The 576,716-nt window shown below is 41.9% G+C and overlaps 2 protein-coding genes and 1 pseudogene across 2 annotated transcripts; 1 reads left to right on the forward strand and 2 right to left on the reverse strand.

The window, feature by feature from the left end:
- The first annotated feature begins 603 nt into the window (after positions 1–603).
- On the forward strand, positions 604–76,774 carry LOC126457993 (serine-threonine kinase receptor-associated protein). Its single transcript, XM_050094760.1, has 7 exons — positions 604–793; positions 27,560–27,699; positions 40,763–40,913; positions 64,444–64,568; positions 66,964–67,076; positions 71,874–72,010; positions 75,150–76,774. The coding sequence occupies exons 1-7, from the start codon at positions 679–681 to the stop codon at positions 75,347–75,349; spliced, it is 981 nt and encodes a 326-aa protein (XP_049950717.1). The 5' UTR covers positions 604–678; the 3' UTR covers positions 75,350–76,774.
- A 13,330-nt stretch (positions 76,775–90,104) lies between these two features.
- On the reverse strand, positions 90,105–465,825 carry LOC126457994 (uncharacterized). Its single transcript, XM_050094761.1, has 26 exons — positions 465,734–465,825; positions 465,281–465,537; positions 308,573–308,652; positions 247,003–247,090; positions 234,864–235,015; positions 229,215–229,379; positions 229,018–229,131; positions 227,571–227,691; positions 223,028–223,220; positions 222,216–222,356; positions 206,830–207,095; positions 198,714–198,883; positions 198,319–198,427; positions 190,089–190,285; positions 189,709–189,844; positions 166,568–166,863; positions 159,605–159,778; positions 154,281–154,457; positions 153,807–154,010; positions 141,007–141,261; positions 137,001–137,173; positions 136,092–136,245; positions 131,663–131,924; positions 130,075–130,221; positions 102,357–102,510; positions 90,105–91,355 (listed from the first exon to the last, which is right to left on the reverse strand). Exons 2-26 carry the CDS (start codon positions 465,301–465,303, stop codon positions 91,062–91,064), a joined length of 4,245 nt encoding a protein of 1,414 aa, XP_049950718.1. The 5' UTR covers positions 465,304–465,537; positions 465,734–465,825; the 3' UTR covers positions 90,105–91,061.
- LOC126458999 (5S ribosomal RNA) lies at positions 438,781–438,898 on the reverse strand (annotated as a pseudogene).
- Positions 465,826–576,716: the final 110,891 nt, after the last annotated feature.

Genomic DNA, 576,716 nt, shown 5'->3' on the forward strand with positions numbered 1-576,716 from the left:
TGCAGATCCCAAGTTTTCAGTACTTGTGGAAGATTACATACACCCCGTTTACATGGAGCTCCCAAAATCGGATTTCGTTATCCGATACCATAATACCACTTCTGGCTGGTCATGTAAATACTTCAAGATCGAATTTGCAAATCCGCTCCTAGTTGCCGGCTTTCCAATTCGTCTTTCGCTCCAATGTAAACGCATCCTGTTTTGAAACACGCTTGCGCTGTCATGTTTCATTTTGGTTTTAAAAATTTTGGATTAGTATGGACGGAGCGGCTTTTTGTATAGTGCAGGATTGGTAGAAATATAAGACTAAAGCTGTTTACACCTCATCTAATTGACGAGATTGGGCGATTGCGCTGATTAAATCAGAAACTGTAATAGCTGTTTTCCGTGCACCATATTTAACTCGGCTAGCTAATGCGCTTCAGACCTTAACATATAAACACGAAAGCGAAAAACGGTTTTCTAAATTCGGATTTCGTGTTTCAGAAGATGTATCGCATGTAAACGCAGTGAAAAATATTTCCTCACCTAATATCGATAATAGCAAGCATGCGTTTAATCGATACAGAAGTCGATCACGTTATTGCACTTTCGATTAGAGCAGCAGTCTCATCCGAAAACGACTACGTATGCCACGGACGAAACACGAGGGTAGTGTGTATAAACGGTTTTGAGAAAATGGCTAATTTGAGACAGACTCCTTTGACTTGCAGTGGACATACTAGACCAGTAGTGCATTTAGCTTTTAGTGATATAACGGAATGTGGATACTTTTTAATATCGGCTTGCAAAGGTATGTCGTGCTCTGTTGTCTGTTGCTTAAATACTGACCTAGTTTCCATGGCCTATTTAATCTCGTTAAATCGCATTTGTGTATGTTCGCTTGTGTTAATGTTTCGCTTGTGTGCATAGTGAAAGCAGTTAAAAAAGAGATGTCTTTGTTATAAGGTGCTGTAATTTAAAGCGTAAGAGTGAAGCTTTGTTGTGTAGCAAGTCAGCCTTGATCTAATTCAGTGTAAATAACCTTCACCGACTGGTCGACTAGAAGGCCTTCATCATTTGATCAGTGGCCCTTTTCTTTACAGCTTTATGGAATTCCTTCCCAATTACATAAATTATCCAAATATATGAAATCTGACAGCGGAAGCCGGGGGAAACTCGTAATTTCTTGGCTTATGTGAATTAATGTGGGGAATGATTTTTCGACCTTATTGTAATTAACTGTTCCCGCAGTTTTCATGTTTCAAGTTACGACAAGGGAGGTATCATCAAGTAGTTGTGCTTATCACATCCAAAGTTTTCACAATAACACCTCTACAGCTAGGCCTACCGCAAATTTTTTCCCCGTAGTTATTAGTAGGAAGGAATATGGTTTTAGGGTCTCCAGAGAGGTTCAGTAGGATCGTGGTTCCATCAGTTTTAAATGTTAATGATACAAATTGGTTTTTAAGTAAGCATAGCGTCCGCCTAAGCAATGTACACCAATGAAAATAATCTTTCAAATTGAGTATATATCAGTAGGAAATAAACTGCCCAAGTGATGTGATTTATATAGTATTAGTTTTAATTAGTAATGATGGAGACTGAATTTCTGTAGGAATACGTACACCCTTGCAATAACGAGATATTTCGTTGTGGATGGAGTAGTGACAGCTGGACTCATATTAAACTGAGAGTGAAATGAAATGTCTTAATGTACACCTGGCCTAGTCTCACGTTTCAAGTAAATGAATTATAACTTTTTAAAGTTGGTTTGGAAAGCTTCTTATAGCTCTGAAACTTGTTTGATGAACATGTTAATAGAATATTTAAGATAAGGCAGAGATTGATAATGGTCCCTGTGTGGTAGGCTTGTTACTTCTACAGTGTAGTAGATTTGAGAAGTGTGTGGACAATTTTAGAATTGGTGATTACAGATACACATGTTAGATAACAGAGGGGCTATGCAACCATAGTAACATGGTATCTTATGCACTATAAGCAATAGCAGATTGCTGGTCAGAGATCAGATGTTGAATTCACATTCATTTGGTGGGTGCATTTGTGTTCATCATATTGGAATGCATAAATTTGCCAGTAATGACAATGCCTCATGTAACGATTTTTACAAATCATTTGTGAATTGTAATAACAGACTTTGACATGGGCCCCCCTCTAAAATCTGGGTTGTGGTGACAAAACAATTTGTAATATATCCTGATGTCTAGGTTAGATTGAAAGGCGATAGTTTGGTGGATTAAAGGGAATCTACTTTCTTGCCAGAATGTGATATTTGCTTGGTTAGTTAATGTTTAACAATATCCGTGAACTCTTTACAATTCCACTATGACAGTTTTGCTGTGAGTTAGTGAAACAAACGAATATTGGCTGGAGGGGAGGGGGGGAGATTATGGTATCAGATTGACTTTAGCACAGCCTAATATTTACATTTGTGCCATATTTAATGCATTTTCTCATTAATTAAGCGCCTTTCATCGTAAACTAAAACTGCAAGGTAAATTCAGAAAACCTGTTTAAGGTAACAGACAATCCAGTGGTGAGCATTTTAATATTTATTGTGTGTGTATATCATACATAAACTACAAAAACTGCAAGGGCAGTCACTACGTTTAAAATTTTCTTCTGTTCATTGAACTTAGTGTTTCATTCCTTTGTTTAGCTAAGTCCTGTAAATCTGATTTATCAGTTTAGGAACATAATGAGTCAAAAGTTTAAAAAAAAGTGTTATGTAAAGAATTATTAGGCACTTAGCTTCTGAACTATTTTCTGACCCATGATAAAAATGTTCATAATTGGACTGAATGTAATGTTTCAGCCAGAAACCAAACAACAAATTGTTGAATATGGCAGGACTTTCCTTCTATTCAAGATAATATAATATGAACTATATAGCTCCAGTAGTTCCTGGGTATCAGAGCAAAACATAACTCTGCTAAACCAACACTATCCACATTGAGAATATGTTGTCAGCCTTAAACATTTCAGTATAGTGTTTAATGTGGCACAAAGCTTTCCTCGTCTGAGATATGAGGTATGGGTTACTTACTACAAATGGAGTTGTGCCTCACGCTAGATAGATGGTTTTGAATTAACTCTGCAAATACAGGTTATTCCTGTTGTAGAATGCAGAACATTGGTGACATGTGCAGGAAAGGCTCTCTAAGAATGACTGTGCTTGCCAATTATTCAACGTATGTGAGTTTGTTGCAGTGGTCGGAACATCTATCATATGCAGAGTAACTGCAGCATATGGTGTGCTTAACTCAGTGATTTTTTAATGACAATGATAAGGTCCATTTAGTATTTCGGTTAAGTCTTAGATCGGCAAATTTTATCCTTGCTGGTGTCTCTTTCTTGTTTCAATCGTCTGTACATACAGTTTTCCACTCTGGCACTAGGATGATAGTTTGTGAATGTGCCATTCAAGGCTTTTATGAGCAAGCATTGGGCAGTGTTGCTTAAACTACACAGAACACTTGTTGAGGAAGATGTTGACTGTTGATCGAACCATACAGGGCATAGACTCATGAGTATCAGTTTTTTAGTTTTACCTTTTTAAAAGATTTGTTTTATAATGAATATTTTGAGTAATATTATGATGATGATACATGGAACTCTATGCTACCTGTTGTGACAAACCTGACTGTTGAAGACCGAAGAATGGAACACTGTGTCTGACGAACTAAAAGGTTTCTACGTTTTTAATTACATGTGGTAAGCACATATAGCTGCAACGTTACACTTACTTCAAAAAAATCTTGAGACTCTGTTCACCATCAGCATGAGAGCAGTGCAGTTACCTTCCTGGATTTGTGCGTGAGTGCTCGCTCGCGCACACACACACACACACACACACACACACACACACCTTTTGAGGTAATTAACTGTGTTCATCCTTCTGAGTGCTAATGACGACTTAAGATGCTTGTACGTGTTTGACATTTCTGACCTGACACAAGAAGAGCAAGGCCAGTTAGGAATAGGTTTCTGCATGGATTAGTCCATTTGACAGGACATTCTGTGTGCATTTTGAGCTGCACCTGGGATACTAACAAGTCATAAGAAAAAAGACTAGTTTTCTTGCTTACATTGTCAGTATTTCATTCAAGATGTAAAGGATTTTTCGTAAAGCACGGATACAAACTCTCCTCTTCTTATATCACATTCTCCTCTGTGATCTGGTGACGACAGGTGGCTCACCCATGGTTTAGGCTACTGTAAAAGTCGGCAGTCGGTGAGCTTTATAGACACAGGACAGTGTTATAGAGGCTGTCAACTTCTACAATACTAATAAACATCAGAGATGTGCTTATAACCACAGTGGGGTATATGTTGTGGCACTGGTCATGATAAAATCATGAGAGCTTTGGAGAAAAGGCATGAGTACTATTTTGCGTTTTTCAACCCACCCTGTGGCATGTTTTTGTCACCTTTCAGCATTGTGTGCTATATCCATGTACCAAAGGTAGAATGTTGCTGGGTCATTCCACGTCAAGTCACCCAGGCCTTGACACCAACCATGTCAGATTTTGATGAAACTTGGTACAATTACTTCTTTTATCATCCTGAAAGCACTTGTAAAATTTTTTTGCTCTATCTCTTATAGTTTTTTTATAAATTTTTAAAGTTATTAGATTTGGCTTTGTTTCAGCAGTCGGAAATTGTAACTTAAACGTGTCCTCACAACTAAAAAAATTTGTATATTAAAGAATACTCAAGATATCAGTATGAAATTTTGGAATAAGTTTGTGTATTATATCTAAATGTTTAAAAAAATTACCATAAAGATATATTAAATTCTTCAAAATGAAAAAAATTTATAAGTTTTTTATTTTTTTTTTAGCTAACGGATGTTCAGTTTTACAAAAACTGCAATATCTAGAGTCTCAGACCTGATAGAAAGCTCAAATTTGTTTTAAAATACTCTTAGTTGTATAGGCTATTAGATAAAAGAAAAATTGTTGGCTTTTTAACCTGTTTAATAGTTATCTAATTTTTAAAATAATATTAATTATATTGTAAAAATAAAAAATGCCAAGTGACTTAGACACCGAAAATAAGTTTTTGTCTTCTTCGAGTAACAATGTACACTTGGATTTTGTATTGTTACTCCTGTGTTTTGCAGTAAAAAATTATTACAGTGTTAAATAGTGCTTGGATAGTATTTTATTAAGTTTATTCGAACTCTCAGTAAGTACTGTTGCTTAGTTTACAGAGATTCTTTTTCAATATCCTATAAAATTAACCAGAACAGTAATCAGACCAAAAGTGAAATCAGTATGTCCGATATTCAAACCTGTAGTGTAGGGTTATTTAAAAAATCTGACTGTTTCCAAACAACCTACACACCTTCAAAAAAGTTACAACCGGTATCAGAATTGAGTGAGGAAGAAAAAGATTTGATCCACTTAAGATCTGGAATTAATCTGTGTGAATTTAAGAATATATGTTCACACCACAGCTACTACTTTTTAAATGTTTTTGAAAAGTATCAAACAACATGTGTAGACCCACTAAAAAAACACAAAAAGCCTATCAAAAAATCGTTGAGAAGTGTAGGCTTGGATCTTTCTAAACAATTACTGACAAAAAATATTAGCACAAAACCTGGACAAAAGCTTTGCTCAACATGCCGTAACTTTTGTGAGGAAAAATTAAGAGTTGAAGTCAATGAAAGTGAAACAGATGATGAAGTCATGGTTGAATTAGAATCATTGGAATCCAGAAATGAATCCCTCGTACAAACAAACATTGCTCTTGATTATTTAGGTTTAACACGATAAAGCTTCATGGCTTGTCAGAACAAAGTAAAGGGTCTTGTTTTAATAGGAAGGTTAGCAGTATTGAAAAGATTGCAAAAAAGGCGGTTTCAAAAGCATTAAAATATGATGCACCAAGTTCTGATGATGACGAAGAAGATAAGTGTGGTTGAGAAAGCAAAGGATTTTGATGTAATGATTTGTCTTATGAAAGAGAAGATTTCATCTGTTGGGAGGTCTAGAAAAATCCAGATTCTGACCTTGGCTCCAGATTCTTGGACTCGAAATAAAATCTGAAAAGGGTATTTTGGAAACTCCTGGTCTAAAAAAAAGGTAAAACTCTTTCTGAAAATACAGTAAGACTTGTAACAGATTTTTATGAAAAGGATGAAAGTTCCAGAGTGCTACCTGGAACAAAAGACAAAGTAAGTGTTCAAAAAAATGTGTACATGCAAAAAGACTCATTTTGTGTAACTTGATAGAACTCTGTTATTCTTTCAAATGGGAGAATCCCAAGTTAGAAGTAGGATTTTCAAAATTTTGTTTCTTGAGACCTAAATGGTGTATCCTTGCTGGTGCTGCAGGCACACACACTGTATGTGTATGCAGTATCCACCAGAATGTTAAACTATTACTGGATGCTGTGAAAATTGAAGAATCGTATAAAGACCTAATTAAGATGCTTGTGTGCAACACAGAAAACCAAAACTGCATGCTCAATCATTGCAACAGCTGTCCTGCAAATACTGCACTAACAGAGTGCTTAACTGAAAAACTAAGTGAAGATTATGATTTAGAAGAAGAAATTGTAATCAGTCAGTGGGTTAACACAGACAGGGCACAAATGATCAAACAGTCTATCAGTGTTGAAGACTACATTTCTTTATTGGTTAGGTCATTGGAAAAGCTCACCCCACACTCGTTTATAGCAAAATCCCAATCAGCAGCCTTTAAAAGATTGAAAGAAGACCCACAACCCAAAACAGCAATTATTGTGATGGATTTCAGTGAAAATTATTCCTTTGTTATACAAAATGAGATCCAAAGTTACCACTGGAATAGAGGTGGTTGTACTCTACACCCAGTTGGAGTTTTTCTAAGAAATGAGGAAAACAATGTTTTTGTTTCCAACCACTGTTTTATTAGTGATGACCAAGAACATGAACTGGTTTTGTTAACTTTGTACAAAAATAAATTACAAAGTGGCTGCCATTACATCATACTGACATTGACTCAGTTCACTACTTTACAGATGGTTGTGCTGGGCAGTACAAAAATAGAAGCAGTTTTAAAAATTTGACTGAACACTTGAGAGACTTTAATTTGAAGGCCCAACACTCTTTTTTTGCAACAAGTCATGGGAAGTCAATTTGTGATGGCCTAGGAGGAACTATTAAAAGAATTTTAAGGAAAGCCAGTCTACAGCTTTCAGACAAAGAACAAATAATGACAGCAATCGATGTGTATAAGTTTTGTGAAAAAAATGTTGAAAACATTCATTTTCACTTTATTGACAAAAAAGAAGCTGATTTGCTACAGTTAAAACTAGAAAAACGTTTTTCAGCAACCCGAACCATTCCTGGAACTAGAAGTTTTCATAACTTCGAACCACTTCCAACAAACAACCTTGAAATTAGAAGGACTACAGATAGTGTAAAACCCTCCTTAGTCTTTTCTTTCCATTCTTCTTGTGATTGGGTTCGTGTTGAACCATCCATAAATTGCTATGTGGCTGCAAATTATGATGGTAACTGGTACTTTGGACTGGTAAAAACAATATTCAATGATGAAGAAGATGCAGAAATTCTATTTCTACATCCTTCAGGACCCGCTGCATCATTTTATTGGCCTGAAAGAGAAGATTCCTGCATAGTGCCTTTGGAGCACATAGTCTGTGTAGTAGACGCACCTCAATCAAGCAGCACTGGGCGAATGTATTACTTCAAAAAAGACTGTATCAAAAGAACTGAAAGCTCTTGGATGAAGTGGAAAAACAGTTTGAATCAGCATTAATGTTTGTTAAAAAGACAAAATTACTCAAAAAATTCAATGTTTTAAGCAATCAGTTGGGTTATACATAAGTGTCGTAAGTAAACTATCTTTGTACATAATTCTAATGTAATCTACCATAATTAATAAACATGTTAAAAAGCCATCATTATTTTTGTTTTATCAAGTAGCCTATATGTTTAAGAGTAAATTAAAACAAATTTGAGCAGTCTCATCAGGTCTGAGACTCGAGATATTGCAATTCTTATAAAACAAAACATCTGTTAAAAAAAATTAATATATATATATATATATATATATATATATATATATATATATATATAATGGAAGGAAACATTCCACGTGGGAAAAATTATATATAAAAACAAAGATGAGGTGACTTACCGAACAAAAGCGCTGGCAGGTCGATAGACACACAAACATACACACAAAATTCAAGCTTTCGCAACAAACTGTTGCCTCATCAGGAAAGAGGGAAGGAGAGGGGAAGACGAAAGGAAGTGGGTTTTAAAGGAGAGGGTAAGGAGTCATTCCAATCCCGGGAGCGGAAAGACTTACCTTAGGGGGAAAAAAAGGACAGGTATACACTTGCACACACGCACATATCCATCCACACATACAGACACAAGCAGACATATTTAAAGACAAAGAGTTTGGGCAGAGATGTCTGCCTCGACTGACATCTCTGCCCAAACTCTTTGTCTTTAAATATGTCTGCTTGTGTCTGTATGTGTGGATGGATATGTGCATGTGTGCAAGTGTATACCTGTCCTTTTTTCCCCCTAAGGTAAGTCTTTCCGCTCCCGGGATTGGAATGACTCCTTACCCTCTCCTTTAAAACCCACTTCCTTTCGTCTTCCCCTCTCCTTCCCTCTTTCCTGATGAGGCAACAGTTTGTTGCGAAAGCTTGAATTTTGTGTGTTTGTTTGTGTGTCTATCGACCTGCCAGCGCTTTTGTTCGGTAAGTCACCTCATCTTTGTTTTTATAATATATGTATATATATTTCATAGAAAATATTAATATATTTTAATAGCATCATTTGTATCTTCAAATATGTATAATAAATAAACTTGCTGCAAAAATTCATGATGTTATCTAAAAGAGTTTTTAAGATAAGCAAATTTAAAGTTTTGAATACAAATTAAACTGACCATTTCCGAAGGTTCAGAAAACGCAAAACATAAAAACCTTAAAAATTTATAAAAAAAACTCTAAGAGATACAGCAAAAAACAATTGCAGGTGTTGTCAGGATGGTATTAGAACCATTTGAGCCAAATTTCATGAAAATCTAAGGAGGTGGGTGTAAAATTTATTTTTTATTGGGTGATTTGATATAGAATGACTCTGCTTGGCATCTGCGTGCACTGATTACCACATGGAGCACCTTTCTGTAGTCATCCACAGAGTCAGCATCATCTGAATATTGTGAAGTGTTAAACTAATATAGTATGGAGTTTCAGTAATGTCATCTACCACTACATACAGGAGCTTCAGAAACATTCCCTGTATGTTATTACCTTGTGCCCCACATTTGGCTTCCTTACTGTCAGCAGAAGATTTGTATGTCTCTGAATGTTAGTAAAACTGTGTGTTCCCCCTGTGTAGCACTTATTCTTCTGGACCTATCTTTCACATCTGTCATTGTTTCTTTTTATACGTAATGTGAAAGTGAATCTTTGATTACAAACTTTTTTTACTGCTACATAGGTTTTGTTGATATTGTAAATAATTTAAGTGTCTGTACTTATAGGGTTTGCAGCAATTTCTTCCATTTCACATTTTTTATACGCTTCTCTAGGTCCTCAAATCCTATACAAAATGTCGAAAAAGTATTCCATGTTTTGAGAAGTGATAGCATTAGCCAAAATAAGAGAAAAATGCCCCCAGTACACAAGGGCTGTTAAAATGCATGCCTTAGGAGGTATGAACACTTGTTCATCTTCATTACTGTGAAACGCATCTCTTCTACTGCAAGCTCTTTCCTATTATGAACAACTTGCACAGTGCAATAAACAAATGAGAACACAGTTCTGTTATTGTTCATGGATACAGCGTGCAGTAAACGTCTGTTCTTGGTGTTACTGTAAACCATATTCACAGTTCTTGGAAAATGTAGCGTATATGTTAGCTCAGCTGGAACCAGTTCATGTTTTGATAAGTTTCTGAAATACTTTTACATTACAGTTTTATCTAGACTCGTGCAGCAAAGTGGAAGGCTAATATTCCACTCCGGTATTGGCAGACATGATGATCTGTTCTGGCCTGACAAAGGGAAGCAGCTGTTGACTCCTTGCGTAGAAGCAGATTGCGTTAGAAGCTCTGTTGTGTCTCAGTAACAGAATCTGCTCATTTGTATATGGCAGTCTTTAGGTTGTTGGTAATAGCAAAGTGCTTGCAATAGCAGAGCAGTGTTTCATAGTAGTAAAGATGAATAAGTGCTCATGGCTCTACAGGTATGCATTGTAGAGCCCATGTTTTCTGGACTTTTTTCTTGTTTTCTTCCATACTACCACCTCTCAAAATATGGAATACTTTTTAAAATACCCTGTATGTTGAGTTTTTATGATTCTGTTAAGTGCAGGATCAGAATTATTTGTACAGTTTCTCCTTTTGTAAGGCAAACTTACATTTATCCTAAATCTTTTGAGCTTTTCTTTTTGTTCTTGACTCTTGTGGATAAAATATTTTTGCTGTATCTGACACGTGGCAGCATTTTGAAAACCGTTCCTGGTGTGGGAAATGATGCATCGGACTTTTGAGTGCCTTTGTGAGGGAATGTGTTTATTGATTCTTTACTGAATATTGATCGAACTTCTTGTCCGTATAGGCAACTCAGGACTTCAACATTTATTTGAACATCTTGCAACCACAGTCTTGATGCATGATGGATTACAAAAATATAACTTAAATTGATTACAATACTTAACAGTAATGTTAGGCATGCTTGTACATTGATAATTTTATTTTAATTAGTCACAAATTGAAATTGCCCTTTTTTAAATGTTGTAGTCTTAAGTCAAGATTAACCTTCAGAGTAAATGTAATATTTCTTTCGTAACAAAAATTCCCAGAATTACACTATTATGTCATAGCACTTATGTACGTGACTGCTGTGATTCAAAAATTTTCTCGTGTTGAGGGTACAAAGATCTTAGAGTAAATCCAATAACTGAGAATCGGAAAAGGGTGCTTGGAGCAAATTTTTGCCAGCAGCACTAATTCAGCGGTTATGAACCCCTGTTTATGTGGGTAACTGTCTTGTCTCAGTTGACTACTGCAGTACCCACGGCGTATCTTCCTGCACTGAGATATGCTGTAGTGCTCGTTTGTGTTAAAGGTGTGATGGCCTAAAAATCTTGCATCTGCAGAGAGGTGGCTACTATGCAGTTTCGCATCAGTTTTCCTAGTGGAGGTCGTTGGCAGTTCATAATGGATATCAACTGAATGTCATGATATGGAACATCACTGCCAAATAATAGTATGTTCAGACCGAACAGAATGTCAGCATAACATCACATCGCTTAGCTCTACACTGGATGGTGCACGTAAGGTAATGAGAAAATCTGTACTACAAAACATCGGATTATAGTAGCAGCATTAATGTACTGGCAATGACAGTAGGCTGGTCCTTTCAAAGTTCCAAATAACGTCTAAATCGTTTGTTTCTTTCACGCAGCTTAATTTTTTTCTGTATTGAAATGATCTTCATAGTAAAAAATTTTGTTTACTTCCTTATTCATGCACAGCGTAGGCTCTCTGTATGTCCCATTACAATAAATCGTAAATTATTTTTCAGTTGCAGATATTTGATCTCTCTAGTGAGATAACTTTTGTTTAATATGACATCATATTCGCCATCAACAACTGATATGATGTCCTTTAAAAAGTCCATGAGACTGTGAACCCCAACCGTGAGAAGTTTACCAGCTGTCAGAGAATAGTTCATGCATATTACACTATGTGACGTGAAAACAAAGCAAACAGTAAAATTAAGAAGCACAAAATCTCTTGATATAAAATAAGTAATAATGACTGTGCCATCTCCCATCAACATTAGTGCACTGTCCTCTCTGTTGCATTCCCAGTATTCAGCATATTTTGGATTTTAGAAATCTACATTGAGCACACTGTCATTTGTTCTGTGATATGCTGCCTTTGAGGCACGCAACAACCTGTGCTTCTCTCAACTTATCCCATACCATTTCCTTAATTTATTACCTTTCTGCGATTTCTTCAGTATTAACCTACAGTTCATAACCAGTAAATAATGCTCAGAGACCAATTTAAAATCTGTATTCATAGTCTCTCTTACCATTATATAACCTTTCAGAAACCTTCTGGCATCTCCAGATCTCTTCCATGTATAAAACTATTTTTCACAATTTCTAAATCGGCTGTTAGCAACGGTTAAATTATACTTCATGCAAAATTGTACTAGGCAGCTTTCACTGTCACTTCTTTTCTGTAGTCCATGTTCTACTGTTTTTCTTTTCTTTTTTCTACTATAGAATTCCATTCCCCCATCACAATTAAAATTTTCATCATCCTTAACTATCAGAATAATCTCTTTTATCTCATTGTACATTCTTCAATCTCTTAATTGCTAGTTGGCATATATATACAAAGTTTGCCAAGGTAATCCCATTCCTGATGTCCAGGCGGAACTTCAAGGAATCCTCAGAACCTTAGGCCCCCTACAAAACCTTTCACCTGACTCCGTCAACCTCCTGACCCCACCGACACCCCGCACCCCTACCTTCTACCTTCTTCCTAAAATTCACAAACCCAATCATCCCGGCCGTCCCATTGTAGCTGGTTACCAAGCCCCCACAGAACGTATTTCTGCCTACATAGATCAACACCTTCAACCCATTACATGTAGTCTCCCATCCTTCATCAAAGACACCAACCACTTTCTTGAACGCCTGGAATCCTTACCCAGTCTGTTACCCCCAGAAACCATCCTTGTAACCATTGATGCCACTTCCTTATACGCAAATATTCCGCACATCCAGGGCCTCACTGCGATGGAGCACTTCCTTTCACGCCGATCACCTGCCACCCTACCTAAAACCTCTTACCTCATTACCTTAGCCAGCTTCATCCTGATCCACAACTTCTTCACTTTTGAAGGCCAGACATACCAACAATTAAAGGGAACAGCCATGGGTACCAGGATGGCCCCCTCGTACGCCAACCTATTCATGGGTCGCTTAGAGGAAGCCTTCTTGGTTACCCAGGCCTGCCAACCCAAAGTTTGGTACAGATTTATTGATGACATCTTCATGATCTGGACTCACAGTGAAGAAGAACTCCAGAATTTCCTCTCCAGCCTCAACTCCTTTAGTTCCATCAGATTCACCTGGTCCTACTCCAAATCCCATGCCACTTTCCTTGACGTTGACCTCCATCTGTCCAATGGCCAGCTTCACACGTCCGTCCACATCAAACCCACCAACAAGCAACAGTACCTCCATTATGACAGCTGCCACCCATTCCAGATCAAACGGTCCCTTCCCTACAGCCTAGGTCTTCGTGGCAAACGAATCAGCTCCAGTCCGGAATCCCTGAACCATTACACCAACAACCTGAAAACAGCTTTCGCATCCCGCAACTACCCTCCCGACTTGGTACAGAAGCAAATAACCAGAGCCACTTCCTCATCTCCTCAAACCCAGAACCTCCCACAGAACCACCCCAAAAGTGCCCCACTTGTGACAGGATACTTTCCGGGATTGGATCAGACTCTGAATGTGGCTCTCCAGCAGGGATACGACTTCCTCAAATCCTGCCCTGAAATGAGATCCATCCTTCATGAAATCCTCCCCACTCCACCAAGAGTGTCTTTCCGCCGTCGACCTAACCTTCGTAACCTCTTAGTTCATCCCTATGAAATCCCCAAACCACCTTCCCTACCCTCTGGCTCCTACCCTTATAACTGCCCCCAGTGTAAAACCTGTCCCATGCACCCTCCCACCACCACCTACTCCAGTCCTGTAACCCGGAAGGTATACACGATCAAAGGCAGACCCACGTGTGAAAGCACCCACGTGATTTACCAACTGACCTGCCTACACTGTGAAGCTTTCTATGTGGGAATAACCAGCAACAAACTGTCCATTCGCATGAATGGACACAGGCAGTGTTTGTTGGTAATGAGGATCACCCTGTGGCTAAACATGCCTTGGTGCACGGCCAGCACATCTTGGCACAGTGTTACACCGTCTGAGTTATCTGGATACTTCCCATTAACACCAACCTGTCAGAACTCCGGAGATGGGAACTTGCCCTTCAGTATATCCTCTCTTCTCGTTATCCGCCAGGCCTCAATCTCCGCTAATTTCAATTTGCCACTGCTCATACCTCACCTGTCTTTCCACAACATCTTTGCCTCAGTACTTCCGCCTCGACTGACATCTCTGCCCAAACTCTTTGCCTTTACAAATGTCTGCTTGTGTCTGTGTATGTGTGGATGGATATGTGTGTGTGTGTGAGTGTATACCTGTCCTTTTTTCCCCCTAAGGTAAGTCTTCCGCTCCCGGGATTGGAATGACTCCTTACCCTCTCCCTTAAAACCCACATCCTTTCGTCTTTCCCTCTCCTTCCCTCTTTCCTGACGAAGCAACCGTTGGTTGCTAAAGCTAGAATTTTGTGTGTATGTTTGTGTATGTTTATGTTTGTTTGTTTGTGTGTCTATCGACCTGCCAGCGCTTTTGTTTGGTAAGTCTCATCATCTTGTGTGTGTGTGTGTGTGTGTGTGTGTGTGTTGGCGTCGTGTCTTTCTTGACTTTGTAATGTGTTCACTGTGCTGCTTGGACCAACCAAAGTTTTTGGTACCACACTTTGTCTTGGACCCCTGACATACACGATCAGTCGTAATGTTGTGACCACCTGCCTACCATCAATATAGACCTGTCCAAGTGATAGCAGCATCAGCTGGCAAGGAATGACTGCTAGTCAGACACATGCACGGTGCATGTAGTATCAGTGAGCGTATTGTCCACGTGTCGAATGGGGAAGGTTTATGATCTGTCTGAGTGTGACCAAAGGCATGTTGTGATACCTCAGCAAGAGCATTTCAGAAACTTGCACAACTTTTTGGGTGTTTGAGGAGTGCTGTGGTGACTGTCTTCAATATGTGGCAAAACCAAGGTGAAACCATATCCACATGTCATTGGGTTGGGTGACCATCCCTCATTACAGATGTCGGACTTCATTGGCTGGGCAGACTGGTACAACAGGACAGGTGGGGGACTATGGCAAAACATCATTGGACTTTAATGCTGGGCAGAGTACAACACACAATGCACCAAACACTCCTATTGATGGGCCTCTGCAGCTGATGGCCTGTGCATGTGCCAGTGTTAACGCTGCATCGGCAATTACAACTGAAATGGGCAAGTGACTGTCAGCACTGGACGTTGGCCCAGTGGCAAAGTGTTGCAGAGTCTTGAAGCCCAGTACCTTCGTCATACAGATGGGAGAAATTGAGTCCTTCGTCTTCCAGGAGAACAGCTTCTTGATAATTGTACTGCGGGATGGGGACAAGCTGGCGGCAGCTCGATTATGCTCTGGGGGAACATTCACATGGACATCCATAGGCCCAGTGGAGTTCATGCAAGGCACCATGACAGCCAGGGAACATTGTACACTGAGACCACATACACCCCTTCATGACAATCATTTTTCCCAATAGCAGTGGCATTTTGCAACAAAATCATGTGCCGTGTCACAAGGCCAAGAGTGTGATAGAGTGATTCTGGGAACACTGTGGCAAGTTCCATTTTATGTGCTGGCCCTGTAACTCGCCAGATCTGAACACAATCGAACACATCTGGGATGTGATTCAACGTGGCATCAGAGCTCATTGCCCCCTCCCTGGAGTCTACTGGAATTAGATGACTTGTGTGTGCAGTTGTGGTGCCAATTCCCTCCAGCGATCTACGAAGGCCACACTGCGTCCATGCCACAAAGCGTCGCAGCTGTTATCCATGCCAGAGGTGGGCATACTGTCTATTAAATAGGTGGTCATAATGTTCTGGCTGATCATTGTAACTGTGTTGTTTTGTGTGGTGTCATTGGAGTGTGGAGTCATTAAAATGGATCATGTGCATAGATGATGTGTTGGAGTAAGTGGTGGCACACTCTAATGTTGGATGTTTGTGTTTCTAAATTCTGTGTGAGATAAGTTAGTGCAGCACTGGACATAGCACTTTGTGTTACTACGTGTTTTGGAGTCTGCTTTTGATAGATTTTGATACCATTGTGCATGGCAACCATAAATAAATTTTAGGGTGGTTTTAGTAAACCAGTCATTGTACACAGTGTCTGTAAATCAATTTAAGGAAGGACAGGAACACAACAATGTCACAATCCCACTGGTTTTTTATTATTCTTGCATATCCAGATTTCAGCTATAAAAGCTGTCTTCAGTACTAAAATACAAGGAAGTTACAGACTCAGAATTGATTTACTTAAAAAAATAAGTAAGAGACCTTGTTATACAATAGCAGTGATCCATTCTAGTCAACTCACCATTTGTGTGATTTACCTTTCAACAAACTCGCACCAGTACACGTCACCATATGACTTTACTGATGTGTAGGGAGAAGGAAACTGAGGTGGTTGTTTACAACTACTACAGCAGCCACAGTTTGTGTAACGTAGTATAAGTAAAGCCCTCTGCATTACAAAAATAACTAATCCCTTTCATTCCAATGTAGGAGTTTAAGCCTTTTTAAAATAAATAAAGCCAGCAAGTATTTTTGCCTATCACCCTAAAATACATCAAGAAATGCCAATTTACAGTGTCGCAATAGGCACCACAACAACAAACACTGTCTGAAAGTGAGCTTTCGACCAACAAGGCCTTCATTGAAAATAAACAACATACACTCACTCACGCAGATACAAGTCACACATACATGACCAGTCTCGGGCAGCCGAAGCCAGAATGTAAATAGAACCTGTAGGTAACAATAAAATGGAAGATAAAAATAACAAATACATTTGCTTGCTGTACTGTGGCAGCTTTAGCACAAAAATAGCCTTGGTTTTTGAAAAACAGCATGTAAAGGTTTCCTTTTCAACTACAAACAACCTTGGATATGTTTTGTCTAATTATGTTGATAAAAGTGCAATGCGAATCAGGTGTGTCCAGGATGGAATTTCCAGATTGTGATTTCTATTAGGAGGGACAGACAGGTATAAGATTTGAGATCAGATTTGGTGAGTGTATCTTTGTATAGCTGGGATATAGTTCACAGATGTAGCTTGAGAATGGCAGATTCATGACCTCCTGGAGGAGAGAGTTACACTGCCATCTGAGGTCATCTTGTGTTCACCTGCTCAGTGAGCAAGAATTGATAAAGTGAAGCAGGTTTTGGGAACTCTTCGGTGGTCTGTCTCCTGCTTTGAGGCAGGACCCAGAAGGAAACTAATATAGAAATTTTGACCTGACATAACACTAGTACGTGAAAATGTAACTTTTTGTCAGTGGACTGTCTTATCTTCCATTAAGTTGGTACTATCCAACGTTATATCAGTTTTACCATCAAATAAGTAAAACACCATTCGGTCTAGATATGATGATTTATTATATTGTTCTTTGCAAGTATCACACTTGGATCTACACCATACGTTATATAAGAAATTTGTCAATGGAGGACATCTGTGTGTTTTTATTAAATCTGTTTGGCTAAATTAAACAAGTCATGTTGATATTCAGTATTTTACTACAATGTTAACAAATCTTCATAAAAACAATATGTATGAACTTTTGTATTTCTTTTATATTAATTATTTAATTTGTCGCTTAATTATTATGATATGGGCAACTATGCTAGATTTTAGCTTGGATGAGTTTCATATTGATGTGAAACTAAATTTTATCAAGGTGATCTTAAAAAGAAATCTAATGTGATGTAATAATTCTGTATAGGACAGTTGTCAGAACATGTGAATAATCTTCTGCATAAGATTTAGTGGATCACTTCGCCACTATTATATGAACAAACACATTGTAAATCAGCGTTTCCTGATTTATTTTAAGGTGATAGTCAAATATACTTGCTGACTTTATTTATTAAAAAAGGCTTAAACTATTACATTGGAATGAAAGGAGGTTAATTATTTTTGTAATGCAGAGGGCATTATTCATACATGATGCAACTGAGGCTGCCGTAGTTGTAAGCAACCACTTCAGTTTCATTCTACCTATACCCCAGTAAAGTCATATGATAACATATAGCTGGTGTGATTTTCTTGGATGGTCTGTTGACTAGATTGGATCATTGCTGTTGTATAACATGGTCTTTTTTATTTATTTCTTATGTAAACTGATTCTGTAATTTCTTTGTATTTTAGCACTGAAGATGGCTATTTATAGCTAAAATATGGATATCCAAGAATAATAAAAACAGTGGTTTTGCAACAAATTGCTGGGTGCCTATCCTTCATCAGTTTGACTTTATTAGCTTATCAGCAAGTTATTTTAGTGTTATTAGTTGTTGCTGATTTGTTTTCACTTTTGAGATTGTTAGTCCATGTTAATGGTTTCAAATTTTTTCCCCATTTGCTACTAGGAATGGACCATGTGACTAAATTTACTGCTTGTTTGTTATTGCTATGATGGACAATTATATGGCTGTTACAATTAAATTTCTCCATTATACAGCCTTTTGGTGGTGTGTGTGAGGTGTCAGCAGTGTGGGAAATTTATGAAATGAATCAAAGTAGTTGCTTCTCGAACCAGGGCCGAGTATTGCCATGTTGTCATGATGATATTTGGAGGTTGATAGGGGCACTCTTCTTCTCCTGTATGGTCTCCTGGTGATAAGTACTATTGAAAGAAGAGATTTCCTGACAGCTATTGTCTTTTTTGATGCTTTTGGAAAAGGATACATGTTCGTTAGTTAAATTTATGGGAAGAAGGGAGGAAAGTTCGTTAATGTAGTTTGAGTTATTGTTCGGGTGAAAATTTTGTTTTGTTTGGAAAACCCCCTCTGCAAAGTTATGAATGATGTTGGTATTATTATTATTATTATTATTTTAAATGGATATTGTGTTGGAGAAGGGCTTTAGTTGGTTGGTGAATGGTGTTGAAATGGGGGCGGAGTAAGGTGGCCATGGGTTTTCTGTAATGGTTATCTTAGTGTGTGTGTGTGTGTGTGTGTGTGTGTGTGTGTGTGTGTGGGGAGGGGGGGGGGGTTGCCAGCCTAGATTTATTTCTCAGTTGTCTTTGAGTGTTTTTTTAAAAATGAGTATAGTATGTTTATGTAAGTTTGAGATGTGGGTATTTATGGTGTTTCTTGATCAGAACTTGAAGCCCATATTTAGCAGTTTATAGTGATGAGTATCTTGGAATGTCATTTTGCTCTGTTTATGTTTTGATAATAGCTAGTTCTGCTGGTTGTCGTTTATTCATGTTGTTGGCTTTGTTTGAGCATTATAGGTTAAGTGAAATTTTTGATAGCAGCTTTTTTCAGGTTTCTGCTATTGTGGTTTCATTGATTGCTGAGGTTTTTGTGTGGTCGGTTTTTGTATTAGTATTTGTTGTGGTATGTATATGTTGTTATGATTGGTGTGTGCTTAGTTTGTCCTTTCCCAGTACACCTTAATTCTCCCAATTGTCATTTTAGTTTTGTTATTTCTGCAATTAAATATTTTTCATGTTGTTTGTTTCTGTTTGAGTGAGTAATGTGTGATGCCATGGTTGCAGTTATCACCATCTTGATGACGTCACGGATCAAAGCTGATGTTGGTACTGCAGTCTTTGTTGTCCATTATTCATGATATCTTATCTGTATTCCTATTTTCTTACTCATTGCTAGGCCAGGTCCTGTATTACACCTGTTTGATTTTGTATTGATAAACCTGTACTGTACTGACCTGATGAGAAGCCCTTTCTTCCTCCCTCCACATCTTTCACCAATGCCCAGAAATCAAACTCCAATTTATCTATTTCTCTTTTTAAAGTCTCTAACCTATCTGATTTAAACAACCAATTAAACCACAAAAAATAAAGTGCAGTGTCCAGGTTCTCCATCCATCCAATTTTTTCGGAACCAGCCCAATGCACATCTTCTAAGAACTCAGTGAAACGACGAAAGACGCAGTATGCCGGACCTCACTGCAGTCACAGCTTGGAAGTTTCACTGTCCGTATCTGTGGAGAGTAACTGCAGATCTTCCTGTCCCACATCAAATGCAGTTTAGTTTATGCCAGGTGCTACAAGGAAGTATGCTCAACTCTCAGTAAGCTTTGGTGGGATGAAGACAGCCACTCCAATTTTCAGGCAGCCTCAAGATTGGCAGCAGTGGGTGACAAACTTATGGTATTTTCAGTCATATTGTATAATATTGCTGGATTATGTTGTGTGTGTGGGGGGGGGGGGGGGGGGGCGCTTGAATCTTCTGCTTCCCTGTGTGTCACTGAGCAAGAGCTTGATGCCTCCTGTGAGGAGTAGGTAGAAGCATACTATGTGCAATGCAAATGGATTCTACTGTTTTCATTGTCTTCAAAAAACTGCTGGATCTTTACAGTTGTTCCTTCACTTATACCTACTCCTTTCTTCTTTCATAAAACTGGAAGAATGCCTTTCTCCTTCACTAATTTCAGATAGTCTAACTAAACGATCAGAAACTTTTAACTCGTGAACTGCACTGATGTCCAAAATTAAAGCAACAAATGGAAATTTTGCAAAGTGGGTTTATTTTGCCTCAAAACAATATAAACAGGTGCTAGTAAAGTAGAAACAATGTAAAAAAATACATCACATAAACAACTGCATCATGCGCCCTAATGGTAGACAAAAATGTTCTTTTCCAACATTGCGGATTTGCATGCACATTCCAACAACGGGTTCATGTGCTCAGTATGGGTGTGACCACCTATGGCAGCAATACAGTTCTGACGAAGACGGTGCATGCTTTGAATGATGTCATCAGTCTCATGTTGAGGCAGTTATGCTCATTCTTCCTGCAGAGCTGTTTGCACGTCTTGGAGTGTGGTTGGTGGTTGCAACTCGTGTCCCAAGTGCATCCCAGACGTGTTCCATTTGATTCAAATCAGAAGAGCGAGCAGGCCACACCATCTGTGCAGCATCTTCCGTCTCCTTAGAAACATCAACCATCTGTGCTTGGTGATGTGGAACATTGTCCATCATTACGAAGTCTGAGCCCAGAGTACCTCGGAACAGCCACAGATGTGGTCCCAACATCTCATCACAATACCTGACAGCAGTTAAAACTCGCTGGTTCATCTGTACAATTTCATTAAGAGGTGCTTAGAGTGGTCAACATAATCACTGCCCGCACCATTAGGTATCCTCCTCGATATTGGTTTCTTTCCACAGGTTTGGATTCTGAAATTGTGTTCCATGTTCCCTGCAGATGAGAATCCATCGAGAATCAGTCTGGGTGAAATCAGTACTCATCTGTGAAAGGCATGTTAGCCCACTGTTCGACCACCCAGGAGCCCTGTTGAAGACTCCACTCTAAACATTTCCTTCTGTGAAGATGCGTTGGAGGTACACATACAGCAGGTCTCTGACAATAAAAGCCACTCTGCCAAAACCTTTGTACACTGTTTGTCACGATACACTGCGTTCAGTGGATGCTGCGAGGTCAGATGCCAGTAGCCATGCAATACTAAGGAGGTACTGTCTTGTCTAAGCCAAATAGTGGTCCTCTCTTTCAGAAGTCACAAGTGGTTGGCCCTGCTGTGGTATTTGGGATACAGTCTTGGCCTCTACAAGCTGTCGTCACATCCAAAAAACAACAGAATGATTCACATTAAGCCAGTGGGCAACATCAATTTGTGGCTGACTGTCCTGCTTCTTTCTTCCTAGGCCCTCCACAACAGACTTTGATAGGCATCTTCATGCACCATGCTGCACTGTCTGTGGTGACTGTGTACACAGTGATTGTGGACATGAGACTAACCAACAAGCACCAGACCGTTTGATAGGTGCCATGATGTTATCGTTGGCGTGGTTGTCTGTTGCCCGGAATGCCATATTCCATGCGGAACATGATTGTACAGACATTTGTTGACAGTTTGTATGATTATATCGTGAATGAGACACAGTACAGGGTAAAAGCAGTTGTTGCTTTAATTTTGGACACAAGTGTATTTTTTCTCTTGACCATGAATTAGGGAGCAAACTTAAAATTTTTAACTTTTTAGTCTTTGTGTCACTGAACCCTTACTTTTTAGTTTCTTGATAAACTCAAATATTCAGTGTGGGATGACTTTGGAGGTAGGTTTTCTTCTTTTTTGTAATTGCTGTTGATATCTGCATTATTAAAGCACAATTCTAACAATTTTTCTAATTTTGTCTTAAATTCACTGCACCTTGCTTTCAATAGCTACTCAGTTTTCTTCTTATTTTCAAAGCAGGAGGTACCTCTAAATTAAAACAAGCAAAATCCAATTTGCTAATAGCTTCCCCATTAGGAATATAAATGTCATTAACAAGGTTACATGATTCTGGTTCTGGATTCATGATAAATATTTTTCAGTAACAATTTGAGCCCAGAGAATTTCCAGGAATTGCATTAAGTTTCACTCAGGAAGCTGTTTTACTCACACTTAACAAGGGAAAATATTAAAGTTTTATTTGCCTCCAGCCTTTAATAACTGGCTTTTCATTAACTTTGAATGGCTCGGAGCACTTTTTTCCAAAAATAGTGATTGTACTTCAGAATAAATTTTTTCCCATGATACTCACAAACTGATGATACAAAGAACTAACTTGTAATTTAAACAAGTTCATTAACATTTTTTGAAATTTTTGAAACTGAACGTAAACTCTATTATGATGTACTTTACTTTCTATCTGTCCAATAGAGCACTGTTCATCTATTTTATTGTATTCCAGTTAGTCTTTCAAATTTATTTATTGTTAAATTTTAAAATTGTATTAGTTAATAAAAAATACACTCATGACAATAGCTCATTTAATATCCTACACATTCAGTTATGTATGTACATCCATTCTGAGGTTTCTGAGCAGACTTACAACTACAATGCTATGCACAGTAAATGTAGTGGGGGTAAACAGTTCATGTACTGAATTGTTACTGACTACTGGGCTCCGTACAGACCTGGTATTCTGTCCACTGAGCTCCTGTACCCACTTCTCTTGAGGACTAAACTCGTGCAAAAAAAGCTGTAGCCTTCTCAACAGTAGAGAAAGTTCACATTTTTTTGTTTTATGTTTATCATTTTGAACATGTAATAATGTGCTATGTAATTGAGAATAAACTTAGATGTAAACGTGGGCAAGTTTTTCAACATAGAACTAAAACAAAAGTTCCTATTGTTTAATATTTTACTATAATAAACAGCACTAACTTAATATAGGGTGATAGTGTTAACTAAATATAAATTACAACTAAATTTTATTACACTGAAACAATAAACAATTGCAATAGGCAACAACCGTAAGATCAGTCGTAGTATAATGTGAATTATTGCCTCATTTTCAAAAATTCATATTTTTGTTTACAGTCGAATATCAGTGTTGTGATTTTTACAGTATTTTACTATCGTATGGGTGTATAAAATGTGCAAAAACCAAATTTTTATATTCAGTCCCACCCGAGATAACTAGCTCCAAACTTTAAAAAAAATAAGATTCTTCAAATTTCAAAAATTTATAAAAATGTAAGGAAACATTTGTCAGTGTTCTTTTACTACATAAGGCTGATAGTTTATGATAACTAACTAGAGAAAAAATGCACTCTGATAAAGCACTCTTCAGTAGTCATTTTTGGGTCTAAAAAGTCTGTTTTCTAAATTGTCAATACCAAACTTTAGCGGTCAGTTTGATTATTTCTGAATTTAGGGTATTTTGGGTAATAAACCGTGTTGTCGAGGAGACTTTCGTAAAAACAATCATGTTAGTTGCAGTGATGTAAGTTAACACAGTGCAGAGATATTCAGCTTAATGCTAATGTCTCCAAATTGAAAATTCACAAATAAAAATGACTACCATTTTGTAATGGTGCAAGGTAAAAATGCTTTAAAAAACTGTTTTGAACTTCTCAATTATTGGTTAATCAAATATAAAAAATCAAAAATAATGTAAAAATGGTCAAGTGATTGTCAAGGTACTTTCAGTAGGTGATGGAGTTACACAAAGTGACTTCCATATACGTTTGGAATGCTGTTACAGTGTAATATATTGGATCTGATTATCATCTGCAGACAGTAGTTTGTGTATTTGTTGCTCAGATGAAATGCTACCACTTGTGTCTTCTGTATGTTTGGTTTGAGTTTCTACCTCTGGAAATAATTATCCAGTTCTTCGTGTAGGTCGTTCGCCTGAGAGAGATTGGTCTTTTGAGCCAATAGGTAAATGTCATCAGTGTATATAAATCTGAGAGCCAGTGTTTGACAAGCCATGATTCATGTCAGGCAAATAGTATTGTTCAGTTTGTGGAATTTTCTCTCTCTCTGTGTGTGTGTGTGTGTGTGTGTGTGTGTGTGTGTGTGTGGGGGGGGGGGGGGGGGGTCAGAATAAAGGTTAAACGTACACTGTCAATAAGATTCTTCTGGGTTTTTGACCGCATTGTCAGCTATAAAATTCCGATGTTTCGGCAACTATTGCAAGCCGCTTTCCTCCGGGTGTATTGCTAACTGCTGAACGGGCACTAGTTTAACTACTTATACTATGGTGGAGTGCTGTCATTGGATACGAGGGTGAGGAGGAAGGGTATTGGGTGTTCTTTTGTTGGTCTTTGCGTTACATGTCATTGGCAGAAATAGGCGTTTTCCATTGGAATTTCCTGTATTGCTTGTCATTGGTGGAAATTGGCAAATAGGGAATTGTGCGGCGACTGCAGCATAGCGCTATTTACTAACTGCCTAGTATTGGCTAGGGCGCGTCAGATTCGTTGTACCCTCCGCCGCTGTGGCCTACCGCATGCCTGTTGCTTATGCTGTTCAGTAAGGCTGTCACTGCTGGCAGCCAAGACACTGGGAGTCAGTACCCGTCTTCTCTATCTGTGTTGTCAGATCGCTTTGCTATTTGTATAGTCTCTCTAATCTTCCCCCTCAAGCTAAACGGCTGTTTTGCCAGTATGTGGACCTCTCGAAATTCAGTCTTCATCCTGCACTGTCCCTGGTGCTCTGCCACCGCTGATTTCTTGCCTTGTTTGAGATGGATACATCTCCCATGTTCAGATAATCTTGTGCTTATTGAATGCCCAGTCTCGCCCATACTGATGAAACAGTTTAGCTTGAGGATGATGATCAGAGGGGCTGTAGAAATAGCCAAGTGTCCTGACATCATGAATAGAGAAGACTGGTACCGACTCCCAGCATCTTGACTACCAGCAGTGAAAGCCTTGCAGGAGGACATCTCTCGCAAAGCAACAGGCATGCGATAGACCACAGTGGCAGAGAGTACATAGTCTGATGCACCCTAGCCGATACCAAGCAGTTGGTAAACAGCACTACACTGCAGTTGTCGCTCAATTCCCTATTCGCCGATTTCCACCAATAGCAAGCAATAAAGGAAACTCCAATGTGAAACACCTATTTCTGCCAATGACAACACACAATGCATAACCAATAAAAGAACACCTGCTACCCCTTTTCCTCACCTTCATATCCAATGACAGCACTCCTCCATAGTATATAAGTAATTAAATTAGTGCCCATTCAGCAGTTAGCAATACACCGTGAAGATGGCATCGTGCAATAGTCACCATAACGTCGTAATTTTATAGTTGACAATGCTGTCACAAACCCAGAAGAATTTTATTGACAGTGACAATAGCCGTAGAAGCCTGTGTTTACAGTTAATCATACAGTTATTAAACATTTATCCTATAAGGTGGTGATCTTGATTCAAGGAATGGCAGTAGAATATAGTACATTACCAATCCAGGTGGAAGATATTTCATAGGCTTGTGTACGAGGTCTGTTCAAAAAATTCTGGAAAATTCATAGTTTTGCACCTGTGGTGTGTTGAAGTGAAGTGCGGTTGGCATCCTTGCACATGCCTGTTTTGTAATGTGTAACTACAGAAGTTTCATTCTTGTATGTATGTTAGTTATTGTTTGGTGCTGTATTGAGTGGAACGTTGTGCTTCGCAGTTTATGAATTTCAAGATTGCAGAATTAGAGAAGCAAGGATCTGCATTATCTGCATGACACTCAAAAAAACCTTGACAGTCACACCAAATGATGCAGGAAGCCTTCGGTGTTACAAAAGTTTCACACGGCTTAAAAATGGCCAGACGGAAGTTAAAGATGTCCCTCATTCAGGGCGCCCTGCAACATTTACAAATGACGCTCGTGTCAGGACCATTAACAAAATTGTGCATGCCAGTCAGTCAAAGTCTGTCAGAGAGATTGCAGAAAACCATAACATTTCAGGTGGATCATGTCATGAAATCCTGAAACAGCATCTTGGAATGCATCACGTTGTTGCCAAGTTCGTCCCACAGCTCACGAGCTAAGACAAGAAAGGACTTTCCCTTGCAATCTGTGAAGAGCTTTTGGGTTATGCAAATGAGAATGAGATGTTCTGTAAGAGAGTAATAACTGATGGTGACATATGGGTTTACGGTTAAGATGTTGAGACCAAGGTTCAGTCTTCACAATGGGACTGGGAAATGTTCTCAAAGACCAAAAAGGGCTTGCCAGGTCAGGTCAAACGTGAAAACCATGCTGATAGTTTTCTTTGACTTTGAAGGATTAGTTCATCTTGAATTTGTGCCATAGGGATAAACTGTTAATCAATGGTACTATCAAGACAAGTTGCGAAGTCTGCGAGAAAAGGTGAGAAGGAAACAACCTGAAATGTGGCAAGACAATTCATGGCTCTTGCATCATGATAACACACACACGCATTCATCTCTGTTGGTGCGTGACTATTGCACAAAAAATGAAATCACTGTGCTGCCTCATACAGATCTGACCCCTGTGGACTTTCTTTTTATTTCCAAAGTTGAAAACTCCATTGAAAGGACAAAGATTTCTAACAATAGGCGAAATAGAAGAAAATTGGCAGAAGGCACTTACTGCCATCCAGCACGAGGTGTACCAAGACAGCTTCTGGAAGTGGAAACTGTATTGGATGCAGTGTATCAATTGTGAAGGAGAGTATTTCGAAGGAGACCATCTATGATAAGTAAAAGGTAAGCATAGCAAAATTTTGTGCCCAAAGTCCTGGATTTTTTTAAATAGACCTCGTACATTGGTTGCTGTTTCTTCTTCACTCCTGACCAGGAGCATAGAAATATTGTTGCCGGATGGTGGCAACAAGATATGCATCTTCAGTGGTAAGCTGAATCGTGAATGTATTCAACAGTTATTTGCTTTTTGTTCTCAGATTATCATTAAAGCTTCTTGGAAATTAAGAAATCACCTTAACATTTCCCTGTAGTTCTGTTGCCAAATATCAGTTGGCAGTGTTAAGAACATTCCAGTTTCCCTGATCTCGAAGTTCCATTCATATGTTGCAATATATGCATGCAGAACTACAGGTTGCTGAAGGCAGTGTATCTCTCTCTTCAGTACTATCTCTTTGATGTAGCCAAGATTGCCGCGCACATACGGGCAGGTTCCTTAAATTACAGAGCTTATATCGTTTACATTTTTGTGTCACTTAAATACACGTAACTGGAAGTTACTCACTTTCAGATGAAGTTTGGGAGCATTCAGGAACCGTTCCGTAATATTAAAACTGACTGCATTGAATTCATCGGAATACTACTATTGCTGCTGCTGCAACTAATATTGGTGGTGACAACTTTTCCTACTTTATTTACAGATGGCAAGCCCATGCTACGCCAGGGGGACACAGGTGACTGGATTGGCACATTTGAGGGTCATAAGGGTGCTGTTTGGGGTGTTGCACTAAACCCGCAGGCATCAAAAGCTGCCACAGGTGCAGCTGATTTCAATGCCAAGGTCAGTTGTGAAGAGTTTTAAGAATTGTTTAATCATTTGTTTGATTATAAGAAAAGGTGAGCTAATGTTTTATATCATGAAATGGCCTATTAGCTCTGCATTTTGAATTATTATTATTATTATTATTATTATTATTATTATTATTATTATCACTATCACTATCACTATCACTATTTTGATGGCCAGTTGCAAGTCAAAACCATGATATCTATCAAGCGTCTTCACAGTATTTTTGAGGCACATTTTCCAAATATTTTCTGCACCTTATTATGACAATCAAGTAGGGGTGTTAGGTAAAACTTTTTAACTACATATCACATCACTTTTACCAAGCTGTATCTGGATAAATACTTTCCTGAAAGCTCTCAGTTCTATTCTCAAGCTTCAAAATGCTGTTTAATAGACAACACTTCTAGCATATTAGCCTACGTTAGATCGGGCTGCAAACTGGTCCCTATCAGTTGAAAGAGGTACTAATCTTGCCCGAGTTCTCATGTGAACATATACTGAAAAATATGTGCATACAAATAAATAATCGTTCTCGGACTGTTCTCTTGCTTGCACTTTTGGACTATATATAGGTAGCCTTTTCCCTCTGGCTTTGCACCCTATGCAGTCGACACTTATACTGAACACATCTCCTCCCCCCCCTCTCTGTGCCCACCTCTTCCTCCCTCTGTCTCTCCACCTCATCCTCCCACCTTTACCTCTCTCTCTCTCTCTCTCTCTCTCTCTCTCTCTCTCTCTCTCTCTCTCTCTCTCTCTCTTTTCCTTACCCTTTTCTGTCTCTTCATATCCTCCTTCCCCTCTACTTGTCCATTTATTCCTCCCCCTCTCTCTGACTGTCCTCCTCCTCCCCCCTCCTCTCTTTTCACCTTCACCTCCCCCTCTTCCTTTTCCACCTGCCTCATACATCTCCCCCCCCCCCCTCCCCTCTCTTTGCACCCCTCTATCCAATGCCATTCTTATCAGCATGTGTAGCCTTTGCAACACAGTTCGATGAATTGGGTCAATACTAACCCCACAATACATTGGTATGCAGGGCAGCCTATATGTGAGAGCCCAGAAAACCGTTTCTTGCCATTGACGTGTAGGCTGCCTTGCAGAGCAGGTTGATTTAGCAGGTCAATGCCATTCCTTCACAACATGCCTGTCATACAAGGTAGTCTGTATGGCAGGGACTGGAAAAACACATACTTGCCTGTATCTCCATTCCTATTAGAGCCTGGAGGCTATAACCCACCCACCCACCTGTCAATGGTGATGCTCATGAGGCCTGCTATTTCTGTGCCAAAGGGTTTGGGAGGAGATCCCGGTCATGCAAACATACACCCTGCTGTATTCAAAACAGATTCAGATTATCCATTCAGTTGGTGAATAATATTGAATCGTAGCAGATGCAGGTTGAGATTGAACTACCATATTTACTCGAATCTAAGCCGCACTTTTTTCTGGTTTTTGTAATCCAAAAAACCGCCTGCGGCTTAGAATCGAGTGCAAAGTAAGCGGAAGTTCTGAAAAATGTTGGTAGGTGCCACCACAACTTCTGTCGTCGCATATATGTAGAGCTACACAGGCATGCTTTGCAACCACAAAGATAAAATACTGGCACCCAAACCTACGCGTCAGTAAATAAATTAAAAGAAAAGGTAGAAGAATGTAAACATTATGCCATGTATTCTTTTGTGTTTGCTGCTATCTCATTTAAATCCTGTCTGCCTAATAAACTACGAAACTAGAGTGAGACAACAGCAAACGCGGAAGAATATACACATCATGTCATGTTTATATTCGTATTATTCTGATGCTGAATAGTGATACAGTCAGAAATGAAGCACGGCAACTGACTATATTTTTTAAATCTAAGATGACTCTTAATTTCTGTGCAGAATGTAATGTACTAAAGAGGCGTCTGCAAAGATTTTCAAATGGAGAAAAATTTTTGCTAAACTCGCGTTCAGAACATTTTCTATCGTACGCAGTCTATTATTTGGTTCTTGTTGATTATTATCAAAGAAAGCAGCAGTGTAAGTAACAACAAATAGCACTCTCCTGCTGTTGATTCGCTTATGTGAGAATTCCTCTCTTTTTTCTTTAATTTTTTTAAATTCTAAGCCTTGGTAGCACGTATAAAAAGCAAGCCATGCCACGAGCGGCAACAGTTCGTAAACTCTCGTTATCAGAATGCGACAAACAATGCATTACACAGTACAATAGTGCATTTTCAGCTTAGAATGATGTAAACACCTATAACAAAGAGAACATCACTTATCAGATCAAACCAAAATAAGCAATCAATTCAAACCAGACGAAGCACGTGAAAAAGGAAGGGTACCTGTATAAATACGGACGGAGTGCCTGACACACAGCAATGGCTACTTCATAAAGCTTAACTGTTAAGCTTACGACTCGAACTAAACTACTGTAGCTGTATCTTCATTCATTCGACCTCAATTATGTCTCATGTTACAATGGACCAACTTTGTTTCGATTCGGAGGGATGGTCTAAAACTTTTCTCTCCCCTTGAGTTTAGAGTCTGAAATTTCACATGCGGCTTAGATTCAGGAAAGTTTTCTTTCCCTTGATTTCGAGTCTCATTTTTCAGGTGCGGCTTAGATTCGAGTAAATATGGTAGGCTTTGCACTTGTTGGAGTGGCTTGCTGACCACACTTTTCACCGAATTAGTCCACAGGGGACCATGGTTTGGCAGCAATTGGTTATTGTATGATGATGACAGGTGTTACATGTGAAGATCTGGAGCTGTTTGGTGAAGAAGATTATATGTGACTAATACCAAAAATGCCAAATTATCAATTAGGATGAATGGGCATAGGCAACTCAAAGTATCCTGTTGCAGAGCATGTTCTACAACTTGACATTCGTGACCTCATAGCCTGTTTTACCACACGTACCATCTGGATTCTTCCCCCAGACACGAGTTTTCAGAACTCTGCAGGTGGGAACTATCCCTAAAACATGTCCTTGGTTCTCATCCCCCACCTGGCCTTAATGTACATTAATTTCTCCTTTCTCAGCTCTTCTTCACTGTAACTAGTCTCTGCTTTACTCCGTTGTAGTTTTCTACATCTTTCACTATCTTTTCCGTCCATTTTTCACCACCATACCCCACCACTGTTACAGACAATGCACTTATCTTTTCACTCTTATTAACTTATGCACAAGATTTTAATAGTGATCTCTGTCTTGCATAGTACCCTGTCTTCCACCTTTGAGTTCTCAGGTTTTCAAATCTCGTCCGATGCAGTCTCCACCAATCAGTCTTTCCTTCTCATCCTGTACGGTAAGTCTCCCCTGACTTGCAGTTCTGGGTGACTTTCCCAAATTCTACCCCTTTTTCTAGATCTCTCCAGTCCTTTTTCCTTCACCCTTCTTCCTGCCCCTTCAACCGTTCTGCCTGAAGGAGCCACTGACTCCAAAAGCTTGCCAGTCACAACAATGTTTTATGTGTGTGTTGTGCTGCCACTTAGTGAGTGGATTTTTGTCTATCCAACTAAATAATTTTATCAATAATTGATTGTTTTCATTTTTATACTACTATAATTGTGACACAGAAGAATGCTAATTGTGTTTACACATTAAAACATCACTCCTTAATTGCTGTAGAAAATTGGTGAAAGGCAGAGGCTGTCTAAACGGTAACTAAAACAATTGTTGGCGCTACATGACTTAAAATTGTTGACCACAGCCGAGCATGGCCGAATTGCACTGAATGCATCCAAAATATTCAATATGAATGAAGCAGTGCTGGATTATTGAATATACCAGACTGCTGGATACCATATTAATGGGCTTGTCCTGTAGTAGGTGCTAAGTTTTACCAGACGATACTGGGCCTGTTAAATTATTCATACATCATTGGCATCCCCTACGGGTCCGAGGGTTAGAATAGGCCTGAGGTATTCCTGCCTGTCGTAAGAGGGACTAAAAGGAATCTCACATGTTTCAGCCTTTATGTGATGGCCCCGTGTAGGGTTTGATCTCCATTTTTCAAAATTTTCCCGAAGAGCAAGCCAATTTGCGAAGGGCACCTTTCATGGTGCATAATGTCCATCATGCGCTGAGGCCTATCGCGTCCTTTGTCGACGCGGGTCTGCACTTCTGCTCATTCTCCAACTGTTGGGCGAGGTAACCCAACCCTCCTAGGTGCATATTTATCCATCAACTGTGCAATGTTGTTTCCTGCACTGACGATAATGGATTTGTTTGCTTGGTTGTACTTGATATCCAGCATGTTAGCCAGTCCGTTGTGGTGGGGCAGCCATATACCCTGTTGGTTATAGTCCCCTGACCACACAGATATCCCTCTGCTGATGCCTGCACTGTTAACTCCCCACGTATGCCAAGGAGTAGATGCCTGTCACCCTGGAGCATCGGGACTCCCGGCAATGGCCATCCTGTCAGGTGGCCTTTGCTGCGGGTGGGTGGTGCCCGTGGAGAGGGCCCCTGGCCGGAGTGGGTGGCATCAGGGCAGATGACACACAAGGAAGTGTAGTACATCATCTCTTGCTGGTGGTCAAACACCAGCAGTCTCTAAGCATTCATGGGCTCAATTCAACACACAGAAATATGACTCCAAATCGTTCCCCTCCCTGGCCACACTATGGGAGGAACGTCAGGCTAAGAATGGCAGTGGCTCTTACTCATCCCAGTACCTTGTGTGTTTGAGAGCTGATAGGGAATGTTTCGTGAAGATGAAGCCTCAGTTTTTTGTTGAGCATTTAGAGGAAAAGTTTGGGGAGGTGGAGGGCCTGTCCGAAATGAGATCTGGATCAGTCTTGATCAAAACAGCATCCTCTGCCCAGTTACAGGCGTTACTGGCTTGCGAGAAGCTGAGGGATGTTTCTGTAACCATCACACCCCATAAGAGTTTAAATATGGTACAGAGTATCATATTTCACAGGGACTTTCTTTTGCAGTCTGACGATGAGCTGTGTGCCAATTTAGAGCGGAAAGATGTACATTTCGTTTGGTGTATCCACCACTGTCCGAGGGATAATCAGATTGCCACCAGTGCCTTCATCTTGGCCTTTGAAGGTTATACATTACCCGAGAAGGTCAAGGTGTTGGTCTACTGCTGTTATGTAGAGCCCTATATACCTCCCCCAATGTGATGCTTTAAATGCTGAAAGTTTGGCCATATGTCTTTCTGCTGTGCTTCCAGCATCACATGTCGAGATTGCGGATGCCCATCACATCCCAATACTCCATGTGCCCCACCTCCCATCTGTGTGAACTGCGAAGAGCACCATTCGCCTTGCTCGCCTGACTGCGGGATTCTCCAGAAAAAAAGGAAAATAATGGCGTGCAAGACCCTGGACTGGCTGACCTACACTGAGGCTAAGAGGAAATTTGAATGCCTACATCCTGTGTGTGTGACATCATCTTACGCCACCGCTACAACAGTTCTAGCCCCATCAGCTCCACTAACCCCCGTCACCTCTCAGAGCCAGAAGACTACACCTGCCCCCTTAATGGTGGGGAGCACCTCCCTCCCTGTTGCTCCTGCACCACCTACTTTGGGAGCAACAACCCCCCCCCCCCCCCCCCCCTCCACATACAAACATCAGGGATATCAGTCCCCGCTTCTGCACCAGAGAAGTGTAAGTCATCCTTGGCTTCTCTCGCTAGGAAGGGGTCCTTTCCCAGGTTTCTGCTAGTGGGAAAGATGACACCTGCCAGTGGCTGAAGAGCCCAGAAGCAGCTGGTCGTAGGGCTTCTGTCTCGGAGACTGAGTCAGTGAAGTCCTCCCAGTCAGGGAAACTCAGAGCAGCTAGAGACATCCAAAAAGAAGATCCCCAAGACCAAGGGAATTGTGGTGGTACCCACACCACCGCTACCTACAAGCTCTGTGTCTGTGGATGAGGTGGAGATTCTGGCGTCTGTTGAGGACATAGATCTTGCTGGACCCTCAGACACAATGGATATACCGGGTGATCAAAAAGTCCGTATAAATTGGAAAACTTAATAAACCACGGAATAATGTAGATAGAGAGGTAAAAATTGACACACATGCTTGGAATGACATGGGGTGTTATTAGAACCAAAAAAATGCAAACGTTCAAAAAATGTCCGACAGATGGCGCTTCATCTGATCAGAATAGCAATAATTGGCATAACAAAATAAGACAAAGCAAAGATGATGTTCTTTACAGGAAATACTCAATATGTCCACCATCATTCCTCAACAATAGCTGTAGTCAAGGAATAATGTTGTGAACAACACTGTAAAGCATGTCCGGAGTTATGGTGAGGCATTGGCGTCGGATGTTGTCTTTCAGCATCCCTAGAGATGTCGGTCGATCACGATATACTTGCGACTTAGGGTAAACTCAAAGCCAATAATCGCATGGACTGAGGTCTGGGGACCTGGGCGGCCAAATATGATGAAAGTGGCGGCTGAGCACACGATCACCACCAAATGACGCACACAAGAGATCTTTCACGTGCCTAGCAATACTTCTTTTTTTTCTTTCTTTTTTCCTAGTAAAACCCCATGTCATTCCAAGCATGTGTGTCAATTTTTACCTCTATATCTACATTATTCCGTGGTTTATTAAGTTTTCAAATTTATACTGACGTTTTGATCACCCGGTAGACTGCTCATGCAATAAGTCGGTGGCAGCACGTGACCCCGAGGTGTAAACTGCCTCATTGAATTTTCCAAGCCTTCCCAGTCTGATGATATCATCCTCCAGTGGAATTGCGGTGGTTTTTTACACTGCCTGGCTGAGCTATGGCAACTGTTAAGCTTTACACCTGCTTTCTGCATTGCTCTCCAGGAAACCTTGTTCCCAGCAGTGCAGACCCCTGCCCTCCACAGCTATAAGGGATATTACAGGAACTGTAGCAACTGTAATAGAGTATCAGGCGGAGTTTGCGTTTATGTCCTAAACTCAGTCTGTGCCCCCTTCAAACCCCTCTTGAAGCTGTGGCTGTCAGAATAAGGATGGTGCAGTATCCCTGAATGTTTTAGCTGCAATGATGGATCAGCTCCCTAAACCTTTCTTACTGTTGGGAGGTTTTAATGGCCATAACCTCTTGTGTGGTGGCACCGTGCTTACTGGCCGAGGCAGAGATGTTGAAACTTTACTGTCTCAGTTCGACCTCTGCACCTTAAATACTGGGGCCACCACACATTTCAGTGTGACTCATGGTAGTTACTCAGCCAGTGATTTATCAGTTTGCAGCCCAGAACTTCTTCCATCTATCCATTGAAGAGCTCATGAAAACCTGTGTGGTAGTGACCACTTCCCCATCTTCCTGTCATTGTCCCAGCATCAGGCCCACTGACGCCTGCTCAGATGGGCTTCAAACAAGGTGGACTGGGAAATTTTCACCTCTGCTGTCACCGTCGAATCTCCCTCACACAGAAACATCGATGTGATGGTTGAGCAGGTGACTACAACAATCATTTCTGCTGCAGAAAATACGATCCCTGGCTCTTTAGGGTGCCCCCGGCGAAAGGCAGTCTCTTGGTGGTCACTGGAAGTTACTGAAGCAATTAAGGAGCGTCAGCGAGCTCTGCAGCAGCATAAGCAGCACCCTTCCCTGGAGCACCTCATAGCCTTTAAACGGCTCTGTGCCCGTGTTCACCATCTTACCAAACGATGGAAGCAGGAGTGTTGGGGGAGATACGTCTCGACCATTGCGTGCTATACGTCACCTTCCCAAGTCTGAGCAAGGATCAAACGTGTTTTCAGGTACCAGACCCCAAGAGGTGTTCCTGGTGTTAACATAAATGGCGTGTTATCTACCGATGCATTCGCGATTACCGAGCACTTTGCTGAGCACTATGCTCGAGCCTCTGTATTGTAGAACTACCCCCAGCCTTTCGCACTCTCAAACGGCAGCTGGCAGGGAAAGTCCTTCTGTTCACTACACGCTACATTGAATCCTGTAACACCCCATTTATAGAGTGGAACCTCTTCAGTGCCCTTGCGCATTATCCTGACACTGTTCCTGGGCCAGATCGGATAGTCAGATGACTAAACATCTCTCATCTGACTACAAATGACATCTCCTCATCGTCTTCAACCGGACCTGGTGCAATGGCATCTTTCCATTGCAGTGGAGGGAGAGCACCATCATTCCGGTGCTCAAACTCAGTCAAAACCTGCTTGATGTGGATAGCTATCAGCCTAACCAACGTTCTTTGTAAGCTGCTAGAACATATGGTATGTCGGCAGTTGGGTTGGGTCTTAGTCAGTTGGCCTACTGGCTCTGTGTCAAGGCAGCTTCCACCAGGGTCACTCTACCACTGATGATCTTGTGTCCCTTGAGTCCGTCATCCGAACAGCCTTTTCCAGACGCCAACAACTGCTTGCCGTCTTTTGATTCACGAAAAGTGTATGACACGACCTGGCGACGTCATATCCTTGCCACTTTATGCAAGTAGGTTCTCAGAGGCCTGCTCTTGGTTTTTATCCAAAATTTCCTGTCGCTTTGTACTTTCAGTGTCCAAGTTCGTGCCTCCCACAGTTCCCTCCATATCCAGGAGAATGGAGTCCCGCAGAGCTCTGTATTGAGTGTGTGTCTATTTTTAGTGGCAATTACTGGTGTAGCAGCAGCTGTAGGACTGTCTGTCTCACCTTCTCTGTATGCAGCCGACTTTGTGTTTCATACTGCTCCACCAGTACTGGTGTTACACCTACAGGGAGCCATCCACAAGGTGCAGTCATGGGCTCTAGCCCACTGTTTCCAGTTTACAGCGGTCAAGTCGTGTGTTACGCACTTCTGTCGGTGTCGTACCATTTATCTGGAACCAAAACCTTACTAACGATCCCCTCACTGTAGTGGAGACATCGATTCTTAGGACTGGGTTTCGACGCCGGTTTGACTTGGTTTCCTCACCTTCGTCAGCTTAAGCTGAAGTGCTGGCAGCACCTCAATGCCCTCCGCTGCCTGAGCAACACCAACTGGGGTGCAGATCGCTCTAAGCTGCTGCAGCTCAACAGAGCTCTTTTTCAATGGGGAGCCTGACTATGGGAGCCTGGTTTACGGTTCGGCAGTGCTATCAGCCCTGTGTTTACTTGACCCAGTGCACCACTGTGGTGTTCACCTAGCGACAGGAGCTTTTAGGACGAGTCTGGTGACCAGCATCATGGTGGAGGCCGGAGTCCCTCCATTGAAAGTTAGGTATGCACAACTGCTGGCCAGTTATGTTGCACACGTTCATAGTTCTCTTGCACATCTGAATTACCGTCTCCTTTTCCCACCCACAGCAGTTTTCCTCCCAGGTCAGGACTTCCAATTGCAGTTTGTGTCTGATCCCTTCTTTCTGAACTGGAGTCCTTGCCTTTACCACCTATAATTGAGGTTCATTCACGTACACCTCCATAATGTACACCCATGCTGTGGCTTCGCCTGGACTTTTCACATGGCCCTAAGGACTCAGTTAACCCTGCAGCTCTCCGCTTCCACTTCCTCTCGATTCTTGACATGTATTGAGGCCATGAAGTGGTTTACACCGACAGCTCGACGGCTGATACGTCGGCTTCGCATATGTCCATGATGGACATGTTGAACAGCATTCCTTGCCCGATGGCTGCAGTGGTTTCACTGCTGAGCTGGTGGCTGTATCTCGTGTTCTTGAGTTCATCCGTTCATGCCCTGGGGAGTAGTTTCTTCTGTGTACTGACTCCGTGAGCAGCCTACAAGCTGTCAACCAGTGTTAACCTTCGTCATCCTTTGGTAGCGACCATCCAGGAATCCATCTATGCCCTAGAACGGTCCAGTCGTTCAGTAGTGTTTGTTTGGACCCCAGGTCACGTCGGAATCCCAGGCAACGAACTTGCCGACAGGCTGGCCAAATGGGCTATGCAGAAACTGCTTATGGAGATGAGCTTCTCTGCAACTGACCTGCGTTCAGTACTACGCCACAAGGTTTTGTGGCTTTGGGAGACGGAATGGCATAACCTCTTTACGCACAACTAACTGCGTGCCATTAAGGAGACTGTGAATGTGTGGAAGACCTCCTCACAGGTCTCTTGCAGGGACTCTGTGGTTCTGTTGGCTCAGTGTTGGCCATGCTTGGGTGAGACATGGCTACCTCCTGCGCCATGATGACCCACCTCACTGTTGCTGCGGTGCCTGGCTGACAGTGGCCCATATCTTGGTGCGTTGTCCTTCTTTGGCTGCCCTGCGACAGACTCTTCAGTTACGAGACTCGTTGCCATCAATTTTAGCTGACAACACCTCATCGGCTAATTTCGTTTTACGTTTTATACGTGGCGGTGGGTTTTATCATTCCATATGTGTTTTCGCGCTTGTCCATTGTCCCTTTGTGTTCTCCACTCTAATGCTTTTAGGCTGGATGCATTATTAGTAGTGTTGGTTGTCCTCCTGTCGTTCTTCTGGCAACTAACATCATTGGCTGTAAGGGCAGACAACATTTTTGAAGTAATACTGAAAACTTTGATAATTGCGTCAAACAGCTAGTCTGACAGCACAAACGGTAGTGAAATATTGTAGACGTGACTACAAACAGAATCGATGCTGTTACATCATCAGCAGTCACCAAAGGCAAAATGATTATGAAAAAAGCTGAGGTGAAACTTACAGGGACTGCTATAAACTTATTTAACAGACAAACTGAGAATGTTCAATTCAGATGTGGCAAATGTGTAAAAATTGTGGTTGAAGTTTAAGTATGTTATAAACCATGATCTATATAAGTACATTGCAAATAAAGTAATAAAAAACAGCAAAGAACCGCCCTCATTTAATGGTACCATTTGTAGAGTATCATGGAAACAGAGATGACCACTGCACCCTCACTGCAAGAGAGTTTGCAGGGATGCTAAAATAAAAAGTTAATAGCAGTGCGTGCATCTGTAAGATATGCCATATCTGAAGCCTACAATTATTTTCATAATCAGATGTGATAATAGAGTTATCAAAAAATGGTAGGAAGTTGTGTTTATGCATAAAGTCAGTGAAAGGAACCAAACCTTCCATTCAGTTCCTCATGGAATGATCTTGTGCTGAAACTGAAGAGTGCAGACAGAAAACAGAATTTTTAGATTCACAATAAACAATGTATTCACAGAAGAGAATACTACCATTCCACCATTGTTTGACTGCCTCTTGGATTTACAAATGAGTTGTCTCAATATTAGCACCCATGGCATTAAAAAGAATGAAGACTACTTAAAACAGATAAGGCAACATGCACTAGTGGATTTCACGTTAGACTTAACATTGAAGACATCACAGAATTAGCACTGTCCTAGCTTATATTTATCAAGAATCACTCTTGAAGTGAATAGTTCGTATGACAGGAAGAGTGGGGGCAGCAATTCTGTGGTTGTTTGCTGATGATGCTGTGGTGTACGGTAAGGTGTTGAAGTTGAGTGACTGCAGGAAGATAAGAGATGACTTGGACAAAATTTCTAGTTAGTGTGGTAAATGGCAGATAGCTTTAAATGTCAATAAATGTACATTAATGTGGATGAGTAAGAATAACAAACCTGTGATGTTCTGTTACAGTATTACTAGTGTCCTGCTTGACTCAGTCAAGTCGTTTAAATATCTGGGCTTAATGTTGCAAAGTGATATGAAATGGAATGAGCACATGAGAACTATGGTAGGGAAGGCAAATGGCAGACTTCGGTTTATTGGGGAAATTTTACGAAAGAGTGGTTCACCTGTAATGGATGCTGGTGTGGCGTATTCTTGAGTACTGCTCAAATGTTCGGAATCCATACCAGGTCAGATTGAAAGAAGACATCGAAGCAATTCAGAGGCAGGCTACTATTTTATTGCCATTGGGTCTGAACAACACATAAGTGTTATGGAGATGTTTTGTGAACTCCAGTGGGAATCCCTGGAGGGAAGGTGACGTTCTTTTCAAGAAACACTATTGAGAAAATTTAGGGAACCAGCATTTGAAGCTGACTGCCACACACTTCTACTGCTGCCAACATACAATGTGCATAAGGACCACAAAGATGAGATACAAGAAATAAGGTCTCACAAGTTTTTTCCCTCACTTTGTTTCCCAGTGGAATGGGGGAGAGAATAAATAGGAGTGATGCAGGGTGTGCTCTGCCACGCACCGTATTGTGGCTTGTGGAGTATTTTTGTAGATGTAGAACACCAGCGAGGATGGGATGTGAAAACATTGTTCTGTGCACACACAGGGAAAGTGTGCGCATGAAGGTAAGAATTCCCTGAATGAGTAGCTTGTACAGGAGGTTTTCATGCCACACAGTCGCATCGATATGGAAGTATAGTACCAAAGTTCTCTCAGTGCCTTGTGGCATCCATTACAACCTCAACAAGGCATAGAAGTAGACATGTTACATGTCCTCTTACTGCAGACTGCTTCTCAGGGAGGAGTTCTCAGCTTCCATATGTTGCAGGAGTCATTTGAGGTACAGAGGTTTGAAGATTTTTAATAGTGCAGCTACCAAGCCAATTGGCCTGTAGTTTGAGGGGGAAGCAAGAGTCCTTTCCTAGCATTGGGATTATGATGACCTCACCTTGTTTGTTTCTCCATGGCTTTTGGGTACTGTGCAGTGATGAAGATGCTGGTGTCTGCAAGCTTTACTATGGCAGCCATCGGCATGTACTAGGTAAGTTCATAGGTCAGCTGGTCTGCATCATCAGCTTTCCTGCAGTTAAACCACCAGAGCTGTTCCAAATGTGATGTTGTTGCCATCCTCTTGTGCAGACAAATATGTTGGAGGTATTCTCTATTAGCTGCATGTGAACTAATGACTTTTCATTGTAGTTTGACCAATAAACTATGCCTCCACACCATTCAAAAAAGTTGATTGTATCACCTTTTTTCTGTCATAGCACCAGTTGATACTCTGCTCATAAGTGTGCAGCTGTGTGCTATGTATATGTGACAGAAATATTTTGCGACTTGTTTCCATATGGCTGTTTCATGCATCATTGTAGTGATATTTCATCTTTTGTGTCAGTTGCTTTGTTTCTCAAAATTGCTGTTTTTGTGATTTTGCTCTAATATACGGAAATCAGTGTGTAATTATTACAGTAGTCCAATCAGTTTATTCTGTGTATTACTCCTTTCAGGTGTGGGATGCTGTTTCCGGTGAAGAAATTCATTCTTTTCAACATAATCATATCGTAAAGAGTGTTAATTTTTCTTCAGATAGTGAACTTTTTGTAACTGGTAGCAACGAAAAGCTTATCAGAGTCTTTGATCTCAACAAACCGGAAGCAAGTAAGTACTTTTTCTGTTAGTTTCATGTTCCATGGTTCATTTTGCATGAAAAATTGCAATAGTGTGGAACAAGTCATTTCACATTCACATTGGAAATTAATTTTTAAATATGGCTACATGGAGAACATTTATAAGCTTTGTTATTATTATTGTTATTATTATTATTATTATTATTCAGATGTGAGGTAGTCATTCCTACCCACCACTATTTACACATTACACTAATAGAAATTCTCCTTTCACTTTGTTTTCAAATTTTACTTTGCTATCAATGGGTAAGTGACCAAAATTTGATGTTGCAGCATGGTGCACCCCTTTTGTGTTAATGTCTGAATGCCATTTTTACTTCTGATAATGTAATTATACACATCATTGTTCCTTTTGAACTGCAATGGATGATTTACAACGAACTTCACGAGGGAGTAAATATACTGCGAATATGTCTAACTTTATTTGGAGGAAAATAGTACAGATTAAAAATTATTTCCAGTCCAGCCTTCACTTCTTTGGAAATACATCTACATCCATACTCTGCAAACTATCGCAAAGTGCATGGCTGAGGGTATGTCCCATTTTACCTGTTAGTAGGATTTCTTCCTTTTCCATTTATCTATGGAGCATGGGAAGAATGATTGTTCGAATGTCTGTGTGTGTTCTCCTATTATTTTTATCTTGTCCTCACAATCCGCTTGCGAGCAATATGTATTAAGTTCCTAGAGCCTTGAAACTTTGTCAGTAGGCTATGCTGGTATAGTTAACATCTTCAAGAATCTGCGAGTTCCATTTCTTCAGCATTACTGAATGACTCTCCCATGAGTCAAACAAACCTGTGACCATTTGTGCTGCCCTTCTCTGTATACATTCAGTATCCCTGTTAGTTCTAGTGTATGGTTCCCATACATGTAAGCAACATTCTAGGTTGGGTCATATGAGTGATTTGTAAGCAACCTCCATTGTACAGTAATGGCACTTCCCCCAGTATTCTACCAATAAACTAAAGTCTACCACCTACTTTATGCACAACTGAGCGTATTTGATCATTCTATTTCATATCTGTGTAAAGTGTACACCTGGGTATTTGTGTGAGTTCGCCAATTCCAACTGTGCCTCATTGATATTATAGTCATAGGATATTCCATTGTTTTTTTCATTTTGTGAGGTGCACAATTTTATATTTCTGAACATTTAATCCAAGTTGCCAATCTTTGCACCAGTCTGAAATCTTAACAAGATCTGACTGAATATTTATGAAGCTTTTTTGAAATGTTACTTCATTATAGATAACTGCATCATCTGTGAAAAGCCTGATGTTACTATTAGTATTGTCTGCGGTGTCATTAATATGCAGCATGAACAGCAAGGATATCAGCATACTTCCTTTGTTCACACCCAAAGGTATTTCCACATCTGATGATGGATTTCCATCTGAGATAACATGCTGTGTCCTACGTACCGAAAAGTCCTCAGTCCAATCAGAAACTTCACTTGATGCCCCATACTGATAGAACTTTCAACAATAAGTGTACTTGTGATACTGAGTCAAAAACTTCGTGGAAATTAAGAAATACTGCAGCCATCTGACTGCCTTGATCCAAAACTTTCACTTTGTCTTGTGAGAAAAGTACAAGGCGGGTTTCACATGATGACTGTTTTGGTGAAGGCATGCTGATTGGCATGGAGGACGTTATTCTGGTCAAGGTACGTCATTTAAGTTCAAGGTTGCAATATGTTCTAAGATTCTAAAACAAATCAGTGTCAAGGATATTGGACAGTAGTTTTATGGATCACTCCTACTACCCTTCTTGGAGATGGTTGTTACCTGTGCATTCTTCCAAATACAGTGCACGGTTTTTTATTTAAGGAATCTATGATAGATTATAATTAGAAGGGGGCTAATTCAGCTGCAAATTCAGTATATAATCTCATTGGGATTTCAGCTGTCTCTCAACACCACTGACACTAATACTGATTTTACTCATCTTTTCAGTGGTACAAGGATTAAATTGGGGCAATTCTCCTGGGTTTTCCTTCGTAAAGTAGTCTGTTTCTTTATGTGTTTCTTTACAGTGACTATGGAGTGTCCCTCCGACTAAGAACTGTTGTACTGGATGCATATCTATTCAGTGGATTGTCGACTGTTCTTTTATGCTTGAGTCAGAGATCCTCTACGTGCTCCTGCCCTATGCGGAAACTTTCAAGATCCTCATTGAGATATGACGCTGTCGGTTCTTTACATGTCTGTCATGAGTGGGGTTCTGAGCTATCTGTTCTAGGTAGATTTCAGAGAAGGTATTTGGTAATGTTTCACAGGGTGTCTTCTCATGCCCACCACTAACAAAACTGTAATGATCACAGTATGATTGGGGAACTTACGTACAAGTGAACTGAGGGTTTTTCTTTTTTCCCACTAAAGTTTTTGGTTACATCAGGAGATGAGGCTGGTGGCAGTAGAAAGATCTAATTACCATGTTTTGCCCATCTGTGATACTGAGTCTTGCCCAGTCAGTCTCACATGTAGCTTCAATTTCTATCTCGGTGGATTTAAGTTCCTTGTCTACTGTGACAAGTACACCACCTCCATTTCCCATTAGCCTATCCTTTTGATAAGCACTTAAATTTTCCCCAAAAATATCACTGCTATTAATTTCAGGTTTCAATCAGCTTTCTGTACCTAGCATTATACGAGCTTCACTGCTTTTCAAGAGTGCTTCAAACGCAGACACTTTGTAGCGAATGCTTTGGCAATTAACAATTAGGATTTTAATACTCACTCCCTCGAGAGGAATTTTTGTCGATCTTACACTGTTACTTCTGGGTTTCCTACAGCCATTGTTACCTAGATTGAACCGAGATTCACCTATTCTAAAAACCTTGTGTGCATCCCACACACAGTCAGCTACCTGGGTAGCAGCCTCTGATGGGTAGTGCACATCTGATCCATTTAGGTCCACCCTACAGTTCTCAACCCTATGGCTCAAGTCCAGGAAGTCGCAACCCAGCTTGTCATAATACTTTCGAAGTCTCTAGTTCACTCCACACTCAGGACCAGAGGGCTGCAATCAATTCTGGAGAAAATGATGAAATTGTGAGCTTTGTTGAAATTCCTTGCACAAGGCTGTCTTCCCAACCTTCTCTGCCAGTCAGCAGAATGATCGAGGTAGGACATCAGAGCCCAGATGACAGGCATCATTTGTTCCAACATGTGCCACAATCTGCAGTTGTTGGCACCCTTTTCTTTCAATGTCTGGCAGAATAGCCTTTTCAACGTGTTGACTGAGGCCTCCAAACATACTCACTGAGTGCACCTGTGTCCTTTCCTGTCTCTTGCTGGTATTTCCCTAAGGGGTACCATCATTTGCCATACGTGTGAACTGCTGACAATTAATAGACCCTACCTTTTTGTGTTTCCCTCTTGACACCAAATCAAATGGGTTTCACCAAAACAGTGAACTGAGTTCAGTTCCACTGGCTCAGTTTCAGTGAAAGACAGCACCTCAGACTTGTTGGCTAGGGGGATCAGTGTAACACCCGGAGTCCTCCCAGATCCCGTCCACACAATGCAGGATGCTTAGATCTACCAGTCTAAAGGACGAGTAATGACAGAACCTGTACTTTCTGCAGAGGAGGCGAGTTCCATAGGAGCGAATAGTACTTAAGGTACCTTTGGTACTGGTACCACATTTACAGGACTCTCGGGAGCTCTTCCAACACACCGATTCACAGCAGCTGCTGATCATTTGACAGTAGACATGATGATTTCCAGCTGCTTACGAATGTCAACCAACTGCTCCTGTGTTTGAGAAAAGTATTCACAGCACTTTGGCTGGTGCAAGTGAACAAATAACCTTATACTAAGCCTGCTGATTCTTTTATATCTGTTGAGGAAAAAAAATTGCTAATTTTCTAAAAGGAGCATTTACTGAAAACAAGATTTCTATTAAGGCAACAGAAAAACTTGTGGTAAAAATTACTAATTTCCTAAAACTTTTTGAAGTTGATTGCAGTTATTAGCAAACTAAAAAATAGAGGGAAACATTCCACGTGGGAAAAATATATCTAAAAACAAAGATGATGTGACTTACCGAAAGAAAGCACTGGCAGGTCGATAGACACACAAACATACACACACAATTCAAGCTTTCGCAACCAACGGTTGCTTCATCAGGAAAGAGGGAAAGACGAAAGGATGTGGGTTTTAAGGGAAAGGGTAAGGAGTCATTCCAATCCCGGGAGCGGAAAGACTCACCTTAGGGGGAAAAAGGACAGGTATACACTCCAATCCCGGGAGCAGAAAGACTCACCTTAGGGGGGAAAAGGACGGGTATACACTCGCTCGCGCGCGCCCACACACACACACACACACACACACACACACACACACACAAGCAGACATATTCAAAGGCCATGAATATGTCTGCTTGTGTCTGTATATGTGTGGATGGATATGTGTGTGTGTGTGTGTGTGTGTGTGTGTGTGTGTGTGTGTGTGTGCGCAACTGTATACCCGTCCTTTTTCCCCCTAAGGTGAGTCTTTCTGCTCCCGGGATTGGAATGACTCCTTGCCCTCTCCCTTAAAACCCACATCCTTTCGTCTTTCCCTCTCCTTCCCTCTTTCCTGACGAAGCAACCGTTGGTTGCAGAAGCTTGAATTTTGTGTGTATGTTTGTGTGTTTGTTTGTGTCTATCGACCTGCCAGCGCTTTCTTTTGGTAAGTCACATCATCTTTGTTTATGTATATACCTAAAAACAAAGATGATGTGACTTACCAAACAAAAGCGCTGGCACGCCTATAGACACACAAACATACACACAAAATATATATATAACACACACACACACACACACACACACACACACTTCTTTAAGGGTAAACTAGACGTATCACAATGTGTTAGAATATCTGCTACAGTAACTAAATCACAAATGCCGATTTACTACAAATTAGATTGAGCAGTGAAAGATTACGCAGAAGTGACACAGCAGTACATAAGCGAATCTAGAATTTCAAATTGGAACACGAATTATGAACACATGGTCTCTCACAAAGGAAAATTCTGAAGTTGGCTTTTTTCATATAAATAAATGTTTGGGTCACATGGATTTTTTTACTTAGCTGTTTCTGTCCCAACATCTACACTGATGTGCCAGAGAACAACACTCCAGCATGAGTTTATCTCTGTCAAATCTAGAAAGATGTGTGGAACCAACAAAGCACATTTTTTGCCTGTTGCAGCTAGCAGTGCAATACAGTGTTTCATTATGATGATAGGAAGAAATGGTTGCATTAATTTTGTATACTTTTCAATTGCAGGCGATGGGGTGCAGGAAGAAAATGTAATTTTATCATTTTCAATTTATGGTAGAGATTCTAACAGTTAGTATGTAGTATTGTACTTAATCTATAACCTAAGAAAACTGATATGGAGGATGGATAGTGGTCTCCTGAACCGATGCTGTCTTTTAAGCAGTGCATTATTTATGCACAGTCATTCATTCTGAAATGACATTTTTTTTCTTTTTTAGTTGGTGGTGCCAGTATCATCCTATTATTGAAAGAATCTTCAAAATTTAAAGCCAAAATCACAGTTTCCTACAATACTAGATCATCTTTGGTTGTAAGCCATTTGTGCTAATGTAGGTCTTTGTTGGTACATCTATCAGGCCCACATCTTTGTTCTAGCAGAAATTACAGTAAATTGGTTATCAGCAACTCCCATTGTTACTGACAGTGTTATCTCCGACACATGCATTTACTCCACTCCACAACATCATGTCAAGTGGTTTAAATTTGCAATTGACTCGCTTTCAAAATGGCTGTAAAGTAATCATCTGAAATATTGTAAGAGAAAATAATACTGTCCTGGATGCATGCCTGAAAGTTGGCAAAATATTCAAGGAACTCACATTTTGTTTACTCATTAGCTAATCGGAGAATGAATGTATGATGACCGAAGTTCTCACTGTAGTTGTGGTCACTCTACTAAGAAACTAATCAGTGAGAGTAGCCAGAACTTACTAAGTAGTAGGATGGAGATTATCCATTGAATTCAGGCTACACTAAGAAACCATTCTCTCACCACATGACGTAAACAGATGTCCCTGGAAAAAGCTGCCATCTGTAAATCAATAATCCATTAGTGTATGGAGAGCAGGAACAGTGATTGCTGAGTGCACTGTAATTAGTCTAATCTTGTCTGCTGTCACAGTGGGAGCACTACAATAGGGAATTGTAGTATGTGTGTACAGTAAAACCCCCTTTTTACCCTTTTCTGTTACTGACCCAAAAAGTGTAAAATTCAGGAAAACTAGGGAAACACAAAAAGTTGAAAATGAATAAACTACTCTTACTGTCATTCTCTTTATATTTTTCAAAATATGAAATTAAAACTTTTTGCCTATTTCAAATTATCTGAAATAATTGTTTCTTTTTCTAACAGCAATTAGGTTTGTTCCATCATGAAACCACATTAAAAAGATATCCGTGTTGTAATGTGAGACTCATTATTGATAACCATTACAAAATTATGATAAGTAAAACTTGTAACACAATGTTTATAACTCTGAAGTTAGCAGTCTTTGTAAACAGAGAATAGTAGGCATGAAATCTACAGCTTTTTGCCGACAAGGAGGTTACCTGGTTCAGGGATGTCCTAGGTGAAAGAGGTCGGAAATCGTCATGTTACATGGCATCTGGAGGAGGAATGTTTGTCTGACATCAGGTTGTACCAACCTGAGACTGCACACACACAGTATTTCACACAGAAGTAACAATTTGTGGAAGCCCATTATAGAGACAGCTGTCTTCAAAAGTGGTGTTTATTTGCATAAATGACTGTGACATTAAATTAAAACTGTTGAAGTAAAATGCAGTGAGCAGAAAGGAGCTTACTACTAGAGTCGCTATCATCAGATCGTAGTTATTTTTAAGGCAATAACTCATACTTCCGCTACCTTCCAGATGCTGCAAACCTGTAACACAGGTGGTCATGACCCAGCACATTGACAATGAAAATCTAGCTTACTGCACTAATGCTCTGTTACATGATCAACAGTTTAGTGTATAGTCTGCGTTTTCTGCTTTGATCCAAGGCTGACTTTGAGCAGGAATACGATGCACTGTTTGCAGAAATCTGTGTGGAAATCAATGTTAAAGCTTGTGATAACATCAGAGAAAACTTAAAATTGCAGAAAATGTTGTAACATGGGATCATTAATAACAGGAAAGCATTACGTTAGGAGAATAAGACTTCCTCTGGGACCGACAAAAATGACGTAAAAAGTGAGAAAACATAAAATACAGGAATGTAAAATTGGGGTTTTACTGTATTCAGAGGTTCTTGGAACTTTGTAATCAGGCTGTTGTGGGATAGCTCGCATCTATCTTCAAGGGCGTATCACTTCCAATTTTTCAGCAGCTGTGTGCCAGTCTTATACAGCGCAAACAAACCTGTGACCATTCATGATAGCCTACTTTGTACACTTTCAATATCCCCTGGTAGTCCTGTTCAGGACTGGTGCCACATACTTCAGCAATATTCTAGGATGGGTTGTAAGAGTGGTTTGAAAGCAATCTCCAGTGCGACTAGTTGTTTTTCCTAGTGTCTTACTGATGAACAGTAGTCTGCCATACACTTTGCTTACTACTGAGCCTGTGTGTTCATTTCGTTCCATGTCCGTATGAAATGTTGCGTACAGCTATTTGTGAGTTGAATAATTCAAATTGTGACTCATCGATTTTCTGATCTTAGGATACTATGTTATGCAATTTTTGAAAAGCACAATTTTATATTTGTGGTCATTTAGAGCAAGTTGGCACAACTTTAAAATCATACACTATGTGATCAAAAGTATCCGGACACCCCCAAAACATACATTTTTCATATTAGGTGCATTATGCTGCCACCTACTGCCAGGTACGCCATATCAGTGACCTCAGTAGTCATTAGACATCCTGAGAGAGCAGAATGGGGCACTCCGCAGAACTCACGGACTTCGAACGTGGTCAGACTGTTGGGGATCACTTCTGTCATACGTCTGTATGCGAGATTTCCACACTCCTAAACATCCCTAGGTCCATTGTTTCCGATGTGATAGTGAAGTGGAAACGTGAAGGGACACATACAGCACAAAAGTGTACAGGCCGACCTCGTCTGTTGACTGACAGAACACTGACAGTTGAAGAGGGTTCTAATGTGTAATAGGCAGAAGTCTATCCAGACCATCACACAGGAACTCCAAACTACACATCAGGATACATTTCAAGCACTATGACAGTTAGGTGGGAGGTTAGAAAACTTGGATTTCATGGTCGAGCAGCTGCTCATAAGCCACATATCACACCTCTAAATGTCAAACGACACCTCGCTTGGTGTAAGGACTATAAACATTGGACAATTGAACAGTGGAAATATGTTGTGTAGAGTGCTGAATCATGGTACACAATGTGGCAATTTGATGGCAGGGTGTGGGTATGGCGAATGCCTGGTGAACATCGTCATGTGTAGTGCCAACAATAAAATTCGGAGGAGGTCGTGTTATGGTGTGGTCGTGTTTTCCATGTAGGGGGCTTGCACCCCTTGTTTTGCATGGCACTATCACAGCACAGGCCTACATTGATGCTTTAAGCACTTTCTTGCTTCCGACTAGTGAAGAGCAATTCAGGGATGGCAATTGCATCTTTCAACATGATTGAGCATCTGTTCATAATGCACGGCCTGTGGTGGAGTGGTTACATGACAATAACATCCCTGTAATGAAGTGGCCTGCACAGAGTCCTAACCTAAAACCTAACGAACATCTTCGGAATGTTTTGGAACTTAGACTTCATACCAGGCATCACTGACCGACATTGATACCTCTCCTCAATGCACCACTCTGTGAAAAATGGGCTATCATTCCCCAGCCTTCCAGCACCTGATGGAACGTATGCTTGCTAGATTGGAAGCTGTCATCAAGGCTAAGGGTGGGCCAACATCATATTGAATTCCAGCATTACCAATGGAGGATGCCACGAACTTGTAAGTCATTTTCAGCCAGGTGTCCGAATACTTTTGATCACATAATGTATCAATATCAGACTGAATATTTGTGCTGCCTCTTTTTTGTAGGCAGTAAGCCTACTTCATTACAGACAATTCCATCATCTGTGTAAGGTCTGAGGTTGCTATTAATGTTTTTGCTAAATCAAGACCACAAGAGACAATAAAATATATGTTGCAAGTTACGATAGGGACTGTGCTTGATTTGAAATATACTCATTTCATATTGGTCCCCACAATTTCTGAAATGATCAATGATCGTGAAAAACCCAGAATATACAATTGGCTGACACTATACATTCTTTTAGGAGAAAAATTTAGCATGGCTTCATTGTCTTGCTGAAACTGTTAGGAATCTGCACAATAAGATTGAGTGGCCAGCATTTTGGAACCCGCTAACTTTGCTTCAGAAGCTTAAGTGGTAGCATACACAATAAAAAGAGGTAAAGCTTTTTAGTCAGTAATTATTATTTGATTTTCATGAAAATTTTCCTTCTTGATAAATAAAACTTATTTTACATGGGATCAGCCCTTGTAATGTACTTGAAAGGTTTATTTGCATTTAGTGGGCTCATATTGCATACACGTTTTGGATTGTACTGCTGCTGTTTATGGGTTGGATTGACTTTTGTTAAAGAAAGTGCACTACACTGCAGCACATAGTTTTCAATTGAGTCACATTTATTGAAACACAACTAAGATTTTATGATGATCAGCTTTTATAATTGTCAGGAGTTTCAGCATTTAAAACAGATCGACACGCTGCATTCATCAACAAATAATGTCACATTTAATTGGTGGCAGACTAAATCACATTTGCATGGATATGGAGCATTTAGATACTTCTTCCACATAGATATCTCTTCCAGTATCTGATTATATGTTTCTGCGAGTGGTTTAGATGTTTTAGCTGATGACGCTCGAGCAGCTGCTCGTATTCTGCGTTTTATAACTTTGACTGGCTTGTCCAAAGACATCTAACCTTTTTACTTACTTTATCTGCATCTTTGTCAGGTCCTTCTGGTGTCCCCCCCATCCCCTTGAGTTTTACTAAATTCCATGTGCTCTAACAACAGTGACTGGGCGCTAATGACCTCAGTAGTTGAGCGCCCTTAAACCCCAACAAAAAAAAATCTGCGAGTGGTTTACATAGTTCTGTACAATTTGACTATCAACCTCTTAAGTTACAAATTAATCACACTTTTTGAATGACAGCGATTGTGAGTTGTTAGCAGGTTGGATGCACAACTGTACTCAACAAGTAGTGTATCCACTAAGGATCAGTGTACCTCCTACCTATTCCTACTTCCAAAATTCATCTGATCCCAGATTCCTGGCCTAGTTTTCGCAGCATTGGATGAAATCCTACTTTTATCAATCAAGTCAACTGCAAGTATATCAGAATCTTTGAACATTATACAGTTCGCAATTACCATTCCAGTAAACAATGCATACACGTTAGAAGCTACCATCAGTTATTGATTACTCTGTTGTCACATTCGAAAGTTTTGACTTCACTTAATACCGAGAATGTGGCAACATTTTAATTTCCTCTAACAAAGTGTACTTTTCCAACTTTGTACCTGCTTACTTTCTAGTTCAATTTTATGTACACTGGTTTTAACTACATGAAATGTCTTTACTTTATTGTAAATTGCAAACGTTCTACATTCCTGATCAGCTTAGACAACCTTTTCATGCACTACCTGTACTAACAACTTCAACTACATAAGCATTTAGGTTCTTAACTCTATCTCTATGCTTTGCATTGGAAATCATCTCATTAATTCAGTAAAGCCCCATTTTAACAAATCTTTGGGAACTCAGATATTTCTTCCTTGAATAAGGTTTTCCGTAAATGGGGTTTTTGCCACAGTACATGGAAAGAGTGATGGAGAATCATAATTCAAGCATTAGGTGATGAAAATGCTATTTAATTACAAAATTGCCAATATCCTTGGCTACAAATGTAAATGTAATAAATACAAAATTGACATTTTTCGCAGAACATGTCCTTTATTTTTTTTAAAAATCAAGATGTCCTGTTTGTTCTTCCAGCATATTGCAGTGAAAGAAGTTGCTGCTCTAGCTCGTTGATATAAGTCAGAATTTATTTGTTTACATTAAGAGAGGAAAAGAAATACCTGACAGCATCAGTTCCCTGTGCAGCAGCAACAAAACTTGATGCAACACTCTCCCTTTTGTTCCTCATCTTGCTCATTGTCACTGGGAGCTCCTACCAGTGTTCCTTCATAAGCACTTCATTTGCATCAATCTCAGGTATAAAAGTCAGGGCACCATCATCACTACTACGTCCTGGAATGTTGCATTTTTAGAAATATCAGTTTTGCTACTCCAGCATTCTTCTGGAACAGTGTTCTCTTGTGCAGCAACTTGAGTGGCACAGCCATCCTTTGTGGAACAATTTAACAGTCTGTTGTGTCACAGAATTTCGTGCAGCAACAAACCTATACCTGTAGAAGTCTGAGACTCATCATTTCCTTACTCTCAAAGAATGAAACTGACTGATGCACAAGTGCTACTATGTATTTGGCATTAACAGAGTAGTGTGTATTATACGTAGATCCAGAGTCTACATATGACTTGTGCCGTTCAGAGAAAAACATATACATTCCTCAGAAATTGTGCTCTATGGGATGTATAGGGCATTAGTCAATGAGTCAAATTCCTTCCTGTTGCACCCATTGTGGCATCTAAATGCCTGCAAAAGTCATAAAGATTCCATCTCCAGTGTCTGCTCTTGTACTCAAAAGTATAAAGTAGCATTTTTATGTTTTGGAAACACCTGGGAATTAACACAACATTCCACTTACATCATTATTTACACTGAATAGCATCATACCTCTCTTACCTTTTTTCTTTACCTCTGTGGCATTTTTGTCCATTAATGGAATATGATTTTGCAGGAAATAAATCATCAAAGAAGGCAGTTCCATCAGCATTGGAAACTTATCTGGGCTCATAGACCTGCATCAATCATGGCAACGTAATGTTCTTCCAATAGTTCACACCTCTTATGGCCAGAGCCTCTCACTCCACTTAAACTTCCAAATGATAGATTATGATGATCTTTAAAATGATTCAATGAGCTATTAGATGTGCCATAATTTTCAGTGTTGATCTTCAGAGCAATTCCACAAACCTTCTCTCGCAGTATGTTCCCACTTCTAGGAGTGCTTCTACTTCTTGAAACCACACTAGAAGAATTATCTTCCATGTCATTGAATGTAGACAACTGAGTGTCCCTCTTTTTTGGATCCGTAGGAATTGGGAATTGTTAGGTTTGTCATCTAAGAATCCTTCCTTACTTTTGAATATGCTGCACATGTAGACGGCACTATATCTTATTTCTTTGCGATGTTGGAAATATTTGATAAGATTATCATTTACGATGCAGATAATCATCAACTTTTGTTGAGTTGTTAACTTCCAACATTTGAAGGCCATAACTCCACAAAATTAAAATTGGAAATTTCAACATTACCGTAAACAAACAATTACACTTATTTTTGTGTGTACTGTAGAGTCTAGAGGTGGGTCATAGAGTTACCAGACCAGATTCACTCGGGTTCAGGGGTTTTCAGGTCACCTCAAGCTAGATTGTTACCAACTTGAGTTGTTTGCGCGGTGCACAGCGGCCGCCACTCTCAATGACGGTTTTGTGTGAGGTTGGAGTTCACCACTGTCTTCCAGACTGAATCAAAGTTGAACAGAATTAAGTCTATGCCTGCAGAATGGGATGTCACCATCTGTGACCTATAAAAGTATAGTAGCTTCTTATTATTTATTTTGTTTCATCAAACTTCGTGAAGCTTTTGTGTGTGTGTGTGTGTGTGTGTGTGTGTGTGTGTGTGTGTGTGTGTGTGTGTACAAGGGATCTATATAGAAACATTAATGTTGTGACTGAGGGAAACCCCCCTGCCAGACTGGGGGTTAGAATAGGCCTGAGGTATTCCTGCGTGTTGTAAGAGGCTCTCACGTGTTTTGCCCTTTATGTGATGGTCCCCTGTAGGATTTGACCCACATTTTTCAAAATTTTACTGAAGAGTGAGCCAATTGGGTAAGGGCACCTTACATGGAGCATCATGTCCATCATGCGCTGAGGCCTTGCGCATCCTTTGTCGACGTGGATCTGCACTTTCGCTCATTCTCCAGCTGTTGGGTGAGACCACCCTCCTGGGTGTGTTTTCCTCCATCTTCTGTGCAGTATTGCTTTCTGCACTGTCGACGATAATGGACTCGTTGGTGGCCGCGGTGGTCTGGCGGTTCAGGCGCTCAGTATGGAACCGCGGGACTGCTACGGTCGCAGGTTCGGATCCTGCCTCGGGCATGGATGTGTGTGATGTCCTTAGGTTGGTTAGGTTTAAGTAGTTCTAAGTTCTAGGGGACTGATGACCACAGATGTTAAGTCCCACAGTGCTCAGAGCCATTTGAACCATTTGAATGGACTCATTAGCTCATTTGCGCCTGATATCCAGCACGTTAGCCAGTCCGTTGTGGTGGGACATCCACGTACCCTGTTGGTTGTAGCCGCCTGACCACACAGGGATCGCTCTGCTGATGGCTGCGCCATTAACTCCCCATATATGCCAAGGAGTAGATGCTTGTCACCCTGGGGCATTGGGACTCCCGGCAGTGGGCATCCTGCCAGGTTGCCTTTGCTACAGCTGGCTGGCACTCGTGGAGAGGGCCCCTGGTCGTAGTGGGTGGTATCAGGGCAGTTGACATGCTATAAAGTGTAGGTCATCTCTTGCTGGTGGTCGAACACCAGCAGTCTCTAAGCAGTCAAGGTCTAACTTCAATGCTTAGAAATATGACCCCAAATGTTCCCCTCCCCCTGGCCACACCATGGGTGGAATGCTAGACGAAGGATGGCAGCGAAGCTTATTCACCCCGGTACCTCATATGAACGAGAGTTGATGGGGAATCTTTCTTGTCAATGAAACCCCAGTTTCAGCACTTTTGGGGAGATGGAAGGCTTGTCCAAAATGCGGTCAGGACCAGTCTTGATCAAAACAGCATCCTCTGCCCAGTCACGGGCATTACTCACCTGTGACAAGCTGGGGCATGTTTCTGTTTCCAACATGCCCCATAGGAGCTTAAATATGGTTCAGGGTATCATATTTCACAGAGACCTTCTTTTGCAGCCCGAAGAAAAGCTGCACGCCAATTTAGAGAAGTGAGGTGTCCATTTTGTTCGGCGTGTCCACTGGGGTCTGAGGGATAATCAGGTTACCACCAGTGCCTTCATCTTAGCCTTCGAGGTGACACATTACCCGAGAAGGGCAAGGCGATGTTCTACCTGACGTAAAGCCGTATATCCCTCCCCCAATGCGGTGCTTTAAGTACTGGAAGTTCGGCCATATGTCTTCCTGCTGTACTTACAGCATCACCTGTCGGCATTGTGGACGTCCTTCACATCCCAATACTCCCTGTGCTCCGCCTCCCATCTGTGTCAACTGCGGAGAGCACCATTCGACTTGCCTGACAGACTCCAGGATTCTCCAGAAAGAAAGAAAAATAATGTAATAAAAGAACTTGGACCGACTGACCTACACTAAGGCTAAGAGAAAATATGAGAGGCAACATCCTGTGCATATGACGTCAACGTATGCCGCCCGTGTGACAGTGGTTCTACCATCTTCCGTTCCACCGTGTACAGTTGGCTCTCACAGCTGTCAGACTCCACCTACACCCTTGATGGTGTGGGGCACTTCCCTCCCTGTTCTTCATGCGCAACCTACTTCAGGAGGAAGGGATCCCTTGTGCCACTCCCTTCCCAGGTCCCTACCGGTGGCAAAGCTGACACTCGCTAGGGGCTGAAGCAACCACAGGTAGCTGGTTGTAGGGCTTCACAGTTCTCCTCAGTCCCTGAGACTGAATCAGTGAAGCCCTCCCAGCCAGACAAACCTAAGGGCCTGGAGAGAAACCTAAAAAGAAAAAGATCCCCAAGAACTAAGGCACTGCAGTGGCACCCACACCACCACTACCTCCAAGCACTTTATCTGAGGATGAGGTGGAGATTCTGGCATTCGCTTAGGACATAGGTCCTGCTGGGCTCTCAAACACAATGGATGTCGATCGTGCAGGTACTCATCTGGTGGCAGCAGGTAACTCTGAGGTGTAGACTGCCTCATTGAGTGTTTCATGCCTTCCCAGTCTCACGATCACGTAATCCTCCAGTGGAATTGTGGTGGTTTTTTCCACCACCTGGCTGAGCTACGGCAGCTGCTAAGCTTTACACCTGCTGTCTGCATTGCCCTCCAGGAAACCTGGTTCTCTGCAATGCAGAGCCCTGCCCTCCGCGGCTATAAGGGATATTACAGGAACCATAGCGACTATAATAGTGTGTCAGGTGGAGTTTGCGTCTATGTCCTGAACTCAGTATGCAGTGAACCTGTGCCCTTTCAAACCCCTCTTCAAGCTGAGGCTGTCACGATAAGGACGACACAGGAAATAACTGTCTACAATGTATATCTTCCTCCAGATGGTGCAGTACTCCTCAACATATTAGCTCCCCTGATTGATCAGCTCCCTAAACCTTTCCTACTTTTGGGAGATTTTAACACGCATAACCTCTTGTGTAGTGGCGCCATGCTTACTGGAAGAGGTAGGGAGGTGGAAAATTTGTCACAACTCGACCTCTGCCCCTTAAATACAGGTGCCCCTACACATTTCAGTGTGGCACATGGCACATATTCGGTCATTGATTTCTCCGTTTTCAGTCCTGGCCTTCTCCCATCTATTGACTGTGTGGTAGTGACCATTTCCCCATCTTCCTGTCACTCATGCGGCATCATGTCCATAGACGCCTACCCAGATGGGCTTTAAACAAGGCAGCCTGGGTAGCCTTCACCTCTGCTGTCACCATTGAATCTCCCCCACATGGTGCCATCAATGTTGTGATTGAGCAGGTCACCACAGCGATCATTTCTGCGGCAGAAAATGCGATCCCTTGCTCTCTAGGATGCCCCTGGCGGAAAACAGTCCCTTGGTGGTCGCCGGAAATTGCTGAGGCAATTAGTGTCGGCGAGCTCTACAGTGACATAAGCACTGCCCATCCCTGGAGTACCTAATAGACTTCATGCAGCCTTGTAACTGTGTTCGCCTGCTTCTAAAACGACGGATACAGGAGTGTTGGTAGAGGTATGTGTCGACCATTGGGTGCCATACATCACCTTCCCAAGTCTGGGTGAAGATCAGACCCTAACAGGTGCCCCTGGTGTTAACATCAAAGGCATGCTCTCTACCAACACAAATGCAATTGCTCGAGCCTCTGCATTGGAGGACTACCCCCCAGCCTCTCGCACCCTCAAACGGTGAATGGAAAGGAAAGCCCTCCTGTTCACTACACGCCACAGTGAACGGTGTAATGCCCCATGTACAGAGTGGGAGCTCCTCAGCGCCCTTGCACATTGCCCCTACACTGCTCCTGGGCCGGATCGTATCCACAGTAAGATGATTAAACATCTCTCGTCTGACTACAAATGACATCTCCTCGCCATCTTCAACAGGATGTAGTGCGATGAAACCTTTCCATCGTAATGGCAGGAGAACACCATCATTCTGGTGCTCAAACCCGGTCAAAACCTGCTTGATGTGGATAGCTACTGGCCCATCAGCCTCATCAGCTTTCTTTGTAAACTGTTGGAATGTATGGTGTGTCGGTGGTTGGGTTAGGTCTTGGAGTCACGTGGCCTGCTGGCTCCATGTCAGGGTGGCTTCCACCAGGGTCACTGTACCACTTATAATCTTGTGTCCCTTGAGTCTGCCATCCGAGCAGCCTTTTCCAGATGCCAACATCTGGTAGACATCTTTTTTTACTTACGTAAAGCATATGACACGACCTGGCAACATCATATCCTTGCCACATTGTATGCGCGGGGTCTCCAGGGCCCGCTTCTGATTTTTATCCAAAACTTCCTGTCACTCCGTACTTTCTGTGTTCCAAGTTGGTGCCTCCCACAGTTCCCCCGTATTCAGGAGAATGGTGTTCTGCAGGGCTCCGTATTCTCCGTATTGAGTCTCTCTCTATTTTTAGTGGCTATTAATGGTCTAGCAGCAGCTGTAGGGCTGTCAGTTGTACTTTCTCTGTACCTTAATGATGATCCACTCACTGTAGTGGAGACATACCAATTGTTAGGACTGGTTTTCAACACCAGATTGGCTTGGTTACCTCACCTTCATCAGCTTAAGCAGAAGTGCTGGCAGCACCTCAATGCTCTCCACTGGCTGAGCAACACCAACTGGGGTGCAGATTGCTCTACACTGCTCAGCTCTACAGAGCCCTTGTTCAATCCCGCTTTGACTATGGGAGTCTGGTTTACAGTTCGGCGGCACCCACAAAATTGCAAATACTTGACCCAGTGCACCACTGTGGCATTCGCCAAGCAACGGGAGCTTTTAGAATGAGTCTGGTGACCAGTGTCCTGGTGGAGGACGGAGTTCCTCCATTGAAGGTTAGGTGTGCACAATGGCTCGCCAGTTATGTTGCACTCATTCGTAGTTCTCCTGCACATTTGAATTACCGGCATTTTTTCCTAACCACAGTGGTTCATCTCCTGCATTAGTGGTCGAGGTCAGGGCTTAAGATCGTGGTTTGCGTCCAGTCCCTTCTGTCTGAACTGGAGTCCTTCTCTGTACCATCTTTCCTCTAGGTCCATTCATGTACATCTAGGTCGCAGATTCGTTGGACCTTTTGCAGTGGTCCCAAGGACTGTTAACTCTGGCGGCTCTCCAATATCACTTCATCTCAATTCTCGACATGTACAGGGACCATGAACTGGTTTACACTGATGGCTCGATGCCTTATGGTCACGACGGCTTTTTGTGTGTTCATGGAGGACATATTGAACAGCACTTCTTGCCAGATGGCTTCAGTGTTTCCACTGCAGAACTGGCGGCCATATCTCGTGCTCTTGAGCATTTTTGCTGATGGCCTGGTGAGTCATTTCTCCTGTGTACTGAATTCTGGAGCAGCCTTCAAGCTATCGAGCAGTGGAACCCTCGCCATTCTTTGGTAGCATCCATTCACAAGTCCATCAATGCCATGGAATGGTCGCGTCGTCCAGTGGTGTTTGTGTGGACCCCAGGACACTTTGGAATCCCAGGCAACGAACTTGCCAAACGGGGCTACGCAAAAGCCGCTTCTGGAGACGGGCATCTCCGAAACTGATCTGCGTTCTTTTTACGCTGCAGGGTTTTTCAGCTTTGGGAGACGGAATGGCATAACAGTTCACACAACAAACTGTGTCTCATTAAGAAGACTAAGAGTGTGTGGAAGTCTTCCGTGCGTTCTTCTCGAAGGGAATCAGTTGTCCTCTGCTGGCTCCGCATTGGCCATATGTGGCTAACGCATGGTTACCTCCTCCTTTGCAAGGACCCACCTCGGTGTCGCTGTGGCTCCCAAATGACAGTTGTCCACCTCTTGCTGGACTGCCCACTTTTAGCTGCTCTGCGTTGGACTTCTAACTTTCCCAGCACCCTACCTTCGGTGTTGGGCTACAGTGCCTCAACAGCAGCTTTAGTTTTAAGTTTTATTCGTGAGGGTGAGTTTTATCATTTGCTCTAAGTTTTAGCACCTGACCTTTGTCCCTGTGTGTCCTTCACCCTGGTGCTTTTAGGGTGGAGGTTTTAGTGTGTTGCAGAGTGGCTGGCTTCTCCTTTTTATTCTCGTGGCCAGCCAGCCATAGTAATGTGCTCTCTTGTTTTGATCTCTTCTGCATGTTTCTTGTGTCCCTCTGTGGTTTGCTTGTCCGATTTTGTCCATTTTAGTGTTTGTTTGCACTTTTGTCATTCTTGTGTTTTTTCTCGTTCCTTCCAGCTGTGTTTTGTATTCTCGGTTATTTTACTCCCACCCTTGTGGAATTATTTTAATCGAATTGAAGGACCGATGACCTAGCAGTTGTCTCATGAGTGTATTTTCAAAATGTGGCCTATAGTACAAAAACCATTAATGCACATAAAGTGGCATTTGGCTACATTAAGATCGTCTGATCACTGTCAAACTCCTACAGAAAATTCAGTGTGTCTCATGAGTGTTTTTTTCAAATTTCATCTGTAGTGTGGTCCCATTAATGCTTGTGATGAGGCATTTGGTTAACTTAAGATCATAATACCACCAACAAATCGTTACAGCAAATTCTGGATGTATCACTGTCTTCAAAATATCATGCCAGAAGACTCAAAATTGCGACATGCAGAGAGATAGCCATTCAAGCTTTTGTTGAGGCATGGCTATTAGATTGCCAATTATTAAAACATTGAATATGTAGCTTGTAAGAAAAAAAATTGCAATAGGTGGAACACATACTTTTACATAAGACATTTGGATGCCATACAGTAAAAAAAGTGTATTCAGTTTTGATTGCGAATTTCATATAAGAAACAAAATTGCAATCAAACTAGTTCGCAAACAGTGCAGATACTAATGAAGGAAGTGAACACTATTAGAGTTTTGCTGGCAATTCTGTATCATAAGAGAAGCTACAACCCGAGTAGACATGAACATGGCAAATGACATTGAAAGGTAATTTAGCTTTTCCTGCCAGCTTGCTTTGAACAAGTTCTAGGGACAGCTTGGTTTATGGAGTGATCTATCATGGGTTGAGATTATTACTAACTCAAGTTGAACGTGTTGTGTGGCGATTGGTGCTGTGTTACAGGTTGTTTCACACTAGTTAGGTGCTCACCACTGTAACACGGATACAGTAAATTGTGTCTCATGGGTCTGTCTTTAAAAAGTTGTACCCCATAGTACAATATTCATTTATACTCGTGACACTCCATTTGGCTATATGAAGATCATCCGATAACTTAAAATCCATACAGCAAGTTTTGAATGGTTCACAAGTCTGTTTTCAAAACAATAAATCAAAAATTGTGGTATGAATTCATGCTCATGAACAGCCATTTGACTACCTCGCGATTGACCAATGGCTGTCAAAATTTTTACTGCAAATTTCAGATGTTTCACAAGCATGTTTGCAAAATTTCAAACCACAAAAGCTTATATAGTTGACCTGTAGTGAGGTATGCAGTTATCATCATAAACAATCATTTGGATCCCCTATGATCACCTGATAGCCCTCAAAATCCACATAGCATGTTTGTCTTTTCTTAAGTCTATCATCAAAATTTCAAGCCAAAAGACCTGCTTCCTATGCTGTATCTATCATGTTTGTGACTTAATTTTGTAGTCACCGATTGGTGCCACGAAGCTCAATTTGGTGAACTGAATTGAATGGTTATCTACTATGACACAAAAGAGGGAATGGTGTTGAAAGTTCTCAGTTTTTTGTTCTAACTCGATTTGAACTCGACTTATGCATACTTTCAACTTAGTTTGGCTTAAACCGGAGTTGGCCCATCGCTGCTAGATTCAGTGATCATGGTGACACAGCACATGACCTAAGTCACATGGAAATCAATTCCTGATTCTTTCATCACATCTGTTGGTATCGTTCCAAGGAAGTAAAGTTATTGGCTACAATCTATGTACGTGTAGAACAGTTGAACCAATTACCATTTACTGCATTAAAAAAAAAAAAAAAAAAGTGAAATGAAATGGAAGGAAATTAGAAAGACACTCAAATATGTAAATATGTTACGATTTGCGTAAAAACTGGATTTCAGTTTGCAAACGTTTCATGTACAGCAGAGTCCCTTAAAAGCCGGGAGGAATAACATTGTTCTTATGGGCATTTTATCAAGACTGATGACTTCCTTAAAAGAGGGTTTGTTAATTCAGGGTGTTACTGCACCAAGGCCCTCTATTGAAGTAAATTTCTTACATAACGTATGTTGTAATTTCAATTGTGGCACAATGCTTGCAAAGAACATTATAACAAATTTCCTTATAACAAACTGCCTATTGGCTTCTGTCTTGGGTTCTTCGGCCGACGTTCATCTAATGATCTTTCTGACGTTTCACCAGCGCGAGTGGCTGGCATTGTCGAAGCTTCACCCTCCATTGCCGAGCTCGCGGCCACAGACAGTGTACCTGGCATGCCAATGTCCGAGGGCTTCTCTGCGGTCATTTCCGGTGTGGTTCTCCTCCTGCTACCTGCGATGGTCGTTCGCTGCAGTACGGGAAGCCATGATCCGTTTACCTTAAGGCTTTCCTCTTTCTTGTTCAAACTGTTCGCCTGTTTTTGTATTTCTACAGCTTCTCTGAACAAGCGCGTGTGATAGTGCTTCTCTACAGCCAGAACTTCCGTGTCGGCGAATTTTATTACGTGGTCGGTCTCATTCAGTGCGTGCTCTGCCACGGCCGATTTCTCCACCTGCACCAACCTGCAATGTCGCTTATGCTCTTTGATCCTGGTGTTAATGGATCGTCCAGTCATTCCGACATAAACTTTTCCGCATGTGCATGGTATATGGTATATTCCTGACATTGCAAGTGGGTCTCTTTTCTCCTTCGCCGATCTAAGACACTCTTTGATCTTCCTTGTCGGTTTGAAAATCGTCTTTACGCCATGTTTGCGCAATATAGGCCGATTCTGTCCGTCACTCTGGGAATGTATGGCAGACAGGGCGTACCTGACATTTCTTTTTCTGGTTCCTTACTTCGCCGAGTGTTTGACTCTGTTACACTTCTAATATAATTTGTAAAGTACCCATTGCTCCTCAGGACAGTTTCCAGGTGTTGCATTTCTCGTTTGAGGTGTTGCGGCTCACATATTCGTCCTGCTCTCGTTACGAGCGTACTAATCATGCCTCTTTTCTGGCTCGGGTGGTGGTTTGACAGTTTGTGCAGGTGTATGTCGGTTTTCGATACACGCTGTGTCCCAGGTTTTTGCCGTCCCTTGTGACCAGCACATCTAGAAATGGCAGTTTCTTGTCCTCTTCTACTTCCATGGTAAATGTTATGTTGGCATGGAGGCTGTTCAAGTGTCTTAGGAAGTCACCGAGCTGTTCTTCACCATGGCTCCACACCACGAAAGTATCACCGACGTACCTGTACCACACCTTAGGTTTGCAAGTCGCCGAGTCCAGTGCCTGTGCTTCGAATTGTTCCATGAAGAAGTTGGCCACCACTGGACTGAGAGGACTACCCATGGCGACGCATTCCAGGGGTTCGTAGAAATCGCCATTCCACGTGAAATAGCTCGTGGTGAGACATGCATGGAAGAGCTTTCTGATGTCTTGCGGGAAAATGGAACCGATGTGCTCCAGAGCGTCACTGAGTGGCACTTTCGTAAATAACAAAACAACATCAAAGCTGACCAGGATGTCGTTTGGTGCAAGTTTGTTTTTTCAGCTTCTCAATGAAATGTCCTGAGTCCTTAATGTATGTGTCGGTCTTCCCCACGTGTGGCTGGAGCAGAGAGGCCAAATGTTTTGCCAGTTTATATGTCGGTGAGCCAGGAGCGCTAACGATCGGTCTCAGTGGAACGTTGTTGTTATGGATCTTGGGTAATCCATACAGCTGAGGTGGTAAGGCTTTTATTTCATTACAGTTACTATAACTATAGCCGCCTTCAGTGAGAGTTGCTGGAGCTTTTCATTGTGATCCCTGTCTCCCAGCAACATCTGTGGTAAATTTTCTCCCATGTGGGTGCTCTGATATCACATCATCTCGCTCGTGCATTGTACAATACATGTAGCAGAATAATTACAGATAAAATTAACATATTTTTCAAGATCTAAATTTATCGTTTTTTTAATTCTCCCCCCCCCCCCCCCCCCCAAAAAAAAAAAAAAACACAAAAAAAAAACCAACATTCTGAGTGGTGGAAATGTATAGAAAGAGGACAAAGTGGTATCTTACACTAAGCTTTTAAAAATTGAGGTGAAGATTGTAGTGTTCCTTAATGCAGATTTCTTTGCCTGTAGTGTTTATTTCCTTGCTACATAGTATTGGGATTGTATCATCCACACAGATATGTCATCTCTGGAACACTTCCTTTACCCAAATCTCTTATGAACCTAAAAAAAATTCAGGAGTCAATTTGATAGAGGTGATCTAGATGACCGTGAGCAGTAAGCTCGAGGCAATTTTGAAAGAAGACTTCTGTGAGGCAGTGATGAGATCGAAAAGGTGTGCTGAACAATGTATCGTGTCATATCAACCACATTTTTAGTAAATAAACAACAAAACTCTTTTGCCTTTGAATTTCTTATTGCTTTAGTTCGAGAACTTGGACTGCACTTTGTACACGTCCGTCAGTTGGGGCTGTAGTGTTCCTATTGCCAGCATGAATAAATGATCCTTTCATCAGTTTCATTGCCTGTGATTCTGGTCTTGACTAGAAAATGCTAAAAGTTATATTATGTACAGTTTATTTTGTTTGAATGTGACATAGTGTATTCACAACAATCCATTAACATAATGTTCCTTAATTTGTTATTATGGTATATTTATATTCATGTGAGTTTCTCAAAGCATGAAAGGAATAAATGTTCAACATAGAATTTGGTCCTTACAGAAATTCAGAGTTATTTTTCATAGGTTATCTGCTTGACAGGCCCTTCCACATTTGCTGGACACACTTCGGGAATCAGGCATGTGTTGTTCTTCAGGAATGACTCTCATCTTGTGAGCTGTGCTGACGATCGCTCTCTGAGAGTTTGGGACCGAACATCTGGACAGGTGATTGTTATCTTAAATTTGAAGGAGAGCCTTTTCTTCTGAGTAGCTTCTTTCTCAAGTGATTGTATTTCTTACTTGAAATTTAAAATGTAGTTTGTTTGTGAGTACATATGTGCTTTCCTAATACACATTGAAATCCCTGTGCCACAGTACTCTTAACACATTGCTAGTGGAGGCAAAAGAAAATAGTGTGGGCCATTGATGGAGTATTGTATGGTAATTTGTTTTTGGTGGTAGTGGGAATATTGCAGCTGTTTTAGGTCAAGCTAGATGGCTAAAGAAGTAAACTAGATTGGCCTGACACATCTACACCACATTTGCTGTCACCAACAAAGAATGATCATACAGTACTTCACTTTATCAGTGAGCTGCACGATTTTGTTTTGTCTTCCTTAGTAGCATGTTGCGGTATTGTGGCAAGGGGTTTTAAATGTGTAGTAGGAATGCAGATACATGCCTATGAAAAATAAATAAATAAATATGTTAATGGTTTTTCAAAGCGATGATTAAAATTTTATGACGACTGATTTATGATGTGAAACAAAGCTGAAAAATCATGTCGTGTAGACCTATTTAGTATTCTGGTCGTTTAGTTGCGCCGGCAACATAAAATTGCGCCGGAGGCCTGTGGCTATTATGTGAATAACTGGACATGTTCTTATCCCTGCTTCAGGACACTAATAACACGAATCATCTTGTTGCTGGCAACCTAAAGTGATGATAAGGACACGTACACATCAATCTGTTGGAATAATGAAGCATAGTAATTTTTGCGTACTACCTACTTGTTGTTGGGTATTTGATAGCCTTGTCGTAAGTCTGCCGGTGTTAGGTCATTGTTGTAGGTTACGCACAATACTGCTTCAGAAGAAGTGAAGAATTGGGAAGATTCACTGCTATACAACATGATTATTCACTGAATTGTACTATATTTTTTTTGGGAAAATGATTCTCTTGTAGGTGGCAAAACCTTGCGTTCTTTATGACAGGGTGTAAAAATGTACATGTTGAAACAAACATTTGTCACATGGCCTTCAGAACTTCATGTTGCTTTTGCCTAATCCTAGTTAAAATAGAATTATAGACAAAAATAGCTGATGCAGAGCTGTTGTACATATCATTTGGCCTTGCAAACTTGATGGCAGTTATTGTTAGGATGGAAAGGTCACCAGTTATGCCATTAACAAAAAGTGTGAAAATTGGACATACTCTTTCATTCAGGTAGGCATGAAGCATAAAATTCACACCAGGAGTAGTACTCTGCACAGGAAGCAGAAGATTTTAAGAAAAAGTGAAAACTGATTTTGATGATTAGCATTTCAAAATGTTTATTATCCATTGAGATTTAGGCCATGGCGGAGTTTCGTGGACACAATGGCAGAAATTTCACATTAGGTTTTCTGTGCCATTTCAAATTCTAGAGTGGATGGAGGGTTCTTGAGTGCCTCCCACATGGTCCATGGTTAGAGCTAGTGAGAATTTGCAGTAGTAGAAAGTAGTACTGTCTTACCAGCATCCATGTGGCTGGGAACACCAATTGTGAAATACCTATAGACATCCATCTGCAGAATAAGGAGATCATGTGGCAGCATTATTGCCGTATTCACTAAAGTCCTAGTATGAGACATGGGTGAATGAAGAGCTTCCATGCTAGTTTGAGCATAAATGTATTTAATGCTAATATAGCTTACATATGTGGGGTGGGCCAAGTCAAACCATTTATGAAATGCTTCTTCCTTCATGCAACATGCAAGTGTATATCACAAGGAGGACATTAAGTTGAAGTGCATGTTTAAAAATTATTGCAAAACTGTAATGAGCGTGAAGTTTAATTTGTTTTACAAGAGAGGTCGAAGTCTTCCCAAGGTGTTGTGTACACCTGGACAAGGCCAGGATTTAATATGACATCTTGAAACAGTTTAACTCGTCAACCCGTATAAATGGTCTTAACAGTAGTTAATAAAACTTTGTTTGAAGACATTAATCCTTGATAACCATACGTATGTTAGCAGTTTTCATTTTAGAATTAATATGATTTCTCTAAGTAGGTGCATAACTACTATTTTTTGGCTTAGAATCTAGTTATTGTTACTTAAATAAACTTTCAGAAAGCATTATAACTTGTATAGGATGAAATGCTTTGCTGTTACAAATGTTACAGCACTTGGGGGATTTGGCAGTATCCAGTCATGAGCTGGTCATTGATAAGTTATTTAATGCCATGAGTCTGTGTACACTACAGTGATCATATAACTTTTTGTAGTGAAATATGCTTCGAAAGAGTGTGTGGAAAGTGTGTACTATTTTTTGTGTACTTCAGCTTTTTTAAGGTGCTCCGTTAGATAAATTGTTATATAGTTCCAATATTTCAATCCTGTTTTCTCTATGTTGGTAGGAAGTACAGAAACTTGAATTCTCAGCCATTCCCAGTAGTCTGGAGGTGTCACGAGATGGTACAACGATTACTGTGACCCATGGGAATATAGTAAGCTTTTGGGATGCAAACAGGTGAGTTTTATTTCTAACAGAATTTTGTTAAATACTTTTTTAATTTCATGATATGAGTAATTTTGATGATAGTGTTCTAAAAGAACATTAAAGAAGTAAACACAGTAAACTTTTCTCATAATGCAAACATTTCGGGCTGTGCTATTGAAGATTTTTGTACAGTCTGACTCAAGAACTGTGATTCATGACGTCATTGGAGAGCAGTTTTTTTTTTTTCAGAGGTTCATTGAATGTTACGTGCAGAGGAAAAGGTGTGATTTGTACCCCAGCTGTTCATTGTAGTGTTTAACACTAAATATATATTATTGGTGAATTGTACATTTCCTTGTAATGTTCTTGCTGTTGAGTCTTCAGTACTGTTTTTCCGGAAATTGCTAACAGTAGCCCAAAATAATTATCTATTACACTGTGTTTGAATACACAGAGTTGCAAAAAATTAAATACTACCATAAAACATTGTGTAAAAAAAGTAAAAGTTTATTTTTAACAGTAGTGCAATGTAGGAGAGAGTCACCAAATTAACCAAAGTATGAAGAAAATACAATAGGAATGTAGGCCAGGTAGAAAATGCACTCAAGTAAGGATATTGAATGCCAGCAACATAACCAGTGAAGAACAGTGTTTGAAGATTCTCTTTTCATCCCTTGGATAGTGTACTAACAAAACAGAAATGTTGCATTAGGTTCCAAGAATGAATACACTTATGTAATGTTGCCAGGAATATATAAAGCCGTTTAAAAAGTTTGGAAATGTGTACAAATGCAACAAATATAAACTGACAAGGGGACCTTTCGGTCTTGGAAATTCAGTTCTGGATTAGACTTCACAGGTTAGTAGTATATTTCAAGATTGTCCGCTCATAGAAGTCTTAAAGCACATTATCCAGAAAAATTCCAGAAAAAAGGCTCTAAAGTTTTAAACATAGCTCCTACCTATGTCATATATGGGTCATAAGTAGCAAGGCAGCAGATAAGTTCAGTAGTGTGCTAGACTGCCATGTGGCTGATCTGGGTTCGATCCTACCTTACTGCTGGTAAGGCTCAATTTAGGTTTTTTAAATTGTTCTAAAAATTGTAACAACTGTAAAATAACATTAATGGCCTGACATATTATCAATTAAATCATAAATAATTTTATTTTGTTTATGAAATGGCTGTCGCAGCTACTTAAAATGTGAATTACACTGTAAGTATTTTCTTTTTAAAAAGCTGAATAATTTCAAATGCATTTTTAGTGGAGATAAATCAGTTACCACTGTCACAAAATTCTGGGTGGAATTTGTTATATTGAATTTTCTACAGTATCATGGTCATTTGTCAATTTTGTATTTTATGTGCATGCACCACAGTGATGATTGTCATAAAAACATTGAAAACATAAACATTTGGGCATCTTGCACAATTTATGAAGGAAGATGTTTATAGGAACAAGGTTTTTTTAAAAGATCTGTAGTAAAACATACTTTATTGACATTCCTGAAAATTTCTGTCATCAGAATGTCTGGAAGCATATCAGGTATTTTTGTATATGCTTTATTAGATCTTTTTACTTGTCTATAAAAATAGACGTCACATGGGTGAACAAGTGGGGTATGTTTCAGAGGAATCACTTCAAGTTTACATGTTGGTGATTTCTCATCATCCTGAAAGATTTTGTCATATAATTCAGGCTTTGCTTGTCCACCCAGGAGTCAATAATTAACAGAAACTCTTTTTTATCCGCATAAGACTTCGAACACCTTTTGAGAAAGTCAGTATGCAGTTCTGTCGTTAGCTTCCCAGATTTGGAAGACGTTATTACAACGTTTTTGTAATTGTGTTGTTTATTTTACTTGGGAACAAAAGTTATAGGTTGCTTCTTGTAAGCCCGCACACGCACGCGCTTACACACACACACACACACACACACACACACACACACACACACACACACACACACACACACACTCCCTCCCTCCCTCCCTCCCTCCCTCCCTAGGATGTTTCCAGACAGCACATTGAACGGTACCGAGGTGTGTGTTGTGTCTTTTGATGAAAAATAGTTTTGCTTTCTCTGACAGCCGGAGTCCTGTTGTACACTGACATCCTGGAAAGAAAAAACAACTGAAATTGAAGAATTTTGTCAAAGAATCGTAAAAATAGAGAACAAAATTAATTTTTAAAAACCCTGCAATAAATACCTGTCTAGTCGGTGTTGATAACAAAATCTCAGTTGAAATTCAAAACTAATTTTAACATCTGGGTTCAAAAAGTGTCTGCAGCAGCCAAGGTTTCTCTGATCGAAGCTGTTTCTTTTCTTGAAACAAACCTTGTCACTTTTTGCTGACGAATTCTGTGCTTATTTTTGAATCTATGAACCCAGCTTTAAATTCAGAATCGGAAGCTTTAAATTCAAAATCTGTAAACTGCTGTGCTGCTGCTAAAGCCAACTGTTGTAAATACCACATATTCACTTGTCGATAATACTCTCAGGCTTCAACAAAACGATCGTACGTCCATAAACTGATTGGTGCGTACCTACCAAATTGATTGCCTCCTTTTTTTTATATTGCTTATTCCTATTGGGACAAATATTCCTCCTCCCTTACAAACTACATCCCTTCATCCTTTTTTTTTCCCCACGTGTGGTGAGCCTTTGTGATGTGAGCAATGTTAATTTTGTAATTCAAAGGAAGACAATGTACTTCTCTTGCCTTATTTTCTTCTGGTTCATATTCATCCAATGAACTGTGGTCTTCATACATTCCCAAAGGTTCACATTCACAGATTCCGATGCAGTCACATTATTTGCAGCAAGCAAGCTTTCATAATAAACGGTCGAATCTTTTAACATCACCTTTGACACTTCACAATATTGTAAAAATTCCAGTAATATTTCACAGTACAGACTCCTCCAATCTCTGTGAAAGTCAACGAGCGAGGTGGTGCAGTGATTAGCACATCAGACTCGCATTTGGGAGGATGACTGTTCAAACCCACATCTGGCCATCCTGATTCAGGTTTCCATGACTTCCCTAAATCGCTGCAGGCACTTGCCGGTACAGTCACTTGGAAAGGGCACGGCAGATTTCCTTCCCCATCTTTCCCTAATCCGAGCTTGTGCTCTGTCTCTAATAACCTTGATGTCGATGGGACACTAAAAACCTTCTGCAAAAGTCACGAATGCACTGGTACTGTGTCGATTAGTTTGGTGCGGGCCTTGACACTTCCTGACCGTCTGCCTGTTCGTATATACAATAGGGCAACAGCTATACTCTGCTCTTCCACAAAGACACTGGGTCCTTGAATTTACAATGAATATTTATAACCTTTCTACAACTTCTAATATTGCCTAATTTTGTAATAATGTTGTAATGATAGTAATTAATTCTTTAATTTACCTCCATTGAAAATGCATTTGAAATTACTCAATTTTTAAAAAGAAAGTGTTGATAAGTGTAATTCACATTTTAAGTAACCAGTGACAGCCATCTCATAAACAAAATTAACTTTATTTCAACATTGTTATAATTTTTAAAACAATTAAGAAAACAAAATGAAATTGAGCTTGCAGGTAGAATCGAACCCGGATTGGCCATATGACTTTCTAGCATACTTCTGACTGAGCATACTTCACTTGTATGCTAGAATTCTACTTCCGACAGTATATGAGCAGCGTGTATGTTATGCTTGAAACTTTAGAGTCGTTTTCCTTGGATTTTTCTAGCTAGTTCGCTTTAAGACACGTGAGTGGACGCTCTTGAGGTATACTACCAACCTGCAAAGTCTCATCCTCAACTGAATTTCCGAGACCGGAAGGTCCACTTGTGAGAGGGGCATGGTGAAATTGAAACTTGTGGAATTATTCTAAATGTCTGTGTGTGAAGTGAATATTGGATGCTTCAAATTCTCCATTTCTTTGATCTGCAAGCAATGAACTCGAGGCCAAGAAGACAAACTTTTTGGATATTAGTTGGGTTTATGAAATAATTGACACAATATTCTCACTTTTCCCAAGACAACATAACATTGATAAGAACAAGTTGAAAATTGATTGTGTATGGAGATGTCCAGAAGAGGTGTTTAGAGGTAAATATAGTAACAAGAGAAAACCAAATTGGACAACCACCTCTTATGGCTAGTAAGAGAACACGAACGGGACAAATATTACAATCACAGGAATTCCAGTGTGGAAACGATAGAGTGAAGAAGGGTAACCATTGGCCTATAGTTGGCGTATGGTAAATACTACAGCACTGGGAATTGCCAAACTTTTTAGATACTGCTTTTTTTTCTAGTTTAAGTACACAGTTTTATATGCACAATCATGTATGTTAGGGGGTAGGGGAGGGAGATGATTACAAGAAAAAGAAGAGGGCAGAGAGGGCCTAGAAATGGACTGAAAATAGTGTCACAAAATTGAGATTGTGGTTGGGTTGAGGGGGAGTGTGGGGTGGGGTGGGGTGGGGTGGGGGTGTAGTGGGGTGGAGGTTGTTCTCTCAGATTAGCTTTACACAAATTTTGTATTGCAGTAAAAAATCACATATTTTTATACTTCAAAGCATGAAAAATAACAGCTGAATAGGCCTCTAGTCATAACATATTGCTCTCTCTCTCTCTCTCTCTCTCTCTCTCTCTCTCTCTCTCTCCCCCCCCCCCCCCTCCCTCCCTCCCTCCCTCCCTCCTCCCTTCACATCCCTTTCTCTCCTGAAGAGTGTGTGTGTGTGTGTGTGTGTGTGTGTGTGTGTGTGTTTGGTTTTTTTTTTTTTTTTTTTTTTTACACCTGCACAAATAAACCTTAATTGTAAAACATTTTCAGCTTGGAGAAGATAAGAGAATTCACCGTCCCTACACAAGTAAATTCTGCATCGTTGCATCCTGATAAGACTATATTTGTTTGTGGTGGAGAAGACTTGAAAATGTATAAATTTGATTACACTACAGGAACTGAAATTGGTAAGTATCAGTATTGGATGTGTAAAGAAAAAACATTATTTTCTATGCATGTTTGTTGTTGTTTTTAATATCTGTTTATTGTTACAAGGAGACAAAAGTGGCTCACCAATATTTATTTTTAGGCAGTGAAATTCCATATACTACTGATCGTAACTTGTAGAACTTGCGTGTTCTTTCCTTAGGGAGGAAAGAGGAATTGGTTGAGAAAGGTTGGAGAGCGGGTGGTAGGTAATTAGAGGGAACAGGCCTATCTCAATGGAGAGCCAGGGGAGACAGTGGCGATGAAAACGTCAAAGAGAATGAGCTAGTACCACAGAAAAAACATTTGAGAACATGTTCTCATTCAGATTACTTTCTTATCTTCATTTTGTCTCCCTCCCTTTCTCTCTCTTTTAATTGTTCTTCCTTGTCTCATTTTCTCATTGCATGCTGTTTCTTGATTGCAGTATTCATTTAACCTTTAATTTCTCTCCTTTAATCCATCTTTACTTCTCACTTTGTCTTACGTATGATGCCTGAAATGAAGTTATTGTCATCATCAACTGCTCACTGTATTCATGGCTAGGACCGTCTCTGCAATTTTTACCCGCCACACTTCCCTCTGCACCAAGCTGACTATTCCTTTATGCCTCAGAATGAGTCCTATCAAGTGATCCCATCTTTTATCAAAGTTGTGGTATACTACTTATTGACCACACTTCACTTCCCTACACTCCAGACAAATATCTTCGTAACAGATTTCCTAACACTTAAATTTATATTAGATGTTCAGAAATTACTCTGCTTACAGAAATTCTTTTCTTGCTCGTGAGAGTCTGCATTTTAAATCCTCTTTACTTCAGCCATCATCAGTTATTTTGTCACCCAAATAGAACTCATCTTCTTCGTTTGGTATTTCATTTCCTGATCTAATTCCCTCAGTATTGCTTGAAGTAATTTGATTACATTTCATTACCTTTGTTTTACTTTTCTCTCTTTTCAAGATACTATCTGTTATGTTCAGCTATTCTTCAAAGCCCTTCACCATCTCTGACAAAAGACGTGAACAGTATGTCACTCTAGAAGTACCCAAATCTCAAGAGATGGAAGCACATGCCAGAGGCGTTGATGTGTTAGCGCAGAATCTGCGTATACTATTACTGGCACTCAAAAACAATCGTCTACTTATTGGCTTCACGATCTGAATTCACCTTGCATGGCATTAAGTTGTGTTTGAAATGGATTACATTGAGTAGTGACTCAGTTGGGAGAAAATCATAGTTGTAATACTTTCTACTCATTTCAAGTCACAATTTTTCTCTTGCTATAACAATTTCATAAATTTTATTGTATCTTGTGTCAAAATATTCAACCCTGTATGCTTAGTACACCCATTATTCTCAGTTATTTGTTTTACATATTCGAACTTCTGCTGTGCAACAAATTCTGCCTGTTGCTGTACAGTAGAGTGCAAAATTTGAGGCTTCAATGCATTAGTGTAGTATCCTATAAGTATATCCCCTGTTCTAATAAAAGATTTCACAGAGAGACATAAAGAGCAAGGAAGAAGTTAGAAACAGTGTTGGTGTGACAGTCAAGATTTGAAAAGTTAGTTCACTGTTACTTTTGACTCTTCCTCAACATTACCTCACATGGGTTGGTTCAGTTCCTCTCCAGGTCTTCCCATAATCTGCACTCATTATACAATTTTTTTACCCATTTATTTTCTCTTGATGAAAGACTGTTCAAAAATTCCTAAACCAGACAGTTACACTTTTTTAACTTCCCTCTGTTTTCTACCATGGTATTTTGCAGTTGCACATGGAGACACTTTTGTAGCATGTATTTGTATGTATTTTAGACATCAGTATAAATTTGTTAAAGAGAAAGAATAGAAAATAATAATTAAAAAATGTATAAAATTTCATCTTGCTTTCTATTATTAGTTTTGTGCCCAACTTTCTAGTTCTATTTAAATTAGTTAGCATGTGACGTTAATGTACAAAGTTGCAACATTGCTATTACAATTTCTGCAGGCAGATACCATGGTACTCCACTCCCCGTGTTGGTAGAAAATCACTTTGTCTCTATCTCCTATAAAAATTGCATAAAATACTGAAATTTACATGTGGTAAAGATCTCAATAGTATCTCTGTGTCAAAAACCTGTTGTTAATTTTAATTAGGTCCAGAATTATGTTGTTCAGATGAAATTTTTGTGTCAGAAAAGTTTCCTGCTTGAGAATTGGCAGACACAGTGCTTTGTGCAGCAGAGTGGAAAAAAGTGGGAGCTGACAGTGTCAGGTTCCCTTTCCTTTGATATCTGTATTCCTCTGGGAGCATTCCAGCCAGCTTACTGTGTCTTTTAATTTATGATCTCAGCGAGAAAGTAAGCAAACAGCTATCCCTAGTTGCCTCGTAAGGCACTTACACTAAATTCCACAGGCACTTTTCACGATCACATATCTGTATTTGTGAACAACTTAATCCACATAGAAAGTATTGTTCCACTCATTGCCTCATCCCTATGAATTTCAGTCTTGATGATAAACATCTGCAGCTGTCATTGTTTGCGCATTGCCTGGACCTCAAATTCTGTGTGTTTAAATGCTGTACCTTTCCAGGGACTATCAGGCGAAAATGCTACATCTGTATATTGTTTAATCTTTACCTGATAAAAGCCATTTTAGAACCTTCCTGAGTTCATATTTTTATACTGTTCTTTAACTTTTCCTCAGTATTACAAAATAATTGTAGTCTTTGCTTGTTCCAAAGGTATGTTGTGTTGCGACCTTCGATTTGTTCTGTATGACCTCCCAGATAATTTGTAATCATCGGACGTACTAGTCATGTAAAATACTAATCAAAAAATCTGCTTACAGTTACAATCATCTGTAATTACTTTCACACATCTCACAGAAGTATAAGCAACATTTATTACTGTTTACAACAAGTGTGTAGTACTTCTGAAAACTTGCTGTTACTTCACAAGTTCATTTTCATCTTTTATTTATGTTTTGTATAGCATTTCATATAGAAGATTATGGTTATTTAGTGGTTAGAGTATGTTCCCCATTTAATGATTGGACCGTTTTTCTGTGTTTAAATATTTGTGTGTTTTAAAGCAGTGATATTATATTTTAACAATGTTTTTCATTTAGAATCCTTCAAAGGTCACTTTGGACCAGTTCACTGTGTGAGGTTCTCCCCTGATGGTGAGCTGTATGCTTCTGGTTCAGAGGATGGAACTTTACGTTTGTGGCAGACAACTGTTGGCAAGACGTATGGCTTGTGGAAATGCATTGAGGGAACACTGGCAGAGCCAATTGCCCCACAAAAGCAGGAAGTTTCAGCCAGCTAGAATTGACTGCTATGGAAGTCTCGTATTTATTTGACTTTATAAATATGTATAAAAAGAATTATCTTCTGACAGCTGAATCTCTCTCGTGTTGTCATGATTTTCAGTGACTGAGGACACTTCGTATGATAGGGTTTCAAGGAAAATGGAGGAGGAGAAAGAAACTTACTGCTTCATTTCATGTTTCTCTGGGAGAGATGTGATTTTTTTTTTTGGATGCATTCATGTGACAATTACCATGAACGAAGACATCACTTGTGGTAGTTCTGAATTGTTTAAACACTTTTTTTTAAGTGAGCCACAAAATATTTAATGGCTCACCAAGTTGTACTTGTGCAATTTTAACCCAAGTCTTTAGAACTCCCTGCATTTAGAACTGTTACTTTCTTTGTGTAGTCAGTTCAGCTCCTATTAGAAATATTTAAGCATTTTTGTTATAAATTGTTTTGCTTTGTAGTAAATATTGATGTGTAGCTTTCTGGGAATCACAGTGAGGAAATGTATTCATCAGACCATTAAATCATTAAGTAGTATTTACAAATGGCAGTATTTCCAACTTTGATTGATCTTAGCTATGGTAGTATATATTTTGCAGCTTACTCAATGTGCAGTAGTTTCAACTGTAGAGCCATGTTAGTAATTGAAAAACTTTGCTCCTGTGAATATAGTACCTTTACTCATGGAAATTTCAGATTATAGACTCTTAAATTGTCCAGTTGTAAAAATATACATAAATGTGGTTTCATGGAGTATAAAATTTTATGATGATTTATTGACAATCTTTGCTTTGCTTTTTGTGTTGAAACCGTTATATTTTATGGCTTATGTTTTTATTTCTGATTCAGATTTCTCACAGTAATGTTTTATGGTTTAACCAGAGCAGTTCTAAATGAGTATTGTGGGCTGAATGTAGTAATTTTTCATTGTTGTGTAAAGCTAATTTTTAATTCATGACAAATAGGATAAGGGTATAGACATAATTCTAGTATAATTGTGCATTTCAATAAATGTAAGCATTCATTGTAGGTGATGGTATATCTTTTTGTACATGTATGACTGTAAGTGGGACAGGTATGCCAAGTTCCTGGGGTCAATGCTAATTTGGAATCAGTTTCCACAGTGCATTTACTAGGGCCATGAATTAGAAATGTGGGAGGGGGCATACCAAATGAATATTTTTCTTGGGCTGTGTTCGTAAAAAGAACACATGGGGTATACGAAGTGGTTTGAGCATAGTGTATTTTATAACATTAATACTTTTTATACCATTAATAAATAGTAGCTTCCATTTTGTACAGTGTATTTATTGTGTGGAAGAACTAAGCCATTATAAGAGTATGTATGCCCTGTATATTATTGACTGTATGAAATTAATTATGTAAAAAGTTCATTGTAAAATGAAATAAATCTGTACATGTTTTGTTCATATATGATGTAAAGATCTGTATTAGTTTTTAGTACAATCATAACAATTGCAGTAAACAGGTCCCAGAAACTTCCATGAAATACGCTCAACTGAACAAGAAGCACTTCCGGGTGAACAATGTAGTGCTTGGGTATGGTACCATTTTAGTAAAAATATGTAAGTAGGTGCTGAATATGAAGTTCTGTCAAATTAGAGTTGAATAAATGGGAAACATGAATAATTGTTCCATGAAGGCAAAAACTCTTAAGAAGCTCGTAGAGACAAAAAAAAGTGAATCAAAATGAGAAGTCGGGGTTGCAGTACTCAAGCATCATTTGTTGCTGACAAAAAGAGATAGGTTAGCAGTGAGGTAGTGAGAGGGTGAGGGGTAGGGGGACAAACTGCCTCTATACCAGTAAAAGGCATTGAGTAATACAATGCTTATACTTGTGCTTGGGTTCCTCTTCTAGTCCAGTTTATCTGAATTACTTAACATTCTCACTCTAAGAAAGGGCAGCCAACTTGATAGGCCACTACATATGAAGCTACAACTGTTAACCTCAATTTTATTGTATTTTGTTAATAATTTATTTCAAGTTAAATAATAGGTGTACTCATGTAGGGAATTTGAGGACTTCGTACAGGTGTTTTACCATTGTAGTTTGTCGCAGCATGGATCACCTATCCTTCATTACATTAAAATGTTGCATAAAAACACACTTCTTATTTTTCTAACAAGAAGTGCTGTTGTGGAACAGCATGTGAAAATAGGGTGCAGGAGACTGCTTGATGACATTGGACTAACTTTCCTTTCGTTTACCACGTGTGCCATTTCAGTCTTGTTGTCTACCTGTATTCTGAAGAATGAATATTAAAAAATTCTAGAGATTTAACTGTAGTTTAAAGTGTGTATGAGTGTGTGGGCATGTGCATGTGCACACTTGCTCCAGCTTTTTCTGGTTTTGGAAACAATACTATACCTTTCAGACTCAAATTAAAACCATACCCAGTTAGCAGCTTGGTGTACAAATAATTATATTTGGGTATTCCCGTTTGCGTTATGGATATTATTATTTTTTGTAGAGCCATCTGTACAGAAAAAACTGGTTAAATTGCATAAATACGAGGATTGACTGAAAAGTAATGCCTCCAACTTTGTAACTCTTCAACAGTTGGCAGCATTGTTCCGTAGCCTCTTCTCTACAGTTCCAGTTGGCGGGAAGCCTTAGCATTGAACAGTTGTGTTGTTAACAGTGTAAAGTATGGAACCCTGCGCAGATAATCGGTCAATGCAATTTAAGAAACGTACAGTCACTGAATTCTTGACAGCAGAAGGTGATTGTGATGATGAGAGTACTGTGTGTCATTGGGCGAAAAAGTTGAGGTGGGAACATCTGACCTGCGTGACAGAGTTGGACATCCTGTGACAGCAACCACAGAGTTTTACAAGCAAAATGTTGACAGATTGATTCAGGACGATCGTCGTATCACTCAGAGAGAAATTGCAAGCACATTTGGCTTTTCACAAGAACGTGTGGGGTCACATTTTTGCTTTGCTTGGCAATCGTAAGATCTTTGCACGATGGGTAGCCCGGATGCTGACTTGTGAAATGAAAGCGCACAGATGTTACGAGAATGAAGGTGATACCTTTCTCCATCCAATTGTCACAGCAGACGAAATGTGGGTACACGATTACAACCTGGAGACGAAACGTCAGTCTGTGGAATATAGACACAAAGTCTCGCACCAGAAAAAGAAATTAAAGACGCAGCCTTCAGCTGGAAAAATCATGGCCACAGTGTCCTGGGACGGAGATGGTGTTATCAATGTTGATTTCCTTGATCGTGGAACAATAATAATTTGAGTGTTACATCACAACGCTGCGAACTCTGAAATGATGGCTAACAAGGGCCCGAAAAGAAAGGGAAATGTTTTCGAGCAGCATGACAAAGCCAAACCACATACTTCACGTGCCACCACAGCAGAAATTCAGAGACTGAATCTCACCACCTTATGGCATCCTCCATACAGTCCAGATTTAGCACTATCTGACTTCCATCTATTCCCGATAATAAAAGATGATCTGCGGGGACATTATTATGCTTCTGATGAAGACGTTGAGAGAACTGCGAGACTGTGGTTGTGGAAACTGAGCGTCGACTTCTTCTGTGACGGCTTCAGAAAATTTGTTCATCATTGGCAGAAGTGTATCCAATTGGCTGGTGATTATGTGGAAAAGTGAATATTGGTAATAACGATCACAGTCTAAGGATTATTTCTGCATGTGATGTATTAAAATATTCCCATCCAAACCCAATTAACGAAGGTGGAGGCATTTCTTTTCATTCAACCCTCGTATTAATGATGCAACAAAAAATGATGGTGACCGAATAACATGGAATTACTGCAGATTCTTTCAGTGTAACTACTGTTGTGCTAATAATTATTTAAAACTGTCCTGAATCTTAAGTGCAAATAAGACAAAGGCAGAAAATTGTGAAGTGTTAAATAACAATTTATTGTGGCTGCTCCTCTCAGTAACTGCATACTTAGATTCATTCCAGATTTCCACAAGTTTATCTTTTATGATTTGTTTGCCTCAAAGTGGTTGTCTTTGTGTGTATTGCTTGATGTACATTGTGTCAGGACATACTCTGTGAAGCAACAGTGACTATAACAGTGCTTTATGTACACTTAAAATTTACGAAAGATTGATGCAGATTTTGGTATTGCAATTGCCTGCCTTTGAAGAAATGAGTAAGTAATTATTTTCTTAGGACAACAGTGTTGCAGCATGCATGGAAAATGAGGATATATCCCCTGAGGAAAACTGTGTAACTGTCAAGAATCTTCGACTACTGTATTTACCTGATTATAAGATGAGATTTTTCCCCAAATTAGCCATTTAAAAAATACAGGGTTGTCTTATATTCACAGATTAAACTATTGCTGCTGAAGTCAACAAGGGGGGGAAGGGAGAAAAATCACCAAATAGCTGTGTTCTCAGGTCACACTGTAACTACAACATATTTGGAAGAAATAGCCAAATGTGTGTGACAACAAAGATGTAAGTTTCACATGTCTTGCTAAGATGATGATGATGATGATGATGATGATGATGATGATGATGATGATGATGATGATTTAAAATAGTGATACCACAGACAGGCTAACTAAGCAAAAAAGGCAGTGAAGTTAGAAATTAATGAAAATAATTTCTTTTTGTATATTTCTCCATATATTATCAAAGGATACACAATGAATCAATGGCAAAGGCTCGATTATGGGTTGTCAGGGTCATTTTATACTGAGATAAATACATTACCTCACACAAAAATGAATATATCGAAAGGACATCTCACTTGAGGAATACTAAAATTATAAGGAGACCGAATGGCTGGACATTACTTACCTTCAGAAGACAGAATTCCAGTACTGCCAATACACGTGTGAAAGTGCAAAAAGTAGTCCAGCTTTTGGAACTATTATCTTCTTCAGAGAAGAAAGAGGGTAGGATTGTGTGGAGGTGGAGGGACAGTATCTAACTAAGGTGCCCTTTCATGGGATGTGAAAGCATTCATGGACAATGAGCTGGCCGAGTTTAGTGACATTACATGGAATTTCATGTTCCACTTCATTGCAAAGTGTTAAAGGAAGAAACTGTTAAGTCGGATTTTTACTCAGTTCAAAGGAGGAAAGCTGCTTCAAAGCACTGGTACATTGAGGATCTCTTGCAAATGCATCACTTTTGGTATTATTTGTTATAGTTAAATGTAAAATAGTGATATTTATGGGTACAGTCTTTAGGTATTTGTATAAATTGTGTAAGATAGAACTAAGACAATGCTGCCGTGTGAACTGTAACTGACAGTCAAGAGCTACAAAGTGAAAGGTAGCAGTTGTGCATGTGGGTACTGACAGTTCAAAAGGCACTAAAAAATTCGACGACATTTTTCCCTCTCCACTTGAGAGAGATTATTTGTTTGATTTTGCGAATGTGACGGGGAATGTGGACCAATGAATTGCAAGCCTGCAATCTGTGTCACTGGCTGACTCCCCCTTTTTTGAAGATCACTATCAGAATTAATGCAGCTATTTTATGCACTTCTTAGTTCGTAAAAAAGAACTACAGCTGGAGAGCACTGTGGTAATAAATCATGATGAGGAAAACCATATTCTATGAGATACAGCAGGTCATTTCAGAGTGTTCCAACAGCCGCAACAGTTACCAAGTCTTGCGTGCTTCGCATTGACAATCACATCCGATGTGAGTGTGAGAGGAGAGATGAAGAGAAGTTGCCAGAGAGAGTTGGTCAAACGTAGTTCACTGATAAACAGTGCAAGCTTCAGTACACAAATATCAACAGGTAACTTCTCTCACTAATTTTTGAACTTGTGTAATAATTATATCCATTCTGTACAGCCAAATTTTTATGCAAGATTGTGCTGCTTCTATTCCCCATGACAGAATATTAAATATGGTGATAAATTTATAGAACTGCACCTCCTGGATTTTACAGGTGTCAAGACTCTGGGGTTTAATATTTGCAAGTCTCAATTTCACTTAAAGCTTTGTCAGTAGCTTGATTTACAGAGGAATATGCAACTAGTTTTTTGTATTTTAAGGATTGATTGCAGTAATCTCTTGCACAATAACTTCCAAGCATTGTATTTAGTAGTGCAACAATCGAATGGTTATCCTGCCTATTGCAGCCATTTTTTTTCCCCTCTGTATAATTTCTGTAGACATCATTGTGTACAGTTCCAACTAAAACAACATTAAGGATACATAGAAAGTAAAAATTTAGGAGAGATGGCAAAAGAGACACTTTGCCTCCAAAACTTCACAATGCTTCTCATAAAGCATTTACCCTGGCAATCTTGAAGACAGGCACACTTCTTATATCATGGTTTTATGCTACACTGAATACAGCAGCAGCATAGCTTTTTCGTATAATGGGGCAAAGACTTAATCACAAAAAGTCGTCCATTGTGTTTGCAGTGAACAGTATACAGACAATTTACTGGAAGGTGTACAACACCATACAGTCTGTGGGGAAATGTAATTTCTTTTGAGACTGATCCCTTACCTGATGATCCAACATGAACTATCTCATTGGTTTTAATGTCTCCTTAGGCTAATGGTTAGAATTGCTGTCTAGTGATTTGTGGTTCTTGGGTTCAATTTCTCCTACCCTCAAAATTTTATTCCACAATGAATACTGGAATTCAGTCCATCCAGTCTTATGAGACCAAAGGAGAAGTTGTTTGGGAAAATAACTAATAAAATTGGTGGATACACTAGCAAAACATCAGATTGGAAGACCTCTACCAGGGTGGAGCCGATAAGAGAGACTTATTTTTATTCATATAGTGCATATCGATAGATAATCAAAAGAAATTACAGACCTTCAGACATTTCACATATGCCCCAGGGAAGACACTGCAGTTTTGTAATGAACTTATCCTTCTTAATATGGATGCAAAGCAAAATATAAACTTGCGTACTGTTTATGCGTATACTTTCCTACTGAGAAGTTCTTTATTCAGTGGAACGTTATGCACTGTGTTTGCTTCTGGAGTAACCTAAACTGGGATTTGTTCTAATACTTTTTAGCAGTTTGTAGTTGTGTTCCCATTAGATTACAATTGAAGCAGGTACTTGGTGTGTATTGCAGTAAATGTATGAAAAATGTGGTCACTTTATTGACTTGGATGCACCATTTTTGAGAGAGAACTGCGAACACTGGTGGTTTGCATACGACACTAACAAAGTGTAGAATTATTCACATCTTCAGATACGTCCCTAACACTTGTTGTTATTAATAAGTTTAAAAAAAAGTGAGTTGTAAAATAAAACCTGAGCATTGAAGAGTTGGTGTTCTGTGTAAATAAGAGAAGGAATAATACCTGATCAATTTTTCTCGAAAAAGACTGCAAGCAAAAGTAGCAAATGTTCTTGTTAAGGGACAGGACTAAGTAAAATGCTTGAGGAATGATTAAATGTGTCCCGTTATTATGAATGTCACTTCAGAACTGTGGAAGTGCAAGTATGATAGGTATGTGTTCATATCACATTATCGGGGTTGGGCGCAACAAGTAAAGTTGTGAGAACAAAGCCTTTCGCGGCGACACTGATGCGTAAAACTTTCTAGGTCTTCTTGCCATGTCAATTCAGGATTTGACACAGCAAGAAAACCATGAATGTTTTACATAACCAAAGTTGTGTTAAATACATCTTCCAAGTCAAATGCAAACATATTTCAGGTTACTGACACAGCTTTTGCTGTGTATTTGGTGTAGTTACTAGAGGTTCACAGTGGGGTGACTGTTATTTTCCAAGTTCGATTTTTTTTTTTTTTTTTTTTTTTTTCTCCTTTCCCCTTTGTACTACACACTAATGTGGTTACATAGTATAAAAAATATTATTTTTGGTAATTTGGGCTCTTCTAGAAATGGGAAGGCCATGCTCCTAGGTATCTACATTTGGAAGACAAAAATGATATAGCTGATTTACTTTTTTAATCTTACAACTTATTACATTGAAGTAGCAGATTAACCAATTACTTTCAGTTTAATTATTGAATTTGTAGTATTAAGTGCAATAATTGAATTTATAACATTACCCTGTAAGTGAGGCAAGTATGATGAGAAAATCGCATTTCTGTTAATAAACCCATGTTCTTTGATAATATCTCTTTCTATGCCATTTAACTTATGGTGATACTCTTGCTATAAACTGGAGAACACACTGCTTTTGTTTCTCCCTTTTTTGTCATAAATAATTTGTTGTAGTTCTTCATGAGTTTGATGATGCCTCTTTCTGCTGTATCATTTTCAACATTCAGTTTATTCAGTACTTCTGAAGCAGTGATGAAATCTTCATTTTTCATGCCACTATGAAGGAGCTGTCTTGAAACTTCTCACTCAGGTCCAGTCTGACAAAAACTGTCATTTTATTGGAAACAAATTGTTTAATCCTATTACTGATGATTTATGTTATCTGATTGTTTTTTATTTTAATATTTCCATGATTTAACGCATTGACCTTTTTTTTTAAGGTGATAGATCAGGAGACAGGTGTTGTAAATATTTTTTTTAGTTTGTGTGAAGCCACATGAAAGATGTCACAAGTGGACCTTCAAAAGAACACTGAAATCCACAATTGCTCTTTGGTTGCAGAAGGGGCGAAGAATCACTCTTCAACATGCACAATGACAAGGAAAATACAAACTGCAATCTTTTCATGGGGTGATAATTCGTATTCATCATGGAACACAAACATTTTGAAGCAATAAATGGTTTTTACCATCCAGCTTGCATGATGGATAGTCCTTGGAACATGGAAAGGTACTTGGGAGTCATTGCTGTTTGACATCCTGTTCTCTTTTCTTTTTACTTGTGGGGATGTTATTTTTGAGACTACTTTATCAGCTGGTGTTCCTGGAGCTTTCTCAAAATCAAGTAACTCTGACTTTGCACTTCTGGAAGATGACACCAATTTGGTAAATCAGCCTGAGAAAAAATATTAGAAAGATCTTAAAATACCGAAATGTGAATAGAAGACCGCACTGAATGAGTTGAGTTTTTCTCTTATTTTTGAATGTATTTATGTATAACATTTATGTTATTAATTAAAAAATAAATAATTTAGTGATTTGTTGAATTTCACATTCATTTTGCTCTAGCCTCTTCCTAGCTACCCTGCCCAATAAGATGTCCTTGTTTTGTTTCTCAAGCAGCAGGTAACTGATTTGGTGCATGAACCTTGGCTGTCTTTTCAACCTTTCGTCGATCAAAAACTTTTTCTTCTTCAGTGGTAATGATACTTAATCCATTAGAAGTCAGAATATCAAAAATTTATTTTGTTAAACAAAATCTGGCCATTTTGCTTATGCCTGACAAACTTGCAGCATGATTTTGTAGTTTCCTCCATGCTGATATCAAACTTCTAATTTTGGCATGCTATTTCTCAGCTCCTGTGTCAGAATTTGTGCTTTCCCAACCAAATCATCACTGCTGCATGGATAGTGTAACATAGTTAATTTACATTTCTGCAAACAGTACAAGAAAACTGTAAATGATTTTTATGAAAATAATCAGTTTTTAAAAATGTAATTGGAAATCTGTAACAGGAGAAAATATACACAAGTGTATTCACCTTTGCAAGCCTTAGGAGCCAGTGGCTCTTTCTGGCAGAAGGGGTGAACGAGAAGAAAAAGAGTAAAGGAAAGGTCTGGTGAGGTTACATAAAAGTCGCCCAGAATCCCAGGTCAGGGGAGACTTACCAGATGGGATGAGAAGGAAAGACTGATTGTTGGGGACTGCACCAGACAATATTTGAAGACCTGAGAACTAAAGATGGAAAATAAGGTACTACACAAGACGGAGATTACTGAAAAAACATCCTGCAAGAGTTCATAAGAGCAAAAAATTAAGTGCATTGTATGTGGTAGAGGCAGGAGGGCAGGAAAAAAACTGACTGGTCAAAACGCAAAAGTATAGAAATCTAAAAGGGGATGAAGAAAGGTGTAGCTACTGAGAAGAGATGCTGAGACAGAAGAAGTTACAAATTAAGGCTGGGTGGCTGACGAGAACCAAGGACGTAGATTAATGCCAGTTCCCATCTACTGAGTTCTGAGAAACTGGTGTCTGGGGGAGAATCCAGATGGCCCTTGTTGTGAAACAGGTGCTGTGTTATGTTGCAGGGCACAATCTGCAACAGGGTATTGTCTTGTTAGTATAAACCCTCTGCCTATGCTCATTCATCCTACCATAACTTCATGGTAGTCATGCCAATGTAAAATACTGAACACTACATAACAGCTGGTACACCACATTTGTCATTTCACATTCGGCTCTCCCTTTGATAGTACAGGGTGACACACAATAATGGGAATATTTGAAATGAGTAGTGGCAGCCATGGGCAGATGGCAGCACTGAGGGTTCATGACAGCTTGTAAACAGTCCGCCCAGTGGAACGGACAACAGCATGAATTAGCCATAAAAATGTTTTATAAAAAACAATGATAGTTTGGTAGCGACGCAGAAGGTGTTTCGATGTTTTTATGATTTAGGACGTCATTATGCCATTCCGTCAAAACGTGATAAAATGTTGGATTAAAAACTTTGACGAGTCTGTAAAGCATGTTGGGTTACAACAGTGGTATGTAGGCAAGCTTTGTCCAGTTGGATACACCACTTGGAATACTGTTTATAAGTGGTAGCACAACTTGTCAAATCACCAGACTGACACACACATCTGCAGTCAGGGTGCATGGGATAGACATGAGTGTGCTCCTGGTGTCATACGGAATCGCACCCCAAACCATGACTGCAGTTGAAGGTCTAGTGTGTCTAGCACGCAGATAGGTTGACTGCAGGCTCTCAACTAATCGGCTCCTAACCAACAAATGACCATAACTGACACTGAGGCAGAACCAGTTTTCATCAAAAAACACAACAGACCTCCATCATGCCCTCCTATGAACTCTCACTTGACACCACTGAAGTTGCAAATGGCAGTGGTTTGGTGACAGTGGAATGCATGCTGGAGGGTGTCTGGCTTGGAGCCATCCTTGAAGTAATCTAGTTGTAACAGTTTGTTGTCACTTTGTTGCCAGGTGATACACAAATTGCTGCTGCAGATGCTTTACAATGCTTCAGAGCCCCACACCAAACACAAAGGTTGTCCCTCTTGGTACTGCCATGTGACTGTCCGGAGCCCAGTCTTCTTGCGACTGTACATTCTCGGGACCACCACTGCCAACAATTGTGTACAGTGGCTACACTCCTGCCAAGTCTTTCTGCAATATCCCAGAAGGAGCATTCAGCTTCTCGTAGCTCTATTACATGACCTTGTTCAAACTCAGCGAGGTGTTGACAATGGCGTCCTTGTCACCCTAAAGACATTCTTGACCAACGCCAACTCACCACATCCAATCTCAGAAGTAACTAACACTGCTCACGACCATTACATCATTTATTTAAAGCAAACATGATTTGTATACTCATAATCGTGTTACTTGTGCCATTCTTATGTGACTGGTGCGAAATTTGAATAGACATCATCTTTCAGGTGTAGAAACATGCCTACAGACTTTCGTTTATCATACAGCTCCTCCTTGGTGTTGCAGTTTTTTTCCATCCATGTCTTTGTTGTGACAGAGACTCTTTACAGCAATACATCACCATTCTCACCTCAGCCGTCACTAGATGTAATTGCCACACCAGCCTAGTTCAAAACCAGATTTCCTGAGCCATCAGAGCCAACACTAATATTACTGATCCCACCAAAAAAGAACTTAGGAGTACATCTTTTGTCACTTAGTATTATCCTGGTCTTCAATGTATTTATCAGCTGCTTTGATAAGGCTATGACTTCCTAAAATCATGCTCTGAAATGAGGTCCATTTTATTCGCCATTTTGCCTGCCATACCTAGAGTAGCTTTGTCAGCCTCCCAATTTCCACAGTGTCCTTGTCACACACTATGCTTTTTCTGCACCCATTTCCCTACCCTGTGGCTCCTGCCCTGTAGACCATCCCTGCTGTTTCACCACAGGTGCCATCTGGATTCCTCCCCCCACCAGTTTCTTAGAACTCAACAAGTTGGAACAGCGTTACACCATGTCCTTAGTTCTCATCAGCCACCTGGCCTTAATTTATGACTTCTTCTGTCTCAGCATTTCTTCTCAGTAACTATTCCGTTCTTCACCCACTTTTAGTTTCCTGTCTTTCGTGTTCTTACCTGTCAGTTTTTCCCTGCCCCCCACTTGTACATGATGTTTTGTCGATAATCTCTGTATTGTGTAGTACCTTATTTCCCATCTGTAAGCTCTCAGGTTTTCAAACCAACCTTGTCCAGAACAGTCCCCAAGAATGTCTTTCCTTCTCACCCTATCCAGTAAGTCTCTCTTGACCTGGGGTTCTGAGCAGCTTTTCTGAACTCTCCCGATTTCCTAAACTTCACCAGTCCTTTTCTTTCACTCTCTTTTCCTTCATCCCTTCTGTCAGGAGGAGCCACTGGCTCCAAAAGCTTGCAAATTTCAATGTGCTTGTTGGCAACTCTATATCTCCTCCATATGGTGAGTAGCAATCTATTATTTCCATAATACTGATGTTATTCCATCCTGTATGTTCTATAGTTCAGTTACATTATATTTTTAAGGTTTCTCTGATATTAGGTCTGTTAGACAAGTATCTGTCTTGTGTCTCTCTCTCTGATGGATTTGAGTCTAGCGCACTTGCATGAACTGACCTTGAACCTTTGTGCGCATGCATGAATTTTTTTTCTGCCTGTTGATAGTGTCAGTTGCTGGCAAGCAGCAGTTGAGTGAGGTAGTGCTAATATCGCGGTTTTCATTGCAAGGGAAATGATGAAATAGCTGGAGCAGTGTTACTGCATCAAATTTTGCCAGAAACAGGGCGAATAGCCAGGTGAAAACATTTGGAGGATTCAGATTTTGGTGACGATTCTGTGGGCATACCACAGATTAAGGAGTGGTACAACCGGTTTAAAGACAGCTACATCATCATTAGAATGTGAGCTACACTTTGGTCAGCCATCAACATGCCGAAATGACTAGGTCATTGCCACAGTCCTTCATGACAATACTCCAGCACATTCCTCACCCTTGATTCGGACTTCTTTGGTGGAACCCAGATTGCTGTGCTTCAACAGGCACCTTATTCTCCTGATATGACACCCTGCAGCTTCTAGCTGTTGGCCAAACTCAAGACGCTATTGAAAGGAATGCGATTTCAGACAAGAGAAGACACTATGGCAGCAACGACAGTCGAGCTAAACTCCATTCCAAAAGAGTTTTTCTGCATGTTCCAATAATAGTGGCACCACTGGGAAATGTGTGTGGAGTCCGAAGGGAAATAGTTTGAGGGTGATTAGGTGTCCAACACCCCAGATAAGCCAATTGTGTCCACCCACCCAGCCCAGCCCAGCCCTATTGTCAGATTTTTTTCTAACAGACCTTGTGAGTGACAGCTTGCTTCCAGCTATTTCATGGGTATAATATCCAAGTAAATAAATTTTCTTCTGTTAACAAATGTTTACATGCTTTTGCTACAACTGCTACATTTTCTCTAAAGTGAAAGACTGTCGGGATGGTGCAGACTGGGTCATGGACAGGAATCTCTCAGCCTGGTCTGTCTTCCTTCTGCCTGTCTCAAGGTCATTTACCTGTAGTGTCACCTAGTCAATGTGAATAGTGCTGCAAGAGTGCATTCTGTTAAGAAGACTGAAGTAAACAAACTACCTACACTGGGTAATGAATGAATCTGTCATGCAAAATTCAATATTTTTGGTAACTGATTGTTTTATTTATTTATTTATATATAAAAACAAAGATGAGGTGACTTACCGAACGAAAGCGCTGGCAGGTCGATAGACACACAAACATACACACAAAATTCAAGCTTTTGCAACAAACTGTTGCCTCATCAGGAAAGAGGGAAGGAGTGGGGAAGACGAAAGGAAGTGGGTTTTAAGGGAGAGGGTAAGGAGTCATTCCAATCCCGGGAGCGGAAAGACTTACCTTAGGGGGAAAAAAGGACAGGTATACACTCGCACACACGCACATATCCATCCACACATACAGACACAAGCAGACATATTTAAAACCCACTTCCTTTCGTCTTCCCCTCTCCTTCCCTCTTTCCTGATGAGGCAACAGTTTGTTGCGAAAGCTTGAATTTTGTGTGTATGTTTGTGTTTGTTTGTGTGTCTATCGACCTGCCAGCGCTTTCGTTCGGTAAGTCACCTCATCTTTGTTTTTATATATAATTTTTCCCACGCGGAATGTTTCCCTCTATTATATTTATTTATTTATTTGGATTTTCCGAACTTGAAGGCCCAAGGGCTCCTTCCGCTCATTCTACTGAGCCAAAATTTCACACAGCTTATTTTTACTTGAAGTGGAACCAAACTGGAGGATAGCTCAAAGGAAAGTAAAAAAGAGTGCCAAATAAAGAGTTACACGACTCCACAGGCAACTGCCATTCTATAGTTACCAAGGAGAGAATCTCTGTTTTGTAAACAGCAAAAAAAGTTTCATAGTTGCCTATTAGAGTTCAGTTGTGTCAATAGAACTCATCACAATAATGTCAAAAACAGGTGAGAATGAAGTTGAATTATACATGTACGCAGCTCCATTGTATTTTTTCAGGTACTGTATCAAAGCAGTCACTTCTATTGATAAAAATCCTGTTCATCTCTATTTACACGAAAAGTTTGTGTTAGAAAAGGTGCTATGAAATGAAAAGACATTGAACATGTTTTCAATTTATATACAAACAATATTTTTATACACATTATTACAATAATAAATAAACTGGCAGTCATATGTATGTATTTGCTTTAAACATAGCTTACTGGCTAACAAACTTTCATGCTTAACAAGAAGACACTCGGTTCTAGAAATTTACTCATTTGACAATAATAAGATTTAAACATGATTGTATCACTTACAATATCATTCATTCACACTTAAACTTTTTTGTGTGCAGCAGGTCCCTATATATATGTGAGAATAAATTTTCTACATTTGGAAACCCATCATGCTGAAGCTATGAAATCATGAGGCCACTTAATTTTGTTTTTGACACTTTTGTGACCATCTTTTGACATTATTTAAACAGTGGGACATTATTGCACAGTGCACACACAAAACTTCCAAGTTTCAACTGTAATACTTTGTTCCTTTCAGTTCTGTAGGTTATGCATAACTATTGTCAGACTGGGGAAGGGGGAGGGGGGAGGGGTCTCTTATAACATTTCAGGAGTTTTCAAGTCTTTCTTTGTTACTTGAGCAACTGGCTAGTGTTAAAGTTTTACACATAGATCCTTAAACTGAATGGTCACATAACAAGTTTTACAATTGACTTTGGTATCGACAAGTAATTTTAGGCCAGTATCATCTGTATCTGTGGAATAGCAAACATATCTTACTTATCATAATGAGAAAGAGTAGGAAAAACGTCAGTCTCTTACAGTATATGAGATGCCATTTACAATGCTTATTGTGCCTTTAACTATGTTGGAGGATGAAACAAAAATGGTTGCAATGTATATACAATATTTTGTACACACAGCATGTCATGAATGGCACTGTAATATCATTATTGTTGTTAGTTTGAACTGTTTTTGTAGTGTGAAAGAGGTTATCCTCATCACTTTCTGATTTGACAGCAACAATTGTTTCTGATATGGTGTCAGAATCTTTGTGGGAGATCATTTTCACTTTTCACCGCATCAGAAATACAAGATATCATTCTTGGATTCTGAAATACAGCATTCAGCCAACAAAACTTGATAGGTCAGGCAGTTTAAATGCTACTCCAAGAGGTGCTGGACGTGGTGATCTCGGTCGTGGCCTAGGTCTCTGCCTAGGAGGGGGTGGCAAAAGACCTATGGGTACAGAAAGTTCTCTTGCTCTCGATGGCAATGGTGCAGCAGGTGAGTCGCCATCAGGTACTTGAAGCAGGAATCCGCACTGTGCTGTGCATACATCGTCACGAAACACTGCATCGCGGCCTGAGTCTCGCACAAGCTGACTGCAGTCCGATATCCTCAGCGAAGCACACTGTGCCTGAAAAATTAAAAAATACATCTTTGACACACTTGTTTTTAAAGTTGACTGCTTTGATGCTGTCCATCTTTTCCTATATTGTGCCAATCTTTTCATTCTGTGTAACAATTACACCCAACATCTGTATTACATTGTCTTGTCTTGATCTATGTTTATTTTTCCCCCTTACTGCTTCTTCCAGAGCCAGGTTAAGTATTCCTGGAAGCTGGAGCAGATGTCCCACTAACCTCTCTCTCCTGGTAAGCAACTTCTATTCTCGCCCACTTCTTTTAGAGACTACTTCTTTTGTAGTTTATATGTCCACTTAGTTTTTAATGTTCTTCAATGACATCACATTTGCAGTGCTTCCAGTTTCTTCTCATTTGGATTTTCAGTGAACCATACTTCCCTTTCATACCGTTTTGTGTTCCAAACATACATTTTCATGAACTTATTCTTCATTTCCATATCATATCAAAATATTGCATCAGTAGAGACTTTTATTGAAGACAGCTTTCCTTGTGTGTGTTAATCTACTTCTGATACCTTCCTTGCTACAGACATTTTGTGCAGTCCTCCTTCCAACAAGGAGAATTGTTCCCCTTCTTCCACTACTTCGTCGTTCTCCTTTCTAGTACTCTTCATCATTTTTGTCTTCACTCTATCTATTGTTAAACCCCGTTCCATGCCTTTCAAAAAAACAGTTCCTCTAGGACTCCGTTACATCTAACCTGGAGGACTAGATTGTCTGCAAAGTCTAACATTGCTGTATGTTCCCCTTGACTTTTATTCCTCACCTGTAATTTACTTACACTTCCTTTACTGCTTCTTCAACATACAAGTGCCAACCGTGCCTAACATCCACCTTAACATGAACTTGCCTTTCATTTTATTACATCCACTTACATTTTGTAAATGTTATAGATTACTCTTCTGTCTCTATACTATAGCCCCAATCTTCTAATGACTGTGAATGTCTTGTGCTATCTTACACTGATGAAGGCTTACTGTAGATCCACAAATGCTTAGGAAAGTATTCTGAGTTTTTTCAATCTACTACTTGTGAGCCCATGTGATGTCAAAATTCATTTCAGGAAAGGGAAGAAGTCCCAGAGAAGCAAACTGATTCTTCCTCCAACCTATTCTTCAGTTTATTAACATATTCAGCTATTTAAAAATGTGACTTAGCAAACTAGCTGTCACATTCATCTGCACATAGAGTTTTGACACAAACTCAAACTGGTTCCTATAGTTCCCATATAGTTCAATATCTTCGAAGAATATCATACAATCCTGTTGGCTTGTCTGAGCCCAGAACATTCAAATTCTGTTTGTGTTATTGGATCATCTGTTCCATACCAACTTCATCTTCTTCTGTCTTTGGGACAGATCCTTTCCATAATAAGTCTTCAAGGTACTTCTGCCCTCTGACTGCCTTTTCTTCTGCATTTAGTAGTTTTACATCTGCACTTCCTAAGCTAGCACTTTTACACTTTACCTCTAAGACATTACTCTAAACCATCCTTTACATCACATCAGTTTTTCGTAAAAGTGGCCTTTCTCGATATCTTTGCAAGCTTCTCTCACCTTTCTGATTACTCTCAATATCTTTGCAAGTTTCTCTAGCATTTCTGTTTACTTTACTTCCCAAGCAACCTATAGTACTGTATTCTCACTTCATTTGTAAGATACTTATAGTTCCTTCCTTTGCTCATAAGGTCGAGTATTTTTTGAGACATGCATGGCGGCTTCTTTCTTTTTCTATACCCACAGTTTTCCGCCATCATATTACATTCCTCTTCTACTGAATCACTGTTGACACTTACTCAGGCCTTCAGTCATAGTCTCTGAGAAATACCACTTCATATCGCTATGTCCTATATTTTCAGTATTTAGTTTCATTTTTTTTCTTCTCACCTTGAACTTCACCCTTTTGTTGATAATTACTAGTTTATGGCCTGAGTCTATTTACTTATGTAGCTACGGTTTTCTGTCCAGGATTTGATTTTTAAATCTTTCTGTGACTATGTAATCCAGTTAATATTTCCCAGTGCATCCTGATCTTTTCCAAGAATACCTTCTCCAGTGATTTTGGAAGGTGTCCACCACAAACACTTGAAACCTATAGCACAACACTAATGGTGTCTCTCCCCTCTCAACACTTTCCGCCACTACATATTCTCCAATAACTTCCCTTTCCATCACCTCACGTAGAATAACATTGCAATCACCCATGGCTACCAAATTTGCATCTCACTTCAAATATTTTACCAATTCTTCTATTTTCTTGCGTATTTCATCATCATGTGATTGTGATGTATGCATGTAAACCTGTACGACAGGTGTTAGTGTTTGCTTAGTTTCAATCCTTAATAATAATAATAATAATAATAATAATAATAATTCAGTCATTGTACTGGCCATAGTAACTTACCACATTATCCATATTTCTGTTCATAATTACACCATTCACCGTTCACTGATACTCTTGTTATTAACCTATAATCATCTGACCAGAAAATTCTGTTCTTTCCACTTCACTTCATAATTTTTTTCCAATTATAACTTCAGTCTTCTCATTTCCCTTTTCAGGCTATCCAGTTTCCCAGAAACATTCAGACTTCTAACATATCACACAACGATTGGTAGAATGTTGGCTTTATTCATCCTCCTGCTGACAACCCCGTCAAGGGAAGTCCCTACCCAGAGATCTAAATTGGGAACTGATTTACTTCCAAAATTCTACTGAACGAAGTGGCCATCATGAAATTAATTTTGGAAGACTACATGAGTTGTTATATGTTTTACATATCTTCAATGCAGTGGTTTCCATTGCATTCTGTATACTTATGCTGTTAACCATTGTTGATTCTTCCACCTTCAATGGCCTTTTCACACCCCAAAGGCAAGAGGGTGCCGTGAATCTCCATCCACTCATCAGTCCCCTTTTTGATAATTCCATTGGCAGTACGAGGGTGACATCTTCTACCAAAAGTTTTCAGTTGCCTTAGCTGACAATTTTTATTCAAAACGTATGCAAAAAATATAGGTAGGAACTTCAGAAAATAAGTTACACACACTATCCCTTGCTAAGAGTATTTCACAAGATTTGCATGATGTCAGAAGAGTAAACTTTTCTGGGTTTCTTGTAGAGAGCTCTTCTACACTATGGACAAGAGGTGCGTCACAGTGTATCTGGAACTGTTACCCGAAGTTGAAGAACATGAGACAGTATGAATCATGTATGCAAAACACAGATACACAGTGAAATTCTGGTGGTACATGGACCAAATTTAATGTCACGTCCAGTCATTGTGAAATGGTGCCCACAATTTGACAAAGGCTGCCCAGGTGTGAGTGATGCTGATTGGGAAGGAAAGCCTTTGACAGTGACCACAGATGACAATGTCTAGGCAATCATGAAGCTGAAAGGACACCTAGGTGGAAAGCGATTTTCCAGTACTTCGGACGTTCATACAGCAGTTCAGCAGTTCTCAAAGACACCCCCCCCCCCCATGACCAAGTATCACTCAGATTGGTAGAACATTCAGACTATTGCTCACCGACACATTGTAACCATGTTAAAAAATAGTGTCATATATCTGTCTCTTTGAAGTGTAATGTAGCATTCAATAAAAGTTACTTGTCTCACCTTAACACTGTGTAACTTACTTTATGCAATATCTTGTAATACAGTAATAAACCATGAAAGCCGTACTTATTAAGGACAAAAGTATCTCCAAATTCATATTGCATTGAGGAACACCCAGCTCTTGAGCATGAGTGCCTTCTTTCGGCAGTCTCCCAACTTTGGCAAGAGCTAAGCAATCTTTCGCATTCTACTTGCTCTACACATTTTGCTATCTGAAGTGACCATTGAAAGGATCGTCTATGCCAAATGCAAACAGTGATCTGTGAGAGCAGCATTGACACTTAGTTACTCCTTGGTTTATGCATTATTTTTGTCCGTTCTATGATTGTGCAACTGAAACTGGTATTATGAAATGAAAAGTAATTTGAATTTGCTCTTATGATTTATTCTGTTCGTTTTTCCTATATCTTGTCTTACAAGTACCATTATCAGTACTGATATGGTGAAATACAGGTCCTCCCTTCGTGTCTAGTGACTTTCATCTAGCCATTGCTGGGGGAGGGGACTGGTATGGTACCGTATTTACTCGAATCTGAGCTGCACTTTTTTTCCGGTTTTTGTAATCCAAAAAACCGCCTGCGGCTTAGAATCGAGTGCAAAGTAAGCGGAAGTTCTGAAAAATGTTGGTACGTGCCGCCACAGCTTGCCATCGAATATATGTAGCGCTATACAGGCATGCTTTGCAGGCACAAAGATAAATACTGGCGCCAAAACTTCTGCGTCAATAAATAAATAAAAAAAAGTGGAAGACGAGCTTTGTTTCCTCCGCCCCGAGTTTCGACCACTGCATTTTCATACATTATCCATCGAAGTAAATACAAATTCTGTATTGTTCATCTTCGAATGTTGCAACGTTTCAATGTACTACAAAAATCTGACTGGCAAGACTGTTAGGGATGTTTGTCAATATGGCCAACTCTACGTTCTGAATTTTTTCCCACCTGTGAGAAGAGACGGTTGCCAATAGGAACTTTTAAGAATTTTGAATCACATGCAGTATTCTCTTCACCATAAGAATAATATGAATATAAACATTTTGCCATGTATTCTTTCGTGTTTGCTGCTATCTCATTTAAATTCTGTCTGCCTAATAAACTACGAAACTAGAGTGAGACAACAGCAAACGTGGAAGAATATACATGTCATGTTTATATTCGTATTATTCTTATGCATAATAGTGATACAGTCAGAAATGAAGCACGGCAATTGACTAGATTTTTAAATCTAAGATGACTCTAATTTCTGTGCAGAATGTAATGTACTACAGAGGCATCTGCAAAGATTTTCAAACGGAGAATTTTCGCTAAACTCTCGTTCAGATCTTCTATCTATCATATGCAGTCTATTATTTGGTTCTTGTCGATCATTATCAAAGAACGCAGCAGTGTAAGTAACAACAAATAGCAGTTTCATGCCATTGTTTTGCTAATGAGACGCTTCCACTACTTTTTAAAAAAAAAAAGAGCGTGGCTGTAGGCACGCACAAAAGCAAGCCATGACGCAAGTGGCGACAGGCCGTAAACATTATCAGAATGCGACAAAGCATCTTCAGCTTAGAGTGACGTCAACACCTATAACAAAGAGAACGGCACTTATCAGATCAGAGAAAAATAAGCAATCAATTCAAACCAGACAAAGCACGTGAAAAAGGAAGGGTACCCGTATAAATACGGACGGAGCGCCTGACACATAGCAGTGGCTACCTGGGAATGGGAAAGCTTAGCTGCTAAGCTTATGACTCGAACCAAACTACTGTAGCTGTATCGTCATTCATTCGACCTAAATTGTGTTTCATATTACAATGGACCAACATTGTTTTGATTTGAAGGTGCGACCTAAAACTTTTCTCCCCCCTTAAATTTCGAGTCTCATTTTTCAGGTGCGGCTTAGATTCGAGTGCGGCTTGGATTCAAGTAAATACGGTATGCTATGCTATGTTATGTTATGGTACGTCATGTCTCCTATTCTGGAGAAAACCAACCTACCTGTATATAGGGTATTATTATGATGGGGTTGTAACTACCAAGCATTTTAAGGTAACTGCCAGTGCTCCCCCTGGGACAAATCTGTGTTTCCTTTCTGTCTGCGTCTTGTGTAACCACTTGGTCAAATGTGACATGTTACAAAGTGATTGTGAATCATGTTTTAGAGATGTGATGTGAGAAACGGCCCAGAGTTTACCTAGGTGGGTGTGGAAAACTGCCTAAAAACACATCCGGGCATGCAGGCACACTGGGCCCCATTGTTAAACCACAAGGTATTTTTTTGGTATAGGGACAGCATGCCTCTCTGTGTCCCTGACTAGGTGATGTGAAAGAAAGGTATGACATTCATATCATGGACAAAAAATAAGAAAGATGAGAAATTAGTTGGAATATTAAATAAATTTATGCACATATATTTTTATGACATTTATATAATGATCCTTACTAATAAACTATTATTTATATTCAAATAATCTAGAAGGCAACTCACTCCTGCTCCATTGTGATATTACTTCTTCACTTCGGCCTATAATTCAGTAACTTGATTTCAAATAATGCCTTACAAAAATTTTGGTATTTTTCACAACCTGACCTGTGGAATGAAGTATTACTTAAATTTATACATGTTTTTCTCTGCATGTAACCACTGTACAAAAAATCTCCAGTATAATAAAAAATCCTGATTAGAAACCAGTGGTAGTGTAAGCACTTTGGAAGTGCTGCATCATACAACCTCCTAATATTATTGGTAACATTGAATTTGGGGTGCACTGTGGGAAATTTCTTATTTTAAAATAACATAAAACAAAGTATTGTAGATACCAGTTTCATTCTGTTTTCCTTACATAGAGGTGCATTTAAAGTTTAATTTATTAGGTTTTGAAAATGATATCTTGAAGGTGGCCTCTGTCCTCTTCAATGCATTTGGGGAATCGAAATCTGAAGTTTCAGTCCACTTTGTCCAGCATGTCTGTCTATGTTGGCAATAGCAGCACAGATACTGTTCTGCACCTCACCAGGGTCTGTGGACGATTGGTATACACCAAATATTTTAAAAAGCTCAATAAGAAAAAGGTGCATGGGGCTAAATCTGGCAAGAGTGCTGGCCACTGAAGATAGTCTTCAAAAAGATGAGATAGTTGGGGAAGTGTTTGCCCAAGTGTGCCATTGATGTTCAGGCTCTGTGAGCCGGGTGGCACTGTCTCGTTGGAAGCACACATCCCTCACATCCATTTCTTCAAGTTTGAGAAGAAAAAACTCCTTAATCGACTGGAAATAACACTCAGAAGTGGCCATAACTATCTTATTGTTGTCTCTGATAAACCAAGGGCCAGTTTGTTGGCCAATTTGGGGCAGGGAACCAAACAGCAAGGTCAGCCGTCTCATCGGAGTAGGGAAGGATGGGGAAGGAAGTTGGTGTGCCCTTTAAAAGGAACCATCTCGGCATTAGCCTGAAGCGATTTAGGGAAATCACAGGAAACCTAAATCAGGATGGCCGGATGTGTGTTTCAACCGTCGACCTTCCAATGCACACCAGTCATTCTGTAAATAGGTGCTACTCATGAAGTTCCTAGGGGTTTGTGCCACTCACATGTTTTGTTTATTTACACATCCAGACATATCAAAATATCCATTGTCACTGAAGATAATGAGGATGTCATGAGGCAGGTTTTCGATCAAGTCCTCACGTGCATTTTCTTTTTCTCTGTTTGGTTCTCTTTTTTTCAGTTCTTTTATTAAAAAAAAAATAGCTATGGCCTTGCATCCCCAAGAAATAAGTTCTGTGACTGTAAGCGACTTCAACAGCTTAAGTTTTCACAGTTGTCCCTCTGTGAGAAAGTTACAATTAAGAAAATGAGGTCATCAACACCTAATATTCTAATATCTGAAGCAGTCATAGACAGCAACAAGAAGCACATTCATAGCTTTGATTCTGAATGGTTTGAATGGAAAAGTTGGTTTCATAACTGTGAAGTAAAAAAATGCTTTGTTTTGCTTCATGTATTAGCTGCTTGTAGGTGACGTAACATAGACAAAATATGGTTTTAGAAATATAAAGAAAATGAAAGAAAACCCCAAAAAGTATGAGAAGTCACAGAAGCATGTTGATAATGTAGTTTCACAGTCACTTTTTGGATCTATTAGCATTAAGATGAAATGTACTGAAGCCTACAGACTTTGTCAATGAAAATAATATAAAGTTAAAAGGAAGGTCAGCGTTGGCCATAATATTGATGTTTTATTGATAGCAGAATTGATTTTCGCTCACATAGTGATCATCTTCGGTGCTGTACAAATTAAACTCAGACACTGGTATCAAGTTATCAATAACCAAAACTGAGAAGCGATCAGTTTTGGTTATTGATAACTTGATACCAGTGTCTGAGTTTAATTTGTACAGCACCGAAGATGATCACTATGTGAGCGAAAATCAATTCTGCTATCAATAAAACATCAATATTACGGCCAACACTGACCTTCCTTTTAATTTAAAATATAAGGTCGTTGTCGCCAATCAATAATATAAAGGTTAAAAAGAACCATGAAATTTTGTCCAAAACAACAGACTAAATTTTCTTTTTTGGGAACTCTGAAACTCCTTTACATGGACATGATGAAAAGGATGCTTCAGTAAATCCAGAGGTATTTAAGGGATTAGTAACTTCTGCATCTACATTGGATTCAGATTTGAAAAATTATTTAGAATCCTGTGCAGTTTTCACAGGTGTTTCTAACACGATTCAGTGAGAGATACTTGACTACACGCTACAAAAGAGAGAAGGACAGATATTAGAGAAGCTTTCTTTGTAGCCCTCGTGGTTGATGAAACAACAGATGTTTCAGAACACACTTAAATGGTTCTTGTTGTATGGTACATATTGAAGTGGAAAATATTTGAACATTTTTTGAAAGTCTTTATTTCAGAAAACCAAACTACAGACTGCATATCAAGATGTATTTTAAAATAATAGGGTATAATCCTTCAAGGAGAAACTAATAGTGCAGACATTTGATGGTGCAAATGTCATGAAAGGCAAAAAGCCGGATTTCAAGCAAAGTCAATGCAGTTTGTAGTAATACACATTTCATTCACTGCTATGGACACTAACTTCAGTGTAATAAAGAGATGTGCAGCAAGTATTGCATGAAATGTGAGAATATTTTTCTCTAACATTCTATCTATTCCATAATTCTTCTTAAGACACTGCAATGCATGTCCATTCTCAAGAAGCATATGGATGTCAGGCTTCCACATCAATAATCTCCTATAAGATGGAACTACAAATTATCAATCATAAGCAGAGTTCTTGTAAATTTCCAACCATTAAAAAAACAGTTGAAACCATTGCAGAAGCAACAGGGATTTTAAAATACTTGAATAATTTACACTCAAATTCAATCTTGAGTAATTGTGTTGTAGTTAATGACTATATGGCAACATTCCAAAACTGCTACTTTAGAATTAAGAAACTCAAAGTTCTGTGAGAATTCTTTAAAGACTTTCATGGTAAAAACTAAGGAAGTGTGTGACTGTATACGTGTTGATACAATGGACAATTCGTCTTCCACCAAACACTCTGTAACTGCTAAATTGTTCAGCAAGAAATGCTTCATTGATTTTAAGAATGAACATCCTACACAAGAGATAGTCCTGTCTGCTGAAGCATATTCCATTACTCACAAAGAAAAGCTTGGAATGGAATAATAAGTGTGATATTCAGTCATATTGAAAATTAACTGAGTTGCTGAAATTTATCTTGGGAAAAAAAAAAATTCTGGACAATGTTTTAATGGAATTATGAACATTAGCAGCAGAATGCTGCTTTTCAACACTGAAAAGAATAAAAACTTCTAAAAATCCCTATGAATTTGGAAACACTAAATATGCTTACAATGCTGTAAATGGAGACAAATTCCCACAAATGTTATCCAGAGATCAAGGAGAAAATTACTGATTTTTTTGTTCGACTTGAAACAAGAAGGATGGATTATCTTTTTAAATGTATAGGTCAAGCTTTAACTGTAAAAAATTAGGTTAGAGAAAGTACAAAATATTTTACTTAGTTCTTTTAGGATGCCTGCCTCTGTGCAAGACCCTCATGTAGTGGGACCTGGGTTTGGTTCCTGGTTCTGCCAGGTTGTTTCTGAATAAATTTCCTTTTTATATGTGTTTTTTTTCACACAATTTTAAAACAAAGGCTAAAAATTTTATAGAGCAGGACCCCGCAAATTTCAGTTATGAGCCAGAACCGCTGAAAACCCTACAATAAAGAAACATTAACATTTACTTTACAAGCCTTTTGACAACCAATATCTACAGTCAGGTGACAGAGAAATTGCTTGCCATATAATGGACATGATGTGTGTAATCTCAATTATGGTTTGTGTAATGTATAAGTGCCTCTAGACAGAAAGAGATCCATGAAGAGGGACATATCACAAACTCTATGGTGTACTGGTGTACACTACAATGTCTGATTCTGAATAACTGTTATATTCTTGCAGTTTTATGTTTATAAAAATTCCCATGTATACTGCATGTATTACTCACAGGACCCAGTTTCTTCCAGCGTAGACACACAAGTTGTAATGGCTTTATCCCGGCTATTATACAATGCAATGATTTGGCCAATAAGGAAAACCAGTCATGGGTTGATAATTACCTTTAAATTTGAGAAGATATCACAGCAATAAATATTTATGATACAAGATAATATGATTTTCCTCAGAATCCAAGAGTTTACCAAAATAGCCAAAATGGCATGCAAAATGAGTGCATTGGATAAATATGAATTTTGAACTTATTTCAGGCACAGTATGCTCCCATTAGTTTTTGTTCATTACTCTGACATTCTCCAGCAGAGAGATACTGCTGATTGTAAAAGAACACTGTATTATAATTTCCATCAGTCCAAACTACACAAATAGTTCCATCTACTTGTCTCCTACATTCAAAACAGTACAGTGATGTACAATCTGATTAAAATTACTTGTTAGATGACACTTCACACCTTGGAGAATAGTTCCTCCGATCTGAGCTTTCAGTTTTACATGCAAACTGTCCACTGTGGCTATCACCACACCAAGGTCTCACTTTACCTACAGTTTTTGAATAGAGCATTGTATGCTTATAATTCATTAATAGGCAATGCTGGCAATCTATTTGACTGTCACCAACTGCAAGGGGCAAATTCACTTTCACCTTACAGTCACATCACACAAGCTGTTATCCAAACATCATCTAATGTGCAGCTGACAGCGGATGAGGCAATGCCATAGAATCCCATGACAAACATAAAATGGTAAATCACAAGTAGTTTTAATCAGAGTATAGCCATACAATTCCCTTGACTGAGCTACATGAAAGTGGCAGAAAATACTTACACCTTCCGATGTGCAGATGCAGCTTGTGCAAGGAGAAGGGAAAATTGTTTCTCCAAGAGCAAATGTTCGTCCACCCATCTGACAGCCATGGCGTGTCTCTCTCCAGGCATTAAAATCTATGGCTGGTAGTGAATGGCATGGTACTCGGGGATTCCTGCAAGGTTATGAAACAATACTGCTAATTACACACTGTTAAAAATTCACGGTTGACCTGAGCTGTGGTCAAGAAAGAAATATTTCAACTTTACTTTAAATGAATTTAATGTCAATGTATATTTTAAGTAGAAGGCACATTATTGTGTAATGAAACTTCAGTATGATATACTCCTCTTCTGCGTAACTTTCTATTTACTATGTTTATACACAGATTCAGCTTCTGCCTAGTTTCATACACTGAACATTGACAGAACTGGTACACCTGCCTAATATCATGTAGCCCCCCCCCCCCACTCCCCTCCCGAGCATGCAGAAGTGCTGCAACACGATGTGGCATGGACTTGCCTAATGTCTGAAGTAGTGCTGGAGGGAATTGACACCATGAATCCCGCAGGGCTGTCCATAAACCTGTAAGAGTACGAGGTGATGGCGATCTCTTCTGAACAGCACTTTGCAAGGCATCCCAGACATGCTCAATAATGTTCATGTCTGGAGAGACTGGTGGCCAGTGGACGTGTTTAAACTCAGAAGAGTGTTCCTGGAGCCACTCTGTAGCAATTCTGGACCTGTGGGGTGTCGCATTGTCCTTCTGGAATTGCTCAACTCCATCAGAATGCATAATGGACATTAATGGATGCTGGTGATCAGACAGGATGCTTACATACATTTCACCTGTCAAAGTCGTATCTAGAAGTATCAAGGATCCCACATCACTCCAACTGCACATGCCCCACACCATTACGATAGGTGCACATTGAAACGGTATAGCACGGCCCAGCACAGCGCGTTTTTTGTAACTTCACAGTTTCAAATGGAACCAGCAAATTGGGACGCGACTGGGATGTGACATGCACCAGATCGCATGTCATCGTGGTTGTGGTACAGTTTCTCACACCACAGGTCACATGAGCACTGCAGGAAAGGTGAGGTGGGGAGCGGGAAGGCAGTCCTGCCATATGCACACTTTGGCATGGCACATATGGATAATGGAAGTATTGCCCATCTGAAAAATACTGCCTTACAGTATACTGAATTTTATTGTCACTGAGTAGAGTTTCGTTTTTCTCTGTTTAAGCACTCCATTTCTTTTTGTTAGTACATAACAGTTTACAGTTACATATATCTGCATACTTTTTTGTTTTGTTTATTCTTTTGTCAAGAAAAATGCACAGTTCAATAAATGGGGAGCCATTAGCCACTGAGATTGTATCTTCTGCCTCCATTATGTCTTCAGATCGTAATAAGGGACAGACTATTCATCGTGAGGTAGTGAATAAGTAAGGAATATTATAAAATCATGTGACTTAGAAGCAAGGCAGGAAACTAAAATAAGGTTACGTGTTTGCTGTCTGTTATGTTGATCTATCTCTACAATGTGTTACAAAAGGTCGAAAAGGTGTCATTTCCACAGGTATGACCCCTTTGTACTCCTGGTAAAAAGCATCTGCAATATGAAGTACATAAGTTTCACTATCATTATTTGGATATGGATAAAATAAGAGACATTATACTATGAACATGTTGACATCACAGTCAAGAAGCCCTCATGAATAACGATGTTTTAATCAGCACACCGTGATGAGAAAAAGCATTTCAGTGGTTGCATACACACTATCAGCATTAATAAACTAATTATACAACAGGCTACACAAATGCAGTAGTAGTTGGTATTATTCCGAAAGTATGAATATCCTGTAAGAGGATGGTGATTTGATATATTTAATTTGTTGAAATGTATTGCTGACAATGGCAGATCTAATTTCATGACAATGTTTTTCGAATGACATGAACTCTTCGTCTCACAAAGCACACTTGGCTAGCTTCCACATTACTTTCACGAGCATTATTCTCAGCTGCTGACGATACACTGATCATTGTGTTGTGCCACATATCAGTTGTTAACTTTTCACAATAACAACTATTTTATTCGCAAAACACACATTGTCTGTTTGGCCAGACATAGATGAGTAACCAGCATTTCGAACGTGCATGTCATTCCGAATGAAGGGTATGCTCGTCATTATTTTAATACTGCTCAGATAAAGAAAAGAAATAAAATCCTTTGGTAAGTTTATATTCCAGTTGCTCAGTGTTAAAAATACGATGGGGTATGGGATTCAACCAGAATTCCAACAGAATTGGCGATTTATTTCTGTGTGAAGTGTTAACCTTTTCTCATTCGAAGAAGCATCACCATTTATGAGCAACGGTCACATTTCTATTGCTGACAGGTTTAATTGTACTTCTATTGCCAAAATGCGGTATGATTTGCACAAACTCATTTTTGAAGCAGCCATTGTGTCAGAATTCAATTCCGAAACAGAGTGTCTCACTAAACAAGTAATTGGCGACCAGAGAGCTCAACAGTTTACGAAAAACCTCACTGTGTCGGATTGTGCTAACATAAGAGAAGATTGAGTTCGGCAGCGCCCTTAGTGTTGTTCGAGACCGGGACCGGGTTTCACACACTGTTATCCTTTCTTCTTCTTCTTTCGATTTCGGCCATCTTTGGACCACGTTCAACAATTCACTTGCCCGGCTTTTTGATCTTTTTTTCTCTCTTCCCAATATTTCCTCATCATTTTCGAGTGGTTCCTCCTCCGCTCTTCCGACCATTTCCTGTTATTATTCTTTAGTTTCGTTTCTTCTGGAAAACACTTAATTTCATTCACTATTTGTCTAAACTTTTCCCTGTCCCTGATTGACTCACGGGTGACATTAAAATAGGCCAAATCCTTTTTCACCATCTGTATCCATTTATTGTTGGTTTTTTCGTTCCTGTTACTATGTTCAAACACTTTTCTTGTTAGTCTGTTTCCATCCATCCTCGACAGGTGACCATAAAACGTTAGTCTGCGTTTACGCATTGCCTCACTCACTTTCTCAATAGTTTTGTATATTTCCTTATTACTCTTTAGCTTGTACTCTTCTCCAATCTTTCTCGGTCCTAATATTTTTCTCAAAATTTTCCTTTCTTTCTTTTCCATGTTTTCTATTTCCCCCTTTTTGTTAAGAGTTAGGCACTCCGATGCATACAGGCATTCTGGTCTAATGACAGTTTTATAATGTCTTAATTTAGCTTGAATCAAAATGTTTTTTTTGTTATATATGTCTTTGGTTTTTTGAAAAGCAAATTCCATTTTCCTTGCTCTCGCCTGGTTTGCACTCTTGTCTAAACCATTCACTTGAATTATTTCACCTAAATACTTAAATTTTTCTACTCTCTTAATATTGCCGTATTTAGTAATAAGATTTTTCTTGTTATTTCTATGATTAGACATATACACGGTTTTTTCAAATGAAATCTGCAGTCCAGCTCTGGCCGAAACTTCTTGTAGTTTCTCCAGGTAGTTCTGAGCTATTTCTTCGTTTTCTGTAATTATTGCCAGATCGTCTGCAAAAGCTAAACAGTCCACTTCTATTTTTTCTTTTTTTGTTCCAATTCTGATGTCATTCTTGGTGCCTTTGAGTTCTTCTTCCCATATTCTCAATATCTTTTCCAGTACGCAGTTGAAGAGGATTGGGGATAAACCATCACCTTGTCTAACACCTGTTTTAATTTCGAACTTCCTTGAAATTTCACCCATAAATTTAACTTTGGCCTTACTGTTTGTTAGCGTCTGTTTGATAATTTGAATTGTTTTCGTATCGACCCCAAATTCTTCCAATACTTTCAGTAATGTTTCTCTATCTACCGAGTCGTATGCTTTTTTGAAATCTACAAATACTATTGCAAATCTCTGGCCTCTTGAGATTCTGTAACGAATTAGTGTTTTCAGGTTAAATATTTGTTCAACACAGGATCTACCTTGTCTAAAACCTGCTTGATATTCACCTATTTTTTTATCCAGAACTGGCTCCACGATTTGAAGCAATTTCCTTGACAAAATTTTGTATCCTACTGGTAGTAGCGAGATCCCTCTATAATTATTAACATTCATCTTATCCCCCTTTTTGTGTAGTGGGTGTATCAGGGCACACTGCCAGTCTTCAGGAATTCTTTCTTCGTCCCAGATCTTCTTAAACATATGTTCCAAAACTTGTGGGAGGTTGGTATCCATTATTTTTAGGATTTCTGGTACTATGGAGTCTTCACCTGGGGCTTTATTGTTTTTTAGACTGTGTATTATGTGTTTTATTTCTTCAGCGTCTGGAGGTTTTGACTCGGTATTAGTATTTCGGTGGTTTTCAAAACTCATTTTATCTTTGGGTGGTTCACAATTTAGTAGATTCTCGAAATATTTTGCTAATATTTCACAATTAGTCTTGTTTGTCAAACCTAGCTTGTTCTCTTCATCTTTAAAAAATAAATTTGGGGATTGGTATTTGGTTAGCTGTTTTCTAAAAGTTTTGTAGAAATCTCTAGAATTATTTCTTTTAAAGTCTTCCTCAATCTGTTCTAGGTTATCCTGAAATTGTCTTCTTTTTTTATTACGGAAAAGCTTAGCTGTTTCTCTTCTCTGGATTTTAAAATTGTCAAGATCTTGAGGATCTTTTGTGGAGTTCCATTTCTGCCACAATTTCTGTCTCTTCTCCAGGTTCTCATCACATTCATTGTCCCACCATGGATGTCTTCTTACTCTTTTCACGAGACAATTTTCTTTTGCTATTTCAACTATTTCGTTTTTGATCTCCTCCCATCCCGCTTCCTTATTTATTGTGGATATGCCATCGCTATCTTTGTGCAATGCTCTTTGAAACCGTTGTTTAATTTCTTCATTTTTTAACGTTTCTGTGTTATATTTTGGAATTTTGTAAAAGGTTTTCTTCTCTTTTCGAAATGGGAGTGGTCTGAATTTAATCGTAGTCAAATAGTGGTCTGAATCAACATCAAGGCTTTTCAGCACTTTAGTGTTTTGAATTTCTTCTTGACAATGAAGTGAGATAGCCACATGGTCAATTTGGAATTCTCCGAGAAGTGGATTTGGTGATCTCCATGTTTTAGTTTTTCGGCTCAGCTTTTTGTAATGTGTTGTCATTATTTTCAAGTTGAAATGCCTACATACCTCTATAAGCCTTTCTCCATTTTTTGAAGTTCTTTTGTGACCTGGGAAGAGGCCTACTGTTCCATGGTATTTTTTCTCCCTTCCTATTTGTGCGTTAAAATCGCCTACTAACATTTTTATGTTCTTCTTTGAGCATCTATCCAGTTCCATTTCAAGTATCTCCCAAAATTCTTCAACTTTCTCCGGGTTATTTTTGTTGTCCTGGTTTATGGGTGCATGGCAGTTGATTATAGAGTATCCTTTGTTTTTACATTTAATCTCAAGAATGGATAGTCTCTCAGAACTCGAGTAGAAGTTAGTAACTGAATCTAAAATTGAGTGATGTACCAGAAATGCTGTTCCCAGGTATGGCATTTGTTTCATTAAGATTTTACCTGGTTTTCCTTTAAATAAACGATAGTTTTCAAAATCTAAAGCAGTTTCATCTAAAAACCTTGTTTCTTGTAATGCACATATTAAAATTTCTTTCTGGTTCAGCTTTTCAATCAATAATTTCAATTTTCCTACTTTAATTAGAGAGTTTACATTTAGGGTTGCAAACATAGTTGCTTTCTTAAATTTCAGTGTTGAGGGCTGCATACATGTTGGTTGGGGTCCTCCAAAATCCTTTGACCCCTTTGCATTGTTTCTACGAACAACGGAGGATTTGCCATTCGGTCTACCTCTTGGAGTAGTGTCTATCTTTGACGACGTTCCCATCATGCTTTGCAGTAATTGTTGGATAATAAATTGGGGGATCGGGTTGCCCCGAATCCTTTCATTCATTACAAGATAAACACAATAATCTACATGACATAAGAGTCACACTTGACACTTCGTAACTCTTGTTTCACTAGCTTTCGATAACTCTTAAAGAATTACAGTCACTGGAATGAAAAAAATAAAACAGAAAGTACAACTTCTGATATATCATCATAGATAAGAAAGTTCAGTGTGTTTATGAAGTGGCAAAGTACTTTTCTTGTTGTGTGACATCATTCACCAAAATTTCTTTTTGAGCTGTTTAAGAGATATGAGGGATGTTGTAAATATTTCATTCTCACTGGTGTGAGATCGGGAGTGAATGCACTACATAGGATCCACATTCTCAAGATCGGAGACAGAGACCTCCTCCCAAGTCTAAACAAAAATTCAATACGTTAGCTAAATTTCATGCATAAATTTCATATGGTGTAATACACACCAAGTGCAGAATCATAGCGACCCCTAATTTTCATTGCAAACTTTTTGGATGTTGCATGGTGTCCTACTAAAATGTGTATATCACGATAAGTATGACCATTAGCGAGATGATGGGCACTTTACCGCGAGGCTGACATATAACACTACAAGTAAAGCAAAAATCAAATGTTTTCACTGAATAGTTCCTGTAAAATCGTTTGAGAAAGCTTAAAGGGTGTGAAGCTTGTGTACGCGTCGCAATATGTGCAGGACCAGCGCGACATGTGCAGAATGTGCACATCACGCTGTCGTGTCATGTCACGTCATATCACACATGCTACCCACGTCTCAATTTGCGCTTAGCATTACAGAGCCTCTATTAGCTTCAACAGTCCCCTGCTGACACACAGGATCCATGGATTCATGAGACTGTTTCCATACCCGTACACATCTATCCGTTCATACAATTTGAAACAAGACTCATCTGACCAGGCAACATGTTTCCGCTCATCAACAGTCCAATGTCGGTGTTGAAGGGCCCAGGCAAGGCCTGTGTTGTGCACTCATTAAGGCTTTACGCGTGGGACTTGGGCTCCAAAAGCCCATATCAAAGATGTTTCATTGAATGGTTCACATGCTGAGACTTTTTGATGGCCCTGCATTGAAATCTACAGCAATTTGTGGAAAGGTTGCATTCGTGTCATGTTGAATGATTCTCTTCAGTTGTTGTTGGTCCTGTTCTTGCAGGATATTTTTCCAGCTGCAACGATGTCGAAGATTTGATGTTTTATGGGATTCCTGATATTCACGGTACACTCGTGAAATGGTCATGCAGGAAAATCCCCACTTCATTGCTACCTCAGAGACACTGCGTCCCATCACTCATGGGCCAACTGTAACACCGTGTTCAAACTCACTTAAATCTACTATTGTAGCAGCAGTAACCGATCTAACAACAGCACAAGACACTTGTTTTCTTAAATAGGTGTTGCCGACTGCAGCACCATATTCTGTTTGTTTACATATCTCTATATTTGAATACGCGTACCTTTACTAGTTTCTTTGATGCTTCAGTAATGAATGTAAGTCATAGTTATGTTTAAATATCTTTATGTTTTTCCTAGATGCTCCCTACTGTACAAGTAGTACTTCTTATATAAACTATGCAGAGGCAATATTTTCAGGCTTTTAAAAACTTCTACAGGAATCCCTGTATTTTGCCTGGTTTATCGCTCTGATAATCTTTTTCCGTATTTTATCTATTTATTCTTTAGATGTGGAATTCCCCCCCCCTCCTCCCCCTCCCAAAAAAAAGATTCTGTACATCAACAGCTACTGTATACTGCTATGGCACATAGTCACCACTGACAAGCAGATTGTGTTTTGACTAAGAATTTTAACAGCAAATGTAAATGGACAGTGGAACCTCGCATAGCAAGCATAATTCATTCCAGAATCTTACTGATGCTGTGAAATACTCATTAAGCAAAACAATTTATCCCATATAAATTAATATAAAATATGATGATGCATTTCATGCAGAAAAAGTACTAATACTTTTATCTCATTTATGATATTTATTCAAAGAAAATTATACATAGGGTATTATGTACTTTGAATATAATAGAGGGAAACATTCCACGTGGGAAAAATATATCTAAAAACAAAGATGATGTGACTTACCAAACGAAAGTGCTGGCATGTCGATAGACACACAAACAAACACAAACATACACACAAAATTCAAGATTTCGTAACAAACGGTTGCTTCATCAGGAAAGAGGGAACTAGAGGGAAAGACGAAAGGATGTGGGTTTTAAGGGAGAGGGTAAGGAGTCATTCCAATCCCGGGAGCGGAAGACTTACCTTAGGGGGAAAAAAGGACAGGTATACACTCACACACACACACATATCCATCCACACATACACAGACACAAGCAGACATTTGTAAAGGCAAAGAGTTTGGGCAGAGATGTCAGTCGAGGCAGAAGTACTGAGGCAAAGATGTTGTGGAAAGACAGGTGAGGTATGAGCAGCGGCAAATTGAAATTAGCGGAGATTGAGGCCTGGTGGATAACGAGAAGAGAGGATATACTGAAGGGCAAGTTCCCATCTCCGGAGTTCTGACAGGTTGGTGTTAATGGGAAGTATCCAGATAACTCAGACGGTGTAACACTGTGCCAAGATGTGCTGGCCGTGCACCAAGGCATGTTTAGCCACAGGGTGATCCTCATTACCAACAAACACTGTCTGCCTGTGTCCATTCATCCGAATGGACAGTTTGTTGCTGGTCATTCCCACATAGAAAGCTTCACAGTGTAGGCAGGTCAGATGGTAAATCATGTGGGTGCTTTCACAAGTGGCTCTGCCTTTGATCGTGTACACCTTTCGGGTTACAGGATTGGCATAGGTGGTGGTGGAAGGGTGCATGGGACAGGTTTTACACCAGGGGCAGTTACAAGGGTAGGAGCCAGAGGGTAGGGAAGGTGGTTTGGGGATTTCATAGGGATGAACTAAGAGGTTATGAAGGTTAGGTGGGCGGCAGAAAGACACTCTTGGTGGAGTGGGGAGGATTTCATGAAGGATGGATCTCATTTCAGGGTAGGATTTGAGGAAGTTGTATCCCTGCTGGAGAGCCACATTCAGAGTCTGATCCAGTCCCGGAAAGTATCCTGTCACAAGTGGGGCACTTTTGGGGTTCTTCTGTGGGAGGTTCTGGGTTTGAGGAGATGAGGAAGTGGCTCTGGTTATTTGCTTCTGTACCAAGTCGGGAGGGTAGTTGCGGGATGTGAAAGCTGTTTTCAGGTTGTTGGTGTAATGGTTCAGGGATTCCGGACTGGAGCAGATTCGTTTGCCATGAAGACCTAGGCTGTAGGGAAGGGACAGTTTGATGTGGAATGGGTGGCAGCTGTCATAATGGAGGTACTGTTGCTTGTTGGTGGGTTTGATGTGGACGGATGTGTGAAGGTGGCCATTGGACAGATGGAAGTCATTGTCAAGGAAAGTGGCATGGGATTTGGAGTAGGACCAGGTGAATCTGATGGAACTAAAGGAGTTGAGGAATTCTGGAGTTCTTCTTCACTGTAAGTCCAGATCATGAAGATGTCATCAATAAAACTGTACCAAACTTTGGGTTGGCAGGCCAGGGTAACCAAGAAGGCTTCCTCTAAGCGACCCATGAATCGGTTGGCATACGAGGGGGCCATCCTGGTACCCATGGCTGTTCCCTTTAATTGTTGGTATGTCTGGCCTTCGAAAGTGAAGAAGTTGTGGGTCAGGATGAAGCTGGCTAAGGTAATGAGGAAAGAGGTTTTAGGTAGGGTGGCAGGTGATCGGCATGAAAGGAAGTGCTCCATCGCAGCGAGGCCCTGGATGTGCGGAATATTTGTGTATAAGGAAGTGGCATCAATGGTTACAAGGATGGTTTCTGGGGATAACAGACTGGGTACGGATTCCAGGTGTTCAAGAAAGTGGTTGGTGTCTTTGATGAAGGATGGGAGACTGCATGTAATGGGTTGAAGGTGTTGATCTACGTAGGCAGAGATATGTTCTGTGGGGGCTTGGTAACCGGCTACAATGGGACGGCTGGGATGATTGGGTTTGTGAATTTTAGGAAGAAGGTAGGGGTGCGGAGTGTTGGTGGGGTCAGGAGGTTGATGGAGTCAGGTGAAAGGTTTTGTAGGGGGCCTAAGGTTCTGAGGATTCCTTGAAGCTCCACCTGGACATCAGGAATGGGATTACCTTGGCAAACTTTGTATGTAGTGTTGTCTGAAAGCTGATGCGGTCCCTCAGCCACATACTCCCGACGATCAAGTACCACAGTCGTGGAACCCTTGTCCGCCGGAAGAATGAAGATGGGTCGGTCAGCCTTCAGATCACGGATAGCCTGGGCTTGAGCAGTGGTGATGTTGTCACTCCATCAAGAGTGTCTTTCTGCCGTCCACCTAACCTTCGTAACCTCTTAGTTCATCCCTATGAAATCCCCAAACCACCTTCCCTACCCTCTGGCTCCTACCCTTGTAACTGCCCCCGATGTAAAACCTGTCCCATGCACCCTCCCACCACCACCTACTCCAGTCCTGTAACCCGTAAGGTGTACACGATCAAAGGCAGACCCACGTGTGAAAGCACCCACGTGATTTACCAACTGACCTGCCTACACTGTGAAGCTTTCTATGTGGGAATGACCAGCAACAAACTGTCCATTCACATGAATGGACACAGGAAGACAGTGTTTGTTGGTAATGAGGATCACCCTGTGGCTAAACATGCCTTTGTGCACGGCCAGCACACCTTGGCACAGTGTTACACCGTCTGGGTTATCTGGATACTTCCCACTAACACCAACCTGTCAGAACTCCGGAGATGGGAACTTGCCCTTCAGTATATCCTCTCTTCTCGTTATCCGCCAGGCCTCAATCTCCACTAATTTCAATTTGCCGCCGCTCATACCTCACCTGTCTTTCCACAACATCTTTGCCTCTGTACTTCCGCCTTGACTGACATCTCTGCCCAAACTCTTTGCCTTTACAAATGTCTGCTTGTGTCTGTGTATGTGTGGATGGATATATGTGTGTGTGCGAGTGTATACCTGTCCTTTTTTCCCCCTAAGGTAAGTCTTTCCGCTCCCGGGATTGGAATGACTCCTTACCCTCTCCCTTAAAACCCACATCCTTTCGTCTTTCCCTCTCCTTCCCTCTTTCCTGATGAAGCAACCGTTTGTTACGAAATCTTGAATTTTGTGTGTATGTTTGTGTTTGTTTGTGTGTCTATCGACATGCCAGCACTTTCGTTTGGTAAGTCACATCATCTTTGTTTTTAGATGTATTATGTACTTTATTATTCATGATATATAACTAATTCTTTTTTACTAGGAAGCTAACCATAGTCAGAAGCTTCTTCCAACGCTTCGACACTTGGCGAAAATGTGATCCAGCATTATCGTCAAAAAAATTTGTAGCATGCATAGCCACTGCTTTATTGCAGTGATGATTTTCAGTGTATGATGCAACTGATTCCCATGCTTTCAGCATTTCTCTTATTGCACCAGAAAATTGCTGCTTTGCTGTTACTGCCACCACCACCACCACCACCACCACCACCTCTTCCTCCTCCTCTGAAGAACTCCTCTCCACAACTTCCTGCTATGAAACACACTACAAATCCACAAGCTCTTCGTTGGTCACTTCTTGGCTGTGACCTTCCACAAGCTCATCGATATCATTGTTATCCACCTCTAGTCCCACACTCGTGGCCAAAGACGCAATCTCGTTGACTAGAGGCTCCACAGATACTGATTCAAAAGCCTCAGAGTCACATTCGAAAATGCACTCTGGCCAAAGCTTCACCCATGCAGAAATGAGAGTTCTCTTGATAACCCCTTCCCAAGCCTTTTCGATCACTTGATGCAGGCAACAATATTGAAATGATATTTCCAAAACACACTGAGAATGAGATTGGTACATTCAGTCAACTCAAAGCAATGCTCGAAGAGTGCTTTAGAGTAGCATTTCTTAAAGTTAGAAATAATCTGCTGGTCCATAGGCTGGAGCAACAGAATAGTGCTGAGAGGCAGAAATTGGACCTTGATGAATTGAAATTCTTCAAGGAGGAGATCTTGAAGGCCTGAAGAATGGGCAGGAGTGTTGTCCATAACAAGCAAGACATGGAGTGGCAGATTCATCTCGAGCACATATTTTTTCACCGAAGGACCGAACACTTCATTGATCCAATTACAGAAAAGGTCATGTTCACCCAAGCCTTGTTGCTGGACCTCCACATCACATTGAACCTGCGCTTCTGGAATTTACTCTCCTTGAATCTCTTGGAATTTCTGAATGGTGGTAAACAATCAGTGGTTTAATTTTCAAATCCCCACTTCCATTGGTAGAGAATATCAATGTGAGACTGTCTTTCATTGGTTTGTGGCCAGGCAATGCATTCTCTGCTGGTATGAAGGTACGCTTTGGCACCTTTTTTCCAGAACAGACCTGTCTCATCACAATTAAAAACCTGTTGTGGCAGATAACCCTCAGAGTCTAAGAGCATCTTGAAATTGCTGATGAAGTTCTCAGCTATTTTTCTGCTTCACCATGCCTCACTTTTCTGCAGTTGTCAGTTCTTCTCTTAAACTTCTTGAACCACCCATGGCTTCTCTCAAAAACTCCTTCAGTCGCTGGTGATTCTGGCATTTTTCTTAACAAGGTCGGCAAAAATCATTCTCGCTTGCCCACAAATGGTGTTCTCATTAATAATGTTGCCTTGCAATTGCTTTTCATTTATTCATATACGGAGTAATCTTTTGACATCATCCAGAATACGAAACTGGGGTTTAGATACTCCTGTCACTCCCTTTGAAGAATCTATCTCCTTAATCTTGTCCTTGTTCTTGAGGATAGTGCAAATGGTTGATGTAGACTGATTGTGTGAGCAATGTTCACACCACATTCGCATTTTTCAACGATTTTAAGTTTCATTTCTAAGGACATTTTCTTTCTTTTATGGTCATCTTGTTGTGGCTTTATCTTTGGGGACATCGCTATGAAGGCCATTAAACTTTGCACACAAAAAACACTGTGTGAACATATTTAGAAAAATGTGTGATGACAAGCTGCACTAAGATGGTACAGAAGAATGTGTGCTGACAAGCTGCACTAAGATGGTACAGAGTGATAAACCCACACTGTAGTATGTACTAAAGACATTGTTCATATGCTATTGTCTACAATGAAAGGTGTTTATACTGTTGAACGCGTCGCCTGCTGCACCCGATTGGCTGGTGATGTCACAGTAAATAATCATCACTCGTTATACAAAACCGCTTGATAAGTGATTCATTGTTTTACAATTTGTTTTGCTTGTTATGCAAATTGCGAGTTGTGGGAGGTTCTCACAACATGAGGTTCCAATATATTTATTTAGAATGATGATGATGCATCTCTCACTTCAAATCCTCCTGGAAGTATATCCCCAAAAATGTTGTATGACCCATATTTGAGACATTTTTCCCTTCAACGATAAAAACAGGGTTAGCAGGATGGAGGTTTTGTTTGGTGTGAGAGTTAACTGCTACAGCTTTTTCAGAATTTATGATGAGCCTGTTGGTCCTGAACAGTGGCACTACTTTGTATTACCGATGCTGCAGTTTCATTAGAATATTAGTGTCCTCTGTGAAGAGTACTGTCATTCTGTCTTTTGTTTTATCAGTCAAGTAATTTTCTAACAGCAGAAACGGGACAGGTCTCAGAATTGACCATTGTCAGATTCAGTACCTGATTTACTGCTCATTACTGTTAAAATTAGAAATTCTGTCTGCATGAACCCTCATTTTCCTAGCTGCTTGTGGAACTGAAATGGCTCATGATTTGTGAAACAAAAAATCCTCCCATACATTGACTGCATCTACCACCCAACCACCAAAGATAGAAATAGTCTGATGAAGGAGTAACAGATGTATTGGATGGTTATAATCAAACTTTCCCTATTTAACACATTAAAACACAGAAACTAATTGCCGTACAAAGGTATGCTGGCTACCTCTCTAGATATGCTGCACTTGACAGCAGCACATGTGTGAATGCTGCCCTGATAAACACTGTCCTTCAGGTAGTCCCACAACCACAAATCACCAGGAGTGAGATCAGGTGAGTGTACCAGCCAAGCATTTGGAAATGATCGGCTGGTAATTTGATTGTTTCCAAATGTGTTTTGGGAAAGCAGGTGAACTTTATGAGTGATGTGTGGTAGGGGGGCCATCTTGTTAAAAAAACTATTGAATTCAATGCCTCTTTCTTCCCTTTAGGGCGGGTATGACATGCTGCCAAAGCATATTGCACTAATGTTGGCCAATCACACTGCACGTCTTTGGTTCATGACCGCCAATCTATTCAAAAAAGAATGGACCAATGACTAACATAGCCATGAAGCCACACCATACGGTGACACATTCACCATACAGAGAAACTTCATAGACAGTAACTGAGGGTTAAGATATGCACACTTGGCAATTCTGTGTGTTCACCTCACCTGTCAGAGAAAAATGAGCTTTGTTTGCCCATAGGATGGTCCCAGGCACTCATCAACTTCAACCCTTGTGAGAAAGTCAACACATCGTTGTGTGTCCTGTAGTGCACGCTGCTGCACAATCTGGATTTGTGTGGATACCATTTAAGAATGGCTCGAAGCACATTCCATACAGTGGACAACGGGATGTTCAACTGTTGTGACATAGCACGCTCACTGCCTGATGATCAGGAATTGCGTGCAGCATTGTCTGCCACAGCAACAGCGATTTCATCAACCACCTATGGTGCAACTAGTCGTCGATCTCTTCTTGGAGCGATGCCCAGTTCTCCAGTTGATTTGAACTTGTCGCAGTTCTGAAGTGCATGCTCCACAGAGCAGGTGGTGAAGGAGGATCCTTCTGTAATCCTTTCAGCCAGTGATATTCTGGAAGTGCAGCTGTGTTGTTTTGATAATAGGGCTTCGCCAATAATTCCCTGCTCCTTTTGTCCAATCTCATGTTTACACGTCAACAAATGAATTGCAGCTGGTCAGGTGTGTGAGACTATGAATCACGATGACTGAGCACGGCATGTGGCGACCATAGTTGGAACTGGACGGTGGCCCTGTGATGAATGGAAATCATGCACCCCATATGCTGGACATTAATGCTACCAAGTTTGGTACTCTTACAGTATTAGTTTCCATTTTGTAATGTATTAAATAGGGAAAGTTCAATTATAACCACCCGACATAAAACACGAGGAAGAGCATTGGTGGTGAGCTAAAAAACAATGATGTTTTTATCATAACTTTAAACTCACTACTGAACTTGCCGGACTATATTAAGGCGAGATTCATCTGACAAAGTGTGGATACACATTGCAAACCTTCTACAATGTTTTAAATGTCAACAGTATGGCCACATAATTTTTGCATTTGGTGGACAGGCAATGTGTGGTAGATGTGGAAAAGCAGCCAATGATGCAAGTGTCACTTACTCCCTTCCAGAATACAGCATCAATTACTCTGGTGTTCATGGAGCATGGAATCAAAGCTGCAAAATATTTCAGGAGGGAAAGAAGATTTAAGAGAGGAAAATATCCTACACAGAGGGCCATGCTGAGACAGCAAAAAGAAAAACAAGCAAATGTAGCAAAATCTCACTGAAGACACAGTTTCTATACTGCAGCAGAGCCTGAATGGGTTCAGGATTCATGTGGAGGAACACAACACAGACCAATACAGCTGGGTCTGTGAGAGGCTCACTGTGAAGAGCCTGACACCACTGTACAAATAAGGCACTGCAGCCGTCATAGAAGGGGTAACCTCTGAGGAGAGAGAGCTCGAAGTCGTGAAGCCATACCCATTTATGACAACCTGCAATTGGTTGTGCCACATAGGGAGACACTATACTCCTTACATCTGTCTGCTAATGATGATATAGTTCCTGAGGGTGTTATGGATCATTGCACATTTCCCCATTGTAATGAGCTATTGGGATCCATGACCACCTCTCCATGAAGGTTGAGAATGTGAAATATGGTTCCTGGCTAAGACACAAGTTGAAAATATGGTCACTATTTTTTATTTACTTAAATTTGCCATATTTTGTGACAGTACCTTTTCCGTTAGACGTTTGCAAGGCGATATTAGTCTTGGCTTCAGTTGTCTAAGTATGATTCCACAATGCATCTTTGTCGGCTGCAGAAATGATGTGGTTCAACATGTTTGCCTCATTTTGGTGTTTCAAATACCATTTCTTCAAATGTAGTTTCTTTTTATAGTTTATACAAAAAAAATAGTAACATAATTCAAAATTATTTATGACGGCAACCTTCACATTGTTCTTCCGTCAACACACACCAAGAGTTAGCTGCCGACTGACTATAGTCAAAGACGACTCCAACGTCAAAGATATTTTACACAACACACAAGCTTCCACTTGTAATCAATCTCTTTGCTATTCTTCGATACATTTTCTAATAGTAATCAATATGCTTTCACTCTCAAAAACAGAACTAAATTAACATATAATAAGACAAATTATAATAAATTCTGACAAAAAATATAAGAAAACATTTACAATTCGGTATCGAGAAATACAGTAAAAAAATAACATCTCCCAGATCCATTACAAATGTCAGTTCTCAGAAGCATGATGTTTGCTGTACAGAGGGCAGAGCACACACTTCGGAACTGCTACAAGACCATTCTCTGCCACAGACCTCTTCATATGCTCTCCTGCCTGCAATACTGCTCTGGGAAGTAGTTGGCAGTTTGCACTTGACTGAACATTTCGCCATCTAGATATATCTGGCACAGCAAAGTACACCTGAATGTAAGTGGCCTAATTACAGTGTGCCATTTCAATGCCAATCCACCAAGCCATAAAAGTATTCAGGCCATCTACAGAGATTGCCTATGCTTTGATGGGGTGAAGAGAGCCACTCTGCACCAGGGATCAGATGCATAGTGCTGCACCGTTAAAGTATCTGCAGAAGACATGACAATGCCACTACTTGACATGGTCTGTGCTGCACTTCAGGCCGACAGCAACTCGGTGACAAACAGGGAACAAAACTCTGTGATGTAAATATCACTGAGAGAACAGAAGTAGGGGAAGCAAGGTGCATGTAACCATGGCAATATGCAAACAACATTAACACAGCATGCGGCTGGCGGGCGGCTAAAGACTGAGCACACGACAACTCTTGGCATGACCGTTACTCTAGGTCCGTGGTGGTGTAACTCTGCAGGAGCACTGGCCTGCTCCACTTACTGCCAATCATGAGTAAACACCGACATCAGTGAGTCTGCCCATATGACGTGACATAGGTGCCCTCCATGGCGGGTTCCTGAACTACTCTACTGTACTACCCATGTCAGTTCATCTGCCTTTATTGGGATGTCTGATGGTGGCAATACCAAACACAGATTCAAAGGCTGGTCAGCTGTGGAGAATTAAGAAATGATATTAGCTGAAGTATTACGAAGAATAAAAAGAGAGCATGGCAGGAATTCCTAAATTCATTAAATCATTCCAATAGCTTGGCACAAGCCTGGGAATCCATTAAAAGGGTATCTGGAAAGCAAAGTAGGACACCTACAAGCAGCTGTATCATAGACGTGCTCCAAACAACACTGAAAGGCAATTGAGAAATTAGCTGCTCATCCACCACCAAACAAAATCAGCATTATTACCAATTTTCTTCAGTCACAGATACCGACATAATCTCTGGGAGCATACGGAAATTCTATGACTCTCTGATGTCTCCAAGGCATAATTAGGCTAACTTGAGTACCTAATTTGCTACTGAAATATCTCCAGACAATCACAATGAAGGAAGTTGTTGAACTGACAAATCTGATATGATAAAAACTTTGTGAAGCATTTTTTCAAAAATATCACTGCAAAACTGATCTCAAGACTTGGAGACACTGCCTAGACAGTGATGCAGCAGCTCCTTCTACAAGTGGGAGCTAGATAAAGCAATATCTGACGCTCATGATACTACACTCAGTCATGACTGAAACAAGTACAATACACTATGCTAACTTGGAGAAAGCTCAAAGGAAATCCTTCCAGAATGTTAAAAAAAAAAAAAAAACCTGACAGATCCATTTCCAAACTCATGGAGCAAGACAATTTCTCTCTCTCTCTCTCTCTCTCTCTCTCTCTCTCCCCCAGTCTCTTTCTTTCCTGAAAGCAAGCAAGTACCAATTAAGCCCAAAAAATTGTCAATTTTCTGCCTTAACTGTTGGTATAGGAAAAACCCTGGCTTATAGTTGAAGGCTCTGAGGCAGAGACCCCCCCCCCCCCCCCCCCACACACACACACTCTACCAAATTTAAATTATCAGAAATATTTTGAATATTTCCCACATGAATAATGACAATCAACATTTTTGGAACTGTTAATACTGATGGATGTTTTTCGAACAATTAGTAGCTAGTCTTCAGGGTGACATTGAAATGCGCATTAGCTCACTGCAGTAGAGACTTGGGGGCATGGCTTTTACAGAGCACAGCACGTAAAGGCCTCCAGGAGACTCAGACTATGGGTGTCCTACTAACTTCCACACAATTTTCACGTCTGACTGCTTACACCAAAATTGAATGAACAGAGGCTGTAACTTCACCACTGAATCCCTGCCTCTGTACATCTCTATTCTACTTTGCTGCATGATTGATCAACATTTAGTATGAGGGACATTTCATAAATAATGCAGACTAATTTTTTTACTTACATAATTTATTTTATTTTTTAAATATCTCTTTACAGTCCTTCAGTACAGTCCTCTTGCTTCTCTATGACTGAATCCCAACATTTCAGAAGCTCTGTTATTCAATCCAGGACACCACTTCTGTTCATCTGCTGAATGGCTTGGGTAACAGTGGTAGAAAGCAGTTCCAGAAAAAGAGAAGGATGTCCACACATAGGTTGTTTTTTTTTTTCAACTTCGTGAAAGTCTGGTGGACTCATGTCCAGGCTATAGGGAGGATGCAGTTACACTTCTCATCCATATTCACATAGTTTTTGGGCTACAACATTGCTGCTATGTGGACAAGCAGTGTCATGGAGAATGAGTGGCCCAGCCTTGAGCAACTGAGATCAGGTTTTGTGGTTTTTTTTTTTTTTTTTTTTTTTTTTTGTGACACCTGGTAAACATGTGACTTTATCTGGCATGTTTCCTTGGTGATCATAAGCAAAAATCATCATTTGTTTAAGCTTTGATCGAGCATGTCAACATTTTTTTCTCTTCTTCAATCATCTGTCAGAATACAGAATACTGATGCTAGGGGAATTCCTATGGCTTCAGAGAGTCCTTCACAAGTTGCACTATGATCTTCTTCAAGAGCATCTGCTGCAAGTTCCACACTTGGTTCATCTGTTTACAATTCTGGCCTTCCAGATCTTGGATTATTGTCTATACCCATATGACCACCATGAAAATGATTAACCCAATGTGAAACTGTACTACGGTCCACTGTAAACTCACCACAAACTTCACTTAACACATTGTGGATTTCTGTTCGACTTTTGTCGTGTAAAGTTTCAATCTTGATGTACAACCTCTGGTCTTCGATAGTCACAGTCCTCAAGACCGCTGCAGGGTTAATTTCTACCTCTTACCAATTTTATGTTAGGGTACACAATGAAGAAACAAAAACACATGCTTCTTCCTCAGGCTCCCAATTCGATTACTTCTGACATAATTTTCACTGTTGCCACATCAAACAATCCACAGTAATACCAGCCTGTGCATTATTTATGAAATGTCCCTCACCTTAATGGGTTTTAGATAGATTTTTGTCATTGGCAATTCTATGTGCTGTAGGAATAAATTTGTAAACATCTCACTACTGAGTAGTAGAATACAGTACCATTAAGTTCCACCACCTAGTGGGAGTTTCACGAATGAATAGAGGGGGTATGCATACAAAAGAGGTCCTGCTTCCATTAATAGCAAGTTTATTTTTGTGAGCATAGTGTGTCTGAGTTCCAGTGAGTTTAGCCAGGCAGCCCTGAAATCACTGGCAGCTCCTGCAACGAGATCTAAGATTGCTGCCGAATGCCACAGGGCTCTGGTGGAGCTAGGGGGAAGCAATAGGGTAAACCTGGTGTGGGACCCTGGCCACTTGGGGATCTGTGGCAATGAACAAGACAACAGATTGGCCAGGATGGGGGAACAACTCCATTTATTGGACCGGAACCTGTCCTGATAATCACCACGGCTATTATAAACCAGAACTATGGAACTGGCTTAGGAAACAACACATATAATATTGGTCCAAGGTCCATAAACAAAAAGATGAGAAGATAATAATGCCTAAGCCATGTTTTAAAAGAAGCTCTGTAATCCTGGGATTGAACAGGAAAGAGATTAAACTCATGACTGGACTGATGACTGGCAAAGGGAATTTCAAAGAACACCTACACACAATGGATATAACGGAAGAAGACCCTAAATGTGATGAGGGTGAAGAAACTGCACCACACCTAATTTTCATGGCACTGGAGAGCTAAAGATACAGAATCTTCAGGACAACTAAACCTGAAGAAATTGTGTCTAACAAAAAACTCGTAAAGGGACTCCTTGCACTATTTAAGGGCATTGGTTGGCTGTACTAGATATACAGGGAGAGATACTGCACAATAAACTCTGTTTTGGTGTGGGCAGTGGCAGGTTACACCAAAGCTGTTTTAGCTTCCCTGTCAAAATCAAATCAAATCAATCTGATGAGTTTTATTTTCTTGTGGATAACTACAGCATACTGTGAGTCTAACAACAATACAACATGAATTCACTGTGCAATTAATTCGGGAAAAATTTGGAACATGAACATGAAAAAGAACTAATGAATTGTCCAAATTTTAATGAAACAGTCATAGACCATTTTGCAGTGCAGAACAGGAGTTGTGCTGATTTCATCTAGACACAAATGAATTAAGGTAAAAAACTTGCATTGATGGATGACAAGAAGCAATTCATTTGTTGTAAATACCTGTTTAGCCTACTAAACAAGTGGTAAAAAAACGAGTGGTGATGTGTTTTGTACTCTGATGTCATATTTTCTGATAATTTGGCACAACAAACTGCACTAAAATTACATGTTTTGGAGACCACATATTTTTATAATATACAAGTATAAATATGAGAACCAGCAAATACAGTATGCTAGCTTCACAAACAAATCAACATGGCAGCTGCTTAGTTTGCTTCTGGCAGCCGAGGACAGCACAAGACCCGTCACATCATATGACAACTCCACCTCCAAAATCACAAATGCTGCAGACTCAACATAGGTAAAAGTTTAAAAATCAAAAGTTTAGGTTTGAAAATGCAAAAAATATTAAGCATGTTAAGAAGAAAACACACACTGCATTAAAGACCTTGCTAAAAAAAAAAGTTTTTTAGTACGATTTGTTGTGACAAAATGTCAGGAAATATGATATCAGCAAATAACTACTGTATTTTACGAACTATAAAAAAGAAGGTTACCACTGCCACTGAGAGCATTACTTATGCTGCAATTCTTGAAAGACTTAACTTCTCTCACTCTAGACCATGACTGTTTTAGCCACTGACACACTTGTTTGATTGTAAGTTGTTTTAAAGTTCCCTTTTCTGTGAATTCATGTCGATTATCATCCATCAACCATTTGTTCCATTCCCCTCTCATATACACTTTAAATGGTTTATTTATCGAGACATCAAGAAGTTGCAACAGCTAAGTAAGTTCATAAGAACAAACTCTGTACTTCCATGTCTCAATTTCTCTTTCACAGAATTTTTCAAATGACTACTAAACTTATCTACCACAAGAAGTGAATCTTCTTCAATAAAGCACAATTCATTCTCTTCCACGCCCTGTTAACCCATTATTTCATACCAGCTTCGTCCACCCAACCCTTGTTATGTACATGAACACTACCACTTGGCAGTATTTCAGCAGGTTTTAGCATTGTTTTACACTTGAAAATGACTACTGGATTACATTTAGGACCATCAGCACAACATGAAAGGACAACAGTGTGGTGCCTTTTTTCATGTCCACTAGTTTTTATTGTTGAACAATCGATAATCCAGAATTGACTGTAACAATATTATGAAAAGTAGCGGAGATGCACTGTATAGCGGAGATGCTGAGTCACAGATAGGCACAACAAAAAGACTGTTGGAAAGTGAGCTTTTGGAAAAAAAAAAAAAAAAAGGGGGGGGGGGGCAGCTGTAGCAACTTTCATAATGTTGTTTTTATAGTTTACAGTTTTAGCACCTTTAAAGGCAACATGTCAGGGAGTCTTGTCCACATTTGCTATTTGGCTTAGTTCCACACTGGTTTTCTTTTGATGTTGAATAATAGAATGATGTTGAATAACAGAAAGATAATATTTTCTCTTCATACTCTTGTGGCATTTTCTGAAATATTTTGGTTTTGGTTCATATGTTAATTCCATGACACTACATAAACCTCTAGCACCAACCAGCTCCACCCTTAAAGACTGTTAAGTTCCACTATAGCGCTAACTTAAGAGTGTGTATTTGAATCATTTTTGTATTAATTTCAATGCCATTTTGATGATGTCCTTGAATCCATTTCAATATATGATCTTCTAGTTTTGGACATTTTGCATTCAGCCCTCTATTTGCACATTAGTCTTCCTCATTTTTTTCAGTTCTTTTTTACTAGCCTGCCAATTGCAAATGTTTTTTTCTGTTGGTGGAGGGCCAAAATGCTGCTCAGCTGCTCCGGTTCAATTATCTTCTACCGTATGTGATTACTTTCAATTTATAGCCCACATCATATGAGTAACTTTTATTTTTTCCATTACGAAACCAGCTACTAACAAAAATATTGTACTTTTACCGATAACACAAATCACTTTCAATTCAAGTTCACTGGCACCATAGATAATAATGCCACATCACTGGCTAGATAGTATTCTGGGTTTGTGATGGTGGGGTGGGAGGGTGTTAGTGTTAGCAAGCTTGTGAATCCCTGCAACTCATGTTTATCAAATTGGTGCACTGCTGCTGCCAATCGAATCCAATGTTACAGATAGAGATAGGATTCCTGCAACATTGAATACATGGCCATTTTTAAGACTGGCAGGAATTTTAAATCAAACATTGGACATTTTCATATTAACTTTGAATATAAGAAGCACTTGAATTTTGGAGGCAATTTTTCAAAGAAAAAAGTGTGTCTTGTAGTCTGTAAAATACGGTACAATAAAACCTATGGATTTTATGAGGGTTGAATGAAAAGTAATGCCTCCACCTTCGTTAATTGGGTTTGGATGGGAATATTTTAATAAATCAAATGCAGAAATAATCCTTAGAATGTGATCTTTAATTGCCAATACTCACTTTTCCACATTATCACCAGCCAATTGGATACATTTGTGCCAACGATGAACAAGTTTTCGGCAGCTGTCATGGAAGAAGTTGATACTCTGTTTCCAGAACCACAGTCTCACAATTCTCATAATGGTGAACCCACATTTCGTCTGCTGTGACAATTGGATGGAGGAAGGCATCACCTTCATTCTCATAATGCGAGAGGAGGCAAATTTCAGGTCTGTGCGCTTTCATTTCATGAGTCAGCATCTGGGGTACTCATTGTGCACAGATGTTCTGATAGCCAAGCAAAGCAATAATGTGACCCACACATTCTTGTGAAATGCTGATTGTGGTTGAAATTTCTATCTGAGTGATACGACGATCGTCCTGAATCAATCTATCAACATTTTGCTTGTAAAACTCAGTGGTTGCTGTCACAGGAGGTCCAACTCTTTGTTTGCCACGCAGGTCAGATGTTCCCGCCTCAACATCTTTAAACATACTCGCCCAATCATACACAGCACCCACATCAACACCATCATCATACACTGCTTTCATTCTGTGGTGAATCTCCTTTGGGGTGACACCTTCTGCTGTCAAGAATTCAATGACTGCACTTTGCTTAAATTGCATTGACCAACTGTCTGCACAGGGTTCCATACTTTACACTGTAACAACCATTCAGTGCTAAGGTTTCCCGCCAACTGGAGCTGAAGAGAAGAGGCTATGGAACAAGTCAGTACCTGCCGCATTCCAATGCTGCCAACTGTTGAAGAGTTATAAGGGTGAAGGCATTATTTTTCAGTCAACCCTCGTATCATGGTGTAAGACTAAATAAACTTTTGGCCTGAGTGTGTTTTGCCCCCTTGGCCCTGAAATCTTGGTTGAGACTGATTTGGAGCTTAGCATGAGGTCTATGTTAGTTCAGACCAGAAAATGTCACAACCTTCCCAGTATGAAACTCATGATACATGGTTCCCAGGAGCCTACATTAAACTCTCATCTGCTCTGAACCCAAGAGACCAAGAAACTATCAGTCCATAACCAACAACATCAATCTTTTGGAGATGGCTTACAACAAGCTTTCTTATGGAGATGGCATGTAATAGACATATTTTTTTGGCCTGGAGGCTCTATAGTCTCTGACAGTTTTGCCTTCTGTTAAAGGCACCCTATACTCATACAGTTCTTCATATGCCATTTTATTGTTTTTGTTTATTTTTTGCTTTAAGTGGTATATGTTCATCTCTTTGAACCCCATGACAGCTACTAAGCTGCTGTAGTTCACATTGGAAAGTTGGAAGAGAGATCCACTCAAACAAATTTTTACCTACTGCAAATAAGGGACTCAGTTTTAAATTTCAAAGATTCAGTGACATTTCTGGAGCTCATATTCGATTCAAACTTGTTGTGACCACCACAGCCAATGGCAATGTCCCTCAAGGTAGTGAATATTATGAAGTGCCTAGTCACAAGTCTTAGGGAGCAGACAAGATACACGTGATCCAGTTTTATAAACCTTTTGTGTGATCAGTGCTGGATGATGGATGATTTGATTTATGACCTAGCAAGAGCTACTTACCTCCAGATTCTCTGTGCTATCCACTGTGAGAGGGTTACACAGAATAATGGTGGCTACAAGACCAGCCCTATACCTAGCCTCTGCACTGAGCCTGGGGATGTCAGGAATACAGGTTCTATGTTGTTTCAGATTCACCAGCATACCCTCCCATATAAGCAATTTTTACAAATAATCTGCGTGCAATGGTGCCTTTTCAGATTCATGCAAAGCATGACTTAGTGGAAATTGGTATGGGACAAAGACCAATATTAAACCAGAATTGCAGCCACGTCCGCATTACTTACTTAATAGGTTACAGGACAGACTGCACTCCTGCAACCATTTTTTATTTGTTTTTAATGAAATTTTAAATGGGAACCATGACATCATTTTTAAGTAAAATCTTAATATGGTCATACGCTATTTCCAAATACTTTCTAACACAGAACACATTTAATGTGCATTGTTACCTATTTTCCATATTATATGAAACATTGTCTGGTTTATAAGTACACAACAGTTAGTAAACATTACAACATGTGTTTTACAAAGTATCAATTGAAAGATAACTATTTTTAGCACATTCACCTCCGAGCATTGTCATACACATCACATTACAGCAATTGTATAGTTTACAATAAATGTTCCTGCATGGGTTATTGGACTACACATTCAGAAGAACAATTGGAACTTGGAGAAGTACCTGTTTCATACAAAGTACTGAGAACCATGGTAAACACCCTACAATCCGGAATTCTGTGTGTCGAAAGCACTAATGGTGTTTCCAGATAGTAGTATGAGCACGATCACGTGGAAGCCACAAATGTACACCATATCTGCACATACTTCTTTAGTGTAGGCATGTGACATTTTGTCAGTGCTCACACAAACACATACACTGGGTCATTTCCTGTTATTTGAAGCTTTCCTTGCATTTGAGAGTTTGTAAGAAAGGAAGATTATGGTTTAATGTCACTTCAATGATAAGATCATGACATACAAATGAAAGAAGTATCATGAGGAATGGTAACACATTATGGTACATAGGATGTGTCAGTAACACATTATGGTACATAGGATGTGTCAAGCAGCACTCAGAAACGGGGGAGGGGGGGGGGGATACACGCAGTTGAATGCTGTAGGCGAAAGCTGTTTGTCTCTCCTACTCGATTTCTTTTTTTTATACGGTCAGCGGCTATGAAATAAGTAGAACCAGGAATCTCACAAAAAAAGTCTGACATTATATGCCCTTATGAAATGAAATTATCATGGGGCATTATTGGCTGGGAGATCCCAGCCAGGGTTGTTTGGCCACCTGGTGCAAGTCTTTCTTCTTGACACCAAGTTGGTGACTTGTGCATTGATGCAGATGATACAAAATGATTAGAACAAAACACACATACACACACATGGTCCCTGAATGAAGAATATCTCTGACCTGGCTGGGAATCGAACCTGGGACCCCCGCAAAGCAGAAGCAACAATGGTAACCACAGGACCTTCAGCTGTATAAGAGACTTATAAACCTAAGATGAGCAATAAAAAAGATTATTAATATTAATTTAATGTGCCTTGTCCTTACAGTTGTTTATTCTCTGATCGAGGTATCTAGAAAACTAATTTGTTGAAGAGGCCTATATTCACCATGGACTGCCCAGCTTACATCTGCAGCTACCCAACTGCCAAAGGACAATGTACTAGTTACAGGCAATGACTGTAAGGATATGCACTCAGCACCAAAGTACCGTAGAAGATACTGTTATCCATTGTCACTGCAGATTATTAAGTAAATATTGTAAAGAAGAAACAAAAATGAGTGGACTACTGTAGTTGAGTCTTCATAAATTGATCCTTGACAGCTGCAGTGAGCTAGGCATGGCAGCCTCGTGCACCTACCTCAACCAATGAGGTAACCTGATTTTGTACACATCTCTATGGCAACGCCTCAGTGCTGTCACAGCTCTGTAGACGGCTACTATACTGCCTGTAGCTGTTAGCGCTTCACATTTAAAAGCTGGCAACAGAGCTGAGAGCTGTCAGCAAACTTCTTACGCTGTCTCAACTATAGTTAAATTTTTTTATCCCTCCTTCCCCGCCTCAGACTAGATTTGTTCAAATTAGTTAAGCAGCTTTTCTTATAACAGATGCTGGGTCAGAAACATTTTTTGGAGAATTCACTGATTTAGAACTGCAGTCTATTGCAGAGAGAGAATAAAGAGGAGAGGAGCAAAGTGATGAGATACTAGATAGAAATATTGGCTCTTGAAAATAACTTAACACAATGGAAAATTAAACCAATACAGCACATACATTAGATTTGTTTTCAGCATCGAAGAGGGCTCGCTACGAGGAATTTTTTCAAAGATAATGCCACTGCAGTATAACAGTACAGAAAGAAGCACATATATACTTGTCCTTTAAACATGCATACTTTTGAAATATTTTCTTTCTACCCAATGAAAAAAAAAATTTCTCAAAGGAAATCATTAGCAGTACTGAAACTAATATGTCAAGTTGCATTTACAAGGATCTTGTCACTGCTGGACTCATATGCAAATAGATGTGCCCTTCAATAAGATTTACAGTTATATTTGGTTAGTATATGACAGTTTAGTAGAGAAATAAGAACAGAATAATATAAATGGAATGATAATAGTTATATCAGATACAATTTCTGCATATTGCACATGGGATTCAATTCTATTCATTCGAAGAATGCAGAAATTACTCACCTTCATTCTAATGGAAAAGCAGAATAGTAACAGTCTGCAATAACTAAAATATTTCTTGCCTAATTCCAAATTCCTGTAGTTCTCATGCCAGGAGCTACAGATAACAATGTGTGAATGTATCAATAAATGACTAGTTTCATACAAATATAGAAACTAAGTGTTTCCACATTTCAGAGTCTGTAAAGCTAATAAAAATGTGTTATAAACTCAATTGATTATATCTTAAAGAAATTTCGTATCAGATTTACTCACAAAAATGAGCTTGGCTGATCAAATGCAGATCGCTGCATTTCACCTGGGTGATCCAAGTTATCACATAAAATTTTAGATAATGTGATCTTTCGAATCTGAGCCAGCTGTGCTTCTGTGAATTTCAAAACTGGGTCATCATTTTCATACCTGAAATTTGCAAGATATAGTGGTTGACTCTTCAACTATAATATTACATATTAATTATTACTACATACACTTATATCTCTTGCTAAAGAAATTAAATGCAAAGCATCACACACAAATATTTTACAGGGGCAGGTCTCACGAACCTCAGGATGAGAGGGACTCACCATGTCATCACTTCAAAAACTTATTACCTTGTACTCTTTGACCATCTCTAATGACCTTGTTGCTGACAGGATATTAAACACTAATCTTCCTTCCTTCTTTTCCTCTTTGATGAAGGAACTAACAGTTCAGGTCTTTCACCCCTCTGGTTTAAATCTGACATGCAGTATTCTATGTAATGATGATCCTTTGACTGCAGTTGTTTATACCAAGCTGCAATACATTAGACTAATCATCTAGAGGTTACAATTAGGGAATGATAAATCACCTTCGTAAATCACCTATTAAGTGTATTAGACACTTGATGCACTGTCGCTTGCACAAAAATCAAGAACTTCACTTTTTATGACAAATGTTGACATCAGCTGCAAAGGATTATTTTAAATTTATGATGCCAGACCAGTCTCAGGCCACATATCACCAAGTGCGAGTATGTGGCCCAACACTAGCTGGCATAATAAATTTAAAATATATCCTACACAGCCAATGTTGACATTTTAATTACAAAAAATGGAGTTTGTGAGATTTTTATATTGTTGATGGTGCTTAATGATGTGTATCAGGTTTTTTTTAGTTCTGATCTATCTACTCCATGCTACTGTTTTCATAAACTGTGAACTGGAATGAGTTCCAATTTATCTAACATCACACACACATCTGCCAAAGGAATCTCCCATCATATATACCTTATATACTTATTTGTCAATGCTCAAGTCAACTTGCTTATCTGTTCCATATTTGTGAAAGTATGAGTGTCATCTACTTACTAAGCTACAATTTCTGGAAAGGATTGTATAGTGGAGTAATCATTACTAAGCTCTTATGGTGTTGAAGAGAGGATGAAGAATCAATAATCTATTTGGTGCAGTAAAATTTTTAAATATCCAATTACTGAATATGTTCTGAAAAATTACAGCAGTGACTTTAATTAGCTTAATTATTCTTTTCTTATTCTCACTTTTCTTTGAGAATTTTATTTTCATACTCTTTTCTAATTGCTTACTTCTCTCTTTGCGTCTTTTCAGTATCTTCCTGTGCTCATCCATGCATACATGATAGGAAGAAGTTCCCAATTACCAATCACTGTTATTGAAACAGCTAAAGCAGTGCTTCTCCAGCTCATGAATAACATAATTACCCCTAACATAGTGTTACATAGAACAGCACACAAAAGTATACCTCAGATTGTCTAAGACAGTAATTATGCCATATGTTCAAACTCAAACAATAGTTTCAGGATAAGTAAGACACACATATAAGAAATCTTTGTTTTTCTTACCAGAATCTATCACACTTTCGCAACTGTCGGAACTGAATCCCAATAATGCAAGCAAAAGTTGGTCCCACTAATCCTCCTTGCACGGGTCTTTCACTCATTCCTCCAGGGAAGAGATCTATATCATCTACTGTAGGATACAAGCGTTTCAATCTGGTAATAACTTCAGCTGGGATTTCCCTTGAAAGATCCTCAAAACTAGAAGCTCTTTTTAAATTACACAGTGCACGGTAGTCATTGTATGGGCGTATAGCGTGGTCACGACCTGAAAAGATGAAATTTTTTGAGTCTTTTTCTATTTCTCTATTGGTTATTAAAATAATTCTGATTTTTCACTCTCTCTCTCTCTCTCTCTCTCTCTCTCTCTCTCTCTCTCTTACACACACTCTCTCTGCCTTTTTGTTCCAGTGTTCAAAACAGTTGATTAAATCTACTTATCTGAAAATAAAAAGTAAATAGGCACAACTTATTTATGTTAGATGACTTGGTATAAATAAGCAAGAGTTTATTTGAAACCATAGTATCAAAATAAAAGACAAAGATGACTTGCTCCACTTATATTTCTACTATTATCTACATGTTAGATTATAACAAATACAGCACTGGTCTTACTGAGATCTCAATAACTGTGGGGAGGCAATGAATAATCATTAGTTGGTAAACTGAGCCTGTTTTGCACTGTGGCTTCTAACATTGCCAGAAGCAAATGCTTAGGAATGGTAGGCTGGAGGTCATGTAGGTTTTAGGAGAGACTGTTTGACAGAGAAACCTTCTCAGCTGGATGGGAATAAGTTGGCACCATGCTCTGCACATCATATTCATGATAAATATTATGATGCGGAATGTGTCAGCTGGCTACATGTGGGCCATATACAGGTTTTTAATTGACTAATAGCTTCTGTTCTAGAAATTCTGCATGGCAGGCTGTTATAGTGTTGTCCCAAAGGGGAGGGGGCCACTGGGTACCCATCGGCTCGTCCATGACCAAAAGTATATCGTGTAGATTACCTGCCAGGCAGCCCAACTGCACGCATGTTGGCCACCCCTGCCCACGCACACTTGGCCAGTGCAGTACGATCACATACACTATGATTCAGCTGCCCGACTGCCTGCATCCCCTCAGGGGGCTCAGAGCTCTTTTATGGGTACTTGTGTGGCACGCACAGGACCTTGAGATATTGTAGGTTCTCTTCTCTCCCGGAATGCAATTCTTTCCCCATAACCTGTCCTTCCCATCGTAGCTCCTCCCCCTCCTGCCACCCCTCTTTCTCCCTCGGTGTTTCCCTCAGGTCTGCTACACCTTTACAGTCTTGTCTTGTGCTTCCATTCTCCCTTTTTTTCTGGCCTTTTCTGGTCCCCCTTGTGGTTTGACCTCCCTTTCTAAATTAATTCCAAAGTGTCAGTCACTTGGGGAAGAACTATCCCCTTAATGTCTTGGGTCTGGGTTCTCTATCCCTCTTCCTTTCCTGTCCTAGCCTCCCCTGCTCCCACTAGGTCACCAGCATGGTGGCCAGTCAGTCTGATGGAGCTGTTATGTACCCATCTGGCTGAGCCTCCTAACAACACAAGGGACCACACTTCTGGTACCTGACCTATCACTGCCTTGTGTATGCCTAGGACTTGTTGCTCCTTTCTGGGGCATCAGAACCCCCAACAATGACTGCTGTGCCAGTTGGCCCTTGCCGTGGTTGACAGATGCCCATGGGATGAGCTCCTAATTGGAGTGGGTGGTAGCGGGCACTTCGCACATGAAGCGCGTAAAGTTCCACAATTTCAAATAAAATATTGATACCTTCTACATTTTATACAAAGTAATGTATGAGCTAAAATCAACCATACACAAATTGATGCAGCACAATAACTATGATGAATAATGAAAAGAAATTCAGTCTTTTATTGGGCAAAGAGGTCAGACGGTAAGATGTGAAAAAATCAAATTTTCAAATTTTTTCACTGAATAGTGAACCTTAAAATCCTATGATAAGTATTTCACAGTGGCTGTAATGCCATCTCTCATCATAGGTAGCAGCATCAGGAGAGCAGTACAGCAACAACTAAGCCACAGTCAGCACAGAATGCACAGACCATGTCACGAAAATGTACCTCACTCTTACATGTTCATTGAATTGCTGTAATCTAAAGGCAAACATACTATTGATTCAAATGCCTATGTAGTGCAGAAAAAGTGTAAATCTGATTAGTAAAGATACCCCACAAACAGCTACCTGAATATTCTGTGGGTAGTTAGTAATTTATTATTCAGTTAGTTTTTGTAAATAAATCTCAACTAGTAAAAGCAATCTGATGAAACTATATGGTTGCAGAGACCTTTTCAAATCTCAGACATATATCATTTGAGTTTTGGGTGAATACCAAGTGGGCTGAGGCATGAAATGGAATTTGCATTGAGGAGGGAGGCAGGCTAGGGTAGTCCATGCAGTTGTGCAAAGCCACTGTGCCAGGGTGGTTTAGTAGTTGCACATCTGCCCAGTGAGCAGGAGACCTGGGTTCAAATCCTGGCCTTGGTACAAATTTTCATTCATAGCTTCAGTCTGCATAAACACATCATAAAAGTAATTCTGTTTATGCAACCTTAACTGTGAAAATAGCTTCAAAATGTAAACTTATTAGAGAGGTTGTATGTACAAGCTACATAATGGACCAATTCTCTGTTATTTTGTAAGAGTTGTATGATGTCTGAATATGTCTCATAAACAATTTTCTTTCCGGGACCACTATTGTTGTCAGATTTTTTACTATCAAATTTCTGTTAATTCAGTCAACTGAGAAAGAAATTTTATTCCGAAGCAAACAATACACACAATGCTGCTACCAAAAGAGAATGTCCATCAAGAAGTCTGATACACTCACGTAGAAATGTACCAATATTGTTGTGAATAACTGCATTTTCTTAAAAAATTTAATGTACAATTAATCATACTTTTTTCTTCTGCAAAAAAACTATAAAATAAGTTTATTTTCTGTCATTTCCATCATACTGTATGCTTGTTGCTACATTTGTTACAATCAGAAATTATGGATAACTATGTGAAAGATCACCTATGTTAAAGTACTTATTTTTATCTAGCACTATCAGAAATATCACTCCCTCAAATATCATAGCCATCCTTTATTGCTTGGTATGTGACTGTTGAATATTACGTTGACATCAAGGTCATTAAAGGCTGGAGCATGAGCTTATCTGGACAAGAATGAGAAGTACATTGGCTCTGCTCTTCTGAAAGAAACCACCAGAAATGATGTAAGAAACAATGGGTAGACTTAACTGGTGGTGCAATAGTTAACTGACAGACTCTTACTCAGGAGGAATAGGGATTAAATCTTCATCCAGTGATTCTGATTTTCATTTTCTAAGGTTTCCTCAATCATTACGGACTGTGGATGTCAAGATAGTGCCTTAAACTAGCCATATCTTTATTCCATTCTCCTTTGCTGTCACTCAGTTTCTATGAAGGTAGACGAGACCTTCCTTCTGTTCTGATTTTAAGTCATTTGTCTTAAAAGCTATGGAGACGCACTGTAAGAATCAATTTTTTTATAACAGGGTTAATTGACAGCATTTCCCTTTTGTTGAAGTATGTGTTATTTAGTTTTATTTTTTATTAATAAATCATTAATTAAAACTGGATGTTATAAATCATAACAAGTGAAAGATGTGACAGTTAAGTCTTTGAAAATGAGTAAGGATGAAATATACATAGTAAAATAAAATATGAAAGGTTCACATGTATAACAAGATGTCATGAAGGTATAATAATGCACTGAAAATAAGCCGACTCTAACCACTATTCTTTGCACATATCTCTGAATAGTCTTCTGTTATCTTCACTACCTCCGTAGATCCTATACATCACTTCAGTCCTTTTACTTTCATGGGTCATGTCATGAAGATAAGCTCCATTGTGTGATTTTTCCATGTGTTCTCTCATGAAAACCTATCCCAATGAATTTGTGGTGATCAGAGCAAGCTTAGAGGTAACTTACAATACCTTGCTATGCAACGCATAGCCCTGAGCCTGGTAACTGCTTAATCAAATTCACATTTTGGATTATAGTGGCACATCTGCCCAGTGAGCAGGAGACCTAAGAGATTAGATGGGTATTGGCCATATGGAACAGGCTCGGGTTCTCACTACTCATCAGACCTTAAGTTCTCAACCTACACTAACTGTTCCTGTTGTTAATAGGTTCATCGTCACTTTTCAATATCTGCAATCTCCTTTTTCAAAACCTTTTGACAACTATTATTTCACTCACTTCCTTGTTTTGCCTTCCAATAAAACAATAAACAACACAGAAAATCTATAACTCTTGTATGATAATTCCAGTATGAAAATTGGAAACACAACATGTACAAATTCCATGCTACATATTATTTTATAACTATAAATTTTATAATCAGAATTATTACCTCTTTGTATATTGAGTGCTATAAGATCAACCCCTGAGAATGGGATATGCCTATCCTCAAACAGGTGGTTTGTGATTTCTCCTGTCATAAACTGGTCCAGATTTTCCATAGGTGTTGATGCAAGGCCTCTTATGATTTCATCAATGATGTTAGCCTGAAATCAATGCAGTATCACAGACACTGTTACTGCTGGAGTAATGTGAGACTTAAAATAACTCAGTTACCTTATTCTTGGTGCTAGGAGATATTGATAACTTCAATGCAACTGCTGATTACTGAAGTACATGCCACAAATACACGTATGATCACAACAATTACTGTTTATTACAAAGATGGATACATAGTAAAAATGGAAAACTAAATAATTGTGTGTGCAACAATCAACTTAAGCTTCTCAGAAATAGACTGTATATGTTATTAACTAATTTGATGTTTATCCCATTGAAAGAAAAAATCATTTATGAAAACTGTGATTACTACCATACCTTATCTGATTTAATTTCTTTTTTCAAAACTGAAACATCTTTTCATTTTAATAATTACATTACCAGAGCAGAAATAAAATAACAATTGTAAGAACTCACATAATTCCACTCATTTATCTGAAATACTGTCTCCTTCTTTTGAATCATTAAGTTTTTGCAGGTGTTTAACCTAACCACTTATTTTACTACTTCCTTTTTAAATGTTTAATTTTCCAAACAGCTCAGTCCCTCATGTATTATTAAGTGTTTTTTTTAAGCTGTCTGGCTTTAACAGAGATTAAAGAACTGCATAGCCGTAATTAGCTGTAATTATCTTCCATTAGATTCCATATAGAATTCCATGTAGGAAATAATGTAAAAAAATCTACTGCTTATTATAATGGAATCTGAATTTGTTTCCATTCTCTAACATTGTGATACATACCTGGTAAATCATGTCAGGATTGAAAAAGCCATTTCGTAACAATATAGGAGGATCAATTGCCTGGTAATTTGGCCCAAATCGAGGAATATGTGGCCGTAAAAGACTGTGCCCAATTCGAAAAGCTGCAGTGGCAAACTCATTAACTATGCTTGGATTACAAGAAGCACTATATCCTGAAAATATATGATGTAACAATAAGAGAGGCAGATTTTTGACAGTTTATCTATGAACACACACTGTCCTACATTTATGTACAAATAATTTATTTTTGATCAATGATAAAATATTTCAGGTTATGTACTAAACTACTTGCATCAGTACACAAATGTCTGTGTTTGAAAAAATAGCCAGTATCAAAGTATTGTGGCACAAAAGAAGAGGATCATAGGTCAGAAACCATTGATACAGCCTAAATAATGGTTATCCCTCAAACATATATGACACATTCATCTATTACAACAATACTTTTGATAATTCCAGTTATTTAAGAATAAGTGTTTTATTGTGGATATTTTGAAATACATTAACTGAATAGAATGAGTAAGGAAGGATTTGCAACAAAGGCATCTCAGGAATTTGTAATGGAATTGAAGAAATATCGATACAAGTAATACTGTTAGTCGACTATTACAGATGTAGTTGTACCAGTTGTGTAATGAGCTGTATGACAGATTTCATTAAACAGAAATTAATTACAAACTTATTGAAAAGTTGCAGCTAGACATAAATTTTTGATGGACATATGTGGTTATTATAACAATCATTCGATGTCATCAATCACAACATCTTGCTTCAGAAACTTGAATCTATAGGTATTAGGGGCCCGGCCTAGGAATGGATAAAATCATATATCCAAAACAGAGAGCAATTAGTTGAGCTTACTATCCAAGAAGGGAACAAGAGAAAGTCCTACTGCTCAGAAAAGCAGAGCATCAAGTATGGTGTACCACAAGGCTCCATTCTAGGACCAGTACTGTTTCTACTCTTTGTAAATGACTTGAAACCGACTAGCCCATGCATAATTACATACAATTTGCAGATGACACAAATGTGATGATAAAAGGAAGGACCAAAGAAAAATTACTACAAGAGATTAAAAATTGTACCACCCACATTACAGACTGGTTTCCTGGAAACAGCTTAGTAACAAACACAGACAAAACAGTTACAATGCATATACACACAGTGCAAAATAAATGTCCACTAGCACCAGACATAAGACTTGTTTACTAGAACCTTCGAAAATGTAAGCTCTACAAAATATCTTGGGATATGGATACAAGAAGATCTAAGATGGGTCCAACATACAAAATACATTAGAAATAAATTAAATACCATTTACTATACTATCAAAATTCTTTCTGATTGCACATCAAAAGAGACACTAAAAGATATATACTTCACCCAGGCAGAATCCTTACTGCATACAGCATAATCTTTTGGGGAAAAGCATCTGCTAGCAAAAGTTGTTTTATATGCCAAAAGAGAATTGTAAGAGCCATAGAAAATGCTGCATCAAGAACCTCAAGCAAGCCCTTTTTCAAGAAACTACATAATCTTCCACTACCATGTCTGTACATTTTACAAGTAATCATATTTGTAAGGAAAATCTTAGAAAATAGCAACAATCTTGTGTCAACTAACAAGAGTATCCACCTGTATAACACAAGGAGAAAGCAGGACATACATGTTCAACATGCATACACAACACTAAAACAGAATGGACCACTGCGAACAGGAAACAAGACTATACAATAAGCTACCTGCAAACATTAAAACAATAAAAGACACTTCAAAATTTAAAACAGCTGTCCATAAATATTTATTGCAAAAATGTTACTATAGTATAGATGAATATCTTGAAAGATAAAAATTTATTGCCAAGGTTAAATATAATGTATGGAAGCTGAACTTTCAGTTGTGATAATATTAAGCCTAAATCGATGTAAATATTCTTGTATGATTTAAAAACATGTATTGTAAATCACAATGACTTGTCCAATATCATATTGTATACCTTGTACAACAAATGATCAAAAGGACCAATAAAAATGTAATGTAGTCTTTCATTCGAGGAGGCTGTTACGTGCAATCATTGGCAACTGTTGCTCCCTTGACATTTTTCCAGAACATTGTGCAATATTATTGTCTCAAAGGTATTTCTTCAATGCTAGCTCAGTCATCTGAACATGGAGCTTTTAACAGAACAGGCTGGGATGGTCCTACTTGTTCTTAAACTAGTCCTGATGTTACTGTTTCTCTACAGAAAATACGGTGAACATTAATAAAAAAAGACTCTTTATACACCTTCAGATTTGTGTCTGTGATTAAAGTTGAATTTTTTTAACCAAACTTTTACAGATGAAGTAGTGAACATAAGATTTAGATACTGCAGTCATTGTGCAATTAATTTTTTGGTTGTTATTTGATTCTCCAATTATTCTTGCCATACATGGTGAGAAAAAATTGTGATAACTATTATATCAGCCAAACCCTTCACTCTCTTAAAGTAAAGTTTAAGGAGCATTTACACCCATGTAACAAAACTGCCTCTGGGTTACACTTAGCAGAAACCGGCCATACTATTTGGAGCATTGAAAATAGTATGCGTATCCTCCACACAGTACAAAAAGGCCATCCTTCCAATTTACTAGAAGAACTTGTAATTTATAAAGCCAAAATGCAGGATCTAGCATCAGTGCTTAATGGGCAGCTTGACTTTATACCCAATGCTCACTTTGCTTTATTTTATAATGTTTTACATTAATTAATGAATGCCTCTTGTATATGTATCTTGCCCTGTTGTTACATGCATCATATATTTACTTACGTTGTTTATTTTACTCTCACATCTGATCAACCTTCCCTGTTTATTAATGTATTTTATCAACAAAATAATCTTATTAAGTATTATTTTATTATACTTTTCTCGGAAAAGCAACTCGCACCATACGTGAGACCCTTTGGCAGTTATGTTCCTCCAACTTCCTGCCTGCACTGAATGCTGGTGCCCATGTCAACAGATATTGCTCATTACTTACTTTAGTATTTTGTTCTCTTCCTTTTCATTTCTTTTCCTACTTATTATATCAACTTTATATATTTTTTATTAGCTCCATAAGCTTGTTCTTGTGTATGTTGTTATTTCTTATCTGCAATGACCACAAGAGCATCTCCGAATCATATATTATCACTTAACCATTTCCTTTTCTCAATTTTAAATTTAATTTTATTCATGATTAAAATTTTTTGCATTTTACCACTGTAATAACTCATACATTTGGCATGCACATTACCAACTTTACCCATTGTACTCTTCATTTACTGCATTCTGTACAATTTTATAATTAACAAATATTTATAGATTTACAGTATCGACATCTATTAAGCTTATGGGACAAACAAATGTTGGACAGTATGATTCCTTCGGCACTATGGACTAGTAACACTATATTTTGAATATGTGTGATGATGCTATGCTGATTTTGTTATGATGCCACTATGGCTTTATTATATTAGGGCATGTTATAAAACAGGTCTAAGGACCGAACATGTTGTGATCGTTGATGGAAGTCCAAATTCTATATTTTTGGAATTATGCTTTTAATATGTGATCATGTCACAGTTTTGGAAATTGAGCAAGGATGTATGAAACGGAAATAACAAATCACCAGACTGGGAGAAGACAGAAGAGTTAAACAAGTGCCAACAGAAAATGGAGATGCAGACTGATTGAGAGATAAATGGCTACAAAGAAGACAGAGTAGACTTTAGGCTCACTCTATTAAGTGTAGAAACAGAAACACAGACACTCAGCAGAAAATTACCAATATTACATTCCTCTATTAATGTGCCGTAATTTAAGAGAAATTTATATTCATAGTAACTAGGTTCATTACTCTATCACTATTCTGTATCAAAAGTGTCTCTTTCGGTCAGTATTAAGAACTAGAGAAATCAGTCAGTTACTTTTAAATATACACTATAGATATATAGAAAACCTCACCTTTATAGAATCCCTGAGGCTGCAGTTTTAGTTCATATAGGTTCACAGCACTCCATCCTAACAGTCTTGGAAGAAATTCATTGTAGGTTATGTGCTGCAAAGCTGCTGTGAGGATTCGTCTGCCATGCTGGTATAGACGTTCATCATCCCAATGTGGATTCACGGCAGAAAGTGCCCTGGCTATGCTGTTGTGCTCTCTCATGAATATTGTGTGAATAGCTGTTAAAGCTGGCTGTTCGCTGGCACGTCCATCACCTTCAGGAGAGTATTTTTTATTATTTCTCAAAGTTATATTATGATATGCATCTCATAATGAAGTTGATAAATAACAGTTTGACAGATAATGTTTTAGTGACTGGCCTCTGTTTATTAACAATGACATCATTACTCACTTAATTTCTTTTGCAGACTTCACACCGGAGAAGCTGTATAAGTCTGTATACCCATAGCTACAGCACTCCCATTTACTTAAAGAGAAAAGGCATCTTGATGAGAACAGAATATGGGACATTTGTAGAGTATGTGTCGCACTTAGAAGTACGATTCTCTTCTATCTTGAGAGCTTTTCATAGCAAAGGGTGGAACAGCACATTCAAAGTTTTGTGTTGGCATCTGAATACTGACTGACTGACTGCAGAAATAAAATTATTATGAGCAAGTCATTGAATTGGCATCAAACTGAGAAAGAAAAACCTCATGGCAAGCTAGCAACCAAATACGGGATGCTCTTCTGCTTTGGAAACAGAAATACATGATAAAGATACGAACATGGAGTAACAGGGGCAATATGAAATAACAAATTTAATTAACAAAACAAAACTTAAAGACTATGCTGCAGACTTATTGTCAGAATTGAGGAGCATTTTCTCAAGAGTCAATAAATGCAAAAAGAAAGTAAATGTTTGAGGTAACACATTATTTAAATGTCATACCAAAACAGTAATTCCATAAACAAGATAATTTAATATTAAACTGCTTGTGTAGGCACAATTCTGATTACGTGTTTCAATTCCTAAATTTTCATTGTTTATATGAGAGTAGAAGGACGCTAGCCCCCCCCCCCCCCCCCCCCAAGTCTATAAATGCAAAGACTGTAGTTAAAAGTTTTGTTAATATATACACTGAAAGTGATTTTTTTCTGTTTCTTTTTTATCTTTAACATTACTTATAAAGAAAGCTACTTTATTGTTCATTTTGCATAGAAATACAATAATGTACTACAATATAACACTTTACTTGCATACTTTTCCATAAATGTTTGATATGCAGAACTGCAAAATAGTAAAAAGTGTTACTGAACCACAACACAAAATACTCGCTACAACAATATTAAGTTGGAAATCTACTGATCACTTTCAACAATGTTTCTTTTGCTCCTTCTGGTACACTAAAATGAGGCATAAATTTTACAGAATCCTATTTCTTTTCTTTGTTGACCACGTTCTCTTTTTCCAATGTGGCTGTTTGCTTCAGTTCCTGACTGCAGTTTGGAGATTTCTGTACCTTAACCTATACAGGACCTCCTTTATAAGTGTCATAGACTACCAACAATACCCTATTCATAGACTCTTCATAAGCCGTCACTCACTGATTAGTTATTTTGAAAGTCATCTTAGTCTGTAGAGCTTTTAGTGCACTGAACTTGAGCTCCTTTGCTTCCCAATCTTTATTTAATATATCGCTGATGCCATGTTGTTCCAGCACTTTGCAGCATTCAGGTGGTAAAAGAAAATTTTCCTTTTTCCATTGTATCAAACACTGTCAAGAGGCATATAGCTGTGTCCACAAACAAGGGAATTATGTGCCAGCTTATTAAAATTTCTGCTTTCTTCCATGAAGGCCATTAGTGTGCACTCATTACTGTATTTTTATTTTGACCGGTACAGGAGTCAGTGCATAAATGAATTTCATATGGACCATTTTGTTTGGGAGATCTCAAGATTCCTGAGAAATCGTTCAAATCCTTCTGTTTCGAGCCAAGTATAAAAATCAATCCTTTCATCTGTGCTTGTAAATGAATCATAATGCACAAATTGTACAGCCAAACATGTTTTGAATAGAACATTTCACCTATGGAGAGCTTTAGTATTGGCTGATTCTCTTGTATATCAACATATACTTTAAAGATATTTGCAAAGAACTTTTTTGCACAATTTTTTTCGCAACCTGTGGTTTGATACTAACTGGTTCTTTTTATATAGATATTGGTCCTTTCTTAATTTTAGGAGACCAGTCTTGCATATTGAACATGTATCTATAAATGGAGTTTTAAATGACAATTTAAAGTTTGCTAGAAAAAGAGGTGGAAGGCCTAGCACTTCCTTTTTTTACAGATATTTTTCTGCATTTTGACTGTATTCAGCTTAGATGGTAAATACTATCTTTTGGATTTTTTCCTTGAATAGTGGCTCTCTCTACACCTCTATGTTTTGATATCACTCTTTACGGCTTGTCTAATTTTCTTATCTTTACTAGTACTGCAGTCTTCCCCTCAGTTTTCAGCTGGTAACTTCCCTGTAACATAGAATTTATTGGCCAAATTGGAGTGTCTGTCTTGGATGTACCTGATGTTGCCTGAAATGTTGCAGCACATACAAGTACTGTCTGGCCATTTTTTTTTCCTAAAGCTGTATTTTATTAAAACAGCTTTCTTCCTTTTTGCTTCTTTCTTGATGTTCCTGTGTTTTGGTGATTACCACATATTTTAGTAATAATTTATCCTAGTTAGTTTTGTTTAAACTATGTACTCCTTATAAAAAGTAGTGATATCCTTATAAGTGAGATCAGTTGCTCTGCATTCTTTTCTTCATAAGGATTTTGGGTTCACTTGTATGTATGGTAGGCCATGTGAACAGGAAAGCATTTTCTTTTTCTTGTTGGATTTCTTGGATGCTTTCAATCATCTTGGACTTCCTGCCACTTGAACACCCAGTTATATTTGTACCATTTTCTGAATCACTTGTATTAACCTACATTTTATAGCTTAACAGCCTACTCTTTTACTGGAAACTTCTTCCTGACTATGATGGTTCAAACTGAGCAATAATCAGAAGTTAATGTTGTTGTGTAAACCACTAATTACTGTTGTTGGTTCTGGTGACAAGTGATTGCCTACAGTTTATGTTTACTTATTTATTTATAAAACTCTCTCATATTATTATTAACAATGACATTCTACATTGTTATGCCGTCTTCATGTCTCTCAGAAGCAAAGCACAATTTGCATTTATCAACTTTTGCTTTAACGGGCTGAGAACAAATACAGTACTGAGTTTTGTTAAAAGTCGTAGTCTTCAACACCCTATACAATGGCAAATATCAGGTTTTGACCAAAACATTTCAACGAGTCATGTGTGACAACAAGGTTGATTTGTAGCTACAAAAATTTGAATTTTGAAAAATTGATCAACCCATGAAAAAAGCTCCTTAGTTCTCAGTGGTTTCACACTTACTGTAACCAATCCATTCCACTAACTTTCACATTCCAGGTTCACAAAAACTACAACTATGTGGCTGTGAATCAATGCAATGAAACATTTATATTGTCCATAAGTACAACATTAAAAACCAATTAAACAAGTGAGAGCTGTGTCATCGTTACTCACACTACTAAATATGGCTAAAAATAACAAAACAGCAAACTGTGGCTTTGGTTTTGAAGTAATGTTGCTCAAAAGACATAACAGAGTTGTTGACGTTCTGTACATATATAGCCTACATTACAAGAAGATGGAATGGTGAGCCAGTACTTACCTTAAGGAGGCTAAATTACAAGTAAAATAGACTCATTTAAAAGTAGAAACAACTATTTTTTGCTTTTAGAACTGTTCATTCCTTCCACTGTGAGAAATGGACTGTTAGTTGCTTCCTCAGTGAGAAATTAGGGATGGGTTGGGGAAGACCGGAAAGGAGGAGACCCTAGGTTGAGAGGGACCAACTTGGATGTGGGGACGCAATATGAAGGAGGCTGTGTCAGAGAGAGTGTGAGGTCAAAATACATTGGTAAGCACTGTGAATGCTTCAGTCCAGAGACGATAAGACAATGTGAAAAGTAAATATGTATTAAAAGGAAGAGAGATGAGTGTTTGAATGAACACTGCAATTAATATCTAGAAGGAGATGGGAAAAAATCAAAAGAAAAGAGAACATGAAAGATGAAGATGAAAAAGAAGTAATAACTGAAATAAATGAAATGCTACCAATGGAAAAAATGAGGGTTGGTTATTAACAGATGTGTGGACTGGAAGGTTGCAGAATGTGAGGAGAAGCTGGAGAGAAAGTTTCCATCTTGGGAGTTCAGGAAAACTAGGACTGCATAGAAGGATCCAAATGGCATGTTAGATGAAGCAAGACTCTAATACCTTGAGTCAAGCTGTAGAACAGGCTAAGAAACTGGGTACTGAGTGTCCCCAAGGCAAACAGTTCTTCTGTGTCCATTTATAAACTTAACCAGTTTAATGGCAGTCATTCTAATGGGTAATTCCATATCCAGTTTTACCATAGCTGTAGGCACATCTCAAAGGAAGTCCTGTTAAGTTTTAACTCAAGACATGCTGCACTTTGGATCCAGGACCATCAGCTGGAGGTCATTTGGCGAATGAGCATATTATCATGAATTAATCATCATGTTTGACAACTCTTTGCAAGTTGACTATTACAGTGAGAATCCTACATTTAACTTGCCATACAGTCCTAAGACATGGAAGAAATTCTGCCGTGACCCACCTTCAGTTGAACTCACCAATGATTCAACTTAAAGTGTCATTTGAAAGTATTTTTATTCAGGACAAAACTGATTGAAGCCAATTAATGAATTTGTAGAAGATGACGTGGAACTGATTACATGCTGTTCTGGAGTAAAGTTTGCTAAAGACACAAAAATTTGCTTAGTCACAAAGCCCTATTTTAAACACGGTATGAATATAAAAAAAATCTTGCTGCAACCATTTTTCAGAGATCTACAATATAAAGGATAGCCTTTGATCAATCAATGACCCCAATGTCAAGACGCTTCAAGAATTGACAAGGAATTGTGTGAAGCCAGGCAAGAAGCTTGGTACAGCATGCATAACAGAAGAAATTGCTAAACTAAAATCATCAATATACAAATAAGAGCTTGGTGCTTCTCCCGTCAAGTTTCAGAAAGTTAGCAGCAGAGATTCATATGGGTATGCAAAGCAGAATATCAAGGCTCCCATCAGTAATAATATTGCAAATCTTGGTGGTTTTGATCTAGGTGAAGTAATGCAAGCCAGTACAAGCCATCTATGCAAAAGCACCTTGATTTTGAGATATAGATCTGAAAGAAAAGTTGCATGCATCAAAAAGCTATGAATTTTGACACTACAACCAAGAGGTTGGACAATGGAAAAAAACAGCATCCACATTTTATGTACCAGTAAATATGGTGAAGATTGCCACAAAGCTAAAAAGGGAATTCTTGAATTGCCTGAAAGAAAGCAAGGAAAAAAAGAGTTCAGACCAAATAAAGTCAAAAGTTCCACAATTTTATGAAGATGGTGAGTATAGCAGGATGTGTCCTGGGCTCAAAGATTGTGTTCCCATTATAACTGCAGGAGAGGAGATCAAGAAGCAGAAACAACTCTTACTTTGCAACCTGAAAGAACTATTCATCATCTATCAAGACCACAGTGGAGCTGAAATTGTAATTTCTCAGTTCTGCAAATCATATCCAAAATGGTGTGTTCCTGTCTGTTCTTCAGAACATATTCAGTTTGTGTATTCACATTACACTAGAATGTTAAGCTTATGATAGATGGAAGTCCAACCCAAGAAGATCACAAATGTCTACTCAAAAAAACTGTCAGTAAACTTAGAATCAAAAGACTGCTTGCTCCACCATTGCAAAAAGTGCCCCGGGGAAGAAGCATTAGAACTATTTTTAATTGATTCTTTCAAAAATAATGATTCTGAAGTTATTATTGAATTTAAGCAGTGTGTCCACACTCTCAGAGAAACACTGGACACAAAACAGCTAGCAACTGAAGATTTTATTTCAGAACTGACAGGGAAAATATGGAACCTTCCATGCCATCACTACACTGTGAAGCATCAAAGCCATCATTTGAAAATGATCCAAGACAATTTGAAGATGGGAGAAATTGTTGTTTTAACAGATTTTGTAAAAAACTATTCATTTGTGGTCCAAGATGCTCTGCAGCCCTTCCACTGGGAAAACAGACAAGCCCCTTTACATCCATTTATAGTTTATTACAGAGGTGCTGCAGATACAAAAAATTTGAACACTGCATATCAGTGATTCCCTCCGGCATGACAGTTTTGCTGTACATGTCTGCTTGAGAAGGTATACTGAGCTTCTGATTGGGGATCTCTACTGTTTTCATCATTCCACTGACAATCCTGCTGCCCAATACAACAATTTAAGGAACTTCATCATCTTACATAATCACGAAAATAATTTTGGATGCAAGGCTGAGTTGAACTCCTTTGGGACAAGCCATGGTAAATCACCATGTGATTGAATTGTTGGAACAGCAAAACAACTTTCGGTACTTGCAAGCCTTCAGTGGCCTAAGAAAAACTAAATTTTGATGCTATTTGACTTAATCACATTTTTTATGAAATTTGCATGGAATCAAGTTCTTCTTCACTGAGAAGGCCAAAGTTGAAATTGCAACACTGGCTCAAGAAGAAAGGTTTAAAAATGGTCACACTATTTCTAGTACAAGAATAAATCACCAGTTTGCGCCAAATGATGAAAAGCAAATTCATATCAGCCACATTTCAAATGATAAGCATCTTTTATATTTAAACTGACCATTCTATGACAAGTTGCTTTGGAAAATCTCAAACTTGGACATTACATAGCTTGTATTTATGACAAATTGTGGATTGGGAATGTCTACGACATATCAGTTGAACAGAATGATCTGCTAATACACTACCCGCATCCCGAGAGTCCTGCACATCCATTTTATTGGCCTGATAGACAAGACTATTGCCGAGTTTCGGAAAAGCATATTATCACCAACATTCCTACTCCACTCTAAACATTTATGGGGTGTCAGTACAAGTTCCCTGGACAAACATCATCCATTGCTAAAGAAACATTCAAGACCAGTCAATAGTAAAGAGCAGCTCTGCCTTGGGAACCTGATAACAAACTCACAGTAGGCTTGGGAACCTGGCAGATATGCTCTTAGTCTTGGGAACCTGATTGACCTTGTAACAGGTCTGAGGACCTAGCAAAGTAATACAACTCAGATTTGGGAACCTTCACGAAGAGACCAAGCCATTGCTGTTCTTGCATAAATATCAGGTGTGGCTCCTTGGTGATGATGTTATCAGTTTTTTAAAATTGGTAGTAGTAGAGCTCCTACCAATTTTTCTAAATTGATCGTAACAAAACTATTATGGACAACTGCAAGGCCTTAAAAATAAATTGATTCTCATGCATCTATTTACATCAAATACGTATTTACTGTAACAACATTGCTTACCTTTGAAGCTAAACATTTAACCTGAAATAAAAGATACCAACAAGTGAAATAAGCATCTAGGAGACAAAAAACTGTGTTTTCTAATGGAATTAGGTAGGAAAAAAAACCTGACTGACCACAATTTTGAGATATCTGGCCCTGAAAACTTGTCAAATTTGTTGATTAAATTTAAGACCTCCAGTTTAGGTCTAAATATTTCAGTAACTCAATAAGCAAGAAAGTCAATATTTATCATGAAAAAAGTAAACAAATACTGTGACATACAAAGGTTTTAGTCTGGTGAAACCAATGGTTGAAACTGGGGTGGTGTAGGTGTGGCAATTTGTGCTCCCTAATTGACCTTATCCATGTTACACTTGAACTTGAGCAACAAAAGTTGAGCAGAAACACCAACCTGCAGATTTATCACTGCTGTAAACAACTCATAAAGAGTCGTCAAACATGACCGGGCAAGGTGGCGCAGTGGTTAAGTACTGGACTTGCATTCGGGAAGACGACGGTTCAATCCCGTGTCCGGCCATCCTGATTTAGGTTTTCCGTGATTTCCCTAAATCACTCGAGGCAAATGCCGGGATGGTTCCTTTCAAAGGGCATGGCCGACTTCCTTCCCCATCCTTCCCTAAACCGATGAGACAGATGACCTCGCTGTCTGGTCTCCTTCCCCAAAACAACCCAACCCAAGTTGTCAAACATGATGATTTATTCACAATAATAACTGATGGCTCTGTTGCCAAAAGTGCAGCATGTGTTGAACTAAAAATTTACACAACTTTCTTTGAGATGTGTCTGTAGCAACGATAAAAGTTTTCACAAAATTGGACATGGACAGGTGGGGGCCATTTCTAAAATTGGCTGATTTGATGTGGAATGGCCCTTTTACAAAAAGCCATGCAGTGAACACAGGTTAGTTGGCATATATACTGAGGTGACAAAAGTAATGCCCAAGAAAAGCACTGCAGGCAACCTTGTGCTGTTTACAAAGGCACTCGTGTCGCTCATTTGCTGTCATAGCCCATTAAATCCACAGCCCTGTCCTAATGATACATTTGTCATATGTCCCACATTGATTTCTGTGGTTATTTTAGTCAGTGTTGCTTGTCTGTCAGCACTGACAACTCTCTGCAAACGCCACTGCTCTAAATTGTTAAGTGAAGCTTTTTGGCCACTGCATTGGCTGTGGTTAGAGGTAATGCCTGAAATTTGGTATCTCAGCACACTCCTGACACTATGAATTGTGGAATATTGAATTCTCTGATGATTTATGAAAAGAAATGTCCCATGCATCTATCTCCAATTACCATTCTGCGTTCAACGTCCATTAATACTCGTCGTGTGGCGATAATCAGTTCTGCCAATGCACTGCCCTTTTATACCTTGTGTATGCGATAGTACTGTCATCTGTATATGTGCATATCGCTATCCTATGACTTCTGTCACCTGTGGATGGTTTCAAACCTTGCTCTGCCTTTGATAGTGTAAGAGTTACAGTGGTTAGGATAGAGTTAATGGTAGTGGGTGTGTTCTGGGGCAGGATTGACAGTGAGACTGATTGCAGTGGTAGGAATCTTGGGGTAAGAATAAAGGCCTGGGAGTGTCACAGGGTTCAACAAGGATGTTACAATGTTAAGAGGGTGAAGGATGGCAATCGTGAGTAGTGTAAGAAGAATATCAGGGAGGATCAATCTTATTTCAGGGCCTGACTTAAGAAAGTCATAGCCCTGACAGACTAATATTTTGAGGCTTATGTGGTACTGGGTGACAAAATGGATGCTTTTGAGCCTTTTGGAAGTTCCAAGTTGTATTCGTGAGAGTCAGAAATGACAACTGAACGGATTTGTTTGTGAATAAAATCTACGAGGGTTGGAACTTTAATAGTGACAACTATTTATTTACAGTTCATACAAAATAGATATGTGTTTCTAAGTTTTACTGATCTTCAAAGTAGTCACCAGCATTTTATGTAACCCATTGCAAGCGATGTGGAAGTTGTAGGATACTCTTAGCAGTGCCAGTTGTGTTGACAGTTTGAGCGGCGCGGTCTCTGCCCGAGGAATTTGTAGCAATTCTGAAGCGAATGCCGTGAAATGTTTCCTTCAGTTTAGAAATCGAGATGAACTTAAAAGGACTTCAGTCAGGGGGGTGCAGCAGGTGGTATAGCACATAGCAGCCCCATCAGTCAGAAAGTGTCATCACTTCTGTTCCTATGCTGTTCATGTTTGGAACACAGCCTATGACCAGCTTAGAGACAGAAGTGATGATACTTTCTGCAGGACCTGAACATCATTTTGCAGGACAATGTTCAAGCATGTACAATGCAAGCTATTACTGATTTGTTTGACTGATGGGGCTGCTAAGTGCTATACCACCTACTGCGCTCCCATGACTTAAGCCCTCGTGAGTTCATCTCGATTTCTAAAATGAAGGAAACACTTCACAGCATTTGCTTCAGAAGGGCTACAAATTTGTCGGGCAATAGATCACGCCACTCGAACTGTCAACACAACTGGCACTGCTAAGAGTATCCTATGACTTCCACATTGCTGGCAACAGGTTACATACAATGCTGGTGACTACTTTGAAAGTCAGTAAAACTTTGAAATACGTATCCATTTTGTATGAGCTGTAAATAAATAGTTGCCACTATTAAAGTTCCAACCTTCATGTGTAGTAGTAATGGAAGAGGAAAGCCTGTGAGAGGCTGTTGGTGTAGGTGTTGATGAATTCAGTGTTGGAATAGGTATGTTCACTATGGCTGCCTAGGTTTTAGTGATATGATAGTTTGAAGTGGAAGGTGTAGCAACTGCTGAAGTGCAGGTATTGTTGCATACTTTTTGGTTTTGAATTGTCTGAGGTTTAGTTCTAACAATAAAGTTGGATTGAGTGACAATAAAGAAGGTTTTTTCAGAGGGCTTCACATGGGCATGGGAGAGGCAGTGTTTTAGAATTTAGAGGCCATATGTATATGAGACAATGGTCTAAAGAAAGGCTGCATCAGTAATGACAAGCAGGGTCCCAAGAGAGAGAGGTGAGGGATTGGATTTTAAATGTTCCAGTATGAGTTGTTGTCTTATGTAGCAGGAGAGGCTCTGTATGATGAGTTTAAAATGCTCATCTACCAGGGCTGAATGTGACTGTTGGGGCTCTGAATGAGATGTTCAGGAACTGTAGTACACGGGTTAAATAGTTGTTCCAATGGTTGTGGACTATGACTGGGTAGTGAAGTGCTATTTCCTGTTCAGGTTATGAGTGAATAAGATATCTTTGACTGGTGCAGAGTGATTGGATGTGGATATGAGACTGAAGGTGTGTAAAGCAGGTGGTAGACTTTAGTTTCTAGATAGAATACTTGGAAAATTATATCAGCCTACAAAGGAGATTGCTTACAAACCACTTGTGTGACACGTTGGAGAATATTGCTCAAGTATATGGAACCTGTACCAAATGGGACCTGTACCAAATAGAACTACCAGGAGTTATTGAACATACACAGAGGAGGGTAGTATGAATGATCACAGGTTTATTTGACCTTTGCAGAGTATCACAGAGATGCTGAAGAAACTGAACACAGACATGAAGATTATGTACAGCAGAGGCATATACACTATCATACTTCCTGTGCTCAGTACATGAATGGAACGGGAAGAAACCTAATAAGTAGTACAATGGGACATAACCTCTGTCATGCACTTCACAGCAGTTTGTAGAGGATGGATGTAGATCTAGAAGGTTAAGCCTTTCAAAAAATATGTACGTCTCTGGATTAAAGGATGTTCTGGATGATGGATTTAGCAATAAATGTTTCCCAGGATTGTGAGGTGATGTTTCTGGTTAAGGGTGAATTTTGGTAGTAGATGTACCAGAAGAGGGACTTAAATGGGGGAGCCCAAGCTGGGTTTGCAGGCTACAGAGGGTGGAGAGGAGGGGGGTTGGTTTGTCAGGGACAGAGTTCTGAATGACAGGATGGTGGTTGCTGGAGATCAGGCGAGGGACATCACTTTTGAAGTTTTATACCAACAGAGTGGATACCTTAACATGGTAATGCGAGGTGTTTCTAAAATTTGCAGCTGAATTCAAGGAAAATTACAGTGCGCTTGCTTGTAGACCCAGAGGTTGAAAGTTCGAGGATTTTAAGTAGTAGCAGTAGTGATTAGCAAAGGCAATATTTAGGTAAAGGATAAGGTAGGTAAGGGTGAGCTGCCAGTCATCACATGATGTGCAGAATTACTTCATATTATTTCACAATTCTTGACAGTTATCAGAATTAATAATTTCCTGTGAATTATGGTTATGTAATTTAACCAATTAATGTTGCTTCCTCTGATACTATCATTTTCCTTTCATTTATTGAGTTTTACTTCTGTACTATTTATAAAGCAATTCTGGTTGCAGAATGTTCTTTATTAATGTAAGTTAAGGACTTAAGTTAATAAAGAACATTTTGCAACCTGAGACTGTTTTTTAAATAGTAGAAACAGGAGGTCACTGTACCACCATGCCAAGGTGGAATAGAATAATTTTTATTATATATGAATGGATTAATTTTTATTACATATGTTAAATTGTTAATTATGTGTTGGTTAGCCAAAATCTCTAGTTTTCATAAAAATCAACAGATAAGCAAAATTAGAAATTTTTGTAGATATTCACTTTTAGTGCTAGGCAATTCCATAGGTAATTGTTGCAGAAACTAATGCAACCTCCTCTTTTTCATTTGTCAATAACTTTTAAAAACAATATAGCAATCATATTCTTCTCCCCTTCATATTGGCAGGAAATGAAATAATGAAGGCACTGAGTTGCAGACAGGCACAATGAAAAGGATGCCAAACATTCTATCTTTTGTACAAAAAGTCCTTTGTATGAAATAGAAAACACACACACACACACACACACACACACACACACACACACACTCAGACAAGCACAACTCACACGTACATGGCTACTGTCTCTAGCCCCTGGCACCTGAGAGCAGATTGCACTTTCGTCTGATGTGTGTAGCAATCTGGATGGCAGCCGTGAGGAGGTGGCATGGGGCAAAGTGTGGGTGGGATAGAAGGGTGACGCGGTGGGGACAGGATCCCCTGCTGGAGGCAGTGTCAGGAGGCTGTGCCGAGGGTGGAGGTGGAGGGGTAGGGGTAGGGGGGCGGGAGGGAGGGGAGAGGAGAGATGTTGTTATTCCATCCTGGACTTCCCTTTGTTTTAGGAAATGTTATACCTGGAGGTCTTTTCTGAAACATACCTTGCTGGAAGTGAGCAAACTTCTCCTTCCATTTACAGTACCCAAAACTCTGAAAATATTTTCCTGACAAAATGTACCTGCTATGAAACAGTATCCAGAAGGAGCCTTGCACTCCGGATGTACAGGTGAATTAGGGAGAAGATCCTTTCCTTGCACTGGATGTTGTGTCACATTCAAACGTCCACCAAAAGATCTTAGTTGTCTCGCCAAGCATGTGTGTTCTCCATAAATTTGAGAGGCATCCAAGAATGCTGAGTTCTGATTAATCTGGTCTCTTGGTCCTATCAATGGTAACAGAAATAAGTACATAACATTAACACACTGACAAGGGAAAAACCATTACACATACACCTAAATTTCTGAATGTGATAAATAGTACAACCAAGGTATAATAACAGTATATAATTGGAACACTTTCACTACACCGCAAAAATAAAAGGCAAGTCTTTTGCTGTTGTCTAAAGCACACACACACACACACACACACACACACACACACACACACACACACAAACCACCAACAACAGCAATAACCAAACACATATATTTACCAAGGTGCTGTTGTCCAGGTAAAGAGCGCATGAATGGCAAGCACACTGGTTCTCCAGTCGTCTGGTTTACTTGTGGATAGAAATGGTCATGCCTGGGGATTGGAATAGGCATGCACTCAGGATGCACTGTATTTGGTGAATTGCATGAACGGCAATCAGGAATTGAAGTGAAGAACCCTGCAGAGAAATGACAGTAATATTAAAGGAAGTCCAAGAGATAATAAACAAATTTCAAATGTTAACTTTCACAACTGCACCCACTTTTTTCTTTTTACTTTATGATAATGGCAAAGGATTATATGCCAGCTATGTGACATCTGCATTCACACCTGATGGTGGCATGGGATGTATTACTCTCTGTAAGTGCAAATCATGAAACAAGATTTTCAAAGCAAGTCAACCTGACATACATATTGAAAGAGAACTTCTAAGCTACATCTAACTTTGCTGTTTCATCAATAATAGAACACTTTTCTTTATTTTATGGCATTACCACTGCCTTAAAGTTACATTTTGTCCAAAGTGAAACAACTACATGATACAGAACTGAAATAAATACACCAAAAAATACTAACAGTCTGGTGTGGAAACATGTCAGCATTGAACAATGAAAACTTATAACATATGAGGTTCATTCAAATGAAACCTGATCAGTGTGTCTACTTTTGCCTTACACGTAAGTTGGCACCATGTAACTGTGGGTATGGTGGCACCATCTATTGGTAGAAAGACTGACGCGTGCACACCGCTTGATGTTGCATAGCACCAGTGTGGTTTCATGCCGAAGAGTAGTTATCATCCACTACCAAACATGCAGGCGAGTAAGCAGGAACAATGAGGAGTGATTCAATTTTTGGCAGCGGAGGGAGTTGGAGGCCATGAAATGTATTGATGTATGGAGGCTGTGTACTGTGAGTACAGCCTGAGTCGTCCATGTGTTGTGGAATGGTGCAAACAATTCCTTGGGGGTGCGAGTCGCTGGAAGATGATGCTCGTCCTGGACAGGCTCATCCATCACACCAGAAATGGTTGCGAAGTGAATGCTTTAGTCTTGTTCAACCGCAGAATCACCATGGACGAGATCCATCGGTTACTGGGTATTAATGTGGGCACCATCCCACCATAATGTATCACCACTTGAACTTTTGTAACATCTGTGTGCAGTGGGTTCCCCACCATCTGACTGCCAAACAGTGCAATACTCGAATGGCACTGTCTTTGAGTCACTGGCAACATTATCATGAGGAGGAATATGGCTTTCTGCCACCTATTGTCAGGTATGAAACATGGTGTCACCATTTTGAACTGGAAAGCAAGCATCAGAGCAAGCAGTGGAAACATGTGACTTCACCACCTCCAAAGAAATCTAAGGCTGTGCACACGTGGTAAGGTCATGATGTCTTTCTCTTTTGACCACAAGGGCCCACTGCTTGTTGAGTTTCTGGAACGGGGAACCACCATCAATGCCAAGCGTTATCAAGCCACTTTACAGAACCTTAGATGACCCATCAAGTTGAAACGCCAAGGCACGTTATCCAATGGCATTATCCTCCTGCATAGTAATGCCCGGTCACGCACGGCCAATGCAGTGAAAACGACATTGCAGCAGTTTCAGTGGGAAATGCTGGAACATCCACCCTATGGTCCTGACCTTTCACCATTGACTTTCATGTGTCTGGACCTCTAAAACAAGCTATTCATGGACATTGATTCACAATGGATGACGAAGTGTGTGACTGGGTCCAGATCTGGATCTGACAGCAGCCTACTAGCTTCTTCAAGGATGGAATTGACCTGCTAGTGTCGCAATTGGATAAATGTGCCAACAGTTTCAGTGACTATTTTTGATTATGTGTACTGTGTATAACTACATTTTTGAGTTAATAAAATTGTTACCATTAATTTTCACTAGTGACCAGGTTTCATTTGAATGCTCCTTATATAATAGAGTACCTTAAAGGCACATCTTATTATTTTTAAAGGATTATAAACTTTGTATGTGGCAGTTGTAACATTCTGACTATATTCAGCAGGATGTCCCACACCTTTTGGATCCAAATTATTATGATAGAAAAGGATTCTAAATGTAGTATTTTGAAATCAGGAACTGATGACCAGGAACAAATATTTAGTTCCTTGTTTACAAAAGTAACTTACACTTTGTAGCAATACGCTTTGCTTACAGTAACTGATTAAAATAATGAATGCCAGTTTCAATGCATGCATTACAGTGGTGCATAAATTTGGGTGTGGTATCTAAAATAACTCTCTTGACTGTTGAACAGTGAGACAGGTAGCTAGGACCCTACCAAACAGTTCCTCTCCAATTGGGTTTTCATGCTTCATGTAACCAAAGAGAAAAAAAATCCATAGGAATGAGATCCTGCTATCACATTGGCCACAGCACTTTCTTCCAATCCAGTGATGAGGGTATCTGTTCTGCGGGCACTCAGGGGTTTTAATAGTATAGTGTGATGCTGCACTGTTGTGCTGAAACAAAATCTTGCAACAGGCAACTAGTGGCATTATTTCCAAAAACTGTGACAGCACACCTTGGGTGAACGCCTGGTAACACGTACCATTCAAATGGGATGGCAGCAGATTAGGGCCTAGTAATTGTACTTGTGCAATTGCAGTGTTGTACTGCCTGAAATTTTGATTTTCAACCACTGTTTCCTTATCTCAAAAGACTCGGCTTAGGATCTTCTAATGTGAGTATAATTTTCAGCCTAAAGATTTGGGAAACTCTGTCTCCTTTAACCTGGGTTCCTGTGTAGCTCCTAATTAATTTCAGTTTACTTCTGTTTCTTCTAACAATTCCTTCCCCTCTTTCAAATGAAGGAGTTCCTACATCTGAAAGCTACTGGCTTTTATGACTATATGTACCCACCTTTGAATGGGAATAATGCCTGTTGGAGAGAAAGAGTATTTGTATGATTTTATTGTTTACTGGTAAGCACATTTTTTTCCAATGCTGTGTGAAGACTAGTTCCAAAAGGCACCAACCTTTTACTAACAGTGCGCCTTTCTTTGCTGATATTTTGTGACTGTCTTTTTTTATCTACACTTAACTGAAATTTCATTTTAGTGAAAATTATTCAGTATATTATCAACTACGAAGCTATAAAACTGTTGATATTCCTAAAATTAGAGTTTATTTGTCAACAAAAGTACTGCAACTCACAGAAACATACTTATGAACACATACACATATTCTATATGTTTTACAGAACTTCAACAAATGTAAAAAATTTAGAACTTGTGAAACTAGTCATGTGAATGATGTTAACAGTTGCAGAAACAAATTACAATCACTAAATCAGGAACAAAGCACAGTGATTTTTCTTCTATTTTCGTTTACTCTGTTTAAATAGTAGCAATGTTAAGAGTATATATAGCTTACTACCCAACACGTACCATACATAAAACAGCAGTAATTGTATGTCACTCTTACACAACTGCACTGATTAGCTTGGGCTGTCTTCTGCAGTTATTGTATATTAGAAGTATTAGTCCCATGAGGGTAGTCAACCATTTATTCACAGAAATGTTGGCCAATTATCTGACCATCAGTATTTAATAAAATCTACATCTACATCTATACTTTGCAAATACCATGAGGTGCATGGCACAGGGCACATCCCATTGTACCAGTTATTAGGGTTTCTTCCTGTTCAATTCACATATGGAGTGTGGGAAGAATGACTGATCGAATGCCTCTGTGCAAGCAGCAATTATTCTCAAGATCCCTAATGGAGCGATACGTAGGGGGTTGTAGTATATTCCTAGAGTCATCATTTAAAGCCAGATCTTGGAATTTTGTTAGTAGACTTTCTCGAGATAGTTTACATCTATCTTGAAGAGTCTTGCATTTCAGTTCCTTCAGTATCTCTGTGGCTCTCTCCCATGAATTATGCAAACCTGTGACCATTCATGCTGCCCTTCTATGTACGTGTTCAGTACACCCTGTTAGTCCTATCCATTATGGGTCCCACACATTTGAGCAATATTCTAGAGCTGGTCGCATGACTGATTTGTATGCAATCTCCTTTGTAGACTAATTGCATTTCCTGCCAATAACCTGATGTCTACCACCTGCTTTACCCATGACTGAACCTATGTGATCATTCCATTTAACGCCCCTACTAAGTATTCCTATGAGTTGCCAATTCCAACAGTGACTCATTGATTTATAGTCATAGGATACTACTCTTTTTTTTTTTTTTTTTTAACATTTACATTTAGAGCAAGTTTCCAATCTCCTCACCACATTGAAATCTTATCAAGATCTGACTGAATATTTATGCAGCTTCTTTCAGATAGTACCTCACTATAGATAACTGCATCATTTGCAAAAAGCTTGATTTTACTATTAATATTGTCTGCAAGGTCATTAATATACAATATGAACAGCAAGGGTCCCAACACACTTCCCTGGGGCACACACAAAGCTACTTCTACATCTGACACTGACTCTCCTTCCAAGTTAACATGCTGTGTCCTCCCTATCAAAAAGTCCTCAAGCCAGTCACATACTTCACTTGATACCCCATATGATCGTACTCTTGTCAATAAGCCTAGGTGTGGTACTGAGTCAAATGCTTTTCGGAAATCAATAAATACTGCGTCTACCAGGTTGCCTTGACCCAAGCTTTCAGTATATCATGTGAGAAAAGCGTGAGTTGGGTTTCATATGATTGATGTTTTTGAAATCCACTTCTGATTAGCATTGAGGAGGTTATTCTGTTCAAGATACCTCACTATTCTGAGCTCAGAATAAGTTCTAAGATTCTACAACAAATCCATTTCAAGGATATTGGACAGTAATTTTGTGGATCACTTCTACTACCCTTCTTGTGGATGAGTGTGACCTGTGCCTTTTTCCAAGAACTGGATACAGCTTTTGCTCAAGAGATCTACAATAGATTAAAAGAGAGGCTAACTCAGCTGCAAATTCAGTATAGAATCTGACAGGGATTCCATAGGGGCCCGGAGCTTTGTTCAATTTTAATGTGAAGATTTGATTCATGTCTGATTCATCTCCTCGCTTCCTGAACAGGTGCATCAGATTTCTCAGTTTCTAGTATTTCTGTAATACTTTTAAAAGCAGTATAGGTAATCACTCAAGACATGCTGTTTTCTATAACTATTATTTAGGTAAAATGAACCACGGATACTTGTCACATTGCACAGATGAAAATCATGGCCTGAGGCACATACATATTTACTATAAACATGCAAAACTTTATTGATTGTGCAAGGAGAAGCCATTGATTGATTTTATCATTATCTAGACTATAAATTCTTTTAACAAAGTTACATACCTCTGTGAACTGGAGTGAATGTAAGATCATGGTCAAGGAACTGTGCAAACTGCATCAACATTAGGCTGTACCGATTATGTAGATTGCTGATATCAACATGAATTGTAGTGGATATGAGGCGTGGAGAAGGCAGTGGACCTCCTGACACCGAGCTCAGCCGTGGTCTCGCTATTGCTGTTAAACAATTTCATTCAGTGATATGCATAAGTATTTCACATTACAGTTAATGATCATTATTATATTTTACTGTGGATGCAGCAGACTGTTATTCTTCCACTAACCAATCCTGAACATTAAAGACTGATACAGTAGGCATTGAAAGATGACTTCTCAGTACACGATATTTCAAAATGCAACTGAAAAAATTCATGTATCAGAGATGGCAAATAGAGAAATAAACCAAGGACAGCAATTCACATCTAGAAACCTCACTGAACAGTATCAAAGAGTATCAAAGAAGCCTACTGTTATGTCACTTGCAAAACACTTGCTTATTTATACACTCCTGGAAATGGAAAAAAGAACACATTGACACCGGTGTGTCAGACCCACCATACTTGCTCCGGACACTGCGAGAGGGCTGTACAAGCAATGATCACACGCACGGCACAGCGGACACACCAGGAACCGCGGTGTTGGCCGTCGAATGGCGCTAGCTGCGCAGCATTTGTGCACCGCCGCCGTCAGTGTCAGCCAGTTTGCCGTGGCATACGGAGTTCCATCGCAGTCTTTAACACTGGTAGCATGCCGCGACAGCGTGGACGTGAACCGTATGTGCAGTTGACGGACTTTGAGCGAGGGCGTATAGTGGGCATGCGGGAGGCCGGGTGGACGTACCGCCGAATTGCTCAACACGTGGGGCGTGAGGTCTCCACAGTACATCGATGTTGTCGCCAGTGGTCGGCGGAAGGTGCACGTGCCCGTCGACCTGGGACCGGACCGCAGCGACGCACGGATGCACGCCAAGACCGTAGGATCCTACGCAGTGCCGTAGGGGACCGCACCGCCACTTCCCAGCAAATTAGGGACACTGTTGCTCCTGGGGTATCGGCGAGGACCATTCGCAACCGTCTCCATGAAGCTGGGCTACGGTCCCGCACACCGTTAGGCCGTCTTCCGCTCACGCCCCAACATCGTGCAGCCCGCCTCCAGTGGTGTCGCGACAGGCGTGAATGGAGGGACGAATGGAGACGTGTCGTCTTCAGCGATGAGAGTCGCTTCTGCCTTGGTGCCAATGATGGTCGTATGCGTGTTTGGCGCCGAGCAGGTGAGCGCCACAATCAGGACTGCATACGACCGAGGCACACAGGGCCAACACCCGGCATCATGGTGTGGGGAGCGATCTCCTACACTGGCCGTACACCACTGGTGATCGTCGAGGGGACACTGAATAGTGCACGGTACATCCAAACCATCATCGAACCCATCGTTCTACCATTTCTAGACCAGCAAGGGAACTTGCTGTTCCAACAGGACAATGCACGTCCGCATGTATCCCGTGCCACCCAACGTGCTCTAGAAGGTGTAAGTCAACTACCCTGGCCAGCAAGATCTCCGGATCTGTACCCCATTGAGCATGTTTGGGACTGGATGAAGCGTCGTCTCACGCGGTCTGCACGTCCAGCACGAACGCTGGTCCAACTGAGGCGCCAGGTGGAAATGGCATGGCAAGCCGTTCCACAGGACTACATCCAGCATCTCTACGATCGTCTCCATGGGAGAATAGCAGCCTGCATTGCTGCGAAAGGTGGATATACACTGTACTAGTGCCGACATAGTGCATGCTCTGTTGCCTGTGTCTATGTGCCTGTGGTTCTGTCAGTGTGATCATGTGATGTATCTGATCCCAGGAATGTGTCAATAAAGTTTCCCCTTCCTGGGACAATGAATTCACGGTGTTCTTATTTCAATTTCCAGGAATGTATATTCTTTTCCTGGGACTCTAGCTGACAGTTTTCAGCTGAGACTGGATGTGTCACACTGTTTTATAAGCAGACAGCTTGCATTAACCATTTTATATTACATCAAGGCTTAATTTCAGTGAATGTAAAATAATGTACAATAAAAATAGGATAAAATTTTACAAGCAGATAAAAGGTCTTTATATATATATATATATTACAAATTTCCTGTTATAATGTAACACCCGAAATTTAGTTAGATTTTAAATAGTCACTCTACTGTATACACATTTCTCTCTGAGATATATTTTAAGTAATTATTAAATATTTTAGTCCCTTTTATTTTCTTAATAGATCTAGATAGCTTATTAAAAAACCTTTTCCCTGCTGCACCTAGAGCAATCATTGTCAGTTTGAGTTTTTGGTGTCTTAAGTAATAATGTTTCTTTTCTATTGTTGTATGGTCATGTATACCTTTATCAAGGAGGTAACTGTTACTTGTTTTCACTGCCACTGTGATAATAGTACATAATCCAGAGAAATCTCTCATCCATATACTGTTTTGCAGATCTTGGTCTGGTCTGTGCACCTAATTTTTACATGGGGTGTTTAGTGCTGCCCCCCGCCCCCCTCTGCCATATCATGCAATACTAAAAATTTGTGCTTCTTAGTTCTTTAATTGCTTCTCTATTTAGTTTAGTATTTACATTATACATTTCCCTCTGTTTGGTTTGAAATTCTGCATACATTGTTTTACACTGATTTATGATGCGATTATTTTGTAGTAGATACTATTTCCATTTTCAGCATTCAGGATTACTTCCTTTTCAAGCTCTTCCTTCATGTGAGCCGCACAGTTAATTTCACTGTCATCAGTATAAATTGTAAGTTGCTGATTTATACTGCCTGGAAAATCATTTACAAAGAGAATAAATAGTATTGCCCTGAGCATGAAACCTTGTTTGACCATTTTTAGCTCAAATCTGTAACTGATTATATTTTCTCATCAGTATGTCTGACTTCCGTACATTGTTTTCCATTTGTCATGTACAATTTTACTATGGAGTAGCATTTCCTTTGCATCCCATACCAATACAGCTTCTTCATTAGCTTGTAATGACCTTTGTCACCGTACACTGTGACAGTCGGTCAAGAGCCATAATCAACACTACACATTTGAGAGATTAAAGAATTTTCTTCAGTCTGAAGGAAATGTAATATAAAAACAAACATGCAATAAAAGTAGAAATTAATTAACTACTGCCACTGTTCAAACATACAAAAGACACGTACATTCAAATTAATGCTAAAAGAAAACAGAAAAGTACATGAATTATTTAAGTGCCTGCCTCACCTAGTTATCACAAAATAACTCTTCAAAATATCCCACAAAACATGTAAATGGATTTTGGATATTTGTTCCAGCAATGAAACGATAGGGCCAATCCAGTCATACAGTACAGTGGTGCAATGAAACAATGCAACAACATAATTTATGATTTTTTAGCCAAAGAGTGAGGATGTTAAAGTGTCACAAAGTTAAATACTTAATTGTCGGTACCATATTAGGAAGCTACTGTGATGAGTTGTTAAAGAAATACTTTTAGAAAAATAAAAATCCCATAAGCTTATAATGTAGACTTGTCAATAAGGTAAAGATCAAGCAATCCCGATAACAACAGGCTACATTTAACATGGTTAAATTATCAGGGCTCCACCAAATTAAAATATTAACCCCATTTCTTGTTTATATTTATCAAAGAATAACAGTATCTACATTTGCAACAATATAGTTTTGTCTACAATACGCATTGCTACTAGCGAATTGTATGAAAAGGAAAATTTACTAAGAACAATACGAGAGAAGGAAAGTTGCTACTCACCATACAGCGGAGATGCTGAGCCATGATAGGCACAATAAAAAGATTCACACAATCATAGCTTTCGGCCATGAAGGCCTTTGTCAGCAGTAGACACACACACACACACACACACACACACACACACACACACACACACTCACGCAATTTACACACACATCTCCAGTCTCAGAGAACTGAAACTACCAAATTTACTAAGAGGACTATAAAATTATGAGACAAAATTGGTGGCCATTACTTACCTTTAGCGGGAAAAATTCTTAGTACTACTAATAAATACATTTAAAAGTACAAGAAACTATCCTAGCTTTTGGGACTAATATGATGTGTGATCAAAAAGTAACATGAATTTTCATTTTTTAAAAATAATCTTTATTTATTCATCAGCATAACTTCATCCCATCTAAAGTAATTCCCCTGAGATATAATATATTGGTGCCAGCACTTATTCTAATTTTAAAAGCACTTCTGGAACTCACTTTTCATTGTGGTGTTCAGCTCCTTCAGCAATTCTGTTTTTCTCTTATCAATGGTGGCCAAACATTATCCTTTCCTGGTTCTCTTTAGCTTTGGGAGCAGAAAATAGCAGGTCAGGTTCAGCAAATGTGGTTGCTGAGGCAACACAACAGTTTTATTTTTTTGCCAAAGAAATCATGAACATGGATTGAGGTGCTAGCAGGAGTATTATCATGATGCAATTTCCACAAGCAGTTTTGCCACAATTCTGGTTGTTTTCTTTGGACTGCTTCATGCAAACGGCTCGTAACTAGAAGGTAGAATTCCTTATTGACCGAATGACTATAATGCAGGAACTCATGATGCACTGTCTCATTGTAATTTAAGAAAATAGTGAGAAAAACCTTCACATGTGATCAAACTTATCAAAATTTTATCAGCCTTGACTCTTCATGCAGTTTCTATTGGGATGACTGGGCCTTGGCTTCAACGTCTTACCGCATATCCATGGTTTGTCACCTGTTATAACCTTCTTTAGATGTTCTGGATTGTCATTGGCTTCATTCAGCAATTTCTGAATGATGTCTAATGATGTCATTTTTTGTCTAAGTTCAACAATTTCAGAAAAAACTTCGTTGCTACACATTTTGTGGCCCAGAATAAACTTTGCTGCTACACGTTTCATGGCAAAAAGTCCAAAGACACTGCTTTTCATGAGCCAAAGGCCATGCTAACATCATCAGTAACCTCTCTGATGGTGATTTGGTGACCTTTCAGAACAATTTTCTTTATTTCTTCCACATTGTTGTCAGTAACTGATGTGCCAGGGTGTCCAGGGCTGTAGTCATCTTCAACATCTACTCGACCCTCTTTGATATTTTTATAGCACTCACAAATTCTTGTCTGACTCATAGCAGAGTCATCAAAAGTCGCAGTCAACATTTCGAATATGGTGCTGCACTTTATTCCATTTTCAAGCAAAATTTAATGGAAATTCTTTGATCTGTCTTTTCAATAAGTAAAAATTCGATGAATGCTCCAAACATAGCCTTTTTGACTAACAACAAAAACTAAATATTCAAAACAGCTGAAAATGGTATCAGGTACATGTGTACAAACAAGACAAAAAAAATGAAAATTGGGCATATAAATCCCACAAAATTAAAAAATTCCTGTTGCTTTTTGATCACACCTCATATTTCCAAATGGTAGTATATTCAGCAATTCTGCAACATAATTTTATTGCTGTCAGTCATGCAGCCAACATCAGTATTCTGCCCTAGAATCTAGATTAGCACACAATTACAGAAGGTGTAGCTAACACAAAATGTTTTAATATTCTCCAGAATTTCCAGGGATTCTGATTTTTTGCTTTATTGGTGACACAAGTGTTTCAGCAGAATAAAATACCTCACTCTGAATCTTAGAAAGGAAAGTAGTTTTTGAAAGAAAATTGTGTTAGGTATGATAGTTTGGTTGAATGAATCATAGTTCAACTAGTGATTTATATTATTAGCAACAAATACTATTAAGAGTAACTGTACTGAGATATGAGTAAAAATTGCAAGGAATTTCAAGAGGTTTTTGTGAGATGTTTGGTTACCTACTTCACACAATATTCACTCTGCTTTTTTATGAATAAATACAGTATTTACTTCAGCTGCACTGCCCCAAAAGATAACACCATAAGACAATAGGGAGTAACAGTATGCAAAACATGGTGGACTTAACTACTTCTATGGTGAAAAGTGTTCTGATTGTCAGTAAAGGAGAAGAAAAGTACTGAAAATATATCTTGTTTCAATGAGCATCCTGAATTAATGGAGAGTAATTTATATGCATACAAGAATACAATAACATCTGTTCATAAGTATGTTAACCAGATTGCCTGTTTACCATTCATGCTAAGTGATATTATTTCCACTTCACTAAGTGAAAAGGTAAAAAAAGGATGAAAAGCTTACTGATTCAATCAGTCTGCTCAGATTCACTATAGACCACTGACCAGTTCTACAGCCTATGATAACAAGAGCATGAGATATAACTGATAGGAAAGTATTAAACTGTTTGATATGGACATACTTTGAAAAGTACGGTAGCCTTACATATGTACATACATGCATAATATTGTACATTAATAATGAAGGTTCTGGGATTTGCTCCCTGTATTTTACCCTGCCACCTTTAGAATTTGAAAGAGAGCATTCCAGTCAACATTGTCAAAAGCTTTCTCTAAGTCTACAAATACTACAAACATAGGTTTGCCTTTCCTTAACCTACCTTCTATGAAAAGTCGTAGGGTCAGTATTGCCTTGCATGTTCCTACATTGCTGAGCATAGTGTCTTTAATTGTAATTAATACAATTAATCAATTTCATTGTTTCAATTGTAATAATGCTGAATCCCATCTCCCAACATAACTGCAGCCACTAAGAGTGAGTCCCAGGCCCTAGCTTATACAGCGACATGAATGTGTTGCCAACCTTACGCATCTCACAAGGTGACACACACAAAGCTCAGAGCCTTGGAGAGACTTTGCAGACATGTTGCACTTCAAAGGAGTGTGTATAGTAATAGTATGCATTAAAATAAATTGAGAGGACAAGCTTTAACTATGAATTATGTTTAGATGTACTGTTACTGTCTTCTTATGGCAAAAAGGAAAATGTATCAATTCTCTTAAATGTTATGTGAATAAATTTAAAAATCAAATGCAAGCTACATACCATTCTCATAGGCTGCAGGTAAAAGGCGAGCAAATGTGCTAGTGCTCTTGCCGAGATTAGGGTTTCGCAGGTTGTTGCACCTGCCAGTGATGCTGCGGTATGGGTATGCTGGATCACATGGAGCTCGGTCTTCTGGTGAATCACAGTCTGGTGAATATTCTCCAGCTGGTATGAATGGCCTGATGTCTATACTCTGCAGACCATTTGTGACAAAATCATCTCCTAAATCTGCAGAGAAGCCTAGGATATCATCTCTTACAGCATCGAACAGAGCCTGTCGGCGACTTCTTCGTAGTCTAAAAACATATAATCGAAACATTGACTGAAACAATTTCCCATTGAGATTAATTGAATATTTCACTTTTAAGTCACTATAGTACATTAAAATGAATGAAACAGTTCTGTGTAAAATGAGTACTATATTCAACAGTTCACTATCCATACTTTGCTTGTAACATCTGTCCACAAAATTCCAGACATGCTGTACAGTCTAGCCTTCTGTCTAGCATCTGGGAGGAAATCAATGTCCTACATGGCAATGAATTTTATTATTGTTGTTGTTGTTTATATAATTGGAGTTGGAGAATGGAATAAGGATGTTGTAACTGATTATGAAGGTTATACATAAAGCCTTTGTCCAAAAAGACTAAAGCAGTGTGTATAAAATTATCAGTAGCAGTGCATCTTTTCTTATTAAAGGATAACAGATTTGAGTTAGTGTGTGGTTGGGGAATAGTGAAGAAGGAAGAACACTTTAAGCTTGATTGCTAACTGTTTCTCAGAGTGCACAGATAAATGTCACATATCGTTCCCAAACACTCACGCTAAAGTGCCAATGGGAATATGTAATGTTGGTGGAGTTTTATCAAATACGTTCAACATGTTTAAAACAGGAAAAAACAAACCTAGTGCATATTGACTAATTTCCTCTGCAGAGAAATACATATTTGTAGCACTGAAAGATAACAGAATTGGATTCTTCTGTACCATTCAAGGCTGTACAAGGTAGGCCTACACCATATCAATGGGACCACTCTTCATGTATAATGCACTTCCCACTAGGGTTAGGACAGAACTGATGGCCAGTATAGAAATAACAGTTCCAAAAGCTACAGTTGTGTCATGTACTGTTATACGTTTCTATCAACAAAATGAATTTTTGCATCCTGAAGTTAAGTACTGACCAGTAGTTCCGTCTCATAATTTTACAGTTTTTGCAAGTGATTATTTCCTTTTTATACAAGTTCTCACAATGTCTTAAAAACAGGTCATTTGGTTTGTTTATAAATAAATAAATCTTCTGCTACCAGTCACGATTTTCTTTATTTTACTATTTGCACGACGCGTTTCGAGAAATAATTCCCATTTTCAAGTGCGTTTTTATGATGTGTGTTAAGCCATTTCTTTTGATGTTGTCAGTGTGTGTGAGTCTGCTTCATTTTGTTGACTCTTACTGTAATACATAAGAAACGCGATTTTTAGTTGGGTGTCAATATTTTCTGTGAGGTTAGTGGCTAAAGTTTGAGAACAATTTGTACTTACAATTTTCTAATGGTCCATTTGTGTAGAGAGTCACACACACTTAACATCACACACAACTTGTACTTTGGCCTTGTCATCAGTAGCAGCTAGGGTAATCTTACCTGGCTTTTAGTCTGATTTCTAGTGCTGTTGTTCAAATGGACAGGCTACAGAACCTCCAGAATCGTTAGTGTGCAGTTCTTATTTCTTTTCTATTGCTGTTAGTATGGGACCCTTTATTTGTTATGGGATGAATCACATGCTCAACTGTGAAACTATGTAGGGTCTCTACTTACTGGGCACCAGGGACTGCAATCATTGTTGTTTGCAAGTCATCTCTTTGTGAACACTATGTTATCAAATCTAGGGAGGACCACCACTCTGTCTCACTGCACTGCCCTCGATGTATAAAAACATTGTTGTCTCCATGTTACTGGTCTAAGTTAGTCCAGACAAACGAGGTTATTATTTCATCCACAAAGGATGCCATTTTGAGAACTGTGGTTGAAAATTAAATACAAATAAAACAGTTTTTTGCTTCAGACACTTATTTCTTATTTCAACATATGGCTCAATAGCTCATAGCATCACTTTCAGGTAGTGAATTACAGAATTACATGCTTGGCACCAATGTGGAGCACAGATACCTTTTCGCAGCAGGAGGCCAAGTGAGATATAGGTTATGCTTTATCTTTTGAGGAAAAGTAGAATCAAATGGGTACTGCAGACTGCTATTCACTGTACACGTTCTTCATTGTACATGAGATATTACACTTGCGGCAATGTCAAGACAATAAGACCAACACAAGTTGAATCAGTGTGAGCATTAAAGCTTAAGGATTTTTCAAAAAGTATATGTTATTTTTGTACCCTTGTTCTTTGTTAGTCAAGTTTGGTTCTATGTTTGTATTGTACTGTAGAGTTTACACATGTGTTCAGTTAACGTATATTAATTTTGAAAGTAATATATCCAAAAACAAAGATGATGTGACTCACCAAACGAAAGCGCTGGCACGTCGACAGACACACAAACAAACACAAACATACACACAAAATTCCAGCCCTCGCAACCAATGGTCGCCCCGCCAGGAAAGAGGGAAGGAGAGGGAAAGACGAAAGGATGTGGGTCTCAAGGGAGAGGGCAAGGAGCCACTCCAATCCCGGGAGCGGAAAGACCCACCCTAGGGGGAAAAAAGGACGGGCACACACTCGCACACACACACACATCCATCCACACATATACCATACCATATTTTGAAAGTAAAGTGTGTAGTACATCAAGTCAAGTGTACATCATTTTACTGAAGAGGATATCAATTTCCTACAGTGCTGACATCAAACTGGACAATTATTTTCTACAAGTGTATTGCTAAAAACCTATCACAATGGCTTCTAGCAATTCCACTTCTGTAAGAGAAGAACCTCAAACTCAACAGCAAGATTCTACTGCAACACATGCAGTGACTGCAAGCAATGGCAACCACATGGGCATTAGGAATGTCAAGATTCTCCCATTTTAGCCTACAAATGCTCAATTGTGGTTAACAAAAGTGGAAGCCATCTTCGTTTCCACAGTATTATGTTGGACATGGAACAATTCATGTAGTTACTGCACAACTGGACTTAAGTGTTAGTGAACAACTAGCAGACATGATTCTCTAAACAGTCTTTTGCAGTTCTAAAGCAAACAATTTTGCAGCATTTTGTGCTGCTGCCAGAATCACTTTTGCATAAGATCACTGATAGTGAAGCGGGTGCCAATGGTGCCCCCTCCCAAGTGATCCGTTCACTGTGTGTGCGGGCTGGACAGGGACTACAGTCAGAACAATCCCTCAAACTGTTTTGGCTCCATCACTTACCTCAGCACATTTGAACTATTTTATCAGTCTTCACAGATCTGCCTATAGATAAACTCGTATGCAAAGCTGATGCTATTACTATTCCTTAGACAGAAGTTAATGTGAGAGCAATTGTGCCAGAGTTTATGGTGGGTCACCCTGAACCAAACATAGCAGTGGCAGTTGCTTTGGGTGGCCCTGAATTGTGGATTACAAAGCTACCATCCCACAATTCAACGCCAGAGCCATCTATGAGTAACTTAGTCAATGAGTTAGCTCACCTCAATGCTAGGTTGCAGAAGCAGGAAGAGGCAATGCATGCACCTGTATGCAAAGATCAAGGCTGCAAATGGAGTCAGTTTCACAGATGTTTTGGTAAGGCTGCAATCAGATAATCCAAGCCATGTGCCTACACAAACTCCAAAGATGAGTGCCAGAAGGCCTGTGCACTCATCACCACCAGTTGACGCACATACAATCAATGCAAAAGACACAGTTTCTGCAGATTTGCCCTATGTGGACCTTCACTGTGGCGGATGTTGGCCATGCTATCTTGGGTGTTTACTTCTTAATTATTTCTTGGTACTGCCTGATTCAGTGAATCAGTGTCTATTTGTAAAGCTACACTCTCCTCTTCACTCTACTGCACCAGGTCATATGTTGTGTGATGATGGTGGGTTAGATCACATGAATATTTCTGTATTGACTGTGCCTGTTACATCAACCCAACAATGTTTGCTATCACATCAACTTCCATGTTCAACGCACATGCGTTCATTACATGACTAGAATCCAACAAAGGTTTTCACTGCTGTTGCCAGATTACAGGAGAGTTGGCAGTTAATGACAGTACAAATCTCAGTGATCTAAGCTCTCCACAAGGAGGAACTGAGTGCCATTATGTTGCTGCATGAGGATAATGCCTCACTGCATCAGTGTATCTCCACCATTTTCCAAATAACTAAATGTGGCCTGTGCCTGGCTAATTGAACTTCACTGTACGGCCTGTGGCTGCTACAGGAATTTCCAGCACTTACAGACCCAGTCTTGGCTATGTGTAACCACTGCCAATCAACCCAGCATTTTGTTCCCACTACCCCTAGCTATCCTGTTGCTGTGAAGCCCAGATTTCTACCTCTGGATAAACTGCATGTGGCTGAGTCAGAATTTAATAAGATGCTTTCCGACAGTTCAGTGGTTTTGATCTCACAGTAAAAAAAAAATGAATGATTTCTGACGTTTGTGTGACAGTTACAAAGCGGTTAAATGCCCCTACCATCTCAGACAGGTGTCTTGGACCAAACATGATTGATTTCAACAGAAATGTGGCCGATGTATGTGTCTTCAGTGTTGTCAATTGTACCACAGCTTTTTCTCAGATACCAATGGCTAAGAAAGACAAACATAAAAGTGCCATTACAACACTATTCAGACTTTGTGAGCACAACACTACGCCTTTTGGTTTGTGTAATGCCATGCAAACTTGGCAAGGCTTTATGTATAGGCCCTCCATGGGTTGTTGTTTATCTTTTGCTGTAGGGATGATCTTTTGATCTTCTCGAAGAGCTATGGGGAAAACTGACGGCTTTGCGTTCAGTGTTCAAGAGGATACAGAGTTTGAGAAATAAACATTTGCCAGACAAAAAGTTCAGTTTCTCAGATGTACTGGTTGTTTGTTTTGTTTTACGGCGCAGAAACAATTAGGATCATATGTGCCCATGTCAAACTGTAGAACATGAAGACAAAGAGAGGAGTTAAAAACGACTACACATCAATTCCAGTCAACAGAGGAGAAGACAGCTAAACACAGGGACATGGAGAAAGGTCTATAAAATAGGCCATAGAGAAACGGAGGTCCAGAACTAAAAGTTAAATGGTCTTCGCCATACTGCTACAACAGATGAAAAGTACACGACGGTCAACAGTCCACATGTCATTCGCTAAAACTGCCCCAAGAGGTACTATTGTGAAGTTCCATGTGAAGGACATGAAACTGCAGGTGATAGAGCTAGGTTGGAGTGGTGTCTTTAGAAAGCGAATGAAGGCCAAGGTGAACAAGGGCTGCCGCATGAAACCAAGGTGGTGAAGGGTTCACACCTGCCAGCAGGTTAGCAGGTGGTGTGAAGTTAAGCTGCCAGAGCAAGAGCCAAAAGCAACTCCACGAGGTAACAGAGAAGAGGGATGCAACCCACACAGGCAATCAGAGGAGTCATCAAAGAAGGAGGCTTAGGGTGGGTGGCCACCCATGGCAGACAAACGGCATGCATATCCACTGAGGAGAAAGTCACGGCGGTAGGACAGAGGTAGTTCAGCAGCTTCTTCATACAGACTCAATTGGGCTAGTGTAAAAGGTGCTAGTGCCAAATGGATGCCACAATGGTGGATAGTATTGAGATGGCATAAGATGAACAGATGGGCAGATGCATAAACAAAAGACCCATAGTCTAGTTTTGAATGGACAAGGGACCGGTACAAATGGAGAAGGGTGGCTTGATCTGCATCCCAGGAAGTACCATTGGAACACGTAGGACATTGAGGGACCACATAAAGTGAACTGCAAGGTAAGACACGTGGGGGTATGAACAAAGTTTCCTATCGAGCATGAGCCCCAGGAATTTTGTAGTTTCAACAAACAGAAGAGCAGCAGGCCCAAGATGTAAAGATGGTGCAAGAAACCAATTGTGCCACCAGAAATTCACACAAACAGTTTTGTCAGTGGAAAAACGAAAGCCACTGTCGACACTCCATGAGTAAAGACGATCGAGACATTGCTAAAGTCGCCGCTCAATGAGACGAGACCATGGAAAACTGCAACAGTGGCAAAATTGTCAATGAAAGGGGAGCTGCAGATGCCCAGTGGGAGACAGGCCATTATGGGGTTGATGGCGACAGAAAAGGGGACAACACTCAGTACGGAACACTGATGCACACTGTTTGCCTGGATAAAGGAGTCCAACAAAGCAGAACCCACACATACCTTGAAAACTTGATCTTTTAATAATTCCTGAAGGAAACAGGGCAGGCAGCCATGGAAGCCCCACATGCAGAGAGTAGGAGGATACCAGTCCATCAGCAGGTGTCATAGGCTTTCTCCAAATTGAAAAACATGGCCAAAGTCTGGGATTTCTGCAGAAAACCATTCATGTCATGGATGGACAACGTAATGAAATGATCAACTTCACAATGGCACACTCGAAATCCACACTGTGCAGTGGTTAGTAAATTGTGAGATTTGAGTCACATACCAGCCAGGCATGTATCATGCGTTCCATCACCTTGCAAACACAGCTGGTGGGAGAAATGGGGCAGCAGCTAGAAGGAAGATGTTCGTCCTTATAGGGCTTAGGTATGGGTATGACAGTGGTTTCACGGTAGTGTCTGGGAAATGTGCCCTCTGCCCAGATGCAGTCATATGTATTAAGCAGAAATTGCTTGCCCGCAAGAGAAAGGTGCTGCAACATCTAAATGTGAACAGTGTCTGGCCCTAGGGTGGAGGAGTGGGATGAAGTAATAAAGGTGGCATTGTAACACTCACGATTCTGAGAAGAGAAGGGTATCACCTGAGCCTCCTCCACTTGTTTGTAATGGAGGAAGGTATGGTGATAATGGGAGGAGCTCAAAATCTCTGCAAAATGGTGGCCAGGTGCTGGAGATAGCAGTAGAGTGCACGATGACATAGTCTGCTACTGTCAGGCTGGAAATTGGGGAATGGATCTTGGTCCGAGAGAGCCGTCAGAGGCTGGCCAACACAATGGAAGGGGTAGTGGAACTGTTAAAAGAACTAGTGAATGAAATCCAGCTAGCTTTTTTGCTATCCTGAAGAATGTGATAACACTGTGCACCCATCTGTTTATAATGAACACAGTTTGCCATCGTAGGATCGCAGTTAAGAATGCAGAGAGCACTTCTCTGTGGATGAATTGTCACAGTATGCCTCTGTCCAACAAGGGACCAGGATACTGCATGGTAAAGAGGAAGTGCAAGGAATGGAACATTCTGCAGTGGTAAGGATAACGTTTGTAAGATATTCCACCTGGTGATCACAACTGAGGAAATGTTGTTCATCAAGGAAGAGTACGGCCTCCAGTTGGCCTTAGTAAGCTGCCATTTTGGTAAGCTGCCACTGGCAGAGGTGGCATAGGAGTCAGCAATATATAAGACACAGTATATCATGTACAACAAAGTGGGAATTAAATCAAAATGTTAGAAGTAGTCAAAATCAAGCTACAGTAGCCCATTACAAAAAGTATTGTAAGGTGCTTAAAAATGTCATTAGGAAGGCAAAGAGTATGTGGTATGCAAATAGAACAGCTAATTCACAGGATAAAATTAAAACCATATGGTCAGTTGTGAAGGAAGTGTCTGGTCAGCAGCACAAGCTTGACGATATAAAGTCAGTTCGTAGTAAAAATGTTCTGTTACTGATAAATCAGATGCATGTACAGTATCTAATAATCATTTTCTGAGCATTGCTGGTGAATTAAATAAAAATTTAGTTTCTACAGGTAATCATATTATTTCTTGGCAAATACCTTTCCGAGATTGATGTCTGAAATACTCCTTTGTGATACAGACAAGGGAAAGATTGAGTCAATAACTAAATCATTGAAGACTAAAAATTCTCATGGATATGATGGAGTGCCTAGCAGAATATTAAAGTACTGTGCTGAACATGTTAGCCCCATATTTAGCCATATTTGTAATTTTTCCTTTAGGAATGGTCAGTTTCCTGAATGATTAAAGTACTCAGAAGTAAAGCTGCTTTATAAAAAGAGAGAAAGGAGTAATGTAGACAATTTTAGACCTATTTCTATGCCACCAGTGTTTGCTAAAGTTATTGGAAAGGCTACGTATATAAGGATAATTGATCATTTTATATCACATGATTCGCTGTCAAATGTACAGTGTGGCTTTAGAAGTCATTTAACAAATGAAAATGCTATATTCTCTTTTCTCTGTGAGGTACTGGATGGGTTGAACAAAAGGTTTTGAATGCACGAATATTTTTTGATTTAACTAATGTGTTTAATTGTGTTGATCACAAAATATTGCTCCAGAACCTGGACCATTATGGAATACGGGGAGTAGCTCACAACTGGTTCACCTCCTACTTTAGCAACAGACAGCAGAAGGTCATTCATTATTCAGTGTTGAGAATGGCTGTGATGTGGGGTCTGAGTGGGATACAGTCAAGTGTTGGGATTTCCCAGAGATCAGTGTTGGGGCCACACCTGTTCTTTCTTTATAGAAATGATATGCCCTCTTGTATTATGGGTAACTCTAAAATATTTCTGTTTGCTGATGACACTGACTTAGAAGTAAGGGATGTTGTGTGCGACACTGGCTTGGGTTCAAATAGCGCAGTTCCTGACGTAAGTTCATGGCTTGTGGGAAATAAACTATCACTAAATCACAGTAAGACTCCGTTTTTACAGTTTCTAACACACAATTCAACAAAACCTGACATTTTAATTTCACAGAATGGGCATATGATTAGTGAAACTGAACAGTTCAAATTTCTAGGTGTTCAGATAGATAGTAGACTGTCATGGAAAGCCCATTTTCAGATCTTGTTCAAAGACGCAATGCTCCCATGTTTACTATTTCAATGGTATCTGAAGTGAGTGATCGTTCAACACAAAAATTAGTCCACTTTGCTTATTTTCATTGACTTATGTTGTATGGTATTATATTTTGCGTATCTCTTCCCATTCGAAAAGGATATTTTTGGATCAGAAACAGGCAGTTTTCTCATGGGTCACTCCTTCTATCCTGTCGATGAGTTCCTTGAAAAATTAAGCTGATTCTTATTGTATTGTATTGTTGATTGCATTTACTTAAACTTGATTTTTTCGGGTTCATCTGATTTTATCTGTCATGTACTGACACGTTCCATGACCATGGAGATTTGCTCCTCAGTTTGGTCCTACAGATCTTGATGGGTATAAAAAAAAAAAAAAAAAAAAAAATATATATATATATATATATATATATATATATACAAAGATGATGTGACTTACCAAACGAAAGTGCTGGCACGTCAATAGACACACAAACAAACACAAACATACACACAAAATTCTAGCTTTCACAACCAACGGTTGCCTCGTCAGGAAAGAGGGAAGTAGAGGGAAAGACGAAAGGATTTGGGTTCTAAGGAAGAGGGTAAGGAGACATTCCAATCCCGAATGCGGAAAGACTTACCTTAGAGGGAAAAAAGGATGGGTATACACTCGCACACACACACATATCCATCCACACATATACAGACACAAGCAGACATATACAGAGGCAAAGAGTTTGGACAGAGATGTCAGTCGAGGCAGAAGTGCAGAGGCAAAGATGATGTTGAATGACAGGTGAGGTATGAGTGGCGGCAACTTGAAATTAGCGGAGGTTGAGGCCTGGTGGGTAACGAGAAGAGAGGATATACTGAAGGGCAAATTCCCATCTCCGGAGTTCTGATAGGTTGGTGTTAGTAGGAAGTATCCAGATAACTCGGACGGTGTAACACTGTGCCAAGATGTGCTGGCTGTGCACCAAGGCATGTTTAGCCACAGGGTGATCCTCATTACCAACAAACACTGTCTGCCTGTGTCCATTCATGCGAATGGACAGTTTGTTGCTGGTCATTCCCACATAGAATGCATCACAGTGTAGGCAGGTCAGTTGGTAGATCACGTGGGTGCTTTCACACGTGGCTCTGCCTTTGATCGTGTACACCTTCTGGGTTACAGGACTGGAGTAGGTGAACGTGGGAGGGTGCATGGGACAGGTTTTACACCGGGGGCGGTTACAAGGGTAGGAGCCAGAGGGTAGGGAAGGTGGTTTGGGGATTTCATAGGGATGAACTAAGAGGTTACGAAGGTTCGGTGGACAGCGGAAAGACACTCTTGGTGGAGTGGGGAGGATTTCATGAAGGATGGATCTCATTTCAGGGCAGGATTTGAGGAAGTCGTATCCCTGCTGGAGAGCCACATTCAGAGTCTGATCCAGTCCCGGAAAGTATCCTGTCACAAGTGGGGCACTTTTGTGGTTCTTCTGTGGGAGGTTCTGGGTTTGAGAGGCTCTGGTTATTTGCTTCTGTACCAGGTCGGGAGGGTAGTTGCGAGATGCGAAAGCTGTTGTCAGGTTGTTGGTGTAATGGTTCAGGGATTCCGGACTGGAGCAGATTCATTTGCCATGAAGACCTAGGCTGTAGGGAAGGGACCGTTTGATGTGGAAAGGGTGGCAGCTGTCATAATGGAGGTACTGTTGCTTGTTGGTGGGTTTGATGTGGACGGACGTGTGAAGCTGGCCATTGGACAGGTGGAGGTCAACATCAAGGAAAGTGGCATGGGATTTGGAGTAGGACCAGGTGAATCTGATGGAACCAAAGGAGTTGAGGTTGGAGAGGAAATTCTGGAGTTCTTCTTCACTGTGAGTCCAGATTATGAAGATGTCATCAATAAATCTGTACCAAACTTTGGGTTGGCAGGCCTGGGTAACCAAGAAGGCTTTCTCTAAGTGACCCATGAATAGGTTGGCGTACGAAGGGGCCATCCTGGTACCCATGGCTGTTCCCTTTAATTGTTGGTATGTCTGGTCTTCAAAAGTGACGAAGTTGTGGGTCAGGATGAAGCTGGCTAAGGTAATGAGGAAAGAGGTTTTAGGTAGGGTGGCAGGTGATCGGCGTGAAAGGAAGTGCTCCATCGCAGCGAGGCCCTGGACGTGCGGGACATTTGTGTATAAGGAAGTGGAATCAATGGTTACAAGGATGGTTTCTGGTGGTAACGGATTGGGTAAGGATTCCAGGCGTTCGAGAAAGTGGTTGATGTCTTTGATGAAGGATGGGAGACTGCATGTAATGGGTTGAAGGTGTTGATCTTTTTTTTTTTTCCCCACGTGGAATGTTTCCTTCCATTCCACTTGGGAAAAATATATTTAAAAACAAAGATGATGAGACTTACCAAACAAAAGCACTGGCAGGTCGACAGACACACAAACAAACACAAACATACACACAAAATTCAAGCTTTCGCAACAAACGGTTGCTTCATCAGGAAAGAGGGAACTAGAGGGAAAGACGAAAGGATGTGGGTTTTAAGGGAGAGGGTAAGGGGTCATTCCAATCCCAGGAGCGGAAAGACTTACCTTAGGGGGAAAAAGGACAGGTACACACTCGCACTCACACACATATCCATCTGCACATACACAGACACAAGCAGACATTTATAAAGGCAAAGAGTTTGGGCAGAGATGTCAGTCGAGGCGGTAGTACAGAGGCAAAGATGTTGTTGAATGACAGGTGAGGTATGAGCGGTGGCAACTTGAAATTAGCAGAGGTTGAGGCCTGGTGGGTAATGGGAAGAGAGTATATACTTAAGTGCAAGTTCCCATCTCCGGAGTTCTGATAGGTTGGTGTTAGTGGGATGAACCAAGAGGTGGGTCCCGCTGTGATCGAGGACCGAACTGTTACAGGCAGGGTTCAATTTGGACAGTGTCTTGGGGAGTTGGATCATTAGGAGCAGGATTAGGATTATTTTTCTTCGTGGCAAAGTGATATTTTCAGCAGAGAGTACAAGTGTAGGACAGTAAATCTTTGATGAGGGCTGTTTGGTTGAATCTGGGAGTAGGGCTGAAGGTGAGACCTTTGGATAGAACAGAGGTTTCGGATTGGGAGAGAAGTTTGGAGGAAAGGTTAACTACTGAATTAGGGTGTTGTGGTTCCAGATTGTGTTGATTAGAATTTGAGGTTTTGGGGGAAGTGGAGCTGGAAGTGGGTGATTGAGTAGATGGGAGAGACTGGGTCTGTGTGCAATGAGAGGAGGTTGAGGTTTGCTGGAAAGGTTGTGGAGGGTGAGCGAGTTGCCTTTCCTAATCCTACTCCTAATGATCCAACTCCCCAAGACACTATCCAAATTGAACCCTTCCTGGAACAGTTCTGTCCTCCATCACAGCAGGACCCACCTCCTCTTCCTCAAAATCACCCTCTCCAAACCTGCCAGTAATTTCTCACATCCAGCCTTGCCTCTCAATCCTTCTTGAAAAACCTTAATCCTACTCCCAACATCACCACTGCTGAAGCTGAGGCTATCCGTGATCTGAAGGCTGACCAATCCATCTTCATTCTTCCGGCAGACAAGGGTTCCATGACCGTGGTACTTGATCGTCGGGAGTATGTGGCTGAGGGACTGCATCAGCTTTCAGACAAAACTACATACAAAGTTTGGCAAGGTAATCCCATTCCTGATGTCCAGGCTGAGCTTCAAGGAATCCTCAGAACCTTAGGCCCCCTACAAAACCTTTGACCTGACTCCATCAACCTCCTGACCCCACTGACACCCCGCACCCCTACCTTCTACCTACTTCCTAAAATTCACAAACCCAATCATCCCGGCCGCCCCATTGTAGCTGGTACCAAGCCCCCACAGAACATATCTCTGGCTATGTAGATCAACATCTTCAACCCATTACATGCAGTCTCCCATCCTTCATCAAAGACACCAACCACTTTCTCCAACGCCTGGAATCCTTACCCAATCTTTTACCCCCGGAAACCATCCTTGTAACCATTGATGCCACTTCCTTGTACACAAATATTCCGCACGTCCAGGGCTTCGCTGTGATGGAGCACTTCCTTTCACGCCGATCACCTGCCACCCTACCTAAAACCTCTTTCCTCATTACCTTAGCCAGCTTCATCCTGACTCACAACTTCTTCACTTTCGAAGACCAGACATGCCAACAATTAAAGGGAACAGCCATGGGTACCAGGATGGCCCCCTCGTACACCAACCTATTTATGGGTCACCTAGAGGAAGCCCTCTTGGTTACCCAGGCCTGCCAACCCAAAGTTTGGTACAGATTTTTTGATGACATCTTCATGATTTGGACTCACAGTGAAGAAGAACTCCAGAATTTCCTCTCCAACCTCAACTCCTTTGGTTCCATCAGATTCACCTGGTCCTACTCCAAATCCCATGCCACTTTCCTTGACATTGACCTCCATCTGTCCAATGGCCAGCTTCACACGTCCGTCCACATCAAACCCACCAACAAGCAACAGTACCTCCATTATGACAGCTGCCACCCATTCCATATCAAACGGTCTCTTCCCTACAGCCTAGGTCTTCGTGGCAAACAAATCTGCTCCAGTACGGAATCCCTGAACCATTACACCAACAACCTGATAACAGCTTTCGCATCCCCCAACTACCCTCCCGACCTGGTACAGAAGCAAATAACCAGAACCACTTCCTCATCCCTTCAAACCCAGAACCTCCCACAGAAGAACCCCAAAAGTGCCCCACTTGTGACAGGATACTTTACAGGACTGGATCAGACTCTGTATGTGGCTCTCCAGCAGGGATACAACTTCCTCAAATCCTGCCCTGAAATGAGATCCATCCTTCATGAAATCCTCCCCATTCCACCAAGAGTGTCTTTCCGCCATCCACCTAACCTTTGTAACCTCTTAGTTCATCCCTATGAAATCCCCAAACCACCTTCCCTACCCTCTGGCTCCTACCCTTGTAACCACCCCAGTGAAAAACCTGTCCCATGCACCCTCCCACCTTCACCTACTCCAGTCCTGTAACCCGGAAGGTGAACACGATCAAAGGCAGAGCCACGTGTGAAAGCACCCACGTGATTTACCACTGACCTGCCTACACTGTGAAGCTTTCTATGTGGGAATGACCAGCAACAAACTGTCCATTCGCATGAATGGACACAGGCAGACAGTGTTTGTTGGTAATGAGGATCACCCTGTGGCTAAACATGCCTTGGTGCACAGCCAGCACATCTTGGCACAGTGTTACACCGTCCGGGTTATCTGGATACTTCCCACTAACACCAACCTATCAGAACTCCGGAAATGGGAATTTTCCCTTCAGTATATCCTCTCTTCCCGTTACCCACCAGGCCTCAACCTCCGCTAATTTCAAGTTGCCGCCACTCATACCTCACCTGTCATTCAACAACATCTTTGCCTCTGTACTTCCGCCTCGACTGACATCTCTGCCCAAACTCTTTGCCTTTATAAATGTCTGCTTGTGTCCGTATATGTGCGGATGGATATGTGTGTGTGTGCGAGTGTATACCTGTCCTTTTTTCCCGCTAAGGTAAGTCTTTCCACTTCTGGGATAGGAATGACTCCTTACCCTCTCCCTTAAAACCCACATCCTTTCGTCTTTCCCTCTCCTTCCCTCTTTCCTGATGAAGCAACCGAGGGTTGCGAAAGCTTGAATTTTGTGTGTGTGTTTGTGTGTCTATCAACATACCAACACTTTCATTTGGTAAGTTACACCATCTTTGTTTTTAGATATATTTTTCCCACGTGGAATGTTTCCCACTATTATATTCATAGAGAGAGAGAGAGAGAGAGAGAGAGAGAGAGAGAGAGAGACAGAGAGAGAGAAAGAAAGAGGGAGAGAGAGGGGGAGGAGAGCAAATAGTCACACGAGTACGTGTGTGCATGGAGTCTGAAAGGAACATGAGTTCTCCTGTATTAAGGCAGAAGAGGTTAATTTGATTAAGAAGGTCAGCCAAGAGGGCACCTCTCGGACAGTTTCTGGGAGAACCCCAAAGGGACCCATGTATAGTCACACCTTGCAGCAGAAAGGGGTGAGGTAGCTGCCCAATAAGCTGGAGGAAGTCTGCCCTGATGGCATCATATGATGGAGGGATGTAACTGGTACAAAGGGAAAAGGTCAAGTGAGGAAGGAAAAGGTGAACTGCAACAGCTTGAGGGGAGGTACTCAGGGAGATGGGTTGACCAAGAATGACATCCCATGTCCTGTGAGATGGAATACCAACCTCAGGGGAAGTTCAAAATGGAACAGGATGAAATGTGAGAGCACAAAGCGGTCATGAGGATGTAATTTTGTTTCCTGAAGGCAGAGAACAAGTGGATACAGCAGTTCTTAGAAGAGCCATAAATCCTAAGAAGAGCTGTAAATCCTCTTCGTTCGATTGACGGCCACAAATGTTCCATTGGAGGAGAGTCATGACGGGTAAAAAATGAAGGGGTGTCATCACGGTGGCTGCCAACTGCCAGCCTTTGAAGAATCGCTGCTACAGGGCACGGAGGCAGGAGGACCCTGCACCATGAGGTCTACAGAAGCATCAGCATTCTTCTGCTGTTGGCCTGCAGAATCCAGGGCAGAAAAATGGTTGGTGGTGTGCACTGGCGACAAACAGAGGTCAGCCAGGTGAGGGTATCACATGGCGACACCGTTGAAGACGATCTTTGAGTCAGCGAAGGAGAAGACCATTTGCCTTTGTTTGAATTCTTCAAGCTTTTCCGGTTAGCAGAGAAAGACTGAGGTGTTGGTTGGCCGGAGAGACATAGGAAGTCTTCACGGGAGTATTCTATCTGTCCTTTCCAGGCCGCTGGTTGAGTAGCTGGTGGCTTCGCCCCATGAGGCGAGAGTTAGGTGGTGTGTTGCACAGCTGGAGGAGGAGACAGGGATGCTACCATGACAGTGGGCGATTTGACAAGCGAGGTGCTAAATCTGAGGTCACATGTCTGGATGGCCATGTCTTTCGCAGAGCGAGATGTAGCAAGAACAGTACTGCAGGTGCCAGATGGTAGCACGCAGGGTTTCTGACTAGCCAACAACTTGCAAGCGGACGGGTAAGGTACTTTTTCTTTCATCCAGATCTCCTGGACAGCCTGCTCATCAAGATACTTGGGACAATGGTGGAAGGTGGCGACATGGCTGCCAGTGCAGTTGATGCAGCGGGGAGGAGAAGGCGGACAATCGCCCTAGTGAGCATCCCTCCCACAGGTTACACATTCTGCCAGGTGTTGACAGAACTCTAGAGTGTGGTTGTAACAATGACACTGATAACAGGACATAGGATTTGGAATATACTGTCTGAATGTGATAACTTCATAAGCTGCTTTGATATTTGATGGAAGAACCACTCAATCAAATGTGAGAAGGAGAGTGCATGTGGGCACTAAGGGGGCATCTACTTTTCTCATCACCCAATGGATGGCAATGACACTCTGATCACAAAGGTATGTTTGGATTTCTGCCTATGTCAGACCATCAAGCACCCTAGTGTAAATAACACCATGGGAAGAATTCAGCATTCAATAGGCCTTGACACAAACAGGATAGCCATAGAGGAGCGAAGCTGCAAGCAGGTGTTGTGCTTGAGAATCAGAAACAGTCTCCAAAAGCAAAGTGCCATTGCGTAAATGAGAGTAGGATTTCATAGGGCCAACAACTGCATCAACAACTCTCTGAATAATAAACGGATTTACTGTTGTGTAGGACTGACAGTTTTGTGTATGTGAAACCATGAAGAACCTTGGTGCAGCTGGGAGTGTCTTTGAATCGTTACCCTCATTCCGTTTATGTCTTGTAGCCATTGCCTGTGAAGATGATTGGCTCATTGTGAGAAAATCCCCCATAACTGCCAGCGTCTCTGATGGTGCCCCCCCCCCCCCTTCCCTCCAAATTGGACGCCCACTTCAGAAGGGGCACACCCACCTTAGGTGATTGTTCACACATAAGGTCACACCTTCCGAATGCCTGACAGAGGGACCAATTGGCAATTTGGGAAGGTAGCAACTGAGGAAATCACCCCTCCCTGGGCCTGGCCTGTACCTGAGGGTATGTGTGAACCCTACCTATTGACTTGGGCCTGGGAATTACCCATTGCCCAGTGACCTGTTACACATCAGACATGTGGGCTGGCCTTCAGGAGCACACAGGGAAGAAGAAGAAAAAGAGGAACTTCAAACGCCAAAGTGGAGGAAGGATAGGAGAAGGTGAATGGAGAATGAAAAAAGGAACTGTGGAGAGTATTCTGATATTGACTACCGAAAATGCAGAATACATTTCCAAAAACAGTCCAGACATGTTCCCCAAGGGAGAGGAAAAAGAACAGCAAGAGGATAAATATGCAGCATGGAAGGGAAAACATGCTGCAAAGGCTGGGGACCCGTGCTAGCCAAGCAAGAACTCTCCAGAGAGCGGTGGGCCCCCTGGGGGCTTGTACTATGTCGCTGCTTGAAAATGACATTATGCAGCTATCACTACTCACTACATTCAGAGGTCTCTCATTTGTCCTGGAGATGATTAGTTACAACAGACATCATCTGCCTCACTTGGCCACCCTTCAAAAACCTAGTACCCTCTTACTGACTGGCAAAAGCACATCAGACAACCAACACATCCCCTGGACTTCCACAAGCATAACTGCTTTCAATTCCACGAAGACTTTCCCAGCCATGTCTTGAGGGACCCACTGTGTTCATGGATCACAAGCACCTTATGTCAGTGTTTCATGGAGCCATGGAGCTCAGCTCTCTGTGCAAAGTCGGCAGGTTGATTTCATTGCACAATTTACAACTGACATCTGACACATCTCCAGCCAGCTCAACGTCATCGCTGATTGTTGGTCTCACGACTGTGCATTGATTGCAGCTGGTGGCGCCCTGGCTGTTGGTCAAGAACCAGATCCCTTCCTTCTTCAATGTCAGCTGGATCCATCATCAAATGGTTTGCATCATGGACTCTTTCCTCTGCAAGGTTCTTGCCGAAAGGTATAGTGTGACATGTCATGCAATAAGGTTCGCACCTTATTCCAGCTAAATACAGGGTTGCCACAAGTTTCCCCAAGTGAAGTTCCCTGATATTTCCCCAGCACCCAAACAAGTTTTAGCATTTTTCCCTGACAAATTTAGAGATCTCAAGGGTAAGTTAAGATGTAAGTTGAGAATCTGTCTTTGCACGTACGGAACAAGAAACAATAGTGCAAATGAGGAAATATCTAAAAAATACTTGCAAGCAGATGGCGTTTCCTGAGGTCAGCAAAAATCTTAAGTACTAACGTTAACATCTTTTGTAATGAACTGTTTTTAGATGGAGAAGCAACCCAAACAGTACATGTGTTTCATTAAGACCACTGATGTTATTTCATTTCAATAAAACAAAACACATTTGGTGACAAAAATATGCGTGTTCTTGGAGTTGCATGACAGATTTAAAAATCTTCACTGATTTCAGAAATAATCTCAGAAAAAAGTGATTTCAGAAATAACCTCAGAAAAAAGTAGGCCTCTTGAAAGTAGACGGGGAAGCTACGAACAACGCTGTAGGTGACCGCCAATAAAATGTTAGTTCTACTATGTTCGTTATTATCAATTATAGCTCAATGTGTTGTATCCATTATTGTGCATGTATTTTGTGATTTTTCCTTCAAGAAATATATGAATACAAAGCATACAAACTTCCAGCAATGGACACAATTTTCTTCTTCCATACTTTCTAACATATAAACTACTTTTTAAGTGGCAAAATGTACTAGAACAAATAAAATGTCTGCAAAACACCACACTGCAAAATTACTTGAGGTGAGACAGTGGCAATTCCTAAAATCCATTGCCCATGGTCTCTGGCCTGCTGAAGAGCATCACAGTCCTGGGTCTGTGGATAAACCATGAAAATCTGCTGCATACACCCCATACAAACAGATATAGCCTGTGGGCAGATTGGTGAGTCTAGATCTGATGGGCTGGGCCTGCACATTACTGGGAACCGAATGGCTTCAGATTGGCAGGCCAGATCCATTACAGATACCAGCAGAAACGGGCTGCAGTTTTGGCTCGTAGCAGCTATTCATGACCCAAAGACCGCAAGTTGATGAAATGAGACCACAGTGATCAACTCATACAAAAGATAACTTGTTCAAGTTCTCTGAGAATCAATAATAATGAGAATAGACAGAAACTCACCATAAATATGATCTCTGAGCCACAGACAGGCATATAGAAAAGACAATCACACTCTCACAACTACATATTCAGCCATAGCTTTTGTCAGAAAATGAGAACACACACACACACACACACGCACACACACACACACACACACACACACACACACACACACACACACACATTCACACAATCACTAGATACAACCCACACACACATGACCCCTGCCTCTGGCCACTGCATATACGGTATCAGAGAATTGGATCCACACAAGCCGCTCCTCATGCCTCCCTGCCTCTCGTTGGCAGCTGCTAGACAAATGGCAAGAAATGGTGGCAGCACTGACTGCAATTGAAGGGAGTGGTAGAAAGGGAGAAACAGTAGTAGTGAGGAGTAGGGAAGCGGTGCACATATTCAGCTGCTCCAGCCAATGATGATGCACGAAATCTCAGTAAGTAAACCATTTCATCTAGTGAAACAAAAATGAGGTTTTTCCCGTGTTTTTTTTTCAAATTTCCCAGATGTGTTTGAAATTCCCTGATATTCCCTGATTTCCAAAACCTGTGGCAACCCTGAAATGGCACCGCCACATTTTTGACATTTTTTGCAACTTGTTTCACCCGGGCATTAAAGCTAGTGTTAAATTAGTGGCTGATAAGGTTGTCTGGGCGAGACTGCAAAGGGATTGTTGACAGTGGGCAAAGTGTTGTCACATATGTCAATCTTAAAAAATTGCTCACCATGTTTCTGTTCCTATCTCTTCTTTCCTCTCCCCTTCAGGGTGATTTACACACATCCACTTTGATATTGTTGGCTCTTTCCTCCCCTCTTGTGGTTTCTGCTACCTTGTGACAATAACAGACAGATTCACAAGCTTGTTTAAGGCTGTTCCATTGCTGCTCTCTTCCTTGCCCAGGTTCGTTCATGTCCCCAGTCACACTACCCCTACTTCAAACAATATATACAAAGAAGCTCTGTAAGTCAAAAACAAATTCCATGCGTACAAAGTCTTGGGCACAGCTATAAATAAAAACTCTGGCAATGTCAGGCTTCTCAGTAAGTTGTAGACTATGTTTCAAAGCTGTGGGAACATCAATTTACTTCCCGGAGTGGTTCAGAGTTACTCTCACTACCAAATTCAGATACTTTCTTGGTTGTCCCAAACGCTTCTTGGGTAGTATTTCATGCTGACACAGACCATATTGAGGATTCTTTTGTGGTAAGGTGTAATTCATTTATATTAGAACTGTGCATGTTTCCATAGTGTCTGTCACCGGTTTATTGATTATAACAGAAAAACAAAATAGAGAAATTAAGCATCAACAGCATATTCCACCACATCAACTAAAACAGTCTGATGATGCTTGGTCAGTTTTTGGATTCCATGCCTGTAGAAAGTTACTAGTTTGGCAACAAAGATATCATCAGTCTAAGTGTAAAGTATATTTTCAGTTACAAAAGTTTTTCATGATGGTTGCTCAATAAGGAGCAAGAAGGGTAAATGTCTGTGGGTGCAAGATAAGAATAAGTGTGATAGCAACACTTGATGCTGTTTCTTTGGTTGGCTTTCTTACATGGCGAGTGCAAGGCATCTCTGTTGTTGGCAACAGATGCGAACTGTGATGTCACACACTTGGGATACAGTTTGTAAAAGAAAACAGTTCCTTTGTGCCACCAGATAAGTAACATTGAATTCTGAGGACTCACATTGGCCATTGCTGTTTCTTTCTATTTTCCTCAAGATTGTCTACAGAAAGTAAATGCCTCATGAAGGTCAAATGGCTGCAGGTCATCACATTTGTCAGTCACTGGGTATACTAACTTAACCATAGTTATAAACCATAAAAACCTTCTTCATCAAATCCCATTAATCTTCTTGAAAGTGGTGAATACATCACATTTAAACTATCCTATTTGAAATGAAAGAGCTATTAGGTAAACATTAACATCGAAACTCAACAAGTTTGATGAAAGGATATGCATGAAGAGCTACATGAATTTGCAGTTCTCATATTCATTCCATGGGGTAGAGGTAAACAACCTTATAATCAGGACAGAGGGGACACAATCAAACACACTTCACCACGTGACAACATATTGGAAATGCACCGTTCTGGGACAACAGTCATAAAACTACAACAAGTCATTGACAATTGCACAGTAGTCAAAAGCTGTGGAGGCCTCCCAAAAACTTTTTGGGTCTATGACACTCATTTGCAGGACACCAAGAATTTAGGACAGGGTGCACTAACCGTTACATTGATGTTGTCAACTCAACTGATGTTGGGGGCAGGAATTTGAAGCATTTGCAATAAAAACTAATTTGAGAAAAGTGTGTTTAAAATTTGATTTCCATTTTCATTTTCAATAATGTCTTAGTTCACATTTACTGATAGTCTGTGCTTGTTACAATAAAAGTTCATTCACACACTCTGTACATTAGCAAAAATTAAAACATGTGACCTACAGATATAATTACTAACAACGTTGTGTCTTATTTTACTACATGTCAACTATCTCACCACAGTGTTTTTTCTGCATGACAGCTTAAGCGAACACCACAGAAAATTCACATTGAATGTAACCACTCATGGATAGGAAATTGAAGTTTGTCTAGCTTTAACTGTTAAGCTGAAACCATTATCTTCAGCTAATTTAAGTAGTATTATGGTTTTGGGCACAACAGGTATTAAATAAGTTATTCTAAACGTACAGACTTCTGTGTGCTCATCACTGATTGGCTGTTGTTTTATGGTCGTAGCTCAACAATAATGCATTTCTGACCTATGATTAACTTAAATATTTTGCTCAAATTGTTTTACCCCAACTTAGTCTGCCTTATTGTCAGGTTGTTTTTCCTCACATTGTATACACTCTGTCACAGACATACTGTACCAGTGCTAGTACTCAAAACTGAGGCATACAAGTTTTTTGAGTAAAATACATGTAAAATTTAATGGTGAAGCTCATGCTGCCTGTATTCTGTTGGAAACTTAAGAACATCCTCTTCAGAACTGAAGCTGGTAACATGGTAAAAATTTAGTACAGTTACAGACAGCTCTCAAAACTGACCATTTAGTGGGCGGAAAGATTTTTTTCATGTTGCGAGAAGACAATTTTGCTGGCTCAGATGTGTTAGGTTTTTAAGTTAAATTATCTGCTTGTAAATATAATTTTGGTTTTCTACTCAAGGATAAGTCTTTTTTACACCTCCTGTTACAACAGAATTTTTTTTCATTTGAAATGTGCAATAAAATATAATTTTCTTGTTTAGTAATCACTGCAAAAGAACACATTTACCTGGTTTCAGTTTACTATAATGTATGCTATAAATGCTTTCTGTTTTGTTCAGGTAATAGGATACCTGGCCATTATGCACTTGAGATATTCTGAAATATCAATACAGCTGGCCATAACCAGAATGCATGCTGAATTTCATTTAAAGTTTAATATGCTGTTGGAAGAGACTGTTGAAATAATATCTTTTTGATATGACCTAAAAAATTAATGGTGGTGAGTTAAATTTTGTCACACTTCTGGTGATTCATTGATGGAGTTAAATTTAGTTACATTTCAGGTGATTCACTGACTGGAATTTGTTTTACATGAAGTGCATATCATCACCATTTGAGATTATGAAGCTGACCTCATTTCTGTAAGTTTCTGACTCAATATAGTACAAATTTCACCATTAAATTTGTTATTTATGACTTACTTGTATATCAGTCATGCTTCTCTAACAGCAGTATTGTTTTAGATCTGCCTAGTAATGTAATGGTATTGTAATATTCAAACTTCTTAATGCAGGAATATATTTTAAAATAAATAAAATCAGCTATTCAAATAATGCTGAGTAAGCAAAATGACACAATTTCAGAGACTTTACTGGTCTCATACAGATGTATGTATGTATATCGACGGAATCAGAGGGTGAAAATTTGCACCAATTCCTGACCTTGGTACAAATTTTCACTTGCTGCTTCTAATTATGCACATATAACATTGAATACTGTTACAACTTAATGCAACTGAATTACACAATTCTGATGTAAGTTACTCCTTACCTCTGCAATGAATTAAGAATTTCTTCAGATGCAAATTCCAGCAATATTGATGTGTTAGCTAAGTGAAGAGAGTATTTATTGGCTTTACTGAATGCAGCAGCTGTACCCACAGGAGACTTTGGATCTGCTCCTCCATCTAATGAAATACAAACAATTCATAATCAAAAAGTGCAAAATATAAGTATTTCATATTGAAAGTATCTAACTTATTTTGTTCATCATAATCAATGTTTTTGGAAAGCCCGCCAGTGTCACTCATGATTTAAATAATGAAAAATGCACCAGTTACCAACTTCTATAAATACTGTTTGCTGCTGTTTGAGTGAGATAGAAACAGACCCACAAACCATATTGTTCTAAAATGGTAGATAGTGTCTTACTTTTCTTCCAAAATTCATATTCCTTCTGTTGACGCTCTGTGCGGTATTCCTCTGCTTTCTCCATAGCTTGCATTAATAAGTCTGTTGGGAACAGTTCAACAGCTTTCATTTTAATATCACGTGAACTTATTACTTCATCATCAAGCCAGGCAGACAAGTCAAGACTTGGTTGCAGTTCACATGAAATCCGTACATTCCTGCATTCACAGAAATTTAGCGTTATACATATAGATGCTAAGTTAAATAAGTAATTAATTTAAATAATTGGCTTTTGAAGGAGAATTTTTAATGGCCCTTACTTAATTTTTCTCACATTGACAACAGTAAGATAAACACAATCAAATGAGATATGAAGAATTTCTTATAATTCATATTTTTGGAATAAATACTTCTTGCCATAAAATTGTCTCTTGACATGACAGTGAAGATAAAATAAAGGAAAAAATTTCTGTCTACATGTCAACAGACTGGAATTCCATAATGTACATTTTTGACAACTAAGCATAAAAGTATTTATTATTAAACAACTTTACTTGAGAAAACATAGTCATTTTCAAACGGCCTTAAGTGGCTCTGATAGATCCTTTGTAAAGAATATAAATAGGTTAAGTATCAAAATTTGGGAGTTCCATCATTGCTGTTTCCGCATTCTTAGTTTATTTCCTTTCCCACTGACATGACTATTTGTGAACATTAATGATTTTGGTCGGATTCACAATATTTGCTCTTAAGACAGAATATACTTTTTTAATCTTTGTACCATAATAAAAAACTCTGCTCTGGATTCTGAAAGGTATAAATTAAGTAACAAAACTTTCTGATTTCTTGCGACAAGTTTGTGACATGCATAGATGTCCACAGAACTGTTTTCAAGGTAGAACAACATTCTAAAATTGTCATTTCTTTACATAACTGGATCTGGGACTTTAAAGACATGTTATGCCCCAAGAACTAAATTTTAGTACAGATACACATTTATTATATCCCAAATTCCAGGATGGAATAACGACAACGTTTTGAAAAGGCTAGATTGCTACTCATCATATAGAGGAGATGTATAGTCGCAGACAGACACAACAAACACACACACACACACACACACACACACACACACACAGACCATTGTGTCTCTGGCCAGACGGACTGCAGGCAACTGTGTCTGACGGGAGAGTCTGGGTAGGGAGCGAAGGAAGAGACAGGGGTGGGGAGGGGAAGGGCTAGCAGGATAGTGGTAGGGAAAGATGTAGTGCTGCTTGTGGGAGCATGCAGGAATGTGGTGGAGATAGGGCAGGGCTGTATGTACAATCAGGAGGTTTGGCTTGGGGCGGGGGAAGCAAAAAAGGAGAGAATTATAGGAGGGAAAAGAAAAAGAGAGAAAAGAGAAATAGAGAGACTAGTGGGTGCATTGGTGGAATAGAGGACTATAGAAGGCTGTTTAGTGTTGGAGTGGGAGCAGGGGAGGAGACAGGTGGGTGAAGGACAGGGACTAGTGTAGGTTGAGACCAGTGGGGTAACAGGAAAGCAAGATATATTACAGGGAGAGTTCCCAACTGCACAATTCAGAAGAGCTGGTGCTCGTAGGAAGGATCCAGATAGCATAGGCTGTGAAGAAGTCTTTGAAGTGAAGCACATTCCTTTGTGCTCCCAGACACAGCACTATACCCTCCCCAACCCAGTCTCCTTCTTACCTCCACCATCCAGACTGCTTCTCCCTTCAGGAGCAGCTGCCCAAAGTCCAGCCTCAGTGGCCAGAGACAGCTGTCATGTGTGTGTGAATTGTGCTTGTGTGAATGTGTGCGTGTTTTCAACATTACAAGAAGGCCTTTTGGCTGTAAGCTTACTTGTTTAGCAGGCTTTTTGTTGTGCCTGTCTGCAACACCACATCTCTTCATACGGTGAATTATCCACTCAACATTTCTATATCTACATCTATATCTATACTCTGCAAACCACCATGAGATGCAAAGCAGAGGGTGTGTCCCGCTGTACCAGTTATGGAGATTTCTTCCTCTTCAATTCACCTATGGATTGTGGGAAGAATGATTGTTTGAATGCCTCTGTATGTCTGCAACAATTACTCTAATCTTACCCTCACAATCCCTATGTGAGCAATATGTAAGGGGTTGTAGTATATTCCTAGAGTAACCAATTAAAGCTGGTTCTTGAAGCTTTGTTAATAGAATTTTTTGGCATGGCTTACCTCTACCTTCAATAGTCTTCCAGTTCAGTTTTTTCAGTATCTCCATGACACTCTTCCACATATTAAACAAATCTGTGACCATTTGTGCAGCCCTTCTCTGTATATGTTCAATACCCCTTTTAGTCATATTTGGCATGGGTCTCTCACACTTGAGCAATATTCTAGAACAGGTCACATGAGTGATTTGTAAGTAATCTCCTTTGTAGGCTGATTGCACTTCCCCAGTATTCTACCAATAAACTGAAGTCTACTACCTGCTTTACCCCAAGGCTGAACCTATGTGATCATTCCATTTCAATATCCCTACAAAGGTATTTGTATGAGTTGGCTGATTCCAACAGTAACTTATTGAGATTATAGTCATAGGATGCTATATTTTTTTCATTTTGTGATGTGCAAAATTTTACATTTCTGAACGTTTAAAGCAAGACGCCAATCTCTGCAACACGTTAAAATCTTATCAAGATCTGACTGAGTATTTGTGCAGCTTCTTTCAGATAGTACTTCATTATAGATAACTGCATCATCTGAAAAAAACCTGATTTTACTGTCTGCCAGGTCATTGATATACAACATGAACAGCAAGGGTCCCAACACACTTCTCTGTGGCACACCCAAGGTTATTTCTACATATGATACTGACTCTCCATCCAAGATAACATGCTGCATCCTCCCTACCAAAATGTCCTAAATCCAGTCACAAACTTCACTTGATACCCTACCTCACTGTACTTTTGACAATAAGCATAGGTGCAGTAATGCTTTTCGGAAATCAAGAAATACTGCATCTACCTGGTTGCCTTGATCCAAAGCTTTCAGTATGTCATGTGAGAAAAGTGCAAGTTGGGTTTCACATGACTGATGTTTTCAAAATCGATGCTGGTCAGCATTGAGGAGGTTATACTGTTCAAGATCTCTCAGTATGTTTGAGCTCAGAATATGTTCTAAGCTTCTACAACAAATCAATGCCAAGGATACTGGATGGTAATTCTTGTGGATAACTTTAACTACTCTTCTTGTAGACGGGTGTGACCTGTGCCTCTTTCCAAGAATTGGGCCATGGTTTTTTTGTTTGAGGGATCCATGACAGCTTATAGTTAGAAGAGGGGCTAACTCAGCTGCAAATTCAGTATAGAATCTGATAGGGATTCCATGGGGGCCTGGAGCTTTTTTCAATTTTAATGATTTCAGATGTTTCTGAACACCACTGACACTACTACCTATTTCATTCATCTTTCAAATGGTATGAGGATTAAATTGGGACAGTTCTGAGTTTTCCTTTGTAAATGAACATTTGAAAAAGGAGTTAAGCATTTCAGCTTTTGCTTTGCTACTCTCAATTTCAGTTTGTCTCATTCACTAGGGACTGGACGCACTTTGGTGTCACTAATGGCCTTCACATACAACCAGAATGTCTTTGGGTTTTGTGAAAGATCACTTGACAATATTCTGCTGCAGTAGACACTGAAAGCTTCATGCATTGCTCTCTTGACAGCCAAACAGGTTTCATTCAGCATCTATCTATCTATAGCCCCATGCTTCACTTTACACCTGTTATGCAGTAATCTCTGTTTCTTTAAAAGCTTATTTACAGTGGCTGTATACTATGGAGGTTCCCTACCATTATGAACTGTTCTACTGGGTACATATCTATCCAGTGCATGCATTGTTGCCACAATGATGTCATTGTCACTGACATCAGTTTTGATGTAGACATTCTCAAAGAGGTCAGATCTACTTGTTGCCATTAGGTCCAATATATTTCCATCCTGAGTGTGTCCCCTAACTATCTGTTGTAGGCAGTTTTCAGAGAAGGCATTTAGTAGTTTCACAGGATGTCTTATCATGCTCACCACTAACAAAACTGTAATTTTACCAATTAATTGTTGGACAATTAAAGTCTCTACTGATGATTACAGTATGATTGGGGAATTTAAGTACAAGTGAACTAAGGTTTTCTCTAAAGTTTTCAGTTACTTCAGGAGATGAATCTGGTGTGCAACAGAAGGATCCAACAATCATTTTATACTCACCCCTGATATTGAATCTTGTCCAAACAATCTCACATGCAGCTTCAATTTCTCTATCTATGAATCTGTGTTTGTTGTTTACTGTGACAAATACACCACTTCCATTTCCCGTTTGCCTATCCTTTCACTATACATTTAAATTTTCCCCAAAAATCTCACTGCTATCAACTGCTAGTTTCAACCAGCTTTCTCTACCTAGTTTTATATGAACTTCACTGCTTTCCATGAGTATTTCAAACTCTGGCACTTCATTGCGAATGCTTTGGCAATTTGCCACTAGGATTTTAATACTCTCACCTGTGGGAGGCATTTCTTTGCATCTTACACTGACACTTCTGGGTTTCTTACCACTATAGTTATCTGGATTGGATGGAGAGTCACCTAATCTAAAAAAAAAACTTGTGTTACAGCCCACACACAGTCAGCTACATGTGTAGCAGCCTCTGATGTGTAGTGCACACCTGACCCATGGAGCAAGTCCAGGAAGTCCCAGCCTAGCTTGTCACAGAATCTTCAAGGTGTCTGGTTCAGTCTTTCCACTCGACTCAGAACCAGAGGCCTACGGTCAGTTCTGGGAACAATGGTGGAAACTGTGAGCTTTGTTGACACTTCACGTGCATTTTATTGAAGGTAGATTACTATGATACCTAAAATGTAGAAATGAAATAATATATGCTAATAATTTAGGAGGACAGGAGAGCATTGAATTGTTGACAGGCATAAATAAGCTGAATACACAATTGTAGTCATGCAGGTTGACTGGTTTTGTTTGGTGGATATGGCAGAAGGGGGAGGGGAGAAAAGAGACAGGGAGTAGGGGAGGGGTTGAGGAAGGGTGGCTGACAGCTCAGAAGGAGGCAGCAGATGTGTAAGACAGGAATACGAGAGGAAGAGGCAGCACATGCCCCAAATAGGAATGCAACACACAGGTACTGGAGCCAATGCTTTCCTGCACCACATGATGATTATGGCATGGGAGAGCAGTCTGGAAGCAGGTGATAGGAAAGAGGAAGTAGAGACTGTTGTGAACAGGGTGTGGGTGTAGAGGGTTAAGGTTGACAGGACTGCAGAAAAGGATGTGTTGCAAAAATAGCACCAGTTCAGAAAAGCTGGTGCTATGATGAAGGATTGAGGTGGCAAAGTTGTGAAGCAGGCACTGAAATTGAGCATGCTGTACTCAGCAGTGTGTTCTGCCATTGGGTGGTCAACTGTGCTCTTGGCCACAATTCTGTGGTGGCCTTTGATTCTGTTGGGCAGCTAGTTGCTTGTCATGCCCACACAAAATGCTGTGCAGAAATTGCAGCAGAGCTGGTACATGGCACAGCTGCTTTCTCAGGTGACCCTGCCTCTGATGGGATTTGATAGGCCTCTGATGGGAACAGGCTGGATGTGATGGGTGGGTGATCTGGGCAGGTCTTGCACCTGGGTCTTCCACATATTTATGATCCCTGCGGCAAGTGGTTGAGTGTAGGAATGACACAGTGATGGACCAAGATGTTGTGTAGGTTAGGAGGGCAGTGGAACAGCACTTTAGAGGAGGTGGGAAGGACTGAGGGTGAGGTGTTCCTCATTGCCAGGCATGATGATAGATAGACAAATCCCTGGCAAAAGCTATGCTGCAGCTGCTCCAGTCCAGCATGATAATGGGTGATATGGGGGGGAGGGGGAGGGGTGTTCCTATTTCTTGGGGGTGATGGGAGAATTAGGCATGTGTGAGGATATGGTGTGGAGAATCTGTTTGCATACTAGGTTTGTGGGATAATGTTTGTCTGTAAGGTCTTTGTGCGAGAGCCAGCATGGACAAGTTGTCACTGCATATATGCCGTCCATGGGTAACCAGGCTGCCTGGGAGTGATTTTTTGGTAAGAAGTGGATGATAGCTGTCAAAATGCTGGTACTGTAGATGGTTAGTGGGCTTGATATGGGCTGAGGTATGCATAGAGCCATGAGACAGGTAGAGGTCCAGGAAGGTGGTGTGTTGGCTTGAGGGCAACCAGGTGAAGCAGATCGGAGAGAAGGTGTTGAGTCTGTGGAGGAATGAGGATAGCTGGCCATGAACCTGGGTCCAGATCATGAAGATTTTCTCAACAAACCTAAAATTCAGTCAGCACAATGTGTGTGTGTGTGTGTGTGTGTGTGTGTGTGTGTGTGTGTGTGTGTGTGTGACAGGGTATTTAGAGAAAGGATTCATCTGAAAGCTAGCAAAGTTTTTAGTCTTTGTGTGCCTGTCAATGACTCAACATCTCACTATGCAGTGAGTTGTCATCTCTACTTCGAAATTATGTATTTCCTGCCCAGCTGACATTCTCTTTATTTTATGTAGGACTGTACAATTTCAGGTTTAGGCCATTTTTAAGTATTTTATGAATGATTTTTTAATGGTATATTATGCCACTGTCATTGCAGTTGTTGCAACACTGCAAAAACTCAAAAGTAACATGCTCCCAAAATAACGAAAAACTGTTTCTAATTTATTTTATGACAATTACATGCAGGCACTGGAGTAAAGATATCATTGAAGAATGGCTCATAAAATAATTGAAAATGGTCTAAGGCTGAAATTGTACCATCATACCTCAAATAAAGAGAATGTCAGCAGCAGGAATTACAAACTCATTTAACAAATTCTGCCCGAACTTCACTGTTTTCACAGACTAACACATGTCTTTTTTATTGTCATCTTAGCTTATCTTCTATTTCCTTACACTTAGTTTTTGTTCTTGCTACTCATGTTTGTCTCATCTGTGTCTCTGGTTCTCCTTTCCTTACTCCAGTTTTACTGAATGCTACCTCATCTTAGCTGCAAGAGGTGTGATTGAGTCTTGAAATAGGGGAATATAATTGTGTTAGTAAAAAGCAAATAAGGTTTTTTTGGAAGATCACTTATGCAAGTCAGCCACGGAAGTGGACCTAGCACACAATCATTTGAGCTTCATATTTTATGGCCTCCCATTTTGAGTTCATCTTTACTCATGTGGGCTATTCTGACAACATGATAATTTTTCTGCTGTGAATGCAAGGTTCCGTTCATGGAAGAGGCGTGCCACTAAATCTACAATATTTTAGTTTCCCAAATAGACTTTTATTATCTGCATAATCCAATTGCTCAACAGTCACAGAAAACAGCCTCAGGAAAAATTTTCTTTCAAGTTCTAACATTTTGAGGACATGTAAGAATTTAATTTTAAATTATCTATTACAGAAACCAGACTGAGAGGCACGTGGCACAGTTTGTTCAGAGTACTAAGCCAGTATTCTGTTCCAGGCTACTTGGGATTTTTTTCAAAGACTGATAGGAGCAAAATAACTCTGTAATTAGATATGATTTGCTGATCTTCAGTTTCATAAAGACTTGTAATTGCACCTTCGATTTTGCCAGGGAGAACGCCTCACACAAATGTCTGATTTTAATTATAGTTGTTTCAAAGAAGTGCTACCAAATCAGTACATAGATTTGTAGTGCTCTGGTAGAAAACACCATTATAGCTAGAAAAACATAATTTTTAGCAATAAAATGTCATTTATAGTTTTTTAGTGGTTGTATTTTTTTTAAATTGATTGTTGCTGATGATGTAAACTAACTCATCAATTTTCATTGCCACTGTACACTTTGTAAATCTTTTTCTGAACATTCTCTCTGGACATTGTCATTGTATCATTAAAATGATCCTTTTATACAGAATGTTTTACTATCCAACATTAAATGATTATTATATTTTCATTTGTTAACATTTAATCGTCATGGCCAGATGAATAATTTATTGCTGTTTTCACACCTAAATTACTAAATGTCATTTAGTCTGAAAATAAGCTGTGAATGGCTATGACATTACTTTCTTTAACATTCAATGTTGTATTGCCATTGCATTATCAAATGTCAGTTCATTCTCATATATTTGTAGGTGAACATGTAAGCAGTCTCTAAAACAACTAAACATTTTAAATTAATAACACCTGATGTAATTTATTTATTCTTTGCAAATATTGTGGGAATACTCACAGATATGGGTCCTCTTGAATAAATACCCGTGACTGTACCTGTTCAAGAGTTGGCATGTTAGCACACAGCAAGCCAGCAAGAGTGACTTTTCTGAGTTCTTGTAGTTGTTCTGTAAGAATTAAAGATTAAATACTACTAATAACAAATATTTAAACATTTTAATAACTTTAGTATACTATATTCCCATTTACTGAAAACTAAATATGAATATCTTATGAAAGAAACTGAGGCAAGACTGAAATTGGCCTTAGATGACTCCATGCTACCTGACACATGCCACAATAAGTTCGCAAATTTTACTAATGTGGTACAGATATAAAATGTGTACATATTCCACTGTATTAAAACAAGTTGATATTTTAAAGGTGATATACTTTCACAGCATCTCTACTTACTTTTGCTGAATGATGAGGGAGGGAGATCATTCTCATACCAGAAGCGATCACTATTTCGTACTAACGCAAACTGGTGAGCCAATAGGCAGGTGAAGGTGGGGCCAACAATGGCCCCATCAAGTTCTGTCTCCAGCACACCACCGACAAACAGATCTATCAAGCCTGGATCACTGTAAATGAAAATGCAAACAAGTTTCATTTTTAAAAAATGTATGAAGGCAATTTGCAGTTGGTAAAATCGCTGTTGTGGGCAGTAAATTGAACTGCAAATATAAATCTAAGAATTGAAAATACAATCAGAATTTATTCCCAAAAAGGTGTCAAAAAATATTCACGATTGAGGGAAATAAGTCAATTTTCAGGCATAGAGAAAAGAAAAAGGAAAATAGTGTTACGAGATTTCCTGATAAAGATAGGTTCTGATCAATTTCAGGAACTTATGTTAAACTATACCACTGTTGCAGTGCATAATTTTCATGATATATGAAGTGATTAATGTGGTATGTGGTGCAGAGGATGGAGAAAAATGGATTTTGTGCTGTAACTCAAAATTTTCGTTTGATAGGTTCAACAGCTGCGCAGGTTAAAGCCAAAATGGCTTCTCATTTCAGAGTATGATCACAGGCATCGAAACCCCATTACAGAACATGATCATTTGCCACAGTCCTGGATGGTACTGAGTTATGAAGGGGGTGCTCCATGTGGCTGGTCAGTAGTGAGGGATAGTAGGTGACTCATGCCTTTTCTCCTGTCACCTGCTATCCCTAATATATCCACCGACCAGCCAAAAATGTATACTATCTTTGTTATTCAGAACTACCCAAGACTGGAGCAAATGAATCACATTCTTTGCCTGTTTGCATGCGCTTAAATAGTAAATATCCTTTCCACTATCTTCCCCACTCCTACCATAGTGGTATTCAAACTTCCTCCCAAACTAAGCAACATCCTTGTCTGTCGCTTTTCCATCCCTGCTTCAAACATCTTGCCCCATGGCTCCTACTGCTGTAAATGACCTACTAGAGCAGGACTTGTCCTGTATATCCTCCAATTACCAACTACTCCACTTCTGTCAGGAGGCATTTCCTAACCCATCAAAAGCAGAACCACCTGTGAAAGTAGTCTACCAACTTAACTGCAACCAATATGAGGCATTCTACAAGGAAGTGACCATTAACAAGTTGTCTGTTTGCAAGAATGGCCACTGGCAAATGCTGACCTTAGAGACAGCTTGACTGCCCTATTACCAAACATGGCACACAAAACAGTGTAATTGACTTCAACAACTGATTCACAGTCTGTGCTATCTGGACTCTTTCCGCCAATGCCATGGTTTCTGAACTGTGAAAGTGGGAACTCTCCCTGCAGCATATCCTTCATTCCTGTAACCCCCCTGGCCTCAATCTTTGCTAGTCCCTAGCATCTTCCCCCTCCTCTTCCATGCCTTCTATGCTATCCCTTCCTCTCCCCATCCCACACCATTTCTTTACCCTCAAAAACTACCACAGCCACGGTCACTCAGTCAGGCCTCATAGCTTAGTCCACTTTTAAATGTACCTGCCTGCTGCTCAGTACCTCCTCTATATGATAAGTAGCAGTATATCCTAACAAATGTTGTTATACTATCCTGTATTTACCATTGTTTAAATTATTTACAGCAACAGATAGTTTGGGAGCTCACTGTGACAGAAATACATTACATCTAATGACCAATTGGAAGATACCCACAATCAGTGAGCATGAGGCATTTGTAATAACAATTGCTACCAAAGCACAGATGGCAGCCGTAAAAAATAGGTATAACTAGATGGATAAAAAATCTACCCACCAAGTGGTGGCAGGAGAAAACACACATAAAACTTATGGGAATGCGCAAGCTTTTGGAGCCAGTGGTTCCTTCTTCTGGTATGAAGTTGAAAGAGAAGGAAGACGGATGAAGGAAAAACCTGGTGACATTTAGGAAAAGCAGAGAGTTATGGAAAAGTTGCAAAGAACCCTGGGTCAGGGGAGAGTTATGAGACAGAATGAGAGGGAAAGACTGATTGTTGGAGACTGCATAGGATGAGATCCGAAAACAAAATGAGAGCTTAAAAGTGGAAGATATGGTAATAAACAAGATCGAAATTATTGACAAAATATTATGCAAGTGTTTATAAGATCAGAAAGCTACATGCCTTAACATGGCTGAAAGGTCAGAAAATAAAAGATATAAAAAACTAAAACGAAATTTAGAAAAGGAAGTTACTGTTATCCTTTCCAAGTCAAATGTTCCTTCGCATACACCCTAGGCATTTGAGGCAAACATGTTTGTTCGGATGTGGACTCTTTACAGCAATACTCAACCCTTCTCACATCAGCCTTCACAGGATATAATTACCCCACCGGCCCAGTTAAAGAGCAGATTTCTTGGGCCATCACATCCAATCTTGGTACTACTGAACCCTCCAAAAAACTTAGGAGTACACCTTTTATCACTCAGTACTATTCCGTTCTTGAATATATAAATCCGATACTTCAATACAATGCTACGACTTCCTTAAGTAGAGTCCAGAAATGAGGTCCATTCTGTTTGACATTTTGTCCACTACACCTAGAATAGCTTTCTCCCCTTCCCCCAAATCTCCACAATATTCTGGTCAGACCCCATGCTGCTTCTGCACCAATTTCCCTACCCTTTTTATAACCCTATCTTAAACCTTTGTCTCTCAGGAAAAAATTGGAAATTTGTGGTAAGTTCTATGGAACCAAACTGCTTTGGTTATCGGTCCCTAGGCTTACACACTACTTAATCTAATTCAAACTAACTTCCGCTAAGGACAACACACACACCCATGCCCAAGGGAGGACTCGAACCTCCGATGGGGGGATCCGCGTGAACCATGGCAAGGCACCTTTCACCACACGGGTGCCTCTCAGGTTTTCAAATCTTGTTCTCTGCAGTTCTCAACAATCAGTCTTTCCTTCTCATCCATTTTGATAAGTCTTCGCTGATCCAAGGTTATGGGTGACTTTTCTGTTATTCTCCACATTCCCAAAACCTCACCATTTCTTTTCCTTCATCCCTCTTCCTTCCTCTTCAATCCTTCTGCCAGAAGAAGGAGCTGCTGGCACAGTTCCATAACTTTTGTATGTTTTTCTCCTCCTTCGTGAGTAGATTTTTTATTCATCCAATTAGATTATATTTTCAAAAAACTGATTATTTTTGTTGATATATCAGTTCTTGAAACAAATATATAGATTTACTTGCTCAATAAAGTAGATAAAGAAGTGCTAGTGTCTTATCTCAAGGAGGAACTCAATTTAGCTCTGAGCAAGAGCATATAGAGAAACTTCTGCTCAAGTTTAGAAAAATAGTTACCAAGCACTATATACACTGAAGAGCCAAAGAAACTGGTACACCTGCCTAATATTATGTAGGGGCAAGCACACAGATGTGCCACAACACAACGTGGCAAGGACTCTATTAATGTCCAAAGCAATGCTGGAGGGAATTGACATCATCAGTCCTGCAGGTCTGTCCATAAATCTGTAAGAGTATGAGGGGGTTAAGATCTCTTCTGAACAGCAATTTGCAAGGCATCCCAGATATGCTCAATAATGTTAATGTTTGGGGAGTTTGGTGGCCAGCGGAACTGTTTAAACTCAAAAGAGTGTTCCTGGAGCCACTATGTAGCAATTCTGGATGTGTGTGGTGTCGAAATTGTCCTGCTGGAATTGCCCAAGTCCATTGGAATGCATAATGGACATGAATGGATGCAGGTGATCAGACAGGATGCTTACGTACATGTCACTTGTCAGAGTCGTATCTACCCGTATCAGGGATCCCATATCACTCCAACTGCACACCCCCCACACCATTACAGAGCCTCCACCAGCTTGAGCAGTCCCCTGCTGACATGTAGGGTCCACGGATTCATGAGGCTGTCTCCAGGCCCACACACATCCATCTGCTCAATACAATTTGACATGAGACTCATCCGGCCAGTCATCATGTTTCCAGTCCTTAACAGTCCAATGTCGGTGTTGACGGGCCCAGGCGAGGGTAAAGCTTTGTGTCTTTGAGTCATCAAGGGTACACGAGTGGACCTTCAGATCCAAAAGCCCGTACTGATGATGTTTTGTTGAGTGGTTTGCATCCTGACACTTCTTGATGGCCCAGCACTGAAAATTGCAGCTATTTGCGGAAGGGTTGCACTCCTGTCACGTGGAACGATTCTCTTCAGTTGTCATTGGTCCCCTTCTTGCAGGATCTTTTCCTGGCCACAGTGATGTCAGAGAACTGACGTTTTACCAGATTCCTGATATTCGCTGTACAGTTGTGAAATGATTGTATGGCAAAATCATCACTTCATCGCTACTTCGGAGATGCTGTGTCCCGTCGCTCATGCGCCGACTATAACACCACGTTCAAACTCACTTAAAGTTTGATAACTTGTCATTGTAGCAGCAGTAACCAATCTAACAACTGTGCCACACACTTTTTGTCTAATATAAGTGTTGCTGATCACAGTGCCACATTCCGCCTGTTTACATATCTCTGTATTTGAGAATACGTCTGCCTACACCAAATTCTTTGGCGCTTCAGTGTATACACTGGACAGTACATGATGGGAGAGACCCTTCAAGGTATACTGTCTGTATAACAAAGCTCCTAAAGAAACAGTGCCTTGGGCACATTCATTCATTCATTTGTATTCTGTGGACCCATCAAGAAGGAGGACAGTCAAGTGTGCGTCAAGATATACATTACCAGAAGATAAGAGAATCATAAATACTTAATCCATACACTATATTAGTGGCAAAGTATCACTATACTGCTTAATACTATTCATGGAAATGCAGCTAAGTTTAACCATGTAAATTAGAAACAAAATTTCTGTTTCCTCAGTTACATTAAGCAGTTGCTGTTTTAGCTTAATATTTACTTAACTACTTTAGTTACCTACTGCTATATAGGACTCAGTCAATTTGTGTAAACACTTGTATGTAAGATATCTGAGGGTATGAGATGGAATGATTACACAGGTTTAATTTCAGTTAAAGCTGGTGGCAGACTTTGGTATGACAGTGAAAAAAAGCAGTCAATCTTGAAAGGTGATTACTTACAAAACACTCACATGACCTATCCCAAAACATTGCTCAAGTGCAGATATTTCTTTCACTTATTTTCAGATTTATTTTTTATCATTAATCAAACCAAGCGGTGACAAGTTCTTTATGTAGTTATCTATACTACTATCAGTTCATAGTTGTCATTTGGTTCAACACAGCAAGTAACCCCACTTCTCAATGTCAGAAAATAACACAATAACTTGATAGTCTCAGATAAGTTCACAACAAACATGTCTCAATATTTCATTTTCACATACAATTCAATTGCATATCCTTGGAATTCACACATGACAATGTCAGCCTAACTCCCTATTCAGTGAAGTTTATGAACATAACTGTATCTTTGTTAACAGTTCACAAGGGAGGTAAACAAAGTACAGCTCCACACATACATGTCTAATTATTCACAAATAATTCACTGCTTTTGATGTATAATAGCGAGTACAAATAAAGATGTGAGCAGTATGTTACACAGTCATGAATTTCATAGAGATGTAACAAAATTATTGCAACTCGTGGACTTTTATCACATAAACATTAATTGTGTGGTTGCTTAAAAACAAAGGTGATGACTGTGCGGTTATCAGACATAGATTCACACAAAAAATTACCAAATTATAAATTGCTACGCAATATTATCACAATGATTGCTAAGCCTGGACTGAGGATTTTTGGGTCACGTGAAGAATATATAGACTGGTGTCATGATATTTTGAGATTTTGATAGTGAAGTATATATAGATTGGAGTCATATTTTGTGATTTTGATAATTACATTATCTATACTATTATATAAAGTCAAGTTGTTACTTAAAGTTGTTACCAAAAATCTCTTGTCTGATTTACTTCAACCTTTTACATGATACTTTAATAAATGTTCTTTAACATATAAAAATTGTATACACAAGGATGCGCTGTTTTGTTTTCTTCTACGTAATCTGGATTGTCCATTTGTAGATTAAAACAATGGGAAATACTGTCATTGAAGCTATTATCTTCACAGATGGATACAGAGAAAGGGAAGGAGTAGATGGACAGAGAGAGGGGTAGGAAGAGGTGCAGAGAGATATAGGGGGGTGGGGGGGTAGATGAACAGAGAGAGGGTGCAGGAGGTGACAGACTGAGAGATCTGGGGGAGGGGGGGAGGAGGGGGTGTTAGAAGGAGATGACGACATATATCCAATTCCAATACATATTTAGCAACTGTAAGCACTACTGGGTTTGCTAGTAGTTTATAAAATGAAACAGGTCAGAATTAGAAATAGAATGGATCTATTAAATCCAACAATAATCTAGTTTAACAAAATGATACTTGTTTAGGAAAGTATCAAAGGTCAGGGTATTATCTGATTAACACACTGTATGCCTTCACGGTGGATTCACTATTTTCATGTAAGATGGCACTATTTTCATGTAAGATGGCCATCTTTTAAATTTTGACAATTTATTCAAATTCTTAATTAATGGCTTAACTGTATAACATAAGGCATTATCAGGATTAGAAAAATTAGGGCAACAAAAGAATAAAGTCAAATCCTGGAATCAAAGAAGCACAAGGTCTCAAAATGACAAAAATAACTTTGGGTGTTGCCAAACTATAATTACAAGTGTCTTCTCAGTTAATACATTACTGGAAAAAGAAAATTAGTTACAGGAAAAAATGAAATCAGGACGTATTAATAAGTGGTGTCAATTCTCTCGAAACCGCTGATTAGCTCACACAAGTTTTTCTACAGAATGGTGTTTCAACAATTTTGAATGCAATTTCTTTTAATTAACAAGGTTTTAAGTAAAATGAAGTATACCATTTGAATCCACAGACTGAAAACTATAACATGGATTATAAAATTATTTGAAATACCATATGAACAGTATTTTGTCAGTTTTAGGTACATACTGCATATAAACTATATATATAAAAACAAAGATGATGTGACTTACCAAACGAAAGTGCTGGCATGTTGATAGACACACAAACAAACACAAACATGCACACAAAATTCAAGCTTTCGCAACCAACGGTTGCTTCATCAGGAAAGAGGGAAGGAGAGGGAAAGACGAAAGGATGTGGATTTTAAGGGAGAGGGTGAGGAGTCATTCCAATCCCGGGAGCGGAAAGACTTACCTTAGGGGGAAAAAAGGACAGGTATACACTTGCACACACACACATATCCATCCGCACATACACAGACACAAGCAGACATTTGTAAAGGCAAAGAGTTTGGGCAGAGATGTCAGTCGAGGCGGAAGTACAGAGGCACAGATGTTGTTGAATGACAGGTGAGGTATGGACGGACGTCCACATCAAACCCACCAACAAGCAACAGTACCTCCATTATGACAAATGCCACCCATTCCACATCAAACGCTCCCTTCCCTTTGTTTTTAGATATATTTTTCCCACGTGGAATGTTTTCCTCTATGATATATATATATATGTATAATAGAGGGAAACATTCCACGCGGGAAAAATATACTTAAAAACAAAGATGATGTGACTTACCATACGAAAGCGCTGGCAGGTCGATAGAAACACAAACAGACACATACATACACACAATATTCAAGCTTTCGCAACAAACTGTTGCCTCATCAGGAAAGAGGGAAGGAGAGGGAAAGACGAAAGGAAGTGGGTTTTAAGGGAGAGGGTAAGGAGTCATTCCAATCCCGGGAGCGGAAAGACTTACCTTAGGGGGAAAAAGGACAGGTATACACTCGCACACACACACACACACACACACAAAAAACATTTCTCTTAGATATACTCCAAAATGAAAGAGAGATGTAAACAAAGTATGTCAGCTTAGACACTATACAGAGAACTGAATCTGCACCTTCTACAACTGCAAAAGGCACATACCTGTTTATGTCTGGAAAACTCTCTCATAGTTTATATATGATTATATATAATATTTGTTCTCAGGCTTTCATGTTATGCAGTTTTCATTCTACTTCCCTGCTGTGACTGGAAAGTGAGCAGTTAATTTCAGAAACCACTAACTCACCTGTAGATTTTTTTAAGGACACTAAGACTCTCTTCTGGAATGTTGTGCGTTTGTCTGCTATGGTCAGATGACATAGGACACAGCTTAAGCCATTGCACATATGGTGGAAGCCCGTGATCACGACCTCTATGAATCAAAAGGGATGCTACATTCCAGTTTGATGTAGAGGTATATGGTGTATGTGCCAATGGAATGGATGCTGGTGTATTCAGTAACTTCTGTATCACAGGTTCTGAACTATCTTTTGATACATTTTTGCCGTCCATCTGTAAAATATATGATGTAATAGATTACAAGAGTTAATGGTGTGGTAAATGATACTTCTGTTAATTAACTAGTGAAAATATTTCCCAAAAGTAATTTATATACAAAATACAAAAGCAGAATATGGACAATAATAAGCCTGACATCATTTTTCAGTGGCAGTATCATGGCATTCGGTCATCCCTACATCTATAAATTATCCAAAAATTTAACTGCTGTAACTGGTAATGCAGGTACCTCGCAGAACATTTACCATAATAAAATTACTGTTTCATATTTTTAAGATGTTGGGCAGCCAGGCTTCAATGCCCGGAGACACTGGACATGTGTATGTGTGTGTGTGTGTGTGTGTGTGTGTGTGTGTGTGTGTGTTTTATGCTTGTGTGAGTGTGAATCTGTTTTCTACTTTGTCTGAGAGCTTCAGTGTTTTAGCAGCCTTTTTCATTGTCTCTACGCATCTTAATGTCTCCTTTATGTGGTGAGAAGCAATCTATCTTTTCCCTATTGTTGTTAACTGAGTGATCTATCATTCACAGGGGACAGTCAAAGAGAGAAATTATCCAAATGGTAATAAAAAACATATGGCAGCCTTCCTGGTGAAAAAAAGCCACAGTCTGTACAAAAATATAATGATTAGACCTTCACTGATTGTATGTGTGCTGTATTCTCCAATAACTTACAATTTCAGCTTAATCAACTGAGCAAACATTGATACATTACGCAAAAAATAATGGGATGTTGGTTACTGCTTACAAATGGGCTTGACTCATGGCACACTCGCAACACACATTTATTGCATGCAGCTGTGCTAATATGGTTTTTCTGCAGCCTTGGTTATGTTTTACCAGACAGCTGAACCAGATATTGGTAGTGGGTGAGGTGGCGAAGTGGTTAGCACACTGGACCCACATTCAGGAGGATGACGATTCAAAACTGGGTCCAGCCATCCTGATTTAGATTTTCATGATTTTTCTAAACCACTCCAAAATAAATAAATAAATAAATAAAAAATTAAAAAATTGTCATGTGACTAGGGCCTCCCCCATCAGGTAGACCATTCGGACCATTCACTGGGTGCAAATCTTTAAATTTGATGCCACTTCGATGACTAGCGCGTCGATGGGGAGGAAATGATGATGATTAGGACAACACAACACCCAGTCCCTGAGCGGAGAAAATCTCCGACCCAGCTGGGAATCAAACCTGGGCCTTAGGATTGACATTCTGTCATGCTGACCACTCAGCTACCAACCACTCCATACAAATGGTGGGATGTTTCCTTTGAAAGAGCATGGACGATTTCCTTCTCCATGTTTGAAATATTCTGAGTTTGTGCTCCATCTATAATGACCTCAATGTCAACAGAACATTAAAATCCAATCTTCCTTTATGTCTCAGTTCATGATTATTTTCCATGTAGTGCTTCCATGAGACAACTACACAGAGCAAATGAAGAAGACAGCTAGGTCAGATGCCAAAGTTACATAATCAAAATGAAATCACTACATCAACATCCATAAATAATGCCATAAACCTCAGGAATACCATCTTATTTAATGACTACAAACCAATGAGCAAACTGTCAGAGCTGTTTCTCCACATTACAATTGGATACAATACAAATGCATCAGACATTCAGAGAATGTTTCAGTTATGAACTTTTATTTGTGAACTTTTTTTTCTTCTACAACATGACATAACACTTACTGTATGATAACAGCTTAACTGCACAAACCAGTGTGTGACTAACTAGAATAATTAATATATTCCTCAGTCCTCACAACATCTGACTAATATCCATCAAAGAGCCTCTGAAGAAGCAAAGACCTGAAAATACCTTAGAAACTGTTCAAATCTCCCTGAAAAATGCTCCAGTTTAAGTGCCATACTACAACCAATAATAATAATAAATGGACAAATAACTTAAAAAATTTTCAGTATAATTGTAAAGTAAAATTGTGAACAACACTGAAGAACCAAAACATTTGATGAACTGCTGTATAGCGTTTTTGAATATTTCTCAATCATCTAGAAGATGTGATATTTTGGCAAGTTGACTTCTTGCCACATTCAGTCAGTCCAGATGACTGACTGTTTTCTGCTGGATACCACCTTTCTATCCTCTCTCCTTAGCTGCAGCCTCTGGCCAGCCGGTTCAGACACGAACCTGGTATTGTGGTGGAGGAAGCGTGGTGTAGTGGTTCAAACGAATGTTCTCAGTCCTACTGTGGCTGCAACTGGATGCATGCCTCTGTCAGCATGATGACAATATGTCTGTGTCTTCTTCAGTTGCCATGACAGGAGCAGATTTCTACATAAACCGCCCTTGTGCTTTGAACATTTTGAATGCAAAGTCCCAGTCCTTGTTTAATTGAAGGCTTCTGTCTTTATTTACGCTACTGGCCATTAATATTGCTACACCATGAAGATGATGTGCTACAGACATGAAATTTAATTGACAGGGAGAAGATGCTGTGATATGCAAATGATTAGCTTTTCAGAGCATTCACACAAGGTTGGCACTGGTGGCGACACCTACAACGTGCTGACATGAGGAAAGTTTCCAACTGATTTCTCATACACAAACAGCAGTTGACTGGCGCTGCCTAGTGAAACGTTATAGTGATGCCTCATGTAAGGAGGAGAAATGCGTACCATCACATTTCCGACTTTGATAAAGGTTGGATTGTAGCCTATTGCGATTGCGATTTATCGTATCGCGACATTGCTGCTCGTGTTGGTCGAGATCCAATGACTGTTAGCAGAATATGGAATCGGTAGGTTCAGGAGGGTAATACGGAATGCCATGCTGGATCCCAATGGCCTAGTATCACTAAAAGTTGAGATCACAGGCATCTTATCCGCATGGCTGTAACAGATCATGCAGCCACGTCTCGATCCCTGAGTCAGCAGATGGGGACGTTTGCAAGACAACAACGATCTGCATGAACAGTTTGACGATGTTTGCAGCATCATGGACTGTCAGCTTGGAGACTATGGCTGCCGTTACCCTTGACACTGCATCACAGTCAGGAGCGCTTGTGATGGGGTACCCAATGACGAACCGGGGTGCACGAATGGCAAAACGTCACTTTTTCGGATGAATCCAGGTTCTGTTTACAGCATCATGATGGTCACATCAGTGTTTGGCAACATCACAGTGAACACACAATGGAAGCGTGTATTTGTCATTGCCATACTGCTGTATCACCTGCCATGATGGTGTGGGGTGCCATTGGTTACACGTCTCAGTCATGTCTTGTTCGCTTTGACGGCACTTTGAACAGTGGACGTTACATTTCAGATGTGTTACAACCCGTGGCTCTACCCTTCATTCAATCCCTGCGAAACCCTACATTTCAGTAGGATAATGCACGACCGCATGTTGTAGGTCCTGTACAGGCCTTCCTGAATACAGAAAGTTGTCGACTGCTGCCCTCGCCAGCACATTCTCCCGATCTCTCACCAATTGAAAACGTCTGGTCAATGGTGGCTGAGCAACTGGCTCGTCACAATACACCAGTCACTACTCTTGATGAACTGTGGTATCATGTTGAAGATGCATGGGCAGCTGTACTTGTACACGCCATCCAAGCTCTGTTTGACTCAATGCCCAGGCGTATCATGGCCGTTATTATGGCCAGAGGTGGTTGTTCTGGGTACTAATTTCTCAGGATCTAGGCACCCAAATTGCATGAAAATGTAATCACATGTCAGTTCTAGTATAATATATTTGTCCAATGAATATCTGTTTATTATCTGCATTTCTTCTTGGTGTAGCAATTTTAATGGCCAGTAGTGTATTAACTCATCAAGCAGTTGGATTTCTACAGCCTCTTTTAGAATACACTGTCAGAAGTGACAGTGCATCTCTCCTGTGCCATCCACACAGTATGGTCTACATATATTTTCCTGCACTGGCAAGGGATTCAGTAAACTCCTGTTTCCAGAGTAATAGGTCATCCTTGACTGATCCCAAAAAGGCTTTTGTTTTGGGTGGTGGCAAAAGATGCACTTGACATTTTGTTTCCAGAGTATTCTGCTAATTTTTCCTGGATACAGAAAATACTCAACTGCTGCCCTGGCCAGCACATTCTCCAGATCTCTCACCAATTGAAAACAACAAGTTTCTCTTCATGCTCAACAGACTGTGGTAATGGCTTCTTTGGGCTCAAGGCACCTCTGACAGTCACTGTAACTGTTCATATGGAACACTACCTGTACGTTCTGCAGTTTGGCTGATAGGCTGTCATGGTCTGATATTTTGCATGCTTTCTACACTACTGTACCTAGGACACCTCATTGTGAAGGGGCATAACAGCTGGACGTGTGCAACTACAAACTGATATGTGTTGGTTTATGGTAGATGCTGTGTCCTAATGTGCCATCTGGTCTTTGCTTGATAAGCACATCTAGAAATGGAAGTTAATTATTTTCTTCTATCTCTATCATGAATTTGATGCTCTGGTGTGGTGAATTCATATGTTGCACAGAGTCCTGTAATAATGTCATTCTTGCAGCCAGATTATGAATGTATCATGTAAATATCGCAAAAAGAATGAGGGCTTCCAGACTGCTGATTCCAAAGCCTTCATAAACATACTGGCCACCACAGGTGATAGCATCCAACCCATCACTACTGCAGCTGTTTGTTCATAGTAATTTCCATTATATAAAAAGCAGGCTGACATAGCATGAATTAAAACAGTTTGTTAGTGCTTGTCCAAACTTTTCTCTTATGAGGCTTCGCGGGTCTCCTAGAGGTACCCTTGTGAAGAAAGATACCATGTCAAAGCTTACCATGAGGTCTTCTTGGCCCAGTTGGAATGTCTGGAACTGTTGGATGAAATGTGCTGAGTTCCATATGTGATGCTGGCATTTGTCCAAAGAGAGGCTGGACCTCACTATCAGGTGTTTTGCCAATTCATATGTTGATGTGCTAATGTTGCTAACAATTGGGCAGAGCGCCATTCCTTCCTTGAGGACTTTAGGTAGTCCATAAACTCCAGATGGCACAGCTGCTCATGGACAATGTTTCTTCACTGTCCTCTTATTTGGGTATTGTGATAGAGAATCTCAATGGCCATCCTCTTTACTCGGTTCATAGAGTTGTCTTTGGTTCTCTTGCAAGTATTGTCCTCAAATGGGTCATACGTTTTTTGCCTGTATTCTTGACAATGGCAGAACCGTACAATTTCCTTTGTCTTCTGGGAGGATGACTATCTAAGAACCTTCTTGTAGCTACTTAAGTGCTTCCCTCTCTCCCTTGGAGATGTTTGGCTTTAGTGGAACAGCCACAGTAAGTGTACAGCACATTCATATTGTATTTCCTCTGCAGCATCCCATGGATGAGCAATAGCAAACTGTTCCATCATTCTGATAAATACCACTGTTAGTAGGGTCATCAAGGTCGGTGCAAAATTTAGCCACTTTCCTACTACAGATAACGTGGCATCATCAATTATTTTCTTCGTACAACTGAGTGCAGTGGTCTGAGGTTCCTCTTGCATTGGTTTAATGGCAGCTTGTCTGCAAGTGGTCAACTGTAACAGTCTGTTGTTTTAAGACTGGCTAACTGTGTGTGTCCACTTCTAAGAGTCAGCAGAGAGAGAGTCAACGTCAACTGTAAGTGGAGTGTGTCGAGTGTACTGGGTACACACCCTGATCAGGGCCAGGCTGTCTCCTCTGGTGATTTGGTTGGCAACTGTAGTTTAGGTGTGATGAACAACCTTCACAAAATGTAGTATGATTCAGTTCTTTCAGTATATCAGCAGAGAGAAAAGGGAGGCCACAAGATGCTCTACCTGTTATTAAGCCAGTAAAGTTTCTTAATTTTGCTGTGAACCTACTCACATTAGAGCAGGCTGTTCCAACAATTGCCCCATGGGCATGAATACCCACAGCCTCAGCTCCGAGCTGTGGTGTTGGAGGCTGTTGACGTCATGCATCTAGTCTGATGGCACACGTAAACAAATGCACCTCCACCTGTTTATTTCTCACAAATGTGGAGTAGTGACAGCAACAAAAAAATGACTAGTCACAGAAGCCCACTGCCCAGGTCATTAGAACTAACATCACTTCAGTTACAGGAAAAAAAATTGTGATTGAAGATTGTTTTATAACTGTAAAAACTGTCTTTTTTGTACTACTGTAGTACATTTATTTATTTCAGCTGAATGCTGCTGAAGAAATCCTAAATGAAGCTATAATTTGTGCAAACAAGTTGGAGTACACGCAGGGCTGGGCTCCAGCATCCTCAGCGAATCCTGTTTCTGGCACACCTTCTACACCCTGCAGGTTGCCGCCCCTGACTTCTGCAGGCTGTAGCCACATACACATCCTGTCAGCACATCCTGTGTTTGGATTTGTTGCTGATAGTAAACACTCTGTTTACAGGGTCACCGCTAGCAGATACCACCAGTCACTGTTACCATCAACCATAGGATGCACGCACAGCAACAATGTTGTTGCTGTTTTCGTGGCCTATCTTGCATCTGCAGGCCACATCGTTATCAGGAGCCCCTGGCTGTCCCTCTGTCATGGTATACTTAAGCTGTGGTGCTACCGCAAGTTGTCAGTTGCAGTCACAGCTTTGTTCCAGACCACTCGCACTGGTTGCCTACGATGTCCCATCTGTTGGAGCTTGTGCTGACTCTGTATTACACAGCATCATTCTGCTATGCCACCCAGAAACCACCAGAACTCTCCCTGGGACTCGGTTCTACAGTGTAGTTGTGCAGCAGCAATTATGTCATGATCTCGTCATGACCCAGGTCGTGAGAGACTTTCCCCTCTGGCACATTCAAACTTATCAAGGAAGATCATTTCTGTTAATTGCCTTTTGTGGAACTTTACTTTTATGTTGTGAGTTTGCAAACAACATCAATCATCTGCATACAGTACAGACTAGAGTCTAACCTACAGACATAAAATAAGTTACAAAGTAGCTCATATGATAGCACTAACTGGTGAACCATTTTTTTTCAAGACATTTCATTTAATAATGTGTGGTAGCAGTAGCAGAATGTGTAGTTCCAAGGGAATTAGCAAAGTTTGAAGATGATTGTCTCTCAAAGGAAATGGTGTCCCATTAAATCTTCAACAGTGAAGATTATTTGGAGGCACAACTCAGCAATAAAGCCCAGAGTTTCACGACTTTTTCTCTTGCACTCGATGAGAGCACAGATATATCTGATTGTGCTCAACGTGCTTTTATGATACACTGTGTGGAAATGCAACTGTAAGTTACAGAGGAGCTGCTACATATAGTACCACTGAATTACATGACGACAGGGCTCAATATTTTGAGTCTGTGGACAGCACGAACTTGCCATGGGAAACCTTCATTCTGTGGCCATTGTTATTGTTGTTGTCGTCTTCAGTCCAAAGACTGGTTTGATGCAGCTCTCCATGCTACTCTATCCTGTGCAAGCCTCTTTATCTCTGAGTAACTACTACAATCTACATCCTTCTGAATCTGCTTACTGTATACATATCTTGGTCTCTCTCTAAGGTTTTTACCCTCCATGCTTCCCTCCAGTACTAAATTGATGATCCCTTGATGCCTCAGATTGTGTCCTATGAACCAATACCTTCTTCTAGTCAAGTTGTGCCATAAATTCCTCTTCTCCCCAATTCTATTCAGTACCTCCTCATTAGTTAGGCCCTACATGATTCACCCATCTAATCTTCAGCATTCTTCTGTAGCACCATATTTCAAAAGCTTCTATTCTCTTCTTGTCTAAACTGTTTATCGTCCATGTTTCATGTCCATACTCCATTCCATACAAATACTTTCAGAAAAGACTTCCTGACATTTAAATTATACTTGATGATAACAAATTTCTCTTCTTCAGAAATACCTTCCTTGTCAACGCCAATCTACATTTTATATCATCACTACTTCGACCATCTTTAGTTATTTTACTGCCCAAATAGCTAAATCATCTACTACTTTGTGTCTCATTTCCTAATCTAATTTCCTCAGCGTTGCGTGATTTAATTTGACTAGATTCATTATCCTCATTTTGCTTTTGTTGATGTTCATCTTATAGCCTCTGTGGCCACAGTGTGCCACAAATTGGTCGGTGTCAATCATTGTTTTTGTCTCTCACTTAAAAAATAAATTTCACTGTGATCATGGAAAGGACATATGCAGTAGACACTGTTTCATTCATCAGGAGGCACTGTGTGCTGAAACTGTGAAACTTCTTCATACAATGGACATTGTGGGGAATTTTGTGCAATGGCAGGGTGTTGGCCATCAACTGTTCAAAGGGTGTCTTTGAGATAACGAAGCTGAGTATAGAGGTACACATTACCACTGCACCATTCACTGGATCAGCAAAAGTAAGGTTCTTGAAGTTATTTGCAATTCCTGAGGAAACAGCATTGTTTCTAAACTAGAAAGAGGAATAAATTCCTTGTCTCAGGGAACCAAAATGCAAATCAGAACTTGCTCCTCTGGGTGATATAATGATGCACACTAAGTACACTGAATGTGTCACTACAGGGGAAAGATTTGTTGCCAGTACACATGCATGAAAACAGGGCATTCAGAGGTAAGCTTCCTTTATTTGAGAGGGAACGGATATCTTACTTTCTTACCTCATCCTGATTTTCTTAATTTACCTGCTGACGTCACCTTCAGAAACTATCAACATGTAATTAATCAACTAACAAAGAGTTTTGTGCTGTGGTTTAAAGAACTGAACATTTTATAGAAGGAATTGCCATTGTTCAAGTACTTCTTTTTGAGACATATCTGATGAACTGCCATCTACAATGCAATTAGAACTAATTGACTTACAAAATTCAATGTTGATAAAAGGCAGGTACTATAGTTGTTTGAAATTTTCTCAATGGTATCAAAATGTAGACATATTGCTGCTAACCATACAGATCACATATTCTGACAGATAGAAGCTTTTGGGCAAAGCTTTCTTCAGAAAAGAAAGAAAAACACATGCACATTCACATAAGCAGGCACACTACATTCACACGTGACCACTATCTCCGGTCACTTCAGCAGTGTGCCAAGCGGCCAGAGATAGTGGTCTTGTGTGTGTGAAGTGTTCCTGCTTGTGTGAAAGTGTGTGTGTTTTAGCAGGACTGCTAAAGTAGCGAATTTGGTTATATGTGCATGAAGTGCACCTGCTTGTGTGAATGTGTGTGTTTTCATTTCTTTTCTGAAGAAGGCTTTGGCCAAAAGTTTAGTGTGCAACAGTCTTTTCATTGTGCCTGTCATCTTTATAGTGAGTAGCTACCTGTACTGTTCATAACTGTTGATATTCCAATCTGGACTTCCCATTGTTTAATGTCAAGACAGAGACATTCTCAAAACTGTGCTGGAATGTAGCTAGGATTATGTGCATGTTTGGGCCAACATAACATTGTGAGCAGTGCAATGAAGACGATAGGAACAAAGATAGGCCATTGATTCAGGACCCTGCAATGAACAGAATGCTGCACATCACTGCAGATATCACCTGATATAAGTAAACTTGTCTAAAAATAATTTAAAAAATTCAATAATTCTTTAGTTACTAGTGCAAATGTTGCTTGTTAATCTGCTTTGCTGGACACTTTCATACATACGGCTCATCCCTTACCAGCTGTTACATTTGTATGGCCTTCAGTTTATAACTCTGACTTAATTCATACAGATTAAATTAGAATTAGAGCTCTTTCGAAAACAGCCATGACCGAGATGGGATTTGAAGTTCCTCATGACATCACACACTAGCCTGCCCCTTCACTTGTACACATGCTCATTCCAGCTGTGTGCTCATACAGCCACAGTGCATGACCATGAGGCAGTGCTCCACTGGCAAGTGTGCGCTCCCCAACTCACGGGTAAGTGCGCTAGCTGGATCAGCCTGCCATTGAGGTACATTATGTGACCAGTCATTTCCGCATCACGCTGTCCAGGTGGGCACTATGGTTGCTGGTCCTACGCTCCACAGGTGTGTTCTCATAACTATTTGGTGGCACTTGAAGATGAAGCTTTAAGTACTGAAACCAGTTGTGGAATAAATTAAGAAAATTACTGGCAACTGAAGTGTATTTTTTTCTGTAAATATGCTCCTCAGTTGCTGGTGATCAAATATTTTGTACTGCCAGGAAGTTATCCTTGGTGGGAGGAGAGGAACAAGGTGCACTCAACATTATGATGCCAACTGAGGAGCCACTTGACCAAGTGGTAGTGGCTCTAGGTCATGAAAACTGACGTAGGGTGGGGGAATAGCGTGCTGACATCATGCCCCTTCATAACACATCCAATGATGCTAATGTCAGAGGATGAAATGGCAGACAGTTGGTACCACTGAGTCTGCCAGGGGGTGTGGACGGAGTTTACATTTTAAGTTTCCTATCAACCATGTAAAGAGAGAGACCATTGAGCTCCTCCATCGTACATTTCCATATAAAAAGACAGTGCAGAGACTTTGTTCACAAGTAGCTGCACCACACAGACTTTATGGACTACCAAAATTTCATGAAGAAGGAATGCCATTCTGTCCAACTGTTATAACATTGGCACTCCAAGATATAAATTAGCAAAACACCTGAGAGTGATGCCCTGCCCCTCTGTCAGCAAATGCCAGAGCCACATATGGAATTTGGCGCATTTCATCCAGCAGCTTCAGAAATTCCAATTGGGCCAAGGAGACCTCATGGCAAGCGTTGATATGGTACCTTTCCTTAAAAGGGTGCCTTTAGGAGACTTGCTAAGCCTCATCAGAGAAATGTTTGGACTGCCACTAATAAAACTGTTTTAATTCGTGCTGTGTCAACCTATTTTCTGTTTGATGGAAATTATTACTAACGAACAGACAAAGTAGCAATGGACTGCTTGCTCTCAGCAGTGATGGTCAATATGTTCATGGAAGTACTGGAGTCATCAGTTTACAAGCCTTCACACTTTTTTCAGTATATAGATGATACATTCATAATCTGACTGCAACGACAGTCACCTACAAGACATCCTGCAACATAAGAATTTGCCACACCAATACATCAAATTCACAATGGACATAGGAGAAAATAATTAACTTCTATTTCTGGGTATGCTTATCAACCAAAGACTAAATGGTATACTAGCACACAGATTCTACTTTAAACTATCACACAAAGATTTGTACTTGCACACCTCCAACTGTCATGCCGCTTCACAATGAGCTGTCCAAAGCACACTAATGCACAGGGCATGTGAAATGTCAGACCATGACGATCTAGCAGCCAAACTGTAGAACCTAAAGGTTATGTTCCATAGGAATGTTTACGGCAACTGCCTGATACAGAGTGCCTTAAGACCAAAGAAGCGAAGACCACAGCCTGCTGAGCAAGAAGAGAAACTTGTTGCAATGGCTGTTATCCCATACATCAGGAACACATCAGCAATCAGAAGAATACTCTGGAAACATAATGCCAAGAGCATATTCCACCCACAACCCAAGACAAAAACCTAGTTGGGATCAGTCAGGGGTGACCTAGGACTGTGAAAACGAGAGTCTACCACATTCCTTGCCAGTGCAGGACAATATTTGAAGACTAGACTTTCTGGATAGTACAGGAGAGATGCACTGAGCATAAATCCCACACAGATAATGAACAGCTGACAAAATACTATGTAGCAGAGCACTGCATCTCCTATGTATATGCCATGAATTAAGGTAGTACCAAGGTGTTTCATCAGTCCAACAGGTTCCAGGATTGTGTTCTAGGCTGTTGAGATCTGACTACTTGATGAACTAATAATTAAAGGCTGCAGCCTTCAGTTAAACAAGACCTAGGACCCAGCCTTGAGCATTTCAAAGCACAGGGGCAATCTATGTGGAAATATGCTCCTATTGTGGTAACTGAAGAAGATGAGGACACTTTTTCGCTTTGGTGGCAGAGACCCACATCCAGCTCCACCCATGATATGACTGAAGAGATTGGGTTGAGCCCCAACATTGCTCTTCTCCCAGCACTACTTCCTGAGCCAGCTAGCTAGAGGCTGAGAGCAGGAGATAGGGGATGTAAAGGGACTGCTCAGCAGAAGACAATCACTCATTCAAAACTTTCTTGCAGTGGGAAAACCTAAAATCTCACTATGTAGTGTGTTGGTCCACCTCTGGAATGCAGTACAGCAGTGATTCTGCATAAGACTGTTTTGATAAGTCCTTGATAGGTTCCCACAGATATGTAGCACCAGATGTCTATGCAAAGGTAGCGTAATACCCATAAATTATGGGTCGATGGTTTGAGGGTAGGGAGCTTGTGCCTGATAGTGTCTCAGATGTATTTAATTGGGTTCAGATGATGTGAATTTGGTGGTCAAGGCATCAACTTGAGTTCATTATCATGCTCCTCAAAACACTGTAGCACAATTTTGGCCTTGTGACACTGACAGTTATCATAGTGGAAGAATCAATCACCAATAAGGAATAGATCAGGTATGATGAAAGAATGTTATCTCAATAATGTTCACATACTCCATAATTATGGAGTCTTTTCTGAAGATATATTTCTGGAGTGTAGCCTTGTACAGAAGTGTAACGTGGATAATTATCAGTTCAGACATGAAGAGGTTAGAGGTATTTGAAATGTTGTCTGTAGAAGAATGTTTAAGACTGGATATGTAGAATGTGCAACTAATTAAAGTTGTAGTAGTTATAAAAAGATGAAGAGGCTTTCACAGGACAGACTAGCATGGAGAGCTGCATCAAACCAGTCTTTAGTCTGAAGACCACAACAATGACAGTCCACAACTACTGTGGTGCCTTCTTTTGCTACCACATGTCCCATGGAAACACAGAGGAATGTCTTCTATACCCTAACATCATCCCACAGCTAACTTTGCCTGTAGCACAGTGAACTTTTTGAACTGTATTTCTCAGGATGACTGCTTATCTGAGCACTACTATTGAGCTGGTGTAACAAGATACATGATTCATCCAACTAGGTGATATGTTTTCACTGATCCATGGTCTAATTGCTATGATTCTATGTCCACTGCTATTGCAACTGGTGAGTTCATTAGGTCAACATGGGAACACATAGGAGTCATACAATGTGGACCTTGTTTCCAAGAACATGCACTGACTGGTGTGCTACAAACACTGTTACTTGCATCATCAATGTATTTTGTCATCACATCTGCTGCACATCACTGCCTATCCTGCCTTATAGAGCAGGAAAGCCTCTGACCTCCAACTTCTATGATGAGGCATGCACGTCCAACATGTTGTTGCCTACATGTGTTTCACTGTCATTCAACCACTTTCTACAGATGATCCTGACAGTAGCATGTCAACAACTGAAAGTAGCTTTGCTGCTTCTGAGATGCTCATTCCCAGACACGGGGTCATAACAATCTGCCCTTTCAAAGTTGCTTACGTCAGTGGATTTCCTCATCTGTGGCCTGTATCAGCACTAGAATGATTCCCCATTCATTTCTGCTGCTTACAATTTCAGAAAGATTGGATGATTTATTTATGAAGAGGAGATTCACAAACAAAACACGTCAACAATGCTTTGGCCCATGTATGGTCCTCATGCAAGCTGTTATTCGGCTTGGCATTGATATAAACAGCTGTTTGATTTCCTCCTGAGCAAACCATCCAAAATTCTGTCCAAATAGTGTGACAGTAGAAACTCTCCTTGCATGTGGGTGGGCATTATCTTGCTGAAATGTAAGACCAGGATGGCTTGTCATGAAAGGCAACAAAAGGGGGCATAGAATATCATCGATGTACTGCTGCACTGCACCGTGTCACAGATAACAACTGGAGAGGTCCTACAATGAAAAGAAATGGCACCCTGAGACCATCACTCCTGGTTGTTGGGCTATATGGAAGGCAACAATCAGGTTGGTATTCTAATGCTGTCTAGAGCATCTCCAGACCCATCTTCACTGGTCACTGGAGCTCAGTTCGAAGTGGGACTCATTACTGAAAACAACTCTACTTCAGTCAATGAGATTTCAGGCTGAAGATGTGCCTGGAGATGTCCCAGACAGTGGTGGGATAGCAACCTGACTATTGCCCACCAACTACACAGCGTGACAACCAGGAGTGATGGTCTGAGGTGGCATTTCTTTTTGTAGTAGGACACCTTTGGTTGTCATCCATGACACCCTTACAGCATAGTAGTGTACGATGATGATATTCCATGCTCCGGTTTGTTGCCGCTCATGGCGAGTCATCGTGGGCATACATTTCAGCAAGATAATGACTGCCCAAACACGGCCAGAGTTTCTATTGCTTGTCTTTATGCTTGCCAATGCCTACATTGGAAAGCAAGTTTGCTGGATCTCTCTACAACTGAGAACATTTTGAGCAATATGGGCAGGACTCTCCAACTATCTCGGGCTTTTGATGACCTAACATGCCAATTGGATAGAATTTAGCACAATATCACTCAGGAGGACATCAACAACTCTTATCAATCAGTGCCAAGCCAAATAACTGCTTGCATCAGGGCTGAAAGAGGACCAAAGTGTTACTGACTTGCTCAATTTACGAAGCTCTCTCTCTTCAACAAATCATCCAATTTTTCCAAAACTGTAAATGTACATCAGATCTACCAACTTTTGTCCCATTTGGATAATTTCTTAGCAGAGCTTTTTTTTTGTCTTGGAGTGTATTTCCTTACCACATTGCATCCCCACAATGCTACCAGGCGGCAGCATTCAATCTCACAGTGGACATTAGTCATAATGTTTAGGCTCCTCAGTGTATCTGTGGTCTTAAATCCAGTAGCTTTGATTGTGTGAGACTATTTGAAAGCACTTCACACAAAATGAAAGCACTTCACACAACTATCACACATTACATCATGCTCTGTGAGTTAAAAGTTTCTCTTCAAGCTATATTCCTTCAAGAAAAGTCTTTTAACATTTTCCTTTTTTTCAGTTTCTCCTTTTTATTCTTGAAATAAAGTGAGAAAGCTTGCTGTTTTCTAAGTTTATGGTTCAGTATCATCGTTTACTTGTTGCTGTTACAGCATCAAAGCTTTTGGTCCACATAACCAGTTTATTTATCTGTAACTTTTATATCAAATTTCCATAGCATAGTGTGAGAATTATAGCCTTAGTAATGATTTAACAGTGCTTAATTGAAAACATTCAAAAGACATACCAGTGATTCAGGTACCATGAAACGGAAAATTTGGAGTGCTGTTGTTGCCACACTGTTGATTGTTCCAGCATGATTTGAGCTTGAATAACTTGTAAAATACCCTTGTTCTTTAAGTTTCAGTTCTGGTCTCTGGGATACAATCTGAAAAATGAGTTACAGCAAAAATATCTACAATTATTTTGTAATAGTTCACACACAGATAAAAATGTTGGGTGGTTATAATCTTAATTTATATGATCAATTTTAAGGCACAGCACATGTAACAAAAACAGAATACAACAGCATATTATACAGCTAAATAGCCTACCACTTCGTAAGTGCAGTTTTTTACCTATTAATATAATAATCAGGCGTTACGATAACTAAAATGAAATGCAGAATAAAAGAAACTCTCTCTCTCTCTCTCTCTCTCTCTCTGTGTGTGTGTGTGTGTGTGTGTGTGAAGACATTGATAATAGACAAATGTTTGAATGGCTAAAACATGAACAAGCATACTTATTGGACATATTTTATTAATCTTGTGACTGTTAGGGATCTAATACTTTCAATGTATTATGAAAATAGTTTGGGTCTTGCAAAAATATTTTTAATAACTTTATAAGTGTTTATTGTTGTGAAAATCAAATTCTGCATTGTTTGTGTTCATAAAATCAAACTATTTTTTCACATAAAACAATTTCTGTTAACAAATACACTATATTCATGGGTATTATTAATAAACTGATATCATTCCAGAAAAAAGGTTTCAAAGTAGGTGCATTTCTTAAAAAGAATTGAATGTAAAGTAAACAGAGACCTTAATTTATACTGACCTGTCCCAGGACTGTTGGTAAAAATTCATTGAAAGTTATGTGTTGAATCTCAGCCACAACAATTCGACGAGCTTCTTGGAATACAGTTTCATCTGACCAATGGCTGTTTAAGGCAGCAAGTTTGGATGCTACATTGTTATGCTCTTGAAGAAGTACAGAATAAAGAGCCCCTAATGCAGATTTCTCTCGGCACCTAAAGAAAAACATTTATATTTAAAATCTGGTTGACAAATTCTGCTCCACTGTGGTAATCATATATTGATGCTGTTCTCATATTTCAAATTGGTTATATGTGATTAAAGCTATAAAGATGACATCTCTTCAAGAGTAATTACTTGTATAGTATGGTATGTGTATATTATAACAAATCAAAGTGATGAATCATATATCTATACCAATGCAGTTGCAGAGAGAAACTGGCCATTAGATGACATACCGAAAATTTACTGAATTTCCATTCCCGAACAGGTACTCATTCTTCTTATGATATTAACTGTTCTTATTAATTTACAGAAAATTTGCAAATTAAGGTCTTTTTAATTTTACATTATTTTCTTTCAATTTTGTGTTTGGAAGTGAATATGAAAACATATTCCTGTATCAAGTTAGTATTTGTATCCTTGATCGTGGAGACCAGTGGGAAGTTTCTACTTCATCCCTTGAAAAGTCTTCTTTGCACAAACCCCTTGCTCCAAGTGTATCTGCCGCCACATAATAAATAAACGTTTTCCACATTTATTTTACCTTAGTATGTTCATTTTGGTGATCCTGTTTTTTTATAGATATAATTTTTGTTGGAGATAGCAGGAAGGATTTACAAAGCTATCCCCCAATATGGGGCATGAAATAAGTGTTTTATAGACACCTTATCCATAATTTTCATCATAATTTTGGAGTATGAATGTGGCCTGCAGTCGATATCAGTAACTTTAATGTCATGACACACCCAAACAAATGTTACAAAATTGTAATGAATTTCCAATAACCATTTTTCTTCCAGCTTATAAACCTACTTAATCACATTAGAGGAACATTTCTTCCACGTACAGTAAGTAATCAGGCAACTAATGTAGGAGTCAAAGATTCATCTACATTCATACTCCGCAAACCACTGTGAAGGTCATGGCTGAGAGTACTTCCAATTTTACCAGTTATTAGCACTTCTTCCCATTCCATACACATATGGGGCACAGGAATAATGATTGTGTAAATGCCTCTGTGCGTACTGTAATTATTCTGATCTTAACCTGGAGATTTGTCCAGAAGTGATATTTATTTATTTGTTTCTTACCACATTGATCAGTCTGCCGTAAGCCCACAAGAATGCAGAGTGTGTCAATTCATTTTTTAAATATTTTATATGGCAATGTGTGGTCTTCCCTCTTTATTTTGCATGACTGTTTAACTCCCTTTGTGATCCAGGGCATGTTCAGGAATGCAGGCATATTGCTTCTAACAAACTCGTTTGGGAAAATCTCTTCAATGAGGGATGAGAACTCATTTATGAACATATTAAAATTAGTGTCAATTTCATTCAGTCTGTATACAAGACTCCAGCCCACCCACTGCAGTTTATGTTTAAGGATTTCCAGTAAGTCTCTGGTCATTAACTTTATGTATTTCCAAGTAGGAATTGCTGTCTTCACAGGTATACTGTCATGCAGAGTGTGGAGTTGTCCATCAAGGTCTGACAACCCATTCATATATATATATATTGTCTATTTATGCCTGACAGCCCAATGTAATCCTTGTGGATAGGTCAATTACTAATTTAAGATTGTATGAACTGATCAGATACTGAAGCTCTACTTTGTTGTTGCTTTCCGTTTCCTTAGTTTCCAAATGAAATGACACAGTTTTGGCAACTTCATTGGTCTCAATCAGATATGATTTTATGTATATAGACTGAAGCGCATAAGGCAGAGTTTAAAGTAGAATGGGGCAGCAGTGAGCATTTTGATTGAGGAGGGAGGCATGCCACAGTAATCCATCTAGTTGTGTGAACCACTGTGCCAAGATGGATTAGTGGCTAATACACTTGCCTAGTACGTAGGACACCTGGGTTTTATTCCCGGCCTTGGTACAAATTTTCACTTGTTGCTTCAGTTTATATACATAAAATCCTTGGTTTAAGTTTGTAATTGACTTCTGGCATATCTCTCATGACATTCCAACAATAGTCTGCAAGCACAGATGAGCTACACTTGCCCTGCTACATTCTTTTCATTGCTGAAATGTCTTGAAAGCACTATGGGCGCTCATCACTCACAGCACCACAATTGTTTGGAAAGAAGTTGAGTTTAGAGCCTAAAAAGTGGATCTTGAGTGGCATGTTACAACCTAGCTCTCAGAATGTCCTCAAAAGTTCATTAACAGCTAGGTTGTAATTTTCAGCTCACTGATTTCCCAAGAAATTGCCAGTAACATTTCTGAAGGTTTCGCAAGCTGTTTTCTCTTTTCCATCCAAGAACCTATTAAATGCTCCTTCCTTAAACAGTTCTTGGATTTGCAGTACAATGAAGATTCTTTCTTTGATTGTAGCATCACTGAGTTGTGAGAATTACTTCTTTAAATACTTGAAAGCTTGTCTTTGATTCATCACTTTCACTAAATTCTTCATAAACCCTAGCTTTATATGTAGTATACCATAAGACATTTATATGTAGTATCACAGGGAACCTAGGAAGTATACTGTATATTCTTTTTCTCACACTGAATCTAAGATACAAATCATAATTCATCACAAGAGCAAAGTTCAAGTTACTAGAAGGAAGAACAATAGCAAAAAGAGGAAGAGTGCTCTCCATTCTGGGATTATATGAAGTTAGTTTATTGATCAGTGTGCAGAGGTGGCACTGACCATCTGTGATGTATGTAGGCCCTGACGCGGTTCTGTCTTTCGATGTTTGAATGTGCTGTTGCCTTACAGCCAGCCCCACAATGTTGTCACCAGAGTGAGCAAGGTGAATAGTGACAGCTCGCATCGACACCTCATGAAATGTTGTGGTAGCCATGGCACCAATGCCTGTACAAGACACATGCTAACACAGTGGTTTACCATAGTAGATTTCTCTGTTACAAAGTGAGTGATATCTGAGTTGAGGCATACATTACTTTTGTGGGTCCATTGTATGTTTGTATAAGCCCGGCAAGAAGTACAAAGCAAAAGTGAATGTCAGAGAAACAGCATTGTACGGAAGTGAAATGTGGTTCACTGGCAAACTGGTGTTAAATAAACTGAAAGCACTGAAATATGAACCGATGTTAAAAATGTAAATTGCATAGAGCAAGAATGAATTAAAAAAGTACAGGAAAAGTAGTCAATAAGTCTATGGAAAACACTTACATGACAGGCTAGTCGGACATTATCTACGAAATCATCATTAACATGGATCTGGAAAGAGCTGTGTAGAGAAGCAATTACATTGGCAGCTGAGAATCACATGATCTAAAATAGATTATTGAGTATATTTGGTGTAAAAGACCTGCAGAAGACAAGAATAGATGGAGATTGTGACTCAGCATCTCTGCTATATGGTGAGCAGCAAATATCCTTTTCATAAACTGTTACATTCTGTCCTGGATTTTTCACTGTTTGGTTTTGTTGTAGTCATCTGAAGGATTTTGCAAAAAGTCAAACTGCTGACATGAGGGATATGGGAGCATCATGCTGACAGACTGCACAGAGAGTTGGCTGTAGTGCAATGACTATAGAATGTCTGGTGATGAGATGGATTCAGGACAACACATACTCACATAAAGCCAGTCAACTGGGACACTGAATGGTATTCTCTGTTGTTCAGCAATGAGTCTTGCATCAGTTTTTGGCAGTTAGGTTGACTACAATGCGTCTGTAGTCAACCTGTTGTTATGACACAGGCCGCAGTAATTATTGGGACCCAAACCTCACCAACTTCTGAAATCATTGGATGGGGAGCTATTGGATGTGACACCAGGACTAATTTAGTGATTGTTGAATAGAGAGTGAATGTTGACAGAGATGAGGCAAGAATTATAAATCCTGTTGTCCTACTCTCTATAACCAGCATACCAAATGGCACATTCTAGCAGTACAATGCAAGACCCACACTGCAATTCATACCAAAAACATGTTTAGGAATGTACGGATGCTCAAGTGTTCTGCCCAGTTCCCTAATGTAACAGCCAAAGAGTGTATGTGAGATGCGATGTACACATGTATACTTCAGGTTCCAGACAGTAATCTTCATGAACTACCACAGCATGTGTTTCAAGCAAGGCAACAAACTTCTCAAGATGATGGCCAGAGGCATTAGTTTCCATGTCATAATGAATAAAGAATGCATTTGTGCCCAAGGAGATCACACTTCATACTGATGATGATGATAATGATGAAGGAGATGTTTGAAATGAAATGAAACTTTTAATCATTTAATACTCATTATGTGATGAACAGCTCCACAGATTTTTATAAGCTCCAGACCGACACCAGTGTAACACTTTCCGTTACCAAGCACTCTCATTCAGATAGGTCAGATAATAATGACCTAGAAATGGAACTGACCTTGAACATGCATCTACGTCAACCCTTCCCTCTTCCATTTTGCGATAAGATGGTCCCAGCTCATCATATACAGCTGAACCATCCAGGAAAGCTGTCACTGCATTCATCTGCTCTCGTACCTCTGCAAAAAATTCGAAAACATTACAGAATTACTGAAGAAAATACTGCTAATGACATTATTTTCTCCTTATTTGTTTATTCATGTGCCTCATGGCCTAATGCAAGCCTCTCTGGCTGGCTGAATGAAGGGAGATGGTGAACACTGATGCCGGTACAGGGCCTCACTCTCTCAAATAACTCCAAAGGGATCATGCTTAATGTCCCCATCGAGGAGCGTTTTACAAACAACAGTTACATGATCTCATTCCATGAGACACTGTGGAGAGGTTTAACCCACAAAAATAACATAAAGCATGCCAAGCAGGAATTTTACACCACCACCTCCCCTCCACTACTAGATCAGATAAGAACAATAAGATTGTTTCCCCTATCACGATTCAAAACAACCCTCTCTTGAGTCGACTGCAACCACAATAACACTTAAGTGTGTGATACATTTATTGTTTCTACTTCCACTGCTGCAATAGTCAGATGAAAGAGGATGGTGAAACAGTCTTCTCCCGTGGAACAAAAATATCTAAAAACCGAAATAAGAATATTGGTCTTTTTTCCATTACCACGTGTTTCAGTACCAGAATGGTTAACAAGCAGCTGAATATTTTGTATAGTTATCTCTTCACAGTAACGAAACTTCCTGGGGCTCTTTGACAGTTCTCAGACACTGCACTGAAAATTAACAAAACTTTTTGTATAAGGCATACGATATTCTTCTGTATTTGTTTAGCACCTGTGTACTAGCAATAATGCTATGCTCTTTTTTTTTTTTTTTTTTTTTTTAAAAAAAAACTGTGCTCATGTCCTCACTCTATCATTCTAACATACTTGTTAGAGCACGGTGTATCTTTACCATCCTGGAATGTCATTTTTTTTCACATACTTAACTTGCTGGTTACGGTATGAAATAGAGCTACAGATAGCTCTTCACACATTTTGTTGTAAGACGTAGAATGTTTACAGCTGACCATGGAGATCATTTTAGCAATTGTTTTATCATTATTAAACTACTAGGCATCATGAAACTGACTTTACAGCAAACTTTTAGGGGTGGCCATTTTCTATAGTAAGTAGATAATTATTCTTTTTATAAATGCAAATGTCTTCTTCTTGCTCCAATACAATATTTGATTACAGGTTTTAGCATAACAGATAAGCAACTAAAAAGTGCACTGAAGATGACTTTTATATTAAAATGTGAAATCCTTCTGGAACATAAATAAATATTGCATTACAGCAAGAAAATGAATAAAACACTAAAGGTCAAGCTAGATGATATGGATTATAAGCAAGAAGAAAAGAAAACAATAAACTATGTTTCTAGAACACTCACCTAGTTTACAGTCATCTGAAATCGATGGCAATGACCTCATATAGGCATTGCACGTTTTATTGCTCCTCTCTGGGTAGCACTCAGGGTGATTGTGAGTACAGCAGTCCACTGAATCTGTTGAACAAATATAAGTTCATTTCTGCTGGTGGGTGTCGAGTGTAAACAATGTAACAGATACCTGTTGACAGATTACTTACTAATGTTGATGGTGGCTGCTAGATCATGGGCTAACATGTCACCCCACACAGCAGCAAGACCTGTGACATAGCTATGCTCGTTCACACCAGCCTGTAGTTTGGTCAGTGCTGCTGCTACCATCTGTGGTGGCGGCAGACCAGGAGGCTGTGGTGTACCACTGAGACCTGCTATGCAGTTGCAGTACTTGTAATAGGTGATATTATACACATACGTGCAGTGAATTATTACTATTTTTATTAAATAATGGAAAATCCAGGCTGGATTAATGATAATATTATGAAAAGGATAGACTGCTACTCACCATACAGCAAAGACGCTGAGTCGTAAATAGGCACAACAAAAAGACTGTTAACAAGTAAGCTTTCAGCCAAATAGCTTTCTTCCGAGTTAGACAACATACAGGGTGTTTCACTAAATGTGTTTGCCTCTGTAAGTTACAAAGTAATAGGCGACGGAAATATTTATTGTGGTAGGTCACAATAAGAAACATTACACTGTCTGCAGAGCTATGAACATAGTTTATTGTGTTATTATCCAAAGAGTTACAGCAAAAAGATAGAATTTTTTAAATGGAACAATAGTTGTTTCTACCATGCACTGAAATCAGTAACACCAGCTGTGTATACATCAACTTAAATTACATTCCTATCACTTTTAGTTTTGGAGCTACAAACCTTCAAAGTTTCATGGGCAGATACCACACATGCTGTGCATAATGCAATGTGCCTTCTAAATGTGGTGTGGCTGAGTTGTAATGTCACTGGTGTCACGGAGTGAGAAGCTTCCTCAATGCGCTGTTGGACTGCCGATTGTCGCTGCACATGGCCGTATACCCAACAGTTCGAGCCACACAAACAAACAGGGCTCAATATACCACAGTTACTGATATTGGATGAAGATGGCATACATGAACAAAGAGTAAGTTGACGTGTTGCTGATGCTTGGCGAGTGCCGACACAATGCCACTGAAGCAGTCGTGGCATACACCATGAAATATCCTAGGCGAAGTGCCGAACAACGACTTCGGGAAACAGGCAGCTTGGTAATGCGCCACAGTAACAGACGAAGAACTGCAAGAAGTGAGGAGATGGAGGTGTTTGTTTTAGCTGCAGTACACCACGATCCTCATGTCAGCTTATGAGCCATTGCTGTAGTCGCTGGTGTCAGTCTCACATCTGTGTGGCATATAGTACATGGCCACAGGTGGACCCCTACCACCTGTCACTGACCCAGGAGCTGCATGGGAATGATTTCCGTGTGAGAGTTACATTCTGTGAATGGGCCATGTGTAATTTCATGCTGGAGTCTTTACAAGGTATTATGTTCTCTGATGAGTCCACATTCACAAATTACGGTGCAGTGAATCGCCATAATGTGCAGTACTGGACCGCAGACAATCCTCGGTGGGTACAACCTGTTGACCGTCAACGTAGATGGTCTATTAATGTATGGTGTGGAATCCTTGGGGATGAAATCATTGGTCCACACTACTTCCCAGGTGCACTGACAAGTGAGTTATATCATGCATTTACAGTCAACAGTTTGGGTGATCTCCTTGAACATGTGTTTCTACACATGAGAGTCCATATGTGAATGCAGCACGATGGTCACCCAGCCCATTCTGCATGTGCTGTTGTGGAAGAACTAAACAACAGGTTTGCAGTAAGGTGGTTGGGGCACCATGGTCCTCATTCATGGCCTGGAAGGTCAACAGATTCAACACCATTAGATTTCTTTTTGAGGAGATATCTAAAGGATCATGTTTATGTTACTGAGCCCACATCCCCAGATGATCTAAAATGGCGCATCGAGGACGCATGTTGCTCCGTGACACCGGCGATGTTACATCTCATCCGCAGATCCTTTAGACAGCGCATTGCATTGTACTTTCAGGAACATAGACACACATTTGAAGATCTCATTTAAATCAACTTTCCACCACCAGAACATCCAACACCCACCACACAGCCATGTATTATGTACAGCGTGTGGTATCTGCTCCTGAAACTTTGAGGGGTTGTAGCTCCCAAACTAAAAGTGGTAGGATGTAATTTAAATTGATACATACACAGATGGCGTTACTGATTCCATTGCATTATAGAAACAACTATTGTTCCATTTAAAAAATTATATCTTTTTTCTGTAACTCTTTGGATAATAATACAATAAACTATGTTCATAGCTCCACAGACAGTGTAACGTTTCTTATTTCTGTCGCCTATTACGTCGTAACTTACAGAGGCAAACACCTCAGCAGCCAGAGACAGTGCTCAAGTGTGTGCAAGTTGTGTTTGCATGAATGTGTGTGCATGTTGTCTAATTCATAAGAAAGCATTTTGGCTGAAAGCTTACTTGTTAACAGTCATTTTGTTGTGCCTATCTACGACTCAACATCTCTCCTATATGGTGAGTATCAATCTATCTTTTTCATAATAATGTCATTATTTTTATTAAAAAGTCTATTAAAAGCAAGGCAGTACATTACAAGAATAACAGAGCAGCACTTAGAGGTAAATGACTTTAAGTTAGACTATTTAGTGGAGTAAGTTTGTTGTTAGGGGGTTAGTAGATAGTGACACCAGACATATTTGTAGGCAAGAGATAGTCCAAGACATTTTGGTATAATAGTTGGCTGTATGAGAAGGTTAACAATGATGAAATCTAAGTCAGGGAGGTGAAAATGAAGTGCTTGACTTCCAGTGTATGAATGGGTGTGAAGATGTTAGATTTGAATTGTTGATGCTCCAATGGCTTCGGCGCGCAGCAGGCAGGTGTTTAGCACCTGCACTACTATCTTTTATGAGGTAAATGTGGTTAACATAGACATGGATGTACAAAAATCATGTTTACTGTCATTTTTAAAACTTATGATAAAAGACATTCAGAGGATGATGAAAATGACATAGGCAACAGAATGAGCTGAAGTAGTTTAACTGTTAACTGTAGCTAACTGATAAATGGACTAAAAGATAGAGCAGTAAAACTACTGTGGGCTACTGAAAACTATCATAAGTAAGCATAGATTACAATACTATTCCTAGTAGCCTTGTTAATTAAGAGCATAACCGCATTACCAGTACATTTGGTGTGTAGCATACCTATTGACCGTTACCTCATTTAGATTGCTTTATTTACATACCCTATCAAGACACCGCATAACCACGAAACATTTTTGCTCTGTATAGTTATCCTTCTGTCTTGTGTAAAAATAAACAGTATTTATAGCAAAACTTATGCTGATAAAATTTAGTTCATGTTTTATTAAAAAATTGTTTATTTATACTGTGAAACAGAGGGATGTAATAAAAATAAAAAACAATACAGATTTATCAATAGCGTTACAAAACTGAAGCCATGAGTTCATGTACAGTGTCATATTTGGAGGCAAGTCAAGGCAAATACACCCCACTGGACTCACACGTATGCAGTGTGCTATGAATGGGTTGTTAACTTCTCTGCTTATTGTGCCTTACTGGTAGCCACTTCTTCCACAGCTGCATGACTGCCTGGCTCAAGAGCAAGATGACAGCATGCAGGCGAATGGAACATTATGTCATGTCGTGTTCACAGCACAGAAGTCTTTGGCTTTTTTATCTGCTTGCTTATTTTCCCAAACAGTCAAGTGTCCCAGTATCCAGCAGACTGACATATCCTATAGTCCATCTGTAAACTGGAGGGGAAACACCACTTGCGGAAGGAGAAGTGGCCTTTCCTGAAAGAATGCTACAGCTGCCATACAGGCAGACTAAGAATTAATTCCATATCTAGCAGCGAAGTGCAACGTATGGCAACTTCCATAAGTTCTGTTTGTGTGCACTTCTGGTGTTAGTTATATTACTTGTTAACTTCTTTTTTTGTGAAGTTTTAATGAATTTAGTGAAAAATAAACACTCACAGGGTTGTCAGCACACTGTGTTGCCACTGATTTGAAAGACACATTGCAGAAATGTTGGTATAACTTTGTGGAACAGCCTGGATTATAAGCACAATATAACTTGACAAAGTCTCATGACTTTACACCAATAAGTAGTGTTACTGCCCATTGCCAACCTTGGCTACAAAACTATACAGCATGCCATAGCAATACAGCACTAGGAAATATTGCAAATGGTACATTGATTCCAACCCTCCCTATAAAAATCACCATCATTCCCTCCAGGTGGCCCCCTCCACTCTCTTTCCCCTCCCCTGGGGAGAAAAAAGGAATATATTATATGTCACAGAAACCCCTTGTCAATGTCTTAAACTGGATATGGAACTGATTAGAGTAACCCACATTATCCAATTCAACCAGAGTCCATGGTTGAAGTGATACCTATACCCTTCCTGACAAAAGAAGTGAAGCACTCAGAAGGGGAGCAAGAAATAAAATGAAGCTTCAGGAGTTGAAAGGGTATGTGATCTTATACCAGTGATTGCAAAATTGAGTCAAATATATAAATAACTTGGCAGGATGAGACCACTTTTCGCTATGGTGTTGCATCCCTCTGACCTAGAGTTATGCATTGATTTGGATGGGAAGGGTATCATAAAGCTGTTGTATCTTCTTCTGACACAAGCTGGCCCACAAGTGAGACTGATGAGCAAATCAAAACTTGCAGAGAGCTTGGTCTTACTAGCCATTATTGGAGTCGTGATGCTGGTGGTGGTGGATGAGGGGGGAGTGAAGAACAAGTTTTAACTTGGAGGGAGCTCGCACAAAACAGCCAGCTGGCGTGCCCAGCCAGTAGATGCACAGTGATATGGCAGGGATCCTGGCCTGTGCAGTTCATGCGTGGATACTGCCTGCTCAAGTGCTCACTTGCTGCTCCAGCAAGTGCCTGTTCCAATGCAATTGTTTATGAACAAATTATAAAAGCAGATATAAAATGCTGATTCTATACTTTTACCTGGCCTAATTTCACCACCCTGAATTTAGAAATACAGTAATTTTAAGTAGTACAAATGAGCAATTTCCAACATTGCAGTAGACATATGAATGCCAGTTCCACCATTTTAACTGACCTATTGCCACTTGAATTTGTTTAGCAGTTCAAGTGGGTTAGTTCCACCAGAACCATGACAACCCTGTATGATGTATGGGAAGGGGAAGGAGAGGGGAGGGGTAGGGATGAAGGGATGAGAGGGAGGGGTGAGGAGAGGAGAGGGGAAGGAGAAGAGAGATATCTTGAAAGGAGATCGAGGAGTGTCCTCAAAGGGGATTGGGGAGGGGGAATGGCTTTTGCACTAAAAATGTGCTCATCCACTAACATGCTTGTAGTCCTAGAATTCGCTCTGTAACGTACCAAGTTACTTTATGCTTACAGTAGGTCACACAGCTGGGTAGAAACAGTGTGGACTCCCCTGCTTGTTCTTCAGTTTGCAGACCAGATGTAAGGAATGACTGGAGAGGTTGGGTGCAGGGCCACGGATACCTGCTTGTTAGAGAAGTGATAGATGGTTTAGGTATACCAAGGATGTCAAGTAGACAGAGGAAAGGGAATGGAACAGATGAATCTCCAAAGTAGGTGACTTCACCGTGTCTACCTCTCAAGTAGATTTGGCCACTTTTGATCAGGTTAGCTTTTTTTTTTTTTTTTTTTTTTTTTTTTTTTTTTTTTTTTTTTTTCCCCCCCCCCCTGGGAAGCCCTTTGCTGTGCTGTACTCACCATCAGCGTAAACAGGCGGCGCGAGCCTGAGGAAGGGTGTACCCGCAGCGCCCCACAGTGGTCGGCGCACATTGTTGCAGAGGCCAGCCTGTGCACGGTACCTGCTGGGTGGGCAGCGGGGCGGTGATGGGCAGCCAGCCAACTCTCCCAGCCTGCAACACATTTGGAACCATTGCTCACTCCACCATGTCTTTGTAGCAACACTGACCCCCAAATTTCCTCCATTTACAGCACTTTTAAGTGGGCAATGACAAAATTCCACTGTCTGCCAGTGAAATATGTTGTAAAAGAAAAAAACTTATTTCTCAGTTTTGTCAATTTTTTTAAATTTATGATTTTATTTCAACTGACAAGGTTATGGCCTTCAGACGCTGTCTTACATCTAATGCGACTTCTTCAGTGATATAACATTACAGTATGCATAGTACAGAGCAGTCCAGAGATGTGAAATATCCCTCTAAAACAAAAATGATAGATAAACAGAAATTTAAAATCAAGTAGAATGAGATAGGAGGGGGGAGGGGGGGGAGGGGAGGAGGAGGAGTGGCATGATGTATGAGGCTATGTCATCAACATGGTGGATATTTTTGATGCTATCATCTTGTACGTAACTCATAATTATAATTTTTAAATAGAACAGGAATCATTGATGTATCAAACATACAGCAAATTACACAAGAAAAACAAAGGTGCAGGGGACAGGAGCAGCCATGTTATCAGGGGGGGGGGGGGGGGATTTTAGTCAAGACAACCAGACAGACCACCCAATACACCTAGTCTAGTGGTGAAAGTTCTTGTGAAATTCCATGAAACTGACTTTGTCATAGAAAAACTGAATGCTGGATGGTCAAAAATGCCTGTGGATGAAGGAACGTCAACTGCTGTTCTAGTGCCATTCAGTAAGAGTCCAGAGAGAAGTAAACAGCACATCTCACAGGAATCTGTGGTCAGCTGTACATCAAAAATTTGGCCACAAATAGATTTATATATGCAGGGACAAGGGAAGGCAACTATGTACATACTGAAGATCAGAAACCTTGCAACCCCAGGGAGCTGACTGTTCATGCTGTTACCCACATTCCAGTACGTACTGTGTGTAGGCTGTTTTCCATGAGGAATGGGAGAACTGGATAACAACAACCTTACAATGTGTTGCACATGTTGGACCCTTCCTAAAGCCTATATGTGTTATCACCAGCATTTGGCTTGTTCTGTACAAATGCAACAACTCAAGAATGAATAAAGCTTCGCTAAAATGAAAGACACAGTTGCTTTTTCTCATTTGACTCTCTATCTTTTGAATATGTACATAGACCTCCTGTTTTATTTTACAAGGGTGGCCCACAGGCATAGACCAATCTCAATGTGAGCTCTACATTATAGTAGTAATAGTGATAGCAGTAGTAGTAGTAGTAGTAGTAGTAGCAGTAGCAGCAGTAATAGTAACAGGTGCTACAAATTGAACTCAACTCCAGAGCAAAATTATGGTTATAGGATTCCTGACAGTATCTGTAGCTGAATACTGGTTCAGTCTGATGGACTGAATCTAACAAGATGTTTTACATGCAGATTGTAAGACACAGAAGTTGCTTACAAAGTATTGTTAAGTCATTCAGGAGCTGACATCGACAGGCCATACAAACAGAGGCAGCTTATTTAAGAGCCAGAGGTGAATTTAGCAGGTTTGTAACTAAGTGTGTGAATGATCCACTAATGTGTCAGATAATACAGTTTGAGATGGCAAATGGAGACAGAGACATTACTGCCCAGGGGAAGAAAATGGCAAGAAAGTTCTCACATACTGCATAAAAACTGCAAAAAGGTTCTCTCGGAGTGCAGAAGGTGCTGCTAATGACACACTTTTCCAAAGTAACATCAAAACAGAAACACAGAATAAGATGAAACAGTTCTGGAAACAGAAATCTCTGTATGGTCATTTCCCAAGTCATATGGAGAATTTAAATATTGACAGACATCAAACACACCTTTTATTTAGAAGAGCAAAAATGAGTGCAGAGTCAGTAACTCTAGTAGTAGCTGATCAATAACAAGCCTTGAAGGCAAAGAACTATGAAAAAGCTAAACTGAAAATCACTAAAGATGACACATGTTAACCTTGTGTAGTATGCCATTAGATCATGGACCACATAATGCCAGGCTGTCCTACAATAGTAAAGAATGAGTACCTCAAGAGACACGATAAGGTGTGCACATAGTTTTACTGGCAAATATGCAGCATTCTTGGGTTACCAAATCTCTCCAACAAAGGTTATGACCATACACCTAAAATGGCTATGACCGCTTGATACACCACTGTCCCATATGACCAACAAATTTATACTGTTCACATGGTTGCAGCTAAACAGCCATATATAATACCACCCCTTTAATCACAGAACAAGTAACATGAGATGGGATCATTAATGATAAAGCAAATCAGAAGAAACTGCAATATAAAGATCTGAGGTTTGAGGTCAGTCGAATGTGGAATGTACACTGATATGCCTGTCATCATTGTGCCCTGGGATCAATACCACATGAACTGAAGGGTGCTGTGTCTAGAATTCCAGTATGTAGTACAAACACAACGAAATACAAAATATAGTACAGTTTTTTTTTTTAAACAACAGTTTTTTTTTAAACAACACTCCAAGTAACATCACCTCCCTCAACATCCATGAAGTTAGAAAGCTTCCTAATTGTGCCTTAGAAAGAGCTCTGTGGCATTTGGATTCATATGGTGCTCCTTCTTTGGACCAAAAAAGGTGAAAATCAGTTTGACATACACCTGGGTTGTACAGTGGGTGCTCAAACTATTCAGTACTAAAATTCTGAATGGACTGGATTGTTTTCCCAGGTGTATGGGGGGGGATTATGTTGAAGCAAAAACAATGCCTCTTGAAATATTCCCTCTCCTCTTCATTTTGATTTTGGGTTTTAGATATCACAGTTGATGACACTAAATGTCACTGTTAACTTTTAACCTTTAGGAGTGTAATGAACCAGTAGTGGACATTTTATATCCCAAAACAGTGTCACAATCAACTATACTACAGGACTTTGGCTTTTGGACATTTATTGCTATAGGAAAAGATGGATGTTTTGATTTCCTGCTCTGTCACTTACTCTAAGGTTCATATTGATGGACACAAATCTCATCAACAGTTACGATGCGAATGAGGAAGGCATCTTCTTCCTCTTTAAAATGCCTCAAATGTGATTTCAACATTTCCAAATTTTTCTGTTTGCAAAACTTCCTGACAGATTAAAACTGTGTGCCAGACTGGAGAAAGAACATTGGACCTTTGCCTTTCACAGGCGAGTGCTCTACCAACTGAGCTACCCACAGCAGACACTGATAAGATATCAAAATGGTGCAAAAATTGGCAACTTGCTTTAAATGTTCAGCAACATAAAACTGTGGACTTCAAAAAGTGAAATACCATAGTATCCTATGAATATAATATCAGTGAGTCACAGACAGAATCAGAAAACTCATCCAATACCAGAGTCTAACAAACTTTCTGACAGATTAAAACTGTGTGCCGGACCAAGACTCAAACTCGGGACCTTTGCCTTTCGCGGGCAAGTGCTCTCCCAACTGAGCTACCCAAGCATGACTCATGACCTGTCCTCACAGTTTCAATTTTGCCAGGACCTCATCTCCTACCTTCCAAACTTCTGCAAACCTAGCAGAACTAGCACTCCTGGAAGAAAGGATATTGCAGACACATGGCTTAGCCACAGCCTGGGGGATGTTTTCAGAATGAGATTTTCACTCTGCGGTGGAGTGTGCGCTGATATGAAACTTTCTGACAGATTAAAACTGTGTGCCGGACCGAGACTCGAACTCGGGACCTTTGCCTTTTGCGGGCAAGTGCTCTAGTAACTGTGCTACCCAAGCATGACTCACGACCCGTCCTCACAGCTTCAATTCTGCCAGTACCTCATCTCCTACCTTCCAAACTTCACGGAAGTTCTTCTGCGAGCCTAGCAGAACTAGCACTCCTGGAAGAAAGGATATTGCGGAGACATGGCTTAGCCACAGCCTAGGGGATGTTTCCAGAATGAGATATTCACTCTGCAGCAGAGTGTGCGCTGATATGAAACTTTCTGAAAGATTAAAACTGTGTGCTGGACCGAGACTCGAACTCGGGACCTTTGCCTCGGAGCACTCATAATAAAATCACTACGAATAAAGCTATTCACCAAACCAATTCAGCTAATGCATAAGAGCAACAGTGAGATTAAAGCTTGACATTGTCAGTGTTGTCAAATTATGGAGTGGAAAGAAAATGCCTTTACATATTGACTTTGTGAGTAATGACAAATAAAATACATGCCAGTGGTACATAAGAAATCAAATCTCGAGAAGAACTTAACTGATTAGGGAAGAGTGAGTAATACTTGGATGAGATGGAAGATGAGATGGAAAATTTCCAGCTTCTCTTTCTGCCCCGATGTGGCATGCAGTGTTCACTGGCTGTTGTGTCTTCCTCCAGCAATGGCATCACATGCATGCAGTAAGGAGTGACAGGAGGTCAGGACACTGCTCCCTCAGCCACTGACAGCCCTCTACACCTTGTCACTGCCACTTCCCACTCAAGTAGCTTCCCCACTAACATCACACAGCTGAATGCATCCTGTTTCCTGTACTCCCACAAGCGAATAATCCCTGGTACTACAAGGAACTGTACCCGGATCCCCCATATGGCATTCAAGCACACTGAATACTCAGTTATGGAAGCATGCAGTTGGAAGATAGAAAACATAAATAAATAGGTATGATTAAAACACGGATAGCATTGATAATGTACCAGTGACTGACATACTCTACAATGATAATGGATAAAGCTCTAATTGTGGTTTTGTGTCAGTGTCAGTTTACTGTGTAGGGTTGGTTTTTCCCCCCAAGAATCATACGGCTGACATGATGAAGTAGATTCAGAAAGCTTTATTGTTATGCAGAGATAGAGACAAGTTGCAGGGTGTATAAAATCTTGTATTGCAGTTATGGAAGGATGATAAGAATCTGATATGTGTGGAGCTGTGCTGAAGACACCAGTGATTAATAAACCAATGAAGAAAACAGAGCATGTGATGATCACATTGCCTCTTCTGTTCCATCCAACTACCTGAGCATGAAAGGACTGATGATCGTTTGTCCAATATTTTTCTACTTGGCAGATTTGATTCTTGAAGTTTCATTCTGTAGGACTGTAAAATTCATTCAACGGAAAGAATCTGACAGCTGTGAGTGCAATTGTCATTTTACTTCTTGGTTCACCCTTGAAACATTGTCTTCCACATTTATAACATACATAAAATAGAAATTGTTGAGATTAAAACCGCATGTGTATGAATTCAGCTCTTACTTTCTTTTGTAATACATACAATGATATGTACTGACAAGATTTGAGAAATTTTTCAGGAAATTTTGGTGCATGCTTTGGTATGAGGAGTCCAGAGACACAGTAACTGGTCAGTTCATGAAAGAATGGGCAGTAACATACCATGGAAATGTGCCGCTTATGATTTGTAGGCAAGTCAGGTTTCTTTATGACTAGTCCCAACACTCTGTATGCCCAGAGTCAGACACCACCATCATGTACAGTCTGGGCAGTGATGGATTGGTGGTGGTGATTGTGTTTTATAGCTAGAAGTTTGGTCACCAGCCATGATGCTGAGAGACCTTCTTCTACTTCTTTTTCATCTTCTATTGTCATATAAACCACCAACATTATGAGATTCTAGTGACTACTCGTCTGGACCTGGTTGTCAGGACAGCTGCAGTACTTTAAATTGTTTGTATGCGAATGTCCATGATGCATGGCTGTACGGACTATTGTAATCATGAGAGTTGACATGTTGTACAGCTGTGTAAAACAAACAGTTCTCCACAGCAACACAATAAATGGTGAAAACTACAGCAACAAAATAACATCTCATTTGTATGAGGGTTCTTCAATTACTAACTTCTGTATTTAGTATGTTTTGGTTATTTTTCCCATTGTCAGAAGTTAATATTTAGAAGTAGTTGATTGACTGACTGATTTTTTGCTACATTTCATCTGTCCTCGTCCAGTGACATTATAAGACTAATACATCAACATCAAATTACCCGATAATGATACATTGGACACCTTCAACTTCTACATTTACATGTACAGGACATTTATAAAAAGTTTAACTTATTTCTGCAAAAGGTGGTATTAGTTAGAACTACACTCATCAAAAAAAGTTTTGCATCACCCCCGTTCCCAGAACTCTTGAAGAGAGACACTGACTGTGGATATTGTACCATAGACACAGTCCCTTGCACTGTTCAGAGATGTCACTAAAACAACCCAAAGATGTAAACAACCAACAACCATGCATGAGCAGCACCTATTAGACAGAGGGGGTCAGACAGCCAATCAGTTCCAGTCATTCCACCAGGAAGGAGGTACACAGTTCTACATCTACATGGATACTCTGCAAATCACATTTAAGTGCCTGGCAGAGGGTTCATCAAACCACCTTCACAATTCTCTATTATTCCAATCTCATGTAGCGCGTGGAAAGAGTGAACACCTATATCATTCCGTACAAGCTCTGATTTCCCTTATTTTAACGTGGTGATCGTTTCTCCCTATGTAGGTAGGTGTCAACAAAATATCTTCGCATTCAGAGGAGAAAGCTGGTGATTGGAATTTCGTGAGAAGATTCCGTTGCAACGAAAAATGCCTTTCTTTTAATGATTTCCAGCCCAAATCCTGTATCATTTCTGTGTCACTCTCTCCCATATTTCACGATAATACAAAACGTGCTGCCTTTCTTTGAACTTTTTCGATGTACTCCGTTAGTCCTACCTGGTAAGGATCCCACACCATGCAGCAGTATTCTAAAAGAGGACGGGCAGGCGTAGTATAGGCAGTCTCCTTAGTAGGTCTGTTACATTTTCTAAGTGTCCTGCCAATAAAACGCAGCCTTTGGTTAGCCTTCCCCACAACATTTTCTATGTGTTATTTCCAGTTTAAGTTGCTCATAATTGTAATACCTAGATATTTAGCTGAATTTACGGCTTTTAGATTAGACTGATTTATCGTGTAACCTAAGTTAAACGAGTTCCTTTTAGTACACATGTGGATGACCGCACACTTTTCGTTATTTAGGGTCAACTGCCACTTTTCACACCATTCAGATATTTTTTCTAAATCGTTTTGCAGTTTGTTTTGAGCTTCTGATGACTTTATTAGTCGATAAACGACAGTGTCATCTGCAAACAACCAAAGACGGCTACTCAGATTGTCTCCCAAATCGTTTATATAGATAAGGAACAGCAAAGGGCCTATAACACTACCTTGGGGAACCCCTGAAATCACTTCTGTTTTACTCGATCACTTTCCGTCAATTACTACGAACTGTGACCTCTCTGATAGGAAATCGCAAATCCAGTCACATAACTGAGACGATATTCCATAAGTACGCAATTTTACTACGAGCCGCTTGTGTGGTACGGTGTCAAAAGCCTTCCGAAAATCCAGGAATACGGAATCGATCTGAAAGCCCTTGTCAATAGCACTCAGCACTTCATGTGAATAAAGAGCTAGTTGTGTTTCACGGGAACGATGTTTTCTGTCCCGGCGGAGGTTCGAGTCCTCCCTCGGGCATGGGCGTGTGTGTTTGTCCTTAGGATAATTTAGGTTAAGTAGTGTGTAAGCTTAGGGACTGATGACCTTAGCAGTTGTGTCCCATAAGATTTCACACAATTTTTTGAACGATGTTTTCTAAACCCATGTTGACTGTGTGTCAATAGACAGTTTCCTTCGAGGTGATTCATAATGTTTGAACACAATACATGTTCTAAAATCATGCTGCATATCGACGTTAACGATGTGGGCCTGTAATTTAGTGGATTACTCCTACTACCTTTCTTGAATATTGGTGTGAACTGTGCAACTTTCCAGTCTTCGGGTACGGATCTTTCGTCAAGCGAACGGTTGTATATGATTGTTAAGTATGGAGCTAATGCACCAGCATATTCCGAAAGGAATCTAATTGGTATACAGTCTAGACCAGAAGACTTGCTTTTATTAAGTGATTTGAGTTGCTTCATTACTCCGAGGATATTTACTTCTACGTTACTCATTTTGGCAGCTGTTCTCGATTCGAATTCTGGAATGTTTATTCGTCTTCTTTTGTGAAGACATTTAGGAAGGCTGTGTTTAGTAAATCTGCTCTGGCAGCACTGTCTTCGATAGTATCTCCAGTATCGCGCAGAGAAAGCATTGATTGTTTCTTGCCGCTAACATACTTCACATACGACCATAATCTCTTTGGATTTTCTGTCAGATTTCGAGACAAAGTTTCATTGCGGAAACTGTTGTGTCTCGAATTGAAATCCGCGCTAAGTTTAGAGCTTCTGTAAGGCAATCTTGGGGATTTTGCGTCTGTTTAAATTTGGCATGTTTGTTTCGTTGTTTCTGCAAAAGTGTTCTAACTCGTTTTGTGTACCAAGGAGGATCAGCTCCGTCGTCTGTTAGTTTATTTGGTATAAACCTCTCTGCCGATACTATTTCTTTGAATTTAAGCCACATCTGGTCTACACTTCTATTATTAATTTGGAATGAGTGGAGATTGTCTCTCAGGAAGGCGTCAAGTGAATTTTTATCTGCTTTTTTGAATAAATATATTTTTCGCTTATTTTTCGAGGATTTGAGGAGTACAATATTCAATCTCTCTACGACAACCCTGTGTTCACTAATCCCTATATCGGTTTTGATGCTGGTTATTAGCTCAGGATTATTTATTGCTAAGAGGTCAAGTGTGTTTTCATAACCGTTTACTATTCGCGTGGGCTCATGAACTAACTGCTCGAAATAATTGTCAGAGAATGCGTTTAGCACAATTTCGGATAATATTTTATGCTTACCTCCGGAATTAAACATGTATTTTCCCCAACATATCGAGGGTAAAGTAAAGTCACCACCAACTATTATCGTATGAGTTGGGTACGTGTTTGAAATCAAACTCAAGTTTTCTTTGAACCTTTCAGCAATTGTATCATCTGAACTGGGAGGTCGGTAAAAGAATTATTCCGGTTGCCAACAATGACCTCTGCCCATACTAACTCACAAGAAGTATCTACTTCAATTTCGCAACAAGTTAAACTACTACTAACAGCAACAAACACGCCACCGCCAACCGTGTTTAGCCTATCTTTTCGGAACACCGTTAGATTCTTCGCAAAAATAGCGGCTGAGCTTACATCCGGCTTTAGCCAGCTTTCAGTGCCTATAAGGATTTGAGCATTGTGTCTGTAGTTCAACCATGACTAGATGGTCAATACCACGGTTCGATCGTGTCTGCATTGTTACTTTGTGCCAGGAAGGGCTCTCAACAAAGAAAGTGTCCAGGCGTCCCGAAGTGAACCAAAGCAATGTTGTTCGGACATGGAGGAGATACAGAGAGAGACTGATGACCATAGATGTTAAGTCCAATAGTGCTCAGAGCCATTTTTGAGATACAGAGAGATAGGAAATGTCGATGACATGCCTCGCTCAGGCCGCCCAAGGGCTACTACTCCAGTAGATGACCGCTACCTATGGATTATGTCTCCGAGGAACCCTGACAGCAGCGCCACCATGTTGGACGACACTTTTCGTACAGCCACAGGACGTCGTGTTACGACTCAAACTGTGCGTAATAGGCTGCGTGATTTGCAACTCCACTCTTAACATCCATGACGAGGTCCATCTTTGCAACCACAACACCATGCAGCATGGTACAGATGGGCCCAACAACATGCCGAATGGACCGCTCAGGACTGGCATCATGTTCTCTTCCCCAATGAGTGCTGCATATGCCTTCAACCAGACAATTGTTGGAGACGTGTTTGAAAGCAACCGGTCAGGCTGAATGCCTTAGACGTACTGTACAGCAAGTGCAGCAAGGTCGAGGTTCCCTGCCGTTTTGGGGTGGCATTATGTGGGGCTGACGTACACCGCTGGTGGTCATGGAATGCACCGTTATGGCTGTACGGTACGTGAATGCCATCCTCTGACCTATAGTGCAACCACATTGGCAGCATATTGGGGAGGCATTCGTCTTCATGGAAGAAAATTCGCGCCCCCATCATGCACATCTTGTGAATGACTTCCTTTAGGATAACGACATCGCTCGACTAGAGTGGCCAGTATGTTCTCCAGACATGAACCATATCGAACATGCCTGGGATAGATTGAAAAGGGCTGTTTATGGACAATGTGACCCACCAACCACTCTGAGGTATCTATGCCGAATCGCCATTAAGGAGTGGGACAATCTGGACCAACAGTGCCTTGATGAACTTGTGGATAGTATGCCACGATGAATACATGCATGCATCAATGCAAGAGGACATGCTACTGGGTATTACAGGTACTGGTGTGTACAGCAATCTGGACCACCACCTCTGAAGGTTTCGCTGTACGGTGGTACAACATGCAATGTGTGGTTTTCATGAGCAATAAAAAGGGCGGACATGATGTTTATGTGGATCTCTATTCCAATTTTCTTTACAGGTTCCAGAACTCTCTGAACCGAAGTGATGCAAAACTTTTTTTGATGTGTGTGGAAGAAACCGATAAATGTTGAGATATGGACCAATCTATCCTCTCATTGCCACCTGAGTGTTATGTACAAGCAGACTCTATAGACAGTGCTGCAGGTGTTTACCACATTCCTGAAACATCCTTCAGCCCTTATTTGCAGGGCACCAGTCAATCTTACAAATACACAAGGCTGCACTTGGAGAGTGTCACACGATCCTGTAATGTCTGAGCATTGTCGATCAGTTGGGAATACACCAATGCCTTTAAATGTATCCATAACCAGAAATCCAACTGATTCAAGTCCAGTCAACAAGGAGGCCATGTCACAGGACCTCTTTGACCAATCAATCACCCATGAGGTACCGTCGCTCCATCAGCAGAAAATGGGGTGGTGCGTCATCAAGTGTAAACCACAATCACTGCCTTTCTGCACGGGTAACATTGTCCAGCAGTGTTGGTAATTTATCGTGCAGAAATCAGTGATACACAGCACCTGTTAATCTGTCTGGTAAAGTGCATGGTCTTATGAGTCTGCCACTCCTGCCCACACTTCGAAACTGAAGCGAGACTGATGCCTCACCTTCATGACTACTTGAGGGTTTGCATCTGCTGACACGGGCAAACTGTCGTAATATTCTATGCCATCTCCTGTGAATCCTGCCTGTGCCACCGAATACTACACATTACTCGTCACACGTAAAACGGCCCATATCTCAACATGTATTGGTTTCCATAGACGTAACTATAGAAACTTTTCTTCTAGTTTTGGCCAATACTACCTCATATAGCAATACGTGGTACTTTTTTTAAACACCTTGTGTGTATGTAACAAGCCACTGTGCAGTGAATGTTGGGAGGCCACACCATACCAGTAGTGTTTATTTTCTGTCTTAATCCATTCACAAACTGAGTGTCTGTACATGCCCCAGTTTCTCTTGGCTTATTCTCATGGTTCTTATGTGAAATACATGCTGGAGCAGCAGAACCGTCTTGCAGTCTTCCTCGAATATCGGTTCTCAATATTCACTTGACAGAATTTCATGAGATCGTTGCTGTCTTTCTCCTAAAGATTCCCATGTAAGTTCTCTGAGCTATTTACATTTTGATATGGGCTACCTGATCTGAATTCACACATCTCTGAATTCGTTCAGTGTCTGCTGTCAAGTTTCCTTGATAAAGACTCCAAACTTTGGTCACACTAGTGTCTTGGATGCAATTTCTTGCTCTTTGCCAGAACACTTACATTGAATCTAATTCTTTCACTCGCCTTCTCTACTACCGATTTCATTGTGTTATCACTTCATATTGGTCCTTGATAATACCCCTAAATATCTGAAATGATGTGATGTGCAAGAGATTTTCGCCACTAATTTTGTAGTCTGGCGTTGTCAGGATCTTTTTGTTTGCAGAGCCATTATCCTGCATTTATCCAGATTTAAAGACAGCTACCACACATTATAGCCTACGTTATATCGAGTCATTCAGTAAACATTTTTGAACAATCTCCATTTGTTTTCAATGCTAAGGACAAGTGACATTACAAGACTCGAAGACTTGGCTCTTACCATTCAGGTGACTTGGTGTGCTGCTCTGCAATCAGCGCAGCTTCTGCTCTTGCTCGCAGCCGTGAGTCCGATATCGATGACAGGTAGTCTGCAACAAGGAGACGAAGGAGGGAATTAGAGTACCCACAGTGCTACGGTGGCAGAGAAATAAGACACATTGCCTAGCCTTTTCAATACTCTGTGCAAGACAGCGGAACACTCAAAAAACCATATGTATGTAAAATGAATTTTATTCTCTCTGACATCGTGCATGGCAGCACATACTTTAAGAATCTTTAAGGGACACAATCAACTGACACACTCGTCAAATAAATAAAAGAACTCAATTCATCAGTCTAGTTTCATATCCTCTGTTAAACGCAAGATACTCACTGCCTTACCAACTGAGCATGAAATACGCTACTTGCAGTCTCATTAGCACGAGGAAATGTCAACAAAAGCGCGCCCAAAGCAGCCACATCATTCAGCCAGCAAGTAGCAAATGTGTAAGGTTGACCATGTTTATGTTCAATGCCAGAATATAACTCATCACAGCCGTGCTGGGACACTATTATTTACTGCAAAATCCTGGCTACAACTCACCTGTACTTTCTCACTATTGGCTGTCTTAATTCCAAATTGTATCCAGTTTGTTTACGAGCTTCAGTTTCTTGGCACTATCTTTTAACTAAAATTGAGCAATAATATGTTTTTATTGACTATTCTACAGGCAGGGAGGAAGGGAAGACGTCTGCTCCCCCTGACCCCTGCGAAAATTTGTCTTCACAAACAGAATTCGTATCCCCTCCTGGCCACAAAGATCCTTGTATCAGTTCTGTATCGTTTGAAGAAAGCCGGAACATGGGATGAATACCAACTAGTAGCAAGTGCACCCAGAACCATTTGAATCTCAAAACCATTTCGCCACTCACTGCAAAACTGATACGAGTTGTTCGGCTAGCACAGAGCATGGGTACACTTTTATTTAAGTGACCACGCAGTCTTTCTACTCGTCTGTCTGATTCTGTCATCACGCTTTTCCTGACTTGTGCTAATATTTTCACCTCTACTTAACTTCTGCACCCACATTCTGGTCTTTGGCTAGGTCATTTCATGCCAAGGGGACCAAGGGTCACCACTCAGCCATCTCCAAAATCTAATGAAATTTGGTGTGAAGGTTCTGTATGGTCTTTGATGCTTATATATAAAATTTCAGTTCAGTATCTTCAGTGGTTGAACTTCTAGGGACTTTTGAAGAGAGGCTACTCGTCTTCACATTATATACAAAGGTGCAATTGTGCCAAGTTTGCTAGGATTTTTTAAAAGTTCTAGTACACATTCGGTCATTTGCTTCAATACACAAAAACAGCTTTTATGCTGAATCAAACATGGCAAAAATTTCGGATTTAGCCACATTTAAATATAGATACAAGCCTCTAAAGTGGCTAAAAAATTCGTCATGCAATTCTGAGAGGCAAGGTTTGCCCGACCACTGCTACTTTTCTGATGAACCAATCAACCCAAAACTTCAAAGGGTTATTCCTAGCTATGATGTCTATATATGGATCAAATGTAACTAACATTGGATGCCTAGAAGAAAAGATATGCATCTGCAAAGTTGTCCAAAATTTTCTACATGCAAATTTTAGTTTTTTTTAGGGGGAAATATCCCAACTGTGTTTTATTCAATCCTCTTTTTCTGAACACAGCTTGAAAGAGCATGCTTTAAGCTTTCAAAGCTATATTGTTTAATTTCTGGATCTAGCATATTGATGGGTAAGAATACATTTCAAAAGTTATTATTTTGGTCATTATGCCCAACAATTAATTTTTTTGACTGTATAAACCAATTTCAAACATTCATTCAACATATGCCATAAAACGAGTATAATACACAACACAGCAAATTTGCAAAACAAAAACACTAAAGAGTCAGTTCCATTTTTGGTTAAATAGTCCTACAATTTTGTCAAGGACAGATGGGGGAAAACTGTTTTGTCTTCCCAATGATGATGGTAATGTGCTTCTAAAGTCATGAAAATATGTTGCTTAAGAATCCAGCAGGTCTCTTTAGCAGCTGGCCAGTGGAAGGAACAATCAGAACCATGTGAGTGCACAAAGCTGATCAGGACATCTTCTTGCTCATGTGAAATATGCTATGAACTTAATTTGAAAGACATGGACAACAATGGTATCATGATGGAGACAGTTGCTAATCATACAAATGCTAATACGCTGACATTCTTTGCCACCCAAATACATAACAAATGGATGTAATGTGGCCTGACTATTCTCCCCATGAAATCCTTGCTCAGCATCAACAACAAATGAATAATTCTCAGCAAAATACATCAATATAATTAATTCATTTACAGCAAGATTTCTTTTTAGCTGCTTTAGCGTTTTGTCACAAAGTGATGGCTTCTTAAACCAGTAATTTTCACAATAAGTGTCTACATGGAATCTTCAACAGTTCTCTGACATGTCTCCAATGTGTGTCTGTCAGTATGGGCCTATTGTTGGTATTATATTGTTTCTTCAGGGCCATAGTCTTTAAAACCATCTTTGAGAAAAGCCTCTAGTTGTACTTTTCTTGGACATCCCTCACAACATTGCAAAATGCAATCTTTTGATTCCAAACTGCATACTTTTTTGTGAAAACCTTGTAGTCATCTTCGATGGATGTTTCTGAAGCCAACATTAATTTGATATTTTGATGAATTGCAGATACACATGCTGAATATGATCCAGAAGCACCAACTGTAGTACATCATTTCAGCCTGAACTCACAAAATTTTGAGAAAAGCTCAGTTGATTTCCAAAATGCTTACAATAAGCATGCGTACAATGAGCAATGAACATTTCTTTCATATCTAAAAGGAGCAGATGTGTGATTTCCATTTATTGTTACTGCAACACAATCCTTTTAGCTTGGACATAAACAAGGGAACTCATCATCTCCAAAAAAAAGTGAGGACATTTTGTTTTACTTTATTGTTGAGCTTTTTCCCTTTTTAGTTTGCACATGTTGCCAAAATCCCATTTATCTTTAGCTTCCTAGGCTTCTTCTCCATTTTAGTTAAAACAGCAAATTCTTTAGCTGTTTTTTCAATAGTCCAGCTGTTTGGGGCCAGGGTCAAAATTTGAACTTTTCTGGAATTTCTTGAAGCCTGAAGCTTAAGTTCTTCAACTAAGACATCTGTATCTTTACATTTTTGACACTCTTACGTTTATATTTGAGCAATATCTACTTGGCTCACACCAGCAGCTATGGCGATTACCTTAGTAATGCTACCTTTGGCTTCCAGAACTTTGTGCTTTATCTATCCCTTTGAATCCCGTTTGCTGATCTGTTGAACCTTTAATGGTGATTCTCCAAGTGATGATCATGAAGTATTAGCAGTAAAGCATACATCAACAACATCCATGAGGATGGTGATTCTTGCTTATTCTGGTGGGATGATTCTCTTTGGGCCACTTCTTGTCTACATTTGGTACAAATTTTCTGACCATGTTTAAAAACGTTAGTCAAAAACTTCAACCTATCAGACACTGCAATGGTCACTGCTGTTGAAGCCTTCTTGGTTACATGTTTTTCTTTACCAAATGGGTTGCAGCAAGTCTTCTGCACGAACTGAAATTTTGTCATCAACAAGGCATTATCGTATGGACAAATTTGGCCGTCTTCAGTAAAATAAAGCCCAGAGCCACGTCGTAGAAGCTTCTTATTCATTGGTGACATTTCCTTAACTGATTGTAGTTCACTTTTGTCATAATAGAATGGTGATGACTTATGACAATCAGCTACATCTTATCCACGAAAGTAGCTGGGTGAAGGGATCTCTTGGTTCATTTTACACAATAGTTATTAATCTATAACAAGCAATTTTGAAAGCTTATGAATATGCAGGTTTGAAGCATAGAAGACTCAGACTTGTTTGTATATAAAATATACAAATTAGGCCATCAAAACAAATTGTTTTAGTGCTTACTTTCAGCTACAACAATGATTAATGATTATTCAACCACTCATATTCAACTCTAAGACAGTACAATGTCAACACCAAAAATTGCACCTCACAGAAGACTGACATAGTGAAAATTGCCAATAATGAAACCACCAATTAAAAGTGGTATTTCAGCAATGTATCACTGCTGCAAGGACAGAGTCTTAAAAAACTATTGCTGCTTTATAATGTCGATGGAAACTGAATGACAATGCATATATGTACCACCAACCACCATGCATTGTAGAATTAAAGCATTATTAACAACATAACATTCCATTATGATAATCTAGAGTTTTTGATCTTAAGAGCATAATGTAAAAACACTTATTAGCACAGTTACATTCCCTAAACTGCAGGCAAATCTTATATTACCAAGAGACATTACAATTACACATTTTTTGATTTACATCTTCAAATTGTATTAATTTTTGTATTTACTGATAATAGATTTTCCCTACCTTCGAATACACATTCTTACTCATTAATATGCAAGGTCCAGAAATTAAACAGTATAGCTTTGAAAGCTTAAAGCATGCTCTTTCCAGAGTATTCAACAAGACAGAGTTGAGATATTGCCTCCCAAAAATACCCTAAAACTGTATATAGAAAATTTTGGACAACTTTGCAGATGCACATCTTTTCTTCCAGGCATCCAATGTTAATTAAATTTGATCCACGTGCAGACATCTTAGGTGGAGTGACGTTCTTAAGTTTTGGTTTGATTGGTTCATATGAAAAGTAGCAGTGGTCAGCCAAACCCTGGATCTCAGAATAGCATGACGAATTTTTTAGCCACTTTAGAAGCTTGTATTTATATTTAAGTGTGGCTAACTCCCAATTTTTTTCATGAAAACTTGTCAATGTATGTCACAGCTAATGACCAAATGTGTGCTAGAAGTTTTAAAAAAGTCTAGCTAACTTGGCACATCTGCACACGATGTGAAGGCGAGTAGCCTGGCTTTAAAAGCCCTAAAATTTCAACCACTGAAGATACTGGACTGAAATTTGGTATATAACTGTCAAAAACAATAAAACATTCACACCAAATTTTATTAGATTTGGAGATGGTCGAGTAGGGACACTGTTTAATATTGGTCCCTTTGACGTGGAATGACCCACTACCCCTACTGTATTTTCTACTATGGAACCCAGGAATACTTAACACGATGCAATAGAATAAGGGAGACCACGGGAAATACAGATATCCCAGACAATAAAGACATTGTTTTCTCAGTCAATAGGAATAGTGCTGTAGTACAGCGAATGGTGCTAGAAGCAGAGTGCAGGGCCGACGAGGTATTGTAAACTAGTCTTACTGTGGCACTAAAAACTAACTTTTATTGAATTTTGATGCTATGTTTGATTATGTTTAAATTCGGGTAACTTTTAAAAAAAAAACTCTAATAACTGTATAGTGTTGGTATATAGTACGTTTTCCAGCGTGTCTTTTCGTATGGGTTTTGCAACTTCTCGAGCATTGGCAAAGCCATTAAAGTTTGTCTCTGCCCTGATGTCCAAGTGGGTTAATATCGACAAATAAATGTGGGACAATGTCAACAGAGTGTTGATATCTCCCCACATTCAAAACTTAAAAAAAAGTTGCTTTCACTTATGTAGTGTCTTATACCTAATTTAAGAAAGGCGACGACTAGAAAAAGAAAATTAGCGACAGCAGCTAAATGGACTGAAGAAACCCTAAAAAAAGCATAAAGTTTAGTGAAGTGAGGAAGATCAGTGAACAGCATATCAATGGGGCTCAACATACCGGGAATTAAATTTTATGATCGATTAAAATTCAATTCAGACCTTTCTCGAGGATATTGTTGTTGTGGTCTTCAGTCCTGAGACTGATTTGATGCAACTCTCCATGCTACTCTATACCCGTTTTTACTCCTGAACAAGAACAAGAACTAGTCAACCAAATAACTACATTGGCGCAATTATTCTATCGTATTTTCCTTGTTGAGCTGCAACGAATTGCCTCCGACTTCGCCGAAAAACTGGGCCTTAAACACAGTTTCAATAAAATTACCAAATCGGCTGGAGAAGACTGCGTTCCAAGTTTTAAAAACGAGTGCTCCTTCCCGCACCATGTTAACTATTACTGGAAGCCACCGTTGGTGTCGAACTAACCTGTGCCTTCCTTTGGTAGGGGTCTCCCACAGATTTCTTCCATTGCCTACTCTTTTTAGTATGTATTCATTTCTTACACAGTCTAACCACTTAATTTTTAACTTTCTTCGACAGCACCACATTTCAAATGTTTTCAATTTCTTCTTTCCCACATTCCACTTCCATAAATCTTGTACAATAGATGTACACTTTTACGAACTTCTTCCTCATTTTCACATCAATATTTGATATAAAAAGAACTCTTTTAATGAAGAAACATTTCTTCACCTGCGTCAGCCTACTTCCGGTTTACTGCTTCGATCTCTTAACACAACAAGAATTGTCGACGTAAATTTAAATAGTATAAACAACCGGGTAATCACGCAGTGGCTTAATCTAGTTACGTTGCACTGAATGAACTTCGGTGTTTTAGTTACCACAGATTAATTTCACACGTGGGATTCTGGGCCAAAAGATTGAAATTAAATTTACTATGCAACACAAAAACAAAATTGTATTCATACAGCCTACTCGTGCTGTACCTTTACTCAAACATGCAAAAACTCGGTCACAAGAAAATTAAATAAATATAATTTTCTGGCATTAAATATAGTTGCCTATAGTACAGAGTAACAATGTTGAATAGTAAGCATGCATCCAGCCAAAAATGCATTCCATTATTCGAAAGAATATACTGAGGTGCCCAACCCCTGAAACTTTCGCATTTTGATAAACAAACCAGCCCAAAACACTTGTACACCGCTCGGGCTGCTGTTCTGGGCTACTCAGAACAAAGCGCACAAATGGTAGGTTAGCCCTCACGTGCATAATGGCGCATTGCAAAGCGATTCATATCAGAAAAAAATACTCATTTACTATAAATGAGGAACCATAATCTGAAAAATTTTGCAGGTACACTGAATGAATGAAAGCTGGTATGAGTTATTTTACTAAATATTACAAGAATTGTAGGAAGGGAAGTGGAGCAAACACTAGCCTGCATTTATGTCTTGGTACTCTTTACAAATGACAATGCTGTCGTGTGTCGACTAATTGCAATGTTACGACTGGAAAAATATTTTAAAGAGGAATGACATTTGCAACTAGGTGTCCGGTCAGATTTACCAGTCTTTCTCAAAAATACCAGCATTTGCTGCGCCTCACCTTGTTGCAGGATTCCGAAAAGGTATGACGTGCCACGCTAGTATTTGGCGATTCTGCTTTGAAAATAATGTCTCCAGATCCGTTACATATTCATCTGGTGCGGGCAATCATAAGACTCCTGTACTGTCGCTGACGTACTCGTTACCTTAATATCGTGGGATTACAATTCCGGAATGCAGACAATATGAAACACGCGCCACTGACATATTTACGGAGCATATTCGTCTATACAATCTTCTCCGTGGAATCCACGAAATACTGTAGTTTCTGTTCGCTGACTGATATGTCACAGTTCAAGCCGTATTCATATCACACCACAGTCATCGAAATGTGCAAACTTCATATCGTGCACAAGCATTGTTTCATTAGTGATTCACCGATAAGTGTCCATTGGATTTCTATGCAAATAACTAAGTTTCGATCTTCAACTTGCGGGATTCCCCTATTCAACGACAACGAACTGCTGTAGGATGTGCAAGAAGAACTTTGACGAAAAATATGATGACAGTGAAATATCCCTTCTTAGGGCCACATCAAAGATTTTTGTCAAATATATTTGACGAATAGTTGATCACATCTTTGATCAAATCTTTGACAAAGAAATTTGATAGTGTAAGCGCTAAAACGTTCCTGGTAACGCAATTTTATCTTTGAACAAAAAATACATAATGATTGACTTATCAGTATAAAATGCTAAAAAATATGCTATATGTGAATTATTTCATGCTACATCACTTGGAAAAAAATGCTAAGTTTAGCCATTAAAATGCTAAATTGGCACTCTCCAGAAGATGACAGCAATCACAGCCTCTTAGTGTGTGAAAATGAAAGAGGAACAGACAGTCTCTTCTAGAACAATTATGTCATCTGAAAGTAAAGTTTTCTACGAGTGGCAACATTTTATTTTCTTTGAATATGCTGTTTATAACAAAGAACTTTTCAAATTTTTACGAGCTGCCAAGATATCTTTGTAATAATAACCAAGCACTGGGAACTATGTTAACAGTTACGTTAATATGCACAGTTATTTTAATTTAGGTTTTGAGCAGATGTTTTTTTTGTGCTCCTATTTTTTCGTTTTATGTCTTAATAGTGGTGCTAATCGTTATTGTTGTTATATTTGTATCACTGTTATGAGATCGATGTAAGGATTGTACTACATGCCTCTTATTTAACATTTGGTTGACGAAATGGTCGTTAGTTGCCCGAGGCCAAATAAATAAATAACAAAATTCAACACTGCCTACTTCTCTCACTGACGGCGCTGCAGTTCCGTGTCTGATATAACGTCTGAGCGTAAATAATACCGTCCAATTTTTGTCGGAAGGTCGCGCATGTGCATATGGCCAGTTAATCACCTGTTTTGTTAGATGTTTGCTGTTGTGGGTTTATTGTGTACAGCAATGGCGAAGTGGGCATACGAGGGGAACTGTGAATTTTACAAATGAGATTCATCTAGAACCAGAGTTATGGGACGTCGAAAGTAATTAATACAAAGATTGTATTTGAAAAAGGACAGTTGTCAATCTGTTGCCGACGAGCTCGGAATCACGCTTGATAAAGTACACCGTATAAGAAATTCCAGTCCGCTAACCTGTGCCAAATGTGAGGCGAAAAGGTTACGTAGAAAGAGTGGAAGCACAGACAGCTTCCGAAAGGCATTTAACTCAGTACCATACCTACGCCAAAAGTACGATCATATGGCGTATGAAGTGGAATTTTGACTGGATTGAGGACTTTTTGGTAGGGAAGACGCAGCATATCATCTTGGATGAGGAGTCATCGGGTGTGCCCCAGAGAAGTGTGTTGACAGCCTTATTGTTCATGTTGTATATGAATGACTTTGTAGACTGTAGTAAAACCAGGCTGTTTGCAGATGATGCAGTTATCTGTAATGAAGTACCGTCTGAAAGAAGCTGCATAAATCTTCAGTCAGATCTTGATCAGATTTCAAAGCGATACAGAGATCGGCTACTTGTTTTAAACCTTCAGAAATGTAAAATTGTGCTCTTTACAAAACGAAAAAACGTAGTATCCTAGGACTGTCATATCAGTGAGTCATTGATGGAATCGGCCAACTCATACAAATACCCCTGTGCGTAACGCTTTGTGGGGATATGAAATGGAATGATCACATAGGTTCAGTCGTGGGTAAAGCAGGAGGTAGACTTCGTTTTAGAGGTAGAATATTGGGAAGTGAAATCAATCTACAAAGGAGGTTGCCTATAAATCACTCGTGCGACCGGTTCTAGAATGCTGCTCAAGTGTGTGGGACCCGTTCCAGAGAGGACTAACAGGGGATATTGATCGCATGTAGAGAAGGGCAGCACAAATTATCACAGGTTTGTTTAATCCGTGGGAGAGTGTCTCAGAGATACTGAAGGAACTGAACTGGAAGACTCTTGAAGATAGATGTAAACTATCCCGAGAAAGTCTTTTAACAAAGTTTCATGAACTGGCTTTAAATGATTACTCTGCGAATATCTCTTATCTATCACTCACGTTGGGATCGTGATGACAAGATTAGAACAATTACTGCACGCACAGAAGCATTTAAACAATCATTCTTCCCGCGCTCCATACGTGAATTGAACAGGGAAAAACCTAGTAACTGGTGCAATGAGGCGTACCATCCGCCACGCACCTCACGGTGGTTTGCAGAGTACAGATGTAGATGTAGCCATAGTGGCTCTTCGCGCACACTGTTTGCATTTGATGCCATGAGTTTCGTACTGTCACGAGACGTGCCTGAACGAATTTATAGTGTAAACAGTGATGTGTGCTGGTGAACAAAAATATAATATAAATGAAAATTGTATTCTTATTTCAAACTTACATTAATGAAACTCTTCAGTCGTTCTACCAAAGTATTGCATACTTCTGGTACCAAGACGCTTATTGACTAATTCGAGGACAGTACACTTTAAAGAGATAAATTTAACTTATGTACAAATCACTAGTAGCTAAATACGAAAGGGTGATCGCCAGTCGGATTGTAACTGGTATACACTCTCTTATATCTGCATCAGTTTTAGCAATTCTGCTTGTACCAGGTATTCGAAAACGTGTTTCGACATTCTGGTAAAATTCAGAGAAAGGTATGTTTACAACTTAAATTTTCTGAAGCAATCCGCTTACTTAAAAAAGAAGCACCCACAAATCCCGATTTCTTTTCTTCCTTCTAACTTTATTCCTTGCCATTTTTTGTTTTTAAAATTCAGCCTTAATCACACCACGTATGCTACAAGAACATATGTGGTATGATTAAAACTGAATTTTAAAAACAAAAAATTTTAAAAAATTTTAATCACTGTTCCAAAAATGTTTATGCCCTATGTAAAAGCGGGAGAACCGCACAATTTCCACTAACACAAGTTCCGCCATTTTGTGGCAATAGTACGGCGCCGTGTAAACACTTCCGGCTCGGAAATGTAATGCTGCAAGCATTGCCGGGGAACGGTGAGGTAATATCATAGTACATGTGGCTGCAGTTCGTGTGGACGCAATGTTGCTGGACAACATTGTCGGCCATGTGAAATTTTTATCGCCAGTGTAAATGTACCTTTAGAGATTGTCAAGCAACAATGTCAGTAAATAACCAAATGTACTGGATGTAGATATTACAATGACGTGAGTACATTTGTATTTCACTCGTGGGTGCGAATGGAAAAACGAAAAAAATTGAAAACACTCGGTCAAATGATGTGTCTAAAAGTAAGAAGTAAAATAAAATAGATAAACATTTGATGCACCTTATTTACTGGAAAGGATTTCGAGCACCATTTAAAGGTTCGTCAAGCGTTTCACTTTTTTTTTATTTCTTACATTTAGGAAAATAATTTCACAAAACATTTGGACGACTTTTTCAATTTTTTTATTTTATTTTCAAGGTTGATAGTATTGACACCTCAGTTGCTCTCTTAAGTCTTCTGTCCTGTAAATGCCTCAATATAGTACTTGGTTCGAAGAAAGTCTTTTTTGCGGTTTAATATCACATTAATGTAATTTTTTATGTGAAAATATCCAGGCCTAATGATCTTTTCGACACTTCAGGAGCTGTTAGTGAAATATTTCAGTTTTCCCTCAAATCACTATGTAAGTTTTCCTTAATTAGCTTGATTACTTTCAAGCAGTTATATATTTTATTGTAGAAATAGACCTCAATTTTATACCCCATTCTCCATTTACCACTTTTCGTTTGGCTATAAAAATTCGGACAAAAACACATTTTGTCATTTCCAGAGAGCCTTGTTTTCGCTCCACCCAAACATTTGACCAAAAAAATATTTTATGACATTGGTTACTGGTTAATGCATGTTGTTTTTAATTGCCAAGCTTGGATGTGCCTGAACCAATGTACATTAATGCCTTTCCTCGAAAGATGGCCCTCTGTGTATTTATTTAGTGTGAATGCTTTGTGAGCTACACATGTGAAGTATAATGAAATGGTTGTGCTATTGGTCGTCACGTATTGATGTGAATAAAATAGTAATTAACATTTCTTTTATGGAATGTTAATGAGGAATGCGATGACAGGTGTGTTAGCTTTCATGTTTCGCCATTCTTTAAAATAGTGATTAAATTATTGCAGAAATTACGAGTGATTGATAACAATGTTGAAAAGCGTGACTAAAATTTAATTTCATTATTTCGGGTTTATGACGCATTCAGTTTCGTTATTCAATGGAGCTAATTGCAGTAGACTAAGAGCTTTTTTTCCAGTGCAGCTTTTCATGTTTCTAAATCGAGCACATCATAAATTTTAACTGATATTCTGCAATATGAGAATGCAAATTTTGATCTTAATCGGGTTATTATGTTGTTTTTATATTCACAAATGTTCTCGAAATACTGCTGCAGTCGGTAGTGGGATGTAATCAAGTTCATCATTATGTATGTACTCACATTCATACTGTTGTGCTCTGTGTTTGATTACTGTTGTGCTCTGTGTTTGATTCGATCAATACACTGTTTTTGTTTTATCTCCGCTTTTTCACTTGGAAATATTTCAGTGCTTAAAGTAGAGGAGACTGGGTGTTTTATAAATATCGCGAAGTTAAGAGTACAGAAGCAGTTACTGAGCAAGCAAAAAGGTCCCTTCGATAACTTTTTCCATTGATGAATATGTTTCCCATTGTACTTCGTTATTAGATTGTGGAAATGAGTGAGTAGAAGGAAGAGGGCATGACGTTCTCAGTTCTACACATGGATCGCTAGCAACGATGTTTCACAGTTCATTTCACTGAACTCTGCTTAGAGATTTGAGGATTTATCTCGCTTCGTCGGACCTGTTTTAAACGACTAGGCGATGTAGGCCTATATCTCTTTCATCTCCCCTTTAAAAAAATAAAAGAAGGAAATGTTTCTCAGGAGGGGCACTGTAACCTCTTAAACTGTAATTAAATATTTTAGCGTCACAATCTTAGAAACAAACAAGGATTTAGGAGACAATCTGAGCAGCCCTCCTTGATTGTTTACCGATGATGCTGTCATTTACCGTCTGAAAAATGTGAAGTCATCCACAGGGGTACTAAAAGGAATTGAAACGATCACATAGATAATGCCATGGCAAACGCAAATCAAAGACAGCGATTTGTTGACAAAACATTCAACAAATATAAGAGGTTTCTGAATATACTGTTTACACTATGTTGTCCACCCTTTTGTGGGTAATTGCTATGTAGTGTGGGATCCGCATCAGATAGGATTGACGGAGGACATCGAAAAAGTTCAAAGAAGGGCAGCTCGTTTTGTATTATTCCGAGAGTGCCACAGATATGATACGCGAATTGGGGTGACGGTAATTAAAACAAAGGCGTTTCTCGCTGCACCAGGACCTTCTCGTGAAACCTCAACAACAAACTTTCTCCTCGGAGTGTGAAAATGTTTTGTTGGCGCTCATCTACATAGGGACAAATGATCATCATAATAAAATAAGCTCGTATGGCAAGATTTAAGGGTTCGTTTTTCCAGCGCGCTGTAGAGAAGTAGCTTGAAGGTGGTTCTATGTACCGTCTGCGAGACACTTTATTGCGAACTGCAGACTAATTATGTAGATGTATTTGTCTCGGATCTCGGTTATCATAGTATCTCTAAAAGGATTATATCGTTGATGCTTTAATAACTGATATTTTTCATATGAGTCACGTGTTTGTGATGCAATTTTAATGCGCCGTCGCCTTGACACGGCATATGAAAGTTATAAGAAACAACTAAACATGGCAAAATGTATACGGCTCCTACAACATCGATTGTCGATATTGCGTGTGACGTCAAACGCTGTCGCTTTTGCAGGAAGTCTTGTGAGATGAGTACTACCTTAACACAGGAGAAGTAAAGAAAACACACTATTATGTGGAGCAAAGGAGAAGAAAAGCAACGATATTGTGAGACTGATTCCATATCGTGTCAACCTCGAATAGTTAATATGGGAATAATATTTTCGTTTCTTTAACCATTCTTTATTCCATGTATCACGTTTCTTCTTATGTTGTTTTTTCGTAACACAAGCAAAAAAAGGTCTGCCCAAGCCAGCGCATCGTTGTCTGAGCTCTATACTTTTTGGTAATCAAACTAATGCTTGTACAAGCGTGTGGAGGCGTGAGGAGTTTGTGTATGCTCGGGCGAGCATGGTTGCGCATCATTCTTGTCAAGCATGCACTTATATGTGTGGCCAGCAAAATATTCTGGAGTATTGAAGTATCGACTTTTGTATAAATTCTATTACAGTCTACCGCAACTTTTGCACCAGAACATAAAATTCAGTTCTTTATATTTGGGAAGTTTTACTCCTAGTATTGTGGTAGCGAATTCTACAGTTCACTTCTAAATCACTCTTGTTAGGGACCACATATTACATAAGGAAGTAAAAGAAATGTAATAATGACTATGTACTTGAAGGCGCTGTACCAAGATCTTCCGCAATCAGCTTAACACTATATTCTGACTGCACTCTTCTTTACAACAAATAAGGGCTACTTTTTTTTGCTGCACTCTCAACTCACATTAAATTATGGGAAAGGACAGTACTGAGAGAAAATATGCTAGTAACCCTCCCCTAAAATCGAAAACATTCCGTTATTTTTAGGTAAACAGTCCGCATAGATTTTTTTTGCGATGCACTGTTTCCCTATTTACTGTCAGGTCAATATCTCGTAAAGTCTCCGTTAAAGGTTTATAAGCAGCTGCCTTCTTATCCCTGCCGCTGTATTCCCTACTTTTAATTTTCCACTAACCTGTATGTCTCCAGAACAGTTCGATAATTTGGCAATGAAGTCTCTAGAACACTGACATGTGTCTGCTATTTCAAAATTTGCTATGTACACACAGACGACAAATACCTGACTGAACAAACAACTGATTCACACACTTTTTAGCGCCAGATTTTCTGCGATCTGCTGTCCACACGCTCCAATTGTCTGCGCAGATTTGAGCAATTTCGCTCAAACCTCCAACTTCCAGGTTTGCGTACATTTCGTATTTACGTAAACCTGTTCACACGCAACGGTCAATGTGCACAAATGTGATTTGCGGTGACAGTTGCGCAGGTAGATCGTTGCCGTTACACACAGAAATGTTTTGAGCTGTTGAGGGAACGAATGCACGCATCTGTGTCCTTAAATGGTTCCGATTTGGAAGGAAACCACCACTATTTGAACATATTTGGCAAGTTCGTAAATTCGCAGCATTAGTATCGTTTATCTTGTGTAAGAGGTCGCAAACGACATTGGAGCCACGGCAGACGTTAGATGATCAGCTGACCGTTTGGCAGATGCACGCAGGGTTCATGCACTGGCCGCAAGAAGCGCTGTGAAATGCCTTCTCCTTTCTGCAGCACGGAGTTCAGTGACTTTAATATTGTCGATGCTTTTTGCTTTCCCTGTTTATTCGTTCGCTTGGTTACCGAACAAAAACTTGATCACCTACACTCTGTGTCAGCGAGTACATTGCATTGTCTGGTCATTACGTTGAATGTGAAAGTATGCTATTTATTAGAATAAAGTGTTATTCCAAGCTGTACATTCGTTCGTATCTGATTCTGATTCTCGCTGTGACTAGACCACAATATCGAGTTCACAGGTCCAGAAACCAGCCTACTTGCGATAATATTTTACGACGAAGGCACAACAACAACCCGATAAACAATCCACTCCTCACTACTACTGAGTAGATCGATTTTGATGAAATTTATCACAACGTAAGGAAACAGATCGATATAAAAAATAGTCGAGCATCAACACGTCGTGTCAAATAGTTAATTACGGCGTTAATTAGTGCTTTTTATATGTTTTGAAGACAGTTAGTGTTTCCTCTCGTTGCCAGAAGATGTTACAGCTGACAAAAATTAGATTTCACTTCCACTATCTTGTTTTCCGGCTTTTAGAAGCCCGATTTTACCTAAACTGCATTTCGTTTCCCACGAATTCACTTTAATTTCGTAAAATTTCATACAGTAGAATTTATATGAAGTCGACTTTTCAGCCATTGCTCTCCCTCTTATTTCCTTCAACTGTTACGCTTCTATCTGAACATTACAGCAAATGGCTCTGAGCACTATGCGACTTAACTTCTGAGGTCATCCATCAGTCGCCTAGAACTTAGAACTAATTAAACCTAACTAACCTAAGGACATCACACACATCCATGCCCGAGGCAGGACTCGAACCTGCGACCGTAGCGGTCGCTCGGCTCCAGACTGCAGCGCCTAGAACCGCACGGCCACTACGGCCGGCAACATCGCAGCAGAAATAATTGTTCTCAACTAAGTAAAATCCTCTCTATACCACTACATAACATAGTTGTTTTCTCAGAATCATTTTCTGCATCAAGAATGCGAGTTTAGAGCAATCTTTCTCAAACTAACAGGGAAATTAAATTCTTTTCAGACAGCTAATGGCCCACCTTTATCACAATAGCTGTCTATTCCGTATAGTTCCCTGTAGCTGATTCTCATCAACTATCCCTCCCCCACCACTTTTCCCTCCCCCTATCCACAGAGTTCTGTATTCAAATTAAATTATTTCTTAACAGTCATTGTCACCGCCATTTTAATGTTCTGCTCTTTCATTATGCCGTCCGCTTCTGTTAATACTAAATACGGCTTGTTGTACTAAATTAATCGATGTCATTCTTTATGTCCTTTGTTATTATTATTAATGTCAATTATATTGTGAACGTTTTGTAATATTTTTAATATGAGCTTTTCCTAGTCGGATATAATAAGGGGCCATAGATCCCTAATATGGTCTGCCTAAATAAGCAATAAAAAACAATGTATAATTAGTGGAGGCGAAATAAAGACTTTATCGACTGCAGCCTCTGTTGCCAACAATATAAACTACAAATTGTCCACAAAACATGTAACAAGATCGATATACTGATAAGTAGTCGTGTACAAAAAACCATGTTCACAACCCAAAAGGTTTTTTCTATTCTAGCAATCAAAATGTAAAAATGTGTTGCGTGCACAAAAAGCTTTACAGAGTCACCACTGGCGATGCTTTATTAATAAAGTGAAACGTGTCTGGCTTAAAACTTTTCTAATGTGCAACATGCATAAGACAGGAAAAACAAGCAAGAACTGTTATCGCTATATATAAAAGGCAATGTCCTGACTGACTGACTAACTCATCACCGCCCAGCCCAAACCATGAAGGACAGATACTTGAAATTTGGAGGTGTGGATCTTATACTGCGGGCGTCGTTTAAGAAGGGATTTTTCGAAATTCCGATTCTTAAGGGTGTGAAATAGTGGATGAAGTTTCTTTTGAAAATTTACGCTATTAAGTCAATTTTGAAGCTAGTCTTACGAAAACTGATATTTAGTTTCTCAGTCATAAATAAAGAAATATGCGTTTCAGCATTTTTTTAAATTTAGCACTATGGGGATGAAATAATGGCTGAAAGCTTACCTTGAAAATATATCATTATTAAAGAACTACTATAAAGTATTTTTAAAGCTACGTCTAAGCGTCTCGATTACATGATAATAAAAAAATACATGTTTCACTGTTTTGGGAACCTGAACCCCTAAGGAGCTGAAATAGAGCCGCCCAGCCCGAATCGCTAAGGATAGAAACTTGAAGTTTGGAGAGGGTGTTTATCTCATACTGTATGCATCGTTTACGAAGAGATTGTCCGAAATTTCATTCATAAAGGGATGAAATAGAGGATGAAAGGCTTTATTTTTTTGAAAGTTTGTCGCTATGAAGGGAATTTTGAAGCTAAAGCTACGAAAACTGATATTTGGTTTCTCAATTAGAAAATGAAAAATACGTGTTTCAGCATTTTTGCAAATTCAACCGCGAAGGAGGCAGACTAGTCATAAAAAGTTTTTTTGAAAATAAATAATTACTAAAGAAGAGTTGAAGGATTTTTAAGGCTAGATCTATGACAACTGATATTTGGCTTCTCGGTTAGAAATAAAAAATGTGTTTCAGTGTTTCTGGAAATTCAGCCCCTAAGAGAGTGCAATAGGTGATGAAAATTTTAAAGAAAATATTTAGTTATAAAAAAATATTGACGCTAAATTTATGAAAATTGGTATTTCATCTCTTGGTTAGGTATAAAGAAATATCTGTAGGGGATGAAAGTTGTTATGGAAATATCTCCATAAGAACACAGAAGGCATGATAAACTAAAGCTCCGGACTCCAGCTATCAAAATCGCTTTTTGGTCAGAAGTAGATTCGGAAAAGACCATGCTTATATGGAATTAATAAGCGTGAAAAGCTTTGAAGGTGTTGCAATCTGTGAGCAACATAAAAATTCGACTAAATAAAAACAAAACAAAAAAATTCTGCATGTCATTCAGTCTGCACGAGCGAAGCAGCAGGCGCTAAACTACGAGGGTGGTTTGAAAAGGTCTCGGAATCACCAAGAGAGGTAAGCGCTAGCGCAACTAGTTGTTCACATGATATTCATTGTACTGTTGCCTGTAAACACGCGACACATCAGTGCTGTTGGAAGAGAGCTGTGGTGGTGATGTGGCTGTGTTGTTGTTCCCGCATAGTGAGTTGCGAAGACTGAAAAAAAATCGAGATTCGACCAGTGATTAAGTACTTCGTAAAGAAAGGTATGAAAGCAAAGGACATTCATGCCGATTTCCAGAATACATTGAGGGTCTCTGCTCCTTCATATTCAACTGTTGCCAAGTGGACAAATGAATTTTAATTTAGTCGGGAGAGCGTAGATGATGATCCCGCACAGTGGTCGGCCAAGATGTGTCGCTACTCCAGAAATCATTGCGAAAGTGCACAAAATGGTCACGGAAGATCGCCGATTGAAAGTGCGTGAAACTGATCACGCTTGACAGATGTCATCTGAAAGAATATATCACATTTTAACTGAAGAATTATAAATGAAAAATTATCTGCAAGATGGGTGCTGCCATTCTTGATGCTGGATCAAAAACATGTTACGTCGCCATTGCAAAATTACACGAACTAAGGTATGAATTGTTGCCATACTCGCTTTATTCACCTGATATGGCTTTGTCAGACTTACATCTCTTCCCCAAACTGAAAATTTTTTCTTGGTGGACTGTACTTCAAACGAAGAACTGATATCCAGAGTTGACAACTATTTTGCAGGCCTGGAGGAAACCCATTTTCGAGACGGGATCAAGGCACTGGAACATGGTTGGACGAAGTGATTTAATCTACAAGGAGACTACATTGAAAAATAAAAAAAGTTTTAGTGATATAAGTACTTTTTTCTATTCCGTTTCGATAACTTTTCGATGGTCACACGAGGAAACATTTTAAGACATATTGTATCATTGTATTTGTGACATCTAGCACTGCTATTTTCACTTAAACTACGGAACTAGACTGTCATAACACCTCAATCCCACAACCCTCGCGCTATTTGTTAATAGAACGCTAGTCTGAAGTGTCTGTATCACGAGAAGTTACCGTTTTATTCCTGTGGCCCGTTTCACGTGTCTTCCTTTCCGCGCTACAGCTTAGAAAACAGTTTATCAAGAATTTAAAAGTAGTACTCAGTGAGACGGACGACGACTTATTTGTAACGTCACAATTCTGACTTCCGCTAGCTCTAATACTGAAGTTACGTACTTGCTGAGAGAGACTGTTTTGAAGTTCGTATAAAATGATTAGACCACAGATGAAGTTTACGCGATTATTTGTAATATGTGCCCTTGCGTTTAATCTGGCATTAACAATTATTCAACTGAGCCTCGTGACGAAAGTCATTGCTGCTGTCGAGAAACTTCCTTACTCCAAAGAAAGTTCCTGTTATTCGCTGGCTTGCCGCTTACATTGTCAGTAGTTAACGCCTCGTCCTCAGTATCCTTCGGCAACAGACGTTACTTACGAGCAATGAAGGCCGTTCTGCTCTTGCACTGTTGGGCGATGTGTTTTCCCGGTGTCAGCCACTAACTGTCATTTAATGTTCACTTTCAGTAACAGCCGAGAGCCATTCGTGTAGATGTTTGTCTTCTTATTCACACTCTAAATAAACGTATTATCTTTAACGGTCTTGTTGACCGCAGCCGGGTGTGGAATGGTTGAACATGGATGAAAAACAACTGTGTTGAGACACTGTGACTTTATTTCGTGGTGAAGCAGTGGTCTTTAATGGTTTTTGAAACAGAGCAAAGTATGTACATCACTGTACTGAAAATCATTCGCGGACGTCGTGAAGATGCATAACAGCAATAACGCTGCGGCTATGCTATACTTTTAGAGTCCAGATGCATCCCAAATGAGTCTGTTTAGAAGCACCTGCGTGTACATAAAAGCTACAAAAACGCAGTGCAACAGCCAGTTGTAAAAAAAAAAAAAAAATTGGGGGGGGGGGGGGGAGGGGGGGAGGGGAACGGCATTCGCAGAAAGGCAGGCTGCGAGTCAAACGAGCTAACAAATGTAAAAGTTCCTTTTTATGCTCGCTGCGCTCACATATGGAGTGGAAAACTTTTCTTTGTGCCTGTTTACAAATGCTAGAAATGTTTCATAACTATTTAGTTGCTTGTAATTTTCGTAACGCAACTGGAAAATACGTGTTGTTATAAGTTCAATAAAAGCCCTGCGGTTATACTCTGATGTGAGAAACAGATACACTGATGAGCCAAAACATTGTGACCAACTGCTTAATAGCTTGTTTGTCCGTTTATGGAACGAAATAGATTATTCAAGAATGAGATTTTCACTCTGCAGCGGAGTGTGCGCTGATATGAAACTTCCTGGCAGATCAAAACTGTGTGCCCGACCGAGACTTCGAAATAGATTATTGATTACGTATATCGGGGATCCAACAGTCTCTTGTTACCTTTGTGGAGGTATGTAGTATTAAACGTCTACGCACAGTTCATGTAATTCTCTTAAATAACGGGCCACTGATTTGCGTGCGTGGTGATGGCGCCCGATAGCGACCCAGATGGGTTCCACTGGGTTTACATTAGGCGAATCTGGTCGCCGAGACATCAACGCGAGCTCACTATAACGCTCCTCAAACCACTGTAGCATGGTTCTGTGGTTCTGAGACAGGGACAATTATATTGCTGAAAGATGACGTCGCCGTCGGGGAAGACATCAAGCATGAAGAGATGCATGTGGTTCGCAGCTGTCAGCATGTCTTTGATTACTACCACAGGTCCCACGAAAGCGCAGGAGAATGTCTCCCATAGCGTAATACTGCTCCCACCAGCCTGCGTCCGTGGCGCGCTGCACGTTTCGAGCCGCCGTTCACCTCGATGAAGGCGTTTGTGGATATGACCATCGACCTCTTGCGGCAAAAATGTGATTCACCCGAAGAGCCAACACGTTTCCACTGATCGAGGGTCGTATACCGATGGTCCTGTGCCCACTGCAATCGTAACTGATGATGTTGTTGGGTCAACATGTGAACACGTAGGGTTGGTCTGCAGCAGAGCTCCACGTTCAGCGCTCCCGAAACACTTGGGCGTGCACCAGCATTGTGTTCCTTCGGCAGAGATACCACAGACCACCATCTATCCTACTTCACATCCTACTTCACAGAGCAGACAAGCCTACGAACTCCATGTTCTGAGAAGACTCTTGGACATCTAACCATTTAGCGTCTAGTTGTAGTTTCATTGTCCTTCTACCTCGTTCTGGGAAAAAAAATGGTTCAAATGGCTCTGAGCACTAGGGGACTTTACATCTGAGGTCATCAGTCCCTTAGACTTAGAACTACCTACACCTAACTAACCTAAGGACATCACACACATCCATGCTCGAGGCACGATTCGAACCTGCAACCGCAGCAGCAGCGCGGCTCCGGACTGAAGCGCCTAGAACCGCTCGGCCACAGCGGCCGGCCTCGTTCTGCAGATGCTCAAGACAAGCAGCGCTTGAACATTCGACCAGCTTCGCCGTTTTCGAGATATTCATTCACAGGCTCTGTGTAACAATAATCTGTCCTTTTCAGAGTCCCTTTCCTCAATGGATTTCCCCATTTGCAGCCTATATCTTCGCTAGTATGATCCTCCGTACGTGTCTGCTTCGCTTACATACTTTCGTTACTGCGTCACATGCCGGCAACGCCACCAGGTAGCAGCCAACGTCACGGTGGGTAGTAGTCATAATGTTTTGGCTAATCAGTGTGTGAGCTCTGTATTCGGAGCATGTATATCATAGTATGTCGTCTGATTTAATAAATTTATATGAAGAAACAAGCGGTCTTGGTTTTTCCCAGTGACGGGTTTCACCTTTCTTTAGGCATATTCGGATTGGCTGATATTTGGTAGTTATGGAGTGCATGTGATACCGCGCATAAAAATATCCCAGCAGGTAAATGTCCCTCGTCAAAGCGTAACATTCTTGCCTAATAGAAGAACAAATATTTTCTGAAGTTTCAGCCACTCCTTTGTAAAGTAATGCGGTAATTTTCATTTTTTTGCACAAACGAGATGGAAAAGTCTTTTAATACACTTTATTTGTGTTCTTGAGGTGCGGGGTCTATTGTCTCGTCTGACAGTCCCCGTCCGATTTGTTAGCAGTCACGTTACAGTGGTTCTGTTCGCGACAGTTCTGAAATAGCCTGATTTTTAAGAAATTACCTGCTACTAGTCACTTAGCGATAACTAATTTAATGCTGCACTTCTAGTTGTGGGTCTGCGTTACTGATTAGGGTTATTCAAACACAGGAATTACAGCTTGAAGCTCGCAAAAAACATTGATATTTAAGTTGGGTCTGGTATAGAATACCTTCAGTTTCAGAGATGGACCTCAGGTAGAGGTGCTGGCTCCGGTTCAGAAAGTGGAAAGACTGGAAGGATCGCCTTCCAGAAGAGGGCTTTATCCAGCCGTGCATGTGAACTGGCTTATGACGATGCTGATGGTGGCGGTGGCGACAGTGACGGCGATTATGACTAAAAATGTAAACTCAATAGTACCGTTTGGTTATAAGTAACGTGCAACTACGCACAGAGGTCTACTGTGGGCTATAATTATCGTATGGCAGCTAAACGCGGTAGATATTGTATTGCGTTAATGCAGAACCGATTTACTCTGGAAATTTTTTTTCCAGTTTTGTCCACCAGGTCCAAATGTGGCGCTGTACATCACCTCGTCGACGTCTCCCTTGTTCATAGTCTGTTGAAGAAATTGGGTATGCAGCTGTTAATAACATCAACATTATGCACTTCTCACTTGTTTGATCTTTTCTGTTCAAGTCCCGTTTCTAATCCATTACATATGGGAACATTTCTATACGGGTTTCTTGCATCACAGCGTCAGATTTTAAGCTGGTGGGCAGAATTGAAACTTTTTTTTCCATCGTAAATCGGATCCGCGTTAAAGCATTAGAGTATCTACCAAGTTTTGCCGCCATATGACAATTACAGCCCCCACTGGACCTCTATGATTTGTTGCACTATAATTATAACCACGCGTTATTATCAAGATGGTTGTGATTAGGTCTTCTTGACGGAAGGTATACGCTGTTTTAGAAGCGGAACCGATAACTGTTTTTATGGTAACACATATTAATATACCAATCGTAGATACATACAAAAATCAGCAGGTTGACTCGAAAACGAGAAAGCTTAGGTTTTTGTGCAGCTTTCAAATCTCTACTTACTGGGAAAAATGGAGATAATTTCTTATTATGTGGAGAAAATATACAAGGTTAATTTTTATCTAGTATCGTGTTTTACTACAGGATGTGCTTGTTAGTAACGGATGTGTTAAGATGTACCAACATACAAGTTTTGGTAGCGAGGTGACCAGCTTAAAATGTCGATGTTTCTTGAGATAAACATGACATTATATTTACTCCACTGTCTTAGTAAGGATTGATTAACTCGTTAATAACTGATTGCCTATGGAGACAGAATATGCATTACACGTACAAGAACAACCCCGATTTAAAAAATACATGTTAGTGTTGAAAGCATCCTCTTCCTCTTCTTTTTTTCTTCATTTCATTCTTTTTCGACATCTGTTTCCTGTTTCTTTCTACTCCTTTAGAAAGCATGACATGTTTTGTCAGTAGAGATTCTGTGACTGACTACAATTTTCTGGTAACAATAATCACAAAAGCAACAAAGTAAAACAAACCCATTTCTTTGTTTCTGTATGTTTTTGTGTAGATTATAGTTTCAGCCTCAACTTAAACGAACGCCGGGCAATTTAAGCAGACTAGAATGCACATGATACATACAATAGATCACCAACTGATCCGTATTACCCAGCAGAATCCATTCTGAAAAAGAACGTATCCGAATATTACGTGCCATACCTTCTAAATGTTTCTTCCCCCCTCCTAGACGAAGTTGTTCGCATCATTACCTGTGCTCTCTTCTACCCACAGTTTCTTGCATCTTTGGGTGATTTCCAAAACTGCCGCTTCAGCCGGTGGCTCACGAATAGTGCGAAAGGCTCTCGTTGGGCTATCAAGATACCAGGCAAGGAGTAAACCGACGCCTTTAGGATCGCAACGAACACTCGTCTACGGCGGAGGGAAGCTTTCATAACGGAGCGCTCTACGAAAAGATGATATCTCCACCCAAGATAAACATGCGCAAGCCAGGCAAAGAGCGGCACGCGATGCAACAGTATGGTAGCGGGGATTACGTAACCTAACTTGGAGGGATGAAATCCCACCGCCTTATCTCTGATGAAACGGACCACCAGTCACCGCACGTGTTCGTCGTTGAGACGATAGGACGAGTGAACACAGCTGGGGAGAGAGGGAGTGGACCACGTAAGCAGACAGCTGTGCATCTTGTATTACCGTGCGAAATGTGAAGTCGGTGACTGTGGATCTCCGGATTGATATTCAATGGGAGAATCATCAGGAAGTGTAATCCTCACATGAAGCAGGTCTCTTACAAAACTCTCATCAGAACGCTGCTGAAACATTGTTCGCCAGTCTGAGGCCTGTACTACAAAAGACTGATATAGAAAATGCAAAGAAGAGTAACACGTTTCTCCACAAGTACGTTAAGTAAGCGTGAGAGCATCATTTAGATGCTCCTACAACTCTAGTGGGTAGGTTTACAAGAGAGGCGTTGTGCATCACGCCGTGGTTTACTGTTGAAATTCCGTGAGTGTATATTCCTAGAAGATAGAAATAATAGGTCTATATTGCTTTCTTGTTTTAAGACTATGAAGGTGAAATTAGACATATTCGAGTTTACGCTGAAGCTTCCCAACAGTACAACAGTTATTTCCCTGCACCATTGGCAACTGGACCAGGGAAGAGGTAGTAACAGTGGTATTTAAAGTACCCTCAGCCGTACACCATAAGGTGGCTTGCGGAGAATAGATGTAGACGGAGACGGTCCAAGACGATTTTAGCTGGATAGATGCGTATTCTTCCAGTCAAAGTCATTGTCTTGGATAGAGACACTGAGCAAGGCATCAAAGAGCAGTGGTTAAGATGGTGGTCTCAGAAAGAGCATGGTTCAGAACCTCGACCAGCCATCCTGATTTTACGTTCTCTTTGTTTTTCTTAGATTATTTCAGATAGTTCTTTTGCCATTCGCCCATAATTTACCAAACAAATTATTGTCCAGTCTGCGAAAACGTCGAGGGCGAGAAGATCTTAAACTATATCCATACGTCGATTCTTAGGGAGTCGAAGTCGGTGAAGGTCCTTGTTTTACCCTGCCACAAGGGATATATGCGGAATGAATTAACTGCACTGGAATGGATCGACAAGGAGTCCAGGTAGGGCACAAATTTTCAATTGTCACTGTATATTTATTACCTTGCATGTTGAGCGTCTCTTATTGGTTGGGACAGAGATCATTTAATGGCGCTGCATCTTCAGTGACTTCATCCCCATCCTCTTGATCACGTATGGGACATCATCGATTGAGATGTGCGTTCCTTGGATCCCGTTGCGAACAGTTTACGAGTATTACGCTTTAAAGGTTTGTTCTAGTAAAATCCTTTAGCCTAAAATACCAAGTCGCAGAGTAAAATATTTTGAAATAGATTAAAATAATATTAGGCGTTTCAGATAACGTGTCATGATCTCCCTCGTTGAGACACATATTTGAAGACGATCATTGAGACGTTGGCTCCTTATTGTGTTTTATATTTTGTTTTATTTCATTTAGTAATAAGCAAAAGAATTTAACTCAAGTTAACGCAAGCAGTGGAAGTCTAGGCACTTACGAGGAGCTACTGATGCAGACGTACTCTATCCACACTGTAAATCAAACGGAAATCAAAATTATATTGATAGGTCCTGTCATTGCGGCGTTCTACCGGTAAAACAAAGCAACTTTATCGGTGGAGAACGTGTAGAATTGTACCACGAGGTGAGAAGATACCGCATGCTGAACAATATGCCACTTGGGCTGTCAGCTAGAACAAGGAAGGAAGATTGGGTTTTACGTCCCGTCGACATCGACATCATTAGAGACGGAGCGCAAGCTCGGATTGTGTGAAGGATGTGGAAGGTGATCGGCCTTGCCCTTCGAAAGAAACCATGGCGGCATTTTCCGGGAGCGATTTAAGGAAATTACGGAAAAGCTAAATCAGGATGGGCGGACTCGGTTTCGAATCATCGACCTCCAGAATAGTCCAGTGTGCTAACCCACTGCGCCACCTCGCTCGGTTGCTATTACTCGCTGCACTACAAAGCTACTTGACGTCGCACGTGCACATAGCAAAGTCGTGCAATCGAAGGATAATGAATCTGATAGTTATGTATAATTTGATGCCAATGAAATATCTGCGGCCTTCGTTAACTGATCTGCCGATTGTTGCTGAGCCAAGAGCAATAACATGGCAACGTTCTCGTCTGCCGTATCATGACGCTACATCTAGTCATCCGAAAAAAGTCTAAGAAGCCGAAAGAAGTAACAAGAATATTTCTTTTTAAATTCGTTTTAATTTAATGAAATGGTAGAACTTTAGGATAAGTGGCATAGCTTACATGTGTGGTCCGCGTATGCGAGTAATATGAAAGTTGTGCCTTTCTGTTTTTCGTGGAAAACTGCTTTCAGAGGGTGAATGTTTTTGTAGCAATATTCGGTCAGTGAAACAGTTTCTTCAGTCATTTGAATTCTCAGATGAATATTTACTTTAATTTGTTCCGTGGATGGTGTGCAAGACATTGCGTTGTGATGTGAAACATGGCAAAATGTTACGAAGTTAATTCGTCAGATACACCAAACAATTACTTCTGTGGCTGCAAGTTGGCTACCTAAATAGGTGCATTACAATAACGCTAAAAGAAAAGTTATAGATGCGAGGGTTGGAACTTTAATAGTGGCAACTATTTATTTACAGCTCGTACAAAATAGATACGTGTTTCGAAGTTCTACTGAGCTTCAGAGTAGTCACCGGCATTGTGTACACAACCCGTTGTCAGCGGTGTGGAAATCGTAGGATACTCCTGGCAGTGCCAGTTGTGTTGACAGTTCGAGCAGCGCGGTCTAATGCCCGACGAATTTGTAGCAGTTCTGAAGTGAATGCCGTGAAGGGTTTCCTTCATTTTAGAAATCGAGTTGAACTCATGAGGGCTAAAGTCAGGGGAGTGCAGTAGGTGGTATAGCACTTAGCAGCCCCATCTGTCAAACAAATCAGTAACAGCTTGCACTGTACGTGCATTGTCCTGCAAAATGATGGTCAGGTCCTTCAGAAAGTGTCATAACTTCTGTCCCTATGCTGTTCATTTCTGGAACACAACCTACGAGCAGCTTAGAGACAGAGGTGATGACACTTTCTGCAGGACCTGACCATCATTTTGCAAGAAATGCTCGAGCACGTACAGTGCAAGCTGTTACTGATTTGTTTGACTGATGGAGCTACTAAGTGCTATACTACCTACTGCACTCCCCTGACTTAAGCTCTCGTAAGTTCAACTCGATTTCTAAACAGAAGGAAACACTTCACGGCATTAGCTTCAGGACTGCTATAAATTCGTCGGGCAATAGACCGCGCCACTCGAACTGTCAACACAACTGGCACTGCTAAGAGTATCCTACGACTTCCACATATCTGACAACGGGCTATACACGATGCTGGTGACTACTTTGAAGGCCAGTAAAACTTCGAAACACGTACCTATTTTGTACGAGCTTTAAATAAATAGTTACCGCTATTAAAGTTCCAACCCTAGTATAAAACTGCAGGATTACAAGTTAAGAAGTTATTTCGTCATCATCATCACCATCATCATCATCATGATCTTCCTTTCAAGGATTAGGCTGTTGCCTTTTCCGGATCCACAAACAAAATCATCCCCATCTTTTTCGAGGTCTTCCAATATCTCTTCTCCCATACGGCTTGTAGTACAGGATCTTACGAGGAATTCTATGACTTTGCTTTCTCGTGAGGTGTTGTCTCCAATCTTCACGATATTTTTGAATTTTTCCATGCATCCTGAAAATATTTAATTCTGTTCTAATATCTTCGTTTCTAATAATATGTCTTCTAGTGCAACCCTTCGTGTTTATTAGGAACTTCATCTCCGCTGTTTGAATTTTATTATTTTGTGTTTTTTTTGTGGTAACCCAGCTTTCGCGTCCATAGGTTAACACAGGAACCGCCATTACTTTATAGAATTTCATGATGGTTTCTTTTTGTACTTTACGACACAGTGTTCTGCTAATGGTACCACAGACGGCTTGGAATTTGGGTGTTTTATTTTCGATATCAGAGTCAAAATCAAAACTTATAGCACAGCCTCAACAAGATACAGGGTTATTACAAATGATTGAAGCGATTTCATAAATTCACTGTAGCTCCATTCATTGACATATGGTCACGACACACTACAGATACGTAGAAAAACACATAAAGTTTTGTTCGGCTGAACCCGCACTTCAGGTTTCTGCCGCCTGAGCGCTCGAGAGCGCAGTGAGACAAAATGGCGACAGGAGCCGAGAAAGCGTATGTCGTGCTTGAAATGCACTCACACCAGTCAGTCATAACAATGCAACGACACTTCAGGACGAAGTTCAACAAAGATCCACCAACTGCTAACTCCATTCGGCGATGGTATGCGCAGTTTAAAGCTTCTGGATGCCTCTGTAAGGGGCCTGCAGTGAGTGAAGAAACGGTTGAACGCGTGCGGGCAAGTTTCACGCGTAGCCCGCGGAAGTCGACGAATAAAGCAAGCAGGGAGCTAAACGTACCACAGCCGACGGTTTGGAAAATCTTACGGAAAAGGCTAAAGCAGAAGCCTTACCGTTTACAATTGCTACAAGCCCTGACACCCGATGACGAAGTCAAACGCTTTGAATTTTCGGCGCGGTTGCAACAGCTCATGGAAGAGGATGCGTTCAGTGCGAAACTTGTTTTCAGTGATGAAGCAACATTTTTTCTTAATGGTGAAGTGAACAGACACAATGTGCGAATCTGGGCGGTAGAGAATCCTCACGCATTCGTGCAGCAAATTCGCAATTCACCAAAAGTTAATGTGTTTAGTGCAATCTCACGGTTTAAAGTTTACGGCCCCTTTTTCTTCTGCGAAAAAAACGTTACAGGACACGTGTATCTGGACATACTAGAAAATTGGCTCATGCCACAACTGGAAACCGACAGCGCCGACTTCATCTTTCAACAGGATGGTGCTCCACCGCACTTCCATCATGATGTTCGGCATTTCTTAAACAGGAGATTGGAAAACCGATGGATCGGTCGTGGTGGAGATCATGATCAGCAATTCATGTCATGGCCTCCACGCTCTCCCGACTTAACCCCATGCGATTTCTTTCTGTGTGGTTATGTGAAAGATTCAGTGTTTATAACTCCTCTACCAAGAAACGTGCCACAACTGTGAGCTCGCATCAACGATGCTTTCGAACTCATTGATGGGGACATGCTGCGCCGAGTGTGGGAGGAACTTGATTATCGGCTTGATGTCTGCCGAATCACTAAAGGGGCACATATCAAACATTTGTGAATGCCTAAAAAAACTTTTTGAGTTTTTGTATGTGTGTGCAAAGCATTGTGAAAATATCTCAAATAATAAAGTTATTGTAGAGCTGTGAAATCGCTTCAATCATCTGTAATAACCCTGTATTTGAGGTACTCGTTCTAAAACTGAAGTCTATAACTGAAGTCGAGAGCTGTGCCTGCGATAGCGTAGCTACTGGCAAGGTTGCTCTAGCCGGAGTGGTCTCAACTGAGGAGCCAGGGAGGGCTCCAGAGGCACGGTGAAGCCAGGGAGACAACCCCGACAGAAAATCAGGCAGGTCGCGATACCTAGAGATGGCAGCCCCATCAAGCGACTTAAGATACGCAGCGCTCGTGACGCATCCAGGGAATTCTAAAATTACGGGCAAACTCACAAATAGCCTCAGTACAGGACTGGATCAGCTGGTGACAGTCAGAAACTCTTAAAGAACAAACGAGTTGGAATTACGGATTATATATCTTAAGAATTTGTTTTGTGGAGTAAAAAAAATAATGAATTTAATTTTTTTAAAATCTACTTTTTTATTATGTATCAGTTCTTCCAGATCATAAGTAAGAGGACTCCTTCAGAATTTTCTATCACGTGAACGAAAGAATGGAACAAAAGGGTGCGTTAATGGCTTATGAACGTAGAGTCATTTGATGTAGTGTGTTCCAAATAAACAACATACTCCTTTATAAAGATGCCAGCGACTGAAACACAAGGGAGTGCGTAATTAGTTTGAAAACGTTTTCTAAATTCACATTAGTAAAGCTAGACATAATTCGTTGCAGCTTAAATCTGGTTTCTTACTAGCGAACGGCTACGGCTTCGATTGGGTTTCATTAACTGTAAGTATCTGCGAGCGGCTGGCTTCTCTAGTTAGCGGTAACGCTATGCATGCGACACCATACGTTACCTGATATGTTCCAAAACGCAGTACATAAAAAAGGAATTCTCCGGTGCTCATATTTCGTATCTATTGCTGATAAAAGGATAGCTCTTGACCTAGGGACTATTTGTATACTCAACAGAAGGATCGTCTTAGTGTCAATATACTACAGATCAGAGTCAAAGTATGAATATTGCACACTACCTACCGCTTAGGCAAATGGAGTAAATCGATTGTTCCTTTTTGCATTTGATCTGGTCGACAGTGGGCTTGATGTAATTTACAGAGGCACCATTAGTTCATGGTGGGCTCCTCGGAAAACTCCACGAAAAGTTTTTATTTTTAACTACGTTTTCACCGTCACCAGCGGACTAAAACCCAGCCGAGGACTATATTCCTAAGATCACGATCTCGAACAGCCTTGAAAATTTTCTTGATATCTTTATCTGTTTCCAAGACGCAGAGGTTCAAAGTTGGCTTACTTCTACACGCAAAATCCGGTATGAGGCGAAAGCTAAATAATAAATAACCACAGCAAACTGCTCAAATTTTAACGGTATATTCTTTAGGCGTTTATCTAGAGGAAACATACGCCATCCATGCTTCTGTTATTGAGAAACACACCAAAAATTTGTTTTTTGGGTATGGAAACCAGCGACAGATCCGAAACGGCTAAGCACAACAAAACGCTGTAATTTTTACGATGTATTCCTTAGATGCTGATCTCGAACAACCTTGAAAATTTTCTTCATATCTTTGTCCGTTTCAGAGGTACAGAGGTTCAAAATTACACTAAAAATACGCAAGTAAAATCCGATGTGAGGCAGAAACAGTTTATAAAGCGACGAACCACGGAGAAACAAGCTGTAAAGTGTCTCCGTCATCATCTGGAAACCACGTTTTGTAGTACTGAACCTCACCCAAAATTTTTTTGCGCGTAAGATCCGGTCTGATGTATAAAACTAGTTTTATACTAAAATATAGACTTTCACGGCCGGAAATATCATGTCCATTATAATTATCCGGGCTGTTATGCCGTGGTCGGTTGATGGATTCTGTGTCAATTCCCAACGTTTCGTCTCCGACTGCGGGAGACATCTTCAAGGGGGTCCGTAGCTCAATGGAAGGTTCAGTAGCGAGCTAGTGCGTGTGTTGGACCTTCCATCGAGCTATGGACCCCCTTGAAGATGTCTCCCGCAGTCGGAGACGAAACGTTGGGAATTGACACAGAATTCATCAACCGACCACGGCATAACAGCCCGGATAATTATAATGGACATGAAACAAATTTTATGTCATTTTAGTTTCACATAAAGCAACTATCTAAAGTTTACTGACCAATAAGTTACGTGCCCTGCTGCAGCAGAGAAACGAAGGGAACCAGCAGAAAAATGCTCCTGTGGAGCGCAAGAAGTGCAAATATGTTCCCGTTTATTTAAAAGACTGACTGAAAAGTGGGTTACCAGTTGCCTCATTCTAACTCCCTTAGCACCTTTAAAATTTTTCTCAAAAATTTTGGCATGCGAACATATTCACTCATTTTGATGTTCAAATGTGTGTGAAATCTTATGAGACTTAACTGCTAAGGTCATCAGTCCCTAAGCTTACACACTACTTAACCTAAATTATTCTAAGGACAAACACACGCACCCATGCCAGATGAAGGACATGAACCTCCGCCGGGACCAGCCGCACAGTCCATGACTGCAGAGCCTGAGACCGCTCCGCGAATCCCGCGCGGCGCATTTTTATGCCGAGAGAGAAAAAGACAGTGGCGGTGGCAAAGAGGAGGAAAAGTAATAAATACTGAAGATAGTAGACATTGGTGTGTTCTAAAAAGAGCGAAAGAGGCAATTGCAGTCTGAGAGAAAGTGAAGGACACAGTGGGTGACAACGTGCTCGGAAGAGAGTGAAGTACACGATGCCAGTGGGAGAAGAAGAAAGAGATAGTAGAAGTGGGCGAGAGCCAGTGATGATGAGAGACAGAATATATGAAAGTGACGAGGAGGAATAGAGAGATAGTGATTGTAAAAAGAGAGAGCAGTAGTAGGAAGGAAGGAAGGAATGAGATATTAGCAGCAAGAGACACCAAGAGGGAGACAGTGACAGTGAGAGGATACTGTAGTAGTAGGAGAGAGCGAAGGGGACTGGTGCTGTGGCACGGGAAATAATGACAGAGACACACAAAGAGATAATGAGTTGGGCTGAATGAGTGAGTGAGAAAGGTCAACTGGGAGTGGACGAGTATGAGCGACTTACAGCGATGGACTAGTGGGTGTGAGTTACGGTTAGGGAAGCTTTTAAGAATTCGAGATCAGCTGCGTGTCGAAAAATGAGCGAATATGTCCCATGCTAAAATTTTTAGGGAAAATTTTTAAGGGTGCTGAGGAAGGTAGAATGAGGCAGCTGGTACCCTATTTTTCATTCAGAGGTTTTTAAATAAACAGGAACATACACGCGTTTTTTGTGCTCCGACAGGAGTATTTTTCCTGTGGTAAATTATATAAACAAACCTTCCTTGTGAAGGTCTATTATTGGAGAAAACATTAAACTCCCTGCACTAGTTGTTTCACATACAGACGGAAAAGTCGGTGGAGGACTTCAATTTATCATCTATCAACACGGTACCTTTGGCTCATGCCGCTATGAAGCGGGCGGTAGTGGTATGTTAGGCCATCACTTAATATTTCGGACGTTGTTACGTCAGTAGCGTCAGATTGGTCCCAGGGCACACGATGAGGCTCGCGTTATTCGATTTACTATGGCTACCTTGTTACCTTCAAATTGTTATTCATGGAATTCTGCCAATTACGGTGCGAATATTGGAACCATGATTTGTCTTATTTGAAAATGCAAGATAACGAGTGCAGCATTCGTTGTTTGAAGCCAACGTTAACTTGGTAAATTTACGGAGCGTCTGTGTGGAGAAGAGAGGAAATTTGCAAAGCGACAGACTCACTACGTAACTGGACGTAACTGCATCCGTATAAATGTGACTGTACGAATCTTGGCATTAGTTGAACTCCAAGTTGCTAGCCTTTTCGTAAAGTTTTGATCCGTCTACCGGTATTTAGTTTTGTTTAAATTACTTCATCTGTGGTCTGCCAACTACAGTTCCTTTCCCGCTTTTGTTTTAGGCTGATACGCTGTCTCAACGTGATGTCTGGCTTGAAGTGCGACAGCTTCGCCTAAATTTGTGTGCTCGGAAAGGACAGTGCTAACTACCTGGAGATAATTTGCCACATCTTTCTGACGATGAATACCTTGTGTATCTATATAAACATAGGTCTTACGACATGGTCCCGTCAATGCAATGGGATGGGGCTAGAAATTAAAGTTGGAGTTTATTTGCATCACCTACTATTTGCTGACCATCAAGCAGTTATACCACAAGACAGGGAGGATGCAAATTATATACGTGACCAGTTAACAATGGTATACAGAAGCTGGGGATTGAAGATTAATTATCAGAAACCAGATGACTTATACATAGAGGGAAAGAAAATTAAGAAGTCAGTACTTTCTATTATTTGGGATTCGTTTTAGCGACGGAGGGAAAATCAGAGATAGAAATTAATAAAAGAATTAGCAGTGGTAGTAAGGTCAGTGGGACGTTCAACTCAGTCTTATGGAGCAGAAGTGTAATAAACCGAACCAAAAGAATCATATATAAATCGACACTGGAGAGCATAGTTGTGTATGGAGTGGAGACTTTGACTGCTAATCTGAAGCACGTAAAAAAACTGCAAGCAGAAGAAATGGAATTCTGGAGAAGATCAGCAAGAATTTCTAGAAAAGAGAAGATAAGAAACGACAGAATAATAAAGAGAATGGAAGTAAGAGAGGGAATATCTGGCGTGATGGACAGAAGGAAGTTACAACGGTATGGGCATGTAACGAGAATGGAGGAAGCCAGAATACCGAAAATGATCCTCGAATGGGAACCGGAAGGATACAAGAGAAGAGGACGATTTATGACCACCTGACTCCAAAATGACAATTAACAACGAGAAGACTTGGCATAGAGGAAGAAGATATACAAGATCGAAACTCCTGGAGGGGCATCCTGAGGAGATAAATTAACATCTCATGTAACAGGTATAATAATTTCCGGGTATTTGTTACGTTGGAGAAAAACCTTTTGTAGGCGGAAATCTCAATAAATAAAGAAAATCACGAAGTGCGATGTGAGAGCTTACCTTGCATTTTGCTTTTAACAGTTCCGTCAGAGTTCCGTCATTTTACCAAAACTGATCAGAAAGAACGCTGCAGGCCCTTGTGGCAGCATTACATGCGTGTAACGACTGCTGAGGATACGAATAAAAATTTATTAGACTTTGTAAGCAGCGATTTGAGAAAACTGCTAGTTAAATTAACTTTAACAATAGAGAGCAGTCTGTGATATCTCGAGGAACAGGTAGGAGTTCCATAGAAACGTGCTGTTTCCATTAGCATTCACCGACAATGGAGAAATCAGCGTCGACAGCGTTTCCAGATTGAATTTTCGAAACTTCCCATAGCAGAGAAAAAAATTCCCCGAAACGATACCATTTGGGCTATTTTCCCTAAATATCTTAAGCCTACCTATTTTTTTTTTGTCAGTGTCGGTATCTTGAAGATGAAGAGTTATTTGTAAAATTATCGTACATATCAAAAAGTTATAGTAGTCTACATAATCTATTTTTTAAATTTTTAACAAAAACAATAGCCTGAACGGAAAAATATAAAAAAACATGTCCTTGGGGCGCCAGATTTGCTTTCTTCATGCTTTTATCATAGTCCTTTTCACCCCCGGTTGCTGAGTGGTCAGCGCGACGGACTGTCAATCCTAAGGGCCCGGGTTCGATTCCCGGCTGGGTCGGAGATTTTCTCCGCTCAGGGACTGGGTGTTGTGTTGTCGTAATCATCATCATTTCATCCCCATCGACGCGCAAGTCGCCGAAGTGGCGTCAAATCGAAAGACTTGCACCAGGCGAGCGGTCTCCCCGACGGGAGGCCCTCGTCACACACCATTATTACTATTATTATTATTATCGTAGTTCTATTGGTTTTTCACTAGCACACCACCTATATCTCACCTGACAGCTCCACACACCTATCCTCTGCGCTACTGCGAACACATAAAATTCCGTGCCTGTGTTTTTCAGTTAAACCTGAACGCCGTGGCCAGCTGCACTATGTAGGGTCTCGGCAGAGGAGCCGTGGTGCGTACAGCTCGATCGCAGTGGTCCCCCACATTCCAGACTCGGCTTCAATTTGGAGAGTCTGTTGGCCTGGGGAGTACGTTAAATTTAGCCTGGTGTTCTTAACACCACGCACATAGCTGCTAGCTAGGTAACACTTTGCAATGTCCAGCCGTTAGATGCCATTGTGCTGAGAAAAAATAGCGTCCATTTAGGGGGCGGGGACATGGTCCCCAATGACAGATGGATATTTTTGTTGATGCACTGTGCATTCCAGAATGACGAGATCATCCCGGGAAAGCCACGAAAACAATCTCCAGGTAATATCGCTCCCTCTTTGTTTGCTCTCAGACCTTTCACACCGTACACGCCAACAGCAATCTGTCCGATGGAGCATATAACGTGATTTATCTGAAAGGTCCACCTGTCGCCTCTCAGTGGACGTCCAGATGTGGGACTGGCGTGCAAATTCCAGCATTCTTCGTCGATGAACAGTACTCAGCAGGGATGCTAGGACCTGGCGCCTGTTGCAGAGGCCCATATACAGCAACGGTCGTTGAGAAGACGTTGTTGGCAACCTCTTGGTTCATCTGAGCGGTCAGCTGCTCAACATTTGCGCGCCTATTTGTCCGCACGCATCTCCGCAGCCCCTGTCACCTACGGCCTGTGGTGCAGCACAGTTATATACACGGCTTTGAGTAGCACCATTTTACCATGCGCGGAATATTTTAACCGTGGTGGCACGAGAACAGTTTTCGAACTTAGCCGTAACGGAAACGCTTCCACCCTTGGCTCGCAAGCTAACAGTCATGCCCTTTTGGACGTCAGATGAATCGCTCCATTCCGCATTATTACAACGAGTGCACTGTTTTCCACGTCTCCATGACACGCTTTGTAGTCCCACCCCGACTGCTAAAGCTGCCACCAGCCGTCTGTGAGCGGTTATTGCACGTTGACGTCGAACATAGGTGGTGGTCACATCAATATGGCTGGACCGTGTATTTGGGTACGCTGTAAATCACTTTGTTCACTGTACCGTAGAAGCCAGTCTATAAGTTTACGCCAAATAGGTAAATCTTCTGGCTGATTATGTTGCGTCATTTTCCTCTTCAACTTCTCTAGATTCGACCCGCTTTGTGGTATGTTCCTCAGGAGCCTTTTGATGTCCCTGGGTAACTCTTTGCTGTCGGAAACCAGCGTCGCATTCACCTGCGAAAGGTATCGATACCTACTCAGTCACGATGGCCCACCAATGAGAAACGTGAGGAGTTTTACCCAGTGACTCCACTTCTTACGGAAAGAGGAAGAAAACACAAGAGAAAGATTTTTGCCAACATTCAGCTACCTGGAGACACCAGAAGAATGCTAAGGAACATACCAGGAGAGGTATCAAAACGGCAAGTTTGGAGAAGAAGCTTAAGAGGAATACGACACACCGAAATGTCCCGGAAGTACAGAACAGCAGGAAGAATACATTATTAATTTTGTGTAATTTAGGGGCGTATTAGGTGTGGAATTTAGTGGCAACTCTGAGCTACCATCTCTGCAAGCAACATTGGCCCTAATCCAGCTGACTATGCTGTCGAACTGAGCTTGGATGACTGGTTTGGATACGTCATTCTATGCTGCTTCATCTTATGCTTGAGTTCATCATTCGAAGTGACCGGTGACGGGTAGCGTGTTAGTCCCTCGGCAACCCGTAACCAGTCCGACAACGTGCTGGCTAGGGCAACAAACACCCTCTGTATGCAGGTGGGTTACGACACTGAGAGGTCTTGCGTTATCTCGTTGAAAGATGCAGTCATGAAGATCTCGAAGACAGGGCACAACCCATCGGCCTTGACACATCGGAAATGTGACGGCCGCTGTCCAAATTACCGTCTCTGCGAACTAGAGCTGTTGGCCCAATGGCGCCCAAAACCATGACGCCTGGTGCTGGGCCCCTATCTGGCAACGATAGTTCTCCTCGAAGCCTACGTCCATGATGATGCTATACTTTTAACCAGTATTCGTCTGAAAAGACGAGCCGGTCGTTTGGCTTAGCGGTTCTAGGCGCTTTAGTCTGGAACCGCGCGACCGCTACAGTCGCAGGTTCGAATCCTGTCTCGGGCATGGATGTGTGTGATGTCCTTAGGTTAGTTAGGTTTAAGTAGTTCTAAGTTCTAGGGGACTGATGACCTCAGATGTTAAGTCCCATAGTGCTCAGAGCCATTTGAACCATTTGAAAAGACGACATGATTTTACTCCTGTGTGCAATTTTATCATTGGGCTCAACATTGTCCACGCACCTCTCACGGCTGATGCATCAACGAAATCCCCAAAAATGGTCGCCGTGCTGGTAGTCCGTAGTTCATTAGACGTCACTCTGTCTACGTGCATATTTGTCTCGTTGCAAAACAGACTCATTTCCTCACTCAAGAAACGAGTTGTGGCTGCACGATCCTGCAAAGTCGGGCGAACGATGTCCTCGGGTTTCTACTCGCGCCGAGCGGTCTAAGGCGCTGCAGTCATGGACTGTGCGGCTGGTTCCGGCGGAGGTTCGAATCCTCCCTCGGGCATGGGTGTGTGTGTTTGTCCTTAGGATAATTTAGGTTAAGTAATGTGTAAGCTTAGGGACTGATGACCTTAACAGTTAAGTCCCATAAGATTTCACACACATTTGATCTTTTTTTTTCTACTCGCGCGGGACAGTTGAGATGCTCCATGGCGTTGAGTATGACTCTCCCGCGGTCATCGATTGCATATTTGCGTGGCAGTCATGGGACCCCAACAAAGTCGAGTAGCAATATTGCCAAAAGATGAACTGCAATATCCATATACCATGGTCCTGTTACTGTCGAATTCCCAGATGTTTTTCCTTCTGACACAAAGCACAACACCATCTTATCACGAACAAATAACATTCAAACGCTACTTCCGACTGAGAAACCCGCTGCATAATATTTCCTTCTGAACATAATGTAGAGGATTTTACTCTTACCAACAAAGGGCGTCAACATTTTCCGTTCGAAAGTCATTCAGTCCAGATTCGGTATGCCAATCAGGCAAAATGGCTGTGAGCATTGAGGTAATCACCCCACCCACGCACCTGGCTGAAGATACATATTTGGTAAGACACCATGTCCTGCTACATGAAGAAGTCCGTTGCTGTCTGCAAGAAATCCTCGTCCGACAAGAATCCTCGAACCTTCACGGCCTTTATCGGGGGACCGAAGACATGATCCACATGGAGAGAGATCAGGGCTGTAGGGCGGGTGCTTGAATCTCCCACTTAAGCTGGCAAAACTTCTGCGTTTGGATATTCGCGATATGAGGACGTGCGTTATCATGAAGCAGCAGCGCCCGTTGTAACAATTTTCCCGGACTTAACTACACGCCGTAATTTCTCCAGTGTTGCGCAATGCCATTACCCAGTGATGGAGGCAATAAGTTCCTAGAAACCAGTAACGGCAGAGGCTGATGGCCAGCACGGAACTTGGCGCACCATTCCAAAACAGTGGTTTTCGGCAGACATGCGGCTCTACACACATTATTTATTTTCCGATTTATGCCTACCGTTGTTTGCTCTTCGGCGGCCAAGAAAAGAATAATAACACTTTGAGCATGTTTGGACGCATTTGGTAATGAGATTACCGTTGTTCACATTTCCGCAATTATCGCAGATACGTCGGAAAGAGACGAGTGCTATACTAATAAAAAAATGTTCAAATGTGTGTGAAATCTTATGGGACTTTACTGCTAATGTCATTAGTCCCTAAACTTACACACTACTTAACCTAAATTATCCTAAAAACAAACACACACACCCATGCCCGAGGGAGGCCTCGAACCTCCGCCGGGACCAACCGCACACTCCATGACTGCAGCGCCTTAGGCCGCTCGGCTAACCCCGGCTACACTAATCCCTTGCCGGCCGGTGTGGCCGTGCGGTTCTAGGCGCTTCAGTCTGGAACCGCGTGACCGCTACAGTCGCAGGTTCGAATCCTGCCTCGGGCATGGATGTTTGTGATGTCCTTAGGTTAGTTAGGTTTAAGTAGTTCTAAGTTCTAGGGGACTGATGACCACAAATGTTAAGTCCCATAGTGCTCAGAGCCATTTGAACCATTTGAACTAATCCCTTGCTTACACATTGGAGTCGGGCTACGTTGCATATACGCTGCTGCAGCGCCCTCAAACGGAAACTTTTTGAGGGCCCCTTATAATCCGAGCAATCCAATTTGACGTTTGTTGCATACTGACTTCAAGGCGTTGCAATTTTACTGGCCAATAGTGTACGTTATCTGACCAAAAGTATCCAGATTGTGCAAGGCGAAATTGACCACTAGATATACCGAGAGACCGACCAGCCAGTTTAAAAGGAGAGGGGGAGTATCGTCTTCTCATTCGAGGAACAATACCAGAATTGAAACTTTCTGACAGATTAAAACTGTGTGCCGGACGGAGACTCGAACTTGGGACCTTTGCAATTCGCAGGCATGTGCTCTAGCAACTGAGCTAACCAAGCACGACTAACGACCCGTCCTGACAGCTTCAGTTCTGCCAGTACCTCGTCTCCTACCTTCCAAACTTCACAGAAGCTCTCCTGCGAACCTTGCAGAACTAGCACTCCTGAAAGAAAGGATATTGCGGAGCCATGGCTTAACCACAGCCTGGGGGATGTTTCCAGGATGAGATTTTCACTCTGCAGCGTAGTGTGCGCTGATATGAAACTTCCTGACAGATTAAAACTGTGTGCCTGACCGAGACTCGAACTCGGGACCTTTGCCTTTCTCGGGCAAGTGCTCTACCAATTGAGCTACCCAAGCACGACTCACACCCCGTCCTCACAGCTTTACTTCTGCCAGTACCTTGTCTCCTACCTTCCAAACTTTACAGAAGCCCTCCTGCGAACCTTGCAGGACTAGCACTCGCCGGCCGGGGTGGCCGAGCCGTTCTAGGCGCTACAGTCTGGAACCGCGCGACCACTACGGTCGCAGGTTCGAATCCTGCCTCGGACATGGATGTGTGTGATGTCCTTAGGTTAGTTAGGTTTAAGTAATTCTAAGTTCTAGGGGACTGATGACCTTAGAAGTTAAGTCCCATAGTGCTCAGAGCCATTTGAACCATTTGACTAGCACTCCTGAAAGAAAGGATATTGCGGAGACATGGCTTAACCACAGCCTGGGGGATGTTTCCAGAATGAGATTTTCACTCTGCAGCGGAGTGTGCGCTGATATGAAACTTCCCGATTAAAACTGTGTGCCGGACTGAGACTCGAGCACGGGACCTTTGCCTTTCGCGGGCAAGTGCTCTGCCAACTGAGCTATCCAAGCACGACTCACGACCCGTCCTCACCTTCTGGCAACGCGACGGAAGGGATCGGGTTTGGCAAATGTCTGGAGACCGTTAACAGCCATCGTTTTTAGTGCCAATAATGAAGTACGGAGAAAGTAGTGTTACCGTATGGGCCTATTTCTGTGGTTAGGTTGTGATCGGTTTATTGCGCTTCAAAATCGCTAAATTCGGAAGGATATTGAGCCATGCGTGGCTCGTGTTCCCGCCAACATGTATTTCACACCCTGTTTTTAACGTACTTCCACCTCACTATGTTAATTTAAATTACTACTGTCACTCAGTTGCTGCTTTGCCTGACCGTGAGCGGCGTTAACAGCGCATATCGATGTATCGCCTCTCGTAGTATCTTTGCGCGACTCCTATTACTTCCCGGTCGTTGTCTGTCGTAAGGGAGTTCGGGTAAGCAGTTCGGTTCGCGAGTTCGGGCTGCCAGTCAGTTGGAACGCGTGTGGAGCGCAGTCCGGACCTGCCAGTCGGGGAGTTGCAATGCGGCATTAGTGCAGTCGGGTTGAAGCAGCGGTGGGGTCTGCGTCGACATGGCTCGCCCGACCATTGCCACCACGCATCACTTGAGCCGGGACACGGTCTTGGTGGATCGTCGGTCGGTCGTCCTACCGGACGACGGGTTTTGGCTCGCCGATCGTTCATGAGTCAGCTGTGTGTGTGAGAATCGACTCCCGATTTGTCTTCGTGCGTGCTTAGTGACTGTTGGGTATCGTTCAGGTATTAGTGCAGTGTTTGTCAGGTTGTGTGTGTAGTTGGCGTTATTTCCACTGACGACTATTTTAGATGTTGTCGGCATTCTGAGGGTAGCCGGTCGGTTGATGCGGACCAGGGAGGATCTCCGTGCGGTGCAGTCGGCTGTTTTCCTGTGAGCAACACCGCGTGTGTGTATTGCTGAAATTTAGCCGCCATCCGGTGGAATTGACTACATTGATTGACTACAATTCAAGTGCACCAGCGAATTTTCTGTCTTGTCGCCGTTAGTGTTCCGGTTACCTGCCCTGGCCACTAACGTAATTTCAGGCAGTGTGCTTTCCTCGCCTGTTGTCGCTGTCCAACATGGTGTAATTTTGACAGCTAATACATACATCATTGTGGATTATCACGCTCGTTACCTTTGGTGTTTGAGTTTTCATGTACTGTTTGATGGCAAGCAAGTCGTTGTGTCGGTCGGTCCTTGGCTGTCCCCTGGTTGGGTTCCGACGGATGAAGTGTAGTTGGGCTCACCACTCGTATCCCGTAACTGAACGAGGGCAGACCGACCTCCCTGGTGGCTTCTGAGTGCCACCGGTGTTTAATTATCTGTTTTCAGCTGCTTAAAATTTAAGGCTTATGGTCATTTTTTCCTTTTTTCTTAAAAATTTTGCAAAATTAATTCTTTAATTTATCTTTCAAGCTTAAACATTGCGGCCTTCTGCCTTTAAAAGATTATGGTAATATTTTTTTTTTTAATTTTGAAACTTAATTGTGGCCTTCAGCCATTGGTATTGCTCCTTGCACATGTTTTTTCTATCTGCTTTGCCTTGAGGCTTTCTACTTAGCCGTGGTATGTTTTTTAATTTTTTTAATTTGCCTTTTAATTGCATTTTTTTTATCTTGTTGATTTTTAAGATTTGTTGTTTTTAAACATTGTGGCTTTCTGTCTTTAAAAGTCTATGGTAATATATTCTAAAATTTTGAAACTTAATGGTGGCCTTCAGCCTTTGGTATTGCACCGTGCATAAGTTCGTTCTATCTACTTTGCTGTGATGTTTTTTTTAAATTAATTTATTGATATCTTAATTGGATTTTTATCTTGGTGATTTGTTAAGATTTCTTGTTTGGAGGCCTTCGCCCGTGAAAGAGTTGCATTCGGTAAAGGTCCGGCTATGTGCCGCTTTGGTTGTAAAAGTGTTATTCAATTACAATAAATTACAATTAGAAGGTGAAACTGACCCCAACCTTATTTAGCCCTTTCCACAATCCTAATTACCTGTTCTGCCCAGCGGGTTTAGCGGGCGTATCAGATATGAACTCATTTTAAAGGTGTACTGCGTAAATTAGAGAAACAGTTCACGGACGATGGTTGACTGTATCAGCATGACAATGAATCCTGTCAAAAGCAGCATCTGTGACGCAATGAATTGTGGACAATAACATTCCTGAAATGAACAGGCCTGCCCACAGTGCCGACCTGAACCTAATGTAACACCTTTGTGATATGGTAGAACGTCTGCTTCGCTCCAGATCCCAGCGTCCAACATCCCTGCCTTCTCTGGCTTCGGCTCTTGAGGAAGAACGGCGCAGACATTCAGCCCCCATCAGCCGTCATGAAGGCGAAGAAAGGGCACATCCCATATTAATTTCCGCTAATAGGTATTGGGATGCTTTTGGATCAACGAAATGGCTCATATGGCTCTGAGCACTATTGGACTTAAACATCTGAGGTCATCAGTCCCCTAGACTTAGAAACCTAACTAACCTAAGGACATTACACACATCCATGGCCGAGGCAGGATTCGAACCTGCGACCGTAGCAGCAGCGCGGTTCCGGACTGAAGCGCCTAGAATCGCTCGGCCACAGCGGCCGGTCTTGGATCAACATCACTGCGTACCTTCTACGTGTTTTGGTCGCCTGGGTATAACTAGGCTCGCTACACTTTGGACGAAGTTTTCTCGCTGAAAACACCTAGCTAGTGAGCGCGTTAACAGGTAAACTGATCAGTGACAGTGGCCGAATTGCCCCGTATCGATGTGACGCGTTCTGGGAGGCCGGAGTAATTGCATTGGGTGGCCGGTGAAGAGAGGTTCGGCGTTGCTGGTTTAGGTAATAGGATCCGGTAACAGCCGGTTGCTGCTCGCTGAGCAGACTGCGTCATTTCTGGCCGTCCCGGTCGTGTTGAGCGGCGGCGGCGCGGGTCACGGCAGCCAGCCAGCCGGCTATCGGCGCGGCCACGCCCCTGCCGCACGGAGCGATCAAGCGCTGAAATGCAGATTAATGGCTCAGCGCTCCACACTGTGCTGCTCGTTGGCTGCAGCGCGAACCGGTAGTCGCGCAGGGCTGCAATCGCATTACGGGCTTAATTCCGTTATTCTTCGACTGCAGTTCGTATGAAACTGACATTGTATGCTGGCGAATCGCAGCTCCCGATTTACGCTTCCAGAAGCTTTTTAGAGGAGCGCAGCACGAATGAGCCTTTCATAACGGAAAATGTCCATTAAAATCCTTTTCAGTCTCTATAGACATTTAATTCGTCTGTGTTGAAGAGGGCAGCATTCGCACCAACAGTCTTTTTTGACTGAAGCCATTTGTTTCCTTTTGCTGCCGTCCATCTGTCTGTCTGTCCTACTGTCAAAAACCCATTTTCTCAGGAACATGTAACCGTGTCAAGTTGAAATTTATGTCACACATTGAGGCCTCCGGTCCTTTGGCGGTTTAAAAGCTTTAAACTTCTATGTACTTGCAATCAAAAGATACTGCTATTAATGTCACCTATTTTGATATTCATAAACTTACTCATTAAAATCTGTAGAGTGCTTCCCGTTGATCTAGAATCACGAAATTTGGCAAGAGGCAAGGTTTCACAGCACAAGTTAAAGAAAAACACCGAAAGCTATTTATTTGTCATTATTTCACAGAAAAAAATTCTTTATGGTTATTTGTTATCCGACTGCCTGTCTGTCGTCTGTTAAGAGTCATTTTTCTCAGAAACAGGCAGACGCATCTAGATGAAATTTATGTCACATATTAAGATCTACGGTCCTTTGGCCGCGTAATTTAACCTTCTAAATCAATGCACTGAGAAGATGTATGTCACATATTTCGATACTCGCAAACTGCCTCATCAAAACCTAAAGAGTATTTCTCCTTGACCTAGAATCAAGACACGTGGCAAGTAGCAAGTTTTCGCAGTACTGTTAAGGGGAAAGATTCGAAAATGGTTAATTTTTAATTACATCACACGAAAAACAAAAATTTTTTGGTCATCTGTTATCCGACTGCCTGTATGTCCCTCTTTTAACACTCCTTCTTCTCAGGTATGCGCAGACGTATATTTTTCCTGCACCGATATGGATAACATTAAAAAATCGTCGAGTATCTGATTCCCACAATGGATAAAGTATCTGTATCCATAATTTTGCATACAATCCTCGGTGGGCGAGTTGTACTCGCACCTATCAGGATTTTGGCTTATACCTTAAATCTGCAGTAATTTACGCGGGTATACCGGTTGTCATTTTCTAGACTACGACTGTTGCTTTCTTTAGTAATGAATATAGATCAAGGTATGATATCCGAAAACAGAGTTTTCATGGGGAAGTGATGGAGTGCAGTGAAGACAACTATTCCAAGGGCCACGCTGAATGAAATCGCACAGCCAGTAGTAGACTTGTCTCGTATTTAGGAGGACGAGTGGTGAAATCCCCGCCCAACTGCGGTTTGTTCATAATAATGAACGTGTGTAGAATTCCTATATTAGCTCTATTAAAATATGCATTTCCTTTCTGTTTTCATCCATTTTGTTCTACCTGTGATATACATAAACAAAAAGCTTCAATATCCGTGAACATGTAATAAGATAAAAATGAAAGATACATGTCAACTCAGGAAGGACATCAGCTTATAAAAGTTCACCAAAGCGAACACTCCTGACAGAGAGCACACTTATATTTAGGTAACATGAAATATTACGGAATTTATTTCTATTAATTTCATAGGAAACTCCCACAGCCTTTAAGAAAACGCGGCGGCGGAAAAAGAACTGAATACAGCCGGATGCGAACCCTTATCCGCTCCACGCTCGTTTCCAGGTTGTGGCGCCACAATCCACTACGCCATACTGAAACTCACCATCTATCGGCCGCGTATTGTTTATTACAATCTTCTAAAGGCTTTAATCACCGAAGCATTATTGACATTTAAGTAGAAAAAACCTAACAAGAACGACACCTTTTCATGAATCTTCCATGGGTTGTTGCCTCAAAACGTCTTCCTCACTTAACTTGCGAATAACAAGTGAAAATAACTAAATAAGACAATTTTTCAATAGCCAATATGACATTTCCCGTCACTTTATTACAACAGGTCGTACCAATAACGATTCGTCCTCGAGACATTCAATGCGCTGGTGCTTGGAAACAGCACGTATTCATAGGGTGTAACGTACAACATTAAACCCATCGAATATGTGTTTATACTGAACACGGCAAATACAGTATGACGCCTTGTTTTCTGCTTGTGATATAGGGAGCTTCTTGCTTCCCACTGTCTCAACTTTACGTGGCATGTTGACAAAATATCGCAGCAGTTACTTTGTGTTTCACGTGAGGAAATGGCTTCTGAACGAGAAATATCAGGAACTGACGTCACAAAACTCGTAGAGCGCCACGTTAGTGGTAGCTAACGCTTCCCGTGTGCGGGCGGCTTTAGTGACAGCACTTAAGTGGCCGGCAGCTCCTCGCTTCGACCCCAGACGTGCGTGGCCTCAATCAATTCTGTCATCTGTCTGCCTCCTGACGCGACTGAATTCACAGCGGGGCTGGACTCTGGAAGTCAGACTCCAAGGTAACGGAAGTCAGAGCGTGCTGCTTTCTAGCATGACAGCAAACTGCTGCGCCAGTGTCCGTGTTTAAAACGAGCAAGCCACGACAAACGGACGGAAAACGATCGAGAGATGACTGAGCAACGAATGAGAGGTAGCACGGTGTCTCCGGTCGTTTTATAACGTGGTTAGTGTGCTTCCATGTATATGCATCGCCCGCGTTCCCATCCCTGCAGGGATGATTGGCTGACTTTACATCTTTATGGCGGGAGCGAGGACTTTTATAGCTTAAGATTTGTTCCTTTCCACATGGGGCCAATGCGAGGACATGTAGATAAACATCTCCATCCGCGACCGCATGGACCATGAACGAAGTTTGAAGGGAAACAGCTGTTCCTAACAGCCAACGCCATATTGGGATTTTTAATAGAAGTCATTTATGTTCGTAATTATTCTGACATAGCTGTCTGATAGTCCTATACTTCCACCAGACACTGGTAGTTTCAGAATTTAGCTCATAATTAGTTTACGGCGAGGATTTTCGTATTAAGTTTGTCTTCTTGCTGAACATAGATGTAGTCGACCCGTGACTGCAGTCATCAGCTGCTAGAACTTGTGATCGGAATGCAGGTGAACTGATTTATAACAAGCTCTTTCTTCGTACGGGCTAGATGTGACGGTTGATTTGGCCTTGCCAACGTGAACTTGAATGCCTCTGGGAAAGTCTACGATCTACATATTTAAAGCGATAACTATAGTTTTATTTTTAAAACCAAAATCGGCAAAACAGGCATTAAAGAACTAGTGACACTTAATATCTGAAGGAACCTCCAGCAAGTGTCAGCTGTCTAAATTTAGGTTTTCACGGTATGTAAACGCAATAAATTCTTCTCGGTTTACTTGCGGACCAGTTTGCAGTGTGTGCGCGACACTTCGCCACAAATGAGAGGAGAGTGCGTGCCTTCCGAAACGTCGTGGACATACTGCACACTAACACGGCGAGAAATCCTCGGCGATTTTAGTGCATTGGTGACCTGTTAGTCGGTCTGTTTATTTAGGGCGCTGAACATCGAGATTAATGCGTCCCTGACGCTGTTAGTACTGACCCGAATGAAGGTCTGACCGGTTTTGTCCAGACTAGAGCACGCAGAGTTGCACTAGTGAGTCACTGAGATCACAAATTTCTGTGCCCTGACACTCCACAGGGCAGCTTGCCAGACTCTCAACACAGGATTTGCGCAACCCTTTCCGTCCACTGGGGACGCGTACTGCAAAACGTGTTACAGTTCCAGCTGTGTAGTGTCGGTGATCAGTGCAGCCATAGGTGCTCCACTTTCATGATCTTCGAGTCCTGATCTGTCTGTTGAAATGGTCAGTATTCAGACTTTACATATGAGCACTTTTGGCGAGTGTGCACTCTGAGATTCTCCAATGCCTATTGTACTATATACTGTAGAAACCGTATCTGCATACAGCTCAGGAGCAAGTGCAGCACGTCAGAGTGAGAAAAATACTGTGTCACATACACTCTCCTCCAGAAAATATTGGTTCAATTTCACTCCAGGTGATGCAAGAACATTTACACTAACACCTTCACATAACTCAGTACACAATATGTTCAAAATGCCACGCCCTATGTAGGCATTTGACGGACGTTCTATGGTGTGAACGGACTGTACTTAGGATACGGTCAGGGATGTGTCAAAGTCTGATCTACATCTACAATAAGAATATCCTTTCGCTGTATTCGTGTTATTATTTACAGAAGACAGCGTGGCAGCAGCAGTCTTTTCTTCATTTGCCAGAATACAGGTAGTCTAAAACATTATCGTAAGAGAGGCAGAGGTAAATACAATAAATAGATACAAACCAGCTCAGAAAAATCATTCTTGGAAATGTCCCTTGGAGGCACTACTCTAACAGAGATATTCTTCAGTAATACGGTAAATACATTAATGAAGTTCTTTTTTAATGGAAGGCTGGTCTGTTATTGTACGTTGCATACACAGATGTGCTTTCGTTTCAGTTAAGGCAGTAGGAGCCTTATCAATGCACGATTATGATGCACCAGTTCTCCAAATGTTTGCTTTATTAATCTGAAAAACACAACAGGTTTTTGGAAGACATGATCCCGATATAAACAAAGAAGTAGGGCTCGTTATTTCACATACTGTCTTACACGAATTATATATTTTTTGGTTCATTTAGTGTATACGTATAGCTCGAAAATAATATGCATTAGGCACAGCGAAACAGCTTGAAAGCTGCAAAATACATTGCCGTACGTAAACAAGACCTCCCATGTTATTTGCGACGTGTGACGTGATATGACGATGGGCTTTTCTGATGGTACTTAACAATCTCACCGAACTCTGTTCACTGACTAACGAATATTCACTACCAGTCATTTACCGAAGATTATAACACCCTCTTTCGTATATATCAGTGCCAACCAACAATACAGCTGACGACTCAAAGCTCTCGGAGCATCTGTGTAATTATTCTTAAGAGCATATACTAATACTGAAGACATCCTTAGTGCTATATTGCAGTGGATGTGAAAAGAGGAAGTTTATGAAACAAAATATCAAGACCATGAGTGAAAGTATGTGTGTCAGACAGGAAGGAACTTCAATGCGAAATTCAGTGAACATAATAATAATGAGAATGATTCATCGGTGGTAGCAAAGCATCTTAAGAAAGAGCAGCACTCGTCAGGAAACGTCACAATTATAACAATCTTCCAAATCTCAGTAGATGCAAAGCGTTGTAATATAGGAGTAAGATTGTTTCTACGTATTGCTGCAACAAATACACAAATATTCTTGAGGTAGCTGCAGTGTCTTTCGTTGGCATTGATATTACGAAAGAGAGTGATACCACCCTTAGTGGGTGATTAGCAGTGGATTTTCGTTAGTCAGTGAACAGGGATTAGTGTCACTTGTTCAAATGGCTCTGAGCACTATGGGACTTAACATCTGAGGTCATCAGTCCCCTAGAACTTAGAACTACTTAAACCTAACCAACCTAAGGACATCACACATATCCATGCCCCAGGCAGGATTCGAACCTGCGACCGTAGCGGTCACGCGGTTCCAGACTGAAGCGCCTGGAACCGCTCGGCCACACCGGCCGGCGGTGTCACTTGTAATTCCGATCATTATACCATGTCACATGTAAAATGGAAGGCCGTTTATACGTTTGACAATATATTTTGCAGCAATGAAAATTTTGGACTGTGAGTGACGGCGTAATATGTTTAAGCTACGAATACTACATGGACAACATTGCAGTCCGATATGTGTATGTTATTTGACAAATAATGAGCCATGTTTACCTTGGTTTTCCTTGTTTGTAGAACTTCGTAGTGGGATTCGGATCTTCCCGAAACATTTTATGTTTTTCAAATTAATATATAACACATAATGTCTATACTGACATCGTGATACATTCGCACAATGGCTTCACAGTAGATAGTAGAGCGTTGATTATTTTTCATCCACAAAGGTGCAACAGATACAAACAGCTGCTCACAAGAGACATTTGAATGATCTTGAATTGCTTCAGATAGTAATTGTGATCAGGATAATGTATCATGAATGTACACTGAGATTCAATAAAAAGATGCGTAAAACGCTTAATATGTCTTTGGATCGATTTGTCTTCTTCAATGTCTGAGACTATGTTGAGCAGAAACTCCTAGTGCCTAAATAAAACCATCCTGGGCTTCCAACCGTATCAAGTGGCTTTACAGCCACAAGCTTTCAACTGAATGCTCCTCAGTCATTGTCAAATGGTAACTGACTGACTTCTGCAAATGTGTGTCAGTCCTTAAAGTGCCCTGTAAGGGTCGACTCTGGGCCTTTATGAAGCGAATTTGGGGTTTTTAGACCTAATGAATTGATGTAATTGGGGGCGAAGAATTTGTTTTCGTGTAGAATTAGACTGATTTTTCTCTGAATGATGTGGTAGATGAACAGTTGTCCTAACCGTCGCCTAATATGTGTGTTGAGAGCACAGCGGGAGCGCCCTTTCTAAGTCTGAAAACTTTGCGCTGAAGAGACTGCAGTTTTTCAGATGTGTGTCGGCGGCAGTTGAAAACATTTCCGAACCATGAGAGCACACCAGATAGTTTCGCCTTGTGTAATACAATCGGTAAAGTAGGACACACCCATTATTGGCTGCGCTGGTTATGTACGACCTCCGAGCCAATTTCTTGTCTATGGCACGACCAAGGTATTTGACTAGGTCACATCACATCAAGGCCGCGACATCAATTGTAGGTTGGCAGAGAGAGAGCTTGAGCTTGGTAGCGAAAACAATTGCTTGGCTCTTCCTAGCATTGATTTTCACTTTCCAGACAGTGCAACGTTAGGTGATTTTGTCCAGATGTCTTTGGAGGAGCCTAACACTGAATTTTAGGTTGGGGCAGCGCTTGAATAGCGCAGTGTCATACAGGACGTTTTCCACTACCGCCTGCCTGGGTATGTCGTTGGTGCTGATAGACCACAGCACAAGTCCCAGAACTGAAATTGAAATTTAAATTTGTGGTAAGTTCCTATTGGACCAAACTGCTGAGGTCATCGGTCCCTAGGATTGCACATTACTTGATCTAACTTAAACTAATTTACACTAAGGACAACACACACACACACCCATGCCCGTGGGAGAACTCGAACCTCCAACGGGGAGGGAGGGGGGGGGGGGGAGGGGAAGGAGCCCCACGAACCTTGGCAAGGCGCCATCAGACCGCGCGGCCCCAGAACTGAACCTTGCGGGACCCCAGCCAACACCGACTCTGTGTTGCTGCAATGATTGCACATATTCTGGACAACTTATAGAGTCTAATTTCTGTATTAAGTCATCATGCCAGGCGTGGCAAAGACCTTTTCCATGTGAAGGTATACAGTGTTTTTGTTGCCCCCATCCATATGCAGCCGTAGCACTGGCTGTAACTTAACGATGTAAGGCAAAGATTCCGTTCCGCGTCCGCCGGCTGCTTTAATTTCGTGACGGACGGGATCCACGCTGTGCTCAGCTGCAAACCTTCGTCTGTATTGTGATGTTATAAACTATTGTGACATCTACAGCTTCTTTAATTACGCTGTCACAGAAACAATTAGCCTTCATGTTAACAGAGGTGTAGTTGAATGTGATTTTGAATCAGTTTTCGAAAGCATCTTTAGCTGTCGCTGACTTCTCCGGATAGCGTAGTCGCAGACCCCTCTCATGTACAATTCTCCTTTTTCCATCGTTTCCGTAGTAACTGTTTTTCGACACAGTCTAGTCTGTCCAGTGATGTTACTGTGATCACCTCTCAAAAGGCTGAATAGCCACATTTTGCAGCGCGGGCTTCTACGAGACGTGCAGGAAGAGAGTCAGTGATGTTTGGGAAGGTACCAGTAGGGATGAGTTGCCATGCCACTTCCAATGCTGTGGCCAGCTGCACTAGATTCCTCGGTTGAGGGTCCATGGCGCAAACAGCCCGATCAGATTCTCGTTTGGGTTTAATGCCAAGGAGTTTGGCGGTCAGGGTAGGACAGTAAACTCATTCGGGCGCTCTGAGAAACACGCAGGTTGACTACGAGCTTTGTGACACGCTGCATTGTCTGCTGGTAGATGCCATCCTGCCGAGGAAAACCCAATTTCATTTGGGAGTGGGCATCGTCCCCAAAGATAGATGTATGCTTGTGTTGATCCTTTATGGCTTTCAGCATGACGAGAACCCCCGGGAATACTACGAAAACATTTGCAAGACCATAACGCTCCCTCCTCCGGCCTGGACTCTTCTGGCAATTGTTGCAGGGTATTTGCTTTCAGATATTTCACACCGTACACGCCAGCGGCCATCTGTCATTTGAAAAGGCCACTTGTCGCCACTCAGTGGACTTCCAGTCCTCGCGTGCAAATTCCACTATTTTCGCCGATGAACAGCAGTCAACATGATTGGTGCATGAACCAGGTGCCTTTTGCGGAGGCCCAAACGCAGCAGCGTTCGCTGAACGCTCGTTGAGGAAACACTGTTGGTAGCCCCATGGTTCATTTGGACAGTCAGTTACTCAAAAGTTGCACATCTATCGGCCCGTGCACATCTCCGCAGCCATCGTTCACCCCTGTCATCTATGGCCTGCGGTGTACCACAGCTGCCTCGGCGTCTGTTTTGGATACCATTTTGCAACGCATGATATACTTTACAGTGGCATGCGCGCAGTTTACAAAGTTAGCCGTTTCGGAAATGCTTGCACCCTTGGCTCAAAAGCCAATGATGGAGGCGTTATGGGCGTTAGACAAATTGCCCAGTTTCCGCATTACAACATTGACTGCACTGATGTGATGTTTGAAATTTTCCCGGTGTACTGATTGTTCCATAAAAACACGGGAGAACTGCCGGAAGTCAGTAACATCTTGCCACGATATTTCGGCACAAAGTCTTTTGGCCATCTTCAGGTGCGTACAGCTGTAAAAGTACTGGCGAGTACGCGCTGAGCTCTGCTATTTAAAGCCAACGGGGGCTGCATTGCGCATGCGCTGCGCATGTACTGTTTAGCGTGCGCGTTCACAACTCCGTGCGCTGCGCCTGGCGCCCTCCGCGGTCAAAACTTGGCATTTCGATATCAGATCGATCTTCATCTTTATACCGATAACTACGTTGACTACGAAGTTTCTCTACAACGGGATTCCAAGCGGAATTTAACTCGTAACCGCTATCTCGATTGATAAGAGTCTCGCTGTCTGACAATTTTATTTCTATGGATTCATTTATATTTGAACTCCAGAAATTTGATGTTTGAGCCACAATTTTTGTATCATTGTAATTCATAGAGTGGCCAGTAGAAATGCAATGTTCAGCGATTGCGGACTTGGTGGGTTGGAGAAGGCGAATATGCCGCTGGTGTTCCAGAATACGTTCCTGCATCCCATTGGTGGGATCCGTTAAGGACGACCTGTGCCTACGTAAATCAGGTGTCTACAAGATTCCGTGTGATTGCGGCAAGTCATATATAGGGCAGACAACAAGAACGGTGCAGGAACGTATTGTGGAACACCAGCGGCATACTCGCCTTCTCCAACCCACCAAGTCCGCAGTCGCTGAACAATGCATTTCTACTGGCCACTCTATGAATTACAATGATACAAAAATTGTGGCTCAAACATTGAATTTCTGGAGTTCAAATATAAATGAATTGTCAGACAGCGAGACTCTTATCAATCGAGATAGCGGTTACGAGTTAAATTCCGCTTGGAATCCCGTTGTAGAGAAACTTCGTAGTCAACGTAGTTATCGGTATAAAGATGAAGATCGATCTCATATCGAAATGCCAAGTTTTCACCGCGGAGGGCGCCAGGCGCAGCGCACGGAGTTGTGAACGCGCACGCTGAACAGTACATGCGCAGCGCATGCGCAATGCAGCCCCCCTTTGGCTTTAAATAGCAGAGCTCAGCGCGTATTCGCCAGTACTTCTACATCTGTATTCACCTGAAGACGGCCAAAAGACTTTGTGCCGAAATATCGTGCCAAGATGTTACTGACTTACGGCAGTTCTCCCGTGTTTTTATGGAACATTGACTGCATTGTTTTCCGCGCCTCTCCGACATGCTTTACATACCCTCCACTGCTAGTGCTGCCTCCTGTCGTCTGTGAGTGGTTATTAAACTTTTGAACTTTGACGTCGAACGTAGGCGGTGGTCACATTAATGTGACTGGGCCGTGTATTTCATTCTGTTGCGTTTCTGATTTAACGGGGTCATGATGGACTTTCTTTGTGCTCTGCTTGCTCCTTTTGTGTATCTATCAGCGAGGCTGCGTAGATTTTAGTGCCTCGGCGTTGGAACGAAGTTGCCCGATCCAGTGTCAAAGTTGCGGAGCGCGCCATCCAACTAACCTCCAGCTAGCGGCTCAGAGCGGAGGGCGCCTCTGACGAGGCGGTTCTGACGGGCGGAAAATCTCGCCTCACTTCATGTCACGTCAGCTCAGCTCGGCAGTCACGGAAGTTGGAGTACTCCGTGTCCCCGCGAAGGGGTAGGCGGGCCAATAGTTCACAGAAAAACGCACTCAGGCTTCATGAAATATTCACGGCAGGGATCCCACTAGAAACTCGAGTTTGCCTTAAGGAGGGAATTTTACGCCGCTTCAAGTCCATTTTTCTGATGTTTAAGGTAGCCGAAGAGCTGCAGCATGAAAATTAAACGCCAACTTCGCCAGCTACTTCGTAACCTTCGCATTATTTATTATCTAAGAGTTTGGTGCAGCCATGTTACTGTTCGACTGAAAGGCGCCAAGTGATGGAAATAATATCCACTCATACAGCGGATGTAGTATTCCTGGCCTCACAGCCATCATATTTATCCTCAAGAAGCACTTCTTAGAGCAGTTGAGAAGGCAGCAGTGGAAAGATGAGGTAATTTGGTGTGATGTATTCGGTATGTGTATTATGAGAAAGACCATCTAAAGCGTGGTCCCCTCCGCGATTGGCTGCTGTGTTCCGATAGCGCCACAAAATGGTAAACTTCTGTTGTTAATATTGGAAAAACTAGACAGTGAATTTACTTGCATTTCATATAAAGCATCTTTCAGTAGCAGGCTATCATTCCATAATTTCAAAAGTGTTATTTACCAGCAGAATAATAAACAACTGCTAAACGAAAAGGTAGACGAAGCACTTCGGAGATCCTCGGATCTCGCCTAACTTGGGTGCGGGCGAGGTGATTAGGCTATAAGATCAGAGCTCGGAAGTCAGTCTCAGAGGACGGACATGTTGTTTGTCGCGGGGTCGGTTTCAGTTAAGACTTAATTAGCAATATCTGGTTTGTAAATATGAGAGGTCGATAGGCAGTCTCGGAGGACAGACGTGGTGTCGGCCGCGGTCGGTTTCAGTTAAGACCTAATTAGCAATCTCTGGTTTGTAAATACGAGAGCTCGATCGTGGTCTCGGGGGACAAACATGTTGTCTGCCGCGGTCGGTATCGGCAAAGAACTTAATTAACAATCTCTGGTTTTTGAACATGTAATTGAGAACTAGTTCAATAGTAATTACGCAAAGCCTCAGTTCATTATTTTGTTTACTCTGTGTGAAAGTGTGACGAAGCGAAATTATTTGTGATTCGTAAACTGGATTGCAAGTGCGCAGTTTCTCGCCTCAGAATAACGGACTCACGGTCTACGGTCTACGTGCGGTTTTCTGCGTAAAGGACAACAACTGTAGAAGACTGCAGGTTGGTGAACATTGTTCAGAATTTTTGCGTTCCACTCAGGGCGGAGGAAGGAACTAGGCACCGCGTGTGTAATGCGATCTTAGTATCAATGAGATCAGTGGCACGCCATCTGCGGAAACACAGAGGAGGGATGAAGAAAGGAAATTTTCGAGGGAAAGGATTTATCATACGCACAAAAATCCCTCTCACTATCTCTCTCTGTTTCATTTCCCGTACGGATTTCGGGGGAATTTGCCGTTCGAGATAAAATTTTCGTTCACTCTCGTTATTCTGGCGAAATGCACGCTGTTGTTGTTATTGTAGTCTTCAGTCCGACATGGGTGCAGCTCTCCACGCTAGGCTACCCTGTGCAAACTTATTCATTTCCGATGATGAAAAGTCCTCGGGTTTTCAGCAGCGTAGTAGTTTTGAAGAGTATCATACTCATCATCTCCTGCCTAAACGTTGCGGTATTTTAACACAAACACCCGACTCGAAGCCTGAGAGGTTTTTATAAATAGTATGCGCCGAGAGAGTATACATTCTCTTTATTCTGCATAACTTCTGCAACCTACATCCATTTAAACGCGCTTATTATAGTCAAGCCTTGATCTCCCACGATAATTTTTACTCACCACACTTCCTTCCCAATACCAAATTGACTATTTCTTGATGCTTCATGACGTGTCTTATCGACGTATAGTTTCTTTCAGTCAGGTTCTGCCATTAGTTTCTTTTCTTTCCATTGCCCTTCAGCATCTCATTAGTTATCCTGTATACATGTGTATCTTCAGCATTCATTTACAGCATCACATTTCAAAACCTTTTACCCTACTCTTATCTGAACTGTTCATCGTCCAAATCCGTACAATGTTACATTCCAGATAAATACCATCCAAAAAGACTTCCTAACACTTAAATTTATATTTGATGTAAAAAATTTCTCTTTTTCAGGACCGTTTTCTTGCAATCGGTACACTTCGATAATTTTCAGTTATCTACTCAGCGCAGCAAACGTTCTCCGGTCGTTCATTACTCGGATCGTTCCATTTGCCAATAAATTATTAAAAGATTGTCAGGCGTTGCGTAGAGTTCTAGAGATTTAAGTGAATTGCCTATAGCAGTGATTTTTCAAAAGTACAAGGACGGGTGCACTTAAGAGTTCAAAACGCACATGTTTGTTCACATCATTAACGCGCTGGATGACGTGACGATTACAGGCCCTCGACGAACTACGCAGAATCAGCAAGCGCCAATTGCAAAGTAACTAAGGGTGCTGTTATTAACCAGGCGCCAAGCAGTGTTACAGGATCACCACAAAAACATGCAACCGAAATACTCATCGGGCACATTCAGTAATCCTCGTACATTTATACTGCAGCTATTGTGATTGTTGCAGGAGTCGAATGGACGGTCGACAGTAAAAAAGTAATGAAACGAATTACCAAACTATGGCTATCAAAATCGATATGCAGAGGCATGCTTTATTATTTCTGAATCGAACGGCTCCTAGACTTCCTGATCGGGGACGAGCAAGCGGAGGATTCTGTTTCATTCACGGAAGACTTCGTGCTGACAGTTTGGGAGATCACAGGTATATCTGCACCGTACCGTATGTGGCGATCTGTACATGGTTTCCCACAATCATTATTCCTCCCATCCTATTTCATGTGTGGACGATATATTGATGGCCGATGGTCAGTAAAGCTGTGTATAGCCTGAATTTGTCTAATTTTGCGCTGTGGTCATTACACTAGTTGCAAGTGGCAGGAAGTAGTGTGTTTCTTTACTGTCACGGAACGTAAGCTCTCGCGATACGCAGTGCCTTTCTTGAAGCGGCTCCCACTGGAGTTTTCTAACGTTTCTGAGACGTCCGGCTGCTGATTAAACGAAACCGAGCTGAAGAGTGCAATTATTCTTAGAACTTTCTCTCTCTGACCCTTAATTTTCCTTGGTAATGGTCTCATACCTACAAATAACGGTGCCACTATGGAGATTACGATACACCATTTGTCGATATGCATGATTTATTTAATAGAGAGAAAAGCTAACATGTTTCAGGAAGACATGACCCCTTTTATAAACTTCAATAAACAAGAAAAACATGACACATTATTTTACATACTAACACGCACATATGCAGTATAAATATCTTAAAAGTTGTCTTCCATCACACACAATCGAACGTAAAAGACTCTCCATTTTGCACATAACATGGTATAATAAACGAAATTAATGGTGGTGCTTAAAAATCTCACAGACGTCTGTCCAATGACGAACGAAAATCCACAGTCCACCACATGTAACGGCCTATTTCATATCTAACTAGTGATATGGCTATCGATTCAAAGACGTTCAGACATCTGTATGTCTTTATTATAACAATACTTAAAAACATTAACTATAAAGGGCAATTCAGCTGCCCCTACCGATAGGTTTTATGCAACCTGCAACGGCTTCAGAAACTACGTATGAGATTCTCATAGTCTCTCACTTGTTACATGTGAACTGTTGGTCCTACAGAAAAAATGAACGAGACCTTTTTGTAGGAAGTTTAAACAAGTAACGTTTATACTGGGATATGTTTTCGCTGGAGGCCACAGATTTCGAGTTATTCAAGAAAAACGCATTTGAAGGTCAATTTTATACATTTTGTTGAATAATTCGAAACCTATAGAGAAAATGTATCCAAGTAAAAATTTTAACCATCTTAAGTTTCCTACAAAAAGGCCCTGGGCATTTTTTCTGTAGGACTAATAGTTTGCATGTAGTAAGCGAGAGAATATGAAAATCTTGCATGTGGTGTTTGAAGGTGTCGCGGGTTGCATAAAGCACATCGGTAGGGGCAGCTGAATCACCTCGTATTTACTCTGTGACTCTGAGCCCTGCTGCCCACTTCCACTTCAACTAATTTTGATGCACTGCAGTACATTACTTTCAATTATTAATACTGCTTTCCTTACACTTTACGTTAAAGGGTCCAGTCTACATTTTCAGTTGATCTTCTGTGGACTTACATATTTTGTAACTGTCGAAGCAACATTTTCTCTTATTTCGGTCATAGTAATATTATTATTCACTGAATGCCATTAATTTCATTACTTTCCAGATACGGGTTCTACAGTTCTACAGAAGCGTCAAGGCCAGCGGCCTGAATAGAAGTATCCACTGTATTACTTGACTTGTATTGGAATCGTTACACTGAAAGACATTGATCATATTGCTTGTCGCCCTTTTCTTGTGACACATCTGTATTTCTCAAAGTTAGGTATTGTCATCTATTTTCTGTAATAAAAACTCATTAATACGATTTGCTTGAATTGTTGTCTAGCGATCCGAGAAAGCGGGTTTCCTAGGCACCTCATATTTGACGAGAAGTCAGGATACAACATTAGGTGACCTGAAGACAGACATACGTGGACATCAGTTTCAGTCCGACGTGGAAGTGTAAGAATGGGTGAACTTGTGGATCCGTCAAGGTCGACGGCAGTGTACGAGTGTCCTAGTCGTCTCCTAGTGGGATAAATGCCTCCACGTATGTGGTGATTAGTTTGGAACCATTCCATGGTCCCGTTTTGGCAGGTGCTCGGTTTTCATTCGATTGGCTCTTATATTTAGTATATATTAAGGAAATGACTGCTAATGATCTCTTCTGTGCAGATGCCCATCAGGCTCGAACTCTTACGGGAATCGGCGAAATGCCGCGATTAATGAGGATAATGGGCAATGGGCACAACATTCGTAGTGTGTGGATAGGTTGAGAATCTGGGCCTGACAGGAGGCATGCTGGGGTAGTCCGCGCAATGGCGATGACCACTGCATCCGGATGGCGCATCTTCCTTTTAAGCAGGAGACCCGAATTCGAATCCTGGACTGGCACAAGTTTTCAACTTCCCCCATTGATTTAAATCAGTGCCCACTTGCAGCCAACATCTGTAATTCCTTTGTGTTTAGTTATATTTAATAGGCGGCAGTGTGGAACTTTATCGATGTCTTGTCGGACGTCAGAAAGTATGGCATTAATCGTGGTGCCACTATCAACAAACTTCCGTATATCGCGAGCCAATAGTGGTAGCTGGGTTTCAGTATAATTGGTGTTTGGGAAATACATGTTAGTTCCTACGAACGAGTTGTTCTGTTTCCAAAAAACTTATCATATGTGAGCACAAAATATGTTCTAGAATTCTAGAGGAAACTTGTGTACACTACTTGTGTACACTCAATATAGAATGAAAGCGCACATGATGGCTCTGACAAGATACAACAATAGTGTAATGATGACAATATGTCGGTTACTATTACCAAAACAACCTCTGAATTGCTGAAATACTCATTTCCCGTAGCTGAAATCTAGACGTACATTTAAAAATTGTACCAACCGAAAGGCAGACAACACACAGGCATTTTCAAACATACTTTGATGAAGCGTTGAGTTTCCATCGCTTTCTTACATTGGCTGCTACCAAAGCGAATAAGATACTACAAAAGTGGTCACTGTAGGTACTACAATGTACAAATTGTTCTTATGATTTAGATTCTTACGATTCTATATACATTATGAAACACCGCGAAAGTGAACAAGAACCAGCCTGAGTTCGTAATGAAATCCTCATGATAGTTGCTCTGCTAGTCTCGTCGTTCTGCGTGTAATTTCCATGCAGTTAATAACACCTATTTGGCAAGGTGAGAGCCGAAACTCCATTTTAGTCCCAGACACACGCAGGGTAAGAACGATTAATGCACAAAAGCACACAGAATAGAGATCATCCAACTAATATACAAACGGTACTGACGAATACCCCCTCCCCTCCATCTTCACCAATTTTCACTTTGTTGACGCAATAAGCTCGTTTGGTATCAAACAATGTCCGAGACACCCCTGTCTGGGTCTCTGAAGGTGCTTCAGAAAGAGTAAGACCAAATTAATTTTTCCATGATGATGTGAAATAATTCACTGAGGTCCAAAAAGTGATTTATACAGACCAAATTTTAGGAGCGTACTCTAAATTCTGTTACGGAAAATGGGCAAAGCATCATTATCGAAATACGCTTTACATACACAAATCACCTAACGATACTCTAACTGGAAACTCTAGTATCAGTTTAGACGAGAAAAATGTTTGCACTAGATCTTTCAGTGGTGAGTGTTGACGAACAATCTTCAGTTTTCTCTCAATTTAGATAAATGTGTTAAAAGTAGTAATAACAATTGCTGTTATGTACTTCTGTGTACCCAATGCTATAAACTGCAATAAATTAGTAAAGAAAGGACCGAGACTATTATTCGTAAGCAGATAGTTTAGGTTGTAGACTGAAAATTTAACTATCGAATAGTTATGAGGCAGCAATAGGAAAAAAGAGAAAGAACAGTTATTTCTTTAAACGTAGTACATACGGTATAATACGGTGTTCAGTTACCTACACGGTTGGTCTGAAGGAGGAGAGAGAACAAGTTTGAAAATATTATGTACAATAATACAGTATATGTTGCGAATACGGAAATAAATTTCACTTTCAGTTTATCGTATTGTGCAGTTAAATGTATTTTGATAAAAGAGTATTCATCAGATTCCGTGTTCTCCATGTGTACAAAAATGTTATCTTTAGCTGCGGGAGGAATGTTTTTTGAATGTTATCATCACATAGCATGATGACGATGACCTGCCGAAACCAGTATCAACATTTTTGTAATAATTGGCTAATCTGACTACATAAAAAATTACTGAAGAAAACATTGTTATTTAAGGTATCATTAGTTGTTTGGGGACTTTAAATCTGTTTGGTACTGTAGAGTTTAGATAAATTTTAGCGAACTGTGATTTACAGAACTCACCAGTGATGTTAAACAGCTGCGGAGAACCATCTCGGAAAGCTTCACTCGACTTTGGCAGCACGAGTAGCGCCCCCAGAAAACTGCAATAAGAAAAGTTCGATAAGCATCTTACAGTGAACTATTCGTAATTTCATAAGCTACGGCCGCGCAGGATTAGCCGAGCGGTCTCGGGCGCTGCAGTCATGGATTGTGCGGCTGCTCCCGGCGGAGGTTCGAGTCCTCCCTCGGGCATGGGTGTGTGTGTTTGTCCTTAGGATAATTCAGGTTAAGTAGTGTGTAAGCTTAGGGACTGATGACCTTAGCAGTTGAGTCCCATAAGATTTCACACACATTTGAACATTTTGAACATAAGCTACGGTTTGTAACTGTTCTTTCAGCTTTATTTCTTATTTAATGTTACTAAGTCACCTTATTGCACCGAAACTAATAGTTACAATAACTCCCGTACCTATTGTACTGTTTTCCGTATTAATAATGCAGATTATGCGACACGTGTGTTTTAACCTTACTTGATCTTTGCGTTATGTAGTGGACGTGTGTACACGGTATATCGCCGGTAACTCGGCAGTTAAGCGCCGTGAAAGGATGTGTGTGATGTAAACTACCTGCTCGACAGGAAAGAAGCACAATTGCGACCCTGCAGGCGCCTCCACGTGTCTGCTGGTTTCTTAAAGCGGTCCGTTTCTTTTGTAACGTGTGTTAATTTCGAGGACTGAATGCCTAATGCATCAAAAACATAAACGCTTTGGTAGGGTGTAGTGGCCGGTCTTGTCTCGCACATTCGAATATACATTGAAGACTGAAGGTGTGGCATCAGCGACGGCGTACTGACAAGGTAAACTTCCAAAAATATTCTAATATCGTAGTCTCCTGATGTTATTGTTATGTTAGACTGCAGCATAGCGCTACCGACACCCGTGTATACTGGAACAGCTGCACACGGGGTCTTGTTTCCCAATCACAGTTGCCCCAGATGCAGTGCCTGGTCGATGGACTGACCCATTCGCCTTCCGTGCCACATGCACCAGTAACAGATTTAGGAAGTAAATTAGAGCACTGATTATTATGCGGATATTTTAACCCTTTAAGTGACACTGGTAAAAATTTACACCACTCGTCTTGAATGCTGTTTGTCGCTTTATTTACTACAAACAATCTATTGTACTGGTATTAATATTTTCTCTGTAGTTTGTGTGATAAGTAGTGAATACCAATTTTATGTTTCTAAGTTGGCAGGCTTGAGATATCAGTGGACAAATTTGTAATAGTATGAATATTTACCGATAGCCTTTGAGGCTCTCGTCTTCAGAGCGGGTTTCGTGTTCAGCTACCATTTGTCGCCTGTGGATTTACTGTTCTGGTATAAATGACGGTAAGTTCGATACACAGTAAGATTTCCTGCTTTCTAAAGTACAATATCAGTACAGGAGTCGCTTTTAAGAATATTTACAGCTGCGTTTCTTCAGCGCCGTTCATGTAAGCAAATAGATAGTCGTGAATCTAGTTCCTAGTTACATCCGACTTTACTGATTACAAGCTGTGAAATGATTCTAATGAAGAATGGACATTGCACATACTATTGTTTCACAAATTAATCTCGAAAATGTTAGCCGCTGAGATAACATTATTTACGCTGACAATGCACATGCAGGATGATTACTGAAAATACGCAACATGACGAAAATGAATTATTGAGTCGTTTTCGTTAGTTTTATAGTTAGAGGGGTCATACTGACATTCGTGAATATTTCTTTTAGATCTATAAGAGTGACTTCACGGAGGTGTCATAGCTTCAAGTCAGATGGCCGGCCGCTGTGACCGAGCGGTTCTAGGCGCTTCAGTCCAGAACCGCGCGACTGTTACGGTCACAGGTTCGAATCCTGCCTCGGACATGGATGTGTGTGATGTACTTATGTTAGTTAGGTGTAAGTAGTTCTAAGTCTATTGGACTGATGACCTCAGATGTTAAGTCTCATAGTGCTTAGAGCCATTTGAACCGTTTTTCAAGTCAGATGAAGTTGTATCTGATTGCGTGATGGAATGCCGGGACGGGGTTACAGCATAGAACGCAGAATATTCGAAATTTGGAGGAGACTCTGATGCAGAGGATGTAGCTAGTACCTCTACAGTTTCAAATACTACTACAGTAACTGATGATACTCTGGGTAACACAGTGTCAAGTGGACCAATGGGTGAAACGTCTAGTACAGATGCAGCTGGAAGGCTAAGACTGTTTCCCTGTGCTTGAGGAAGCACTTCATGAAAGTCGTCAAAGTGGCTCTGATACTGAAGTGGCTATAAAAGTGCATTTATACGCACGGTCTACAGCTGTTTGTGAACCCTAGTCCTTCGAGAAATATCGTCCTCATGAGAGCATGTTTACTAACAGAGGCTGTCACTCAAATGGTTCAAATGGCTCTGAGCACTATGGGACTTAACATCTGAGGTAATCAGTCCCCTAGACTTAGAACTACTTAAACCTAACTAACCTAAAGTCATCACACACATCCCTGCCCGAGGCAGGATTCGAACCTGCGACCGTAGCAGTCGCGCGGTTCCGGACTGAAACACCTGGAACCGCTCGGCCACCACAGCCGGCGAGGTTGTCACTGTTAGTATCCTGCAGATTTTTCCAAACCTTTTCAGCACAAATTTTGTGGCCCTAAATTTTGTGCCCCTACTTCATTGGTTTGAGTGTTTACCACTCCATCACTTATGATGAACTTAGAAATACGTAACAAAATGAGAACGGTGCATCGCGGAGTGTGCTGCAGGGCTGCGTTTAGCCAGACAGAGCAGCTGTGCAGGCACACTCATTCGCCTGTAAAGGAGGCCACAGTGAGCTGCAGCGCGTCATTTGGCATGCACGGCGCAGCCGTAGATGACAGATTCTGCCAGGGGCGTGCTACAGGCGTTCCGCATCAGCATGCCGCCTCCACCATCTGCCCGCAGGCAACCGTGCTTCTATTTCCTCTGCAAGGACTGAAAGTACTTTTAGCACAAACTGTAATGAATCTCGATATGGCATCACAGGCCACTGTGATGTTTTGAGAATAATAGGTCTCTTAATAACGCTTTAAGCGTGCCATCCATACTCTTGTAGTCATGCGTGTGTTCAAAAATGTTTCACCAAAAGTCTATCCATGTGGGGCTTGATGGCTCTCAATTTCGCCAAAAGATCACGATGCGTCAAAAGCACCAGAAGAGCCTAATTTAAACAGGACTTTTATCTCGAATAACTGTGAAGAAGAATCTAAAGATCAAAAAATTCAAAAGCCTAGAGAAATCGCATTTCCAACAGGAATCTACAGCCCAACAAGGATTACTTTCGCACAACTCATTTAATTCAGATAAAAATTTAAACTAGGATAAAAAAAATTCATTCGGATTTATTCTAGAAACAACAAACACCGATAGGAAGCCCAATTCCGAGTTGAGAACGTGGACCCAACGATTATCCTTTTTGAAGAGTGTTTGGAGTTTTAAATGGTTTAAATTTATTGATTTGTTTAAAGAGGATACTATTTGCACAAAGTTTTGAAAGCTAAGGTGGGTAGCAACCGGAAAGAAGTGAACATCGATTGGCAATGGTACACAGTCTTCTGACTTCTATCGAAACAGCTATTCCCATCAGTCACAGCGGCGAGAGTCTTGTTAGAGCGGACGATTAATATAACAGATCATGATTTTGATAATGAACATTCTGTCTCATAATCAGTTCGAAATCGTGACGGATTGTACAAAGACCGCCCGCCCAGAACATTCCGAGACGGATGTTATTCCTGGTATATAAGCGACGTCTGCTTAGTAACCACGGACGCAGCTTCAACTAACGTCTGTAAGAAACAGATGGGGGATTCGACCAGTTAGTTGTGAGCGGGCAGTGTGGACGTGTGGCCGTACTGTGCCAAGTTGTATCGCAAATCGCAAGTGCGCAATATCTGTAAATGAAGTGTTCAAGACGTTATTCAGAATACTTTGAAAGAGAAGAGAAAAACGTATGCAAAGTTTGTACCGCACACATTCACTCCTGACCAACGAGGCGTGAACGCCTGCCGCGACTTGATTGAAATGCACGGGTGACGAGACTTCTTCGTTTTGTGGTGGATTCCTTTTGCTAAGACAAAGTACAGAAATTCGCATGCACTGAGGATACTACCGACATTCAATCCAATGCGACTCGCCAGTTCAGCTACATCCCAAACAAGAAATTTTCTGACAGTTTCACACGGTTGTATGAACGTAACAATGGAAAATTGTACTGAAATGTAGGACGATCTGAAACGAATTGACGCATGGTGCAGGGAATGGCTATTGAATCTCAATGTAGACAAGTGTAATGTGCTGCGAATACATAGAAAGAAAGATCCCATATCATTTAGCTACAGTATAGCAGGTCACCAACTGGAAGCAGTTAATTCCATAAAATATCTGGGAGTAGGCATTAGGAGTGATTTAAAATGAAATGATCGTATAAAGCTGATCGTCGGTAAAGCAGATGCCAGACTGAGATTTATTGGAAGAAGCCTAAGGAAATGCAATCCGAAAACAAAGGAAGTAGGTTACAGTACACTTGTTCTCCCACTGCTTGAATATTGCTCACCAGTGTGCTATCCGTACCAGATAGGGTTGATAGAGGAGATAGAGAAGATCCAACGGAGAGCAGCACGCTTCGTCACAGGATCATTTAGTAATCGCGAAAGCGTTACGGAGATGATAGATAAACTCTAGTGGAAGACTCTGCAGGAGAGACGCTCAGTAGCTCGGTACGGGCTTTTGTTGAAGTTTCGACAATATACCTTCACTGAGGAGTCAAGCAGTATTTTGCTCCCTCCTACGTATATCTCGCGAAGAGACCGTGAGGATAAAATCAGAGAGATTAGAGCCCACACAGAGGCATACCGACAATCCTTCTTTCCACGAACAATACAGGACTGGAATAGAAGGGAGAACCGATAGAGGTACTCAAAGTACCCTCCGCCACACACCGTCAGGTGGCTTGCGGAGTATGGATGTAGATGTAGATGAACGTTCTGCGACTTGTACTCAAGTGGAAGGAGACTATGTAGAACACCTGAACCATTAAAATCGCCATAACTTTTTCCTGTTTTTCAGTAATTCAGACTCGAAACTTTTTGGACATGATGATCTAGTAGACGAAAAGTGGTAGCATAATAAAGAGATTTATTTGGTTTACTTGGTAGGAGAAGATGCGTTTTTCAACACTGCTTTTAATAATTTCCGTTATGGTTCCGACACTTCAGAAGTGAGTCTCATTCCTACTCGCAGCGTGGTGGATCTGAGATCAAAAACACTCGTATCCACGGAGGCTTTGCTGCACTGTTGTAAGCAACAAGTTAAACCTGCACTCTGGAACGGCACTCGAGCCGCCAAGACACGCCTTTCGGAGTACCAACTAAGTACCAACAAAGTCATCTGAGTACGCCTTTCGAACGATTCAAAGCTTCGACTTTCAGTGTAAGACTTGTCGCTTATAATCGGGAGGAGTCTCGGCCATAAGGAATGGAGCGTCGGAATAAACGTTTGCTGGGAGGGACAGAGGACAGCTGGGAGTTATGGGAGGGGCAGGGCGAGGATGAGGCTGGCTGCGAGAGGCGGCGAGTGTCGCCGTGACGTCAGAGGGTGTGGGCGGGCCCCGCCGACTTTCTCGCGGCTTGATTTACGCGCACCCCTGCTGCGACACGGCGCGGGTGAAAGGCTGGGGGCCGCCAGCGCTGTCCCCATCTGTCTTCTGCCTGCGCGGGGACAACAACAACTGCAATTAGCGGACCAGTTCGACAACCGCGCTGCGACTGCCGCGCTCGCCAGCTACGTGACGCTCCGAAAGTGACCAAACCTAGGAAGAGGAGGATAGACACTTTTGCGCTTATTAACGACAAGTGACTCATGTTCGTGTCGCCACTCACTACGCAAGCGTACACCCAATGGGGAACGGATTTTTCTCATTCTTCGGACACGTGTGGTACGCATGCAGGAATGGGAATGTATTAAGAATAATAGACCTATCATAACTGTGACAAAGGACGTAATAGGGGAATCCACAGAACCTAGAAATAAGGACTGGTATGATCATGAATGTAAACGGATAGTGCAATAATTGAAAAAAAAAAAACTAAAATGTCTCCAACGAAATACGAGAATTAACCAGGCTATATATAATGAAATGAGCATAGAAGCGGCAAGGGTAAGCAGAATAAAGAAAAGAGAAGCCTTAAGAGGAAATATAGAAGACACGAAAGAATGTTATAATAGGAATGAGAGCAGAAAGTTTTATAAGAAGTTAAACAAGGAACGCAACGGTGTGGACCTAATATAATAGGCTGCGTGGATGAAGATGGAAATCTGCTGTGAGAAAAGAGGAAAGTGATGAATAGATGGAGAGAATATTGTAAAGAAATGCTGGAGGGTGATCGCACTGATAAGGAGCAGCGGATATACCATACAGTAGAACCAAAAATATAAGAGCCAACTCTTGCAGATGTACAGAAGACGATGAATTGTCAAAAAACTCACAGATCCGTAGGAAATGATGGAACAATTGCAGAGCTTTTAAAGAGAGGAGGCTTTAATTTACACAAACGGATGCATAAACTTATCTCTTTAATCTGAAATCAAGAAAGAATTCCGGAAGAATGGAATATAGTTGTAATCCAGCCCATACGTAAGAAAGGTGACAAGGCATGTTGCTCTAACTACAGAGGAATCAGTCTGCTGAATGTGGTATGTAAGTTTTTATCCAGGATCCCATATAAGAGATTGGTCCCATATGTAGAAGATATGCTGGATGATTATCAGTGTGGCTTTGGGCCTAATAGATCAACTGTGGACCAAATATTTGTACTGAGACAAATACACGAAAAAGCATGTGAATATAATATAGAACTCAACAATATCTACGTCGACTTCAAGCAGACCTTTAATAGTCTAAACAGGGAAGAGATGTTAGAAGATATAAAACTGCTTGGCCTACTATCAAGATATATTTCGGTTATTAAGGCAACCTTGGGACGTTCCAGGGCAATGGTGAAAGAGGATGGGGAATTAACAAACTGTTCCAATATAAATCATGGAGTTAGACAAGGCGATGCTCTTTCCACCGTGTTATTCAGTTTGACCTTAGAAGCAATTATACGAAAAGAGCAAAGATGTGGATACATCTCTACGTGGACCACACAGTTGGCTGCATATGCTGATGAAGTTGCAGTTATTATTAGACGCAGGATGTCATTGGAGAGAGTACTGGTGGAACTGAAAAAAACTGAACGGCATTGGAAACTCGAAATTAACGAATCCAAAACTAAATGTATGAAATTTCGTAGAACAGGGGACGATAAACTGGACACCTTGTAGGCAGCAGGTTTTAATTGTAAGCATGTAGAAGATTTAGAATATCTAGGGACTGACATTAATAAAGAAAATTACGTGTCCACTGAAATAAAAGCTCGCATTTTAAGTGGTAATAGGCTTTGTCATACATTTTAAAAAGCTAATGACATATAGGATGATAAACCGACAGCTAAAAATGACTCTATTTAACCTTATGATTAGGTGAGTGATTATATATGGATGTGAATCATGGATGCTAACTACTGATTAACAATAAATCAGAGTATTTGAACGAAGAATGCCATGAAAAATTTGTGGAGGGATCAGAAATGATCATGGTACATAGAGAACAAAGTCCACTTATGAGGTAGATCATCTCATACAGAGAGATGATATTGTAAGGCTAATTAAAAATAACATTATAGCCTGGCTGCAGTGATATCCTTACTTCTACGAGTCTCGCTCCGTCTGCCATCACCAGCAGTCGTAATGACAGGGAAAATTCTGAAGATGATCTGAGAAAGGGGCCGAAACCGGTTGTTCATGAATAAACATCTGAAAACGCGGTCGAGACTGTTTTTATTTAATTTGTAGCATTTTATACCGACCGATGCTTTGCTCCAATTACAGAATGCTTTCTAAAATTTTAAAATTGTAAAACAACAGATCTGCATCGATCAATCAGGTGGGACCATTCAGTGTTAAGTAATGGACGTGAGGCCGTAGCCTACCAACTTTGTTGTGTCACAAATCGCAGTGGAGCAGTAACCTTAAATCATGTGCTCAAGGCATTTTCCAGAATGTTTTGAAGAAGAGAAAAGTGTGTACAAAGTCTGGCCTGGACAAAAGCCGACGCGTGGACACGTGTCGGGATTGGAATGAAATGCAGACGTGGACAGTTTTTTCGTGGGAACAACATCATGAGTGACAAGGCTTGGCGTTATCAATACGAATGTACCACAAAACGACAAGGTGTAAAAAACATGAAAGGTAAAAACTTGAATGACACAGCCCACATTCAAGCCAGCGTGACGGGAGAGTTGAACAACACTGCAAAGAAAGGCTTCTCCGACAGTTTCACATCGTTATATGTACGTTACGTGCGTTGTACTCAAGTGGGGAGGGGGGTACCTCTGTAGTCTGATAACTTATCAGATTTTGTAGGTAATTATTATTATTGTTATAATATACATCTATACTCCAGTAGCCACCTTGCGGAGTGTGGTTTCGTGTACCATTGTCACTTCCCCATTTTCCTGCTGCAGTCGCATATGGTTTGCAGGAAGAGCGATTGCTGGTAAGCCTCCGAGTGGGCTCGAATCTCTCTAATTTTGTATTCATTGTCTTTTCGTGAGGTATACTTAGGTAGAAACAAGATATTGGTTGACTCTTCTAGGAATGTACGCTCTAGGAACTTTAACAGTAGACCATAACGTAAAGCAGAAAGCCTCTCTTGCAGCGTCAGTAATGTATATAGTGTAACTCATGTAAGCCCTCCCTCAAACCTGTCATGTTATATCTTCAAAGATCTGATGATGGCACCTTTAGTGTGTTGAAATCGGTTATCCAGCATACAGTATTTAAGCGATCTTGGCTTTTGAATTATTTCTACAACAGAGTGACCACCTCGCTACGCAATATGTGTTCACTGCAAAGTAATTACTTTTGATGGAAGCACAGTTTACAAACACAACCATAAAAATACTTATATTATTATTGTTGTTATTTTGTACTCAACAGAATGTTCCTCATCATGATCATTGGTGGTAGTTTCCTATCGTTATTTATATGTGTGAAGTTGTTTGTGAATAGCAGGAACATGTTTTATGTATGCCCAGTGAAGTACTGAACTGGTGTTTGGTATGTTTTTGTATACAATATTTTTTAAATTTTTTCTCTTTTTGAGAAAATTGCATTTTCAAGCGCTGTATAATAAATCTGTTTTGTTTCTTATTTTTGCTATGTGCTCCACTTAAAGAAGCAACAGTTTGCGAAAAAACCTCAATTAAACATTGACAGTTTTGAATTTGCTATAAATACTGTTTATTTTTAAATAACATACAGGACAATAACTATGTAGAATAAAAATGTTCCGCAGGTTAGGCGGCCCTTTATATAGTCTCACTCTGATCCTAGACGGTTCACCGCTTCCGGGTTCTAGAGGGATCAGGTAACACTGATAGGATACGCGAACATAGCGATCGAAATGAGGTAACGCCCGACAGGTATGCTACACATCTAACGTACTGGCAACGCAGCTACGATCTTTGTTGACCAAGGTTACTAGGGGAACTACCGTAGGATACGCTTACTTATGATAGTCTACGATAGCCTTCGGTAGTTTTATAACTCTAGTTGAGAGCGTAATGAGGAGTTTTCGCAAACGTCCTCAGCAATGCGTCGCCAATGATGGAAGCCATACTTTTTAAGAAATAAATTTGTGATTGGCTTTTCAATGAAAGCAATGAGTGTAGAACAGTTATCTCTAAGTTATATTGGTGTAAATATACGCTAAGCCTAGTAATGACCAAATGAAAATATACTACTTTCCGTGGGCCACCCTGTATATTAACCCAGGAAAGTCTGCTGGCAGGCGAGACTGCGTTACATCGCGCAATTGACCGAGTGGGAAAGGGCTCCGGCGGCCCCTTTGATACTTGGCGCAGTACTTTTTTTAGAAGCGGCGGCAATAAAAACGTGGCTGACGCGTGCGTCCCGTCCCTTTGCGGCGGCCCCAGGTGCTCCGATATGAAGCGTAGCAGTTTTGGTGGCTGCCATTAACCCTGATTGGAGGCGCAGCGGTGGAAGAGCGCGCGCGCCCAGCCCGGGCCACGGGCCATCCGCCGGCTTTCGCCTCGTGTTTGGCGGGGGAGAAAGTGCTGCCTTTTAGGGGGAGCAGTGCTGTGGCAAAGCGACCTGCCAAACGCGTCACGTCCGTGTGAAATGTGCCTATAGGAACTACATTCATTGCTGGAGTACAGTATGGCATTTTGAATAGAAATCTATTACTAACTGGCATTAAATCAAAGAAGGACGCATAATACGCGTAACTGACTCCCAAAACAAAATCAGTAAAACTCACTAAATTGTGACGAAGACATTATTGTTTGCATACTTTTCATTCCAAGAAAATCTCTACGAAATTAACAAAATTGCGACCGTCAATCATTCAATATAAATAAAAATGTAAATGTTTTCTAAGGCGCTGCAGTCATGGACTGTGGGGCTGGTCCCGACGGAGGTTCGAGTCCTCCCTCGGGCATGGGTGTGTGTGTTAGTCCTTAGGATAATTTAGGTTAAGTAGTGTGTACACTTAGGGACTAAGGACCTTAGCAGTTAAGTCCCATACGATTTCACGAACATTTGAACAAGTGTTTGTTTGTTGGAAACCGTGTATCCCCGAAAATTCTTCACCGTTGCATTCTAATACATTAGTGTTTTTAGGTTCTTATTTCTTTTACCTATGACACATAAAATATATATTTGACTTTCTGAGATTTTTTTGTAACAACGATTCCTTTTATTAAATTTATAAAAGATTATATATTACACATTTTAAGAAATAGGTACATATAAACACACGCGTATTCCAATTCAACGCTGCGTCAGAATTTCAAAACATCCAGTCAAAAGCTTTCGGGGATTTGCGATTGGGAACATTTTGCAGTTTCTATACACACTATGTGATCAAAAGTATCCGGACACCCCCCAAAACATACGTTTTTCATTTTAGGTGCATTATTCTGCCACCTACTGAAAGGTACTCCATATCAGCGATCTTAGTAGTCATTAGACATCCTGAGAGAGCAGAATGGGGCGCTCCGCGGAGCTCACGGACTTCGAACGTGGTCAGATGATTGGGTGTCACTTGTGTCATACGTTTGTACGCGAGATTTCCACACTCTTAAATGTCCCTAGGTCCACTGTTTCCGATGTGATAGTTAAGAGGATGCGTGAAGGGACACGTACAGCACAAAAGCACACAGGCCGACCTCGTCTGTTGACTGACAGAGACCGCCGACAGTTTAGAAGAGGGTCGTAATGTGTAATAGGCAGACTTCTATCAAGACCATCATACAGGAATTCCAAACTGCATCACGATCCACTGCAGGTAGTATGACAGTTACGCTGGTGATGAGAAAACTCGGATTGCGTGGTCGAACAGCTGCTCATAAGCCGCCGGTCAATGCCAAACGACGCCTCGCTTGGTGTAAGGTGCGTATACATTGGACGACTGAATAGTGGAAAAACATCGTGTGGAATCACGAATCACGGTACACAATGTAGCGATCCGATGTCAGGGTGTGGGTATGGCGAATGCCCGGTGAACGTCATCTGCCAGCGTGTGTAGTGCCAACAGTAAAATTGGGAGGCGGTGGTGTTATGGTGTGGTCGTGTTTTTCATGGAGGGGGCTTGCACACCTTGTTGTTTTGTGTGGCACTATCACAGCACAGGCTTACATTGATGTTTTAAGCGTCTTCTTGCTGCCCACTGTTGAAGAGCAATTCGGGGATGGCGATTGCATCTTTCAACACGATCGAGCACCTATTCAGAATGCACAGCCTGTGGCGGTGTGGTTATACGACAATAACATCCCTGTAATGGACTGGCCTGCACAGAGTACTGGCCTGAATCCTATAGAACACCTTTGAGATGTTTTGGAACGGAGACTTCGTGCCAGGCCTCACCGACCGACATCGATATCTCTCCTGAGTGCAGCACTCCATGAAGATTGGGCTGCCATTCCCCGAAAAACCTTCCCTCACCTGATTGAACGAATGTCTGTGAGAGTGGAAGCTGTCATCAAGACTAAGGGTGGGCCAACAGCTACTATTGATCACATAGTATGATGGAGAGAAAGGGGGAGGAGAAGATGATGGACAGAGAGAGGGGGAGGAGGAGAAGATGTACAAAGAAAGGGGAAGGGAGAGATGGAAATTTGTGGTAAGGTCTTATGGGACCAAACTGCTGAGGTGATCGGTTCCTAAGCTTACCCACTGCTTAATCTAACTTAAACTATCTTACGCTAAGGACAACACACGCACACCCATGCCCGAGGGAGGACTCGAACCTCTGACTGGGGAGCCGCGCGGACCGTGACAAGGCATCTCAGACCGCGCGGCTACCCCACGCGGCTAGGGAGAGATGGACAGAGACAGGGGAGAGAAAGACTTTAGGAAGCATATCCACTTGCCACTCATATTAGAAACGTGTGTTTTGTCTTCTCTTTCTTTTCCATTTAAGCAGACTGAGCCACAGAAAAATGTGGCCGGGCACAGCTAGTTGTTAATATAAACTGACACAACGTTGCCCTACGAATCTTTACTTCAGATTTACGGCGTAACTGTCCGGTGGTGAGATGTACACCGGGTGAAAAGGAATAGTCTCACTCTGCAGACATCACCGCTTAGCACCGCCTCTAGCCTTGAAAATTGCCTCAGTTCTCCGGGGAAGAGAGTCCACAAGTTTCTTTAGCGTTGCCATACCCAGCCTTAGCCACTCACTGATGATTAGTACCCGTACTTCTACCATATTACGGGGACGTTGACTGCTGCGTTACGCCCGTTGTTCCAAACCGTCTGAGACATTCTCTATGGGGTTGAGGTCGGGTTATTTAGCAGGTCAGTCGAGGAGCGATAGGATGCCTGAGTCTTCGTCAAACTAGGATCGTATGCGTGTTAATGCGTGTGGAACTATTACTAAGGGAATGCAGATAGCTGGTAGGTGTTTCATTGATTCTTATCGACTGATTTTTTCAATCCAGCTTCACAGGTGTATCTAATTTTGACCACAACAATGTCATTAACTCACATCAGAGTCCAAAAAAAATTGAAATGCTAAGAGTTGAGACATATGGATTTTTGAGATGGGTTCAGTATTGTTTCTTGATTGAATGAGGGAGTAAATAGGTCGGATTAATGCTCAGTATATTTTTTAAGTTTCTTTCAAGTTAATATTCGAAAAGGTACAGAAATTTTACAAAAAAAAAAAAAAAGGCTGCACGTATTTATTTCATTCAGACTGTGTATGATATTACTTATTCATGGACTACTTAGTTAACCTGATACTAGTGGTTGGAAAGACACAAATGACATATGGGAAATTAAACCCTGTATTTTTGTCTCCAGCGGCAAGTCTCTACCTCTAGTAATCCGAACACGCCTTAAGTCCCCACTCAGAGTTCCCCATCAGTCAGGTATCTAGATAACTTCCGTCAAAGAAAGAAAACTTTGTGACATGGTTGACTGGAAGACTGGACTACGAGGGTAGGTTCAGCAGCCTACATGTAAAGATTTTCTTTCATCGCTCAGATTTGCGATTTTATTTCAGGAAATGGAAGCGTTGTGTCTCAATTGTAACATTTGAACGTGTGTGATTGTAAAGACCATGTGTAGAATGCAGTAATTTATGCATTACTGATGACGATGAAGGAAGGAAAAGAGAGAGAGCTGCACATGGCCAATCTCTCTTACACCAACGTCACGTCAGTCTTAGCGTCCCAATCGCTGCCCACACTGTCACTTGCTCTCACGCTATAAGACACTTTGGAAAGGATTACAATGCAAACCACGCTGTACGTACATTGTCTGGCGACCTTTCATATTTCATTGCATTTTCTCCCATAGCTCGTCAAACTCAGGTCAAGAAAATTTCTTCTGGTACTGGAATTCGAAATGGCAACATCCAAGTCTGGCAGCAGCTCAAGATCACGTGTTAGCGAGGTGAGTTTTGCACTGGAATACTCTAATGATTACGGAATATGCTGGTCTGCAAACCTTATATTGGCGTTTGCGAACAGTTTGTCCTGCAATTAGTAACTCCATTCGCTGTACAGATTTCTTTGTAATTAAATACGAGATGTGATCAAAAAGTAATGTGATTTTTTTTTAATTTCGTGGGTTTATATATAGGATTTTAAATCTTTTTTTATCTTGTTGGTACACATGTTCTGTTCGCATTTTCTTCTGTTTTGAATATTTAGTTTATTGTTGACACTCGAAAAGGTTACTGTATTTCGAATGCTCCAAGAATTTTTACTTTCGAAAAAAATGGATCAAAGAATTTGCATTACATTTTGCTTGAAAAACGGAATAAAGTGCAGCACTGCATTCAAAATGTTATCTGTGGCTTTTGGTGAATATTATGAGTAAGACAAGAGTTTACGAATGGTATAATCGTTACAAAGAGGGTCGAGAAGAAGTTGAAGGCGAGAACTGCACTGGACGCCCTAGAAAATGAATTACTAACGACAACGTGAAAGAAGTAAAGAACGTGGTTCTGGAAAAACGCCGAATCACCATCAGAGAGTCGCCATATCCTTCGGCTCATGCCAAGAAATTCTTTCAGACGTTTTAGGCATGAAACGTGTAGGACCAAAGATTGTTCCAAAACTGTTGAACTTCGACCAAAAACAACGTCGCGTAGACATCCCTCAAGAACAGCTGAATGAAGTCTCAATAATCCAGAATTTCTATAGAAGCTATGGCAGCTGACGAAACAAGCGTATACGGGTATGACGTTGAAACTAAGGCCCATTCGCCCCATTCGCCCCACTGGAACCTGCCTGAAGAACTAAGACCGGAAGAAAATTCGAGAAGTTCGATCACTTGTGAAGGTTCTTCTCAATGTTTTCTTCGACTACAATGGGATAGTGTATCATGAGTTCTTGCCTAATGGTCAATAAGGATTACCACCAGGAAGTTATGCGCCGTTTGCGTGAAACAGTCCGAAGAAAACGACCAGAACTGTGGCAAAAGCACTCGTGGAAATTTCATCCCGCTCACACCTCAATGCTTGTTCGTGAGCTTTTGGCAAAAAATAAAACCGTTACGCTGCCTCAGCCACCGTATTCGCCGGAAATGGCCGTCTGCGACATCTTTGTATTCTCGAGGCTGAAGAAAACCGTGAAAGGACGTTGCTTCGTCACCACTGATGACACATAAACAGAATCGCTGGAGCAGCTGAACACCAAAACGAAAAGTGACTTCCAGAAATGCTTCCAAGATTGGAAAAAACCGCTGGCACAAGTGCATTATATCTGAGGGGGATTACTCTGGCCGGACGGAGTGGCCGAGCGGTTCTAGGCGCTACTGTCTGGAACCGCGGGACCGCTGCGGTCGCAGCATGCCTAGGGCATGGATGTATGTGATGTCCTTAGGTTTAAGTATTTCTAAGTTCTAGGTGACTGATAACCTCAGAAGTTAAGTCCCATAGTGCTCAGAACAATTTGAGCCATTTGATTACTCTGAAGGAAACAAAGCCGATGTAGATGAATAAATAAAGGTTCGTTAAGAGAAACAAAAATTTCCGTTACTTTTTGATCATACCTCGTATCTCAGTTCTTCATTTCTACGCACGCGACGTATTGTAAAGGCCGGAATACCAGCGCTGAACATCACGTTAACGCCGAAGTCGTTAGAAGCAGAGGATAACCTCAGAAACGAGAGCGGTAAAGTAGAAGATCGGTCTTATAATTTTCACAGGATTTGGGGAAGCTATCGAAAACCTAAATCTGGTTGACCGAACTGAGATCTCGATTCTTCCGAATGTGATACCAGTGCGTTAGCAACTGCGCTACTTCAGTCGTAACTTACTGGAAACATGAACTTTTTCTCCGCTGAGTTACCTCGAAGCAGCTACCTATTAATGTCTCTGAGGCAAAAAAACCAGGATACATTTTTCCATGGTGGAGGAGATCCTGCTCGCTGGCCTGATTTCCTCTCTCGCACTACGAGTCACGAGTGATATTCAGATAACGGATATTTCGCTCTGTTGTGCGCAACTCCGCTACAAATCATTGCGAGACTTCAGCGTGGAGCGTCACGACTCTGAACATTCTTGGCCGAGAGCGAATCCTCTCCGCAATCCGACGATCGAAGTAAGTCAGCAAGATTTCGAGCGTTCTTTTATTTTTTTCGATGGTAAACAGGTCGACGGAACAGGTTGCACAAAATGTCTTTCTCAAGCTCTGAATCCTGTAACTTATCGTTAGTGATTTAGAGAGAAAGAGGAGGTTGGGGATGTCTGTGCTTGTTACGTTTCGTCAGGCGTGTTGAGTGTGCAGCTGTTCTGTATCTGAGGGCGTGATAGAGGTGGATTCAAATTTGTTGATTTGTTATTCGGCGGCGCTTAGAAGACAGCTAGGGCTAGAGATTTCGATCTGTTACACAACAGCACATCCATGTGGCATTAGCAATTTTCGTCGGAATATTTAAAAAAAACAATAAAAAGAAAGATAATTGCGTGGTACAAGCTGCAGAGAAGAGATTATTGAGGAAAGTAAAGGTCTGCCCAAGAAAAGTTTTAATGAAGAATATAAATGTTAGAAATGCTTTGAATGTAAATTCTATTAATGAGGAAATAACTAAATACAGAGGTCGAAACAACGTGTGAATAGTTGAACGACTACCAAAGAAAATCTTGAAGTATAATCTGAAAGAAAGAATAGACATACGTCGACCAAGGAAACGACGGGCGTAAACTGTGTGAAAACTGAACAGGAATATGCTTAATCCTTGTATTTAAGAACCACGATGAAGACGATATTTCTAAAACGTTGGTAGATTCTAAGTTCTGCTTTACGAATTCACTTACTTGTACCTAAAACAAGCAGAAGCCACGCTTCGCCGATATGGACGTTTCATAATGATAAATCTGGACGCCCTGTCGGGAACTGAAACCCACTCATCACGAATGCGAAGCCAGAACATAATCCTTAGATGCACCATTGTCATTTAATGCAAGATTCTTAGTGACGAACTAAAGCCATGTACATTACGCCCATTGTTATCAAGTAAGAAACAAGTAGGACTTTCCATTTATTCACTGTTTACTAAGACTTACAGGTGTGCATGTTCTAAAGTTTAACCCTCATTGTCACCAGAATATTAAAGACATGCTGATTGTAATCCTATACTTTAAGCTCAAATGCTGCAGTGTGCCGTTTGTTCCATAGAATATTACAGTCTAGTGAAAGATTACTGATTAATAGCTCAATAATTTTTCTACTCTTTTGACAGGCGGACGGTATGATGCATTTGATCATTCATGAATGATCAAATGTTGTAACACGAGGACAATTTCTACTTTAAAACCAATATGGGAATATATTCGAAAATAAATTACATAAAACTGAAAGGTAGGGATAAAGTACGGATTTGTGGGGTTGAAAACTGCGGTCGTTCTGCCAAGTGTGACAGCATGGTTTGTCGCTTCAGAGCGGTACAAATTTACATGGAGGTGGAGAAATTCTATCCGCAGGTCTACTAAACCCCGAAGCCCAAACTACGTATTTCACATACTGTTACATTGTCTGCCTCTATAATTTTTTTCGTCCTCCTGCGTCTTCCGAATACAAGTTAACGACTGGATAGTTTAGCACTGATATCACTAAATGCTCAAATGTGTGTGAAATCTTATGTGACTTAACTGCTAAGGTCTTCAGTCCCTAAGCTTACACACTACTTAATTTAAATTACACTAAGGACAAACACACACAACCATGCCCGAGGGAGGACTCGAACCTCCGCCGGGACCAGCCACACAGTCCATGACTGCAGCGCCTGAGACCGCTCGGCTAATCCCGCGCGGCCAGATATCACTAATCGTTCCTTCTCCTAGTATGCACTGTTCGTATACTTCTTTCCTCAGTTATACTTTCTAGTACCTCTTCGTTTCGCACTTTATCTACTCATTTAATTTTTTATTACATTACGTAGCACCACACTGCAATGCATTTTTTAAAACTTGTATCCCACAAATGTGTGGTAGGTATCAACATAGAGTTTCAGAAATATCTTCCTCAGTGGAAAAATATCTTTCTCACTGTTTAGCAACTTTTGAACTTAGCAGATTTCTTGCGTCCCCCTTGTGCAACGTTACATATCTGGATACCAGATTTATTTCAGGACTTGTACTTAATGTTTCCCGAATAGATCTTCAGCAAATGCTATTCTCCGTCGTACCATTCTTCATCCCTTATACATTCTCATGTTTAACGCTAACCTAGGTTCTGCACTAAATAGCCTACCGTCGCACTGGGGAGGACGATGGTTAAAACCCAAGTCCGGCCATCCTCATATAGGCTTTCCGTGACTTCCCCAAATCGTTTAAGGCAAATGCCGGGATGGTTCCTTCAAAAGGGCACGACCGCTTTCCTTCTCCATCCTTTCCTAATCCGAGCCTGTGCTCCGCTTGTAATGACCTCGTTGTCGAGACGGAACTTAAAGCACCATTCTCCTCCTCGTCCAATAGCCTTTCCCCTGTAATTATAGTGTAAGGCAGGAAAACGAAGAGCTGTTTGACTAGAAGAGTATTTAATTGTCAAATAATGACAAAGCACAGCCGTGATTTTCTTGGGGGGAAGGGCCGAAGGGTCGGTAGAATATGTCTGAAAGGATACCTATGGCATACTGATGCGACTGATTCCAGTGTCTCTGTTTGAAGATCTCTGCTGGCACAGTAACCTCAAAGTTATTTTCTCTTCGACTCCTCTGGATAATGTTTTTGCTGTAGTTGATAGAATCTGGCTCTCTTCTCCCTCTTCCTTAGGTCAAAGTGAAACTTTTTTTTCTCGTTCAGTACACGATGGGAGATGACGCCAGTCAGAAGTGAAGCGTCACAAACTGTCCGTACTGGCTGTTTTTTTTTTTATTATGGGTTGATATGTGTAACAATCATTTGGAAGCTGTCACTATTTGACAGGCGTTGTGCTTGCTCTGGGGTGTTGCAGTATCATGCACGTAGCACAGATCTGTGATAGTGTGCACTTAAGAATTCTGACGCTGGGCTGGTGCGCAGTGGCAAGGAGCAGTGTATCATGCAACGCTACACCAGTCTGTAGCGTGCGCTTACGACATTTGGCGTTTATTTCCATGATGGTTTACGTATGCTGGACAAAATTAGCCACTGTAGTTTTCATTATGGGTGACATAAAGCATACACGACGAGTATTAGTTAAGAAACCAAGCGATAGTTTTCCGAACATATAATGTATAACTTTTAACTCATATTACATTTATATTTCCGACATAAAAACACTCCTGTTCAAATGGTTCAAATGGCTCTGAGCACTATGCGACTTAACTTCTGAGGTCATCAGTCGCCTAGAACTTAGAACTAATTAAACCTAACTAACCTAAGGACATCACACACATCCATGCCCGAGGCAGGATTCGAACCTGCGACCGTAGCGGTCGCTCGTCTCCAGACTGTAGCGCCTAGAACCGCGCGGCCACTCCGGTCGGCAACACTCCTGCAGCTAGCAAAATTTATTTAAATATAATATCTGTACTACTAATATTTGTGCTGTAATACAATGTATTTCATGCCAAAGGCCATGACGCAGTAAAGTGTAATATCTATCATACCCATATTCATTGTAAAAAAAATCCAGTGTTTACTTTCTGTGAATCAGTGTAAAACCAAGTGCAGCTGAATCCGGTGTATATTTGTGTACATAGCTTGATAATGTACAGTACAGGGATATCAGAAGACAGTGCACTATAAGTAACTAAAACATATCAAACTTTCAGTTTCATAAACGTTTCGTCAGCGATTATTAAATTTCCGCCAGCAGCATCAGTACAACGTCTAGCTACACTTGGTCCACAGTAGAATGTTCTTGTAACACCTCTATCTGATGACTAGCCTGCAGTGGCTCGAAAACCTGTTTATGGTAGAATTAAACGTACCAAAAAGAAAAAAAAACTAACTAAAAACAACCGACTGGTTGCACATTTATTACCAGATAAATCGCCGAAGTAAGTAACACTGCTCTCGTATTTTACTTTCTTCCTGGCGACATGTGTGAACTTCGAACCTTGCACTCTCGATCCTTACTTAAATTTCGTTTCAAATCCCTGATTTCTTTTTCGAATAAAACTTTAAGCAAGAGATGTGGTAAGCGACCACTTTTTTTTCTAATTTCTCACTTTCATTGCTCGCTCTTATTTTTTATAAACACTGTAGATCAATTAATGTCTACTATTTTATCTCCATTTTTCTCAAGATTACGAACTAACTGCGATATTTAGAGGACTGGCTCAGTCATACCGCGCAACTCGTCCCGTATAGAGAGCAGAACGCGCGACGCTGCGGGATTTGTTGTAATCCGCCGTTTCCGCACGAAGCGACTTGTCGGTAAGAGCCTGCGAAGTGCTTCAGACACCCGCGCCGACCGTGTCGCTGCGAAAGGTCCAGGGTGCAGCGTCATGACGCTCGCTGGAGGAAGGCCTGGAGGGAACTGGAGCGTAGCGCCGCGCTAGCTGTTACCAAACGGTCTGGCCCGCTGCCTCGTCATCGCCTCTCCCTGCCAGCGTCAGGTGTTTAACAGCCACGAGCCTCACCTCAACCAGGGTCAAGCGTTTTATAGCCGACCATGTAGCCTGCTTACGCTGCATTACGTGAAAGACGCAAGCTGCTGATTTGTCGTTTAATGAGATGCATATCCGTGAGACCATTGCTTCGTACTGGCGCAGCCGAAAAGTGACATGGGTGAAACCTAACACTGTGCCGTTGACTTAATACGATGGCTATCCATAAAGTTGCTTCCGATGGGCTTTATACACAGTGTGGCCATTAGTCAACCGAAGGTACTGCGACACGAGTCGGTCGTCGGCTGCTGAAGCCTATTTGCTATAAATGGCTTCCTGGCGTCCCACTTTTACTGGATTGTTGTACAAAATGTAAGAACGGAAGTAACTGATAAAAACATTGTTCAAAACCGGCGTCTTGGATTTCTCATCTGTCTGGCAACTTTCCCCAGATTTCTCGTTGTTGTAAGGATACAGATATCGATCCTATACCTGAAGGATAGTATGTACCGTTCCAATATTTTGCCACAGCGTACTTGCATCGCAGACGGCGGTGCCCCATCGTTCTAGAAGGAAGAGATTGGCGCCTGGAGATGTTTTGACGCGAAGGAGTGAAGCAATCGTGCAGGCGCAAGCCTGCAGGGCAGGTCCCGGGAAATCGTGCTCCTCACATGGCGGGTAAAAATTCCGTTGCCGGAGACAGACTGACAGCCACTTCCGTCATCACCTTTAACGTTCATCCTTCAACTCTTAAAGGAACGACGCCATTGACGCTAAATACCTTCGTGCATCACATTCGGTCCATACACAGCATAAAGTTTGCGGTTACATAAACAACTTTGAGATTTTTTGTCACTAAATCCGTGTTACAGAAAGGATTTGACATGTTGCGGGGCCTTCAGTGACGACGTTCTTTTTAAAGACTGCTCTAGGCAGACGAGAAGCAACGTGAGTTTCTCTCTGTAGCAGCTGTGAGAGCACTGTCTTCTGCGTGAGTCAGTGCACCGATTGTTCCGTTTCCCCCTCTACTTCCCATGCTACACGGAGACGGTGATAACCTCCAAATAACCCTCGTATAACACTGACTCGATTTCAGAAGTACAGTGAACGTCTAGTGCCGGCGAAGTGAATCACGTAAATGCCGTGAAGGTCAGTGTCTGACAATCACGCAGAATGCGTTGTCACTGCTCTCGTTGGAAATGTTGAACCGCCTGTATAACAAGAAATAGTCGATCGTTTGTGCCTTTCGGCAGTGAGCCGCTACTGCCTTGGAGAATCGATTGTGTTCGCTGCCACTGGCCTTGAGTTTTGTCTGTACCGTGACTAAGAAGTCTGCTTCTTGCGTGCTCCTGCACCCGTGATGCCTTCCAAATGGTACTGCTAGCAAAACATCTATTGACAACTGTGTAACTGTAACTGGAGACGAACTTTGTTCAATTCCTGATAAACATTATGCAGATGAAAGCAACAAACTCTGATGAACGTTCAGGAGAGGCAAATACACAGGGTTTTGGATCAACACGTTGTCCACAGTGGATCGCGCCCAAAACAAAGTGCATACTCGCAATGGATACAGTGTGTGGAAGTCTCAAACACATGATGGATGACTCAGATGCGCAGGGGCAGCTTTAATAAATAATTCTTGAACGTCTTTGTTTATCTCTCTTAACTAATTCTACAAAATGCTTCAAATGGCTCTAAGCACTATGGGACCTAACATGTGAGGCCATCAGTCCCTCAAAGTTAGAAGTACTTAAACTCAACCAACCCAAGGACATCACACACACCCATGCGCGAGACAGGATTCGAACCTGCGACCGTAGCAGCAGCGCGGCTCTGGACCGAAGCGCCCAGAACCGCTCGGCCACAGCGGCCGGCAATCAATTCTAAAACGTGTTTGCTTATCTTCCTATTAACTTGTCTTTGCTGATCCCCCTAGTAACTAATTCTACAACGTCTTTATCTCCCATATGATGAGCGCCAGACTACAAAACTGTGAAAATACGACTCACTGTTGAGGCACATTAAACTAAATGCAACTTTACAATTTGTACTTCTCCTAATTGTTTCCAGCGTAATTAATTACCGGTGATACTGCAACATATTTGTTTATTTCTCGTACGTTGAGCACTAGCTGAAGAGAATCTAATCTCCAAAGCGTAAAAGTACTTACCGTGTAACACTCAACATATGGGAGATAAAAAGACTCTGTGTTGTTTATTTCACGTATGTTGAGCACTACGTGAAGAGAATCTAATATTCAAAACTGTAAAAGTATTTACCGCTCGCTTTATACAGTTTATTGTGCCTCGACAGTCAGTCGTATTTTCACAGTTTTGTAGATCAGGATCTCTTCACCTAGCACTCAACATATGGGAGATAAATAAAAACGTTGTACAATTACGTTCGCTGTTTTCTCTGAGTCTTCAGAATATTCGTTTATCATATCGGTATTGATTGGCTGTTGAGGCACAATAATCTGAATGAAAATCATAACTAGTTACTTCACGATTTTTAGTTTTGCTAAATGTTTTCAAAGTCATCAGTTGATGATATATTTCCAGGCCTTAAGTTCACATGACCGTTACTGCCGTAATCTCCAAGCGTCGCGAATGATGACCGTTTTTTCATTTTTTTTCCCAATCAATTCACAGCATACGGGGACAGGGAGAAATGGTTTTCCAACTGGATATATTTGGGAGGGATTTCCAATTGCAGCATTCGAAGACACAGCCATTTTTTTCACACACACAGACACATCATCAACATAACAAGTCCTCTGACTTAGTTTGTGAATATCGACTTTTATATGCGATAACAAGTTAGTAGTTCTGTTAGACTTTGTGGTACACAGCAATACGTTCAACAGCGAACAGTACATTGGTCCACTATGAATTCGTACAATCCATTACGAGGGGAACACAAAATGAATCAAAGCAACCCAAACTGCCCATGGCAATGTACGTACGCCAACAGTTTGGCAACAAATCTGATGATTGGTAAATACAGCTGTACTCTGGTTCTCCGTCCAATATACAGTCAAGCTGACACCTTACCATTTTAACCATTTTTATTTGTTTGTTCCAACGAAAGACACTGTTCATGAACAATGATTTGACGACACAGCAGAGGTGACAGTGGCTGGGAAGTATTGGTCACGATGTTGTTGTTGTTGTGGTCTTCAGTCCTGAGACTGGTTTGATGCAGCTCTCCATGCTACTCTATCCTGTGCACGCTTCTTCATCTCCCAGTACCTACTGCAACCTACATCCTTCTGAATCTGCTTAGTGTATTCATCTCTTGGTCTCCCTCTACGATTTTTACCCTCCACGCTGCCCTCCAATGCTAAATTTGTGATCCCCTGATGCCTCAGAACATGTCCTACCGACCGGTCCCTTCTTCTTGTCAAGTTGTGCCACAACTTCTCTTCTCCCCAACTCTATTTAATACCTCCTCATTAGTTATGTGATCTACCCATCTAATCTTCAGCATTATTCTGTAGCACCACATTTCGAAAGCTTCTATTCCCTTCTTGTCCAAACTATTTATTGTCCACGTTTCACTTCCATACATGGCTACACTCCATACAAATACTTTCAGAAACGACTTCCTGACACTTAAATCTATACTCAATGTTAACAAATTTCTCTTCTTCAGAAACGCTTTCCTTGCCATTGCCAGTCCACATTTTATATCCTCTCTACTTCGACCATCATCAATTATTTTGCTCCCCAAATAGCAAAACTCCTTTACTACTTTAAGAGTCTCATTTCCTAATCTATTTCCCTCAGCATCACCCGACTTAATCCGACTACATTCAATTATCCTCGTTTTGCTTTTGTTGATGTGCATCTTATACCCTCCTTTCAAGACACTGTCCATTCCGTTCAACTGCTCTTCCAAGTCCTTTGCTGTCTCTGACAGAATTACAATGTCATCGGCGAACCTCAAAGCTTTTATTTCTTCTCCATGGATTTTAATATCTTCTCCGAGTTTTTCTTTTGTTTCCTTTACCGCTTGCTCAATATACAGATTGAATAACATCGGGGATAGGCTACAACCCTGTCTCACTCCCTTCCCAACCACTGCTTCCCTTTCATGTCCCTCGACTCTTATAACTGCCATCTGGTTTCTGTACAAATTGTAAATAGCCTTTCGCTCCCTGTATTTTACTCCTGCCACCTTTAGAATTTGAAAGAGAGTATTCCAGTGAACATTGTCAAAAGCTTTCTCTAAGTCTACAAATGCTAGAAACGTTGGTTTGCCTTTCCTTAATCTTTCTTCTAAGATAAGTCGTAAGGTCAGTATTGCCTCACGTGTCCCAACATTTCTACGGAATCCAAACTGATCTTCCGCGAGGTCGGCTTCTACCAGTTTTTTCATTCGTTTGCCACGATATTCTTCCAAAAAATGACTGGAGACCATGGTTTAACCATCAGCTATAATGGACAATTCTTTGAATAGTAAATCTCTGTAGACGGAGGATCATTCCAACTACAGTTATGGCCATTGAAACTGCAACACCATGAAGGATAGCAAATAACCACTAGGTTACACTCTGCGGGAAACAGTGCGTGCATGATGGGGAACTTATTGATAAAGCAAGATGTTGGCTCCGACGTCGACCACTAGACTAGTAGCATGCGGGCATGCCAGTAAGGTGACCTAAGGTCGTCGCATCGAATGGAGATTATGAAAGAAGGGTTTTCGAGTCAAAGCAGTTGGGAATAAAACCAATCTGCTTGTAGAAAAAAAAAATGCGAACTCAACGATCTACGTCTGTTAATAAGGGAGGTAACTTATCAGTTTCCCCACTGTCTTGACGATAATGCGCAATACTTTGTGTTGTTGTGCAGCCAGTTGTTAGTGTGTTTTGTGTCCTGGGCACGAGACACTGCAATTCGCCAGTGCAGTACATGGCAGGCGACAGGAGAGGCGCAGCGTGCGGCCGCTGGCCGTGTTGTGGTTGCGATACGCCCACGCACCGCCCCTCGTGTCGAGCCTCACTGCTACAGCAGCCTCGGCCTGAGCCTCGCCGTCAGCCTAAAAGCTCGCCGGGGAAATGATTTAAGAAGAACGTAATGCCGCCGGGCGGGCGCCATTGTTCGCGCGGCACAATGCCTGGCTGGCTGCGCGAGGCTCCCAGCCGTAACGGCACCAGGCCTACGCTGCTGGCCGCCGCCGCCGCCTGCGGTCACTACCTGCCGCACTGTTGTCATCCTGCGGATAATGTAGCTCTCTTAGTCTCTGCAAAGAAATTTTGCTAGAAAACTGCCGTCTGCGTCTAAAAGTTACTTTCGTAAATTGGAAATAACGTTTGTTATAATTCAGCCCCCCCATGAACCGTGGACCTTGCCGTTGGTGGGGAGGCTTGCGTGCCTCAGCGATACAGATGGCCGTACCGTAGGTGCAACCACAACGGAGGGGTATCTGTTGAGAGGCCAGACAAACATGTGGTTCCTGAAGAGGGGCAGCAGCCTTTTCAGTAGTTGCAGGGGCAACAGTCTGGATGATTGACTGATCTGGCCTTGTAACATTAACCAAAACGGCCTTGCTGTGCTGGTACTGCGAACGGCTGAAAGCAAGGGGAAACTACAGCCGTAATTTCTCCCGAGGACATGCAGCTTTACTGTATGATTAAATGATGATGGCGTCCTCTTGAGTAAAATATTCCGGAGGTAAAATAGTCCCCCATTCGGATCTCCGGGCGGGGACTACTCAAGAGGACGTCGTTATCAGGAGAAAGAAAACTGGCATTCTACGGATCGGAGCGTGGAATGTCAGATCCCTTAATCGGGCAGGTAGGTTAGAAAATTTAAAAAGGGAAATGGATAGGTTAAAGTTAGATATAGTGGGAATTAGTGAAGTTCGGTGGCAGGAGGAACAAGACTTTTGGTCAGGTGATTACAGGGTTATAAATACAAAATCAAATAGGGGTAATGCAGGAGTAGGTTTAATAATGAATAAAAAAATAGGAGTGCGGGTTAGCTACTACAAACAGCATAGTGAACGCATTATTGTGGCCAAGATAGACACAAAGCCCATGCCTACTACAGTAGTACAAGTTTATATGCCAACTAGCTCTGCAGATGATGAAGAAATTGATGACATGTATGACGAGATAAAAGAAATTATTCAGGTAGTGAAGGGAGACGAAAATTTAATTATCATGGGTGACTGGAATTCGTCAGTAGGAAAAGGGAGAGAAGGAAACATAGTAGGTGAATATGGATTGGGGGGAAGAAATGAAAGAGGAAGCCGCCTTGTAGAATTTTGCACAGAGCATAACTTAATCATAGCTAACACTTGGTTCAAGAATCATGAAAGAAGGTTGTATACCTGGAAGAATCCTGGAGATACTAAAAGGTATCAGATAGATTACATAATGGTAAGACATAGATTTAGGAACCAGGTTTTAAATTGTAAGACATTTCCAGGGGCAGATGTGGACTCTGACCACAATCTATTGGTTATGACCTGCAGATTGAAACTGAAGAAACTGCAAAAAGGCGGGAATTTAAGGAGATGGGACCTGGATAAACTGAAAGAACCAGAGGTTGTACAGAGTTTCAGGGAGAGCATAAGGGAACAATTGACAGGAATGGGGGAAAGAAATACAGTAGAAGAAGAATGGGTAGCTCTGAGGGATGAAGTAGTGAAGGCAACAGAGGATCAAGTAGGTAAAAAGACGAGGGCTACTAGAAATCCTTGGGTAACAGAAGAAATATTGAATTTAATTGATGAAAGGAGAAAATATAAAAATGCAGTAAATGAAGCAGGCAAAAAGGAATACAAACGTCTCAAAAATGAGATCGACAGGAAGTGCAAAATGGCTAAGCAGGGATGACTAGAGGACAAATGTAAGGATGTAGAGGCTTGTCTCACTAGGGGTAAGATAGATACTGCCTACAGGAGAATTAAAGAGACCTTTGGAGAGAAGAGAACCACTTGTATGAATATCAAGAGCTCAGATGGCAACCCAGTTCTAAGCAAAGAAGGGAAGGCAGAAAGGTGGAAGGAGTATATAGAGGGTTTATACAAGGGCGATGTACTTGAGGACAATATTATGGAAATGGAAGAGGATGTAGATGAAGATGAAATGGGAGATAAGATACTGCGTGAAGAGTTTGACAGAGCACTGAAAGACCTGAGTCGAAACAAGGCCCCGGGAGTAGACAACATTCCATTAGAACTACTGATGGCCTTGGGAGAGCCAGTCATGACAAAACTCTACCATCTGGTGAGCAAGATGTATGAGACAGGCGAAATACCCACAGACTTCAAGAAGAATATAATAATTCCAATCCCAAAGAAAGCAGGTGTTGACAGATGTGAAAATTACCGAACTATCAGTTTAATAAGTCACAGCTGCAAAATACTAACGCGAATTCTTTACAGACGAATGGAAAAACTGGTAGAAGCGGACCTCGGGGAAGATCAGTTTGGATTCCGTAGAAATGTTGGAACACGTGAGGCAATACTAACCTTACGACTTATCTTAGAAGAAAGATTAAGAAAAGGCAAACCTACGTTACTAGCATTTGTAGACTTAGAGAAAGCTTTTGACAACGTTAACTGGAATACTCTCTTTCAAATTCTGAAGGTGGCAGGGGTAAAATACAGGGAGCGAAAGGCTATTTACAATTTGTACAGAAACCAGATGGCAGTTATAAGAGTCGAGGGGCATGAAAGGGAAGCAGTGGTTGGGAAAGGAGTGAGACAGGGTTGTAGCCTCTCCCCGATGTTGTTCAATCTGTATATTGAGCAAGCGGTAAAGGAAACAAAAGAAAAATTCGGAGTAGGTATTAAAATTCATGGAGAAGAAGTAAAAACTTTGAGGTTCGCCGATGACATTGTAATTCTGTCAGAGACAGCAAAGGACTTGGAAGAGCAGTTGATCGGAATGGACAGTGTCTTGAAAGTAGGATATAAGATGAACATCAACAAAAGCAAAACGAGGATAATGGAATGTAGTCAAATTAGATCGGGTGATGCTGAGGGGATTAGATTAGGAAATGAGACACTTAAAGTAGTAAAGGAGTTTTGCTATTTAGGGAGTAAAATAACTCATGATGGTCGAAGTAGAGAGGATATAAAATGTAGACTGGCAATGGCAAGGAAATCGTTTCTGAAGAAGAGAAATTTGTTAACATCGAGTATAGATTTAAGTGTCAGGATGTCGCTTCTGAGAGTATTTGTATGGAGTGTAGCCATGTATGGAAGTGAAACATGGACGATAACTAGTTTGGACAAGAAGAGAATAGAAGCTTTCGAAATGTGGTGCTACAGAAGAATGCTGAAGATAAGGTGGGTAGATCACGTAACTAATGAGGAGGTGTTGAATAGGATTGGGGAGAAGAGAAGTTTGTGGCACAACTTGACTAGAAGAAGGGATCGGTTGGTAGGACATGTTTTGAGGCATCAAGGGATCACAAATTTAGCATTGGAGGGCAGCGAGAAGGGTAAAAATCGTACAGGGAGACCAAGAGATGAATACACTAAGCAGATTCAGAAGGATGTAGGTTGCAGTAGGTACTGGGAGATGAAGAAGCTTGCACAGGATAGAGTAGCATGGAGAGCTGCATCAAACCAGTCTCAGGACTGAAGACCACAACAACAACAACATAATTCAGGAGTTTGCTGAGCTATTTTTTCTGATTGTTTACAAGGAGGAACTGTTCAGCAGATACTTTCAGTGAAATACAGTCATGGATATGAATGCAGGAAAGAACTCAAACGAAATGCAAGTACTCTTTAACGAACCACTGGCATCCATGGTTCCGTTCTGTGTATGTATGAGCCGGCCGCTGAGGCCGAGTGGTTCAAGGCGCTTCAGTCTGGAACCGAGCGACCGCTACGGTCGCAGGTTCGAATCCTGCCTCGGGCATGGATGTGTGTGATGTTTTAGGTTAGTTACGTTTAAGTAGTTCTAAGTTATAGGGGACTGATGACCTCAGATGTTACGGCCCATAGTGACCAGAGCCATTTGAACCATTTTTGTGTATGTATTATGTGTGTGAGTGTGTGTGTGTGTGTGTGCGTCACAGCTCTGGAACGCATGGAGTAAATTTAAGTAAACTTGTTACATATATGACACAGTACCATGAGGGAATTACCAAGCAAAGAAGATCCCCCTAGCATCTCTACTTGTGGAAGGGGGTGTGGGAAAGTGGTGATATGTAACAAGAACTCTGGATCTCTTTCTACCAGACTTAGTGGACACATGCTTTCTCTCTTCTTCTTCTTCATCCATGCTTGTCCCATAATCTACAAGGTCGGCAATTGTTATATATGGGCCAAAGCTATATCAGTGACGGTGGGTGGCTGGAAGCTCTTCATGATGCCCCGCCCCATCATCCTCCCTCCCGTTTTCTAAAATGTTTATCTGCTGCAGGACGAGGATACCTGCCCTGTATTCACCTAGTTGGACGTGGAAAACCGCCGAAAAACCACGTCGACGCTAGGCCGGCACACCAGCCCACGTCGTTAATCCGCCGGTCGGATTGGGGACGTTTTAGAGATCGAAGTACTGCTTATATTTAGGTAGCTCTATACTCCTTATTTCATCAGGTCAGTTGTCGGTCATGTGTTGAAAATAGCGTGCAGAACTTTTCAAAAAACAAAAAAAAACGACGGTAGCACTGCTAACGTCGCATATAAGTATCGAAAATGTCTGGAATATGGGCAGCTTCCTCGTCATTGCTTTCCAGCAATCGATGTTGATGCTTTGTATCTCGCCTACAAAATACGTGAAAGGAGTTTTCTCAGGATGTCGGGATCTTCTTCTATTCCATGCCATGGTTTATGGATCCTTGTCTATGGCAAAATATCAGCAAAACATCTAGCATTTATATCATACGACATACTGACTTTTTATTAGAAATGGTACCAACTTGTCATCAATACTCCTTATCCTAAGTATGCACTGCATACAGCGTGTAAAAGAAACTATGTATACAAAGCTTTAGAGTGTCTGTAAGAGATAAAAAGAAACGTTTTACGTCACAAAGACGTCACACGTGCACCATTTCGCCGCTAGAGGTCCATTTAGGTTTTGACGCTAGTAATGTTCGGAGAGGGCGTCCAGACTGCTGTGTGAGAAATATTGTCTCAGAGATGTTGCTCAATACATCCGTTTACAGTAAAGCACAACTGGGACATGCTTGCTAATAATCATGTAACACGCTCAAAAAGATTAACTGTTTCACCAATAATGGCTGCAGCATCGGCTAACCGGGCAACCAGCTTTTCTGGAGTATCTGTCGGTGTCTCGTATACCAAACACTTCATCTCTCCATATGAGAGCAGCAACATCTTTAAAGCAATGTTCACCACACGGCAGTTTGAACACAGTCTCTGAAAATCAGCTGAACACAGTCTCTGAAAATGGCCGCAGCTCGTGGTCGTGCGGTAGCGTTCTCGCTTCCCGCGCCCGGGTTCCCGGGTTCGATTCCCGGCGGGGTCAGGGATTTTCTCTGCCTCGTGATGCCTGGGTGTTGTGTGATGTCCTTAGGTTAGTTAGGTTTAAGAAGTTCTAGGGGACTGATGACCATAGCTGTTAAGTCCCATAGTGCTCAGAGCCATTTCAGTCTCTGAAAATCAGCAATGTCATAACCGTTATGGATCCGTAGCCAGAAAACGGTGCATCTGCGACATTTTTGTCACTTAGAAAGTGTTTTTTTTTATCTCCTCTAAACACTCTAAACTTTTGTACATGTAGACTTTTTACATATATATATCATCACAAAAATCAGGCGTTAGTCGAAGTATACACTGCAAGATATATAACGTGTCAAGACATTGTCACAGCAGTTACTGGTTATATGGCGGCAATCTGGTTTTTGTATTCTCATGTTTTGTGCGAAATTAATGTGCTAATCTTCTATAAGGAACCCATGTATATATCGAAGTACTATACAATAGTACATTGTACCGTATTAGCACCACATTAAAACAATGTGTCAAGTGAAATGTGACTTAAAACAGTGCAAAAAAGTACCACAAAAACGAAAACATATGCTCGAACACTGCAGCAACCAGTGGATGCGCATGCGGGAAGTCACTGGCATAGTATCACAAAAAACATTTACTCGACAGTACTTCTTGACAATAAAAATACTATATATTTATTCATTTCTCTACATGGAGGTACCCGATATGGAGCTAAAGGAAATCGTGGAAACTAAACAAAATAGAGATAATCTAGTTATTACAACATAGTCACGGAAAATCAATCCACAATTATGGCTAATGATTACATATGCCCTGATGGCCTTTCCCAGGTGCTACATCTTATTCTGAACGACCAATGCCAAAAATCGTGCACAATTGTATCCCTTTAATATTTTGCAAGTTGTCATGGTACACTGGTCATTATAGTCACGTGTACGATCGATGCTGCAATTTTCACAAATTCAATTTATGTTAAGGCCCGGAGCGGCAAATAAGAGAATTTCCCTTACTTGATCGACCCATCACGGAAGTGAGTTGGTGAAAACATGCATAATGTGCTTCGACAGTTCGAATTTTCCCTGGTAAGTATTCGAAAGCAGTCTGTGTGGGTCGAGAAAACCTGTGTGACTCGAGTGAAAGTTCGCCACCTCGTAATGTGCCCGACACGAGCACAGATATGTGCCCGGTGACATGCGTGGAGTATGGTCGTAACGAGAGAGTCGCTGGGCAACAAATTTCGGTGCAACTTGCGTCCACAGATAACATGCAGGATACGAAGAAACAGATACAAAACGGTGGCATGTTTACGAGCGATTTTACTCTGGACAACTCCGCCCTACGAAACAGCCATCCAAAAGCACACAAAAGCTATCAAGTTTGTTTGATGACTCCCGCAGAGATATAACTTTTGGCCGTCGTTCGCGTGATCCATCGAAGTTCTAGAAGTGGATAAGCCTTTCGCAGGTTGGTGCACGTAGGTTGCCATCTATACCTACTAAACGACTACATTTGGTGCGAGAACAAACTGATGCAGTAGGGGAAGCCCAGTCACCATGGAGGAGAGCTCAATGTATCAATATCACCAAGAGACAAAGCAACAAAACAAGCAGTGGAAACGGGTAACCTCACCACCGCAGAAGAAGGCGAAGAGCCGATTATCATAGGGCAACTTGATAGTGAGTGTTGTTTTGTGATCGCGACGGATGTGGTACCAACAGATTACGTTCACAACGGGCAAACCACCACAGGAGCATACCACCAAAAACTCCTGACGAGGTTACAGGGTGATGTCAAGGCGACGTATAGTGGGAAGATGTCGAAGGGGCGTTTTCACTACACAACAGTTCCCTAGTTCATTATGCACAGGACGCGGTTCTTCCTTATGCTGCTTATTTTGGTTATCAGATTTTTGCCTCACCCGCACGTATTCTCCTAGTTGTGCCCACGAAAATACATCCGCAGGCACAACGGTGGGTTATTTGGTTTGCTTGGGGAAGGGACTAAACGGAACCTTTAACATATGTGTAAGATATTAGTTCATTTGATAACATTATAGATGTGAAGTTTACTTAGCTTTATGTGATCCATGTCCACAGGATCTGAAGAGACAAAGAAACTGGTACTCGTGCCTAATATCATGTAGGGCCCCCACAAGCACGCAGAAGTGCCACAACAGGACGGGGCATGGACTTGACTAACGTCTTAAGTAGTGCTGGAGGGAGGGTCAAATGGCTCTGAGCACTATGGGACTCAACTGCTGAGGTCATTAGTCCCCTAGAACTTAGAACTAGTTAAACCTAACTAACCTAAGGACATCACAAACATCCATGCCCGAGGCAGGATTCGAACCTGCGACCGTAGCGGTCTTGCGGTTCCAGACTGCAGCGCCTTTAACCGCACGGCCACTTCGGCCGGCTAGTGCTGGAGGGAACTGACAGCATGAATCCTGCAGGGCTGTCCATAAATCTGTATGAGTACGAGGTGGTGGAGATCTCTTCTAAACAGCACGTTGCAAGGCATCCCAGATATGCTCAATAATATTCATGTCTGGCGTGTTTGGTGGCCAACAGAAGCGTTTAAAGTCAGAAGAGTGTTCTTGGAGCCACTCTGCAGCAATTCTGGACGTGTGGGGTGTCGCTTTGTCCTGCTGGATTTGCCCAAATCCATCGGAAAGCAGAATGGACATGAATGGATGCAGGTTATCAGACAGGATGCTTACGTACGTGTCACCTGCCAGTGTCGCATCTAGACGTATCAGGGGTCCCATATCACTCCAACTGCACACGCCCCACAGGATTACAGAGCCTCCACCAACTCGAACAGTCCCCTGCTGACATACAAGGTCCATGAATTCATGAAGTTGTCGCCATAACCGTACACATCCATCCTCTCTATACAATTTGAAACGAGACTCGTGCAACCAGCCAACATGTTTCCAACCATCAACAGTCCAATGTCGGTGTTGACGGGCCCAGGCGAGGCGTAAAGCTTTGTGTCGTGCTGTAGTCAAGGATACACGAGTGGACCTTCAGCTCCGAAAGCCCATATCGATGATGTTTCGCTGAATGGTTCGCACACAAACTCTTGCTGATGGCCTGCATTGAAATCTGCAGCAATTTGCGGAAGGATGGCACTTCTTTCACGTTGAACGATTATTTTCAGTCGTCGTTGGTTCCGTTCTTGCAGGATCTTTTTCAGACCGCAGCGATATTGGAGGTTTTGATGTTTTACCGGATTCCTGATATCCACGGTACACTCGTGAAACGGCCGTACGGGAAAATCCCCGCTTCATCGCTACCTCGGAGATGCTGTGTCCCGTCGCTCGTGCGCCGACGGTAACACCACGTTCAAACTGCTATAGAGCTTGATAACCTGCCACTGTAGCAGTTGTAACCGATCTAACAACTGCGCCAGACACTTGTTGTCTTGTGCAGTCGTTGCCGAACCCAGCGCCGTTTTCTGTCTGTTTACATATCTCTGTCTTTGAATATACACGTCTATACCAGTTTCTCAGTGTATTATTTAAAGAATAACGTCGTATTAATTGGAGCTTTTGATGTAGTCATAGTTTTCCCAACTATAAAAGACGTCTTAAATGTGCCTAAAATCGATCTGCTCACCTGATTCTGTCAAAGAACGCACGAAGAATGTCTCATAGCAGAAAACGATCCAAAAAGCAAACTGTCATTGTAATCACGAAATAAACATATTGTAACACTTTTGCGTACAGTCTTTGATATTGTTTTTGTATGTTCTACGCAAATAGTATGGAAAAATTATGGTCTTTGAGTCATTTTGTCGCAAGCATAGATCAGACGACAAATAACTTTGAAATACGAAATTGCATTGGATAATAGTAGTTATATTGACCAGAAGAAATAACTGAATACAGCCGCGACATACACAGTGAAATACGTGTTGACAAGTCACGTGTGTGACAGGGTACCTAGTCACGAAAACGAATATAAAGAACTGGAGGAGAGTAAACGAATTACAGGCCACTGTGGTGAGGGTATGTAATCGTCACCTCGAATCGATAGCGACATTCTAAGCAATCCAGTTCTTGACATCATTACTCTCCGCATAAGAGGAGCAGTTTGTTTCAAAACTACTTATCCACGAGAAAACTTTTTTTTTTTTTTTTAAAAAAAAAAGTGAAAACCGGATCTGCAATGCTGTAAGATGAACTGGTCAGATAACCGTGCGCCAGACAAATAGGGTCGTGTATCTCGTACTCCAAATCTGCTGTGACGAAACAGGAAGCGCTCGTTTCGGAAAGGTTAGTGGCTGGCGGGCAGCAACTCAGGTGCAGCTGCAGGGTTCAAGACCGCGCCCCCGCCCGGCCGCACCGTGCCGCTCCGAGTGATGCGGCCTTCGAGGTATTTTCGCCTCAGTTTGACTCTTTGGCGGCAATAACCTCGGCGCTTTACCGCATCTAAACACTTAATACGCTGCAGTTTATGTAGGATCAGGCACTTTACTGGCCTTATAGTATACCTTTATTTTCTCCGTAATACGATACGAGGGGCGTTTGAAAAGCCCGTGAAAAGTCGGAGAGATGGCACCACCGGGGCGTATCGACGTGATGTTTGGTTATTAGCATCTCTGAAAAGAACGCACAACAAGTTTCAGCCATATTGGTCTATTTCTTTGTGTTTGGCTTTCGTGTGAATCAAGGAAGTCGATTAATTGTCAAAAAATGGACGAAAAAGAATTTCGTGTGGTGATTAAACATTATTTTATGAAAGACAAAACGCCTGAGGAGACTAAAGAGAAGCTTGATAAACATTATGGTGACTCTGCACCTTCGATTAGAACAGTTTGTAAGAGCGTTTCAAAATTTTTGGAGTGGCCATACGGGCACAAGTAATGCTGAACGTTCTGGACGCCCTGTGGAGGTTACGGCTCCAGAAATCATTGATAAAATCCATGATATGGTGATGGGTAACAGAAGAGTTAAGGTGCGTGAGATTGCTAGTGCTGTGGGCATCTCCAATGAACAGGTACATAATATTTTGCGTAAACATTTGGATATAAGAAAGCTATCCGCAAGATGGGTTCCGCGATTGCTCACACTTGACCAAAAACGGAATCGTGTGACGGGTTGCAAGGATGGTTTGCAACCGTTCAGGAAGAATCCGTAGGACTTTAAGCGTCGTTTCGTCACTGTGGATGAAACATGGATACATTAATATACTCCTGAGACCAAACAACAATCTAAACAATGGGTTACCAAGGGAGAATGTGCACCAAGAAGGGCGAAGACCATTCCTTCGGCCTGAAAGGTTATGGCGACTGCCTTTTGTGATTCGCAAGGGATAATCCTCATCAACTATCTGGAAAAGGGTAAAACTATTACAGGTGCATATTATACATCGTTGTTGGATCGTTTGAAAACTCAGCTGCAAGAAAAACGCCGGAGATTGGACCACAAAAAGTCCTTTTCCATCACGACATTGCACCAGCACACACCTCAGCAGTTGTGGTTTCAAAATTAATGAAAATAGGATTCCAACTCGTTTCACATCCCCCCTATTCTCCAGACTTGGCTCCCTTGGACTACTGTTTGTTCCCCAATTTGAAGAAATGGCTCGCGGAACAAAGATTTTATTCAAACGAGGAGGTGATTGCAGCAACTAATATCTATTTTGCAGACTTGGACAATTCCTGTTACTTCTAAGGGATCAACAAATTAGAACAGCGTTGGACGAAGTGTATAAGTCTAAAACTAGACTATGTCGAAAAATAAAAAAGGTTTACTCCAAACAGGTAAGTAGTTTTTAGTTTTGCACGGACTTTTCAAACACCCCCGTAGTTAGCACGATTAGCCACAGCCACTATGTTACGATGCATTCGTGATCTCATGTCACTGGCACAGAGGTTCAACGAAACAAAAACAGAAATAAATAAAATCGATGCTGAGAGTTACTTTCATTTCATTACCGTTACAATGGAAAATCAGCCATGACAAAACTCTTCCATCTGGTGTGCACGATGTATGAGCCAGGCGAAATACCCTAACACTTCAAGAATAACATAATAATTCCAATTCCAAAGAAAGCAAGTGCTGACAGGCGTGAATATTGCCGAACTATCAGTTTAATAAGTAATATTTGAGAGATACTAACTCGAATTCCTTATAGGAGAATGGAAAAACTGATAGAAGACGACCTCGGGGAAAGCTTTTTTTAGTGTTGACCAGACTGCTCTCTTCGAAATTCTGAAGGTAGCAGGGGTAAAATACAGGGAGCGAATGACTATTTATAAGATGCACAGAAAATAGAAAGCAGTTATAAGAGTCGAGATGCATTAGAGGGAAGCAGTGGTTGAGGAGGGAGTGAGATAGGGTTGGAGTTTATTCCCGAAATTATTCAATCTGTACCTTGAGCGAGCAGGAAAGGAAACCAAAGAAAAATTTGGAGTAAGAGTTAAAGTCCAGGGACAAGAAATAAAAAAAACCGGACGTTTCACGGTGACACTGTTATTCTGTCAGAGAACAAAGGGCTTGGAAGAAAAGTTTAACGAAATGGATAGTGTCTTGAAAGGAGGATACAGGATGAACATCAACAAAAGCAAAACAAGGTTAATGCAATGTAGTCAAATTAAATCAGATAAAGCTGAGGGAATTAGTTTTAGAACGAGACACTTAAAGCAGTAGACAGGTTTTGCTATTTGGGCAGCAAAATTACTGATGATGGCCGAAGTAGAGAGGCTATAAAATGTAAACTGGCAATGGCAAGGAAAAGGTTTCTGAAGAAGAGAAATTTTCTTATCTCGAAAATAAATTTGTCAGGAAGTCTTTTCTGAAACTGTTTGTATGGAGTGCAGCCAAACACTTTGGACAAGAACAAAACAGAAGATTTTTAAATGTGGTGCTACAAAAGAACGCTCAAGATTAGATGTGTAGATCACGTAACTATTGAGGAGGTGCTGAATAGAATTGGGGAGAACAGAAATTTGTGGCACAACATGAATAGAGGAAGGGGTCGGGTCGGTTGATAGGACGCATTCTGAGACATCAAGGGGTCACCAGTTTGGTGCTGGAGTAGTTACTCGGAGATGAAGAGGCTTGCGGAGCATAGAGTAGCATGGAGAACTGCATCAAATCAGCATTTGGATTGAAGAGCACAACAAAAGTAACAACAACAACAACATAAAGTCAGAATCCTTTTAGAGACACCGCTTTTTTGCCAGATGGGAATCTGCTGTGTTAACTGCGAATTTATACAGTTCTCTTAAAGCCCTTTATTGTGTCCTTCTCATGTTTGCACGATTTCCGGTGCTGCACATTTTTTGTCTACATAGCTTACAAATCGAGGTATTTCAATACCTCATGTAATACGGACTATTACCGAGCGAGGTGGCGCTGTGGTTAGGCACAGGACTCGCATTCGGGAGGACGACGGTTCAATCGCGCGTCCGGCCATCCTGATTTAGGTTTTCCGTGATTTCCCTAAATCACTCCAGGCAAATGCCGGGATGGTTCCTCTGAAAGGGCACGGCCGACTTCCTTCCCCATCCTTCCCTAATCCGATGAGACCGATGACCACGCTGTCTGGTCTCCTTCCCCAAACCAACCAACCAACGGGCTATTCATTATAAGTATAGGTCCTCCTATAAAAGCAAAGATTATATGTTTATAGTGCCTCCTTTCCTCAGAGAAATAATTTACGGGTGTACTTTTTCAGCCAGCAGAGTTTGATTTTGGAAAACGTCGTGCTTTGTCTGCTCTGTAGCCTTTTCTTCTTTTAAAAAAATTCTTGTTCGCTTATCTCTGAGGCGAGCAGCGAATCTAAACTTTACCCCCTTAAACTACGATCTGTTTTCGAACGTATTTAAATCACGGACCGTCTGAACAAGTCATCCTTGTTTAGAGTATTTTCGCTGGAAAGCACTTCATTAGGAAACTGAACTTTGACTGAAAAGCTGTCCATCGGGCAGTCGGTAGGATAGCTCGTGTAATTACCTCTATTTTATTTCTCGAATGGTCTTCTTGTTAAAAAATGAACTACGTGGGTATCAGGTGCTTTGATCAGCTTGAGTTTAGCAGTTTCTAACGGTAGAATAAATCCTCTGCTTAAGCCTTTTTGCCACTAGGTGAGTTTCACTGCGGGTGAAAATTATTTACCCTAACATTCACTTTTTGCTGCGCATAGAGGGTTGCTAATGCTGGATAAGCCATTCCGGTGTGATGGTCAGTTGCTCCTACGGTTATTTACACTGAAGTCCGTAGAGTATCCAGTTTGAAGCTTGTGTGTTGTTCTTCTGTCCATTTTCGTTCAAAATGATATAAAGTAACAGTTATACAAATTGAAGATATGGAGATCCTAAGTCAATAGTCAGCACTGTAAAACGTCCTTACTTAGGGAGAGTGACTGTTTCGTATGGTTTCTGATGTGTTTTATTTATTTTAAAAACGCGAAATAGGACAGCTAGCGTGTTTCTCTGCGACAAGTTCTATATTTTACCTTTATTCAGATGGCATGAATTTGAATAGCTTGAAACGTCGTTGCGATATATCTTCGTCATCTCCTGTAAAAATCATTTTTCAGGTACGAAGATGACAAAACAATGTGTAGGAACGTCATTTTCTCCCGGAGGGTTGTTTCCTGCAGTATTTTAGTGTGTGTATGAATGAGAGGATCATTCAATAATTAAAAAGACAAAATGGTTTGGAGAAAAAAGCGTTTATTTTTACAAAACAATACTTTCTCTATTTTTCAACATAATCTCCTTCAACATTTATGCACTTGTTCCAGCGGGCTACAAGCTTTTTTATTCTGGCTGCAAAGAACTCTTTATCTTGATGTTTGGCTCAATTTCCCACAAACTTCTTCACGCCCTCGTTGTCCTGGACCACTTCCCACGTAATGCCTCCTTCAGTGCACCAAAGAAATTGAAATCAGGATTGTAATGTGGATGAGACAGTACTTGCCAGCCCATCTTGTCGATGGTTTCACGGGTTAGGAAGTGCGTTGTCTTGCTGAAGAATCACACATCTCCTCTGAAATCACGACGTCTCTCTCTCATGGCTGGCTTCACCTTGGTTAAAAGAAAATCCGAGTAGTGTTGGCTGTTCATTGTACGCTGCTCTTCGAGATAATCACAAAAAACTGGACCTTCAGCATTCCAAAACACCGTCAACATGACTTTTCCTGCTGATGCTTGGGTTTTGAATTTTTTCTTGACAGGTGAGTTGGTGTGCTTCCACTCCATGATTTGTTTTTTTCGTTCTGGCTCATAATAGTGAACCCAAGTTGCATCACGAGATAAAATTTTGTTGAAGTGCTCACCTTCTCTTTCACAACGCTCATTTAGCTCTGTGCACATTCTCAACCTTGTTTCCTTGTGTAGCCTTGTCAACTCCATTGGGACGCATCTTGCACATGTTTTGCGGCACTTCAGCTTGTTACAGATAATGTTATGAACTGTATCAGTACTAACTTGAACCTTATCAACTGACATTTCCACAGTAACGCGGCGGCCGGCACGAATAATGTCTTCAATTCGACTTTCATGTGAGGGAGCTGAAACTGCGACTGGTCGGCCAGACGGTGTTCGTCTGTCACGAATCGCGACCGTTTTTGAACTGCTCTACCCACTTGTAAAAAATCTGCGCAACCTTCACCATAAACTTTAGACATTCTACAGTATATATTCACTGGTTTCTCGCCTTCAGCAAGGAATAAACGAATAACATAATGTTCAACTAATGTGGACGTTTCAAGCGGGCTCACCATCTTGAAATGTATTTTTGAGGTGACAATGTTGATACATCAACTGATCAGGGCACATCCCAGTGATGCCAACTTAAAGCCATAAAAGTACCAAACTTGCCCTACTAACAGTTTTTCCCCAGACCAATTTGTCTCTTTAATTATTGAATGACCTTCGTATAAATAAATGAAGTCCGCCTACATAGGTGACTCGGGGACCGTAGGATCTTCCCCTCACAGATTTCATTCATATCGGCAGGTTGTGTATGGTACGACTGGGACTCCAATATCTGTAATCGGGAAGACGCAACTCTCAACCGTATTCGAGAATATCGAGTTTGTAAATTTTAGGCGTGATTATTACTCGTATACTTTGTATGGTAGCTAAGATTCAGCGTGTCCCCAACCGAGCGAGTAAGCGCTTGGTTTCATAAACGCGAGGTCTGGGGATCGAATCTCGCTGCCAGCACCCTTTTCCATTCCCAAGTAATTCTAGCAACAGATTTATTATGGTGACTGTGCAGATTATCGATATTTAATTATTCATTTACTATATTCCTAACTTTTGTCCTGAAAAAAGAATAATAACTTTTTTTTCTAAAGGAGATTGGAAAGAATACACGAGCACTTCCAGTATAGTCGTTTTAGTTATATGATTGTTTCTATATTTGATTTGTGGCAAGTGTAATATGTACCCTATGGTGCAATGCTCGTACCAGCATGATACTGATCGTAGAAACATGGAAATCAATCATTATTACGACCTAAAGCACATGTACGAAACGCCGAATTTTTGCGTGTGCGCAGTTTTCTCAAAGTGTCTATAGCAAAACAGACTATATAGTTGGGTGGTTCAATTTTTATTTGTTTGCAGGAACACGGCTGTAGTCCTGGTACATACTGAAATTCTTGCGTCACCGTGTCACAGGACACCGCTGCCGTAGCCAAACAAATAGGCGCAGCCCATTGATAAAGTGGAATGTGGTGCGGTAATTCGTTTTCTGCATTTGAAGGGCAACAACGCTGCAACAATCCATGATATATTGGTAGAAGTGTACAGCAGCAATGCACTATCATACGACACAGTAGCCATGTGACAGAGACATTTCCAGTGTGGTCCAACATGCCTGAAGGATGAGGAACGAAACGGTATACCTCGCTCCTGCGAGGAACCGGGAATTACAATAGAAGTGGAGACCCACGCACTCCAAATGTGGTCTATCAAAATCGAAATAATACTAAAAAATGCGAAAATCAGTCATGGATCAGTTTTCAACACTTTATACGACGCCGCTCGCTGGGTTCCACGGCTGCTCACACCCGTTCAAGTAGCCGAGGCATCAGCGGCAATATTGCAGTAACGTCAGGCCAATCTAGTTGACTTCTTTAACCACCTAATCACTATGGACGAGTACTTGGTGCATCACTACAATCCCGATAGAAAGAGGCAAAGCGAGCAGTGGTAACGTGTTGGTTTACCACCTCCGAAAAAGGCGAAGGCGTCGTGGGGCGAAGTAATGCTGTTTCTTTTTCTTTTTCTTTTTTTTTCTAGGTGCGGTGTGGGATTATCAGATGTGCTTGTAAGACGCAAACTAGAACAAAATCACAAATACTAAGTAAGCGCAACAAGATCTGCTCATCTAGTCAGCACATGAAATAAAAGTTAACGTTACTACGAGAAGCCACAAATTATAAGTAAATTAAGCCAGACAATCTGCGAGGTAAAGTAAGTAATGAGCTGCACAGAGTATGGATCGCTCTACCACAGTTGTAACTCGAATATTCCCCTAAACAGCCAGCGTTCGCCGACCAGCACGAGAAAGCAGATGGACATGACCCTCTCTCTGTGACGACCAAAAGCAAAATTCCGAGAATCTAAGTTCACAATCCTCAACTCTCTCTTTCACGAAGCTCTGCGTAGAGGGGACGACTGCATGCTGTTGCCAATGTGACTGGTGAGCACTGTTGTTAAATTTATGAAAAAGCAGGGAAAGCACATGTAACTTCCCTCGTTTTGCGTAGAAGATGCACATTTTTAAACACAAAGTTGGTACTGGGCTGAAGTAGTGTCTTCATGATTGGTCTTCCTTATTTGGCAAGATCACTGTCCACAGCAACACAATACTACTGGCTGAATCAATTTTTTTTTTTTGGAGCAAACGCAACTGACTCCCATTTAGGATGGATGCTGCCACTGTGTCTGGCTCTTTTAAATATCTGGAGAAAAGCAAAAACGCCGTGCTAAATTATTCTCTGGGAGCCGTGGAGTCGACGCAGCTCTTGCTGACGACAAGGGGTGCAGGTGCCTACCAGGCATTCAGTAGCTATCAAGTGGGTCACTTCCGTACTTCCGCGAAACAACCCGTAACCCAAGAAGAGACCCTCTTGACCTAATGAGATTCTCAGAATGTCTTTTGCCAACAAAAGGGGCTACAGAAGCGTTTGCGTCATCACACCAGCCCAGCATGGCGAATGCAAGGCTGCCTTTCCAAACACACAACATCAGTATCCTCACAAAGTAACCGTTCAATATCGACAGAAAATGAAATAATATCGCATAGCGATATGTGACAGTAACGTCACGCAATGACAGTAATGTCACAAAACATTGCCAGGCAGGCATTTGCACAATGAGGACGACGAGGTTTTCACTGTGGATCATTTCTTGGACAGTCAGTAAGCAGACTTCTACAATGAAGGTCTCTGCGAAGTCATCCATTGTTGGGAAATATATACGGAATTGAATGGCGCATATGTAGAAGTGGACTGACACCATCACCAAGTTTCATGATTTTTTTTTGAAGTGATAATTAAAAATTTATGACTACTGCTGGTACAATATGGTTTTAACCCACTGTCACCAACGTGTTACTTAGCAGTAATACAGAACGTTTATTGGAAATTTGTGGTAAGTTCCTATGGGACCAAACTGCTGAGGTCATCGGTCCCTAGGCTTACACACTACTTAATCTAACTTAACGTGGGACAAAACACACACCCATGCCCAGCGGAGGACTCGAACCTCCGGGAGGGCGGGGGGGGGGGGGGGGGGGGGGGAGAGCGAACCGAGGCAAGATGCCCAAGACCGCGCGGCTACCCCGCGTGACAGAATGTTAATAATTTAGTTAAACAAACGTAACCTTTAATTGCGCAAAAGGTTAATAATCTACAGAAATGTTTGATACAGCACTGAACGCAGTATATCACAAGTTATGTACAAATGTTCAGTGTTGCTACGTTTTGTAAGACAGCCGAACTGGCTCAATTACTGCGTCAGAGACTGCCGACTGACCCTGAAGTGGCGTCCTACGTGCTACACAGCCGGTTCCAGTGAAACGGTTGTGCCAGTTGGTAACAGTTTGTTTTTGAGACTGCGTCTTGCGGTATTTAGTATTGAATTATTTCGGAACCGTAGTAGTGGATTTCGATTCATGAAATCAAAACAACACTGCTCACACTCTGTACCGTTATGTGACTCCATGACGACTGCTGGAATAAGTCATTCGCTCATGCCACCTAGCGGGAACGTCGAGAACTAACAGTGATAGATGGGAATAAAGCTAGGAGGTATAGTGTATTCAGTGCTGTACCAAATATTTCTGCTAGATTTTTGCCCTTTTACAAATAAAGGTTACTTTTCTAAAACTACTTTAAGAATACTTGTACATCAAGATGGACCTCTACAGGCAGTGTTAATTTCAGCAGTAAACAACAGTTCCACAGTGAATAGCAATTCTTGGTTTGCTTTACATCGAGTGTTGTAGAACATTCGGTTTAAACCGTGCGCTATCGGTCGGTGACTTCGTATATGCCTCCCGTCCCCCATGCGGATGTTCTACGACCTCATTCCTATCCCCCATCTGCTCCTATTCCTCGAACATATCCGCATACTCTACACCTCCCGCCACCTTGATCCCCTTCACCCCCTGGTTGCTCCTCTCCTCTCCCGTCCCCACCCCCTGCCACACCTTCACTGTTGTGTCCCCCCTACCCTCCATCTCTACACCCTTCATCTCCTTTCCCAAGGTGGCTTCCGTCAACTCCCCTTCCCGGATGATGCCCTCTCTCCCTCCATTTATCCCTCCTATCAACTCTGATCCTCACCCCCACTCCTTTCCTCTGTCCTTTCCCTTGGCTCCCTCTTCCCCCCTTGCATCCTGTTTTCTCCCCACCTAACCTCTCCCTGCCTCCCTTCTCCCACCCCCACCCCCCCAAGTCCTTTTGTATTCGCCTCCTCTGCCTTTCCCCACTTCCTGTCACGTCTGCCCAGCACCCCCCGCCCCTCTTATGGGTCCTTGTCCTCCATCGGCTCCTTTCCCCCCCTCCGTTTTTCCTCTCCTTCCCCACCCCTTTTTCTTTCCCATCATCTGTCCAGGTTCCCCCTATGTGCCCTCGGCGGTGGTATGTCATATTTGCCAACTTTTTAGTACAGTGTTCAAGTGAATGTTCAGTGTCGTTCGTCTTTCCTTAGTGTTGCGAACAGAAATCGTGCTGTCGCTGGGTGTAAATTTTATGTCTCTTGCGAACAGAAACCAGACTGTCGCCGTGTTTTTTAATTGTCTGTCCATTATTTTATTTGTCTGCTTCATATATATTTTATTAGCATCATCAACCCTTTGTTCTATGTTTTAAGTTCCACTATTTTCCGGTATGTTACCATTTAAGTCTCCGATTTTATCGCCTGTTTTTATTATTTATTCTCTTCATCTTATTAAAACAAATTCTGTAGGCTGAAGAGCGGCATACTAAGCTGCTGCCAGCCAGCCCCCTTCGGAGGGGGGGGGGGGGAGGGGGGGGAATCGAAATTCAATAAAGAAAAAAAAGTCTGTGACTTCACCTTACGTCCAGCCTTCGCAGCTGAGCGACTGAAACGCTCCCAGCGGCCGGCGTCTAGCGGCTCGCCGTGTTGACATTGCGCAGCCGACAGCGTGACGTATTCCGCAAGACGTCGCCGATAACCTTGCGGCGCGGCGGTCTGAATTTCACTACGAGGGAAAGCCGAATGCAGTCTGCTGCGGCGCACCGAGGCCCGGCCACGCGCAGGCAGCCGCCCCCAACCTGCCCATCAGCCTTCACCCGCTTGCACTGCCGGCTGCACGGCGTGTGCAGTTTCACGCCTCCGACTTCCGCCAGGGATACCGGAGGCGCGCGCCGCGTCACAATTGCGTGTCTAATGTTTGTTTCATATGTCGCCTTTGTCCTCTTTCTGCTCAAGGCTCCGTTTTCAGCTGCGAAATGCAACTAGTCTTCGTGACCATGTCTTATTACTACACTACTGGCCATTAAAATTGCTACATCGAGAAGAAATGCAGATGACAAACGAGTATTCATTGGACAAATATATTATACTGGAACTGACATGTGATTACATTTTCACGAAATTTGGGTGCATAGATCCTGAGAAATCAGTACCTCTGGCCGTAATAACGGCTTTGATACGCCTGGGCATTGCCGGCCGGTGTGGTCGTGCGGTTAAAGGCGCTTCAGTCTGGAACCGCGCGACTGCTACGGTCGCAGGTTCGAATCCTGCCTCGGGCATGGATGTGTGTGATGTCCTTAGGATAGTTAGGTTTAATTAGTTCTAAGTTCTAGGCGACTGATGACCTCAGAAGTTAAATCGCATAGTGCTCAGAGCCATTTGAACCAGCCTGGGCATTGAGTCAAACAGAGCTTGGATGGCGTGTACAGGTACAGCTGCCCACGAAGCTTCAACACGATGCCACAGTTTATCAAGAGTAGTGACTGGCGTGTTGTGACGAGCCAGTTGCTCGGCCACCATTGACCAGACGTTTTCAATTGGTGAGAGATCTGGAGAATGTGCTGGCCAGGGCAGCAGTCGAACATTTTCTGTATCCACAAAGGCCCGTACAGGGCCTGCAACATCCGGTCGTGCATTATCCTGCTGAAATGTAGGGTTTCGCAGGGATCGAATGAAGGGTAGAGCCGAGGGTCGTAACACATCTGAAATGTAACGTCCACTGTTCAAAGTGCCGCCAATGCGATCAAGAGGTGACCGAGACGTGTAACCAATGGCACCCCATACCATCACGTTGGGTGATACCCCAGTATGGCGATGACGAATACACGCTTCCAATGTGCGTTCACCGCGATGTCGCCAAACACGGATGCGACCATCATTATGCTGTAAACAGAACCTGGATTCATCCAAAAAAATGACGTTTTGCCATTCGTGCACCCAGGTTCGTCGTTGAGTACACCATCGCAGGCGCTCCTGTCTGTGATGCAGCGTCAAGGGTAACCGCAGCCATGGTCTCCGAGCTGACAGTCCATGCTGCTGCAAACGTCGTCGAACTGTTGGTTCAGATGGTTGTTGTCTTGCGAACGTCCCCATCTGTTGACTCTGGGATCGAGCGTGGCGGCACGATCCGTTACAGCCATGTGGATAAGATGCCTGTCATCTCGACTGCTAGTGATACGAGACCGTTGGGATCCAGCACGGCGTTCCGTATTACCCTCCTGAACCCACCGATTCCATATCCTGCTAACAGTCATTGGATCTCGACCAACGCGAGCAGCAATGTCGCGATACGATAAACCGCAATCGCGATAGGCTACAATCCGACCTTTATCAAAGTCGGAATCGTGATCGTACGCATTTCTTCTCCTTACACTAGGCATCACAACAACGTTTCACCAGGCAAGGCCGGTCAACTGCTGTTTGTGTATGAGAAATCGGTTGGAAACTTTCATCATGTCAGCACGTTGTAGGTGTCGCCACCGGCGCCAACCTTGTGTGAATGCTCTGAATAGCTAATCATTTGTATATCACAGCATCTTCATCCTGTCGGTTAAATTTCGCGTCTGTATCACGTCATCTTCGTGGTGTAGCAATTTTAATGGCCAGTAGTGTATTTACGATTTAATGCTATTTCATAACCAAGGATACTGTATTTCACTGAGTCACTGGGCACAGGATGTGGCGTCCTGCCATAGCTTAAGCGGTCCATTTGCCTCCGAATAGTGCTGATAAAATGGGTTTCTGTCTCCCCCCCCCCCCCGATCACCGATTCAAATCGGCGCACCGATCTGATTCGCAGCTTCGCAGCACCTTACTGTTCTCCGGGGTCGACTTGCCGGGCGTTCTTCAGACACTTGCTCTCGTCCTGCTGTAGTCGTCTGCCATACTGAAGATCCTACACAGCACACTGGTACACTGGAAGCAGCCGTGTAATACAGTGTTTGAAAATGATTGTCTTTGGCCCGGGCGTCCCCTGAGTGTCAGCCTGTGGCCGAATACAGTGCCTTGCCTGACATAGAGATGACACTGATAGAAACTAAATTTTCTTTTTGGTGTGTTGGTAAATGTTACAACATAATGTATATCAGAGCACAGCTTGAACTGCGGAAATTACATAGTTTCTACTCTTTTTAGAACGAATCTTAATGTGTGTGTTGCGTTCAACTGGATACAGTGGAATAGGGTGCCGTCACTTATTTCTTTATACAGGAAGGTTTATGACCAAAGGAACAGCATTAGGTCCTTTGTAAAAAAATTCGACAGAACTTATCTCCGGATTTGACCACATTTCATTACCTGTAACGATTTGAGGTTCAGTGATTTCCAATAGCGCTCGGGCCTTTGGTTCTTTTCCCAACGCAGAAACGACGTTGTGAAGCCATCGTACAACTGTCTCATGAATCGGTACTGAGAATATTGTGCACCACTTGTCAACGTGTGATATATTTACAGCAATATGTTTCGGGACTTCGTTATCCCATTATCAAGATTACGTTCCATTAGGCACTGTCAGATGTAAAGGCCAGCAGCAAACGTGCGTTGTCAAACACAAAGCTCTTCCTAAAACATGTCATGTTGGCGTCTTAAATTCTTACGAGGCTCAGTTGTAAACTGAGAGAATAATACGCCAACATGAGATGCTCTAGGAAGAGTTTTATTTTGACAATGCATGTTTCCTGCTGGTTTTTACTTTTGACGGTCGCTAGTAGCATAGAATGTTCCGGTACTCGATAAAGGGATTAAGTAGTCCTGAAACATGTTGTGCTAAATGTATGACACGTTTGACAACTAGTCCGTAACATTCTCTGTATAGGTACGACATTTTATTGCTGTAATGCTTATGGTTCCTCGTCCAGGAATTTCATCCGAAGTCGGTGAAAGTTTATAAAGTGTCTGTTTCTTCTTTCTCAACAGTTAAGAAATGGATGTTTGCGTTAAAATGCGCTGAACTTGACTTGAAGGTGATGCACGTGAATTAAATACTAGAAATGCAACCGCAGTTGAATACAAAGAGAAAGTTTACAACAAGGTATTGGCCAACTGGCGATTAAAGTTACACGAAACAGATGACAACATAGCTTTTGACAGCTGAAAGAATATGCTACATTTTACCCTAAGAATTGGCCGTGAAGTTTTGTACAAGATTGGTATTATATTTGTTAAATACTGACAAAAGCAGATTCCGATAAACGAATATCTGAGCAACGTTTGGATCGTTTTAAAAAGAACGACGATTTGTTATTGTGGATGCCTCCTGGGTTTATCACTTTACGCCATTACGCCAGAAACGGAACGCCAATCCAAAAAATGAGTGGAAGCTGGTGTCCCAGCAACAGAAATGCGAAGTGGCGCCCCTAGCCAGTAAGGTTATGGGCAGTGTTTCATTGGGATTCAAAGCGCAAAACAATAACTAGCGAATATTTTCTGTATAACAAGGAAAGGGGCAATCTGTTAACAACCACCTACCCACAAAGATCCTGGAAAAGGAGAAACCCGATATATCTAGCTAGGCCAAATGCACAAATTGCTGCAGCATCCATACTAATTAACAAATTAGACGCCCCATGACTTTCAGCCCCATATCTAAAGAAAGAAGTGACTTGAAAACTTTTTTAAATGCTGTGATGCTGATGTCATATATTTTTGAATCATATTGCAGTTATGAAATCATTATAGAAAGTGCATGACTCAAAACAACATTACGTCACAAGTAGGTGACTTAAAGTAGCTTTCACTACCAGGTCGAACACTTTCATCCCTACCTTGCATTGCTGAGGTGAGCAGTTTAGACATACACTGGTGAGCCAGTACACTATGTCCACCAACCTAATTGCCGGTATGGCCACATTTGGCTTGGAAATAATGAGGCTTTGGTGGGTCGCAGGAGGGAGGCGATGAGCTCTGACGTTCAATCACATTGCACTTGTTCGATCGGGTTCAGATCTGGTGAGTTGGGGACCAGAACATCAATTGCAACTCACCACAGTGTTCTTTGAACCACCCCATCACATTCCTGGCCTTGTGACATGGGACATTATTTTGTTGAGAAATGACTCTGCCGTCGGGAAACACGATCGTCACGGAGGAGTGTACGTGTTATGCTACCAGTGTGCAATACTCCTTGGCCATCACGGTGCCTTGCTCAAGCTACACTGGACTCATGGATGCGCACGTGGATGTTCCCCAGAGCATAACGGAGCGACCGCCAGCTTGTCTCCGTCCCGCAGTACAGGCGTAAAGGAAATGTTCCCCTGGAAAAAAAGGTGACGGATTCGCGTCCCCCCCATCGGTATGATGGAGTCGATGGTCACGTGCCCATTTCAGTCGTAGTTGCCGAGTTAATATTGGAACATGCAGGGCTCATCGGCTGCGGAAGCCTATCGTCAGCAGTTTTCGGTGTACTGTGTGTTCAGACACACTTCTACTCTGCCCAGCATCAAAATCTGATGTTAGTTACGTGACAGTTCGCCGCCTGTCTTATCTTACCAGTCTGCCCAGCCTACGATGTCCGACTTTTGTGACAGGGGTGGCCGCCCAGCACCACGACGACTGGACGTGGTCTCACTTTGGTTTCGCCACATGTGGAAGACACTCACCACAGCACTCCTCGAACATCCGACAAATTGTGCAGCTTCCGTAATGCTCGTGCGAGTTTCCGGGCCATCACAGCCTGCCCTTGGTCAGACTCAGATAGATCGCACGCCTGGCCCCGTTCTGCACACGGACAGCACGCTCTCTGATGCTACGTGTCCCTTACGAGTGTCTGACTAGCAGTCATTCCTCTCTAGGTAACGCTGCTATCGCCGGGACGAGTTTATATCGAAAATAGGTCGGTGGTCATAATGTTCTGGCTGATCAGCGTAAATTTACTATGGCCGTAGTGCCACTTTGTAAGTACAAAAGACGCTCTGCTCCGACATGCAATTCTGAGTACAAAAACAAATGTTACTGTGGATTATTTGACTTTAGGTACACGGTAGGCATGTTGCGGATTACGTTCACAAAAAAGTACTGAACTGTCTCAGCTGGGTCATAAAACGCAGCACTATGAACTGGCAGTACGCCCATGGTCTCTTTGGTGAATGTAAACGTAGATTTTGTCTTCATGTTGTTGTGATACAACTTCACGTGAGTGGGACGTACAAACTGTGACCGAGCGAGGTGGCGCAGTGGTTAGACACTGGACTCGCATTCGGGAGGACGACGGTTCAATCCCACGTCCGGCCATCCCGATTTAGGTTTTCCGTGATTTCCCTAAATCGCTCCAGGCAAATGCCGGGATGGTTCCTTTCAAAGGGCACGGCCGACTTCCTTCCCCGTCCTTCCCTGATCCGATGAGACCGATGACCTCGCTGTCTGGTCTCCTTCCCCGGAACAACCAACCAACCAACAAACTGTGTTTGAAAAGTATTTTAGAAGACTTCTGTAGTCACACAGATGAGAAGACGGAATAAGATGAGAGTGTTGGGATAAAGCACGAGGAGTGACCCTGACGTCGACAGGACTTAAATCCTAATTTTCCTCCCTTACTTCCTATTTACTCCAAACAGTCAATGAGCGTTAGTTATTGATTATGAGCAGTTATTAATACTCGGCGCATGTAACCAGAAGCTTACGAAGTGTGATGCCAATTAGATACTGTTGCAGTTTCCTATGCCAAACAAGCCAACAAGTGTCGAATGACGAATGTCTGCTCAGCACTGCATTAGTTTTCGCGCCGGATCAGTATTTTCCTAGGTGATGTATGTTGGCAGTTACATGGTACACAGTACGTCTTCACGCTTCAGAATGGTTCAAATGGCTCTGAGCACTATGGGACTTAACTTCTGAGGTCATCAGTCCCCTAGAACGTACAACTACTTAAACCTAACTAACCTAAGGACATCACACACATCCATGCCCGAGGCAGGATTCGAACCTGCGACCATAGCGGTCACGCGGTTCCAGACTGTAGCGCCTAGAACCGCTCGGCCACCCTGGCCGGCTCTTCACGCTTCCTACGCTCTCTAAAGCGTTCCCTGTGCCGCATGTTTGACGTGGAATGTGAAAGTACTGTCTCCCCCGGGCCGCCTCCGTCACAGCGGTGAGCGCGCCTACTGCCGCACGCAGGACCAGGTTTCGGATTTTCCTTGGATGAAGAACTGGAACGAGGACCATACAGATTCGTGAGGACAAAGGAGGAGCTACTAGGAGCAGAAGTAGCACTCCGCTTGCGCTACCTGACAAGAGGGCAGTTTGCTGACTACATGCCTCTCCAATATCTCCACCCGGTAACGTCCTTTGATATGATAGCGGGCCGGCCGATGTGGCCGAGCGGTTCTAGGCGCGTCAGTCTGGAACCGCGCGACCGCTACGGTCGCAGGTTCGACTCCTGCCTCGGGCATGGATGTGTGTGATGTCAGGTTAGTTAGGTTTAAGTAGTTCTAAGTTCTAGGGGACTAATGACCTCAGATGCTAAGTCCCATAGTGCTCAGAGCCATTTATGATAGCGCCATACGGTTCACTTTGGTTTATCCTTCATTGTTTCCCAAAAATCGTGTTCAGGGCTAATCAGACATAGGATAAGAGGTGATACAATGACTTATTTTGAAGGGGAAAGTCAGATAGATGTATCTAAGAACAGAGAAACGGTATGTCTCGCTGCACCATAGAATGCACTGCGCATCTTAGTACGCTCCCCCTCCTATTTCCTCACTTCTCCCAGATTGCAGGAAGCACCTGCATCATCATCATCATCTACTTCTTCTTCCTCTTCTTCTTCCTTGTCATCTTCCTCTTTCTCCTCTTCCTACTCCTCCTCCTCTTCTTCTTCTTCCTTGTCATCTTCCTCTTTCTCCTCTTCCTCCTCCTCCTCTTCTTCTTCTTCATTTTCCTCCTCCAACACTTTCCTCCTGCTTTTACTCTTTCTCCTCATCCACACCATTCTTCACTTCCTTTTCCTCTTTCGCCTCTTCTTCTTTCTCCTGCTCCTATTCCTCTTTCTCCTCCTCTTTCTGTTCCCTTTCCTCTTTTTCCTCGTCTCTTTTATGCTCCTTCTCCTCCCTTTCCTCACTTTTTCCTCCCTTTCCTCCTTTCTTCTTCCCTTTCATCGTCTCTTTCCTCCTTTTCCTTCTCCCTTTCCTCGCTGCTTTCCCTCGGCTGACTGCAGAGAGCACAGTTTTTGTGGTTATCAATTCAAACGTTCCTTAGAACGTCATGTCATATCTCGACGTAAATATATCTACAATTATCATCTTTGCTAGAGCAAGCAGAAATCTGCTAATACCAGTATTGCTGGCCCCTGCTTGATCAGAACCAACGTGGTAATTTCCTACACGTCGATCAGGGCCCTGAAGATGGCGTAGTAAATCACCGAAACTGGTAGCATAAAAAAAAAAAAAAAAAAAAAAAAAAAAAAGGTTCGGAAACTAGACGGCTGAAAGGTGTTTGATTTGACATCCTGTATCGAACAGCCTATTCCCGCAACAATCTCTGAAAAGATGGACAGCGACTTTCCTCCTTTTACTCTTCCCCTTCCTCTGTTTTCTCCTCCCTTTGCTCCTGTTCCTTCTCCCTTTCCTCCTTTCTTTCTTCCTCCCTCCTCCTTTTCGGCCTTTTTCCCTTCTCCTTTCCTCCTTTTCCTCCTTCCTTCACTCCTTTTCGTCCTCTTCGTCCTTTCTCTCCTTTGTTTGTTGAGTTCAACATTATTCACTCATGAATTATTTTCCAGTGTTATTAGTTATGTTAACTCTCATCAGCTGAGCACACCATCATCACCAAACGACTAGCGCAAGAGATCTTTCACGCGTCTAGCAATATGGGGTGGTTCTAATAAAACTCCATGTCATTCCAAGCATGCGTGTCAATTTTTACCTATCTATCTACATTATTCCGTGGTTTATTCAGTTTTCAAATTTATACTGACTTTTTGATCACCCGGTAGAACACAAAACACAAATATGAGAAGACGTATACGGGTCAATCATCGGAAAAAAGAGAAGCCACTGAACCACTTGCGACTCTGCAAAGATGGTAATAGTAGATATATTTACATCGAGATACGACACGGCGTTCTAAGAAACGTTTGAACTGATAACCATGAAAACTTTGCTATCTGAAATAAGTCGAGGGAAAGCAGCACCAGGGTTCTAGGGCAGGGCGATCGCTGTTTCTGAGCGTGACACACGGAACAGGCGATGAAGTTCATCGCGATTACGATGGTCCCGGTTCGCATGCATGTGCGAGTGAAAGTTCAGTGCACGCCTGAGTGCCTGTGGCTCACGGAGATCATTCAGAAGAAAAGGGTTCGCGTGGCACACAAAGCCAACAGCTGCGGCGAATGAAATGCGGAATGGGTGTCTCACCTATACTTGAGATGTTCAGACGACGAAAAAAAAAAAAAAAAAAAACACAACACTAAACCACGTGCTTACATTCTTACATATCTATGTCTGTGAATTTCTGTCTTCTTTGGATTTATTTTTGTATTAAATTCGGTAGAAGTGGAACCCGAGACGACGTACTCGTTGCACTATATATAATGCAGTTTGAATGTAGTTTACAGGCATATCTCAAAACACGTTTAAGATAATTTCAGTCTCGGTGACGAAGTCTTCTCGTGTTATCAGCCAACTCAAGGCGTCGTTCTGCGGCATCGTTTCAACAAGTTTCCTACTTGTCATCTTCAGGCGAAGTGTCGGCTTCGCGATCGCCTGAAGATGACAAATAGGAAACTTGTTGAAACGTTGCCGCAGAACGACGCCTTGATTCGGCTGACAACCCGAGAAGACCTCACGACCGAGATTCGCGGAGAAAGTCTAATTTCACAATTTCAGTCTTGTTTGCATCTCTAGATCGCGAAAATCATCTGGAGAAATGGGGATTTTAATTTCCAGGGGAGTACATCAGCATCAACCAGACAGTTCATAGAGAAACGTATCATGTGCAGACGAGTAGTGTCCTGCTGAAAAATGGCAACACGAGACTGTCGCGTGAAAGATAACACATGAGGACGCAACATGTCTGTGACGTACCGTTGTGCCATCAGAATTCCCTCAATCACTACCAGCCGTGAGCTGTCTCCCATCCGACCAATGATGTGGGCTGGCACAGTGTGTTGCATGGAGTCGACCACTTGTTCTCGGATGGCTGGCGTCCATTACTTTTTCTCGGATGCGTGGTGTATATTTGAAGGGGTTACGATGTGCTTGGTTCAGAATACGGCGATCCTTCCTTGTGCGGTCACTGTCACATCCGAATGTCCCACAAATCTGAATATTACACGATTCGATTAGATGGCCAAATGGAATACCGCAACACAGTCCATTTGAGACTCTGTCAGGTACTGATAATGCTGTCTCACACGAGTGCATGGCCCATCCTTCACAGTGATTACTCAACATCCGACGCCGTTCACGCACTTGACACACCCTAGCAGGCGTGTAGCAACACTGAATACGAACAACACTAATGCACTCTGGTGGCCGTTCTACCTGTGACAGAGAATTGCAACTCCAATCATTTACATATCCGCCAATGCTTTTCGAAGCTACACTGGCACCCGACCATATTTCTGGGTGCTTCACTTTTTTTGTCACTCAGTATACATCACGAAGAAAGTCATGTTATATTGTCGTTGTTTGATCTGAAGTCAGAAATGTTGTCGTTTTGGCTAGAAAAAGTACAAGATACGAATATTTTATTTCGATGTACGCAGCAGTGTCTGCTAATGTATGAATCACTACTTAAATGCCCTGAAAAACCTTAGATAGCTGGACAGCGCTTCCCCCTACTTTCTGGAACGCAAGAGACGTGCAGATAGAGTTGATGCAACAAAATTCTGGGATCACTGGAGAATTTAGTCCCAGCTTTAATCAACAGTCTGAAGCTACTGCCACCGCTAGACGATCTGAAATACCTCATGAGGCATGATAGTGACAATTATCAGTCGTATAACTAAAGTGATTTATGACTTTCTCTCTTCCTGATAGTTTTGTAAGATGGCAAGAACTATACCCCTTACATGAAGTCATTAAAGATTACCTAACTCACGTTGAGCGAACAGTAGGGCTGAACAAAAATGACTGACAAGGCACAATGCGTCTTGTAGAGGGTATAGTATAGACGGAATAATTAATGTCGGGTAATGGTTTTAAAGTAATTCACATGACATGAAAACTTTGTGGAGACGCGTCGATTTACTCGAGGCTAGTTTACCCCAGGGAAGTATTCGAGTTGACCACCGTGGCCAGCGGGGGAGCGGCGAAGGGAAGCGACAATAGGCAGCTTAGGGCAGCTCAAACTCTTGAGAAAGCGGTAACGGTCCACGGCCTCCAGCCGCCTTAAGATGAGTGACAGTGAGGGGGTGGTTGACCCCGACTCCACGCTGGTGTACCGGGAAACAGACGGAGAACTTGTATGCCTGTTGATAAATGTCCGTCGTCCCGTTTCCTGTGAAACATGCGAGAAAGCCACGCAAAGCTACGGTGGAGCGGTCAACAGAGGTCAAAATATGCGTGTTCGTGACTATAGGAACTTCACGCTGAATTCACAGTCCGCAGAGTCTGAAGTAAATCAGGTGAAGAGCGACAGAATGAAATACGCCGGCCTCCGATGGGAACGTAGGACCAAGAAATTTGAAGTACTCTCCGGGGGGTCAGAATTCCGGAAACTTGGTGTTTGTGCAGGCGCTAACCTTGATGGGTGGCTTGGGGGGAGCTAAATAGAAGAAGTTGAGAGGAAGGGAAATTTTGTGGGAATTTGTTCACTTCCCAGAGCAGGCATTGGTCGGCACTGGGAAGCGACGCATAATTAACGCGACTTGCGCTGCAATTGGCGTAAGTGATTTTTCTGGATGGGAAACCGAGGCGAAGAGCGGACTGGCAGAAGTCTCGGTAGAGGTCTTCCGTTCCCAGCTTGCCTAGAGTGTGGACGTGGCGTTATATACTCAGCTTGCCGAAGAAAGAGTGAGCATCTCTGCAGTTTTAGGATTTAGCAAGTGGAACGATTGAGCTTGGAGATAGAAAGTTTTGGTTCAGCTATGTTCTGAGCAAGATAGCTAGGAGTGAATAGACGAGCGCAACCTTGCAGCACCACGAGGTCGGCCGACGTCCACACAACGACGCTGCTCCGCCACGCCGTATTTGGTGATATTGCGCCCACTCTGGCCACTGATTAATTTGTTGGATCACGTCGGCAAAGTTTCCACGAGGGTTTCATGGGCCGTGTATTGTAGAATTCTTCTCGCACTTCGCATTACACCTGGGTCGGTCGATAGGAATTACTTTTGATTTATCGCGCTTTACTCCAAGCAAACGCAATTTATTACCACTGCCTGTTAGGAGAGTCATGTAATGTGATGATTGAAGGTCGTGAGTTAAAATAAATCTGTGCTGATCGACTGCATCTGTTTTCAATCAAGTAGTTGAAATCCCAAGTCACTTTCTTAATTAATTTTATGTTCACATTTGTATCTGGTGTTCAATAGCTGAATATAACATCAATGTGCACCCCTTTTTAATTAATAAGGGATCAATTCTGGACCAATTAATGTCAACACTGCCACCGCAGTTCAATCAGGAGTCACAGGGTCATATTACTTTTTTGCGTTATCCGATATTGCGGCAGTTTTGCACTCTCTGTTGATCTGTTAGTCAATTAGTTGGGGTGAACACATGCCAAACCCAGCTAAGTGACGGGTGGGGTGTTACAGTTTCATGTTTATTTTGTGTCGAATGAATACTGCTAGGAGCGTTAAGTAGGCCTTCGTAATGCAAAGCATTTTTTTCTCGACCAATTTCAGTTGATACAAATCCTAAATTTGTTGTGGGTCGTCGTGGAATATTTCTGCTTCAGCCCCTATAGTTCCATGAAGTTCCGATAGGTAGCGGCGCTATACCTACTCTTCAAAACGGCGTCTGTAACGGAGGTGCGTTCGAAGCAGAGTGCTGTCATTGAGCTTCCAGTGCATCGCACATATTCATAGGCTCTTGCAGAATGTCCACGGAGACGTGGCAGTGAACAAGAACGCTGTGACTCGTTGAGCGAGGCGTCTATCATCATTGCAACAAGATCACGCAAACCTGTTTAATCTCCCGCGTACCGGCCAGCTGCACGCAGCTGTTACGCTCGGAATGTTGGAACGTGCGGTTTTGTAGCCAAAAGTGCGAGAAATAATATGGGTACTGGATCCTGGATAACACCAGTGTGCTTTCAGGAAAAAAAGTGTTGCATTACTTACTGAATGTCCCTAGAATAAATTCCCTGATGGAAGAGGTCAACACCCCAAATTTGTCTGTTAATGATATTTTGCAAAATAAAGTAACATGTTACTGATATGTTCTGACGTCACCGAGGGATCGTGAGAGGATCACAACAGGAAATTTTTCCATAGTAATTGTACAACTAGAGAAATGATATGGCTTTCTGAAGTTACTTAAGTGAGAGACGAGGGAGCAATTTTTTTCGGTAGCCAAAGTAGAAATACTTTCGGTTAAAATGTTTTGCGTTGTTCGAAATTGGTGACTGCTATTTGCTTTGTTTTCTTAATCAGTATTTTAAGATGAAATCACGTGTTGACATTTCAAAAATAATGAATAAATAAACACAAATAAACGAGGATAGGTTAGTGTTGTTTTAACGTCCCGTCGACAACGAGGTCATTAGAGACGGAGCGCAAGCTCGGGTTAGGGAAGGATGGGGAAGGAAATCGGCCGTGCCCTTTCAAAGGAACCATCCCGGCATTTGCCTGAAACGATTTAGGGAAATCACGGAAAACCTAAATCAGGATGGCTGGAGACGGGATTGAACCGTCGTCCTCCCGAATGCGAGTCCAGTGTGCTAACCACTGCGCCACCTCGCTCGGTCGATAAACGAGAATAGACTCTACACATATTCAGGATTTGTTCTGAAAGTCGAATACCTATAAGAACGTTCTTGGTGAATTTTATTTTGGTATTTAAAATTTTAGGGTTGAATTACTGGAAAAGATCGCAGATACAAATTTCGTATAAAGAACGGGACGGTAGGACTGTTCCTAGCATAAAGGTGGCCTCCTGTTCCCAATGACCTCTCGTAAACGTGTGTCTCGTTTATGTTGCCTATACTACTTTTCGTTGTTCCTTTTACCGAAAGCCGAAAGAAAAGTCTATCGGAACGACGCTGGAGAAATCCAGAATGATAAACCGAGTTGTTGCAGAGATTTTACGACAAAAGAGGGTCGAGGAGGGATTTAGCGAGTTATGGGGGACGAAGTTACGGAAAGACCACCAAAGCTCGAAGATGGATTTTCCAGGTGGCAGATCTCGTTTCTGGATGCAGTGGCAGACTGCTGGGTGATTTCATCACGCAGTTTTATTCAACAATCAGGAAACGAATATTCTCGTGAAAGCCAAGTGCCTCGTCATTCGTTCTGTGAAATTCGAGCGCCCGCCCCCCCCTCCTTCCCCGGCAAACGTTGTGCAGCATTTCAATCTGCACATTTCTCACAGCGGAACAGTGCAGCAGCGTGCGTAACTCTGTCGAATGGTTGACAATAACAGCGTCATTCACTTGTTGACTTTCGCTTTTCACGGTATGAGGTGCACATCTAGGGGGAGAAAGTGCACCGAGCGGTAACTCCTTTATCGCAGCGAGTGAGTGAGTGATTAAAGCGGCGAATGGCCCGGTGCAGGCCGGAAGAGAACTTTCTCCATCGAGCCGTTACAAAAACGTCGTATGCAACAGACGGAAAGAAGTGCAGAGCGCTGTGAGAGGCAGATGTCGTCATGTCGGCTCACCGTTTCCCTTACATCAGCCGAGGAATAACGTACCCTCCGCGGGAAGAGTTTCGGTTTCTCCGGCAGAGGGCGGCGTCAGCTGTGAGCGGGCAGCTGGCCGTCGCTTCGCTTTCTCGCGCCCCGCGCGTGGATGACCTCACACCGGAGCTGCTGTCCTCTCGCGCCAGCCAGCGGGCGACGAACCACGTAGGAGAATTTGCGCTCAAACAGGGGCCACAAATATTTTATGCTTCTTTCCGCAATGAGATCAAATGGAATTCGTTATTAGGCCTTAATTACATTTTTTTTACAAAATATACAAACCTAACACGTAAACTACTATAATATACACTGAAGAGCCAAAGAAACTGGTACATCTGCCTAATATCGTGTAGCCCCCCCCCCCCCGAGCACGCAGCAAATGCCGCAACACGACGTGGCATGGACTCTTCTGTCTGAAGTAGTGCTGGAGGGAATTGACACCATGAATCCCGCAGAGCTGTTCATAAATCCGTAAGAAGATCTCTTCTGAACAGCACGTTGAAAGGCGTCCCCAGATATGCTTAATAATGTTTATGTCTGGAAAGTTTCGTGGCCAGTGAAAGTGTTTAAACTCAGAATAGTGTCTCTAGAGCCACTCTGCAGCAATTCTGGACGTGCAGGGTGTCGCATTGTCCTGCTGGCATTGTCCAAATTCGTCGGAACGCACAGTTGACATGAATGGATGCAGGTGATCAGACAGGATGCTTACGTGCGTGTCACCCGCCAGAGTCGTATCTAGATGTATCAGGGGTCCCATATCACTCTGAATGCACATGCCCCGCACCATTGCAGAGCCTCCACCGTCTTGAACAGTCCCCTGCTGACTTGCAGGTTCCATGGATTCATGAGGCTGTATCCATGCCCGTACACATTCATCCGCTCGATACAATTTGAAACGAGACTCGTACGACCAGCCAACATGTTTCCAGCCATCGACAGTCCAAGGTCGGTGTTGATGGGCCCGCCGGCCGGAGTGGCCGTGCGGTTCTGGGCGCTACAGTCTGGAACCGAGCATCCGCTACGGTCGCAGATTCGAATCCTGCCACGGGCATGGATGTGTGTGATGTTCTTAGGTTAGTTACGTTCAATTAGTTCTAAGTTCTAGGCGACTGATGACCTCAGAAGTTAAGTCGCATAGTGCTCAGAGCCATTTGAACCATTTTTGTTGATGGGCCCAGGTGAGGCGTAAAGCATTGTGTCGTGCTGTCATCAAGGGTACACGAGTGGGTCTTCGGATCCAAAAGCCTATACTGATGATGTTTCGTTGAGTGGTTCGCACGCGGACACTTGTTCATGGTCCAGCACTGAAATCTACAGCAATTTGCGGAAGGGTTGCACTTCTACCACGTTAAATGATTCTCTTCAGTCGTCATTGGTCCCGTTTTTGCAGGATCTTTTTCCGTGCGCAGCGATGTTGGATATTTGATGTTTTACCGGATTCCTAATATTCACGGTACAGTCGTGAAATGGTCGTACGGGAAAATCCCAACTTCAATGCTACCTCGGAGATGCTGTGTCCAACCGCTCGTGCGCCGACTGTAACAGCACGTTCAAACTCACTCAGATCTCGATAACCTGCCATTCTAGCAGCAGTAACCGATCTAACAACTGTGCCAGACACTTGTTATCTTATACAGGCGTTGCCGACCGCAGCGCCGTATTCTGCGGCGAAAATGAATACGCATGCCTATACCAGTTTCTTTGGCGCTTCAGTGTATCAGTGATGTTTATTCTGTATCAGAGTATTGGGCATCGTGCTCTTCATCTATGCCTCTCTCTGTAGCTCCGTCGGTGCTTGCAATCATTGCTGATTGCCTCCTCTGAAAATCGGACACTGTTTTATGATGCTTTGGTCTGCCACAAATTAAATATAGGTCTGAACGTAATAACAATTTGCGTAGTACGTCTCTGTTACAATCAAGGCGGGAAAATTTACGAGCAAAATGTATTCTGTACTGCCGTTTGTGCTTGTTGTGGCACTCACTTGCTTCCTTCGACAACTGACTTACATGTAGAATTGCTTTAGATATGACTTCGGCGCCATGCGTTAAAACTTTGTCAACAGTAAGTGACATAGGATACAGTCACACAAATCTGTGTATATTTTCGCAACTTCACGAGCAAAGACACCAAATTTCTCACTATCAATGCTGTTGCCACTCGAAGTCAATTTAAAGATTAATTTGAATCGTTTAAATAAATCCAGACTGAGGCCATTGATTCGAAAAGAGCATTCTGGGTCGGCAAAAAATCTTCTGGATCTGTTGCCGTCATTAGTGGTCCAACGTCCACGAAGTCACTTTGAAGTACCCCAAAACACAGCTGTTTGATTAGTTGGAGATTTTAACGTTTCTGCAAGTTCTCCTTTGATGAACGAAACCCTCTCATCCATTTTCTTCCCTTAAATTGTTTCAAATTGCCGTACAAAGCTCTTCCCGCAAATATTTTGCCTATTCCCAAAGAATCTATAGTAGAATAAATGAAAGACTGCCATATTGTAACTAATTTAACATTTCACTTTGAGTGAATAAAAACAAAATGGTGTATGAGGATGGACAATGTTATTGGGTTAAACAATTGTCATCGCGCTGAATTTCATGCCTCTTAAATAATTATAGCTCGACAAGACCCGACAGGTAACTAAAAACACTAAAATCTCACGATTTTGAGGTAACACAAATATACATAAAAATATCCTCTATAAATGTACACTTTGAACAATAAAACAATAAATGTGTGATGTAAGGTGAAATATATACGTTTCTTTTCCATAGTCAATAGATGTTTCTATCTAAATTTAACGGCAAAACCGAGAGAAGCAAATGTCACCAACAAGAGCACACGGACGAGCACAAGTGTTTCCCACTATGTCTGCTTTGAGAGTGACGTTTCAATAGGCGGCGTGGGTGTAGAGGAAGGTTCACGTTGCCGAAAGACGGACTGGTTATCGACATTGAAGTTACCACATTGCAAGGATTTTAAAGTAAGTTGGCGACTTGTATTTTTGACCGGTTTTAGACTGAAAATACTCCTATGTGCGTAGGCGGCGACCAGTTCCAGAAAACCACGAGCCGCCAATGGCGTGCCACGGGCCTCATTCCCGAGCAAGAAAGACGCGTATACAACGAGTCGCTGTAAAAGTGTTACATACGTACTATCTAATCAAAAGCATCCAGACACCTATTAGTTGACCTTAATTCTGTTTGCGTCTACCCTTCGCCTTTATGACGTCTTGAACTGGGCTGGGGACACATGCAGTGTGCTGTCTGAATGTTTACGGAGGAACGGTAGCCCAGTCTTCTCCAAGAGCCGAAACCAGACGAAGTATTGATGTAAGATGCTACCCTCTGGTGCGGACTCTGGACACGTTGTCTCATGTCGGGAATGATATTGTCCACTAGAAATTGCTTCACAGATTCTGCTTTATGACAAGGTGCATAGTCATGCTGATAAAAAATCACCGTCTCCTAACTATTCTTCTACTGCATGCAGTACACAGTGCTGTAATGTGTTCGTATCCCTCCGCATTTAGAGTTTTCTTAAACACAATAAGGAGGCCACACCTTAACCAAGAAAAAACTCGCCTATACCGTAATACTACCGTAATACAACCTGTCCAATTACATTTTTTCTTGTTTCCTGTTAAAGTTGCTTTTGTGATTTTTAATTTCTTTGGCCTCTCTGTACATCGTAGCGTAGTAAAGGCTAGATCTTGCTAAAGCCACAGAGTCATAGAAACAAATTTGGTGTGTCAAATGGCTCTGAGCACTATGGGACTTAACTTCTAATGTCATTAGTCCCCTAGAACTTAGAACTACTTAAACGTAACTAACCTAAGGACATTACGCACATCCATGCCCGAGGCTGGATTCGAACCTGCGACCGTAGCGGTCGCGCGTTTCCAGACTGTAGCGCCTAGAACCGCTCGGCCACCCCCGCCGGCATTTGGTGTGTCCCTAGTGCCAGTGCATGATACGCTATTTTTTCACAAAAGTAGAAGGATTGATATTACACAGATTGTGGGCTTTAGTGTTAAATAAAACAGTGCCAACTCTTCCCCATTACAAGCTCCATAACTCGACACGACTCCACAATCTCGAGTAGCGGTCGGGGCCCACGAGAAATATGGGCCCCCGCAATGAACATGTGACGTCATACTAGTTGGCTTGTCCGCAATACTTCGCGAAAGCTGGGCTCCGTGGAGGGCTCACGGGAAATCAATATGTAATTGAAAAGGTACCCAATAAAGGTCTCAGTTTTGTCGTGTGCTATCGAGAGCCTACAGGCATTTAAACGCACAGTCAAGAATTATTAACGTCCTCTGTTGTATGTATGTGTGTATTGAACTGGCGACCTAGAAACGAAGGAGAGGCTTCGTCCCCGTCGTAGGCCTCAGTGGTACACAACCCCACAACAGGCTACAGCAGTCCACCCACCTCACCGCCGCCCGCAACCGAACCTACGGCTATTGTGCGGTTCGGCCCTCATTGGACACCCCCGGGAACGTCTCATTCCAGACGAGTGTAACCCCAATGTTTGCGTGGTAGAGTAATTATGGTGTACGCGTACGTGGAGACAGTGTTTGCGCAGCAATCGCTGACATAGTGTAACTGAGGTGGAACAAAGGGAACCAGCCCGCATTCGCCGAGGCAGATGGAAACCCGCCGTAAAAACCATCCACACCGGACCTCGACACAAATCCGCTGGGCGGATTCGTGCCGGGGACCGGCACGCCTTCCCTCTCGGTAAGCAGTGCGTCAGACCGCACGGCTAGCCGGGCAGGCCCCGTAACAGTTACTCACTTCCCAACGGAGACGGCTACTGGCACTCGTAAGATCTCCAGTGTCAAGTGCTATGCCGTATGCGCCACGGCATGTCTTTCTAGTGGGCCTCAGACGACGGTTCACACCCGCGTCCGGCCATCCTAATTTAGGTTTTCCCTGATTTCCCTTAATAGCTTCAGGCAAATGCCGGGATGATTCCTTTGAAAGGGCAACTCCGATTTCCTTCCACACCTTTCCCTAACCCGAGCTTGTGCTCCGCCTCTAATGACTTCGTTATCAACGAGTAGTTAAACTTTAATCTCCTCCTCCGCCTCCTCAAGGGCCTCGGTAGCATTCTGATGACGTCACGAATCGACCGTTGTGTGGATACACACTATAAACACTTCTGCTTGCTGAGCTTTGTTTGAGGCTAAAGTCGTTAAAGCCTCTCATGACGTGCCTAGCATTGGAAGATGAAACGTTAGGCAGAGAATTACGCCTCGGACTGTGGCCTAATGCTCATAAAAGAAATATCAGAAAGCACCTGCCATGAGAAGCTGCGCTCTATGATGATACTTCACTAAGTATGAGCTCAGAATATGTTTCTGCTGACTGTAATTGTTCAGTGAATCAGTCATCAGTTCTTTCTAGCTTCAATTACTGAGTGCGATTTTTTTCTAATTACATTCTCCGTATTGACCCCACCCATTGTTGACAGCTTTCGAAAAAGCTTCATGAAGCTCTGCGATGTAGTTTTTCGTACATTGTTTTTCCGCGCTCCGCAGGGCAGAAAACAAGCCTCCGCTGCTGGATTTATGACGGCTGCGTCCATGCGCCTGTGCGCAGGGGACGTGTGTGAGAAAGTGGAGGACCTTGCTCAAGGTTGGCCGGCCTGGCAATAAATCAAGTGCGTGGTCGGCGGGCCTCGCTGCGGGAGAAAGTGGGGCCGTGGCGCTCCGGCGGGTTGACCCCGCTGCGACCTCTGAGGATTGGAGCGCGCTCCGAAACAACACGCTGTGCGGCCGCCATGTTACCAGGCGTGCAGTGTCTATATTCCCAAGCGGGCAAAACGGTACACGGTACAAGTTGCAGGTTTCCTATCTAAATACTTTCAGGGGCAACAAAAATTTTATTTTTCGTGTTTCATACAAATATTTACCGATTTTAAATATTTTAAATGCCGCCATAATTTCTTCATTTACTGGTATAATCTTACATTAAAGGTTTAAGGCAGTAATTCAAGTATTAAAGTTAGAGAAACTGTGTATATGTCTTGACAGAGTTCAAGTCGTGGCGCACATAATACCAGGAGTATATTCACCTAGTATTTGGGAATGAGAGCACTTAGCGATTTCCCACGGACTTCAAAAATAATTTCAAACCTTTTGAAAATTGTTCAAATAACTTACGGGGAATGCAGCAACGTCGTCGACAACCACCGATATTTCGATAGGAGCACACCCTGCCGTTTTCGTGGCAAAACTGCAGAAACTAAGCGGTGTGCACACCAGATTGAAACCTCGCTTTTCAGAGAAACTCCGTAAAGATACCACACACACACACACACACACACACTGTAAACACTAGTGCGATCACAGACCAAAGACGACCGACGTCAGAAGTTACCGATAGCAAAATTAATAACCGAGGGGTGAGGTAGCATAAATTCTGTCCCTATGTTTTTTGACAAGTGAGAGAGCAGGATTAAATTACCAAGTAACCTCAAGAATAGTGATGGTGGAGTTTGTTTAAATTCTGCATGTAACACAGCTGTCTCACTTGTGAAGAAACAGAGGGACAGAGTTCATGCTACCGCTGCCGTTGATTTTTAATTTCGCTGTCGATAACTTCTGACGTTTATCTTTGATTTGTGATGTCGCTTGTGTTTACAAGCTGTATGCGTGTGTGTGTGTGTGTGTGTGTGTGTGTGTGTGATCTTTTCTTTACGGAACTTCTCTGAAAACCGAGGTTTTAAATTCGCTTGCACAGCAGTTAGTTACTGCAGTTTTTCCTTGAAAATGGTAGGGTGTGCTCCTGTCGAAATATCGGCGGTTGCCGACGACGTCACCCGGCTGCATTCCCGTAAGTTATCTGAACATTGTGTACACTGGAAAAAACTAAGGTCCCACTTTTCAAAACTACTTCTCCTTGACAGCCTCCGCAAATAAAGAATGGAAGATAGTCCATCGCTTACTACGCTCTCGCAGTTCATACAGTAAGACTTCAGCATCATGAATGACGTTTTAATCCAGTATTTTTCTACTACTAACTCTATTCGCTACACATTTTGCGGACAGAATCCACATACACCACTGAATGTACTTATAAAGTGACGTAATTGTGCGCCAAATAGTTCAGGAGATGACGTCATAAATATTGTGATGTGAGGCAAACTAGCCTCTCCTGTAATGGAGCGCAAGTTACTCACACTATACTCATACAGTGTTTGATAATGACTTTCAACAAACTTCAAACATAATTTCAAACCGTTTATAAATTTTTCTCGATGAGTAATCCAAAAATAATAAACCCTGCAACACTAAGATGACGAAAGTCATGAGATGCCTCCTAATATCGTGTCGGACCTTCATTTGCCCGGCGTAGTGTAGCATCTCGGCATGGCATGGACTCAACAAATCGTTGGAAGTCCTTCGCAGAAATATTTATCCATGCAGCCTCTGTAGCCGTCGATAATTACGAAAGTGTTGCCGGTGCTGAATTTTATGCACGAAATGATCTCTCTTTTATGTCACATGAATGTGTCATGGGATTCATGTCGGGCGATGTGCGTGGCCAAAACATTTACTCGAAATGTCCAGAATGTTCTTCAAACCAGCCGCAAACAATCGTGGCCCGGTGATATTGCACATTGTGAGCCATAAAAATGAAATCCATGAATGGCTGCACAAGGTTTCCAACACAGTCCACACCATTATGGAGCCACCACCAGGTTGCACAGTGCCTTGTGGACAACTTCAGTCTATGACTTCGTGGAAATTAGGCCACACCCGAATCCTACCATCAGCTCTTACCAACCGAAATCTGGACTCATCTGACAAGGCCACGGTTTTCCAGTCGTCTATGTCCAACCGATATGGCCACGAGCCCAGGCGAGGTGCTGCAGGCGATGTCGTGCTGTTGGCAAAGGCGCTCGCGTCGTTCTTCTGTTGCCACAGCCCATTAACGCCAAATTTCGAGTCACTGTCCTAACAGATACATTCGTCATACGTCCCACACTGATTTCTGCGGTTATTTCACACAGTGTTGCTTGTCTGTTAGCACTGACAGCTCTACGCAAACGCCGCATCTCTCGGTCGTTAAGTGAATGCCGTCGGTCACTGCGTTGTCCGTGGCGAGAGGTGATGTGGCTCTCGGAATACTGAAGTCCCTAACGGTTTCCGAAATAGTATGTCCCATGCGTCTAGCTCCAACTACCATTCCGCCTTCAAAGTCTCTTAATTCCTGTCGTGCGGTCATAATCCCGTCGATAACCTTTTTATATAAATCACCTGAGTACAAATGACAGCTCCGTCAAAGCACTGTAGCGAGGCGTAGCCGAGCGGTGTAGGGCGTCTTGCCACGGTTCGTGCGGTTCCCCCCGCGGGAGATTCGAGTCCTTCCTCGGGTATGGGTGTGTGTGTTGTCCTTAGCGTAAGTTAGTTTAAGTTAGATTAAGTAGTGTGTAAGCTTAGGGACGGATGACCTAAGTAGTTTGGTCCCATAGGATCTTACTACAAATTTCCAAATTTTTTGCCAAAGCACTGTCCTTTTATATGTACGCGATACTAACTCCATCTGTATGTGTACGTATCCATATCCCATGAGTTTTGTCACCTCAGTGCAGTTAGCAACTTACTTCCTCAACCACTATGGTTTTATATGTCGTGCTGTTAGCAAAGGCACTCGCGTCGGTCGTCTTCTTCTGTAGTCCATTAACGACAAATTCCCCGCACTCTCCTAAAGGATACAGTCATCTTACGTCCCACATTGATTTCTGCGGTTATTTCACACAGTGTTGCTTGTCTGTTAGCACTGCCAACTCTACGCAATCGCTTTGCTCTCGGTCGTTAAGTGAAGCTCGTCGGCCACTGCGTTGTCCGTGTTGAGAGGTAATCCCGGAAATTTGGTATTCTCGGCACATTCTTGACTCTGTGGATCTCGGAATACTGAATTCCCTAATGATTTCCGAAATGGAATGTCCCATGCGTCTAGCTCCAACTACCATTCCGCGTTCAAAGTCGTTTAATTCCAGTTGTGCGACCGTAATCATGTCGGGAAACTTTTCACGCGAGTCCCCTGAGTATAAATGCACTACCCTTTTATAGCTCGTGCATGAGATACTATCGCCATCTACCTATTTACGTATCACCTTCCTATGATTTTTCGCACCACAGTGTAGATAAAAATGCGCCTCGTCGCCCATAAACATAACTGCATTTGGCTAGCCTCGAATCATCACTTTCATACGCATCGTGAAGTCTTCTTGTTGTTGCAAGTCGCCATCTTTGATGTGCTGAACCACCAGTATTTTAAACGAATAGAATTTTAAACGCGAACGTAACTATTTTTTCACACTAACGGCTCATCCACTGACGTGCAGACGTCTCGTATTACTGATGATTGTCTCTCTCACAATGGTGATATTTTCAGGCTATGTCGGCTTCTTAAGAATGTTTCTGCTGTTCTGAAAGCTTTAACCCATCGTAGAATAGTATCGCAACTTGAAGCTGTGCGATTAAAATGGTGACGAAAAGTTGGCCGTGTTGCAACGACAGATTTAGTGTATAGGACGGAGATATCGTCCACTGTTCCATTACTGCTGAAATTGCGGATAGTCTAGAAGTGAATGAAGTATGCGTCGTCTCCCTGTCACCACTGACAGCGACGTACTAACCATTCTAAGAACGTACATTTTCCTTAGGTCACCCTGTATTTGGTTGGTAGGGTGGTTTGGGGAGGGGACCAAACAGCGAGGTCGTCCGTCCCATCGGGTAAGGGAAGGATGGGGAAGTCGGCCGTGCCCTTTCACTTGAACCGTCCCGGCATTCGCCGGCCGTTGTGGCCGAGCGGTTCTAGGCGCCTCAGTCTGGAACCAAGCGAACGCTACGGTGGCATGTTCGAGTCCTGCCTCGGGCTTGGATGTGTGTGATGTCCTTAGGTTTAAGTAGTTCTAAGTTCTAGGGGACTGATGACCTCAGATGTTAAGTCCCATAGTGATCAGAGTCATTTGAACCATCCCGGCATTGGCCTGAAGCCATGAAGGGAAATCACGGAAAACTGAAATGAGGATGGCCGGACCCGACTATGAACCGTCGTCCTCCCGAATTCGAGTCCAGTGTGCTAACCACTGCACCACCTCGCTCGGTCCCTGTATTTGGCAGCGCTTCTGGGGCTAGTCATCGGGAAGAAGCGTCTGCGAGCGGAAATGTTTGGAGCCGTTCCGATCCCACACCGCCACGATGCGCGGGCCGCCCCGCTGTGGATGCGGAGGAGATGAGCTACGGCAGGTGCGTGCGGCACGCATCGCGTTTTTCGCGCCTGCAGCCCGCCGCTCCCACCGACGGCGGGCCCGGTCTGCCTCTTGTTTATATGCGCCGGCACCAGATTGCACGGCGCCGCGCCGCGTCGCGTGACAACAGCTCGTTGCGCCGATATTGCTTCCTAAGAGATAGTGCGCCCGCGGCCGTCCCCACAAAACGTCTCTCTCCGGCCTTCGGCGGCAGGAAGGCGGTGCCTTCCGTGTTCTGTCTCGCCTCCGCTGAAATTGTTTTCGGCGCAAAGAAACGATTTGCGTATTTGAGTAAGCGGCTGTTTAGACGAACACAGCTAGAGCGCTGTCGCTGCCCTGGTCCCCACCATTGTTACTGCTGCTGTTGTTGTTATCTTCAGTACGAAGAATTTATAGGTGCTGCTCTACTTCGTCCTGTGTAAGCCACTCCAATTCTGCACAGCTACAGCAAGCTGCATCCATCTGAACTTCCTTACTGTATGTGCCATGGTTGGCACTGTTCCAACGAACGACCTAAGTTGGCAATACTTCCACCGTCTTCGACTTACGGGATCGCTGCGAAAAAGGGTGTTTATCTGTAGACCAACAAGGAGAAATCGGACAGTGACAATACGCAGCGGGAGGAGGAAGCGGACAGTTGTAACAGCGTACCTCGTGAACAGATGTCCGCAATTGATTTGGCGTGTGCTATCAAGTTTATGCGCAGAAACATTGTGCGAGGGTTGCCCAGAAAACAATGCACCGCATTTTTTTCTTCAACAGTTCTTTATTGAACATAATGAGAATTACACACACGATAGAATGGTGTTTTATCTACACATCCTATTTTTCCACGTAATCTGCATCCCATTCTATGGCCTTCCTCCAGTGCGAAACAAGGCCCTTTATGCCCTGTCCGTACCAATTCTTGTCCTGGTGGCGGAGCCAGTGCTTCACTGTGTGAATCACCTCATCATCATCCTCGAAGTGGCTTCCACGAACGGCATCCTTTAATGTCCCAAACAAGTGGAAGTCCAAAGGAGCTAGGTAAGGGCTGGCCTAACACTGTTCAACCCTGTTTTGCGATGTGTTCAGAAGTCCTCAGACTTGTGTGGGGCACAGCGTTATCGTGTTGCAACAAAACATCTCCTGGGTTCTCGGCCTCGGTGGCCGAGCGGTTCTAGGCGCTACAGTCTGGACCCGCGCGACCGCTACGGTCGCAGGTTCGAATCCTGCCTCGGGCATGGATGTGTGTGATGTCCTTAGGTTAGTTAGGTTTAAGTATTTCTGAGTTCTAGGCGACTGATGACGTCAGAAGTTAAGTCGCATAGTGCTCAGAGCCATTTGAACCATTTTTTTGTCCTTAAGTTAGTTAGGTTTAAGTAGTTCTAAGTTCTAGGGGACTGATGACCTTAGAAGTTAAGTCTCATAGTGCTCAGAGCCATTTCTGGTTCTAGGCGCTACAGTCCGGAACCGCGCGACCGCTACGGTTGCAGGTTCGAATCCTGCCTCGGGGATGGATGTGTGTGATGTCCTTAGGTTAGTTATGTTTAAGTAGTTCTAAGTTCTAGGGGACTGATGACCTCAGCAGTTAAGTCCTATAGTGCTCAGAGCCATTTGAACCTGGTGGCGGAGCCAGTGCTTCACTGTGTGAATCACCTACTCATCATCCTCAAAATGTCTTCCACGAACGGCAACCTTTAATGGCCCAAACAAGTGGAAGTCCAAGGGGGCTAACACTGTTCAACCCTGTTTTGCGATGTGTTCAGAAGTCCTGTGTGGGCAGAGCATTATCGTGTTGCAGCAAAACATCTTTTGGGTTGCTGTGGCGCCGAAGTCGCCGGAAGCGCGTCTTGAATTTTGTTAATGTGTTGACATGTGCTTCTGAATTAATGGTACTACCTCTTGGTATTACATCAACGAGAATTACACTTTCACAGTCCCAGACCACGGTGATCGTGACCTTACCGACGGAAGCTGTTGCTTTGAATTTTTTCTTCTGTGGGGAGTAGGGATGGCACCATTCCATCTATTGACGTTTTTCTCGGTTTCAAAATGGTGAACCCAGGTTTCATCAGCTGTCACAACCAGGGCAAGAAGACGTCCCCCTCATCTTCAAAACTTCGCAACAAGTCAAGACAACCACGCGGCTGCTACGGTCGCAGACTTCTGCCTCGGGCATGGATGTATGTGATGTCCGTAGGTTAGTTAGGTTTAAGTAGTTATAAGTCTAGGGGACTGATGACCTCAGCTGTTACGTCCCATAATGCTTAGAGCCATTTGAGCCAAATCAAGACAAATGTTTTTTCTGTGCGATTTGTGATCCACCGTTAGACACCGCGGGACCCATCTTGCACACATTTTTGAATGTCCAAGAGTGCGGATGATTGCATCCACACTTCCTTTGCTGACTGACAGATGCAGCGCCAACTACCGAGTCGTAATGCGTCTGTCCTCGTGAATGACAACATCAGCTCGCTGCACCGTGTCTGGTGTGGTCTCCTCGAGCGCTGCAAATCGTGGAGCTCCGCCGAACCGCCTTCTGATGGCCTCACCCTCCGTGCCCAGCGACTAACTGTACTTCTGTCAACAGCAGATGCTCCATAGACTTTGCACAAGCGTTTGTGAATATTCCCCACAGTTTCTTTCCCTGTAGTGAGAAATTCAAAGACGGTACGTTTCTTGTAACGTACATTTTGAAACGTACATGCCATTTTGAAAGTGACGGAAACATGGCGCGCTCACTCAGGAGACTTCAGATAACACACACCTAACGTTTCGCAGGTATAGCACTGTTTTCGGCTGAGAAAAAAAATGCGGTGCATTTCTTTCAGGGCAACCCTCACATATCGGACGTCTGTATGCTGCTGGGCCTGTTCGACGGAAGAGACTGCATTTGTAGTGGATGTAGCGAGCCTAGCTGCGCTTGCTCTTCGTGCTAAAAGGTACTGTCGTATTTGCTGAGTTGCGTTTTCGATGGCAGTGAGCTGTATTGAGTCCACCGACAGACTGTGGTCCTGTATTAAAATACACAGAGGGTTTCTTTGGGCGCTGACATTTCTACTTGCTATTTCCTGATTCCGAGTCCCACTCAAGTGATTAACTATCAGCTACTAGGATGAGTAGTAATACTTACTCTAGCTAGCAGTTGTTGTGAAAATAGGAAGTACTGACCTGCCATGATGTTAAGAACAGTGGTTACCGGCTATTAATTATAGTCTGTTTCAGGTTCGATTCCCCTTACATTTATTACCTGAATGAATCGATTTAGTAAATGCCTGCCTCAATGTGGGAAGGAATGTGACGCCGGTGCAGCACGCAGTGAACAAGTGTAGATAACGCTGTTTATGCCTCATATTGTCATGAATGTACTGTCTCTATCTTAATAGCATTTTGTAAAGATAGCTAGACGTGTTGAAAGATAGTTTTCCTTATGACGGCTGTAACAGTCTCGAAGCAGCTTCAGTCCATATGTTTACTTAATAATATGCCGAAGAGGACCATACAATCAAGAATGTCCTTTGGTAGTTATGGTTGTATGTGCGTATCGCCTTTTTCCAGTTTAATCTTTCAGAACTAAACCGCACTTGCCGACCTGTCTTAACTAAAGTATGTTTTCCTCAAGGACATCTTGGTTTATACGGTACAGTTGGATATTACTTGTCAGTTTAAGGCATTAATTTTCTTCAGATGAGAATTTTTGACTGTTGCGTTACTTGCAGCCTTCCTTTTCTAATACTGTGTTTTCTGAATTCACTGTTAGTGCCACACCTGTTTAAATAATTGAAAGTCATTTTGGCTAAAGCTGTGTTGGTGAGAGGTTTCCTGAATTGTTTTCTTGAGTGACTCATATAGGTGAACGATTAAGTCTTTTAAGTAATTTTGGCATGTTCTTAAATTGATATTTCTTGAACTGTGTGTCAATGTAAGTTGGCTTTGACACGTTGAAGCGTGTGTTAATGTTAAATTTAATAAAAGTTTAATTAAACGTTTTATGTAAAATGTGTGACTCAGGCTCAAACAATCACTCCACCATTTAAATCCTAATGAGCCAGAACTCTGCACCAAGCGTTAGTTTGCATCAACAGTTTTATACCCACAAGACTTCCATCTTTCACTAAATTGACGATTCCTTGACGCCTCAGGATATGTCGATGCGCGAAGTATACAGCTTCCCCTGCCATGCGTTAGCGAAAGATCTTGCCGAGAACTCTAAAAAGATCGGGTAATATGCAGACTAACTAAGCGCGACGAACGCTTCGAATCAGGACTCATAGACCAGTCGTGGCAGTAGAAGTCATCAAAGGGAAGTCGAACTTCTAAATCTCTCGTTTAAGAAATCACTGACGCAGGAGCATCGTACAATTATCCGTCGTTTGAGCATCGTACTGACTCCCGTATGGAGGACGTGGTAATAGCCATCTTTGACATAGAGAAATAACTGAAACAACTGAAAACAAATAAGTCGCCAAGTCCGGAAGGAGTCCCAGTTCTTTTTTACAGAGAGTATACTACGGCTTGGCCCCTTTGTTAGGTTGCATTCATCGCAAATCTCTCGCCCAGAGCAAAGTGCCAGGCTACCGGCAAAAAAAGCACAGGTGGTTGCCGTATATTACAATAAAGCCTAAAGAACGGACCTGCAAAATTACAGACCAATATCCTTCACGTCGGTTTGCTGTAGAATTCTTGAACATGTTCTGGGTTCGAATACAACAAGTTCCCTTGATAGAGATAAGATTATATCCACGGGTGGACACGGATTTAGAAAGCATCGCACGTTCGAAACCAACTTGCCACTCGCACGGTATACTACGCACACTGGATGAAGGATAACAGGCAAAGACTAATATTTCTAGATCTTCGGAAAGCGTTTGACACAGTGTCACAATACAGTCTGTTAACAAAGGTGTAAGCAAACGGAATAGGTTCTCAGATATGTGAGTGTCTGAAAGACCTTCTAACTAATATAATCCAGTACGCTATCCAGGAGGGCGAGTATTCATCGGAGACAATGGAGTCATCAAGAATGCCCCAGTGGAGTGTAATAGGACCGCTCCTGTTCTCACGCACATAAACGATCTGAAGTATAGGGTGAATATCAAACAGCGACTCTCTGCTGATGACGCTGTAGTGTATGGGAAGGTGTCATCTTTGAGTGACTATAGGAGGATACAAGTTTGACAGCATGCTTATTTAGCGTGACCAATGCAGACAGAAATGGAGTTTATTGAAGCGCCGCTTCCGGGACGGGGAGATGTGCCGGCCCCGGGTCCCACCCGCCCGGTGGGTTCCTGACGATACGGGGTGATGGACAGTCTGATGTAGTTATCAGGCGGTTTTACACATCCAGGTAGGTAAACCCGGGCTGATAGCCAAGTACTGCCTCAGCTGCACGATCCGTAAACATTTAGAAAACTTTAGCTCATTTTCACGCGAATAACATGCCGGGGTGCGCATGCTCCGTCCCAGCGGGCAACGGGGTGGCAACAGGAAGGGAGGGCATCCGCCCACCTCTTAAACTAACCATACCAAATCCGTTAATAACCAGGCCGAGGATGCAGACAAAGGCACAAGAAAAAGAAGAAGAAGAAGAACGCACCTTGCTCTAAATGTGTAAAATTTAAGTTAGGAAAAGACGAATAGTAAAAAGAAGCTTATAATATTCGAATACAGTGTTAGTGGTGTGCTACTTCACACAATCTACCAAATATCTAGCCGTCACGTTGCAAAGCGACAGTAAATGGAAAGGAAGGCGATTTATCGACATCGGTAGCTCATCTGTAAAGCAGACCGCGTACAGACACTTGTACGTCCCATTCTTGAGTACCGGTACTGCTCGAGTCTCTAGGAAATTCAGAGGCGTTCTGCTCTATTTGTTACCGGTAGGCTCGATCAGTACGTGAGTATTACGAAAATGATCCATGAATTCAGCTTGGAATCCTTGGAGGAAAGCAGACGTTCTTTTCGCGAAACGCCATGGAGAAAGTTCAGAGAAATGGCATTTGCGATTGAATGCAGAACTATCCTACTACCCTCAACATACATATCGCGTAAAGACCACGAACATGAGATAAGAGGAATGAGGGCTGGTTAAAAAGCATATAGACTGTCATTTATCGCTCGCTCCATTTGCGAGTGGAACTGGAAAGGAAATGACTAACAGTGATACTCGATACCCTCCGCCCTGTACCGTATGGTAGCCTGCGGAGTATGTACTCGCATGTAGATCTATATCTTTTTTTCCCAATTTGATACAGTTATTTGGTCTATCCATCCAACCCCTCAGCATTCTTCTGTTGCACCACATTTTAAAAGCTAGTATTCTCTTTGTGTCTGAACTATTTATTGTCCGTAGTGCCTTCTCTAGATTGTCGCACAGATAACAGAATGTAGATATCGAAATAGATGACAGAGGGATAGAAAAACAATTAAAATCGCTCAAAAGAGGAAAGGCCGCTGGGCCTGATGGGATACCAGTTCGATTTTACACAGAGTACGCGAAGGAACTTACCCCCCTTCTTGCAGCGGTGTACCGTAGGTCTCTACAAGAGCATAGCGTTCCAAAGGATTGAAAAAGGGCACAGGTCATCCCCCTTTTCAAGAAGGGACGTCGAACAGATGTGCAGAACTATAGGCCTATATCTCTAACGTCGATCAGTTGTAGAATTTTGGAACACATATTATGTTCGAGTATAATGACTTTTCTGGAGACTAGAAATCTACTCTGTAGGAATGAGCATGGGCTTCGAAAAAGACGATCATGTGAAATCTAGCTCGCGCTATTCGTCCACGAGACTCAGAAGGCCATAGACACTGTTTCTAGGTAGATGCCATGTTTCCTGACTTCCGCAAGGCGTTTGATACAGTTCCCCACAGTCGTTTAATGAAAAAAGTAAGAGCATATGGACTATCAGACCAATTTTGTGATTGGACTGAAGAGTTCCTAGATAACAGAACGCAGCATGTCATTTTCAATGGAGAGATGTTTTCCGAAGTAAGAGTGATTTCAGGTGTGCCGCAGGGGAGTGTCGTAGGACCGTTGCTATTCACAATATACATAAATGACCTTGTGGATGACATCGGAAGTTCACTGAGGCTTTTGCGGATGATGCCGTGGTATATCTAGAAGTTGTAACAATGGAAAATTGTACTGAAATGCAAGAGGATCTGCAGCGAATTGACGCATGGTGCAGGGGATGGCAATTGAATCTCAATGTAATGTGCTGCGAATACATAGAAAGAAAGATTCTTTATCATTTAGCTACAATATAGCAGGTTAGCAACTGGAAGCAGTTAAACTCCATAAATTATCTGGGAGTAGCCATTAGGAGTGATTTAAAACGGAATGACCTTATAAAATTAATCGTCGGTAAAGCAGATGCCAGACTAAGTTTCATTGGAAGAATCCTAAGGAAATGCAATCCGAAAACAAAGGAAGTAGGTTACAGTACACTTGTTCGCCAACTGCTTGAATATTGCTCACCAGTGTGGGATCCGAACCAGATAGGGTTGATAGAAGGATCCAACGGAGAGCAGCACACTTCGTTACAGGATCATTTAGTAATCGCGAAAGCGTTACGTAGATGATAGATAAACTCCATTGGAAGACTCTGCAAGAGAGACGCTCAGTAGCTCGGTACGGGCTTTTGTTGAAGTTTCGAGAACATACCTTCACCGAGCAGTCAAGCAGTATATTGCTCCCTCCTACGTATATCTCGCGAAGAGACCAAGAGGATAAAATCAGAGAGATTAGAGCCCACACAGAGACATACTGACAATCTTCCTTTCCACGAACAATACGAGACTGGAATAGAAGGGGAACCGATAGAGGTACTCAAAGTACCCTCCGCCACACACCGTCAGGTGGCTTGCGAAGTATGGATGTAAATGTAGATGTTATTTTACTTCCGTTAATAAATGCTCCTCTTCAGATCAATACTTTCAGAAATATCTTTGACGACATCGTTCTTAAGTCATTGGGAATCTTTTGTAAATTTCTCGGTACGGAATGAAATCAGTGTTAACAAACGGCAAGTGAAACCTCATTTGCGCAACGCCAGCTGTTGTGAACGAGGAGGAGAAACCCCGTCAGCATTCCCGCCGGCCGCAGGTAGATGAATAAACAAGAGGCGTTGGCGGCTCGCTGGTCGCTTTGAGCCGTCCCGGCTGCTCTCACTTGCTGGCTCGTCCAACCCAGCTCTCAATCACCAAAGTGTGGCCTCGCAGACGAATTTAGAAGCCTTGTTTCCGCGTTAAGGAATTACATGTCAACGAGAGATTTCTGTGTAGGCAGTTTTGCGACGTGAGACAATCACGCTTTTTGTTTTGTCGCCAGAGACTCCTTAGTACGATATTCAGCTTAAGAGGAAACATGGTTTCAAAGCAGGATTGAGTACACAGGAGTGGGTAGCATGATGCAGACATTCATAATACCGAACCTGTTCCATAACTAGTTTGCTAGAAAATATAGATGTAAATGATCACAGATATCGGCGTACACCGAATGTATTGAAACAAATGTCTGCCCACCACCAGCTGTCGCCGAATCCGACGAACGAATGTAGTGTAAGCAGATAGCCGAATTACAAACTATTGAAACAGGGATGGTGCCTGTTTCCTACATCGTTCAATATACACATTCAGAAAGTCTTACACTTGTAGGGTGGAAAATTTGCAGGAATGGGTTGCTTTATGCTAAGAAGATTGTTAGTAGAATAGGATAAGTGGCGATGGAAATAAAATTTTCAAAATTCTGAATGCCTATGCAGCGGAGGAAAGGTAGGAAACGTAATAGTAGATGGGCAGCACATCACGACGTGTAACACATTTTAATATTTGGGTAGCATCCATGGGGAAAGATCACTACAGAAGCTAAACCCTCTCTTATAGCCTTCTAAAATAAACCGGAAAATGAAGAAGACGCTCTGTAGAGGCATTGTAGAGCCTTCAACGATTTACATATGCTAGTGCTGGGAGTATAATGGAAAACAACAAGACAAACTGTGAGTAGTGGAAATGGATTAGACCCTATGTCAGAAGAGACCACATAAGAAATACGATGATTAAGGAAATGGCCCATACTTAAGAAAACATCACAGACAGAACGGAAGAACGGCAGCTTGCCTGGTATGGACATACAATGCGAATGACAGATGACAAATGGCGAAAGGTCTTGGTGTGGCATCCTCAGGGGTGAAGGAGAAGAGGAAGACCGAAGGGTCGCTGGTTAGATGATGTAAAGGAACCCGTGAGAAAAAGAGAGGTGAAAGAAGAAGGGGAAGCATGGGAAGAAAAAACACTAATGGTCTCAGCTGTAAGAACCTCACAAGAGAGAGAGAGAGAGAGAGAGAGAGAGAGATAACCGTAGCATTTTGCTTGTAGTAAAAGATAGGTGTGATTAGGAGCTGTACGCCACCAGTTCTGGTCTTCTTATGGGCCAAATACAGGGTGTTTCAAAAAGATCTACGAAATTTTTAAGGACTATGACTGCTACATGAATGAAGATAGAAAACTGGAGTGCATTTTAACTTACGTGACGAAACTAAACGTGTACCTTAGCGTTAGTTGTAAGATGCATACAATGCAGTTGGCGGTATGCCTTGCTCACGCCCTAAGTGCGTCGACTCGAGATTGCGGTAAAGCAGCAACAAAAGGCGTTTTGTGTTCTCCGTTTGATGAGGTGCAGTTCAGTTAAAACTGTGCGGCGTGATTTTAGTTGAGAATGTGGCAACGCACCTTCTTGCTATCTCAACGATGGAATGGCCTTAAGGAGCGTTCGTACTGGTATCGCACTGCATCTCTGGCCTACAAGGTCTCCTGATTTAACGGTGTGTGATTTGTTTTCCTTTGGAGGGTCTGTGAAAGACTCCGCCTAAGTTGTAACGGTCCAGTTGCATAAACTTTTTTTTTTAAATTCCCAGGCAAAATATTGGTTTCAAACATAAGTGCAGCAAGATATTAACGTCAAAGTTGTTGCTGAGTGATGAGATGAGGGGAGCAAGTGGGGAACAATCCTTTTATTAATATTGGTGGAAAAAATATTTTTCCTATCGTCGTCAACGAGTTTCCGAACCGCCACCCAGCTTCGAGTTCTGAGGAATGCAGTACCCACGTAATGGATGCATATGCCTTGGATGCAGCATCCACAACCCGCCGCAGTCACAAAAAATCGAAGATTTTAGTTGAACTATGCATTCGTCATCGTAAATTTGCATCCATTTTGGACTGACGTATTTACGTATTTCTGCAGGCTTTATGGCCATCGTCACTCAAGGTAAAAGCTTCTAGATTGTTAGGCCACTTCATATTTCTTCTACACCGTCGGCGTTTCGACCCGTCTCCTGGGATATTCTTAAGGATTTTGTGGTGTTCACAGTTAGCTGAACTATGAACGCTACAAGATCCTGAAGAAGGCACGAGCAGAGAAATCGAAACATCGACCGTGTAGAAGAAATGTGACGCGGTCTAACAGCCCAGAATATTTTACCTTCAGTGACGTATATATGCTTGCGCCAGGCTTGGACTGTTGCGGTCAGTATTACTTGATTTCTTTTTAAAGACAGTTAGCAATCAACTACTGCGAGGTACAATGCATTTGCCTGGAGCGATTTATGGAAATCACGGAAAACCTAAATCTGGATAGCCGGACGCAGGTTTGAACCGTCGTCCTCCCGAATGCGAGTCCAGAGTGCTAACCACTGCGCCACCTCGCTTGGTTGCACCCATGAAAAATGCGGGAATTTAACAAAGGCCGGCCGGGGGCGGGGGATGTGGCGAGGGCGACAAGGCTCAAACATTATCAATTTTTATACAGGGTGTTTGGAAATTCCCGTTACAAACTTCTTAGTCTTCCACTGGGGACTGAGTACATAACATTTTGAATAGGAACCCACGTCTGGAAACGTGTTGTTTGCGTTTTACGCAGATGCTTAAATCATCCACTTCTGCTTCAGGCAATGAATTAGGCGTGACTCAGCACAATTATTACGTGACAAATCGAAAGGAAACGTAACGAAGCATTCATCTATCATTTAAGCACAACTGTTTGTATTGCAACGTCCCCTTAGAAAAATTATTAATGACTGTGATGATAAACCTCTTACGTTATTTGATTTTCAAACAGCTGAGCAAAACTAAACGTACTCAGACATTTCTCTTTACTTATTCTGATCATCACTAAACTGACACACAATTTTTTTTTAATCCCTATAAAAGAATGGCCCTGACTAACGATAACCTACTATATCTTTCATGATCACTTACCTCACAAAAATCTTCGTTACTCGAACTACTGCAATACAGCGAGCGCCAGTACTGCCAGCTAAATGAAAGATTCTAACTACTGAAGGCACTAACTACTGATGGGCATAGTTAGCAAATGAAAGATTTTGGTAGAGACAAACAATGTATTTACCTTAAATGTGTTCAAATGTCTATATATATATTATATCAGTTCATGACATCCAGTCGTACAAATTTCCTTTTTCTGACGGACACACGTCCAGATCGTCCGCTCTCAAAACTCTACCATCTCTCTCCACACATCCACCACTGCTGGCGGCTCACCTCCAACTGCGCAACTCCACGCGCTGTTCACATCCAACTGCCCAACACTACGCAAGCAAATATTCCAACAATGAGTCCAACCAGCCACAGACTGCACAGTACACTCAGTGATTTTCATACAGAGCGCTACGTGGCGGTACCAACATAAAAAGCTAAACAGCCTACTTACAGTATTAACACTTCAACTTAACGTGTTTACATTATTCCAAAACAAAAAAGAACCCAGCATACTGTACGTACAGAACGTACAGTAATACAAACCAGTGCCAATGTTGGCAACGCTACAAAACACAATGCACACTTATAAGTATACAGATAAATGGTAAACAGTGGTGTGCGAAGAAGTATGCTGCGTAAAACGTAAAAGTGCGTAGTTTTGCAAAGAAGCGAAAAATTAGACTACAAGTATACGTGTCTAATGAAAAGAGAAACTACAGACTTGCTAGCAGACGGAATTTCCTGATGTAGACGAAAAAGTAAGCAGAAACTGCCGTAAGAAAAAAGAACCCAAAAAATTATTGACGAACTGTTTATCGACCTTAAAAACAAATGAAATTGTAAATATGTTTAATTACACACCACTGATCGTGCTTTACTTCAATAAAGCCGGCCGGTGTGGCCGTGCGGTTAAAGGCGCTTCAGTCTGGAACCGCGTGACCGCTACGGTCGTAGGTTCGAATCCTTCCTCGGGCATGGATGTGTGTGATGTCCTTAGGTTAGTTAGGTTTAATTAGTTCTGCGTTCTAGGCGACTGATGACCTCAGAAGTTAAGTCGCATAGTGCTCAGAGCCATTTACTTCAATAAAGCGAAAAGTGTCTGGTGAGAAAAACGCATTTTCGTGTAAGAACCTTCAACATCGCAGCGCGTCAGCAATCGTTGGTTAATATATTAAAAAAACTGAAAACCCGCCTCGATTGCAAAAAAACACTTAACACTAGGTGCTTTTTTCGCAATCGAGGCGGGTTTTTAGTTTTTTAAAGCATTTTCTTGTAGTTGTAACGACGGAACAAAAATACCCTCAGAAACTCGAAGCAACTACGGACAATATGGCCGTACAAATGAAGGATTGCAAAGAAGTGTTTGAAAAGTAAAAAAAGAAAAAAAAAACCTTAGACGGGAGTTGCTACACCTACTGAAAACATGACTGCTCTCACGTGTGGCTCAAGAAGGTGCGCCGTTGTACGGGGCAGTAGAATTTTTAATGTCAGCTCGAGAGGCAGCCGTCAATGGAACGGCAGAGACGTGTCGGCGCTCCTTCCGAGTAACAAGTGCGGCGTCTTGCGCGGTATTTGTGGCGGCGCTTCGTGCGCCGACCCAGTTCCCGCGAGGCCTTTGTTGCCTCAGTTATGGCTACAGAACACGAAGTTGTCCACACAGACGGTAACGAGGTGCGGCGGTCGTTACGTCAGGGAAGCCGAGAAGCCTCGCGGGAGAGGCGGTTCGCCATACAGCGCGTCAGCGGGGCCGATGTTTGTCGGTAGGTGGCGTGTGGGCGCGTACGTGTGTGTGGTGTCCGGGGACGGAGGTGGAGGCGCCGCCGGCAGTGGCCGTGGCAGTGAAAGCTGACGCCGCGGCGTCCACAGCGGACGTCGACCGCGGTCAAATGTCAAGGGCGGCCAGCGGAGGACCCTAGGGACGCCTCCGCTGAAAGCGAGCGTCAGGCCTCGGCTTGTCCGAGGTGAGCGCGCCAGGAGGCACCGGATTGGCGAAGAGACCTCTTCAATTCGGGCGCGGGTGCAGGGTTCGCTTTTGCGGCTCACAATGTATTTTTGTCTCTCCCCCTGCCCCGTCACCAAAAGCAAGTTGCCGCCAACCACACTTCTTACGTACCACAGATAGTGTTCTTGCTTCGTGTGTGCCAGCTACAGAGCAGTGTGTATTTTGCAATTTTCGACACTAGCGTCAGTTGTAAATTCATTGTCAACTGACTGGCACCAGGTTTCGCCAAACCACTTCGTCATCGTCAGGCCATAAAAGTATGAAAACACCATTAACAGCATCATGACTTCAAAAGCATAATTATACCTCGTAATGAAACATGTAATACATAGTTATTTCCATTCTTTAAAAACGAGCCGGCCGGGGTGGCTGAGCGGTTCTAGGCGCTTCAGTCCGGAACCGCGCTGCTGCTACAGTCCAGGTTCGAAACCTTCCTCGGGAATGGATGTGTGTGATGTCCTTAGGTTAGTTAGGTTTTAGTAGTTCTAAGTCTAGGGGACTGATGACCTCAGATGTTTAGTCCCATAGTGCTCAGAGCCATTTCAAACTGCACGGTTGACTGCGCGGCTCGATGGGAATTAGTATGAGCTGTATGGCTTGGTTTAGAGACGAAGCCCACTTTCACTCGGATGGGCCGCACCGGGTTAGCCGAGCGGTCAAAGGCGGTGCACTCATGGACTGTGCGGCTGGTCCCGGCGGAGGTTCGAGTCCTCCCTCGGGCATGAGTGTGTGTGTTTGCCCTTAGGATAATTTAGGTTAAGTTGTGTGAAAGCTTAGGGACTGATGACCTTAGCAGTTAAGTCCCATAAGATTTCACACACATTTGAACACTTGGATGGGTTCAAATGGCTCAAATGGCTCTGAGCTCTATGGTAAAGTTACACCCAGCACGCGTTCTACTCTGGGGAATGTTTTCGTGGCATTCCCTGGGTGATCTCGACATCCCAAAAGGCGCAGTGGATTAACAGATGTATGCGATAGTCCTTGTGGCCACATCCACCCCTACACGCAGTTTGCTTTTCCTTGGCACGATGACATCTACCAGCAGGAAAACGAAACGTATCTCACGGTTCGCAATGTACCTACGCGGTTCGAAGAGCATCAGGATGGGTTTACCGTACTCTCCTGGTTACGAGAGTCGCCGGAATTAAACCCAATCGACAGTCTGTGGGATCATCGCGATCGGGCTGTTCGCACAATGAATCCTCAACTTAGAAACTGGCCACTGTACTGGAGTCGATAAAGCTCCACGTCTCTGTCAGTATCTTCCAGAACCTCATTGACTCTCTTCTTGCACGTCTCGCAGCTGCCTGCGCTACAGAAGATGATTAGTCAGGCTTTTGACAAGTCGTCGCATTAATGTGACTGGACAGTGTAGATGTTAATAGCCGTCTGAAGACGAACCTGTCGGTTTGAAATCGGTAACGACACTACGTACATAGCATTATTAACAGTGGCTGGTTGCTGTTTTCTCCTTTGCAGGAATCAACTTGTAAAAAGTTTGTTACTGGCACTGAGAACCAGTTTCCTGGTATGGAACTCATTTAGAACGTTCTTAAAAAAGTATTCATTTTCTAATTTGTCTCATTACTTTTGGGATGATGCAGGTAGAAGCATAATTGCGTGATATCGGAATACCTTTTAATTTTATTGATTACAGATCATTTATGTATAACTGGCTCTGAGCACTATGCGACTTAACTACTGAGGTCATCAGTCGCCTAGAACTTAGAACTAATTAAACCTAACTAACCTAAGGACATCACACACATCCATGCCCGAGGCAGGATTCGAACCTGCGACCGTAGCGGTCGCTTGGTTCCAGACTGTAGCGCCTAGAACCGCACGGCCACTCCGGCCGGCTATGTATAACTGATCCGTAATCAATAAATTGAGGAGGTATTCCGATATCACGGAATTATGCTGCTCCTTGCATTACCGCAAAGTAATGAGACGAATTAGAAAATAAATTCTTTATTAAGAACGTTCTAATTAAGTTCCATACCAGGAAACTGGGATACATCGAATTTTCTTTCTACTGACAAAACTATTCAACACAGGACGTTTACCATTTTCACTCTTCGTTCGTAAACAGTTAAACATTTTTACAAGGCTAGAGTCCCCGTTTTCATTTTAAAAATGAAAGGAAGAGGGAAACGGGTGATGATTTCGGTTTGGCCGAATCAATAATGGAAGGAAACCAAACGTACCCTTGATTACGAACTTGTTGTGTACTACTTCAAAAAAAATGGTTCAAATGGCTCTGAGCACTATGGGACTTAACATCAGAGGTCATCAGTCCCCTAGAACTTAGAACTACTTAAACCTAACCAACCTAAGGAGATCACACACATCCATGCCCGAGACAGGATTCGAACCTGCGACCGTAGCGGTCGCGCGGTTCCAGACTGAAGCGTACTACTTCCTACACAACGATAAGGACAGGTGGGCTACAGGGTATGGGTAGGGAAGCTGGATAGGAGCAGGAACGAGTAGCGAACAGAAGTTTTACTTAACGTGTAGCTTTCTCCAAGCATTGTGAAGAAACCTTACAAAAGAATAAACAACAATAAACTTCAGTATCACAAGAAGCAACTGAGAGTCATGCAGTGTGAGGCTCACACTTATAATACACGAGCGGGAACTGTTGAAGTCTAAGACTGAAGACTGCCGAAGATCGAGTCTGAGAAAGGGCGTGTAACTGCCGCCGGCCATCCCACATAGCGGCGGTCGAGGGCGCTCGTAGCCGGAGCTGCGGAAGCCGTGGCTCGGTGGGCGCGCATCACTGGATCTGCCGGGTTCGCGCGTGACCGCTATCGGCGTGTCTCGGAAACGTGCGTTTCTATTGGTAACTCTGAGACGCTGCTGGGGGTGGTGTCGATCTATGATACCACAGAACTATTCGGCAGTTCACACAAAGTAATATAGACAAGTCACAGAAAACCAAAATAAGAACTTTCGGAAAAGGATCTTAGGTAGGCTCCTCTTTAATACGCAACCACTCTGACGCCTTGCTCACTCAGTGTCTCTGTTCTTTCGCTAAACGCCGCAAGACGAAAACTCTGAAATTTCCGGCGGCGAAGCCAATTTCTTTGTTTCCCTTTTCTTGCCTTGGGGTAGTGAGCCTCCGTATTAAATTCTCAGAACAGCAGGCCGCAGAGAAAGGCTTTGTCAGCGAGTTGCACGACTCTCGCCCCTGGGCCACGCACGGAGGCGCTGCGGGCGAGATGCGGCGCTCGCCCGGCCTTTCACTCCAGAGTCCAGCCGGCGTGGCGAGCGCCTGAGGGTCAGGGCGAGCGTCGCTGACCGTCAGAAGGCCAAGGTGCCAACTGCTGGCCGAGGGCGCCGCCGCTGGCTGCTCACTCCACCTGGGGACGCCACTTCTCATTCCTCGCACGGCCACTGGCTCGCTTCACGCTACGTCACAAGGAGCTAACACTTAGTGTACGATTTGGGTCTGTCTCACTCACCTTACAATAACTGTTTCCTAGGATCAACTGCACTGAGGTGGGATAGCGATACGCACCTATACATATGGTGGCAGTATTGCGTACACAAGGTATAAAAGGGCAATGCACTGGCGGAGCTGTCATTTGAACTCACGTCATTCATGTGAAAATGTGTCCGACGTGATTATGGCCGCATGACGAAAATCCCCTGTAATCTTTAATCTATACATTGAAGAGGCGCTGAAAAAAGTAAGGGAAAATTCACAGACAGGAGTAGTAATTCATGGACAACGAATAGATATGATAAGATATGCCGATGATATAGCTGTCCTAGCTGAAAGTGAAGAAGATCTTGCAGTCCTACTGAATAGAATGGATAAAGTTATAGGGGAAGAACATAATATGAGAATTAATAAAGCAAAAACAAAAGTAATGGCATGCGGAAAAAAAGATCAATTGAAAGTCCAAGTTCACGTAGGCAATGAACTGCATGAACAAGTTCATAAATTTACTTATCTGGGCAGTAATATTACCAGGGATGGAAGGAGCAAGGCAGAAGTGAGAAGTAGAATTGCTCAAGCAAAGGCTGCTTTTAACAAGAGGAAAAACATCTTAACATCTAACAACATCAGCCTTGAAATCTGGAAAAGATTTTTGGAATCATATGTGTGGAGTGTGGCGTGCTATGGGTGTGAAACATGGACTCTCGGGACAAAGGAAGAACAGAAGCTAAATTATTTTGAAATGTGGTGCTATAGAGGCATGCTTAAAATAAAAGTATCGACAAGGTCACAAACGAAGTGGTTCTGGAAAGAGCGGGTGAGAAGAGAAGCTTCTGGAGTTTCATTGTTAAAAGAACAGTGCAATTTACAGGCCATCTATTAAGACATAAAGGACTCCTGAACACAATCATAGACGGATATGTCGAGGGAAAAAGACCAAGGGGAAGACCACGGCTGAGGTACATGGATCAAATCGTGAAAGATGTGGGAAGTAACACCTATAAGGAAATGAAGAGAAAAACTGAACGACGAACAGAATGGAGACAAGCTGCCATTGTAGCTGTTGTAAACCAATCCTTGGATTGACCACTACAGAAGAAGAAGAAGAAGACGGATATTAACAGACTTTGAACGCGGACTGATAATTGGAGCTAACAGCACGGGACATTCTAATTAGGATATCGTTAAGGAATTCGATATTCCGCGATCCACAGCCTAAAAATGGTGCCGAGAACTCCAAATTTCAAGCATTACCTCTCACTACGGACAACATAGTTGCCGACGACCTTCCCTTAACAGCAGAGGGTAGCAGAGTTGTCGTGGACAGTGCTAAAAGACAAGCAAGACCGCATGAGAACCAAAGAAATCAATGTGGGACGTACGACGAACGTATCCATTAGGAGAGTGGGGCGAAATTTGGCGTTAAGGGGCTGTGGCAGCAGACGAACGACGCGAGTGCGTTTGCTAATGTACGGCATCGCTTGCGGAGCCTCTTCTGCGCTCGTGACCATAGCGGTTGGACCCTACACGACTGGGAAACCGTAGCCTGGTCGGATGAGTCGAGATTTCATTCGGTAAGAGCTGATGGAAGCATTCGAATGAGGCGCAGACCACACGAAGCCATGGAGCCTAGCTGTCAACAACGCACTGTGCAAGCTGGTGGTGGTTCCGTAGTGGTGTGCGCTGCGTTTACATGGAATGGACTGGGTCCTGTTGTCCAACTGAACCGATCACTGACTGGAAATGATTATGTTCGGCTACCTGGAGACCATTTGCAGCCATTCATGGACTTCGAGTTCCCAGACAGAGATGTCTAGTCTACGGGCGACAGTTGTTTACGATTGTTTAAGGGACATTCTGGACAGTTCGAGCGAATGATTTGGCTGCCCAGATCGCCAGCTATGAATCCCGTCGAACAATTATGGGACACAACAGAGATTTCAATTCGTGCACAACATCTTGCACCGGCAGCACTTTCGCAGCTGTGGGCGGCTATAGAGGCAGCAAGGGCCAATATTTCTGTAGGAGACTTCCAGTAACTTGCTGATTACGTGCCACGTCGAGCTACTGCACTATACTGGCCAAAGGTACTTCGACACGATACTAGAAGTTATCCCATGACTTTTGTCACTTCAGTGTTAATCTCAAGGTCAAGAGCAATGTAGTGATTGTATAAAACGTTATTGTAAACAGTAAAATGAATATTGACGATTAAATAGGTAAATCAGATAGCTAATGAAGAAGTAATGAATTGAATTAAGGAGAAGAAAAGAGGCCTATCTGGACTAAAAGCAGGGATCGCTTGATAGCACACATGCTGATAGATCGAGAAATAGTTAATTTGTTAGCGGTGTAAAGTGTTGGGGGTAAAAATTGTAGGAGGGGGTGGGAGCGGGGGGGGGGGGGGGGGATGGACCAACGCTTGATTACAGTAAGCAGGTTCGTCTGGAGGTACCGACCGAGGTGGCGACGCCGGCACGGTAGCTCAGCGTGTTCGGTCAGAGGGTTAGCAGCCCTCTGTAATAAAAAAAAAACCTGAGATAATCGATCAACAACGAACTTAAACGGATGTCTTACGACGTCCGCCCCGAGCAGATGCAACGAACAAACGCGAACAAAATGAGATTAAAAAAAAGAAAAAGGTGGTGCAGTGGTTAGCACACTGGACTCGCATTCCGGAGGACAACGGTTCAATCCCGCGTCCGGCCATCCTGATTTAGGTTTTCCGTGATTTCCCTAGATCACTCCAGGCAAATGCCGGGATGGTTCCTTTGAAAGGGCACGGCCGCCTTCCTTCCCCATCCTTCCCTAATCCGAGCTTGTGCTCCGTCTGTAATGACCTAGTTGTCGACGGGACGTTAAACACCAATATCCTCCTCCTCATCATCTGGAGGTATGTTGCAGTAGCTATGCAGACAAGAAGAGGCATATGCAGGATAAGCTAGCTTGAAGATCTTCACCAACTCAGTCTTCTGACTGAAAACAACAACAACAAAAGCAAAATGTAGGATAAACTAGCTTGAAGATCTTCACCAACTCAGTCTTCTGACTGAAAACAACAACAACAAAAGCAAAATGTCAGGTGTTTCCTCTGCTCGGGTGTGTAATTGTTTCAAAGGTGTCGAAGCTGAGTAACTGCAGGAAGAAACAAGATTTTCTAGTTGGTGCGATTGTTTGTTCGTTTTGTTTTAGGGCGCAAAAACAACTAGGGTTGTACTTGTCCATAGCTGGTGTGATGAATGGCAGCTGGCTCTGAATATGGAAAAATGTACGTTTTGCGGATGAACAGGAAGAACAAACCTGTAATGTTCGGATACAGCATTAGTGGAGTCCTGCTTGACACAGTCAAGTTGTTTAAATATCTGGGCGCAATGTTGCAATGCGATATGAAATGCAATGAGCATGAGAGAGCCGTGGAAGGGAAGGCGAATGGTGGATTCTGTTTTATTTGGAGAATTTTAAGAATGTGTGGTTCACCTGTAAAGGAGGCCACGTGTAGGACTCTGGTACGATCTGTTCTTGAGTACTGCTCGAGTGTTTAGGTTCGAACAACAGAGTAAGTGTTATGGAGATGCTTCACGAACTCAAATGGGAATCCCTGGAGAGAAGGCAGCTTTCTTTTCGAAAAACACCATTGGGAAAATTGAGAGAAGCTGACTGGTGAGCGATTCTACTGCTGCCAATATACGTTGCGCGTAAGGACCAGGAACATAAGATACGAGAAATTAGGGTTCATACGGAGGAATATAGAGATTCGTTTTTCCCTCGTTCTATTTGCGAGTGGAACACGAAAGGAGATCACTGGTAGTGGTGCAGGGTACCCTCCGCCACGCACCGTACGGTGGCTTGCGAAGTATCTATGTAGATTTAGATGTAGATGAAGACAGAACGGAGGACGTGAGGAACGAGCAATCGTCAGAGAGGCACTCAGAGCCCCCGATTCATCATTATCATCGATCCGACGTGCAACTGGTGCTTTAGTGACTACAAGGAGGTTAATAGGCGGCTCACAGACAGGGGGTGAGTTCGCGTTGCCCCGACTACCACTGACCTCTGTTCGGAGCATTATTGGCAGTGCCCTCTAACCAGCTCGGGTTTTTAACGATCTAATGCGCCAGCTGAACAGAATTTAGCGCGATATCCATCAGGAAACATCCAACAACTCTGTCAGTTAGTGCCACGCCGAATAACGGCTTGCTTATGCAAGGGCCAGGGGTGGATCAACGCATTGTTGGCTTGTTCAATTTATGAAACTCTTTCTCTTGAATAAATCATGCAACTTTTCTAAAACTGTAATGACTTGTTCGTCTGGACATGTTCATCACATCTACCGGCTTCCGGTCCAATTCGGATGCCCGCAGCTCGTCGTCGTGCGGCAGCGTTCTCGCTTCCCACGCACGGGTTCCCGGGTTCGATTCCCGGCGGGGTCATGGATTTTCTCTGCCTCGTGATGGCTGGGTGTTGTGTGCTGTCCTTAGGTTGGTTAGGTTTAAGTTGTTCTAAGTTCTAGGGGACTGATGACCATAGATGTTAAGTCCCATAGTGCTCAGAGCCATTTGAACCATTTGAACCAATTCGGATACTTCCTTCATGGTGCGTCGTTTTTTGTTTCATTATCGAGTGTATTAATTTTTTTTTTTTACTTTAGGTGGAATTATTTCTCCTGATGCATATTCAGAGGTATGGCCGTGCCATTCATACTCTGTAAGAACGTTATGCCAATAACGACAACTGGTGACGTTTTTATAACGTTTCGGTACGTATGATACTGCACGTGATACTCACTGGTAAGTGCACCGAGAAACCGTTGTGAGCGCGGCGGAACAGGGTCACGCCGTGCTCTTGACCATCACCACGTCCCTGTGACAGCCTCACGTGGGCGTGCCTCCATTGTTTTCCGTGGCCCGGACCTCTCGGCGGGCCCGTACAAGGCTGATAGCCTCTACCTTCAAATTTGCATAAACGCAAGGCGCACTCTAGTGCAGCGCGGCGAGGCGCGCTCCAGCGTGCGCAAATTTGAATAACGCCGATGTGTGCGTTGCTTAACGGCACTCGGGTCGCTTTGTGCCGCGCTGCGAAGGCCTCGCGTAAGCAACCACTTAGCGGGCTTAGAGCAGTCGCCGGATTATTGCGCTCCGGCGTCCTTGACTCTCCCCTGTTGCACACATCGGGGATTCTGCAACGGAACCCGCGACGCATTCTCTTAGGTCTCAACAAAGCATTTGTCCGACGATGCACTGACCGAGCTGAAAAGGTACACACAGTTGGGTGGACGTAATAGCTACATTGCTTTTCACAAACTGAGGATAATCAGAGAAACGACCGTAATGAGAAAGAAACATGAAGCCATTGAGATGGAAGTGCTTCACAGAACTACTATGTATAAACCAGCAGCACTGCAATTCCGACTCGTCGTCTTTATACTCCGAACGAAAGCAGTTTTGAAAACAGGACTACAGTAGCAAATTCTACGAGGCATACATATTATGAAAATGTATGTGTGTGTGAAAACCAGAGGGCAGTTATAAGAGTCGAGGGACACGAAAGGGAAGCAGTGGTTGGGACGGGAATGAGACAGGGTTGTAGCCTCTCCCCGATGTTATTCAATCTGTATATTGAGCAAGCAGTGAAGGAAACAAAAGAAAAATTCAGAGTAGGTATTAAAATCCATGGAGAACAAATAAAAACTTTGAGGTTCGCCGATGACATTGTAATTCTGTCAGAGATAGCAAAGGACTTGGAAGAGCAGTTGAACGGAATGGATAGTGTCTTGAAAGGAGGACGTAAGATGAACATCAACAAAAGCAAAACGAGGATAATGGAATGTAGTCGAATTAAGTCGGGTGATGCTGAGGGAATTAGACTAGGAAATGACACACTTAAAGTAGTAAAGGAGTTTTGCTATTTGGGGAGCAAATTAACTGATGATGGTCGAAGTAGAGAGGATATAAAATGTAGACTGGCAATGGCAAGGAAAGCGTTTCTGAAGAAGAGAAATTTGTTAACATCGAGTATAGATTTAAGAGTCAGGAAGTCGCTTCTGGAATTATTTGTATGGAGTGTAGCCATGTATGGAAGTGAAACATGGACGATAAATAGTTTGGACAAGAAGGGAATAGAAGCTTTCGAAATGTGGTGCTACAGAAGAATGCTGAAGATTAGATGGGTAGATCACATAACTAATGAGGAGGTATTGAACAGAATTGGGGAGAAGAGAAATTTGTGGCTCAGCTTGACTAGAAGAAGGGATCGCTTGGTAGGACATATTCTGACACATCGAGGGATCACCAAAATAGTATTGGAGGGCAGCGTGGAGGGTAAAAATCATAGAGGGAGACCAAGAGATGAATACACTAAGCAGATTCAGAAGGATGTAGGATGCAGTAGGTACTGGGAGATCAAGAAGCTTGCACAGGATAGAGTAGCATGGAGAGCTGCATCAAACCAGTCTCAGGACTGAAGACCTCAACAACAACAACAACAACATGTGTGTGTGTGTGTGTGTGTGTGTGTGTGTGTGTGTGTGTGTGTGTGTGTGTCCCACATCCCTCCCTAAACCACTGGACCGATTTCAACCGAATTTGGTGCACATATCCTTTACCATCAGGCAGCAATCCCTGTGGGGCGGGAGGTACGATCAACCTACATATCATAGATCAGGAGCTATGACGTCATAAACAACGAGATGCACGAAAAACTTCCGCATTGTGTATGACTTTTAAATTTCTTACTTCGTTTTTGCTAACTGTTCAAATGGTTCAAATGGTTCTAAGCACTATGGGACTTAACATCTGAGGTCATCAGTCCCCTAGACTTAGAACTACTTAAACCGAACTAACCTAAGGACATCACACACATCCATACCCGAGGCAGGATTCGAACCTGCGACCTTAGCGGCAGCGCGTTTCCAGACTAAAGCGCCTAGAACCGCTCGGTCACAGCGGCCGGCGTGCTAACTCTAATCGCAACATGTTTTGCAGCTGGTAACCACACATGCCGCTGATTGTACCTACAGAATTATATCGTTGTACAGGGTGTATCGAAAAGAAACACCAGATTTGAAAAAATCTACATCTACATCTACATTTATACTCCGCAAGCCACCCAACGGTGTGTGGGGGAGAGCACTTTACGTGCCACTGTCATTATCTCCCTTTTCTGTCCCGGTCGCGTATGGTTCGCAGGAAGAACGACTGTCTGAAAGCCTCCGTGCGCGCTCGAATCTCTCTAATTTTACATTCGTGATCTCCTCGGGAGGTATAAGTAGGGGGAAGCAATATATTCGATACCTCATCCAGAAACGCACCCTCTTGAAACCTGGCGAGCAAGCTACACCGCGATGCAGAGCGCCTCTCTTGCAGAGTCTGCCACTTGAGTTTGCTAAACATCTCCGTAACGCTATCACGCTTACCAAATAACCCTGTGACGAAACGCGCCGCTCTTCTTTGGATCTCCTTCGTCAATCCGATCTGATACGGATCCCACACTGATGAGCAATACTCAAGTATAGGTCGAACGAGTGTTTTGTAAGTCACCTCCTTTGTTGATGGACTACATTTTCTAAGGACTCTCCCAATGAACCTCAACCTGGTACCCACCTTACCAAAAATTAATTTTATATGATCATTCCACTTCAAATCGTTCCGCACGCATACTCCCAGATATTTTACAGAAGTAACTGCTCCCAGTGTTTGTTCCGCTATCATATAATCATACAATAAAGGATCCTTCTTTCTATGTATTCGCAATACATTACATTTGTCTATGTTAAGGGTCAGTTGCCACTCCCTGCACCAAGTGCCTATCCGCTGCAGATCTTCCTGCATTTCGCTACAATTTTCTAATGCTGCAACTTCTCTGTATACTACAGCATCATCCGCGAAAAGCCTCATGGAACTTCCGACACTATCTACTAGCTCATTTATATATATTGTGAAAAGCAATGGTCCCATAACACTCCCCTGTGGCACGCCAGAGGTTACTTTAACGTCTGTAGACGTCTCTCCATTGATAACAACATGCTGTGTTCTGTTTGCTAAAAACTCTTCACACTCAGCTGGTCTGATATTCCGTAGGCTCTTACTTTGTTTATCAGGCGACAATGCGGAACTGTATCGAACGCCCTCCGGAAGTCAAGGAAAATAGCATCTACCTGGGAGCCTGTATCTAATATTTTCTGGGTCTCATGAACAAATAAAGCGAGTTGGGTCTCACAAGATCGCTGTTTCCGGAATGCATGTTGATTCCTACAGAATAGATTGTGGGTTTCCAAAAACGACATGATACGCGAGCAAAAAACATGGTCTAAAATTCTATAACAGATCGACGTCAGAGATATAGGTCTATAGTTTTGCGCATCTGCTCGACGACCCTTCTTGAAGACTGGGACTACCTGTGCTCCTTTCCAATCATTTGGAAACTTTCGTTCCTCAAGAGACTTGCGGTACACGGCTGTCAGAAGGGGGGCAAGTTCTTTCGCGTACTCTGTGTAGAATCGAATTGGTCTCCCGTCAGGTCCAGTGGACTTTCCTCTGTTGAGTGATTCCAGATGCTTTTCTGTTCCTTGGACACTTATTTCAATGTCAGCCATTTTATTAAGCCATTTATTAAGTTATTTGAGATATGTGCCTGAACAACGAACTGTTGGAAAGAACTATCGAGTTTCACATGGTTCCCGCTAGGTAGTAGCACTGGCATCTGGAAGTGCGGAAATTTTTAAATCAAAGGATTACTAAACGATGGATCGATCGCACTGGACCAAATGATTCAGCCTTACATTACTGGCCATCAAGGTCATCAGACCTAACTGTATGTGATTATTTCTTGTGGAGGTTTTACAAAAGACTCTGTTTATGTGCCTCTGTTACCAACAACATGAATGAACTGAGACATCGCATAACAGCAGTTGTGGAAGCTGTTCAAAAAATGGCTCTGAGCACTATGGGACTTAACTTCTGAGGTCATCAGTCCCCTAGAACTTAGAACTAGTTAAACCTAACTAACCTAAGGACATCACACATATCCATGCCCGAGGCCGGATTCGAACCGGCGACCGGAGCGGTCGCGCGGTTCCAGACTGTAGCGCCTAGAACCGCTCGGTCACCCTGGCCGGCTGTGGAAGCTGTAACTCAAGACATGCTCGCTGCAGTGTGCGAACAGTTTAAATACCGCATTGACATAAGCCGTGCACCTCAAGGGTGACATATTGAACATCTATGAAAAGGTATGAAAAAAACTTTGAGTTACCCGTTCATCAAAGACCAGAATTCATTGTATACGGGCCGGCAGGAGTGGCCGAGCGGTTCTAGGCGCTTCAGTCTGGAACCGCCCGACCGCTACGTTCGCAGGTTCGAATCGTGCCTCGGACATGGATGTGTGTGATGTCCTTAGGTTAGTTAGGTTTAAGTAGCTCTAAGTTCTAGGGGACTGGTGACCTCAGATGTTAAGTCCCATAGTACTCAGAGCCATTTCAACCATTGTATATGTTTATTAGTTTCAGAAATATAGACGTGGCAAATTGATGATTCTTTTTGATACACCCTGTATAACACATAGATCAGAACATGGGACGTCATAAACACTGAGATGCGTGAAAAAGTACCGCGTCATGCATGGCGTTTAAATTTATTACTTCTTTTTCAAAAATGTCAAATTTGTGGCAAGTTCCTATGGGACCAAATTGCTGAGGTCACGGGTCCTTAGGCTTACATACTACTTAATCTAACTTAAACTAACTTACGCCAAGGACAACGCACACGTCCATGCCCGAGGGAGGACGCGAACCTCCGACGGCGAGAGCCGCGCGAACCGTGGCAAAGCACCTTTGAACGCGCGGCTACCACGCGCGGCCATTAACTATTCGCTACCCATTTCGCGGACAGTACACACATATGCTGCCGAATGTATCTATATCGTTATACGACACATAGTTCAAGAGATATGACGTCATAAAACCTGGGATGCGTGAAATAGGTCACATTATGCGTTAAGTTTTAATATATTTATTCTTTACTAATAAGACACTCCTACAGTTGAGCCATCTTAAGAAAAGTCCCTGACACCTGGCTGCGGTGTGGACAGCTTTCAATTATGAAGCGCACACGGCTGCAGGCGAAAACAGTAGCCGTCTATAAAGCTATGAAAAGGCGTTGCCATGCAGACGTTTACAAAATCACGTTGTAGACAAGCGAAGCAGCTGCGCCCACGGTACAGAAACTGTCTGGGATTTCTTCGACATTACACTACAGACATAGTTCATTTTTGTTTCCTTTTGTAATAGAATACTGTAAAAATGAATACTCGTGCAATGTAGGGTTTGTCGGCCAGTTGTAATGGTAGGAGGAGATTGGAGTTTAACGCCCCGTCGACTGCGAGGTCATTAGAGACAGAATAGAAGCTCGGATTAGGGAAGAATGGGGAAAGAAATCGGTCGTGTCATTTCAAAGGATCAATCCCGGCAACTGCCAGAAGCGATATAGCGAAATAACGGAAAACCTAAATCAGGTGCGGGTTTCAACCGTTGTTCTCCCGAATGCGAGTCCAGTGTGCTACCACTGCGTCACCTCGCTCGGTAGCTAGTTGCAGTATATAGGGAAGTTGGACTGCCACAAAATTTTAGCCAAATGGTGGTACACAACTAGAGAATCGAATCTTACTAGCAGCTGACCCGTGACACAAACAAGTAAAACGCACTATGAGTAAATAATGTGAAGTTATTATTTGTTGATTACACTATCAGCCAATTGAAACGGTCATAACGCTAGGAAACCTAGGTGCTTGTATCCAGGACGATTTCAATTAGAGCGATCACATGTAAGTGGCTGACCCGCCCGTACAGTGCACGGGTTAAAGCGCCGCTTCCGGGACTGAGAGATACGCTGACCCCGGATAGGATTCACCAGGGGCGGATAAACAACGAGCCAGCCTGGATGTGGTTTTTAGGCAGGTTCCCACACTCCCCTAGGTGAGTACCCAAGCCCCATCTCAGTTACACGATTCGCAAACATTTAGAAAACTTTCGCTCACTTTCACATGAATAACACTACACACAGTTGGTTGGGGTACCTATGTTCCGTCCTGGGACTGTAGCGGGTTGCGACGGTTTCGTAAGATAGGACATCCTTGCTGCTTAAATAGTACGTTTTAATGCTGACGCAATATCTGGTCTATCGAAACAGTAACATCTTATTTACTCATTTCAAACCTATTCTGCATTCGAAGGTTACTTCTATGATTGGCAATGCGTTTTCGTGCTTCATTTAGGTAGAATCTTGTGTTCTTCAATGTTGTCATATAATTGTTAGTGCTATCGTTATTTCTGATTTTTTTATGCATAAAATATTGAAACAGTTATTATAACCCCATTCACTCTAAAAACTTTATTGAAGAAAAATTTCTTTCCCGGTAGTAATAAGTGTGCACGTCGTGTTGAATACACAGGACTTTCTGCATAATAGGAGGGTCATGAATATCGTATAAATACCATGGCCGCTCACACAGCCGATAACATAAAATGAAACCGACTGTGAAATTAAACGCGTTGCTAAATTAATGAAATGGTTTTTCCTAATTGCGCATCTATTTTTAATACAGGAGCTTGTTAAAGGAAATAACCTGCAGCCCGAGCCACTGGGTTTCTGGGTACCTGGCAGAAAACTGTTTAGAATTAATTTCAACTGAAAATCGGTTCTTGATAGCGCTCTGTTGGTCCTGACTTTTTTTTATATCGTCAGTTTCATCTCGAGATCTGAAACAACAGTGCGAATTTGCTGAGGCAATCGAAGTGTGATCCTGGACAAGAGACAGAGCGAAAATACGAATGTTAAAAGACAAGAATCAATTTAAAATTAATTAATCACAAATGTTGCTGGACTAACAGCGGGATGATACATTTTGGAAGTAATTATCCCGAGGTTAAAAGGTAGCGTAAGAAAACCTGCAGACATAAATAAGACGAGAAAGAGCTAACATTTTTTTTAACGAGAAGTTATTTATTCTGACTGCTGGTGCAACATGTGTCGTTTCTCCAATCTGCTTCAGCATTCTCGACACTGCTCCTTCTTTCCCTGCGTGACTTACCCACAGGTAAAAACAGAGCAACGTTTGGTCATTTTTCAGGTTGCCTTTGTGCAGATGTAAGTTCGAAAGAGGCGCCGCAGCCAAAGACTTCTGCGGCGAGTGATGTGGACAGACGATAATACTGCATTTATATCCGAATTGACCAATATTGGAGTCATAACGCTGGCTTTCAGTCTCCTCTATTGCTTGTATATTTTTGATCTGTCTTGTGGCGAGTAGTTTTATACTTGGCTTGAAGAAATAGATGCGTAAAACTAAGCTGTGAGAGTCTTCACTCAGAAATAAACTCAATTCCATTGTACACGATATAGCATAAGAAATACTTTTCCGACAGCGCAAGTCGTTTACGAGCTTCGTTAGATCTCGAACGCACACTTAACACGAGAACCTCAACTGTAATAGAGTAGAAATGTTAAGTATTTTCGAATGGGAACTGATCGTTTCAATTATGAGCAAGCAGTTTGATACAACCATAAGTAGCGCACAGTAATGATCTAAGAATGACACTGAAACGGAAGTGTTAGCAAAAGTTATGATCATTGCTAACCCAGTACAAAGCGACAGGCTGCAACAAATAAAAGGAAGTGGAACTCCGATAATTCAGATCATTTAGTAATTACGCAAATAATTTGAGGCCACTCTTGTAATAGAGGCTTTGAAAATTGTGAATTTATTAATAACTTCTATCTGGGTGGACCATGGATTGTTTCCGTACTGTCTGATTGTGCCAGGAACAGGGGCTATCTTCTATGTATAAGAGGCAATCAAATTAAAGTAAACCGTTGGAAAAAATAAGTAAACTATTTATTATTTCAAAATTAATTGCCTGAACTGTTAAGCCATTTATCCCACTGTGAGACAAGATGGTCAATGCTTCCATGGAAATATGTTTGTGGTTGCCTCCGAAGCATGATAGTACTCAGGAGTGCACGTCTTAATCGGAAGCAAATCGATGGCGACAAATGTCTTTCTTCAGGCTTCCAAAAATATGGAAATCGCATGGGGAGAGGTGGGTACGCTATCGTGCTGTGTAAGGGCTTTCTAGGAAACCGTCTGCACCGTACTCGAAACAACCTGCGAAGTTTGTTTCGACTACGTAAAAATTGTCACTAAAACGTCGGGAATGTCTCTACAAACAGTAAAAAAAAATATTTCGACAGGCATGATCTAGCCGCCACACCATTACTGCCTGCAATTATATTAATTAGGGAAATGTATTTTTTCTGCTTTTCTTAAAATTTTGAATACATATTCATGCACCCAGCTTTTTTCATTGGAAAACGCATATTTGTACGATGGCTATTCGGAAAGTAAGAAACGATCGGTCGCGAAATGGAAACCACAGTGAAAATCAAAACTGTTTTAATTGCAACATTTAGTTACACCTTCCGGATACTTCCCTACATTGTCGCCACTCCGATTTACACATCTGTGGTACCGTTGGACCAGCATTCCAATACCCTCGTCACAGAAGGCAGCCTCCTGTGCTTTCGGACTGCAGCTTGTTTTCTGTGTCTGTATGTTGTCTTCGTAGCGAGTGGTTCATTTGAGCGGAGATGAAAATCAGAGGGCGTCAAGTCCAGGCTGCATGGTGGGTGATCGAACACATCCCGTCGTAAACGCTACGGGAACGTCCTCATTGGCCCTGCCGTGTGCGTCTGAGAACTGTCACGAAGAAGGAACTGCGAGACAGTCACGTTCTGTGGGGTGGCATGAAACAGGCGAAATCTCTCGGCAGGCACCCATACTAGGCGGGTGATTATTTTCGAGGCTCCTTTACGCTGTGCCCCGAGAACTGAGGATAGCTACGTGACGCTATCTACTGGACATTGCTCAACACATATGTGCAAAGTTTCATCGGATTTTCACTCTGATTTCCATTTCGCGAGCGATCGTTCCGAACTTTCCGAATATTCCTCGTATAAATACAAGCGCCACTGAATTGTTGCAACCACACCAACAATGTTGCAAGCAAGTTTGACGAACTTCCATACATGGTGGTGGTACTGGTTATCTTTGTAACACTCAGTGTTGCAGACAACTTTACAAGTTCAACCTAACATGGTGTTCATCAAGGCCGCATGATGCGCTGTGTACGTTCGCGTAAGCGCCTCATCACGTACAGCGATTGAAGTTAATATCAATCGCCAACAGATGAAACAAATTCAGTTCCATAAATATTTGTTTCAACGAATAATTTTTATTTATAATCGTCCCATGCAATTGAAATAGCGATTTATATTAAAAATGAAATTTGCCATGTCTTAACCAATTACAGCTTCATCAGGTAAGGTAATGAAAACAAGTGGCACAAGCGACCCCTTTCACCCGCAACATGTCTTAACTGAAATACATTTGAAATTACAGTGAAATGAATACCCCTAAGTGCGTACAGGCGTTGATATAAATCAACGGGGACAGTTGAAAATGTGTGCCCTACCGGGACTGTGGGTCTCACGGGAGGCGTGCCTGAGATGTACCTGCAGTCGCACTATCCTTTGTGTCCGCGGTGGCTCAGATGGATAGAGCGTCTGCCAAGTAAGCAGGAGATCCCGGGTTCGTGTCCCGGTCGGGGCACACATTTCCTACTGTCCCCGTTGACTTATATCATCTTATATCTGTATGCAGCTATGGGTATTCATTTCATTGGACACTATTGGCCGTTAAAATTGCTACACCACGAAGATGACGTGCTACAGACGCGAAATTTAACCGACAGGAAGAAGATGCTGTGATATGCAAACGGTTAGCTTTTCAGAGCATTCACACAAGGTTGGCGCCGGTGGCGACACCTACAACGTGCTGACATGAGGAAACTTTCCAACCGATTTCTCATACACAAACAGCAGTTGACGGTCGTTGTCTGGTGAAACGTTGTTGTGATGCCTCGTGTAAGGAGGAGAAATGCGTACCATCACGTTTCCGACTTTGGTAAGGTCGGATTGAAGCCTATCGCGATTGCGGTTTATCGTATCACGACATTACTGCTCGCGTTGGTCGAGATCCAATGACTGTTAGCAGAATATCGAATCGGTGGGTTCAGGAAGGTAAAACGGAACGCCTTGCCGGATCCCAACGGCCTCTTATCACTACCAGTCGAGATGACAGGTATCTTATCCGCATGGCAGTAACGGATCGTGCAGCCACGTCTCGATCCCTGAGTTAACAGATGGGGACGTCTGCAAGACAACAACCATCTGCACGAACAGTTCGACGACGTTTGCAGCAGCATGGACTATCAGCTCGGAGGCCATGGCTGCGGTTACCCTTTACGCTGCATCACAGACAGGAGCTCCTGCGATGGTGTACTCAACGACGAACCTGGGTGCACGAATGGCAAAACGTCATTTTTTCCGATGAATCCAGGTTCTGTTCACAGCATCATGATGGTCGCATCCGTGTTTGGCGTCATCGCGGTGAACGCACATTGGAAGCGTGTGTTCGTCATCACCATACTGGCGTATCACCCGGCGTGATGGTATGGGGTGCCATTGGTTACGCGTCTCGGTCACCTCTGGTTCGCATTGACGGCACTTTGAACAATGGACGTTACATTTCAGATGTGTTACGACCCGTGGCTCTACCCTTCATTCGATCTATGCGAAACCCTACATTTTCGCCCGCATCTCGTGGTCGTGCGGTAGCGTTCTCGCTTCCCACGCCCGGGTTCCCGGGTTCGATTCCCGGCGGGGTCAGGGATTTTCTCTGCCTCGTGATGGCTGGGTGTTGTGTGCTGTCCTTAGGTTAGTTAGGTTTAAGTAGTTCTAAGTTCTAGGGGACTTATGACCACAGCAGTTGAGTCCCATAGTGCTCAGAGCCATTTGAACCAAACCCTACATTTCAGCAGGATAATGCACGACCGCATGTTGCAGGTCCTGTACGGGCCTTTCCGGATACAGAACATGTCGACTGCTGCCCTGGCCAGCACATTCCCCAGATCTCTCACCAATTGAAAACGTCTGGTCAATGGTGGCCGAGCAACTGGCTCGTCACAATACGCCAGTGACTACTCCTGATGAACTGTGGTATCGTGTTGAAGCTGCTTGGGCAGCTGTACCTGTACACGCCATCCAAGCTCTGTTTGACTCAATGCCCAGGTGTATCAAGGCCGTTATTACGGCAAGAAGTGGTTGTTCTGGGTACTGATGTCTCAGGATCTATGCTCCCAAATTGCGTGAAAATGTAATCACATGTCAGTTCTAGTATAATATATTTGTCCAATGAATACCCGCTTATCATCTGCATTTTTTCTTGGTGTAGCAATTTTAATTGCCAGTAGTGTAATTTCAATCTAACGAGCTACACGGTCACCGATGGTATCTGTTCCATATATGAAATTTGTTCCATATATGAAATCTGTTTCATATATGAAATACATTCCTCGCAGAATGTATTTTTCTCGTGATATTCTTCCACAAAGATTACAATAGGGTACTCTGTGTGTATACAACCGAGACGTACCTCGGTGCCAAAGCCGGAAGCCAGCCCGCAGCATTAGAATGTGCTGAGGCCGTAATCCCCGCAGCTACATAGCAGTCGGGTGCTCCGTTAAGCGGCGATAGTTACACGTGAAGTTTCTCCAGTAGCTGCAGAGAGGTTGCGTCACCACACGCGACTTCCTCGGGAAACGCCTGAAGGCGAGAGGCGGGAAGGAAGGAAGAAGGCCGGCAGGCTTCCGCATCGACCTGTTCGCTGTTCCGCTCTGGCGCCTGCTTCCCCGTGCCGGCTCTCTTCTGCTCTACTCTCGTAATTTTTACGGTCGTGCGGTAACGCGTTATGACGCCCTTCGGCGCAGGGGTTGCACGGAAGCACGCGAGCCAGTCGGGCAGTAGGCACGCTCCAGGAAATTCTGCCCGCGTGCCGGGACGACAGGCAGTGTGTGTGTATGTGTGCGTGTGTGCGCGAGCGTGCGAGCGCGCGTATGCGTGTGTGCTGAAAGTGGCTTGTTAAAATGGCACTTTCAGTTCTGCCCCATTTTGTTTTTTAACTCGCGAAACTAATCTTCGCAAACTTTTCGCAAACGCATTCTGTAATCAGTTGCAATATGTTGTGCAGACTCTTTGCGTTTATGTCTCTTTAGGTCACGGCAGTGGTAGTGTTTGGACATCTGGCGAGTGTAGGTTGCTTCCAGCCAATCAGAACGGAGAGCGGTATTTTCCCACGCTCGCGAGTGAGTTTGAATATGAACTGTGTTCCGCGGCCGTTGAGTCGAGAGATAGTTGCAGTTCCGATGTGGCACTTGCAGCTGGTGTGTTAGTGAGATCGTTTCTGTTATCTGCTGTGGTTGTTAACAAGCAATGTTTTCAGTCATTTCAATTGTGTGGTATTCATATTCGCACAATTATTTTAAATAATTTCACGCACTGAAATAGAACAGGTAAATTTGTTTAAATATCTCAGGACGTAGATATCAATATACAAAACTAATTCAGATGTTGTTCAAAATAAAAAGAAATGTAAGGCTGTAAAAAGGGGGTATTAGGTGTGATCAGAAAGTAACGCGAGTTTTTTAATTTCGCGGGCTTTATATATACGATTTTCAAATTTTTTTCTTGTCGGTCACATGTTTCTGATGCATGTTTGAATTTTCACCTATTTCAAATATTTATTTTGTTGTTGACAGTCGAAAAGGTTATACATGTTTCCGAGTGCTCGAAGAATTTTCACTTTCGAAAAAGAATTTGTATTACATTTTGCTTGAAAAATGGAATGAAGTGTAGCACCGCATTCGAAATGCTGACTGTGTCTTTTGGCTAATCTACTATGAATAAGACAAGAGTTTACGAGTGTTACTATAAACGGTATAAAAAGGGTCGAGAAGACGTTGAAGACGAGGGCCGCCCTGGACGCCCTACCACATCAGTTACAGACGACAATGTGTAAGAAGTAAACAAAATGGTTCTGGAAAATCGCCGGATCATCGTCACTGAGGTTGCTGATGATGTCGGCATACCCTTTGGCTCATGCCAAGCAATTTTTTCGAATGTTTTTGGGGATGAAACGTATTGCAACAAAGTTTGTTCCAAAATTGTTGAATTTCGACCAAAAACGAATCACTGCAGGGTGGGTACTACGTACTAGTACGTGCACTACTTTTCCTCATTTCTCTACATATGGATAACAGAAAAAGTGATTGCCTATACGTCTCAATTGCACCTTCATCTCTATCTCACCTTAATCTCGCGAATAGCAACTGAAGGTACGTGGTAGACAGCATAGTGGGAATATTCTTTAAGGCAAGGATAAACGTCGACTTCCTTCTAACGATTCACGTATCACCTTTCTAGACTTTTTATAGGACTCTGGTATCGATTATACCGATATGTTATGATTTCAACAGCGGGCTTGATGCTTTCTTAGTCAGGTTCACTTTATAAGGTTGTCAAGTCGTAGACCTATCCTAGAATTAGTACCACGGATGCCCTGGACTTCCTCGGAGTCCTGCCAGCACGCTTAAATCTCTCATTTGTGTGCCCTACTCATGAGACTGGATTGTTGTCTTCACAAAAGCGACGTCGTAAACTATAGATATGTACTGTGAGCGTTTCGGGGCTGACAACTTAGTATGTATCTGTAAGACAGCAAACATTCAGCTTATAGTAATCCATTTTTTCTTACTAAAGACGATTTAAAGCCTGTAAATGCGTTATATTGTAGCCTAGGACAAAGTTTATTATGGAAAATGCGTTTTTAATTGTTATACATTTTATTCTTGTGTGATAAAAAGTGTAGTACTTATTTAACTTGATTATTTTGGTAAAAATTAGTGCTTTAATGTCTCCGTTAGCCTATTTTCTTGTAATATTTTTGGAAGGTGACAATCAACAGCCGTCGAGTAATGTATAAAATGCATGTTTGACCATCAGCTGCTTTCATTTTAAACCCAAATATTAACCGGTTTCAGTCATGGACCATCTTCACGGATAAGGGTTAATATGGTTTAATCCTTCACATTATATTTGCCATTACTTAAATAATGTGTAGGGCATGTCATGAATGTCAATGTATGACACAGAACTTTTAGAAGCAAACATACCAAGTGTACGCAGAGCAGTACTGATGAGAAGATCGGGACTATAAGTATTACATTGTACAATATATTTTGTACAACGTAATACTTGTAGTCCTGATCTACATGGATGACAACGGAGACAATCTGAGCAGCCCTCTTAGATTGTTTGCAGATGATGCAGCCATTTACAGTCTTATAAAGTTATCCGACAATCAAAAGCAATTGCACAATGATTTAGACAAGATATCTCTACGGTGCGAAAAGTGGCAATTGACTCTAAATAATGAAAAGTGTGAGGTCATCCATATGAGTACCAGAAGAAATCCGCTAAATTTGCGTTACTTGACAAATCACAAACAGCTGTAATTCAGCTGAGTACTTAGGGATTGCAATTACGAGTATCTGAAATTGAAACTAGCATGAAGATACGTTTATGGGGAAAGCAGGCCGAAGACTGCGATTTATTGGCAGAACACTTAGAAAATGTAACAGGTCTGCTAAAGAGACTGCTTACACCACGCTTGTCCGCCCTATTCTGGAGTACTGTTGTGCGATGTGGGACGCGCTTCGGAGGGGACTGACGGACATCGAAAAAGTTCAAAGAAAGACAGCTCCTTTTGTATTACCACGAAATTGTGGAGAGAGTGCCGCGGACTTGATACGTGAGTTGTGGTGGAATCATTTTTCGTTGTGCAGAATCTTCTCTTGATATTTCAATCATCAACTTTCTCCTCCGATTGCGAAAATATACTGTTACGCCCATCAACCTAGGGAGAAATGAACATAATGCCAAAATAAGAGAAACCAAAGGTTGCACAGGAATATTTAAATGTTCGTTTCTCCTGCGCGCCTTTCGAGAGTCGAATGGTGTAGAAACAGCTTGAAGTTGGTTCGATGAATCCTCTGCAAGGCACTAAATTGAGATGCAGATGTAGATACACTCTATTTACCCTTTTGTCTGTTAAGAGGCAAGAGAGATAAGTTCTAGAGGATTAACAATTTAGGAACGGATAAAAAATTCTTTCATTTCTATTTTAGAAATAACGGTGACGATCAGTAGAAAACTGCAGTACATATGTTCATACTGTGCTCTGGTAATATGGTTGCTCGTCGCTTAGACGGCGACAACGCCGGACCATTATGCAGCAGCCGTGGCGAGAGCACAGCCACCGGGCAGCCACTGTATAAAGGGAACTAATGAGTTAAAGTGTTCATTAAAGTCCTCTGTTTCGTGTCTCGTGTAGCGCTTGCACGGCGAAGGCTCTGTTACGTCTTTCCTTTGAACTCCAACTAGGGGGAGCATAATTAGGACATTACTAGGCTTCCGACAGCCCTTAATCTTTCCAGCAGAAACTGCAAAGCACTTATTTGTCGTGGGAACTGTCGGTGGGGAACTGGCCGAGGAAACGTTTCACCTGCCCTGGCTGGAATCGAAGATGGCGTGCTATGTCTACTACACAGTATCTGCGGTACTCTTGCTCGTTCTGTCACACGTTGCTCCATAAACGAGTAAGCGATGAGTGAAGTTAATTGGCCGTATGTGACCAATCAATGGAAAAAGATCTGACTCGAAATTTTCCCTAGTGAAAAACTTACTGTTTAGGAAATACTGCAACAAGCCAAAAGTTTTATTTCAAATGACTTTATTGTCCTTTACTAGGTTCGAGCCTGAGCCCGTCATCAGACGGTAGTGTTCACGTCTTTGCAAGTTTTACGTTTGTGCCTAAAATGTAACATAGCTTTTGTGATTGCGTAGTTTACGAAAGATTTTACATTTGCGTCCTCAAATGTAACGAAGTTTTTGTGGTTACACAGTTGTATACTTTTATGTGCTCTATATACTGTAAACCTCCTTAAACGCCCTCCTTTACATATTACAGGACAGAGGTTTGATTTTCTTTTACTATCCAAGCAGATCAATGAATTAAAATAAATACAAGATGGCGGATACATTTGTTTACATCGGCTGCGCATTTGAAGTGCCAAAGAACGTGATATGTGTACAGATACGGCACACTTCTGGATTTACTGCAAAGATGATGTTATGCAGTTATACATTTAATTATTTAGGTTGGAAGATGCTGGTGATGGTCAATGAAGAATTTTCTCTCTGTCAGTTAATTATTATTAATTAGAAGTTGTTGAAGCTACATGGCTTCATGGTAACACTGCATCGTGGTAGTGGGAAAAGAGAAAAAATAGGAGCACTTGAACTGTTAATCTGCAGAAGAACGCTAGAAATGAAACGAGCATGCAGATAACAGCAACAGTTTTATCAAGAGAAGTGCTCTGACGAAGGGCGAGTAGTTACTCTGACAATCAAAAAGTCTACAGGAGCATAACATTTCCGGGCAAAACAGAGATTTTAATAAGTAGCATAGGTTATGGAGAAAGTTACTGACACAGAAAGGTAGAGACCTACAAACTGGTACGAATGGAAAGTGAATAAGGTAGCTGAGAAACCAATTTAAAGATTTATGAGAATAGGAAACAAAATCTGAATGAGGAATTTCGGATTCCTTAGAGCGTCTACAATTGAAAGAAAAATCGGACGCACTAAGCTGAACACGAAAAACAGATTAAAACCACACGCAGGTTATTTGGCATGTTCTGGAAAGGAGGAAAGGAAACGTTCTTATCCTAGAGAATGCGGCTGATACTACCCTTTTATGATACGTTGATAAAACACATTCGAGTATTTGTTTCAATTAACATCACTCTGAATACTCAGCTTACGTCTTCCTGCAATGGTTCGGAAAGGGTTTATGCTAATCCTATTAAGCGACAATAAGGAATCTAGAAAGATTCTCACAGTCTAATATCATCGTGCTGATTGTTTGGATGAAGGAGCCATGCTAAGGAATTGTGCTTTTTCAACACTTGCTCCTTTTTAAAGAATAGCTGAGATAACCACCATTTGGAGTGTAATAGTAACAAAGTTGTTTCCACGACGAAAATTCAATGTAGCAACCTCGTGAAACATCGACACCTATTTCAATTTTCGAATTCATCTTTATGCACAGTATACTCATTCGTAAGCGCGTGAATTCGAACGTTACTTTGCGTGCAACCTCATGACATCTCCATAAATAAGTAAACTTAAAACCGATGAACATTGTCGCATATTATGCCGTGCCTGCTCCCTGCCTAGAATGGCGGCAGAACTTCGACCATGTTCATTTAGCAGTAGACCTTGAATCAGCAGTGTGTTGTGACAGCATTTAGCGGAGAGATGGCGAAGGTTTTACACCTCGCGCCACTTCACTTGAAGAGACATCGAGGATGTTTTTTCTCTCTGTCATATACAAGATTTTTACCGTAAAAAACGCGCTGTACTGTGACGATGATAGGAGGTGTGCCTGTAGAACTACTTCTAAGCAAATGTCAGCTTCTTTCTCAGGCGGCACGACCTGTTTCGGCGGACAAGTTTCTGGTGACCGCACGACCCCGCAAAAAAAGTCTGTCACCTTGCCAGTGGCCTCGCATAAAGAGGACATAGAAGCAAGCATCGGGGGGCTCGTGCCCAGGGTTTCCTGCTACTATAAAAAACTCTTTCTGGGCTCTGCTGTGGATCCTACAGTGGAATATCTCTGATTGGCTTATTTTATTCATCTTACGTTGTCTACGGCTTGTGAAATTGACCGAGTAACGTTGAAATATGTAGCGAGATCGAAAAATGTCGTTCTTGTCTCAGGAATTAGAAGTATCATTTAAAGATATGCACTCGCTCTTCCTTGAACAGTACACGAAATTGCGAATGACTTGGGACAGTAATTAATATGTTCCTTTCCTGACTGTCGTCAGCAGTTGCATCTAATATAAAACGAGCGACATTTATGACGCTAATTAGACACTGAATAAGTTAATATTATTCGTCCCTCTAAATTACATTGCTGGGCATGTTTTCGACAGTGATTTGTCTCATAAAGTGCACTAATGATCTAAAACACGATGACCACCAACTTAATAACGTCTTGCCAGCATCTGGAACGCAGTACAGCAGCGATTCTGCATGGTGCGTATTCGGCACGACACGTCCTTGCTACGTTTCCTGATGTATGTGGCACCAGATGGAGACATCGAAGAGAACAGTCTATTGACACATAATCAACACGGACTTAGAAAACATCGTTTTGCAAAACACAGACGAAGTGTTGAGTGCTGTCGACTAAGGATTTCAGACTGATTCCGTATTTTCAGATTTCCAGAATGCTTTTGACACCGTACCTCACAAGTGGCTTGTAATCAAATTGCGTGCTTATGAAATAACGTCAAAATAACGCCACAGTTATGCGACTGGATTCGTGATTTCCTATCAGGGAGGTCACAGTTCATAGTAACTAGCGAAAAGTCATTGAGTGAGACAGAAGCGATTTTTTGAAAGTAATATTGTAGGCTCTGTGCCGTTCCTTCTCTATATAAACGATTCACGAGACAGCCTCAGCAGCCGTCTTAGGTTGCTTGCAGATGATGCTATAGTTTATCGTCTAGTAAAGTTATCAGAAGATCAGAACAAACTGCAAAACGACTTAGAACAGATATCTGTATGGTGCAAAAATTGGCAATTGATCCTAAATAATGCAAAGTGTGAGGTCATCGATATGAATGCTTAAAAGGAATCCATTAAGCTTCGTTTACACGATAAATCAGTCAAATCCAAAGGCCGTAAATTCAACCAAATACCTAGGAATTACAATTACGAACAACTTAAATTGTAAAGAGCACACAGAAAATGTTGTGGGGAAGGCAAACCAAAGACTGTTTTATTGGCAGAACACTCACAAGATGCAACAGATCTACTAAAGAGGGCGCCTACACTAAGCTTGTCTGTCTTCTTTCGGGGTGCTGTTGCAGGGTATGGGATACTTACCAGACAGGATTAACGGAGTACATCCAGAAAGTTCAAAGAAGTATACGACGTTTTTCTGTTATCGAGAAATAGGGGAGAGAGTGTCACGAACATGATGCAGAGTTTTGGATGGACATCATTAAAACAAAGGCGTTTCTCGTTGCGGCGGGATCTTCTCACGAAATCTGAGTCACCAACTTTGTCCTCCGAATGGGAAAATGTTTAGTTGAATCGATTGACATAATAAAATAAGGGAAATCAGAGCTTGCATGGTATGATATAGGTGTTTGTTTTTTTCTCGCTCTGTTCAACAGTGGAATAATAGAGAATTATTGTGATTGTGGTTCGGTGGACCCTCTGCCAGGCAGAGTGATTTGCAGAGTTGTCATGTAGATGTAGATGTAGATATAAATGTCAATGCACAGACCATGCAGTTCATGTAAATTACATGCCGGTGGTTTGTGGGTGCGGACCTTGCTCCTACAAGCGTTCCAGTGGGTTCAAATCAGCCAATTTGGTGGCCAAGACATCAACCTGAGTTCACTGTCATGATTCTCAAACCGCTGTAGCACTAATCTGGTCTTGTGACTTGGACATTTGGAAGATGCCATAACCATTGGGGAAGCCATCAAGTATGAAGGGATGCAAATCATCCAAAATAATGTTCACGGGATTCACAGCTGTCATGCTACTCTCGACTACTACCGCAGCTGTCATGGAAACCCAAGTGAATGTCCCCCATAGCATAACAATGTCCCTTAGCGGCCTGCATTCACGGCGCGGTGCGCGTTTCGTGCAGCCGTGCGCCTGGTTGACGGCGTATCCTGACACGGTCTTCGATCTGGTGTAACAAGAAACGTGAGTCATCCGACCAGACGATACGTTTCCAGTGATCTACGGTCAAATACCGATGGTCCCGTGGCCACCGAAATCGTAATTAACGCTATCGTAAGGTCAACGTGACCACATGTAAGGATCTTCTACTGCGGAGACCCATTCTCAAGAACTTGCGCTAAATGGTGTGCTCCGAAACACTTGTGCGTGATCAAGCATTGTACTCAGTCGTCAGATCTGCAACAGATCGTTGCTCAATCCGTTGTACAGTGCGGATACGTTCTGTGAAGAGGCGTGAACGTCCACTCTTTGTCGCCTACTCGTAGTTTCACATTTCTTCAACCACTGTCCGTAGCTGTTCACGACAGCAGCAAGCGAATAGTCGAGCAGCTTCGCCACTTTCGAAATGCTTTTTCCCAGGGGCGGTGCCGTAACAATTTGCGATTTATCAAAGTCGCCAGTGGATTTCCTCATTTGCTACCTGTACGTCCCCAGAATGATTTCCCATTGTCTTTGCTCCACTTGCATACGTTCCTTACCGCGTAACGTACCCTCAGCGTCACCAGGGAGCATTCAGTCTTGCGGTGGGCAGTGGTCATAATGTTTTGGCTGATTAGCGTATCTGATTAGTTCGAATTGTGTGTTGTTTTAGAACTGAATGAAGATTAGTCAGAAGTGTGAACACTGTATAGTTCACCTTTCAACTCTCATATATACACATACGTAAAAGAAAAAAGGTCATGGGATAGCGATACGCACAAATAATGGACATACGTAGATGGCGGTAGTATTGCGTACACACGGCATTAAAGGGCAGTGAATAGGCGAAGTTGTCATTTGTACTCAGGTTATTCATGTGAAAAGGTTTCCGAATACTAGTTGGAGCTGTACGCATGGGACATTCCATTTCGGAAATCGTTAGGGAATTCAACATTCCGAGATCCACAATGACAAGAGTGTGCCGAGAGTACCAAATTTCAGGCATTGCCTCTCACCATGTACAACGCAGTGGCCGACGGACTTCACTTGACGACCGAGAGCAGTAGAGTTTGCGTAGAGTTGACAGCGCTAGTAGACAAGCAACACTGCCTGAAATAACCGCAGAAATCAACGTGGGACGTAAAAGGAACATATCCGATAGGACAGTGCGAAGAAATTTGGCGTTGGTCTATGGCAGCAATGAGCGACGCGAGTAATTTTGGTAACAGCATGACATCACACGCAACGTCTCTCCTGTTCTCGTGATCATATCGCTTGAAACCTAGACAATCGGAAAACCGTGTACTGGTCAAATGGTTCAAATGGCCCTGAGCACTATGGGACTTAACATCTGAGGTCATCAGTCCCCTAGAACATAGAGCTTCTTAAACCTAACGAACCCAAGCGCATCACACACATCCATGCCCGAGGCAGGATTCCAACCTGCGACCGCAGCAGTCACGCGGTTCCGGACTGAAGCGCCTACAACCGCACGGCCACCGCGGCCGGCTGTACTGGTCAGATGAGTCTCGATTTCGGCTGATAAGACCAGACGGTAGGGTTGGTGTACGGCGCAGGCCCCTCGAAGCCATGGGGCCAAGTTGTGAACAAGGTACTGTGCAAGCTGGTGGTGGGGCCACAAGGAGTGTATTGGGTCTCTGGTCTAAGTGAACAGATCACTGACTGGAAATGGTTGTATTCGGCTACTTGGAGGGCATTTGCAATTCGCAGTTGGTTTACAGAACACTGTGGACAATTCTAGCGAATGATGTGGCCACCCAGGTTGCCCGAAATGAATCCCATCGAACGTTCATGGGGCATAATCAAGCGGTCAGTGCGGACATAAAATCCTGCACCGGCAACACTTCCGCTATTATGGACGGCTATAAAGACAGCATGGCTCAACTTTTCTGCAGATGGCTTCCAACCACTTGGTTGAGTCCACGCCACGTCGACACGTCGAGTTGCTTCACTACGTCGGGCAAAAGGAGGTCCAACACGACATTACGAAGTATGCCATGACTTTAGTCACTTCAGCGTAAAACTACAGTTTGAAACTGCTCAATGGGAAGCAATACTATACTCTCAACACGGGTTATCAGAAGAGAAGTAACAACTGGATGTAGTGATAACAGTTTAGGTTTTTTTCTGAGGAAGTTATTGCATTATATTGGTTTTTGTAGCTCCGACCCAATTTAACTTCAGTTTTACGGTGTCGAACCTTACGGTTCTTGGATTCTTGATAAGGAATTTATCCAACGTAGGTTTTGTTATTTTTTTACTCAGTATATAAGCGAACATGATTAAGATGATGACATATTTCCAGAATAAATCTTTCACTCATCGGCGGAGTGCGCGATGTTGCGAAACTCGGCTTAGTCAACGCTTACTCCGTTGCAGAGTGAAATATTCATTAATGTAGCAACCGCTGGTGTACGTCCATTTCTCTGCGTTATTATTTTTTCAGGAGGTATCAGTCCTACAGCTGAGCCTTTTGGACGGTAAGAGAGAAGTAGTGGCAGAACTGGAGCCGTGAAGGCGCCCCGAGGTTCGTGCCTGGGTGACTCAGGCGGAAAGAGCACTGTCTGCGTTATGGAAGGGTCCAGTTCCGAATTACAGTCCAGCACGCAGCTATAAACTGTCAGGAATTTCCACGATGGTGTATAATTATTCAGCAGAAGACATTGCTTTCTGTGAAGATCGGAATATACGCAATGCAGCGATGAACTGACGTTTAACTCTGCTAATTTTAGTAGACTATTTTATCAAAGTATTCTGACGCATATTAGCGGACATTAATGTGGGATGGCCCTACCCTTCGCGTTTGCCATGGCTTGAAATGTGCTGGAGACACTTTCATTGAGGGTTCTGAATATGTATGGAGGAATGGCAGTAATTTCTTCCACAAGAAAGGAAAGCAAGGGCAGTCGTACTTGGCAATTGCATCTGAAGCAAAGTAGACGTTCTAATTCATCCCAAAGATGTTCCGTTATGTTCAGATCGGGGCTCTGGACAGGTCAGTCCATTTCATGCATCTTGATGCCCACAACGCGTTGCCCCTCAGTTGCTGCTTTATGACAACGTACAGTCTTGCTGATACAAACGCTCAACTTCTCCAATATCTTCTTCCACTGTACCCAGTACACAGTACCGTAAGGTGTGTTCCGAATTTAATGTCTTATAAAGCCGAATAAGGGCACCATAGGAAAACAGCGAACATCCCCCCCCCCCACCCGCCACCTCCACCTCTACCCCCCCCCCCCCCCCACCCCTCGCCCCAAATACCATAACGCCTTTTCTTCCGTACGTACTTGTTGGCATTACAAATGAGAACAAGTAACGTTCTCCTGGCATTTCAAAAATCCAAACCCTTCCAAATGGTTCAAATGGCTCTGAGCACTATGAGACTTAACATCTGAGGTCATCAGTCCCCTAGAACTTAGAACTACTTAAACCTAACTAACCTAAGGACATCACACACATCGATGTCCGAGGCTCGAACCTGCCACCGTAGTGGTCACGCGGTCCCAGACTGAAGCGCCTAGAACCTCTCGGTCACACCGGCCAAACCCTTCCATCGGATTGCGATGGGGTATAGTGCGAGTCATCAGTCCGATATCTCGTTTCCAGTCATCGCTCTTTACACCACCTCAAGCATCGTTTAGCTTTAACTACAGACATGTCTGGCTTGTGAGGAAGTGTTCGGCCATTGTACCCCACTGTCCTTAACTTAACAGAATCATTATGCTAGCTGGACTGCTGGTAGTACTTTGGAAATCACGAACGATTCCTTCTGCTGGTTTCAGTCTATTTTTTGACAACCACACTCTGCAACGCTTGAGGGTCCCTGTCCTTCAGTACATAAGGTCTATGTGGTCTTGGTTTATCTGTGATTGTTCCTTCGCGCTCCCACTTTACAGTCACATCACCAACAGTCGACTTGGGTAGTTTTAGAACGGTTGAAATGTCCCTGATGAATTTGTAAATCGAGTGACATTCAATGACTAATCCACGTTCGAAGTCACAGAGGTTTCCTGACCGACCTAGTTTGCTCTTACTGTTTCTCTACTGGCAACACATTTTTTTTTCTTTATTGTGATTTCATTCCCCTGCCCCATATGGGCAGGGGAGGGCTGTCAGCGGCACAAAAAATGGCTCTGAGCACTATGGGACTTAACATCTGAGGTCATCAGTCCCCTAGAACTTAGAACTACTTAAACCTAACTAACCTAAGGACATCACACACATCCATGCCCGAGGCAGGATTAGAATCTGCGACCGTAGCAGTCGCGCGGTTCCGGACTGAAGCGCGTAAAACCGCTCGGCCACCGAGGCCGGCCTCAGCGGCACAATCCGCCGCTCTTCAGCCGAGTGACATGACAACCAAGACAAGAATAAAATGTTACATATATAACGCGATAAAAAAGGGGAACATAAAACAGAATAAGGGGAGAAAATGGAGGTAAAAATACACTGACATGGAGACGTTCATGGGGGACAATTAAAAAAGCCACTAGAAAGTTAAAAAACACAGTTGGCGATTCGTAAAACACAAAGAAGACACTGAATTCACATTCACAGGTTAAAAGTCGACTACAGTGTTAAAAACACTCCAGAACAGCACACTTAAAACCCACTTGGAGCACACACGATGAAGAATTAAAGTGCCAGGTGGGACCTGCCGAGGGAAAAGTCAGAGAGGATGGAAAAAGAGGGGAGAGCAAGGGACAGCAGGGGAGGCTGGCAACACAGTACGCTCCGTCTCCTTTTATACAGGCAGTTCCGCCTCACATGACATCTAGTGGTCATTTCCACATTACATAGGGGTGTCCGGATACTTTTGGTCAGATAATGTATATGATGAGAATATTACTGAAGTAATAGTGGCAGCCAAACATTTTTGAATTTCCAGTTTCTTCATTGTATTACGAGTGAAATCTTTCAGAATATTTTAGGACTTCACGCTGTGTACTTGCAAACCTTGTACGTAATGACGCTGAGTAGATGATTTTTTAAGAGAGGAAGTTGTCACGTAATTCAGATGCATGCCGTAAGATTTTATGGACTATGGGATTCAATTACAGCATTTCAATGAACAGTCAGTAATGTAAAGTTTTCGTATTTCCGAGGCTATTTACTTTTCTAGCAATTGCAAACGATTCAGTCTTGAGAGCAAATTTTAGCGAGGGCTAAAATATCATTATTTCCCTGGCTGTTGTGATGCCCAGCTGCTGGTGGCTAGTGTGCCTCTAGCGGATTGGGGAATGTGTGGCTGTGCTCTGTCTTATTATTTGTGTGCTGAAGAAAGAGTATCAAACTCTCTAGCTATGTCTGAAGAGATGTTACTTTTGGATGATTCACCATATTTTACGTATCGTGTCATTTACCATGTTTTATCTACGACGGCAGTCATCCTGAAGTAACAAGAAAAATAACTCAGTTTCCCGCAGAGCTGACCAGAACGCGACTGCATCGCTTGGCGGGTGTACTTGCCAGCCAGTGATTAGTGAGCTCGACTAGTTTCTTCCCGGAAAGAGCCGTGGCAGAAACAAAAAATAGGCGCCCAAGAGCTGCGGGCATAATTGCGTCGGCAGCACCGGGCGCAGCTCTCGGAAACGGAACGGTTCCGGTGCCGTCCATTTCGTTAGCGCTACAGTTGCGTCAGCCGGCCGTTGCGTTACGTTCCCACTTGCCCAGACTCTCACGGTTCCCCGTGCTTCTGAGAAACGTTACTCTCGTCTGATGAGTTAAGGCGGTTCAGGACGTGCGTACACGATCAAAACATTCTGCAGCTACTCTGATGAGGCAGCGAAACATAACATACGCACAACTTCGTTTGCTGTAGGCCTGGAGCACCTGAAAATGTTGATTCGATTAACATTCTCATTCTTCTCGATTACCTATCATAAAGTGCCAGAATGACAGGGATAGGCACAACGCGTTGGAGGGAGTAGTTGCGTTCATTTCAGACGACTGTGTAGTATTTAGCGATCTACGCCTACAGATTCCTTCAAAAAAGGTACTCGTGGTATGTGATGTGATTTGCCGAGGGGTCGAGAATATCGGATTACAAATATTACAAGTGGCTCCAGCGGACTTGCTGTGAAGAAAATGATCAAGCACCGTTAAGTCTATTCTCTACTTAAGCACCGAGCGTTAACGCAGGTAGTCGGTCGGGGATTTAATCCTCGTTGCTTCTGGATAGCAAAGTGTGTTTAACATTGCACATTCCCGCTCTATTCATGACAACAGAGCTATCTTCGAGAAAAATTGGGAAATGGACAGATAGATATTATGAGAAATATTTGATTTCTTGCGGAAATTAATGGCGAATTTGTGGAACTTGCTTCGAAATATTCTACAGGAAATGTCAAATTTATATCATCGACGACAAAAGAAGTTACAGCACACCAAAAATCCCGTTGTCTGCAGCTGGAGAAGTTCTTTTTTGCGTTGAGAGATACTGTTGCGGAGAGAGAATGTAGATGTCGAGTTCGCTAGCATGCAGCTACTTGTTGTAAACCGGAGGTATCACAATTTGAGTTTCAGTGTAGGCGTAGATTTTAAGTTTATTGGACGGCTTTTCGCATTCGATGAGCATCATATAAGGATGACATTTTGTAATTCTGATAGTGCGTAAAATTTGAACGGAATATGAATAAAAACCTTGAATAAAAACCTGAATGGTAAAAGTGCAAAACACAAGTAGAGCACACACATTTTACAGCCAAAAAGCGGAAATATTGGTCAAACATTATTACATGACTGTGGTCCAAAAATGTGAAAAGATTTTCACACATTAACCAGTTTACTGGAACTTCCATTCCCCACCTATTATCTCCATTTGTTGATTTACATCTCGTTCATGTTGTCGGTTGTTGGTTACCTGGTTCCAAACATTGCTCTGTCGATTGTCTATTATTAACTTCGCAGGCTACGACACTGGGCTGTTACATCCCATTGATCATTCCAACTCGTGCCACATTCCTTCCGTTTCTTTCGTTATCTGGGCGACGGAAGTAGACGATAACGTAGTTTCGGCTTTGGTTACAACAGAAAACGCGCTTGACAATGCACGCTGGAGATCAGAGAACCAGAAAAAGAGCGCTGATTCCTCTGCAAAATGAAACTGAACTTTTCTTAGGTATTTTCAGAAATTTGCATGCGCATTTCTTTTGAAATGTTACATAAAAGTCAACAAATCTGGGAAAACAAAATTTTCTTTTGAGCTCTAGTTCAGCTTCGTAAAGAAAAACGAATGTTGTTGGAACTAATATATGATATTTTAATTTAATTTTGGAGAGAATACCCTTAATTCGATTTTTTTCTTGACTGGTCCATGATAACTTAAACTTGCGGCACATGAAACTCTCGCTTACCCGAACTTTTTCCGAGATCCCTTGAACTTAGAATTGCCGAGAGACAACTTTACATTTAATAGCAATGCAGGCGAAAAATGTTGTAATCGTTATGTAGGAGAGTAGGCCGGTGAGGACACATACAGCTATTACGAAGAGCATTCGGCATAACACATCGTTTCTCTCTCTCTCTCATACTAACACACATACAGCATAGAATCACTGAAGGCTAAGAGGAAACCATCATCCGTAGTTGAGCAATAAACATCGACTCCTGCGTGAGCCTTGCTCGATGCGCAGTGTCGTGAGGGAAATAAGAGGCAAAGAAGGATACACTCGGCAGAGATTGATGTATGGAGGTCACGCAGCGCAGCAGACTGTGACGTGTCCCTGAAGAGATATGCGCCCCCGTCGCCACACGTGTCTTTCAGAGGCTCGCCTGGCATAAATTCACTTTTGTTTCTCCTAACATGCCTCAAACTCCATACCCTGCAGATACTCTGTACGCGGTCGGTCTGTTCCCATATCCAAACGCTCAGTTGTGCTAGCTTACAAGACGTAGAGACGAGAGTCACACTCGTATCGAATCGATGGACTGGCGATCAATGGTCTGATACACCTGCCAGCTGGAGTGCGAATTTTGAATTTTCCACACTCATTAAGCAAATGCTGGGCTGATCCCAAATGCCCGCCACAGAAAACTCGAAACACTAACAGTTAAAGTACGATAACACACAACACAAAGAGAACAAGGCCCCAGAGTAATGCTGGATACAGAGCTTTTTTCCTTAATTTAAACGGACAACTGTTGCACCAGGAATGGCAATACCCGCCGCCTCGTCCTCCAACACTAACATATTTCTCGGTTACTTCTGCAAATAGTTTCAATGCTAACACAAACAAGCATTATATTACTGTATTACTCTTTTCAAGACGTTTCTAACCCCATTAAAAATAGTCTTTTGTTCCAGTTTTAAAAAATTCCATGCTTGCTTCAATATCGCGGGTGATACAGGAGTCAAGTGGTTTAAACATGCAACAAAATTACGTCCGCCTCTGTGTACTATCGTATGCAGAAAACCTCGTTTCGATACCTTTAACAGATCACAAAATGAAAGTGCTGCAGGTTTTGGGGGAGGCGGGTTCACCCTGCACATTTAATGGGCACTGTGTCTTCGGCTGATCCTTCCCTGATACGCTTCGAGCGAAGATAGATATTTTTGCTAGGCACACACAAATCAGACTTGTCGCATATAGCGCTAGTTGAGATTTAACTGCTTTTATACAGGGCGTCCCTGGAGGAATGGTCAAATTCTGAGATATGACAGGAGCGCTCATTTGAAGCAAAAAAACGTCACATGCACTATTCCGAATCGTTTCCTATATAAAACACATATATAAGAAATAGGAATGGACCCAAAATTGAACCCTGTGGGACTGCCTTCGCGTTTTCTCTCTAGTACAACCAACTGGGCACCAAGTTCACTAGACCTTACGCCAAGAATAACTTGTCATTGCGTTTCGAAGCACCAAAGGGGACCGTTCCTCTACATACCATGTGAAGTAGTTTGTTTCACTGAATAAATGCAGCAACAGATCTGACGTCGAACTAACAAGTGAACACTGATCCACGTCAGCAGTTGTTCCAACTTTAGTGCGAAGAACTAGTGTTAATATGGAATAGCGTGCCAACACTTGTTCCTGCTTCCCAACTAATGTTGAACAGAAGGAGGGGGGGGGGTCATCTGGCCACCCCTTAACTTAACCTTGCCAAATCCGATTAACCATGCCGACCCTGCGTCATTGCGGGAAATGAAAGAAAGAATTTCATACAGCTATTGATCGAATTTAAGAATTTGGAACGCTTTCATAATCTGCCCATTAACATCTATAATTATATGTTAACAAGGTTTCACGCAGTAGGTCAAGTATTACAGTTAGCAACTGTGTATACAATGTCAAATCATAATGAAATCTTTTCTTCATGACATACTCCACAAAACGATGAAAGGAAAAAGTTTATCATTTACTACAATTTCACTATTCATGCAGCAAAACTGCCGTATCAGGCGTGACATTTTAATTTATTACAGCTTTATTAGTAACTCTATTGGCAACACCTTTTGCAGATGCCATCCACATGTACCACCCAAGGTACCCACGAAATTATATTACAGAACGACGCATAATTCGGGAGATATGACTTCGTAAACATTGGAGTTCGATTGTTTTAAAGAACCGGGGTAGCGGTTTATGAATATGTGCTACCACCTCTTTTGCATCAGCGTTTTGATATTTATGTGGAGTGCTCTTTCAGTGATGTTAAAGAGTTCTTTGTGCCTTCGAGTTCTTTAATATTACTATTTTTGTACGTAGATTCTTTCGTATGGCACTTTCATGAAGTGCATGCGTCTCACTACCTCTTTGAAGATTTTTATTGACTAATATTTCCTTTAAAGAATTATTTATTTTTATTTCCGCCGTTTGGTGAGGCCAATAACTTAAATTTGACAGATCCAGTCATCTAATTCTGGGAAACCAACTTCCTCTTTATATGTAATGTAATGAATAGAATCTTTAGTAGCGCAACGTGTCGACATATTAAAGGAAGCATGGGCGGGAATGTTTCTCTGAACGAACATGAAAATTCCTTGATGCACGGCAGTTATATTGGGGAAACCAGAAAATAGTACTGCTTTTTCTCCATTCTTACTGTCTGGCATGATAGATCACAATCTTTTTAGCATTTCAGTTTTATAGTGCCCGTATTTTCTTTTAGTGCTGCTGAATTATTTGTACGAACAAGTACGTTCATCTTAGCGATGTCGATGAAATCATGCGAACACTCCCTTGAACGCTTTCCACCCGACACTCACGTCGCCTGTCGTGCAGAAACCGGACATTCCGGTTGCCGCGGGCTCTGAACACAAGAAGTGACCCAATCAGTGTTTTTCTCACTAACAAGCTGGAGTCACGAGCTCGCTCTGTCACGTGTGAACGTTAGGGAGGTTCACCGAATGTTTCTGTTTGCGTCTACAGCTCCCAGAATAGGCCCTTTAAACATTTAACAAGCAAATAGAGGCATTATTTCCCTGTTTTCTAGCTGCATAAGTTTCTCATGACCTACTTCCTCCATTGATGATGGACTTGTGACACTAGGAAGTACCTGCTACCCCAGGTGACGTGTTAACGCACTGAGTTATGAAAAGAGAATATTCTTTGGCAGTCTACATGAGGGTGCATCGCTCGAGCAGTACCTCAGGACGTGAAAAGCTGCAGTAAGATAACACACGTTCAGAGACCCACTTATGAATTTCTTTAAAAAAAAATGTATTCGTGAAAGATAATTATTATTCCCCTTATTTCACTAGATCTTCTGGAATCAAACTGTGGAATGTAACCAAGCCCTTCTCCATTGTATGCCTTCTCTTACAGGTTCTAGTTCTAAAGGGTACAGAGAGAAACTGTTGAGGATAGAGGGATGAGTCTGAGTACGGTGCAAAGAAAAAAGATCTCCTTTTCAGATGTGCAGGAGAAGTACCATCAGGGTGTTAGAACAGGAACTTTACAGAAAGCCTACTAAAGCAGACAAATGACGGCCGTAAACTCGAATCGCAATCTGAATCACGGGAAAGGAGAAATCAAGCCAAATGTCCCCCATAAAATCCAATCGCTATCCGAATGAGAAGAGAGCAGTAATCATTTCATTAGTGGAACGGGCTAAACGAATGAATGAGCCATAGAACATCGAGGAAGAACCAAATCACTTAGAAGCTCCTTCAAACGACATCACTACTCCAACAGCAAGACAAACAGAGCAGTAAATGCTAAGAAATCTGGAGCTAGTATCAACAAACAAACAAGTAAAAGAATAGATTTTCTCCCACTTGTGAAAATTATGACCGACTGAATTTGTTACTTTCTTGAAAACATGGTATAAATACAACGTCAGCACTCGAATTTCGCTAGACTTTTGTTCTACCTACTAACGGCAGGAAGATAGGGAATCCACTGCATGTGAGGTCAGATGTACGTTAGAACCAATGAAAGAAATATCAACACGCTGCGTAAGGAACACAAGAGCGACTGTCGTTTCGGCGGCACACAAAGCAGTATTACCAGGCCATACACGGGACCCAAAGGACCAATACGCACTGTTATCCGAAACTTAAGTTTTGTTATGCTCTGATAGAGAGGGTGGTCAGGAACAGTCTGAAAAGCTGGTAATGGTGTTGCAGGATAGGTTGTGCTGTCCCATCCTTTGGGGCTCCGTCTCTTATGTCCCCGCTGTCGACGAGGACGCTAAATTCTAACCTTCCTTCTTTTCTCATTGGTCCAGGCATCTTTGTATTTAATAGCACAGTTTCATATTATATTGTCTGTTGCATCTGATTTCCTTATCTGCCATTGGTACGAATATCCCACACACAAGTAAGTATTTGTTCACTGTAGAGCCATGCTAATCCGTCCTCGAATGGTCTGTCTCCCCGCCTTGTCAGACAGTCCCATTTCCGGTGTCTGTTTACCTACACAGCCCCTGCTAGAGCTAGGACTTGTCGACGGCTCTTCGTCTGCGACATGGATCAGTAGGCAGTTGACTGTTGCTAGGTGCTATAGTTCGATCACTTTTGGTGTGAAACAATTTATTTCTAACTCCATCAATAAGTGTTATTGTGCATGCATTTGTTTTGTAAATAAGCGACAGTGTTCTCATTACTTATTAAAGCGTGTGAAAGTAAATTATGGCCGGCCGGTGTGACCGAGTGGTTCTAGGCGCTTCAGTCTGGAACCGCACTACCGCTACGGTCGCAGCTTCGAATCCAGCCTCGGCCATGGATGTGTGTGATGTCCTTAGGATAGTTAGGTTTAAGTAGTTCTACGTTCTAGGGGACTTATGGCCTCGGATGTTAAGTCCCATAGATGCTCAGAGCCATTTGAACCATTTTTTGAACTAAATTATGGCACCGACTAAACGTAAACATGTGACGCTATATTTACAACCGGACGCTGATCCCAGTGACGTGAGTACAGCTGATGCTGACTGCCTGCACAACGGAAGCAGAATTAACTGACGACACACTCATTGAATCTGTAACTGAAACAATGGGGAGAGAGAACGAGAAAGATGATGGCGACAAGTAAGCCAATGAACCTACGGATCGCGAATCACATACGTTTGCTAAAAATGCGTTTGATGTAGATCTTCCACAAAATCGAACAAAGTTCTACGCCTACCCCAATGGACGTGTTCTGTATTAGGAAATGGCGGAAATCGCGGCAAAATCAAAGTTGTCGTCTGCTAAGCAAAAGAACAGAACATTTTTGCCGTGTGATTTCTCATGTTTTGAACAGTTAAGTGCAAATAATTTGTGTCGAGTGCCCTCTCTTCAATGATGTCTCGACAACACTCCGAGACAGACTTCCGAACAATGACACATACCAACTACTCAGACAAGAAGATACTTCTCACACTTTGAATGAACTGGCAGATGAGGTGTCACGTAAAGTGTTAACAGAATACCTGAGGGATCAAGAATAGGTACCAACTCATAGACCAACCGACTGAGACCAGATCCCGTTCCCATACCGCCTGTGCGTGGAATGGCCGACTTCCATCATAGTTGGAAACCGCCACGTACGGAACTAGGAGGGGGGGGGGGGGGGGGGGCGAGGGGTCAATACCACCGATTATGACAAAAGCACCGGATATGACGTAGGCTAAGTTAGTTTTTTGTAGGACTTAGATTTAGGACATTAATTTAGGAAACTGCAGCGAATACTAACTTTGGTCAGCCCAGTGCCAGGGGCAAGCTCCTCGGGGTTAGCTCGTGGAGCCTGGCTATTCGAAGTAGGTTTGTACTTTACTGGCACACCTGTGACGCTGCAGTTAGTAGTCATTCTAGGTTAGATAATTAACAAGTAGGTTAAATTAAGCTGCCCATTGTTGTAGAAAACTAACACACTGTAGTAGTTCAAACTGTAGCTGACTAACATAACTGTAGTATTTAAGCTGCATTGTAACCCAATTTTATGTGTCACCTTATGGCCCACTAATCATGTCAGGAGGTGGGTTAACATGTATAATTAGTATTGTTATGGAATTAAATAATTTTTTTATTTAAAAAAAAATTGTGTGTCAGTGCGGTACTGTAGTAACGTATGTACAGACGAATAACTTTCACTCACAGTAACAATATCTTACCGTGCGATACAGATGTACTTTACAGAAAAGGCACCGCATGCACATTATACTTTCGTGTAAGATTTTTTAGTATGTGAACGTTTTCTTTCCGTTTTGTTGCTGTTTTAATGGAACAATATTTCAGACATTATTTCCATTACAGTTGTACTGCATTGTGATGTTATGGGTGAAAAAAAGTGTTCTTCCGACAATCCGACCTTTTTTTGCGTACCGACCATGCACCCGGTCCCGTAGAGGACGGATTAGCGAGGTTCTTCTGTAATTTGGTCCTTCAGCTATACATAACACCCATAGTAGTAGAGCATTTAATGCCAAGCTCATGGCCTTGTTGGGAGTCGATCCCATGAATTCCGTTTTAAAGGACGCGTCGTTACCCCGAGAACACCAGTGTCATCCGAAGCACGAACTTAGCAGCCTGCCGACATCGCGGTCACTGGAGAAGGCGTGTCAACATTAAACAACGGTCTCAGCCACAAGCGTGCGCGGCGACCACTGTCCGGGTGTGTTATGCAAGCGGCGGTGCAGCAGATCGCACGCTTAGCTAACAAGTACGTCCGTGGCCCCAAAGGGCGTCGGTGACAAGTCGGCGGGTAAACAGGCCGCTCCGGCGAGCTGTTTACTTGAGTGCAAGCCAACACGTTGCCAGCGCCCTGATGAATGGCGTCTGCCGCCACCGATATCGATTGCCTGGGAGCCCGAAGCCATGTCACCGTGTCGCCGGCGCCGCCCTTGTGGTTAATGCCTGCCGGTAATCGAGACCCAGTTCGACTGAAGAGGCTGCTGTCTTGTGAAGCTTCCAAGAGCAAATATCAAAAATTGTGGATTGGGGAGAAGAGGCGGTCCTTTCTAAGACTTGATCCTGCATTGATATTTCATTCATTTCGTATAACACTAATACCCAAGAAAGAAACGGGAGTAATCCGCTGAGTTACATACCTATATCACTAACGCCGATTTGCAGTAGGACTTTGAAACATATACTGTGTTCGAACATTATGAATCACCTCGAAGAAAACCATTTATTGAAACTTCCTGGCAGATTAAAACTATGTGCCGGACCGAGACTCGAACTCGGGACCTCTGCCTTTCGCGGGCAAGTGCTCTACCATCTGAGATACCCAAGCACGACTCACGCCCCGTCCTCACAGCTTTACTTCGTTCGGTCTGGCACACTGTTTTACTCTGCCATGAAGTTTCATATCAGCGCACACTCCGCTGCAGAGTGAAAAACTCAATCTGAAACCATATATTGACAAATAGCCAACACGAATTCAGAAAGTATCGATCTTGTGAAAAACAACTAGTTCCTTATTGTCACGAAGTAATGAATGCTATCGACAGGGGACGTCAAATTGATTCCATATTTTTAGATTTTCAAAAGGCTTTTTACACCGTTCCTCACAAATTAGTTAAACTCCGTGCCTATGGAGGTCGTCTCACTTGTGTGACTGGACTCGTGATTTCCCGTCAGAAAGACCACAGCTCGTAATAACTGAAGGAAAGCCATCGAGTAAAACATAAGTTATATGTGGTGTTCCCCAAGGAAGTGTTATAAACCCTCTGTGGTTCCTTATCTATATAAACGATTTATGAGGCTATCTGAGCAGCTTTCTTAGATTGTTTGCAGATAATGCTGTCATTTACCGTCTTGTAAAGTCAAAAGATGTTCAAATGTGTGTGAATTCCTAAGGGACCAAACTGCTGAGGTCATCGGTCCCTAGACTGACACATTACTTAAACTAACTTATGCTAAGGACAACAAACACACCCATGCCCGAAGGAGGACTCAAACCTCCGGCCACTCCGCGCGGCTATAAAGTCATCAGATGATCAAAACTAATTACAAAACGAGTTAGGCAAGACATCTGTATGGTGAAAAATGAGGAAAATGACTCTAAACAATGAAAAGTGTGAAGCCGTCCACATGAGTACTAGAAGAAATCCGCTAAATTTCAGTTAAATAATAAATAACACAAATCTAAAAGCTGTAAATTCAACTATTTACTTAGAGATTTCCTTAAATTGTAACGATCACATACATAATGTCGTGAGGAGTGTACACCAAAGACTGCGATCTATTGGCAGAACACCTTAAAAATGTAACAGGTTTACTAAAGAGACTCTTTACACTATTTTTGTTCGCCCTCTTCTGGAGTACTGCTGTGCGCTGTGGGATGCGCAGCAGATGAGACTGACAGAGGACATCTAAAAAGTTCAGAGAAGGGCAGATCGTTTTATATTATCGCAAAATGGGGAAGAAAGTGCCACGGACAGGATACACAAAGTGGTGTGGCAGTCATCAAAACAAAGCCGTTTTTCGCTGCTGCAGAACCTTCTCCTGAAATTTCAACCGCCGACTATGACCTCAGAATGTGAAAACATTTTATTAGCGTCCACCTACAAGAGGAGAAATAATATTCATAACAAAATGCTGACACTTAAAGATTCAAGTGTTAGTTTTGCCCAGACTCTGTTCGAAAGTCCAACGGTAGAGGAGTAGCTTAAAGGGGGTTGGATGCACTCTCTGCCAGGCACTTAATTGTGAGTTGCAGAGTAATCATGTAGATATGCATGTAGATGTAGATGGAGATTTATTTTCTCCGTTAAATGTTTGAACCGGACGACCACTTCGGCCGGCAACTGCAGGTACGGTTAAAATATCATCGTATCAGACACTTACATGTCTGGATAAATCCTGGTGACCCTTTCAGTGTGGTAATCGACAGCTGGTACTTTCTAAAACTCCAGAGTCTTCCCGTTCGGCACCAGTTGTGTGATATCTCACTGTTAGCACAGCCTCTTCCGCTGCCGTCATTGTCAACGAGAACTTTTCTTCTGGCCTTTCGGTGATTAAAAAATATCCGGACAGTCTCACGAGTTTGCACTCAACCTCAAGTTAACCTACAACTAAAGTGTTCAGGGCATGCATGGCGATTTACGTGGGAGGCGTCAGAAGGATGATATTGTTATAGTTGTTCTAAGCTTAATCTAAAGATCCATTACCATGGTGTTCATGGTATATATTGAGAGACGGTGATATTATATCCTGTCTTTCCTTAGAGTAAAGCACCAAATGCGTATCCTTGTCGTATGCTTGAAAGAGATTCATGCTTGTGTGCAGTGCACTGACACTGCGCTCCAAATACTGCCGATGAATATGTATTACTGTAAAACGCTGGGGAAAAGCGTTCGTATTTTTACATGCATCAATTTCCGAACTTCTAAGCCACCTATCGGAGAATGAAGTAGCACGAGAAATAAGTATCTCGAAAATGCCAAGTAATTCTGCAAATGACGAGCTGTGTTATACACAGGGCGGTTGCTTACATAAGGCCAAGCCCACATGGATAGGCCTGTGGCAAGATTGCCTGCAGGAAATGTTCCAGCCTCAAAAAACTACCCAGAAAAAAATTAAAAAAATTACATTACGTAGGGGGAAACAACTGAAATAAACTGCAGTTTCCTCATTTACATTCTCTCATACCTATAATCTACATAAATGTTTTCTCAATCGTTCTAAGTGAAATACTTTTAAATATTTCTATGAACTCCAATTTCTTGGACGTTACGCTGAAGCTTTGTATAGGTACAGATGTACGCATACGACGATGATGATGTTGATAATATTAAAACATGTTGTTTATTTTATTGTTATTAATTATTACTGAAACCGTAGGCATCTTGATAGCAACTTTTTTCGGGGTAAGGGGGAGATGAGGGGTGAGAGACAGAGATAGTAACATAAATTTACAGATCGGTCGGTCGATAATTTAATTAGCACATGTACCCATAAAAATGTACTTGGTTCTCGTGTATCTATAGTACACGAACATCTCTGTGCATTTTTAGAAATCGTCTGCTGGGCTCCTCAGAAGCCACAAATTACTGTACTCAGTGCTAGGCGACACTTAAGGAGATGTAAGGAGCGACACGGCTGGACAGTGGATGACTGGCAACCAGTGATTTGAGGTGATGAATTACGCTGCAGGGTTTGACTTTGGCTAGCACCTCGAGAACGTTACCTTTCTAGTGCCCACAGCGGATTATGGAAGAGGTGGCCATTTTTTCGTAGTTAGAGTGTTCTTCGTCTACTGCGCTTCAGAAAACGCTAAACATGGAAGGATATCAACAAATTTTACAGCACTGTGTACTGTGTACAGTAGCGGAAAAGTTCGCAGACCATGGCTGCTTCTATCAGCATGACAATGCACCCTGTCCTGAAGTAACATCCGTGAGTCAATGGTTTGTGGACAGCAACATTCTTAAAATGGACTGGCTTCAGACTCCAGCGTCCGTCATTACCATCGTCTCCGTTTTCGGCTGTTGTTGAAGAATGGGCTGAAATTTCTGTAAAAACTTCAGACACGTCTTTGAAAGTGTCTCTGGCAGAATTCAATCCGTCATAAAGGAGAAGGATGGATATACTTTACGCGAGTGTCCGCCAAAAGGTGTGCGGATGCTTTTGATCAGTTAATGGATAATTCTTGAAGTTACGAAAGTTTATTGTTTTATACACAGCCAGCTTTCAGTGTTTAGTTACATGATTTCATTCTTATTGCTTTCCTACCAGTTTTTTTAGTTCTACGTGTTTAATTTTATTGTATATCAGGCCAACCCGCAAAATTTTGACAAAGTATGAGTAGACGAACGTTTTGACTAATCCAAATGCTTGTTTGACAGGTTACGCTGAGGAAGTCTTGTTCTGTTCGTTTATTCCTTTGGCTAAACAACTGCTGGTTATTTAATATTTGTAATTTAATTGCACACTTAGTATGTACTGCTGACTAATTTGAAAATGTGTACACAGCCGAATCTATGCAGCATCGGAGTATCAAGAAACTAAACTCCTCCCGAACAGGCTATGAATGCCCAACGTTACTGACCGACCGCCGTGTCATCCTAAGCTCATAGGCATCACTGGATGCGGATATGAAGGAGGGACGATGTGGTCAGCACAACGCTCTCCCGCCCGTATGTCAGTTTCCGAGACCTTCTCAATCAAGTAGCTCCTCAGTTTGCCTCACAAGGGGTGAGTGAACCCCGCTTGCCAACAGCGCTCGGCTGACCGGATGGTCATCCATCCCAATACTAGCCCAGCCCGACAGCGCTTAACTTCGGTCATCTGACGGGAAACGGTGTTACCACTGCGGCAAGGCAGTTGGCGAGAATGAAGAAAAGACGGTATTTTAACCAATGCCGGCCGCTGTGACCGAGGGGTTCTAGGCAATTCAGTCCGGAACCACGCTGCTGCTACGGTCGCAGGTTCGAATCCTGCTTCGGGCATGGATGTGTGTGATGTTCTTAGGTTAGTTAGGTTTAAGTAGTTCTAGGTCTATGGGACTGATGACCGCAGATGTTAAATCCCAGAGTGCTTAGAGTCATTTGAACCATTTTTTGACAACCAATGCGGCAGATTGTAGTGATACACAAAATTTGCTATGGCTGTGGACCTTATTGCTACTAACACACTCTAAGAAATTTTGGATTATACGCCGAAAATCTAAATTTAATATGATAAAATGTATCCCTTAATCTTCACTGGAGAGGTCGATTACCCACCGCTCTGCGGAATCACTGCGTTTCCACTTCCGCTCACTTGTGAAGCTAAAAGAATATCGCATCACTCATTACGGAACAAAATTAGAGATAATCATCCGGTGCGGCAGCGCGTTGTAACAGGTGGAGAAGGCCGCCGGCCGGCTCCTCACCGTGCGAGCGGGCGAGAGAAAGCGCCGCCCTCGAGTAGTGCCTTGCAGCGTTCGCCGGCTGCAGCTTCCGCGGCCTATCGGCGCGACTCCGCCCACCCGCTGCCTGCGACACGGTCGCTTCCAGCACGCAGGAATCCGGCTCCAGAGGATTGCCAAACACGCGCAGAGGCGTCTCCCTTGGCACGGAATGGTCCGATAGGCCAGCACGCCTTTCGAAACGCACAGAAATCAGCCCACACACTCTGGCAAGGTGGTCACGTCTGACGCAATGCCCGAAACACATCTGGGAGGAGTGTCGCGCGGGTCTAGCAGTGGCGTATTGCACTGGGGGAATGTCTCGGGGCTTTTGCAGGAGAATTAGTGCGATGAGAAGCCACTGCATTCACTATTACAGACGCTAATGGTTCGCTCGGTCCTTTCCAAACCAGAATGAAAATAGGCCTAAAACTCACATATGACAGGAATATCGACTATGACTACAGTACACATAGGTACAAGAAGAAAGTGGCAACATTCCGGGATATGACACGAACGATCGTTTTAAGTAAAAACTCTGGTAAAGATCTAAATCTACTCCGCAGGCCACCGTACGGTGCGTGGCGGAGGGCACCCTGCACCACTACTAGTGATCTCCTTTCCTGTTGCACTCGTAAATAGAACGAGGGAAAAACGAGTGTCTATGCGACTCCGTATGAGCCCTACTTTCTCGTATCTTATCTTAGTGGCCTTACGCGCAGTGTATGTTGGCAACAGTAGAATCGCTCGGCAGTCAGCTTCAGATGCCGGTTCTCTCAATTTCCCGATAGTGTTTTTCGAAAAGAATGTCGCCTTCCCTCCAGGGATTCCCATTTGAGTTACAGAAGCTTCTCCGTGATCCTACCTCTAATCGCCTTCGAATTGTTTTGATGTCTTCCTTTAATCTGACCTGGTACGGATCTCAAGCCCTATATATAATTTTGTCTAAATCATCTAAGCACTCCAGACGATAGACTTGTCTCTGATGAACACTCGCCGTCGAGGTCAACGTTCTGGGTTGTGTTACTTAAGAAGTATTCGAGTCACTGACATGTCTGACCTGTTCCATATTCTTGTTCCTTCATTAACAGTCCGCAGTAGGGCACCGTGTCAAATGGTGTCCAAAAATGTAGAAATATTATATCATGTGAGAACAGGCCAAGTTGTGATTTTCCACATGGAGTGCTTTCTAAGACCGTGCTGATTCGTGGACGTAAGCTTCTCAGTCTAAAAAAATTGGGTTCTGGTCTCTCTAAAATGCATACCTTAAGTGCTATGAGCATTTCGTCATCTTCTACTGCGAGATCGTTGCTTTCCATATTTTGTGAGGAGGTAGTGTGGACGAAAACAAGAAAAAAAAACCAGTAAGCATGGGCTCTAAAGTGCATACCTTAGGAGCTATGAGCAGTAGCAAAGATGAACAAGTGATCACAGCTCCTAAGGTATGCACTGAAGAGCACTAGATTTTTCTTTCACGGAGCATAAAATGTGATTCACCTGAAAAGGCCATCTGTCGCCACTCAGCGGACGTCCAGTCACCGATTCAGGTACTGATGTGCAGATTCCAGCCTTCATCACCAACTAACGGCAGTCAGTATGGGCGCACAAGCCAGGTGCCTGCTGCAGAGGCTGATACGTAGCAAAACAACGTTCGCTGAACAATCGTTGAGGAAACACTGTTGATAGCCCCTTGGTTCATCTGGGCGGTCAGTTGCTCAGCAGTTGCACGTCTGTTTGCCTGTACACATCCCCGCAGCCGTCATTCATCCCTGTCATGTATGGCCCGTGGTGCACCACAGTCGCCTAGCGTCAGCTTTCGATAGCGCCATTTTGCGATGCACGGTATATTTTAACCACAGTGGAACGTGAGCTGTTTACAGATTTAGCCGTCTGGGAAATACCTACACCCTTGGCCAACGATCATGACCTTTTTTCACGTTTTTGCATTACAACCCCACTGTTATCCGAATTCTCTGACCCACTTTATATACCCTTGAGTAGTTATTCCACGTTGACGTCAAAAATAGACGGTGGTCGCATTAACGTGATTGGATCGTGTATGTCACCTCGGACAAAGTCTGAAATTCCAACTATCAGAGTCTAGTAAGCGTGAACACGGAAAGCAGTGGTTCCACCACGCGTCTCTGGGCCACATCCGGAATTATTTCTGTTTCTGTTATAACTTACCAACCAGAAGAATGTCAAATGTTCATCCCAGGGCAAAATTCTTGAGGTAACGCATAAGAATCTGTCTGTTTCAGTGGGCTTGGGGTGGAACAGAGCCGTCAGCTTTTTGAACATTGAGGAATATCGAGTTCATGTATTTACTTTTATTCTGCATCTTCGAGGTGTCATTTGGTTAAACACTGGCCGCATATGCAGCGGCTAAAAGAGAGGGAGACGGTAGGGTGACGACAAAATTTATGCCAGACAAAAACTCGTTTGAGTTTCATCGTCACTTACACCTATATTTCCTCCTCTTACTTCCGAACGTTGGACCCAGAAGTTCTGTTTCGGGATGTGTGAGTCACACATCTGGAGTAAACAATCTGCTGGAGAGGCCGGGATGGAAGTACATTTTATAATGAACCTCGTCATCCGTAGGAAATTCGGGCTTGGATTCAGGTATGGTGTAAATTTTAATGTTGTTAACGACATGTTTAGCATTTATGAACGGAGTTCAGTAATGTAATTTCATGTTTTCTTCGTTTAACTGATTACACCTCGACTGATTCCATTGATCTCTTTTAAGTGAGTTTAATTAAATGACCCGTTACTCATTTTAAGGAAAATACTATTATGGATCCTTAATCGAAGCCACAGGCTATTTCCTTTCCAATCTTTCTGTAACGGACATGGCGTTTCACTCTTCACGACTACGTAGTCAGCGAGATTGTAGAATTCCTAGGAAACGGAACACAGCGTGTGATTCTTTAATGGAGAGAAATCTTCAGAGTCAGAAATAACTTCAGACGTAACACAAGGAAGTGTTATAGAACCATTTCTAATCGCTAGACGTTAAAATAATGACCTACTGGATAACGTCGAAATCTCCATGGGGCTGTTCGCAGACGCAGCTGTTGTATATAAAAAAAGTCGCAACGATAGAAAATTGTAGCAAAATTGTAGGAACTCCTGCAGACGATCGACGATTCGTGCAGGGAGTGGGAGTTGGCCGTCAGCTAAATAAATATAAATGAGTCTAAATTATTCAAAGTGTGAAGTCGTCCACATGAGTACTAAAAGGAATCCGCTAAATTTCTCTTACTCGATAAATCAGACAAATCTAAAGGCTGTGTACTCAGCTAAATACTTGGGGATTTCACTTACGAATAACTTCATTTGGAACCATCACATAGTTAATGTCGTGGGTAAAAGAACCAAAGACTGCGCTCTATTGGCGGAACACCTAGCAAATGTAACAGGTTTACTAAAGAGACTCTTTACACAATCTTTGTCCGCCCTGTTCTGGAGAACTGCTGCGCGGTGTGGGATCCGCATCAGATAGGATTGACGGAGGACGTCGAAGAGGTTCAAAGAAGGACAATTCGTTTTGTATTATCGCGAAATAGAGGAGGGAGTGCCATGGATATGGTACACGAACTGGGGTGGCAGTCATTATAACAAAGGCGTTTCTCGCTGCGGTAGGACCTTCTCACGAAATTTCATTCACCGACTTTCTCCTCGGGATGTGAAAATGTATTGTTGGTGCCCGTCTACATAGGAAAAAATGATCACCATAATAAAATAAAATAAACCAGAGCTCGTACGGAAAGATTTAAGTGTTCGTTTTTCCCTCGCGCTGTTCGAGAGTGGAACTTAAAGGTGGTTCCATGAACCCACCGCCAGGTGCTCAATTGTGAATTGCAGAGTAATCATGCAGATGCTGATGGATTGAGAATAAAGAGTCGAAAAGACACATTACACGACTGCAGAACAATCATTGGGAGCAATCAGGTCCATTAAAGCCTTAGAAGTATACGTACGGGGCGAACAAAGATATAAAACTAATCGCAGGTGTAGCAGATGCCAGACAGATTCACGAGAAGAATCCTTAGAATGTTCAAATGGCTCTGAGCACTATGGGACTTAACAGCTGTGGTCATCAGTCCCCTAGAACTTAGAACTACGTAAACCTAACTAACCTAAGGACATCACACACATCCATGCCCGAGGCAGGATTCGAACCTGCGACCGTAGCAGTCTCGCGGTTCCGGACTGAGCGCCTAGAACCGCGAGACCACCGCGGCCGGCCTTAGAATGTATAACCCAATCAGGAAGGGGGGAAGCTTACAAATCCCTCGCCGGTCCGATTCTTGGATATTGCTCGTCAGATTGGGTCCTGTACCACATAGGACTGATGGAGGAAACACAGGTGATTCGAAGAATCCTCCTCTTCGGCCAAGTGTTCCTGTAGTTAGACGGAAAGCGTCTAGGAGCTGCTCGTCTAACTCCTGCGGCTGATGCCTCAACGGAGCTGTTGTGCATCAGGATGTGGTCTACTGTTAAAATTCCGAAATCGTACTTTCCTATAGGAGTCAATGAATATATTTCGTGTGTCTCGCGTGAAGACCACGAACGTAGATCGGAGGCTTATCAACAGTTGTTCTTACCCTCTCTCGATGAACTGTGGTATTGTGTTGAAGCTGCATGGGCAGCTGTACCTGTACACGCCATCCAAGCTCTGTTTGACTCAATGCCCAGGTGTATCAAGGCCGTTATTACGGCCAGAGGTGGTTGTTCTGGGTGCTGATTTCTAGGGTGTGTGCACCCAAACTGCGTGAAAATGCAATCACATGTCAGTTCTAGTATAATACGGTATATTTGTCCAATGAATACCCGTTTATCATCTGCATTTCTTCTTGGTGTAGCAATTTTAATGGCCAGTAGTGTAGATGTACATGTAGGTAGCCCCTGATCTTCCTCCCTAGGATGTGATATGTGAAGACTGCAGAAATGATCGATGTTTTGGGAACCTCGCTAGTTGCCGTGGAGGCGGGACGCAGCCTGCAGGTGGCGTGGCGGCGTGGCGGCGTGGCGGCGGCCCGCGGGCCTTGGCAGTGAGCGCTTTCCTCTGCTGCGCCACGGTCCGCGGGCGCCGCTAACTACCGCCCACGCCGCCGCCGCCGCCGCCTCAGCCACCGCCACACTCACTTTCGTTTCAGCGCCTCGTGACGACCGGAAGCCTCGCCTCTGGCGACCGCTGTGGCTGTGGGGCAACGACGTCACGCGGGACTTCCCCGTCACAACTAGGACGGTGAAATGGAATCAGTCAGCGTCAATCAGGGAGAGGCTGACGTACGTTAAGAGGCTGTGACGAGATAAAAAAGCAGTCAATCGAGAGTGCAGAGCAGTGATTGCAATTCCTTTCCCCTGCACGCTATCATCTCACTGTCAGGCAAAATCGATCGTGCGTGAGCGGGAAGGTGAGTGGTCGGAGGTGGTACACAACAAACTGCCATCAATCAAAGGGTTCAAATGGCTCTGAGCACTATGGGACTTAACTTCTGAGGTCATCAGTCCCCTAGTACTTGTTGTTGTTGTTGTGGTCTTCAGTCCTGAGACTGGTTTGATGCAGCTCTCCATGCTACTCTATCCTGTGCAAGCTTCTTCATCTCCCAGTACCTACTGCAGCCTACATCCTTCTGAATCTGCTTAGTGTATTCATCTCTTGGTCTCCTTCTACGATTTCTACCCTCCACACTGCTCTCCAGAACTACTTAAACCTAACTAACCTAAGGACATCGCACACGTCCATACGCGAGGCAGGATTCTAACCTGCAACCGTAGCGATCGCGTGGTTCCAGATTGTAGTGCCTAGAACCGCTCGGCCACAGCGGCCGGCTGCCGTCAATCAAATCGACCACCCAGGCGTGGTAAGCTTCATGCCAGCTAAGTCGATAGAAGGAAGTAATGCGCATTAGGATTGGAATATGACATTGTCCATTGTCAGAGAGTTTCTTTTTCCGATAGCTCTATGTGAAGCCTGTGGAATATCATTAAACATTTAACATGTAGGATGACAATTATTGAGCTATATGAAAAAAACGTAAATTAGTTACAACTGCGGCGCGCACACACTTTATTCAACATGTAAAAGTCACTACAGATATTCGGATTTAGGTTATTACATGTTCTATATGCCTGTCATTGGCGATAATGCGGCGCAGACGAATAGCGAAATTCTGCATGACTCACTGAAGTGTACGAACAGCGGTGCTGTCGACGACCTCCTGAATGGGTATTTTCAGGTCAGCAGTGATTTTGGGGCTATTGCTGTACACCTTGTCTTTGATATAGACCCACAAAACGGAGTCACATGCGTTCAGATCCGGAGAATATGGCGCCAATCGAGGTCCATGCCAGTGGCTTGTGGGTACCCCAGAACCAGAATACGGTCCCCAGAGTGCTTCTCCAGGACAGCAAATACTCTCCTGCTTCGATGGGATCGAGCTCCGTCTTACATGAACAGCATTTTGTCGAAATCAGGGTCACTTCGGATAATGGGGATGAAATCATCTTCCAGAAACTTCACGTACCGTTCGGTAGTCACAGTGCCATCAAGGAATATCGCACTGGTTATTCCGTGACTGGACATTGCACACCACACTGTCATCCGTTGAGGATGAAGAGACTTCTCGATGGCGAAATGAGGATTCTCAGTCCCCCAAATGCGCCAATTTTGTTTATTGACGAACCGATCCAAATGAAAGTGGCCTTCGTCGCTAAACCAAACCATACTAATTTCCATCATGCCCCCCGCCAAACGTGCAGTTTGAGCGTCCTAGCCGGCCGCTGTGTGCGAGCGGTTCTAGGCGATTCAGTCCGGAACCACGCTGCTGCTACGTTCGCAGGTTCGAATCCTGCCTCGGGCATGGATGTGTGTGATGTCCTTAGGTTAGTTAGGTTTAAGTAGTTCTAAGTCTAAGGGACTGATGACCTCAGATGTTAAGTCCCATAGTGCTTAAAGCCATTTTTTTGAACGTCCTAACGCAAACCATTCAGAAGTTATGACAATAATTGTCAACCTTTTTCTTTTTAACTACACCCTATGCTTCAGTGGAGACCTTCCACCATCCTGTTTGACAAAGACAGTTGTTTTAAAATTTTGTGAAGTGTCAGGATTCCTCTCCAAATGACATCAATAAGCTCTGAGCTAATGGTTATGCCCCCGTATTTTGCTTAGTGAGCTATTCATATAACGTGTCATCAGAACGATTTTCTAAACAATATCTTGTTTTTAATACGCGCCAACCGCGTATGTGACGAATAAATCAGATATTCTCAAAGAAATCTGCTGATGTGTGTTCCCGATAACAGCATTTTCCCGATAACAGCAATTTCACAACTGAAAACAGATGTCGTTCAAACCACGAGATGTGTATGTTGATGTCAAGTAAGGGCGTTGATTATAATGCTGATGAGCTCTTAAATCCAACACCAATCAATTCAGCAACTACATACTTCTAATTCGGCTCGCAAGATATCCGCATAGTCCGTTACTTGGTGGTCGCTTCTAATTCTCAATACTTAAAAGAAAATTTTCATCCTATCTCATAAACCTGTAACACTGATCATTATGAAGACGCATGTTAAGGTTTATACAACGTAACTGCTATAGTGTAAACCCTGCATCTACATCTATTCTCTGGAAGTCACCTTGTGGTGCATGACGGAGAGCACTTCGTGTATCACCGTCATTTCTCCCGTTTCCAGTTCCTCCCACGAATGGTGCTTAGGAATAACCACTGTCAGTAAAATAAGCTCAAATTTCTCTGTTTCGCGTGTCATGGTCGTCTCATGAAGTAATTATGTTTTACAGGACGGAATATTTGTTTGACTCGTCTTGGAATCCACACTCTCAAAATTTTAACAGTAAACACATCCAAGCAATTTGGCAGCGTCGATTGGCCACTAGAGTTTTACTAGCATCTCCGTGGTGCTCTCGCTCTTGCTAAACGAATCAGTGAAGAGACGCGTGGCTGATCTTGGCATCTTCTCTATCTATTTTGTTAATCAGACTGGCGACCAATACTCAACGATGGGTCTAGCGAGGGGTACCTCCTATGCGGATGAATTAGATGTTGCTACGATTCATCCAGTGAGCCTGTCAGGCAACTGCTTTTCCTAAGGCCAGAGCTGCGATTTTTACTGCCTTCAGGGTCTCAAGGACAAGCAGAGTCGGCTGAGTTTCACAAGATCGCTGGATGCGCAATAAATGTTTATTCCTTCAGAGGAACTTTTCAGTCTTTGAAAAGAAAGTAATACGCCGAGCATAAGAACTGTTCCCTAAATCAAACAAGGGATGAACATCACAGATATGAGACTGTAGTTACTCTTTCACATAATTTATACAGAAACATGCAGATCCACCATCATGTCTAATATTAGCTAACTTTTGACAAACACCGAACTGCTAATTATATGGTACCTCCGGAGCTATCGGATCATATATTGGGTCAACGTGGCTAGTGAAGACATTAAGGTGGAAGGTGTTCTGTGACGCGGAGGAATTGGAATTGTTTAAAACAAATGCAAAGCCAGACACTGTTCAGTTTAGTTCTGGGAAAAAGTGACTAGGAAATGACAAAATGATATCCCTGGTTTACTGGCAGAAGCCGACAGAAAGTTTCTGGAAATTTACGCACAGCAACAGGATATTCCACATGTTTCGTCCGCGAGTTGGGGTTCCCGGAGCGCATCAACACCATCAGTTGGCAAGTGTGTTGTAACAAGAACCCATACGAGGGAATATCCCAGTGTATCGCATCCGGAGCGTAAATTCCGAAAGCATTATGCCTGTTAATGCACGTAGGTAGGCCACTAGGCGGCCACTTCATCTGATATATGTTTTTCAGCATTTTCTGATTGTCACATACATTCAAATGAAATAATTAGAATACAGTCTCTCGTTCTGACAAAATTCCACGTTGCTTTGACTATAGTTCTTTCATCCATTCCTTTTGTCCAGTTGAGATATCTAAGAACGATACTAAACACATAAGGTACTGAAACATATACAGCGTTATAGAATTAGATTCTGAACGTTTATTATTGAATGACTTGTATTTGTTTGAGTAGATATCTCTTTATTTCTTTACCATGAGTAAAGACATCCCCGTGCTTCAGGTAGGTAGGACTCCCTATATTTGTTACTACAACGGTGAGGAGAGATGTGAAGCAGCGAACAAGGCACTGACTTCATATTCGAAAGGAGCTGGAACCAGTTCACAATTCAGTCATCCAGTATTTTTGACATAAAGGAACGCTGATATTCTTACGGCCTAAATCTAATGTTTCTTCGTGTGGCCTAAGCCATTTATTAACTGTATAAATTTAATAGCACGTGTTCTCAAGCTGAGCGCTTCGACGCTTTCTATCTTGTGCCAACCGGTAGCTCATTAGCTCTTAAGTGGTCTCGCGGGCGACTGTAAAATCAGTAACGAATAATGAGAAAGGAATTCTGTGGCGAGCGTCTGTGGTGGGGTTAATATACAAACTATATACATTTGCGAAATGTTGACGCCAGAACAACTGGTCGACCTGCATCGTTTCTGAAAGTACGGACTTAGATACTTGAATTTACACTTAAAAACTTTCCCACCGGCTACGTAGCTGTGTCCACTATTATAATCATGGAAACAAAATTCTAAACAAAACAAAGACAAAATAGCGAGTTACGATAAAATCGCGAGTGAATGAAGAGCGAGTTGAGCCTGACTACAGTAATTTCCTTGCGAAGATTTTTCTTCTTGTAGCGTTTTTGCCGCAGTACTGCGGCACCGAAGTATAAACCACAATACGTAAAGCCTTTTCTTTATTAGAAAATAAAAGCACCCGCTCTGCTCTGTTGCAGACAAGTGTTTGTTTCTGATAATCCGTACCAAAGCTACAGTATCATGTGAGAATTTTCACATACTAAACATTCAGTAAATATGTCACCGGAACACTGCTACATCCGTATATGCAAGCATCTGATAATGTATAAAGAAACTGAAACTGCTCACTACCACATCTCGACCGCAACGTAATAAGAAAACGACAAGTGAATTTCATGTTACAACGGAAACGTGTGAAATAACGTGGCTATCCTTAAAGATGTGAAAACCACCAAAGTGAGGGGATAGAGAACAGGTAGAGCAATTTACGAGTAGGAAGTTGGCAATGCATCTACTTTAATAGCGTTCTAAAATGCATAACCGGTAAATCTCCAGCAGAAGACTCACATAGCGGGATTGCCTCGAAGGACGGCTTCCGCGAACCGTTCGGAATTCCAGGTCGTGACTTGATTCTCCAGCCGGAGAAGACTACTGCTGCTATAATAACGGCTGCTACAAAATAATCAGCGTTCACTCAGTGAAGGCTGAACTTATTGAGTTAAATGCGGGCGTTGCATAATTCCTTTTAAGAGAGAAGCTAACTGATTTCCGCTTTTAGAGAGAAGCCAACTGAAAATGCGACTACAGTTCGTTTCCGAAGCTCTTCAGATTTGTGTACTGTACATATCAACAGCATAATCCCTAGATACAAATCTCCACCTATGATACCACAGTACAAATAAAACTATATACTTTACTTGTAAATTCTTTAATATATTAAGTATACCTTACGGCTTGGATCACATGTTATTATTTAAATCAAAGAAAATAGTGTTCTTATTTTTCACAGGCAGGGCGGATTGCACGAATCGCCAGAGCTTGCAAAAAACAACCAAATGAAACAAAAAAGTATATTGAAACTTGGAGTGTGGTTCACGATTGATAGGCCTGGATGTGTGTACTTCAATAGAGACCGCACGTTAGCTAACTTTTGACAAATCCCAGACTGCTGCTACTGATGTGGTACTTGCAAAGCTATCAGATAACTTGTATACGGGGTGACTCAGCTGGGTTTTACGCAAGCCGCAACGCCTTCAAATACCAGAAGCATGGTTTTCGTGTTCTCTTCCTCGTAAAACGCAAACCATTAGTCCAACGGAAATAATGAACAGGGCCTTTTTGTTCAAAATTTAATGTAGTTAAATTCTGTACTGGGATATGTTTTCAGTAAAGGCGTAGCTTTCGAATCATTCAAGAAAAACGTACCAAAGTGACGTTCAAATGGATTTTCCTTGAATAAATCGAAAACTGTGGCCTCTAGTGAAAACGTATCCCAGAACAAAATTTAACTACATTAAATTTCCCGTAAGATGGTCCTGTTCATTTTTTTCTGTAGGATTGATAGGTTGAACATCGCGAATGAGAGAACATGAAAATTCGCATGTGGATTTTGAAGGCGCAGTGGGTCGTATAAAACCCATAGGTAGGAGCAATTGAATGACCCTATATGGTGGGTTAACATGGCTGGTAAGGGAATTAGGAGGGGGAAGTGTTCTGTGACATGCGAGACTTGGAGGCAATAGATAAGTGAGTAGTCCAGAGCCACAGGTGACATCGACATCTAGGCTGTTGACGTGGGACTCCCAGGAATAGGAAGACAACGATTAAGTATACGTGTTTACAAGACATATCTGAACGTCCTCTGTTTTGCTGACGACATTGTGTTGTTGCCTCCATCGCAGATGAACTTCAGCATAGGGTCTTTTTATGCAGAATTTAAAAGTGGACTTGAAGTTCTACTGTATTAAGACTAAAATAATGCTTGAAGAAAGTCATATTTATGAACAATGAAGAAGTTCTGATTATAATTTATCGTGTGGGTGTATATATACAATTCACAGCAATATTTATTCAATGAAGTTCAAGAGGAATATGCAAGAGCTCTGGTCTCAATTGACCTTACAGAGCGATATCCAAAGAGTCTGTCTATTCCATTGTTGTTGAAGGGGACGTGTAGACGACTTCCAAGATGGTGCACCGTGGGAAACGGACTGCAAGAGCAGGACGGTTAATAGTTTACACAAACGGAAGCGGAACCAGATCTTATGTCTCTTCCCATGATAATGACTTGTAGCTATAGAAGCTTGGACTCGAGCCATACAGCAAAATATAGAAGAAATATCAAGGTATAAATGTGATTACTTGAGAGCTGATGATGAAATAAACCAATATCACTATCAGTCTATCATCATCAGGTAACAAAATTATTTACGTCATCGTGTATGGTATCCATCTTGATGTGGCGTCAGGAACAAACCATACTGGGGAACTGAAACACCGTCAATAACATTGATAAAGTTAAATACTACTGTACGACTAATAGATTGTGTATAGCGAGTGAGAGGATATGAAAATTCGCTCGTGGATTTTGAAGGCGTTTTGAGCCGCATAAAACCCATAGGTTAAATCACCCTGTATGTTGGATTAACATGCATGTATGGTATACATCCATGAAATGAGTGTGAAAACTAAAAGTCTCAGGTGGTACGGTCACGTTAGGAGCAGAGGGCAGAACACGGTTATAAAGGCAATAATGGATCGAGAAGCCGAAAGAAGGACACCACCAGGACGGCCGAGAACGAGGTGGAAGGATAATACCATGGGAGACATGCAGGTACTGGGTCTGGAACGTGCAACCTGAATATACAGTGCACTAAGATTAATCCATGCTAATGCTTCCACATTAATATTATAACACCGAAAGTAACTATCTGTTATATTTTCACGACTAAACTGCTGAATCGATTTGATGAAATTTTGAATGGAGATAGCCTGAACCCTGAAAAAGTTGCCTAAGAGGGTGAAGTAGGGAACGAAAAAACTTTGGAGGGGAGCGGGGCACATCATGAGCTATGCTTACCCGAAAAGGCAGACACGTGAAGGCAGCCGACGTCATTGCACGTACAGTAGCTTACATACTCATCACAAGAAACTACGGTTATGCGAGTGCAGCTGCGTGTAACGGATAGTTAACTATATTACTGCGTTTTACTGTTATTTTGTTAAAGAATTTTCTAAATTGATAGTCGTTTAGTAGTGAGAAAGAATATGTGGAGGATAACGGCAGGATGTGGGATACCGGGCAAGCTCATACAGCCAACAAAAAATGTGTGAGGGAATCAAAGTGTACAGTGAAAGTAAGGGGGAGCTCTCACAAACATTTTAGGTAAGAACAGGAGTGAGACAGGGAGAGAGTGAGACAGGGAGGTATTATATCACCAACCCTCCTCAATTTGTCACTCAAAACCACCGTGATGTGCAGGAGTCGCCATAGGGAGAAAGATAAATGTTCTGGCTTTTGCGGATGATATTGTGGTGATAGGAAAGAGCATGGAAAACCTGAAGAAAATGGGAAATGTACTGACGGAAGAAGCTACGAAAGTAGGTCTAAGAATAAATGAAAGTAAAACAAAGTTCATGGTAATAGGAAGAAGTGCTCAGTTAGGACCAAACCATCTAACAATCAGGAACCTAACAATACAGAAGACAGTCACATTGACGTACCTCGGTGTCAGCATCGACAACAAAGCCTTATAGAACAAGAAATTGTAACGAGAATTCAAACCGGGGGCGCTTTGGCTCATAAATGTATATTGAAATAACTTTTCCTATCCAGCGCATCGGTGGGGCTGATATTTCACTTTTTAATTTATAAACACATCCGTGGGCAGCTTGTCACCTTATCCCACATATCGTGACATTGTCTTATTCTGTCAGAGTCATATCATTTACGGAGTGTCACTTTTGGTGGTTCCCCGTCTCTTCTTTACGAGAGAGGATAAACAGAGGCAAAACATCCTCTCGACTGAGCTCCGGGCGCTGTCGATACGTATGTGGGCTAGTGGTTTTCTCCGGTGCTGCTGCCCGAAGCGCCCGTGCTGCTATCTTGCGGCCATCTCCATAATCGGCGCACGGCGCGCGGCCCGTCCGACGAGACATTGAAAATTGGCCGCGAGTGAAAGCCGAGCCGAGCCGAGGCGAGGAAAGTAATGTCGCCGCAGCGAAAGGAAAGGGGTCGCACGCTGCCCACCTGGCCCCTCGCTAGCGCCGCCGTGGCGGGTCCTGGAAACGACCGCGTAACACCGCGATCGCGTGCGTCTGCGCCACCGCGCGCTTTTTCTGCTGCGTCATTGTTTACTTGAAAAGGAATAGTTGTTGATAACACTTTCTTTCCTACGTAAAAGCATAAAAAGTGCACGGGTTGATGAGAGGGGGCACATATTTCCACGAATGAAGTAGGGTGGTCCATTCGTTAGAATAAAGCTGTAATACACGGAACTGTGCAGCAATGTGCCATCAGTGGCCAAAGTACAAACTGTTCGCATGTTTACTTCCATTGCGTGTCGGCGACGTTTCACCAAAGTCTCAGTACGACACCAGCCTCAAAGTAGTCTACGGCGTCTCTGCGACATCCATCTCTTCCCATTGCGATCTTGCCTTTAGTAGCTAAAATAAAATCGTTCCGCTTGCTGTTATCCACGACGGAGGAGAGTTAACTGTTAGTTTAATATCAGGTACTAGCATCACTGAGATCATTCTGACCGCTTCATCATATTTTAGATCTACATAGAGTCGCTTTCAGAGTCTTAGTCACGAACGGCTAGGGTTGATAGATAATGTCCTGGGGAACAACTATCGTTAGGGACAAAACGTTCACTCATGCTTCCTGGCTGCGCTGGGCATGCTTCAGTATACGCTGGCCTCAGGACGGAAAGATCTCACAGAACTAGCAGGGTTTACTAACCAGGTATGCTTCATATTATCTACCACAGTAAACTGATAGAGTGATTTTCAACAAGAAAAGCTTAAAAAGAGGGTCTCTAAGTGGAGATAAATATTTTAGAAGCGAATTAGGAACTTTAATTTTGCTGGGCCTATCCCCTTGCATGTGGTGTAGATAACTGAATTGCAGGCAACACGCACGGCACGTGAATGCTGCTGTGCATCTGTACCCTGCCACCTCCCAGGGTTAGAACAAATACAAAAGGATGCTTAGCGCCGCTGGAAAGCGTCAGGGAACTTTTTATCTCGAACAGAATTTGTTCCCCATGATGTCATCTATCACATCTAGACGTCTGATGTAGAGACTGTATATTCGGTCAGATTTTACTAACCTCTCATTCCAACCCCATTCCCACAAAAACTCCTCGGAGAACAATATACGCTTCTGCCTGCATAATAACATAAAAGGAATAATTGATGAGATCTTCTCGGGATGTAAGTTGTTTAAACTGGTTAGTGTATAGCAACGTTCCAGGAAGTTTCATTCTATCTTCTGACTTCACTAAGAGATGGCAAGGGATGAATTTGCCGAAACGGCAGCATCCATCGACAAGTTTACTCGGATTGTATCCCGAGAGCAAATCTGTGAAATTCGCTGAAGACGCATATATCGATAGTTAACGGGAATAACGTCCAAGAGGTAGAGTTGTTTACGGAGTGTTACTTTCTTTCTATAAAAAAATGTGTGTGAAATCTTATGGGACTTAACTGCTAAGGTCATCAGTCCCTAAGCTTACACACTACTTAGCCTAAATTATCCTAAGCACAATCACACACACCCATGCCCGAGGGAGGACTCGAACCTCCGCCGGGACCAGCCGTACAGTCCATGACTGCAGCGCTAAGACCGCTCGGCTAATCCCACGCGGCTTCTTTCTATAAACTCTTGTCAACTTCGCTTATTGATTACGCTTGAACTAACGATCCTCCAGTAAAAAAAAAAAAAACAAAAAAAAACAAAAAAAACAAAAAAAAAACAAAAAAAAACAGCTTCAACTTCACCTAAAACAAGAAGCATTGTCTTATGCTGTATAAAGTTTTTCTCGTCAATTTTCCTCAGCAAGAACAACTTCAGTGTCCACCTACGCTTAACAGTGGCCATCACGTCTGACTCTCTCTCCACCAGCCCCACCTCCCGCCTGCTAACGTGCGTGGTGATGCGGGCTTTCGACTCGTATTCGGAAGGACGACGTCTCAAATCCCGTCCGGCCATTCACATTTAGGTTTCCGTGATTTTCTTAAATCACTCCAGGCAAGCACCGGGATGCTTCCTTTGGAAGGACACGGCCTATTTCCTTCTATATTCTCCTCCAATACTGGCTTGTGTATGCCTCTAATGACCTCGTCATCGACGGAATGTTACACCCTGAACTTGCTTCCTTCCTTTCCATTCTCCTCTTCCTCGTCCACACACTATTGTTCTGCGCGAAGACTCCCTGAAATCCTCTTCTACCTACCGATTATAACCTTTCACTCAAGCTCGCTCGAGACTCTGCCACAAACTTTCCACGAAGTCGACTTTAAAAGTTCGCTGCACGTCTCCCGTTTCTCTCGCTCTACCCCGCAGCCCATCGATGAGCCAAACATCGGATTTCACAGGCATATCTCATTATGAATTCTTATCTTCCGTCTCCAACGATCTCGTCATCGACTCGGTGTTAATTCCTAGTCTTACTTCCATTTTCTTTTCGATACACGACTTTCAATTAACTATTTAGTCACGTAATAGCAACCATATAATTCGTAAAACTCTCAACTGAGGCAGTCAGCTTCTCTCTCTGTTAATGCCATCTATCAGCTAGCTGTAAAACTATCAAGATAAATCCTGGGGCACCGAAGTTCCCATTGACTTTACGCTAACTCTGATATTTAATAGTTCATGTGTAATCTGTCTCAGGTTGTTTATATTTTCTCATGTGAGTTCCATCTTTACGACGCAGTGTTCTGCGCATCCTCCTCAGTGCGTTTAAGTGCTGTCAACTTTGGTGGTGAGAGTTCTCTCAGCAGCTACGTGCCTCAATGGTCCAGCCGTGCGACCAGAAAATACTGCTTGCTTAAGTCTGCTACTGGCTGACCGAATGGCTATTCCTGAACCACCGGCAGCTACAGCGTTAAACAACGCAACGATTGTTGCCTACTGTATCTAGAGATCTATGATTCTAAGACTGGTAAAATGAATCGCTGACCAATAGGACGTCTCTTTTGAAACTAGTAAAAGAGATATACCAGTCTGAAATATGTTACAATGCGATCATACGGAATTCTGTTAAAAACTGAATTGATTAAGTTGTAGAGAGGGGTTAGACGGAGGACAAGGATACAAGTCTTGTAGGAACTCTTACAAGACATATTCACTAGCACATGGAACGCGTGCTGAAGTTGTTAATCTGTTGTTAATCTGACAGTGAAGGATTCAGTAGAGAGCAAAATTTCAAAGTGAAAGTGACACTGGTAAACATAGCTTTTGAAGCCTTTGGTTACAGCAAAACCAGAGGGCTGAAAATGCATGTAAGAGAGCGTGCGAAGCAATTTGAAGTGGAACGAATACAGAAAATTAATCGCGAGTAAGGCAGATGCCAGACTGGGATTCAATGGAAGTATCCTCAGAAAATGTAGCCCTTCAACAAAGGAAGTCGCTTACAAAACACCCGTTCGGCCAATACTTGAATACTGTTCAGTCAGTATGGGATCGGTGCCAGACAGGACAGATAGAGAAAATAGAAAAGAGCAGCACGTTTCGTTACAGGTTCATTCAGAAAGCACGGAAGCGTCACAGAGATTCTCAGCCGCCTCCTTTGGTAGACGCTGAAAGAGAGGCGTTCTGCATCACGGTGTGGTTTCTTGTTAAAATTTCGAGAGCGAACGTTCCTAAACGAGTCAACAAGTATATTGCTTTCCCTTACATATTTCTCGCAAAAGACCGTGAAGATAAAATTAGTGACATTCGAGCCCACACTAAGGTTTCCGCCAGTCGTTCTTCCCACGAACTGTTCGCGACTGGAACAGGAAAGGTGGAACTGGCAATAGTGCACGAAGTAATGCCCGCCACACACCGCAAGATGGCTTGCACAGTATACATACATATGTAGTTGTAGAGATAAACAAATGATGACCCGACTCTACGTGGAAATACTGTTTACAAGATTATATTTTTAAAGAGGATAGTGAACTCATTCTTCTGGCTGCCAAAAGGAGAGACGTTTTAGACTATAGAGCGGACCTTGCACTTAGACGCAGCCGTCTTCTCTCTGGAGTTTCTTCTATTTTCCTTTCATGCCGAGTATTTTAATCTAAATTCAATTGCTGTTCATTTATTCCGAGATCTCTCTTTTCCTTTTTAGTTCCTACCACGTTGTTCAGTCTTACTTGTCATGTTTAACACAAACTGATATCACATCATGTTTCATATTAACAGAATCTTCCGTCGGTTCTTGGTAGAACAACATTATAATAATCAATGAAAATCACCAGTTTGCTTTTGTTCTACAATATTATTTTTATTGCTAACCGATTTTCGGCTTACAAGGCCATCTTCAGACATTTACTGAGTATTATCACCAAAGAAGTTAAATGTTAGCAGACAACATTGGAAGTAAGTAACACATCTAGAATGAAGTAGAAACATACAGTGAGTAACATCTTTGCAATGAAATAGTAAAAACTGAACAGTACGTAAATAACAATGGAGTTGACAGGAAAACCTTTAGCACAAAATAGGAATAGCATGCCTACATAACAGTTTCTATTAATACACAAAACTAATAAAATAAGATAAAATTAGTACTAGACAAGGCTGCATCAAGAGGTATGAAACATGGAGAGTGATACGCAACCAATTAAAAAAGAAGAGACAGTTGTCAATGTAAATACAAAATGGTTCAAATGGCTCTGAGCACTATGGGACTCAACTGCTGAGGTCATTAGTCCCCTAGAACTTAGAACTAGTTAAACCTAACTAACCTAAGGATATCACAAACATCCATGCCCGAGGCAGGATTCGAACCTGCGACCGTAGCGGTCTTGCGGTTCCAGACTGCAGCGCCTTTAACCGCACGGCCACTTCGGCCGGCAATGTAAATACAGAATACATCATGTTTCAGTTATATTTTTTCCGTATAACGTTTTACCCGGGTACCCCACAGGTCTTAAAATTTATTTTCCGTTCACAGTTTGCAATGCACCTTCGATCACATTCTAACGCACTACTTTTATCTGGCCATAAAAGACGCAGCTGGATGTTGAGGTGCAATGGAAACAACCCCCACACTGTGGCTAACACATAAGCCATATCCCCACTATATCCTTTGTCCAGGAGTGCTAGTTCCACAGGATATGCAGGAGAATTTGAGTGAAGTTTGGAGAGTAGAAGATGCGGCACTGGTGGAAGCAGAGCAGTGAGGGTCGTGCCTGGATAGATCAGTAGGTAGAGCACTTGCTCGCGAAAAGCAAAGGTTCTACGTTTCCCCGTTCGGCACACTCTTTTGATCTGCCAGCAGGTTTCAGTGGTAAAGACGTTGGGCTCCAAACAGGAGTGTCCTCCTGCCTTCTTCATGTGGATTCCACGTGGTTTGATTAAACCGCTGAAAGGCAAACCGGTAGAACTCTTTTTCTCCATGACCACACCTCATTATCTGCTTCGCTGATATCATAATCTTTATCTTAATGACAGCCTTACGGATGGATGTGGAAAATCCAAGTACCAAAACGGTCTACCATAACACGAGTAACAATAAATAAAGGATCAGTAAAACGAATCTTATGAAGACGTCCGGAAAATCTGCAATTAGAAAAAAGAAAAAAAGATGCTGTGCTGTGCTGGGTAGGCTCCCTGCTAGTAGTTTATGAGAAATTAAGTCCAGTTTTAGTTCCAGCCAGAAATTATTCGTGGCGAACACACGTTGGTGCCCATAAGATGCTAACCAAACTTCAGTCACCACCAAGGCGTCAGCATTCAAAGTGAAAAAAATAGGGACAAGTCTGTTAGCTGCATTCTTGTTTCACCAGCATTTAGTGATGCGTTGAAGTATTTGGGAAATTGAAACATATTTGATACGAATAAAAGGAGCTGCTCGTCATGTGATAATAAATTTCCTTCTCACAAAGAAAAATTAAGCATTGAAAGAATCCGCTTATGTGCGGCAAATACAAACAGTCCAACGTAGCAATCCTCAGTGCTAATATCGCAATGGACAAAGAACGCATCTCCGTCTTTGATTTTAGAACGAACACCTTAAGTTACATTCTCCGATTTTAATTTCTGTCCACTATCTGTTAACGCCTGCAATTTTTTACCCTATTAGTTTCTTCTTTCGATGTGGAAACGATACACGAAGAAAGGAAAGAGATGATCTGAATGTCGTGATGTACTGCACTGGAAAGAAAAACTCGAACTCGAGTAACGTGTATGCATATCAGAAACTGAATATTATTATTCGAATACGATCGTCTAACACATACTACACAACAACCTCAACTTCACGGGCAGTGGTCGCAAGGCTTAAAAGAAATTTCGCATCATTTCCGATTTATGAGGTAGCTGTGAACGAGAGCTGCCTCATCTTAATGCAAGTGTATACTGTAAAAATAATGGCAGACAGTACTTCGTACCTTATTTGTCGTTCCTATTCATGTGCTACTTGCGAATGACACGTCGAAATGTCTGACCGTATGTCTTGATACACTACATGTTCTCCATTACATTACAGGTTGGCTTTCCGACGAGATGTACGATACATGCAGTAGAGCCGTTCTGAATCCTGCCCTGAATACTGACTCTCAAAACTTACGCAGCAGGGCTTATTCAAAATAATGGCTACTTTCTTCTAGAGATCTCTTAGCTTCTCCGTAACTAGACTGCCTGATTACCGATCCAGCAACAAGTATCACAATTCATTCAGTCTCGTCCCATAATTTCAGTTAGGTATAGAAAACCCATGAAATCAAGATCGCACATGAAATCTTCTTTATTTGGACTGATTACTTGTTTCGGCTAACAATTTAGCCGTCTGCAGATAGTAAACATTCTTGATTAATGTTGGTGCCATTACAGCTTCTCACACCGTTGAAATCCATACATGACACAATGAGAAACAGTTTTTCAGTGTTTGTGGCCAATGTAATTGAACGATGGCCTCAAAATAAACTGATAATGGTTGTGTCAGTAAGTTGTAAAAAAAAAATCTTTGTTTTATGATCATGGCCACGAAAGATGAAAAGCTGTGTTTAATTACGTTATGTATGGATGTCGTCAATTTAAGAAAGATTTTAACGCAACACTAATCAAGAATGTTTAGTGAGATGAAGACGGTTGGATTGTTAGCCGAAACAAATAATCAATCCAAATAAAGAACGCTTCATGTGGGTTTTCAGTCCCTAATATAAATAAAAAATTACAACAGATCGCGCATCTCCTGCTTGGCAACATCAGCAGACCTGACCATCCCTTAATTCTAACCGTTGGGAGGTCTAAACAGGCGAGCGAAACTCATTTGCATGGTTTCCTCTGCGTCCGCTTAACTGTGCCTTAGATTTCTCGTAGCTCATATAAGTCATTTATTTGCTCATGTGCTCATTTGCTATGTGCTCATTCCACTCCAAATCGCTTCCTAATCCTACACTCAGAATTTTAGTTGCTCTCGAAGATTTCGGAGGCGTACCATTAAACGTTTTTCTTTGAATAATCTTGTATTTATCTATTTCTGATACAAGCTATTATTAATTGCATCAAGTGAATATTTTACCTCAGCCGTTATGAACTTCCCTACCGTCACTCAACAGTGGATTGTTGCTTGAATTACCAGCAAACAGCAGTGCTTCTCGCAATATTTTCTTTTGATCACCGACGTATACCACTATTTAGCAATCCTTTTGAATTTCAGAGAGCCGAATTACGACGAAGTTTCGAAGCAATACACTCTTCTTCCTAAACGAAATCTCTCTGTCGAACGATCACGAATTATTCAGCCACTGATGATGTTGACAGTGAGAGTACCACTATCTCGACAAGTGTACGCTCTCTGGTGTGTTTCCTGGTGGGTGTGTTACGCCTTTGTTGGCTAGTGAGCATGCCTGTTGCAGCGCCCCGCTCCTGACGAAATGTCGAGGTTGCAGTCTTTGCAGCCGGGTGAATTCTGATACTGCTCTGATGCTATTCCAGCCGCCGCCCGTTTGCCTTGAAGGCGGCGTGCTATGCATGCCGGAGCTCGTTTGGTATAGGCCGCTACAATTTATGTGCTGTTAATAATGCTACAATCCCATTTTCGTTATAGGCAACGGAATGGAATTTGTCATAAACCAAGAAACGGTTTTATGCTGCAATCTTTCCTTTCCTGACGAAAAGAAGGACCTAGTAAGTTTCTAAGGGTCCTGTAGATGCCTAGTCACAGTTGCTATCGCCTGATGGTGGCCAGCCTCAATATGACAGGAAAGGGGAATGATGGAGGTGCACGATTGCTCATTGAGTGACTATGCAAAAATACTGATTTAAATTACAAAATCTCTCCTTGGTGTTTTATGAATAAGGGCATAAGATGATGACGATGAGGGTGAACTGTCATGAGCTAACCAGCTGTTAACTCCACATCTACATCTGCATCTACATCTACATCTACACCTACAGCTACATCGATTCTCCTCTCTCCACCTTACGGCGCATGGTGGAGGGTACTCCTTACCCTCCTGTACGAGGGAAGAACGTCTGACTATATGCCTCCGTATTAGCCCTAATTTCCCGTATCTTCTTTTCGTGGATCTTGCGCGCGATGTATGTTGAAGGCAACATAATCGTTCTGCAGTCAGCCTCAAACGGCGGTTCTCTAAATTTTCTCAGTAGTGTTCCTCGGAAAGTACGGCGCCTTTCCTCCAGGGATTCCCATTTAAGCTCCCGAAGCATCTGCATAACACTTGCGTATTGTTCGAATCTAGCAGTAACAAATTTAGATCCCGCCTCTGAATTGCTTCGATGTCTTTCTTTAATTCGACCTGGCACAGATCCCAAACACTCGAGCAGTACTCAAGAACAGGTCACATTAGCGTCCTGTATGCGGTCTGCATTACAGATGAACCAGACTTTCCTAGAATTCTCCCAACAGACCGAAATCGACCATTCGCCTTTCGTACCCTAATCCTCACATGCTCATTCCATTTCATATCGCTTTGCAAAGTTTCGCCCAGATATTTATATGACGTGACTGTGTCAATCAGGACACTAATAAACCTCTATCCGTACATTGCGGGTTTGTTTTTCCTATTCATTCGCATTAAATTACGTTTTTCACATTCGTCACACCAATTAGGAATTTTGTCTAAGTCATCTTGTATCCTCCTACAATCAATCAACGTCGACACCTTGCCGTATACCACAGCACGATCAGCAAACAACCTCAGATTGCAGCTCACTCAGTCTGCCAAATCATTTACGTATATAGAGAATAACACTTCCCTGTAGCACACCTGACCCCTAACTCTAGGGATATGTTGGCGATTTTCTCTGGGATCAGATTATGTACTGACACTAGATTTCATTCTCTCACTTCTTTCATATGAACCGACTAGTAACACAGAAACACAACATTCTGCCTACATTGTCAAGACTGAATATCGGACAATTAGGTGTAAGTCGAAACTAGCTTCAAAAGGGTAAGACGCCAATCCTCACGGTTAAATGAATTCTTTCCAATTTCGTTAGTTGGTCACTTTGCGATTCATTTTACTAAGGATGTCGAGTAACTTTAGTTTCACTGTCGAATCAATTTTGAATATTGTGGTGATCACATATTTGAGTAAGGAGGTTGGCTACAGGTTCTCAACAGAATCAGCGAGGAAATGAACACATGAAGAACACTGGCAGTAAAAAGGGACAGGATTATAGGACATGTGTTTAGACGTCAGGGAAAAACTTCCGTGCTACTAGAGGGAGCTGTAGAATGGAAAAAGTGTAGGGGAAGACAGAGCTTGGAATACATCCAGCAAATAACTAAGGACGTTTGATGTAAGTGCTACTCTGATATAAAGTACACACAGGAGAGGAAATCATGGTGGACTGCATGAAAACAGTCCGAAGACTAACCACTCGAAAATAAAAAAAAGGAATAAAAAGAATGGGGACTGACCATTGCAGTTGTTTCTAGAGTTAGTCTACGATGTACTCTTTAGAAGTAGTTAAAGACCGTTAGTTCAGCTTCCGCATCGGATTGCTGCGATGAACCTATTCAAATGCGAAGCTATACAGGACATTTGTAAAACAACGCATAGCGTTGAACATAAGATAAACACTAAAACGTAAATCATTCCACATATGAACTTTACTTTATCTTGTAGAAATTAGTTGTCGTTCCAGATCTGGAAGCAGGCATTTGCCTTAATTATTTTTGAAATCTTTATTGGAGATATCAGCGATCTTTGTCTTTTGAAATTCCTTAATAAACTGGAAAGAACAACGAATGTCTGTTCGTCCAAGCGATCCAAAGACATCGACACCCAGGCTCATACCGTGTTTATTGACTTCTGGAAGGCGTTGGAGATAGTTCTGTCTTCTACCAAAGAAAATACATGTTTCACGAATACAGGACGGCTACCCTAGTAAACATAATTCAACAATGGTTTTGGGAGAACTTGCGCGATACGAAAATACCGGTAGTTTCGGGTGTACATCAAAGCAGTGTTACAGTGCCGATATAGTTAGCGATATAATAAATGAAATGGGGGATAACATCGGACGCTTGGTCGAGGGAATGGTAGTTAACAGTCAACATAATCTGAATGTAACGAATAGCGCATAAACACAAAGAGAGGCCAATTATTGTTTGATTACACGATTGGTGAGCAATCACAGGAACAGGCCCCAACAGCAAATTGTCTAAGATTGCGCACACGGAGCGGTTTAAACCGTTCGCTTGTACTGGTTGTAAGAAAGGCAGATGGCAGACAGATTGCCTCGGGAGAAGTCCAACAAAATTTAGTTCGTAGTTGAAAGAAAAATCTTTCGTTCAACTTTACATATTACTTATCAGATTGTGACTCTAACCAGCTAAGATGAATGAAAAATTTCCTTCACCCTTAAGAACTCGCCCATCTGGAAAATCATAAGAGGCATTGCACTTAAGCGTAAAATTGGCGGGACTGTACGTTCCTGTATTTTCAAGAGCATTACCAGAGGGAGTGAAGAAAGCTTGGAGTTTAATATTCTACCGACGTCAACGTCTTTAAAGAGTTGGAGCGCTGGCTTGGATTGGACAAGGTTGGCAGTATGTTGACGCGGTAACCTCGAAGGCACCATGCCGGTAATTACCTAAGTGATTCAGGAATACCACAGAAAACTTTATACGTATACTGCTCGACGTGTTTTCGAACCAACCCTGAAGCGGGTCCAATGGAGCATAGCCGGAGCTGACCGCAACGATAAAATCCTGAGCCCCCTGGGTACCGAATTATGGAATTTTTGATTTGAATACTGATACCCACATAGCCACCAAGGCAAGCTGTAGACCAACACACGAACATCTCATATTTGCCAGATAGGACAGCGATATTTTTGCGTGTGATGGTACGTAAATCTACGTACATCCTCCGAAAACTCTGCATTTAAATGGCGGAGAGTACTTTGTACTATTTCCGGTCATTCCCTTTCTTGTACCACTTGGAAATGGGGCGAGGAAAATGATGCCTAATTGCCTCTGTACGAGCCTTAATTTCCCTTATTTTGGCCTAACGGTCCCTTCGTGGCATGGACGTCAGAGGCTGTAGAATCGCTCTGTAGTCTGTCGCAAATGCTGTTTCTTTAAACTTCCCCGACAGCAATACCCTAACCCTCAAGTACAAATCGAACCAACTGGTAACAAATCCAGCAGCACGCCTTGAACTGATTCGGCGTCTTCCTTTAATCCGACCTGGCGGAAAATCCCAAACGTGGACCGCAACATGTAGCAGCTGAAATGGTCTATAATCCTACTTCTCTGCGAAGTCCATGTACATTACGAGCAATGTAACACTTTTAGTACCGCTTCTCGTCCCAGATGTCTGTATAGATCTTATTATCTTTATAATAATTTCCTCGCTGGCGTGTGAAGTGGGCTGAGCACTTGCACATAGGTACCTATAGTGGATTCGCACGGCCCATAGGGGCTCTGTAATTTGCGTTAATGAGCGAGCAGCCAGCAACTCACCTGAGAAGTGCCGCGGACTTCATTTCCCGCGTCGTCGGCAGGAAGGACGATGAAGACTTCTTCGGCGACGTCCGAAGTAGGCGAAGTGGTAGCCGGGAAAAGAAAAGGGGTGGAACTAGTCGCGCAAGTCCCGCGGGCAAGAAACTTTTCCTGTCGAGCCGCCGACACCAGACTGCGAGAGTGGACGCCGCGCCGGAGCGATAACGCAGAGAAACGCGCGCGGACCCACGAGTCACTCGGTTTCCCGCTGACCTCGACTGAAACGAAAGGCAACAATCCTGCTTAGACTGGATGAGAACAGAGGTGAGAATATAGTGAATGAAATATGTGGCATGCACGATCCTTCTTCGGAAAAAAAAACTAAGAGTAGAGAAGCAAGTGAACCGTGGGAGGTGGCGAGATGCAAAGCAAAGTAGGTACTAGCGAGAGCGAGAGTGAGGCGTGGACACGCACTTTGTGAAGGCGGCGGCTGCGGCAGCGTCTGACTGTCGGCTGGCTAGTGAAGAGTAGTCATGTCACCGGCCGGTGGAAGTGGCCAACTAACCGAGTTGGTGCGCGCGCGTCCTTCTCAAGGAGTTGCACTTTCACCTGCGGCGCCTCGCCCCACCCCCCTCCACGCCTCTACCTTATCCCCCCCCTCCCCCACCCCCCCCACAGCTTCACCTGTCGGCAAAACAGCGCGTGCTCTTACGCGGACCCCGTGACATTGCTTTGTCACCGGCCACTTCCTCTTAGCGCACGCTTCCCGGTCGCATTATACTCCGGTATCCCTTCGGCATTGCCAGAGATGGATCCGAGGAGGGGCGGTATCGTGAGGGTCACACGAGTGACAGAGGGAGAAAGGGAGGGAGAGGAGTAAGGTAGGGAGATTAAACAATAATCCAGAATGAGATTTTCACTCTGCAGCGTAGTTGCGCTGATATGAAACTTACTGGCAGATTAATACTGTGTGCCGGGCCGAGACTCGAACTCGGGACTTTTGCCTTTCGCGGGCAAGTGCTCTATCAACTGAGCTACCCAAGCACGACTCACGCCCCGTCCTCACAGCTTTACTTCTGCCCGTACCTCGTCTCCTACCCTCCAAACTTTACAGAAGCTCTCCTGCGAACCTTGCAGAACTAGCACTCCTGAAAGAAAGGGTATTGCGGAGACATGGCTTAGCCACAGCCTAGGGGATGATTCCAGAATGAGATTTTCACTCTGCAGCGGAGTGTGCGCTGATATGAAACTTCCTGGCGGATTAAAACTATGTACCGGGCCGAGACTCGAACGCGGGACCTTTGCCTTTCGCGGGCAAGGCAAAGGTCCCGAGTTCGAGTCTCGGCCCGGCACACAGTTTTAATCTGCCAGGAAGTTTCATTTAACAATAATGTTCCATTGACAATGAGGTCATTAAAGACGAAACACAAGTTCAGATTACACAAGGATGAGCTGCGGTCTTTTCTAGGGAACGATTCCACAATTCGCGTTAAACGATTCCGGGAAACAATGGACAAGCTAGATGACCGGCCCGGGCAAATGAAACCCGCTCGTTTCGGATGCAAGCCCAGCGCATTAATCAATATGCCATCTTATTTGACAGAGACGCTTCACTTACGGGTTGCTGTTGATTATCTATATTATTGTTCCACCTAAGCACCACAGGGCTTTGCCCGTCTGACTTCTAATATAGCTGTATGATATTTAGAGGAATAGCTTTTGTAGTTTATCTAAATCGTGTTTGCATGTCTGCCTGTTTTGTCTGTAACTGTTATGCCCTGAATTCTCTGGTTAATGTTGATATTGGACGCTTGTCTGTAGAGTCTGGTTGATGGGATCCTAAGTGTTTTATTAGTTAGTGGGTCGAAGTAGGTGCCTTTTCATAGAATTTTTCTGATTTTCGTTTAATATAGGTATAGATGGATGGTTCCTCTAAGAGGTCGTTAATGTGTGTGTTTGGTGTGTAGCGGTCTGCGTCGGCGATGTCGCGGAGGATTCTGTTTTGGAATCTCTGAATTTTTCGCAGATGTCCGTCTGCTGCCATGGACCAAACTTACGATCCATATAAAATACTTGGCAGGATAACTGCCCTGTATAATCTAAGTTTCATTTCTGTGCTGAGTCCTCCAACTTTTAAGAGTGGGTACAGTTGGATGAAAGCAGTGTAGCCTCTACCTCTGTATCTGTTTATCTGCTTTGGGAAGGTTAAGCGTTTGTCTAGTTCAAGGCCTAGGTATGTAGCTGAGCCACTCCATTCAATTTCCTTTTCAGCTACAAAAATACGTCTGTTTGGGGGGGTGGGGGGGGGGGTCAGTTTCCTCGTAAACATGACTGCTACGGACTTTTTAGGATTTATCTTTATTTTCCAAATATTGCACCATTTTACGGTTTCGTTCAAGTGCTCTTGCAGCTTTTTTGTTATGAAATTGAGGTTGCTGCTACTCCTGTAAACCGCCGTGTCATCGGCATACAGCGCTATCTCACCTCCTGCCGACTTTGGCACGTCGTTTGTGTATAGCGAGTATAATATGGGGCCAAGAACTGAGCCCTGCGGAACTCCTGCCACAGCGTCCCTGATCGCGCTTACATGTTTGCCACACCTGACGCGGTACTGCCTCCCTGCCAGAAACGAGTCAGTCATGCTGATGGTATGTTCTGGAATGCATAACTGGGTTAACTTGTATATTAAGCCATCATGCCAGACTTTGTCGAATGCTTTCTCGATATCGAGAAAGACTGCTGCTGTGCTGTGTTTCCGGTCTCTCGCCCTCCATATGTGTTCCACCAGGCGCAGGGATTGATGGATGGTGATATGTTCAGGACGGAATCCAAACTGCTCAGGGATGATTGTGTTATTGTCTCGCTGGTTTGGATAGGGCGCTGAAGATCAAGCACTCTAGTACTTTACCTAGAAAGCACAGGAGTGAGATGGGTCTACAGTTTTGTGAAAGGATAAGGTTCTTATTGGGTTTAGATAGGGTTACGACCTGAGCAGTTTTCCAGGCTTTTGGGAAGTAGGTTAGGGAAAGGCATTGGTTGTATAGCGTGGTGAGGTAGGTGATTGCGTTGGGAGGCAGGTGTTTCAGGTGTGGACCGGGGGAGATGACGTGAGTACGGAATTGTGACTAACGATGTCGCCAGTAATTCTGCCTTACGGGTTACGTACCACCTACTCCCTTGGGGAGACCTACGACTCCAGAGACAACACGGACATCCGGCTGCAGAACAAAAATAAAAATAACAGCTATACCCCGAGGGACTACTGTTCATCTTTAGCTGATACTGTGATGGAGGAAAAAGCACTGGAGAGTTCAGAAGAAAAAGGTGCCCAATGAGTGCAAATGAAGCAAACTTTTGTGACTGCTACCCTCAATTTCTGGCCCTATCTAGTCCATGAGTGTCTGGACACTAAATTTGGCAACACGAACAGCCTTTACATATCTCCCGTACGCCTGTGAGTTTTGTTCAATAGTTTTCTACTGCGGCACTCGACGATGGCTTCACGCTTTGTCCTCTTGACTTACAAACTAAAGTCATTGAGCATCTTTCTACGTATAGCCATATGCTTTGTCTTACACTTTATGCAGTAGTCTCTGTTTCTTTAGAAGCTTTTTTTACAATGACTGTATACAATTGAGGGTTCCTTATAACATGAACTGTTTCCCTCGGTACGTATCTATCATGTTCATGGTCAATTATTCTTCTAAATCTGAGCCACAGTTCTTCTATATTCTCCGCTCCAGCGCTAAACATTACTTGTTCCTGATTGAGAAACGACATATATATATCCTTTTGCTTGTTTTAGTTGTCGTTCGTACTTTGGTAATGATTGTTGCTACAACTTCCTCGTGGTCATTGATACCAGTCTCTTTGTGGATGCCCTGAAAGACGTCAGCTGCTGTTTGATCCAATATATTTCCATCGTGAGTGGCCATCCGAAAAATTTGTTCTAGATAGTTCTCAGAGAATGCATTTGATAATGTTTCGAAGGACGTCTTGTCAGGCCCATTACTTACAAAGCTGTAATTTTCCCAATTGATTGTTGAAAGATAAGAGTCTCCTCCCGTGATGACGGTATGATTGAGGAACTTATTAGTGAACTTAGGTTTTCTCTAAAGTTTTCGGTTACATTTGCGGGTGAGTCTGATGGTCTATAGAAGGATCCGATTATAAGCTTGTGTCCACCCTTGATACTCAGTTTTGTCCCTTCAATCTGACAAGGAGATAACCAGGTTTCTGTACCTTCTATTGTGCAGCTACACTACTTATTAGGATCGGTTCAAATTCTGACTCTTTGTTGGAAATACTTCGGCAGTTAACTGCTACTATTTTAGTACTCTCGTCTGCAGGAGGCATTTCCTTGGTTCTTGTACTGACACTTCTGGATCCCCCACAGCTATTATTATTTGCACTGGATGGGGAGTCCCTTTATCTAAAAGACCTTTGTGTGCTCCCAACGAGCAGTCATCTGCCTGGATGGCAGTTTCTGATGTGAAATGCACACCTGACTCATTTAAAGGCACCCTACAGTTCTCGACCTTATACCTCAAGTCCCTGGTTCAATCCTTCCACTCAACTCAGAATGAGAGGGACACAATCTGTTCTGGGGACAATGCAGCAATTTGAGAGTTTCGTTGAAACTCCGTGACGAAGTCTGGTCTTCTCAACATTCTGTGCCAGTCGCTGGAATGATCCAAGTTTGACCCAGGAACCCAGAGGACAGACACTGTTTGTTCCAACGCGCGCTACCATATGTAGTTGGTTGCACAATGTTCCCCCAGTGGCTGCCGGAATAGCCTCTTCAACATGTTGAATGTGGCCTCCAGGCATATATACTAAGTACACGACGTGTTCCTTCCCAGCCCTCACTGCCATTTCCCTAAGGGCTACCATTAGTCGTCGTTCAAATGGCTCTAAGCACTATGGGACTTAACATCTGAGGCCATCAGTCCCCTAGACTTAGAACTACCTAAACCTAACTAACCTAAAGACATCACACACATCGATGCCCGAGGCAGAATTCGAACCTGCGACCGTAGCAGCAGCGCGGTTCCGGACTGAAGCGCCTAGAACCGCTCGGCCACAGCCGCCGGCTTAGGCGTCGTACATCTGATTACCGACGATGAATAGAGCTTACCCTTTGGCGTTTTCACCTCTTGACTCAGGACATGTTTCACGACAGATGTAGTGAGCCTCGGTGGCCCAGTAATGTCTCATCATTCCAAAACAGTGTTTATCCCCACTTATTCTTAAAAGAGAAGTGTCTTCGACATTGTATCTTGCAGCTGACTATCATAATATTTTTCTTCTGTTAGATCCTGTTCTATCCTCTACCAATCTGTGAAACCCAGCTAGCACTATTCGTCTGCAACACCCAACAGACAATAGATACGGGCTCCCACGTTGATGCCACGTTCCTTGATTACCGGGAGGCGTTCTTTACAGTTCCGCACTTCTGCCTAATGAACAAAATAAGAGCGTATAGAATATGAGTCCAGCTGTGTGATTGGACTGAAGAGTTAATAATGAACAGAACGGAGCATGTTGTTCACAACAGAGAGAAGTCTTCAGATCATAAAATAACTTCAGGCTGTGTTATAGGGCCAATACTTTTCATAATATAAGTGCGAGGAGCGTTCAATAAGTAATGCAACACCCCTTTTTTCTGGAAGAAGGTTGGTTGTATTCAGGATTACAATATACCATATTATTCCACACTCTTTTGGCTGCAAAACTCTATTTTTCAACATATTGTCCGTTCAGTGCGTTGGCCTAACGCCAACTTACTCCGGGGGGGGGGGGGGGGTCTGTATACCCGCACGGTTCCACTCTACTGGTCGACGTCGGAGCCAACGTCTTGCTGAATGAATAACCTCCCAATTATCCACGTACTGCTTTCCTCGGAGTGCATCCTACATTGGGACAAACAGAAGGCCCTTCGTTGCTCTTTATGATCTTTTGTCAGTTGGCAAAGAGCCCAGCGGATACACGCCTTTGAGTACCCCAACTGGTGGACGCTTGAGTCACCCGTACAGTTGTGGAGCGAGGTGTCCTATTGTGATCGAGCGACCACCTCGAATGGGAGTGTCCTCACGTTTTAACATTGCAGGAGTCACAGCTGTGTGCAGCTAGCCGGCACTCGGGAGATCGGACAGGTTTTGGCGACCTTGTTGCCATGATGACAGACACCTCGCCCAACGACTCACCGTGGTTTTGTTCACTGCCAGGTCTCCGCGGACATTTTGCAAGCGCCTATGAGCATCTGCGACGCCTTGGTTTTCCGCCAAAAGAAACTGCTTGGAACGCACCTCCGCTATAGACCCCTTATTGAGGCTACGCAAAGAGTCGCTACTTACTGGAAATTCATGAAACAATAGTGGCTGAAGCGGTAATGTTCCTCGACGCCCCACAATATATTCCTTACTTTTTCAATCGAAACCGGCCGAGAAAAAAATATGTTTCGTTAGTTATTGAACGCTCCTTGTAAATGAACTAGTGGATGATGTTTGAACTTCCACGAGGCTTTTCGCGGATGATACTGTTGTGTATAGGGAAGTCCGCACGTTAGAAAATTATAGCAAAATGCAGAAAGACTTGCAGAGGATGGATACTTATTTCAGGGACTGGCGGTTGACCCTCAGTGTAAACACTTATTTCATATTGCGCATAAATAGTCAGAAAGAGCCTCTATTGAATGACTTGACGATTGTGCAACGATCACTGGAAGCAGTGACATCGATAAAATGTCTAGGACTATACGTACGGAGTGATCTGAAATGGAACGACTACATAAAACTAATCGAAGGCAAATATCAGACTGAGATTCACGGAAAGGGTGCTCAGGAAGTGCAGTCCATCCGCAAAGGAGGCAGCTTGCAGAATCCTGGTTCGGCATGAACTTAAATATTGCTCGTTAGTCTGAGATTTGTGCCAGATAGTGTAATGTTAACGTTACGAAAGCGTATGCCTTCATAGAAATCAACCAATTTATCGCATCCTCCTACGTGCATCGCGCAAAATACCATGAGGATAGAATAAGAAATATTCGAGACCATATGGTGGCTTACCCTCAATCATTCTGTCTAGTGGCTAGCATTTCTGCCTCTGGAGCACAGGGTCCCGGGTTCGATTCCCGGCAGGGTTGGGGACTTTATCTGACAGGCGACTGGGTGTTTGTGTTGTCCTCATCATTTCATCTTCGTCATTCGTGACAGTGGCTAGATTGGGTTGCGTAAAAGTTGGACTGTGTAAAAATTGGCACTTTGTATTCGCGCTGATGACCACACAGGTGAGCGCCCCACAAACCAAATATCATCATCATCAATCATTCTTCCCGCGAAACATTCGCGACTGGATCTGGAAAGGGGGCAAGTGACTTTGGTATATAAAGTACCCTCCGCCACGCATCAGAAGATAGCTTACGGAGTATAAATGTAAATGCAGCTATAATGTTTCTTGAATATCTCTATGAAGAAGCAATTAATCCTCTAAGCTGGTTTATGACTTGGCCAAAATATGAAGCCGCTATTTCTCGATTGTTAGAGGATGACACTGGTAGCCATTCACAGTATGTGATCCGTTAACCAGAGGTGTCATTAATGCTGTGTAGGTAGTCTGACATTACTGTATGTGCAAATGAATAGGCACCATGTAATAATTTTCTTCCATATGGATTTCATGTCAGATTACTTGAAGCATCTTTAGCGGCGAAGAGTGTTAATCCTGCACTACATGATCACTGCACGTGAATCTGGTGTTTGATATCTAGCGCTATTTGCACTCGTCAGCACAAGAATTTAACGGCATTTAGACTTTTCCACTACGTTAATGTATATACAAAAGTGAACATTATGCCCAGACTGGCCTCTGCAATGCAACGTCTACAAGCTACACCAAGAATGCATCGGTTTATTCCGACAATGTGACAGAATTTTCTGTTGCAACGACAAAAAAATCTGAAGCCAGTCCTGAAGACTTTGTGTTTATTAGTCATGACGCGTTTCTGAGACTTAGGTTTATCTTTTTGGGACGATCTTAGATTTTAGCCAGTCAGCATAGCCCCAGTGACTGAACGTTTTGTATTTCACCCTGAGGAGCAAATACGACCTTGCTATCTGAGATCTTGCACGAAATAGGTTCCCTATCCGACAACTAATCTGTTTAAATCAACTGACAGAACGATGTTCCGTGTTTGGGTCCAAAAGCACTATTAATTGCTAGTGTCTTTTTATTATTTTTTTAAAGTTATACGTATATTTGCTAGTTTGATACACATTGCATCTATTTCTCTACCTGTTTTTCAACCTTCATTCATCTAAACATTATAGTACATTTGACGCACTCATCTGTGCAATAAGCCATTCACCATCCTTGTCAGTGATTGAAAAAGAACTGGAAATTAAGCCGAATAGGACCTTTACGAAAATATTTCTCTGATACTATTACTCTGCAACGTTCACCCGACCTAGGTAGCGCAGTGTTGAGGGTAACTGGACTAGTGTTCGGAGAGAGCGGGATTTTGCCCCAGCTGAGTGGGTTACAACAGTGTACCTAAACCACTTCCAGCGAATGCTATACTGGTTCCTTCAAGGTGGCCACGGCCTGTGCTTTCACCTACATTTTCCGAAGGAAAGAAATACGAGTGGGGAATGGGGGTATGTCAGAGTATATCATGGGAATGGGGAATGGATGTATGCCAGAGAATATCATCAACGTAGCGGTCGGTACACGTGGAGCACAAGCGCAGAAGAACAAGGATCGGATGGGAAGACCATCGCAGGGTGTAGTTGAAGAAACGACTCGGACAATCACCTGAAGAAATGTAGAAAACCTCCGAAAACAATGACAGCTGGGCAGCAATATGAGACCCATTGTACTTGAGTTGACCACCGCGTATCAATAATTGCTCGACTTCCCTCGGACACCTTGTCCAGTTGAAATACTACCGCGTCCCTAATAACTTGCGACAACGAACCGTTGTCTCCTGATGTGCAAAGCTTACACACTGAAGTGTAACCACAATTTGCCTTAATTACTTAGATTTATCGCAGACTGACCACTTGGACCTATGAGACACTGAAATTAGGTCACGGAAAAATCCACGGAATAGCCAGATATTGTTGTTGTTGTTGTGGTCTTCAGTCCTGAGACTGGTTTGATGCAGCTCTCCATGCTACTCTATCATGTGCAAGCCTCTTCATCTCCCAGTACCTACTGCAACCTACATCCTTCTGGATCTGCTTAGTGTATGCATCTCTTGGTCTCCCTCTACGATTTTTACCCTCCACGCTGCCCTCCAATACTAAATTGGTGATCCCTTGATGCCTCAGAACATGTCCTACCAACCGATCCCTTCTTCTGGTCAAGTTGTGCCACAAACTTCTCTTCTCCCCAATCCTATTCAATACTTCCTCATTAGTTATGTGATCTACCCATCTAATCTTCAGCATTATTCAGTAGCACCACATTTCAAAAGCTTCTATTCTCTTCTTGTCCAAACTATTTATCGTCCATGTTTCACTTCCATACATGGCTACACTCCATACAAATACTTTCAGAAATGACTTCCTGACACTTAAATCTATACTCGATGTTAACAAATTTCTCTTCTTCAGAAACGCTTTCCTTGCCATTGCCAGTCCACATTTTATATCCTCTCTACTTCGACCATCATCAATTATTTTGCTCCCCAAATAGCAAAACTCCTTTACTACTTTAAGAGTCTCATTTCCTAATCTATTTCCCTCAGCGTCACCCGACTTAATCCGACTACATTCAATTATCCTCGTTTTGCTTTTGTTGATGTTCATCTTATACCCTCCTTTCAAGACACTGTCCATTCCGTTCAACTGCTCTTCCAAGTCCTTTGCTGTCTCTGACAGAATTACAATGTCATCGGCGAACCTCAAAGCTTTTATTTCTTCTCCATGGATTTTAATATCTTCTTCGAGTTTTTCTTTTGTTTCCTTTACTGCTTGCTCAATATACATATAGAATAACATCGGGGAGAGGCTACAACCCTGTCTTACACCCTTCCCAACCACTGCTTGCCTTTCATGTCCCTCGACTCTTATAACTGCCATCTGGTTTCTGTACAAATTGTAAATAGCCTTTCGCTCCCTGTATTTTACCCCTGCCACCTTTAGAATTTGAAAGAGAGTATTCCAGTCAACATTGTCAAAAGCTTTCTCTAAGTCTACAAATGCTAGAAACGTAGGTTTGCCTTTCCGTAATCTTTCGTCTAAGATAAGTTGTAAGGTCGGTATTGCCTCACGTGTTCCAGTGTTTCTACGGAATCCAAACTGATCTTCCCCGAGGTCAGCTTCTACTAGTTTTTCCATTCGTCTGTAAAGAATTCGTGTTAGTATTTTGCAGCTGTGGCTTATTAAACTGATTGTTCGGTAATTTTCACATCTGTCAACACCTGCTTTCTTTGGGATTGGAATTATTATATTCTTCTTGAAGTCTGAGGGTATTTCGCCTGTTTCATACATCTTGCTCACCAGATGGTAGAGTTTTGTCAGGACTGGCTCTCCCAAGGCTGTCAGTAGTTCCAATGGAATGTTGTCTACTCCCGGGGCCTTGTTTCGACTCAGGTCTTTCAGTGCTCTGTCAAACTCTTCACGCAGTATCGTATCTCCCATTTCATCTTCATCTACATCGTCTTCCATTTCCATAATATTGTCCTCAAGTACATCGCCCTTGTATAGACCCTCTATATACTCCTTCCACCTTTCTGCTTTCCCTTCTTTGCTTAGAACTGGGTTTCCATCTGAGCTCTTGATATTCATACAAGTGGTTCTCTTATCTCCAAAGGACTCTTTAATTTTCCTGTAGGCAGTATCTATCTTACCCCTAGTGAGATAAGCTTCTACATCCTTACATTTGTCCTCTAGCCATCCCTGCTTAGCCATTTTGCACTTCCTGTCGATATCATTTTTGAGACGTTCGTATTCCTTTTTGTCTGCTTCATTCACTGCATTTTTATATTTTCTCCAGATATTGTTAAACGATAAAAGCCCACATAAAAAACTTTGTTCCAATTCGATAAGAAGACAGTATTACCTGCTATTCCATACAGTCCAATGAATTACATTCCCGTAACGTAACTGAGGTCCTATAGCCTTCCGATAAGGAATTGAAGCACTTCGCTAGGAGAAAAACCTTCAGCTTGGATTTGAAAACCTGCTCTCTGTCAGTAACAAGGATGAAAGCGTTTGAGTCTCGGTCCAGCATACAGTTCTAACCTTCCAGTAAGTTTCGTATTGTCGGCCGGAGTGGCCGTGCGGTTCTAGGCGCTACAGTCTGGAACCGAGCGACCGCTACGGTCGCAGGTTCGAATTCTGCCTCGGGCATGGATGTGTGGGATGTCCTTAGGTTGGTTAGGTTTAATTAGTTCCAAGTTCTAGGAGACTGATGACCTCAGGTCGCATAGTGCTCAGAGCCATTTTTTGAACCAAGTTTCGTATTAATAATGTTTGTTGAAGAATGCTACACTATTTTTTGAGCAGTAGTCGAGGATCTGAGGAGATATTTTCAACGTAAAAAGAGGATTCTCCCGTCTTGTATTCAATGAATGAATGCTGCTATTCCCTTCAAACAACTTCTAATTTCAAGCAGAATTGCCAAAAACTGGTACACGCCCTGCACTGCAAGTCTAAAAACGCCGTCTTCTTTAGACAAAGACTTGCACGGGCTTCACTAATTAAAACCACTCGGTAGATCGCCTTTTTGTTGAAAATCTTCAGTGTGTGCCCCAAAATATCATACATGTCATCAAGGAATTAAAGAATACAACGTACATAATTTCCAGTGTTTCACCAGTACTGACTGTCGACAATATTCTACGTGAAGGTATCAGCATTCGGCATGTCGTAAACCATCCATGAGAACTTGCCCTCTGTCGTCAGGCCCAGATATCTCTTGTTACCTGCTAAGTTAATCCTATCATCATTTAAAAAAAAAAGAAGCTGAATGCCAGCACGAAAATAAGTGTGTGCAGTAATGTTGATATAAAGTGTTTTGTTGTACATAAGAGTCAGCCCGTTAGTTGTGAACCAAGAAGTACTTCTCTCGACACAATTTTTTATACAGTATGTTATGCGGATGAAGATTCTCATTAACTTCAACTGCAGTTACCTGTCACAACCGAATGCAGATCGTTGATGTGAATCAGGAAAGGAAATAGCATTTTATGAAATCTCTTGAGAAACACTTTGCGTTAAATTAATCTAGTCACTTCGAGAAAGCCACATTCTGCTTCCCATTGCATGAAATTCACTGCCCATAAACGTACAACGTCTTATTTCCTTGTAAAATACACTGTGGTCCCTCTGTGGAAAGTCTTTGTGAAATAAAAAAAAACACAATAGTTACAGTTTTTTGGTTTGACTGTTTGATTTGGGGGAGGGGACCAAACAGCGAGGTCATCGGTCCCATCGGATAAGGGAAGGATGGGGAAGGAAGTCGGCCGTGCCCTTCCAAAGGAACCATCCCGGCATTTGCCCGAAGCTATTTAGGGAAACTACAGTTTTTTTATGAAGGTCTTGAACAGTTCCTTGCATGAACTGTTCCAAAGGAACCATCCCGGCATTTGCCCGAAGCTATTTAGGGAAACTACAGTTTTTTGATCAAGGTCTTGAACAGTTCCTTGCATGAATAAATATACTGCTTGGCCAACTGAAGATTCATCTTTTATGTATTGTCGCTGTGAATTGCTGGTGTTGCACCAATTTTTGGCAACGAAACTTGCTACCATCTTCAGGTAACTTATAAAGACGGCATCACGTCCCGTTGCCGAAAATTCTTGCAGAACCAACGATTAACCCTGGCAGTACGTCCGAGAAAAAAATTAAATTACATATTCGCCGAGAAAATTATCTGAGCGTATATGAAGAACAATTACTAGTACAAAGCTGCAAACCAGTCAATAGACTGTGTGCACGGAAATAATTTCAAATCAACATCGTACCATCTGGATTTACATTTTACGTGATTTTACTAAATCGTTTAAGTCGACACTGAGGGGTTCGTTTGCAAAGGATACGGTCTTTTTCCTTCATCTTTTTCAAAACCGAGCTTCTAAGGCGTCTCTAAAGACCTCGACGTCGACGGGCCGTTAGACTCTAATATTGTTTTCTTTTCTTTCTTGTGTAGGTTCTCACCATTGAATGTTTAAGTTCCCCTGGGAAAAGAACTGTGTAGAAAGATGTGTTACACTAGTCACTAACTACACCGGTAATGCAGAGAGCACAAATCTTCACGGTGATCTCTATCTAATCATAACCATTTAAATTTCCCACACTTCAGAGACGTAATAATTGGCTCATTTTGTTTGCTGTGAGTCTCATGCACCTCCATCACTTCTATCTCTCTTAGAGATGCGAACAGCAAAAATCTGTGTGATTTCAGTTCGTTGTTCAAGATATCTGGACTCATTTTACTCGCAGCAGACAAGAAATCGTAACTAAAGCAGAGGCGTACTCATTCCTGTTAGTCAGGCAGGCAAGCTGAAGCACGTTATCATCAGAACGGGCAGTCTGCTTACTAACATCCAAACTAAGCTACGCTTAACCCAAGCAGCCCACAGGAGTCTTGCTTGTCTGCCCGTCATCCCTCTGTGCTACGCTACGTAGCAGTTCATTCTGTTCGCTTTCATTGTAGTGTTTGTTATAAGACTCGGACGTCGTCGAAAAACCTTTCTTTACCCGAGTATGACAAGACTGAGCTCAATGAAATATGTATTTATTTTAGGTGATTGCAGTTCAGAAAATGATGGATTTTATTCCTCATTTGTTCCTTTCCGTGTATTTCGGCGTCATTTATTTCGATATGAATGGTTTTCTCTTTCAACTTCACCCTCTTTCGACTAGTACTGACTATTCTCATTCCGGATCATCGTCAGGTCGCCTCTAATACATGTTTTAGGTGGTAAGCAGGACAATTTCAAAAATTCGAGATCCCTTGTAGTAAGAACCTGAAGATGTCTACTACACCGCAACACCAACTAAAGTAAGGTTTTGGTAGTCTAGTTACTGTAACTTTAGTGTGTTGCAGAAAAATCTGACCTCAGTTATAACAATTTTAATTACTTTTTTCAGGATTTGTAATGAAGCTTCGTTGAAATCATTCTAAGTGGCCAAAACAGTTCATTCCAAATTCTCCAAATGCATTTTAGCAAACACGAAGTTCACTTCTCATATTATGTTATCTAAAAAGTATATGTCTGAAGAAGCTTTTCTTTCATACAAAGCCTTCTCCGCACTTCCTTGTATACCACCAGAATGTGGTTTTTAATATGCACTGAGCCATATTTTAACCTATTTAAATGAATGTTTGTCCTACGTTTAGAAAGCCTACATACTGCTAAATAACCAACAGCCTTGCCGCAGTGGTAACAACGGTTCCCGTCAGCTCACCGAAGTTAATCGCTGTCGGGCTGGGCTAACACTTGGATGGGTGACCATCCGGTCTGCCGAGCGCTGTTTGCAGCTGGGGTGCACTCAGCCCTTGTGAGGCAAACTGAGGACCTACTTGATTGAGAAGTAGCGGCTCCGGTCTCGTAAACTGACATACGGCTGGGAGAGCGGTGTGCTGACCACATGCCCTTCCATACCCGCATCCAGTAACGTCTCTGGGCTGAGAATGACACGGCGGCCAGTCGGTACGGTTAGGCCTTCCAAGGTCTGTTCTGACGGAGTCAAATATACTGCTAAATGGCATCAAGCCCTTAGCACATATGTCCACACACCTGTCAGACACTATGTGTTCGCCGGCCGGAGTGGCCGAGGGGTTCTAGGCGTTACAGTTTGGAACCGCGCGTCCGCTGCGGTCGCAGGTTCGAATACTGCCTCGGGCATGGGTGTTTGTGATGTCCTTAGGTTAGTTAGGTTTAAGTAGTTCTAAGGTCTAGGGGACTGATGACTTCAGATGTTAAGTCCCATAGTGCTCAGAGCCATTTGAACCATCAAATGGTCAAATGGCTCTAAGCACTATGGGACTTAACATCTGAGTTATTTTTAAGTAGTTCTAAGTTCTAGGGGACTGATGACCTCAGATGTTAAGTCCCATAGTGCTCAGAGCCATTTGAACCATCAAATGGTCAAATGGCTCTAAGCACTATGGGACTTAACATCTCAGGTCTTGAGTCCACTAGACTTAGAACCACTTAAAAATAACTAACCTAAGGACATCACACACATCCATGCCCGAGGCACGATTCGTACCTGCGACCGCAGCAGCAGTGTGGTTCCGGACTGAAGCGCCTAGAACCGCTCGGCCACAGCGGCCGGCTAAGCTTGGTTTGTTCATTTAGCTGCTCCTACCGTTACGATAGTTGAGCTGCAGTGAAACTACTATGCAAACATGTACTGACGAGCCAAAACACTATGACCACCTCCTTAATAGCTTTTTAGGCCCCCTTTGTAACGCCATTGCCACCGATTCTGCGTTTGATCGATTCTGCAATTCGTTGGTAGATTTGTGGTGCTATGTGGTACCAGGCGTCTACGTGCAAGTCATGCAATCCCCGTAAATAAGTGGCTGCTGATTTGTGTACGCAGGTAATGGCGCCCGATAGCGACCCAAATGGGAACCATCGGATTCACATCCGGCGAATTTGCTGGTCAAGACATTAACGAGATTTCACTATCATGTTCGTCGTACCATTGTAGCACGATTCTGGCTTCGAGACACAGTCACTTACGTTTGCGAAAGATGACTTCGCCGCCAGGAAAGACATCAAGCATCAAGGGATGCAGATGGTCCGCAGCTGACCTGGTGTCTTCGATTACTACCACAGGTCCCATGGAAGCGCAGGAGGATGTTTCCCATAGCATAATGATGGTCCCACCAGCCTACGTCCACTTTCCGAGCAGCCGTTTGCTTGGATTGTGGTATCGATAACTACGATGCCACGGCGTAGTTAAAAGTTCTTAGGTTGGCACTACGACACCGACATCGACGACAGCGCCCTCTAGCCGGCGCTGTGCAGCTCTACGAGCGCCGCTCCAGATTCTGCGCATTTGATGCCGAGCAGGCAACCAACCAACATTGTTTCATTTTCATAGTGGGCGAGCCACTACAGATTTTGCCTGTGTAACTTTTGTGAGCTTTGATACAGCCGGCTTCGCAGCTACGTGCTCCTCAGTGCGTAGTTAGGTATTCACGTTATTATGTATTCAAGTTATTATTGTTGTGAGATAGTAAAAGCACCTTTAGCTTAAAAGCTGTAACGAGAGATTTTTACCTCACTTGCTCCTACTCGCTTCCTACATTCGACCGACCCTTCAGTTTACAGGAGCAGACCAGCGCGCCGCCTTCCAGGCGGGATACAGAATGGATGACGGCATTTCTGGAAACGACCATCAACCTGGTGTAGCATAAAGGTGATTCATTCGACGAGCCGGCACATTTACTGTGATACACGGCCCAATCTAAGCACCCTACAATCATAACTGACGTTGTCGTTAGGCCAACATATGAACAAGCAAGAGTCGTCTGTTGCAGAGCCCCTTGTTCAACAGTGTGCGCTGAATGGTGTGCCCTGAAACACGTCCACCGGCATTGAGCTCTTTCGCTAGAGGTACCACAAATCGCCATCTATCCTACTTTACAGAGCGGACAAGCCTCCAAGCCCCACGTCCTGTGAAGTGTCGTAGACTTCCAACCACTTAGCGCCTAGTGGTAGTTTCACTGCCCTTCTACCACTTTCCGTAGATGCTCCCGACAATAACACGTGAACATTCGACCAGCTTCACCGGCTCATAGGCTCTGCGTAATAATAATCTTCCCTTTGTCAAAATCGATTATCTCAGTCGATTTCTCCAGTTGCAGTGTATATCCTCGCTAGGGTAGTCCCTCATACAGCTTTGGTCGGCTTCCATTCTTTTCTTACTGCGTCACGTGCCTGCTACGCCATCAGGGGGCATCCAGCTTTTCAGTGCCCAGTGGTCATAACGTTTTGGCATAGCAGTGTATACCTGGCTGTTTGCAATCACGTAGCGCAACCTATTGTCAGATGTAGCACGCTGAACGGGTTGTAACAACGACTCTGTACTATTGTACGTATAAATAATTCTTTTCATCTGATTTTACGATAAACTTGTGTAATTCGTGTTCTGATTTCATTTCTTTTTGTTTCATGCTATTATGTTAAGAAAACCGTAAACAAGTTTCAATGTGAATATTAATGTTTATGTCAAATGTCAAATAATATTGTAATAGAATTGAAATGTAACAAATGTTGAAACTGTTGTAAGATGTTTAAAATTGTAACTGTGAGTCTGGTCCATACGTAGGCAATGTGTTAGGATATGTAGAATGCAAAACCTCGGGTGAATACCCGGTCTGTCAGGGAGCGGTAAAAGGTGGATGGCAGGAGAGCGCGGGAAAATGCGCGCGGGCACTGCACGGCACAACGAGCACAGTAGTAGTTGGAGTGTAACACTAGTTTGAGCAACACCTTCTGCAGCGTGGAGGCTCTCCTGGAAGACATAGCTTCACTGAGCCTCGGGTATGCCGTTCCAATGCCCACACAGCATGGCAAAATTCCATAGGCACTAAATGGAAAAGTATTGCTCCGCTAAGAAGAATTAAAGTGCCGATACGTCAAAAGCCATAGCTATGGTTGTATGTGCGCTTTGTGCCTCGCCATCTTGCCGCCCGCCAACCGCCGCATCGATACTAGCAGATTGAAACTTTTAGTACTGTATTCGTATGGATCAGAGAGTGAACTGTGTTGGTTTGGTTCAATAATAACCTAAATTTTACCAGGACTTTTCCATCATTTAATTATCCTCACAGCTAACCTAGACAGGGTCCTTTCCAAACGTTGTGCAATCCGAGTGTCCCGAAATGAAAATTAAAAATTGTGTTAACAATAATTGTTTGCAGAACTAGCTATATTAGAATGTAGTTTAAAGAAATGTTTTGTTCATGAACCAGTAAATGAATAGCAAAGGTCTAACGAAGTCGAAAGATAACTTTAGTATTGATATAGTAATGAAGTTTATTATTTCGAGGCAGATTTAAACGCATTTAAATGAGCAGTAAATAATATGAAAAGAGTAGTAACTTATATACTGGAAATCTTGAATGAATAATAAATTCAGTAATCATTGTTTTTAATACAGCGATCATAACAGTTTCAGGGTCCCCCCCTCATTCATTGGATTTCTGAAGTGTTCTAAATTCGTTTGACCAGCAAAAGTTAAAGTCAATATAAGAGTCAAAATTTATCAGTGTTTCATCTTTATCAAAATTGACATTTTGTGTGTGGCGTGAAAGTACAATTTCTAGGGTAACCTATGCCCGATTTTAATTAGATTAATAGACAGTATAAAGTTTTGTAGTAAACATTATAATGTAGTGTTATGTATTCATGATTTTCCATATCAGTACAAAACGTGAAACTATTAGTTCAATAGATTTTCTGGTTCTAAAATTCTACTGTATTATGCAGTGTTACAACTTGTTGGTTTGCATGAATATATACCAACTTGTACAGGGAAGAAACTCAGTTAACGCCTAATTAGGCTGGCGACCGTATTATTGTCACATTGGTAGCATCTTCTGGTTTGCTTTTGATCCATCCTGACGAGTGATTGCATTTCGAACTTACTTGACATATCATTGTTATTACAGAGTGGATGTAAGTCTGATTTGCCACCATTCAGGTACACGCGGTCGATATCTATGCGAAAATCCTTTCTCATAAGGTGAATCCCGCTCACTTACCATAGCACAGGCTTTAACGAGTACTGTGTCAGGGATTACAGGGTCCCGTGAGCTGGCAGGCTTGCGGAAAACCAAGTCGGTTTACTTTGATGTCTGTGCTTTATTACTCATGTCCTGTGTCTCCGTTGCGGCAGATTGAGTTGCTTTAATGGTTGCGGCGGAGATACGGTCATACAGGCTCGAAGGAGGATTAGTACACCTCTAAACTCAAGACGGCAATATGAAAGCACGTGTGATTGTGTAAGAGCTTCGCGGATACGCGGTTGGCGCACCGGTCGCTGATACTGACTCAGCCTGTTGGTTCCAGCTCCAGCGCGAGTCATTCTGTGGTTTCCGTGGGCTGACTAATCGCTGCGCAGAGCACGACCTTCGCTATCCGCTAGAGTTTAATGTCCGTCCGCGGCGGCGTCAACAGCTCGTAGAGGCATGCAGGTGAGAAATATTTCATGTTTGCTTGGAAACGTTGGGGCAATACTCCCACTTTCCCTTATGTGATCATCAGAGTCTTGTTAATCGCACTGAAATGCTACCACATCAGCTGATACGTCCGCATTGTTTTTGCCTTCCATTTGGTTACAAAATCGCATCAAAGATGTGAAATAACGAATTTCCACATTCAGTCTAGAACTGTCAGCCTCATATAACAATAGACAGCACTAATTTTCGTATCTTCCATCCCACTGCACTTTCGTCCCCGGCTCTGACCTGTGTATCCTCTACAGTCTACACCAAGACCGGCCACGGTGTTCCAAACAGCCTGCCTTGGCTTTGTTCTGTCCTTCTCGGACGTCCCCGCTGCAGAGCGTCAGTTCATTTGGTATTGCTGTGTGGCTTTTTACGGTCGGAACAACTCTTTCAGTTCGCCGTTTAACCTTCGCTACTCGTTCATGGTATGAACGTCATTCACAGGTCCAGCTGGTATCTGCACAAAAAGAGCCAGTCAAGCTCTCAATCGTTTCAAACCTTTACAAATAAATGGGAATGAGAAAAGAGACATATGGGAATTGTCAGTATTTATTGTGCAGACACATAATCGACAGGTACCGCAAATCTGCTATGAAATGAACTACAATACCATGCAGAACACGCAACAAGAATTTAGAGATTTAGTTGCCAACTGCCGCGCGGGATTAGCCGAGCAGTCTAAGGCGCTGCAGTCATGGACTGTGCGGCTGGTCCCGGCGGAGGTTAGGATAATTTAGGTTAAGTAGTGTGTAAGGTTAGGGACTGATGACCTTAGCAGTTAAGTCCCATAAGATTTCACACACATTTGAACATTTGAAGTTGACACCTAAAGTGCCAAAACGTACAACGGTCATCAGATGACGTTCATTGTTCTGTACATCAAGAAGCACTTTGTGGTAGATTTGCAGACATGGACCACTTGAAGAAATTGGTGGTGGGAACAGTAAAATTTCTGAAGTTGCACGCATTATTCCACTGTCACTTGCATTCGTTTTCGATGGAACTAAACGAACAGTATTAAGATTTTATAATTTACTGCAAAGTGCGTTGGTTTAGTCAAGGGGAATGCCTTGAACGAGTTTTCGGGTTAAAACAAGGTTGATGTTGAATTTATGAAGGAAAAAGGCGTGGAGGAACGAAAATTAGAACATCCGGAATGGACTATAGACCTTGCATTTTAAGTAGACTGAAATGTAGTAAGACCCTGCAAGGTGGGAAACAAGTTATTTCTGATCTGATCGGGCTGCATTTAAAAAGAAAATCTCGTTGTAGGAGGGACAAATTTTGACAAACACAGTCCAATTCCCTAAGCACTTTGGCGTTAAGGAAAACATGAGGTTTGAAGAATTCATTGTGGCTCTGAAAGAATTGCAGGAATAGTTTTCTAAACGTGTTGGCAACACTGCCAATCTCACATCTGTTTCAGAGCCATTTTAGAGATCTTTTGCCTTGTCAGTTTCAAGCGACCCTGTGCCTGTGCCAATGTAACTAAATGATCTGCAATGTATTTCCTGTTTTAAATACAAACCCTTTTACGTGAATACTGCCCAGGGCGTCTACATTCGTTTCCTCGTGTTGAATTTCCGCGTCTCCATGATGAGGCTGCAATAGTGCTGTACTATTTCGATCAACATAAGAGTGCGAAAGACCTATCTTCGATTATGAAACTAAATGAGTCATGATTATGTGGTAGACGGAGTGCTAAAATCATTAAAACCCACTGTGTCTGTCCACATGCCGACAGTTTGTACCAGATAAAAGTTATATTATGACCTCAGTGCGCAAAAATAATTAAATAACATTGAAAATTTGTTACATTTGGATCTACAATGAGGTAAAAAACGTCATGAGATACCTTTCAATATAGTGTCGGATCATCTTTTACCCGGCGTAGAGCAGCAGCACCACGTGGCGTGGACCCCGCAAGTCGTTGAAAGTTCCCTGCAGAAATATTGAGCCATATTGCCTCAATAGCCGTCCATAACTGCGAATATGTTGCCTGTGCACGATTTTGTACATGAAGTGATCTCTCGATTACGACCCATAATATTCAATGTGATTCGTGTCAAGTGATCTGGGTGGCAAAATCATGCTACTCGTGTTGTCCAGAATGTTCTTCAAAACAATCACGGACAACTGTGGCCCGCCGGCGGGAGTGGTCGAGTGGTTCTAGGCGCTACAGTCTGGAACCGCGCGACCGCTACGGTCACAGGTTCGAATCCTGCCTCGGGCATGGATGTGTGTGATGTCCTTAGGTTAGTTAGGTTTAAGTAGTTCTAAGTTCTAGGGGACTGATGACCTGAGAAGTTAAGTCCCATTGTGCTCAGAGCCATTTGAACCATTTGAATTGTGGCCCGAAGACATGGTGCGTTATCTTCAACAAATATTCCATTGTTGTTTGGGAACATGAAGACCATGAATGGCTGCAAATGGTCTCCAAGTAGCCGAAAGTATCCGTGGACCCAACCCATTCCATGTGAACACAGCCCAAATCATTATGGAATCACCACCAGTTTACATACCGCCTTGTTGACAACCTGGTCTATGACTTTGTGGGGTATGTGTCACACTCGAATCCTACCATCAGCTGTTACCAACTGAAATCGAGATTCAGCTGACCAGACCACGGTTTTCCAGTCGTCTAGGACCCAACCGATATGCTCACGAGCCCAGGAGATGCGTTGCGGTCGATGTCGAGCTGTTAGCAGAGGCACTCGCGTCGGTCGTCTGCTGCCATCGCCCATTAACGCCAGATTTCACCTCATTTTCGTAACGATTCCGTTCATCGTACGTCCCACATTGACTTCTGCGGTTATGTCATGTAGTGCTGCTTGTCTGATTGCACTGACAACTCTACACATACGCCACTGCTCTCGGTCGGTCTTTAAGCGAAGGTCAATGGCCAATGAATGTATTGTCTGCGGCGAGAGGTAATGCCTGAAATTTACTTTTCCTCACACAGTGTTGCACAGTGGGTCTCGGAATATTGTATTCCCTAACGATTTTCGAAATGGAATGTGCCATGTGTCTAGCTCCAACAACCATTCCGCATTCAGAGTCCGTTAATTCCCGTCGGACACCTTTTCACATGAATCATCTGAGTACAAACGACGCATCCGCCAATGCACCGCCCCTTTATACCTTTTGTACGTGATTCTACTGCCTTATGTGTACGTGCGTGTCGCTGTCCCAAGACCTTCATCACCTCAGTGTATGTTGGCTCAGAAATATGAAAAATGGAAGCAAGTCATAAGCAGTGCAACTGCGTTGTCATGTAAATACAGTGTGTTGGAAAGTCGCCCTCCTCCCTCTCCCCCTTCCCCTACTGCCACTCAGGTAGCTTGGTATGGCGGCGGGGGAAATATACAGCCAAGCTGAGCACTAGGGCATGTGAGCCAGCTGAGCGAGCTGTCTGTGCTCTACACAGCTGATAAGTGTAAACCTTTTCTCCAGTATGTCAACGACACTGCCTTTCCAACTTTATATACCACTGTCCATAAATCCCAACAGTCCATTCAATTCCACATCAACCAGTTTACTTTCTGCTGCAACCAGTTTCTCTTGAAGACCAATCCTTCCAAGCCACGTAATGATTATAGAATAAGCCACATGCAGCTTCCCCCTCCCCCCCCCCCCCCACGCCCATGACTTCTAATCCACAATTTACAACAGTCCTATCTCATTAACACACAAGTATACATCAGACTAACCCACAACTGTAAGCTGATACGAAAACAGTACCTGTCAACCAGCCAACAAAAGGCCCACAATAGAGAAGCAGAATATGATAGTGCCATTTACCATTTACTCCCCAAGTTTGCCCAGTTAGTTAATGGTAAATCTTATTATCATATTCTGCACCTACAAAACCTTAACCTGATCAAATCTCTGTTCTGATAACATCACCTCGATATAACTCCACCAAAATTTTACCATTCTTTCAGAATTTCTCAAATACCATGCACTCTGCCTCGTCTTCTGTATCCATCTAGCAACTATGACCCTGTATGAACTTCAGTATCCTCTCTTTCCTCTCCCATACTGAACAGCTTTGGATTTCCTATACTTTCCACAAACCTGACAGTTGACACTAATCACGATATCTTTTCACCATTGATTATTAACCTCCATACTTTGCCACATTTGCATTAACTTATTTCTCCCAATCCAATAAGGGTTCCAGTAATCTTCCCATTGAGTGCCTTAAATCGTTAAACACTATACCTACATATTACCAACGAAATCAAGTGCCTCCTCCTTCCTGGCTGTGACAGCTGCCCAAAATCTATCCCTCCATCCATCTTTAATAGAATACTACTCTTTTTCTCTTTGTCAGGGCCACTGTTCGTGTACTTCATCCTCTCTGCTTCCCTCTTTCCTTCCTCCCACTCCAAATGCTTTGTTTGGGGTCCCCATTACCAAAGTCTTCTACCCCACAACCTTTTCAAAATACTATCCTTCTAACAACTCTCTTCACTTACTGCTCACTTCCTGTAACTCCAATAAAGTGAATTGTTGACTGCGCGGAGTGGCCGTGCGGTTAGAGGCGCCATGTTACTGATTGCATGCCCCCCCCAGCCGGAGGTTCGAGTGCTCCATCGGGCATGTGTGTGTGTGTGTGTGTGTGTGTGTGTGTGTGTGTGTGTGTGTGTGTGTTTTGTTCTTAGCATAAGTCTAAGGACCGATGACCTCAGCAGTTTGGTACCTTAGGACTTCACACACATTTCAATACTTTAAAGTTTTCCGTTTATATAAAGATAATTGTCAGTGACCTAATTCAGAAAAAAAGAAAAAATGTTGAAGCTTTAAACATGGCTGCGTTGTCGGCGACCATTACAAGGTAAAATTAAAACATTTGCAGCCCTCGGACGCGAAAATGAAGTCTTTTTCACCTAGGTTTCAGCCACTTCTAAGAGCGCCTTCATCAGAAATAAAACATTTAAAACTGGCATGTCACGTGTAAAATAAATATGAAGCGATAACGCTTTAGTCACAAAATATTAAGATAGAATACATAGAGGCAGGCCTTTGGGCTGCACCACATGTTGAGCTGTGGTAGCATCAGACTGAGGCTCTGGCATTAGCAATTGCGGGCAGTTGTAGGTCATATCAAAAGCGCCATCTAGTAGCCGGGAATACAAACCGGCTATTTAACATTCCAAATATAGACAGGTGAAATGTGTGATACATGAAGTGAAAGGCAACATTTAGTCTGACAGCAGCAGACTTGGTTACAATTTGTCTACATAAGAGCTTAGAAATACAGTTTAAAGGCTGAAAAACGCCATTACAGAACTACAAATGAAGCTGAATAACCCAACGAATGGGAAAACGATATAACATGAAATGTAGTTATATAAACCATTTAATGAACAAACAGTTATGAATCGACTTAGATAGAAGAAATATTTCGGTAACTGCACGAGGGAACACGAAATCAAATATCAAGTAACGGCTTTACACCGTTGAAGAAGCTTTTATTACGTAATTGTAGCTGCTCATTAAGAATGAGGCCATCATTTTGAGAAAGATGTTTAAAAATTTCTAATTCTTCGAGAACATCTAGTCTACGCCCTTTCTTTTCAGTGTGCAAAATGTTGATATCAGTGAACAGCTTTAGGCGCGTTACCTGTAATCAGAAGGTGGTCAACAAAAGACGAATTTTGGGTGTTAGTACCAGTTTTTCTTAAAAGATGTTCTTTGTATCTGACTGTAAAGGCACGTCCTGTTTGTCCTGTGTAGTAAGAAGAGCAGGTGTTGCAAAGAATTTTATAGACACCAGAGTTTTTCGATGGGGAACGGGTCGGTTTTAAATTATGAATATTTTTTTTTTCATTTCAAGATTTTTGCCTGCCCAAGCACCCGAAGCTGGCTCTAAATATATAGATCTAAAGAACAAAATAATTTCGCAAATTGTAAAAAAGTTCCCAAGTTTTTTAGACATGTAGCCAAAAATCTCATTTCTGATAATGTTAAAAAGCTATACGCTAAAAAAGATGTTCTCAATGAAGAAACATATTATCTGTATTTAGAGCTGACAAATATCTTCTGTAATAATTATAATTTTAATGTTGACGATTTCTGGATACAGATTAGCGAACACATAGAAATTTGTAAACATGGTACTTGCGTAAAAACGAAAAGAAACTTAGTAAACTTTTTTGTCTGTTTCCTGCTGAAAAATGACCTCAAAGTACTTTTAAGAAAAGTAGCCACGTATTTTATAAAATAATTGTAAATAAAACTAACATTACTTTTACACAGAATGAAACTGTCTTATTCAAAAAAGACCTAAAGTACATGTTCGAAAGAACAGATACCATCTGCATATATATATACATATATATATATATATATATATATATATATATATATATGATTAAGGCTCACCGGCTATTTGACCATCTTCTTCTGTGCGTATGCACAAACAGTGCCCGAACTCTTACGGGAATCGGAAAAAAGCCGCGAGTAATGAGTATAATGGGCAGGGGCGGGCACTATGAATATACACTCCTGGAAATTGAAATAAGAACACCGTGAATTCATTGTCCCAGGAAGGGGAAACTTTATTGACACATTCCTGGGGTCAGATACATCACATGATCACACTGACAGAACCACAGGCACATAGACACAGGCAACAGAGCATGCACAATGTCGGCACTAGTACAGTGTATATCCACCTTTCGCAGCAATGCAGGCTGCTATTCTCCCATGGAGACGATTGTAGAGATGCTGGATGTAGTCCTGTGGAACGGCTTGCCATGCCATTTCCACCTGGCGCCTCAGTTGGACCAGCGTTCGTGCTGGACGTGCAGACCGCGTGAGACGACGTATCATCCAGTCCCAAACATGCTCAATGGGGGACAGATCCGGAGTTCTTGCTGGCCAGGGTAGTTGGCTTACACCTTCTAGAGCACGTTGGGTGGCACGGGATACATGCGGACGTGCATTGTCCTGTTGGAACAGCAAGTTCCCTTGCCGGTCTAGGAATGGTAGAACGATGGGTTCGATGACGGTTTGGATGTACCGTGCACTATTCAGTGTCCCCTCGACGATCACCAGTGGTGTACGGCCAGTGTAGGAGATCGCTCCCCACACCATGATGCCGGGTGTTGGCCCTGTGTGCCTCGGTCGTATGCAGTCCTGATTGTGACGCTCACCTGCACGGCGCCAAACACGCATACGACCATCATTGGCACCAAGGCAGAAGCGACTCTCATCGCTGAAGGCGACACGTTTCCATTCGTCCCTCCATTCACGCCTGTCGCGACACCACTGGAGGCGGGCTGCACGATGTTGGGGCGTGAGCGGAAGACGGCCTAACGGTGTGCGGGACCGTAGCCCAGCTTCATGGAGACGGTTGCGAATGGTCCTCGCCGATACCCCAGGAGCAACAGTGTCCCTAATTTGCTGGGAAGTGGCGGTGCGGTCCCCTACGGCACTGCGTAGGATCCTACGGTCTTGGCGTGCATCCGTGCGTCGCTGCGGTCCGGTCCCAGGTCGACGGGCACGTGCACCTTCCGCCGACCACTGGCGACAACATCGATGTACTGTGGAGACCTCACGCCCCACGTGTTGAGCAATTCGGCGGTACGTCCACCCGGCCTCCCGCATGCCCACTATACGCCCTCGCTCAAAGTCCGTCAACTGCACATACGGTTCACGTCCACGCTGTCGCGGCATGCTACCAGTGTTAAAGACTGCGATGGAGCTCCGTATGCCACGGCAAACTGGCTGACACTGACGGCGGCGGTGCACAAATGCTGCGCAGCTAGCGCCATTCGACGGCCAACACCGCGGTTCCTGGTGTGTCCGCTGTGTCGTGCGTGTGATCATTGCTTGTACAGCCCTCTCGCAGTGTCCGGAGCAAGTATGGTGGGTCTGACACACCGGTGTCAATGTGTTCTTTTTTCCATTTCCAGGAGTGTAGTGCGGGGCAATAAGTTGGGACTGTGGGTCTCACGGGAGGCGTGCCAGAGATAAATCTCTGCAGTTGCACTATCCTCTGTGTGCTCGGTGACTCAGATGGGTAGAGCGTCCGCCGTGTAAGCAGGAGATCACGGGTTCGAGCCCCAATCGGGGCACACATTTTCAACCCCCCCCCCCCCCCCCCCCCCCCCGTTGACTTATATCAGCCTGTATGCATTTCATTGTAATTTCAGAATATATTTCATTGTCGGGTATACACGGGGACGCTTAGGAAGGAAGTTACCAGGTGTAGGCCAGTCTGGGAGGTCGAAAAAACTAAAGAAATTGGTATCGGTTCATGTTAATTTCTGTTGTTTGCCGGTAATGAGACTCAGAGCCAGAGGTTCTGCCTCTCAAGAAAGACGTCTGTTCTACCCGAGGTCTCGATCATAAGAGAGAGAAGCAACTGTGTACTACTCCGCAGAATCCTTCAAAGTGCACATAGTCCACATAAGTGACCTGCCTCCCACGCCCGTTATTGACTAAAAGCAACAGCGTAGACTCGCTAGCATTTTGAAAAGAGAGCTGCAGGCGTCTCTTGTCAGCAGCTTTAACTGAAGGTAACTGCCTCGGTTCTGTAACGCAGGCAACTTGTGTCACGGAGGAACAGCCAAAGTTAATCCGAGGGAAAACTTGACTGAGGCCTTCGAAATACAATTGTTTAACCAGTTCCCCAAATATTCCTTGACTGGTTACCACCATGCACAAAATACAGTCCTGGGGATTACTCAAACTATCAATTACTCGTTACCCTAATCCATTTCGGCGTACAGTCCCCAAATAAGATGGACCTTAAGCGTCTATTTAGGTACATTACAATTATTTTTACATATTTGGCATTTCACATTACTGTAATTTGAGACTGATAACGTAAATTCCTAGAAACGTTTCTGGAAGGCAAAGAAATTGAGATGTACACTCCGACAACACAGGTTATGGCGGTCTGTTGCAGTTTCGTGCATTGGCTATTAGTGATTGTTCATGCCAAAGCGAATCTTTATGAGACTTTTGTGTGACTGCTATACTTCTTCCTGGGGAAAACTGAGGAGCTGTATCTAAATTCGAACCACAACGAATGATTTAACTTTAGATGTTGTAATATGCAGTATGACACCGAAATAGAATCATATTGCTGATTTTTCGTCTAAATGTTTGGCAGTTGAAAGAATGACAATTTCAATCCGACAGATGGGAGTAACGCTTATTTTCACATTCTGAAATTTGATAAATTTCAAGGACCCCTACTACATTCCGTTCGAAAAAAGCATCACTCCATGAATGCTTCTACCACACGTGAAACTAAGATACTTTCTATTTTTTAGATGTTTATTGAAAAACATCTCGGTAGCCGAGGTCGGTTACTTGTGACAGCTGTGGCTTCACCTGAAATCAGGTAGTTCGAATGCTACTGGATGAAAATTCTTCATTGATAATGTTTAGCCAGTGTGGTAGGAGAGCTAGTTTCGTACAGTACTTGATTATCAGACTCTGTTACAATGTTCCGGATCTCTCCAAACCACTCCGCAGTACATTCGAGGGCAAGAGAAACTGCTGATGGAGATTTGCAGAAGATGCGGTTGTATACAACAAAGTAGCAGCGCCAGAAGACAGTATCGATTTGCAGAATGACCTTCAGAGAACTAATGAATGGTGCAGTCTCTGGCAGTTGACCCTGAACGTAAATAAGTGTAAAATATTATGCATGTATGGGAAAAGGAATCCGCTACTGCGCAACTACACTGCTGGAAAATGTATCTAGCGTAAAATTTCGAGGAGTAACCATCCAGATCGACCTTAAGTGGAATGACCACGTAAAACAAATACGCATCGCAGGGAAAGCTGGTGCCAGACTGACGTTCATAGGAAGAATCCAAAGGAAATGTGACTCATCCACGAAAGAAGCGGCTTGCAAAACGCTTGCTCGACTGATTCTTGAGTATTGTTCATTAATATGAGGCGCTTACCGGGTAGGACTGATGGAAGATATACAGAAGACCCAACAAAAAGCGGCGCAATTCGTCACGTGATCGTTCAATAGGCGCGAGAGTGCTACAGAGATGCTCAACAGACTGCAGAGACATTGTGCATCACGGAAAGGTTTTCCAATGAAATTTCGAGAGAGTACTTTCCGGGTAGAGTCGGGCACCATATTACTTCCTCGCACATGTATCTCAGGAAATGACCACGACGAAAAAATTCGAGAAACTAGAGTTAGTATAAAGGCTTACCGACAATCGTTCTTCCCAGTCGCTATTTGCGATTAGAACAGGGAACGAGGAATCAGTTAGTGGTACCAGAAGTGTGCTCTGCCACACGCCGTCCGGTGGGTTGCTGAATATTGATGCAGTACGTGATATGATACTAAACCATATCCATGTACGTCTCACGAACAATTCTGAACGTGGGTCACAATTTCAGAATTGTACTCATTTTTTTCTGTAATAAACTAATCGTCTTTCTAATGTTTAGTACTTAAACGGGCATTTATTATCTTCTACATCTGATGCTCTTTTCCATTACCCTCATTCTCAGTTCCAGAATAACTAATGAAATGTCCCCCCCACATTGCTCTTTCATGTGGCAAGAACTTTTCGTACAGTTCTTTCTTAAAATGATCTGCAGGTTTGCTCTTTACTTGCCCCCTTAATTTACAAAATATTTGTCTCCTATTTTTCAGTATCTTTCGTCTTATTCCTCCGGGACCTTCTCTTTCATACAATGTCATCTAGCAGTCGCACACTTTTAACAACCTCAGTTTTCTATGTGAGAAGTATGTGTAACTTTCTTTTGTCGAAGGATGCTTCTTTCCGCTTTGTCGGTCGGTTTCTTCGATATTGCTTCGATCATCTTGCATAATAGTACTTACAAGAGACAAAAACTGTTTTATCAATAACGTTACATTGGTAGTTACCTCATTTGTATCTGTATGTGCCCGTTATTTGCCTTCACTGATCTTCATCTTTTGCGCCTGTTTTGTTTATGGTTAAACCTAACGCAGTTTCTGGAGTGCTGTACTTGGTCTCAGCAGTATTACGATGTCTCGACGCGCAAGTCGCCAAAGTGGCGTCAAATCGATAGACTTGCACTCGGCGAACGGTCTACCCGACGGGAGGCCCTAGTCACATGACATTGCGTCATCTGCAAACCTTAACTGAAGGGCTGTCATGCTAATGGGGCTAAGTATCAGAATGTATTTTCTGGATTATTAGCAATAAACTTAATAAAAATAGCGTGAATACGAATATAAATATGCACTAACTCCACATTAAGACTTGCTCATTGACTTTAGGAAAGCAAATTATCATTTGGCATAATCCAAAAATAACAACTTTTTAAATAAATTTGAACAGAAATGTTAAAAGGGAAAAGTCTATAAATAAGTTTTGTAATATTTCTACCTCTGGTAAAATTTTACTCTTCTTTCTTGTCGCAATTCTTGTGGACCTTAGGAAGATATTCCACAAAAATTCTGAGTTCTCTTTTCTTTTCAGAAGACAGTCCTTTTGCACCAGTGATCTCGTTGAATGTGATCGTTTTGAAATCTTCACTTCGCCATCTTTTTTTCAACACTCTTATCATTTAAAATGGCTCTGAGCACTATGGGACTTAACATCTGAGGTCATTAGTACCCTAGAACTTAGAACTACTTAAACCTAAATAACCTAAGGACATCACACACATCCATGCCCGAGGCAGGATTCGAACCTGCGACCGTAGCAGTCGCGCGGTTCCGGACTGAAGCGCCTAGAACCGCTCGTCCATCTTATCATTTCCCATCCCTCTGTTTCACCAAATGTCTTATTTTTTATCTGGATTAACCCAGGCGTGCTGATTTTAATCCTTGAAGTAGAACTTATATACTACGTGATCAACAGCATCCGGACGCCCCCACCTAATGCCAGGTGCTCCATATCAGCTACCCCAGTAGTCATTAGACATCCTGAGAGAGCAGAATGGGGCACACCGCGGAACTCACGGACTTCGAACGTGGTCAGGCGATTGGGAGTCACTTCTGTCATACGTCTGTACACGAGATTTTCACACTCCTAAACATCCCTAGGTCCATTGTTCCCGATGTGATAGTGAAGTTGAAACGTGAAGGGACACGTACAGCACAAAAGCGTACAGACCGACTTCGGCTGTTGACTGATAGAGACCACCGACCGTTGAAGAGGGTCGTAATGTGAAATAGGCACACATCTATCCAGACCATCACACAGGAACTCCAAACTGCGGGTATTATGACAGTTAGGCGGGAGGTCAGAAAACTTGGATTTCATGGTCGAACTGCTGCTCGTAAGCCACACATCACGCCGGTAAATGCCAAACGACGCCTCTCTTGGTGTAAGGAGCGTAAACGTTGGACGACTGAACAGTGGAAAAACGTTGTGTGGAGTGACGAATTACGGCACACAATGTGGCGATCCGATGGCAGGGTGTAGTTATGGCGAATGTCCGGCGAACGTCATCTGCTAGCGTGTGTAATGCCAACAGTAAAATTCGGAGGCGGTGGTGTTATGTTGTGGTCTTGTTTTTCACGGAGGGGACTTGCACCCATTGTTGTTTGCACTATCACAGCACCGGCCTACATTGATGTTTTGAGCACCTTCTTGCTTCCCACTGTTGAAGAGAAATTTGGGGATGGCGATTGCATCTTTCAACACGATGGTGAACCTGTTCATAATGTACGGCCTGTGGCGGAGTGGTTACACGACAATAGCATCCCTGCATGGACTGGCCTGCACAGAGTCCTGACCTGAATCCTATAGAACACCTTTGAGATGTTTTGGAACGTCGACTTCGTGCCAGGCCTCACCAACCGACATCGATACATTTCCTCAGTGCAGCACTCCGTGAAGAATGGGCTGCCAATTCCCAAGAAACCTTCCAGCACCTGATTGAACGTATGGCTGTGAGAGTGGAAGCTGTCATCAAGGCTAAGGATCGGCCAACACCATATTGAACTTCAGCATTGCCGATGGAGGGCGCCACGAACTTATAAGTAATTTTCAGCCAGGTGTCCGGATACTTTTGATCCCATAGTGTATTAATCTCAGTTGTGTTAATGATCATATCAGCTGCTTGCTGAAAGTTCGTAAAATAACTGCCTCTCATCTGAACAACTTTAAATGGCTGCTTATTGCGAGCTGTTGCTGTGGTGTTCATCACATCATCAGAAACGAAGTGCTTTCTCACCTTTGTTCTTTTTTCAATAACTGCCTTTTTTGTTAGAGGTACCTGTGTTCCTATTACTTCCCTTTGCAGAATTATTGGGTATTGTTGTACCGCTAATGAAGACACGCAACAGACAGGCTACGAAACGGTAGGAGGAAGCAGAAGAGCATAATCCTTATGTCCAGTGTAGCCAACTCGCCTAATACATTCTGAAATTACCCCATTTAACAGGAAAAAGTCATAGGAGCTACCTCAGAGCATCTACTGTCCTTCATAGCACCTACATCAGCCATAATTAAAGGTATCCCTTTTAGCATGTAAAAGCCCTGTTCACATACCTTCTAACGACAGAGATAATGCAGTTTTTAGCATGATAACCCTTCAACTGTGGTAGCAATTATTCTAAGTCCGTTTATCGTGTTATGGTGGATTTATGGCCTACAGTTTATAAAGCGTAACTGATTAACCAAAAGCTGTATTTTCATAAATTTTTAATAAGCTATGGTGCTTCTATTTGTAGTTCCATTTTGCTAATATCACTATTATTCGCCTGAATCTATGAATTATTCATTACACTTTCAGAGCAAAAAATTGTACTCTTTTAAATTGTCGTAGCCAATCTCGTAATTCATTTCTTCCACTATAGAATATAGCATCAGCGTTCCTTCGCGGATGCCTATACTTGTTCCGAAGCCAAATAGAACAGTTAGGTGCCGCATCAAATCTGGATAAAGAATAGAAGTAATCCATCAACAATCGCAGTCACACTCCAGAGATACTTGTGACACTGTTTCTGAAATTATCACAGGATAATATTCCGATCAGGATATTCTGGTTCATGATAAATTTCAAACTATCTGGACGCAAGATCGGCAAGTCGACTAATTTACGAGATCTGTACCGCGGAAGAAAAAAATAAAGCGCCGCTGACAGCAGTGGACGAGGGAGTATCGTTTCCGACTTCACGCCGTCAACAGCCCACTTTCCTTTTCCCCTCCTCGCCTACATAAAATACATGATTTATCTGGCTTTGTACGGACTTGCGTCTCATTTCCCTCTTCCACCCCTCTGGACTACTTCATTCTATTTTTCTCACAGGTTCTTTTCAGAGCCGACCTTGTAGTCACATGCGAATGAAATATAAATAAAGGCCTGCCGACGGCGAGGAATCTTTAAACCGGAGGATCCGGAACGTGTTTTGCACAGCAAGTAGCTTTCACCACGTCATCTGCTGCCAGAGCGTTCACTGACTGGCAGCACTAGTGACCAAATACAGGACTCGAGCGGAAAACGCTGCATCGTCTCTGGATCATTCTCCCATTAGCCACACTAATTGAAGACTGGCGCCCCTAGGTCTCGCTTCTGGTTCGTAAAATCCTTGCCACCGTCTCATTTTCCGAGATCGCCGTGATGCCTATGAATAAACTTGGCAGCCGAGAAAGCGGATCCAGTGCTGACGTTCCTCTACGAAGCCAACGACCTCCAACGACAGATGGTGTACTATCTTTTCCGTTTGGCGGATGTTCTGACTGGCATTAAATTTTACCTACTGATTTCTCGCGCCTGCTGGTAAAGGATTCCCAAAGTTAATTCACTTCTTGTGGACATAGCACGTCACATGATTTCCTTGCAGTCGCAAATAAGAGTAGCTAACGCGAAGCAGTTGTTTGACACGTTGAGAAAAAAATTGGGTTTTTTGATCTCTCAGTTTTTTTTCAGTGTGCTAGATTAATAGTGTGCTTTCGACTGTACATCCTAGTCGGAGTCCACGCAACGACTACGCTTAACTAGGCGCGCAGTCCGGAACCGCGCGACTGCTACGGTCGCAGGTTCGAATCCTGCCTCGGGCATGGATGTGTGTGATGTCCTTAGGTTAGTTAGGTTTAAGTAGTTCTATGTTCTAGGGGACTGATGACCACAGTAGTTAAGTCCTATAGTGCTCAGAGCCATTTGAACCATTGAACTACGCTTAACAACATAGCTCGCAACATGTGACGTGGATGACAGGGTCGGTCGTCGGGATATTGTGCATAATATGGAATCATAATATTCTAGCGTTCACCCGAAATATAGGCCTACAATTAATTCATCTTGTTTATACAATGTAATTAAATTGGAGGATAGCGCCGAGAAATCTCTTTGGATATCGGAACAGCTTGGTACGAAGGGCGTTCAGTAAGTAACGCAACAAATTTTTTCTCAGCCAATTTCGTTTGAAGAAATGCAGAAGTTGCTGTGGGTCATCGTGGAATATTGTCGATTCAGCTTCTATAGTTTCATGGAGTTCCTGCACGTGGCGGTGCTATACGTAGCGTCTGTAACGGAGGGGTCTTACAAGCAGAAAGCTGTCATTGAGTTTCTTCTGGTGGAAAACAAGAGCATCGCACGTATTCTTAGGCACTTGTGGAATGTCTACGGAGACCTGCCAGTGAACAAAAGCACGGTGAGTAGTTGGGCGAGGCGTCTCTCATCAACGCAACACGGTCGCGCAAACCTGTCCGCCCTCCCGCATACCAGCCGGCCACATACAGCTGTGACTGCTGCAGTGTTGGAACGTGCGGACACTCTCATTCGAGATGATCGACGGATTACAATAAAAAACCTGGCTGCTCAACTGAATGTGTCTGTTTTGGTAGTGCTGACACGCTTGTCCACAAATTGCGGTACTCAAAGGTGTGTGTCTGCTGGATTCCTCGCCGCCTAACAGAAGACCATAAAGAGCAACGAAGGACCATCTGCGCGGAATCGCTTGCGCGCTACAAGGCTGATCGTGACATTCTTTTGTCGAACATCGTCACTGGCGACGAAACGTGGGTTCATCACTTTGAACCTGAAACTAAACGGAAATCCATCGAATGGCGCCACATCACCTCTCTTCCGAAGAAAAGGTTAACAGCCGCACCCTCATCCCGTAAAGTCATATCAACTGTCCTCTGGGACTCTGTAGGAGCTATTCTGTTTGATGTCCTTCCTTACTCTGCAACGATAAACTTTGAAATTTATTATGCTACGGCCGGCGGGAGTGGCCGAGCGGTTCTAGGCGCTACAGTCTGGAACCGCGCGACCGCTACGGTCGCAGGTTCGAATCCTGCCTCGGGCATGGATGTGTGTGATGTCCTTAGGTTAGTTTGGTTTAAGTAGTTCTAAGTTCTAGGGGACTGATGACCTCAGAAGTTAAGTCCCATGGTGCTCAGAGCCATTTGAACCATTTATTATGCTACTCCCAGGAAACTGAAGAACCGACTTCAACGTGTTTGTCGCCATAAAAATGCAAACGAACTTCTCGATCTTCATGACAACGCAATTACGCACGTAAGTCTACGCGCGCGAGAGGAGTTCACAAAACTTCATTTGGCTGTTCTTCTTCATCCACCGAACAGCCTGGAACTCGTAACTTCCGACTGCCATCTGTTTGGTCCGATGAAGGCTGCGACCGCCCCCGGTAGCTGAATGGTCAGCGCAACAGACTCTCAATCCTAAGCACCCGGGTTCGATTCTCGGCTGGGTTGGTGATTTTCTCCGCTCAGGGACTGGGTGTTGTGTTGTCCTTATCATCATCTCCATCGACACGCAAGTCGCCAAAGTGGCGTCGAATCGAAAGACTTGCGCCCGGTGAACAGTCTACCCGGCGGGAGGCCCTCGTCACACGGCATTCACATTCAATGACGGCTGCACTCCGCGGGAAGCAGTACGTGGATGATAGGGAGGTAGCTGATGCAGCAAGACGTTGGCTCCGACGTCCACCAGTAGAGTGGCACCACGCCGTCATACAGTAAAGTGACGTAAGCCCGTCACGCTGAATGGAAATTATGTTGAAAAGTAGCGCTTTGTAGCCAAAAGAGTAGGGAATAATGTTGGTGTATTGGAATCCTGAATAAAACTAATCTGCTTTCAGAGAAGAGGTGTTGCGTTACTTACTGAACGCCCCTCGTATATTTTTTTTGCTAGTCAGAGCAACATCAAGAAGCGGAACTTACTTGTGTTCATAGATGGGTCGGAGCAATACTTCTACAGTAATAGAACTCTGCAATCAAGCCAAGTGGTTGCCGCTTTATTTTTTACCTAAGACGTCTTCGTTGAAAGGCGGTAATAGAGGTATATCAAGTTAACAGAAACTATTCTCTCGACTTTGAATATCAGTTTACAAAATATCAACTGCTAATTATTCTCCACGTACCTCCTCAGCAGTCTTTACAAGTTTAGTGCAGTCCGTTCCAGTTCACTCGTCGAGAAAGAACCCTTGGAAGTACTGGGATCAGAACCATTGTCTTCCCTATGGCAGTCAGGTACACTGAGTGCCGAGCAACAACCGGCGACTTGCAGTTCATATATTTACGTGAAAACGGTTGAAACTATTACATATAATTTACAATTGTAAGTATTGGTTGTAAGTTAAATATTCTATAAACACAAGCTGTATGAAGTTGCAAGCGGTCCTCAGTTTGTTAGGTTTGAATGCAGCAGTACCTTACTAGGCATGGTTCTAGTAGAGGTGGTATGCCTTTGTATTCTCACACTTTTGAGCAAGCTCTCTTAATTAACACTTCAACGTGGTGTCATAAACAATGCGGAATTTAACTTTTCTACATTCTACAAGGGTCGGAAGAAATCAAGGATGCAGTAGGAATCAAGGACACAGTAGATTATCATAGGGACGAAAAACGAACGATTCCAAACATTCTTAGAGTCACACTATCTCACTTTCTTTTTTCCTCCTTACTCCCCTTCCTTCCTTCCGCCGTTTTTCTCTCCTATCCTTACGCTCTCCAAATTTTTGCTTTATATGTCTGGATGATTCGACTATTCAATTGTATTTCATGGTACTAAATGTGGAAAAAAGAGATCACTGAAAGATGGATTATTAAAAAAAAGTAATTATTGCGATACAAACGACAGATGGTTGGAAAACGAGGAGTAATGAGACGATCTGTCAAAGTATACGGAATATACCAGATGTAGTGGCAAATCTTCTTAGGACATTTCTACCTAAAAACTAAACTCCGCCCGAACAGGCCATGAAGGCCTAACGGTACCGATCGACTGCCGTGTCATTCTCAGCTCACAAGGGTCACTGGATGCGCATACGGATGGGCGTGTGGTCAGCACACCGCTCTACGGCCGTGTGTCAGTTTACATCTCCGGAGTCGCTACTTCTCAATCAAGTAGCTCCTCAGTTTTCCTCACATTTCTACCGCCTGAATGAAAAAAAAGAGGCCAACGAGACAAATATTCCTGTATTTATGAAAAAAAGAGGAAAACACAATTTCAGAGAATCGGAAATAAATGAAGAACGTAAGAATAAAATAATAAATTTAGGAGGCTTAAAATTCAGAAAAAAAATCAGGAACAACATAGGCAGAAGAAAAGACAAAAAAGTTTTGTTCCTCATTTTGACCCCGAGTTTCTTTCCCTATTACGATAATGCTTGACGTTTCCAGTTAGTTGGTCCGACATTTAAACCCTTATATCCTGTATTTTCAACGGAGCTGTGTAGTATACACCCTCTCGTTGCTATTTCTGTGATACTGATCGGTCACTGCTCCGTGGACACGAGCCCCGTTTTAAAATGTTTGTTTTTTGTTTGTAGCTTACGTTGACACGTAAACGCGGGAGGTATTGGATGTGAGTTTGAGATCCGTAGCTGTTACTGCTTTTGCTTAAGGAGATCGTCACACGGTCAGGAGATGCCCTCGGGTCCTTAACATGTTCTTCTCGAATAAAGGTCTGTATCTGCTATTTTCTCTTAATCCTAGACTGTTTTTCTGTTCTGGTCGGAAGAGCGTCTTTTGCCTGACCCTGAGAATTTCGCCTCTGTGCAGGAACCGCGTTACTAGAACATTAATTCTGATACTGTTTTCTAATGGTAATGACAGTAAATTTCCCAGCAATATTCTTTTGTTAGAGCTGTATGTTCAAAAACGCCTATTCTACTTCGTTTTAGTCACCTGAACTTTACATCTGCTGACTCTGATTTATATTTTGCTGTGTGTCTTCTTGTTTAAGTCTCTAAGACAAACAGGCAGATTTTTTAAAAATTTTCCTCTGTCCAATGAAATTTGTTTATCGGATATTGAGCGTCTCCCCAATTTTGTTTTGCGCAAGAATTTGTCCATCAGTGTGTTGCGGGCCTGTACCTGTTACAGACGCTAGTGCTTTGGTTCCACATTTTCATTGTCATTTGTTCTAACTCCAAATCGTCAAGATGTGCTTCTCTGGCACTCGTCATTCCGTTATCACCGGGTACTTTCTTCCAACAGACTTACCATCCTCACGTACACTGATCAGCCAGAACATTACGACTACCCACCTTTTATCGATATAAACCCGTCCAGACGATACCAACGTCATCTGGCTAGGAATGACTGCTAGTCAGACACACGCACGGTGCACATAGTACCACTGCCCGTGTGTAGAATGGGGAAGGTGCACGGTCTATCTGGATTTGACCCAGGGTAGATTGTGATGGCCCGGAGACTCGGCACGAGCTTTTCGGGAACTGCGCGACTTGTCGTTTGTTTGAGGAGTGCTGTGGTGAGTGTCTTCAAAACGTGGCGAAACCAAGGTGAAACCATGGCCGTACGTCGTGGCGTTGGGCGGACACCCCTGATTACAAGTGTCGGATGTCGTAGGCTGGTCATACTGGTAAAACAGGACGGGCGGCGAACTGTGGCGGAACATCATCAGACTTCTGTGGTGGGCAGAGTACAAGTGTGTCTGTACACACAGTGTACCGAACACTCCTTAGATGGGCCTCCGCAGCCGACGACTCATGCTTGTGTCAGTGTTAACACTACGACGTCGTCAACTACGAATCAAATGGACAGTGACTGTCCGCTCTGGACGTTGGACTTGTGGCAGAGCGTTGTATGGTCTTATGAATCCTGATGCCTTCTTCATCATACCGACTGGAGCATATTGTTGTTGTTGTTGTTGTGGTCTTCAGTCCTGAGACTGGTTTGATGCAGCTCTCCATGCTACTCTATCCTGTGCAAGCTTCTTCATCTCCCAGTACCTACTGCAACCTACATCCTTCTGAATCTGCTTAGTGTATTGATCTCTTGGTCTCCCTCTACGATTTTTACCCTCCACGCTGCCCTCCAATGCTATATTTGTGATCCCTTGATGCCTCAAAACATGTCCTACCAACCGTTCCCTTCTTCTAGTCAAGTTGTGCCACAAACTTCTCTTCTCCCCAATCCTATTCAATACCTCCTCATTAGTTACGTGATCTACCCACCATATCTTCAGCATTCTTCTGTAGCATGCGAATCCGTTATCTTCCAGGTGAACAGCTCTTTGACACTTGTACTGTGAGACAGAGACAAATTGGCGGCGGCTCCATTATGATAGGGGAACAATCACGTGTGCACCCATGGCGGCCAAGGAGTATCGTACAATAGTTGCAGATCACGTACACACCTTCATGACAATCATGTTTCCGACGGCAGTGGCGGTTTTCAACAAGATAATGCGCCATATCACAAGAGCAGGAGTGTGATGGAGTGCTTCGAGCCGGCCGGAGTGGCCATGCGGTTCTAGGCGCTACAGTCTGGAGCCGAGCGCCCGCTGCGGTCGCAGGTTCGAATCCTGCCTCGGGCATGGATGTGTGTGATGTCCTTAGGTTAGTTAGGTTTAATTAGTTCTAAGTTCTAGCCGACTGATGACCTCAGAAGTTAAGACGCATAGTGCTCAGAGCCAGTTTTGGAGTGCTTCGAAGAACACAGTGGCTAGCTGCAATTGATGTGCTGGCCCCCCCCAACTCGCCAGATCTGAACCCAATACATTTGGGATGTGATAGAACGTGGCATCAGAGCTCATCGCCCCTCTCCTCGGAATTTACGGGAATTAGGTGACGTGTGTGTACAGATGTGGTGTCGGCTCCCTCCAGTGACTTACCAAGCCCTCATTGCTTCCACGCCACAACGCGTCACCGTTGTTATCCATGCCAGAGGTGGCGGTACCTGCTATTAGGTAGGTGGTCACAATGTTCTGACTGGTCAAATTTCAGAGCTTGGTATTTGCTTCCCTAAGACCTGCTCTAATAGCGTAAAGTGCAGTGCGCTAGCTTGAGAGACAGGGAGATGGGCCAGAACGGGACAGAACACGCACAGCGGATTAACGGCCGTGGATGGTGCACCGGCCGGCATGTGTGTAGTTTTTAGGCGGTTATCCACGCTAGTTTACACAAATGCTAGCCTGGTTCCCAATTTACGTCTCAGAAAATACGAACGACTCAAGAGCAGGATTCACCGACAGGTGAGGAACCCGACTTGGCTGTCCACCCCTTCCCCCCCTCCGCTGCTTTAGGTAATACAAAACTTCGGCGACAGGAAGAGCACCTGGCCGTAAGTTGAACAAAAATAAGTTTTTCACATCTTGAGCACAGCGGACCCCATGCTAGACGGGATTAACGCTATGTAAAAGAAGAAGAAGAAGAAAAAGTATTTGCTTGTCTTAACATTTTGTCATGCATGTAGTCATTGAGATGCTAGTGAAATGTGCATTAACGGGACGGAATGTGCGTTTTCAAACTAGGTGTTTGTTACATTTAGCCCACTTACAATTTCGCCCAATTTCACACTAATTTGGTTTTGGTCATTGCTATTTACTATACAATTAAAGTCTTGTCTGAGAAATATTAGCATGTTTTCACCAGTCGTAACTTCACATAAATAGAACATGTAGTGCAAGTCTTTACTGCATTTCCCGTCTTTTCCTCCTATTTTTGTATGACTACTGGTTCAGCGTCCCCTGGTTCGCTTACGTAGATTGTATGCTCTGCACAGATTTTTTTGCTCTTCTTTAATCGTATTTTTATGTTATTCACATTGCATCATATAAACTTTTCACGCTAATTAAGACAACAGAAACATAGTCTTTTCCGAACGTGCTTCAGATCAAAAAGCGGTTCTGGTAGCTGGAGTCGGAGGTCTTTTTTAATCCTGCCTTTTGAGTTCTTGTGGTGACATTTACTTAAAAACTTTCGTCCCATAGTAGATACTTCTCTAGAGGTGAAATGCCAATTTACATAATTTAGTTTTAAAAATACTTTAGTAGTACTTTAATAATGATTTATTTTTTAAAATAAACCTTCAAACTCTATTTGACACATTAGTGGTTGTATTTCCAAACATGCTGGAGCATTGGGTTTTTTGTTTCTGATTGAGAAACCAAATACTACTTGTTGTAGTTCTAGCTTCAAAATTTCTTTAATACCGTCATATTTTCAGAAAAAACTTTCATCCCCTTAGGATGGAATTTTGAACTATCCCTTACTAAATGACGCCTACAGTATAAGATCAGCACCCTCTCCAAATTTCAAGTTTCTGTTCTTAGCGATTTGGGATGGGCGATGATTGATTGAGTGAGTGAGTGAGTCAGTCAGGACATATCCATTTACGTATAGAGATTGGTCACTCTTCCCCAGTTGTACTACAATGGGGAACTTTATTACTCCTTGACTTATGGTAAAACGTACGGAAGAGTAGGGTTGAATGTCCCGTCGACGGCGATGTCATTAATGACAAAGCAAATGCTTGGGATTGGCGAAAGATGAGGAAGGAAAACCACCTTGCCGTTTCAAAGGAACCGTCTGGTCGTTTAGTCGTTTAGGAAAATCACAGAAAATCTCTGTCTGCATTACCGCACGACGGTTTAAACCGTCGTCCTCTTTCATAAGAGTCTCACTGATGTTCCAACTCTGTTGGCTTAACACCATGTGACACCATTAGTTCCACTGACAAGCGATGGTTGCTTAACTCTAAATAGACGAGTTATTTTGTAACAGGAATGGTTGTTTTCAGTTCTGTAGTTAATACGTTAGGAAACTTAATGGGCTAATGTACGTAAGTGCCATTTTTTAAACAGAGCTGAAGACAGATAATTGTTCGTAAGCGGGAACATTTAAACATATACTGCCACTTAGAGACCTGTTATTGGCGCTGCTACCTCAGTTCTCCGTATGACAATTCCTAAAGTTTGCAAGTTACTTTTCTTTGTAACAGAGAAGTAGGATATGTAAAGGCATTTTACCAAATTGTTTACTGTCGTTACGTAAATACTTGTAACCTAGTCTAATCGTAGCATGATGAATATTACCAAGCTGACATATGTGGTAATAGCTTGCGGAGTAATACGTCATGGGGGGTGTCGCCGGGGTTAAGACATTGGGCTTGCTTTCGGGAGGAGCAGGTTTCAGATCCTTATCCGGGCATCCAGATTCAAGGTTTCCATGCTTTCCTTAAATAGTATAAGGCCAAAGGAGATGGCCTGTTTACTTACTCATTCTGGTCTTATCGAACTTTGTTCTTCGTCTTTCATGATATCATCGTCGTCATCGTGGTGTCCTTATCCTTCTTTCTTCGAAATGAAAGCAATACCTTACCCTTGCTATTTTTTTTAACCTGCGTTCTGTAAATAAAGACTGAAAGTCAATTTTTTTCCTCGTGTCTTTGTTTTGCTAAGTGAAGTGTCCGTGCAGTTTGTTACGTGTAAGATTAATGGCCCAGTTTTTGTGGAGGACCCAGTTGGGATCGATGTTTAATCACTTACGGTAACTGGCGCCAATTAAGCCGCATGAATTAACAATACCGCTAAGTGGTTTGGTGGCCACCAGAGATTATTGGAAAGCCGTGCGCAAATGATGTCGCTGGATTACTCGTCGGAGGTCAATCAATTACCACAATACAAGCTCAAAATTACGCCCCTGTGACCTCAACACGAACTGCAGGTGGTGCTAGCGACGTAAATTACGGCGTTGTCCGGTAACCACTCCATGCTTTAGAGTTAGGTTCTACTGGAACACCTACATCAGTTGAGATAAGGAGGCAAGAAGCAGTTTTGTAGTAGAATGTAGAGCACAAACATAATTTTCAATGACGGATTAAATGTGTTGATTTATTATAAAGAATTGTTTGTATTTTATAATTTTTTTCCATATTTTGAGATCTTAATGTAAGTTTGTTCTAACTTGAACTTTGTCTTGCAAATCTGATGCACCATGTACGATATCAGTATTAGTCTTTGTTATTCCGAGTTTTACTTCGATTCTGGGCACATTTTGATAGTACTAAGTTCATAGTTCCGTTTGTGGCCACGTGTAAGGAAACAAAATTTCCTTTACAGAACGAATTGCCAATCGCTTAGTGTTTTTCCAAATAACTTTGAAGTAACTATTCATTGGCACAAGTGCGGATATTACTTTTACAACCACATATAAACTCCAGAACCAACTTACAGGGCATATCGGAGGGTACTTCATAACAAAATTATGAGTTTTTCTTTTCTGTTCCATAGCGATATTAAGGTAGGAAGAGATGCCCACTCTTATACTTTTGTACGCACCCTAAGCTCTCTTGTTCTCATGACACATACCCAACATATAAACGATGGTTGCAGCGGAGTCGTGGCTTAGCCTTTCTCGAATACTGGTTCTTTATAGATTTACTGAACGGGGTTTCCTCGAGAACAACGTAGTCTTTCTTCCAAGGATTCCCATTTAAGTTCCCCGAGCATCTCTGTTGGACTTCAGTTCTGGTTGCACCGACCAGCTACAATCCTATCACGGTTTCTTTAACACTGGAACAATACTGTAGAAATAGTCGCAGTAGCGTCTTATGCACGATTTCCTTTACAGAAGCACAGTAATTACTTCTCATAATTCTTCAAACAATAGAAATATTTTATTTGCCTACTTTTATACTGATTTTACGTGTTCGCGCTATTTCATGTCGCTTCTTTGTTTTTCCTGTAAATGTTTAAAAAGTGTATTGTGATCTATGTATTCGTTACTAATCTTGTAATGGCAAACCATCGGGCTTAAACAGTACAAAAGATTTAGTCTGATTAGTGGTAGGCTTCTGTTCTCTGAAGCATGTAACACTGTATGATGCAGCCATAAATTACCCTCGTTCCAGATGGATCACGGGCCATACATAATAAATCTCCAGTTAATTCTGCATTTAGCCTGAACAGTGTTTTGCTTCCACAAGGAATTCCTCTTCAATAGAGCTTTCCAGATATTTCTTGGTCTCCTGAATTTCTTTTTCTGCTTATTACTAACTTGCCCAGAAGCTTACAACCCTGCCATGCTTCATATTCGCACAAGACAGACTTCACATCAGTGCTGAATATTCTGATCTTAATTTTCCTTCTTGTGCCGCGCGGGGTTAGCCGAGCGGTCTAGGGCGCTGTAGTCATGGACTGTGCGGCTGGTCCCGGCGGAGGTTCGAGTCCTCCCTCGGGCATGGGTGTGTGTGTTTGTCCTTAGGATAATTCAAGTTAAGTAGTGTGTAAGCTTAGGGACTGATGACCTTAGCAGTTAAATCCCGTAAGATTTCACACACATTTTTTTTCCTTCATGTCTGCTTTTCTGGTAGTTTTTGTTTAGAGTCCTATGTCTGCTTCTTTAGTTTTCTGTTCACAGGTGTTAACAGCCACTCCTGTCCCATTTGTCTTCATAATAATTATTACCATCCTGCATTAGACATAATTGTTTGCCGGCCGCCGTGGCCGAGCGGTTCTACGCGCTGTAGTCCGGAACCGCGCAACTGCTTCGGTCGCAGGTTCGAATCTTGCCTCGGGCATGGGTATGTGTGATGTCCTTAGGTTAGTTAGGTTTAAGTAGTTCTAAGTTCTAGGGGACTGATGACCTCAGCTGTTAAGTCCCAAAGTGCTCAGAGCCATTTCAACCATAATAGTTTATTCTTACTGTTACTACAATACACCGAGATGAACCCATTATGTTAAATGTCAGCTACTTTATCTTGTCGGTGCTGATTTTAAGCCACACAGCCATCTCTTTACTCCGTCTTATGAACTCTTTACTCGACCCTCTTACGTTGAATGAGAGAAAGCAGGTACCAGCGAAGTGCAAGTTCTAAACTGATCATTGTTGGGGCCACTTTCAATTTAAGTCCTGACCTTCCGTGTATTCTGTTAACATAGGAAAAATGTTTCAAATTATAAGGAACCTCAGGTGACGTTTCTAAAAACGAAAAATTAATTACCAGTGAATTCGTTTCAAGCTGCGTTTTTGTTGATAAGTAGAGATACAATCTGACACACCGCCGCGAGTCACTGGATTTCAGCGTTGAGAGTAGATCCGTGACGTATTTTTTTTTTTTTATGGCTCCAAGCTCTATGGGACTTAACATCTGAGGTCATCAGTCCCCTAGACTTAGAACTAATTAAACCTAACTGACCTAAGGACATCACACACATCCATGCCCGAGGCATGATTCGAACCTGCGACCGTAGCAGCAGCGCGGGGTTCCGGACCGTGACGTATTCTGGAGGCTAGTGACTGGATTCATGGTTCGGTCGCCGTGCTTTGGTTTAGCTCGATAGTAAGAACATGGTCTATAACTAGTCGTTTTCTTGGAAATAAATGTCGCGTGGTTGCAAACCTGGAGCAATCCGTTCTATCTGACGTCAACTTGACTGTTCATTTCATCAAGAGGATTTTGTTTTGCTGTGCGAGGCTGGGTGAATTGCGTTCCAGACCTAAACTTTTTCTCTTATTCTTCAGTTCCGTAATGCTATACAGCGTCGGGGACAGAGCTAGCCATTACAGAAACATCTGAGGTGGAAACCAGGACTCGAAACCGAAACCTGAGCATTAGTTACTAGCGACGCTAAAAACTAAATCAGACAACTCTTTCCTTTAAACTACTAGCTCTTTGATTTCTAGTTTCAATTTAGGCATAATGAAAGCCGGTTTTGATGTAACATAAACTTTTGACTTAGGATGTGGTTGGTTCTGTTTTTCACGTTTATTTCATACCGGTCCTTTACATATACGCTGGCTGGCAAAAAAAGTGAGGCTCCCAGAAGTCATGGTCGGATGTAAATGCAATTTCGTACACATATACACCACTGGTAGGTATTTAAACAATTACAGTTGCCATTGTGTGCGACAGGTGGAGCGGCCAGTAGAGTGCTTTACTGTTGCTCGTGTTTTGTCTTCTTCCCAGGCCTGGTAGGGAATATAATGGACGTGAACAGCGTCGGGCGTTGAGTGATCACTGTGTAGGACACGAAGATGTCGCGTATTGATCGTTATCAACACTTCACACAGTTTGAAACAAGCCTCATTGTCGGTTTCCATTTGGCTGGTTGGTCGAGTGGTGCGATATCCAGATTTGGATGCAACAGCTGTCAAATGATGGACTGCATGAGAACGTGAATGCAGGTGAACTCGTCGACAAGATTCCGGTCTACCACCTCTGCGCACCAACGCAGCGTAATCCCTTCACAAAATGGTTCAAATGGCTCTGATCACTATGGGACTTAACGTCTATGGTCATCAGTCCCCTAGAACTTAGAACTACTTAAACCTAACTAACCTAAGGACATCACACAATACCCAGTCATCACGAGGCAGAGAAAATCCCTGACCCCGCCGGGAATCGAACCCGGGATAACCCCTTCACATCCGGGCCTGCCATCCGAGAAGAAGTAATGGACTTCCTGCAGTATTCTATGTCATCCCACACCATTTGTCGGGGATAAACAACGACTTCACTAGAGAATTAGCGTCCCATGCCTAGGCTGCAGTTAACACCACAACGCAGTCGGCAGTGTTTGGATTGGTGCCGTGACGGAGACGCATCGGCTGCTGATGAATCACTCCACATTGTGTTCAGCGATGAATTGCGGTTCTGCGCTACGCTGGATGAGCATAGGCTAGTGTGGCGGTGACCTTTGGTGAAGTCCCATTCTTCCGTTGCTTTGGAGAGGCACAGCGATGACACTCCTGGCGTCATGGTGTGGAGAGCCATCGAGAATGACTTCAAATCACGGCTGTTAGTGACTGAGGGAAATCTGATGGCACATCAAAACGTTCCTGAGATACTGTATCTCCTTGTGCTACCTCTCAAGCGATAGTATTGTGGTACCAGTTTTCAACAAGACACTGTTCGTCCACATATGACATATGTCTCTGTATGTACTGTCCGCGTGTTGTTGAGTTATTCCCGTAGTCAGTAAGCTGACCAAATCTATCCACGACAGATATATGGTGCCAGCTAGGACGTCAAATCCGCACAGTGTCAGTAGCGAGCATATCAAGTTGTGGTCTAGCTTGCCTCAGGAGATGATACAACGACTTTATGACAGCCTTTCTGTGGCATCCCAGCCTGGCTACTTTGAAAGCCCGCCGCAAAGTATGAATCCATACCACGGCCGCTGGGCAGAGCTGTTAAATTTGCGAGTACGTGCACAATCGTGCCGCAGCGCTGGTCTCGCACTGCCACAGTGCAACAGCTCTCTCTCTGACCAATTAGATTTTGCAGCAGTACCGCCACTCAGTGGTCCTACTTTTCAGTCGCGTATTCGCCTCACAATGATATCATTAGCATTGACGCACTGTTGTCCCTTGGTTTCCGCGTCAATAGTCTTGATTTTTCTCCTTGATTACTCGCTGGACTTGTTAGTTTGTAGTGACATCTCCACTGTCCGTTTTACTCACTGCTATCTACTCGCCATACTCAACATTCTGCCGACCAGCCCCAACTCGTTTCTTGAATCGCTTGCGATCCTTGTCAGATCCCAGTCACAATAACTGGCCATGAGGTAAAAGGTTAGCAGCGTCCCATGGACACAAAGCTTCTGGAGCTCTTGGAACTATAACAGCAACAGCTGTTCTTGTAGCAGCAGATGTAACAACAGTTCCAATAGTAGTTTCAACACCAGCAACAACAACACCAGCAGCAGAGTGAGTTGCTCCAGCAAGAAATTCAGCTTTTGAAGATCAACTGTAGATTCAAGGTACCCACCTAATACAGGCAGTAGTCACTTTCCAGAAAGAATGCTGCCCACGCTTATTTCCACATTTAACAATGCCGATGAGGAGTGGGACGCGTATTCACAACGACTGAAGCAGCATGTCACCTGCTTTCAGGTGGCTAATGACGCTCTCCAATGGCCTCCCCTCCTCTCTTGGGCTTCCCTGGCGGCATGTTTCGTACTTAAGAAATTTGTTCCTCTCTCGAATCCTGTCGCCGTCACATTCGAGGACATTTAGACGTTTGTTTCGAACTATTATTCGCAAAGATTCCGTGTGGTCGCATCGGAGCTTGAATTTCAAGCAACCTGGTTACTGGTGTCGCTCCTGGGTCACTCATTTACAACGTCGAGTCGCTGTTGCCATTTCACTTGTGTAAACCCAGCTTGCAGAACCTCGTATGCCAACTCTTTAGTTCGAGATGTAGTGGTCCAATGGGCTCCCCATCTTGAAGTACGCACGTTAGCCGTTAAGCAAGACAACGCATTATTGGACGAAAATTTGACAGTTGCGCACTGTTTCGCAATAGTGTAGGTATTAGTTGGTCATCTCACAGCTCGATCACTAGTAGCAGTGGTCTAGACGCTACAGCGTTCGCTGGGAGCTCGAAATCCTCGTAAACCACTTCCTAGACGGCGTCGTCGTGATTCATTACACTCAGATGTGTCAATGGCTTCTGAACAGTCAGTTCTACCCCGTCGGCGCTGGCAGTGGGGTCTTTTCTCTTGCCCAATGTGCTACACAGTGTATGCATGTGCAGAGTGTCCAAATCAACGGGCACACTGCATCCATTGTGGAAAAGATGTACATCTCCGAACAGTCTGCCACAAGCCATCAGGACAATCAGAGTCAGCGGCCCACTTCCGTCAGGGAACGGTGCATGATCTTCAGGCAACAGTTCCCTCTGACGATCCTTTCGCTCACAAGTTATTTGTAAACCTCAAATTGTAAACAAAGACGTCCGTTTACCAGTGGACACAGGAATTATCGCTTCCTTTGTCAGCCTCCGAAAATATGCTCTTCTGGGTTTCTCTGACTTAGCCTCACCCTCCCTCTGTTGGTAGCCCCTCTAGGATAAATTCACAATCGCTGGAGCCTGCAAGAAGGTCATGTGGCTGATGCCTATATTTGTCGTCGATAGTCGGTCAACGGAAACATTTTCTCCATCAATGATGAGGTTCAGGTCGCCTCTGAGATGGTTCCCTTCCAGGACCGTGACGGCCTTGGTGTCACATTCGCACTTGTTTTATATTCCTGCCTGGGTCTCATATCTCCTTGCATCCAGACGTTGTCCCTTGTTTCCACTGATCGAAATTCATTCTAGTCTACAGACAGCCGCTAAGCAGCCACGAGGCTGGGATGATTGAACCAGTCAAAACAAGCACTTGAGTCACGCTCCTGCTAGTGGTAAAGGAACCCGATGGCTCCCTTGGGTTCCGAGGAGACCAAGTCGACACCCAGTGCGCAGGCACAAGTAGGTACCTACCCTATATATAACATGTCCAAAAAACCTCTTCGCAAAGCTTGCTCCAGAAGAATATGTTTCTATGATAGACCTTGCCAACAATTATTTGCAGATCCCGCTAGATGAGTCGCAAACCATCGTGGTTATCAAGACTACTTTAGCTTAAATAAATACAAGTGCTTGTCTTTTGGGATTTCTTCAGCTCCGGCAATCTTCCACAGAGGCCTGGAGCATTTAATCATGTCGATACCTGCCCGCTACACGTCAGGATCACCTGCAAAACGTTTTCACTCTATTTACTACCTTACGTGACACAGGGATAAAATGCCACTTCGACAAATGCCATTTTTTGAGAAGGAAGTGGAATATTTCGGGCACTTGCTCAGCAAAGAAATGGATACAGCCCACTGACCGCAACATCACAGATATCGACTCTCTAGCCTGCTGCCAAAATTTACAGGCACTGCAAGAAATTTTGGGAAAGATGAATTATTATTCTAAGTTCCACCCGCAAGTGGCCTGTATTATGCATCCACTAAATAATCTGCAAAAGAAAGCATTCACTACTCGTGGACGATTGCCTGTCAGCATGCTTTCATGCATTTGAATGAACTCGGTACTCTGCCTTATGCCTTTTTCACCATTGAATCCACTGATTCTGGCTATGGATTCTTCTTCATATGGCATTGGTGCATTTCTGCATTTCTGACGCTTAGGAATGACGACAGTACTGAGCAACGGATTGCCTACTCATCAAATGTGCTGAACCCGCTCGAAAGAATTACTCGCAGATGGAAAATGAAGCTTTAGAGAGTGTTTTTGCAACTAAGAAGTTCCATTGAGACTAAATTAACTTTAATTTCTGACGATAAACCGGTGGAGGTGCTCTTCAGATTGTGCTCCAGTCCTCCAGAACGACAGTACAGTGGCTCCAGCATAAAGCCATAACTACACCACTAAATACAAGCCTACAGCGCAACATGCCAGTGCAGAAGCTCTAGCTCTCCAATTAATGGGACCAGATCTGGCATTTGACCAGCAGAAAATCTCATGTTTCCACATTAATGAAAAACAGAGAGAAACCTTAGAAAGATTCCCCATTTTGGCTGCAACAGTCATTGCAGACATGCACCATGATCTAATCTTACAGCGGGGCATGCATTATGTGCTCCTTGTGTGACCCATATACTTTTCAAAGGACACCAGTCTGCAGCTGTGGACTTGGGCTTGCCTCTCTCACCATCTGTAGGTCATCAGTGATGTCATTCTGATTGACGCTGAAGCAGATTCTGTTCGTGTTGTTATCCCGATTGCCCGGCGGCCTCAAGTTTTGCAGCTACTCCGTCGAGAGCGTTGAAGAATGTCACGGATGAAAGTCCTAGCATGGCGACACGCTTGCTGACTAGGCGTAACCAAGGACATGGAAGCCATGGTGTGCAGGTGTTTCGCTTGCGTGTGGTATCAGGTTGCTCCAACTGAATCTTTTACCCTCTGGCCCACATTCTCATCGCTCTGGGACTGCATTCATTTAGAGCCTGTGGGCCCCTTCTGGCTTCTATGTGATTCATAGTCGTTGATATTATTGATTGGCGACTCCATGTTGTCTTGTGCACTACGACCAGATAACAGGTATACTTGAAAAAAGAGACAACATTGGTCGTATATTTTTTACTATTGCAAAATCGATTTTCTGTCACTGAGTGACCATCTTCAGTGCTATATTGTATAACTTAAATTGGGATGCACGACCAATGCTGTCTCTTTTTTCAAGTATACTCGTTGATATTAGTCTAACTACCCATATGCGATCAGCACACTCACCAAGGTATTTGCTATCGAAGGGCTTCCCAAACCACTGTGTTGATCAATGGGCTCCAGGTCACGGCGACAGTTTTCGAACAATTCTACGACTCAGACAGCACAAAACACCATTTCAATCCGCTGTTTCAGCCGTCTGCATTTAAGCAGCAAATTTAACATAAGCACCACACACGACCACCCCCATCCACGGCTGTAGCCTAGCGGAGCTCCTCCACAGGAGGCAATTGCAAACTCTCCATCTCCTTGGCTCCATAGTCCCAGGAACCTGGGACGTGGCATCCTGGACACCAGCTACAGTGGGTACCACCAATGCGAAGTGTCTCCAAAAGTTGATACTTGGAGTGGTCTGGAGTGCTGTTACATGAGCCAGATCCATCTGTCACTAGTGACTGCTCTGCTGATGATGGGCCGCCATGTCCTAGAAAGCCCACCTGTGTCAGTTCCACAATCGCACAGGTATAACTTGCAGTCGAGAACACCAGCTAAAATTTCTGTGGACATGGGCATGAAGGTGGAGATCTCCACACGGCCTCCAGATCCATGGTCAATGACACCTACGTCTCCATGTCCCAGCGTACTCCCGGCCATCTTCCCACCTGTCGGTGGGCGTCCTCGCTGGAACACAAACTATACCCTCTGTTCACCTCCCGAAACATAGACCTGGCCGCTTGCGACCATACGTGCCCATTTCGGGTGGGGAGAGATCTTGAATACCAACCCGACGATTTTGAAAGCCCACCGGACGGTATGGATCGCGACGAGAGCCGCGAAAGAGCGCTGCCTCTTACGCGAACGCGCATATCGCCATACCACAGCGCTGTTCTGTCTTCCGCAGTGCCACACCTAACTCGCTGACCAACTAATGCGCGCGGCAGTACTGTAAGTTCTGCAGCGCCATGGCACTAGTTTCAGTTGCATATTCGCTTCGCAGTTGTATCGCTAGCCATAACACACCATTGTTCCTTGGTTTCCGATTCGCCCCGTCTTGGCTTCTATCTTGACCCACTTGCTGGACTTGTTGGTTTGTAATGGTGTCTCTACTGTCCATTTTCTTCGTTGTGTCTTCTGTCCGTACTCACTCGTCAGCGTTCCGCTCAACCAGCGTCCGCTGGCTTCTTGAATCGTTCCCGATCTTTGCGAAATCCCAGTCACATATTTCCCACGAGAATCAGTGCACGCATCCAGGCCAGAGCGAGTGGGATGTCACACTGGAGCTCAAACTGCCACGTTCGTTGTAAATTGTACTCGATACTGTACTCAATGACATAACATCACATGCCTTCTCATACCGTGAAGTTTCCTAATCCTCGCCGGCCGGCGTGGCCGAGCGGTTCTAGGCGTTTCAGTCTGGAACCGCGTGACCGCTACGGTCGCAGGTTCGAAACCTGCCTCGGGCATGGATGTGTGTGATGTCCTTAGGTTAGTTAGATTTAAGTAGTTCTAAGTTCTAGGGGACTGATGACTTCAGATGTTAAGTCCCATAGTGCTCAGAGCCATTTGAACCTAATCCTCTTTTGGATGTTTCACTTCTTTTTCAGGCCGTGCATTTACTCAAATAGGTGCCAGCATATTAATCAAATTTTCACTTTTGTTTTCCTTTTTATAGGTCATGCCTTAAATGTCTATGATATATTGACAAACGAAACGTTTTCCTTGATGTATATCCACCTGCCTTCTACAACAAAATCACTTCCAACTTAGTTTTAGTTTTTTTGTTGTTGTTATATATCCTGCTTCTTTAAGTTACTAAGCTGCTTCAGACGAGGCAGCAGGTCAACACACACAGTTCTGAAGTAGTTTCTCTCACGATACGATATTGTAATCAGTAGGAATTAACTGAAACGCTAACATGAAACATCAATTGCATTTCATACTTTCTGCTTAGACAAAATGTGACTTCAGAGTTACATCTCTCAGAGAAAGTTGTGTCGTTTGACGTAATTGACGATGATATTCTATATATGTTTTACATTGATAATATCGTGGTCATCTCTGTTTCTAATGTTGCTAGTACTTTCATCTACATTCTCACCCGCTTCAATAGCAATCTCAGAAATATGATTCGCACGAAAAAGAAATTGGCGATATGTGGGGAGTCTTTTTGGTATTATTAAACTCTGAATCATACCTTTAAGTGGCACTCAGCTTAAAGTAACAGTACCTCAAGTATTAAGTGACTGAAGAGTCGTGTTGTCATTATGAACTAGTTCGATTAGCGAACTAAAAGTGACGTCATAGGTGATGCCTATAAGAGAAAATGTCTGAGCGGAAGACAGAAACTGAAGACTGAGATACTATGCCAGTCTAAAACGAGAAAAGAATACTCAAATTTGTACCTCTAGACAAGACAACGAATCTGAACACTACGTTACGGTACCCTGGGAAGCCATAGATTGTACGAGATACATATTTACACACATGGAAGCACAAGAACCTTTCCAAAGGACTGATTTATATCATTAATACTTAAAGAATATCTGCAAATAGTCCGCTACTGGTCTCTAAATTGTCGATGGAATACTGAAGAAACGTACAAAGAGAGGAAAGTTGTGACACGTCTACATGAAAAACAGTTCATTAGTGGATGATTTACGCGGAAACCGCAACAAGTCGCTCTATAGTGGTTATAAACGTTTCATTGTTCTGTTAGCCAGATTTCAGAAACTGTATCATTATATGGCTAGTAGTTTGAGAGCGGGTTAATGGGACTATAACGTCTTTAAAAACACACTATAAAGCTATTGGTTCCAGTTTCCACTTAAAAAATATTCTAAGTTAACCAAAGTTGCACTGTTCTGCCCCAAAAATGGACGAGATAAATCCAATAAGTTAATTTCGACTCAGTTTTGACTTACCGATGCCTAGAAGGCAGTTCATGAAATAAACTGTAGTTTTATGAAAAGTTTAATTACGTAGTTAATAGGTGGCAAACAAAATTATTAAATATTTAATTTATTATATATCATTTTGAATGACTCAACGCGCTTGCTTTCAGTAATAATCGCGAAAGCACATCTCGGACGCTATTTATAGATTCCATTTTTTAAAGATTTTTGTTCAATCATAGTTTGTTACAGCCGTATCAAAGATGATTTCGCAACTTACTTGTATTAGTTGAATAAACCAGATCACAGAATCCAGACTCGTCCTAATGATTAATAATCTGTATATCGGGGTAACAATCTACGTCTACACTTGTTCATGCTTTTTCCTGAACATGATTACTGTGAAGTTGGAGACTTGGTACATGACACTAATTTCATTCAATACAACCGTCACTTTTAAAGTAGGACCTATATGCAAAGACGTGGCACCTACAGGATTCATAAACGAATTTTTACTGCATCGTCAAGCAAAAGAACTCAAAAATAACGGAAATTCATATTCACATCACCTTCTTGGATTCTGCTACGCTGCAGCTGAATAAATGTACAGAAACTTCTCTGGTGGCGGTTAGTTTGCGCCTGGAACGCCCATCTTATTTTGGAAATGATATCTTCGTAATGGTTTTGTGCTGGCGTCCTATCGAAGTTCCTCTTTGTTATCCACAGACTGAAGGAAAGGTTTCTGTTCGCGGTAAAGCACCATGATGCTAGGCGTCCTTAAGGAAACAGTTTTATTTCTCATTTGCTTCAGAGCAATATGAGTTTTACGAGGTAATAGAAATGTCTCTTCAGTAAGTGTCATACATAAATTGCCCTGTTCCGTGTCATACATAAATTTCCTTGTTATGTGCTTACGTATTGTTTGTGATCGGGTCAGAAAACTACTAACGTTAAATGCAGATAAATTAACTCCAGTTTTTGATTTTTATAGCGGCATTTCCAGCGCTTATCAAGAATCGGTATTCCTATTTAACCGACAGGACGAGAATGTGCAGTAGTGGACGTTCTTCTGCACGTCTGCTCCATCAGCTTATATCGTGCACTAGTTTTGGAGACGTAACTGCATTGAATTCTGAAATTTATAGAATTATTCAAAGATAAAATGTTTCTTATTGAAGAGAAAATGCCCTGCTGTACACCAGTACAACAAAATAACTACACTTGCACTATGGATTGGAGTTTGATTTGTTACTTGCACATAGCCGAGGACGTAAAGACATGCGATCATTTGTAACATATATTCGGCATCGCCATTAATCACTGGGATGAGGATTCAGAAGATAACTGACGTCACTGATTCAACACGATTTCTACAGATGAAGTAAACTTTTCTTATTTTCGTACGAATTGATCAACAACGAAAAACTCCGGATGTAAGCTAGCCATCGTCGGATAATCTATGTTTGACGAGTGCTTAGTTGTGCATTACAAGGAATATCAATGAAACATTAGAAGCGGTATTAGACGTTAGAACGTTGTGAGAAGGAGGGGTGGAGGGGATATACAGACAGAGAGAGAGAGAGAGAGAGAGAGAGAGAGAGAGAGAGAGAGAAGGAGGAGATGGACTGATAGCAGATTGGAATAAATGCATACTCGGGGCAACGCCGGATGCTCAGCTAGTTCTGTTATGAATGGGAGACTGTTTAGATGAGGCAGTGAAAGTGCAGGGACGGTGGTAAGCCATCTTGAACCAATAGTTTAGTATATCTGCTGCCCCTAAGGTCCTTAATTTGTACTGCTTGTATTAAGGATTATTCGCCTAGTATAACTTTTGCTGTCTTGCTCTTAGTATATCTAATATGGCATTCCTTGATGCTAATACTCGCAGTCAGTCTTCCCCAGTTGCTAAATCAATTATACTTATCAGGTAGATATTATCACTCTTTTGCAAGTGAATGTTTATTTTATTTCTAACCAAACATGTTTCATCTATTCATATTAGGCATCATCAGTAGTTTTTATGTTCCCTATTGTTTTCTTGTTTTCATTGGTTCTTGTGCAGGCAGTAGGTGAACACACAGACTTCAAATTGCCTATATGTCACAGTTATGCGTTTCACTGTACATAAACTTTCTTGATGCTCACTGCGTATGACCTTGCTGTATGGTTGACTATCCTACGAAATCCAATGGACAGACGAAGATAATATGGAACATAAATACCACTGACTATATTAATATAGGCGAAACATGTTTGGTTAAAATCAACATTCAGCAGTAAAAAGATTATAGTAATTATTTTAATCTACATGATACCATAATCAAATTCCTGCCAGTCTGTTCCCCCTTCTGTAAAAAAATCTTTTTTTATGCGGGTGTTATTTCTTACTTTTTTTGTCCATACATTTTTTCATTGTTCTTGGAAGCTGTATTTCTTTATTTTTACTTCTCCTACTTCTCGCTGCCATGTAGTTTTACGTTTCCACAAAGTTTCAGAAACTCTTCTCTTAATTCAAAGTTAATGATGAATAGAAGCGCAATCCAATGTTGAAGAACGCTTTAACCATCTCGCAGTGCACAAGCTCGGACTGGGGAAGGCTATCGGCCACTTCCTGTTCACGGAAAACATCAGAGTATTAGCTCTATGCGACTTAAGGGAGCCACGAAAAACTTAAATCTGGAAAGCCAAACTGGGATACGGTCCACCATCCTCACCAATACGAGCCCAGAGAGCTATGCGAGACGTACAATCAATATATTGGGTGTCCGCCCCGATAGCTGAGCGGTTTGCCGGCACGGTAACTCAGCGTGGTCGGTCAGAGGGTTAGTTGCACTCTGTAATAAAAAAACTGAGTTAATGGATCAACGACGAACTGAAACGGGTTTCTTGCGACGTCCGCCCCGAGCAGATACAACGAACGAAAACGAACAAAATGAGATTAAAAAAAAAAAAAAGTGGTGAGCGCGGTGGATTGCCGTCCTACGGGCCCGGGTTCGATTCCCGGCTGGGAATTTTCTCCGCTCAGGGACTGGGTGTTGTATTGTCTCCATCATCATTTCATCCCCATTCGGCGTGCAGGTCGCCTAATGTGGTGTCGAATGTAATAAGACCTGCACCAAGGCGGCTGGACCTGCCGCGTAAGGGGCCTCCCGGCCAATGGTGCCAAACGCTCATTTTCGTTTTTATTTATTTATTGGGATACCTTCTTTTACCATCATCATCATCATCGACAACAACACAAACATGTTGCTGTATTATACATGCGCTTCTCACAGACACACAAGACACTTACCGACAAAGCAACTGACACACAAGTCTACGAAACGGTGTGAAACAGAAACTCTTGCACCAGGTCGTGGGTCACACGAGTAAGTGTTAAAATCATGTTAGGCATACCAACAATATTTTTGTAGGTATTGTGAATAGCTCGTGTGTCTCTATTAAAAGCTCTGTTCTCCTGCGAATTCGCAACGTCTGATTATAGTCCATACAGCCTAAGACTTTCTCAAAATTTGGAAATATCGTGAAGATATCTTTCTCTCTCATTATCAGCCCTAGTATCACTTCCCTGGTACATGTAACCTTTGATGGGTCATTAAAATACATAGACTGTCTAGTCACATTAATATGACCACTTGTCAGAAGTCTGAATAACCATATTTTGCAGAGCGGGCACCTGCGAGACGCAAAGGGAGAGAGCCAGTGAGGTTGTGGAAGGTACCGACAGCGATGTGGAGCCATACCGACTCCAGTGCTGTAGCCATTTGCGCTAGGTATCTCGGCTGAGAATCCACAGCGGGAACAGTCAGATAGAGGTAATCCCACAGATTGTCGATGGGGCTTAAATCCGGGTGATTTGGTGACCAGCGGAGTATGGTAAACTCATCCTGGTACTCTTAGAATCACATTCGTATAATATGAGTTGTGTGACACGCTGCATTGTCCTGCTGGTAGATGACATCGTGCCGAGGAAGAATAAACTGCACGTAAGGGTGGATGTTGCCCCCAAGGACATATGCATAATTGTTCTTATCCACTGCCCCTTCCAGAACGACGAAATGACATAGGAAATACCAGAAAACATTCCCAGACCATAACCCTCCCTCCTCGGGCCCTTACCCTTCCGACGATTGCTGCTGCAAGCAGGGTATTTGCTTCCAGAAGTTTCACGACATGCACGCCAACAGCCGTCTGTCCGGTGGAGCATAAAACGTGAGTCATCTGAAAAAGGCCGGCCGCGGTGGTCTAGCGCTTCTAGGCGCTCAGTCCGGAACCGCGCGACTGCTACGGTCGCAGGTTCCATTCCTGCCTCGGGCATGGATGTGTGTGATGTCCTTAGGTTAGTTAGGTTTAAGTAGTTCTAAGTTCTAGGGGACTGATGACCACAGCTGTTAAGTCCCATAGTGCTCAGAGCCATTTGAACCATCTGAAAAGGCCAACTGTCGCCACTCAGTGGACGTCCTACTGCAGTATTAGCGTGCAATGCTAATGCTAATTCAGAGAAAGCCATGAATAAATTATGCTAAAGGAGGTCAGGAAATTTTACTGTAACTAGGTACTCAATTATGCAATAAGGCTCATGAATTATCGTAATTCCACCATTCAGCTATAAGGCAATTGCCCCGGATCATAAATCATCACTGTTACGCCATTTATTCATAAGTAAGTTGATCTGGAGGGGTATTGGAAGGGGTGCAGGATAGGTGGGTTAAAATCTTCCTGGTTCCTTATGACACAGACGTAGATGGGGTGAAAACGTACCAGAAATCTCTTTGTTCCAGTACTGATATCCTCCTGGAACCATCGCAGAATGACCAACCGAAGCACCAGGAATTTACTCCCAACACTCCCACTACATAACTGCAGGAGTGGTGAGCGTTGACCTCCATGATGAGGCTGGCTACAGGAGTTTTTTTTTCCTTCACTGTGTCTGCTCCGAGACAGTAAAACAATGGGCATCTGCCCCCTAAGATCACTCTTACGCAGGTTCTAGACACAGTCCATTCCGGCAGAGCTATTGATGGTGTTGTTAAATAGGCCTTCATCGCCTACGAACCACAGTGAGCATGGGTGCATAAAACAGGCGTTTGTTCCAGAGATCCATACGCAGCAACGTTCGATGGATGGTAGTCGAGAAGGCACTTTTGGTAGCCCCTTGGTTTATCTGGGTGGTCAGTTACTTAACAGTTGCACGTCTATTCGCCTGCACACACCTCTGCAACCGTCGTTCACCCCAGTCATCTATGGCCGTGGTACTGCACAATTGCCTCGGCGCCGGTTTTCGACATCAGAATTTTGCCATTCACGGTATACTATAACCACGTCACGCGAGCAGAGTACAAACTAAACTGTATCGGAAAGGCTTCGAGCGTTGACCCGAAAGCCAATGGTAATGAACTTTTGGACGTCATACAAATCGCTCGTTTTCCACATTATGACAGCAACTGCACTATTATCCCCCCCCCTTCCCGCCGCCCCCCTGACTCGTTTTACATACATGGCAATGCTAGTATTTCCACCTGCAGTTATTGCACGTTGACGTAGAACATCGGCGGTAGTCACTTTAATGTCACTGGACCATGTATCTTTTATCTTGATTCCGATTTTCTGTGTTTTATTTTAGTCGAAAACAGCGTGCTCAGATATTATCTAGTCGACCGAAAGTCTTCACAATTGAACGCTACTGATTTCTCCAGCAATGTTATGCTAATGCATTGTTGGTGAACTTACGGCATATCTGTAGACAATGACATTCCAATTAAATAAAATAGATTTTTTAAACTTTTTCGTAAGTATATACAGTGTTGATCTCAGTACTGTCTCTGAGGCTGTGGAGAGATCAAATTACCCGCTATATCCTTTATCCCAGAGCTGCTGCTCTCATACAGTTGTGGGAGAGTCTCTTCGAGGTTTGAAAGGAAACTTGACAAATCTGATATTTACGAAGTCATACAATTTTCTACTTGTATGCAGCACTTTTGCCTGTCTTCATTATTTTGTTCTCAGTATATTCTATTCGTCTGATACAGGACGCCCCTCTGGCTACTAATTAGTGTTTCGAATTATGAACTGTATTCGACATCTCTGATTTATTCAAAGAGCGGCAAGCGCGGCATATTTACAAATGCAGCATCAATGAGTGATATGCAGTCAGCTCGCTGAACAAGTTGCGCGCATGCGGGAATATGCTGCTCGAGGTAGGTGCATGCATACTGTCACAGTGCGACCCGATTCCTACCGATGTGAGACTATGAACGCCTTACTCCAATACAATAAAGGCCTGTATTTCTTCAACAAAAAAAAAATGGCGGCAACATCCAGGCTAATTCTTTATAATGATTTAACCCCACCATGAATAGCTGCGTCGGAATGGGCTGAGTCTAGAACCTGCGTAAGGGGGACCTTAGGGAACAGATGTCCATTGTTTTACTGTCTCGGAGCAGACAAAGTGAAGGGGAAGAAACCTCCTGTAGCCACCCTTATCATGTTAGTCAACGCTCACCACTCCTGCGACTATGTAGTGGGAGTGTTGGGAGTAAATTCCTGGTGCTTAGGTTGGTTATTCTGCGATGGTTCCAGGAGGATATCAGTACTCGAACAAAGAGATTTCTGGTACATTTTTCACCCCATCTATGTCTGCGCCATCAGGAACCAGGAACCAGGAACCCACCTATCCTGCACCCCTTCCAATACCCCTCTAGGTCAACTGCGTTATGTATAAATGGCGTAACAGTGATGATTTATGATCTGGCGCAATTGCCCCATAGCTGAATGGTGGAATTACGATAATTTATGAGCCTTATTGCATAATTTAGTACCTAGTTAGCGTAAAATTTCCTGAGCTCCTTTAGCATAATTTATTCATGGATTTATCTGAATTAGCACAATTCCTTCATTCCTGTCCCAGAATTACCATCATTCATTCATTGCCTTATGTATAAATAGTGGTCCAGGATAATTTGTTACCCAATTAGCATAATTTATTATCCAAGATGTCTGTTGGTTGAATGATGGCATCTTATGGATTGTCATTTCCCCTTGATGGTTTCCACCACTGTGCCCCTCTCCCCAAGAGGAAGCAGGTCCTGCACATGCCACTATGACTTATTGTTAGTGTTATTATTATTATTATAGGATAGAACAGGGAGAGGGTGTCTACCCAACACATTTGGGTACACTGCAGAGGTTCTGGGGTTCACTTATTAAACAAAATGCTCTCTTGGTTTGTAAAAATTACACAGCGTTTTTTAAAAACGAAGTACACTCTTGCTATGTAAGAATTACGCTAAAGAGATTTTGGTGTCAGTTTTTTAAACAAAGACGAAGCATGAACTTTTTATTTACATCGATATGTGGCCCACAGCTACTTTAAGGATTGAGTTAATTGCAGTTGCTCCAGACATGTGTTTAACAGGACTAGGAAATGTACAGCCTGGGCTTGGTTGTGCTGACTCCACGAATGACACTAGAGCGTTTACTGCTGCCCTTCCAGAACATATGTGTAGCAGTATGTTATAGTTGTATTTCCTCAAACAAACACACTGAGCTGGTGAGCTTAGTCGTGAAAGACATTTTCTGGCAGTGTGACGCAACCCATCCTGCAGAGGTTGGCACTGCACCGCTCACTACAAGTGCCACTAAGTTTCTGTTGGCCAAGGAAAGAAATCATAGTAGGCTCACAGCCCTCACACACCACACACTCAGAGATGCTGTGATCCTCCATCCAACCCCACCCAGTCCACATGCCAAGGGATGAGTTTTTTGCCTCTATAAACGAATACAGCATCTCATGCACCACGACCCACACAGAATATTACACACATTTCGCTACCCTAAAAACCGTATTTAACAATTCAGTACTCCAATCTGTCAATGATGTGGAGTGGGTGGGGGGTACTGATTCATGTTTGATACTGTTTTAGGTCATGTACTGGTATGTGTGGAATGTGTTAAATGTGCTGAAACAACCTGTCTTGTTATAGCGCACATGAGCACAAAGCGAGCTGATAAACCTTGCATAAAGCTGAAAAATTTTATGGTGTGGTCTTGTCATCCATGTCATCGTGTGTGCAGAATATGTTTGAGTCATTCTAAAACCATAGTATTTGAAACATTTTAAGTTTTTATCCGAGTAATATTGAACTATTAGGACAGTGGATGACCCTCATCTCAGTAAACATAAACAGTTTAGCAGATGGGATCACCAGCACTATAAAACTGTTTGGTGACAATACTGATGTGTAGAGGAAAGTATCATCACTGGATAATCGTGAGGAATTGCATTAAGAAAAAAGAAGACCAAAAAACAATGAAAGATAGAGATAGATAGAGGAAGAATCTGACAGAATATAATTACTGGATTAGCGGCAAACATCACACAAGTATTTAAGGTGATACTGTTAAACGGAGTTATCATGTAAAATACGCATCTACGGAAAGAACAGCTACACTCTATGCCAAGTACCTTCACCAAGTGCAGTGCTTTGCACAGTTCAAATGGCTCTGAGCACTATGGGACTTTACATCTGTGGTCATCAGTCCCCCAGAACTTAGAACTACTTAAACCTAGCTAACCTAAGGACATCACACACATCCATGCCCGAGGCAGGATTCGAACCTGCGACTGTAGCGGTCATGCGGTTCCAGACTGAAGCGCCTAGAACCGCACGGCCACACCAGCCGGCTTTGCACAGTATATTTGCAGATGTAGAGGGGATGAAAATTGAATTTAACTTTTATTTGATACTTTAAGGTCTATTTCTAATCTAAACAGGGTTAACTTACTCGTAATCTGCGTGTATAGAGGACTGCACATAGGATTCATAGGTGCCTAAACCTCTCCATGGTGCACAATGCATCTACCACAGGAGTTTCTCCACCATCTCTGTAATGTTCTCTCATTGGCTAAATGATCATGTGCATCCCTCTCTTCATTGCGTCTTGTTTGTCTCTTCTATTAATGTGACCCAGTAAGGGTTCAAGACTGACGAGCAATTTTTTTAAAAGAAACTTACAGACTAAGAAGTGTTTTGTAAGCCAGTTCTTTTGTGCGTGGATTACATTTCTTTACAATTTTTCCATTGAATCAGAGTCTGGATTATGCTGTATAACTATTTGCTTTTCACAGCCATTCTATTTTAGGTATCTCCAGAGTGTTACTTCCAGGTATTTTAGGGTAGTTACTGTTTCTAGTGGTTTGACATAAACAGTGTAATTGGATTTCTTGCCTCATTTACACCATGAGCCAAAACATTATGACCACATGTTTAATAGCACGTTGGTCCACTTTTCAAATACAGTACAGCAGCGACTCTGTTTTCTGGTTTCCAGATGTCTACTCACTGGTCACTACAGTCCTGCAAATTACAGGATGGTGATTTGTGGGAACGCAGCTGGCAGCTGTTCCAATGGGTACAGATCAGGGGCGTTTGCTAGTTAACGCATCAACGTGAGTCCACTATTATGCTCCTCAAACCACTGAAGCACGATTCTCACCTTGTATCGCCGTGAGTTATCCTGCTGGAAGACTTCAATCATGAAGGAATGCAGGTGGTCCGCAATAATGTTTACTTAGTTCAATGCTGTCATGGAGCCTTGGGTCCCATAGAAGCTCTGCTCATTGTACCCCGTTGCACACTTCTGTTCTACCCAGCCTGCATCTGTGGCGCGGTGCACATTTCAAGCAGCCAAGGACCTGGTGTAGCAATAAATGCGACAGGCGACATGTTTCTATTGATCCACAGTGAAATGAAATGTCGTGTGGCTAGGGCCTCCCGTCGGGTAGGCCGTTCGTCTGGTGCAGGTCTTTCGAGTTGACGCCACTTCGGCGACCAGCGCGTCGATGGGGATGAAATGATGGCGAAAGACACACAACACCCAGTCATCTCGAGGCAGAGAAAATCCCTGACCCCGCCGGGAATCGAACCCGGTACCCCGTGCGCGGGAAGCGAGAACGCTACCGCAAGACCACGAGCCGCGGACCACAGTGAAAACTCAGTGATGCTGTGCCCACTGCAGTCATAACTGACTACCTCATTGGGTGAACACAGGAACACGTATGGGTCGTGTGATATGGAGCTCCATGTTCAACAATGACCTTTGAAGGGTGTGCACCAAAACACGTGTGCCAGCACCAGTATTGTTCTCTGTCATCATATCTGCCACAGATCGCTGCCTATCCTAGATTACACAGAAGGGGCTTCTGACCTTTACTTTTTGTGATGAGATGTAGACGTCCAGTACAATATGGTCTATGATCATTCCACCAGCCTTCAACTACTTTCTATAGATGCTCACAACAGCAGTACGCAAACAGGCAACCAGCTTCGCCATTTCAGAGATTCTCGTTTTCAGCCTCAACGCCACAAAAATGTGCCATTTGCCTAAACCACTTGTACCAGTGGAATTACGTGTGGCCCGTATCTTCGCTATAATGGCTGCCAATTCGTCTCTATTCCCACAACACAACCAGGAGGCATTCAGACGCGTGGAGGGCACTGATCATAGTGTTTTCTTTCATAAGTGTATATGCAGTACATTGCATTTTCTTGAGTCCAAGTCCCTGTACCAATCATATATCTACAGTTTCTTAAATTTGCATCATTACATAAATACTCCGAGAGTCACCTGGCGGTATGTGGCGGAGGGTACTTCTGGTATCACTAATCCATCCCGCTTCCTCTCTTCGATCCGCGAATGGCGTGAGGGGAGAATAATTGTCGGTAAGCCTCTCTATTAGCTCTAATCTATCGAATTTCCTCTTTGTTGTCATTTCCAGTGATACATGTGGAAAAGAGTAATATTTTGTCCGACTCTTCGTATGAAGTACCCTCTTAAAATTTCAATAGTAAATCTATCAGTGATGCACAATTCCTCTCTTGTCGCATTTGCCACTGCTACAGTCTTCCTGCATTGCTACCTTCTTATGGACTACTGCATCATCTGTGACTAGCTTCATGGAACTCCTAGCGCCTGCCGCTGTGGCCGAGCGGTTCTAGGCGCTTCATTCAGGAACCGCGTTGTTGTTACGGTCGCAAGTTCGAATCCTGCCTCAGGTATGGATGTGTGTGATGTCCTTAGGTTAGTTAGATTTAAGTAGTTATAAGCCTAGGGGGCTAATGACCGCAGATGGTAAGTCCCATAGTGCTCAGAGCCATTTTTTCTAGGGGACTGATGACCTCAGATGTTAAGTCCCATGGTTATCACGATAAAATAAGAGAAATCAGAGCTCGCACAGAAAAATTTAAGTGCTCGTTTCTCCCGCATGCTGTTCGAGAGTGGAAAGGTAGAGAGACAGCTGGAAGGTGGTTCATTGAGCCTTCTGCCAGGCACTTTATCGTGAATAGCAGAGTAATCACGTAGATGTAGATGTAGATAGTGCTTAGAGACATTTGAATCTTTTTTGAACTCCTAGTACAAGTGCATGGTGCACTATTCTGTGCATATGAGTGCGTGTGTGTGTTCGTGTGTATGCTCACATTGTGGGTTATCCCAACACATAGGTAGATCCGCTTCTGATCACTACCAATGACATAACCTAGGTTTATTCAAGTACAGCTGTTTCAAGTTTAAACAATCACTCCCTCTTCCACGCCCTTATGACATCACAGCTTGAACAATTGTCACCCAAAGTTTGGATCCGACTTGTCCTAAGTTCAAGTCCATCAGTGCTATTTTTAAGTAACTGCTGGGAAAAGGATAATAACAAATGCGTATTTATTCGATCAAACATCCTGGCAGCGAGAGCCCCTTTTGCACAGCCACAAAGTTCTTGGTCGCTGGATTAGTCAAGAAGTCCACACTTCCACCCTGTCTGCATTAGCATGTTAACTATTAGACCTGGATTGGGCTGTACAACCAATAGCAGTCAGAAAGCGAAAACAGCCTGTCAGCCACCAAGGACTGCTGCTGCCCAATAGTCATTTGTTGACAGACATCAGCCATGTATTCAAAACACTTAGCCCACTGCTCAGCTGATACCACTGCTTGGCCATCTTGCCAAGTCTACCAACTCAAACGCAACCACGACATTGAGACTTGAGTGGTGTATCCACAGCATCTAGCTCACCACTTGACTGATATTGGTGCTGAGGCATGTCACCAAATCTTCTGTTTAAACCACCACAACAGACACTGAGTCATTAGTCTGGAATCCAAGACCTCACAGATGTTAGATATTATTTGGCAGGAAATTCAATATCCAGTGTAGTAGTTCCAGTCCCCATCACTAACATGTTATCTTCGGCAGTGCTACTCAAGCCCATGTTAAAATGGTGAAGAAATATAAAATCACCTGTAGTCCACATTGACGTACATTGTGAAAGGAGATAAAAAAAACAGTGAATGACACTTGTTCTCTCTAAGAACTCATGCAAATGGCTTTGAAGTCGAACACAATATAGGTTCAGATACTATGCTTGTAAAATTCGCAACAATAAATTTATGTGTGGGAAGGCTGAGCTCTATGGTGGAAACTGCTGTCATAGCCCACCACCCAAGCTGGGCTATTAACTCCTCATTCTTATAAGCAACAGCCATGTATCATGCACATTTAAGTATTGGAAATGTATTTACAGCTACAATCATAACCCTCAAAAAAGAGACAACTAAAGATGTTTGAGAAACAACTGCATTGTACAAATGTATTGGTCTGTGACATAACTGAGTCCATCATTTCAACATGAAAAACAGCCAACTGTGCTAGCATAAGATCAATACACCTCCCGTCATCTAAGAAGCATGACTAGTTGGTTTAGTTCTGCCTGCTTCCACACCAGTGCAGTTCACCCGCAAACATATCCTGAAGACAAAAGAGGAACTCAGGTACAGGACAGCCGCTGCTGTTGGCCACTGTTCACACCATCACAGGCAGTGAAAGAGAGAACGTTCTGCATTAAAGTGAATAATGCGTCGGAGTTCTGTAACGATAGATTAGATAGGTGATCACATCACCTTCCCAAGTACACACTGGAAGGCAATGACAACATATGCAATCTCTCTAGCTGCAAATTGTGCTTTAGTCATATTACTCGTACATTCTGTATGACACAAGCTTTTGATATGTGTCCTAGGGTTACATCACATCACAAGTTTACGAAATTTCCACGAGAGAGCCAGTAAATATAGTACCAAAATCATTGGAATTCGGATGGTAACTAAAGAAGTGTAAAGTCCCTTTTCAGGTGTAGTCTTATGCTTTTAAAACGAGTATTGCAACAATGACGCTGAATGTTGCGTTGAAAACAATGAATACTGAACTTAAATCGATGAAATTAGTGCCCTCCAGTAAGGACAACATGCTATTTACTAGGTTGCTAGGATATCTTCAATACAGTCATAAATCCAACATGATATTCCAAATTTTTCTTGTGTTGTGACATCTCGCAACTGTATAGACCACCAACCAGAAGTATGGAAAATGAACTTTATGTTCCAACACGTACTTGAAAACATCACAAAGAAAACAAAGACTCAGTCTAGGGCAGACATATCTTAAACCACTATTGTTTAAGATATATCTGACATAGACTGAGTCTCTCCATAGCGATCCATATTGCAGTGTACAAGCCGTGTGGGTACATGCCAGTTGAATGCTTAAAAGTTACTTGATGGAGAACACCTAATGCATGAAGGCAGTGCCTCTTTATCTAGTTTACTGAATATGTAAAGAATTTTATTTGTCTTTGTACTTTAGTAATATAAAGGGATACGTAGCATCCCTTGTTAATGGAGGAGAATGGATCAAAAATGTAAAGAAAGATCTGGAATTAGCCAACATTACTACTGAAGACATGAACAAAAGAAACAATTTCAAACTTAAAGTTGACAAATGGGAGGTCAAACCAGAGACAAAAGCGCCGAGAACTGGAACAAAATGGAGCGAAGAAAGAAAAGCTGAATTCTCGCAAAGAATGAAGACCTGGTGGGCAAAAAAGAAGAATAAGAAGCCCCAGAAGTGAACCATCTTTACTTAGCGTTTCCATGTTGGGAGCTTTACGACTAATAATAATAATAAAGTGTATATTTTAATCAGCATTTTTGAGTTTTTTGATGAAATGAAGCTTATTTTAGAGAGATAAATAATTATTTATTTTCCCTGTTATGAAGTGTGGTTTAACATAGCAGGGTACACAGATAAATACGAGGGCAGTTCAATAAGTAATGCAACACATTTTTTTTTCTGAAACAGGGGTTGTTTTATTCAGCATTGAAATACACCAGGTTATTCCCCAATCTTTTAGCTACACAACACTATTTTTCAACGTAATCTCCATTCAATGCTACGGCCTTACGCCACCTTGAAATGAGGGCCTGTATGCCTGCACGGTACCATTCCACTGGTCGATGTCGGAGCCAACGTCGTACTGCATCAATAACTTCTTCATCATCCGCGTAGTGCCTCCCACGGATTGCGTCCTTCATTGGGCCAAACATATGGAAATCCGACGGTGCGAGATCGGGGCTGTAGGGTGCATGAGGAAGAACAGTCCACTGAAGTTTTGTGAGCTCCTCTCAGGTGCGAAGACTTGTGTGAGGTCTTGCGTTGTCATGAAGAAGGAGAAGTTCGTTCAGATTTTTGTGCCTACGAACACGTTGAAGTCGTTTCTTCAATTTCTGAAGAGTAGCACAATACACTCCAGAGTTTATCGTTTGACCATGCGGAAGGACATCGAACAGAATAACCCCTTCAGCGTCTCAGAAGACTGTAACCATGACTTTACCGGCTGAGGGTATGGCTTTAAACTTTTTCTTGGTAGGGGACTGGGTGTGGCGCCACTCCATTGATTGCCGTTTTGTTTCAGGTTCGAAGTGATGAACCCACGTTTCATCGCCTGTAACAATCTTTGACAAGAAATTGTCACCCTCAGCCACATGACGAGCAAGCAATTCCGCACAGATGGTTCTCCTTTGCTCTTTATGGTGTTCGGTTAGACAACGAGGGACCCAGCGGGAACAAACCTTTGAATATCCCAACTGGTGAACAATTGTGACAGCACTACCAACAGAGATGTCAAGTTGAGCACTGAGTTGTTTGATGGTGATCCGTCGGTCATCTCGAACGAGTGTGTTCGCACGCTCCGCCATTGCAGGAGTCACAGCTGTGCATGGCCGGCCCGCACGCGGGAGATCAGACAGTCTTGCTTGACCTTGCGGCGATGATGACACACGCTTTGCCCAACGAGTCACCGTGCATTTGTCCACTACCAGATCACCGTAGACATTCTGCAAGCGCCTATGAATATCTGAGATGCCCTGGTTTTCCGCCAAAAGAAACTCGATCACTGCCCGTTGTTTGCAACGCACATCTGTTACAGACGCCATTTTAACAGCTCCGTACAGCGCTGCCACCTGTCGGAAGTCAGTGAAACTATACGAGACGAAGCGGGAATGTTTGAAAATATTCCACAAGAAATTTCTGGTTTTTTTCAACCAAAATTGGCCGAGAAAAAAAATGTGTTGCTTTACTTATTGAGCTGCCCTCGTATAAAGATGCACGTAATTCTCGAGCAACGTCAGGTAGCGATGACAGCTGCAGCATACATGATGTCACTGAAATTTATAGCAATGTGTAAGCTTTGAAAGCACATACCAAATATTTCCAAAAAGTTTATATACAGGTGCATGTGCGTACAATTCTACACGCTCATACAACACACTCTGTATTGGCGAACTACCACATGTCACATTTCTGAATGCACTGTGTGGTATTCTCCTTGCTGTATATTTTATTGTTCTTGGATAATGCCAGACACACCTTGTATGACAATCTAGTAACATTCCAGGCATTTGGGCGCGGAATATAGCAGTTATTTGTATCGAATTCTGACATAACTGGTACCGTGCATAATCTGAAGGCTCATACTACTTTCATGTCATTAAATCGTCGATTTTAAAAAATAAACGTTATATTTAATTCGTGATCTGAGGAGATGCCTACAGCTGTGTTTTTAACTGTCACTTACATTCAGCTTGTACACTACAGTGCATAGCACCACTTTCACAGCTGTATTAAAATGTAGCAGCAGATTGATGAGTCGTGCAGACATTGGTGATAGTGGATACTCGAAACCTGAAAACAGTTACATTTGCTGAATTGACTCTGCACTTTGAAATGCATGTGGCTTGACAATTGGTGTATATGATGGATATATAGGAAAATCGAAATATGGAAACAATTCTGTGACCTGCTCTGATACACCAGGCGCTGCATCATGGAGTCGGATTCTGTGCTGACCTGCTTTCTCCTGCCACTCAGATTTGTCAAACACTGTATTGGATATGTCAGGGAACTGTTGCTCTAAGGGAGAAATAAAAGAAAACCATGAAAAACACACACATACACATACACACATAACGAAAATAAGCATTGAGAGAGTGGAACGGTTTTATACTTGTAATCGACTGTATGAATTATTCTTTTCTATCTGGAGGTGATACATCTCTGATGACCTATCATGGTGATGACCAATCTTTCACAGAGCACAAGTGGCAGGTCGGCTTGATGGCTAGTAAGGCTGTATGCTGAATATGAGTGGTGAGGATAAAAGACTGCAGCTACATAGAAAATGGAAGAACTATTTTGGACTGGTAATGTTGCAGATACTGGACCACCATTTTGTATTCTAACATCATTGATGACGTGATATATCGCCATCTTGGACCACAGTTTAGAATTCTAAACTTAGAACCAGGCAGAGTGCGCCAATTCCCCAGTACTGCTATATTGGATTGCACACAATGCAGACTGCATTAAGGTCAGTCAGGCTGTTTACAGTTTTGGAGAGCATTTTGTCAGTATTTTTGCTGAAACATATCGATGTATGGGATGAAGAGTTATATAATTCCCAGTGTTCAGTGCACAAATTGTTCAGTTCCCCAATATATTTCCACTTCATATGGAAAACTCAAAGTACAAACTTCATCAAAAGTGTTGCAGAGTAGCCTTCATGAAGTCAAACTCCTCATGATCTTGAACAACTCTAAATTTGACTATTGCTGGTACTAATCTACTTTAATTTATCATATTTAAATGTCCTACAACCCAGCAGGCCTGAAGAATTTTCCTCAAGAGCAGGGACAGAGATACTTCAGATCCAATCTTTTGACACCCACTATCGTCCGCCTGCTTAGCTGAATGGTAACATGCTTGCCTCCCATGCAAATAGCCCAGGTTCGATTCCCGGCCGTGTTAGAGATGTTCTCCCCTCGTGGACTGGGTGTGTGTTGTCCTCTTCATCATTTCATCCTCATCACCGGCACGCGAGTCACCCAATGTGGTGTCGACTGCAATAAGACTCGCACTCGGCGGCCGAACTTCCACGGATGGGGCCTCTCAGCCAGCAACGCCACACGGTCGTTCCATTTCACACCCACTATCGTGACCAGCTGAAGGACCTCCACTAGCTCCCTTGTTGGATGAATAATACAAGCATTCATCAGACAATGATTTAGAAAACCCATGGGAGCATGTATGCTCGCTAATAAGTCCCACTACCTCACCAGCCCATTACATGCATGTTTCACGTAGCACTCACATCTTCACAGCGCCCTTTTGTTGCCATTTATAAATCCATTGGATATGTTAGATGATGTATATACTGTATAACGTAAAGCACTGGAATATGTGTGATGAATAAATTGAAAATACAGTTCTAGTTTGGAGAATAAAACACCTTCTGTTTATAGGAAGGATGATCGAGTTTAACGTTTCATTACATCGATATCAAAATTTCCATCACACCAGGACGTACCTATAGCGAAGATCAGCGTTAATTGAAAATAATACTGTCACTATAAAAAGAGTATGTGGCCAGATGATTGAGAATCCATGGTTATGAGTCTACTACTACAGCAGTTGGAAATCTATTGCAAGCTGTAGTATTAAGCTGTCGCTGCCATCTTACTAAAGTCACAATGGCATTTACTGTTTGAAGCTACTCAGTCTGCTACTACTACTACTAACATTAGTACTATACAAGCTCAACCACATCGTCTCACACATCTGCATGAACTATTACAGCACATTTTCCTTACAATTAATCATAAATGATTTAGAAATGCTTTGGAAGCGTATATGTCAGTCATTTATGTATATCGAGATGTAGAATATTCTTACTCCAAATCAAAAGGACTACTCTGCCGTATCTACAGCTACAAACACTGATGCCCTGTATTTGTCTATTTCCACCAAGGAGCTTGCTTTCATCGCGTTAGCTAGTGAGATGCGTATTGACAATAGTCGGTTTTTTGGAAGTATAACTAGTAATAAACTGTGAAAAGCTGGTGATTACTGTAGACAATGGTTAAAACGAAAGAATGTTTGAAAAACCTATGTAGTTGAGATGGTTCACCATACAGACTTACAGAGATTTGAAAGATACATCATCAACGAATCTTGTGCTATTTGTAGCTTTGGTTGAGGAACCACAGTGTAACTTCGTTGGTGATTCTCGTCGAAAACGAAACGTATGTCTCAGTGGAGTCAAACAAGAGACAATAACACAGAGCCATTCTCCCGATGTCTATCCATACTAGCGATGGCATTAAGCTCATTGCTTACAGGTCCATATGAAGTTAAAGCACGGAAGGCAGTGCCATAAGAGATCCATTGAGAAATCGTTTAAGATTGCCTGAATACTAGATCGATTTTTGTTTACAGGAGGGATGACTGGGGTAATGTACAGCTAAACATGTGAAATCATCCTATTATTCCAATCTAAACATTTTCCACTCTATCTGCTAAGCTACGAGCCTTAGAAAAGCTTTCATACAAAACACTGTGGAAGGAGCTTATGGGCGAACACATTGTGGAGTATATCGTGCGTTATATCCTGCTTACTCGTCAAATATGGTATGACCAGGAAACCTGCTTTCTCAGATCGCTAGACAACAACTCTAGCAAATGGTATTAATGAAGTTTATTACAAAAGGAAATGATTACAATATTTAACTTTGTGAAATGCGGATGTGTCGCAAGCAAAGGGTGGCAGAAAAAATAAGAAATCTCTTGAGTACAAACAATGCTACATAGTAGAAGCGAAATGACTAGTCTTGATGCTATTCTTCAACTCGCTGCTGTAGAACTCATAAAACTGGGCTATGGCCCAACTTTTTAATTTTGTATTTTCTACAATTAAGTTATGAACTATAGTGATATCCAAATATCTATATATATATAAATTTGTGTGAATAAATGCGTACTTTATAGTGCACAGTCAGTTGGCTTTGAAGTATTTCGTCAATAATTACCTCTGACAGCACAAAAAATCCTAGAAAAAACAATTTATTCTACTATCTTTTAATAATAAGTTTACATTTAAGGTGCAGATATTTTTCTGTTATTAACATGTTACTTTTGCTCATTCCAAACATCATCTTTGCTCCCTACCTACATTAAGGTTACCATTAAGAGCCAATTCTAAGTGTGACATAATGTGGTTAATACTGAAATCGGATTGCTCCACAAGGAAAAGACATACTAAGCAGGCAAATACATTAACTTCGTCTTTATCTCAGTAATGAGATGCATCCTACAGTCATCATGCACATGCTAGATAAAATCAATAGATAGATAAGCAAAGAACAGCTAATTATCTCCATGAGACACAAAAAGAAAACTCAATCATTTACTTCAAAATTAAAAAGTTATCCTACTGACACTCCTAACACTTCAGAATTTAAAATTTTGTTATTAGTAAATTCCAGCAGCATTTTACTTGATGAAGCCTAACTTGTTTTACTAAATAACTAAATAACTTGACGACAAAAAGTCAAAGAATTAGTTTTCAGCACAAAAACTGTATGTAGTATTGCTAAACAAGTTGAACAAAGTGCTGTAGGTTTAAAATTCAAACAGATTATTGCAAGGAGTCTACGATCAACACACAGTTGTGGGAAAAGCAATTCAAAAATACTTACTAACATTAATAAAAAGACTCACAGATACCAACGCCCTTGCTGTTAAGGCAGATAAAAGTAACTTTGCAGTAGTTATGTATGAAGAATGTTACATCGAAAAAACCTTAAAATTCGTTCTTCAAAACAACATAAAAGAACTGAAGTCTGACCCCACACTTAACTATAAAGCTCATTATAAGAAAATAATTAAAAATTACAACTACCCTTTATCAGATGCTGCTGTTCAGAGTAATATAGTCTTGAATCCTGTACCTCCTAAACTATGATCTCAGCCAAAAATACATAAACCTCAGAGTTGATTGTTAACTCGAGGAACAGTCCCACATATTACATCTATAAAAGGCTCAAAGAATTCCTTAGCAAATTTTACACATTTAAAGACAACTTCACTATCATAAATCACCAACAATTTATCAATGATGTAAGTGATGTGCACATACCAGACAATGCAAGATTTGCATCCTTCGAAATTTAATAAAAAACAAACAGTTTTGGAAGGCAGAGATATAGAAACTCATAGAGACATGAGAATTAATTCCAGCGTATAACTACCTCTCATTTAACAAAAAAGAATCTATATGCTGTCAGATGGCCTAGTAATAGGAAGCAGTCTTGCTGGCCTTTCAGCCAAAGCTTACATTAACTATCTCGAAAATATATTCTTCAGTGCCAATACCCATTTAAAAGATAAACTGATTATTATGAAAGGTGTATTGACGACACAATCATGTTATTCAGTTGTATAGTAGATGGAACAGAATCATTTACAACTGCAATGAGTAACATGCACTTCAATATCAAATTCACTGTTGAGCATCAGATAGAAGAGGGTGTCAATTTTCTTGATCTTAGAATAAGATGATGATGATGAGGTACGATATTCCGAGGAGCATAGAGAACAATGTGGGAGACCCTCACCGCTGACTAGGCAATGTCCTAGCGGAGGTGGTTTGCCATTGCATTCCTCTGACCATAATCGGGATGAATGATGATGATGAAGATGATACAACACCCAGTCATCTCGCGGCAGGGAAAATCCCTGACCCCACCAGGAATCCAACCCAGGATCCTATGCACTGGAAGGGAGAATGCTACTGCAAGACCACATGCTGCAGTCTTAGAATAAGAAAGCCGAACCAAAAGCATACCTTTGAAATTCATAGAAAACCAGTAATCACTGACGTAATTATAGATAATTCTCCATGCCACCCAACACAGCACAAAATGGCCTACTTCAAATTCGCGGTATACTGAAAAAGAAAATTTCCATCTGTACATTGTCCAAGAAAAAAGAAAACAATGTTATCAAAACTGTAGCAAAAAATAATGGCTTTAAGCCACAAATAATTGCTCAGCTATACAATAAAATTAAAGATAGTATATCACCTGCAGTAAATTCACAACCAGCAGCAGGAAAGAAACAATTTCCGTGCATTCCCCTCAGAGGCACAATCTCATTTCAAATTGCCAATCTTTTTTGAGGGATAGGAATTCAAATAAGTCTCCACACGAATAACGCTGTGCAATATAACATTATCCACAGCACCAAAACCACCAGCCTATGCCCAGAAAATCAGGAGTTTACAAGATTATTTGTGACAATTCCACCACCTTTTATCTTGGATATACATGCAGAAGCTTCAGTATAAGATATCGAAAACACATGGATGCCTTTAGACTAAAAGACAGCCACTCACATGAACCAATATGGACACTATGTTTCTAACATTAATGACAACTTACAAATATTACCTAGGACTGACAAAGGCAAGAAAATGATCATTTTAGAGAAACTAGTAATATACATTCAACTCAACCCAAAACATTCTAAATGAACAGCTGCAGTTAGCCAATAAACATTTTCTAAATTATTTCCTTGTACTGTTCACAGAAATCAAACACAAATTGCACCCCTAGCTGTCACACCATTGCAGTCTGAAATAGATGTACATAACTGTATAAATATAAACTACCAGAAGTGTATTGCTCTTATTCCACCCTCGAAATTTTTAATTTTATGTTTCCTGCAATTAACTTATGAACTGTAGTGATATCCATATATCTGTAAATATTAATTTATGTACATATATGCTTACTTTATGATATGCAGTCAGTTTGCTTTGAAGTATTTTGTCAATAATTACCACTGACAGTACAACAAATTCCTAGTAAAAACAATTTATCCTATTTTCTTTTAATAGTAAGTTTACATTTACGGTGCAGATATTTTTCTGGTGTTAACATGTTACATTTTGCACACCCCACACATCATCTTTGCTCTATTTACATTGTTGATCGATATTTAATAAATGATATCTTTGTATTTTTCTTAATGATAATCTTTCCATTGAAAAGAAATAACACAAGTGTATCACACATGCACAATGATCACATGTATTTCAAGAATAATATGAAGCGTGCCACAGAAACTCATTTACAATATGCATGTTGTGGCGGAATTTAAGAACACATACATTGAACTAGAAAAGCACATGGACCAAAAAAACGAAGCGCCATCTACTGGAATGTATGTAAGTGAACACAACTGTTTGTAATGCATTTTTACTAATGAAACAACTGATAAAGTGGCATGAAATAGTCAAATAATCTTGTACAGTGTGGAGTACATGTCATGCTGTTGACTAAAAATCTATGTAACGAAAATATTAGCCATCTGAAGATGGGCATGGCAGCCCAAAACCTGTTACGGCTGAAAAATAAAATATTCAAAAAGTGTTTGTGGCTGGTTGCGTCATTCACCAACCAGAATAACTTGTTTCTTGATTTTGATGTTTTATTTCTAATCAGTATCAATTAACATAGAGATGCAAACACGTGTCAATTTTCTCATGGAATCACAACTTAGTACATAACAAATATGTAATGAAATCATATATTGAATTCATTACTGCAACATGGTGAAGACTTCAAGAACGACGTCATCACAGTCATAACACGTGTTGTCTATTATTCCAATACCTTCCAGAGAGTTCTATAAATCAAATTAGCATCTAGGTGATTTCTGTTTTTAAGTTTTACCATCATTTCAATTTAAAGGATATATTCTTTTAGAGAGTTATGAAAATGACAGGTAATGACAGTAGCCTCGCGGGATTAGCCGAGCGGTCTAAGGCGCTGCACCCAGGGCCTGTGCGGCTGGTCCCGGTGGAGGTTCGAGTCCTCCCTCGGGCATGGGTGTGTGTATTTGTCCTTAGGATAATTTAGGTTAAGTAGTGCGTAAGCTTAGGGACTGATGACCTTAGCAGTTAAGTCCCATAAGATTTCACACACATTTGAACATTTTTTAATGACAGTATGTTAAAAATAATGTAAGTTATTGACTTTACGTTATGTTGATACTTTAATAGGATTGTTGTTGTTGTTGTGGTCTTCAGTCCTGAGACTGGTTTGATGCAGCTCTCCATGCTACTCTATCCTGTGCAAGCTTTTTCATCTCCCAGTACCTACTGCAACCTACATCCTTCTGAATCTGCTTAGTGTATTCATCTCTTGGTCTCCCTCTACGATTTTTACCCTCCACGCTGCCCTCCAATACTAAATTGGTGATCCCTTGATGCCTCAGAACATGTCCTACCAACCGATCCCTTCTTCTGGTCAAGTTGTGCCACAAACTTCTCTTCTCCCCAATACTATTCAATACTTCCTCATTAGTTATGTGATCTACCCATCTAATCTTCAGCATTCTTCTGTAGCACCACATTTCGAAAGCTTCTATTCTCTTCTTGTCCAAACTATTTATCGTCCATGTTTCACTTCCATACATGGCTACACTCCATACGAATACTTTCAGAAATGACTTCCTGACACTTAAATCAATACTGGATGTTAACAAATTTCTCTTCTTCAGAAACGCTTTCCTTGCCATTGCCAGCCTACATTTTATATCCTCTCTACTTCGACCATCATCAGTTATTTTGCTCCCCAAATAGCAAAACTCCTTTACTACTTTAAGTGCCTCATTTCCTAATCTAATTCCCTCAGCATCACCCGACTTAATTAGAGTACATTCCATTATTCTTGTTTTGCTTTTGTTGATGTTCATCTTATATCCTCCTTTCAAGACACTGTCCATTCCATTCAACTGCTCTTCCAAGTCCTTTGCTGTCTCTGACAGAATTACAATGTCATCGGCGAACCTCAAAGTTTTTATTTCTTCTCCATGAATTTTAATACCTACTCCGAATTTTTCTTTTGTTTCCTTTACTGCTTGCTCAATATACAGATTGAACAACATCGGGGAGAGGCTACAACCCTGTCTTACTCCCTTCCCAACCACTGCTTCCCTTTCATGTCCCTCGACTCTTATAACTGCCATCTGGTTTCTGTACAAATTGTAAATAGCCTTTCGCTCCCTGTATTTTACCCCTGCCACCTTTAGAATTTGAAAGAGAGTATTCCAATCAACATTGTCAAAAGCTTTCTCTAAGTCTACAAATGCTAGAAACGTAGGTTTGCCTTTCCTTAATCTTTCTTCTAAGATAAGTCGTAAGGTCAGTATTGCCTCACGTGTTCCAGTGTTTCTACGGAATCCAAACTGATCTTCCCCGAGGTTGGCTTCTACTAGTTTTTCCATTCGTCTGTAAAGAATTCGTGTTAGTATTTTGCAGCTGTGACTTATTAAGCTGATAGTTCGGTAATTTTCACATCTGTCAACACCTGCTTTCTTTGGGATTGGAATTATTATATTCTTCTTGAAGTCTGAGGGTATTTTGCCTGTTTCATACATCTTGCTCACCAGATGGTAGACTTTTGTCAGGACTGGCTCTCCCACGGCCGTCAGTAGTTCCAATGGAATATTGTCTACTCCGGGGGCCTTGTTTCGACTCAGGTCTTTCAGTGCTCTGTCAAACTCTTCACGCAATATCATATCTCCCATTTCATCTTCATCTACATCCTCTTCCATTTCCATAATATTGTCCTCAAGTACATCGCCCATGTATAGACCCTCTATATACTCCTTCCACCTTTCTGCTTTCCCTTCTTTGCTTAGAATTGGGTTTCCATCTGAGCTCTTGATATTCATACAAGTCGTTCTCTTATCTCCAAAGGTCTCTTTAATTTTCCTGTAGGCGGTATCTATCTTACCCCTAGTGAGATAGGCCTCTACATCCTTACATTTGTCCTCTAGCCATCCCTGCTTAGCCATTTTGCACTTCCTGGCGATCTCATTTTTAAGACGTTTGTATTCCTTTTTGCCTGTTTCACTTACTGCATTTTTATATTTTCTCCTTTCATCAATTAAATTCAATATTTCTTCTGTTACCCAAGGATTTCTACTAGCCCTCGTCTTTTTACCTACTTGATCCTCTGCTGCCTTCACTACTTCATCCCTCAAAGCTACCCATTCTTCTTCTACTGTATTTATTTCCCCCATTCCTGTCAATTGCTCCCTTATGCTCTCCCTGAATCTCTGTACAACATCTGGTTCTTTTAGTTTACCCAGGTCCCATCTCCTTAAATTCCCACCTTTTTGCAGTTTCTTCAGTTTTAATCTACAGGTCATAACCAATAGATTGTGGTCAGAGTCCACATCTGCCCCTGGAAATGTCTTACAATTTAAAACCTGGTTCCTAAATCTCTGTCTTACCATTATATAATCTATCTGATACCTTTTAGTATCTCCAGGGTTCTTCCATGTATACAACCTTCTTTCATGATTCTTAAACCAAGTGTTTGTTATGATTATGTTGTGCTCTGTGCAAAATTCGACCAGGCGGCTTCCTCTTTCATTTCTGTCCCCCAATCCATATTCACCTACTATGTTTCCTTCTCTCCCTTTTCCTACACTCGAATTCCAGTCACCCATGACTATTAAATTTTCGTTTCCCTTCACAATCTGAATAATTTCTTTTATTTCATCATACATTTCTTCAATTTCTTCGTCATCTGCAGAGCTAGTTGGCATATAAACTTGTACTACTGTAGTAGGCGTGGGCTTCGTATCTATCTTGGCCACAATAATGCGTTCACTATGCTGTTTGTAGTAGCTTACCCGCATTCCTATTTTCCTATTCATTATTAAACCTACTCCTGCATTACCCCTATTTGATTTTGTGTTTATAACCCTGTAGTCACCTGACCAGAAGTCTTGTTCCTCCTGCCACCGAACTTCACTAATTCCCACTATATCTAACTTCAACCTATCCATTTCCCTTTTTAAATTTTCTAACCTACCTGCCCGATTAAGGGATCTGACATTCCACGCTCCGATCCGTAGAACGCCAGTTTTCTTTCTCCTGATAACGACATCCTCTTGAGTAGTCCCCGCCCGGAGATCCGAATGGGGGACTATTTTACCTCCGGAATATTTTACCCAAGAGGACGCCATCATCATGTAATCATACAGTAAAGCTGCATTAATAGGATATCGATTGTAAATCAAGAAAAATATTTAGTGACATTTGTCTTGAATGTTTTTTAAAATGAATTTGCAAGATAGACCTGATCGCCTGGTGCAAGTCTTTTGAGGAGACGCCACTTCGGCGATTTGCGCGTCGATGAGGATGAAACAGAGATGAAGATGACACAAACGCCCAGTTCCTGAGTGGAGACAATCTCCAACCCAGCTGGGAATCAAACCCGCCCCCCCCCCCCCCTGCCATGACGAGCCGGCGGGCTGTCCACTCAGCTACGGTGGCGGACAATCAGAGGTAATGGTCAGGCGGTTATGCTAACTGGGTAAGAAACTATTTGATAAGGCTCATAAATCATTTATACGTAAGGGAATTTGGCCAGAGTGATGGGGGAGTTGGAGGGGTGTGGTGTGGCGGACAGGATTCATAAACCATTTTCGACGCTGACGACATAGACGTAGACGGGGTGAAAATGGCACCAGAGCTCCTTTTGTTCCAATATTGACACCCCCGCGAAAAATACGGTCTCTCTCTCTGTGGTAGGGCGTCTGAATCTCTAATTTTTACGCAACGACTACGTTTTTTTAGCGATTTATGCCATCTTGTGACTCTTTCAAATTGCATATTTAACAGATATTAAAATTACTTTGCCCCTACCATCCAGTGGTACTATATTTAGGTGACGTATCAGTGGGTCGAGAATACCGAGAAAAATTAATATTTTAATAGCAGTTTCCGTATTAAGTTTTCGGACTTGTTAAATATTCACTGATTTGGCCCATGTTTATGGTGTAAGATTGCTCCTGTGTGACTCCGTGGTTGCGAAAATTACTAAGTACACTGTCCTTGTAAGGGCCGGAAGACAGAGCTGCAGAGGTCTACTCAACGCAGGAATTCCGTAAACATATACATGTCGTGCATGTTGTGATCTGTACCTATCTGAGATAAGCGTGTGATATGCCCCGCGCACCGTTTACGTGTAAAAAAAACATCGATAACAATTGTTACATAGTGTAACGAAAAAATGGCAAGATCATAGGCTTCTAATCTCAGTTTATGTGTACGGGACGGGCGATAATAGTAATAATTAGTATATGAAGTTTGGGGAATCCTCTTACCTGAGTCAAATATTTTTAGATTGGTTGATTTGGGGGGAGGGGAGGGTACCAAACAGCATGGTCATCGGTCCCATCGGATTAGGGACGGATGCAGAAGGAAGTCGGCCGTGCCCTTTCAGAGGAACCATCCCGGCATTTTCCTGAAGCGATTTAGGGAAATCACGGAAAACCTAAATCAAGATGGCCGGACGCGGGTTTGAACCGTCGTCCTCCCGAATGCTCAGACATTTTTAGTTTTCATCAAAGCTGAAAATGTCGTTACTGGGGGGGGGGGGGGGGGGGGGGGACTTTGCAGAGTCATGAGGTGTCCAGAGATTATAAATTTCAACATTATCGCTACCTGGTGAAACGTTATTTCAGTGAACATCTGCATTTACTCTGTCTTGTCTCTGGACTGGCAGCGCGGCTACCAAAGATTTCATATTTCTAAAGCAGCCGCCAAGGTCACTCGATATTACACCTTAAGATATTTTTGACTCGGTTCACATCAAAGACGCTACGCTCATTTTGTGGATCTCCTGATGTGACGAAGACGCTTCCTATTACTATGCTCCCCGATGGTGAAGCCATTTTCTCTTGAATGCTAAAAACATTATTTTCGTTTGTGCATACCGAGCGAGGTGGCTCAGTGGTTAGCACACTGGTCTCGAATTCGGGAGGATGACAGTTCAAACCCGCGTCCGGTCATCCAGATTTAGATTTTCCGTGATTTCCCTAAATCGCTTCAGGCAAATGCCGGGATGGTTCATTTGAAAGGGCGCGGCCGATTTCCTTCCCCATTCTTCCCTAGTCCGAGCTTGTGCTCCTTCTCAAATGACATTGGTGTCGACAGTGTGTTAAATGCTAATCTCCTCCTCTTCGTTTGTGCATATGTCTCGTAGCTCCTAGTTCTCAGACAATAATTGCGGTGTCACTAATATCTTCCGAGTTTCTCGATGTTTTAAATCACCCATATTCTCATGTAATTATTTTGACTCTTTCTTTTTTGGGTCTTCCAACTATCCGAGAGCTTTAAGACTGAAACACTCGACTATTACCACAAAATACTAGTACTGGTATTTCAGTTATAATTTTGAACATCATAGAACGAAGTTATATCGAGGTCACGCTTTACCTATCCTACTAATGTCGACATTGCTATCGACATAAAAAATAAGGCATACCAAATTAAAATACGTTGCTCTTATTTGAAAGGAAGCACTCAAGTCAGCAGCTACATAACGAAGCAGAAAGCATTAATAACACTTTTCTCGAGCAGTTGACAGCTGCGACCACACAACAGAGACAGAGAGGGAGAGAGTTTCTTAGAGACCAAAGCTTTGTGGGAAACTTGTAGCTATAATCGCACCTCCTATGTCGAAACGGTGTCCTCAGTGATACAGATGTTAATGTGCGTATGTTACCTCCCGGGAAAAACTAAGCTGCGGTTTCTTGTCTACAGGTAGCTGAACAAGTGATTTCACTTTCGGGGAAAACAGTTTGCGTCATGGCGTGTTCGGCAGGCAGCGGCACTAACGTTTCGTCAACTTTACGAAGCATCGAGAAACCTGAGCCCAACCTTCGTCGATACTTTCCGTGCCTTCGATTCTCAGAGAACAAGGATAAAGAAATGAAGCTGAAGATTTCTAACTTCTACGTCGTGAAGACTTAAAAGAAATTGTGGGGATGAAGGCATCTGCCACTCAGTTCAAGTTGTGGAAAAGTCAGAGGTATCATCTTCAAATTATATTTTTAGGAAAATTTGGTACCGCGTAATCAAAAATATTTTACATCCATGTATCATAAACATTTGAAAATGCTGAGAATAACCGATTTTAGTTCATGGTGTATGGAAAATTGTGCAATAAATTTGTGGCTATATATTATGTCTGCCTGTTTAAAGACCTCACCTCGTTCTCAAATACTTAATGTTGTTTATTGACGCTTTGTGAAATGTGAGCAGTAATTGAAGCATAGCCTGCTGGAACTATGACCTGCGTAGAAGCTGAGAGGAGGGAAGCTGTTGTCCGTAAGCACGCTGAACGTTTAGGAAATCCTTATTTTGCTGGCTGCCTTTCTTTGTAGCTGTTTGTATTTTCCGATCTCGAAATTCCTAAGCTTCATAGATTTCAGCACTTGACTAATTGTAAGTGATGAAGGATCGGCAACAGAATTCTAATTACCTGAACAGGTATTAGGAAAACTCTTTTACAGCGAGGAATGTATGGAGGAACTATGGCAAAAACTCAAGTAAGTTGTAGGGCACATGTTAGAAACAGTACGTCGGCGTAAGACAGTAGGGACACTGAAGAACCCGCCACAGTTCACTTGAAGATTCACTGCAGATTCAGTACCAACAGAAGCCCTCTAGGCGAACAAAAGTTTGAACGTAGCCACACCGAGCTGAAGGATGCTATGCGAAAAGCATAATATTTGGAAGGAAAATATTATCTGCAAAATTGTTCAAAATTCAGTAAGAAGTTTTAGCAGGCCTTAAAGGTACAGAATCAAAAACGTCCCTCCAGCTCTCTTGCTGAGAATGCTGACACCTTATCGGAAGACGAGAAAGAGTAGAAAATAAATTATGTCCTTCGCAGTAACATCACAAAAAACTTCCCACTACATCTTATCCTACTCATTGCCTTAGAGGCTCTAAACTAACTAACACAGAGACAAACAGGCGTGGAGGCACTAATTAATTGTTGAAGTCCTTTGTTAGAGGAAAGTTTAATGGGTCTGTTTAGTTCTATACTGTTTAAATATCAGAACTGACTCCTCTTTTACAAACAACTTATCGTAGGGCTGTGGACCGATGAAGCTGTGACTGGAAAAAAGGCACAGGACGTCTTAGTTTTTAACAAAAGTCGGAAGTAACACACACATTAGATTAGGTTAGATTTACTTTCATTCCAACTGATCCGTAGTGAGGAGGTCCTCCAGGATGTGGAACATGTCAGAAAAACAACAATACATGACAAATATTTACAACTAAAACAAATAAGCTAATGTACCATTCCACAGATCCCAAGTGGAATGATCGTCATTTTTTAATGAACACTATACGAAAGAGTCATTTTACAAATACTAATGCACTGAATTTAAAATAAAAAAGTTTTTATTTATTTATAAGGTAATAAACATCTAATACAACTACTATAATACTTATTTACAATGAATACATTACTGCACTGAAATAGTGCAGAAGTTAGATTGTACTTACACACACACACACACACAAATTTTCAATGAACACATTACTGCACTGAAATTGTGCAGAAGTTATATTGTACTTATATACAAATCAGTTGGTTTTACTGAGAAATTCATCAATGGAGTAGAAGGAGTTGGCCACCAATAAATCCTTTAGGCTTCTCTTAAACTGAATTTCATTGGTTGTTAAGCTAGTTCCCAGTTGGATGATGCCTGATAGCTTGATACATGTCTCTTTCCTAATAACGCCCTTTGTTTCCTGCCAGAGACATAAGATTTGAACCATTTTGCAGCATTTCCTGTTACACTATAATATTCTAATTTACTTAAGTGGATATTGTGATTTACACAGTCAAATACCTTTGACAGATCACAAAATATACCAGTTGCCTGCAATTTTTTGTCTAATGAATTAAGCACATTTTCACTGTAAGTGTAGATAGCCTTCTCAATATCAGAACCTTTTAGAAATCCAAACTGTGACTTTGACAGTATGTTATTTGAGATAAGATGGTTATAAAGCCGATTTTACATTACTTTTTCGAAAATTTTTGAGAATGCTGGCAACAGTGAAATTGGACGGAAATTTGATGCCGTTTCTTTGTCTCCCTTCTTAAACAGTGGCTTAACTTCAGCATATTTCAGCCATTCAGGAAATATTCCACTGATAAACGACTGGTTACACAGATAGCTTAATATGTTACTTCGTCAGAATCACATTCTTTAATTAATTTTGTTGATATTTCATCATAACCACTAGATGTTTTTGATTTTAAAGATTTTATGATGGACATTATTTCTGTTGGGGTAGTGAGGGTCAAATTCATATAATGGAAGTTACTTGAAATGTCTGGTCGAGGTATTCCATAGCAGCATCTACCGAAACTGACAACCCCATCTTTTCAGTAACAGTTATAAAATGTTTGTTAAAAAGTTCTGCAGCACTATACACATCTGTCACCAATGTTTCATTTACTCTTAATGCTATTTGTTCCTCTTCATGTCTGGTTCTACTGGTCTCCTCCTTCACTATATCCCATATTGTCTTTATTTTGTTATCTGATATGACTATCTTTTCCTTGTAATATATTTGCTTTGACATCCATATTACAGTCTTTAATATTTTGCAGTATTTCTTATAATGTGCTATAGCATCAACATTGGAAATGTTTTGGATTAACAGATACAGTTTTCTTTTTGTTTTACAAGATACCCCTATTCCTCGAGTAATCCATGGCTTCTTTGTAGACTTTGCTCTAACCTTGGTAAGTTTTGGGGGAAAACAGTGTTCGAATAAGGTAAGCACTTTATTAGCAAAAGTGTTATATTTTTCATTCATGCCATGAACTCTGTAAACATCAGTCCAGTGAATGTCTCTGAGGAGTGTCCTAAAATAATCAATTTTTGGCTTACTGATTACCCTCTTGAGCTCAGCTTTCACAGATTTTATATCCTGTTCAGTATTGACATTGAACAGAAGGAACTGCATGTCATGGTCTGAGAGGCCATTGACTATTGGTTTTGTAATATAATTTTGTTCATTGGCCTTTTCTATAAAGATATTATCAATGGCTGTTTGTGAGCAAGTGGCTATCCTAGTGGGGAACTTTACATTGGGAATTAAGTTGAATGATAGTGTTACTAACTCAAATAAGTTCTTATTGGGAGAGTCTTTAAGGAAATCTACATTGAAATCACCAGCAGCCACTATTTCTTTGTTTTCGGTTGTTAAATGGGCCAGTACAGCTTCAAGGTGGTTTACAAACAGATTAAAGTTACCTGCAGGTGCTCGATGTACACTTAATATTATGAAGGATTTTTTGTGAAATTCTAATTCTGTTGCACATGCTTCCATATGCTGTTCTAGGCAAATTTTATGAATGTCTATGTTCTTAAATTTATGACAGTTCCTGATGAATGTGGCAACTCCTCCTTTCTCCATTTCTGATCTACAAAAGTGAGATGCTAACCTCAACCCTGTAACACTTAGAAGTTCTGTACCAGTGGTCACATGATGTTCAGAGAGACAGATTCTGTCAGCTGGGTTTGAAGACTCTAATTCATCTATGCAGATAGTTAATTCATTAATTTTATTTCTCAGTCCTTGAATATTTTGGTGCAATAAAGATAGCTGACATTTCACACTGACTGAGTTAAAATTGGGTAGAGTTAAAACATCTGCTGACTGTTGAAAATTCTTAACCAATGCCTGTTTATGCTGATGTAATAAGCTGGAATTATGTTTTTTTGATTTCTTTCTCAAACTGAAGGTTTGTCTCAGTTCTAACCTGTCTTAAAATTTGCTTTGTTTCTGTCCTCCCTACCCTAAAAAAAGGTCTTTTCTGAACCCTATAGCCACTGGTATTTTACCACTCATGACAGTGCCTCCCCCGTTTAACTTTCCTGCTATTTCCCCAGCCAATTTACCCTTCCCCTTCCTGTTGAAGTGAAGGCCATGCGTAGTACAATCCCACCTACTGAGAGAATCAACAGGAACCACACCAATGTGTGACCCCGCACCCGACATGAGCAGCCCCTCCAGCTCCAACTTAACTCTCTTGACAGAAGAGTTCAAATGAGGTCGGTCATGGCGCCCAAGAACGGATACAAACTCAACACTAGTATGCTTCGATGCCGATGCAATCTTCGTCAGGTCACACTCTATACTGTACCCAGGATCTCTGTCAATACTGTTACCTACCCCACCCACTATAACCACGGTGTCTTCCTTAGTGAAATCTTTGCAAAATGATCCTAAATCCTCTGTCACCTGCTCCAGACCAGCACTAGGTTTAAAAAAAATTGGTGACCTGGTATTCTGATCCTAGTTCATCCTGCAAAAGTTGGCCAACACCTCTTCCATGGGAACTACCTAACAACAACACATTCTTTCTCTTTACTGATTTCCCTACATTCTTACTTTTCAATTTGCTGCTGAAAGTTTATTGTGCCCGTCTACACCTGCAACTGCTTGAGGCTCACCAACTTCTAACTGAAGCAAGAGGTCAAATCTATTTTCCACATTCACCATGAAACTGTCAGACAAAGTTCTAGGCCTGTTCCTCCTGTTGCCTGTTGCCACTTCCCACCACTCTTTACCCTTCTCCCTCCTTAACCTGTCAAGATCTCCCCTGGCCTTGTCTAACTCAGCCTGAAGGGCGGCAATTTTCCCCTCCTGTTCTAGTATCTTCCTATATCTACTACAAATCCTACAAAACCACTTATGAGTCTCATTTACTTCCCCTATTCCCACGCCACTACAGCCACACACATGGAAAAAACTACAGCACCCATCACACCAAAGCCCCGACCTAACAATTCTACGGCAAGTCAAGCACTTTTCACTCATGATAAACGTAATAGTTTATTTAGAATAAGTCAGTTAAATTACAGATATACACGAAAATATGGTTACACAAATTTGGCCTATACGCAACTGTGTCTAAACAAAATCAAAAGTGCAAAGTTTCTGAAACAACAACTTAAACTTTACGCTACTTTTCGGAAATGCTAGTTAAATAATGAAGGGGTACGCTAAGTTAAATTGCTGGAGAGAGCAAGGAACAACTAAACGAAAGTCTATAGATTTGCTGCAGCAGAACGTAAACAGAAAATACGACTGTACGGTCTTTTCGCGTTTTCTGCTATATTACGTAAAGAAAAATGAAACATTTAATGGTACACTTAAAGGGCACACTAATACACCTATTTACCACGTAATCAGTACTAATCTATATGTTTTATAATCTAAAATGACTTATCTTTACGAGAACACCAAAACTCGCCCTAGTAGCCTGACTGCAGGGCTGCCAACTTCAGTTTGTTGTAGCAAAGATATATGAAGCTGTAAAAGAAGAACTAGAGTCACCAGAAAGTGAGTCAGCAATGAAGATTGTGTTAACTTTTTTAACAATTAGCTGATCGTACAGTACTTCCCGGTGACGTATTTTTATGTCACCACTGTCCCATCCTACTCCGCCCCGGATTTTTTTATCAACCATTGAGCCGGACGGTCTTTGCATATGACGATAATATCGGTCGTTTTGGATTATTTACACACGTAACTTCTTTCCTACCCCTGCTCCTATCGGTGCTAGGGGTGCGTATATCCCCTGTCCCGTGCCGCACCACCAGTATACTTTTTCCCAAATATTAAGTCACCTTCTTAGCAAGATTGGTTTCAGTGACTCTAAGCGTTCAAGAGTTCTGCTTACATGTCGCTTCTTCCCAACCTCTAATCCCTCTACATAGGATTCATAGGTGTTAAGGAATCTGCTAGCCCTCCTCATGTCCTGCCCCCCCCCCCTCCCGCCGCTCTGATATAGTGAAAATAAATAGCTCAAAATATACATACACACAGGATACGTAAGTATGCTTTTGTGAGAATAAGACAGCTGGTGGACTGAGGCCTTGATGAAGGAACCATCCTGGCGTTTGCCTGAAATGATTTAGGAAAACCACGCAAAAACCCAAACCAGGCTGACTAGACAGAGCAAACTTCATCCTTCCGAATATGTCAGTATCTTAACAACAGCAATGCCTCATTCGGTTGACGCTGTTGAACTATGTTCCTCAATTTACACACTATTTGTTGCACTTCATCACTGCACACTCTAAGTACACCCTGGTGACTCTTGGAACTCGAGCACGCTGCTATGCCCCTGTAATGAACTAAGACAACATACAGGGTGATACAGAAGTGACTATCAGTATTCAGGAATATGACACGAATGTGCATTCGAAACAAAAAAGTCAATAAACATAGGCTCTAAAACGCATACGTTAAGAGCTATAAGAAATTCTAGATTTTTGATACTGTGAAACAAATCTCTTCTACTGCAAGCTCTTTACTTTCCATATTTTCGGAAGTGGTAGTATGGGCCAAAAAAGAAAAAGATGTCCAGTAAACATGTGCTGTAAAATGCATACCTTAAAAGTTATGAGCACTTACTCATTAGAAGAGTTGTGTTACGAATTAGCGAAAATGAACAAGAGCTCATAGCTCTTAAGGTATGCATTTTAGAGCATATCTTTACAGGGCATTTATTCTTATTTTAGTCCATACTGCTGCTTCCTAAAATATGGAAAGCAAAGAGCTTGCAGTAGGAGAGATTTGTTTCACACTATCGAAGATCAAGAATTGCTCGTAGCTCTTAAGATACGCGTTTTAGAGCCCAGGATTACTTGACATTTTTGTTTCGAATAATCATTTCTGTCATATCCCTGAATACTGACCATCACTTCTGAAACTGCCTGTATAATGTCCTTCATTGATCCATTCTAATCAGTTATACAAAGATTGTTATTCAATAACACAATAAAATTCAATAATAATGCAGTAAGACAATTTGTAAGTAGGCTGTTTAGGTTTTTTTGGTAACGCCATGTAGCGCTCTATATGAATGTAGCTGGTTAGCATTGTTGTAATATTCGCTATTGTAGTGTTGGGCAGTTGGCTGTTAACAGCGCGTAGCGTTGCGGAGTTGGAGGTGAGCCGCCAGCAGTGGTGGATGTGGGGAGAGAGATGGCGGAGTTTTGAGAGCGGATGATCTGGACGAGTGTCCATCAGAGACAGTAAATTTGTAAGACTGGATGTCATGTACTATTAAGGTAAATACGTTGTTTGTTCTCTATCAAAATCTTTCATTTGCTAACTATGCCTATCAGTAGTTAGTGCCTTCAGTAGTTGGAATCTTTTATTTTGAAGGCAGTATTGGCGCTCGCTGTATTGCAGTAGTTCGAGTAACGAAGATTTTTGTGAGGTAAGTGATTCATGAAAGGTATAGGTTATTGTCAGTCAGGGCCATTCTTTTGTAGGGATTATTGAAAGTCAGATTGCGTTGCGCTAAAAATATTGTGTGCCAGATTAGTGTTGATCAGAATATGTAAAGAGTGATATGTCTGAGTACGTTCAGTTCTGCTCAGTTGTTTGAAAATCAAATAATGTTAGAGGTTTATCAGCACAGTCATTCACTGATTTTCTAAGGGGATGTTTCAAATTTAGTAATGCAGTGGTTATAAAGGGGATTATTATAATTTATTATCATATGAAGGGCGTTTTGCTCTTCTGTCTGCCCAATACTCGGTCATTCTTTCAGATATTTTCTTTCTTTCTTCCTCTGAGATCATTCTTCATGTAGCCCTTCTGTTGATCGTCGTTTGTGGCCTGGTTTGTGAATGTTACAGCGTTCTGATTTTCTCTGTTTTGATTTTTTAGTCATGTACTGTAAATTGGAGTTCCTTATATCTTCCTTAATTTCTGTGATTCATTTAATGTTGCTCTTACTATTCTACAATTTTTCTATTATTCCCTTACTAATTCTTTTTTTTTTTTTTTTTTGGTGTTCTCATCAGATGTCCAAAGAACGAGATACACTCATTTCTGATGGTGCTCATTATTGGTCCTATTTTCTTATACGCTGTTTCATTTGAAGCTATTCTCCAATGCCCATTTACTTGATATTGTCCTAATTGGTCTTCTTTCTATCTTTAGTATTTTGTCAGTTATGCCATATTAATTGTTTTCAAGATGGTTTCAGCTGAATAAGTTATTTATGGTTGTGTAACTGCTTTATAAAGTTTAAATGTTTATCTATGGATAGGCTTTTTTTGTTGTAAGTGTTTTTGGTAATGTAATTTGCTTTGTTCAATTTTTTTCTTCTCTTTTGCCATGATGGTTTCTCATTTAGATTGTAAGTTACGATTTCATCTAAATGTTTAAATTTATCAACAACTTTGATTTTTTGTCCTCCTATTGTAATTTTGTTTGTAAGTAGTGGATCAGTTAGCATAATCTCTGTTTTTTCAAATGACATTCCGAGCCCAATTTTCTGTGCTATTCCTTGTAGTGATTTAACTTGTTGCCTGGTTTCTTGAACGTCGTTGACTAGGTGAGCAAGATCATCAGCAAATCCCAAGCAGGTCAAGTATCTATTGTTTTTAGCACTTCCAATTCTTATGTTGTTTCGGTTATGCGTGTGCCATTCTCTCATTATGTTCCAGGGCACAGTTGAAAGAGTAGTGGCGAGAGACAGTCACCTGCTCTTAAGCCTCTTTTTGTAAGGAATGGTTGAGAAATATCACCTCTGATCTTAACCTTAGATTTGGTGTTGGTTAGAGTAAACCCTATTAATTTAATTAGTTTTCGATGAAGTCCCAAATTACTTCAAGTTTTTAATACTGAAGTTGTATGGAGGCAGTCATATGCCTTCTTAAAAATTGGTTTTCTGGTAATTATCTTCTGTAGAGTTTATTATGTTTTTATGGAATTCGCTCTTAATTCTCCTAATGTTCTGTGTGAATTTTTTCCTTTCGTTTTTGTGGTTGATGACATTTTCCTCTGTTGTGTTTGTTTGAAACTTTAATTATGCTTGCTGTCTTCCTTCATGGAATTCGTGACATTCTTGACTCCATCATACATGTTTTCTTCGTGGGTTCGAGAGAGCTAGATTCTCGGCTTGTTTCTTGGGACATGGTGCCAGCTCAACCAGATGATCTGTAACTTTAATGGTTCGAGTTATTTGTTGGTACTGGTCATTTTTTAATTAGTTGTTTTATTAGTTTTTTCGTTTTTTCTTTAATGGAGCGAATTTGATTTTGATTTTAACTAAGTAGTGGTCTGAGCCTGTGTCTACTCTTCTCAGTGCTTTAACACTGTATATTTTCTTACGAAAATTTTTGTCTGTACAGACATGTTCTAGCTGCCACTACCCCTTCCTCCAATCCGTTTGTTTCCTTGCTTTAAGTTTATTTGGCTTCCTTTTGAAGTATATCGATTTATATATAAGACTGTGTTCTCTGCAGAGTTCTACAAGTTTATGACCATTATTGTTTGTAAAGTTATGTGAACTCCATTTTCCTATTATATCCTTATATTTCCTTTCTTTTCCCAGCTGAGCGTTGAAGTCTCCCTGTAAGATTTTTACGTTATTTTTGTTTATTCTGTTCACAATTTGTTCGAGAAGGTCCCAAAATACACCTACTTCCTCCTTTGTTTTTGTTAGAATTTTTTTTTTTCATTTGTAGAGGAAGCAGCACCTAGAATTATGTAGGTCTTGTTCTTTGTTTTAAAAGTCAGAGTTGCAGTTGTTGGTATTACTGCTTGAAAATCAGTCACTAAATAATTTTTTATGTTCACCATAAATCCTGTTGCAGATTGAGGACATTGTTTCGTAACCCTCTGTTGTAGTTTCCCATCATAAATTCTATATCCTTGTGATTCGAACTGGTCCTCTGTTAGGTTTCTCATTTTTTGGAGCTCAGTTATTAAAATTTTTGTTTACTTAATTCATCTTTGAAATTCCTGAGTTCTCCGGTCTTAAGCAGCGGGTTTATGTTGTGAGCTGCTATTTAATTTATTTGCTTATGTTGAATTTTATTTTTGTGCGTCATTCTACATTTGGGTGATAACAAATGTTCCGATTCATTGCTGTCTTCTAGATGGCTACCCACCGAATCCGATGTAGCCTTTACCTGCCTTTTTGAGGTGGACGGTGGTATTTTTTCCTAAAAGACCTTTCCATATTTGACTTTCAAAGGTAATTAACCTTCGATGGATCAAGCTCCGATTTACAATCACGGTTGTTAACCGGAGAGGCTGTGTTTGGTCCGCGAGAGCTATTTTATTTCACTCAAGTCCGCCTATAAGCCGGTTACGATTCCCTTATCCGCCACCAAGGACGCGCCACGTAAGAGTATCATCTCTCCTCCTGTTACGACAGAGTAGTAGGTTCGTTTCAACGTCGTCCGCCAACAGATAGTGTTGTGGCATAGCTTTGAGAGAATTGCTTCAGAGGCTGGACGTGCTGTGTCAGTTGTGCAATGATGCTGGTATCAGTGGTCATGTGAACATTCTCATAGCCGTAGACAAGGTTCTGACGACCACGCAACACAGAAGCCCTCCCGAATCGTCCTATTGTAAAGACAGCAGTGGTACATCGGAAATCTTCCACAGCACAGATAAGAGGGCTCGTGAGCCCAGGCGTGGCATTGCGAAACGGTTATTAGCACAAGGACTATGGGCACGCGTATTTGGCCCCACCCCACGCCTTATAGTCTGGGATGCAATAAGCTATAACTCTCGTTCACCTTTGGTACTTCTGGATGGGTTTCCAACCAGCTCTCGATACATGCAGAAAGTTGTTAGATCCGCTGTATTGCCGACCTTGCAACAGGAAAGTGATGTATTGTCCCAGTAGCATAGTGCTCGCCCGAACATTGCCCGTGCAGCTCAGCGTGCTTTGCTACACGGCCAGCATCTTCCCTGTCCAACACGATCACCGGACTTGTCTCCAATCGAATGCATATGGGATATGATGGGACGAGAAGTGACTCGTACTACTTGTCAATCAACAACCCTTACAGAATAGGTCGACCAGGCGCGGCATACGCTACCCTGAAGGACATCTCTGCCAGATGGAGACAAGGGCATACCATCTCCAATAAGACCATGCCTAGTAAAACACTGTGGTGTTCAAAAGGACCTTCGTGTTGATGACGGCTCTACCTTTACTTTTGTTGGAAATGTGAGCCTTTCTGGCAAACGAATTTGCAGAGCTCAAAACGGTGTAACTGGTGAATTTTTTAACCGTTGTTCTATCACTGTTAGTGGCATTGGTAATTCAAACAACGATATAAAGTAATAGCGTAAAGGATAATCGCTCTGGGTCTGACGAAAACGCACTGTAGTCTGGGATGGCGATAGATGGAAGTTTTCAGCGGTCGTCACTACACGAATCTGGCAGGGTCGCATGGCCCATGCCTCCCTCATGCAGCCAGTCTTGAGAGCTTCTATATGTCATCCTGTGTGACCACAGCCTAGCTCTATGAGAACACTGCAGAGACTACTCCACTCTTTGGCAACTCAATTTATTACTGCCTACGAGCTGACAGGGGCAGTTGCTGCCATGTGGACAATCTTTGAACAGGTTCTAGGTTTTCGTCTCTTGGACATTTTCACACTTGTACGAGGGGCATTCAATGAGTAATGCAACACATTTCTTTTATCAGCTAATTTGGTTAAAAATGAAGCAGAATTTGCTGTGGGACACTGTTGAATATTCCTGCTTCAGACCCTATGATTTCACGAAGTTACGACAGGTTGCGGCGCTATAAGTAGCCTTCGAAATGGCGTCTGTAATGGAGGTGCGTTCAAAGCAAAGAGCTGTCATTGTGTTTCTCTTGGCAGAAAACCAGAGCACTGAAGATATTCATTGGCACTTGCAGAATGTATACGGAGGCCCGATAATAAACAAACGCACGGTGAGTCGTTGGGCGAGACGTATGTCTTTATCACAAAAATGTCGCGCAAACCTATCCGATTTTTCGTGTGCCGGCCGGCCGTTCACAGCTAAGACCCCTCCAACGTTGGAACGTGCGGACACTCTCATTCGAAATGCTCGACTGATGGCAATGAAACGTCTTGCTGTCGACCAGGACGTCTCTATTAGTCGTGCTGTCACTCTGGTCACTTGGGGTACTCAAACGTATGTGCCCTCTGGGTTCCTTACCGCCTAGCAGAAGACCATTAAGAGCCTTGCGACTTCTACCTGTTCGGCCCAATGAAAGATGATGTGGAGGTTATAGATGCAGCAAGGCGTTGGCTCCTGAGGTCGATCGGTAGGGCGGTATTATCCAGACACATAGGCCTTAGGCCGTCGCATTGAACAGAGGTTATGTTGAAAAATAGGGTTTTTAAACAGAAAGAGTGATGTACTGGAATCCTGGATAAAACCAGTCTGCTTTGAGAATAAAGATGTGTTGCCCTCGTAGAAGTGCAAAAATGGTTCAAATGGCTCTGAGCACTATGGGACTAAACTTCTGAGGTCATCAGTCCCCTAGAACTTAGAACTACTTAAACCTAACTAACATAAGGACTTCACACACATCCATGCCCGAGGCAGGATTCGAACCTGCGACCGTAGCAGTCGCGCGGTTCCAGACTGTAGCGTCTAGAACCGCTCGGCCACTCGGGCCGGCGTAGAAGTGCAAGCAGTACACAACTATTACAGCAGGCTCTGTACTTTCAGTGTGAGACTGTAAACTGTGTTAAGAGCTATTCAAGCAAACCAAGCTATTCCCAAGGACTATGTTGTTGTTTCGCGTTCTGTTAATAAACGTTGTGTGATTCTTCTATTATACCGTTTTATTTCCAAGTCATTCTCGTTTTTTATTCTAACGCTGTGACTATCTCAACCAGCTGTCTTTCATAGCTCTTGCAATTCCAGGCGGTGAAAATGAAAGGAGGTCGCCCCAGTTTGCGGGCACGGTAAATGTTAACAAGCCGCCGGGATTTCAAATTGATTACCTATCCAGTATTCGGCCGTGTAAGGCTGTAAGTGGCCTACTGTGTTAAAACTGACCTACTAACATGAGTAGCTACAATAAGCCCTAATTTATTGAAGCTATGCCTTGTTATGTAAATGTTCATGAGTCAATAACAGTTCTGTACGCAGCCTGATGTCGAAATTAAGAAAAGAAGCACTCACAGTAGACCATACTTAAATAAATCGCGCAACTGGGAACTCGCAGTCATAGCTCATATGACTGAATATCAAACAGTGAGAAAATTACTCTTAAAATCCTATCAAATTTATTAAGTGTGGACGTGTCAGCTTGAGGCCAAATGTTTCTCGTGAATGTAATCACAATGCTTTAATCTGAAACTGGTTTATCACTGAAAAATCCCACTAAAGCGACTGAGTTCACAGACAAGACATGGATGCACTATTCCAAAAGCTGAAGGCATTACTACGAGGTGCATTCAAGTTCTAAGGCCTCCGATTTTTTTCTAATTGACTACTCACCCGAAATCGATGAAACTGGCGTTACTTCTCGACGTAATCGCCCTGCAGACGTACACATTTTTCACAACGCTGACGCCATGATTCCATGGCAGCGGCGAAGGCTTCTTTAGGAGTCTGTTTTGGCCACTGGAAAATCGCTGAGGCAATAGCAGCACGGCTGGTGAATGTGCGGCCACGGAGAGTGTCTTTCATTGTTGGAAAAAGCCAAAAGTCACTAGGAGCCAGGTCGGGTGAGTAGGGAGCATGAGGAATCACTTCAAAGTTGTTATCACGAAGAAACTGTTGCGTAACGTTAGCTCGATGTGCGGGTGCGTTGTCTTGGTGAAACAGCACGCGCGCAGCCCTTCCCAGACGTTTTTGTTGCAGTGCAGGAAGGAATTTGTTCTGCAAAACATTTTCGTAGGATGCACCTGTTACCGCAGTGCCCTTTGGAACGCAATGGGTAAGGATTACGCCCTCGCTGTCCCAGAACATGGACACCATCATTTTTTCAGCACTGGCGGTTACCCGAAATATTTTTGGTGGCTTTGAATCTGTGTGCTTCCATTGAGCTGACTGGCGCTTTGTTTCTGGATTGAAAAATGGCATCCACGTCTCATCCATTGTCACAACCGACGAAAAGAAAGTCCCATTCATGCTGTCGTTGCACGTCAACATTGCTTGACAACATGCCACACGGGCAGCCATGTGGTCGTCCGTCAGCATTCGTGGCACCCACCTGGATGACACTTTTCACATTTTCAGGTCGTCAGGCAGGATTGTGTGCACAGAACCCACAGAAATGCCAACTCTGGAGGCGATCTGTTCAACAGTCATTCGGCAATCCCCCAAAACAATTCTCTCCACTTTCTCGATCATGTCGTCAGACCGGCTTGTGCGAGCCCGAGGTTGTTTCGGTTTGTTGTCACACGATGTTCTGCCTTCATTAAACTGTCACACCCACGAACGCAATTCGACACATCCATAAGTCCATCACCACATGTCTCCTTCAACTGTCGATGAATTTCAATTGGTTTCACACCACGAAAATTCAGGAAACGAATGATTGCATGCTGTTCAAGTAAGGAAAACGTCGCCATTTTAAGTATTTAAAACAGTTCTCATTCTCGGCGCTGGCGGTAAAATTCCATCTGCCATACGGTGCTGCCATCTCTGGGCCGTATTGACAATGAACGCGGCCTCATTTTAAAACAATGCGCATGTTTCTATCTCTTTCCAATCCGGAGAAAAAAAATCGGAGGCCTTAGAACTTGAATGCACCTTATACCTTGTTGTGTGCATGTTATTTAGTGGTTACGTAAATAAACACACTGCAAAATTCTGTCACGGCTATCTGCACTCCGCCCGAGATTTCGCAATCCGAACTGGATATGTATTACTAACAACGTTGGAGAGCTGTGTATGATTGAGCTATTTCATTCTCTTTACCATGGACAATCACTAAGTAGACCAGGAGGGATGTTGGCAATGGGTGTGCTCAATATGACATCACACAAAACGTGTAGCGACGTTAGATACAAAACTTAAATAAATGACTTCGGAGAGCAAAGGTGAATGACATGTATACTGAATTGATACTCTGTATTATCTCAAATTGACAAAACTAGAACATAAACCACATGGGAATAAAAATACTCGTGAGGTATTCTGTATACATCTTCCAGGAGAGAATGACAAAATTGACTGCGTAATGCATTGGACTGAGCAAACTACAAAGCGATCCTGCAATCAGCTCGAAATTTACAAATAACATATTCTCTCCGTGTTTTTGTAATATCTCCCGCCTCAGTACCAGATCACGTTTGCAATTCATCACCAGTTCGGTACGCAATCGACAGAAAAATAAATGTGCGAATACGAATATCACACCACTTAAATGTCTTAAACGTTGTCTGCTAACAACCACTGTAAATAAATGAAACAGTCTTACCAAAGATCTCCAAAATTGCAGCCGCCGCCTCGGCGTTCAGAACAAAGTGCGAATTCAGTCTTTAAAGGCCACATGGCCCCACTTGTTGGCGCGTTACTGTGATTGGCAGGAAGTGTGCCGAACTCACCAAAGATGGTGGAAACACATTAACACAGTTCTCCCACAAAGAGGGAAATCAAAGAGTCTGCATCGGCTATCGGTAATGATTACAGAATTTCTTTGCGAAAAGTTTCGCAAAGACTATTCCGTGATTTGAAGAAAGAAAACTGTAGCAAAATTGAAAGAACAGTTTAACACGCATCTTTGAAGGAGTCGGCAACCTCCCTACTTGTATGAGGTGTCGTATATTGGGAAAGCTGTGAGAATACCACAACTCTAATAAGAAAGAAATAAGGAGTATCATTTCATGTATTCCACATGCTGAGGTAAGTTTATAAGCACAACACAACATTTAGATGAGGGCAGCCTTCATTGACCTTGGACAATGATAAATGACACAGAGCACATGTATTAAAACGACAGAACTACGATCAAATCGGAGAGAGAGTACTGTAGCAAGAGAGCGCATCACTGCGACAAAGCGGGAGATTTCTGTGCACATTTCCACATGGCTAGTGTCTTCGGGTTGCTGTCGGAGCGCGAGATACTTGCGCTTGCTGAGTGAACGAAATGGCGAGTGTATGTGATCGACATTATTACGTTCTGCTGAAGGTGATGCACAGATAAACTGGTTGCAAGGTGGTAAATGCCTGCGGCAAGGGGTGTCCATAACGGTTATGAAGCTGAAGCTGCTGGTCCATACCAGAGATCGAACTGAATGGGCGGGACGTGGCGGTGGCCAGACCTTTTATGGCTTAGCTGGAGCCATATGCCTGTAAGCACCAGATTTACAAAAAATAGAGACTTTACCAACTACGGGGGAGAGCAGGGGCCAAAGCCTGCTTGCAGGGACGTGGGAGCTGAACACGTCTACACGCTGACAGAGGTTTCGTATTCTGGCCTAAATGCAGCCATCGGAAAGGCAGTTCTCACTCCATTCCTATGCCTCGATAAGGAAGGAGAACGTCCGTTCGAAACGTGAGTTGTTTTTAATGGATGCCGCTAATTTGGGTGTATACTCTAAAGAGAAAAACCGACTCACCACGAAGGAATTTTCCAAAAAGGACGGATATGATGTATGTGACGTGTACAGACAAACAAATTATTGCAATTTCAGAAAAATTGGATGATTTATTTAGGAGAAAGAGCTTCACAAATTGAGACTGTCAATAACGCACTGGTCCACCTCTGACCCATATGCAAGCAGTTATTCGGCTTGGCGTTGATTGTCACAGTTGTTGGATGTTTTCCTGAGAAATATCGTGCCAAACTCTGTCCAGTTGGCGAATTAGATCGTCAAAGTCCCGAGCTGGTTGGAGGGCACTGTCTATAACGCTCCAAACGTTCTCAATTGAGGAGAGATCTGCTATCTTACCAGGCAACGTAGTGTTTGGCGAGCACGAACAAAAGCCGTAGAAATTCTCACCGTTTGCGGGCGGCATTATCTTATTGGAATGTAAGCCCAGTATGGTCTCCCATGAAGAGCAATTAAGAGGAGCGTAGAATACCGTCGACGTACCGCTGTGCAGTAAGACTGCCGCAGCCGGCAACCAAAGGGGTCATTCAATGAAAAGAAATAGCACCCCAGACCATTACTCTTTGATGTCGGACAGTATGGTTTTGTTTTGTTATAGGGCGCAGAAAGAACAAGGGTCATACGCACCCATGTCAGAACTGTAGAACACGAAGACACAGAAAGGAGTTAAAAACGCCTACACGTTGTTCCCAGTCGACTGAAGACAAGACAGCCAAAAACAGGGACGTGGAGAATTCTCTATAAAATACGCCATACAGAAACGGAGGTCCTGAACTAAAGATTAAATGTCCTTCACCATGATGCTACGACGGAAAAATGTAAAATCGGGTCGACAGCCCTCCCGTCATTCGCTAAAACGGTCGATAGCTCAGACGGTAAACAGAAATGAGAACGTAAGTGGTTAAAAAAAGGGCATTTCGTCAGAAAATGGCGGACCGTCAAAGATTGAGGGCAACGAGCACAAAGTGGTAGGGGAGCACCACTTAACAAGTGGTGATGGCTAAAAAGAAGGTGCCCGATACGCAACCTAGCTAAAATTATCTTATGGCGAGGTCGTACAAGCCGCTAGGAGAGGCTTAATAGCCAGGGGCTTGGTCCCATGAAGGGAGGGCCAGTGGTGATGCCAAATTGATACCACCTGCTGACAGACGGTAACAAAGAGATCATCAGAGGGATTGTAAGAACTAGCGGGCGGGGGTACGAGGACTGCAACCTTGGCAGCTGCGCCAGCGGTCTCGTTTCCTGTCAGACAACGTGACCAGGAACCCACATAAACATCACAGTAGCTCCACAAAGAATGAGCAAGTGACAGCTTTCCTGGACACATTCCACTAAGGAATGAACGATGTAGAGCACACAGAAGCTTTGAAAGGCACTGAGAGAGTCATAGCAGATGATGCAATTGAAAAGCCTGTCTCGCCGGATGTACTGCATGGCCTTATCCAGGGCGAAGAGCTCTTCTGTAAGTACTGAGCAGTGTTCCGGAAGCCGATACCGAAAAACGTTGGTGCCAATGACGAAGGCACACCCGAAACCACGGTCAGTCCGAGAACCATCGACGTACACAGAGGTACTATCGCACAGTTCCATGCGAAGGTTGTGAAACTGAAGGCGATAGAGCGAGGATGGAGTAATGTCCTTAGGAACCGAAAGAAGGGCAAGGTGAACACGGGCCGATGCACGAATCCAAGGTGGTGAAGGGTTCACACCCACCGGGAAAGTTGCAGGTAACGTGAAGTTAAGCTACCGGAGCAAGAGCCGGAAGGTAACAGAGAAGGGGGATGCGCCCCATATTGGCGATCAAAGGAATCATCGAAGAAGGAGGCATACGACGGATGGTCACGCATGGCAGACAAACGGCATTCATATCAGTGGAGGAGAAAGTCACGGTGGTAGGACAGCTGTAGTTCGTCAGCTTCTGCATACAGACTCTGAACTGGGCTAATGTAAAAGGCGCCAGTGGCCAAACGGACGCCACGATGGTGGATAGTATCGAGACGGCGCAAGAGGGACGGACTTGCATAAACGAAACACCCATAATCGAGTTTCGTACGGACAAGGGACCCGTACAAACGGAGGAGGGTGGTTCGATCTGCTCCCCAGCAAGGACTGCTGAGGACACGTAGGACATTGAGGGACCGCATACAGCGGGCTGCCAGGTAAGACACGTGGGGGGACCATGAAATTTTTCTACGAGCATGAGCGCCAGGAATTTAGTAGTTTCAACGATCGGAAGAGCAACAGGCCCAGGATGTAAAGACGGTGGAGGCAACTAATTGTGCCGCCAGAAATTCATACAAACGGTTTTGTCAGTCGAGAAACGAAAGCCATTGTCGATGCTCCATGAGTAAAGACGGTCTAGACCTCGCTGAAGACGCCGCTCAATGAGACAGGTCCGTGGAAAACTGCAATAGATGGCAAAATCGTCAACGAAAAGGGATCGGGCAGTAATGACAGGCGATAGTCACCTGGAATCCCACCGCTGTCGGGAGCCTCTCTGGACGCGTCCTCGCAGGTCATCGGGGCTTAATTCGAAGCGGGACTCATCACTGACGACAATTCTACTCCAGTCGATGAGATTCCAGGCCGAATGTGCTCAAGACCACTGCAAACTGGATTGTTGGTGTACAGAGGTCACTGGTAACCGGCTCAAGGGGCGCTGTCAGCTCAACCCCCTTTCTGTGAGCCACATATTAACGGTCCTTGTGGTCAATGAAGCACCAGTTGCACGTCAGATCGATGATGATGATGAATCGGGAGCTCTGGTTGCCTCTCTGGCGACTGCCCGGTCCTCGCGTTCTGTCGTCTCTCCTGGCCGGCTACTTCCTCTTTGGCGCTGTGTTAGGTCGTGGTTCACTCATTCCTGCTAACATCGTCGAATAGTGGCAACGCTCCAATTCAAATGTCGAGCGATTCGCTGATTACTCCAAGCGGCTCCTCTGAGCCCAACTACGTGTCCTCTTCTCAAACGCTGAAATTTGCGTGCGTGTATTGTTTACTCGCTGTCTGCGAGGTGTAGTTACTGCCCAACTGAGAACACACAATGAAATTCACAAAGATTTTATGCCCTAATATAGACATGTCCCATTTTAGTATCCTTACCAGCTGGCACTGAAACTGCGCTACATCTTCTCACTTTCATCCATCGGCCACCAAAGACTACAGTTTTGCATTGTCCGTCGGTAAGAGTATGAATATCAGTTTGTGACCAGTTTGCATAACTGTAGTGCGTCTTTTTTTTCCTTCTTGAAGTGTTTTATCAGCTCCTCTCCAAATGACGGCAGCCACAGCCTGTCTCCAGACTTTGGTTCCACAGTAAGATAGGAAACATTGTTATTACGTTACTTTTGTGTTGAAAATTTCGTGAATGGTTTCGAAAGGTATCATTCAATCCATGTATCATATAATTTTGTGGCGTCAGTCAGTCTACCTTTAGTATAATTTTGTGATGTTATCAAGCTCTGCAGAGAGTCTTTTCTCTGCCTGCGTCTTCACAAATTTTTCCACGCTGGAGGGGGGGGATCACACTGGGAGCCGAAATTGAATGTGTTTTCTTTATATTTATCTGTAACCTCGTGTGGTAAGCACTGATGATCGCTGGATTGAATGAGTGTGGATGTAACTGCAAGCGCATGCAACTTAAGAGTATTCAGGTGAATTGTCTTACGTTGAGCTTAACTTTCAAAGCTGGCTAGAGGCGCCACTCAGGTGGAGCATCAGAGCGTTATTTGCGCACTTTTTTGTACTGGGAGGCCTCGTGATTGGCTACTTCGGACACACACGAGGAACGCCTTTGTTCACATTTTAGACGTTGGACCGGTGGAGTACTTTGAGGTAGAGTAAACATACATCCTTGGTCAGCTCGCCCGCTTAATACTCTTTCGATCTGTGTGCACAGAGGCGAGGCAGGACGGATGTGCTTCAGAAGTTAGTCAGACGCAATAGTGTAGGGTTCCTCTCCACTCTTTTGGCTACAAAACACTATTTTTCAACATAATACCCGTTCGATGCTACGGACTTAGTCCACCTTACTGCGAGGGCCCATATGCCCGCATGCCACCAATCTACTGGTCGACGTTGGAGCCAAAGTGTTGCTGGATCAACAACCTCGCTGTCATCTACGTACTGCTTCCCGCGGGTTGCATCGTTCATGGAACCAAACAGATGGAAGTCGGAAGGTGCGAGATCCGGGCTGTAGGGTGAATAAGGAAAAAGAGTGCAGTGAAGTTTTGTGAATTCTCTCACATGATCATCCTTGTGTGAGACCTTGCATTGCCATGTAGAAGGAGAAGTTCGTTTGCGTTTTTGTGGCAACGAACACGCTGAAGTCGTTTCTTCAATTTCCTGAGGGTAGCACAATGCTCTTCAGAGTTTATCGTTGCACCATGAGGGAGGACATCAAATAGAATAACCTCTTCAGAGTTCCAGAAGGTCGTCGCCTTGACTTGGGTATACACTCTACGCTGAGTTTGTAACCAAGCACCAGCTGAGGGTGCGGCTTTGAACTTTTTTTTTCGGAAGAGCGGTGGTGTGGCGCAACTCCATCGATTGTCATTTTGTTTCTGGTTTGATGAGCTCATGTTTCATTATCTGTGACGATGCTCGACAAAAAATTGTCACGATTAGCGTTGTAACGCGCAAGCAATTCGGCACGGATGGTCCTTCGTAGCTCTTTATGGTCTTCTGTTCAGTGGCGAGAAACCCAGTGCGAACACACGTTAGAGTACACCAGCTGGTGCGCAAGTGTGTCAGCACTACCAACAGAGACGTCCAGCTGAGCAATGAGGTGTTTGGTTGAGAGCCACCAATCATCACGAATGAGTATGTCCGCACGTCCCAACATTGCAGGAATCATAGCCGTGTGCGGCCAGGCGGCACGCTAGAAATCGGATAGGTTTGCTCGACCTTGTGATAATGACAGGCGTCTCGCCCAACGACTCAGTGTGCTTTTCTTCATTGCCTGGTCTCCGTGGATATTCTGCAAGCCCTATGAATATCTGCGTTACTTTGGTTTTCCGCCAGTACAAACTCAACGACAGTTCTCTGCTTGGAGCACATCTCTGTCACAGGCGCCATTTTGAAGGCTGCGTATAGTGCCGTCACCTATCGGAACTTCATGAAATGATTGGGGCAAAAGCGGGAATATTACACGATGTCCCATAACGAATTTCGCATCTTTTCAATCGAAATTAGCCGAGAAAAAATGTGTTAAATTATTTGCTGAACGTCTCTCGTAGGAGGCGATTTTGAATGGGAGTTAACACAGATTTCACAAGTTAGGAGAATCCTGTAACTATAATGTCATTTGTTAGAAGCGTTATGGGGTTTTCGTGAGTGATACTTCCTGCAATTTATTTATTTCATAAACTACATTGGACCACTCTAGTAAGTTACACGAAGGATTACACAAGTTGTTGTTATTCAGAAATACAATACAGTTCAATAATAACTCAATAAAAAAATTCAGTAGTGCAGTAGTTCTACAGAGTTTGTTCTAATTTATTATTATATGAAGTGTGTTTTGCTCTTCTGTCTGTCCAGTACTCCTTCATTCTTTCATATATTTTCTGTCTTTCTTCGTCTGAGAACATTATTCCTGCAACCCTTTTATTGATCTTCGCTTGTAGCTTGGTTTGTGTTTCTTGCAGTATGCTGACTTTCTGTATTTTGTTTTTTAAGTCGTCTACCGTAATTTGGATTTTCTTTATGTCTTCTTTAACTTCTGTGATCTATTTATGTTGCTCTTACTATTCCACGTTTTAGACGTTGGACCGGTGGAAAGTTTTGACTTAGAGTAAACAGGCATCGTTTCTCGTGCCCTCTAATTGGAGGCACCAATGGAAAATTAGTCTTGTTGATTGGTCAGATGGTCCGCTGCAACATTGTTGGCAAGGGGAGTAAGATCATCAGCAAATCCCAAGCAGTTCATACTTACATTATTTTTTGCACCTCCAGTTCTTTGGCTTATCCTTGTACCATTCTCTCACTATTTATTCCAGGGCACAGTTGAACAATAATGTTGATAGACAACCACCTTGTCTAAACCCTTTTTTTAAAATAAGAAATGGTTCAGAAGTATCTCTTCTGAACTTAAACTTCAATTTGGTTCAAATGGTTCAGATGGCTCTGAGCACTATGGGACTTAACATCTGAGGTCATCAGTCCCCCAGACTTAGAACTACTTGAACCTAACTAACCTAAGGACATCACACACATCTATGCCCGAGGCAGGATTCGGATCTGCGACCGTAGCAGCAGCGCGGTTCCGGACTGAAGCGCCTAGAACCCCTAGCGCCTAGGTGTTGGGTAAATTAAGTCCTATTAATTTACTTGGTATTGGATAGGGCCCCAGATTCCTTAAAGCTTTTGGAACTGAAGATCTATGGTGACAAGCATATGCCTTCTTAGAAATCTACAAATGTTATTGCGAGGGGTTTGTTCCGTTTCATGTAGTATGCCATAATCAATTTTAAATTAATGTTCTGCTTTTAGCGGGTTCTCTATGGGTTGAAAACCTCTTCGGTATTTCCCTAACTCCTGTTCTAGTTGTTCCTTGATTCTTCCATATAGGATCTTGGATAAAATCTTATGTATACAGTCTAGGAGAGAGATTCCTCTGTAGTTGCCTGGATTGCTCTTATCCCGCTTCTTGTGTAGTCGGTGTATGATGGCCGTTGTTCTGCTATCTACTCAGTCACGATTCAATTATTGCGCATCGTGTTTCTGATTGTGTTTGGTATCTCTTTCCATTGCGACGCATAAGCCATCTCTGTTGACACAATTTTTGTTCCGGAAAATAGTGAATTTTTTTGGTTACACTATTACTGTTTGATACTTTGAGAGAGAGTATATGCGCGGCCATGTTGGGTCCCTGTCGAACCTATTCACCAATAATGATGATAATACAGTTTGCTCGGTCGGAACCATAGTGTTAAGATTTTGTACGTATTACATGTTTAATGAAGTTCAGGAGTATGCTCCGTTTCGTTATTAAATATTCTTTATGGACCTTTAAGCATTGGCTTAGCTTGACGAACTTCTCCTCAGTGTGCATGCCACCACTCGCTCTGTGGAAGAGTCCTGAGATCGTAGTGCCACGATTACCTATCCTATACCACGGACGCTAGTGAGGCTCACTGCAATTCGCAACAACCAATGGGAGCCACTCCAGAAGACCACGCCACCCTCTCAGCATAGCAGTACTCTCACGCTAAGGTCAATACAGTGTCGAGCATGCAAGAGCTCATCTCTAGTTCGGGACCTCCGCTACAGCAGTCAAATCATCGCCTAGGATCAATGAGTAGGTCAGAAATTGCACTGTTGTCAATGTTGAACATTGTACCTCAAGAGAACAGTTTGTTACGTAGTGCATCAAGTGATGCTTCACAGTCAGTGACAGTTGTAAAGGCGGCCACTGTGGCCGAGCGGTTCTAGGCGCTTCAGTCCGGAACCACGCGGCTGCTACGGTCGTAGGTTCGAATCCTGCCTCGGGCATCGATGTGTGTGATGTCCTTAGGTTGGTTAGGTTTACGTAGTTCTAAGTCTAGGTGACTGATGACCTCAGATGTTAAGTCCCATAGTGCTTAGAGCCATTTTTGATCAGTTGTAAATTATGTAGTGCTCCTGTCTCAACGAAATTGTTTCAAAGATGAGTAAATCTCCTGTTCATGTATGTCGTTAAAATGAACCATCTGCCACAGCTGTGGCCGGACGATTGTAATTTCGTTTGGTCATAAGACGTCCATTCCTCATGTGATCACTAGCCTCGTATTCCCTGTAAGAGAAAGTCACCTGGAAGCATTTAGAACAGCTCAGATCCTTATCAGTCGATCTGAAGTCCAGAAGTTAAATTTCCGTTGCGCGTTTACTTTGTGATAGAATCCTCGGGTAAAATCCAATTAATATTTCTGGAACGTCAGGCGACTTGTCACTCAGGGAAAGGTAGAGAGTGTTAAGCACCGTATTTATTCAACTGGAATCTCACAGGTACGAAAAGTCCCTGTTAAAGGCCGTAAGATATTAACTACCAACATTTATCTATTGGTCAAAAAACAGTGGATGTCTTTTAGTTTGAGTTGCAACTGAATATTGAAGGAACACGAAATTGATGGGGAAGTTATGGGTACAAGAGAGTTCTGGATCTGTCATCTGGCTGACTGCTTATTAATTCGTGCTCGACTCTTTCTTTGTTTGCGCCATTGTGTGGCTGCAAAAGCACGCGTCTCACCACGGTCCTTGGAAGGTTGTTTGTGTTACAAAGAGTGAAGTAACGTGAGAGAAGGCTTAATAGAGAGAGGATTCGTGACAAGCTACACAGCAAATGAGCTATTGCGCTGCTTATAAAGTCTTCCTGTTTGACATGTAAGAAATGGCTCAAATGGCTCTGAGCACTATGGGACTCAACTTCTGAGGTCATCAGTCCCCTAGAACTTAGAACAACTTAAACCTAACTAACCTAAGGACATCACACACATCCATGCCCGAGGCAGGATTCGAACCTGCGACCGTAGCGGTCGCGCGGATCCAGACTGTAGCGCCTAGAAGCTTTCGGCCACTTCGTCCGGCTGTTCTTCCTATGCTGGCAATTGCCGCACTATACATTGGTTATAGAATATGAGTCATGTTGTAAGAATATATTACCGTTTCAAGTAAATGTGACGAACAATGAGAGCAGGCGAGATGCCGGATAGATGTATCACAGAAATGAAAACAACAAATAAACGGGTGTGAACTATGTTGCAACAAAGGAATTCAAGAGTCAAAACTTCCAATATAGAACGAAAGAGTCATAACATGTGCTAATTTGTAGACCAAATAGGAAATATGTACTTCTGGATGTCCCTTCCTTACACGTCGCTGTTGCAAACGGACGTTACACCAACACACAGACACAAATCTGAATACAGCGAACAGACACGTCAATGACTGAACGGACAGTTCATAACTTTGTGAAAAAAATGTATGGGGCACGAGGGAGATTTGAACTTCGACCACCCCCTTCGCAGTCCAACACCGTGACCACGTAACCACAATGCCGTGGCTATTCAGACTCCCTGAATGTTGCTCATCTTGTGCTTGGATGGTTCACTGTTTCGATTTTGCTTCTTTTTTCACAGTTCAGCATACCTTCTTCCTGTTTTCATGCTTGATCAGTGTTCACTTTTTGAGGGGCTATCCACTGGGCCACCTTACCACTAAATCTGAGGAGGTGCGATTGGGGTTTCCCTTGTAAGAGGTAGGTCACAAATTAAGGTTTCACACATTTTCCTAAAGGACAAGTATCATTTGCCATGTTCTCTCCTCCAATGCAATTAATGCGTAGAAATGCTTGACTCGTACACATAAAAAGTTTGGTACCATATTCAAGACATAGCTAGTTTGAACTGCCACTGTTTACGTAAGGACACAAAACAGACGTTATCTTTACAGAAGGCACTTTCGTAACAATCCAAGTGGTCATAAATCTCATCGAAAACAACAATTTTGTGGCTGTGACACCCAATATATAAAATCTCAGAGACAAACTTCTTTTCGTTATTTACTAATTTGCTAGGCAACAGAACAACCCACTAAATTTGCAAATCAAATGGCGTTTGATATGGGTAAGCTACGAAAGGTAGCATTTTTTCATTTTACTTAATTAATTTATTTCTTTATTGCAATTTTGTTCATGTTCAACTCGTAAGATGTATCATGTTTCACATCTCTATCTCCTGCAAAAATCATCTAAAAGTATCGATGCTCCTCCTTCCATTGCCTTCATTGTACATTGTAAGCCACACTAAACGCTAGACGAATCTCCGACTGGAAAGGCTGACAGAGAACTGGCAGACACAATACTATGTGCAGCAGAAGTTGCAACACAGTGGCGCCCAACAAAGCCAGCCTCCCATCGGTGTACAGACGGCGGGAGTAGTCCAACCCGCTCGATGTGAAATGCCGACTAGTCTAAATGGAGCTATAATTTTGAGTACTACTTCACTTCCGTAGTCGTCATTTTTTTTTGTTTCTTATGAGACACACTAAATACATTCCTAGGCGTGGATATCAGTGACTGAGATCAATATACACCACCAGTTCATAGATTTGTGTACACGAAAAATCGTACGACCTTATACTATCATAAACACGTATTAGACTTTACAGTGTATTACTTTATTATGTTGAAACACTACAGCTGATATGTTGTGATTTACATACTCAGAACTACATCTCCTCGATTACAGCTCAGTCGTCTCTTTGATTAAGGCTTTAGATCTTATTGATAACTTTTGAGTTATCTTTCCCGCAGGAAATTGATTCTGATTATAGAGCAATATCACCTCTCACGTACATTGCACATGTCATTCCTATGTCCTTCAATCCAGGGAATCATGGCTTTGAAACTCTTTCACTGAGTAAGCATTCATACCAAAAATGCACAACTGCCTCATCTACTTAGCAAGGTGAGGCAACACAGAACTAGTCAGAGCTAGTATGAAATATTTTTGCTACCCTTGTCAATTGAATTATTTTACGAATCGGCTTCAATAATAATTTTCAGATTAATGATTGTTCAGTTCATTTGAGGCTGAAATAAACTTGCACAGCTCTTCGTAGTGCCTCCATAGAAGTATTCGATTTAACAAACCAAATTTATAAATCAACCTTTACATGATCTTGGTAACTATGGTTTTCTTGTTCGTCGACCAAAAGATGTTTCAGGAAGAGTCTTCAATGTTTCAGGAGATGTTGCAGGAATAACTTATAAAAAAGAATTTATACAGACACATGTGCAACTTTCAGTGTAGTCTGGAACCACCCTCTTCCCAACCACGCATAAGAACGAAAATTGATGCGTTCATGAAATTTAGTGTTGGGAAAAGTCATTATACTTCACTGTACTTTCTAGCGCACGCAATACTAATCTGGTACGTTCTATTCTCATGGGTATAAGAAGTAGTTCAAATGAAATACTATAAAGATAAATTGACTACTTAGCTTTAACCAGTAATCTCAGATGGCGGTTGTCCTGAGTTGTGCCGAGTTTGAAATGAGAATTAAGACACTGCGTTGATTCGACTATCCAGTTTATTTTCCATGAAAGGAGGCTAGTTGTTAGTTTCACAATGAAACATATTTGAAATACCATCACAGCTCATTCCTTTAATTTTGCCTAAGATCACATATGACCTGTCTATGTATGAAGTCAAATTATGCGCGGTAAAAGAGAGTCAACACAACCGTAAATATATTATGCGAGCCATTATGCAGGCATTAAGCAAAATGGATTTGAAATGAATCCAGTGCATTCGGTACCATTCTTTAGTGGAACAAATGCACGCCCTCTCCTTACTAATGTCGAACGAGTCGTGGAAGTGGTCGCTATTAAAGGTAAACATTGGCTCATGTCTGACGTCGATAGAACACACGCTCCATTTTAATTTTTACACAAAAGGCTATGCTGAGTTCATCTCGTGAGAATCAGAGAAACTGCGTGAAGCATCTAGCAGCGCGGTCGAAAGAGGACTACAATTACGACACAAACCGCGTGTCTTGACGACAGCGGCCTCGTTACGACGTTGGGCAAGGTGTTTCCTCAATTGCGTTAGCTGTTCAATAGCGGACTGTGCATTCCGTGACAGCTAGTCAATAAAAGGACGCTGTTCTCTCTCGGCGCTCACAACTCCGACGGCAACGCTTTCACAGTTAGCAAATCGCCGATGTAATTCCTCATCAGCGCCCGTCGGGCTCGTCTGTGTTTCAGAGT

The sequence above is a fragment of the Schistocerca serialis genome, chromosome 2, assembly GCF_023864345.2.
Source record: "Schistocerca serialis cubense isolate TAMUIC-IGC-003099 chromosome 2, iqSchSeri2.2, whole genome shotgun sequence".
NCBI classification, from domain to species: domain Eukaryota; kingdom Metazoa; phylum Arthropoda; class Insecta; order Orthoptera; family Acrididae; genus Schistocerca; species Schistocerca serialis.

Bases quoted from the DNA above. Each gene is read 5' to 3' on its own strand.
- LOC126457993 (XM_050094760.1), top strand. From the start codon at position 679: ATGGCTAATTTGAGACAGACTCCTTTGACTTGCAGTGGACATACTAGA. The intron at 40,914-64,443 runs GTAAGTACTTTT...TCTGCTTGACAG, and splicing joins TCTCAACAAACCGGAAGCAA to GCCCTTCCACATTTGCTGGA. The intron at 67,077-71,873 runs GTGAGTTTTATT...AAACATTTTCAG, and splicing joins AGCTTTTGGGATGCAAACAG to CTTGGAGAAGATAAGAGAAT.
- LOC126457994 (XM_050094761.1), bottom strand. From the start codon at position 465,303: ATGAAGTCCGCGGCACTTCTCAG. The intron at 137,174-141,006 runs GTGAGGTTTTCT...ATATATTTTCAG, and splicing joins GCCTCAGGGATTCTATAAAG to GATATAGTGCTTCTTGTAAT. The intron at 102,511-130,074 runs GTGAGTAAATCT...ATAACCTTGCAG, and splicing joins GATCAGCCAAGCTCATTTTT to GAATCCCCGAGTACCATGCC.